At 44.7% G+C, this 576,716-nt stretch overlaps 4 protein-coding genes and 4 long non-coding RNA genes across 17 annotated transcripts; 5 read left to right on the top strand and 3 right to left on the bottom strand.

Annotated features, from left to right (window-relative positions):
* Positions 1 to 89,156: 89,156 nt before the first annotated feature.
* Positions 89,157 to 116,621, bottom strand: SPATS1 (spermatogenesis associated serine rich 1). Of its 5 annotated transcripts, XM_039530660.1 has the most exons (8): positions 116,321 to 116,552; positions 114,995 to 115,151; positions 114,785 to 114,900; positions 105,298 to 105,459; positions 101,898 to 102,018; positions 96,857 to 96,919; positions 93,425 to 93,506; positions 89,523 to 89,654 (listed from the first exon to the last, which is right to left on the bottom strand). In XM_039530660.1, exons 1-7 carry the CDS (start codon positions 116,364 to 116,366, stop codon positions 93,437 to 93,439), a joined length of 735 nt encoding a protein of 244 aa, XP_039386594.1. In that variant the 5' UTR covers positions 116,367 to 116,552; the 3' UTR covers positions 89,523 to 89,654; positions 93,425 to 93,436. The 5 variants fall into 5 exon arrangements, with proteins under 5 accessions (XP_039386593.1, XP_039386596.1, XP_039386595.1 ...); XM_039530659.1 differs by lacking the exon at positions 93,425 to 93,506 and having other exon boundaries at positions 89,157 to 89,654; positions 116,321 to 116,621; XM_039530662.1 differs by lacking the exons at positions 93,425 to 93,506; positions 116,321 to 116,552 and adding an exon at positions 115,610 to 115,684 and having other exon boundaries at positions 89,157 to 89,654.
* A 17-nt stretch (positions 116,622 to 116,638) lies between these two features.
* Positions 116,639 to 137,751, top strand: LOC120401075. Its single transcript, XR_005596268.1, has 3 exons — positions 116,639 to 116,920; positions 121,039 to 121,083; positions 137,572 to 137,751. It is a non-coding gene; the product is annotated as an uncharacterized LOC120401075 (long non-coding RNA).
* Positions 137,752 to 176,920: 39,169 nt separating this feature from the next.
* EVA1A (eva-1 homolog A, regulator of programmed cell death) lies at positions 176,921 to 476,997 on the bottom strand. 4 transcript variants are annotated; one of them, XM_039530657.1, is made up of 9 exons: positions 407,903 to 407,941; positions 377,834 to 377,935; positions 368,949 to 369,163; positions 351,621 to 351,744; positions 337,113 to 337,265; positions 317,643 to 317,786; positions 196,893 to 197,057; positions 189,574 to 189,744; positions 176,921 to 178,321 (listed from the first exon to the last, which is right to left on the bottom strand). In XM_039530657.1, exons 2-9 carry the CDS (start codon positions 377,856 to 377,858, stop codon positions 177,951 to 177,953), a joined length of 1,368 nt encoding a protein of 455 aa, XP_039386591.1. In that variant the 5' UTR covers positions 377,859 to 377,935; positions 407,903 to 407,941; the 3' UTR covers positions 176,921 to 177,950. The 4 variants fall into 4 exon arrangements, with proteins under 4 accessions (XP_039386591.1, XP_039386589.1, XP_039386590.1 ...); XM_039530655.1 differs by lacking the exons at positions 377,834 to 377,935; positions 407,903 to 407,941 and adding an exon at positions 476,827 to 476,997; XM_039530656.1 differs by lacking the exons at positions 377,834 to 377,935; positions 407,903 to 407,941 and adding an exon at positions 430,128 to 430,352.
* On the top strand, positions 184,077 to 196,998 carry LOC120401076. The gene is made up of 3 exons (XR_005596269.1): positions 184,077 to 184,216; positions 194,675 to 194,934; positions 196,883 to 196,998. It is a non-coding gene; the product is annotated as an uncharacterized LOC120401076 (long non-coding RNA).
* On the top strand, positions 407,425 to 409,753 carry LOC120401073. Of its 2 annotated transcripts, none has more exons than XR_005596265.1 (3): positions 407,425 to 407,686; positions 407,980 to 408,111; positions 408,623 to 409,753. It is a non-coding gene; the product is annotated as an uncharacterized LOC120401073 (long non-coding RNA). The 2 variants fall into 2 exon arrangements; XR_005596266.1 differs by having other exon boundaries at positions 407,980 to 408,168.
* A 2,256-nt stretch (positions 476,998 to 479,253) lies between the features above and the next one.
* Positions 479,254 to 488,300, top strand: LOC120401074. The gene is made up of 3 exons (XR_005596267.1): positions 479,254 to 479,403; positions 482,993 to 483,068; positions 486,818 to 488,300. It is a non-coding gene; the product is annotated as an uncharacterized LOC120401074 (long non-coding RNA).
* Positions 488,301 to 497,992: 9,692 nt separating this feature from the next.
* MRPL19 (mitochondrial ribosomal protein L19) lies at positions 497,993 to 505,307 on the top strand. Its single transcript, XM_039530665.1, has 6 exons — positions 497,993 to 498,147; positions 499,580 to 499,691; positions 501,253 to 501,371; positions 501,873 to 502,007; positions 502,983 to 503,164; positions 504,445 to 505,307. Exons 1-6 carry the CDS (start codon positions 498,060 to 498,062, stop codon positions 504,658 to 504,660), a joined length of 852 nt encoding a protein of 283 aa, XP_039386599.1. The 5' UTR covers positions 497,993 to 498,059; the 3' UTR covers positions 504,661 to 505,307.
* A 5,670-nt stretch (positions 505,308 to 510,977) lies between these two features.
* Positions 510,978 to 548,863, bottom strand: GCFC2 (GC-rich sequence DNA-binding factor 2). 2 transcript variants are annotated; one of them, XM_039532106.1, is made up of 18 exons: positions 548,391 to 548,863; positions 543,523 to 543,633; positions 542,474 to 542,626; positions 540,467 to 540,688; positions 538,338 to 538,426; positions 535,707 to 535,822; positions 533,471 to 533,657; positions 530,879 to 531,002; positions 530,071 to 530,152; positions 528,502 to 528,614; positions 526,704 to 526,903; positions 524,504 to 524,654; positions 519,653 to 519,774; positions 518,062 to 518,138; positions 517,119 to 517,185; positions 514,321 to 514,467; positions 512,031 to 512,155; positions 510,978 to 511,131 (listed from the first exon to the last, which is right to left on the bottom strand). In XM_039532106.1, exons 1-18 carry the CDS (start codon positions 548,743 to 548,745, stop codon positions 511,017 to 511,019), a joined length of 2,556 nt encoding a protein of 851 aa, XP_039388040.1. In that variant the 5' UTR covers positions 548,746 to 548,863; the 3' UTR covers positions 510,978 to 511,016. The 2 variants fall into 2 exon arrangements, with proteins under 2 accessions (XP_039388040.1, XP_039388041.1); XM_039532107.1 differs by lacking the exons at positions 543,523 to 543,633; positions 548,391 to 548,863 and adding an exon at positions 541,958 to 542,042 and having other exon boundaries at positions 542,474 to 542,609.
* Between the last annotated feature and the right edge of the window lie 27,853 nt (positions 548,864 to 576,716).

Below are 576,716 nucleotides of genomic sequence, written 5' to 3'. Positions count from 1 at the left end.
GAAAATGTACAGAAAAGGGAAACAAAATAATGAGGGGTATGAAGCAGCTTCCATAAGACGAGAGTTTTAAAAGGCTGGGATTGTTCAGGTTAGAAAAGAGATGACTAAGAGAAGATATGATAGAGGCCTATAAAATCATGAATAGTGTAGAAAAAGTGAATAACACTTCCTTATTTCCCCTTTCACATGCCACAAGAACCAGGGGTCACCCAAGCAGGTTTAAAACAAACATAAGTAGGTAGTTTACACAACACACAGTCAACTTGTGGAACTCATGGCAGGAGATATCGTGAAGGTCAAAAGTATAGCTGGGTTCAAAAAACAATTAGATAAGTTTATGGAGGATAGATCCATCAACGGCTATTAGCCAAGATGCTCCAGGATGAAGATTCATGTTCTGGCTGTCTCTAAACCTCTGACTGCCAGAAGCTGGAACTAGGGGATGGATCACTCAATAATTGCCCTGCTCTGTTTATTCACTCTGAAGCATTTGGCACTGGCCACTGTCAGAAGGAAGGATGTTAGACTATTGGTCTGACCCCATATGGCCATTTTTATGTCCTAGAGGACCGGAGAAGGGCAAACATAGTACCTAACTTTAACAAGGGGAACAAGGAAGACCCGGGCAATTATAGATTAGTAAGCTTAACTTCAATACCTGGAAAGATACTGGAACAATGATTTAGCAATAAATTTGTAAACATTTAGCAATAAGATAATAGGATTATAAAGAATAGCTAGCATGGATTTGTCAAGAACAAATCATGTCAAACCAACCTAATGTCCTTCTTTGACAGGGTTACTGGCCTAGTGGATGTGGGGGAGCAGTAGATGTGCTATATCTTGATTTTAGTAAAGCTTTTGACACAATTCCATATGATATTCTCATAAGCAACCTGGGGAAATGGCAAGTAGTTAAAATTACTATAAGGTGGATGAACAACAGCTTGAAAGACGATACTCAAAGAGTAGGTATCAATTGTTTGCTGTCAAACTGGGAGGGCGTACCTAGTGGGTTACACAAAGGTCAGTCCTGAGTCCTGTAGTATTCAATATTTTCATTAATGAGTTGGATAATGGAATAGAGAATATGCTTATAAAATTTGCAGATCACACTAATCTGGGAGGCGTTACAAGCACTTTGGAGGACAGGATTAGAATTCAAAATAACCAACAATTTGGAGAACTGGTCTGAATTCAACAAGATGAACTTCAATAAAGGTAAGTGCAAAGAACTTCACTTAGGAAGGAAAAATCAAATGCACAACTACAAAATGGTGAATCACAGTCTTCAAATATGTTAAGGGCTGTTATAAAGAGGACGGTGATCAACTGTTCTCCATGCCCACTGAAGGTAGAACAAGAAGGAATGGGCTTAATCTTCAGTATGAGAGATTTTGGTTCTCTAACTATAAGGGTAGTTAAGCTCTCTAATAAGCTTGCAGGGGAGGTTGTGGAATTACCATCACTGCAGGTTTTTAAGAATAGACTGGACAAACACCTCTCAGAGATCATCTAGGTTTACTTGGTCCAGCTTCAGGATAAGCGACTGGACTTGAGGTCCCTTCCAGCCCTACATTTCTATGATTCTATGAGAGATAAACCAGACTCTTAATAGTACAAGTTATCATGTACCAAAAAAGGCAGCTGTTGAACTAAGCAGATCAAAAATGAACTATAAAGAACAGTCTATGAAATTGCATTGCAATTACTGTAGATTCAGAACAGATGAAGCTGTGGCTAAATAGCCCTTATCTGTTAGATAAGCTCTTTGCTATTCAAAGAAATAAAGGGTTATTTCCTTGTATTACAATTATCATGACAAGCACTTTACAGAAATGGCAGTAACTAATGGACCAAAAATGCTGTTATCATATGAAATCCTGGAAGATTTATAGTCAAATTTCTTCCTAGCTTCATTTTACTATCAAACAAAGTGGAATTATTGTAACGTTTTGCAGCAAATCTTGGTGTTTTACCATACATTCAGGGAGAACTCCACTTGCCTTGCATACTATTGCAATGATGAGTGTCAGATATGATGCTGATAAGCCTACAGGGATGTGTACAAATAAGTACATTACCATTGTAGTATTGTTCATACCAAGAAACGTGCAGAGCAACATAGAGGTTTTTGGTGTCCTGGGGCAAAATTTGAAACTGAGGCTCCTCTCTCTCCCTCCTTCCAAAAAAGTTACCATGGAGATGAAAGAGTTTAAGAAGAGGGGAGAGGAGGAGTCAGGGAAGGTCCAGGCCTGTGGGGTTGCTGCCCTCCCTGCAGAGATGTGAGGGGGATGCGTGCAACCAGGGGGCCACTCACAGTCCTATCTCTCCCTGAGCTTTAGGAGAATCAACAACCCCACTCTTCACTCTGGGCTTTCAGTCTGGTGGGTCACCTCACCTGAGGCTTTACATGATGATGCCAGCAGTGGCGTGATGGTGGGATCTGTGCCCTGCCGTGGCAGGTGAGTCATTCCCCACATTACCAAGGGCTAGCACCAAACTTAGAGAAATTGTGATCCCGCGCACCCAGGCACAAACACCTCTCACTCAGATTTGGCCTGCTTTTGGGGCCTTTTCAAATGGGGGACCCAGAGAAAACTGCCCCTTTTGTCTCCCCTCCTCTGGGGAGCCTGGCATAGGTGCTGAATTAAAACTGGATTGCCCTGACCTCGATGACAGCTCTGCACCATTAGAGACACTCAGACACCATGATGACAGGCATGGTGTAAGAACTAGAATAGAATAGGAGAAGCCCCTTGCACTGATCATCCAGATACTCTGATTATGAATATATAGCCAAATTCCATATGAGGCAGATAGCATCTGCACTGCACTGGAATATCTGACTAAGTGAGTAGGGAATTATAGTTTATTCACACATTCTTTATACCCATAGGGTGCAAGGTCATGGGGAATTAGGCTCTTTATTGCTATAAAGTTGCTCGTTTGCAGTATTTTCTTCCAAGAAAGTATTCAACTCAGGCTCCAGGGGAGTTGGCTTACCTTCAGCAATACTCTCCCTTCTATTCTAGGTCACCTTTGCCGCAACTGTTGCAATCAGGTTTATCAGATAACATCAGAGCAGATTAGCCAATGTACTATATATGCAGTAAATGAAAGCTTCTAATAAAGACATCTGACCTTGGGGACCAAGTTACTGAGATCCATAGAGCAGAGATATGTAGAAGTGTCATTGACAGTAAAGGTCCATCATAATATGTGCTCTATATAGCAGCAAACCAACAGGAAAATTAATTAACAGCAGCCACAGGATGCTCATAAATAAACTGGTGTAAAAAAAAGGGAGGCAAGATGTTTTCATAATACAGGTTGCAACTTAATCAACACCTCTATGTATCTTAGGAGAAATAAGTCACAAGATTTACAGGACGGTAAAAAAAAAAAGTGGGCCCATTTGATCTGTTGGCTTTGCTTTGAAATGTTTTTGTTCTCTTTTGTTTCATTTCCCACAAGTAAAGTTTCTAAGCAAAATACAACTCTGTTTTCAGATGAAAAGTTCATGAACATTTTTTAAAGCACAGTAATAAAACAATGGAAACAATCCAACAGTGGGGACAAATACTTTCTTTGCCAAAACTTGGTGTCAATTCAGGGGTTGCACTGGAATCTTAATTTCAAAGGAATAGGAACATGCATTTAATGTTTGCCCATAGGGCCAAAAGGTATGCTCCTTCATTGCACATAGATTGTACTTCACTTCCAAATGTACTTCATTTCCGTAAGACAATGGCAACCTTAAGGGGTCTGATTCACCCTTAACTTAGGCCCCAATTCAGCAATATGCTTAAGCATGTACCTAACTTTAAGCACATGAATAGTCCCATTGAAGTGCAGTAGAATTAGTCTTGGTCTATGGGCCAGATTCACCGACGTGCTCTGGCTGCTTTGCCCTGCTTGGTGACATAAAGCAGCCATAGTTATGGCCATTGCCCCATCTTCCCTACAACATACAGTGCTTCAAGCATCTTCTATGTGAACTGATGGTCCTCTGTGGGTTCAGATGGTGGACTGATGTTTTTTAGACTCCACTGACACCATCACCACCCTGTTGCATCCCTTTGGGGCCAGTTTTTGCAGACATTTCATCCTCTCCATTCCTAAGAGCAGAGCGGCATTACAAATTGGGCTGGGCACTCCCTTCCCACCAGCCACCAGACTGCTGCAAAGGGACTCCACACTTCTGTGTTCCTGGATCCCCAGGTGTTTGAAACTTCCCAGGGTCTCAGCAGGCTGCAGCACATTTTCCTCCCTTGGCCTCTATGGCAAATTCCCCGGGCACTGCCTCTAAATCAGTCACCTCTTCATGGAAATGGGGTGCTCAGCCCACCTGCCAGACAACCAATGCTGAACCCTAAGACACCCCAGTTAAATTATTCATATCTGGGAATGTTTAACACAGAGAAGCAGTTTGCTCCGCATCTAACAGCTTAATGCTCTTTTATACTGATTTTCCCTTTCTACATCAGCCTTCCCTTGAGAGTCCTTAGGGACCACCGGTGCCAAAGAAGGCAGGGTGTCAGTGACACCATTCTTAGCAGAGCTGGCCAGTTCTCCACAGGAGAATGCAGATTTCTCAAAATCGAAATGTTTTGCAGAAATGGTTTGATTTTGATAAGAGTCCAATGTCACACAGGCAGGGCTTTGACAGGTTTCCTGCCTGGTCTCCTGCCAGTGTAACCCATGTGCCTAAGAGGGAGATGGGGATTAAGTTGTGTCTGGGTAATTGTTGCTAGGCAGAATTAGCCCTCCACATCCAGAAGCTTCTGGAATTGGGTAGTTTTGCGGAGGCTCTAATAGGCTCCTTGTTGCTGGGGTCAGACTCCATGAGGGCAAGCAGTCAGGGCCCCTGCTTTGCACAAGGTCATGTGCTCTGTGAGTTGGGAGAAGCTGAGCCCAGGAGCAGAAAGGAGGCTGTCCTCCCTAACTCTGAAGCATTTTCCAGCAGGTTAGGGACATTGTTAACCCTCTAACAAGGAAGCCTGGGCACTGCTAATTATAGAAAGGGGAAATTGGCGGGGGGGGGGGGGAAATAATTTCTTCTATTTTAATTGTATGCTTTGAATGTTGTTTTGATTTTAGCCAAACTGTTCTAGTTAAATTGTCTCAACTAGTCCGAGTCACCAGCTTTTCTTTAACTGTAGTATTGGGGAAAGAGTCAATTTTATTTTGCTATTCTCAGTTTTGTATTTTCTTATAAAAGGGTTTTCTTTAAATCTATACACTTTGCTGAGTGGTTGATTAATCCATTAGCCAACTGGCTAGCAGTGATTTCAGCAGAGGATGAGTCTGCATGGATCCCAACTGAAGAGCCCTACAAGCAAGTGCAGGGAAGAAGATGTTTTAGACTCAGCAGACTGTTTAGATTTGGTGATCAAAGACTAACTGAGACTTAAGTGAACTAAACCTAAGCTTTTGGGAACTCTGGTTCTACTCACTGTGTCTCTGTGGGGACCGAACTGTTTAGATTTTAATTTGTTTTCTTTATTTATGTTTAACTGTATAGAAAATGTCTGTGGATTATAAAATAGCCATGTCATGCTGCAAAAATTAGATTTGTTTCTTTATCATAAGATTTTATAAAGTTACTTAATTAAATTCATTTCTTTAGTTCCTTTTGGGACTTGAGTGTGGGGAGCTTGACCCTGTGCAATCCTTACTGAAAATCGTTAGAGATTGAACTCTGGGTCTCCAGCTGCTTTCTATGGGAGTTTGGGGTTTTAGGCACTGGAGAAGGGCAATGAAGTGAACTCTAGCCCACCCGAACATTACACCAGCTCAATCACCCCATTAGCATCCCACATGACAGCCTGCTGGAGACCCTAAAATTCCAGGGTCCTGGTTCTTTGGAGCCCAACTGGTGGGCTGAAGGGGAGTCAAGACCCTGGAAGCCCCAGCTGGGCTGGGAGCCCGCACTCCCAGGGATTCAAGGGTCCAGGCTCTGCTCTAGGCAGAGTTTTGTATTTAAATTATCTAAACAAAACCTATAGTTTGTTTTAAAACAACAACAATTTTCAGATTCTGTTTCATGAAGAACTTTGAAATTTTTTTATTTATTCCAAATTGGAATGAAAAATTTCAAAATTCCAAAATCCTCTGCTGAATACATCAGTGCTGGAGGGTGGGGTGCTGCCGCACCCCCTGGCTTGAGGTGGTTTCCATCATATACAAGGTTTACAGTGTGGTTCTATGGCTCTCAGCTCCCCCACTATACAAATTGTTCCAGCACCCGTAAGTAGAATTACCATTTTACGCACTGTTCTATCTGGCCCTTGAACGTTTGCAAGCATAAGAACCAGGAGAGAAGCTAAAGCATGGGGCAAAGTGCAGAACAACTTGAATTCTACATAACCATTCTGCATGTCATTCCAGTAACTTAAATTCTCACTTTTACTGGTACCAGACTCAAAAGGCTGCAGCCTGTCTTGCCTAGTCTCTCTTTCTTCATATTATAAAGTGAATGTAATGATGCTGAAAAATTCCAGATTTTTAATCCTGGAAACTGAAATCTCCTATTGATCGACAGATGAAGTAAAATGCAGCCTGCAGAAATGTGCTCTACTTTTCTACCCCATCACTTTTCTGGAATGATCATTTCTAAGGGAGGGTGGATAATTCAGTCTCCATGACAGCTCAGTCCTTGATCTTTTTCTGAGGCTGCCAAATAGGACCTGGATGAAGACCACCGACTCATTTCACACAAATATTAGATTGTGACACCTTTCAATCACTACTGACAGTCTGAATTCTAACCTAGGGCTTTGAAGTGGAAAGGCTTTATAGACAATTACCTGTTCCCCAAGCCATCCATTTCCCTTCTTATACCAGCAATATGAGGAATTTCTTTTTTTTAAATGGAAGGTATCTCAGAATAGATCAGGCAGCTAACATAGTTTGAAGGACCTGAATAGAGAAAACCAACCAAGCAAAACAGCAAATAAAAGGATGCTATTTGTTGTTTGGCAGCTGGATATTATCAACTTTTTGTCTTCAGAGCTTGTAGGCGTGACATGAGAAAGCTGGAGAATTACATAATGTGATCCATGAAGTGTTCACAACAAGATCACAATCTTTCAATGTCATGACTTTTGTAACCTCACAGACATGCCAAGTGATGGTGAGACAGTTTGGAAAATAATAAAAAGGCAAAATATTGCATTGTTTTGTAGTACGAGTCTGACAGCTGAGTTTAGGTCAGCTTTGTGAAAGTACTTTCCTTTTCCCACTCTAAAAATCAATCATGCCTTACAATTCTCACAATAGGGTTAATATGGCAAATCCAGTCATGTATTTGGGTTGCAGGACAAGCATTACCTTTTGTTGTTTAATAATGTACAATGCTTTCCTGTCTATAATGCTGCACTGTACTCTTATGCCCCCTTGTGCTGTGATTGTGTTGGATTTTGCATGCTGAGTAGTGTCAGGCTGGTGCTTGTATGGCACAGCTCAAAGGAACACCTGCTATTGGTGTACCAGAACATGCATCTCGGTGATTCAACTGATAGCACTTCTCCTTCTGAGCTGGTCAGTAGAGAATCAGTGCCCCAGCTTGGTGGTAGGGGACTCGGTGATACTGAATTCTCCTCTCATACCAGTATAAATTATGCCATTGACCTAAATGAAGTGACTTTTCATAGAATATCAGGGTTGGAAAGGACATCAGAAGGTCATCTTGTCCAACCCCCTCTTTGAAGCAGGACCAATCCCCAGACACATTTTTATGCCAGTTTCCTAAATGGCCCTCTCAAGGATTGAACTCACAACCCTGTGTTTAGCAGACCAATGCTCAAGCCACTGAGCTATCCCGCCCCCCTTTTTGATTTATATTGGAATACATGAGAGCAGACTCAGGCCCACTGTCTTTTAAATGAGATACACAGAGTAGCCAATAGTCACTTCCATACCCTCAGGATTTAAGGGGATCCTGCCTGGTAACCCTAGGCAGACAGGCTACGTTTAGTCAGTCAGGAACCAATAGAACCAGATAGAGCTACAGCAGCTTCAGCTGGATCTGCCAAAATTCTTCCAGCAGTTTCAAGTAGTTCAGATGATCATTTGCTTGGCTTTTATCTGTGGTATTTATATGGCCTCCATTACTATGATACCTGAGCACCCCAGAAACTGGGAATGGGCAACAGGGGATGGATCTCTTGATGATTACCTGTTTTGTTCATTCTCTCTGGGGCACCTGGCACTGGCCACTGTCAGAAGACAGGATACTGGGCTTGATGGACTCTCGGCCTGACCCAATAGGGCCATTCCTATCTAGCTTCCCACCACTTTTGTGAGGTGAGGAAGCTCTATTATCAGCTGAGGTACTGAGAAAGACTAAGGACTGGTCTGTAAGGTGCTGGGAAAACATGCCAGATGGTGTGATTTGTAAAGTGCACTGACTTGCTGTGCTCTAGAAGTCCCATGCAGACTCTGTTGGTGCACTCTGAAAGGTACCTACTTTGCATGAATGTAGCAAGGTTTAGTAGCATGGATCAGTTAGAGCACTTTATGAATCAAATCCTCTTAGCACACTCTGCCGGCACCCTGAAAACAAGTCCTAAGTGACTTGCCCAAGGTTACATAGAAAGCACATGGCAGAGAAGGCAGCTGCTGTGTTTCAGTTGTGGGTGCAATGCTCCTTTCTCTGTCAATAGTTTGCATTCAGTAAAGCACTTTGGGAACTTGCAAGATAAAAAGCTCTATAAAAATGGAAGTTATTGGGAAGTGCTACTGTGACAGTGGTGCTAGGGTCTCAGTCCTTATCTTCAATGCACTCCATGGCCTGGGACCAGGATATCAATAGTCACCTAATGCTCCAAGTAGAACACCGTGGTTGACAACTTTGTTCCTCTGGCTCAATGGAACTCTCTACAGTAAAGGTAAAGCTTACCTGTCCAGGACGCAGCGCTTTCCCAGAGGGCAGTCCATGACTGTGGAATGAAGTGCCCCAGGAGAAAAGGACCACCACAAACTACCTTCTGTTCCAAGCTCAAGGAGCACTTCTCTGATATGGTTTTCTCTAATGCAAATACATAGCAATGTGTATATAAAAAAATCCCACCAAAACAAAACATTGCACTGCATATTTCTCCCCCTGGGGAGAAGATGAGAGAACAAACACATCATGTAACTTAACGCACTACTGGAAGGTGCTCCAATACTACGATGATGAGCAAAGTATAAGGACATGCATAGGATAAAGCTGAACCCCTTTTATGCTATCCCTCTGGCTAGTGAAAAGACCACAGTTGCCTACCCTAAATGCAAAGATAGCAGGGCTTGGAAAGCTTGGGGGAATTAATCTCGCTGAGCACACTCTAAAAAGGACCAGTTGTGGGAAGGGTGTTGCTGAGTCTGGCAGCCAAGGCCAGAGAGCTGGATGTCCTGGTGCACTGTAGCTGTTTTGATCTCCCCACCACTCAGCAAAATCTGACATGAGAGACAGTTTAACTGGCAGGGCCGCCCAGAGGGGGCGGGGCAAGTGGGGCAATTTGCCCCAGACCCTGCAGGGGCCCCGTGAGCCCTGGCCTGGTGGAGGTCCGGGTCTTCAGCGGCATTTCAGCGGTGGGGGACCCTTCAGTGCTGCCGAAGACGCAGAGCGATTGAAGGGCCCCCCACCACTGAAATGCCACCGAAGACCCAGACTGCTGCCAGGTGAGTACAAGCACCGCAGCTCCCCCACTTTGCCCCAGGTCCCCTGAATCCTCTGGGCGGCCCTGTTAGCTGGTGATGTTTTAGTATAAAGGCTCTTAAGCTGCTCACCCCCGCACTTCCTGCTGGGCTAGCAGGGAAATGGGAGCCTGGAGGAGGAAAGGGGGCATGGCTAGGAAATCCTCGACCTCCATTTTGCTTTCCCTCAGGCTGCTTTCACAGGCCCCGATCTAATACCCATTGTAAGTGATCTCCACTGACTTTAATGGGCATTGGATCAGGCTCTGTAGGGGCACCTACCCTGCACAGATCTGCAATAGGATCAGGGCTGGGCAAAGTAAGCTGTAAAGTTACCTTTGCACTCGACCCCTAACCTGTATTCTGGGTGGTCCAGCTGCACCACATGCCCTGGCCCAGAGGCTCTAGGGATAAAGATGGAATTCCACACCTGAGGGTTTCTTCTTTCTTTCTATACCTCATTTGAAACAAGCCATAACTTACATCTCCACTGAGGCTGACGGGGAAGTCGTGTTGTATTTGTGTCTGGTCATTAAAGGAATATGATATTTTGTACCTACAACTGCTTAGGTGTGTTCTTCAAAAAAAGCATTAAGTCCACATTGTCCTTGGGGAAAGAACTTGTCTATGAACCAACTACTCATGAAATTAAAAATAAACTTGTTGACTAGTATTAACTAGTCTCCATGGGCTGTACAACAATTACCCTTTAATGAGGATTTGGAACGTATGCCATGCACCGCTGGCTCAGATCATTGCATACCCTCATGATGAGAGAGGATAAATTGGTCTTTAAAATGATCTCCAAACAGCTGAATGTGGAAAGTTCCTGCTCCCAATGGATGTAGACCTGGCCAAGCTCCCTTTTCTGGGTGCTCACCAGGAAGTTGTGCATGGACCCACAAACTGGATCTTTGTACTTCTGAGCATTCCCAGGGCCCGGCCAGGTTCCAACCACAGGGTCTGGCTCTGATCTCAGGCATGCTTCCTGAGCACCAACTCTGTCTGGTTACACTTCTGGGAAAAGTGACCATGCTTCAAGACCAGTGTTGAACCTCCCAAGTCTGCCCCATAGCTTACGCACATCTTCCCCAGGGGTTCAGCCCTTCAGGGACATGTGATAGTTGGAGCAAGAAAGGCACAGACTTTGCAGAGGGATTTCTTAACCAAACACACTTTACTCATCAACAAACCCCAAGATAAACACAGATCTAGGCACAATAATAAGACACCTTCATGCTTAGCTTAACAGAGAAATCTTCAGTGAGCTTAAACACAAAATGGAAGTTTACAAGAAGTGGAAACTTGGACAGATGACTAGGGAGAAGTATAAAGATATTGCTCGAGCATGCAGGGGTGTAATCAGGGAGGCCAAAGCACAACTGGAGTTGCATCTAGCAAAGGATGTGAAGGGTAACAAGAAGGGTTTCTACAGGTATGTTAGCAACAAGAAGGTGGTCAGAGAAAGTGTGGGACCCTTACTAAATGGGGGAGGCAACCTAGTGACACTTGATGTGGATAAAACTGAAGTACTCAATGCTTTTTTTGCCTCGGGCTTCACAAACAAGATCAGCTCCAAAACTGCTGCACTGGGCAGCACAGTATGGGGAGATGTTGAGCAGCCCTCAGTAGTGAAAGAACAGGTTATGGACTATTTAGAAAAGCTGGACATGCACAAGTTCATGGGTCCAGATGCAATGCATCCAAAGGTGCTGAGGGAGTAGGCTGGTGTTATTGCAGAGACATTGACCATTATCTTTGAAAACTCGTGGCAATTGTGGGAGGTCCCGGACGACTAGAAAAAGGCATATATAGTGTCCATCTTTTAAAAAAGGGAAGAAGGAGAATCCCTGGAACTACAGCCTCACCTCAGTCCCTGGAAAAATCATGGAGCAGGTCCTCAAAGAGTCCATTTTGAAGCACTTGGAGGAGAGGAAGATGATCAGGAACGGTCAACATGGATTCACCAAGCACAAGTCATGCCTGACTAAATTGATTGCCTTCTGCGATGAGATAACTGGCTCTGAGGATACAGAGAAAGTGGTGGACGTGATATATGTTGACTTTAGCAAAGCTTTTGATACAGTCTCCCACAGTATTCTTGCCAGCAAGTTAAAAAAGTATGGATTGGATGAATGGACTATAAAGGTGGATAGAAAGCTGGCTAGATCATTGGGCTCAGTGAGTAGTGATCAATGGCTCGATGTCTAGTTGGTAGCCAGTATCAAGCCGAATGCCCCAGGGGTCTGTCCTGGGGCCGGTTTTGTTCAACATCTTCATTAATGATATGGATGATGGGATTAATTGCACCCTCAGCAAGTTTGCAAATGACACTAAACTGTGGGGAGAGGTAGATATGCTGGAGGGTAGGGATAGGGTCCAGAGTGACCTACACAAATTGGAGGATTGGGCCAAAAGAAATCTGATGAGGTTCAACAAGGACAAGTGCAGAGTCCTGCACTTAAGAAGGAAGACTCCCATGCACTGCTACAGGCTGGGGACCGACTGGCTAAGCAGCAGTTCTGCAGAAAAGGACCTGGGGATTACAGTGGACAAGAAGCTGGATATGAGTCAACAGTGTGCCCTTTTTGCCAAGAAGCCTAACGGCATATTGGGCTGTATTAGTAGGAGCACTGCCGGCAGATCAAGGGAAGTGATTATTCCTCTTTATTTGGCACTGGTGAGGCCACTTCTGGAATATTGCGTCCAGTTTTGGGCCCCCCAATACAGAAAGGATGTGGACAAATTGGAGAGAATCCAGTGGAGGGCAACGAAAATGATTAGAGCGCTGGGACATATGATTTATGAGGAGAGGTTGAGGGAAGTGGGCTTATTTTGTCTGCAGAAGAGAAGAGTAAGAGATGATTTGATAGCAGCCTTCAACTACCTGAAGGGAGGTTCTAAAGAGGATGGAGCTCAGCTGTTCTCAGTGGTGTCAGATGACAGATCAAGGAGTAATGGTCTCAAGTTGCAGTGGAGGAGGTTTAGGTTGGATATTAGGAAAAACTATTTCACTAGGAGGGTGGTGAAGCACTGGAATGGGTTACCTAGGGAGGTGGTGGAATCCCCATCCTTAAAGGTTTTTAAGGCCTGTCTTGACAAAGCCTTGGCTAGGATGATTTAGTTGGGGTTGGTCTTGCTTTGAGCAGGGGGTTGGACTAGATGACTTCCTGAGGTCTCTTCCAACCCTAATCGTCTATGATTCTATGATCAAACTACAAACTTCAGACATATACTAAAGTTGGCGCAAGGAGAAAGGTCAGTGGCTTCAACTGGAGCAAGATTTGGTTCTGTATTAGTGAACTGTTTTAAATGTAAGTGATTTCAGTCATTGAAGGTGACATTCACAGGAGCGGCTCCAGGCCCCAGCACGCCAAGCGCATGCTTGGGACGGCATGCCGCGAGGGGCGCTCTGCCGGTCGCCAGGAGGGCGGCAGGCGGCTCTGGTGGACCTCCCGCAGGCATGCCTGCGGGAGGTCCACCAAAGCCGCGGGACCAGTGGATTGCGGGACCAGCGGACCCTCCGCAGGCACGCCTGTGGGAGGTCCACTGGAGCCGCCTGCTGCCCTCCCGGCGACCGGCAGAGCGCCCCCCACAGCATGCCGCCCTGCTTGGGGCGGCAAAATGTCTAGAGCCGCCCCTGGACATTCACCCCAGTGCACAAGCTTTGCACCACTTAAATCCTAGTTTGAGGATTTTAGTATGGCATAAGTGATGCCTGAGCTTTGTACTGGCCCTGCCAGCTACATTCCCCAATTTATGCAATGCACTCCAAATGTACTTAAATCAGGGAGCAGGGCTCCGCACACGAGCACCCCGAGCAGGCCGTCGCTGCTTCACTTCTCCTGCCTCCCAGGCTTGCAGCACCTAAGGTGATTGGCGCCGCAAGCCCGGTAGGCGGGAGAAGTGAAGCAGTCACGGCATGCTTGGGGAGGAGGCAGGGCAGGGTGAGCTGCTTCACTTCTCCCGCCTCCCAGGCTTGCGGCACCAATCAGCTTAGGCACCGCAAGCCTGGGAGACGTGAGAAGTGAAGCAGCGACGGCCTGCTCGGGGTGCTCGTGCGCGGAGCAGGGGTGAGCTGGGGTGGGGGGGGGGTGCCTCAGGGCAGAGGGTGGGATGTGGGGAGCTGCCACAAGGGGGGCAGCTCAGGTCGGGGGGGAGCTGCCGTGGGGGGGGCGCCTCAGGGGGATGTGGGGGGGGAGCGCAAGGTGGAAGTTTCGCCTAGGGCGCAAAACATCCTTGCACCAGCCCTGTCAGGGGGCAAATATATCTATAACTGACTGCACAGAATTGCAGGGAGCAGTTACAATTAATCCCAAACTGTAATTTACTCAACTCCAACGCCACTTTGTCCTGCTGCTGTACAGCAAACAACACAGTGGAAGGCACATTACATTGCAGAGATAGCTCTGGGTTATGTTGAACGTGTTGAAGGGGGGGAAAAATCACCATTGCAAAAGCCAGCAGGCACAATAGCTGCAAATGAAATCTGCCTGAATAAAATTCAGTACAGCCTGTTTTGACTAAATCATACAACTTTACAAGGCTCAATACCAAAAGGTCACCTTGCTTCATTTCAGCTAGAAGAGGGGGAAATAAAAGCCAGGGCAAATATTACCTTAACAAAAACAGATCCTAGTTTTCTAACAACTCTGTCACTGCTGCACCCTTCTGTAAAATGACAGATCAGTCTGAGAATCTTAAAGAGCCTGTTTGTTCATTTCAATTGTGTTGACCCACCTAAGTACACATTACTGTTTAAGACACAGGTTTAAGACCTGGAACGTGAGCCTATGGGAACACTGATGCTAAAAGACATGGAGCAACTGCAGCCACTTCTTAATCCCAGCCAATCCTCACCACTGCCTATACCACTGGAGGGTGAACAGTAATTTACAGTTACTTTATCATTATTAATTCTATGCGCAGCACATGATCAAGCATTTGCTGTTTTAGCATTCTTACTGGAAAGCCACCTCCCCGCCCCCTCATTTCCACCCTCACTATTAAACAATGATTGAAACTCTACCTTTTGAGAGTTAATTTGTGTGTTAATCGTGTTTGGCTTGTGTGATGGAGTTTCTCTTTTTTGCTCCCCAATGGTGCCCCCTTATTTGGCTTTGCCAAGGGTTTCAAAGGGAGGATTTGGCTCATAGAGCTTTCTATAATATTTTTGATTGTTTTGTTGTTTTTCTGTGTTAAACTATTTGTGAAGAGCATGAGTAGGTGGACTGAGGGCAGGATAACATTATTGTGTATGGCTACAAGCATGCACAGGGTTCAGGGTCATACAGGGGAAATGAAAGCTTCATGAAACAAAAGAGAGATGGAGTGAGGATTGCAAGTGCAAAACTAAAGGCTGGATTGGGGAGTTATTAGAGCCTAGAGTAAGGAGCAACGCATAGTTGAGGAGCAGACCAGGCAGAAAATTATCAGAGTCACGGTTTTGTCTTTGGATGCAGCGTGCTCCATGGCAGAAATAATCTATATCAGCCCCATACCTGGCCCAGCTCACTTCTTCTGCACTAGCTGAGCTGCACTGGCTGCTATGTGGGGTAGCTTTAAAGCTCATCCTACTCCTCAGCTTGCCAGCCCACTCCTCACCAACTGCATCCGAGGGTGCTAAAGGAGTTGGTGGATGTGATTGCAGAGCCATTGGCCATTATCTTTGAAAACTCATGGTGATCGGGGGAGGTCCCAGATGACAGGTAAAAGGCTAATGTAGTGCCCATCTTTAAAAAAGGGAAGAAGGAGGATCCGGGGAACTACAGGCCAGTTAGTCTCACCTCAGTCCCTGGAAAAATCATGGAGCAGGTCCTCAAGGAATCCATTCTGAAGCACTTCGAGGAGAGGAAAGTGATCAGGAACAGTCAGCATGGATTCACCAAGGGCAAGTCATGCCTGACCAACCTGATTGACTTCTATGATGAGATAACTGGCTCTGGATGAGGGGAAAGCAGTGGACGTGTTATTCCTTAACTTTAGCGAAGCTTTTGATACCGTCTCCCACAGTATTTTGTTTTGAGCCTTGGGGATGAAAATCTTATGTCCTCAGAACAATATGTTTCAGTGAACCCAAAAAGCAATGGGGCAGGTGAGAAATAACCCCTGAGACTTGTGGGCAGCTCCCTATAAAAAAATTCTAAAATGCTTTAATTCTCTGTTGTTCTCATCAGCACTTTGAGGCTTGTAAAAAGGAAAGGTCCCGCCTGACACATTTTGTCCTCCATTAAGCTGGCACACATTTCTTTTGTTGCATAATCAGGGCTGCACCACACCCTTCTCTCCTTCTTCCCTATCTAGAGGTGCTGTTTTCAGATGCTCTCAAGTCTTCCTCTTATCCTTTCCGTTCTGACCCTGCCCATTGAAATGTCCTAGAGTATCTCACCTTGAATATTTCAATCTACTCTCTATAGCCCCTCTGCCCCTCACCTCACCCTCTGCCCCCACCCAGGCTATCTGAACTCCTACTGCTCAATCATCTTTCCACTCCAGACCTCTACCCTCTTCAGTTGCTTCACTGATTTCCAACTAGCCTCAGGCTGAAATTGTAAGTGATTCATGCTCACCTCCATGACTCTGCACAACTCAGTTCTGCTTTTAGCTCTCATTCCACATTGCAGGGCTATCTCCCCCTCTAAGGGCTTGCAGCAATCTGTCTCTGCAAGCCCTGGCAGAAGGAGAAGCCTAATAGGTAGGTGTTGGGAATCAGTGGATTCAGGCGAGTAGCAGCTAATGATTGTCTCTGATTCCCAGCTGGAAGATATAAGTGAGGACCCGAGCCTCCTCAGTAGGACGAGCTAGAAGAGATGAGACTGGCCCCAGTCTCACTAGAACCATGAGTCACTGTGTTACCCCGTCCTGAAAGTACATTGCTTTCTTCTGATGAGACAGAGCTGGAAGTGTCTTCCCCACCCCTCAGCAGTTTCTGTGTCTTCACCATGCCCTTCTGGGATTACACAACAATATTCTTTTTCTGTGCTGGGTTACAATATTAACAGCCTTAGTCATTGCTAAGATGTTATTTCCTACCAGTATTTCTACTGGAATACAATCCAACATCCCAACTTTTATGGTACCTTCTAAACCTTCCCACTCCAAAAGTGCCTTAGCCAAAGGTACAGGAACTTTATCTTTTCCCAGTGCCACGTGTTCTACCTCCTGGCAAGGCGACATGTCAGTGTGTTTGACCATGCTTTCCCTGACCAGAGAAATCTGGACACCAATGTCTCTCCATCTGAGGCATTCTTTGCTATTCACCTTGGTAACTTTAATAAATTCCATGTCCACCTCCACCCAGTCACACCTCACAAAATTAGCTGGCTAGGCTGGATGGCCCTTTGGTCTCCCCGAAGCTAAGGGAGGGCTGTGAGCCTTGAGCCACTGCTGTAGTTTCATTGGGGTCAATGGAACACTAACACTAGCTGAGGCTCTGGCCTTGGTTTATAATTCCTCAGGCGGGCCACAGAAAGCACCCATTTAAATTACTTTAATCCTGAGGGAATTCTGGGCCAAATAATTAAAAATCCTGCCTCCAAAAATAAAAATTCTGTGCACAATGTTTTAAAATTCCACAAATTTTATCTGTCAATAAATAAATGAGGAGGCTCCATCATCGCAGTGGGGCCAGGCTACTAGCTGCATGGGAGATCATCCGGCAGCCCCCCCCTACTCCATGGACAAGGACTTGGCAGTGAGGCTGGACCTGACCCTGACACAGCACAAGGGCTGGGACTGCCCCAGAAACACTCTGGAACCATGCCCGCCGTGCCAGGCACAGCAGGTGTGGTCAGGCAGGCTCAGCCCAGCAGGATCCAAGCGTGGAGGGGCTTAGTGTGGGGGGATCCTGGCTTAGTGTGGGGGGATCCTGGTGTGGAATGAGAGGGTTCTGTGGGGGACAGTCTGGGTGCGGGCAGCTTAGTGGTAGATCTGGATGTGCAGGAGATCATTGGGGGGTTCCAGGTGCAGGGGCAATGGGACTCCGCAGGGGAGTCCAGCAGGGGTGGTCTATATGTGTGGGGATATGGCTTGTTGGGGGGGTCCAGGTGATTGGGGAGTGGGGGTTGGTGGGGTGGGGGTTTGGGTGCAGTTGGTTGGGGATCAGTGGAGTGGGGGTCTGGGTGGCTCATTGGGGTGACCCAGTCATTGGGCTGGGAGTTCGATGGGCCTGCTTAATGGGGAAGCCCCAGCTACTGCTGTTGCCACTGAGGGACACCTCATGCTGGGTTCCCATCCCCCCCATTCTCCTATCCCCTTCTCTTCCACATCCCTTCCCCACTGCCCCTGCCCCATCTCCTTGCCTCACCCCCACATCCCTCTGCCCTACCTATCCAGCTTTCTTCCCCACTGCCTCTTCCCTGCTTTCCCCATTTTCTCTGCTCCTATGAGGCACTAAGTGCCTCCTCCTCATATGGGAGTTACTGGGTGTTGTGGGTGACCAACAGCTCTAAGGACGTAGGCCCAGATCCACAAAAGTATTTAAGTGCCTAAATCTCAGGTTTAGGTGCCAAAGTTCCAGTTTTGGTTCTACTGTGATCCACAAAACGCCTACTGAACCCTGTAGGAACCTACACAGTCAGTGCCTAAGTTTTCATGGTAAAAGTTCCCAAAGTTTCTGCCTCTGGGCATGTGCACTGCTGCCTCACAATAGGTGTCCAGCTGTCTATCCCCTGCCTAAGCCATGAACAAATCAAGAGAGATGTTTGGCCACCTAAGCCTCAGAGGGGGTCTGATCAGATAGGTGGCTTCTGAGCAAATCTACCGGATTGAGTCCCATTCAAAATCTGACAGGAGAGGAAGGTGGTGCCCACCTTATAACTGTTAACTCGGTGGTTAGAGCACTCACTTGAGGTATTGGAGACCCCTGTTCAGTTCCTTTCTCCTGCTCTGGCAGAGATGGGGGAATTGACCCTTGGTCTATGTGATGTTATGGAGACTACCCACACTGGTAAGGGGTTCTGTCACTGCCTGCCCTGTAACTTTGGGGTCCCTTTGTGCTGTGTAGCTTTGGTTCAATTCCTTGACACCAGTGTCCTGCCCACAGGCACAAGGTCTCATCCTGGCTTCCACCAGCCTAGTCACTCCTTGAAGGGTGACAACAGCAGCCCTTCCAGTCCCAAGTCTCCCCAAATAGATCCTCCATGAATTCTTATCTATCAGATACTCAGACCATTCCTCTCTGGTTTGTCACCCCCAAACACATGAAACTACCCCTATTATCAGTGCACTTTGGCACACACACTCCACACAGTTTGCATACCAGAGACCTGCTTGGAGAAAAATAAAGTTGGCCAGGCATGAGGGGGAAGTAACTTGTAGCCCCAAAAGGGATGTTCTTATTTATACCCTTTTCACCCAGAGGAGGGGGTGAATGAGGAAGTGTGACTCTGAGACAATTAATTTCTGGGGCTGCTCTTAAGGTGGCACAGCAATGTACTGCCCCCTTACTCAGAGCTGCGCCTAATGGCTCCATCTAGCCCATGAGACACTGCCTGGCCACCGTATATCTTCTATCATCATATGTCACAGGGATGCACTGCTCCGCTTGTTGATGAGTTTGGTCCCTTTATGCATTTAGTGATGGGAAAATACGGTACAGTCCCAGCAAAGGCGGGAAACAGTCTGAGGTAAAATTGTCCTTGAGATCGCCCAGTGACAGGAAAAACCAGTTTGAACAAGTTATAACTAGGCCAGAATGACAGGGCACAAAGGAGTTGTCAAGATAGAGTTCACAAAATGGTGGTTCAGACTTCATTTTGAATTGCTGCTATATCCTTACAAATTACATATTGGGTTGAACATACACATATTTTAATAAGGTATAACAGTATAACAAATCACACCCAACATGATCAATGTCAGTCCTTAACCATTTATTTGCCTTAGTGGTCTCAAAAAAGCTGCTTGGCCGTTGTGTATCTTTGACTACAATGGGTTAAGTTGTCGGAAGATTTACGATACTAGAGCAGGAAGTGAGGGCATGAATATCATGGAAAGACTTGACACAACCCCAGTGCTGGAGGAACCAGAGTCCGTGACTGTAGGCACTATATCTGGTCATTTCTGACAGCTCATCAGAAGGGGATAGCACAGTAGGAGACACCAGTTATGTTCTGAGACAAGGCAAGGAGTTGAGAATTATTTAATAAGCATTGCTTTAGTTGTAAATTTAAAGGAAGCATATTAAATCATCACACAATGTAGTAAAGCAAAATGCAGCATTATAGATTATTACAACACATTTCCTAAATTTATGGGACATTATGAACTGTAAAATCTCATGAAACAATGCATTTGAGGCTCTCTCAATGAAAATAAAAGAGTTTCTGGTTTATTTTTAAGTATGGTAAATGCTAGAAGTAACCATTACTCTAACAAGATGGCAGATATACCAACTCCCACAGGAATTAGGAGAGGAAACCTGGTTGCCATAGTAGTTAAAACCCAAGAGGTAGAGTCAGGAGGGTATCACTTAATATCAGTTGCTAGTCAGAATGGTGGCGTTGTACACCCTCCTTGCACGCAGTGGGATTAATTTTCAATTACACTGAAGCCCCATTACTCTGTCTGCACATAAAGTGGAGGGAGGGAGAATGAGTGTCTGAGAATGTCCTCTTTGCAAGGAGCTTCCCTGGCTGGCATAAAGCTGACATCAAGACTCCACATTGGCTGTACTCCCAAGCATGGCATAGGGCAGGAATTGAGGGATCAGAAGGTTACAGGCTGGAGTAGGAAGGGAGGTCTTGGTCAGAGAGCACTGTGGTATGGCAATTCTCTGTGTGAGTTCACCTGGCTTAGCAACAGTAGACATGGTAGAATCAAGAACAGAATCCAGATCTCTCCCATTCTTCATTTGTACATTGTCCATTTAAATGGTAATTTCCTCAAGCCACGGACCTTCTCTTCGTTTATGTCTGTGCAGTGCCTTGCATGATATTGGTGCAATGGAAAGAATATTGAAAATTAAGGTCCTCAAATCCTTGTGGTAGAGAACTTCATATAAACTCAGTAAAAGTAAGAAGTTGCTTTTCCATTCGACATCCCTGTAGGTTTTGAAATTGCACAGGGTTAGTGTAGCCAAATCAGTGTATTCTAACTTTAGCACTCTCTTGAATTTATTCTTAAACTTATACAGTATCAGATGTACACTCTTGCAGTTAATTGTACGCATTAATCTTTTTGTGTGACATACTGTCATTATTTAACAGCTTCGCTATATTACTGCATGCCACTCAGAACAAATGAGTTTGTTCTGAAAAGGAAGAGGGAGATAGAAACATTGTTATTAAGATCACCTTTTACGACCTGCTCTTTTTATGCCTATAATTTAAAACGATGAGGGCTATAATGAACCACTAAGGGCTAGGGGATTTCGGTGTTTGTTTTAAAGGAAGATTTTAAATCACTCTAGTATGGATCATTCCTTTCCTACTACTTCAAGATTGTGTTATTAGAAAATCTGGATACATTCCTGAGGGAGTAGCCTGTTTTGGAGCTCTTCATATTGAGCTCTTCTATATTGTGAAATCACATGGAATCCTACAAACAAATGGGGCCATAGTAAGAAGTGGAGCAGATAAATGCTTCTGGAGACTCCTGGGTTGCATTGAGGTGGAAGAAGGGATGAGTATATTGCTATCGTCCTTTAAGGAGTGCAGCATGCTGACCAGCCCTCCGGGTGGTTGGAGCCATGAGTTGCACCCAGTGTTATACACATACCAATAGTCATGCCAGAAGTGCTTGCAAGCTTGACAATTAAGAAACTGAAATATTACCATGTAACTTAGTACAATCTCAACTAAGCAACACAGCTTGAATTTTGGATGTCCACAGTCAAGCCATGGAGAGAAAAAAATTGAATATATTAAAATAATGACTATGTTTGAGAAAACTTAGCTGTTCTTATATTATGTAAGCAGAAAAAAGAGGCCAAATCATCAAACATGCTATTTGTTGTGAAGAATTTGCTCAATCCTCGTCACAGGTGTCATAAGAACATAAGAATGGCCATACTGGGTGAGAGCAAAGATCCATCCAGTCCAGTATCCTGTCTGCCAACAGTGGCCAATGCCAGGTGCCCCAGAGGGAGTGAATCTAACAGGCAATGATCAGGTGATCTCTGTCCTGCCATCCATATCCACCCTCTCACAAACAGAGGCTAGGGACACCATTCCTTAACCATCCTGGCTAATAGCTATTAATGGACTTAACCTCCATGAATTTTATCTAGTTCTCTTTTAAACCCTGTTATAGTCCTAGCCTTCACAACCTCCTCAGGCAAGGAGTTCCACAGGTTGACTGTGCACTGTGTGAAGAAGAACTTTCTTTTATTTGTTTCAAACCTGCTGTCCATTAATTTCATTTGGTGGCCCCTAGTTCTTATATTATGGGAAAAAGTAAATAACTTTTCCTTATTCACTTTCTCCACACCACTCCTGATTTTATATAACTCTATCATTTCCCCCTTTAGTCTCCTCTTTTCCAAGCTGAAAAGTCCTAGCCTCTTTAATCTTTCCTCATATTGGACCCATTCCAAACCCCTAATCATTTTAGTTACCCTTCTCTGAACCTTTTCTAATGCCAGTCTATCTTTTTTGAGATGAGGAGTATAGCGAGGTGGTGGGATATCCCACAGCTCCGCTGAGGGACGAGCCTCCCCTAGCACCAACGTGGGCGGAACCAGTGGGTCCTGTGCCTGCCCTCCAGAGGTCACGGCACAGGACAGGAAGTAGAAAAGCCCTACTGCAAAGCTCAGTTGAAGGCCAACCGCCGGAGAGGCCAGAGGCCTGTGGCCTAGCTCCGGGTTGGGGAACCAGCCAAGCCTACCCCTCACCAGCTACCCTGAGGAGCAGTCGAGCCTACCCTGCGCTAGTTACCCAGAGAAGCCAATGGTGCTGGAAACCGCAAAGGACGCCAGCCAAACCCAGGTACCTTACAAGGGGGAGTCTGGAAGTAGCCTGGGGGCAGACGACACTGGCCTGGCCGCAGCAGGGCCAGAACCAATGTCGATTTATATAATTGTAAGCAGAGTCAGGATGAGCTCTACCCTGACATCTGGTGGTAGATTATGGGGAGTGCAGAGTGGAAGTTTCAAGTATTCGCATTAGCAATTCAGTTATTTGCATGGGCACTCCCACCCCACTTAGCATACCGCAAAGCAGCATGGGATGGTTATTTTCACAGCTGTGGGAGCCCCAATTTCGTTGTTATTGGGGCAGGAGGAATGAAATGTTGTCACCCTGATTGGGTCAATGGGGAACTACAAAATTGTCTTGTGATGGGGGGTTTCATTGTCAGCTGGATAGCGCCTGCTAGATGGGGCACATGGGTTCCAAAACCCATTGAAAAGAGAGAGGCTGTGGACAGATATCTGTACTGGGTGGTGCAGGCTTCTTGTGTGAGCCAGAAGCACCAGTTCCACCTGTGTCTCTCTCCACTGTGGAATGTCAGAGTTAATTTTTGATTCCCTTAAGAATCTAGATACAGGTTACTGAGCTGAACTCACTGGCACTGGGGCTCCCCTACTATGAGCTGGAATCACTAAGAGCTGAAATCACTGAAGAGCTGGACTTGCTGAGCTGAGAGCACTGAGTACTGTGCTAATGAGTAGGGGAGCCTGAAGCAGTACCGTGGAGCAGAGCAGCTGGCAGAGCGGAGTGGAGCAGTTTGTGCAGCCACTGGGTGAGTGGAGCCAAGCAGCTCGCGAGGACAGCTGGAGTGGCTCACAGGACAGCTGGTGGACCAGAGCAGCTGGCAGAGCGGAGCAGCCCACAGAGCAAGCGGAGCTGAGCTGTTTGCGGGGACGACTAGTGGAAGCAGAACCCCATGAAGAGGCAGGGCAGTTGGCCCCGAAACCACGTAAGGTGCCCCTTTCTACCCAGGCTGGGGAGGGGGACCTCTGCAGAGAGACTCTTGAACTCTGGGGCTGCACTGACCCGGGACAGAGACTTTTGGATTGTGGGACTTTGGGGACTGTGGGTGATTTGGGGGTTGCTGGACTCAAGGGCCCCGAGAGAAGGACATGGCCCAATTTGCTGGGGTGGGTCTTTGCTCACAGTTTGACCTCTGAACTCTAGCTGAGGTATTTTCCCAATTTAATGCTTGTTGTTTATCATGTATTAAACCTTTTCTGCTACACCAAGACTCTGTGCTTGCGAGAGGGGAAGTATTGCCTCCTCGAGGCGCCCAGGGGTGTGTGTAAGATTTTCCCAGGTCACTGGGTGGGGGCTTGAGCTGGTTTTGCGTTATGTTGTGGGGAAGGGACCCCTATGTATTGAACCCGGCCCTTGCTGCTATCGTTTCGGCCCAGCAGAAGGGTTACATAATGGCAATAATATATTCTCTATCCCCTTTTTAATGATTCCTAACATCCTGAAAATATATGGCAATATACCTATCTCATAGAACTGGAAGGGACCCTGAAAGGTCATTGAGTCTGGCCCCCTGCCTTCACTAGCAGGACCAAGTACTGATTTTTCCCCAGATCCTGAAGTGGGCCCCTCACGGATTGAGCTCACAATCATGGGTTTAGCAGGCCAACACTCAAACCACTGAGCTATCCCTCCCACCCGTGCAGGTGCCTGAGCTCCTGACTGTGTGTTTGCTGCCCCAACCTGACCTAGGGCCAGGACTCCTATTGGACTATTGGCTTAGCCCCCTGCCTAAGGGCCCTGAGCTCCTGACTGTTTACCGGCCAGCCCTAACCCAGGGCTTGGGCCCAGAGCGAGGTGGTAGAATACCCCACAGCCCCGCTGAGGGACAAGCCTCGGCCGAGCCCCTCTCCAAAGAGACCACATCTGTATGCAGTATTCAAGATATGGGTGTACCACGGATTTATATAAGGACAATAAGATATTCTCCATCTTATTCGCTATCCCTTTTTTAATTATTCCTAACATCGTGTTTGCTTTTTTGACTGCTGCTGCACACTGCATGGATGTCTTCAGAGAACTATCCATGATCTCTTTCCTGATTAGCTGTAGCTAAATTAGCCCCCACCATATTGTATGTATAGTTGGGGTTATTTTTTTCCAATGTGCATTACTTTACATTTATCCACATTAAATTTCATTTGCCATTTTGTTGCCCAATTACTTAGTTTTGTGAGATCTTTTTGAAGTTCTTCACAGTATGCTTTGGTCTTAACTATCTTGAGTAGTTTAGTATCATCTGCAAACTTTGCCACCTCACTGTTTACCCTTTTCTCCAGATCATTTATGAATAAGTTGAATAGGCTTGGTCCTAGCACTGACCTTTGGGGAACACCACTAGTTACCCCTCTCTCCATTCTGAAAATTTACCATTAATTCCTACCCTTTGTTCCCTGTCTTTTAACCAGTTCTCAATCCATGAAAGGATCTTCCGTCTTATCCTATGACAACTTAATTTACATAAGAGCCTTTGGTGAGGGACCTTGTCAAAGGCTTTCTGGATATCTAAGTACACTATGTACACAGGAGCCCCCTTGTCCACATGTTTGTTGACCCCGTCAAAGAACTGTAATAGATTAGTAAGACATGATTTCCCTTTACAGAAACCATGTTGACTTTTGCCCAACAATTTATGTTCTTTATGTGTCTGACAAATTTATTCTTTACTATTGTTTCAACTAATTTGCCCGGTACTGACGTTAGACTTACTGGTCTGAAATTGCCGGGATCACCTCTAGAGCCCTTTTTAAATATTGGCATTACATTAGCTATCTTCCAGTCACTGAGTACAGAAGCTGATTTTAAGGACAGGTTACAAACCATAGTTAATAGTTCCATAATTTCACATTTGAGTTCTTTCAGAACTCTTGGGTGAATGCCATCTGGTCCCATTCTGTCATTCTTGTTCCTAGTAGATAAATCCATGTTGCAAAACCCACATCACAGCTGGCATTAGTTGACATCCCTTTTGCAGTCTCATTAGAAAGGGCTAATATTTAATAGGCATGGAGACCAAACTACCTTATCTTACTCTGTAACAGTGTTTTGGGCTCTAGGAATCTGCACAGAGATGCAGAGCTCTTCCACTGACCTTTTGTGGCAACCAGAACAGGTGAGTCCTACTAGCTATGAGGCAGGTAGAACCAACAGGAAAGGACACCGTGTCCACCAGGGAAAAACCCTAGGAACAACCAAGCTGAAAGCTTAGGCTGATGTTTGTAGGCTGAATTAGGAGACAGTGTTGTTCAGTGGATAGAGCATTGAAGTGGTGCTCAAAACACCTTGGGTTCTATTCTAGGCTTGTCTGCTGGCAAGTCACTTCCATTCTCTGTGCCTCTGTTTCCCCTATCTATAAAACAGGGCTAATGATGCTGACCTCCTTTGAGCACTGGAACTATTTACCAAGTGTCATGATGAATTCTCCATCACTCACAATTTTAAAATCAAGATTGGATGTTTTTTCTAAAAGATATGCTCCAGGAATTATTCAAGGAGGTTCTATGGCCTGCATTATGCAGGAGGTCAGACTAGATGATTAAAGGGGCTCCTTCTAACCTTGGAATCCATGACTCTATTAATTAACTTTAGGTGGCACTACCAATTTCACTTATAATAATGATAGTTTTGCATCTTTCACCCAGAATATTCTAAAATCGCACACAAATTGCAAGTGCTCAAGTACATACGTAGTAATACCTAAAATATCCCTCTTGGGTAACTAAACCAGAATAGGAATGACTCAACCAACCATTGAGAAACAGTTATTTTAGGATGGAATGCAGCAACTATATGTACCAGCAAGGTTAAAAAACTATTCTGAAAAGAGGAGGTAAAGCATAATTCTCCAAGTTGAAGTATGGAGGAAATTTTAGGTATGCAGAATGTAAGCTACCCAAGTTAGTATTTTGCCAGGATGCTTAACAGTTACACTACTGAAAAATGTACCATGGGATCTTTAATGATAAAAAGCAAACAGAACAGTTTAATAACATAGCTTCTCTGAAATCCATGCTTGAACATTGATTTCATTTGTGATTCAAACAGAAAAATTCTACTTGCTGAATTATCAATACAACTTTCTTTGGAATCTTGTTTTCCTTGGATATCTCCTTTTCAACTGACCAAGCCTGTTGTCCAGATTGTGTGATCCGAGTTGGTAGGACTACAGGCTATACAAAATATAGATAGCAACTGTCAAGGTTAATTCCCCAGTCTGGCACTTCGAGTGCAGAAGATGGGGGCCCGCAAGGGTTTTAAAAATTATGACTGGCCACTTCAGGCTTGTATTAAATTCCCAAGGCTACAGCTTTTCTCTGACCTTGGATTGGTAGATGCTGCCACCACCCAAATGCAGAACCCCTTTGAGAGCCTAGGAAGGCACACTTGGCAATTCCTTCCTGTGGAGTACCCTCAAGCCCTTTCACCCCCCTCCAGAGAAGAGCTGAGAAGGAAAAAAAGGAAATCGGCTGCTGCCACCATCTAATTAAACATGTGCACAAACATCTTCACACAAAAATCCAATTCTGTCTAAAAAAAGGTGCCACAAGGACTCCTCATTATTTTTGGGAACTCAGGCTATAGCTAGATTTTAAAAGAGCAACTACAAGGATTAAGCATCAAGAATAGCTTTCTTGAGGTCCAGATTAAAGGTTACAAGCAAAACCAAAGCACCTGGGGTTAGCACAGAGGAGTCCATAAGCCATAAAGAAATAAAAGGAGATAAATATAATTGTGTCTTCCTAGACATTTCCTGATCTACTTACATATCTGGGGTTTCAAATGAGTAGTTTCTATGTATGATACCGAGGATTTTTCATACGTGGTCCCAAGCTTCTTATAGCATAGTTCTGCCCTGTCCGCCTCTCCCTGGGAGAACAACAGATAGGCAAAGGGGGAGTCTTGTTTCAATTTTAAAAACTTCTAGCCTTCCCATAGGCTCTTTTAGCCATGTGCCCACTCACTTCCTTTTGCCTATGCATCGCAGTGAGACTTTTTAACCCTTTACAGGTAGAGCAATTAGAGAACAACTACTAAGAGGGATTTTATAGGTACTGGCTGGCTGGATGTCTATAAAAGGGAACTACCCTCCCCTCCCCCCCCCCGCCTTCATTTATCACAGCAATAAATCAGGCTGGCTTTTATTTCTTTTCAAACCCCTCCCATGCCACCCTTTAAGAACATAAGAATGGCCATAATTGGTCAGACCAGTGGTCAATCTAGTCCAGGGGTAGGCAACCTATGGCACAGGTGCCAAAGGCGGCACGCAAGCTGATTTTCAGTGGCACTCACTTTACCCGGGTCCTGGCCACCGGTTCGGGGGGCTCTGAATGTTAATTTAATTTTAAATGAAGCTTCTTAAACATTTTAAAAACCTTATTTACTTTACATACAACAGTAGTTTAGTTATATACTATAGACTTATAGAAAGAGACCTTCTAAAAACATTAAAATGTGTTACCTGCACGCGAAACCTTAAATTAGAGTGAATAAATGAAGACTCAGCACAACACTTCTGAAAGGTTGCCGACCCCTGATCTAGTCCATTATCCTGTCTTCTGACAGTAGCCGGAGCCAGATGCTTCAGAAGGAATGAACAGAGCAATTATCAAGTGATCCATCCCCTGTCATCCAGTCCCAGCTTATGGCAGTCAGAGGCTTAAGCTGCTCCTGCCCTCTGTTAAAGTTATTGTTCCCTCTGTCATGTGACCCCAATCAGCTACATCAGATAGTCAATGTCCCTTGTCAGGTGATCCATTTTCTGGTTATCTGAGAGAACCAGGTTTTTTTTGTTTGCCCAGTTCTGTGTTCCAGGATGCTTCCACTTGAATAGAAGACCACCAAGGTTTAAGAACCTTCCACTGTTAACCCTCTGCAAGGTGCAAGAATTTTTTCTGTGTGTATTAGCTCAATTACAGGGGCTGCAGAGCCAAGGTGAAGGCACAGAACAGTTTTTTTACACTCTAAAAAGTGCTCAGAAAACAAAATGGAGGTTATTTGATATAAATACATAGTTGATAACATCAAACAGAAGCCGTATGTTGTACATAGACAGGTCCCCCAACCCATCACAAACATAACTTAATTTTTTTATTAATTATTATTATATGTGATGTGCTTATATGTGTTCATTCCTCATAAGAACATAAGAATGGCCATACTGGGTCAGACCAAAGGTCCATCTAGCCCAGTATCTGTCTACCGACAGTGGCCAATGCCAGGTGCCCCTGAGGGAGTGAACCTAACAGGCAATGATCAAGTGATCTCTCTCCTGCCATCCATCTCCATCCTCTGACGAACAGAGGCTAGGGACACCATTCTTTACCCATCCTGGCTAATAGCCATTTATGGACTTAGCCACCATGAATTTATCCAGTTCCCTTTTAAACATTGTTATAGTCCTAGCCTTCACAACCTCCTCAGGTAAGGAGTTCCACAAGTTGACTGTGCGCTGCGTGAAGAAGAACTTCCTTTTATTTGTTTTAAACCTGCTGCCTATTAATTTCATTTGGTGACCCCTAGTTCTTGTATTATGGGAATAAGTAAATAACTTTTCCTTATCCACTTTCTCAACATCACTCATGATTTTATATACCTCTATCATATCCCCCCTTAGTCTCCTCTTTTCCAAGCTGAAGAGTCCTAGCCTCTTTAATCTTTCCTCGTATGGGACCCTCTCCAAACCTCTAATCATTTTAGTTGCCCTTTTCTGAACCTTTTCTAGTGCTAGAATATCTTTTTTGAGGTGAGGAGACCACATCTGTACACAGTATTCGAGATGTGGGCGTACCATGGATTTATATAAGGGCAATAATATATTCTCAGTCTTATTCTCTATCCCCCTTTTAATGATTCCTAACATCCTGTTTGCTTTTTTGACCGCCTCTGCACACTGCGTGGACATCTTCAGAGAACTATCCATGATAACTCCAAGATCTTTTTCCTTACTCGTTGTAGCTAAATTAGCCCCCATCATATTGTATGTACAGTTGGGGTTATTTTTTCCAATGTGCCATCTCATTTGCCATCTAAGTCTCCATCTTCCTTCTGACAAGGAATATGACTATTAAAAGCACTGTTCTCTTCCAAGACAGGATCACCAAATTTGAGACAAAGGTTTGGATTTTAAACTAGCTTCAACTAGCTTTTGTCATCATCTCATAAATGTTAATCTGAGTGACTCACAAGTCAGTCTGTCAAAATCTTTACCCAGTGTGGCATTCATCTATCAGTCACTCAGGAATAATAAGTATTTTTTTTACTTGAGAAACATTCATCTATCTGCCCATCAGTAGCCAGAACAATCTCTCCATGGACACATAGGGCTTGTCTACATTACCTGCAGGATTGACGGGCACCAATCGATCCAGATGGGGTCAATTTATCGCGTCCAGTCTAGACGCAATAAATCGATCACTTAGTGCTTTCCCATCGACTCGAGTACTCCACTAGGGCGAGAGGCACAGGCAGAGTCGACAGGAAAGCATCAGCTGTCGACTTACTGCAGTGAAGACACTGCGGTAAGTAGATCTAAGTATGTCAACTTCAGCTACGTTATTCATCGATTCCTCTTCCCCCCTCCACCCCGAGTGTAGACCGGGCCATAGTGACCTTATTACTGTTAATGGGTAAAATTTGTCTCTTAAGGCTATGTCTTCAGTGCAAACTTAACTCCCCTCAAGTTAGCCTAGCTCGAGTGAGAGTGGCCATATTGCAAAATAACACTGGAGGTGCACATAGTAGTTGTATTAGCAGCTGTCTAGTTGTGCTAATTTGAGCTGCAGTCTATACCTCCTGATGAGCCAGCCAACTTGACTTAAACCATCATCACACTCAAGTTAAGGGGTTTTGTGCATGGATGAGATAATTTGCCAAAAACTTATTTTTCAGGGCACCAAAACAATTTTCAAATTCAAGTGAAAAACATCCAAAAATGACCCCTAAAACAAATAAACAAAAAGCATTGTTTTGGGTTATGATGTGGTTTCTTTCCTTTCAGTGAGGGAAAAAAAAACAAAAAAATTCAGTTTCACTGTGAACTAAACAAAATTTGGGGAGCAGTTTTTTGATTTGGCCCTCATACCAAAAACTCAATTGTTTGTTTAGCTCCGCTCTTCAATTAAGACAAGCCCAAAGTCAATTTGGCACTTTTGGAAATGTTACCCAGTAGCATTACTCTGTATTTTGAATTGAATCTTTTTTTCTAAAACTTCTGCTCTAGGAATTATTTTGGGGGAGTTCTATGGCCTGTGTTATACAGGAAGTCACAGTAGCTGATCACAATTGTTCCTTCTGGTCTTAGAATCTAAAACTTGTCATTTTTATTCACAGCTGCAATACCAAATGCAAAACAATTAAGTAAAAACTTAATAGTAAGCAATAATAATCTCAAATTAGTTCACAGGCTGTATAAAGCAAAAGCTACTTCAACTGAACTCAAATACAGTGAGACTGCATCTACAGAGTGAAGGAGAATGAAAGTCCCAAATTGTTTCAATTAATTGCAAAGTGAAAAATGTCACTTTGATTACAGTGAACTTTCACTCATTGTGAACAAAAGTGACTGCAGTATGGTTGACATACACATCTCAGTAGAGTGCGCACATTCTATGCCAGTTCTGTGCCACCCAGAGATTCCTCTCCATATTGGGCTTTGAGGAATTGTGTCACTGAAAGCCTTATAAGCACAAAGATCTACCCATAACGGCAGAGTGTAGGATGGTCCAGAGGTTAGGGTGCTAGTCTAGATCTTGGGAAACCTGGATTCAGATCCTTCCTCTGACACACACACACCCTGTGTCACTTTAGGCAACTCACTTAGGTTCTCTGGGTGTCAGCTTCCCATCTGCAGTATGGGGATAGCAGCACATTAAAGACTGAGAAAGCCTTGCAAACTACAGTGATGTGGACCATATAAGTAATATTGATAAATAAAAGCAGCAAAGAGTCCTGTGGCACCTTATAGACTAACAGACGTATTGGAGCATGAGCTTTCGTGGGTGAATACCCACTTCGTCAGATGCAAGTGGGTATTCACCCACGAAAGCTCATGCTCCAATACGTCTGTTAGTCTATAAGGTGCCACAGGACTCTTTGCTGCTTTTACAGATCCAAACTAACATGGCTACCCCTCTGATAATTGATAAATAAGTCATTCTATGTGTCCCTTCATCATATTCAGGGCACTGCAGTTTTGTTGGCTGAAAAGTAGAACAAGGGGATAAGACACTGGCATTGTAACCCAAAAAATTGAAAGTTTGAGTTCAGGGTGTACAATCCAGCACACCCTGAATTCATGTATACAATTTCCAATAAAAATGACTCCTATGTAATTCATTTTTCATAAGGAAAGTTCCTGAGATTATGTTAATTTTCTACCAAATTTAAAATCATTGTGGGGGGGAATACCAAAGAAACCCACCACAATAGCATTTAACTTCAAAAAGGGGAACTACACAAAAATGAGAAGGCTAGTTAAATGGAAATTAAAAGGAACAGTCACAAGAGTGAAATGCCTGCAAACTGTATGGAAACTTTTTCAAAACACCATAATAGAGGCTCAAATTACATGTATAACCAAGTACAAAAAAAAAGTGACAGGACCAAAAGATGCCACCATGGCTAAACAACTAAGTAAAAAAGGCAGTTAGAGGCAAAAAGGTATCCTTTAAAACTGGAAGTCAAATCCTACTGAGGAAAATAGAAAGGAACATAAACTCTGGCAAAGCAAGTACAAAAATATAATTAGGCAGGCCAAAAAAGAATTTGAAGAGCAACTAGCAACAGACACAAAAACTAACACCAAAAAAAAGTACATCAAAAGCTGGAACACTGCCAGATAATCAATGGAGCCACTGATCAAGGTGCTAAAAGAGAACTCAAGGAACACAAGGCAATTGAGGAGAAGCTAAATCAATTTTCGCATTGGTCTTCACTGCAGAGGGTGTGAGGGGGATTCCCACACCTAAGCCATTCTTTGTAGGTGGCAAATCTGAGGAACTGCGCCAGATTGAGGTGTCAGTAGAGGAAGTTTTGGAACAAATTGATAAATTAAACAGTAATAAGTCACCAGGACCAGATGATATTCACCCAAAAGTTCTGCAGGAACTAAATATGAAATTGCTGAACTTACTGACGTATGTAACTATTGCTTAAATCAGCCTATGTACCAGATGACTGAAGGATAGCTAATGTAACTCCATTTTTTAAAAAAAGCTCCAGAGGTGATCCTGGCGATTACAGGTTCGTAAGCCTAACTTCAGTACCAGGCAAAATAGCTGAAACTATAATATCAGACACATAAATGAACACAATTTGTTGGGGAAGAGTCAACATGTTCAATATCTTCATCAACAACTTAGATATTGGCATAGAAAGTATGCTTATTAAGTTTGCAGATGATACCAAACTGGGAGGGATTGCAACTGCTTTGAAGGATAGGGTCATAATTCAAAATGATCTGGACAAATTGGAGAAATGGTCTGAGGTAAACAGGATGAAGTTTAACAAAGACAAATGCAAAGTGCTCCACTTAGGAAGAAACAATCAGTTTCACACATGCAGAATGAGGAGACTGTCTAGGAAGGAGTACGGCAGAAAGGGATCTAGGGGTTATAGTGGACCGCAAGTTAAATATGAGTCAACAGTGTGATGCTGTTGCAAAAAAAGCAAATGTGATTCTGGAATGCATTAACAGGTGTGTTGTGAGCAAGACACGAGAAGTCATTCTTCCACTCTACTCTGCGCTGGCTCGGCCTCAACTGGAGTATTGTGTCCAGTTCTTGACACCGCATTTCAAGAAAGATGTGTAGAAATTGGAGAGGGTCCAGAGAAGAGCAACAAGAATGATTAAAGGTCTTGAGAACATGACCTATGAAGGAAGGCTGAAAGAATTGGGTTTGTTGAATTTGGAAAAGAGAAGACTGAGAGGGGACATGATAGCAGTTTTCAGGTATCTAAAAGGGTGTCACAAAGAGGAGGGAGAAAACTTGTTCATCTTAGCCTCTAAGGATAGAACAAGAAGCAATGGGCTTAAACTGCAGCAAGGGAGGTTTAGGTTGGACATTAGGAAAAAGTTCCTAACTGTCAGGATGGTTAAACACTGGAATAAATTGCCTAGGGAGGTTGTGGAATCTCCATCTCTGGAGATATTTAAGAGTAGGTTAGATAAATGTCTATCTGGGATGGTCTAGACAGTATTTGGTCCTGCCATGAGGGCAGGGGACTGGACTCGATGACCTCTCGAGGTCCCTTCCAGTCCTAGAATCTATGAATCTATGTTTTTTGTAAAGGAAAATCATGCCTCACCGATCTATTGCCAAGGGACGCTGTGGAATCTCTGTCATTGGAAATTTTTAACTCTAGGTTGGACAAACACCCATCAGGGATAGTCTAGTTATTATGGAGTCCTGCCTTGAGTGGACTAGATGACCTCTTGAGGTCCTTTCCAGTCTTATACTATTATGATTCTATTACAATTCTCTGAGGAAGTCAACAAGCTTGTGGACAAGGGTGATCCAGTTGATATAGTGCACTTGGACTTTGAGAGAGCCTTTGTCAAGGTCCATCACCAAAAGCTCTTAAGCAAAGTATGCAGTCATGGCGTAAGAGGAAAGGTTTTCTTATGGGTCAGAACCTGGTTAAAAGATAGGAAATAAAGGATAGGATTAAATGGTTAGTTTTTACAGTGGAGAGAGGTAAATAGCAGTATTCCCAAGAAGTCATACTGTGACCAGTGCTGTTCAACATATTTCTCAATGATTTGGGAAAAGGGTTAAACAATGAGGTGGCAAAGTTTGTAAACAATACAAAATTACTCAAGTTAGTTAAGCTTAAAGCTGATGCAAAGAGTTACAAAGGGAGCTTACAAAACTGGGTTAGTGGGCAACAAAATGGCAGATAAAATTCAATCTTGATAAATGCAAAGTAATGGTCATTTGAAAACATAGACCCCATCAATTTATATGTATAGTTGAGATTATATTAGCTGTTACCATTCAAGAAAGAAATCTTGGTGTCATTGTGGATAGTTCTCTGAAAACATCTGCTCAATGTGCCTTGGCAGTTATAAAAGCTAACAGAATGTTGGGAACCATTAACAAAGGTATAGATACCATACTGTCACTATATAAATTCATGGTACGCACACACCTTGAATACCGTGTGCAGTTCTGGTTGCCACATCACAAAAATATATACATTAGAACTGGAAAAAGTACAGCAAAAGGCAACAAAAAGGGTATGGGCCAGCCTCCATATGAGGAGAGATTAAAAAGATTGGGACTATTCATCTTAAAACAGAGCCGAATAAGGGAGATTATGACAGAAGTCTATAAATGATGAATGGTGTGGAGAAAGTGAATAAGTATTCTTATGTTCTTATAAACATTGATATTATCAGTTGAAATTATAAAAAAAAATGAAAGCTGAATTCTGCCAAGCCTACCAAGGGGGCCTTGGGAAGATGGCTACTCAGCACGAGTAAAGATGACAGAAATTAGGCCTAAGTAATGTAAGAACGTTCTTCAAAGAGCGGAGATCTTTCCACATGTTGAGTAGGACGTTACTCTGCAAATAGTCTAACTGCTCTCATCGTGACTACTCAGGAGTAAGGCACTACCCAGCAACAGTAAGGGTGGAAGAATTTTCCCCAAATTGAAGGTTGAAATGTTGTTCCTAACATGCTATTGAATGGTCCTAAAAGGGACCCCCAGAAGAGCTATGCATGATCAGACCCAAGATTGTTCCATCACAGCCCAATTACTCCTCCTGAAGATCCTGAACCACATTGAGGCCTTTTGGAATGCTCTGGAAGTGGACCTGGGGCCAAGCGGGCAGCTGAGGGAATCTTCAGCTGGAGTGGAAGCAGCTTGCCAGGTTTCTATGAACTCTCTCCAGTCCCCCATCATACAGGACATACATGGGGCATACTGAAGTAAGAGGGTGCTGGCTGGAACATGCTGCACTCTTGTGATCCCTCTCAATATAATAGCCTTTTAAGGACAATTAGAAAATGATGTAACTTAGCGTAGTCCTTTGGCTGCTATAAACTAAGGTGGAGATGGAGCCGCTGGCCACTGCTTCTCCATTCCTATTAATTAGGTTTATTATAGTAGTGCCTAATGGCCAGCTGAGAATGCGGCCCCGTTGTGCTAGGTGATGTACAAGAACTGAGGAGCTATCAGTCTCTGCCCCAGAGAGCTTGCCATCTAAATAGACAAGACAAACACAGGCAAGGGGAAAGGGACATATACCCCACACACTACTGCAAATTCAGCTGTGAATGTTGTATTTGTGCTGTTACAATAATTTCTATAGCAACAAACTGTCAGAAACAAACGTATGATTTTATTGTGTGATCAAGCCCAAGGAAACGTAGAGCAGCGAAGAAGAGAGTTCTTCATAAAATACACATATCTTTCACATTACCAGGGAACAGAAAAACACTGCCAGAGGACATTCCTTCACGTATGAATGGTTTATAGAAGTTACTTTGCAAACATGGTAAAAATAATTGTTTCCATTTTTTACCAACAGTCCTTGAAATCATCGATTTCTTGTAAACATCATCTTGCTTGCCACTGAAACAAACATACTCAGCGCTATGTATTTGCTGCACACTTGTATGGTACTTCATATCACAGGCTGATTCAACAGCCCTGTCAAATGCAAACACTGTGGGCCACATTTTCAAAAGGGCTCAGAATAGCCACTATTGGGACCACATTTTCAAAGATCTCAGATGCCATTTAGGTACCTGTAGCCAGATTTTCAAATGTGCTCAGCACTCAGCATCTTCCATTGTTCTCAGTCTGACCATTTCACTTAGCTGCCTACACCAGAGCTGGACTCTTTGGGAAATCTGCTCACTTAGTTGTCTAAATGGGAGCTGTTGAGGGCTGAATTCTTCTGAAAAATCTGACATGTAGGCTAAACCACTCTCTGGTGCAACCCTATTGAAGTCAATGGCTTTACCCTGGGAAAGGAAGTTAGCTCAATGACTGAGTTGTGATAGATGCATTTTTAGCAAAGAATGGAATTTCAGTGTGTAACTTAAATGTTTGACCTTATGGTTTCCATCCCACCTTTAGTATTTAAAAATATTTGCACTCTTTCTTTGTAACTCTGGACTGCAGTTAGGTTGAGAGGAAGGCATAATAGATAACAACTAAGAGCTAGATTGCGTCTTTGACTGCACTTCCATGAAGAGTCATATGCCCACTGTGTACTCATTTTACATCAGCGTAAATGACTACACAACGTGTAAGACCGCGAAGACTCAGGGTCACAGATTTCATCCAGTGGAGAGCAGGTACAAGGTTCTGAGTACCTTCAATGCCCCTACAGAATCAAGTGTACATTACATTAGGTCATGAATGGGCTTTGCTGTAAGAAAGGGTGCCAGGAACATAGCCTGGCTGCTAGGATAGTATTTGCAGGAGTATAATGCTCTGAAGGCAGTACTTTGGCAAGTACTTTGGCCTATATATTTGTAAAGTGCTATGTGCATACTTGTGGTGCTGTTGAAATACCTCTGCCCCGATATAATGTGACCTGATATAACACGAATTCAGATATAACGCAGTAAAGCAGCACTCCATGGGGGTGGGGCTGCGCGCTCTGGCAGATCAAAGCAAGTTCGATATAACGCGGTTTCACCTATAACGCGGTAAGATTTTTTGGCTCCCGAGGACAGCGTTATATCGGGGTAGAGGTGTATATATATATATTTAGGAACATATGTATTAAAGCTGATCAAAAAATGGAAATCCATCTCCATTTTGCTGTCCACCACCGTGGGAAATCAATATTTTGACATTAATTTTCATCCCAAATCAGGACAGCATTTCAAAACTTACAAGAGTTCCAAAAAAGATTTGGAAATGTCAAAAGGTTTCATTTGTGTTTTGCTCTGTTGACCCAAACAAATATGATTAATTTGAGGTAAAAAATAATCTCTGTACCCTCCTGAACTGCTATGATGCAGTCCCTCAGTGCACCAGGATGGTTCAGCCAGTTAGAGAGACTACAGTGCATCATGGGAGATGTAGTTCAGCCCAGGAGCAAGTTACATAGGGGAGAATGGGGGACATGAGGGATCTAGAACTACAACCCCTGTAAAGTTTCAGAGTAGCAGCCGTGTTAGTCTGTATCCACAAAAAGAACAGAAGTACTTGTGGTACCTTAGAGACTAACACATTTATTTGAGCATAAGCTTTCGTGGCTACAGCCCACTTCATCAGATGCATAGCTGGAACATACAGCAAGAAGATATTTATACATACAGAGAACATGAAAAGGTGGAAGTAGCCATACCAACAGTAAGAGGCCAATCAATTGAGATGAGCTATCATCAGCAGGAGAAAAAAAACTTTTGAAGTGATAGTCGAGATGACCCATAAAGGTGTGAGGATACTTAACATGGGGAAATAGATTCAATTAGTGTGATGGCCCACCCTGAAATGTATAGCAGTGGCTCAATGGATAAAGAAATTAATGTTAAAACTAAGCATTTCCTTTTGCTTTTTCCTTTCCTGACAGAAAATTTTGGTCAAATATATCTTTTCCTGCAGAGAGTTTCAATTCTGATGAAATCCCATTTTCTGACCACTCCTCCATACTAAATAAATATCATCTGCACACTTACCCTTTGTGATGGGGCAAGGCCAGATGGCTACAGTAAAGTACTGAGGAACAGGTATGTTAGCCCCAGGCTAAACAAATCCCTAGTACCGTGGTAACCAAATGGCAGTTGCTCCAGGTTAATCAAGGCACCTGGGGCCAATTAAGATCTTTCTAGAAGGCAGTGGAGATAGCTACATTGATTAGAACACCTGCAGCCAATCAAGGCAGGCTAATCAGGGCACCTGGTTTAAAAAGGGAGCTCACTCCAGTCAGGGGAGGAGGAGCCAGAGGAGAGAAGTACATGTGAGGAGCTGGGAGCAAGATGCACAAGGAACTGAGACTGAGAGGGTGTGCTACTGGAGGATTGAGGAATTATCATACAATCAAGTATTATCAGACACCAGCAGGAAGGTCCAGTGGTGAGGATAAAGAAGGTGTTTGGAGGAGGCCATGGGGAAGCAGCCCAGGGAGTTGTAGCTGTCATGCAGCTGTTACAAGAGGCACTATAGACAGCTGCAATCCACAGGGCCCTGGGCTGGAACCCGGAGTAGAGGGTGGGCCTGGGTTTGCCCCAAACCTCCCAACTCCTGATCAGACACAGGAGGAGTTGACTCAGACTGTGGGTTCCACCAGAGGGGAAGATCTCTGAGGTGAGCAAATCCGCCAATAAGTGCAGGACCCACCAAGGTAGAGGAGGAATTTTGTCACACCTTGTATAACAAATCTATACTAAATACTTATGTCACTGCTTGAATATATAAACTCTAGACCAGCTACTTATGGATTAATCAACCTATCATTCTATTATATTATCATTATTGTGTTTATGTATAGAATACCATACCTAAGACATGTATACCTCCTTACATATTTTACATGTTCATTAACTTGTGGGGTTACCTGTCGCTATCCCTGTAAAACACCTGTAAATGGCTTAAATAAATTAATACTCATGATAAGTCACAAAGTTGAGGAGGCCAAAGGAAAGGAGGGGTGTCTGCAAGAGACCCTTCCAATACAAGTATTGCCCAGAGCTGAGGAATGCACTTCATTTGATGCCTGCCAAAAAGCTAGCTCTTAGATATTTGCCTTTATGTCCCCTAAAGTCTCACTCTGTCTATACTTGATGGCCCAGGAACACTACATGGTATCTTGTACTTTTATCTTGTATTATCTATCTTTACAAATATTGTCCTTCTTGTTTCTTTTTTATTTCTCCAGCTATCATCAGATTTGAGCTTAATAGAGTTTCTGCTGAATTTGATGGATCTGGTGACTGCCCCTGTCCCATCAATTATCCCTTGCATTTAATGAAATATTGTCAGACAGTTAAGCATTAATCTGCAAAGTTAAAATTGATTTGCTGCTCCTTCCTTTTTCCTGAAGGCTCCAAACACCTCCCCGTGTGCTACACGTCTTAGTAGTCAATCCTTCACTATCTCCAGGAGGAGAAAGGGTGGAAAACATATCCCTAGTGGGCTCAACACATAGGTCTCCCCTTCTCCATGTAGAAGGCAGGAGTAGCATCTCCACAGCACCATTTCCCTATCTTTGATACCCTACAAATGCACTTCTGTGTCACAGCTGGGTCATGGGCAGCTAGACCTAGCAGTCAGAACCAGAGTTCACGGTTGTGAGACATGAGTTGGCTGGCTTAGAATATCAGGTGGTCAGAGGCAGGAAACAAACTGGAGATCAGAACCACCAGTCAGGCCGGGCCAGGATACCAGGGAGTCAGAGGCAGGTGACAAACTGGAGTTCAGGAACCACAAGTCAGATGACAGGAGATCAAGCTAGGGGTACCGATAATAGGGGGAGCAGGAAGCACACAGTCCAGAGCAGGGTGGAGCTCAGTTGTTCATATAGCTTCCAGTTCCTGCTGCTGGCTTAAGTAGGGCCAGCAGGCTAATCAGCTGCTCTGGAAGTCCACTAATCACATCTCAGGGTGGAGCCTCATACTGGGGCTGGGTTTCTTGGGTTTCAGGTAAGTGATTGCCAGTATCTGGCAGGGTTGGTGTGTGGCAGCTCCCATGAACCTTGTGGGCCTGGGTCCAAGACCCATGGGTCCTGATACTCTATAGGTACCCTAGGCAGAAGGATTTTGGCTGAGATTTGATGGGGAGGAGCAATAAATTGGCCATCGTATGTTATCATACATACTCCGATTGTTCTGGAAAAAAAATACAAAATAAGGAGCCAGGGACAACTGTCTACAAGTGAGATATGCCAGTGTACCTCTATGCCATAGAGCTGACCTGAGACTGTCCACTATTAAAAAGTTTCCTTTGCTGTGGCTAGGCTCAAAGGGTAAAATCTTCAATACACCAAAAAAAAAAAAGAGAGAGAGAATGAAAAACCTACTGTGCTCTGAAGTCCTCATTAATTAATACTCTGCCTAGCTGCACTCTGTTCTTTCTGCTCCTGTGGTCTTTCTGCCAGAAATATAAAGCCTAACATTCACTCACCTGATCTAAAGTAAACTATCCTATGCAGCCATCCTAGGGTCAACCTAACCCTTTGGAACTTTGCTGAGAGTGACATCAGATGGTGCTCAATTAGGAAGTGCATACTCTCTGATTGCAGATACCATACCATAAACCACTTTAAATATTAGGAAAGGCCTCCTTGATTTTAGTGGGCACTGAAGTACAATGAGATTCAGCATGATCTACAGGAACAAGCATAGTGTTGTTGAGTTAGGAACACCTCAGTACTGAGCCCAGCACCGTCACCAACTCGTGTGGCCTTGGGTGCAAGAGTTAGCCAGTCTCTCAAATTCCCTCTCTGTTTGTAGTGCTTGAGTTTTCCCATCTCTAAAATGAGGATAATACTCCTTACCTATGTCTCAGAGGGGTTTTGAGGAATAAGAGCTTGAATCATAGTCCTGAAATTAACAGAAGTTGGGTTCATGGCTTCCGTGGCAGCAACATAATACCCTAGTTAGTTAGTGTACCACTTTGAACAGGTAGAGTCAATTCTTGCTCAACAGACTTGAGTTCTTTGAGATTCTTGCATAAATAAGGAAAGCAAGATTCCTCCCTTAAAGCCTCTTATCTGTGTTTATTATGATCTAAAAGAGGTGTGCAATTATATTATTGTTGTGTGATAAAAGTAGCATCCTTTCCTTTTCAGGTTGCGTATGCAGCCATAAACAATTTTACAAAGGGTACCTTGTAATAAATACTGGGTGTGCAACCACAAAGATCTTGTCTGTGGCTCTCTGACTGAGAATATATTTATCATTGCAGGTTTATTGGTCTGGGGGTAAACGGGTGATGTCTGAATGTGGAGGTTCCTCCTCCAGAAAGTAATATAGTTTTATTGTTACTTTTACTGGTTCCCTCAATGCACAGATCAATACATTATTAACTAGTGTCATGATAAAGATTTGTGGGATTCATTTATTTTTCATCCAACATACCACTTCCAGGGAGGAAAATATTCTCTGTATCCCCAGGTACTTGGTTTGCTCTAGTCATAAAATGGAGGCAAGTTCCAATAAATTGTTTTCCAGCACCTGAGTTCAGAAACAAATATCTCTTCATTTTCTCTCACCAAAGTAGGCTCCTGTTACAATCTTCAAATGTTCATTTTGGGGGAGATCGTTCAGTTTGTAAGGGCCTGATTTGCCACTGCCTTTCACCTCATGTGTCATAGAATACACTTTGCACAGTGGGTTTGAAACATCACCAGTTCAGCATGGGCGTATTTTACAATGACAGTACACAATGTGCATGATAGCAGAGATTCAGGTCCTAAAGCCAACATTTTTTTAAATGGCTACTGATTCTGGGTGCCCAATTTGCTATGTCTACCTAAAGTACTTATATGGTCCCTCAGTACCATAATATGAGAGTATTATCCTCACAACACCCCTGTGAGGTAGGGAAGTACCATTTTACACATGGGGGACTGCGGTAAAGAACCTTGCCCAGGTTGACACAGGAAGCCTGTGGCAAATCATGGAATTGAACTTGGAGGTCCTGAGCCCCAGGCAAGCATCCTAACCCCTGAATTATTCTGCCTTTCTTCTGCCTGTCTCCATAGCTTAATTTTCAAAAGTGCTGAGCACGCCAGTTGAGGTCAATGGGAGCTGTGGGTGTTCAGCACCTCTAAAAATCCAGCCTCGGCCATCTCAGATTTGGCACCAAAAACTGAAGTATCCAAAATCAGTGACCACTACTGAAAATTTGACTGCATGATCACTTCATTTCCCATCATGTGCTTCAGACCTGAGGGAGGCTGTCTCACAGCCTGGCAGCGAACAAGCTGAGGTAGAGGGGTCAAAATGATTCATCTTTCAATTTTTCATCAAAGAAAAGAAAAATAAATTTATGGGGGGGGGGTTCACCAACTTTTTATTTTTTTCAAAATTTCTCATGGAAATGTTGAGATTTCACAAGGTTTTACTGTTTTTTCCACTAACTCCATGTAGTGGGCAGGATGAGGGAAGCTTCGGGGAGACTAGAAGAGGTCAGAAGGGGAAAACTCCCTCTTCAGGCAGGAATTCTGGCAGGCCTGAATATATGAGGCCTGATTCTCATTTATACTAACGCTCTTTCTGGCAACTTCAAGGAGGCAGAAATGCCCCCCCTGAACTGAGGCCCTGCCCACCAAAGTAAAAAAGATGTAAAGGCTTTGCACTAGCCTTGCTCCCAGCCCTCAGACTAGGAAGCTTGTCAGGTGAGGTGACTGAGTGAGAGAGGGGACAAGGTGTAACTAGAGTGCACTGAACTAGTATTGGCTGCTTTCCGGAGACCGTTGGGAGTCATGGGGATCAGAACAGAATTTAGAGCAGTCCTGAGGAAATGAAAATCAGGGCCGGGGATTTGGTATTTCCAAAGATGCTGTGAGCATGGCTGATTGGCTATTGTTTATCATTGTTGCCAGGTTGACACATCATTTCAGAGAGGTAAAACTTGCAGCTTCAGGGGTATGCACAGACATGGGGGTGAGGGGGCAAGCAGGGGCACATACCCCCAATAGTCGGTAGGGTCACAGAACTCCTCTGGCCCCAGGCCTGTGGGGGGAGAACATGCCCCTCCAAAAACACTCACATTTTTATTCCTGCGCATACCGCTGTGCTGCTGTGATACTGAGACCTGACAGATAGCAGATGAGGCAGCTGTGTTGCAAGATGAAGGAAAAATGCTCTATTTTATAACTATAGGACACGAGAGAGCGTGGGAGCATTCGTGTTGCTCTGTTCTTCCTTTGTGTTGTCTCCCTTCTATTTCTAAGCCCAGCATACTCAATGCAAATCTGTTTGCAAACAGGTCAGAATTGTTCCGTGAGCACGGCAAGATCCATACATCCAAAAGGACTGATGCACCAAAATGGTGGAAGTTGGTGAAGAAGTATCGGTGCCCCTTTGGATTGCCCGCAAGGATGGCAAGCAAAACCCTACTCAGAGGTTCTCCCAGCTTCAGACATTATTAGAGGAGTCCTGAGATGCAAAGTTTGGATCCAAACTCTCCCAAAGCTTTGGTGTCTTCCAAGGTTTGGGCTTCTGGCTCTGTTCCTTTATAGAGAGGATCCCAATCCATTTTTTTCCCAAAGTTCAGGGTGGAGGGGGTTGAGCTGAAGCACAGTTCAATTCACCATTCGGAATGTAGGAAAACACATTTCATACAGGTAACAGAACTTTGCATTTATACAGTGCAGTCAGCCATCACCCAAGAAAGTCTAGGGAGGAGCTATAGTTTGGGCTGCATGGTAGATGCGGTGTCAGATTCTTCTCACTTATACCACATAAGTCAGGATGAACTCCACTGAAATCAATGGAGTTTCTCCTGGTGGAACTGAGAAGCGAATCAGGTACACTATTTTAGCTGTTAGCTTTAAAGTGCAACTTTAGTGGAAAAAGTGATAGGTCATTCATAGGCTTTTCAATGGAGCTCATGACCATAGTGTCTGAGCACTTCACTAATGTTAATGCTAATGGCTTTATCTCCATGACACCCTACAGGAAACCCATTTTACAGACAGGAAATTGACTTGTGCAAGGTCATATAACAAGCCTGTGTCAGAACAAGGAATCTGTACAACCCAGATCACTTGAATCCCAATCCAGTGTCTTCATCAAAACAGTGTAAAATGTTTCTGTGTAAAAAGGCAGCTTTTTGCTCATCTTCTTGTGCATGTTGGAGCCTTTTCCCTTACTCAGCTAACAAATGGGATCAATCACACACAAGCAGAGAATTTGATTATGTGGACATGCAGCCATAAACAATTGAATCCCCAAACAACTAATTAATTCATCATTTTTTCTATGCTTAGAACTACAGGGACCTAAAAATGTAGACAATTCATCTGCTCTCTGGTGCAGAAAGTTGAGGTGCCTAGTGAAATCAGATTACTGATGAACGTCATGATTTAAAAGCTAGTGCCCTGCCAACTAGCAGTAGCAGTGTGGAAAGCACTGCCAAAAGAGTTTCTCATCAAATCTCACTTCAAGAGGTGGTGTAGTTCTTTTGGTCCCCTGTAAATAGATGAGGCATTGAGAAGCTGGTAGTTTAAACTTATGCATAAATAGCGCATGCAAGGGAATGCTTTAAGATCTATGCACCTGTATATTTCAAAGATGCATTTTTATTTACGACTGGGTACAAGATTGAGACATGATGACTCAGCCACTTTGGGTGCTCAGTTTTTTCAAATTCCTTCTCTGTTTGTGAGCTGATCCGATTTCTGTCTGTCAGCTGTTTCGAAATCCAGCAAAATGAGATTCCAGCACAGTCACCGTCCTTTAATCTACAGCACATTGGGGCACATTTTGTTTCCTCTGAAAAGATGCCCAAGGAAGGGTAAGGGTGAAAGGGTCAGTCAGGATCTTGGTAATTGCCCTCTGTGAGTGCAGGCACCAGGTGAATCCTAGTACCGCCAATGACGCTAGACACCTCATAAGTGATGTGAAATGCACATAGCTTCGGGGGATTTGTGGGCCCCATATCTGTCTGATCGGAGCCAACACTAGTGGGAGCACATGGTACAGCTTTGGAAAGGGAATGGCAATTACCATTCCTCAGACCATTCCCCCAGTAACCCAGAGACATGTATCCAAAACAGGCAGGATACTCTGGTCTGCTGCTACTTCTGGTCTGATGCCCCACTTTATACCACAGCAGTGGCTTTACAAACCAGCCACATGCCCTTTGTTTATAAACTCCCTGTTTAGGGCCTGATTCAAATCCCATTGACACTGAAGAGAGTCTTTCCTGTGTTTTGTACAGTGCTGAGCACTCGGTCTGCCCTTACCGTAACAGATAATGCATAATAACATGGATAGCAGGGCAGCAACCGCACTGATTTTCTCATTATAGGTAATAGAGTAACACACTGATCTGTGCATTTAGCAGAATAACGGTTCAGTGACTCCTACTATTGGTTTTCAATCACTAGTCGCAGCCCACAGCATTATGGCAAGCAAATACTGCGCCGCTTGCACAAGCATGTCCACATAACGCCATTGTGCTTTATTTCCGCTATCCAGCTATGTCACTAGCACACATAAGAGAGTGTACAGAGCTACACAATTCTCTCCCACCTCCATCTTGTATAGCTCTTGCCATTCAGATGGTGGGCTCCCTTTCAAGTATCAGTTTGAATACACCCACTGGTCATGCACTAGAAGGAGCAATATCGTCTTACAAGTACATAGCTCATTTTATCCCAAAGGATCCCCAAGCCTTTTACAAACACTCATGGAGGGCAAAATGTGCCCCACACATTGCATAAGAGTGATGGAGGAGGGGTATTTTGTCCAGAGACATCAGAGCAACGCCCTACTTCCATATGGCTTTTTATATCCATGCAGAGAAGGCAGGACTGTAGTTCTAACATTGGGTCACTTGGGCAAGTAATTCAGCCTCTCTTTGTCTCAACTTTCCCCTCTCTGTAAGAATGAGACAACAATAACATCTCCCTCCTGGAGACAGAGGGAGGATCAATGACAGTATGTGTTCAGTAGCTCTAAGCATGAAACGATGTTCTCACTCTGAGAAAAATTTTGAGATTTCAAAAACTTTTCCTGGTCAAATCAGGGCAAACTATCAAACCATGACAATATTCATGACCTGAAAATAAAAAAAAAAATTTGCTTTAGGTCAGTTGAAACCTTTCAGTTCAATAATATTGAAATGTTTCATTTTGAGTTTGACATTTTTTTATTTAAAATAAAAGTATACTATAATTAGCGTCAATATTTTCTGATAAGAAAAGTTTGTTGAAAAATTCTTGACCAGCTTCAGTGTTTAGTTTTGTGACTGCTATACTGATTTTCGCCCTGTGCACTACAACTTTCACTCATGCCTTCTCTCCTGCTGCCACTTGTGCATGGGAGGACCTCCTCATAAACTACCTCTGAGCTACTTCGTTGTTCTTGTGAGGTGGTATATAAACCGCAAGCTGGGTAAGGAGTTAGAGTCTGTAGGCTCAAACAGCCCCACCCTGCTACACCTGCAGTAGGTATCAAGATTAGAGGTAAGGAGCTAAAATGGCTGCTCCTGGCTCAGTTGGGCCCTGACCAGGAAAGAGGGCAGATCTCTGGGTCTCACAGTGTGAGACCCCTTGCTGGAGCCAAGGACCTGAGTTGGATTGTTGGCAGGCAGAGCATCCCTGGGGGAAGGAAGGCCTGAAGTAGGAGAAGTGTTTAAGATCATTTCTAGTGCCTTGTGGACCTTCCGCATGGATGGTCAGTCTTCATGTTGAGATACCTGCATGAATGGCCTGTCTTCATCTTGAGATACCTGGCTAGAGTATAATCATTTGCAAGCTATTAGTCTTCAGTAGCTTATGCAGGTTAGCCATCAGGGCTTGCTGCAAGACCCATCTTTTCAATGTGTTTGCACTGGCAGTCTGCACTGAACCACATGCAAAATGGCTGCAGACACCCAACATGGAAATATAAAGTTCGAGTACACAGTGGGGAAGAGGTGAGCCATCAAGTTCACATAACTCAATAATCCCCACTCTAGTGTCACGAGGGAAGCATGATTGCAAGCAAGGTAAGGTTGCAGAGTGTTTGTGGCTCCAGTGGGGATTCAAGAGAGGGGCTGAAACTAAATTAATACTAGGTTATTTCATCGTGGATAATTAGTCTATTTATGAGTGTATTTTAAAAGGCAACTAAAGCAGCCTGGAGGGAGGCACCTAAAGCAGCAGCCCCAGATGTCCTGGAAGTGGGGAGCTCTGATTCTTTACCCTCAGAAACCAGGTGCCTGGGAGACAGGAGGTAGCTCCTTTTTCTGGAGTGTCAATTGGAAGGGAAAAGACAGAGAGGGTAGCGGAGAGAGCCAGAGGGAAAGCGTGCATCCAGCTCCCTTTGCAGATGGATTGTTTTTTTCCAGTCTTCCCAGTCCTCGGTTGGGAAACTTCACCAAGTTAGGTTCCCACAGGGCCTGCAGCACCACTGTGAAGGTAGTGACTGCCCGACGGACAGTTCAGCTGGCTACCTCATCTGTCACAGCCTGATTCTTGAAAGTTACCATAGCCAGGAGGAAAAGCAGAAAGTTTATAGCTAAGATTCTTACTGCAGTGTGAGGAGGATTCAGGTCATGTTCTGGAGCTGAAAAGCTATTTCTGAGATCCAGGCTGCTTGGTGCATTAGCAGACCCCTTGGACAAGACAGACAACAGATCACAGTGCCTATAACGTCAACAAGTGCACCATTGATAGGGATCTGGACTGGAGACTGACGTGTTAGAGCAGGGGTGGCCAACCCGAGCCTGAAAAAGAGCCAGAATTTACCAATGTACATTGCCAAAGAGCTACAGTAATACGTCAGCAGCCCCCCCATCAGCTCTCCACCCCCACTCCCAGCACCTCCAACCCATTGGCAGCCCCACCAATCAGCGCCTCCCCCTCCTTCCCCACACCTGCCAATCAACTGTTTCATGGCGTGCAGGCGGCTCTGGGAGGGACGGGGGAGGAGCGAGGGCACTGCAGGATCAGGGGAGGGGGCAGGAAGGGGTGGAGTGGGGCAGGGCCAGTGGCAGAGCCAGGGGTTGAGCAGTGAGCACCCCCGGCACATTGGAAAGTTGGAGCCGCATATTAACTTCTGAAGAGCCGCATGTGGCTCCAGAGCCACAGGTTGGCCACCCCTGTGTTAGAGGGTTAACATAACAAGTAGAGTCAGGGAGACTTGGTGAGTGATTGTGTTAAGAGACCAACAGAGGAAAATTAAAAAGATTTAGGATATCCTCTATGGATCGCTGTGTATATATTTTTAAAAATCTAGCCATATTTGAATATATTTAATATAACTTGGTTCTTGGCATTTTTGTGTTTAAATTCTGTTGTTTCTATAAAGCTATAAAGCTTACTGGAGATGTTAATTAACTTGAGAATTGTGTATTTCTTTGTGAAAGGGGAATGGTATCCACTGATGGGGTGGATTATCCTAGGAGGCACTGCTGCTCCAGTAATCCTGATCACTTGTGGAGGGAGTTGTGAGTGCAGCAGGGAGACTCAGGTTGGCAGAATGACCGAGGACGTCAGGAGGCAAAGCACACTCCATCCCTCCTGAGTTTGTACCTTCGGAGGTGCCAGAGGGGTTACGCACTGAACCAGTCCTAAAACATGGGCACTGTGAATAGGAAAGGAGCAAAATAAAAGGAACAGGAGTTTAAAAGGAAATACTAATTATTTCCAAGTTGTGTTTTCAGTTCAGTATAAGCAAATAAAGGTAAAGAACTAAGTTGAAAGTTTGCCTAAACTTACCCACAAATGCTTCTTCAACAAGATTTGTCATGCTAGACAAATTACTTTATTTCCCATAAAATACCAAGCATGCTTCAGAGGGAACACTCTGATTAGTTGATTCCAATGTTAATAAGACCAACCTGGCTCAAAGCCTGACAAGCAAAGTAGTAAATTCTCATACAGTAAAACTAAATGAATAAATTGTTCCCTGGTGTAGTAAACAAAACAACAAAGGTGCCAACAAAATATTTTAGCTGAGGGCAGAGCAGGCTGAGGAATGTCTTTCTCCAAAGTTAGCACCAAACTTCAGAAAGGATAGAGTGATTTATTGCTGCAAGCATCTCTGATGGTTCCCCTCCTCTTGCTGTGGTAGCTTCTCCCCCTATTAAGAAGGGATTCGCTGAGGCTGTAGTGAGTGGGGTGGGTGGATTCTCGATCATAGTTTTCTGTGGACCATATTGCCAGGGAGTTGAGGGGAATCATGGGGGCATTGCAGAAGCAGCCATTGCAGAAGCAGCAGACTCTCTGAAATCTGCATGGATCCCAATGGATTCATTGGTTCATCAGGTCATCCCACACTTAGCTCATTTTGCAAACAAGGGCAATTCCTCCTCTAACAGGAAAACTCCAGGTCCCTCTCCCACTATGTTTTTTTTCCACAGGAGATACAATCTGACCCTACTCCTTATCTTCTGCCTTTCATTACAATACAGGCTTTCAAGTTCTGTGCTGGGAATATATTGTTATGGCTATTGTCATTACGTGGCACTGTTACAGTCTTTCCAGGTTCTCTTTCCTGCTGCTATGTGAGCAAATGTTCAGTCTTAGGAAGACATGCTATGTTATTGTTAGTTTGTGCCATGCAAGTCTCTCGGTAAAAGAAGGTTCTGCAGAGAGGGAGTTGTGTAAACAGCAAAACAGGTTGTTTTCTGCCTCTGACTTCAGTCAGTTCTTGAGTCAGAGTTGCTCAGTGGGAACTGGGCATTGGTGTTGGACTGAGATTCCCCTAAAGAAAGGATTGCCCCGTATGCTATCTGACCACCTGTGTTCCAGAATTGGTGTGTATGTACATAAAACAAGTTACACTTAATATATCCCAAATTCCACATCACTGATATCCCCTCCCTGAGAAGCTGAGTCGCAAGGTCTGGATGTCTGCTAACCGTCAGTGGAAGGACAGTGCTGGTGTCAGAATAGGACACTGGTATCAGAAGGGGCAACACTATTTTAACTCTTCATCTTACCAATTTGGGGTATATTCAAGATAAATCCCTATAAGTCTCTGAACCCCACCACCTAAGTTTTGAGGCATGCAAGGTATGGGCCTTCCCATTTCTAGATCTTTTTAGAGGGTGTCATAAGGACTTTTCTACTTACCAACTTGCTAATTTCATGAGAGCACAGCTGATACAGTAATTTAATGCAACAAGTTATTAAAATTGATGCCAGGTATCCTTAGGAGACCACATATTCTGTCTCTAATCATTTTAATTCTCCAATCAATATAGACCTTGATCGGTTATTAGATCCTATGAGATAAAGTCAGGAAGCATTTTACTATAATTAAAGGCTGCAGGAATAACTTTGACTACATTGCTGTCAATCACATTTCCCTTGGGCATCAATAACACTTTTGATTTGTCTGACACAAAGTGACACAAAGTACTCAGCATATAGGATCTACATCCGGACCCTGACCTCTGAGTTCAATGAAGACTTATAAGTAATGAACCAATAAGGTAAATTATGCAAGACAATCTTTCCAGAAAGTGTCTGAGCTCATCAACAAATTAGATAATGATGTCTTTTGCCTATTAGCTTAAATAAGCAAACTTAATTTTATTTACTTATAAAAAGAGCTTCCTCAGCACTTTCTTAGCAGCTAGCTGGGGTATGTGGATATTTTCATTGATGCAGAACATTGCAAAGTCTATCATAATCACAACAAAGTCTCCCTCAGTTTCTTTCATTAAATATATTTTAAGCCACGTGTATGATCCACTGATCCTGGGGCCCCAGCCACCCCATTTCCCCGCCCCCAATAACACCCTCTGTCAGTGGGTGGGGGGGATAGGCATGGCATAGGAGCCCTGTAGCAGCACTACATCACCTGAGCATTCCTCCATGTTGGGGAGATCATCATGGGCTAGAGCCATTGGCTTTGTGCCAACAGAGGGGTCAGCCCTTGCTGTTGTGATCTGGCAGTATTTTATACCCACTTTTCACAGGTGTACATGACTCCACCAGGTGCCAGTTTAGCCTACTGATCATCATGCTATGCAGTCCCCTCTGTGCCTGATCCAGAGGGGGAGAGTCTGTTACAGCCTACAGGTATGAAGCCCATGTAACTCACAGGTTAGTGTGCATTACAGGTGTCTGTCTGCACAAAGGAAACAAGCCCGTGACAAGGGTGTGGTTGAGAGTTAGGGTTTCTAGCTCAAGCTGTAGTGGCTCCTAGTCTTAAATCAGGAGGTTCCCTGGTTCAGTTGTTGGTTAAGATGGCAGCTATCACCCACAGCCCTGGCATGTAGATTACAGCTTGGTGAGAAACTTTTCATATTTTATGTTCTTTGTGTCAAATGAGTCATCATATTTTCCACACATGAGACCTGTTCCTTAAAAGCTTCTCCAGTGAGAGTTGAGGAGGCTCAATATCTTCCAGACTCAGGCCCTTAACTCCCTTTCTTATCCACAAACAGATACCGTCCCTACTGCCCCCTACTTGCATGAGTAACTCAAGACCCATTCCTGAAAATCATTATGCATCCAAATAGTTCTTACTCATGCAAGTAGTCCTGTGAGACTACACACCTCAGTAAGAACTAGTCACGTTCAGTCAGAGTCCTAGGTTTGGATCAATGCACATCTTTTTTTTTTTTGTCCGACAACCAAGTCTAACATTTTAATGGAATGTTGTCTGCATTTGGAACCTAGTCCTGAAGCAGTCGTTTTGCCGTTGACATCAGTGGGAACAAGATCAAGAGGATCTCAGAGATGGTATGAAATGTAGAACAAACCAGCTGGGATTGCCTAGGTGAGAAACTGTTCAGCACATAATCTTGCCCAATGTTTGTATTTTGCAGCTTCGTAACCTCTTCCTAAATCTTTAAGACTACTACCATAGGTACTTGAATAAAATATTTATGTGAGGTGCTAGTAACATACAGTCCTGTTTCCATTATGATGTGCAGTGCTCTTAACTGTTCACACAGCCATTATTAAGATTAGTGGGGCAATGGCTATCAACAGGAGATACATTTGCAGTTAAGTGGACTGTAGTAATTGTGTCAGTGAATTGTGTTAATAATCATTACATTGTGCCACAATATCCTAAAACAGCATCTTAACTAATAAAATGGAAATGAGACTTATTGTAGGCAAAATCTTCTGCCAACCTTATTTAGTTGAAATTGATGTCTTGATCTCACAATTTTGTTCTTCTCTCTGGAAGCCTACTCAGTGTCAAAGAATGAATATGGTGCCATCTAATCTGATCACATGAATATGACATTCTGTACCTTGGGGGAGCATGCTGTAACCCCCATATGCCTCATTTTCATATAATCGTGATCCTGCATATAAAGCATGTCTTGTAAGATATCAGGGGAAAGGTTATACTCTGCTGAAAGTCATTTCTCTATCCATATATGTATATCATTAATGCATATGAAGTTATGAGAATTGTGTAGTATGGTTGTCACTAAAACATGCTGCAAGTTGGGGGAATCATCCAGATATTAGCTCCCCAGAGGCAACAGCAAGGAAAGTAGCCAGCACCCAGGTGGGATGTCAAACAACCCATCAACAACCATTATCCAGCAAGGGAGCTACAATGAGGCAAAACAAGGGGAATTGCTCAACTTTGCTTGGAGAGACTCAGTAATGCTCACCTGTCTCTGAAGGGGGGGGAGGGGCAAAGCCAAGGGGGAGGAAAAGACTTGATCAAAGGAAGAGACATTTGCCTGCTCTTCCTCTCTCTTCCACCTACATCTACAGACACCACCACCACCAAACGACTGACGTGCTGATCAAAGGGGAGAGTCTGGCTGAAGAGCAACCAGCCAGCCTGTGGTGAGAAGCATCTACATTTGTAAGGACATTGAAAGTATTAAGATCAGCTTAGAATGCATTTTGCTTTTATTTCATTTAACCAAACCTCACTTGTTGTGCTTTGACCTATAATCACTTAGAATCTATCTTTATAGTTAATAAATCTGTGTGTTTATTCTACCTGAAGCAGTGTGTTTGGTTTGAAGCATGTCAGAGTCTCCCCTTGGAATGGCAAGCCTGGTACATATCAATTTCTTTGTTAAATTGATGAACTCATATAAGCTCGCACCGGCCAGCAGGCATAACTGGACACTGCAAGACGGAGGTTCCTAAGCTTGTGTCTGGGACCAGAGATATTGGCTAGTGTCATTCGCTTGCAAGTAGCTGGGAGCAGCTTACATGCCAGAGGCCATGCGTGAACAGCCCAGAAGTGGGGGTTCTCACAGCAGAGCAGGGTAAGGCCCTCCCATAGTCAAGGATTGGAGTGACCTAGCAGGTCACTGGTCCAGATAACACCAGAGGGGAACGTCACAATGACTTTTAAGGATGACTGTCTGCCGACATTAAAGAAACAGAGAAGATAAAAATCAAGGACTTGAATCTCTTCTCACAGTTGGTTTAATTCCAATTACTTCAGTTTAGTTTCTCCTGATTTACAATGCTAAAATGAGTGGACAATCAGACTTTCTAAATGAAGAGCTAATCCTTCATCTGTTACAAATTTCACTTAAATTAATATAATTGGAAAGAATAGGTCAAAGGGGCCAGGACTTTCTTAGTCAAGGATCCTTGGTTGTGGAACTGCTTCCCAGAGATCTGCCAGACTTGCTCAATAGCTGCCTTTAGGAAATACTGTGTAACAACTCACCTAGCTGCAGAATGTTTTTACAAAGAAGTACTATATTTCTTTAGGAAAATAGTGGTATGCGTCACAACCAACCTTAATCCCAGTGACCAAGAAATAGTCAGATTTCAACCTAACCAGAATTGCTTTAGTACAAGAAAAGTCTTAAACTAGGCTTCAGAATTTCTCTTTGTATAAATATGTCCATCTCCCCAAACTCTCCAATCTCTGCATCTAAGCTATCTGCAGTTCTGAAGTGCCCATCACTGTAATATCTAGGTAAGATTGTAGTTAGCTTTTTGTATCACTTCTTTTTATCCTTATTCCCTCTGCTCTCTGTTTCAAGAAACAATTCACCTTCTCCATAGAAAAGTAGAAGCTTTCCAACTCCAGACTCCACAGCTATAAATCTGGTCCGGTCACCTATCATGGGTGCTAATTATTCACCACAAATGTTAATGAAGAGAAACACATCCTTGTTCAAGCAGAAAAAATACTATGTAATTGTTTCTTGGATTATTTGTTGATGTCAGTGCTACATGGGGAAAAATGAATCTAAGAAACTCTAAAAATCCATCACAGGATTGCTGATTTTTTTGGGAACCCCATCAGACTGAGAAATTACCAAAGAAAAAGGTATTTGCTAGAAAGACAAAGGAAGTCTAGGAACAGGTCAACTGGCAGAAAAAAACAATTCCTTTATGCACTGCCAACCACATGAAAAAAAGTACCCTGCCAGAATTTCAAACATTCCTGATTGTTTAATCTCTAGACAGGTGAGTGTGCAGCCTGTGTTTTAGCTGAGCTGTGGCCAGGAATCAAAGTGAATATATCAGTGAAGGAAAGGCTAAACATGGCTTCGTGTCACTGAATGATCACATCTGCTTTTCTTGCTATCTGGAGGCAATGTGCTTAGTAGAGTGAGCCTGTATGGACCTGCTAGAACAGGAGCACCTGAATTCTAATCTCAGCTCTGATACTGTCTGGTTGTGGAACCTAGACAAGTCATTTAATGTTTTTGTTCCCCCCTCTGGAAAATGGGGGTAATGAACCCTACCTGCAAGGGCTGATAGGGGGGAGGGGCTGATTAGTTAATATTTGTACAGATGCAAAGTGCTGATTGTTGTCAATATGGTTTCATTTAAAACCTTTTCTAAGGACTGTATGCTCTGCACCAAATCCCAGGATGTGTTAGAATAGCATTTGATACAAAGGAGAGATAAGTAGCTTTATGCCACCTTTCATCCCCCCCTTGACCAGTCCATGAAGGAAAAGAATGTGTCGCATTCCAACTCCATCTCTTCCTTACCCTGGATCTCCCCCCTACAATGAGTGCCAGGACCAGCTAGTATAGAGCTGTCTATCTGAGGGGAATCCTCAACGGTGGCCTTAAGTCCCCCGTGTGCTGCTGGAATGGCACGAAGGTGACTTGTGAAGGGCCAAGAGTCTGGCTGTAAATTTCTACTCACTATCAGCTTAGGTTCCCTATTCAGCTTTAATCCTCTTACAAATTAGGACAGGAAGTTTGCTCATTGGGATCAAAGATTAATTACTGTTAGTAGATTGTCCACTGCAGCTGCCTATGTTGTAAGCTGGCTACACTGGGTTGAAATCAGCATTAGCTCAGTATATCATATGTTCTGGATCTCCCTATACCTCTGATCTGTAATGCACACATGACTAAGGGTACGTCTTCACTACCCGCCGGATCGGCGGGTAGCAATCGATTTCTCGGAGTTCGATATATCGCGTCTCATCTAGACGCGATATATCGAACCCCGAATGTGCTCCTGTCGACTCCAGAACTCCACCAACGCGAATGGCAGTACGGAGTCGACATGGGGAGCCGCGGACGTCAATCCCGCACCGTGAGGACGGTAAGTAATTCGAGCTAAGGTACTTCGACTTCAGCTACGTTATTCACGTAGCTGAAGTTGCGTACCTTAGATCGACCCCCCCTCCCCAGTGTAGACCAGACCTAAGGTAGGACCATTAGAAGAAGGGTGTTTATGTGGCATAAGAGAATGCACCATGAAATTTCTCATTGATTTTTTTACCTGCATTTACCTTGGGCTGGATCCTCAGCTAGTGTAAATTAGCATCTTTCCATTGGAGTCATTGGAACGCTGCTGATTTACACCAGCTAAAGGTACGGATACTCAAATTGTAGTGTGATTGACATCTCCATAATTTCCTGACCCTTGCCAAAAACAAACCAATCATTGAGTCAGGCAGCCAGATATGAGAATAATTGCTTCATCAAACTCTCACTTTCAAAAACTACTTTGTTCTAGTGACAGAGTAATTGACAGAAACATAAAACTTTCATTTCATCTGAGCATTGTTTAAATTAGTGGTTACCACATAAAGAGTAAGTGGGTGTGGCAATGGCTGGAAACACCCCACACACAAACCAACAATGGCGTCCTCCCCAAGAGAGGGAGAACGTGCGAAGACACAGATCAACTACATGGGACAAAGCAAAAGTTCCGGACCAGAGCATGGTCACAGGTACAGAAGGAGGGTTACTGAGCTGAAAACTCCAGACAATGCCCACTGCTCAGAGAAAAGGTCAGGGTCTGTGACTGGATGACAGGGTGGACAGCAGTGTTGTTGATGGTGATAGAAAACAGAGATAGTAGAAAGAGTTTGGGTGGGTGGATCAGGATTTTAATTCTTTTGACCATACAAAGATAACCTGATGGTGAGACGTCCAAGGGGAGACGTCAAAGGGAGTGATGGCGTGACATGATAAAAACAAGGCAGGAGATGAATGGTAGATTTGTAAGTCAGCCTGAGGAGGTTGGTTGAAGTTATGTGCGAAAAAGATTGTCAAAAGAAAAGACAGAAAGAAAAAGAGAAGGTGGCCAAGGACAGTACCCGGGGTAACCCTACATACAGAGATATTGGTACAAAGGGGGATGAGAACCCAGCAAAGGAGGCACTGAAGGCCTGGCCAGAGAGCTAGGAGGAGAACCAGGAGTAGTTTGGATACATTATTGTGAGCTCCTGACCTGGGTTCTTAGCCAAACCAAAGTGCCAAATTTTGAGGCTTATGTACCTTTAGTCAATACACAAATATCCATCTCATTCAGGAAATGAAGGAAAGGTCAAGTTAATTAATATCAAGCCAGTTATCTTTTTAGGCCATCAGCTTTTTTTCCACAACAGCACAACATTTAATAGAGAAGAAATGCTTCAGCAATAAATAGTGTGTATAACAAAGTTGGTGCTTGACTCCCGAAATCCAAGGCCTCACACTGAAGTATTTGTGACAATTCTACCCAGCTTAGCAATACCTTTTGCTTTTTCAATTCCAAGCATGCTCCATCCAGTTTTTTAGCTGTATTTCAGGAGCACTGGAAACAATGTCTGGCTTAGCCCTCTTGCAGGCTAATGTTCTCTCACATTTCCACTTGCGCAGGCATCATATACAGATGACGTTTTCCTCAGTATTGGACATCAATCAGTCTCTAACAAGAAATGAATACACTGGCTAATTCTCTGTCCTTGTACTTGATCAATATGTCTGGATTTACATAGGCATCTCTCATCTCATTTGCATTCCATCCTTGCCCCTCTTCTGCCGTGCCTGCCCACCCCGTCTCCCGCACCTTTCCTTCAATGTCCCCTTTCTCTTCACTTTTCTTTCCATTTAGTTTTTCCCCTCCTCATTAAACCCACCCCAAAAAAAAATCAGGGAACTAAGATGATGTTTGCTGCCATCACATTCTTCACCCTGTTTATGTGCTCAGTGGTTCTCAACCTTTCCAGATTCCTGTACCCCTGGCAGGAGTCTGATTTGTCTTGCGTACCTCAAGTTTCACCTCACTTAAAAACTACTCGCTTACAAAATCAGACATAAAAATACAAAAGTGTCACAGCGCACTATTACTGACAAATTGCTGACTTTCTCATTTTTACTGTATCATTATAAAATAAATCAATTGGAATATAAATATTGTATTTACATTTCAGAGTATACTATAGAGAGCAGTATAAACAAGTAATTCTGTATGAAATTTTAGTTTATACTGACTTCGCTAGTGCGTTTTATATAGCCTGTTATAATATGAGGCAAATCTCTAGATGAGTAAATGTACCCCTTGGAAGACCTGTGCATACCTGGAGAGGTACGTGTAACACACCTGGTTGAGAACCAATGTATTAGACCCTTCCATCATCCTGCATCTGTCTATTTAGGCTATAAGCTCTTCTGGGAGAACCTGTTTGCTACTTGGGTGTTTGTACAGTACCTAACGCAATGGGGCCCCATTCTTGATTGGCCCTTAGGCCCTACTGTAATAACCATGATTAATAATAAATTAGTTATTAGTAGTAGTATTCAATTGTTTTACAGTGATGCCTAGAAGCCCCAACTGAGGTCAGGGCCCCATTATGCTAGACACTTCATGAAAACATAGTAGGGAACAGTCTTTGCCCCACTGAGCTTACACTGTAAATGGATAAGATGTAAGGGGAAAACAGAGGCACATAGAAATGAAGTGACCTTGCTCAAGGTCACAGCCAATCAATATCAGAATAAAAAAAGGAACCCGTGTCTCCTGATCCTAGTCCAATCCCCTGTATACTGGACCATACTGCTTCTTTGTGACAATCCATCATCTCCAACATACAGTTGTCTGCCGATCACAAATGCGTGGCAACAAGACAAGAGCTCACAACAGTGTACTTCAAGAATATGAGCTGCATTCAACAAGCTACAGGAGCAACTTTGACTACTAAAGCAGGTATATCCAAAATATCTGAAGCACATGACAATGGGGCATCACATCCCAAAGAAAGAGGTATATTTGGAAGTGGAAAAGAGCAGCAAAAAAGAAGTAGCAGGAGATGGATGGAGAGAAATTAATCAGTAGAAAACAAAACAACTCTGAGCTGAAGGCTCACCGTTCATACATGTGCAATCTAACACAGAATGCAGCCTGAGACACAGGGCTGCCCAGAGGATTCAGGCAGCCTAGGGCAAAGCGGGGAAGCTGCGGCACTTGTACTCACCCAGCGGCGATCTGGGTCTTCAGTGGCATTTTGGCAGCACTGAAGGGCCCCCACCACCGAAATGCCAGCGGAAGACCCAGACCACCACTGAGCCAGGGCTCATGGGGCCCCGGGCCTGGGGCAAATTGCCCCACTTGCCCCCCGGGCAGCCCTGCTGAGACAACCCAAAACCAGGAACACATCAGATCATGTGAAGTCCAGCAGTCCAGTGGCACTTTAGGGTTCCATGTTTATTGTCTCGGTGACTTTCATTTGAAATCTACTCAGTGAATAAGTAACAGTGGCTTTTACTAACTGCCAGCCACACCACAAGCAACTTGGGATCTGACCATAAAGCTGTTTCGTTTTGGGAAAGCTGCATAGTTTGTGCATTATCATTAATAGAAGTGATCCAGCAGGGCAATTTCTGCTCTTATTGACAACCCGTGCAACCACTTTTTTCAATTCTGCCTTTGGTTACGTTGGTGCAACTCCCAGTGTCTTTGGTGGAATTGCGTTGGGGAAAATGAAGAGAAAATTTGGCCCCACAATTGGGCTGTAGTGAACAATGCTGTTTATAATGCACAAGGAAGAATAGAATCCCAGAGCTCTGCTAGCTCTGCAGTGCTAACAGTGCTTAAACAGCTCTTTTTCTCTGCTAGATGACCAAGTTAAAGTTTGCATTAAAGTTTGATTTGATGGTATAAACTCTGTCCATCTCTGCTGTTGCAGTAACAGAGAGAAGTGTCTTCTGCTGTGACTGGAAAAGAGGATTGCTTGGTATCTCTCACCCAAGAATTTTAGCTTAACACAGAGAAAGTTAAGGGGTGACTTTATTACAGTCTATAAGAATCTACATGGGGGAAAATATTTAATAATGGGCTCTTCAGTCAATGGCTGGAAGTTTAAGCTACACAAAATCAGCTTGGAAATAAGGCATAAATTTTGGACAATGAGGATAATTAATCATTGGAACAGTTTATCAAGGGTTGTGGTGGATTTTCCATCACTGACAATGTTTATATCAGGATAGGATGTTTTTCTAAAAAATCTGCTCTGGGAATTATTTTGGGAAAGTTCTATGGCCTGTGTTGTACAGGTCAGACTAAGACGATCACAATGGTCCCTTGGAATCTGTGAACACTTCTTTGTCAAAGACTCGCCTTGAAAAAATCCTGCTCTGACAATTTAGCCCATGCCTAATAAAGTTGTAAATTGAGAACTGTAGCTACAGTTAAGGAAAGCTACACCGAAACAAGCACATCTGGTAAACTCTCCATCTGGCTCTGCCAACCCTTCTCAGTAAAACTTTTATGCAAAATGGTAAAATCAAAAAAACGCATTTCCCCTGATAATTAAGCTGTACATCAATCCATCTGACAATGCAAACCAGGGAGATCCAGATGATGATGACGCCACAGTGAGGATTTTTTCACGTGGTACATCTACTTGCTGGCAGATTGCTGAAGCTGGAGGGCGCAGTAGTAAAAAGACTTAAAACTAATTTCTTTCCCCAAAATTAGATTTATATTAGTTCTGAGGCAGAGGACTATTTCCATAACCATAAATACACCATTATTAGGGAAGAAGCCTGTTTGCTCTGTAAAATAGACATTGCTTTATAGAGATGGATTTAACAAACAACTTGCAAAGGACTAGGGTGTCAGTATGACTATGTCCCCATGTGAGTGAGGAAGAGGGAGCAAGATCTCCCCAATCATCCCTTCATAAGCCATCCAAACCCTAGGTCTGGAGAAGTAGGAGCAAAGAGCCAAACTCAAACCTACTTCATCCTCCCAAAGCAGTTTGGGGATACAGCAGGACCCATTGTATCGCACAACTTACTAAGGCGTGCAACCCCCCTCAGTCATGCGAGGAATGTTTCACTTCTGACTCAGTCTCTGGAGGTTCCCCCAGCTGGCCAACACCACCTGGGTTTTAGCTATCCTGAGCCTGAGGCACAGGGAGAGCTGAACGCCTTCCCCATTTGATGTAGAGCTGAGTGTCATCCGCATAACTACTAGGGTTGCAGAGGTTTTCCAAGGATTGTCCCTTTTTTGAGGTAGTTGCCCTGGGAAATCTGTCAGGGTGCTCAGTACACACTGCAAGCTGTCCAGGTTTATGGGCTCAGGGTCATCTCTGATGTCCCCATTATTTGTACCTCAGAGATGGCAACCCTACAGCCCACACAGCCTCTCTGTCCCTCTCCCTTTAACCTTATACTGAACCGGAAGGGTGCAGAACAGAACCCTGTGGAATGCCACCAGACCTGCTATTGCCCAATGGTGCCTTCTCAGGCCTCACTGAGAGAAAAGGATGGATACACTTAGGCTCCAGAAGATGGGTTCTTCCTGGGTCTGCCCTTCATTCTTTCTCTTCCAGTTGCTTTTATTTTTTCTCTAGGATGCCAGTTCACTTAAACCAGTAAAAGCAGGAACTTGATCTGCCCAGGAAAAGACATCTCTGCTTGAAATCCATCCAGTCACTGACTACAATTCTCTTTACAATAGCCCTAGGTAAACTGAAATCACAGAGAGTAGGGAAGTTGGAGCGGTGTCCCTTTCAAAGAAAGCCTACTGCACACAAACCATAATCACTTACTAAACCACACTTCCAAAAAAGATTTATACTCTCCTGATCATTATAAAAGAGATTTATTTGCAACTAACAGCTTGACATAACCTAAATCCCCCTTTTTTCTAATGTTCTTGCAAGTTCAAGTCCTTTCATGTGTGTGGTTTGGCTTTAGGAATTCTCTCTATTTGTCTTAGTGTAAAGCACAAAGTGCTGGGTCAGTTCCCAGACACTACAAGGAGGGAGTCCCTGCAGCCCTTTTGAACCAGACAGCAGCATGGGGTGTGTACAGTCTAAGCTAGGAGTGGCCTCCCTCAATGGAGGCAACCAGGGCCACTGAGTCTAGACAGAGTCAAACCCTTAAGGGTCTGGACTACTCCCACAAGAGGAACCAGATGGGTTGAGTCAACATGGATAACATCTGATTAACATTCAGCTATTGAGTTTGTCTGACCCAAATCTTGGCAATTCCCCTGCACTCCAGGGATGGGCTCCCAGAGCATAAGGAAATAGCAAGCCCTTAGTGGTGAGGCATGATTTTATTTTATTTTTTGGCACCTGCTGCATCAAGTAATGGATGGTGCTCCATCCAGCTCTCTCCCCAAACCAGCCCCCATTCCTATACATCTGCTATTGTCAGAGACCACGAGTCTTGAATCTCAGTCCATTCGGCTCTGAGGTGCCACTAAGTGCCACCCTGCCATCCAGTGCCCTGTTAACAGTCATCAGAACTACAAGCTCAACACTCATAGACAGCTCCAATCCTGGGATCTGATTAGTGAAAGCTGGGGGTCCCAATTGGTTCCCTGCTACTATTTAAGCAGAGCAGAGGAACAGAAAGTTGTTGGTGCAGCTGTCTCCCTTGTGCTATCTAATCCTACTGCCTGACTCTGATCTCTAAGTAACCTGAGCCTGCCTGCCTCCTGACAACTGACTCTCAGTCTGCCCTCTGGCCTGTCTCAAAAGGTGGTCTCCTGGTATCCAACCCAGCCCACCTCTTGGCTCCCGAATCACACTCCAACCACTAGGTCAGACTTCCACACCCCAGTCATGACAGCTATTTACCCATGAACTCCCTTCCTGCCACATCAGAAATTCAAAGTAAATCCTCCCCTACTCATAACCTAAAGTGTAAAGGTGTTTCCAGATACTGCAATGGGGGAGCCATCTGGTCATGGGTTCCCACTGGCAGTGGTTTCTCAAAGGAAAGGCCCAGGATAAGTAGCCCCTTTTCTCAACTGAGATTTAAGCTGAATGAATTTGCAGCTCAAACATTTGCTAAATTGAGATCTGAGCCAAAGTCTGTTGGGACACGTCTCTACTGCATCTGGGACATGTGATTCCAGCCTGGGTAGCCAGACTTGCGCTCGCTCTGCTGGAGCTAGTGCACTAAAAATAGCAATGTGGACATTGTGGTATGGCTGGCAGCTCAGGCTAATCACCTAAGCTCAAACCCAGAGGAGGTCAGGGGGGCTTGGACTTTGGTGGTTAATCCAAGCCTCTGCCATTACTCCAACATCCATGCTAATATTTCTGTTGCACTAGCTCAAGCAGGACTAGAATCATAGAATCATGGAAGATTAAAGCTGGAAGAGACCTCCAGAGGTCATCTAGTCCAACCCCCTGCTCAAAGCAGGACTGACCCCAACTAAATCATCCCAGCCAGGGCTTTGTCAAGCTGGGCCTTAAAAACCTCTAAGGAAGGAAATCCCACCGCCACCCTAGGTAACCCATTCCAGTGCTTCACCACCCTCCTAGTGAAATAGTGTTTCCTAATATCCAACCTAGACCTCCCCCACTGCAACTTGAGACCATTGTTCCTTGTTCTGACATCTACCTGAATAGCACAAGTCCATCTGCCCATGCTGGGAATCACACCTCCCAGCTGCAGTAGAGACATGTCCTTGAAGCCAATAAAGTTTTTCCATTGATTTCAATAGACTTTGAATCAGACTCTGTGCTTGCAAAAATGAGTTAATTGTGGCAGACTGAAACATGGAAGGAATGTCCATTCCTACTGGAAACCATTCACCAAGCCCTAATAACTTTAGGATGGGTAGGACTGGAAATAAAAGCACTGCCTAATATGACAATAAAGCAATACCATAATTTTATGAAAAGGATTCACTGTTCAGATGACAGGGATAGTACCTCATGAACTGCTCAGTCTGCAATGGCCAAAATGCCACCAGAAGTAAAAAGTGCAGATGTGGCATCACCGAGACTGAGAAATGAACAAATGGACTGTGAAAATGTGGAGTGCTCTATGCCATCCATACCATGCACAAAGCAGATTAAAGACATATCATTCCATGCTATCTATAGTGCAGTCTCTGAACATCTCACTCTCTTAATGTATTGATCTTTTCAACAGCCATATGAGGTTGGGAAGTACCTATTTTACACATAGGGAACTAAAGCATAGAAAGGCCAAGTGATTTAGCCAAGACCACTCTGGAAATCTGTGAGTTGAACCCAGATAGCCTGTGTTCCAGGCTAGTACCCAAACCACTGGACCATCCATTCCTTCACTATGGGTGTGGGGAACAATGTATGATACAAGAGTCCCAGAATTGTCTAGCTTGTGCTGAAAGCCAACCCTATAGGAGATTCTTTTTTTAGTTTGAATTTTGTCCCAAGAATGGTAGGATTTGATTCACTGGCAGCCAGTATAGATGACAGTTGTCAGATGATACTGGTAGCTACAATAAAATATATGATGTCTTTAAAATGTATGGTCCCAGTTGTCTGTTGTCCTTAACTTGTGTAGTCATTTATACCAGTGCAAAGTGAGTTAAGACATTATTGCATCAGAATGGCAGCATGTTGCAGTGGTATGAATGACTACATAAGGTACAACAGATGATCACAGAGAAAGAGAGAGAGAGAGCGTGCATATACAACAAAACCCAACCATACTTCAACTTAGGAAGACATGGCAACTTTGTTGAGCTACTGTGAAACAACCTACTCATTTTGTCCAATTGCAAGGCAGGCCAAAATGCAGCATGAAATGTCAAACATTTCATTTGAAGGAATTAGGACTTGGGAATGTGACCGATCTGTTGCACAGCAGCTGATGCAGATGATGATTCACATACACCAGATGGTAGAGCTACTCATAAATAGTGCTGATTGCAATGCCTGAGCAATCCACCAATTAAGTTAATCTCTATTCAGTCAAACTTTTTCCGCTATGCTGGTGACACTGGTTGATTTATTGTAGAGCTTAGTTTGTTGACTTTACACATTGTTTGGGCTTTATTTTATTCATTCATTTATTTGCTCAGTTGGCATATTTTTACTTGACTATGACAATATATACCCTGTGGTCAGCTCTCCACTGCCTTGCACCAGGTACAGTCATTGATACTGTTCGTAAAGCGGATGGAAAATTGTCCCAAATTACCCACGTTACACCAGTATAAATGAATGTATATGCAATGAGAAGCAGCAGAGAATCAAGCACAGATTGCCAGATCCTCAGCTAGTGTAAACTGGTATAGCTCTATTGACACTGACATGCAGCACCAACAAGCTGAAGCTATGGCAGTGTAGACTAGCTGAGGCTCTGAATGTCTTTGTCATCGCACTAACATTCAGGCTATTCCACAGACCACTCACCAGACTTGTCCATCCCTAGGGCCAAAGCATCCTGTTATCCATTTGAGTATGATTCATGGGAGCAAGGGCCAGACCTGCACACAATGAGTTCTCACACGTATGTCCTTTGCTGTGGTGCACTAGAAAGAGTAAGGCTACACTGCCACAAATTCAGCTGTGGCAGCTGGAGGAGAATCAGGAGGGATCCCTTCTAACCAGTATGGAAGGGAATCCCGTTCATCCTTATCATTCCTAATATGCAGCTGGTGTTCTGTTTTGAAAGACTTGAGAGTGAACACCAGTGCAAGTGCTTTCATGAGTGACTGCAGAGCCTTCTTGGGGATCTTGTGTACAACACACACAGCTAGAAATAGTGGATCCCAAGGACAAAGTGCTAGACAGAGCACTGGCAGATGTTACAGCCAGTGGCAGTCGGACTGACTGTGGAGCTAACTATAGATGACCCGTTCTCTCTGTGCTCTTGGTCCATTCTTCTCTCTGTCTCCTCTTGTTGCTAAGAGCTTCATGAACAAGAATTTCACTCTTTCCTCTGGAGTTCAGAAGTGCACCCACTGGTAGTTCTGGACTCCATAGCTACAATGCTGTTCAGTGGCAGAAAGAATCCATAAAATGCTACTGATGAACTACGTTGCCCTGAATTACACACCACACCTCTCCAATCAGTAGCTGCAGAAGAACTGGTACTTCTGCCTAGTAACACTGTTGCTACACTCTGGCTCTGACTACTGGAAATTTCTATTTCTTGCAAGTTCCTATGCCACCTAAATCTCCACTGGCATACAGAAACTGGTATCTGGTGTGAGTCAAGGATCCTCCATCAACACCTTGCTCCAATCAAGGTCTGTGTTCAGGGATCCAACTAGATAATGGAAGCCCTCTGCCTGAAATGCAAGCAAAATGTTCCAAATAATAGATGTTAGAGTACATTGTATAGCATCCAGGTGGCATTACTAGTAGCTGAATGTTCTGCCCCTGAAACACATTACCGATGTATTATGAGCAAGGCTAAGATTTTATCATGGATATTTTTAGTAAAAGTCACAGACAGGTCATGGGCAAAACAGAAAAATTCACGGAAGCCCATGATCTGTCCCTAACTGTTACTAAAAATATCCCTGACAAAATGGGGATCTGTGGATCTACACACTACTTCAAGCGGGACAGCTGCAGGGACTAGGAGCTGCCTGTAGCAGCTGGCCTTATATATCTCACTAAAGATATGCTCTAGTTCATCTGCAAGTTATTGGATTCAGTGCAGGAATTCTTAAGTGAAAGTCTATGGCCTATGTTGGCAGACTTGATTATCATAATAATCCCTTCTGGCCTTGAAATAAATGAGCCAGCTGGTGTAAATCTGCATAGTCACCTGAGCTACACTGATTTACACCAGCAGAGGATGTAGCCTCTCAAATCTACTCAATGGAGTTAAACCAGTATACAGCTGTATAGCAGAGTGGTGAATCGAGTCCCACAGAGGCAGCGTTTGCATCATTGAAAGGGACCCAGTATAATTTAGATAGCAATTTAGTCAGACTTAGAAGCAGGCTTTTTTCTTCCCTCTGTGATTCAGAGTTTCTCAGTTATTTTGTGTGAGCAGATGCCTATGCGGCAGGTGCTCAGAGAGCAAGATTAAATTATGCACTGCAGAAAATCTGCAAAATGTACTTCAAGAGCTGGAAATACTTGTGATATAGAACAGAAAATTACGCAGGAATATCATCCAAATTTTCAGGTAGACCAATTCCTCAATTAAAGCTGCATTTGTAAACCTCTTTCTCGCTCTCTCTTTTTCTGCCAACTTGTTTCTACAGTTAATTTAAAAGCATCATCATAACAGGAACCAAAGTGAACATGTGATGTAATGTGCATATGGCAACCTAAGCTTTTTTGAAAGCATAGTGGTTCCAGCTAATTGGTTTTTAATTTATTTATATTGGCTTGTGAAATTCTGTAGTTACCAGTAAGTAAAAGTACAGACAGGTAATTAAACAAGAATGTCGAGTACAAGAGATAATAAATGAGCTCTGCTGAGCACTGAATATATAGAGGTGAAAGGCCAATGAGTGTGTGTAGTGTATTGTGACACCTGATTATGCTAGGATAAACAATAATTCCTGTCTCCATCTACTACCTTACATCCTCAGATCTCAAAGCACTTTGCAAACATTAAATCAGCCCCACAACCTCCAGGACAGTGTGTACAGGTCATGAATGTATCCTATTTGGTGTCTCTCATGGCCCTCATCTCAGTGGTGCCCTGCTGAGACATGTTATTTTGGTGGAGATAAATCCCAGCAGGGCTTTGCAGCAGTCCTGCCACAATGATAGCCCTGAGCTGAGGCAAGTAGTTGCAAAAATAACAAGGAGTCCGGTGGCACCTTAAAGACTAACAGATTTCTTTGGGCATAAGCTTTCGTGGGTAACTGAGCCTACTTGGATTCACACCCTTAAAAAAAAATCTGGCATGTTGCCATGATGGAGACTAGAAACCAAAACAAGAAGTTCTTTCTATGGTGTTTTTGTCTTTTTGGTTTGGAGTGTATAGACTGTTAAACTGAATGATGGGGATGTGGCCAGAGGATTTGCTGGGTTTGATTGTTTAGTTAAACAACAGCCCTGCAAATGATTCTGAAGTCCTGGAGGAGGTTGTTCTGCCAACCTGAGGCCTCTTGTGAACTCTCTCTTCAGCCTCTCAGACCCATGCCCAGTCATAGAGACTGCCCATATGAGAGGAATCAAAATGCTCACCAATTGCTTGTACCCACAGATACCAACAAATGACCTGCAGGTTGTCCATCTTGCACATAACGTGCAAAGATATGGGTTCACCAACAGAAATAAAGATGATTGGCTGAGAGTGGACCAAACTATTATTAATTGCTATTTAATTATATAAATTTTGAATTTTTCTTTACATAAAAATGTGCTAGGTGCTTTACAGACACGTAAATAAGGAGGGGCAGGGTCTACCCATGTGTATCCAATTGCAGGATAGTGGCCCAGATAGACAACGTTCAGAGCAAAAGAGATGTGGTAGGATGCAACCCAAGATACACTGCTGCCTAATTAATATTCAGCACCACTGAAGGCAACAATGATAGCAATGCACAAAGCAAATGTGCTAACAGGAGAGAGGAGAGGAGAGAAAATGTGGGCGAGGTTCACAGAGCAGGATCTTGCTCCCTGATTCTCAGGGTCAGACCCAGCCCAATGCACCTTTGAAGCTGATGTCAGGCACCTTTAAATTGCACACTGGCTTTGGGGCCCTAACAGACACTAAGCCAATGGGAAATTGTGGGTCCATCTCCTCAACCCTTCACTAGGCTGAGTGGTGAGATATTGGGGAAGGCGGAGTGATTGATAGAAGGAATCAGTGGATAAGCAGAAGAATGAGTAAGTGGAACTGCATGAATGAATCGATGTAATAATAGAAGAAGAAGACTTGCTTCTTCTAAACCTCCTTCCATTGAATGGTCTCAAAACATATTGCAAACATTGATGAATCAATCCATACCACACCCCTGTGAGGAGCAGTAAATATCATTATCTTCACCTCAGCCAAGGCCCAGAAAAGCTTAAATTACTTTATTTATATAATCTATTCATGTACAGAGAGGAAGGGTGGTAAGGCTTTAGAGTGCAGCTCTGCCACAGACATCTTGTGTCCCCTTGAGCAAGTCACTTAATTTGTGTCTGCGTATTGCATATAGGCAATTTTTTCATACAGTCTTAATAACTGTGTCTGCAAATTGGATCATAACATCACATAGCTTTGTGGCTGAGCCCCAAAGTTCTGACATTTTGAAAATCTGACCCACCTCTTATTTTAGAAATGTTATTTTCTCCTTAATTTATCTTGTTCTATATCTTTTCCGACAGCACTGATTTTGGATGAGGGACCAACTTTATCTTTACATAACCTGACTCTTTTTAATTTGTGCCAAACCCTTTAATGGTGTTGAATGCCAGCATGGCCTTTGTTCTAAGATTATTGCTTCCTGACATTGGATAAAGTGATAAAGTGAAGCTAATTAAGCTCTTAAAAGCAGACTAGAAGTTCATTTTCAAAGCAAGCAACAATGATCCTTTGACAGCTTTCTGTATCACTGATTCATCTTTATTGCTGTCCTTAGGTCCAGGGCAGAAGGTTATTATAGCAAACTAAAATTAGGAGTGAAAATACCAAGAAACCATCCTTTTTTTACTTTACAGCTATGAAACAGTAGGTCACACACATCCTTGTCAGGCTCTGTATGCAATGACTTCTGAGGGACAGAAAATGTTAGCCAATCAGAAGTCTTCAGAAAGACACACTCATCCATCCTGCACTTCACCAAGCTTGCATGCCTTATAGCGCCCAATCAGAGGTGATGCCTATGTGTGCGGGGGGGGAGGCGGTTACGTGCTCCCCCAGACTTGCTGCTTGGCTTGTACAGAACATGCTCACATACACTGAGCATGCTCAGTAACACTGATGAAACCATCTGCCCTCACTCTGTCCCCTCACTATCACCAGGCACGGGTCATCTCTGCGCCCAATCCTCCAATGTTCCAAGTGCCCTCAACTCCAATTGGCTCCAGAACATCAGTGAGAAGCTTGGTTTCTTTGGCCTCAAGGCCTAGGCTGCCCTCTCCTGAATGTATAATGATGTTACCTATCTATTATACAGTGCATCTCATCTGTCGATCTCAGAGAGCTTCATAGTCTTTCATGTATTTATCCTCCCAACAGTCTTGTGAGGTGGGGAAGAGCTAAGACTCTCATTGTACAGGTGGAGACCTGAGACACAGAGAGAGCAAGTGATTTACTTAAGGTCACACAGGGAATCTCTGTCAGAGCAGGGAACTGAACCTTAGTCAACCAGTTCCTAAGCTGGGACTGCTAACAACTGGACCAGCCTCCCCTTTTGTGTTGTTATATGTGTTGGCTGCATTGCATGAGGATTGTGTGGAGCACGAGACATGTGGAGAAGATGAGATAAGGAAACAGTACATCTTTGGCTACTGCAGCTGAGTGTTATCCATAAGGGGAATCAACTGGCAGCCCCAGAGATGATCAGTGTGTTTCCAATGATTTGTCTTCCAGCTCTTGAACTCCTTCTGACAACAAGCCCCCTATTCCCCCCTTCCCCAACATCTTACTAGGGCATGGCTAAATTCACGAGCCATACGGTCATTCCGCTGGCTAGGGAGGCCACTCTGAAGATTCCTGTGAGACTGCTTGATGAGATGGAGAGAACAGCGGACCATACACAGAGGCTAGGGGAAAGACTCCAAGAGACTTAGGGCCAGATTTTAAAGATATTAGACATCTAGGTGCCTAGTAGCATTTTCAAAGGCACCTAGATGCACAACTCCCATTGATATCAATGGGGCCTAGACATTTTTGAAAATCCCACTAGGCGCCTAACAGCCTCTTTAGGCACCTAAACACCTTCCAAAATCTGTCCCTTAGTGCCCTGTAGAACAAGATAAGTTGAGGAGAAAATAACATTTCTAAAATAAGAGGTGGGTCAGATTTTCAAAATGTCAGAACTCTGAGGCTCAGCCACAAAGCTATGTGCAGTTGTGCTCTAATTTGCAGACACAGTTATTAAGGCTGTATGAAAAAATTGCCTGTATGCAATACGCAGACACAAATAGCCAATGTCTGCCTCACTTGCGGTGTCTGGATGCATAAGTTAAATGCAGAACTGAATGCGGTTTTTAACACATGACCCTAGGCTTCTGTTGCTTTGCAAATCTCACTCTGGATATTCATGTTATTATTTGTATGACAGGAATGCCTAGTCGAATTTGGCAAAAAAAAAAAAAAAGTGAATAGTAAATCAGCCAAAAAATGCACTGGATGGGGGCACTGAAACTATTCACAAATTCTGGTTCAATCTATCAGATAGTTTCAGCTGTAATGAATCCATGGCTATAGTCAGTCCTAGAGCCTTAAAATTCCACCTACCCTACAAGGTGAATTCCACTGAATAGCACTGAGTTCCTGTAACAAAGAGACTCTTCTTGCAGGATCAATTGAATATTAAAGCCCTAGAAAGTCATACTGGCAGCACAAAAGTGTAGCCTAGGGATAGAAACTATAACACCTTCATCTCTAAAAACATAGGATGATACCATTTCAGCTCAAATACAATCTTCCTTCCCACTCAGCTGTCAATAGCCGTGTGGGTTTTACAATGAGCAGGCCAGCCATCACGGAGTAGCAGTAACTCACTGCCAGTAAGTTAAATACTTCCCCTGCAGTTAGATAAAACTTGTCCTCTAACACCCAGTATTCACAGGTGTTCAGATCTAAGAGCAGGATACCAGACTGTACCAAAGCTCATGTAGAGAAGCCATGGCCACCAGCAATCCTGTGCATATGCAACATTAGCTAGAACTTTCAGCTTCAGAAATGCAGGCCCAAATGAACCCCTGCCCAAGAGGTGACTTTGTTCCACTGTGACCTGCTACCTCTTCTCTGGAGTTTTTAGGGGAGGACCAAGGGCCTGTTTCTCACTCTGGTGTCAGGAACCATGAGTGTAGGGTTCCTCAGCTGAGCCTGGGCTAGCTCATTTAGCCGTCAGGCAAGTTAATAAGTTCAGCTGGGCTGCAGCAGAATCATCTAACTGGCCAGCCTGCCTGATTGGCTGAAATGAACCAACAGGTCTGCTTTAAAGCTCAACAACAGCAGCAATGGCATGTCTCTGACTACTCAGTGTTTGTGTCTGCAATTGATCTTGTATCTGCCTTATTCCTGGCCCAGCCCTTGCCTGACTCCTGGCTTGACTTCTGATGCTAGTTTTGACCTGTAGCTCTGGTTATTGAGTCTTGCTCAGACTGTTGGCTTGCGTCCTCTGGCTCCTGATGCCTGCTTCTGGCTCTAACTGCTAGGTAAGATTGCCCATATCCTGGCTTTCGTGTCTGGAGAGGTGTCTTATGCAGAAGGCTGGCAGGCTTGTTCCCACCCCAATTTCAGGAGGCCTCTTCATGTGCTCCTTAGGTTCCCATTAACTGAGGAGACATTTTCTCCCTTTTCTGCATTCATCTGCCTGCAGTACTGCCCCTGTTTGTTACCCTGGTACTGTCTGGCAAAACAATCTGAATACCTGGCTACATAACTCATTCAGCAAGCCACTTAAGCACTTACTTAACTTTAAGCCCATGCTTCAACCCCATTGTTTTCGCAAGCAATCCTGGGATGAAGTGGGGCCTAAGATATTAACATTTTGGAAATCTGAGTCTGGGGGGGCGGCAGGAAGGCAATGTGGGGTGAGTTAGTGAGTATTGATATATGGGGAGCTCACCTTTCCTATGTCTATAGCTCTGACTACAGTGTAGCAGAGGATGGGCAATGAACTATAGTGATGCAATGTGTTGTGACAGGAATCATTATTCTGCACTAGTTCACTGTACTTGTTTCTTTAATCAAATGTCTGTTTCTGTTTCCTGAGCAACTTCTTGTTACATGATGTCAGCCAGTGGTCACAACAGCAGGTACTCTAACCCATCACAGAGACATTATATACACGTATGGATCTGTGTGGGTGTATGTGTTCCAATAGCTACACTAACATGACTACCTTGGCATAGTCTAAAATATGTAATCAGTCATTTAAGCTTTGCTTTTAACAAGAAAAACAGAAATCAAAAATATGATGTGCTACCATTAGTACCTGACACTTGGAAAATATGGCCAAGTATCACGGAGACAAATGTGACCCAAACTCAAATCAAGGGAGGAAGGAGGTTCTACTGTGTTAGGAGTCAGAAGATAAGGACCTATTCCTGGCTTTGCCATAGACTTCCTGTGTGTCTTTGGAAAAGCCACTTAATTGCTCTGTCCCTTAGTTTCCTACCTGTAAAGCAGGGATAATGCTTCCTTTCTCTCAACTTTGCTGTGTTTGGGCTATTTAGATTGTGTACAACACAATGGGACCCTGATCTCAGCTGGCATCTCTCTGTGCTACTGCAGTACAAATAAATAAAAAATTTCTAACAAGAAATAAAATAAACATAATTTATATATATAAATAAATGATCCCAGTTGTATTGTAGAAGAAACAGTTCAACATAACTGTTTAGTTCTTTTCATTTGATTCCAGTAACAACCAGATGAGCCAGAAACCAGGTTTCTTCTAACTGAACAAGAGTTGTAATATCTAATAAATTATAGGCTTCTTTTTCTTTTAAAAGCCACTAAAGAAAAGGCTGGTGTACTGATTTTCATGGTCTAGTGGGATTTCTCAAGCACTAAAACTCTGTAATGTAAACAACTTTTCTACTAAAAATAATTCTTCAGTCTTTAAAAACAATTTTATGAACAGTGAACACCGTGTAAAAAAAACAAATCCCAAATGCAAGATATCTTTTCTGATCCTATTGTAGATTATTTTATAAATAAAGGACATGTATATTTTTTTTATAATATTGAATTTCTAGAAGAAAATATTGGGCTAAACACCTTCTCAATGAAAACCTCTTAAGGAATGTTCTTTGTGCAGCAATGTATACTTACAAATATGTGGCATTGTTGTAAAATATTTTTGACTATAGATGACGCACCAATAGAAAAATAATATCCGTCAGTTCATTGACTTTGTCAGTCCATAGTCAATAAAATGTGAGCCAGAAAGATTGAAAATATTCATTGATATTTCTGGCAACTCAAAATGATAACAAATATCAACTGGTTCAGATGGCAATAGTAGTACCTCTTATCCCTTGGAGCAATAGATGCTAAGTCTTAAGATTGAGAATTTTACCCATAATTGAAGATAGGAAGGGTTAGGCATTGGGCTAGACTCTGCCCATGGTTACATTGATGTAAATACAATAAAATCAACAGGTTTTCTGGATTTACACTAGTAAAATCAGAATCTGGACAAGTGAGTCTGTGATAGTAGTTGAATAACCTCTGGTTTTCTCATGCTGGAATTCAGCATTCACACTCTGCTGGGTAGCTTCCCATAGGTATTAAAAGAGCCCACTTCAAGAGGAACAGTCTGCCTAACAACTTAAGTGCCAGAAGCAAATATTTCCTCACTGTCAGTTAGCAGGACCTTTGGGGTAGTCTCGCTTCTTACTACTTTTATTATCTGTTCTACAATAGTTTCTAAAGGCTCCAACCATATTGATGGCCCCAGTGGACTAGGAACTGAACAAACACATATTATAGTAGGTTAGACAATTAGATGTCAGGGATAGTCTATAATACTTAGTACTACCTTGAGTGCAGGGAACTGGAATAGTTCCCTTCCAGACCTACTGTTAAGAAACAGTCCTGGCCCATTAAATAGGTAAAGGGAAATAGAGAGGAGCAGTGACTTCCCCAAGGTCACACAGCTGGAAAGAAAACTGCAGTTTTCTGAGTCTCCATTCAGCACCTTCTCCATTAAACCACCTCTCAGTTTTTGCTGTTCTTTGTAATACTAGTGCACCTGTGAACTGGGCAAGATCATCCTACACACCCTAGTTCCTGTGCTTGCAGAGGACTAGGCAGTGGTGGACTTTAGTCCTGCCACATCCATTCAGGGGTATTTTAAAGAAAAAAGGGTAGAAAAATGGAAGTTGACAAGCAGCGCAAGGTAACACCTGTTGGAGGGAGCTGATTTTAGCATTCAATACAGAATTCTGTCAGGAGATTCACTCCTCAGCTGGTCCTATAAACAGCTGTTGCTGGACAGATGAACAAATCGGTGTCCAGGGATAGAAAAAGGAAGCTCTGGAGACACCTCCTGACTGGCAGCAACATTTCAGAATGAACCCTCACAGGCCCCTGATTATGTTACTGCTCCTCATGGTCAGAGAAGGTGGACTCTGGAAGACCAGTTGGAGTTTTACTTGTGTCAGGCCTGTGGGGTCAGTCTCTGAGGCTTGGAAATAGCCTGCTGAGAAATCAGAGACTAGAAGCCAAGTCCAGCTTGATGTCACGGGATGCAACTCCCACTGGGTTCAAAGTGGTTGCATGCACTTATGGCTTATACCACAATTCCATTAATTACTTGTACAAATATTAATAGGAACGATGAGCCAGAAACTGATTCAATGCTAATGGAGCAATCACATTCTCAGTATCACTGGGCAATTTTAGGAAAAGGAAAATACTTGCCAGCAAGTAGCATAGACACAGAAAGCATTAACATTAAGTATCTTTAATGTAGACTTCAACCAGAAACTGCATATAACATAAGAAATGTTCGTGCATTTTTGATGTGATCTCATTCATCCATAAGGAGCCTTTTGAACTAATGTCAAAATATTACATATATGCATCACCCTTTTTAAATTATCCTTTCCATTTTAGCCCCTTGTGCATTACATCATATAAGTCATCATTAATATGTATTAACTTGAGTCCACTTGGTTTTATTACTAGTAGATTTTTAAAGTTATATCTTGCTGAACTTTTAAATAAAAAAAATTGCACAATTTTTTTGACACTTGCTTTCCAGGGTCAGTCTGGGGCTGCTATTCATTTCGCTCATTTGAAGGTTTACGTTAATAATCCCTGGGGGAGCAAATCCCTTTGTGCACAATTTATAAAGTTATGCACAGTTTGGCTCAAAGGCAATTCATGCAATGGATTAAAAAGAAGCCATTTTTCCTGTGTGTGTTATACAGGCATAGCAGCAGCCTGCACAAAACTAATATGGCAATGCTGATTGTCTTTTTTTAAAGACTTTTTTGCCTAGATACTAGCATGATGAATGCATACCCAGACAAACCTTTTTCTAGCAATACTGTATTTTAGAGGCTAAATTAAAATGTTGTGTCCTAAATAGTCAATGAGTATTGTTTATATGTATGTAGGTATTCTTCATTTCCTGTTCTAAAGAAAGCTAGATTACTTAAACTTGGTCTAAACTAAGAAATTAGTTTGTCATAACTGTCGCTGAGGGGTGTGAAAAAATCCACACTCCTGAGTGGCACAGTAAACCGACCTGACCCCTATTGCAGCCAGCACTAGGTCAACTGGAAATTTCTCCTGACAACCTAGCTACCACTTTTCAGGGAGATGGAGTACCTACGCCAATGGAAGAACATGGCCCTTGAGTGTAGGTTGCATCATCACTGAAGCAGCAGCTGCATTGCTATAGTGCAGTATTTTAAGTGTAGACAAGCCCTGTGATTGCACACTGTCTGGGGCAGGAATATTCTTTTTATTCTGTTTGTAGAGTGCCTGGCACAATGGGATTCCTTGGCACTATCACAATACAACTATTTTATTTTTTTTAATTTTATTTTATTGCCTTATAGTTTTGCAAGAGACTCGGGTAAATCTCACTGATGTATACATTCCCATAGATGTCTTGCATTAAGTAGGCTGACAGTGTGTCTGCAGTCTGCCTACCTATGTTCCCTTGGCAACTTCAACTTGACAAAATATTCTTCTCTTCCTGACCTAAACCGTTGTGTTGCTGTGGGCTGTTCGGTGCCAGTTTCTGTCCCAGAGGTGGCTCTGCTGCCATGGGGTTTCAATTCAATCAAACTGTTTTTCACTGAGTGGGGGATTAACTGAAAATGCAACTTTGTTACTCTCTCAGAGCAGGGATGGTTTTAACAATGGGGTTTTACAAACTTAATATAAAACAAACAATCACAGCTTGCACAAGTCTCACACCTGCTCAACCTCACTGGGGCATGAGGACAGCCCTCCTGGGACTGCACCCTGCTTCCCCGCTGGATTCCCTTGAACCTCTTCAGCAGGGCTCCAAATTCTTAAAGGGACAGGGCACAACCTGAAATGGACAGGCCGCACCTAAAATATAACCCTGGCATTTCATCACAAGTGCTACATAAGCAGCAAACGGTGCACTTTGCTGTACCATGAGCCCAGGCAAATGAATCACATCTCTTCATTCCAAACATAATATCCGCCTTGCTGACACAAGACAGCCGAGAGAATCCAAACATTGATGCTATTTCAAAATAATGCCTCTCCCTCCCCACTGGTCAGCAGGATTCATTTTCTTGCTTCTACTGAAAGGATAGTAGAGTGCCAAATACTAATAAATATTGAATTTATGATACTCTTACTCAAGGTTTAATAGGAAACATTTACCTTGAGGAAAACCTAACCAACAAAGCAAATAGCAGCTACCTTGTGACGGCCGGTTATTTCCTAAATTGCTTTGTGGTCCCTTAGCTGTTTTGTTGTTCCCTCAAACTGCATTATACCATCTTTCAAATCTTTCCCCGTTCAGTAAGCAGCCATTTATGGCCGCCAGTCCCACTGCTATCCTAGTTCCCAGTAGACATTGGGGGGGGGGATGGAAATGAAGCTTAATTTCTTTCCTGTACAAAGAGAGAGTTTGAAGGATGTGGAGCTACATCCTCAGCTAGTATAAATTGGCTTAGCTTCATTGACACGGGAGCTGCTCTGGTATGAATGGAGGATCTAGCCCTTAGTGAGTTCCCATACATTCTGTTTTCCAGAACGCCCACTGTACTATGCACTGCGTTTTATTTTGCAGGGAAAAAAGAGCCCAAACTAGAGGCCTTGGTCCTGCACCCCTCACTGCTTTCAGCAATTCCATGTCACTAAAGGCTGCAAGATCAGGTGCTTGTGTCTGGAGATGGGGCTGTCCTGCATGGGGAGGGGAAGGTGTATTGTGACCGGAGGTGGTCTTCCTGTTCCTAATGCTGCCAGAGGTTGTGTTTGAAAATGCTTACTATCAGGCCTCACTGCCCTTTTAGAGAAGGTGCAGCATGTGTTGCCCCTGAGACCAAGTAGGGTCTATTACCTGGAGTCGTGGATTCAATTCCCTAATGTGCCACAGACCTCCTGTGTGATTGCGGGCAAGTCACTTAAGCCCAGATCTTCAAAGTTACTTGGGCACCTAAATCCTATTGATTTCACAGTTTCTCTGCGCCTCAGGTCCCCATCTGTAAAATGGGGATCACAGCACCTCCCAGGGGTATTGTGAGGATAAATGCATTAAAGATTGGAGGCGCTCAGATAGCGTGGCAATGGGAGCCGCATAAGTACCTAAAACGACAGATAGCATATAGTCAATTGGGCCACAACTTCTTCCTCGGCACAAATTACCCAGGCATGCTTCTGTTGGGCGTGGTCAAGGACAGCTCTAGCATATCCTACATTGCACTGATAGTCTGTTGAATATATGGCAAGTTGACAGAGCATGATAGCACTGGTTCACACTGCCACTTAACTCTTTCCCCCTTTGTATACAGTAGAGCCTCAGTTATGAACCCCTGGGGAATGGAGGTTGTTTGTAACTCTAAACAAAACATTACGGTTCTTTCAAAAGTTTACAACTCAACATTGGCTTAATACAGCTTTGAAACTTTACTATGCAGAAGAAAAATGCTGCTTTTAACCATCCTAATTTAAATGAAACAAGAACAGAAACAATTTCTTTACCTTGTCAAAACTTTTTTAAACTTTATTTTTTTAGTAGTTTACATTTAACACAGTACTGTACTGTATTTGGTTTTTTGGTTTTAACTGCTGCCTGATTGCATACTTCTGGTTCCAAATCAGGTGTGTGGTTGACAGGGCAATTCGTAACTCTGGTATTCATGCGGTATTTTGATAATCACATCTGCATGTGGAAATTCAGTGTGAATAACATCTCCCCCATGGAGATGGTGTGCTGTAGTGCAAGGGACATGCTTTATAACAGAGAGATAATCTCAGAGAGAGGCTATGAGTTGGTCATTTGTTCTGTGATTTTTATGTGACCTCTGCAACTTCAGGCCCACGTGGCTGGGCTCAGACTTCTATGACTTATTGTTGCCCGAACCCTGTCTGACTCTTACTAAAAATACCCATGACAAAATCTTAGCCTTACTCTTGGACCACCCATCCTCTCATTTATCTCCACAGTTGTGTAACATTAATGTGACAACTACTGTACACCCATTATGGAGGTGTGAGATGGTAATTCAGTATGACCAATGCACTAATTGACCTCAGCGATGAGACTGCGAATTGTGCTCACTATCTTGTATAGATTTATAGTATGTCCAAAAGGAAACATACAATGAGCTTGGTTATACCTGAACTGCTACAGCACTTCAGTGTAGATACTACCTATGCTGAAAGGAGGGATTCTCCATTGACCTAGCACAGTCTACACTGGGAGTGAGATTGGCTTACCTATAGGGCTCAGGGGTACAGATTTTTCACACAGCCTGAGCTACATAGCTGAGTTGTCCTAACTTTTTAGTGTAGACCAGGACTAAGACCACCAACTCATTTCCCAAACTGTAGTTCTTCAAGCAGTCATTAGATCAGTACATTTTCCATTGTGGTCAGTGGATCACCAGAGTTCTAAGGAGTTGTCAACAGAATTTCTGTTAACTAAGCAGCGGAGGCCTAAAGACTTTGGAGAAGAGGTTGGCAGTGAGCTCTTTCTTATGAAGTGGTCTGGAAAATGTAAGAATCTGAGCACCACAACATTAGGAGGGAATGACTTTCAGTTTGTGCTGACACCAGCCAGATTCCAACCAGTGATTTAGCAGATTAAGAATTTGCATCTCAGTATCCATTTGTCTGACTCATCTATTCCTCCCCAAAGGGAAAGTTTCCAGTGGGGCACTTTCACTTGATGCCTGATACAGTTCATCCATCTGGCAAGTAGGAGGGAAAGAAAGAAAAGGCTTGAGACTAAAGTCAGTATTAGTCTGCCTCCTGACTGATCCGTATTTAATTGCAATGACCTGTTAGATATCATGGGCCTTAACTCAAGTTTAGAGGTAGAGTTTTTATCTTTGTCATTATAATATATCCTCAAGCCTCCCTGCTATGAAGACCGCTCATCCTTCTGTGCTTGCTTGTCTATATTGGATGCAATCATCCCTTTCAAAGGTAAGCACCTCAGGGTAGAGCAGCGGTTCTCTAGCTGTCAGTTGGGACCCCCAAAGTGGGTCGCAACCCCATTTTAATGAGGTTGCCAGGGCTGGTGTTAGACATGCTGGGGCCACAGATGAAGACCAAGAGCTTCAGCCCAGGGTGGCGGGGCTCAGGTTACAGGCCCCCTGCCTGGAGCTGCAGCCCTGGGCTTTGGCACCCCCCCCCCCGAGTCAGGGCAGCAGGGGCTCGGATGGGCTCAGGCTTTGGTCCGACAGTCATTTTTGTTGTCAGAAGGGGATTGTGGTGCAATGACGTTTGAGAGGAATTTGAGCACATTCAGCTCTCTAGAACAACTGGGTGCAATCATAGTGGAGTTGCCACCCTGATACCATGGCTGCTCTTGGCTCTGTTCTTTGTCTGGCATTTCTGACCCATTGTATGCAGTCAAAAATAGATACATTGGGCCAGATTTTCATCTCAGCTACACTAGTGTACAACTGGAACATGTATGACTTGCACCCATGTAACTGAGATTGGCATCTGTCCTGTTTTGCTTTACCTTCGAAACATTTTCTACCTCAAGCACTTTTTTCTGTTTAGTTATTGACACAACAGAGCTTGTCATGGATGCAGGCTTGTATTGAGCTGGTAGTACTAGATACAATTTACTGAATCTGCCCTTTCCCAAATAGGGTAGTGCCTTTGATCACAAATCTGTAATGTCCTTACTTATTAATTGAATATAATAATGCAAATAGTCATGGCAAAGATTTCATATCTCTACTCTGCATGCGGCATTCCCTTTTATTTTGCTGCAGAAATAAAAGGAAAAGCCATTTGACTTCCTAGATCAGCAGATAAGCAGCTGGAAGGTCAGTGTGATGTACAGTGTTACATTCACTGGAAATTGTGCAAAGTCAGCTGAAGAAGTTGGGTTATTTTGCTTGACCCTTTGCGAATCCCAAAGACTGCCTTCTTGATCCATTCATTCGAAGCGCCTTGTAGCTTTGGTTTATATGGGTAATGTAAAAGAGAAGTGGTGAACTGGCTCAGCATCTAAATTGGAAGCTGTTGTACACACACATTTAAAGTCTCTGGATTGGCTGCTAGATTTAATATCAGTATTTATTTGAGCATTACGCCCCAGCCACCACCCCAGGCCCTTTTAAATGGCCCAGGTGGGCCGCAGGGCTCTTAGCCACTGATTCTTTATGGATCTCTATACAAGTAGGACCTTAATCATGCACAGAGCTAAAACTCAGGTTTATTTTAGTTTAACTCATCTCTAACTACACTACAAGTGAAGTGAGTTTGGAGAAGGAAGGGATCTAATCCTACTCCCTTCCTTGCATGAATCACAAAACTGCTGTTATGATTAATAGGTGTGAAATCATCCTTCAAGTAACATAACTTGAGGGTATGGCTACACTTGCAGCTGTACAGCGCTGGGAGTTAAACCTGTCTTCGTATAGCTGAGTAGGGAAAGCACTGCAGTCTGTCCACACTGCCAGCTGCCAGCGCACTGTCGTGGCCACATTTGCAGTGGCGTTGTGAGTAGTGCATTATGGGCAGCTATCCCACAGAGCACCTCTTCCCATTCTGGTGCCGTGGGTTGTGGGATGGGGGCGGAGGGTGCGGGGCATTCTGGTTCCTGTCCCAACACCCCGTGATGCATCGCTTCACATCCCAGCAATCCCTGTGTTTCCGTCCACATTTGGTGCCATCTTTCAACAGTTTCTGTGCAGCGTGATCTGTGTTCCGTTTTGGTCTGTGGGAAATGGAGCCCGAACTGCTGAGGAGTATGCTGACAAGTCTCGCCAGCACATCACGTTTGGCAGTTGAGCTATTCCTTAAGATCCAAAGTGACAATGAGGAGTCCGACGATGATAGCGAATCACGTAATGCATACGACATGAAATTGCTTGTGGCATTCAGACATGCTCAGCACCGTGGAACGCTGCTTTTGGGCTTGGGAAACAAGCACTGAGTGGTGGGATCACATCGTCATGCAAGTCCGGGATGACGAGCAGTGGCTGCAGAACTTTCAGATGAGAAAAGCCACTTTCATGGGACTGTGTGAGGAGCTCGCCCCCACCCTGCGGCACAAAGACACGAGATTGAGAGCTGCCCTGACGGTGGAGAAGCAGGTGGCTATTGCAATCTGGAAGCTGGCAATTCTAGACAGCTACCCATTGGTCGGGAACCAGTTTGGAGTGGGAAAGTCGACCGTTGGAATCGTGTTGATGCAGGTTTGCAGGGCCATTAATCACATCCTGCTAAGAAGAACCGTGACTCTGGGGAACGTGCAGGACATTGTGGATGGCTTAGGGAAACCTATTTGTGCAAACTGTGGAGGGGTGATAGATGGGATGCATATTCCTATTCTGGCACCACCCCACCTAGCATCCGAGTACGTTAATCGGAAGGGGTATTTCTCTGTGGTTCTCCAGGCGCTTGTGGATCACCGTGGGTGTTTCATTGACATTAACACAGGCTGGCCCGGAAAGGTGCTTGACGCACACATCTTTCAGAACACCGGCCTGTTCAGGAAGCTGCAGGCCAGGACTTTTTTCCCAGAGCGGAAGATCACAGTAGGGGACGTCGAAATGCCCATTGTGATCCTTGGAGACCCTGCTTACCCGTGAATGCTGTGGCTCATGAAACCGTACACAGGAAGCCTTGACAGCAGCAAGGAACGGTTCAACTACAGGCAGAGCCAGTGCCGAATGACTGTGGAGTCGGCTTTTGGCTGTTTAAAGGGCCACTGGCGATCTCTGTATGGAAAGCTGGACTTGGGCGAAAACAGCATCCCCACGGTTATATCCGCATGCTGTACCCTCCATAATATTTGTGAAGGGAAGGGTGAAAGATTGTCAGGCATGGACCTCTGAGGTTCAACACCTGGAGGCTGAATTTGCACACCCAGAGAGCTGGGCTATTAGAGGGGCCCAGCACACGGCTGCAAGGATTAGGGATGCCTCGAGGGAGGAATTTGAGGCTGAAAACCAACAGTAATGTCTGGTGCCCTGCACGGGAGTGAAGTGCAGTGGTTACAATGTTAGTAGAAATCTGTGTTTGCTAAGCTGATTTGCAGTGCCTGTTTCTTTCCTGGGCTAAGGATCTTTTACTTTATGCAATAATAAAGACTGTTTTCAAAGCCAAAAACTCCATTTATTGAAAGAAACACAACTTCTTGGGAATCAGAAAGAGCAGGGGCGTGGGGTGGGGAACGGTACACTCAGAGATTTGCGTATGTCCTGTCCAGAGTGCTGTGCAATGAGTGCTGCACTTCAGGATGGCTATACTGCATGGTGATGGGGGTTGAGTGCAGAGGGTAAGGGTCATAGTTCTCAGGGCTGGTTGGTGAACATACAGGGGTTGGAGGCAGCTGGTGGCGGTAAGAACCTGGATGCTGGGGAAGGGGGGGTTGTGGAGCTGACATGGGGGCACAAGGGAAAGAGCTTTGGGACAAGGGCTGCGGGGGAGGGGGGCGGTAGTGCTCCACCTGCATGGCTACGAGAGCCTGGATAGAGTCCGCTTGGCGCTCCAGGATGCTTATCAGCCACTCTGTGCTTTGCTTCCAGTGCGCTGCGTTTTCCTTGTGGATCCTGCTTTCCCTCTCCTTCCACTCCTGCGCTTTTTGATTCTCTGAGACTGATGCATCACTTCGTGCAGCATGTCATCTTTGCTTTTTCGCAGTCTCTTCCGGAGTTTTTGCAGTCTCTCAGCCGGTGATAACATGGACAGCTGAGATTTCAAGGTTCTATCTGTAAAGGCAAAATGCAACACTTAACAGAGGCAGCATTGTTTATACCAGACAGAGTAATGATTCCCCCACACTTAAGGAGGGCACACACAGTCTACACAATAGCATAATTTTCCCATCCCAAAGAGAGCTCACATAACCCACGGGAGCCTCGAAATGGTGAGAAAGGGGGACTGATTGTTTTAGGGCTGTACTGTCCTCTGGGTTTCTCTGCCTTGGGGAGAGCCAACAGCTGCAGGGGCCACCTACACTGAACACTGTCCCAACATTTTCCACAGGAGTTTATCCTACAAGATATCTCGCTGCTGAGGGTGACCTGGGAAGCAAGGGAGGGTCTTCTACTGCAATGCGGCTTCGGCTCTGGCCCCTATGCAGCTTGCCTGGGTGCAGCAATGGTTCCCCCTCCCCCACCCCTCGCGGCACAGTGACGCGGACACATTAGCCTGACTGGGACAAGGACCACAGCGGTTCTCCCAATAAACCTGCACAAGCACATTGCCCACATTCTGGATGAGACTTTTGAAGAGATTACCGAGGCCAATTACCGCAACGTGATAGACCACATCAATGCACTATTCCACATCTAGGCATGCATGCATGCAGCCCTAACCCTCCTCTCCCGAAAAAATTCCTTCCTGAAAATAAAAGCCGCTTACTGAGAACCTGCTCCTCTGTTTATCCTCCACCAAGTACCGGCTGCTGCGACTGGCTACCTTCCTCCTGGCTTGAGAAGAGCTCCTGGCTGCATGCCTCCAGGGACTCTGGGGTATCTCCCCCCCGCACCAGTACCCTCACTCTCGCTTTCCTCCTCCTCCTCACCCCGCTCTGAAGTGTCCATGGTGGTGCTCGGAGTGGAGGTAGGGTCACCCCCAAGTATTGCGTCCAGCTCTTTGTAGAAATGGCAGGTCGCGGGGGCAGCACCAGAGTGGCGGTTTCCCTCACGGGCTTTGCAGTAGGCACTCCGCAGCTCCTTCACTTTAACCCTGCACTGCAGTGCGTCCCGGTCATGGCCCCACTCCATCATGGCCCTTGACATCTGCCCAAAGGTATCGTAATTCCTACAGCTGGAGCACAGCTGGGACTGCACAGCTTTCTCCCCCCAAACACTGATGAGTTCCAGCAACTCGCCATTGCTCCATGCTGGGGCTCGTTTGGCGCATGGAGGCATGGTCACCTGGACAGATTCACTGATTGCACTCCACACCTGACTGAGCAAACAGGAAGGGGATTTTTAAAATTCCCGGGGAATTTAAAGGGCAGGTCTGGCCGTTGGTCACCTGAGGCCAGGGCAGTAGAATTCAAACTGATGAGTACAGTGACTAGAACAGGCATTGTGGGATACTGCCGAATACTTCTGGAGGCCAATCAGAGCGCATTGGGTGGCCACCCTGGCGGTGCAGCGCTGCAGCAGCAGCGCTATACTCTTTATTCCTCTTGTGGAGGTGGAGTACAAGCAGCGCTGTAACTGCCGAGATGCAGCGCTGTATGTGCCTTGCCAGTGTGGACGGGGAGTGAGTTATAGCGCTGTAAAGCCACCAACAGGGCTGTAACTCTCAAGTGTAGCCAAGGCCAGAGTATAAGTCCCTACCTAAGACAAAAGGGGTGTGTGTGAACCCACCATCTAGCTTTTGGCTGAGTATTGTTTTGGGTTGGGGGCAGGGGAGGGAAGAGATCATGCAAATATGGAGAATAGACCAAAAAAAAGAGAGAGAAAGAGGTAAGAAAGCTCAGCAGGAACCTGTGAGCACAGTGTGACCCTGGAAAAAGCTAGAGAGAAAGTTTTGGGGTCTGGTTTGAGGGCAGTAAGCTAAGAATCTGCTCCTTTTGTTTTTGATTCCTTCTGCATTCAAACACACAGGACTTTGTACATTCCTTGCAGGGATGGCAGGTTATATGGGCTCGTGGTGCCCGAGCGCCAGGAATATTCAAGGCTGGGGGCTGTGCTCCACCAATATTTGGAGCTGGGTTTCTCCCCAGCCTTGCCTGAAAAAGCTGCTTCTGCCTAAGGCTATAGAGAGCAGCGTCCGGCAGACTGTTGGAGCACCTCGGGGGGGGGGGGGAAGAGGGAGATAGGAGGTGGGAGGAGGGCACCCACCTGGAGCCAGGAGATGGGCATCTGGAGTGACTCTCACTCACCTGATCAGATGCTGGGGCTTTAGTGAGGTTTGACCCTGTGATCCACCCCCTCCCCGCTGCAGCCTCCACTCCTGCCCAATGCTGGGCAAGGGGCAGCCCCATCCTCAGTGAGGCTATGGTGAGGGGCAGCAGCAGGGGAGGCCACACATGATGGCAACCCCCCGCCCGGTACCCACCATGGGGGAGGCGAGTGGGCTTTCTGCACCTGAGAGAGGCCCTAGGAGCATGTGCAGTGACCGTGGTGCAGAGTGAGTGTGCTGCCGGGGTGGGGGGGAAGAGGAGGAGTTCCTCCCCTGGAGCTTGCCGCTGCCAGTAAGGGTGGGAGGGAGTCCTCTCTGGCCCTAGACCTGGGGCAGCCTGTCTGCACCCCAAGTTCCTTATCCCCAGCCCTGCCCCACCCCAGAGCCTGTGCCCCCAGCAGCCCAACCCTGAGCACCCTCCTGCACTGTGAACCCCTCATCCCCAGCTCCACCCCAGAGCCCTCACCTGAGGGGAAAAACGTGCAACTTTAAATTTGGTGGTCAGTTTGGAGTATCATTGTGTTTAGCACAATACTTGATTATTTTACACCTTTTAAAGTATATAACTTGTCATATACAGGTGTTACGAAGTGGGAATGTTCTTAATGTTTTCTCTGAATACTGTGTGGGTGCCTCAGTTTCCCCTATGCATTTCTCAAGGATCCAGATGGTGGGATAAGGGGGTGTGATTGTAGAGCCCTAGAGGGCCAGTGTGATGTCGTCTGCACAGAGAATGGCCGAAACCCTGTCTCTGGGCAACTGATGGCCTGCGCTGCTCTCCTGCAAGGTGCCAACTGAAGGTGTTGGAGAACAGAGAGATCAGGTGGCCTCCTAATGCCTGGAAAAGAGACAAAGGCCAGAGGAGGGAATGTCAGTGCCTGTGCGGACTTTCGGGAAGTGTATGGTGTGGAAGGGGATGCTGGGATGCTTTGGAACTACTTCATACAAACCCAGTCAGGACTGAGCAGACTGTCTGCAGGGCAAGAAGCTTACACCTTCCTGGGTCTGACCTCGGAGCATTCAGCATGCCCTTCCACAGTCTGCCCAGGCGGGTCCTGGGGCAACCAGAGGTCCCTGCACCCCAACTCTGCAGTCAGATGTGACTCTCAGCCAGACAGTAAAACAGAAGGTTTATTAGATGACAGGAACACAGTCTAAAACAGCTTGTAGGTACAGAAAACAGGACCCCTAAGTCAGGTCCATTTTGGAGGGTGGGGAGCCCAGACCCAAGTTGTGGGTCTCTCCCCATTTCCCCAGCCAGCTCCAAACTGACACTCCCTCCTTTGGCCTTTCTATCTCTTCCGGACAAGGAGGCCACCTGATCTTTGTCCCCAACACCTTCAGTTGGCATCTTGCAGGTGAAACTGAGGCACCCACACAGTATTCAGAGAAAACATTAAGAACATTCCCACTTCATCACAACAGGTGTAACAAAATATAATACCATATATTGAAGCAGGCGAGTGCTGCCTCTGACTTTCCACTTTTAATTGACCCTTGTAATCTTGTGGGGCCAACACGTTGTAGCTTCATTTTATATTGGCTTACAGGGCGGAAGTGGGGGGGGGCACCACCATTTTGGGCACCACCAAAAATTATACAAACCTGCCGCCTATGATTCCTTGTAAATAAACAAGATGGTACCCATGAAAATACCAGGCTCCACCAACTTGTACTTTCAGTTGGAACATCCCCAGGGTCATGAACTTTGACTAGTCACTTGGATCAAAAAGGAGCAACATTTGTAAAAACCGACAATTTAGTCAGGCTTTGTTACAGAGAGATTTAGTACCAGAAAATTGTACAGGGGTGTGCAGGGCAGGAATGAGTATTTGCCCAACTCCAAACAGAGTCTCAAGCACCTTTGATATGGTTTATAAAATCAGCAGCATTCCTCTCTAGAATTTTAGCCCTGTGTATTCAGCCTTACTCTTGCAATTAGGTAATTATTTGTATTAATAAATACTAATACTAGAAGAGTTGAATTGTACTGATGGGGAGGGAGGATAAACTTCAAGCTAAGAAAGCAACTGAGCTCCAAAAGGAATCTGGATAGTAAAATGTGATAGAAGCACAAAAGAAAAATGAAATTAGCTCATGTACACAATTCATTATGCTCCGGTTCTGCAAACATCAAACTGTTCTTTCATGCAGACTGGTAGCCCTCAGAATACTAGTTTACACCCTCAGGTACCGGCTTTGCTTCCTGACTTACTACCTATCAGTGAACTTGCCACTCAGCATTGCCATTTTATAGGAGGCTTTCCCAGCATGCTCTCCTGGCAGCTGACCCTTTAAATCCAGAAGACAACAACCAGCTACAGCACTACTGTGGTCATTTTGCTTCTGAGTTCTGCAAGTTACACTTCTCTTCCTTCTAGACAGCAAATACATGAGCTGCTTTTATGTTTTCTCCTTGCTTGCTTTCAGCAGTGAGCTGTAGATGGTCTGCCAGATACCATCAGCATTTTAACTACTGTGGCCAAGATTTTCAGAAGTGCATACTAATTGGGGGTACCTTAACTTTTAGTGTCTCAAACTAATCCTGAGGCACCCAAAGATCTAAGGCCAGTTAAAACTTTGGCTCATATCAATAAGATCATTCTGAGCAGTTTTAGATGCCACGGTGCTAACAAGTCCATTTATACTACAGTTCCCAAAGTTCTCAAAACCAGTGGGAATTTTTTTAAACTATGTCCCTAGTGTAGACAGGGGCATACATACTGAAAAGCTGAAAGTAGGTGCAGTAATAGCAGGCAAAGAGAAAAGGATTCATTGGCCCTCATGTATTTCACAGCACTATCATTTTCACAGTACAATGGTTTCTTTAGACATTTTCTTTCTATTGTGCATCAACAGAGGCGTTAACAAGTCATATTATAGTAGCAGGAAGGGTATTAGTTCCAGTTCACAAAAATGAGCAGGATAATTGGTATTGTTACTTTCTTTGGATCATTTATTTTTAAAAAGGAATGCTGAGTTGAAACTTGTTAGTTATTGCACACTTGGTAAAAGTTATCACATGTTCTTATCGCGGTTCCCCTAGTCTACCCTCTTCTTTCTCTTCCAGTTGCTCGTTACTCTGGCTTGCTGTGTCTTGCTTTATTTAGACAGCAAGCTCTTTGGGACAGGTGGGTATGATTCACAAGTTAGGTGTGAGATAGGCTTTGTTCAATTGAACCTCAAGAGAGCAAGGTGGAAGGAGCATGGCCTATCACTGAAGGTACAAGACCTGGAACCAAGTGTTCTAAGTTTTATTTCTGACTATGCTAAAGCTCTCTTAGATGTTTGGATGGAAGGCTCTACAGATCTGCAAAGTAAAAATAGTGCTCATACCTCTTCAATCCTAGACAAAAATTGTGAATTCTAGATGTTGGGGTAAACAAATAGAAGCCATCACTCCCCGAATGAGCTTTATTCCATGGAAACAGTGTGAAGAAAGTAATATGACATGGGACAAAAAACTATTCTGTCCTTTGGTATTAACAACACATTTTTGTGCCTGGTCCTGGCTAAACTTCGAATGACTGACAGAGGGACAGTAGTTTTGGGCTTCTGTTCAGGTGTGATCATGAACAGGAGCCAATACAAAGTCAACACTGAAAACAGGATCTCTACAGTGGTTGCTACAACACATTAAAAGGACCATCCAAGTAAGAAGTTACATCCAGCACTGTTCACACATGTATGTTATGTCACCAGGGATATGAGTGGCTTACAGAATGGTTCTTTAGGAAGAACTTTCCACTACGATTCACGCTGTCTGACTCTGTGTGCCAGTACAGTAGCACCCAAGGCCTGAAGCAGTGTTGGAGCTGGCTTCCATCTGTCTAGATTTTTCACATCGTTCCTTTCTATCTCCAGTTCTTGCTGTTTCTCCTTCACATGGAAAGGTATGCTGAGGAAAGGAGAAATGCAAATGAGTTAACTAACTGCAAAGTTCACTCGTTACAGCAGAGTGGCTTTCCTGGTTTGTTCTTCAACCAAACCAAATTGGACTCAGTGTGGAACATTACAGCATCAGCATATATTTAAATATTAAAGCAGCTTTTGTGTGAAGCATTCAGGGGAAGGTTCCTTTTGCAATCTAATGGGATGCTTAGAGTAGAGATAGGGAAATATTAATAACATTGTAGAAGGCACTGGCAAAAACTCAGTTGGAATATTGTGTACATTTCTAGTCACCTGTGTTCAAAAAGATGTATTCAGACTGGACCAGGTGCAGAGAAGAGCTACTAGTCTGATCGGGGAAGAGAGAGGCTAGCTTATGAGTAGGGGTCTACTTAAATCATGGAGAAATAACACTTCAGGGGTTGGTCACAGCATAAATACCATGTAACACATCCATGAAATTTGCTATTTGTGACCAACCCACGACAAATGTGTGATTTCCCCGCCCCCCCCACACACACACAGCATTTCTCAAACTGGGGGTCCTAGTATTGCCGCCACTTACTTCAGCACATCCTTTGGAGCTGGATGGCCAGAGAGTGGTGGCTGCTGGCCAGGTGCCTGCCTTTGAAGATAGTGACACTTCCAGCAGACGTCAGAGTGGCTATATCCTACCATGCCACCTTACTGCTGTGCTGCAGCTGGCAGCAGTGCTGCTTGAAGCTGGGAGGTAGGAAAGTAGCAGCTGCTGGCTGGGAGCCCAGCTCTGAAGGCTGAGCTGCCATCAGCAGCAGTGGAGAAGTAAGGATGGCATGGTATAGTATTGCCACCCTTACTTCTGCGCTGCTGCTGGTGGGGCACTGCCTTCATAGCTGGGTGCCCAGCCAGCAGCTGTTGCTCTCCACTCTGCCTTCAGAGCTGGGTGGCTGGAGACTAGATTTCATGGTCTGTGACATGATTTTTCACAGCCACAACTTTGATAGACTAGGAGGAGAGGAGATTGAAAGAGTTTGATTCGTTTAGCCTAGCCAAATGAAGACTAAGAGGGGATTTGATGGCTCTCTATAAACACAGCAGAGGGATAAACACCAGGGTGAGAGAAGAGCAACTTAAACTAAAGGACAAAGGTGCATGAACAAATGGGAATCAACAAGCCATGAAGAAATTTAGGATGGAAATGATAAGAAGGTTTCTAACCACCAGACTGAGGTTCTGGAACAGCCTTCTAGTGGGAGTGGTAGGGGGCTAGCAACCCAATTAGTTTTAAGATGGAGCTTGATACATTTATGAATGAGATGAGAGGACGGGGTTGTCCTGTGATTGCAGGGGACTGTACTCTGCCCCAGGCCCTACCTCCTATGTTTGGTTTCTAAAACAGTGCGCTCTTATCTGCTGCAAGCTACATACAGCATTAGACATTGAAAAGAAAAATCCAGCTTTTTAAGTAGTTGATTTATTGTACAGTGCTTAATACTTAATACTATATATCCCAAAGCAAATATCCTGACAAAGCAAATATGACACATCTCATGGGCCAGATCCCCAGCTGGTGTAAACTGCTATAGTTCCATTGATATCGTCTGATTGACCCTGTAGCAGACACCCAGCACAGAAAATTTCCATTCAAAGGGTTAAAATTTGTCAATGTTATAGGCAACTGAGAACAGGTTCTTATAATAGCAAGTGTCAGGTAGCCTTAATGATAGGCCACCTAGAATCAAGTCCTGGGATATTAGTGCTGGATATCTGGAAGCTCTTGAAAAACCAGAGCCCCATAATTTTAGAAATGTCTAGTCCTTGCAAGCCAAATGTTCACCTGGTGAAAAACAATATAGATCCACTGATTTCAGTGGCTCTATGTTAATTCACAACAGCTGATCATCTATCCCTGAATATCTTGGATGCTGTTAAGTTAACGCAATCTCTAAGAACTTCCTCTTCATCACTTACTAGAAATTGATTTAGCCGATGTCAAGACATGGGCATACTTCTTTAAAGTCAGAGCAATGGGCTCTCCATCATGTGAATTTACATCTGTTCTTAGACTGAACAAGCAGACTGAAATCCAAGCATAAGTATAATTATACAAAAACAGATACATATAAGAAAACATCCTCTCGATCGTGCATACATACAACCTTAGGTTGGTACAAGATAAAAGCAAAAGAGAACAAAACAGATGCCCACGCTTATCTTTTTCCCAAGAGCAGCTTTGTTTACCAGACCACACCAAATTATTTTAATTGCGTGTAGGTAATCATCTCTATACAGGTATAGTAGGCTTTTTTTCACAATGGGAAATTTGCAGATGAGAGGAGAAGCTTTTTTTTATGATGAACACACTGAATAGCTTACAAGCAACTAACCGCATGAAGAACTTTAAACATCTTTCAGAGTGATAGCCAGGTTAGTCTGTATCAGCAAAAAGAACGAGGAGTACTTGTGGCACCTTAGACTAACATTTATTTGGGCATAAGCTTTTGTGGGCTAAAACCCACTTCACTGGATGCCTGCAGTGGAGGAAGATATATAATACGCACAGAGAACATGGAAAAAATGGGTGTTGCCATACCAGCTATAATGAGACTAATCAATTAAAGTGAGCTATTATCATGCAAATTTTTCCCTACCGTTACTCTCACCTTCTTGTCAACTGTTGGAAATGGGCCATCCTGATTATCACTACAAAAGTATTTTTTTTTCTCCTGCTGCTAATATTTGTAACTTGTGTGAGGATCTAACACAGAGGTGGGCCCATGGGAGCATCCTGCCTGGCCCCTGAGCTCCTGGCCCCTCCCCCGCAGCCACGCTCTGGGGCAGCTGGGTTGCACGCTCCTGCAGAGCAGTGTGGCAGGCTCCGGCTGGGCGGCGCGGCTGCCAGACATGCTGCTCTGAACGGTATGGTAACGGGGGTGGGTGGTAGGATAAGGGGCAGAAGTTCAGGGGCGGCCAGTCAGGGACGGAGAGAACAGGGGGGTTGGATGGGGGTGGAGTCTTGGGGGATGGTTGGGGTGGGGGGTCCTGGGAGGGGGTTGCTAGGGGACAAGGAGCAGGGGGGGTTGGATGGGTCAGAGGTTCTGAGGGGAGCAGTCAAGGGGCAGGAAGTGGGAGGGGGCGGATAGGGGATGGGGGCCAGGCTGTTTGGGGAGGCACAGCCTTCCCTACCTGGTCCTCCATACAGTTTTGCAAACCCAATGTGGCCCTTGGGCCAAAAAGTTTGCCCACCCCTGATCTAACATCAGAGCAACATGAAATGCTGCAGGTAAACTGGTCAAAAGGGAGTGAGATGCGGTAATGGTGATATATATAATCAGGAATGAGCTCTCAAGAGTAGATGGTTCAAATAAACATTAGATTTAACTGTGATCTGTTCTTTTGCCCAAATTTTTTAATATTTAATTTGATTTTTAATTGGTTTAAATTTAGTGTTTGGAAAAGGTTCTGGTGTGACAAGCCTGGAGAATAAGGATCCCTATTTACTCAGAACCAGATTTAGTACAGGCAGTAGTAGCACAAGTTTCCCATGATGTCTCATGAGCTCAAGGAACTTCCTGCAGGAATGAGAGGGCACTTTGGAGCTGATGGACTAATAGTCCTTGACCTCTCCACTCAGATCTGGCTACAAGGGTGCCAGTTAATTATTGTTTTTATAGTAATGGCCAGAATGTGCTGGGAGCTGCACATAGGAAGATATGGTCACTGTCCTGAATCTCAGGGCCAAATCAAGCAATCTCTTAGGAATGATAGTTACTGCATTCACATAATAGTCACACTGACTTGCATGGAGAGTTATTCATGTCCAGGTGTTTGCAGGATCAGGATCCAAGGCTTGTTACCATATGTCAAGTGCGGAGACCCACTGAACAGACAAGAAAAGTGTCAGGGTATTGGTTGGCACCAATTGCACCAATACCTCGCTAATGTGGACACTGAACCTTTCAGGATCCATAATGCCCAGAGCGCCCCAGAACCTCCACCCAGTGTAACTAAATAATGTGGCCCTGCTTGCTCCCTTAACCATACATGTAACTTTACCCATTTGAATGCCCATGGATGTCAGTAGAACTTGGGATATATGAAATTACACACCTGGTAATGTGCTTTGCTGGATCAAGGCCTAAGGTCCTAGGCCGGGCCTGACTTCTCATTTACACCAGTGTTACGTCCTTGGAGTTGATCCCGATTTAAAGTGGTCTGAGTGAGAAGTGAATCAGGACATATGGAACAAATCTTGCTCTCAGTTACAGCAACACAAAGCCAGAGCGCCTCAATAGAAATCAATACAGTTATTCTGGATTTTCACTGTTGTAACTCAGCTCACTATTTCTATCTCAAATGGTGGCATGTTTCCTTTATTCTCTGGAGCCTCTCATTTCACCTGTGCGAACCAGACTATAATTCTGAATTTTATTATGTAACTATCTTATTACCTGAAAATCACAAATCCATATTTTAAAATACGTTTCAGATCAGCCTTTCTTAAACACAGGCTGCTCTAAGCCCAGTCAGTCTCACTGCTAGGGGCTCTAATCACCACAGGAGGGAGATAAAGCTACACCGTTCACATGCCTGATTCCCTGCCACAGCCATCAAAGGAAAAACAGTAGGAAAGGATTACATGGTAACTTCCCTCTTTCTGCTGCTATTCCACTCTACACTCTCTAAGGGCATGTCTATACATGCATTTAGTTTGCAACAAGCTGGGGTGTGAATTGACCCTGCATTAGCCTGCCCCGGACTAACTGTCCATGTGGACCTTGCTGACAGGCATCAATGCTTTGATCTAGTTCTCTTTGGGACTAGATCAGACAATGTACTTCTGTTCCTGCATTGTTTAAAATATTTCAAATAAACAATACTCTTACATTATAAAATCTACAATGCCCTGGCCGAATAGTAGATTCAGTGCCCCTACAATGGTGACACGCATCATGATAATCCCCACATTAAGCCCACCTCCTTCAAATGCTTGAGTAAAGAGATGAGTTTTGTGCATACAGCCCCAGCTGAGATCAGGGCACAGTCATGCTAGGTGCTGTGCAAACATCTGCTACCACACTATCCTTGCCCTAAAACATTTACAATGTAAATAGACAGGACAATAGAAAAATCAGACTTGGAAAGATCTAGGGTGGAGTGAATTCCAGAACCCAAATCAGAAATCTTACTATGAATTAATGAAATGTGGTCTCTTGTGTATGAATCTAAGCGTTTATCTACGTAGGGACACTCAGGAAAATTAACCCAAATTAACTGCAGATGTGAATTTACAGTAGATTAGTTAAACCACATTAAGCCCCTGTGTGGGTTCTCTTATTTAGAATTAAAGTGGATTTAGCTAAATCAAATTAAGACCACTTTAATTCTGAATGAGCACATCCACACAGGAGTTTAATGCACTTTAACTAATACACTTTAAAAATTAATTCAGATTAATTTTCCTAAGTGTTCCCGTGTAGACATACCTTCTGTGATCAATGGCTGTAGCTGTTGTTTAATTGCAGAGATGTACCAGTTTCAAGTGCTGCTGGTGTGTGTACAAAATCTTTTCCTTGATACGCTGAGTAAATACAACTACTAGAAGGCATGGAAATATGTGCAATCTGAATGGTTGTGATTGTAAAACACAATATTTATGAATGCAAAAGATATGTTTACAAGCATCCCTACTACTCTGTGATTCAGAGGTCTTGATAACTGCCAAGGGAGTTGGGGCCTGTGTTAGCAAAGGTCGGCCAAAGTGAGCTCACTAACAGCACAAAACAGGTGTTTGTCAAAGAGTCAAAAGAAAGCAAAGGGAACAAAGAGCATGAGGTGGGAGTAACAAGGAATGCAGGACTCATGAGAGGAAAGGAAGAGTTTCTTCTTTAACAGTTTGTTGCTTCTCCCCAGAAACTCACAGCAGGCAGCCATTTTCTTTTCCTTGTGTGCTGTTCATGGACAATACCTCTCAAATGTCCTTGTTTTGAGACATCACTCATCTCTTTCAAAGTTATGTAAGTGGCACACAGATTTGGAGTCCCCTCACTTTTTTCCTTGTTGAAAATGATTTACATCAGAAATAAAGTATAAAGCTCACAGCATGCTATGTCCCTCATTCTGGGTCTTCAACATATTTCATCTCTCAGTTGGGTCTTGGCAGACTGAGTTATAGGCCACGGATTATAGCTGCATTGACCAGTTTATGCCTGGTTATAATTTCATTTAGAAAGATTAATTAAAAGAGGGTTTTATTGTTCACAGTTAAGCTTATTGACGAGGCAGAGATCAGATTCTGGCCTTATCGTTGTGTCACCCTGTTACTGGGCTCCGACTGCAGATAATTAAGGATCTTCACTTCCCAAAACAATTATGAATTCATTTCTAAATCAATAATATTTCAAAGTGTGAAGTAAATGAGGTTCTCTGGAGACACTATGCACAATTTTTGGTAAGTATCCTTCTAAACATCATTCTGACAGTACAATACAGTCAATTTGGCTGTATTTTTGGTCAGTAAAAAAAAAGAAATCCAGTTGACTTACAAAGCTGACCCTTCATTCTAAATGTGTTCTTCAACAAACATTCATTTAAATATGTATTTAAAAAAAAAAAGTAGAATTCACTCTCGTTATGTCACCTGTCTTGGAAGCCATTAAAAAGAGAGACTGTATCAACATTATCCTAATTGATTTTATAATAGTTGGCAGACAAAGTCCAGGAGACATACATCAGAAAAGGTGTCAATATTGAGAGGCATGTAAATAGCTGAAAATTCCCTTATGGAACAGTTTTAGAATGTAAGGGCCCTCAGTGAGTTCAGTAGAAACTCTCCTGTTGACTCAAGCAGGTGTTGAATCAGGCTCTAGCAGCATGAGATCCTCTGTATAGATTTGCTGAACCAACATGAAGAATTCTGTAGGTGAAGAATTCTATCCCTTGGTTAAACAAGTCTGTAGAAAGAGTGTCATCTGCTACATTCTCTGGGTTTTGGAGTGCACACTTTAGGAACCCTATTTAATTTCTATAGAACCCTATTAATTGTATTCCTATTAAGCTCAACAGGACTTTTCCAAACAGGAGATGAAGGACCTGATTCTCCTCTTACTTTACACCAGTTAAATCCATTGATTTTTGACTGAGTTTCCCCTGATTTGTACTGGTGTAAGTGTGGTCTGAATCTGTCCCATATATTCTAGCTGTTCCTTGTGCTCCAAAGCAGATACTTACCAAGGAGTCTGTGACAAGCGCTGGAGAGGGATAAATGTATCTGCTTTCCTTTTGTATGTTGCACTGTAAAAGAAAATAGAGCTGTAAAACTACCTTGGCTTCCTGTAGAGGCATGTCAGTAGCTGGCTTGCTTTCAATAAAATGGATTTGCTGGTATTTCCTTTCCCAGAAATACAGTGCATTCCAAATGCATTCTGCTATAGAATTTTGTAAGCAACTTCAAATCATAGAATATCAGGGTTGGAAGGGACTTCAGGAGGTCATCTAGTCCAACCCCCTGCTCAAAGCAGGACCAATCCCCAACTAAATCATCCCAGCCAGGGCTTTGTCAAGCCTGACCTTAAAAACCTATAAGGAAGGAGATTCCACCACCTCCCTAGGTAACCCATTCCAGTGTTTCACTACTGTCATAAACAGATAGTTAAGGGTTAATATCTCTTTTACCTGTAAAGGGTTAAGAAGTTCGGTGAACCTGGCTGACACCTGACCAGAGGACCAATGAAGGGACAAGATACTTTCAAATCTCGGTGGAGGGAAGTCTTTGTTTGGGTTCTTTGTTTTGGGGGTTGTTCTCTCTTGGATATAAGAGGGGCCAGACGTACATCCAGGCTCTCCAAGCTTCCTGAAATAGTCTCCTCTATTCAATATAGTGAGTATTAATTAAAAAGGCAGGTTAGTCTTTTGTTTGTTTTCTGTATTTGCAAATGTGTATTTTGCTGGAAAGATATTTTACCTCTGGTTGCTGTACTTGTACTTATGCTAGGGGGGAGGGAGTCCCTCTAGTTTTATAAGTTGTATACCCTGTAAGCATTTCCATCCTGATTTTACAAAGAGAGTTTTTACTTTTTCTTTCTTTAATTAAAAGCTTTTCTTTTTAAGAACCTGAGTGATTTTTTCCCCCTTGTTTGAGACCCCAGGGGATTAGTCTGACTCACCAGGGATAGGCGGGGGGGGAAGAAGAGGGGGGAAGGTGAATCCCTCTTTGTTTTAGATTCAAGGAGTTTGAATCAGTGTGGTCTCTCCAGATGACCAAGGGAGGGAAAGTCTGGGAGGGGTAAAGATGGGGAAATGGTTTATTTCCCTTTGTGTTAAGACCCAAGGGGTTTGGGTCTTGGGTTCCCCAGGGAAGGTTTGGGGGGAATGGAAAGTGTACCAAAACACTATATTATTGGTTGGTGGCAGCACTATCAGATCTAAGCTAGGATTTAAGCTTAGAAGGGTACATGCAGGTCCCTACCTTTTGGACGCTAAAGTTCAAAGTGGGGAACAAACCTATGACAACTACCCTTCTAGTGAAAAAGTTTTTCCTAATAGCCAACTTAAACCTCCCCCGCTGCAACTTGAGACCATTACTCTTTGTTCTGTCATCTGCTACCACTGAGAACAGTCTAGATCCATCCTCTTTGGAACCCCCTTTCAGGTAGTTGAAAGCAGCTATCAAATCCCCCCTCATTCTTCTCTTCTGCAGACTAAACAAGCCCAGTTCCCTCAGCCTCTCCTCATAAGTCATGTGCTCCAGCCCCCTAATCATTTTTGTTGCCGTCCACTGGACTCTTTCCAATTTTTCCACATCTTTCTTGTAGTGTGGGGCCCAAAACTGGACATAGTACTCCAGATGAGGCCTCACCGATGCAGAATAGAGGGGAATGATCATGTCCCTCGATCTGCTGGCAGTGCTCCTACTTATACAGCCCAAAATGCTGTTAGCCTTCTTGGCAACAAGGGCACACTGTTGACTCATATCCAGCTTCTCATCCACTGTAACCCCTAAGTCCTTTTCTGCAGAATTGCTGCCTAGCCATTCGGTCCCTAGTTGGTAGCAGTGCATGGGATTCTTCTGTCCTAAGTGCAGGACTCTGCACTTGTCCTTGTTGAACCTCATCATATTTCTTTTGGCCCAATCCTCTAATTTGTCTAGGTCCCTCTGTATCCTATCCCTACCCTCCATCATATCAACCACTCCTCCCAGTTTAGTGTCATCTGCAAACTTGCACGTCAATAGTGACATTCACATTTCTTTTTCAGATAGTATACTCCATATTAGAGTGGGTCCACAGGGATGTTTTTCTACATTCTATCATAAGTGCCTTTCGCTATACAATTCACCTTTGATTTATCTACTGGAAGCTCTCTACTACCCTTTCACTCAAATGCAGCAAAGTACTTAAGTATGGGAATTATTTTAAACACTTGAGTCTCTCCATTGACTTCAGTTGGATTCCTCGTGTACTTAACCTTACACAGGTGCTTAAATACCTTGTAGAATTGGGGTCTAAATTTCCATTAAAATATCACTACCCTTATTTTGTCAGCAACCAACCATACTTCTTATTTGAACACACTTTAGCTAATGCTTCCAGCTCCTCTCCAGAAGTTCCTTTCCCTGCCACATTCAAAATAGCCCCACTTCTATAGAAAACACAACCTAATATGAACTTTCCTTACCATTATCTATAGCCTGTAACCCACCACCATTTCTTCAGCAAAGTTTTAGTAAAGGGGGGGTCTTCTCTTACTTTTTTTATCACTTTTTCCCTCACAACCTCCTTGATAACACTCACTCTGGCTTTTACAGGAGTAAGTCTGCTTCCCTGCAGATGGCTAATTATCAACTTTTTGCCTGTAACCAGGGCTTAGATTCAGCAGATGCTATCCAAAGCAGAGCTCTAGTAAATATTTTCAAACCAGTGGATGAGCCCCAGCGCCTCCTGCTGGGCAGAAGTCCCGAGCCGTAGCTCTGAACTGAAGCCCCAAGCCTGGATGCACCTGACAGGGCTGAAGCCCCAACACCCGGTGTGCCCTGCAGGGCTAAAGACCTAAGACCTTCCCACTGCATAGCTGAAGCCTGGAGTCCCAAACTGGGAGAGCAAGGGGTGCTCCAGGAAGTAGCATATGAGAATTTAAGCCCTACCTGTGACCCTACGTGATCTCAAAGTACCAACGGTTTTCTCTCTCTATCTCTTGAGCTGCTTCCTGAAGTTGATGTCTCCAGTACTCTCCTGTCCTGAATTCCACCCTAACTCCCTAACCACAGCATTTTTATCTCTGGCAGAGACTTTGCGTCTTTCTCTCATTCCCTCCATTAGGAAAAGGCTGAAGGCTCTTTTCCCTAGCCCTCATCTTGTCAAGCAGGGTCACCCTTAAAACCTTGCCACTACTGACCTTGATAAATGGTTACAGTTACTTCAGTAGCTGCAGATTCATCTAAAGTTCCTGTGGCAAATTGCCGGTACTGTTATGCTGGGTCTCACGCTTTCTCTTCTTTGGGGAAGGTTCAGGGCACCATTGCTTGCCTCTGAACCGGTATTTTTAATTACCCCACTAGTGTCCTTGAGGAGTGGAGTGGAGAGGGAGGGGCCTGGGCCCGCCCTCTTCTCCAGGTCCCAACCCAGGGGCCCTGAGGTTAGTGGTGAACCACTTGAACTGGTGGTTCCTTCCCCTGGGCTACTTCCCTCTCCTGCCCTTCAGCTTGTGGGGGGGCTTCTTGCCTTCCTTCTACACAAGCCAGGTGCCCCTTATCTAGGGTTTTTGGATTTCTCAGCCCACCACAGCACTCTTCCAAACTTTCCTTTTGTCTCTCTTCAAAACTGTTCTCTGCTTCAACTCCTTCAAACCACTCTCTGCTCCAACCCCCACACTGTCTGACTGAAGCAGGGGTTTATATCATGTGACTGACTGCAGGTGCTCTAATTGGCTTCAGGTGCTCTAGTTAATCTATAGCAAACCTTCCTCCCCTTGCAGGGAATAAGGCTCCCTGCTAACACTCTCCTGCTGCCCTCTGGCCATGCTGTATCACATTCCTTATAGAATACCTAAAACATTACAAACTGGGAGGTAAAAGCTATATAGTTATATAAGGATTTATTTAGGCTCAATGGACAGTTTATTATAATGTCCACTATATTTAGCTTTTTCTTCTAAGATGTCTCATTACTAGCATCAGCTCCAGACATCACTTATATGCCAATGACAGCCAAATCTACCTCGTCCATCCATGAAATGTCCACCTTGTTACTAAGCTGCATTCTTATTGGCTTCTGCAAACTGGGCTGAACCCCACCCGTTACATCATTCTGACCTTTCAACTCTTGTGTCTTGCTTTTGCATCTGCCTTACTCGGCCGTACTAAGTCTCAACTTTACAACCTGTGATTGACACGCTTTTCTTTTCGTATGACTCCCTTACCTGAATATGTCTCCCTTACACACTTTTTGCATGCCTTTGGTCCCATCTGTCTGAACCCTCATGTTCAGATTGTAACTTATAGACTGGCCTGCAAATTTTCATAATAGCAATGGCATACAATAGGATGAAGTATTTTTCTCAGAAGCAATACTTACTAGAAGGCATACACAAAAAGCAAACCATACTTTCTGTGAATAGCTTTGAAAACGTGTAATACTATCTAGAAAATGCCTTGTTAGTCCACTTGTCACCACCATATTTATGAAGCAATGTGTCATCAATCTGTGTTGCAGCTACATTCAAACTGGTTTGCGTTTCATTGTGGTAGGCTGCCATCTTATATTTGTTGTTTCATTTCAACAGGCAAGTTTGCACATAAGTTGGCCACAGTTTTGTCATACTGAACAGTGCGTGTCTGTGTGCAGACTGGGAGGAACTGAACTGTGTGAAAAGAACTGCTTGAATGAAAAGAGAAATGGGCACATTGCTTAGTTGTTAGCCCTATTGGACCTGAATCTCATGTCACTCCATTGATTACAGGGAAGCTACTCCTGGTTTTCACTGATTGGAGAGGAGAAGTGAAATATTCAAAAATGGCTGGTGATTTTGGGTGCCCAATTTGAGATACTTGAAAGGATCATGATTTTCAGAAACTGGAGCACCCGTTCTCTGAAAATCAGACCCTTTAAGGTGTCTCTTGGCCCTTGTTTTTCATAATTTTCCACCACTATATATAATCTATGATGCCTGTGGGATTAATTAAATAAGTGTCCCACATGACAGTTCTATACTCAGGAATGGTGCATAATAATTTAATTTTACCAAATAAGAGGTCACATCCAGATTACAAACTTACCACCCAAAGTTCACCACAGGTCTTGTTGATCCAAATTTGTGAAAGTTTCTGCTGTGTTCTGGACAGCTGTAGCAGTTGTCACAGGGGGTTACCATTGCAATGCCATTTCTGTGATCGATTTCTATCTCCATTGTAACAAACAAAATTATAACAAAATAAGGAATTCCTTCCTTAACAGAAAATGTGTGAGAGCTAAATTACATTGACTTCATATCGTATATTAATAATAAATAATATTTATTTTTATATATATAAAAATTCTCCCACCGACTTCATTTGCTGGGATCCCTAATTGATTTTTGCTCTAAAATTGACCCAAAAAGATTGTTGGTCCCTAAAAGTTTTGCAACATAATTTTCTGCCATTCTCCTCATGTTCCCTTAGTGGGGATACAAGAGGCTCATCTATAATTTAGATCAGAATCAGGATTTATTATGAAGCATTTAAAAATAATTAATATCTTGATTATATAAATCAGTGTTTATCCATAGGTCTAACCATGTTTTACAGAAGAGGTAGGCATCATCATCATCCCCATTTTACCGATGGGGTAATTGAGGCACAGTGTTGAAGTGATTTGGCTAAGGTCACCCACCCGGGCAAGTGTAAAGTCAGGACTAGAATCCTGACCTCCTGAGTTTGTGTCCAATATTATCACCTTTACAGTCACAGGGAACAGCAGATGTTTCCTAAGGCTACCCAGCTTGGTCTGTATATGTCTCAACATCTTGGTCAAGGATGCTGGATGAGGCAGGAGCAGAATTATCCCTTAGTATTTGTGAAAGATGCTGGACTGAAAGCGCAAGAGATAAACAGTGAAAGTGCAAGCTTCTATGGTGCATTAGTGTGTCTCAATTCTACTGTGGAGAGACTACTTCCACAAGTGTGAGTATATTTCAGTTTCCTAACCACTGAATTGTGGAAAAGAGAGTGAGAGGTGCCGCTTATCTTTAAAAGATAATGATTATGGAAGTTGTGCAACCATGGGTGTGTTACTTGTACATAATATCTTCGAGGCTACTCTATGGCCTTCATTCACCACAGACTGCAGCTCATCTCTTAATCAACGTAATGCTTCACAAATTCTTTCACACAGGAAGGCAGGGCATACAGTGGATTGAGAAACAGAACTCCAAGCATTTGATTAACCACTACATTTCTCCAGTTTTATGCCAGCATAGCTCCATTGATTTCAATAGACACCATTCAGTGGAGTTACGCCAGCATTTAAATTCTATTCCTGACTATGCCACTGACTTGCTGCTGTTGTGTCATGATGGGCCAGATCTTCAGCTGGGGTAAATCAACATAACTCCAGTGACTTCAGTGGATCTATGCTGCTTTCCCCTAGCCAAGGAACTGGCCCGTAACTGTGTTGTGCTTCCATTGGCTAATAATGCTTGCCTGTATCATAAGTATATTGTGGCAGTTAATTAATGTCTATAAAGTACTCGGAGATTCTCGGATCAATGGTGTTATACAAAGCATTACTATTCTTATAGCTCAGAGTTGCAGCTGGAGAGAACCTCCCTGTTATAGTGGCAGGGGAAAAAAACAGACTGAGAATAGTGGCAGCTTAGATCTTTCCTTGTTCTTCTGAGGACCAGTCTTGGTGTCCATACTCAGACAAACTGTCATTGACTTCAGTGGGAGCTTTACTTCCATAACGAATAAGTAAGAAGCTCAGGAATTGTCCCATAGCTCCTCAATGTCTTCCAAGCAAAACTTATCTGTGATTATAAATGGTATTTCCTGAGAAGGAGATAGAACTAAAATGCAATTGAAGCTGTACCCTTAATTTATTTCCAGACTTTGTAATTAATCTTTTTAAGACATGGGCAGATTAGAAACAGGATGTTCAGACATAATGACTGGTTGACTCATCAATAACTGGGTTGGCTAAAGAACAGTGCTAAAGAACAGATTTTAGGCTATCTAGTTATGTTAGTACCCTCACTGAAAACAGATTTTAAAATGTACAATGTCTACACTGTTAAGGTATGTCTTCACTACTGGCCAGATTCACGGGCAGCGATCGATCCAGTGGGGATTGATTTATCATGTCTACTCTAGATGTGGTAAATCAATCCCTGAGCACTCTCTCGTCAACTCCTATACTCCAGCTCGGGGAGAGGCGCAGGCAGAGTCAACAGGGGAGCGGCAACAGTCAACTCACCATAGTGAAGACACCATGGTAAGTAGATCTAAATATGTTGACTTCAGCTACATTATTCAAGTAGCTGAAGTAGTGTAACTTTGATCGATTTCCCCCACCCCTCACCCAGTGTATACCAGGCCTTAGTTACACTACTGCTCACAAATATAAGCTTAATTGTCCATGTAAAAGGATATTGTCACATTTAATTATGTAAAATATACAGCATCACTAATTCCTGAACTGAAGAATTTAGTCATTTGGATATATAACACTTCTCTGGGCTGCGATTATGAAACATACACATTGGCTAAAGTCAACAGTGTCTTTCTGTAAATTTCTATATGATTCACTCTTAACAAATAACAATGCGTGGATTTCTAAATCTTTAGTTACTGTTGATTTTAATGAAATAGATGAAGAAGGTAAAATGCATCTGTATATTGTATAAACCGATCTAAACTGGGGTGGGGGAGAGTTAATTCTCAAAAATGATGCAGTACATAACAGTTCAGACAATAGATTGATGCTCTCACTCTCTCGCTGTCTGTGTATACATACAGAATTTATCTGTAAGAGTCAGAAATTGAATATGAGAAAAGGAAAGGCAGAGGATATCATCATGATTTTAAGATATGGCCCAAGATTTTAAAAAGCGACTAATGATTTGGGCTTCCTTCATTTGTGAGTGCCCGACCTAAAACATCTTAAAGGAGACTGCGTTTTCTTCAGAAAATGCTCTCTGCCTGCCCTCTGAAAATTACAGCATTGAAGCACCCCAAATTACTAGTCACTATTACTAGTCACTTTTGAAAATTTTAGCTTGAATGTCTATGGCTTTGCACCCCAATCTACATTTAGATAGGTACATGGTCAGGTTTGCAAAGATTCGGAGTACTCTCAACCATAGCCGCTGAGCACCTCTGAAAGATTTTTAAATGTTGGTCCACATGAACATCATATTGTATGTCCTGGGGAAACAGACATTAGCTAGACTGTCTGAAGCCTGCTGTTTCAGCCATACAGTTCTTGTTTCTCAAACTGTTTATTCTTAATTTCTCTCATCATTCTAATCTTGATAATGATGCTCATCTATGTTCTTAGACATCCACTTATCGTGCCCCAACAAACCAACATAGGTTGTGTATTGAACCTGAGATTTCCAAGCCTCTAGTGCAATGCATGAATGTTGCCCCCAAGTCTTTTAGGATGTTCTAGAGTTAGCAATTGTTTTAGAGATTGTACCATGTTTTTTTCTTCCCAAACGCATTTCTAACATCCTTTCTGATGCAGAGGTTTTGTTTCGGAGGAAGAGACCATTGAATATGCATCGCTTCCCAATATGATATGTGTGAAGACCAAACCTTGGATAAAAAGTCCATTCCAAGTCTGGGGCCCTCTTGTTTTCTGAAAGAAATGTGAAACACATAGGGAATAGAGGTAAGTTCACACTTTAAAGATCCACCTTAAACATTGCTTATTTATTGAATAATTTTGTTAGATATTCCCTTTAATAATAACAACATATACAGTTACACTAGATAGTTCACACTGATTACTCTGCCTGTAAGTCTTTGTCTATTCTGAGTATTTAGAGTGTAAACGCCTCAGGGCAGGGCTCTCTACTATTCTGTCTTTATACAGTGCCTCGCACAATGGGGCCATGATCTTGGTTTGTCCCTAAGCATTGCTGTAATAGATCAATAATAATAGTTGTGATAAAATATTAAAGGATATCAACACATATGTCTAAGGTTACAAACAAAATAATAACTGTCTAAGCTTAAGAAGAAATTTCCCAATATGCATCTTATTGCACAATTGTGCATTACTGGGCTTTTAAATCTTCCTTTGGAACATCTGCTACTGGCCACTGTCAGACACTGGATTAGATGGACCACAGAACGGGCCAGATTTAGAGGCAGGCCACCCAGGTGACTACCTGGGGTGCAAGGCTTGGGGGGTGCCAGGCTTGGGGTGCTGTTTCTGTTGTTAGCGACAAAAAGGGAAATAGAATGTCTGAAGTAAAATATTTCAGGTACTCCATATGTGGATTCATTTTCCACTAATCTCCTAGAATGTTCTGGACCTTTGTAGAATCTCGTGGAACCTTCCAGACTTTCTGAGAATTACATTTTCCTCAAACATCCTACAATGCTGTCAGCCATGCCCTTGCAAGTATATAAGGGGCGGGGCATTGCCAGTCAGTCAGTGAGATAAAAGAACGAACTGAAGTGAAGTGAGACCCCAACTGCAATATTGAGATACTTGTTTTATTGTGTAATTGTGAAAGTGTACATGTGTTTTAAGACTTGAAGAGTGTAAGTAGCAACTAATAATGGACATATTTAATGAGATGCAGAGATCTCTATCGAACCCCTATCTATGCAACAATATAAAAGAAATACTGTTTCCTAAATTCTGCTGATATTGATCATACAATTTTGAATGGGACGGGCAAAATCAAGGAGATGAAATTTCCAATAAATGAGTGACACTTTTCAAAGTCACACTGCAAAAGAATGGTGAGAAATTGAATCGGCATTGACTAGTTTACTCGAAATCAACTGACAAAGTGTTCTGTTTTTGTTGCAAAATATTTGACAAGAATGCCAAATCGTTGCTTGCTCTTTCCAGGTACAATTACTGGCATTACTTGGCTGATGCCCTCAAGCAACGTGAAAAGTCACCCGACTACTTTATGGCCTCCAAATGGATGGAGGTCAAGTCCAGGCTCAAGCTGAATAAATGCATAGATGCACTTAAGGAATGTGCTCAAGTGTCTGATCTCAACTACCCCCTTCCTTGCAAAGAATAATTTGGCTTTCCGGGGTTCGGCAGATAAGTTGTTCACTGAACATAACAGTAATTTCCTTGATTTGGTAGAGCTCCTTGAGAAATACAATGATGTCGTGCATGATTACATACCTCAAGTAGTTCGTAAAGAAGCTATGGACCATTACTGCAGCAAAACAATTCAAAACAAATTGATTGACCTGACGGCAAGGAAGATGCTTGATAACACATTGATGTGGCTTGGCAAAGTTAAGTACTAGGCTGTAATAATGGACTGCACTCCTGAAATTAGTCACAGTGAAAAGATGTCATTTACACAGTGAAAAGATGTCACAGTGAAAAGATTTGTTGATGACGAGGATGGCAGTAAAGGAACACTTTATCTGTTTCTGGTCTGTGGGCGACACTACTGGATAAGGCCTAACAGAACTGATTTTGAACATTTTGAACGAGAATAAAATAAAGCTTCAAGACTGCTGCGGTCAAGGCTACAACAATGGCACAAACATGAAGGGAAGGAACAGTGGCGTCCAGGCAAGGATCCTTGCTCTGAATCCAAGAGCTTTCTTTGTGCCTTGTGATTGCATCTGACACAACCAGGTTGAGGGAATGGCAATGTCATCATCTTTAGATTCAGGATCTCCCTTTGGAGGAATGCAAAGGATATAGGTCCTGTTTTCAGCATCAATATCAGGTGGAAGATCATCATGGACAAAGTTACAAATTTAACCATAAAGCCACTAAGTGACACTTGCTGGGATAGCTACATTGACAGTGTAAGGCCAGTGAGGTACCAGATGACTAACGTTTACAACACCATGATGGAACTGGTGAAGTCAAGTAAAGCCAAGGCTGGAATCTGATACTAAGCACCAAGCCTGGCAACCAGGTCACTGACTTCAAATTTATGGTCTCAGTTGTGGTTTGGCATGATATCCTGTTCCAAGTAAACGTTGTAAGCAAGGCATTACACACTCAGTCGATGGACTTGGATGAGAAGCTGCCTTGATTTCACTGTGGTCTACAGAGACAACGGATTTGAAGATGCCATCACTGCTGCCAAAGAAATGGTGGAAAACTTAGGAGTTGAGCCTGTCTTCAAGGAAAGTGGTATTCATTGGAAGAAGAGACAGTTTGGTTACGAGGGCAGAGAGGTGGTGATCGGAAGCTCGTAAGGAAAATTCAAGGGGGAGTTTTTTACTTGCTCATTGACGCTGCTCGAGTGTCCATTTTGCCGTACAAGAAGTACTCTCCACTCCAAGTTCTCCAATTCATTCATAATGCAGAGCTGAAGGACACTTTTCCTAATGTGTGTCGCTTTGAGGATTCTGATCATGCTGCAAGTCACAGCCACGAGTTGTGAGTGCAGCTTTTCAAAGCTCAGGCTCATTAAAACATATCTTGAATCAACACTGACCGATGAGAGTCTGACATCACTTGCTATTTTATTGCTTGAAAATGCTATTGGCCAGTCTTTGCATCTCTCTGATGCTGTGCTTCGGTTCACGAGGGCAAAGGCAAGAAATGTGACCTTTTGAACTAAAGGACTAGGGTTAACATTCTAAGGGTACGTCTACACTACGGGATTATTCCGAATTTACATAAACCGGTTTAACAAAACAGATTGTATAAAATCGAGTGTGCGCGGCCACACTAAACACATCAAATCGGTGGTGTGCGTCCACGGTCCGAGGCTAGCGTCAATTTCTGGAGCATTGCACTGTGGGTAGCTATTCTGTAGCTATCCCATAGTTCCCGCAGCCTCCCCCCCCCCCTTTGAATTTCTGGGTTGAGATCCCAGTGCCTGATGCGGCAAAAATCATTGTCGCGGGTGGTTCTGGGTAAATGTCGTCAGTCACTCCTTCCGCTGGGAAAGCAACGGCAGACAAGCATTTCATGCCTTTTTTTCCCTGGATTGCCCTGGAAGATGCCATAGCATGGCAATCATGGAGCCTGTTTCGCCTTTTGTTACTGTCACCGTATGTGTACTAGATGCCGCTCACAGAGGCGATTCAGCAGTGCTACACAGCTGCATGCTTTTGCTTTTGCATGATCGCAGAGATGGTTATCAGCCATATTGTACCATCTACCATACCATAAATTGGTAATAAGATGGGCATGGCTACCAGTCCTTTGCACTGTTCCATTTGCTGCTGTCATAAGTGCCCTGGCTGCTCTTAGCCAGGGGCGCAAAGTTAAAATTGGGAATGACTCCTGAGTCAATCCCTCCTTTTGGTATCTAAAAATAGAATCAGTCCTGCCTAGAATATGGGCAAGTGTACTAGAGAACCACTGTATCAGAGAACCAGAGAGCACAGCTGCTCTGTGTCAGATCCTGCATAGATTATGAGCTGTATGCTATTCACAGGGGGTGCTCCTGCAACAACCCCACCTGTTCATTTCATTCTTCCCCAGCCTTCCTGAGCTACCATAGCATTGTCCCCCCACTTGTGTGATGAAGTAATAAAGAATGCAGGAATACTTGTTAGTGAGAAATGAGTGGAAGGCAGCCTCCAGTTGCTATGATAGTCCACATAGGACATTAAGGAGTGTGGAGGAGAGGAGCCCAGCATCCTGCTGCTAGTCCAGGGGCAATTGAATCTTTTCTTTACACATGAAGGGTGGGGGCTGATGAAGCTCAGCCCCCTGTTGCTATGATGATGATAGTTATCAGCCATATTGTACCATCTACCAGGAAAAATTAGGGCCAGGCGCCCTTGATCGACCTGACGGATGCTAGTACGCATGGTTACCAGTCCTTTTGCACTGCCCCATGTGCCAATAGGCTGATGATGACGATGGGTATCAGTCTTATTGTACCATCAGCCACCCATGGCGAGGGGGGAGCAAGGATGCTGGTGTTGAGTGCTGCACCATTGCGTCTATCTGCAGCATTCAGTAAAGATAGGGTGACATGTAAAAGAGTCAAGACAGGATTGTTTTCCCTTTCACTTCTGGGGTGGGTGGGGGTGAAATTGCCTAGCTATGCCCTGACCCACCGCGGACACTGTTTTTGACCCTAGAAGCATTTGGAGCTCAGCCAAGAATGCAAATGCTTTTCAGAGACTGCAGGAACTGTGGGATAGCTTGAGTCCTCCAGTCCATGAGCGTCCATTTGATTCTTTGGCTTTCCATTACGCTTGCCACGCAGCAGTGCGCTGAGTCCCTGCTATGGCATCTGTCTGGAGATATTTAAAAAATGATTTTGAATTTCGTCTTCTGTAACGGAGCGCTGATAGAACAGATTTGCCTGCCCTTACAGCGATCACGTCCGCATCGTCCATGCTGAAGCTCTTTCTTTATTTTGATTTTTAACTGCATCACCACCCGTGCTGATCGGAGCTCCACGCTGGGCAAACAGGAAATATTCAAAAGTTCGCGGGGCTTTTCCTGTCTACCTGGCCACTGCATCCGAGTTCAGATTGCTGTCCAGAGCGGTCAGTGGTGCACTGTGGGATACCGCCCGGAGGCCAATACCGTCGATCTGCGGCCACACTAACCCCAATCCGATATGTTAATATCGATATTAGCGCTACTCCTCTCGTTAGGGAGGAGTACAGAAACCGGTTTAAAGAGCCCTTTATACCGATATAAAGGGCCTCTTAGTGTGGACGGGTGTGGCATTAAATCGGTTTTACGCTCCTAAAACCGGTTTAAACGCGTAGTGTAGACCAGGCCTAAGGCTGTACCTACTGTAATGCTATTTAATATTGGTCCACCCAATGTTGGTGCACAGTTCAATTTCTTGCTCTTAGTGCATTTCAGATATTCTTAAAATTTAAAAGTTTCTATAAGCCTAAAGGACATGAATTTTTTTCTATTTGCTCATATATGGCATAAATAAATACAGATTTACAGATCCTAGCATGCAAATTTATCATCTTATATGACAAGGATAAATCATTCATGCAAATCGTGCATCAAAGTCATGAAATGGGCTACCAATGCAATAAAAAAATAAGGTATTCAAAAGTTTTAACAAATGGAGGAGTGGGGGGGGGCTAAGACACTCCTTGCCTGGGGTGCCATTTGGTTTAGGGCCATAGATGTGATCTCATACAGCAGTTACCATAGTTCCATGTAAATTATGCAGTGCTGGTGTCCCAACCCAATTTCAGAGAATGGAGGGTTAAGATTAAGAGGGATCTGGATAAATATGAATTGACTTTATATGTTAGCCTCTTAAAGTTAGTTTCATAAACTATTATAGCAACTCACTAGATATTAAATGGCCTAAGCAGTCATTCCCATCTGACTTTCAGCTCTGCCACTGTTCAGACTAGCAGAGTAAACAAACTAATCTCATAATCCTATGCTGAATCCTCTGCTTCCCTCTCTTGTGTCTTGAAATGTCTCTCACTTTCTTCAAACTCCTCAAAGCTCCCTTCTTACAGTTAGCTTTCAGGCACTTTCTTGCTATTCAGTGGCAAAAAACTACATTAACACAGAGTTAAGGTTGCTTTGTGGTATGTTGTATGAGCAAAAGTCAAACATCTGAAATCAGGAAATTCACAGTAAAGGTTGCCCATGCAACCTTAACTCTGCCCTCTTTCAGCAATGGTCCATATGTCCCATTAACACACATGCCATTACCCTGCCTACCTCATCATTGCTGAAAGGTACAAGAGCTTCACCTCCTTTGCAACATTCACTCTCGCCCAGAGAATTCCATCTAATACGATTAAAGTACAAAGAGAAAAAAAGATCCTGCCCACTCCCACCTGATATAACAAAAATTTTGCTTAGACCAGCTGCTGTCTATTCTGCTGTGTTCAGAGTAAACTTACCCATAAAATAAAAACATATTCTATTATAACAGAGACACCCCCAGTGGGCTAAGGACCCCCATATCCTGGCTATATGAGTGGGGCAGGGAAGGGACTTGGACACCCCTAGAAATGTAAGAGCTCCCCAGATATAGGCACACACAGGAGGGGAGCATGTGAGGCCGTTACTCTACCCCTGTTCTACCCCAGTCCCCTGCCACTCATCCCCATGACTCCCTTCCCAGTGCCCCATGCCTCCACTACCCATAGCACCCTCACCTGAGCCCCCAACCTCTCTCCTCACCCCTAACACCCATCCCCATTGATCCCCCTCCCTATAAGACCCCTTCCCTTGCAACAGCCCCAAACCCTCTCCCCCTATTCTCTCACTCCTTCACCTGCTAACACTCCTCCCTTCCCGGGAAGCATTTACATGTCTAACATTTTCCCCAAATACTTTGATTACATTCCCCTCAATGTACAATTGCCAACTCTGACTCACAAATTGTAGCAACCTCCAGCCACCCAGGCCAAATCTTTTTTTGGTTTTAGGGGGGGGCTTGTTGTTAACTTATCCTTAGTTTTGTTAATAGGTGAACACACAGCCATCAGTCTCAATGAGGTCTGTGATGCCTCCAATCATTAGTACTTCTCAATTTAACAATACAAGGCAGCAGAAGGAAACCAGCATTTTTTGGCCAGGTGTATAACCCAAATTTGGGTCACTAATGCTGCCCCATACCCCTATGAGGCAATCCAGATTTCAAAGCAATGCAAGCATCTCTAGCTCTGAGCAAAAATAAAACACAAACACCCTGGAGACTTTTTGAAAAAAAAAATATTGTCTTACCCCAAATTTGGGTTACTAACCCTACTCTGCACCCTCCTAAGGCACATCAGTTTTCAAAAGAATCCAGTAAGTGTGTCGATTTTAGGGGACTTTGAATTGTCAACCTGATTGCCTTCTATGATGAGATAACTCGCTCTGTGGATATTAGGAAAGCAGTGAACATGATGTATCTTGACTTTAGCAAAGCTTTTGACATGGCTTCCCTACAGTATTCTTGCCAGCAAGTTAAAAAGTATGGATTGGATGAATGGACTATAAGGGGTGGATAGAAAGCTGGCTAGATCGTCGGACTCAATGGGTAGTGATCAACGGCTCGATGTCTAGTTGGTAGCCGGTATCAAGCGGAATGCCCCAGGGGTCTGTCCTGGGGCCAGTTTTGTTCAACATCTTCATTATGATCTGGATGATGGGATGGATTGCACCTCAGCAAGTTCACAAATGACACTAAACTGGGGGGAGAGGTAGATATGCTGGAGGGTAGGGATAGGGTCCAAAGTGACCTACACAAATTGGAGGATTGGGCCAAAAGAAATCTGATGAGGTTCAACAAGGACAAGTGCAGAGTCCTGCATTTAGGACGGAAGAATCCCATGCACTGCTACAGGCTGAGGACCGACTGGCTAAGCGGCAGTTCTGCAGAAAAGGACCTGAGGATTACAGTGGATGAGAAGCGGGATATAAGTCAACAGTGTGCCCTTGTTTCCAAGAAGCCTAACAGCATATTGGGCTACATTAGTAGTAGTGTTGCCAGCAGATCGAGGGAAGTGATTATTCCCCTCTATTCGATACTGGTGAGGCCACATCTGGAGTATTGCGTCCAGTTTTGGGCCCCCACTACAGAAAGGATGTGGCCAAACTGGAGAGAGTCCAGCAGAGGGCAACAAAAATTATTAGGGGGCTGGGGCACATGACTTATGAGGAGAGGGTGAGGCAACTGGACTTATTTAGTCTGCAGAAGAGAAGAGTGAGGTGGGATTTGATAGCAGCCTTCAACTACCTGAAGGGGAGTTTCAACGAGGATAGAGCTAGGCTGTTCTCAGTGGTAGAAGATGACAGAACAAGGAGCAATGGTCTCAAGTTGCAGTGGGGGAGGTCTAGGTTGGACAGCTTTTCCTAATATTTCACTAGGAAGGTGGTGAAGCACTGGAGTGGGTTACCTAGGGAGGTGGTGGAATCTCCACCTTTATAGGTTTTTAAGGTCAGGTTTGACAAAACCCTGGCTGGGATGATTTAGTTGGGGTTGGTCCAGCTTTGAGCAGGGGGTTGGACTAGATGACCTCCTGAGGTCTCTCCAACCCTAATCTTCTATGATTCTGTGAACCTTTAAACAGAAGCTGTGACACAACCTTAAGTATAATAGCACTCCTGCATCACTATCATTTGCTCACTGTCTTGCATCTGATTATACCAACCAAAACTAAACAAACCCCTATCCTGAAATATGTAATTTACAAACAAGATTATCACAGAAACAAAACGAATCATTGGACCTTGCTACAAGGATGCTCAATTCCTGCACCTTATTCTACTGCTGTCTCCTTTCCTTCCTATTCCTCATTTTGACCTGCTAGATGTCTATATTTAGCCATCCAGATTTTGGCCTCAACTTCCTAGATGCAGGGGCTTTGAGTGGGATTTTCAAATGAGCCTATGTGATTTAGGAGCTTTGCCTTTTTCCTAAGTCTCTTAAGTGCTTCTGAAAATCCTACCTCATGTTTTCTTGCTTGTCTGTATAATCAATAATAATTCATCATAACTGGCAAGGGAAGAACCAGGATTTGTGTTTCATGTGGTGCAAATGGGGGAGCCAGTAGAAGCACTCAAAGGAGAGAGCAATGTGATTGAAGCAATGAGTTAGGAAGATGATGTTGGCTAAGTGGTACAAGGTTGCAGTACTTACACCCAAAAGATGAGGTTGCAGTAATCAAGACAGGAGATAATGAGCATGTGGGCAGTGCTTTGGCAGGTTAGGCAGAGAGAAAAGCTGAATCATTTAAGGAAAATGTGACATGATTTGGATACAGCCTGAAATCTAGAGAGAGCAATGCCACACATGAAAACCAGGTTACAGGCCTGAGTGACGGGGAAGATGGTGGTACTGTCAGGGACCAAGAGACAAGGAGTTTGGAAGGGAGATGAGTTCATTTTTGACTATGTTCAGACTAGTAAAACTGGTGTGAGATCAGCAGTAGGCTCTGTCTGTGTGTGAAACAACATCTGAACGGAGCCGAGATACATTCTGTGCTGCAAGTAAATTATCTTTTCCTGTTATTCTTTACAATTTACTCAAGTGTGGGAGATTGCTGAAATCTGATCTTACCAGGAGATGTAATAAACTGGTGAGTTTCAGTTGCTGATTTAATTTCAGGTAGTGGAACATCAGTACATTGAGAGGAAGGTGACAAGGGAAGCGTGGACTTCAGGTCAAGGTCATGGCTAATCAAAAATAAAAGAGATGAGAGATCAGCTGTTTCCTAGTAATCACTGAGCTAGAGCAATTATGATTAAGATCTGGTAATATTGCACATACTCAGAACAAGAAGGCGCTGTAGAGTGGGTAGAAGGTCGTCTGAGACTGTCTTGACTTGCACTGTCATGAGATGTGTGGCGATGTTCGTTAAGTCTGCTGAATTTTGCTGCACGGCTGCTGAGTTCAGGAAGTTGGGCAGGTTTGTTGACTTGAGACCCTGTAATATGTATCTGATCTCTAACAACTACTTTAAGAGAGGCTGCAACAGTTCCAAAACTCAATTCCTGCTTGGCAGTAGAGTTTGCATAGTACAATAGGCCTGATGTTCCTCTGATTTGTCAATGGGGTTACAGCAGAGTAAAAGTACAGTAAATGAGAGGAGAATCAGACCCACTGCCTTTAAGTTTTTCCTAATAGTTAATCTATTGTTTTCTAGCTGACCCTGGAAGCTTTTGCTGTTCACATACACCAAAATATCTTCTACCATCCCAAGAATATATCTGTAGCCTTGAGTATTTTCTTTCATCAAGATTTCATCATCTAAAGTCCTTCTTAACAAGACCTGTAATTGCAACTAGAATCAGGGCTACCCAGAGGATTCAGGGAGCCTGGGGAAAAGCAGGGAAGCAGACATAGAAAAAAAAAGGCACCACCCATCGCGGCACTTGTACTCACCAGACGGCATTCCGAGTCTTCAGCGGTGACGGGTCCTTCACTCGCTCTGCATCTTCAGCAGCACTGAAGGACCCGCCGCTGAAGTGACGCCAAAGACCCGGAGCAAGAGAAGGACCCTCCGCTGAAGACCCGGACCGCCACTGGGTGAGTAGCCAGGGAAGGGATTCTCGGCCAGGGCTCGTGGGCGGCCCTGACTAGAATTATAGCCCTTAGACAGCTGCTAGGTCTGGTTTCTAAAAGGTTTATCCTGTGTGCTTTCCTGAATTGGAAAAAATCCCGAGTTTACTCAAGGCAGGGGAATCAAATCCCATTTCTGAAGTTGCAACATCCTGCCACTAACCTAGTGGCAAAGTAAGAGAATGCCCCCACGTGGAAATACGCCTTTTCTGGGATCCGAAACTTTATTTTCACAGTCGTCTTTTGCAGACCCCTTAGACATAGTCCACAGACCACTAAACCACTGGTTTAGTAAAGGAGACCCTCAGTTCAGAACTCATCAGTTCTTCCACTCTCTTAAATTGTGAGCTGCTCAGAGCAGGGACTATGTGTGCTTTGTACAGTGTACAGGACAATGGAGCGTAGATCCTGAATGGCGCCTTTGGATACTACCACCAATAAAAATAATAATCCTAGGGCTACACCACTGTGATGTGATTTTGCCCCACAGGACGAATTCAAATACCCCTTTTGCCCTACTCCCCTAAACCTTACCGTCCTCATCATCTTGTGACACAGAGCTTCCCTCTGGTTTCTCCATACTACCTCCCTCGCCTGTGGTGAGCTCCGCTCTATTCCCAGAGGGTGTGGCGCTCCTGCCACATCTCTGTGACACCCAGGTCACTCTGGGGTCTTTGGCTCCCCAGAGACCAATGTGCAGGAGGAATAGGGGCGGAGACTCGGTGCTAATTATGCCAGCTGGAACAGGGTATTGTGTTGTCTCTTGGGTGTCCAGGAAACGGGAGATACCAAACTCTCCTAAATATGGGGGTGATCTCATGAGTCTTCTCCCCCATGCCTACCCCACACGCCAGTTTATTGTGGAATCTCACAGGGGTGGTGGATTTGCAGGCTCAGAGACAGCGCCTGTTCACATTGCCTACCACCCTGCCCCCAGAAAGAGGCTGGGGCCCCCATGGTGTGCTAGGTGCCATGTAGTGTCATGAGTTTATGAATGAATGGCTTAACCCTACTGCCTAATCTGCCCCTTCCCTGGCTAAGCAATGTCCCTGCTTGAGCCTTCGCCAATGGACAAGGAAGGACAGGGGCTGATACTGAGAAGGTGGGGGCAAGGGTTACAGATGGAACTGAGGGGTAAGAAATTGAGGTGTCTGTGTTTGGTGTGAGGAGTTGGGAAGGTCTGAGGGCAGTAGCCAATCAGAGCAGAGGGATTTGTAATAGCCAATCAGAGCAGAGGGGTGAAAGGATAGAGATCACATTTCAATTTACTATTAAAGGGACCGTGCAAGGATAACTCAGTAACAACCATATCCTGGGCTAATTAAACTCTGGAAGGCAGGAGAGTTCGGGAAACTGTTATTAATTTGGAACCCAGAAGAATCCACCATATTTAATAGTTAATAAGTACTGTTGTTATTGTTCACTTCCATCATTATAGATTTGCAGATTCCTGTACAAACATAGATTGACACATCCCATGCCCTGAACAGCTTACAAACTACAAAAGATTGGACGTGGGCTTATATTAGAGGATATGAGGGACTATTGGAGAGGACAGCAGGATGGGAAGGATTCCTAGAAGAAGTAGGTCCATTTTAGAGAGGAATATGAGGGCTGGGGCAGGGGGAGAACACTTGGTGGACAAAATAGAGAGACTTTTCCAAGCTTACGAGCAGCTTACATGTGTTTTATGGGTGACTCTTGCAAATACATCCTCTGGCACACATGCCTGAAACACTTCCATCACCCACATTTTAAAGTAGATGAGGATAAGTGGATTTTTTTTTTTAGCTGATCTGAAACTACCAATGCTCTAGATGCCAACCTGGGCACTGGGAAAGTAGGTTGGAATTGGCTGATTCCCCACCTAATCTTTTCTTCCTCCTCCTCCCAAAACACTTGCCACCCCTGACCTGCTACCAGACAGCCCGAGCCCTGCTGACTCTTTCAGCTGACATCAACACTGCCTGTAAAAGAGGAAGCATTGTAGTGCAGTGGTTTTCAACATTTTTCCATTTGCAGACTCTAAAAAATTTCAAATGGAGGTGAGGATCACTTTGGAAATCTTAGACTTAGTCCGGGACCCCCAGGTGTCTGCGGACCCCAGGTTGAAAACCACTGTGAACCCAGAATCAGCAGCACTTCCTTCTCCCCTACAGGTGGCACTACTGTTATGTCCCAAGTTACTGTGGAGCAGTGGTCCCCAGCCTTGTTTGTCTGGTGGGTGCCAGACGACGAGCCACAGAGGACCGTGGCAGCAGACGAGCATCCGCCGAAATGCCACCAACAAGCGGCGTCACCCAGAGGCGTCGACGACGAAATGCCACCGAATTTCGGCGGTGATGCCTCTGGATGATGCTGTTTGTTGACGGCAAGCAACATCATCCAGAGGCGTTATTTCGGCGGCATTTTGGCAGATGCTCATCTGCTGGCCAGTACGCGGGCGCACTTAGACATCCCAGTGGGTGCCATGGCGCCCGCGGGCACCGCGTTGGGGACCCCTGCTGTGGAGCTTGTTAAATCAAGGCACTTAGAGTCAGAAGGGAGGAAGATAAATTATTAGCATGTCTGCATAGTGTGACTCTTGCAAAGCAAAGGCTTACCAAGGTGGGAGCTATCTGAGTTGGAATCTGGCAGAGCGACTGGGACAGAATTAGTTACTGTTTGAAAGATAGGACACATTATAAAGAGTTGGGAATTTTTACTGCCATGAGAAGGCCAGGCTGGGACAAATGAGTACTCTGTATGAAACATATACACTGTATTTCTATTTCCAGTCAGTTTTTACTGTCTTTCCCTCTCAGTTCCTTTTTTCACAAGATTTGTTTTCCTCACCGGCTCCTCCCTGCTTCTTTGCTCAAAGTATTCCCTAAGTAACATTATTGCTTCATATTCCAGAGTTTGAGTTGAATCCTGGAACCCGGAACATTCATATAAGTTTCAAATTAAGCAAACACATTTGCCCATCTCTAAGTATTATATGATACACAGGCGTAGTGCAAATGGAATCCATGTGCCTAATAGGGAGATACTTCTTTAAGAGACCCCACTTGTAGTGCCGACAGACCCTGGTCATTGGCGGACAGGATGAAACCTAGGACTTCTGGAGCTTAGTGCATGCGCCTCTACTGTATGAGCTAAAAGCCAACTCGCTATTAGCTAACGCTGTCGAGCAGACTCGTTTAACTCTCTCTTTAAGTGGTCCCGGTGCCACTAGATGGGACAGAACAGGGGTCGGTTACACAGACATAAATAAATGTCTAGCATCAGGCTGTGTCTACAGGCTTCCACCAGCATAGCCATGTTAGTTGGAGGTGTGAAGACAAGTGAGCCCTGTGCCAGCAGAAGTCTGTAACACAGATGTAGCTATACTGGCAATGCTGTTACCGATATAACTTGTTTCTCTCATAGGGTGGTTTCACTGTAGAAAACACAGCTTTGCCTGTCTAGTTGCATCCACACTAGCAGCGCTTTGCCAGTGTATCAGTATTCCTATGCTGGTAAAACACTCGTATTTTAGACATATCCTGAACACAGCAAAGTTTGAAAGGCAAAAGATGGCAGTTAAAAGTTTCCATAAACTGTATTATCTTTTTACAATAGTCACACTAGAGAACTGTTGATGATTTTTTATCCCATCCTATGTTTAGAAGGCAGTTTGAATTTGTGTTGTTCTAATGCATAATCATGGGTCTGATTCCCGTCTGATGCCAATATTACTCTCGTGTAACTCTATTGACTTCAGTGGGGTTATTCCTGTATGAATGTTCCTGAGACTCCCCCCTGTGAGAGGAGAATCACGCCAAATAATTGTATTTATTTTACACTTACCCATTATGGCCTATTTTTGGTATGGCACTTAACCTTTTGACACCCCCCAAATAAGTATTATCTTAATAAATATGTCCCTTAAGTGAGCTGCATTTAAGTAAGCTCCATTGTATTCCAGCTGGTGGACTACAACACATATTTTCTATAAATAAAATTACCTTTATCTTCTAGGAAAATGTAGGTTTAGTTTAGTTCTCCACTGAAAAATAAAGAATAGCAATTCTCCTCCTAAAGAGGAAAAGCTTGGAAAAGAGAAGACTAAGGGGGGACATGATAGAGGTATATAAAATCATGAGTGATGTTGAGAAAGTGGATAAGGAAAAGTTATTTACTTATTCCCATAATACAAGAACTAGGGGTCACCAAATGAAATTAATAGGCAGCAGGTTTAAAACAAATAAAAGGCAGTTCTTCTTCACGCAGCGCACAGTCAACTTGTGGAACTCCTTACCTGAGGAGGTTGTGAAGGCTAGGACTATAACAATGTTTAAAAGGGGACTGGATAAATTCATAGTGGCTAAGTCCATAAATGGCTATTAGCCAGGATGGGTAAGAATGGTGTCCCTAGCCTCTGTTCGTCAGAGGGTGGAGATGGATGGCAGGAGAGAGATCACTTGATCTTTGCCTGTTAGGTTCACTCCCTCTGGGGCACCTGGCATTGGCCACTGTCAGTAGACAGATACTGGGCTAGATGGACCTTTGGTCTGACCCGGTATGGCCTTTCTTATGTTCTTATGTTCTTATACTAGTGTTGATATCACTGTTTCATAGATCCTTATTATCAAACCCCAGATCCAAACAACTCCAAACTTCCAGTGACTTCAGATTTGAACAAGATCAGATTTTTGTGGCTTGGGTCCATCTCTGCTATAAATAACGGGCTAGATTCTGAATGCACTTATACTAGTGTAAATCAGGAGTAACCCTATTGACATCAATGGGCTAATCCCTGTATTCCTGGACCTTGTGCAGTCATTTACATCAATGCAAAGTGTAATAAATGCTTCTGTTCTGGTTGGATAGCATTTTGCACTCAATTGCAACTCACTGTGCACAGATACAAATGCAAAGGAAGATTAGGCCCAATGTTTTAAGGTCTTGTTCAAAATAGATCATCACAATGAGAGCTGCTGGGTGCTGAGATCTTTTGAAAATCTGACCCTATTTTTGGGCACAAGACACTGGAAAATGTGTCTGTGAGCACTCTCAAAAATCTGGCACTTAACATCAATTGGAAGAATTTCCACTAGGGTGCGCAATATGAACAGTGTTTTCCCTCCTTTCTTTCTTGTGTGTTATCAGGCTATAAAAATGAATGTATGTTTCAAAGAGGAAGGGTTTGTAATTGTAGAGCTGTATTAACATACTGTGGATGAAATAATGAATCTGGAGACTTAGTCCAAAACTCCTGTCTTTTGTAGGGAGATGTGTGAGATATTTCCCATGGAATTCTGACCCAGCATAAGGTAACTTTTCATCAATGTTATGAAAGGGAGGAAGAAATTGCTTGTCATCCAATGTGCAGTTTTTATTTACATTAAAAAGGCATAAAAAGTGCTTGTCTCTGAGAAAACAAAAAAGTTGCATGATCCCAGCTGTGTTTTAGAATCTCCTGCTCACTATCTGTTTGACCTGGGACAAGTCATCTAAACTTCCATGCCTCCGTTTACCCATCTACAAAATGTGGACAGCAATGCTAACTTATTTCACAGAGGTGTAGTGAGGCTTAATTAGTTTATGTTGTAAAGTGCTGTGAGATCCCTGAATGACAAGTTGGTACTTTAAGGCTTGTCTACACTTGAAACACTACAGCTGTGCCGCTGCAGTGCTTCTGTGTAGACGCTGCCTACACTGATGGGAGGGGTTCTCTCATCAGTGCAGGTAATCCACCTGCCCTGGAGGCAGTAGTTAGGTTGACAGAAGAATTCTTCCACTGAAGTAGTGCTGTCTCTATGGGGATTTAGGCTGGCTTAACAATGCCACTCAGGGCTGTGGATTTTTCACACCTCTGAGTGATGTAGTTATGTTGACCTAATTTTCTAATGTAGGCCAGGCCTTATATTGGAGCGAGTGGAAACTAGTATAGGGCAGTGATGAGATCAGTACTGGAATACTGTGAATAATTCTGGTGTCCACATTTTAGAAAGGATGTTGAAAAAAGAGAGGGTGCAGAAAAGCACCACAAAAATGATTCAAGGTCTGGAGGTGCTCTGCAATGAGAGACTTAGAGCTCAGTGTGTTCAGTTTATCAAAAACGATTGAGAGGTGACTCCATTACAAGTATGTCAGTACCTTTGTGGGGAGAAAATGTCACCTTTAATCTAGTGGAGAAAGGCATGAGAAGAACCATTGGCTGGAAGCCAGACACATTCAGATTAGAAATTAGGCATAAATGTTTAACAGTGGGGGTGATTAATCACTGGAACACACTACCAAGCCAAACACAGGTTATTGGGCTCAATACAGGGGTACCTGCTAAAATGAAATGGCCTGTGCTATACGGGAGGTCAGACTAGATAATCTAATGGTCCCTTCTGGCCTTAAACTATGAATTTAGGCTATTTAGCTGAAGCACAGGTTTAAAAGAAACACGCACATGTACAACTCTCCTTCACAATGAAATATGTCCTGAATTATGAAATGCTGGAATATGAGCAGGGAATATGACAGGTCAAGTTACCGAGTAAGTATTCCCAGTGGCGATTCACTTTTGATGTAACCAGGGCAGTTTACACAGGAGTGCAGTGGAAACCTTCAAATGATTGGTTGCCTTAGCAACTTGTGGAAATCAAGTTCACACAAAGCAAGATAAAAGGGCTTTCCCCCACCCACCACAACGTAATGACAGGGAAAGAAGGGCCGATATGTTGATGATAAAAGACGGTTACTCACCTGTAGTAACTGTTGTTCTTCGAGATGTGTTGCTCCAATCCATTCCAGTTAGGGTGTGCGCGCCGCGCGTGCACGGCATCTCGGAACTTTTTACCCTAGCAACCCCGGCGGGCCGGCTGGCGCCCCCTGGAGTGGCGCCGCTATGGCGCTAAATATATACCTCAGCCGGCCCGTCCGCTCCTCAGTTCCTTCTTGCCGGCTACTCCGACAGTGGGGAAGGAGGGCGGGTCTGGAATGGATTGGAGCAACACATCTCGAAGAACAACAGTTACTACAGGTGAGTAACCGTCTTTTCTTCTTCGAGTGATTGCTCCAATGCATTCCAGTTAGGTGATTCCCAAGCCTTACCTAGGCGGTGGGGTCGGAGTGAGACGTGGCGGAGTGTAATACCGCAGAGCCGAAGGCTGCGTCATCTCGAGACTGCTGCACCAACGCGTAGTGGGAGGCGAAGGTGTGGACCGAAGACCAGGTGGCCGCTCGACAGATGTCCTGGAGCGGAACATTGGCCAGGAAGGCGGCCGACGAGGCGTGCGCCCTTGCGAGATTGTCCGCGAACCAGCCAGTCGTCTAGATACGGGTACACGTGGATCTGACGACGGCGGAGGGCTGCGGCGACCACCACCATGCATTTGGTAAAGACCCTCGGTGCGGTGGAGAGACCGAATGGCAACACAGCAAACTGGTAGTGGGTGTTGCCGACCACAAATCGGAGGTAACGTCGATGAGGAGGATAGATGGCGACATGGAAGTAAGCGTCCTTCATGTCGAGGGCGGCAAACCAATCTCCCGGATCCAGAGAGGGAATGATGGTCCCCAAGGTGACCATACGAAACTTGGGCTTGAGCAGGAACTTGTTCAGCTCGCGAAGGTCCAGGATAGGACGTAGCCCGCCTTTCGCTTTGGGGATAAGGAAATAACGGGAGTAGAATCCCCTGCCCCGCCTGTCTTGAGGCACTGCTTCTATGGCACCCACGCTCAACAGAGTCTGGACCTCTTGTAAGAGGACTTGCTCGTGAGAGGGGTCCCTGAAGAGGGACAGGGAGGGTGGGTGGGAAGGCGGAGGCGAAACAAATTGAAGGCGGTATCCCGACTGGACTGTTTGCAGCACCCAGTTGTCCGATGTCAAATGGGACCACGCCGAAAAGAAATGGGAAAGGCGGTTGTAAAACAAGGGGGTAGGATCCGGTAGGGAGAGAGATGGGCCGTCCTCGAGCGTCCCATCAAAAAGCGGACTTGGCCCCCTGGGGAGCCTTGGACGAGGCCTGCCCCTGGTTCCGCCGATTGCCCGACGGGCGACGGCGGTTCTGGGCCGGTCGCCGGCTAGCATACGGCCGATAGCGCTGTTGGTAGCGGGAGGGTTGCGGCCGGAAGGGTCTGCGCTGCGTCGCCGGCGTGTGCATCCCGAGCGTACGGATGGCGATGCGACCGTCCTTCAGGGTCTGGATCCGAGAATCCGTCTTTTCGGAAAACAGACCCTGGGTGTCGAAAGGGAGGTCCTGGAGAGTATACTGCACCTCCGGCGGCAGGGTGGAGGATTGCAGCCAGGAGATGCGCCTCATCGTCACGCCGGATGCCAAGGTCCGAGCCCCGGAGTCCGCGGCGTCGAGGGCGGCCGTGATAGAGGACCTGGAGGACTTTTTTCCCTCCTCCAACAAGGCCGAGAACTCCTGGCGAGATGTTGATGGCAGGAGCTCCGTGAACTTCGCCAGGGACGTCAGGATGTCAAAGACGTACCTGGCGAGAAGGACCATAATGTTCGCAATCCGCATTTGTAAGCCCCCTGCGGAGTAGACCTTACGGCCGAGCAGGTCCATGCGTCGGGCGTCCTTGGACTTGGGCGCAGGGGCAGGTTGGCCGTGTCTCTCACGGTCGTTAACGGATTGAACGACCAGGGAGTCCGGGGTTGGGTGGGAGTAGAGGTACTCATAGCCCGTTGGGGGGGCTGAGTACTTACGCTCGACCCCGCGTGCTGTGGGTTGAATGGAAGCGGGGGTCTGCCAGAGCGTAGTGGCGTTTTTTTGAATTGTCCGCACGAAGGGCAATGCCACTCGGACGGGAGTGTCCGCGCCCACCACATTGGTGATCGGGTCCTCATCCTCTTGGACCTCCGCGACGGGAGACCCATGGCCGCCGCCACTCGCGAAGCAGGTCCTGGAAGGCCCGGTCAATGGGCGGGGCTCGTTGGCGCAGCACCTGCCACCGCCGTCCGGCGAGGACGATGAAGAGACGCCCTGCCCGATTGGTTCTGGCACCGGGGCTGGTGGTTGAGCCTCCGCTTGTCGTGCGGTGTGGCTAATTGACGGTCCGAGGAGCGGAGGCTCGTGCGGAGGAGAGGGATGCGGCAGGCTAACTGTCGCCTCGGGGACCCTGGTCCCGTGGTCACATCCCGCAGCGAAAAGGGGTGCCCTGCGCCTCATGATGCGCCCAGGGGACCCAGTAGCCCCACTGTTCATGATGGAGTCCTTGCGGGGTCGGCAACTGGTGGGCGGTATCATCTGCACCGGAGGCCACCGATGCTGGGCGGGATGGCCAAGGCGGTGCCGAGGCGCCGAGGGATTGAACCGCTGAGGACGGGAGTCCCTCCGCCGACGGAGCCGAGGGTCGATACGAGTAGCGCCGGCTGGACGGTGATCGTGACCGTTGGCCACCGCGGCGCCGGGAGCTCGACCGGCGCCGGGAGCTCGACCGGGACCGGGATCTGCGGTGCCGGGAATGACTTCGCGAGTCGCGGTGTCGTGAACGGTGTCGGGATGGAGACCTCCGGCGGTACCGACGGTACGGTGACCTGGACCTGGATCGGTGCCGGGAGTGCGACCGGTACCGAGATTGAGAACGGTACCGGGACTCAGACCGGCGTCGGGATGGTGCTCGGTGCCGGGATGAGGAGCGGCGTCGAGATCCCGAACGACGGGACGGTGACCTGCGCCGGGACCGGGACCGGGACCGGGACCGGGAGCGCCTTCCATGCCGTTCGTCCAGAGAGGGCGGCCGTGTCATTCTGGCCGGTTTCCCCACTGATGCGACAGCCCGCACCGGCGGTGCCGGGGGCTGGAGGCTCGGTGCCTCTATGAGCCGGATTAGCTCACGTGCGGAGGAGAACGTCTCCGGCGTCGATGGCAGCCTTGGCTCTACCACGGTCGGTGCCGGGGAGCGCGGCGATGCCGGACTCGACGGCGCTTGCGGTGCCGGAGTCGAGGGCCCAGGGCACGCTTTACGCACGGCCGCAGCCACTCTCGTGGCGTCCTCCGTGCGGGCTTTTGCCACTGCTTTCACCAGCTGCTGATTGTCTGAAGGTGAAAGCGAGCGGCGCCGGGTCTTCTTGGCCGCCGGCTTAGGTACCGGGGCCGCGGTGCCGGAACGGCTCGGTGCCGCGGGTGCACTCTGCACCGATGAAGCCCTCGGTGCCGGCGCGGACGGTGCCGGGGGTTGGAGGGATGCCTCCATAAGGAGCTGTTTGAGGCGAATGTCTCGCTCCTTACGGGTCCGCGGCTTGAAAGCTGAGCAGATAGCGCACTTGTCCGTGCGGTGTCCTTCGCCCAGGCAACGGAGGCAAGAGCCGTGAGGGTCACCAACCGGCATAGGCCTCTGGCACGCTGCGCAGGGCTTAAAGCCCGGTGCCTTGGGCATGAGCCGCACTGGGAAGGAAAGGGAGGAACTACCCCCCTTATCCTTACCTAAATTACTAACTAACTAACTACTGAACTAACTATACTAACACTAAACAAACTATGTACAAGAAAAAGTAGCGAGAGCTAGGGTTGTGGAGGACAGAGAGCACTCCACAGTTCCAACTGGCCGTCACGGGCGGTAAGAAGGAACTGAGGAGCGGACGGGCCGGCTGAGGTATATATTTAGCGCCATAGCGGCGCCACTCCAGGGGGCGCCAGCCGGCCCGCCGGGGTTGCTAGGGTAAAAAGTTCCGAGATGCCGTGCACGCGCGGCGCGCACACCTAACTGGAATGCATTGGAGCAATCACTCGAAGAAGAACATTAAATGTTCAGATTTAAGGGCCTTTTTCATTAATATCTGGAATCTACTTTTTCAAAGTTAGGTATTTATGAAGCACTGATAGCTAAGAACCATAATTTTTCTTCACTGTGATATGATCTCGTTATTATTTGTAGTATGTCTAGGAGCCCTAGTCATAAATCAGGACCCCATTGTGCTAGGTGCTGCACAAACAGCACAGAAAGGCAGTCCCTGCCCTAAAGACTTTACAATCTCATATTTGTTCATTAGTAAATAATTTGGTATAAAGAGAGAAACTTGCACTTCTGGGGATGGCTACTTTATACATTCTTTTTATGAAAGCCGCTTAAATGAGCTGCTGTGCGACATTTGCTCTGGGAGAAGATATTGGAATCATCTTTATGGTGCACTGATTCTGCCACTGACATTGGCAGCAGCACGAGCAGTGGAGTGGAAAAACAAACAAGAGCCTGATCTTAGAACTCTGTGTGTGTTGTGTGCTCCAGACTGCTCTGACCCAGGTTCCACTATGTTTTCTGAAGACAAAGGATGCATTTAAGCTTACTGCATTGTAATTAAAGGGTTATCCTGGCTGTCAGGTGTCTTATGAATATACATCCCAGTAACACATGTACCCAAACTCTGCTACTGTATTTCTCGGGGGAACATTTATTTCTGGCAATCCCATAAAAGGCATACTGCAGCAAGTCTTAGAGAAGAATGCCATCTGAAATTGTACCCCATCAGAGCAATTCTGCTGAGAAATCGAGTTCAAAGACGTCCAGATCCCTCAGGAGGAGACAATTACGTCAAACCTTGCTGAATAGATGACTACGTACCTGTTTAAGAACCAAAGCATTACAGAGACCATTTTCGGCCTTCAGGCAGTCATTTGCTGCAGTGCACAGACACATTTCCCAGTGGCGGGATGAAAGGAAAACTTTCACCCCATTTTTTTTTAAAACTGCACATTATGTCATCGCTAGAAAGAGCCCTGTTAAAGGTAATAATTGGAGATATACCAATCTCCTAGAACTAGAAGGGACCTCGAAAGGTCATCGAGTCCAGCCCCCTGCCTTCACTAGCAGGACCAATTTTTGCCCTAGATCCCTAAGTGGCCTCCTCAAGGATTGAACTCACAGCCCTGGGTTTAGCAGGCCAATGCTCAAACCACTGAGCTATCCTTCCCCTGTTGCTACTATTGATTAAACAAACCTTAAGTGATAGTTTGTATCAGTATGCATTAACCCTGTAATTTCAGGACTTCACTTTAACTTTGTCATGATGATTTAAACCAGACGTCTTGAGTTGCAGTTAACATACAGTGTGCATTTTACTTGTTTTCTTAGTGTGAAACTACTCAGCACAAAAAGAACAGGAGTACTTGTGGCACCTTAAAGACTAACAAATTTATTTTAGCATGAGCTTTCGTGAGCTACAGCTCACTTCTTCAGATGCATAGAATGGAACACACAGACATTTTTGGTTGCTCTCAACTGAGGCTTTAATAGCAGAAAGTATATTTTATTTCCCACTCCCTAGGCAGACAGTATGTTTTGTCAATTTCCCCTTTAGACAGTGAATGTTTTACTGTAGATCACAACTTGGGGAAATACTATATCAAGAGTAAATGTGATTTTATCCAACTTAATTCTCTTTCCACCAGCGACACTGAGGCCTGGTCTACACTAGGACTTTAATTCGAATTTATCAGCGTTAATTCGAACTAACCGCTCAACCGTCCACACCAGGAAGCCATTTAATTCGAACTAGAGGGCTCTTTAGTTCGAATTTGGTACTCCACCCCGGCAGGTGGAGTAACGCTAAATTCGCACTTGCTAGCTCGAATTAGGCTTGGTGTGGATGCTAATCGAACTTAGTAGCTCCGGGAGCTATCCCACAGTGCACCACTCTGTTGACGCTCTGGACAGCAGTCCGAGCTTGGATTCTCTGGCCAGCCACACAGGAAATGACCCGCGAAAATTTGAATTCATTTTCCTGTCTGGGCGGTTTGAATCTGACGTTCTGGTTGCACATCGGGGCGAGCTCCGCAGCACCTGCAACGATGCAGAGCTCTCCAGCAGAGGAGTCCGGGCAATCCCAGAATAGAAAGAGGTCCCCAGCATGGACTGACAGGGAAGTCATGGATCTGATCGCTGTGTGGGGCGAGGAGTCTGTGCTCTCGGAGCTGCGCTCTAGCAAGCGGAACGCGAAGACCTTCGAGAAGGTCTCTAAAGCCATGAAAGAGAAAGGATACAGCCGGGATGCGATGCAGTGCCGCGTGAAAGTGAAGGACCTAAGACAAGGGTATCAAAAAGTCAGAGCGGCAAACGGACGCTCCGCCGCTTCTACGAGGCACTGCATGCCATTCTAGGTGGGTCTGCCACCACTGCCCCACCAGTGACGGTGGACTCCGAGGACGGAATAGTGTACCGGGACAGTTCCTCCTCCATGTTCGCCGATGGGGAAGATGAGGAAGGGTCTTTTGAGGACGGCGCAGGCGACATCGAACCCACTCCCGCTTTCCCTGACAGCCAGGATCTCTTCATCACCCTCACAGAGATCCCCTACCAACCGTCCCCGCCCGTGAACCCGGACTCGGAATCAGGGGAAGGCTCAGGCGGTAAGTGCTACAAACAGGGAAACATTTATTTTTTAAGAAACAGGTATATATATAAAAAATAGAAATACCATATAAAAAATTTTAAATATCAAATTATACAAACAGTAGGTCTACACATATAGGGATCGAGCAATAATCCTCTGGGGACAGTTCAAAAAAGCTCTCAGAGAGCAGCTGGAAAAGCCTCAGCAGGAGGTTTCTTGGGAGAGGTGCTTTATTGGGTGCTCCGTGGAAGCACACTCTTCCGCGCCAGGCCATCCGAAGGTAAAGGAGAAGCATCGCCTCTACGAGCATGGCAGCGTATGGTCCTGGTCTGTGCAGGGCTTCTGTTAGCATCCGCTCTCTCTGAGTCCGCCTGACACGCCTCAGGGTAATGTCGTTCTGGAAGTGCTGCATCTAATTAGGGGAATTAGTGTACTGTTACTATTGTGAATGGTAGACTTTTACTTTGCATAAGAATGACCCTCGCTTAACAGACTTTTACTTTGCATAAGAATGACCCTCGCTTAACAGACTTTTCCTTTGCATAAGAATGACTCTCGCTTAACAGCCACGTGTTGGATGCCACAGAGGAAAAGCATCCATTGATCTTTCCCGTGCACTGGCGGTAGGGGCTGCAAAAGGGTCATCTTTTCTGCTTTGCACATTGCCTTTAGCAGGAGAGCACAGCTAACCAGTAACTGATAAGCAGTATGTACTGTAAAGCTTACCAGGACTTTGTGCAAGAGGGATGCAGCTGTCTCTCCTCGCTTGTGCGCTATCCAGTGCAATGGCGCCGCCAATGAGAGCGTATTCCGAAATCTCGGACTAGTTCTGAGATCTCCTGAGACTTGGTTCCCTCTTTGGTCTTGTTAACTGAAACTGACTAGACTGTGTTTACTGTTGGCAAACATGTATGTGTTCAAGGAAATCACCTACTTTTTCGCATCACACAGCTTCGTCTCCTTCCCGGACTGCCCCGGCATCCCCCTCGCAGAGGCTGGCTCAGATTAGACGCCGAAAGAAAAAGACTAGGGACGACATGTTCCAGGAACTGATGGCCTGCTCCAGAGCGGAGGCGGCAGAGCAGAGACAGTGGAGGGAGACCCTGTGTCAGCAGCATCGCACACACCTGGAACGGGAGGATAGGTGGCGGCAGGAAGACCAGCAGGCGACTCAAACGCTGCTTGGTCTAATGAGGGAGCAAACGGACACGCTCCGGCGCCTTGTAGATGTTCTGCAAGACCGCAGGCAGGAGGAGAGAGCCCCTGCAGTGCATCTGCAACCGCCCTCCAACGCCAAGAAGTCCTGTCCCCTCACCCAAAGTTACAAGAAGGAGGCGGTAGGGGCCGTGAGAACTGTCCCTGCACCGCAGCAGACCGATAATGTTCGAGACAACTCTGGCGCTGTAAATTTGTACAAGCTCTGTCCTTACAGCATCAACCAGTCCCAACTCCAAGTTTAAACCCCCCACTGTGTACTACATTATTAAAAGTGGTTTGGTGTTACTCACTGTTTCCGTCACGTTTCTGGTGTCAGAAGACTTTCTGTGGGTGTGGGTGGGGGGGTTGAATTGTAATTTCAGTGCATAGCCCACAGTGCCATGGTACAGACTTGGGTGCAGGGTCAACTGCAGGGCACACACAGACTGCAGTCACTAGGCACCAGGGACAGTCTGTGTGGTGTATGCTGCCCCGGGTCTTTCCTTGATGTGTATGCTTGTCCAGGGTCCTGGTGCCTGCCATCCCCGAATGTAAAGGCAGGCTTCCCTTCACATGCACTTGGACCGTAGCCACGATCCTCCCCGGTGCCCTGAGCCCCAAAAAGAGACCTCATCCAGGGGCAGATACTCACCCTTCCCCCACACCCCTCACCCCTTCCAACGCCCAAACCCACAGCCGTCATGTTAACCCCAATCCAAAGACGGCACCCCTCGCCCCTTCCTGCAAACCCACCCATTCCTGCAACCCTCCCCCTACATGCACAACCACCGTAAACCGTCCCCCACCCCACAGACCTATGTAGGAGCAGGAGGCTGTCCGTCCTCTTTTGGACAAGCGGTCTGTACATCAGTGCACACCTTACCCAGCACAGAATGCTTCCATGTTTCAACCAAGAAACAGAAATGCAAAGTCAACGAAAGATTTATTATTAATTACTGAAACATGTCCTTAGTTTTAAAACATCCTTTGGAAGTGGGGGAAACTTGGTTTGTGATCAGGCTCTCTTAAAATCAAGTGGACAGTCACAGGTTACCCTGCTCTGCGAAGAAACTCACTTTCAAAGCCTCCCTGATGTATATCGCTTCCCGCTGGGATATTCTCTCAGCACGGGTGTCTGGTTGATCGTAAACAGCAGCCAGGCGATTTGCCTCAACCTCCCAAGCGGCCAAAAAGGTCTCGCCCTTGCTCTCACAGAGATTGTGGAGCACACAGCAAGCAGCAATAACTACGGGGATATTTTTTTGCTGATGTCCGAGCGAGTCAGTAAGGTCCGCCATCTCCCCTTGAGACGTCCGAAAGCACACTCCACCACCATTCTGCACTTGCTCAGCCGGTAGTTGAAGAGTTCCTTTTCACTGTCCAAGGCGCCTGTATAGGGCTTCATGAGCCAGGGCATTAGCGGGTAGGCCGGGTCCCCGAGGATCACTGTAGGCATCTGCACATCCCCAACCGTTATTTTGTGGTCCGGGAAGAAAGTACCTGCCTGGAGGCGTCTAAACAGACCAGAGTTCCTGAACACACGCGCGTCATGAACCTTGCCCGCCCACCCGACGTTGATGTTGGTAAAACGTCCCCTATGGTCCACCACAGCTTGCAGCACCATTGAAAAGTAGCCCTTTCGGTTAATGTACTCGCTGGCCTGGTGGGCTGGTGCCAGGATAGGGATGTGAGTCCCATCTATAGCCCCACCGCAGTTTGGGAATCCCATCGCGCGAAGCCATCTATGATGACCTGGACATTTCCGAGTCACTACCTTTGAGAGCAGTTGCTCAACGATTGCGTGGGCTACTTGAATGACAGCAATCCCCACGGTAGATTTGCCCACGCCAAAGTGGTTCGCTACTGACCGGTAGCTGTCTGGCGTGGCAAGTTTCCAGAGAGCTATAGCCACTCGCTTCTGCACACTCAGGGCTGCTCGCATCCTTGTGTCCTGGCGCTTCAGGGCAGGGAACAGCAAGTCACAGAGTTCAAGGAAAGTGCCCTTACGCATCCTGAAGTTTCGCAGCCACTCTGTGTCATCCCAGACCTGCAGCACTATGCGGTCCCACCAGTCTGTGCTTGTTTCCCGGGCCCAGAATCGCCGTTCCACAGCATGAACGTGACCCATTGCCACCATGATCTCCACTGCGCGGCGTACCCTGCTTTCTGAGACGTCTGTGCCACTCTCCTCACCACGCTGCCGGAGCCTCCTCGCCCGGTTTCTCAGCAGCTGACTATGGAAGAGGTGGACGATAAGATGCGAGGAGTTGACAACGGCCATAAGTGCAGCGATGATTGCAGCGGGCTCCATGCTCGCAGTGCTGTGGCGTCCGCGTTGTAACCGACCAGACAAGGGCGCGAACAGATTTCCCGCCGGCGCTTTCAAGGAAGAGAGGGAGGGCGTGATTGACGGTTCAATGACGACACTAACCCAAAACCACCGTCGGCACATTTTTCCCCCCAGCATGCATTGGGGGGAAATCCCAGAAGTCCAATGGGCAGCGGGGAGTGCGGGAACTGTGGGATAGCTTCCCACAGTGCACCGCTTCCAAAGTCGAAGCTGGCCCCGTGAATGTGGACTCAGAAGTTCGAATTTGTGTATTTAGTATGGATACACAAATTCGACTTATTAAGGTCGAATCCACAAATTCGACTTAAGTAGATTCGAAATAGTCCTGTAGTGTAGACAAGGCCTGAGTTACTCCTGTTTTACACAGGTGTAAGTGAGAGAAAAATCTTGCCTTTAAAGAGTTGTTTTTTAATTTAAAATAAATGTATTTGCTAGTCAAATAAGAGGTGAGATAGGAAAGTCCAAAAAGCCACCAAAAAGCCAGCCTGGCGTACAATTAAAAAATCCTACTTCTGCATCCACTGTTTGAAACATTTGTTACATGCCTTACTTTGGAAGTACAGTTAATTGTTAATTTATGCTGCATAACAGAATCATTCTAATGAGTAACTGAATGAATATAGTAAACACACACACAACACATTATTTTTTCCAGTGATAGGTTTTTATTACTTTAACATACACTAGCAAATGTTCTATTACACATTTTGTCAAAATAACAGTCCTAGCAATATGGCAACTTCCTGCAGCCTCTGCTATTAACTGAGAGCTCAGGCATGCAGGGCAGTTTGTGGTGCAGAAGAGCATGTGTGTCAAACAGATGGGCAAGCATCCACTGTACTGAAAATGTACTACATGTCCTTAAAGTATCTTTGATAAAACCACAGTCAGCTGCATAGAGGCTCTGATGCAATTTCACTTAAATCAGTTTTACATCATTGACTTTCAGGGCAGCTGTGGGAGCTCAGTCAGAGGCAGATTAAGATCTCCTGGGGCCCCAGGTCAGAAACTGTGCCCCCCACCCCTTCCCCCCTCCCACGGCTCCACCTCATTCCACCCCTTCCCCCAAGGTCTAGCTCCTCATTCGGCCCACAGCCATGCCCCATTCTGCCCTTCCCCTGCAGCCCCACCCCTGTTCCACCCACAGCCCTGCCCTATTCTGCCCCTTCATCCACGGCCCTACCACCCACTCACTCCTTTCTGCCCCCAAGCTTGTCCAGCCCCGGGCTGTGGTGGGGTAAGATTTTTCCAGGGGTCCGTGCGATAATCTGCCACTGAGCTCAGCACTTCTGAGCATCAAGCCACATTTATTTAGATTCCTAACTATGGATTTCTGTGCTCATCTTTGGGCACCCCATTTTGCCAGTCTCGAATCCCCTGGGTATCATTCTATTACAGTTCCTGATCCTGCAAGCCCTCAATATGTGTTCAACGCCCACTGAAGTCCAGTAGGAGCTCACGAAATCCCCCATGAGCAAGCAAAAATGCCCCTGCTGATTTCAAGCACCAGATTAAATGTGACCTAGGGTTGTCACTGTGGTGTAAGCAGCAGTGACATGGTTGATTTTGTTCCCTGTGTGCCTCATATTTACATTGCTAAGAGTGTGTCATCAGCTGCCATTTTGTGTTCAGTGCCTATGCCACACACCACAGAAGATAGGCACATACTGGGCTCTCTCTCATGGAGATCTTACTTTTGCTTTTCCTTGTCTTCTTCTTAACTTCAATGAGTTGTTCCTAGTGGAAGTGTATGGTAGCTGTTTGTGTGGGGCAAGCATAGTACTCACCTGCCCTGAAAACATGGGGTTGGCATGAGGAAACCCTTCTCTTGTTATGGCCTGGGAGCCTATTCTAGTGACTATTCTGAGGCGGAGGTTGAGGATTATCCATTTGGAGCCAGAATGCCAGGGGAAAGCTGAATTTGGAGGGTGAACAGAAGAACACCTTCAAAATCATTCTGTTTTCCAAACAGCTAAAAACAAATACAGAGTCCTGGTGGAACTTGAAGTCAAGTTAGTAAGAGAGCCCTGTTGTCATGGTAGGATCACAGACAGGCAGGACAAAAAGGATTATTACATCACCTACTCCTCCTTGCTGCTAGTTAAGCCCTGTTCCCCGGCTACCATTAGAACTGCAAGTGATGGGGAAGCAGGTCGTGGATAATGTCAAAGACTAGAACTTCATTCTCTTTTGCATTGCAGAGGGATGTAATCACTGCAACATCACATATTTGAAATCATATTAGCTGATGCTATGTTTATGGAGTCATTTATAGTGTTTTATCTTCTTTCTCCCCAGTTTTATTTTTTTAAAGAATGCAAACCACTATACATTTACTGTAATGATCATGATATATCCCACGCATGCATGGCTGTCCGTATGAACTAGCAAGCAGACTTTCTTTGATCTTTATAGTCTCGCTAGTCAAAACTGTAAATTGACTTTCCTGATAGTTTTTTTGTTTCTTTTACAGTCAAGGAACAATGTGCTGTAGAGACCCTCTTGTGGTAAAAATGTACTATTCAAAGAGAAGCTCCAATGATAAGCTATAACACTAAAGCACTGGGAACATTGGCCTTTTGCCACCCTATAATTAGTCCGCTCCACCCTTTCTTGGTTTGTGTAGTATGTAGGAATTGGGCAATATCCCTTTAAATAGTTTGGGAGCCTTCTAATAGCCCTCACTGTCTTTGATGTTTTAGAAGCCTCCAGAACCCTGCTAGAGCAACAGTGTATATATGTAGCAAGCCTTCCATATTGTATATAGTTAGTAAACATGGATATGTGGATCCTGCTATGTCCATGTGGTACCTTCGTATTACAGTGTTGTGGAAAGAGCAAAAGACACAAAAGTTTGGTTTTATTAGCAAAAACAAAGTTAAGGTCCAACCTTCTTCCCAAGCTTGGATGCTCCTGGGGTTCCTCCCTCAGGACTACTCAGCCCACACTCCATATCTCCTTTCTCTCTCAAGAGCCACTCCTACCTCCTCTATATTCTGGTGGGATAATGAGGCACCTGTCTCACTGAGTAGCTGTACTAATATAACCCTGCACAGTAGAATCAACACCTGTCCATAGAGTGAGTGGGGGTTCAGGCAAACACTGCCAGCTGTTACATTTCAATTGTGACTACATTACTCTAGCTGGAACAGCTACCACACACTCTTACTTAAGGTTCTGATCCAAAGTCTATTGAAGTCAGTGGAACTTGTTCAATTGACTTTGAGTACTTTTTGGATCTAGGCCTAAATCCCTCCTAAACAGTTCTCTTCTGTGATGCCCAAAGGAAATGGGTCAATAATAACATTAATTTAAAATATATTAACTTGAAAAAATAAACAATCTTAGTTGCTCTGGGGATCCCAGTGCTTCCTTGCTAGGCCATGTCTTTCATATCTAGACTGTAAATTCTTCAGAGCAAGAGCTTACTTTATTTTGTATCTTGTACCATGGCAACCAAATGTTTGAAAAATAAGTATCAAATAATAATATGTGATTGTCTGGAGATTCCTGCATTCCATAATCATATGATATATTAGAAGTCGGCCTGACCCTACATTGCTTCCCCCCCAAAAAACTTTGAGCTTCAGAATCCAAATTTCACATATTTTTATTATTGCAATAGTGCCTAGGTACTGTGCAAAGCCATTAGAAACAGTCCCTGAATAAACAAGACACACAGCACAGAGATTAAGACCCAGATCCACAAAGGTACTTAGGTGTTGCTCTGTTCACAGCCAAAACCCAGACCTTGCCCATGAAAAACCGATCGAAGAGAGCCCAGAATAGTTAATGGGGGAGGGCACTCCTGTGGATGTGTGTTCAAGTCTCTTTTCATGAGCAAGAATTTGATCCTGGGTTCCCCACATCCCAGGTAGGTGCTCTAACCTGTGAGCTATTAGCTATCTGGGGAATCATGCACTCTGGTTTTCATGAAAACGGTCTGGTTTTCAGCTGCTAGGGCATGAGCTAACTAAGCAACTAACCTGGCATAGGCCGCTAACTCCTGGAGAAGGTTTACAGCTGAGTGGAGGGAGGCACCACAACCCGTCTGTCAAGGACTAAAAGGCCAGATCAATGAAAGTTAGGCACCTAAATAACATTAAGGGTCTGGGTCAAAGCCGCTCCCTTTTTCTCTGCATTTCCTACAAGTAAGCTTAGCCAGTTCCCCACTAAGCTTGCTAGCTTTTGAAGCACAGTATCAGAAGCCTGGATTCCCAACTCCGGGGTGAGGATAAAAAATGTTTTCACTAGGAGGGTGGTGAAGCACTGGAATGGGTTACCTAGTGTTTGTATCCAGGGTTTTGCATTGGTCCAGTAGAGTAACCCTTAAGTGCTCTGGTGGAATCATAGAATCTCAGGGTTGGAAGGGACCTCAGGAGGTCATCTAGTCCAACCCCCCTGCTCAAAGCAGGACCAATCCCCAGCTAAATCATCCCAGCCAGGGCTTTGTTAAAAACCTCTAAGGAAGGAGATTCCACCCCCCCACCCCCGGTAACCCAGTCCAGTGCTTCACCACCCTCCTAGTGAAACAGTGTTTCCTAATATCTAACCTTTAGCAACTCATGAGATCCGCTTCTAAAATCATGTTCCCCCTTCCATGCACACACTCGCTGGAGGGTCCCATTGGACCTCCCATGTAATACATTGAGTCAGCATCCTAGCCCTTAGTGCTGCATTGAATGTGTTCTCTCTTCATTGTTTAGAAGGGACCTATTATGGTTGGGGAATGGTTGTAGGAGGAGGTGGAGCCTGTATGGCTATTTGAGGGAGAATTGCTGAGATGACATAAGTTAAGAAACTTCATTGCAAGCCTGGGGAGCCAGTGTTGTGACAGTGGATGTGGGGAAGCACAACTTCTATTCAAGTCACTTGCTGCTGGAAGATCCTTTCTATCCTCATACTGATTTATTGTCTTGATCTTTTGTTCCCCTCTAGGTCTGATGTTTTTTCCACTTAATTTCTTTGGTCCTTGAAGCTCCTCTTGAACAAGGGAACAGGAACTGTTGATGAAAGGACTCAAACAGCCTCTTAAAGGTATAGATGGTAACTCTTACTTAAACATTGAGGTTTTAGAATGTTAATGAAACAAAATGATTAAATAAATCACTGAAATAAATGAGCTGACACACAGGCAGCACGATCCAATATATCTCTTAACTTACCTCTTCGGTGGAACCAGTACGTATCCTTTCCCAAACACTGATTCTGGACTGATGATTAAAGAGAGAAAATACCCATTCCCTGGAGGAGTTTCCTTGCCTTCTAACTAATTTACACACACAAGCACGAGGCAGGCATTCATCTTCCAGCCAGTCAGATGTTGTGCATGATATTCTTCACATCGTAAGAAATTTATACTTTCTGTCAAACAAGGAGCAGGCAAAACACTGGGCAATTGATGCCATAACCCTTCCCATACACATTTGTGCTTCTTACTAAAAACATCAGGGGCCTTTTCGACTTGTGTGTCCTATCTGAACAAAGAGAACCATTGCCACTGCCTATCAGCCCTGTTAATGTGCTGCCAGGGGTTGAGTAAAGAGGCCAACGGCTAAGATGACAGTAGTTCCAAGTTTGCTGATTGCTGACAGTTTAGAGAGGGGTAAACTAGAGCATTGGTTCTCAGTTGTTTTTGTTCTTTTCTTGATCCACAATGTTGCCTCTTTTTATCCACACACCCACCCCCATTTTTTCATCCATGACTCCAAACCCCAGAATCCTTTGTGTAAGCGGGGGAATGGTCCCACTATTGTGGGGAACGTTCCTGACTTCTGCACTACCCCAGTGAAATGGGCTAGCGGAAGGATCTGAGTCCTCGCTCCTACTTCCCAGAGGCCTCCCTGCCCTCGAGGACTCCCCGTCCACACTCCTGTCTGGCAGGGTCCTCGTAACCCCAACAAGGCTGGGCCCAGGATTCCTGGGGGGCTCGACCCTCAACCCTGCTGCGATCACCTAGGACAGGGGCTAGGGTGTCCCCTGGGGTACTCTCTCTGCACTGGGCACTTCCCTGACCCACTGATCGATACATACAATTTAAAGCAAATGCAAGTTATTTAATGGACAATTAATTAAAAAAAAGAATAAGGAAAAATGGGAGAGGTTAAAGGAAAACACATCACCCCACTCTGTGGCAGGGAACATTACAAACAGCGTCTCTGGAACATCAGGGCACTTCACAGTCTGTTCCTTGTAGGTCCCAGGCTTTCTTCTCAGGCCCTGGCTGTGCTGCAGGGATGCTGTGGGTTGGACACTTGCAATGGTGGTGGCCACACACCTCCGGGCTTTGGGTGGTGGGACCCTTCTTCCAGCGTCAGCCCCCCGTCAGGTTAAGATCCCCCTCCCAGTCTGGCCTGCAAGGACCCTTGGCTGGGAGTGTCTTTCTGCGCTGGGCCCTTTGCCCAGGGTCTCCCCTTGGCTGGCCCCTGTTGCTCACCACACCTGGCTTCAGCTCCAGCTCTAGCCCCAGCTCCACTGTTCTAGCTCCGGCTCCACTCTGCCTCAGCACGGCTGCTGCTCTGCCTCCAGCCCCCTGGGCTGCTTCTCTGGCTCTGTGGCTGCAGCCAGGGCCGCCTCCAGGCACCAGCTTATCAAGCAGGTGCTTAGGGCGGCAACTCCAGAGCAGGGCGGCACTTTCAGGTATTTAGCGGCAATTCGGCGGAGGGTCCCTCACTCCCGCTCGGAGCAAAGGACCTCCCACTGAATTGCCGCAGATCGCGATCGGGGCGTTTTTTTTTTTTTTTTTTGGGCTGGGTCTCTGGCTCTGTGGCTGCAGCTCTGCTCCCAGCACTGGGTCTGCTCTCCCTGGGCTGGGTCTCTGGCTCTGTGGCTGCAGCCCTGCTCCCAGCACAGGATCTGCTCTCCCTGGGCTGGGTCTCTGGCTCTGTGGCTGCAACCCTGCTCCCAGCGCAGGATGTGCTCTCCCTGGGCTGGGTCTCTGGCTCTGTGGCTGCAGCTCTCCCTCCAGGACAAGTCTGCTCTGTGGGCTGCTTCTGTGACTCTGCCCACAGCTCTGACCTGCTTCCTGGGCTGCTGTTCTGGCCCCTCTGGCCGGCACAGCTCTGCTCCCCAGCTCAGCTTGGGCCCCTGCTCTCTCCTTAGCTCGGCCCCACTCTGTCTGACCCAGGCAATTCCAGCTCACACGGAGGACTGGACCCCCCTGGTCTCCTGACTCCCTGATTAGCCTGCCCAGCCTGTCAGTCAGGCTGACCTGGAGCTTTGGCCTCTCCCCATTGTTCCTGGGGACTGTCAGTCTCAGGGTCCTGATTTCCCATTGTCTCTTCCCCTTTTGGTACTGGGAGCTAGCCAACCAAAACACCCCCACTGAATGTTAGTAAGGGTGCTACAGTCCCCTTACATTTGCACTAGTTTCTCCAGTACTTCAAAAGATGTTCTAGTTCCTTTCGCTAAAGATCTCTTACAGGGATGGCACTGCAAAGCCCGCTGCTCGACCTGGGGGAGCTCCACTGTTTTCTCCACTCATACACACCTTCTGGCTGCTGTAAAAGGAGAAGGCCTCCATTCTGTCTGTTCTCCTGGCTCAATGATTCCCTGCTTCCTCACAGAGCGTTGGGGCATTCTTCAGCGCTCGGTAATACTTCGCTCTTAGCACCCTGTGTTTTCAATAGTCCGGGAAAAGGACTATTAACAGTCCCTTTTGCAGAAGGGGAAACGCAGATCTAGAGAGATGACTTAACCTGCTTTAAAGCCACCATCCAGACTCCGTGTCGCCAATATTAGAACTCAGGTATCCTGGTTCCCAGCCCCATGGTGAAGTTACTAAAACATGCCACCTCTCCTAAGAGCGGGTACTCTATTCTATGTCACATATATCAGTGTGCTGCTCTCTGGTAGATAGCCCAGTCACCATGCAGTCTGTACTCTTTATGTGGATACACCCCACAGGCTGAGACCCACTGGACTAGAATAGTCGAGGCTGGCTCCTTTACCCCTGAGTATTTTATGGGGAAATGTTAGATGAATAAATGGAACCTGTTGATAATGCTTTGCGTCCCGGCAAACACTGAGGGGCAAAGAACAAAAGCCCCAAACTGCCTGTAGTTTGCTTATTGGCGTCCAAAGGGAAGCTGTTGGTTTCTCCATCTTGCAGTATGGGCACTGGTACTCAGGAAGTGACTGGATACGGGCGCCGCTGGACCTAGACTGGAAGTGAAAGTACCTATTTCAATGGGGGAGCAAAATGCATTTGTGCAGCATGTGGGTACTTCTCTCCCCTGTCGAAAAGGAAGTTTGGATGGGTTGGACTAAGCACAGCTAAATTAAAATGTAGACCGGACTTGCTTAAAGGACCAGCGGGAATAAGGAAAGCTGCAGGGAGAGAAAAGCAATAAACCCTGACGAAGGGGGCATAGTCAGGGGCCTTTTAAAGAGTGACTCTCACCCTGACTCAGGCAGCTGTGGGTAGGCCTCTGTGCTATAAAGAGTTGCTGAGTGGAGGTGCTGAGTGATTACTTTATTGTTTCTTACAGACCTTGCTGTGAAAGCCCCGTAAATATGTTTATTAGCTAGTTGGGGATGCTTCCCCACTGCTCGCTGTACTGTAAATAAACAGGCCTGCCTTTGAGTCGCGGAAGTTCTGTTTCTGGACTCCATTACGTTGCCCCGCTCGGCTTTCCAGTTCTGCCTCAGGGCCTTTCCTGCCCACGCACGCAGCGCAACATTCATGTTCTAAAAAGCGCACATGTTTAGAATTACACTTTCCCATGCATCAGCTCAGCTTGCCACGCAGCCCTGGATCAGGGCATCTGTGTATCATGAGGCTCACAAAGTCCTGCCAGAGCTAGAACTGCACATCACCATCATGTACTTGTCAGTCTGAGTTGTGGTGATGTGCCATGCAACTATTATTATTTAAAGAGCACGTCTCGTGCGCTCAGCATTGTACAAACCAAAATGCAATCCCCACCCCAAAGATCTGACGTGCTAACTTAAACACAGGGAATATAATATAGAAAAACAGGTTAAGACTTGAGGTGGATGGGGAATGTTTAAATCTCATTTTAAAATGAATTAATATATTGTATTGCGTCTCTTATAATTCCATCCAAGAGATACTCAGCATGGACCCCAATTGTTTTGGAAAAATAGAAATGTTTCAGTTTGATTGGGAAGGGGGGTTTCAAATGAAGCAGAGAAGTGGAAGGCAGCTGCCTCTGACTCCAAGAAACTCCTCACATTGCCCCAACTCCAGGGAACACTTTGCGGTGCCATGACGCTACCTGGTGAGGCTCTCCTGGAGCTGTGGAACCTGGATGCTCTGGGGTCCCTTACTGTGAGGCAGTCAGGATGGTGGAGCTATCCCAAATCCACAGATCCTGGAAGCATGAGCCCCCCAGGAGCCTGCCAGGTAAGCTAGTAGGAAATCACCCAGCGTTCTGACAGCACCCTGCCTGTGTTGAAACGGAGACATTTCCACAAACCATTTCAGATTTGATGCACTGTCATTTTCTGACCAAAAAAAAAAAAGAAAACCCTGTTTCATCAGAAAATTCCCCACCAGATATTAGGAAAACCTTTCTAACTATAAGGACAGTAAATCTATGTAATAGGCTCCCAAGGGAGGCTGTGGAGTCCCCATCATTGGAAGCTTTTAAAAACAAGTTGGACAAACACCTGTCAGGGATGGTCTAGAATCACTTGGTCCGACCAGAGTGCAGGGGACTGGACTTGATGACTTCTCGAGGTCCCTTCCAGACCTAGATTTCTATGATTCTCTGATTCAAAATGCTAAATATGTGAGATCACCTTGGTGTCCTAGACCAGTTCCACAGACTGGCATCCACACCACAAAAAACCCTATTACAATAGGTACTAATTGGGAGCTTCAGCAGGAAGGAATGGAGCAGAATGAACAGCAAAGAAAAATTAATTATCTTCTCACCCCTAATGATGATCCCTCCAGAAAGGGCAGTTTTGAGGCACACGTACAGTGATGCTGCCTGTTCTGTGGGAATACAGAGGACTTCCATCTCCAACATGGTCAATCTGGCACCTTTCCACAGAACCAAACCTTTTCCCAAAGCAGAAAACCAGAGGCGTTTCCAGTGATGTATTTATGGCCCCTATCTCCATAGTAGCCTAGATCCAAACAAGCCCAGACATTGGAGCCATTCAAATCTGATTCTGAACTCCTGTGCCTTGGTGCCATGATGCCATCTCTAATTTTACCCTAGAGTCATATATCTGAAATAAGTAAATTTGGGGAATGGGAAATGAGGGGGGATTTCCCCCTCTCCCTGATATGTAACTGTCAATTGTTCCCAAAAGCTCTCCCAATTTACTGCTTCTGTTCAACTGCCCATGGGAATGGATCTAGCTCTACTGCAGCCTGTCAAAGATATTCAGAGACAGTTGCCTGAGCTATGCGAAACCTGGCCAGGGACACAAGTGTTTCCCTCATTGCTTTGTGGGTCAATTATTCCACCTTACACCTTAAGAAGACATATTGTGAGTGACCCTCCAGATGCTGATGTGGACTTGCCTTTCATCTTTCCCACTGCTCAACCTTTTCCATAATTTATTCTTGTCTCATCCCTAAAATTATTCTCCCTCTTTTTTCCTCGGCTGTAACTCAACTGTCAGTTATAGACTTGATGCAAGAATCAATGGGTGAAATTCTGTGGCTGTGTTATACAGGAGGTCACAAACTGGAAATCCATAAAAATGTCTTTTCAGAAACACTGACTCATGGTGGTTCAAAAATTAATTATGCTCCTCCTATCTGGGAAACTCTATTTTCTCATAACATTTCCAACCAGCTTGAGCCTAGACTAGTATTTACAATGATGCTAGTTTAGTGCCAATCAATTAATTCAAATAAAAACAGAACTGTAAATGCTAGTGTGATGTATTTTAACATGTGCTAGGTGATCCAGATAAACCCTACTATCAAGGGGAGCTTTGGCCAACTAGAACATGTTGAATTACAACTTAGTCTGTCTAAACTAGGGGTTTAAAAATTGTTAGTTAAAGCCAGTTAGCTAACATGTATGTTTGTTTGTTAAATAAAAAACCTCCTTTTGTCATAGTCTAGCCATATCTCTAAGTGACTTCAATCTCAAGGAATGAGAATGTAAGAATGGCCATACTGGGTCAGACCAATGGCCCATTTAGCCCAGAATTCTATCTTCCAACATTGGCTAGTGCCAGATGTTTTAGAAGTAATGAACAGAACAGGGCAATTATTGAGTGATCCATCCTCTGTCATCCAGTTTCAGCTTCTGGCAATCAGAGATGTAGGGACACCCAGAGCATGGTGTTGCATCCTTGGACATCTTAACTAATAGCCATTGATGGACCTATACCCCACGAACTTATCTAATTCCTTTTTTAATCCAATTATATTTTTGGCCTTCACAACATCCCCTGGCAATGAGTCCCACAGGTTGACTCAATCATGTGAAGTACTTCCCTATGTAAATTTTAAATCCAAGGTCTATTAATTTCATCAGGTGACCCCTAGTGGTTGTGTTATGTGAAGGGGTAAACAACACTTACCATAGAATATCAGGGTTGGAAGGAACCTCAGGAAGTCATCTAGTCCAGTGTTTCCCAAACAGGGGACGCCGCTTGTGTAGGGAAAGCCCCTGGCGGGCCAGGCTGATGTGTTTACCTGCCCCGTCCGATCACGGCTCCCACTGGCCGCGGATCGCTGCTCCAGGCCAATGGGAGCTGCTGGAAGCAGTAGCCAGTACGCCCCTCGGCCCACGCCGCTTCCAGCAGCTCCCACTAGCCTGGAGTAGTGATCTGTGGCCAGTGGGAGCCACGATTGGCCGGACCTGCGGACGAGGCAGATAAACACACCGGCCCGGCCCGCCAGGGGCTTTCCTTACACAAGCGGCAACCCCTGTTTGAGAAACCCCGATCTAGTCCAACCCCTTGCTCAAAGCAGGACCAATCCCCAGGCAGATTTTTACCACAGTTTCCTAATTGGCCCCCCTCAAGGATTGAACTCACAACACTGGGGTTAGCAGGCCAATGCTCAAACCAATGAGCTATCCCGCCCCTCTTCACTGTCAAACCAGCACCTTTAACTAACAGTAAATTCACCTACAATAAATAAATAACATGAATAATTTTTGCCAACACTGTTTTGTAAAAATCAAGGTAAGTTATTGCCAGTCTTATCTTGCATCCAAAAGGATCATTCTGTGGCATCAGATTTATAATAATCAGTAATGGTGTAGTATATGGAGCCTTTAAAACATTCATTCTTCCTCTTGGAGGGCACGGGTAATCATTTCCCACTCAGTGGCGTGATGCACTTTGTGCTGGTTGCCCGGATCAAGAAAAAGAAGCCTGAATCAATGCTCCTCAGAATCAATGCTCTCATTCAACTCCAGCAAACCCAAGGCGGTGGGGGGTGCATTCAGACCTAGTTAATCCATATGCTGCTTTATCCATCAATCTGAATATTTAGATGATTTAAAAGGGTAAACCTGCCCTACAGCCTGTGTGTATGTGTCAGAGATTGGTAAATGTGGCTCAAGGTTTGTTAATCTGAATAAAAATGGATTTGAGAAATTGATTTGGATTAACTGGGTCTGCTTTTTAGCTAAATGAATCAAAATCCCTAAACAAGCAGCTTAGCACGATTAAATCATTTAAACACTTTCATAGCTAAAGGTACATCCAATGCCTTGAGCTGCAGGAATTTTACCATCTGAGGATTAAGCTGAATCTCAGCAGCAAGTTCTCTTTGGCATTCTTCAGCTCCATATCCACTACTGCTTAGACAGCCGCTCCTCTGTTTATTCCCTCTCCATTTTCTCTGTCATAAGCGGCTGGGAAAATCTAGCTATAAATTCCTTCCCATCCATTCCCATCTGCTGTGAGTTTCTCCCCCTCTTGTCCTGGGGCCAGAAGGACAGATCAAACCCATACACAATTAGCCAAGTCACTGAAAGAGCCCTGTAACTGTCAGGCTTGAGAAAGCTTACGCAGCAAGCTGAAGAAGCTCTTTAGGGATTGTGTCTACCTCTCTGTTTACACAGCACTTAGTAATTGGACTTAGTAACAGAATCATGTATGGATGTGTAGAACAGTTCTGCTGACTCACCCTAGCAGCTAGATCAGATGGGTCTCATTAGCTCCAACCCAAAAATTTAAAAAGCAAGTCTGAGAGTCTCCTTGAAGCAAAAGAGAACTAGAGGGTGAGGCAACATGTGCTAGAGAAACATTTAGGAACAACACGCTCAACAGGGAGCTTGGATTAAGGTTTCTGTGCAAGACACTTATTTAAAAATAAAACAAAACCCCAAACATAGGATAAATTTAGACCATAGGCCACAGTGTGTATATGCTGTGTTGGGAGCAGGATACTGATGCCATTTGTCTACACCCCCAAAATGGGGGATCACTTAGGTTCCTTTCCCCTTGTTTGTGCCTAAGGCTGGCAGTCCTCTGATCATGTATTATTATTATTTATTATTTGTATTATCATAATGCCTAGTAGATCCAGTTGTGGCCCAGGAGCCCATTGTGCTAGCCACTACAAACGCAGAACAAAAACACAGTCCCTGCCCCAAAGAGCTTATAGTCTAACCAGTCAAGTTACAAATTTACTGTGAAGAATGTTCCTCTAGGTGATGTTCAGGAAAGTATGCCTCAGTGTACCCATCTATATTGCAAGATTCCCGATTGTAACATCACGGAAAATTTTGCTCTCACCACAGGTTTCCCTGGGAGCACATTTATGTAACTTTACTGGTGCAGGGTTATCCCTAGGTCACCTACTTATGTCCACCCTTCTTGGGCCTGAGGCCTAGTATGGAAAAGTTGAAATCTTATGGGCCTGAGCCTGTAGGCCTTTCATTACAGCCTTAGTCAGCTTGTATACCTAATACATACTCATCACTCATAAATACTTGTCAATCTTATACTCCTATGATCCTATCCTACTGATTCCTACAACTTCAATCTGGTCATCACACACTGATTACACATGAAACAACATGTGAGTTAACCACAACAATAGATAACACAACCAAATGATAAAACGAATTAATCGGCTACAGGATAGATAGGAAAGGCCATATCTTAGATCTTATGCAGAAAGAATCGGCAAGATTTAGACATAGCCTGGATGTGAGGCCCAAGAAAAAGTTCCAAGTCAAAGATGACTCCCAAGTTACGGGTCTGGGTGACAGGCGGGATGGTGGTGGTGTCCAAGGAAAGGAGGTAGCAGGGAGGGCTTGTGGGGGTCTGATGGGAGACATCTCCCTAGACCACATCCTCTAGTGGTCAGAGCACTTGCTAGCCATACCACCTAGTGACTCAAGTCCAGGGGGTTGGCGGTAGGGGAACCTAGGCCTTTCTGCTTGTCCGGATTCCAACCCAGGGTCCTGGGCAGGCAAATCAGGTGTGCGCCCTGGGCTGGAGTATCATCCAATGCACTCCATGGGTTACTTCCTGCCTCTCCAGAGGCACCAGGTCAGGGGGTCCCCTTCCCCTCTCACGAGCAGATGCTGTGCGGTCCCTTCTTCAGTGGCTGGCAGCTGTGGGTTGAGATCCACTTCAGGGCAGTGTGATGCGCTCACTGGACTCCTGCAGGCCCTACCATGCTGGGCTGCTCCCTTGCGCTGACCACCCTCACTTTGTCTTTTCTTTTTTTCTTTTTTCTCTCTTTTATGGAAAAGCAGACTCGAGTAGACAGTCTATAGCTGCCACCAACTATATACTGAGCAGTTTATAGTCTCTCACTCTGCCCTGTGTCTTTCAGGTAAATGCCTTTCTAATAATCTCCCATTTCCCTGCTGTTTTTACTAAATCACATAATATAATTTTTGTTACTTAAACCATTTGAGTTCCTCAGAAAGCTTTTCCCTTTCTTTATCAAGCCCTTACTGACCCATAGAAGGGCCCAGTTGTTTCTTCCACCTCACAGAGGGCCCATAGTCCATCTTTGTGTCTATTTATTTGAAAAAGATTTTTGCACAAGCCACAATGGCCAGTTACTACTCTAAACAAACACTCCATTAGTCCAATCCAGGCCCTGAATTATGTTGTTCTACTCAAATCTAGGGCACAATTCTTCTGCCTCTTTTTTCACTAATCCAAATTTTTTGCCATGCATCTTTTACATTTTCCTGTCCTAGGCTTTTGAATTCCTGTTTACTCAAGAGTATTGCTCTGTCACGCCTTCCATTTGCAGCATTTTAGCTGCTTTGTCAGCCATTTCATTTCCTGTTATCCCAATAGGCGCTGGGATCTCAGCTAAGTCTACATGTATCCCCCTCTGTGCTCACTCTGTTACTAAAAATATAATTTCATTGATTCAATCACATCTACACAGCGCCGGTGCAACCACTTAGGCAAACTACGTGGCCGCCTAGGGCACCTAGTGGTTGAGGGCGCCTAAAAGCCCGCTCAGGCGAGGAGGTGGACTGGAGGTGAGCAGGGGCGGAGGGCGGCATGGGGAGGGCCGCCCGCAGTAACGGGGGGCGGGAGGGTGCACAGGGAACCGCTCCCTGCCCCAGATCACCTCCTCTCTGCCTCCTCTGCTGAGCACACAGCCCCCACTCTAAGTCTCCTCCAGTCAGCGCCGCAAGCCTGGGAGGAGAGGAGAATTAGAGCAGCGCCGGCGTGCTCAGCAGAGGAGAGCTGGGGCGTGCTCCCCGGGTGGGGTTAGCTGTCACGGAGGGGGCGGGGTTAGCTTCCATGGGAGGGCTCCCGGGTGGTGTTCGCTTCCTTGGAGGGTGCGGGGTTAGCTTCCGCGGCGGGGGGCTCCCCGGGTGGATGAGGGTGGCTTAGCTTCCACGGCGGGTGGGATTAGCTGCAGCGGGGGGGAGGGGCTCCTCAGGTGGGAGGGGCGGGTGGGCATGGTTAGCTGGAGGGGGTGGCCTAGGGCACGAAACTTCCTTGCACCAGCCCTGCATCTACATTCTGAGGCACACTTTTTTATTGCCACAAGGCCTGAGATTGAATCATAAAACATGACTGCCACAGCAGTGCACTCATCCCAGATCTAATTCAATTCTAGCATTATTGCTGCTAGTTTGACTATTCTTTTAGATATAGTAATTCCCAATTTTGCTATATACTATGTCATCCCTACTTTTCCTGTTTTCTTCTTTTTTGGGCCCATCTGTATTATTTGACAAAATCGACTCCACTTTTTATCTATATACTGTACACTTCTTTTTTAATGCCTCCTGTCTCTTTTTTACTCTTAAGTTTATAAAATAAATCTAAATACACATTTGGACATGTAACTTTCCATCCATAACTAATTTTCCCATGACTAAAAGTTTTGACTTCATTCAGCTTTTCCTTGTCTTTCAACTCCTGTGTCCACACTTTAATTTCAACGGCATGTGGAGTTCAAACGTGTGCTATAGTTCACCTATCGAATTCCCAACAATACTCATATATTTGTCTGGTACTTGCCTCACTGTTCCCATTACCTTTGGCTCAGAAAGTTAGGTCCAGTACTTTCATATGTAGTACAACTGGCATTTCACTAGAAGCTATCTATAGTGGCCATATAGGCTGTGTAATAAATGCACCACATACAACTCGTAGTGCCTGGGCTTGTATGAAATCTACTTTTTAAAGTTTTGATTTTGATGCTTAACCCAAAAGCTTGGTGGTCAGAGTCAATAACTGATCTGATTAAGACGCTGAATGCTGTCAGCAGTGTTTTCTTATTCACCACGCAAATCAGTTCCAGCAAGACTTTTAAGCAAGTTAATCCTGCCTGTACATTTACCTATAACATCGTTTATATAATCTATCCAAAGTAATTTATTATCAAATATTACCCCATGAATTTAAACCTGTTAACTGTATAACTCTATCTATTTGTTCTCCACACAGGTACAGTTTGCATTCCTTTATAGTTTTCCATTTTGTAAAGATCAATTCTTTGGTTTTTAGCAATGGAGAATTCGAAACCCTATGTATGTTCCCCAATCAGAGGCTCTCATAATGATTTATTGATCCTCTTTTCTGCCTCCTCAGTATCCCTGCTGCTAATCCACAGAGTACAGCCATCTGTGAATAGAGTGACACCTACACCAGTATTTATTTGTTTTGGGAGATCGTTTAGCATAATACTAAATAAGGCAGAACTGATAACTCTTCCCTGTGGTGTACCATTTTTAATATTATATATATTGGCTGTAACGGTCACAACTCTGACATGGATGGTTCTTTTACTCAACAGTTCTCTAATCTACCCATACATTCTTTCCCTTATCCCTGGTGCAATTACTTTGTACAATAAGCCTTCCTTCCATAGCACGGCATGCTCCTTTTCAATAGCTAGAAAAACAGCTATCATGAAACCTTTGTGCCTCATAGATTTTTGTATTTCACTTTCAAATTTAACAATATGATCAGAAGTGCATCTTCCACTTCTAAACCCACTCTGCACCTTATCTATAATGCCATTGTTTTGCAAATAGGCAACCCATCTTTCATTCATCATTCTCTCCATAATTTTACCCAGACACGCCATAAGGGCAGCTGGTCTATAGGCATCCACTTTTGTGGATATATTGCCTGATTTTCATATTGGAATTACTACTGCATGTTTCCACCCTACCAGTATCACTCTTTTCCCCATATAGTGTTATTTAATTCCAAGAGAACCCTCACACTGCTTTCAGAGAGATATTCTCCTTTACCTGGGGATGCATTCTCGCTGATTTCAATAGCTTTCTCAAGTTCCTCCATACAAAACCATTCATTCAGTATAGCAGCTTCATGTTTACCCCAACTACATAATGGATCATGACATTCTTCAATGAATTGTCTTTTAATCTGGTGGAAGACTTCACTTTGATTTTCATCAGAAAGTTTCTGCTAAAACGTCTGCTTTCTCATTATCAGAGCTTCTAACTGTGTTGTCAGTCCCAATAAGAGCTGGATGTGGCTATGCCTCATCTGAATTCCCTTCTTTCCTCTGGTTTCCCTGGATATTTCTGATGTCTTGATATCTTTATTTATCAGCCCACAGTACTTCCTTTGACTCTTGTTCTTTAATTTGTTATAATGCTTGTTGCTATTGTCTGACTTCTTTTACACTTCATTAGATCTTCACTATTCATTGTATTTCTGACTTTTTATAGCCTTTGTTCCTTCCTTTGACGGCCAGTTTGCACTCCTCTTTCCACCATGGAAGTGAGTTTTTCGTTTTGGGGTACTTCAGTATCTTAGGTATGGCCACAGCAGCTGCTGCTCTTAATCCCTTTATTAAATTGTCATTGAAATTCTCTGGGTCATCACTCACACAATGATTATTCAATAATTTAGTATATTTATTCATAAATAGCTCCCAATTAGCTTTCTTAAAATTCCAGGTGGATAATTTTCCATTACCTTCATCTTTACCTTGCCCTTGAAAAGTAATAAGTATAGGGAAATGATCCTTCCTTCTTCCTTATATATTTCCCATTTGCATTTACTTGCAATATCTGCTATTATAATTCCCAGATCTGAACAAGAAAATCTACCATCTTTCCTGGATGCATATGATATCTGGTTTAGTTTTCATTTCCAGGATACATAGGTGGTGATTCTGGGGGTGCTCCGGGGCTGGAGCACCCACGAGGAAAAAATGGGAGCCCATATAAGAAAAAGACCCAAAAATCAGGACTGTCTCTATAAAATCGGGACATCTGGTCACCCTCTCTCGACCTGATGCTTTGAGCATCTCCTTAGCGCGTCCACATAAGATATGTTATTAACCATTTTTGTCTTTTGTATCTCTTTATCCTGTCTTGCTGCAATATAGCCGGACTGTGATTACCACCGCAGTTACCTCAGTTGAGCCCTTTCCCTTCTATTCAGTTTTCATAGGAATGCTATCCCCAGCATTTACCGCATCTCATTTTCCCTTCACAAACAGTTGCTACATGTCCATACCACTGGCACTGATAGCACCTTAGAGGAAGGGTGGATATATGGCTTGGTTCTGAATCGCTGACTCTCTAGCATTTAAATATCATCAGCACTGTTCTCGAGGGTGTGCTTTCTCCCCCTCATTTACTAATTAGTCGCATAGGAGAAGATAAAGTGTTAGTTGCTTTTGATAATTTCATCCTTGGTCAGCTCAGTACTCCATATAGTACTCCCTTTATTTCAGTCCAATACTTTGGTAGGTGGCAACTTATTTTAACTTCCCCCAGAGTTTAGTGTTCAGCAGTTTAGCAGCTGGCTCTTTGTTTTTAACCCATCCCCATCTCGCAGCCACCTGGCTCTTATATCATCTATATCATCTATGCTTGTTTTAATACAGTCAGCTACTTTCACAGGTTTAACATCACCTAATCTTATTTCTTTGGCTAAGGATCTTACAGTTAGAACATTCTGGTTTATTTCCTTCCTCGGCTTTGCTTTTTTGCTGATATCATCATCTTCTGCTTCTGCTTCTATTCTTTTCGTACCTTAAAGACTAACAAATTTATTTTAGCATGCATCCGAAGAAGTGAGTTGTAGCTCACGAAAGCCCATGCTAAAATAAATTTGTTAGTCTTTAAGGTGCCACAAGTACTCCTGTTCTTTTTGCGGATACAGACTAACACGGCTGCTACTCTGAAACCTATTCTTTTCGTGTTTTTTCTACTTTGCATCCATTCTCCCTCTCTAATAGGCTCATCTTCAGCTTCCAGGGTGACTTCATTTGGGGGTTAGAAAATCCTCCATCTCCCTCAGAGAAAACCCCGAAATGCAACCCTTTTTTTCTTTACTGCTCATCCCAGCCAGCCTGGCTCGGCTCAGTTCAGCCCAGCCCAGACTGAGCTGTGCTGCACCCTTTTAAGCTCCACCTCCATTGAGAGCATTCCCAGCCGGGCGGAACCTCCTGTGATCAGAGCTGCTGCTTAACCCTTTGTGCCCCACCGTGGGGTTTGTGCACCCATCACAGGGAGAAGATTAAGAGCTCTGTTTTCATCATGTGGAGCTTGAGCAGCCGGCTAGACATCCACGAGGAGATATCAGATACAGGCCAAAATTCAAGTCTAAACAGAAGGAGACATGTCTGGAGTATATTTCCATTTCATTTACTTCAACAGGACTTGGGTTTCTAAGGCCAAGAGCCTAAAAAATATTTAGGTGTCTAAGTCCCAATACTTTCGGTAAGACATAGCTTCCTAATAGCCGGATAGTTAGGTGCCTAATGGGATTTTCAACAACACCTCAACAGATTAGGCATCTAACTCCAATTGAAATCAAATCTTAGGCACTTATCTACAGCTTTAGGCACTAAATAACATCCTAAATCTGACCCTTGGGATATGTCCACACTGCAATAAAAGATCCACAGCTGGCCCAGTTCAGCTGAGTTGGGTTTGCAGGGCTCAGGCTGCAGGGCATAAAATTGCAGCATAGACAATTAAGCTCTGAGATCCCATAGCCGGGGGTGGGGGAAGGGACCCAAAGCCCAATCTCCAGCCTAAGCCCAAACGTCTACACTGCAATTTTATAGCCCCACAGCCTGAGCCCTGTGAGCCCGAGTCACCTAACCTGGGACACATTTGATCACAATGTAGACATACCCTTAGGCTACTAAATCCCTGAGCCATTTGTTAAATTTTACCTCTAGTCACAATAGAAAGCGTCAATGCAAACTTTCCCACACACTGCCCCATGAATGTACCTCAATCCTGACTTAGTTTGTTTGATTTCCATGGTGTTAAATAGATGTAAAGCAGAGGTACCACCATGATGAATCATGCCCCCAGTGCTTATTATGCAAAGTGTTTGATTTTCCAATCTAAACAAAAACACGTAATTGGTTTTCTAGTTTTCTTGAGACTATTTTCCTCCTCATAGCACCGTTTTTATTTCTCCACTTCAGAAATTAAAAAAATCCTTCAAGACCTAAGGAGAAGACTTATAAATTGCTGGCTGCACATATGGAATTGAACCTTACACTAATGTCTGGCTTGTTTTATTTTTTATTAGAAAACTCCTGGGAAATAAACATATTTAATAATGGCTGTGCCTGTTATTCTGGTTCTCATTAACGTTGGGAAAGCTGCAGCTTCTCTGCATGAACGGTGTCTTCAGAGCAAACCTGGGCAGGATCCAAAACTCCTTTTTGTTAATTTGTCAGGGTGGATTAGTTTTTCAGCAGCCCATTACTGGAATGCGGCCAACCTGGCTTCAGTCTTCACTGTGAGCAGCCAGCGATGCTGAGTTGACAGCAGCCATGGGCAGACACACCACAGATGTGGGGAGTAGCTGCCAGAGCCTCGCAATGACATCTGGAGATCAGCTTGCTGTTCAAGAGCAGTATTTGGTGGACATATTTCAACAGGGCCCTTCTTCAGCAGGAGCAATCAATTTGGTTGCTGTTGCTGCATGTTTCCTCCAATGAATTGGCCCCAGAGTTTTAACAATTGGGCCTTAGATAATATTTGTCCTCGGGTTGTAGTTCTAATGGGATGCAGGGCATGAGGATATATATTGCAGCTGTTATTTTAGGCCCTGGATACCCAATCCAGCTGGCTACTGTGAGTCTCCTGAGAGGTTCTGACAGCTCTCCACTCCCTTTGATGTCAGGGCTCAGCACCCCACGGAATCAAGCCTTAATGACTATTTTTGACTCAGTGGAAGTCTAGGGTAAGTCCAGTGTTTGTATCATTTCGGTAGCAAAGGAAGGGTCGGCCCAGCTTCCTTCACTGAAATTGCTATTCAGCCACCCAGATTCTTGGCACTGTGCAAACACGTAGTCAGAGACAGTCCATGCCCTGGAGAGCTTACAGTCTGAGTAGAAAAATGAAAGCGTGGGAGGGGAAATAGAAAGAGGTTATGCCCAAGGACATACAGCAGGTCGGTGGCAAGATCTGGGATTAGACTGTAACTCCCAGTGGAGTATGTCACATTGACAACAATGGAGGGTGAAGCTCCGAAGAGGTACAAGAAAAGCAGATGCAGCAAAAGGTTTCTGAGGCTGTCCTGGCTCTAAGCCTTAACCCTGAACCTGAAGGGACCTCAGTTCTTATGTTGGAAGATCACTGGGCCTTTCTTCTGAGACTACCTAAAAGAGAATATACGTTTTGACAGAGGTTAAGGTGATGGCAACAGAGACCGGGTATTGGTATTAAAGATGCGGGGAGGTAAATATTAGCAGCATTAATATTCTACTTGTGACATCATTGGCAGGTGCCTATACGAAGCCAGGTCTGGCTGTGGTTCAAAAGGTATAGAAGAGATTTAGTTCTAACAGGAGACTCTTGAGTAGGCATGGAGAGGTTATTTCACCGCTGTATTTGCGACGGCTGCTGGAATATTGTGTCCAGGGCTGATGCCCACAATTCCAGAAGGATGTCGACAAATTGGAGAGGGTGCAGAGCAGAGTCATGAGCGTGATCAAAGGATTAGAAAACCTGCCTTACAGGAATAGATTCAAGAAGTTCAACCTATTTAGTGTAACAAAGAGAAAGTTAAGGGGTGACTTGATTACAATCTCTAAGTATGTACCTGGGGAACAAATATTTACTAATGAGCTCTTCAGTCTAACAGAGAAAGGTCTAGTGTGATCGCAAGGCTGGAAGTTGATGCTAGACAAACCCAGACTGGCAATAAGGCATACACATTTAATGGTGACCGTAATTAACCACTGGCACAATTTCCCAAGGGTCGTGGTGGATTCTCCATCAGTGACCATTTTAAAATCAAGATTGGATGTTTTTCCAAAAAGATTTGCTCTAGGAATTATTTTGGGGACGTTTGATGGCCTGTGCTGTACAGGTCAGAGTAGATGATCACAATGGTTCCTTCTGGCCTTGGACTCAATGAATCTATGAATCTCTAACCTGGGGATTTCATTCAGTCCTAGATGATGCCGGCGATGAATATTTCTCACTGGTGCAGCCTCACTGACCACAATGAAGTTTCACCAGATTTCATCTGTGCGTGTATGGGCAGATCCTAAACTCATGTAAATGGACATAGATCCACTGAAGTCAATGGAGCTACACCTATTTACACCTGATGAGAATTTGGCTCTGTAATTTGATTGGTTTTTGTTAATGGGTTGATTCTTTGGGCCTGATTCTGCTCCCATTTACACTGTCACTAACCACATGGAACTCTAAGACAGTGGAGCTAGTATGGTATACAAAGCAGTGTGAGAAGAGAATCAGGGCCTTTGTCTTCTTTTTATCCTTTATAACAGAAGGGATGGCAAAGAGCCCTTCCATCCCATCCACATGCATGCTGGGAAGACGCTTTCCAAGACATGAAAGTTTTTTCAGGTGTAACAGTATTTTGCACAGATCAGCATGCACATTGGAAGCCCAAGGCCATGCATGAAATCTATCAGCAAGTACTAAAGGAAATTCAGTGAGTCGTGACTGGGGTGTTAACGTTGGGACGCTGGTAATGTTGAACATGTGGCCAAAAGTGTAGTGTAGAATGTCACTCGAGGCCTGATTCTGCTCTCACTTACCTGAGTCTATTGAGTAATGCTCTTAAATGCAATGGCATTACAACGGTGAACCGAGATCAGGTATGAATCTGAAATACAAGAGCTGGCTACTGACTAAATAATAGCGCAGTTTAAGGTGGCTTCACAGTAGAAGTATGATCTGAGGAAAGAGCTAAAGGAGGACAGGTAGTGCTTGCTGCAGTAAGCTAGAGAGGGCGGAGACAGAAGTTAGAGAGGGACTAGACCTGTTAGGTCATTTTATCCATCCTCTGCTAATACAGGGTTGTTCCCATCCAGCATAGCTTCCAGAGCATTGTCCACTCCAGTTTTAAATGACTAGCAGGGGTTCTTCCAAATTCCACCACAGCCTTTGGTGAGCTGTTCCAATAGTTAATTAGCTTCACTGTTAAAAATATATGCTGTACTTCTAGTCTGAATTGGTCTAGATTCAAATTCCAGCCATTGGATCTTGTTATACCTTTGTCTTCTAGATTGGAGAGACCTCTATAACCAAATTTCTGATCCCCATGTAGGTACATCAATCACCTTCTCTTTCATGAGCCAAATAGTCTTTGCTATTTTAGTTTGGACACCGTATTCTCTCACTTCCTGCCTTAAATTGTTATTTACAATAACAGAGGTATCTACCAAGTTCAGGACCCCATTGTGCTAGGTACTGTACATACCTACATTGAGAGAGAGTCCCTGCCGTGAAAAGTTTATAATCTAAACCAGGGATCAGCAACCTTTCAGAAGTGGTGTGCCGAGTCTTCATTTATTCACTCTAATTTAAGGTTTCGCGTGCCAGTAATACATTTTAACGTTTTTAGAAGGTCTCTTTCTATAAGTCTATAATATATAATTAAACCATTGTTGTATGTAAAGTAAATAAGGTTATTAAAAAGTTTAAGAAGCTTCATTTAAAATTAAATTAAAATGCAGAACCCCCCAGACCAGTGGCCAGGACCCAGGCAGTGTGAGTGCCACTGAAAATCAGCTCGCGTGACGCCTTTGGCATGTGTGCCATAGGTTGCCTACCCCTGATCTAAACAGAGGAAACAAGCATAGAATGGGAAGTATTATTATCTCCCTTTTTACCGCTGGGAACTGAAGCTCAGAGAAATGAAGTGATTTGCACCAGGTCATATAGGAAGGCTGTGAAGAACTGGGAATTGAACCAGAGCTGTAGCATCCCAATTGAAATGCCTTAAGCATAAGGCCAGTCTTGACACACCTCGGTCCATTTCAGTAATGGGAGATGAGTCCTGTACATGCATAGCTGGTAAACACCATTGAGAACCCCCAGGGTATCATTATATGGTTATACCTTTCCTACCTTTTGAGCAGATCTTTCCATCAGGATTAAGAAAACCTGATGACTTATAGGCTGGAAAACCATAGTACTTATCTGCCTGGGAAATAATGACAACATGTTATGTAATGTTTATAAAGCAGCTCATGAAACGTTCATCACAATCCAATGATTGCTGGTAACCTATAGGGCCATTAACAGTTATTTTGCCAGCACTGTCAGGAGGCAAAGGCAGAGAATGTGCCCCTTGGAACATAATGAACATACTGGTAAAAGATCAAAAAGAAAATTATTTCTGCTGTGCACAGCGATGCCATGAATAAACCCACTGATAAAATCTCAAACTAGACCCGCATGGCATAAGGAATCGGGGCTGAGGGGTGAAATGGTCCATGAGCCACAGCAGTCTGGCCTTTGGAAATATGCAGCTATAAATCACATGCAAATGTTTCTCTCAGCACAGAGCTACTAGGTTTTGAGACAGCATAATCTAAAGCGATGCTTAGGGCTCTGTGGCAAGCTAATCAATACTCCCACCCTGGCCTTGTGTACGTAAATATTTTATATAAGCAAATGGATGCTTTATCGGCATTTAAAACTCTTTTGTACTAAGTAGTCTCATTGTACACAAGAATGCACCTGTGCGTTCCTCTTTCCCAAAAGGACAGTAACAGATTTAGAGTTCCCCATGGAAACCAGAGCTTAACATTACTCTTCCACAGCATCAATACGTTTAATATATCACTGGTATTTGCTAACAGTTATCCTGGAAAATTCATCCCAGAGTGACATTAGCTAGTGTTGTTCTTAAAATGCATCCTGTTCTGCTTCTGCCTAAGCTACAGCTTTCTCAGTCTTCTCCCATACTGGGAGCATGAATAAAGACTCCTTGAGAATAGAAGCAGTGTGTGTTTTGAGGCCTGTGTGTTATGACACACACTGTATTAGAAGCAGTGTGTGTTATGAGGCCTAAGTAACTATGTAATGGTGCACAAGTGTAAAGTATTATTAAATTAAGTCCATGGCAGGCATGGGAAAAGAATGGCAAAAGAATCTCGTTCTTAGAAATGGCTGAATTGCTTTTGCTGGAAATAAATTCAGCCTGAGGCAGGCACCTGGCATGGGAAATTTCAGCCCACATGTTTAAAGTTTGGCAAAGTCATAAACAATCAAGTCTTATAATGAGAAGTGCTAGGTAACCTTAACTAGCGGCATCAGTAATAGCCCCACGTATAATATATACACACACACACACACACACACACGCCTAAGCCTCTGACTGCCAGATGCTGGGACTGGATGTCAGGGGAATGGATCACTTGATAATTGCCCTGTTCTGTTCATTTCCTTTGAAGCACCTGGCACTGGCCACCGTTGGAAGACAGGATATGGGTCCACTTGGACCATAGGTCTGACCCAGTATTGCCATTCTTATGTTCCAAGAGAAATACATCTGTCTGAGCACTAGTTTAATGACTTGCCTGGAAGGTACGTTCATCCAGTATATGGGTCACTGGACTGGAAGTTAAATAATATGGGTTGTACTCCTCGCTTTGTCACTGACTTGCCTGTGACCTTGGGCAAGTGACATCACCTCTCTGTTTCCCGTTTGTCTATCTTAGATTTTAAGGTTTTTCAGGGCAGGGACTTCTCTTACCATGTGTCTGTACAGCATCTAGCACAAAGGGCCTGTGGATGTTACTGTAAACCAACTAATTATAGGTGGTGTAGCTGGTAGTTAAGATTCTAGCAATGCCTATAGTTAAACTTGCCCTTAATTAGTGGACACTTGACTTTAATGGGGATAATGCAACCACCTGTTCTCACAGTGGTGAGATAAATTCATTGTTTGTGAAGTACTCAGCTGCAAAGGGGATGGCACCAGACATATCTAGGAGAAAACTAATAATTCTGTATTCAGTGCAGGGTTTCAATGGTGTGTGGTAAATAAGGCCTGGAGCCACACTGTGTTGGAGTGTACCTAGCTTGCACTGGTTCAGCAGGGGTTAATCATACTCAGTGGGCCGAGGAGGCCATGCCCCCTCATTCATGCTGGGCATGCTCCAGCCGGAACCAGGATATAAAAGGGAGCAGCACAGCTCACTCTGGGCTGGCTGCTGAAGGGAGCAGGCGTGTATTGCAAGGGCCTGTGAAGGGACTGCCAGAGCTTCAGGATGCAAGGCTCCAGACAACCCCCTGCTACCCAGAGCTGTCAAGAGAGGCAAGACAGTGGAAACCCTGGGACTATCAGCCTTGGAAGGACAGGAGGAAATAGTCCAGGGGAGCTTAACATTGATCCAGTTGTGGAACTGGGGTTTGACACAGCGTGTTTCAGAAAGATCCCTGCTGAGTTGGTGGTGGATATCCCCTCTTGGTCACTAGGCTGCACTGCCCTGCCCCAGAGGGCAGTTCTATAGACTCTGGCCACTAGGACGCACTGCCCTGCAGCAAAGGATAGTCCTATTGACTCTAACCGCTGGGCCACACTGCCCTGGGAACCAGGGCTGCTGTGGTGGCTCAGGAGATTGGGCCACTTGGGCTGCCTAAGCTTTACTCTAATTCCTCCACAACTTTATACACCTTGCTGTAGTGTACCTACCTCCCAACACACACATTGAATGGGGAGGCTGAAACAAAATATTGAATGACTATTAATTTGCTCAAGGAGACTGGGTCCTATTGCGGAAAAAAATAGTATGTGATCATGTAATTAAAGGCTGCATCATACTGCATATGCAAAAGGGGGCTCAGGTAAGGTTGCAGAGGCAGCCTTAAGTCTGGCATTTCCTAACTTTTGAGTGTTTGACTTTGCAACCTTAATGATGTTCTTTTAACTCATTAAAAGTTATTTCTGGATGCAGTTAATAATAATTTGCCTCAGCACAAGGCAACACAAGAGGAATGTGCTGAGAAGATTTTTAGCAGTCCTTTATTTTGTGTCAAGGGGAGCTAAGGCTCTGCCCAAAGGAGGGTGTGCATTGATATCTGCAAGGTTTATGACAGAGGAGCTAATGGAAAACCTCAAAGAACCATGTAAAGCAGTCAGGGTGTTGATAGACACAATGCCTAATTGGCTGGCAAAAAAGTCTAAGAGGAGTTAATGGACAGGTGCTGGTCTGAATTCCTTGACAAGCTTTGAGAGATGAAGTCCTGTACATGAGTGGAGTGAAGACACAGAATGCAGCCGGAGCACTTTCCAGCATCTCACTCTTTTTCAAGGACCCAGAAAGAAGCTTGCCCTGTCAGCACCAACCCAAGCTCTTCTGTTCGTTTTTATTTCAAATGTCGCTTTGTCTATCAGATTTTGTGGCTTCTCACTGAAGCAACCTGTGGAAGGTTCACATAATGTGAGAATTCTCACCAGAGCTTGCTTGCTGGCATGGGTGTGATTGCATCACAAAGTAGTAGCTGGGGCATAGAACATAACAAACTTTATAAACCACCTTCGGGTCAAGTGGCTCTGGAGCTGAAAATCCTGGGTTCTAATCCTTGGTACCACACACGTACGGTTTAGCCTACAAGACCAAAAAAATTCCCCAACCTGAATCAGGTTGAATGGTCAGAATATCAAATTTTTGAAAACTGGAAATTAAAAAAGAAAACAGTCCAGATCAATCAAAATGTGTGTTTTCACCATTGTTATTTTTTAAAATATACTTAGCTAACATTTTGAACATGAAAACCAGAATTTTTCTTTTCAAAAATGGCAAAACAAAATGTTTTAACAATTTTGCAACTTTTTTTAATCAATAAATTTGGCAAAATTGATCTCTTCCCACAAAGTTTGTGTTTTCACACACTGGCCGTCATTGGAAAGTTCCTGACCAATTGTAGTTACAAACATGGAATACTAATGCAGGTCGCTCAATAGTCTTCATACAGAGCACTGCATAATCCCACAAGCAGCAGGGATAACTTAGCCGATGGCACGGTAATATGTGCAGTATGGTTTTGATACAGACAGCAGCAGATTAGTTGTATCAAAACCAAAGGCTTCGAAAAAGGATGTCAAGTGTAATATCGGTTTTGCATTTAATGAAGGGAAGTGTTCTCATTCCCATTGTAAATTCAAGCTTTGCTGTAAAACGCCCACACTTCCTAGAGGGGTAGAGGAAAGGTGTGGGACAGGAAGGGACTTTTGGGGTTACTGAGCCCCCTGTCCTATCACAGACAACCCCCTCATGTAATCCTATATGTATTAATAAACATATCAAACTCCATCTTAAAACACAGTTAGATTTCTTACACCCCTCCCTGTTATTCTTATGGGAAGGCTGGTCCAGAACCTGGTAATTGTAAAATCAAGACTGGATGTTTTTTTTTAAAATGTTCTAGTTCAGGGGTCGGCAACCTTTCAGCAGTGGTGTGCCAAGTCTTCATGTCTATAATTTAAGGCTTCGCGTGCCGGTAATACATATGAATGTTTTTTAAGGTCTCTCTTCAAAATATTTCAGAAGCTTTATGTAAAATTAAATTAAAATGCAGATCTTATTAGTTTAGTGTGATCCTTGCCCTTGCTTTTCCTTGCTGAGTTTTCCAATGTCTGGTGGCACCTATTTAGATACTTTAAGCTGCACACAGGCTTCTGAGTTATAAGTTGAAAACTGGCTGGCAGAAGGTCAGCGGCTGGAACTCCAGATCGGCAGCTGAGATGAGTGGAGCTGGCGGCTGATAGGGCTGAGCAGGACCGGAAGCCTGGACCCTTTCTGGCAGGGGGCCTGCACTGGAACTCCAACTGGAAGCAAGATGAGTGGGGCTGTGGGGGGGACCCCGGCTGGCAAGGGGCCAGCAGCCAGAACCCCAGAGCAGCGGCAGGCTGAGCGGCTCAGCCCGCCACCGCTCTGGGGTTTCCACCACAGGTTCTTGCCAGCTTGAGTCACAGCCCACTGCCAGCCTGGCGTTCCTTCCCCCAGGCCGGCAGCGGGTGCTGAGTGGGACCGGCGGTGGGACCGCTGCTGGCAGGAGCCAGCGATGGAAACCCCAGAGCGGTGGCGGGCTGAGCAGCTTAGCCCGCCGCCGCTCGGGTTTCGGCTGCCAGCTGGGGTCTCAGCCCGTCGCCAGCCTGGGGTTCCTTCCCCCAGGCCAGCAGCGGGTGCTGAGTGGGACCGGCTGTGGGACCCTGGCTGGCAAGGGGCCAGCAGTGGGAACCCCAGAGCGGCAGCGGGCTGAACGGCTCAGCCCGCTCCGAGTGCCGTCAAAAATCAGCTCGCGTGCCACCTTTGGCACACATGCCGTAGGTTGCCGACCCCTGTTCTAGTTCAAACAGGAATTACTTTGGGGCAGTTCTATGGACTCTGTTATACAGGCAGGCAGCCTAGATGGTCATAGTGGTCCCTTCAGGCCCTATGAAACTTGTGTTTGTTTTTTCCCTGGAATGGGTGTATAAACCACACAGCTGGATTGCTAGCACCACTGCCTGTGCATTGCTAGTGCCATTTACTGTAAGGAAGTAAATGTACTTTACTCAGATGTATAGGGCACCTTCCATTTTTACAGTCTTCCTATAAATATGCATGCAGTCTGCCACGTACCTAGCTCTGAAATGCAGCAGCCCTACTACACCAACAACGTTAGTCAGAGTTTAGGCAGAGAAATAAAAAATTATTTCTCCAGCTGAAACTAGAGGGGCAATTTAAATGAGCAGAAGGCAGTTACCTCTGCGGGATTTTTTAGTCAGGACACCAGGGTATATTGTAGCTTTTAAAGTCTGCAAATGGTCAGGGACCTCCACATTACATCTCATCCAAACAGGGGCGGCTCTAGACATTTCGCCGCGGGGGGCGCTCTGCTGGTCGCCGGGAGGGCGGCAGGCGGCTCCGGTGGACCTCCTGCAGGCGTGCCTGTGGAGGGTCCGCTGGTCCTGCAGTCCGCTGGTCCCGCAGCTTTGGTGGAACTCCCACCTGGAGCCGAGGGACCAGTGGACCCTCCGCAGGCACGCCTGCGGGAGGTCCACCGGCGCCACCTGCCGCCCTCCCGGCGACCAGCAGAGCGCCTCCCGTGGCATGCCGCCCCAAGCACGCGCTTGGCGTGCTGGGGCCTGGAGCCACCCCTGCATCTAAAATGACTGTGTCGCCCACTGGTGAGTGTGTGTTTGAGCCACAGACTATGCCTTGGTCTACATTTGGGGGAGAAGGGGGTGTCGATCTAAGTTACGCAACTTCAGCTACATGAATAACCTAGCTGAAGGCGACGTACTTAGATCGACTTACCGTGGTGTCTTCACCGCGGTGAGTCGACTGCTGCCGCTCCCCCCTCGACTCTGCCTGCACCTCTCGCGGTGCTGGAGTACAGGAGTCAAGGGAGAGTGCTCAGGGGTTGATTTATCACGTCTAGACTAGACACGATAAATCAATCCCCGCTGGCTTGATCGCCGATCTGCTGGTAGTGTAGACATACCTATGAGTCTGTTGGAGCCCCCACTAGTGTGCTTTAGCAACTCATGGTTTAGCTCTGGAGATCCCTGGTTCCAGCCCATGTATTGGTCAGACTGCAGCCATCACAGTAGCACCTCCTGCAGCCCAATGAGACTTAATATCATGGTCAAGCATTGGGTCAGTCAGGAACTCAGTCCAAAAACTGACCCTACAAGCCACAGCAAGTGGGCTGGAAGCTCCAGTCTCCCTTATGTCCCTGGCTGCAGTAGTTGGCACTACAGATGGCCCCTCCCTACTCCACAAAGAAATCTGGCTGGGGGAGCTGTATTCTCTCTCCCTCTTTGCAAACATGTATTTAGGTATTCAGTCTGCAAAGGGTGTTGGGATACTTCATCATAAAAAGGAGTTCTGCTGCATGAAGAGACCAGCCAAGGTTTTCACAGTCGGTTAGGGATTTTTGCATGCTCACATTTAGATAACCTAAGGATGCCTGATTTTGCAGAAATTGCTGTGCCCTTACCCTCTGAAAATCCAGATCCTTTGAGGTGTCTCAAGATAGGCACCTAATTACAGAATCTCAAGCCAATAGTATTAGCAATCACCACTAATTACAGCATCTCAAGCCAATATTATTAGCAATCACCACTAATTACAGCATCTCAAGCCAATATTATTAGCAATCACCACTAATTACAGACTCTCAAGCCAAAATTATTAGTAATCATTGTGAAATGATTTGTCAGCTACAAAAAAAAAGCTTACCTGCCAAATCATTTTTATCTCACTTTCCATGGCAAGGAGTGCGCTCCAAGTGTCGATGCAGGATAATCAATACTGACTTGGGGGGTTACTGGTTTATGCTTAGGCTCATATGTGTGGAGATTCATTGGGCTGCTTTTCTGCAACTGGCCTTTTAAAATAAATCAGAACTACACAAATGTTGTCCTGGGAGTCAGATACCCATGACAGGAATGGTTCCAAACACAGCAGCAAATAGCTTTAGTATTGCCAAATACTGCAGTATGGTTTCTGTAAGGAAAAGCCATTCATGCAAGGAGCAGTATAGAAAGGGTGTTGGATGCCTTCTGAGCACAGAGCCTCCTGGGTGGTCTAGCAATTGCCAAAAATGAAGGCGCTGGATGGAAGAGACCTAATTCTGTCCCTTTTAAACAATTCATTTATTTAAACAAAAGTCCTGAGAATGTGGCTAGGATGGTTTCACATCAAAGGGGATTTGAAAGAACGTTGCAAGAAATGGAATGTACAAATCACCAGCGTTCTCAAAGCCGGAGGATGCTTTTTTCCAGAATTGCCACCACGTCCACAAAACGTGCTGCAGGGAGCTCACATTGCATTCGTGATGCAAAAAAACATATTACTCAGAACACAACAAGGAAATAAACCAGTCGAGACAGTGCCCCTTCGGGAGCTGTAAAGAAAGATTCCTTTTTATTTGGAGAGCCCACATATTTTTAAAAAATGCTGTTTCCCTTTGACTGTCATTAAGGTTTATGTTCCTATGTGAAGTTGTAATAGAAATAGGCACTTTCTCATAGCACCGAGGAAGAAAGTTGCCATCTCTCTGCTTTATTTCCTTTACTTGTTTCAACTATGTGTGTCCTTAGAAAATGTTTGCCTTAAAAAAAAAAAAAACCCCTGTTATCCAGCAGAAATGATTGAAGCTCCAAGGAGGTACCAAAGAGGCAATGTTTACACTTGGCAAAGGACCCAGGCAAAAATGTCCCCTTCATAATAAGTGTTTGCCTTACCCTGTTTCTGCTAGACCATTCAAGCTCACTTTGTTCAGTAAACATCCAATCTTGTTTTGAACAAACAATCATAGAATATCAAGGTTGGAAGGGACCTCAGGAGGTGGTCTAGTCCAACCCCCTGCTCAAAGCAGGACCAATCCCGAGACAGATTTTTGCCCCAGATTCCTAAGTGGCCCTCTCAAGGATTCAACTCACAACCCTGAGTTTAGCAGGCCAATGCTCAAACCACTGAGCTTATATGACAAGCTATATAATGTTTCATATAAATGTGGTTGTTCTTTGCCCTCTAGACTTATATTTATTTTCCTGGAAGAAAATAAGAAATGACAAGTGAACTCATAGAAAAAACAGGCCAAATCATCTGCTGTGATCTGCTGCCATCTCCTCAGCAATAAGAAAGGGAAAACATAACAGGTACTTCTCAGCTGGAATAGAGAGGCAGAAAACAACAGCCTCTGGCAAAATGGTCTTTTTGGGAATGCAGCTGCTCAGATCTGCCAAATTTAAAGGAGCAGCTCCAGAAAGGCATGCTGGGAGGGAAAATCCTATAAGAAGGCAACTCTGCAATGGAAAGATCCATTGTATCCTCAAAGAACGATGGTGCAGAAGGTGGTGCACCTGTGTGTTGCGTATATTATCATTGTATTGTAGCCCCCTCCGCCTCCTTGGGTAGGTAGATAGATGGCAGACATGAAAACTCAATAGACTTCTTAAGATACAGTACTTACCTCTGGACCTGATTAACATTTTTCATTTTGAAACATTCTTGTCAATTTTTTTCAAAAATGCATTTTGTGGAGAATATCTAGGGTTGTTTTTTTTAATTATTCAATTTTGATGGAAAAATGAAAACCTCTCGGCTTTCAAAACTGAAGAGAGTTCAGTTTCCAGTCTTGTCTCCCTTATTTTCCATTATGTCTCAGAAAATGGCAGAGGAAAAAAAAGGGGAGAGAAGACAATAATTTCAAAATGTTTTGGTGGTGGTGGTGCTGGTGGTGGTTTTAAATCAAACTATCAGCCACATTTTAAGAAAATCTTTTGGGGAAGATTTTGTACAAACCTGAAAATGTTTCCCATTTTGTGTGTGAGACTCATGCTGTTATGGCAGGTGGCGCTGTAACGCATACTCTTGCAAATTGTCTGTATTAGCATGAGAGGTGAAAGTAAGCCAGTACGGTCCGGTCCGGTATACCAGCAAGAGCCAGTATGCTGTGCCGGACTGGACCGGCTTCCATGGCAGTCATTTAAAGGGCCCGGTGCTCCTGCCACTGTGGGGAGCCCCGGGCCCTTTAAATCCCTGCCAGTGCTCTGGCAGCCAGGCTCAGGCGGGGATTTAAAGGGCCCGGAGCTCTGCGGTGGCTGGAGCCCCGGGCCCTTTACTTCACCCCTGAGCCCCGGGGCTCCCAGCTGCCTCTGCAGCTTGTAGCTCTGGGGTGATTTAAAGGCCTTGGCTCTTGAAAGACCCCGCCTCTTCTGGCTGAGGCCCCGCCTCTTCTGGTTGAGGCCACGCCCCCGCTCAGGACTCTGGCATACCAGTAAGTCCTTTAAGTTACGTTCTCCCCTGATTAGCATGTTGTGCATCCAGCAAGAGGTTGCCCTCCTCATCTGGTCTCTGAGCAGAGTCTGAGGCAGAGTTGCTCCCTGGGAATGGAGCAGTGGCACAGGGCTGAGATTGCTGAAGCAGGGGATTGCCACCACTGTTCTGGGACTGCTGTATATGTGTAAATAAGCAGGTTTCACTTAGCATACCTAAACTCCACATCACTGACGTCTCCACTGGAAAGCTAATCTGCAAGGCCCTGATAGCTACTGCTGCTCAGCAGAAGGGTGACACTGGTACTGGGCGAAGGGGCAACAACGCTTACCATGTCTTGATTGGCTCTAATAGCTATCAAGGTAATAGCCACCTTCTACAGAGATATTGGGAAGTAGGGATTGTTTCCTCTGTGGCATCACTTCCTTTCATCCCTGTGGATTTAGGACTCTGTGCTTGGGGAATGGTGGGGCTGGCAGGATGAGCCCATCAACCGTCCTCAGGAATCTGCCGAAACATTTTGCATGGAGCACCTCAGTGCTGTAGAATGCCGCCTGCTGGAGAGACCAGGGGCTGCAGAAGGCTGGCGCCCCCGTGACTGAAAGCTTCCTACAAGGAAGGTGCTTTCCTTCAGGGCTTTCTCACCAGTTCCAACCAAGTCCGGCTCCGTAGCGATCCAAAAGCTGGGGCCATCTGGCAGCACCCTGCTGAAAAGGACACTCAAATGGTTAAGGCACAATGGTTAGACTACTACTGTGCTGAGGCCGCAGCCTATCACGCTGATCAATAGTGTTTCCTTGTACTCCCCCATCGGTCTGTCTGTAGCCACCTGCTGGCTCTTGTCATTTACTCACATTGTAAATTGCAGGGCCGCTCGTGGCGGGGCGGGGGGAGGGAAGTGGGGCAATTTGCCTCGGGCCCCACAGAGGGCCCCCACGAGGATATAGTATTCTATAGTATTGCAACTTTTTTTTATGGAAGGGGTCCCCAAAATTGCTTTGCCCCAGGCCCCCTGAATCCTCTGGGCGGCCCTGGTAAATTGTCTGGGGCCAGGACCTTCTTCTTGTTCTGTGTTTGTAAAGCACTTAGCACTAGGGCTCCTAGGGACTACAGTAATACTAATAATAATGGTCTGGGACTCAGGACTTGTGGGTTCAGTTCCTGGCTCTGCTAAACACGGCCTGTGAGACCTTTGACAAGCCTCTTTGTCTCACGGCACCTCAGGTCCCCTCATAGTAAAATGAGAACAATATTTCCTTTTCTCCCCCTCTCCCCAACCTTAGTTTTGCAACCTTCTTGTGACAGAAACTGACCCTCACGTACATACCTAGCTCAGCTGCAGTGCCTGAGTCCCCTCTATGAATCTTGTCTCTGTGCCCCAGTCCCGCATCTGTAAAAGGGGCCCTGCCTCTCCGGGGTGTTGTGAGGATAAATACACTGACGTTTGTGAGGCACTCAGACACTATGGTAATGGGGGCTGTACACATAGCTAAGGGCCATAGGGCAGGGCCTAGCTAGCTACTCTGAATAATAATCTAGGCCCTGTGTGAAATGAATGTTGTGAGCTCAAGCCGCTCCCAGCAGACAGGCGTCCATGCTATTGCATTTGGCCCCCTACTCCTGTAAGAACAACTTGTGCAGTGGAGAGTTTGCAGGGTCTAGGCTGAGCTTGCCCAGTTTATAGCTCAGACAGTCTAATGCAGGCAGAGGAGCCAAGAGCTGAACTGGCTTGGCCACTCCACTACCCCCTTCATCTCATCAAAGGACTCCTCCAAGGCAGATGGGAAGCTTACTAGGGGTGAAAGTTACACGGCTGCTGCCTGGGGAGCTGTTCTCTGGAAGGGTGAGTTCAGGCTCCATTGCTGCTAACCTGGCATTTTTCACTCGAAGAGTGAACCTCTTCATGCTGTAGGTACTAACAACAGTACATACTTCAGTGATGGTATAAACAACCAAGCAAAGCCAGCAGGGAATGCTGTTCTCAGGGAGTGACCTTACATGTGACAGTCCTTGAGCCAAAGACCTTGGCTGTATTTAAAATATATATAAACAAAGGGTGGAGGAACCAAATGAAGTGGGGTGGAGGCAGAGAAGACAATGGTGAGGCGGAAAACCTGGTAATTATAGAGCATGGAAAGAAGCCAGTACCTTGAGATTTTGGTTTTTCAGGGGGCTGCGACACGAGCGGCTCAGAGCAGGTTGTTAAACATTCATTGTGAGGGAGACCACAGTAACAGCTATGAGGCTGCGTGGGAACGAATAACACGATTAACTGCTCGAGAGGCCTTAGAAACTCTAGCGTGCCCATGCAGCGAGAGAGGAAACACCCATCCCCACAGCATCCTGAGCATATGCTTTACATTCTGCTGAGCCGCTGGCTAAGCGAACTTGCTTTATTTGGGTAGCCCCTGGTGTGCTGAGAACCATGGCAGTCAAGGGGTTAAGTAGAGCCAGGGAGGGCTGAGGAAGGGAAAGCCAGGCCTCATTAACTCGCTGGAATTGTTTGAGGATATTAACACCAGCGTGGACATGGGAAAGGCAGCAGACATCGTATTACCTAGCTTTTCAGGGTACATTGAACAAAGTTCCCCATCAGAGGTCAGTGCCTCGAAACTGGGATGACCGTGTGAGGTGGGAATGACTCTGGTAAATCCAGAGGGGTGGGGAATGAACAGGAAAAGATAATGAGTATGTAATTGGAACCAGTCTAGTGTTTGTATTCAGCAGCAGTGGGGGTGCTGAGAGCCAGCTAACGAAACTGTAAATTCATAGATTCATAGATTGTAGGGCTGGAAGGGACCTCGAGAGGTCATTGAGTCCAATCCCCTGTCCTCATGGCAGGACCAAATATTGTCTAGACCATCCCGGATAGACATTTACCTAACCTACTCTTAAATATCTCCAGAGATGGAGATTCCGCAACCTCCCTAGGCAATTTATTCCAGTGTTTAACCACCCTGACAGTTAGGAACTTTTTCCTAATGTCCAACCTAAACCTCCCTTGCTGCAGTTTAAGCCCATTGCTTCTTGTTCTATCCTTAGAGGCTAAGGTGAACAAGTTTTCTCCCTCCTCCTTATGACACCCTTTTAGACACCTGAAAACTGCTATCATGTCCCCTCTCAGTCTTCTCTTTTCCAAACTAAACAAACCCAGTTCTTTCAGCCTTCCTTCACAGGTCATGTTCTCAATACCGTTAATCATTCTTGTTGCTCTTCTCTGGACCCTCTCCAATTTCTCCACATCTTTCTTGGATTGCGATGCCCAGAACTGGACACAATACTCCAGTTGAGGCTTAACCAACGCAGAGTAGAGCAGAAGAATGACTTCTCGTGTCTTGCTCACAACACACCTGTTAATGCTCCCAGAATCACGTTTGCTTTTTTTGCAACAGCATCACACTGTTGACTCATCCCAAAACTTTTTACCTCCTGCCCCCCTTTATCTCATCATGCCCCCTGCCCCACCCCCCAGAGCTGAGGCCAGGCGTAGGTCATGGCTCCAGGGGGGTGATACAGACAGGGGTAAGGGAACCGAGGCTGGACCACAGCTGGGGTGGCACAGACCCCTGCATGCAGGGCCAGAAGTGGAGCCCCTGGGGATGCTGCAGCACCCCCTGCACCTCTGCACCCATCGTTCCCATGCCTATGTTTGTAGTCTTGCCAGACACGTGAATGATGGCACGGACTGCAGGCTAATAGACTGGACTTCAACTTGACTTCTGGTGTGACTAGTAGTTTGCTAGGTCTAACATGTAGGGCTAGTGTCACAAAAGGACTTAGTTACTTTAGGCACTTAAATCCCAGAATCAGGCCCTTCTGGGATTCACAAAACTCCCGCTCAGCTGCTGCTGAACATTTCAAGTGCCTAAACTTGCTCCACAGTTACATTTTTGCAGTAAAAGTCCCCTAGGTGTCTATGTTTCTGCCTCTGAGCATGCACGCTACTGCTCCATTCTAGGAGTCCAGATGCCTAAGCCCCAGGGCAATGCACATACCAGGGGGGAGATGGGTGTTCCCTCTGCCTGACTTGGCTACAGGGCCATGGGCTATTCCAATGTGGGCCTCCTTCACTCTCGCCTGTTGCACTGTGGATAAATTATGAAAGCATCATTGGGCCAGAGAGCACATGAGAAAGCACATGCATGAGAATGACTCAGTAGCCTGCGGGTGAGTGCAAGAATGGGGAGTGGGAGACCTAAGATCCACGCCCCCTCCTCCAGGGCTTTTTAAAACTATTTATCTAGAGTGGAACAGTTTCGACAGGAGAGAGTGAGGGAGCCCTACATCAGACCATCTCAGAGCCCAGCCGTTACAGCAGATGCCTGACAGGTGGCAGAGCCCTGGTTAAAAGCCTTCTGTCCCTCAGGGGCAGGAGGAATTGAACTGGGTGTCTCCCCTATCCTAGGTGAGTACCCCAACCACCGGAGCTTCCCCTGCAGCTTCTTGTAGCTCCAGCCTACGTGCCTAACTCCAAGACAGGGTTTGCAGCTGAGACTCCCAAGTTCAGAGAGGTGCCTCCATGCAGCTAGGACTTCTGCCTCCCAGAGTGAGGTGTTTGGCTTGGCATCTCCCACTGACTAGCTTAGGCATGGAGTCGCATAGCATGCTGGCTTTTGTGAATCCCATTCTGACCCTTGTCTCTCCCCATTCAGGAGCCTAGGCGCCTACCTCAGCCTTTGTGATTCCCAGTGATTTTCAAAGGGTCTAAAAGTTAGGCACTGTGCTGCTTAGTGTCACCATACCTAGTTTTAAATCTAGCCCCTAATTTCCGTATTTGGTGATCACGTTGAGCGCTGGACCTGTGCTGGTAAAGCCAGCATTCACACTTATGAAAAGGCTCCACTGCTCCACTGGTTTCAGTTAGGGACCCCTCATTGAATTGTTACTATGCCAAGGAGCAAGAAGCTCTCAGATGAGTTGGTGACAGGTACACACTGTGTCCTAAAATACTGAACTAGTAAATGGGGTGCCATATTCAGACCAGTGGCGGCTCCAGACCCCAGCACGCCAAGCGCGTGCTTGGGGACGGCATGCCGCGAGGGGCGCTCTGCCGGTTGCCGGGAGGGCGGCAGGCGGCTCCGGTGGACCTCCCGCAGGCGTGCCTGCGGAGGCTTCGGTGGAGCCGCGGGACCAGCGACCAGCAGAGCGCCTCCTGCGGCATGCCGCCCTGCTTGGGGCGGCGAAATGTCTAGAGCCGCCCCGATTCAGACATAGTGTTTATGAGGCCCCCCCAGCACCACAGTAGCTGTGCACCTCACAGTCTGCAATGTATTTATCCTCCCAGCACCCCTGCGAGGTAGGGAAGTGCTTGTATCCTCATTTTACAGCTGGGCAACTGAGGCACCGGCCCCGATCCTCTAAGGTATTCAGGCAGCCTTGATTTCAGGGGTGTTAGGTGCCTAATACCTTTGAGGCTCTGGGCCAGATTTTTAAAGGTATATAGGCCCCTAAGGATGCAGCTAGAGACCTGTTGGGACTGTCAAAAGCATCTAACTGTGTTTGGGAGTTAAGCACTTAGGCTCTTTTTAAGATCACACGAGTCACCGAGCTGCATCTTTAAGCACCTAACCACTTGGCCCTATATGTCTTGTGCAAGGCCACACAGGATGTCTGTGGCAGAACACGCCTTCGCGAACACCCCTGGTGCGTTATCTGGGATGTACACATTGGGAGAGGGCAGTGCAGGGCGGGGACATGTTGGAGGGATCGCTTGGGAAAGAGGATACAACCAAACAGGCATTGCCTTTTCTATGACCACAGCGATATTCAGGTGCATGTCCCTTTAAGAACAGAAGCCTTTGCTAGGAAAGATTCTTAAAAGTGGGGGCATGGCCCTCCCTCATTTAAAAAAAAGGGGACAATGGCTCTTCCCCCACCCCTTTGTTCCTATGAGGAAGAAGACAGCACACTGAACTCAGCAGGGACGCAATGGTGGGCGAGCACGGGGCCCAGGTTCCCTCTTTAGCCACTGGCTGACATACCAGCGAAGCCCCTTCCCTGCTGGTCTGATGGCGGAGCAGCTGGGTCACATTTAAGTGGCTTCTCTAAGGGCAAATCTACACCATAACGTCTGGGGAAGGCGCTGTGTGCCGATGAGAGAGCGCTCTCCCGGCGGCATAACTCCTCCCTCTCTGCAAGGGGCGGAAGCTGTGTCGGCAGGAGAGCGTCTCCCGGGGTGGACAGCGCTTAGGTCGCTGTAACTTATGTCGCTCGGGGGGGTGGGTCTTTTTCATCCCTGAGCGACATACATTAGATTGACGTTAGCGGTAGTGTAGACCAGCCCTCAGAAATCTGCCACCAAGACAGCTGCCTACTTTGCCTATAACCAGTGACATATTTTTGCTCTTGTATCTGCAATGGCTGTTCAGACCCATGGCCGGCCAGTCCAGCCTCCTGCTGCTTGCAGTCACGTGTGAGACCAGCTGCAGTTGCTCAGCTTGGTTCTTATTGTGCAGTTGCTGTGAGAGGGCAGATGTGGTCAGCCCAGCTTTAACCTATTTTCAATCAGCTAAAGGAATGTCATGTGGCTGCTTAGCCCTCCAGCTGGTTCAGACCTCACAGGCAAAGACATTAATCCCAGAAAGGCTGTTGGATGCATTCAGGTGAGAGTGGTCTAGCATGAAAGGTAAATCCCTGCAAACTTGGGCCCAATCCTGCAATATACCAAGTGCCTTCTGGGAGGGGCTGTGTGTCCTCAACTCCCAGTGACTTCAGTGGGGGTTAAGGGTGCTCAGTGCTTTTCATCACCATTTCCTTTATCAGCACTTTGCAACAAACACAGAGTGGAATAGTTGAAAGCTCTTAAGTGATGCATGAGCACCAGCCCCTTACGGTATGTCTTCACTGCAGAGTTAACTTGGGTGATTAGCACCCCGGTTAGCCTAGCCTGGATGTGTAGCTACATTGCAAGCTAAGCCACTCTCTGATTTTTTCCCAGTGAATTGTGGGAGAAAAAACAGTTACTCACCTTCTCATAACGGTTGTTCTTCGAGATGTGTTGTTCATGTCCATTCCAATCAGGTGTGTGTGCGCGCGTGTGCACAGGAGCCGGAAGATTTTTCCCATTGCAGCATCCGTCGGGTTTGCCTGGGACCCCCTTGGAGTCGCTCCTCCATGGCACACAATATGTGCATACTTGCTCCTGCTCTTATCGGAGTGGTAGGAGTCTGACTCCGAGGTCTCTGAAAAAAAAAAGACCACGGAGGAACCGTGCTTCAGGGCACTGAGTGTCGGGAGCTTGGGGACCGACTGGGTTCTCTCTCTGAGATGCTGGTTCCAGAGGGTGCTGTGGAGAAGGAGAGCACCAGAACATCATCACCGGCCTCCCTCTTGATCGCACCTGGGGCTGCGGTGGTGCAGATGGGGCCGGAGCTGCCACGAGAACAGCGCCGTGAGACACAGCAAGTCTTGAGCCACCTCAAAAGCCTGGTGTTGAGGCGAGCGGCAGTTGCTGGCCAGTAGGGTCTGGAGAGCACGGTGGGCCCAGACTCAACTGCCTTGCTTGGGCAGGAGTCAACGCGGCCCTGCCAGGGGACCTAGTGCTGTGGCCCAACTGGAGTCTCACAGTCGTTGGCTCCTTAGATTTGGCTGCGGGAGAATGATCTCTCTCTGGCTTCTTTATCTTCTGATGCTCCAGCAACTGAAACCAGTGCCTGGCTGCCAGTTGGCCACGGGAGGAGCCATGTTGGTGCCAAGCATCTCGGGAGGAGTCCTTTCTCGGCACTGGTTCCCGGGATGACAGTGCCGGTGCACTCCACGCCAGTGAGGACATGCTGGTGCGGGGTACACAGACCACTGGTCTGAGTGGGGGCAAAGAGCTGCACCCATTAGGAGAACCGTAAACCGCTGTTTCCTTTCTTTAATAGTTCTGGGACGGAACTTGCGGCGGATCCTACACCAGTCCTTTTGGTGACCTTCCCCTTAAACAAGAAGCGTGGGGGTCAGTCTTTAGCGTGCGCTTAGCGCATACCTCACAGGTTTTAAACCCCAGAGACCGCAGCATATCCTGGTTCCAGGGAGTCAGAAGAGGGGAACCCCCAACTAACTCTAAACTAACTATACCACACTAACTAAGAACTGTGTACGATAATGGAGCTGAAAGCGCTTGCTAAGCAAAGGCTACAGGATGTTCCAGCTAACCATCACTGGCAGTAAGAAGGAACTGAGGGGGTGGTGGGTCGGCAGGGCTCTATATTGAGCGCCATAAAGGTGCCACTCCAGGGGGCGCCCAGGTCAACTCGACGGATGCTGCTAGGGGAAATAAATCTTCCAGCTACCAATTGGAATGGACATGAACAAGCATTCGAAGAAGAACTTGTCTGACCTTCTGGGGCAACTATGGGAAGGCCTTGGCAAACTATCAGCACCTGAGTGACTCAGGCCTGGTCTACACTAAGGGGTGGCGGGGTCGAACTAGGGTACGCAAGTTCAGCTACGCGAATAGCATAGCTGAACTCGAAGTACCCTAGTTCGACTGACTTACCCGTCCAGACGCGGCGGGGTCGAACTCCGCGGCTCCAACGTCGTCTCTGCCACTGCCATTCGCGGTGGTGGAGTTCCGGAGTCGACCGGAGCGCGTGGGGAGTTCGAACTATCGCATCTTGATTAGACGCGATAGTTCGAACTCCGAGAAGTCGAACTCACCGCGTCGACCCGCGCGGTGAGTATGGACCCGCCCTCAGTCTGCATTCTCACTGCAAAGTGAGCAGGCTACCAGCCCAAGTGGAAGCAGAACCCAAGCAGAACCCAGATGGTGTGAAAGGGCTGTGTGTGTGGACGGGACGGGGGAGTTAGGAGCAACACCAGAGTAAGAACCTGAGTTAATGTATTCATTGCGGAGTTATGACCCAGCTAATAAAAGCTAGCACATATTATACATGAAGCACTAAAATGTGCTAATGAGTATTAAGGGTTTGGGTTTTTTTAAAGTTTCTCAAGTGTTTTTATTAATTTAACACTGGCATCTGTCACTCTCAAGTACCCGGCGAGGCTTGGGATGTTGGGCTACATTCAAAACACCTTGAAATCAATGGAAGTCGCTCCACTGACTTCAAGGAGCTTTGGAACAAGCCTTTATAGAACTGATTCATAGAGCAGCTGTTCATGGAAGCAGTCACCACTGAAATAGGTTGATGTGCTCAGAGAACAATGGAAAAGGGTGCATAAGGGTGTAAGAGGAGCCCTAGGCATGGATAGAATTTAACGGCTATTTAGGGTATGTCATAGAATTTGAGGCCAGAGTGGACCACCTGATCATGTAGTCTGGCCGCCTGTATATCACAGGCCACCATCATCACCCAGCATCAACACACTAAACCCACCACCAAAGTTAAACCAAATATTGCGACTCAAAAGAGATTAGGCTATGAAGTGTCACAGGCAGAGAATAGGAGGGACTGAGGTGTAGCCCTGCAATGGCAGGGAAATGATTGACATATACCCAGGCAGCGATCCCCACTCACACACTGAAGACGAAATCAACCTCCTCCCTCAAAGTCAAGGTCAATCTAACCAGGGGGAAAATTCCTTCCTGACCCCACATATTATGATCAGTTAGACCCTGAGCATGTGAGCAAGAACTAGCCAGCCAAGCACTATGCTTGGTGCCACCTCAGGTAGAGAGGTGTGTGCGTGTGTATGTGTAAACTCAAGTTGAAAGCCAAGTTGCTGTATCTTCACTGCTTTTTTAACCTGCGTTGACTAATCTGAGTTAAGAACACACCTTCTCTTGCAGTGTAGACGTACCCTTAGACCAGTGGTGGGCAACCCATGGCCCGCAGTTGCCCACCACTGCCTTAGACACTTGCGTCAGCTTCGAGTGGCTGCAAAAGCTTGTTGTTCTTCCAAAGTATCTCACTGCAGCGAAGCATGAGCCAAAAGCAAGGATGCAACTTAAAATAGATATAAACAAAGCCGAGTTTATTTCGCATTTATTTCCCACCCTGCTGGCGTATTTGGCCCATTTCATTCCCATTTTTCTCTTGTAAATACAAACCTTTTCTTTTATTTTTTTTAATAAAATATATAAAACATTGTGCATCACTATCCATGGAAACCTGTAGTTTAACAATAAAAAAGAATAAGGCACATTGCTGTGCAGCCTCTTCAAATATATATATATATATAAATTCAAAACAAACAAAACCCCTTTCAACCTCTTTGAGGCTGTTTAACATTTCACGGATCACTGACACATCTCCTATAATACCATAATTTCACTGCTGGGGGCAGGTTGGTTTGTAGGGAAGGAGATGGGGAAACATACTTTAAAAAAAAGGATTTTATCCCTGAGGTGTCAGTAAAAAAAAAATGCTGCCATTGAAAAGCAGATTAAAACACCATCTTAAATAACAGGACACACTGTTGAACGTCCAAGCACCAAGATGACTTCATTGCATAAGAATCCCCACATCTCATAAAGTCACAAGCCAGTCACTCATCACGCGCTTGTGCCTCCCCAGCCCTCCCTCCCTATGTTATCTTTCCTTTAGCGGACACAGAGTCTCCGTTTGCTTTCGATTCTCCTGAAATCTTTGGGGAAAGCAGAACACTGATGGTTTCCCTGGCAAGCATGAGAGCAGCATTTGTACCATAGCGTGTTCAGCTTCCAAGATCTGGGGGAGGGCTTTACTTGCGTGCCTCTCACCCACTGTTGAAATACACCAAGAAGAGAAGCTGGCATCCACCTCTGCTGTAACCAGACTGATTCTAGAGAGAAAATACTGGGGGGTGATTTCCTGGTGTCGGTAGCAATATGTCAGGGAAAGGGGGAAGGTGAAAGCTTTATTGCTGTCCATCCACGCTGCTCCAGTTAGCCCTTCTGAAAGGAAAAGGGGAGACTCCATGTAACATTCCTTTCCTCTCTCTCCTCTTTAGCAGGCCCAGGAAGACCTAGGCTGCAGTACCGGCCTGTGGGATTTCCCAACACTTAGTAATAGCGGTTCAGGCTTCTGGTCCCTGGAATGTCTGGCTGCCCATTCATCCATATCTCCCGGATGATGCGCTCCCGCTCTTCCAGCCTCTGAGCCCTCTCCAGCTCCTCGGCCGAAGTGAAGACGTTCATGTTCAAAGTCCTTTCGAACCTGCGGTGCCTGCGGGCCGACAGGTCCGAAGTGGTGTCCGAATCGTCCTCGCTGTCACTGCTGTCGCTGTCGCTCTCCAGCTCCCGAGGCGGCTTTTTCCCCGGAGATTGCTTGCAGTCAGTTCGGCAGGACACCTTCAGCACCAAGGCCAACAGAGTCAAGATGAGTCCGATGCATACCCCAGAGACGAAATACAGAGCGGCACGCTCAGGATTTTCTGCAAGGAGAAAAGAAATGATTCTCAGAGGACAAGGCATAAAATAACTTGGTCACATGGGGCAGCTGCACAAGTTCAAACAGAACAAGTTTCTTTGGAGGTTCAGATCTTCTCCTGGTTTCATGATGGTACTTCCAAAGCTTCCACCCCATCACCCCAATGGAGTCAATGGGATCCAGTGGTAGAACAAGTGCCTGAGGCATTTAATGCATACACACCATGAGCTACTTATGTCCTAAAGCCATCCAATATTTTAAAGGAGCAGCCCACCAGATTAAATGCTAACTCCACTGCCCACGTGAGTGAGATCGTGAAGCCAGCAAGCTGCACAGTCAGCAGTGACTGAGTGCACCTTTCTGACCTCTACGTTATTGGCCAAGGAATAAAGATGATGATAAAGCTCTAATGCTTCTGTCTGCACCTTTGCACAGCTGAAATGGCAAGCCTTGCAACAAGAAAGTGGGAAATGATCTATTCATAGCATTCATTTGTTCATCTAAGGCAAACGTGTTGGCTTTATGCCCAGACCACAAAAATGTACTGCCGACGATACCCCAAAATACATGGAGCCAGGGCATTAACTTGACAGATTCCGCAGAAAAAACGTTTCTGAGATGATATCATGAGACTTTGAAGGCTCCATATTGTATTTTAAACTGTCATTTTATTTTTGTATTGCTTAGGCATTGGATTTTTTAGACGTGTAATTATGATAATTACACGTGATTTCCATTTACGTGTTATAGCAACAAAGCCGTTGATCCAACAAAGGATGAAGATGAACTAGGCAAAATAGCTAGAGCCAAATTCAATCCTGTTAATTCAAGTTGGAGCCCTGCATGGGAATCAAACTTTAGGGCCAGATCCTCAGATCTGGAGCAGCTCCATTGAAGTCAGTGGTGGAGCTGTGACATTTTACACGAGCTGAGAATTGGGCCTTCAGGCTCTGGAAGATGTCTGTCCCCTTCAGGCCAACTCTGCCTTCACTGGGTCCCCTTACACCCTTAGAAATGAGAGCAGAATTGGGTCCTCTAGGTCTGGTTTCCTTCAAGTGGAGTTTTCAACAGGCAAGCAGGAAACATCCCCAAAATCACTTTGAGGAGATTTCTAGTGTGTAAAAGCTGGGGTATTATTGGAGGTGTTTATGTGGCTGAATCAGTCCTGAAGTGTATAATGGGGGTGGGGCACACCCCATATGTAAATTCAAATAATACAGCGAATTTCAGTCTTGATCTCAATGTAATAATCTCAAATCCATTGCATCTAATACTCCCTTAAAATATGGGGCCACAAATTAAACAACAGAGCATATTTTTAAATGTTCCATAGCATCGGACTGTGAATCTGGGTTTGAATGAGGTTAAAGGTCACTGCAAAGGCCAATACCCGACGATGCCCATGGCACAGCTACAGCAAGCAGTAGTGGGAAGAATCCCAACCAGGAACTTGATACAGTGTTTGATGTAATGCGGTTGGCATACTGCCCTTTATTCAGCATGAAGCTTTGCAATACATTCCCCGCTGCAATAAAAACCTTAGCTCAGGCCCTCTTCAGATGCCTCCATCAGCTTCACCTCCTCGCTGTTTGGATCCGATTTAAATTCCTCGTCTTTGCCTTCAAGGCCCTATGCATTCAGGGGGCCACTCCTCTGCTTCTGTTTCTACTCACCCCACCCCCGACCCCCTTCACTCTGCACAAGCTATCAGACCAACTGCCCACTTTGTGCCTCCTCCTGTCCTATCTCTGGGCCTTCTTTCATGCTGCCCCATCTACCTGGGCCCCGCTGCTTGATCCAGTCCATCTGCTTCACTCCCTCCCTGTTCAAGCCCTTTCTTAACACCACATTTCTCTAAGGAGGCTCATGAACCCGACCTCTGCCCATGGGGTTCTAACTTACTGAAACAGAGACGCGAGAACAAAGATATTTCAATCCATGGAACTGACAAAATGGATGCTGAGTCTCACTGTTCAGTTGCACTGCTGTCTGTTGCCGCTCTGGCACCCTGCTTTGTTTGTCAGGTCTCTATTTAGATTGCTCTATTTAGATTGCAGAGAGCTTGGGTGAAATCCTAGTAAAACTGTTATTGACTTAAATGGAGCCAGGGTGTCACCCTTCATCCTCATCCCTACCTACAAAGCACCTGACCCTGCTGCTGGCACTATACAAATAAACAAAAACAGGACGAGATTAGAGATTCTTTAGGACGGGGATTTTCAAAGGGGCCCAAGGGAGTTAGGTGCCTAACACCCATTGGCTTGAACATCCCTGAGTAAACTGCTCCATCCCTTCCCATATTCCCTTGAAATTGCCTTTTGGATTGCAGGATCCAGGTGGGTTGTTATTTTGTGCAGAAATTAACTTCACCCCTAAATTTTATTTTCAAGTGAACACACAGAGGGCTCCGAGGACTGGAAGAGAAGGGGTTAGCTGGGCTGATTTGCACTAGCAGAACTTGCTTACGGTTTGCCTAATCTGTGCCTGGCTAATACGATTAGACAAACCTCACCTGTAGGAGCACTAAATTCACATACACATACAGGCTCATTTTAAAAAAATATATACATGTTGCATCACCAGTTCCATAGCTCACTCTTTTGCCACAATTCCTAAAAAGCAGCGTGTGGAGCCTGGAATGGACTGAAAACATTTTTTCTCTTTCCCTTTTGCCAGTTTCCTTCTTTCTTCCACCCTCACTCTCTCCACTGTTCTAGCAACCATGGGCAGCTAGTGAGAGAACTGAAATTAGATTGCTTGTTAGCCAGTAATTTTTCATACACTACACACAACTCTAAACAGATAGTCCTTCATTCAGTACCAATGCAGTAATTGAATCTTTGCGCTCTGGTGGTATTCATGAGCTGTATTAGTTACGCCATCAGCATTCTTAAATGCTGGACACAAACTAGACTCCTTCATTGAACTGTAGCCCTGCAGACCTGGCATTTATCAGTTTATATGGCCAACCCAGTCATACAGCAACCATCCTCCCAAAGCATGGGCTTTTTTGCACAGCAAGTTAGGCCAACAACATAGTTCTGAAACAGCTAAATCATCGATGGCCAAGATTCTGGATTTTGAAACGTGACTAGTAATTTGGGGCACCTCCATTTTTTGGTGGCCAACATGAGACACCTTAAAGGGGGGTTAACTTTCAGAGGGTGTGTTTTCAGCCTTTCGGAAACTCCGGCCTCTTTTAAGGCATTTCAGGTTTGGCAGTCGAACATGAAAGCACCTCAAATCACTAGTCATTTTTGAAAATATTAGTAGTATTATTATTTGTATGGTGGTAACACCCAGGAGTGTCAGTAGGTCATGAACCAGTACCCCACTGAGAGGTGTGGGGTGTGGGTGTGGGGGGGTGTTAGAATTAATAGGAAACTGCCCTATTCAGGACATTAGACATGGGTGACTTGCTTTACAAATTGAACAATACGGATCAATCCTTGACAATCTTAACTGAGGGCCATATTTTGCGGTCTTTCGTCAAGCAGAATTCCCCAGAATTCTGAATACAGAATCACAGCTGTTGCCCTTAGAACGGCCACACCTGTGCACTTGCAGTCTGTTAAGCGTACGGGGCTTTTTTCAGAGCAGTTTTCAGGGTGTGAGTGTGGGGAGGGGGATGGACTTCAAACTCTAACTACGCATTTAAAAATAAATGTGCTCACTGCAACATTCCATATTGTGGGGGAGGGGGGGTCCTCTGACCCACAGGCCGGAAGAAAAGGGGCATTGTCCCTTTAAGGGCTCCCCCTACAACAGGGGGAAGGAGGGTGAATGTTTGCAGAGGCAGACAGGAAGGGCAGGAAGCAGTTGGGGCCAGGTCAGGAGAAGGTCGCTGCACAGTTCAGGTTCACACTGCCTGAGTGCTGTAAGCAGCTGTTGGCTGTTTAGTGAAAGGACTTGGTAGTGTCAGTCCAGATTCCAGTCGGCAGATGACAAAGCACAATATCAGACTGGGCACTAATTGGCACGCCTGTCGCCAGGCTACAAGGACCGTATGCATAGGGAAACAGCTCCAGAGTGCCTGAGACCCAGCTCCTCCAAGGCATTCAGGTGCTGAGTTCCAACTGGTTTCAGGGGCAGTTAGGCATCTAACTACCTTTAGGGAGCGAGGCCTCAAGGGACACAGGGCTTGTCTACACTTGCCGCGCTGCAGCAGCACAGCTGCGCCACTGTCGCACTTAATGAAGATGCAACCAACCTACACTGATGGAAGAGCTTCTCCCGTTGGCGTAGGTAATCCACCTCCCCAAGAGGCGGTAGCTAAGTCGATGGGAGAAGCCCTCCCGTCAACATAGCGCTGTCCACACTGGGGGTTAGCTCAGTATAACGATGTCCCTTAGAGGTGTGGATTTTCGTACTGATACCGCCCATAAGTTCCTAATGTAGACCAAGGCTGAGTGAAATTCAGTGGGATTTCGGCTCCCAAGTCACATAGGGCCCTTTTGAAAAATGTTGCCTCAGAGACTAGGGTTGCCAGGTGTCCGGTTTTTGACTGGAATGCCCGGTGAAAAGGGGACCCTGGCGGCTCCGGTCAGCATTTCTGACTGGGCTGTTAAAAGTCTGGTCGGCCGTGCAGCAGGGCTAAGACAGGCTCCCTGCCTGCCCTGGCTCTGCACAGGTCCCCGGAAGTGGCTGGCATGTCCCTGCAGCCCCTAGGCTCAGGTGCAATCAGGGAACCTCTGAGTGCTGTTCCCACCTCAAGCGCCAGCTCCGCAGCTCCCATTGGCCGGGAACAGTAGCGCCTGTGGATGTATGCAGTGTGCACGGCATAGAGCCACCTGGCTGCGCCTTCGTCTAGAGGCCAGACATGGCGGCCGCTTCTGGGAGCTTCTGGGAGCAGCACAGAGCCAGAGCAGGCAGGGAGCCTGCCTTAGCCCCACTGTGCCGCCGACCAGGAGCCACCTGAGGTAAATGCCACCCGGCTGGAGCCCACACCCCGAGCCCTCTGCCCCAGCCCTGAGCCCCCTCCTGCAGCCATACTCCCTCCTGGAACCCACATCCATTCCAACACCCCAACCCCCTGAGCCCCATCCCACACCCTGAACCCCTCATTTCTGGCCCCACCCCAGAGCCCTCACCCCCTCCTGCATCCCAACCCCCTGCCCCAGCCCAGTGAAAGTGAGTGAGGGTGGGGGAGAGTGAGCGACGGAGAGAGAGGGGCTGGAGTGAGTGGGGGCGGGGCCCCAGAGAAGGGGCGGGGCAAGGGTGTTCGGTTTTGTGCAATTAGAAAGTTGGTGACCCTATCAGAGACTAATCCACTCTCTCTCCCTCAGTCCTTCCAGAGCAGAGTTGAACCATGCTGGCAAGACTGTTGTTGCCATGTGGCTAAATAGTGGATTTCTGTCTCCTGGATTGTCAATCCAGCACATACACTAAAATCCCATTAAAAATTAAATAAAATAGATTCTACTTTTCTCATTACAATCTACTTCTGGCTCTTAGATAGCCCCCACTGCTGTAGTAACTGAGCACTTCAAAATCTTTAATGTATTTATCCTCACAACACCCTGGTGAGGTAGGGATGTGCTATTAACCATAGTTGACTGTTGAGGAACTGAGGCATTGGGTCCTGAATGCACGTTACGCACCTAAATCCTTATTCCTATTCCTCTGTGGAGTAATACTTAAATAGTCATTGGGCAAGAACACAAGACTGAGCCTATAGGCCAGTGGTTAGGGCACCCACCTGGGATCTGGTCCCTCTAATCTAATAGATTTCATTATTTATCCACAGTGAAAGGGGAGCCTGAGGGAGCCCTACATCAGACTGTCCTGCTGGCCTGTGTTTAAGACATGCACACGCGTGAGTGGTGGACACTTCTGTTCAGATCCCTTCTCCCCTTTGGGCAGAGAGAGGGGAATTGAGGCAGGATCTCCCACCTCCCGGGTAAGTGCTCTAACCATGGGGCTCAAAGTTATAAAAAAGATGGGCCCCCCCAACCCAGATTTTCCCTGGGACCCAAGCCACTAGGCAGCTTCTAAGCATCCCTACCAGATTGGATGAACACCTGTCTTCCCTGGTTTGTGAATTGCTCTGGGGCTTAGGCAGGAGATAGGTGCCCAGACACCCGGAGAGAGGCAGCAGAGACAGAAACAGAGGTCCCCAGAGAACTTCTTCCCTAAAAACTTAAGCAGGGTTTCAGCAGGAGTTTTGTGCATTGCCGTGGAGCCAAAACTGGCATGTAGGCAGCTAATTCCTTTTGTGCATTCAGGCTGACATGATTTTCCCAAGGTCACAGAGGAAGTCATGAGCAGAGCAGGGAATTGAACTCAGATCTTCTCAGAGCCAGGCTAGTATCCTTCCCCTCAGTATAGACCGTGCGTAGGGTGGGTATCAATATCCATTTGGTAGATTGTTCCATATGCCCCTTGGTGTGAAGAAGTCCAGGTTGACAGGATTATCCACTGTAAGAGATTCCTCCCTCGGTTTCAGATGACATCTGTGAGATACATTTTTCCCCTCTACGGTAATTAAGACCCATCCTGGAGCGCCATGCAATCTCCTTAGCAGTGATTAACTCTCCCCCTCTATGGTGCCTCTCTTTCTGGGCTGGGCATGCAGCTGAAAAGGTCGTTGATTGAAGACTGCTAAATCACTTCTTTTAATGTATGTAGCCAAAAGGCACGTGCCTCCCCTCTCCCTGTGTATGGAACACACACAGTTTTCTAGAGGCTCCACACCCGCCAAAATAAGAAACACATTTTTTTTAAAAGAAAGCAAGTAAACAACAATTATTGAGGCTATTTCCTATGGGCTAACGATCAGCTGGGAGCATCAGCCCAGACAGTCATTAATTCTCCAGGAAATGGCCCAGGCCAAGGTTGTTATTGCTATTATCGTGCTTTATTTTCTTCTTGTCGTTTTAATAAATAAAAATTAATCTGTGCAATACGGCATCTGATTTCCTGTGATGGCATCAGGCCCTCAGAGAGCTCAGGGGGAGGAGGAGTTTCTCATGAACGTCGCTCGCTGCATCTCTTCTAAGGTACAGCAGCCAGTTGGACTCCCCATGTTAGGACAGTGATGTAATGGAGGGGACTCGCAGGGAGCCCCCTGTCTAACTTCTGGCACCAGCAGTTTCAGAGGGAAGTTGGTCTGAGCTCCCCAGGATTGGTTTTTGGGAGTCGCTTGTTACCACATTGGTAGCATGTTGCTGTTTAGGGGGAGTTATGGTGCCCGCCCCCCATTTGTCCCCTTTGCAAATTTCTATGAAATATTTCTTTAAAAGTTCTGTGGGGTTGCATGAAACAAACAAACACAAATTCCTTTGTGGCTGGAATGCTAAAGGGCCCTGACTAACCGCTTGGAGTGCCATGAGCAGATTGATAAAGAAAGCAAACACTCCCACAAGTGGTTCTGGGACCTGCTATACTATACTGGCTTTTTGCACTCCTCTGCCATTAATAGGAACATTGCATCTTTGCACACAGACTTCAGCCAAAAAGATACAGGGGGTGGCCAGGACACATCCCTTTGCATTTGCATCTAACCTTCCCACCTGCTGCACGACACAGTAAATGCCAACAGGTGCTAGTGGCAGGTGTTTGCAGTCTCTCCATCTCAAGCTGCCCACCCACTTCCCATGGAGTTGGTCTGGAAATGCTTGCACTGGTCAGTATGGTCAGCTTCTGAATGGCTTTCCTCAAGCTGAGACGGGAGGCAGCTGTAGTCAGGAAATGACGCATCAGCCCTGGTTTTGTCTGTTGCTTGGAGGCCCGACAGACAGGTGTGCAGCAGCATGGTGCAGTGAAACAGGGAGGGCCCACAACTCCCATAGACTGCAGTGGGGACTGAGGGTGCACATCACCTTGCAGGACAGGCCCCCTTTTTTTAAAAAAAATTGTCACCTCTAGCCCTTGTGTCTTTAGTGCTAGCACAACCAGTTCACCAGCACAGAACAGCCCTAAATCTAGAAGAATCCCAGCTCAAAAGAGATTGTGTCCCACAAGAAAAATACAGGCCAGAGCTCTACTGTGGAAAAAGGAAACACAGTCCATGGTGCTTTTAGCATAGTCCCAGTTCTCCCTGGCTCACTGTAAGTCCTTGCGTGAGTCACTTTAACTTGTCCCCAACTATAAAATGACAATATCAATAATAACCTGCTTTACGGGGAAGGTGTGAGGATTAGAGACGTCTCCAGGCCAAATTCCTAGATTTGAGCTACAACTTTGGCAAACTTTAGATCTCAGACCAAATTTCATGTCTGATTTCTCTCATAATCAACTAACCCCCAAATCCAAAAATGCCAGAAATGGGGGCAGGGAGGCTGGTGAAAGAAGGATTCAGATTCAGGGCCAGAGTTTGTGCCTTGAGTGCATCTCTATTGACAATTCATTAATGCTTGTAAAATGCTTTCAGGGCTTTTAATGGGAGGTGCCACGGAACTGTAAACCTTTATTATGTTACCATTATATTTCTAACTATGTCTATTTGACCTATTAAACTGTATTTAATCCACATTAGCAGAAAGGTTAAACCAGTCCCCTCAACATGGGTAGCACTCCAGTGGGGATGGAGCCTTAGTTGCACAAAGATATGCTGGATATTTTTCTGGGCAGACTAAGATCCAGCATTCACAGGTTTGGGTTTAGAAGAGGGGTGGGCAAACTTCTTGGCCCGAGGGCCACTTCTGGGTATGGAAATTGTATGGTGGGCCATGAATGCTCACAAAATTGGGGTTAGGGTGCAGCAGGGGGTGAGGGCTCTGGCTGGGAGTGCAGGCTCCAGGGTGGGGCCAGAAATGAGGAGTTCAGGGTGCAGGAGGGGGATCCGGGCTGGGGCAGGGAGGGTAGAGTGCAGGGGGGGGAGGGCTCCGTCTGGGGCTGTGGGCTCTGGGATGGGGCTGGGGGTGCAGGAAGGTGCTCTGGGCTGGGACCAAGGCGTTTGGAGGGCAGGCGGGGGATCAGGCTGGAGCAGAGGGTTGGGGCATGGGAGAGGGTCGGGACTCTGGCTGGGGGTACAGGCTCTGGAGTGGAGCTGGGGATGAGTGGTTTGGGATGCAGGAGGGTGCTCCGGGCTGGGATTGAGGGGTTCAGAGGGTGGGAGGGACATCACAGCTGGGGCAGGGGGTTGGAGCGCCAAGGGATGGCTCAGGTGTGGAGGCCCTGGGTGGCACTTCCCTCAAGCAGCTCCCGGAAGCAGTGGCATGTCACTCCTATGTGGAGGTGTGGCCAGGCGGCTCTGCTGCACACTGCCCCATCTGCAGGCGCCGCCCCTGCAGCTCCCATTGGTCATGGTTCCTGACCAATGGGAGCTGCGGGGGTGGCGCTTGGGGTGGGGGCAGCATGTGGAGTGGAGCCTTCTCATTGCCCCATGCGTAGGAGCCAGAGGGGGGACACGTCACTGCTTCCGGGAGCCACGCAGAGGGGTCCCTGACCCTGCTCCCCAGCGGGAGCGCAAGGGATGGATTAAACCAGCTGGTGGGCCAGATGCGACCCACGGGCCGTAGTTTGCCCACCCCTGGTTTAGAGTGTATCTAAAGTTGAAATCAATGGAAGCTAGAGGCCTAAATACCTTTTGAAGATCTGGGCTTTAGTGTCTCTGTCCTGAGTTCCCCACCTTTAAAATGGGGATAGTAGCATTTCCCTGTCTCACAGGGGTGATGTGAGGATCGAATATGTTAAAGATGTTGAGGTTCTCAGATCCCACGATGATGGGAGCAACAGATAGATAGATTGGTTAGATAGAGGATGCATTTACAGCAGCACTTTGCAGTTCTTTCAGTGCAGGTGTCCATATCTATGAACCATGTAATATTCATTAATTTATGAAGGACATTTATTTCTACATTAAGAATCTCTGCTTTAAAGGGACCCTGAAAAGTCAGAGCACGATGCTGCCATCAGATGGGTGTGGGGTGGGGGGCAGGAACAGAACTGTGCACTTAACACCAAGGTTGGTTTTTTTGAAGTGTTACAAAAATAACTATACACAGAAACGTTCTCCTGAATCTATGTACATTTGCCAAAACTAGAATGCCAAACCTTGTGCTGAGAACAAAAACACAACAGCCTTGTGCTAGTGCATGAGAACCAGAGAATGGCACCGAGGGGAAATAAAAGTGACTGCTTTGTGCCGTGAAAAAAAGAAAGCTCAAAATTGTTTGTGTTTTAATCATTTCGGTCCCGATTCTGCAAGATTTATCCCTGTGCTTCCCTTGGCTTCGCCTCATTGCAGTCAATGGGATTATTCACCATGTGCAAAGTTACGCTCATGCATGTGTCTTTGTAAAATTGGGCGTTACGTTGTTAGCAAGACAGGTATGCATTTTAAAAAAAACCAAGGGTTGAGATTCAATCCTGCCCAATGGAGAGCCAACAAACTGCATGCCCTGTCTCTGTTATGACGGGGGGAAGGGGTTCATGTCCAGGGACAGTAGTTTTGCAATTCCAACCTTCATTCCAGAGGAGCCCCTCTCCCCCAGCAGAAGCTGGACTAAAGAAAGTGGTGAATCAGAACATCTACTGGCCAGCCTGACCCCACGCTTTGTGGCGCTGGCTCCACCCACTTTGAGGGTAGCACCAACCAGCACTGGTCTCTCTGATACAGACAGGAGCTGTGGACAGCTTGCACTACTGTGCCTCTGATTCTAGCAGGCTTCTGCTATGAGGGGCCCACACTCTGGCTGCCCCCAAGCAGTGATTCTGGCTGATGAGCTTCATGACAAGAGTGACTCTTTAAAATAAATGTAAATGGAAGAAAGCTGCTGGGTTATATGAAAGACACATGACAAGAAAAAGTGTGGATGAAAGCTAAGCTGTGATCGGAGGAAATCTTTCCCTAAATTAGATTTAAATATCTAATTACACTAAGCAGAAACTTCATCTTCACACTTCCACTGAAGATAAGCCAAATTCTCTTAAGCAGGGTAATAATCTAAGTGCCGCTCATTTTCCAAATTACAGGACAAGCTTGCCTTCTTAATGAGCCAGCCTTTGATCTCAAGGAAAAAGGCACATTAGAAATAATACTGCATCTAAGATTACATTGTATTTAACTTCAGATGAGAGCAAGTCCAAGTGAAGGCAGAGCACAATACAGCCTGTTATATACAGTCAACCCCTCTCTAGAGCTACACCGATCGGGTCTTTCAAGGGAAAACCTGCTGAGAGACAAATGGGAAAATGAACCTCTGAGAGAAATACAAAGGGGCAGATTCTGCCCTCACTTACACTGGGGCAGCCCCACTGAGGGTCTTAAAAGACATCACAGCAGCCCAGAGAAGAAGCAGGTGAGAGACCTACCTGTGATAAAGGAATACGCTGCTAGGATGTTGCTGAGCAAGGCCATCTCTGTGCTAACGCCCACGGGCTCCATGCTGCTGTTATCCACTGGCTGCTGTGTCTCATCCACGGGAAGCAGCAAGGGGGTGTTGTCTAGCGGGTAAAAGGTAGCCGACCTCCCTTTCTTCTTCTCTGTTTTGAGTGAGGGAACAGGCACGTCAGTTTCAGTGCTGCCCTGCCCTGCCCTGCCTTAAAGCAATTGAACCTGCCTCTGCATTCCAAAATCTGGAGCCCGTCACTGGAAATGCCACCCAAATCTGCCGCAGTCAGGCAGCTGGACCTTCGTGGTTAGCTTCAGCTGAGTGCACACGGTGGATTCAAGGCAGTTTCTCTGTTGGCTACCAGGCAGCATCTCCTCTCCCCATTATCCTTTTCTTTCACATCCCCCGTTAGACACACCCAGATGCTTTACAGCAAATATATAATCAGGTTGCTTTTCTTTTTTGTAAATCAAAGAGTCTTTATCAATGCTAGGTTTCACTAAACGTGTAGTAACTCAGCACATGGGCTTGGAAGACACAGACAGGGTCGGCACACTATGCTTGCATCTCTCTGTAATTCTAGAGTGATCTACACCTGGCAAGCAGCACAGCTTTCCCTCCAGCCTTATTAAGGGAAGGGCGGATCTTTGCCTGCATTTATGACTTCCTTCAGAAGCATACTCTCATTGTGTTTCACTGAGACATAATTTCCTCTTCAGAGAGGTGAGGGAACATGGGTTAATGATTTGATTTTATTTGTTGAAGACTGGAGCTGAGAAGGCAGCTAATTCCAGAAGGCTGAAAGAGACCCTTTCAGACCTTATCAGATCACTGCTAAGAACTGGCTGTACCTTGATCTGTCTGCAGACACCACAACCAATGGCAAAATACGAATTGTTTCAAACACATTAAAAAGTCAGCCCATAGAGAGAGCTCCATCATCCACCTATACGTGTGCAAAATCCTAGGGCTGTTAAACCTTTTAAGACTCCTGTCCCTGTGTATCTGGTACAGGCTGCAAACAAACAGTGCACAGTAGCTGGCAATTGCATCTGGCTTCCACTTATCTGCTAGTATTAAATTCAAGAAACTGACAATTCTGGTGCATGAAATACCATTACTGCGGCGGGAGCAAAGTCACTTTCAACTCCAGCCTGCAGCGCATGAAAGTCCACGTTTGTTCACTGTCTCTCTGTGTTTGCATTTGCACAGCTCACACCCAAGGTGAACGGTTACATTGTTCATTTCACACTGTACACGCCTGGAAGCTGCGTGGCCCCCGAGGTCAGCGACAAAGATTTGGGAGTGAGGGGGAAATAAGTTAATTTAAAATGTCGGCAGGGGTGATGGCTCAGGTGGATAAATGCCTGTGTGGTGCTGCATCCTATTAGTGTGGCTTCAGAGATTCATCAAGTCCAAGGCCAGAAGGGACCATTGTGCTCATCTAGTCTGACACCCTGTATAACACAGGCCACAGAACCTCCCCAAAATAACTCCTAGAGCAGATTTTTTAGAAAAAAATCCCATCTTGATTTAAAAATTGTCAACAATGAAGAATCCACCACGATCCTTGGGAAATTGTTCCAATGGTTAATTACTCTCAGGGCTGGTCGACACTGGGGGGTTGGGGGGATCGAGCTAAGATATGCTACTTCAGCTACGTGAATAGTGTAGCTGAAGTCGAAGTATCTTAGTTCGACTTACCTGCCCATCCTCACGGCGGCAAGTCGACCGCCGCGGCTCTTCCATTGACTCTGCTTACTCCTCCTGCTGAGGTGGAGTACGGGCGTCAATTCGGGGATCGATTTATCGTGTCTAGACAAGATGCGATAAATCGATCCCCGATAGATCGATTGCTACCCGCCGATCCGGCAAGTAGTGTAGACGTGGATTCACTGTTAAAAATGTAAGCCTTATTTCCTGTCTGAATTTGTCTAGCTTCAATTTCCAGCCATTGGATGGTGTTAGACCTTTCTCTGTTAGACTGAAGAGCCCACCATTCAATCCCCATGTAGCTACTTACAGAGTGTAATCAAGTCCACCCCCTTAATAATCTTCTCTTTCTCATGCTAAATAGATAGAGCTCCTTGCCTCTCTCCTTACAAGGCAGGTTTGCTAATCCTTTAATCATTCTCTTGGCTCTTCTCTGAACCTTCTCCAATTTATCAACACCCTTCTTGAATTGTGGGCACTAGATCTGGACACAGTATTCGGGCAGCGGTCACGCCAGTGCCAAATACAGTGGTCAAATAACCTCACTGCTTAGAGCTGGATGCTGTGGTGATGTCTAGCTGTTAGAGTGGGGGACTGGCCATGCGGAAACTTGGGTTCTGTTTCCAACTCTGCCACTAAATGACTGTGACCTTAAGCAAGTCGTTTAAGCAAAATTTTTCAAACATGGATGCCTGAAGAGAGGCACCAAAGGGGAAATTTTCAAAAGCACCTCAGATTCAGGAGCACTAGTCCCACTGAAAGTCAGCTTTACAGATGAACAAACTAAGGGTATGTCTACACTACCAGATTAGTTCGATTTAACTTAATTCGAATTTGTGTGGAATGACCCTTAAAAAATTTGTGTTGTGTGTCACTAAGGACACTAATTCGACTTGTGAGTCCACACTAATGGGGCAAGAAGCTATCCCACAGTTCCCGCAGTCCCCGCTGCCCATTTGAATTCTGGGATTTTCCCACAATGCATGCTGGGGGGAAAAATGTGTCGAGGGTGGTCTTGGGTAACTGTCATCATTCAACGTGCTTTCGGACGTCTCAAGGGGAGATGGAGGAGCTTACTGACTTGCTCGGATCTCAGCGAAACCAATATCCCCATTGTTATTGCAGTTTGCTGTGTGCTCCACAATCTCTGTGAGAGCAAGGGGGAGACCTTTATGGCGGGATGGGAGGTTGAGGCAAATCGCCTGGCTGCTGATTACGCTCAGCCAGACAGCCGTGCAATTAGAAGAGCCCAGCGGGAAGCGCTGTGCAGCCGGGAGGCTTTAAAAGCTAGGTTCCTCAGCAAGCAGCGTGACGTGTGACTGTTCAGTTTCTTTACAGAGAAGCTGAACCTGCCCCTGCTTCAGTTACTGTTGACTTTCTTCTGCGGTTACATACCCCGTTCACCACGTTTCCCCCCTTCCAACACACGTTTAAAAATAAAGTTAATGGAACATTGTTAATTAACAACGTTTTCTTTATTAATGAATTCGTGTTAAAGGGTTGAAACAGGGACGCAGACTGTGGTGGGTAGGGTGTGCAGTGATGTTAGCACCGCTTCTACACTCGAGGAATGATAGGCTCCTGCTCCTAGAGCCGTCTGCAATGCCGGACTGGTTGTTTCAACGGAGCCTGCCATCCCTCCTTTTCGGGACTCTTGTGCGGGGGCTACGTGACCTTGTGGCGGGGGAGGACAGTTACAGATTCCCCTGCTGCGTGGCTCTGTGGTCTGGACAAGGACCGCTACATACGTTCTGTAACCACCCTCCCATGCCACAAAGTCACGTACCCTCCACCCACACAGAACATGGAAAACGCCTCCCAGACCGACCAGGGTGCCTACTGACTGTACTTTGTGTGTGACCTGCTGTTGATCCTGCCCCCGTGTCTGTACCCTGGTAAAGGTGACTGTCCTATGCAATTAACAACCCCCTCCCCCCCACTTCACAGACAGTCTTCTGTAGAAAAACTTGACGGAAATAGTAATTAACAGCAAACTACTTTTAATAATCAACTACACAGTTAGGGGATGAAACTGGGATTGGGGCTTCGGTGAAACAGGAAGGGAAGGACTACTCAACATTTAGGGAATGAGAGCCTTCTGGTATTTGTGCACTCTGCAGGGGTGCAGTGACAGTTTTCACGGCCCTGTCGCCCCTCCTTCTTGTTACTTTGGGTGAGGGGGGTTTGGGACTTTGTGGCGGGGGAGGGCGGTTGCAGATACAGTGCAGGGGGGGTTCTGTCCTCCTGCCTGCGGTCCTGCAGAACATCCACAAGGCGCCAGAGCATGTCAAATTTTCCCTGGGCATTTCCTGTGTGGCTGGTCAGAACATCCAAGCTCGGACTGCTGTCCAGAGCGTCAACAGAGTGGTGCACTGTGGGATAGCTCCCGGAGCTACTAAGGTCGATTTCCGTCCACACATAGCCTAATTCGACATAGCCATGTCGAATTTAGCGCTACTTCCCTCGTCGGGGAGGAGTACAGAATTCGAACTAAAGAGCCCTCTAGGTCGAACTAATTAGCTTCCTGGTGTGGACGGGTGCACGGTTAAGTCGAATTAACGCTGCTAAATTCGACATAAACTCCTAGTATAGACCAGGCCTAAGACACAGAGGGGTAAAGGCCGACATTTTCAATAGGAAAGTCAATGGCACGAAGGGCGCTTTTGAAAATCTCCCCCTAAATCCATAGTTCAGCACCTTAATAAATGCCTTGATTTTCTCCACTAAACTCCTAAAGTGAAACCAAAGGAAGCAATGGGTGCTCAGCACCTCCAAAATCCAGGCCATTTATCTAGGTGCCTAACGTTGGGCCCCCACATTTGGATGCAGTGTTCTTTATCATTCCGTGCCTCAGTTTCCCTAGCTGGAAAATGGCAATGACACCTATCTTGATGAGATATTGTGATAACTTTTATAAGGGACTTTGACAATCACAGATAACAAGCTCTACAGGAGTTTAATTATTATTATTGTCGTGTCAGTTGTCCTCAGCCCAAGGTCTGAGCAGTTGTGAAGGGTATTTGGGCCCTAACCCAGTAACTCTTGTAATGTAGAGCCTTCAAAATGCCATTCTCAGCCCCAAATTGCTGACATGGCAGGAAAAGTAGTAACTGGAAGTGCCACATATTTGGGGAATTAAAGGGGAGCTGAATATGTCGGAGAAGGAAATGTAAAAGGAGCCCAGGTTGTGGCTCTGGTATTTTACAGTGTTTGGCAGGCCAGTTGCCTCATGCTTTAAAGGGGATGTTTCTAAAGGGATTGTGACTTGCCAAACTAGCGACCCTCAGGGAACTGAATGGAGGAGATATGGGAAAATTTGACTCCCCCTAAATAACTTTAATTATTTCTTAATATTATTTCTATTACAGCAGCATCTAGGAACCCCAGTCAAGGATCAGGGCCCTATTGTTCTGGGTGCTGTGCAAACAACTAACGAGGAAGGCAATCCTCGCCCCAGAGCGTTTACAATTCAGGTGTCAAAAGACAGAGAAAACTGACCAATGGGGTGGCAGCTGGTGGGAGGATGAGGTAATAAAATGAAGAGAGTTTAGCAGAAAAACGGACGTCTCAGCTCACCATTTGCCTCGCCAATGCCAGAGGGCAGCGAGCTGCAGGAATCAGAGCAGAGGTAGGTTTTATGGAGGGATTTAAAAGACAAAGGGGATTCTCGCAAAGAAACAGTGAACGAGGCTCTGATGGCTTACTCCCTTGCGTGCTCTGTTCTGTCAGGTTTTCTTTTAAAACACAGCAGCAGCATGTGCCAGTCTATAGCAGAGGCTCTCACACGGTGATCAGGGCACCACTGGCAGGTGTACGGCAAAGGCAAAACACTGTTGTCTGTTACTGAGTCTTAACACTGCGATGCATGGATGTGCCCCCTGCTCGGTGTGCGTTCTGTCTCCCCCCACCCGTGTCCAACCCACAGAGCATGTGACTCTGATACTGCTCCCAGCTAGGGGATGCTGTTCAAGCTATACAGGGTCATACACTAGCTCTCGAGGGTCAGTCTCCAATGATGACCAAGATGAGGGTCAACATGTGGATGGACTCTATGCTTACAAATAAGCATGCCAGTAATCTGGTTAGAGTGGTACAAGTTATAGTGATGACAGGACTTTACTGCTGATTAATAGCCATCTCTGCCCCTATGTACACTCTGCAGCAATTGTGCATAATGTAAAATTGGGGCTGTCCCATGGAAAACAGAAGACGTGTCAATTAAGCTTCCTTAGGGAGCAGATAAGTGAGTGCAGGCCAGCAATACTGACTCAAGACCCACCTTCTGATATTGCCGTGCCATTTATATGCGGGGCAGCATTGCAAGTTTACCATGGCTCCTCTCCTTTACCATGGTGACCTCAACAAGCCCTCGTTTCCTTCTCTCCTGCTTTTCCTTCCCGCTACAGCCCCTCCCACATCATAGATCCCCAGTGTTTTCAGAAAGCTCCCTAATGGGGACGAGCCTCTCTGGATCTCAGCAGGACAAAGATTTCAAATCACACTCCCTCTTGGGGCTTCCCTGTAGGCTGTGCGGTGTACTAGATCAATGAGGCAAGACCCAGGGGGAGACAGACAGAGACCTGCTGGGCTCTAGCTGTCCTGTGGAAACCCTGCACAATAGGCGTGTTTTCTAGGAGGCAGAGTGAAGAAGAACTTCTCTACTTTGAACTGTAAAAGGAGTTCCGCACTTTGTTTTCTCCAGTGGAGCCTTAGTGCAGTCAAACAAGTTTCTAAATGAATGGTTGTCTGAGCGCTCTACACTCCAGCAACAAGCACCATAAAGCCACAGAACTGGTTTTCTAATCTGTAGGATCGTACAATCAGCCAGTAAGGGGGAGGAAAAACTACAGGGGTTATGCAGGAGGAAAGGAGATCTAAAGCATATCATGGAAGGGCCATCCACCACTGTACACTGTCATCATCCATCTCCACTGGCTCGCCATTCACTCCAGGATCTGGCTAAAAGTCACCCACATTCCCCCGTGCCTACCTCAGGGACATTGTCTTCCCCTGTGCCTTGCCTGTCGCTGGCCTTCTCTATGTCACCACTGATGGTGTAAGAGCCTTCTCCTTTGCAGCTCCCAGTCTTTGGAACAACAACCTACCCTTATCTTTGCAATGTGTGCATCCCATTTCAAACCTGTTGCCTCTGACTTTCTCTGGCCTTTTTTCTTCTTTGCAATTATATCAGTTAAGGCTGCAAAGCATTTTGGGATAGAGTTTTATGAAAGATGTTACACAGAATAAAAGCATAGCCTTAATCTCACTAAAGCCAGTGTGAGCTTTGCCGCTGACTTCAGTGGAGGAGGATCATTCTCTAAAGCTGTGTGGTAATCATTGTACTGTGCTGACAGACACTTACTGTACTTCACTGCTGGAACGGTACAGAGAACTCATAAGCCACAAAGTTATGAAGTAGTTGTGCAATGACAAAACTGTATTTCTCCCACTGCTCCGAAATGGTGGGGCCTATGAACTGAACAAATGCCCGAGTACGGATTCTGGTATTTAGTGTCCATTAATGGGAACTCATCATTGTAATCACTGCTGTCAGGTTTCTGTAAATATTGTTTCAGACTTAGTTACCTGGCAGAACACGCTCTAGAATGGACGGCGAGACATCAGGAAAGAACACGCCATCCCCTATAACATTCGGATCGTACACTCTTGGCTGCTGTGGAAAATGTGGTTGCTGAATTCCTTGGTAGTTGGTTGGCTTTGGCTGGGTTTCATGCAGAAGCTTCTTGGGAACTGCAAGAAAAAGCACAACAAGAACAACACAATCATTAGGATGGGTTATTTCAGCTGGTAATAAACTGAATTATTGCATTATGCTACAGGCTCAGCTCATATTTAATTATACTGTAAGCAGACCAAAGACATGCTCATTTACCACCATCAGGAGTGTGTTATGAATGCCCAGACAGCCAGATTCAATATCGGAATGCAAGGCACTGTGAACTTAGTAAGACATCGTTTTATTTATAATGAATATTGTTAATTCTTTAGATTGGTCTAAATATTTAGATGAGGTGGGGAAAAAAAGATCTAGGAGGTAACACAAGTCTCTTCAAGACACTGATTTAACATCCAAAAATGAAAAGCAATCAATGGATTTATGAATGTTACACCTCCTGCAGTGCTGTAGCACTGCTCTTCTCAAAGTACTTTACAGACATTAAGCCCTTGTGAGACAGGTAAACAGTATTCCTTCTTCTAATCCTTTATCTTAGCATATTATCTTTTATTTCAAATGCTACTGAAGAGAAATCAAGGCAAAATTGAACCATTCCTTAGTACAATTACAAACCAGCGTAACAGTGCATAACACTACATTTATTGCTTTGTATCACGGAAGTCTTAGTAAGAGCAGGGTGTTTTGCTTTCCTCAGTTACAAGGCCATGTCCTCAGCTGTAAATCAGCAGAGTCAGTGGAGCTATCCAGATTTACACTAGCTGAGAACCTGGTCACACAGTAAATTAGCATTTGCCACATAGAGTCAGAACATCAGTTTATTTAGTTTGGTGGTGTCTCCAGCAGGCCAATACTTGATGTAACTACAGAACATAAGTGTCTTCCATACATGTTAGCGTTAAGAAAACAAAAGTAAAGTCTCCATGAGAAAGTATAATACGTGTGTTCCTTCCGTGACACCCTACACTAAAATCAACACAAAATGGTGTCAAGTATCAGAGGGGTAGCCATGTTAGTCTGGTTCTGTAGAAGCAGCAAAGAATCCTGTGGCACCTTATAGACTAACAGACGTTTTGCAGCATGAGCTTTCGTGGGTGAATACCCACTTCTGCAGACAGTAGAGTCCTTAGAGATTTAAAGCTGCAGGACACTGAAAATTAAGGCATAACTTTTTTATATAGCTAAAAACACCCCAAAGACAAGTGTGAAAAAGGACCTGGCCAAGTGTGCAACACTGCACGTGGAGGGAAAATCCTTCCTGATCTCTAAGTAATTAGCTGACACCTTGAAGCATGAGATCTGATTACCCTTACCATTATTGAGCCTGCACAGCTACCAGGGCTAAGGACCAGGAAGTAATCCAGTCACCCTGCTTTATACTGTATTAGACTTGCTGTCTTTGCTGAGGCTGAGAACTGTAACTGCATTTACTGGCCACCCTTTCATGTTTGGCAGCCAAGGCATCAGCACTCACACTTGTAGCATTATTAGTAGAGTCTCATCAGGTCAGGAAACAGACATCTTAAAAAACCCAAAGCCCTAACTTGTGAATATCAACAAGCTGGCACAGCAGTTTCTGGAGAGAACTGGAGTGGCAAGACTCCTCTTCAGCGTGGGCAGTAGAGGAAACATATTCTCTGGAGGGTAACTGAACAAAAGCCAGGGGAATGCCAAAGACCAGAACAGGCAGAAAGCATGTCGGGTGGATTGACACAAGCGTGTCAAAAGTAACTAACAATTTGGAGTGTCAAGTTTGAGGTGCCATAAATGGGCCTGATTTTCAGAGGACAGGGGCTCAGCACCCTCTGAATATCAGATCCCTTAACACAGTGGTCCTTAAACTGTGGGTCAGGACCCCACAGTGGGGTCGCCAGGGCTGGCATTAGACTTGTTGGGGCCTGGGGCTAAAGCTTCACCACCCAGGGCTGCAGCAGAAGCCTGAGGGCTCCAGCCCTGGGCAGTGGGGATCAGGTTACAGCCCCCACCCATCCAGGGCTGAAGCCCTCAAGTGTCAGCTTTGCCCCCCGCCGGGAGGGGAGGGGGCTCAGGTTCGGCTTTGGCCCCCGTGCCCGGGGCAGAGCGACTCAGGCTTCGGTCTCCCTTCCCGGGGTCTTGTAGTAATTCTTGTTGCAATGAAGTTTGAGAAACCTGCCTTAACAAATCTAAGTTGGGCACCCAAAAATAGAGGCATCCAAAATCACTACACATTTCTGAACATCTTGGCCTGTCTTTATATAGCAGCGGTGGCCAAACCTTGGATCAGGAGCCACATGCGGCTCTTTTCCAGCTAAAGTGTGGCTCACGGAGCCCTCCAACACCCCCCACCACCACCTATGAGACTGGAGGGGGGGAGCGAGGAGTTTCTGCCCCGTGGTGGTGGGGGGGGGGCTAGAGGCTTCTGCCAGAGACGACTGGTGCCTGCTGAGAGTGGGGGGGCACAATTTAAAAGTTCAGCCCCCCAACAGCTTGAGTCACGCCCCCTCAGGCATGCCCCCCCTTTATCCTCAATGGCCCCCTGCAGCTCCCAGGTGTTAGCTCCACATGGAGAGGCAGCAGCAAACAGCTGGAAGCAGTAGGGAGGGGCCTCTGCTTTAGCTCCATGGGGAGAGGCAGCAGCAAAAGCAGAGCTCTCCCTGCAGCTCCCAGCTGTTTGCCTCGCCCTATGGCCGCAGCTCCGGCTCCAGCAGCTGCCCTGCAAGGAGGAGGCTCCATGGCATCATGTGACTGAGCAGTGCCAGCAAACCCAGGCAAAAATCGGGGCGGGGGAGCGACATGACCCCACATGTTCGCTCATGCATTGCCTGTGACTTCTGCCTAGCAGGGAGAAGGGTCTCAGGGCTTCAGTCCTGCAGGGTGCACCTGCTGGGGCTCAGGGCTTCAGCAGGAGCGGGGCTAAAACCCAGAGCTCTGGCAAACACGCCCCGGCTCTCGAACTTCTGAAGATTGTCGTATGCTGCTCTGAGGGTCAGTAAATGTGGCCACCCCTGCTATAGAGTCTTTCCTCCCAAAGGGTCCCAGATGGCACCATGGATCATTACAGACTGTAAGCAAAGTTCAATTTTAAAAAAATGAAGGAGAAGAGGGTAAAATTTCACAGAAATTTTTCCTCCATTTGTTTTCTGGTTTTGGACCAGGTCTTCATGGCCTACGAGAAAGAATCTTTTCCCGCACCACTGAAGTGCAGCCATCTCTGGGAGGGAACATAGAATGGGGCAGGCTGGATCCCTATTTCCATGTAAACAATCTGAATAAAATGGGGGAAACCACTGACCCCCTTTTCATAAGCACAAGCAGGAGAAGTAGAGCCAGCACGTCCCCAGTTAATGCTCTGGCATCCAGGCCGCCCCCAGCAACCTTATCCCCTAGGAAGCCCTATCTGTGAGAAGTAAGCGTGATGAGCCTTATCCTGAGCAGGAGAAGAACCTCACGAAAACCGTCCGTAATTGATCAATAGCCTCCCATGAGAAGTGGGGAAAGCCCGATCATTTAAAATTGACTGCCTACCTGGGTAGATGGCGCCCAATCACCGTCGTATCTGGGCACCGCACAGTCTCATGTGTTGATCCTCATGACACTCCTTTGAGGTAGGGAAGTGCTATAGTCCCCATGTGACAGATGGAGAACTAAGGCCAAAATCTCCAAAGGTATTTAGGCTCCTAACTTCCACTGAAATCAGTAGAAGAGAGAGACTAAGTAACTTACTCAAGGTCTCACAGGAATCCAGTAGTAAAGCTGGAACTTGAAGCCAGGTTTCCCAGGTCCCAGGCTAAAACCCTACTCACCAGACAATCGTTTCTACCTAGAGGGGCTAATGCTCTTGGGAATACGCAGAATGGAAGTGTCCTGCATTGACAGGGCGGTCTAGGTGACCTAATCTCGTTTCCATGATGCTATGATAACATGCAGGGCAGAGTTAGAAAGAAAGTCAAAAAGCAAAAGCCCCTCGAAAGGTCAGCATCCATGCAATTTCCAGTTAGCTTCTGTGTCCCAGACGTCTGGCAGCCAGCTAGCCAAGAAAGATTAAAACATCTGGTTCCTTTGAAATACACCGCTCAAGTTATCACAAGAGGAAGAGGAACTAATTTGACATAATATGTGGTGTCCAGCTCTAGCCAGCTGTCAAGAAAAGGAATTTACATTACACTTCTCATAAAAAAATGTTACTTGGATGTTATACTTATCTCAACATTAAGCAAAGGCATCCTGACAAAGCATGGCACACACAGTCTGTACAGTTCAGTCAACCAATAGCTAAAGCAATTTAATCAAAAACTGAGCAAAGCAAATGGCATGTATAGGGAAGATTGGGAGAGGAAATGTTCTCCAGATAGTCTTCAGCTGAAATGCTAACATGCCTTGGTGCCCTGGGTTCTACACATAAAATGAACATTACAAACTGAGTAACTCCAGGAGGTTTGTACAGATTACGAGTCTGGTAAAGGGATACGGAAACTTTCACCTCTAGGTCTATTTAATCTCTCACCTGGAGCACATGACTGTGGTATCTAAGCACCCTCCAAAATTATGAAGTGTACACACAGAAATCTCAGATCATTTGAGCCCCACAGCCCAAGGCCCCCGGGCTTGAGTCAGCAGACCCAAGCCAGCCATGGCTGTGCCGGGGGGCTTTTATTCCAGTGTAGACGTACCCAGAAAGGAACAAATTTAAAAGCAGAGTGTGCAACACAGAATATGCACACAGCCAGAGTCATGCTCCTTAACTGCCCATAGCATGTTGGCACCACTATCTAACATGCTGTTTTCTACCTGGGGGTGCTCTAGTCTAGAATCTCTCTCATGCGGCAAAAAAACAGGAGCTAACAGGGGGATGCATTTAGAATCACAGAAGTAAGAGATGGAAAAACCATCCATCAACCCACCTCCCCACTAATCAGCATGCCCTACAGCACATTTTCACGGGTCTAGTTTTAAACACTCAGGTGCTGGGGATTTGACCACTTCCTTTGGGAGACAATTTTACAGCCAAATACATCTCCCTCTCAGAAAGTTTATCCTGACATTCAACTGAAATTTTCAATATATGTTAGGTATGTATATGGTCCCATTGCCATAATATCTCAGCACGACACAACCTTTAATGCATGTACTCTCATGACACCCCCAGTTGTACAGGTGGTAAACTGAGGCACACAGAAACTAGGTCATTTGCCCAGAGTCACATAGGAAGTCTGTGGTAGTGCAGGGAATTGCACCTAGGTCTCCTGAATCCCAAGCTGATGCCCTAGCCACTCTTTCTGTTCGTTAATTTCATCCTTACTGTTAGATCTGTCCTTCTGTGCAACCCTAAAGAATACTACCCCCACATTCCTGGAATACTGCCCTCCTGCAGCTAGTGCTTTAAGGATCGTGCAAGCTGAATAAACTGTGCCTTCAGAGAGGAAAACTACATCCAGACTCTATCTGGGCAGGCTGGGGCCAGCAATTGCTGAAGCGCAACATATTCTTTAGCTAACAAACAACTTACTATGGATAAATGCCCATCATAAATTACCCCCATTTTTTAGAGGAGGGTAGATTCCTGAGAGGGGATGAGGTTAGAACCATGAAAACACACAGCAGAATCCACATTTATCAAAAAAGGACCATCTGTGAATTAGAACAGTTCAGAGACAATAATTCTTTTGCCTGGCTCTTGTATACATGTGAGCTGTGTGGACTTTACATGCTGCAAAAATAAAATCCACTAACTTGCTGATCAACTGAATCTGTTAAAAGAATGGATTTGGGCACAATAAAATCACAATGCTGAGATCAGGAAAAAAAGAATGAGTATGTTAGCATACGGTGCCCCGATAATGCATTTAGCCATCTGGTGCATTTATTATTTTTCATAATAGTCACATCAGTTTACATTTACAATGTATAGGGCCTTTCATATCCCTATGCTGTTTACAAATTTAGGACCAAATTCTGCTCACTATATTCACACAAGCAGCTCCACTGAAGTAAATGGGACTACTTGTATGATTAAAGCAAGCAGCAGCAGACTTTTACAAATGTATAACTTATAAGTAGCCACTGCTCCAGCGGTTCCACTACAAAAGAATGCGGCAGCCTCTAATGTAGAATGTTACTGCTCCAAATAGTGCACAGCAACGTCACACAACTGTTCAGGACAGGAAGTGAAGAATACCCTATCCAGCTGAAGTTTCAGGAGATTTTAGGTAGACTAGTCCCAAAGTTGGAATTTGGCCAGGAAGCTGGAATTTAAAAATCTTTACTCTTGTGAAAATGGTAACAGATCATTAATGACCACACATGGTCAAGACCCCAACTTTTTCATCTCACCCATTTATTTTAAAAGGTGGGCATTGGAGACTAAAGTACAATGGGGTATAATCCTGAAAATGAATGCAAACCCCTCTCCCCAAAAATAATTACTTGACCTCACACAAAAGTGTTTTTGTATGAACCTGTTTCAAACCTCTGACAAAAGGAAATGACTCACACAGCCTATGGTAAGTCCACTTTCCTGAACGTCCCAGAGCGTTGTGGGAAATCAAGTGGGACTTTCTGGGAAAATATCTCTGTCATACTGTAAGTCCCTCCCTGCAACCCGCCTACACAGATCAGTCCCATGACTCAAAGGAGTCCCTGCTGTACCTCCCAGGGGGCTGCTATTTACTATGTGACACTGCTTTAAACAGATGCAAATATTCAACATCTCTGATGGAAATGGAGTAAATTTCAGCTTTTGGGAAAAGTTAAAAACTGTGATGCACGGCAGCCTGTGTGTGAGCTTTCCAATAACTATGCCAAGACTTCCCCTGCAGTAGCCCTTCTGTCTCCACAGCGGCCTGAGCCAAAGCCCATTGAAGTCATTGGGAGTCTTTTCACTGATCTCAATGAGCTTTCAATCATGTCCTACATGTGTTTGGAATATCTGCTTCCTTAGTTGAGAAACCAGGTTTGTTTACATCCTGGTAGCAACTCAGAATCAATACCGCTATGGAAGAGCTTCCAGTATCTACCTACCTATCTAGTTTCTTACACCATAGTCATCACTGTGGTATCTGAGTCCCTTGGATTCTGTTTTGTCTTGCAGATGGCCAGCCAAATTTTGACGGCATAAGCTTTATTACCGGTGAGGTGAGAGGCACAAAGAACACAGCTCAACTTTCAAGGTGTGCAGGACTGGATGTTAAGAGGAAAAACAGAGATTATGTTGTTGGTTTGTATACTGAGCAAATTTGCGATGGAGTCATTAAACGAATGAATGTATAAGCCTATCATGTCATTTTTAGATTCACTTTCCTGCCAACCCCACACTGCTGTTTTACATGGTGCTTAACATCTTTGACTCTCATGTTTCTTCCATCTTTAACTTTTAAAAATTGGCATTTGAAGTTATAAACAGCTTTATCTGCTAGCAACAAAAACCTTAGTGTGTCCTGTCCTTGGGCTGTTTTCCTCTTCTCGTTTCATATTCCTGGTTTTTCTCTTAGCTCTTTTTTCACCATCTTGAATTTCATAACAAGATACATATGATCTATTGCCAATGATTCATAGGTCTGCGGCTTGCTGTGGCTTTTGCTTTCCAAAGGGCACAGTGGAAAAGTGTCTAGTATTCTAGGGTGTTATGTACATATTATATTTGGAAAGAAAGAACCTGTGATACAAAGAGACACTCTCCATCCCAGCTCTGTTAGATTGTTATATGCTCCCAAATGTAATGTAGCTCTGCATTATCACACAGTAATGCACACGCAGTCACGTAGGGTTCAACGCCTAGGCATCTTACAAACACTGCTCAGCCAGTCATTTTCCCCCCAAAGGGCCCTCCATCAGCCAGGAATTGCCAGAGCTCACCAGCACTCTGGCTATGCCCTATTTCCCCCTGAAACATCCACCTCATGCCCCCTGGGCCAGGAGGAGATAAGAGAGCATTACCACCTGCTCTGCATTAGCCAGAGAGTCCCACATGCTAGGGAATCCCCAGCTGAGGTGCTGTGTGAGTTTTCCATCCTTTTAAATCCTAGGAGTGGCACAAAGAGGGCAGCGTGGTGTTCAGGACTGAGTCTATAATGTCTTCATTGTCATTTCCACATGACATTATTTTCCAGTGTAGTAGCTATCAGTGAAGACATTTTTAGACTAGCAGTCTGACACCAATGTCATTGAAACCAATGCCCTGGAGTAACTCCACTGAGTTAAAGCAAGTCGCCTCAGATTTACGCTGGTGCGTAGGTAAGATCTGAATTAGGCTCGTTGTATTCAGTTCTTGGTGCTTCAATACAGAAAAATGTAGATTAATTGGAGGGAATTCAGAGTACAACAACAATTGTCAGGATGGACTGACAATCTAGGGAGTAGGATGATGGTCTCCAAGTATATGAAGGTTATAAAATGAGAGCCACAAAGCATGACTTTGGATCTGAATCTTCTTAAAATGCATGGCTGTTCAGCTCTGGGGTACTGGCCCATCTCTAATGTGTATATAATAGAATGAAATTAAGAAAAAGTAGATTCTCTCTCTCCCATTTGCAATGTGCCCATCCCTGTAGTTTCTTGTTGCAGTCTCAGGCTGCAGATCAGGAAGATCCCCCAATGGCAACTGTGGAATTGCCTCTTGAGGCAAGTGGTGGAAATATTTGCCATTTAAAATTCCACTGGATAAGTGAGTCGATGATGTACTGCAGGGAACACTCCTGTACTGGTAGGGACATGGATGGGGTGACCTAGTGAATCTTTTTAATCTCTAACTTCCTTTATTCTATCATGACTATCGATTCAACATGGTATGTAGTTGAAAATGCCGAGTCATGCAACAGCAGTGCAGGACCGGGGTTAGGGTAAGAATGATGGGAAAAATCAGTGGGAGAGAGTTGCCTCCTAAAATGATGGCTAAGGGCTCTCCGGTAATCTTGTGAGCTTTGAGCTGTCCCCTTTATGTGCTTTTTACAGTCATGTCAATCAGGCTGCAGACTTTAAGACAATCAGATGGCCATGGACATCCTGTGCCCACATTGTTCCAGTACTGTACATGTGTGTTGTATTCGCATATGTGTATATGTATATACGTACTCATACACACACGTTATCATCTTCCAAGTGTGATACAGAATCTCCATGTATATACTGTGTCCTTGTGTAACTGCATGCTACTGCAAGTAGCTGCCAATTTTCTGGAGCAGCAAATAGTTGCTGATTGCGTCAATTTAAATGTTATTAAAGTGTGTGCTTTTATGTACGTGTTGCTCTACTTTGGCTCAAAGTGGTATTTCTCACCACATTTTTTCAGATTAATCCACCAGTTAACCCTGATGAACGAACTGGAAAACGTATTATATACACATTTCGAAAGTGTCAAGCAAAAAGCATACGTTTCCTAGCAATGATGACTTATTCCCATTATAATGGTGCCCAAAGACCCATTTCAAGGCCATTCTGACAGGCACTGTACAGGCATTAAGTAAAAAGGGAACATACCTAAGCACAATGCAGAGTGAGAACTCAGGAATTACAGCAGATGCTGGGAGCTCAGTTTGCAAATCTGGGCACCTGTTAGTGTGTCCGTTTCCACGTGTGGGTGATAAAAAAGGCAAATGGCGACCAACCCAGCAAGTGTGGCACAAGGGGACTGCTCACCTAAGGCAGACATCTCAAGTCTCACGCCTGAACTGTGAGACTCACTCATTTGAACCTTGTCTCACATACTCACGCCTAGCTCATGTAGTCTCACGCATGGCTACAGCCCAGTGCGGAGGGCAGGGCCTGCGGTGGGGGAAAGGAGAGGGTTGGAGAGTGAGCCTGCACTGCAGTCACCCCACAGCAGCAGCTTCCGTCCACGGGAACAGGCCCTGCCATGTGAAGGGGAGTCCGGGACTGGAAGCAGAAGCCCAGTTGCCCGTTCGCAACACCACTCAAATTTGGCCTGGCTGCCCCTCCACAAGGGGCTGTGTGATTACGCCAGCCAGCTCTGGTGACTGTCCCCCTATTGGCAGAGGTGCGCCCCAATCCATGCACAGCTGGAGGATGATGGGGGGAAAGGTTGCCGTCTGATGGGCTGTGGGATGCAAGGGGAAGGCAGTAACAAGATCTGGGTGGCGTGGGGCAGAGCCCCTTCCCTGCAGGAGGAACAGAGAGGTGGTTGAGCCAATGAGTAGTGTTGCAACAGAGCCCATGAGCTCCTGCTCCCAGTCCCTGGTTTCATTCAGTTCCCCATTTATTATTAGTGGGTATATTAACAGGTATGTTAATAGATTGCCCATATTTCTGGGGCACCATATTAGTACTCAGAAAAACCTCACTCATTACAACTTTGCCAGCTTGAGACCTCTGCACAGGGCCAGACTCTTAACCCCTTTACTTCCACTGAGGAGCAGTTACTCTTATGAGTAATCCCACTGCCTTCGGTTCAGCTGCCCTTGAATGCACAATTCTCACTGTTCCTTCAGAAATACTTTCAGAAGCAAGATATTGTATGTCATGTTTTCCTGGGAAACACCCAAGCTGTACAAAGAACAGGTGGCATGTCCCATTTAATCTGGAGCCAAGCATCATACTGAGAAGTTCTGCCATTTAAAGATGCTTTTTTGCAATGGGAATTTTCCACTGAAAATTGGCTTTCATGGGGCTATCATGCAAATAACTATTCACTAGTGTGAGAGAGGGGTTCATGACCCATTCAGTGAGAGAGGCTTTAGAGGATCTCATCTTTAGTCACCAGAAATGGGTGGTTGTGTGCAAGGTTCAAACTAGCAATAAGCCATCTCAGTGGAACAGGATGGAAAGAGAAGTGGCAGAATCCTGTGGCACTCTATAGTGGAGCAGATGATGGTCAGATGTGAAATGAATGTCAGAGAAGTAACTTCAAATCAGGAAAGGAAGGTACCCAGGATAGTGACTACATCCACAATCACACTAGATAGTCTAACTATTTGTAATAAGGGAAATGAAGTCTCATGCTTTAGGACATTCACCAACCACTAACTGACAGGAGTTAGGAAGATATTACACCCCTGTGCCTTTATGGATAGATTACTCCATAATGTTCCACTATGGGGTTACTTGCACCTTCCTCTGAATCATCTAATACTGGCTACCATCAGAGACATGGTACTGGACTAGACTGGCCACTGGTCTCATTCACTGTGCCAATTCCCATGGTCCCATGAGATGCCCAAGTCTTGCTTGGAACACCACAGAAGGAAAGAATGATCAATAGTCTTGAAATCTGAACAAAGACCATGAAGAGGTATCTGTGGTTAGAGACAGAGGGCACGTCTATACTTTGAGCTGGAGACAGAATTTCCAGCCCGAGGAGACATACCCGCACTAGCTCTGATGGAGCTACTGTGCTAAAAACAGAGTGTAGCCACAGAGATGCAAGCTGTACTGTACTGGGGTGAGCAGCAGGAGGGGCTAGTCACCCCAAGTATGTCAGGTGACCCCCAAGTATGTCGGGTACCCACTTGGGGCAGCAAGCCCTTCCTGCTGCTCACATTGCCATGCTTACATTTGTTACTTACTCAATCAGAGCTAGCACGAGTAGATCACCTTGAGCTGGAAATTACACCTCTGGCTAGAAATGTAGCCATAGAGTAAATCCTTTATCATGCTAGAAAGGATAGCTATTGTATTAGAAATCCTGTTACTATTGTAGACAAGTGCATGTGTGCAAATAATTACTATAGAACAAGATACACTATCCTTCAAGCATAAGTTATCAAGCTTGATGCAGGAATTACTGGATAAAAGTCAATGACCTGTGTTATACAGGAAATTGGCCTCTGTTGGTCTTGAAGTCCAAGGATCTATGATTGAAGTGGCAAAATTGTCTTCTATATAAGTTCTAATATTCACATGGTCATAACTTTTGAGATATTCTTCTTTGAGGCTAAAACTTCCTAAGCTTGGTGTCAGCTCATAAGTGAATCAACCTGGAAAGTTTGAGAAAAATCCCTTTAGAAGTTTTAAGTTATGAGAGCATTAAAAAAAAATCCTGTTTTTAAATGGCAGAAATCTTTGCCTTTTCATTAAATCTTTGCCTTTAAATGATTTGGGATGTATCCTGTGAAAAGTACCATATATGGCTTATGTGTTTTACAGGCAAACCCCATAACACACAACATTTCTTGCTTTCGGGTCTTGGGGGTACAGTAAGTAAGATACATTCAACTGTAACTGCAATTGCCACTGCAAGTAACTGCCTGTTTTCTGGAACAGCAAATTAGAGTCACTTTCTTGTTGCAGCATACACCAAAATGCACAGTACATTCAACAAGGCCAGAGCTTTTGTTTACCCTGGAAAGAAAAGAGAAAGACATTACTGAGCACCTACTGTATATGCTTATGCAACTAATACCACAGTTATTTCCATGCCAAGCATAATCTGTGAGTTCAGAAAAAGCTGTGGGAAAATAGAGAGCTGGATGGTCTTGGCAGCTTTCCAGTTCTTAATAATAATGATTAAAAAAATAAAACATGAGGGTTTGGAGCATAAATATTTGTTTCTGAAGCTTAGCCTATTAAATCCTGTGCACTGCCATTGATTTTATGAAATGCTCATCCAAAACAACAAGCAGCATTATTCATCCACACATGCTTGTCTTTTCCTAGTTGTCACTCTAGTCAGTTCTATTGAGCACAAGGGCTTAGCTTCATTAAGGCTGCTATCTTGGTACTATGCTAAACAAAGGCCTTACTGGCTTTAATAATCCTCATGCCGGTGAGACTTTGCAGGATTCGGCCCTTGGAATGCAAAATACTCTAGACAGGGACTCCTGGGCAAAATTCTGACCCCATTTACCCCAAAGTCAATCTGGTCTAAGGCCCCTGAAGCCCTCCAGAAGGCAGAGCAGAACATGGTCCTCTTTGACCATTTATGAAGGAGGAAATCACAGAATCTGTCATGCCTCTGGCCCCTGCAACAGATGAGCAGTGTTAATAATCACCATCTTAACTTCCTTCTACACCGGGAAGCCTTCAGCACAGTATCTTCAAGGACCCCTGTTCTTGGGCCACACGAGATGAGATAGGTTCTGGAAAGACCACCAGTGGCCTTTACTAAGCACAGCCCATCTTGTGTCTCTTGTATAGCCCGGCTAGCATATTGCCATTTTAGCTGCTTCACCCTTCAAGATTACTGCACTCAGGACATTAAAAAACAAACAAACAAGATGTTTCTTAATCCCTAGGCTCTTCAGAAGGCTTTCTTATTACTTCTTCCTTGAGAAATAAAGACTGGCTAAAGGAACATTAGACTTCTATTGTACACTCTACACTAAAACACATCTATGGTCAGGCTTTGTCTTAGTGAGTGTTACTGGTATCCTAGATGCCAGTGACATTGAACCCAATGATCTTAGCCATGTGGCTCCAGGGTTCAAAATCAACCTGGCACAAGAAGTGAATTGATTCATGGAAGCAGTAAGGAAAAGAGCATTCAACAATGATTAAAGCAGTAGCTCTGTCAGTGGGAAAAGACAGCTGATTCACCTTGGGTTTAGCATCAGGTAAACCTCGTCTCTCTTCTCCTCTGAGTAGAAACATGCCCTTCAAGACCATCAGCCAAATTCTGCAATGAGTCTACACCTAGATCAGTGTTTCCCAAACTTGGGACACCGCTTGTGTAGGAAAAGCCCCTGGTGGGCCGGGCCAGTTTGTTTACCTGCCCCGCCTGCAGGTTCGTCCAACTGCGGCTCCCACTGGCTGCGGTTTGCTGCTCCTGGCCAATGGGGGCTGCGGGAAGCGGCAGCCAGTACATCCCTCGGCCTGCACTGCTTCCAGCAGCTTCCATTGGCCTGCAGCAGTGAACCGTGGCCAGTGGGAGCCACGATCAACTGGATCTGTGAACAGGTAAACACACCAGCCTGGCCCAACAGGGGCTTTCCCTACACAAGCGGCGTCCCAAGTTTGGGAAACACTGACCTAGAGCATTCATTAAAGTGGGGTGGCAAGGGGAGTAACCAAGGATAGAATTTGGCCAAAGTCTCCTATTGGTAAGTAGTTAATTCATTTCTTTGGGCTGCTTCAGACTTTCCTCTGAGAAAAATAAGGAAAACAGAAACTAAGCCTAAAAAAAAAATAATCTTGCATGAAAGCTGTTTTCTTCACCCTTGAGCAAATAGTCCCATTCCAGCTACATCCCAGGCCAGGGCAGGGCTGAGACAAATAACGTTCAAAGTAAGTCAGCTGGCAAAAGAGGTGAACTCTAATTAAAAGCTGCCTCTAACTTTGCATCCGTGCAACTGTAGGTGCAAATAATTGTATTTGTATTGTATAATTGTAATTTCACAGCCGCAATAAATGTTTTAGAGACATTTAAGTGGCTGAACTCACTCGGGCATCACAAAGCTGAAAAGCTAAATGGCATCAGCCTAGCCCACAAATGTCTTGATTGCAAAATGTGAGGATGGGTCAAGGTCCTTTCCATACTCAGGTATTTAACAAAACATATGCAAAATAATTGTTTTAAAAGGTACTATTTTGTGCACATATTTTCCTCCAGGGGAGGCTGTGATGGGGTATATACCCTGTCTTGGTTCCGAAAGAGTTAATGTGGACCTAAAAGGCCAATTAACCCATTTGTCTGCACCTGGAGGATGGATGAAGCCCAGCTGGGGAAGGAGCTGGGTGGTGACTATGAAGAAAGGAAGCCCATGTTAGATAGAGGATTCAGACACTATAGTAGTGGGGCATCGTATAAGTAACTTAGATAAACAGTGTCATTTTGTTTCATTTATTGTCTATTTAAAACCTTTCCTGGAATAAAAGAAAGGCCTGTGTCAGGTGCTGCATTAGGGAGAAGAGGGATTGGAGTAGAAAGATCTGTTTTTTGGAAGGGATATAAAACCTCATGCTTCAGGGTTTATGCCAGTCTCTAACTACTGGAGATCAGGAAGAAACCTGAAGTGAGACACAGACTCTCCCATATCTGCCTACTGTGGGGCTTCTTACACCTTCCTTTGAAACAGCTGCGGCAGGCCCTTGTTGAAGACAGGTCAGTGGACTAAATAAATCCCTAGTCTGATCCAGTGTGGCAATTCCTGTGTTCCTCATTCAACTACGAATAAGGCTTTGCTTACTTTACACTGGTCAATAGAAAGCAAACCTTGTTACTGTCCTCTTGTTTTACCCTATGAATCTAGACAGGGTGATTTCCTTGTCCTTGAATCCCAATGTACCTTTCCTACTGTGGCAAGCCTCACAGAGTCCCTGGATTAGGAAACAAGGATTCAGGGTAAGATCACAAAGCAGATAAAAAGCCGATGGGTTCAGTCCTTGGGAGTATTCCCCTATGTCATATGGCATATCTGCCTCCCCTCTGAGCCTCCAGTAGGAGGGGGCATGCCTAGGGGTCAGGGGAGTTGGCCCGTGCATAGGTGTAACAGCCCCTTGGGCTGCCAAGTGTAAGCTATAGAAGCCCTTTCAGTAGGGATCAAATTGACCTCAGGAGCAAGGAAGACACAAAAGCTCAGCCAGACAGGAAGAACTCGGAGCTACAGGTGCTCTCTTTCTCCCACTCTGTGACCCAATCATAATCCTCCCAGCTTTTCCCATTCTCCTTGTGAGGTCTAGCAGTTTTTGCAGCACTTCTGCTTTATCCTGCATGCCCCATATCACACCCTGCACACAGGCACCCCAGGCAACATCCCGCATGCCAGAGCACACATGCTTTCAACACAGCTGCCTCTAAGTCACAAGGAGAAAGACTAGATTGCTTGTCGGTGGGGCAGGTCACAGAATCCCTAAAGGGAAGAGGAAGTTGGGAACTGCTGAATAATGGTCACATGGGGAGTTTGTAAAGGGGGAATCAAATCCCCCATAGAATGGTGTGTATGGGAAAGAAGTGGGGAGCTCTGGGACTACTGGAGAATTGGGTGCTTATAGGCTGACAGTAAGGAGGAGGAATCTCTTAGACAGACTGATCTGGTCCTTTAAAACTATTCAGAAGGTTTGGTTTGCAGAGAGAGCTGATATTCCAAACAGAAAGGGATGGAAAGAATTTGCACAACCCCCTTTTAAGTCATTTTACATGTGTTCCAGCTGTGCTGATGGCACATCGAACCTGATTTACTTAGAGGTACGTAGGGGCAACAGACCACATTCTGCCCTCTGTGCAAACCCCATTGACTTCCCTGGAGCTACAGGGGGAACAGAATCCTGCCCACCGCAGAGAGTGAAGAATGGATTCTACCCATCTAAATTAAACATTTTAAATCAAGCTATTTTCATAGTCCAATGCAATGAGCTGCTACTGCTCAGGAACAGGAAGGAAACATATCAACACATCTCTCCTCATTGCTACTCCTTTCCCTTTAAAGAGAAAGAAGAAAAAGGATGTTTTAGAGTCTGGGGAGGAAACAGCAAGCCCAAGTAATTGTTACAGGATATTATCCTGGGCACCTCATCCATCAAAGAGCTCAGTCAGGTTAAAGAGACAGATGATGGGATAAAATAGTTTCTTAAGGCCAAATTCTGCCCTTAAAGTTGCTCCCATTTATGCCCAGGAGATATTTTATACTATTATTTTTTAATATATTAATTAAATTATATAAATCACAGAGAGCTAAAATAAAATGCTGACTGTGCATGTACCAAAGCAACCAAGCTACCCAAAGATTTTGATGTATGTAGACTCCCATGACTGGTTCCCATGTGTGTTAATAGCCTGATGGAGCTGGGCTAGCACCAAAGTGCCTCCCAGGAGATGAAAAATGCTCTGCAAGATGGAAGCTCTGCTCCTATCCTTATGTCCATTTTGGGAAGCTCACAGTTTCCCACGTGGGGTTAGACTTTATTTTCTCCTGTTCCTCTGCTGATGTTTAGTTATCACGGCCTTTTCAGCAAGGGATAAACTGGTTGGCTATATCAGGGAAACCATGAGAAGGGAAAACCGGGGAAACAATCCAAGAGAAAAAGATGCATTTGTTCTATGTTTGTATAGCAGCTACCACAATGGAGTTCTGGTCTTTAACTAGGATTTCTAGGTGCTATGGTAAAAGTACTATTAATATTAATTTAATAATAATATAGTAATCATCCGAGGGAAAAATATACAAGAATTAAAATGAAGGTTTTTTCCTTAATCAACCTAATGATTCCTTGTAAGCGGACCAATATAAAACCCATTGGGAATTTTTCCACTGACTTCAATTGGCATTGGATCAGGCCCACAGAGTAGATGAGACACCACCAAAGTAGCTGTAAGGAGGTTCTATGGAGATAGGGATCAAAAAAAGACTGCCCAGATCCGTCCTTAAGCCAGATATTCTATCATCCCGTGCAGAACTGTATTCTACTTTCAGTATCTACACTGGGGTTGAAAAGAAGTCCTACCCCAAAGAACCGAGTATCGTATCTGCCTAGCCAAATACTAGGCAGAAAAGGCAGCTGCTGATGGCTGTGGGGTCTTCTTCTTAGCATAGCACAACATGCCTCAGGTGGCACGCGACTAGGATTCATCACCGAATTTGGTCCGCTGGCTGAACCATTAGCTTTGGGCCGGGTACTGACAGGAACGTGAATGCTGACCCATGCTGGATCTATGTGAAAAAGGTTTGGTGCTCTTGGTCCAGTTCCCAGTAGACAAGCTCACTACCACAGCTGGCACTGGCTGGCATCCTGGTTGGCAGTCACAGCTTAGCAGCCAAAGATACAACTGATGGAGCACCTAAAATGGGAACTGCATTTGCCTCTGACCCCAAGACATGGCCCCTCTAGGGTAGAGACGGATGGATGGAGCTGAGTGGTGTGCTCATGCTGCTGTACCTGTTTGGTGGGTAAGAAGAGGACCTCAGGCTGCCAATTCCAGCAGCCTTTGCCAGTACTAGATTTCCACTTATAAAAATAAAACACGCCGTGTGAGCAGGGCAGCAAAATGTTAGAAGCAATTAACTGTTTGGTGACTATTTATCTGTGTGTGATTGCAACAGGATAGAGACCACAGCGAATATGGCCACTGACCTGACCCAACCGGGGTTAATTGGATTTACGTATTACATTCACATACTCCAGGGCCACAGAACCAGATCTGATAATCTGACTGAATCAAATAAATCCTCCATTAAGGGGAAAATATCTCCCTCTTGAGTCTTTAAATAGCCTCAGTCAGACCTATTAATCACAATCATCGCAACTGGCCACAGTCATTCTCTTTCCCCTGGAAAATGAACACTGTTGTATTCCAAACAATGTGCATTGGCTTAATCTGCAGTGTTTCCTTCCTATGTGAGACAATGGGGTGCTACATGGGCCATCTCAATGGGGTGCTACAAGCCCAATGCTGATAGAAAAGAGGCCACCTCAGTAATAAAACCTTTGGCCTAGATCAGGGGTCAGCAACCTTTCAGAAGTGGTGTGCCGAGTCTTCATTTATTCACTCTGATTTAAGGTTTTGTGTGCCAGTCATACATTTTAACGTTTTCAGAAGATCTCTTTTCATAAGTCTATAATATATAACTAAACTATTATTGTAAGTAAATAAGGTTTTTCAAATGTTTAAGAAGCTTCATTTAAAATTAAATTAAAATGCAGAGACCCCCGGACCAGTGGCCAGGACTCGGGCAGTGTGAGTGCCACAGAAAATCAGCTCGTGTGCTGCCTTTGGCACGTGTGCCATAGGTTGCCTACCCCTAGCCTAGATCTTCAAAGGTAGTTTGAGTGAGGCACCTAAATACAGTAAAGGATCTACACCTATGTTTCCAGTGCCAATAGTTAAGACTTATCTTATGAAGAATACTCCCAGGCCATGTGGCAGTATATTTCCACTTGCACAAGAAACATCCAACCACTTTCTGAGCTGGTATAACTTGGCCTAAGAAATCTGGCTCAAAATCTTTTGCTGAAGGGTAAAGCTAACTGTGAGGAAAGGTCTTAAATTCCACCCAGCCAACCAAAAATCAGATCAGAGTAGGTCTGCCAAAAACCAAAACACCTTTTCCATTCTTGTCTCAAGTTGTGTGTGAAAACACATGGCAGGCTTCACCGTTGGACAAGTCATATTTCACCGAAAAGTCTCACGTGTCCCATAAATATTCCCAAAGTGAGAGAAAAGTGGTAGCTTCTGGCGGCTCATACGGACACAGAAAAACAAGCACAATAGTTCTCAGTCTCAATCCTGGCTGACACTAACTCTATCTGTGGTTCTGGGCAAGTCCCTTAACCAATCTGATTCAGAGTCTACAACTGTAAAATAAGGAATACTGTTACGTATACAGAGGTAGCACCTACAGGCTGCAACCAAGATGGGGGCTCCACTGCGCTAGGTCATATACATACACAGAGAATGCTACATAGACAAGCCAGAAAAATTGTGAGGAAAGGGAAATATTATTATCCCTGTTGTAAAGATAGATATGAGGCAGAAAGCGATTATGGACCAGATTTTTAATAGCTCACATGCACAACTGGGACCAGATTCTCCAAGCTGCTCAGTACCCCACACGCTAAGTGCACTTTTGAAAATCTGGCTACTTATTCTAGTGCCTAAATGGGAGCTGAGCTCTTTTGAAAATTTGTTCTAAGGTTCCATAAAAAAAAAAAAAACCTATGGCAAAGGAGAGACCAGAATTTAACTCCTCCAAGTGCCAGACTGGCCCTGTAGCCTCAACACCATCCTTCTTTACAAGGGAGTTATAATTAGTAATAATATCTGTAAAAGCATTTTGCAGAGCAAATCTGTTCTATAAGAGCTAAGGACATGATTAGTAGTAGTTGTTTGAAATGGTTAAATCCAGAATTTTCTTGGGTAATTTTGACTGTGTTTTTGCATATCAGATCACCCCTCGGTTCCATTGAATCATCATTCACAATTTGAGCTCCTTCTTCAGGACATGAACCAAAAAAAACCCCTCTGCTTGTTGCAAGTCTATGCTTTCCTGGCATCTTTCATGCACTGCACTGACTTGGCTTCAGATTCAAAAGAAAGGGTAAATTCCACCCAGGTGGAAGCAGGCACAATGTCATTACATCAATGAAGTGGCAGCCTACTTACTCCGGTGGTGAATTTGGCCCCTGGAGGACTGAGGAAGTATGAAGTTAGCACACCTGGGAATCCTTGCAATAAATTCAAAAGCAGTGCTAATGGGATAAAATAATGGAAACTGAGATTTTTTTGAAATATAATTAAACCATTATTTTAGGGCATGAATGCGAGGGTGGAGGGGACAGTCCGATTAAAAACTCTTTTCATAAAAGAATCTGAGGGGAAACAAATCACCTTGAATTGTTCAGATATAAAGATCCTCTATTAACAGAGAACCTCTTTTGCACGCAGTGTGTTTGGCATCATTACCTGGGCACATCCAGTAGCACAGTCATGCATACATAACCAGTGTCAGCAAACAGTCACCACAAAAGGAAGGGGGGAAGGAAGTCTGACGGACTCTGTTATGGATGGAACTAGAGCACCATAATGAAGACAGTGCTGTCACACAGAGCATTCTGGGACTCCTGGCAAGCTGGGCCCATTCAAACAAAAAGTGTTTTTAAAAAAGCCAAATGCAAACTAGGAACAAGGAATGATGTGGCCATGTCTACTGAATAGGGGCCTGTATCCTGGAAAGAAGTGACTCTGAAAAGGACTTATGGGGTCATAGTGGACAAGCAACTCAACATGAGCTCCCCGTGCAGTGCTCTGGCAAAAAGGACTAATGGGACCCTTGCATGGGGACTAGTGCATGGGGGGGGGGGAGAGATTTTACCTCTGTACATGGCATTGGTGAGACTGAGTACAGTTCTGATGACCACATTTTAAAAAGGAAGTTAAAAATATTGGAGGGGGTGCAGAATAGAACCACAAAAATGATCCAAGAGCTGGAGAAAATGCTGTACAATGAGAGACTTAGAGTGCTCAGTTGGTTTAGTTCATCAAAAAGAAGATTGAGAGGTGACTTGATTACAGTGTGTAAGTACCTTCACAGGGAGAAAATACTGGGTACTAAAGGACTCTTCATTCTCGTAGAGAGAGGTATAACAAGCATCAACAGCTGGAAGCTGAAGCAATACACATTCTAATTAGACGTTGGGTACATATTTTTAACAGTGAGGGTGATTAAGCATTGGAACAAACTACCGAGGGAAGTGGTAGATTCAGAATCTCTTGATGTCTTTAAATTAAGACTAGATGCCTTTCTGGAAAGTATGCTTTAGCCAAATGCAAGAGGTAACGGGATGAAATGTAATAGCCTGTGATACACAGGAGACCAGGCTAGATGACCTAAAGGTTTCTTCTGGTCTTAAAGCTCTATGAATCTATCAATGGATCTACGAATCTATGGGCTTTAAAGAAAACTGTGTGGGATTTGATGTTTCAAAGCCATTCAGGTGAGTTTCCCCAGTATTCTAAGGGTGAGTCTATGCTTAGGATTCAGTCACCAGATGCAATTCATAAGTGTACACAAGGAAAGCTGTGATTTGCACAAATTGAGATGAACCTGGTTTCAGGCAGTCAAAGGACATTAAAGTCAGTGGGACTAGTCACATGCTTAGTTACGCACATGCTTAAGTGTTATATCAGGCCTTTAAAAAGAAGCAGTGGAGTCAAGCAGAGAAAGTTAGACTGAATTTCAGGGGAGAAATTAAGCTTTGTCAGAACCGACTCCCAAGTAAAGTAGTGGAAGCCTCATTTAAACTGCATTGGACAAAGCCATAGGCTGAGATTTTCAAAGCCAATTAGGGAATTTAGAGACACAGCTGCCATTAAAAACTAATGGCAATGCAGTGTCTAAATCCAGCTTTGAAAAGCTCAGCCTTAGAAAATATATTGTAAGGACCAATCCCACATCAGCATGGTGATAAACTGAACAACCTAACAAGCCTTCTCTGTCTCGGATATCAGTGATATTCTTTGATCATGTCATTCAACATGCACTTTCACTACATTCCCTTGTTAAAGCGAGTTGAAAAACAGCTTGTGCCAGGGAAAATCCAATGAGTAAAGGTTTGGTTTTCTTTCCTCCCACTAACATTCCCCTTTGTAATTTGAGTGGGCACAGAAGGGACAGAGATTACACACATCATTCCCAGCATTTATCATCTGTCTTTCCCACTATCCTTTCTTTAGTCTTTTATTCTTATTTATCAGTTGTATCGTGGTACTGCCCAGAGGCCCCAGTCAGGATCCAGGTTCCATTGTGCAAGGCGCTATACCTCTTACGGCTGCCCTCTGCACCAAGGGAAAAAGAATGTAAATTGGTGGAAAGTCTAAGCCCCTCTCACGGGACGGGATGTTAATTAGGAAATGACATAGGGATCTATGTATACACAAACCTGGTGCTAAGTTCAGCTCTAGAGGGGCAAAGGCTGCTCCCTTTAATCTGGTCAAAACTATTTTGCATATGTTCAGTTCATGTAGGCTGCATTATTCTAGCTAGTGATCTTCGTACATCAGCCCACATCACTGTAGCATCTGACTGCCTATCAGTTCTCTGTTATTATCGTTCTCTCTCACTTGCACTGAGTAACTATATTTTTAATGGGAATCACACATGCACTGTGCATCACACCTAAAGCTAGGATTACTGGCTACGATTTATCATCCTCAACTTCCCTTCACACAAGGCAGCGCAAACCTGGTTGCGACTATCACCCTGTGTGGATTTAGGGTTTCATTTCTCCTGCAACATTTGCGGAGATCGCAAACTGAAAACAGTGTAGGGAGTTGCCCTGCCCTCCATCTTTACACTGCATTTAGAGGCACTGGAGTTTTGACAGATAAGCAAAGGAGGAGGCTATTTTCAACAACGTGCTTTGAAAATATGCATATATTTAAAATCATTTTGAGACGTGAAGTGGGTGCATACACACACACTTGTATGACGCAGATACACAATAGCACAGTGTCATCATTTGGATTCTTAAACAGTTTGCAAAATATATTTGATTTTTTTTTCTATTCACCTTTAACTAATTATATGAACCTCTAGCTCTACACCACATCAGCCAGACAAATCCTGCCTCTTGGCAGGGGGGTAGACTAGATGACCCTTGCAGTCAATTCTAACTGTATGCTTTATGACACACAATGCAGCCATTTGGAAAAAAAACAAAAAACAAGACTAACTAAACAATCAAAGCCCTAATATCCGACGAATTCACCCACGAAAGCTCATGCTCGTGCTCCAATATGTCTGTTAGTCTATAAGGTGCCACAGGACTCTTTGCTGCTTTTACAGATCCAGACTAACATGGCTACCCCTCTGATACATAAAGTCCTAATATGTTTTTTCTCTTTCTCTGTTCAGTTACTATTTGACCTCATCGTCTATATCAATAAAGAATATAGTCTCCAGGTTTTCAAAAGCTGCAGAGCTACATCATTCCCAGGTAAACCAGTTTTGACATCCCAAAACTGTGGAGCAATCTGCAATCACTGATGCTATGCGTGGAAGGAAAAAAATCAGTAGCACAGCAACTCAACCGACTGACAGTGATGGATTAGCCATCCACCACAAGTAATCCACCACGCTAGTATTAACAGATCTAGAGGTTTTGGCACTTCAAAACATCAGGAGCAATAAATGTTCTTCAATGTACAGATGAAATTCAAATAACTGAAGTCAAAGGAGAAAAACCACAAGACACTGGTTTCCTGTTTATTTAATGCAAATAGTTCTAATCTGAAAATTCTAAAACAAATGTAACTGAAGTCAATTCTACAGAAATGTTTCTACACTGAGAGAAATTGTCTTCTCATCTAAGAAGTGGCAACCTCATTTTTTATCCAGAAGGGATTATCTAGTCCATGGGGCCGGATGCACTGCAGACGAGGGTGCTAAAAGAGTTGGCGGATGTGATTTCAGAGCCACTGGCCATTATCTTTGAGAACTCATGGCGATCGGGGGAGGTTCCGGATGGCAGGAAAAAGGCTAATGTAGTGCCCATGTTAAAACGGAAGAAGGAGGATCCGGTGAACTACAGGCCAGTCAGCCTCACCTCAGTCCCTGGAAAAATCATGGAGCAGGTCCTCAAGTGATCAATTTTGAAGCACTTTGAGGAGAGGAAAGTGATCAGGAACTGTCAGCATGAATTCACCAAGGGCAAGTCATGCCTGGCTAACCTAATTGCCTTCTATGATGAGATAACTGGCTCTGTGGATGAGGGGAAAGCAGTGGACATGGTATTCCTTACCTTTAGCAAAGCTTTTGATATGGTCTCCCACAGTATTGTTGCCAGCAAGTTAAAGAAGTCTGAGCTGGATGAATGGACTATAAGGTGAATAGAAAGCTGGCTAGACGATTGGGCTCAAAGGGCAGTGATCAACAGCTTCTGTTATGTAAAGCCTCCACTCAAATGCGATTGAAAGATCTTGTATCATTAAGTTCTGCAACCTTTTTGCAGACTTTGTAACTTCAGTTATTGTTAGCATAGCCTTTTAAGTTTTGTAACCTTTGCTAGCTGTGTAACCTTTTCAAGTTACCACTTGTATGAACTTCCAAGCTTTGTAATATCCCATCATGCAATCAGAGAGGTGTGAACGAGGGAGTGTGTGTGGGGAAGATAAGGGAGTGTGAACAAGGGAGTGTATGTGGGAAGGGGCAGAGAGGAACTGCAAAGAGAAAGGAGCCCAGAGACAGGAGACAGGTGTGCCTGATGTAGTCTGCCCTGAGAAGGCAATCATGGGGTGCTGTAAAGAAAAGAAGAACCTGGTATGCATGAAAGAAACTGGTCTGGGAATGCTTCTCGGTGACGGACACAGAAGAAAAACTCAGTGTACATGACAGGAGCCACTCAGTTCCAGAAAAGGGAAGAAGGCATGCACACAAGCTGCTGTTCCTTGACCTGCTCACCAGCCTGGATTCATGACCGCAGGTGGACACATCAGACCTACCACACTTTGGCTTCTCGGCTTCCATGCTGTCTCCGGTAACTCTCCGCCTGTGTAAGTGTGTGGGTGCATGAAGGTATGAATGCGGTGAATGTGTGCGTGTGTGGATAAGCTCCATCTCTTTTCTATCTGATCCAACAGCGATATCGTAATAAAACTAATACAAGTGTGACCCTGGGTTGGTTTTTAGGGGAACTGAGGTAACAGCTCCTTGTTTAGTTGGCAGCCGGTATCAAGCGGAGTGCCCCAAGGGTCAATCCGGGAGCTGGTTTTGTTCAATATCTTCATTAATGATGTGGAGGATGGCGTGGACTGCACCCTCAGCAAGTCTGCAGATGACACTAAACTGGGAGGAGTGGTAGATACGCTGGAGGGTAGGGATAGGATATAGAGAGACCTAGACAAATTAGAGGATTGGGCCAAAAGAAATCTGATGAGGTTCAACAAGGACAAGTGCAGAGTCCTGCACTTAGGATGGAAGAATCCCATGCACTGCTACAGACTAGGGACCGAGTGGCTAGGAAGCAGTTCTGCCAAAAAGGACCTAGGGGTTACAGTGGACGAGAAGCTGGATATGAGTCAACCTTGTGCCCTTGTTGCCAAGAAGGCTAACGGCATTTTGGGCTGTATAAGTAGGCGCATTGCCAGCAGATCGAGGGACATGATCATTCCCCTCTATTCGGCATTGGTGAGGCCTCATCTGGAGTACTGTGTCCAGTTTTGGGCCCAACACTACAAGAAGGATGTGGAAAAATTGGAAAGAGTACAGCGGAGGGCAACAAAAATGATTAGGGGGCTGGAGCACATGACTTATGAGGAGAGGCTGATGGAAATGGGATTATTTAGTCTGCAGAAGAGAAGAATGAGGGGGGATTTGATAGCTGCTTTCAACTACCTGAAAGGGGGTTCCAAAGAGGATGGATCTAGACTGTTCTCAGTGGTAGCAGATGACAGAACTAGGAGTAATGGTCTCAAGTTGCAGTGGGAGAGGTTTAGGTTGGATATTAGGAAAATCTTTTTCACTAGGAGGGTGGTGAAGCACTGGAATGGGTTACCTAGGGAGGTGGTGGAATCTCCTTCCCTTAGAGGTTTTTAAGGTCAGGCTTGACAAAGCCCTGGCTGGGATATTTAGTTGAGGATTGGTCCTGCTTTGAGCAGGGGGTTGGACTAGATGACCTCCTGAGGTCCCTTCCAACTCTGATATTCAATGATTCTATGATCTACAGCTATAAAGAGTCAGAAGCACAACAATCTCCCTGACTACTCAAAAAACCCAAAAGAGCCTGTAAAACCAGGCAATTGTACACAACAGCAAGCTGTTTGGGGCAGGGACCATCTTTTTGTTTTGTGTTTGTACATCACCTAGTACGGTGGCGTTGTGGTCCATGCAATACAAACAATAATAATAATCAAACTAACAGCAGCAGCAACAATAACTCAGTGGTGTAGATGAAGTTCGTAGTCAGATTATCAGCACATACCCAAACTCCAAGCAGCATCAATTCTCCAGTAAAGCCCCAAAGGAAGTGTCACCCATCTCAGGTTCCCTATATAGTTCAGTGAAAGGCTTCTCTTTTTTTTTTTAAGTATTTTCTGCCAGCCACCTTCCTGCCCCAAGAGAAGCAGCGATGTACAGCAAGCCTGAAGTCTGAGAAACAGCATCCCAAAACATCTGCAGTATATAAAATAAACTGACACCCAGCCTAGAGACATAGCAACAGGACTCTAACCGTGCCATAGCATCAGACCGACTGGGGTGGTCGGGGGATCTTCGAGGTTCGGTTGAAGGGTGACTGGTCAACAGATTTTAGCATCAAGAAACGTTCTATTTAATGTAGTTTTATTCCATTTCAAGATATCAAAGGTGGGCGCAGATAACAGAAATAAAAGGTGGGACTAAATACACAGGAACGCTTAGTTTTGTCTTTTATTTGTTACAGATATAGGGCTTGTCCACAGTAAAAGGGAAAAGCCCACAGTAGCTGGTACGTACTAGCAACTCCTCACCAACTCCCCCTGTGAACACTCTTACTGCACACTAAGGGCACGTCTGCACTGAGAAAGCTGCACTGCTGCAGTGCTTTAGTGAAGACACTACTGTGCCGATGGGAGAGCGCCTCGCATCAAAGTAGTTAATCCACCTCCACAAGAGGTATTAGCTATGTTGGCAGGAGAAGCTCTCCCATTGACAAAGCACTATCTACACTGGGGGCTAGGTCGGTATAACAGTGGTTTGAGCACTAGGCTGCTAAACCCAGGGTTGTGAGCTCAATCCTTGAGGGGGCCATTTAGGGATCTGGGAGGAAATTCTATCTGGGGATTGGTCCTGCTTTGAGCAGGGGGTTGGACTAGATGAGATTCTGTGATTAAAGGGTGTCACTCAGGGGTGTGGATTTGTCACTCCCCTAAGTAATGTAGTTATACCAATGTAAGTTTGTAGTATAGACCAGGCCTCTGAGTATCTTTGTGCACATTTGCTACATGCTTAAGTGTATTAAGCTAAACTGCCTGAGGGCACTCTTAGTACACAGTAACTGTGTCCACATGGGGAATTGTTGCAGAGTAGCTAGTGCACTTTAAATTCACACTATCTCCCTGTGCACTAACTTCCCCATGTAGATAAGCAATAAGGCCCCAATCCTGCAAACACTCATGCAAGTATGTAACTTTACACATGCTAGTGCCACTGAGTGACTTTGTTTATTCACCTGCATGAAGGTACTCATGCAGGTAAGTGCTTGCAGGATGAAAACCTAATATTTAACTTCATAATTAAAAATTCTAAATAATACCTTTCCCTCACATCCTTGCAATTATTATAACAAATTTCAATATTTAGGGCAACACATTGATTTTCTCAAACATAACCCAGGTATTTCTATGAGCTCTGAGCTTCCAGCACAAAATAGCAAGTGCCCAGAAGTGCATGCACAGTTTGCAGACACATATGAACATTCTACAACTCACATGAGTGCAAATGCTAGAATTGGCACCTGCACCTGACTTTTGTAAGTGCACATTTTTGCACTAGCGTAAGGTCAAGTGTTACAATTGCTTCGGTGCACACACAAATGTTTGCACCTATGTGTTTGTGTGCGCTTACAATTTTACACATGCTATGTGGAGACCAGGTAAAGACACAGAGGAAAAGTTGGTCCTATATGTATGTACATGTCTGCATTTGTGGTTGCATGAACATTTATTTGGACACATGTATTTAGATCAGAAATGGGCCCAAACCAAAACACCCTAGAACTGAGAAATGTTGTGCCTTCATCTCATTTCTAATACAATCATGATAGACAATCATTACTCTTATAAAGCACTCTTCTTATATGTAATACTGTACATTCTTCCACAGGGTTGTCATTGCTGTCAAACAAAATAATATGCTGTAAACACCTAATTGTTAAAAAAAGTAATTAAATCCACCATCACAACTGAGGCATTGTAGCATGCAGATAGAATTCTGTCTTCCAGACAAACCTGGTTTGCACCAGAGCAGCCATTTGGAAGGGTGTGGGAACATTAACATTCATTGCACACAATACTCTTCTGTGCTGGCCAGAGTCTTGGAGAAGGAAGATTTCATCTGGTTCCAGAATGAAACCCAAAAGGACGTTTTCTTGAAAGATGCACTGTTCGCCTTGCCGGGTTTGACCTGAATGCCATGCAGTCGTGGAAAGCTGAACCAGGCTGCTTTCCAGTACTACAGAAAACAACATGAGTAGTGTCCTCCAGTGCCCAGTGCTTTATGATTGTTGGAGAATCTCATTTAGGGTTTGTCTTCACTAGAGCTTTAACTTGATCTTGATTTCTCCTGTTAGCATGCCCCTCATTCAGACACAAAGCATGTGGTCATGGCCCACAGCAAGGCAGCTACCTCATTGGGAGGTACCAGGAAGACTATAAGTTAGCTAGCTTCATCGGTTGCTAATTCAAGGCATCCCCAGTAAAACACTGGCCAAAGGCCCCACACAACCATTGAATATCACTGGTCTTCCTATCTGTTCCCACAACCCACCATGACACTCCAACCTGTGTCCAATCTTGCTATATACACATTCTCTGTACCCTGACTAGAAATCATTCACTTTCTTATGGTGAGGCTTGTGTCCTCAGCCACACACTACCCCTAGCTTCACTCATCTCTGTTCTCCAGTACAGCAGTGAGAAGGAGGCCTGTTTGTGAGCCATCATATCATGCTGTGGCCAGTACGCAAGCACTGGTAAACCTCTGGGCCAATACCAGAAAAGGACATGACTTTGGGACACAGGCAAGAAAGTTGAGCTATACAAAACCAGAGTTAATAAACTACAGGCCAACTTTGGGATCAACCGTACAAGTCCACAATGCATGAATAATATCCAGGGGCTAAGCGTATATGTGAGAGTATCTAGGTGGAGGGTGGGTTACCTTTAGACATTTGCCTAATTTACCACATACCTCATGAGAAAGCTGAAGATTTAATTACCATGGTCCAATCATGTAAAAGCAATAAGGCCACAAGCAAACACAATGTCATGCTGAAAAGAACTGTGACTGCTACATGCTGCTCGTGGGAAACCATCTGGCCCTTGACAAAGAAGTCCCTTGTCCCAATGAAGCCTTTAACTTTTTGTGTTGTTACCCAGTGATAATGAAATGTTCTTTTTTCTTTACCACTAAAGATGGGCCCACAGTAACCCCCAGGATCCCATCACAAACAACCCTTGGGGAAGTTCAGATCCACAGCTGAATTTTGCAGCTCAGGCCCATTTCTCTCTCTCTTTCCTGCTTGATCATTTGTAGAAGTGGGGACCACTGAGGGCCTTATTCTACCATGTCTCAAGCCCTGCACAACCCCCCTGTAGTTAATATGATTGCATGGGTTGTAAGTGAGGGCAGAATCTGGACTGGAGTTTATAAATCATCTGCTCAATTTTGCAGAGTGCCAAAAACTAAATAGCCAAACATCCTGCAACGCGAGAGCAGCGATCTGACTCTGGCAGGCAGCATAGTTGTTTTAGCTGTGGACGCTGTGTAGAGCTTAAGACAAATCATTTATATTCCATGCCCAACCAATGCATCGTCTTGGCTAGGCAAAGGGAAAAAGAAGCGAGGCAGACAAGATACTCTTTCTCTAGCGTCAGCACAGAAGATAACGGAGAACGTAAAACTTGGGATCATTGATACAAAGATTTCTGCTGCTGCTACCACACTAGCCACAATTAACAAAGATCTTTGAGGGTGGTCCTCACTGAACAGCATGTTCCACGAAAGGCAATGCAAGTAGAAAGGGGCCTGTTCAAAACCCAAGCTCCACACTGCCCTGGACTTTGGAAGGAGGCAGATTCATTCCAAACGCTGTATTTAGGGCTACAAAACACAAGCAAGCCCATGATAAGAGCTGGAGGGAATGGTAGAAAAGAGGAGCTAATCTCCCATTAAATTCCCATTACCATGGACCTTTTCAAAGTTCTCCTTACCCTACTAGAATGGTTTATTATTTTCTTACTCTCATTTCTACCCTCTTTGGTGCCCCCACAGAGTTCCAATCAAAATCACATTACCCAGCTCCTTTCTCCTCCAGCCCCTCGCATTCCTGAGAGCAAAGCAGGGGCTGCTGGAGCAGACGAGCTGTAAAAAGCTGTTCTCACAATGAAAGCAGCGCTTTCCAATAAAACCTAAGCAGTCGGGCTGGATTGCCTGTTCTTCGCTTCTCTGCTTCAGGGCACAGCTGCAGAGACAGAGCAGCCTCAGACTGGTGAAATAAATAATCATTATTAATAACCATGCAACTTTGGTCCTGCCAAAAGATGCACGCAATCCAACCACTCAAGCTACTGTTTACTTACAAGAACGCTGGTCCCTGGAAAGCTTTTCCTTGTTGGTCCAATCCCAGTTTGTCTCAGTTTTTAGTTGACTTGTAATATTGCCAAGTTCCCCCCCACCCACGCACCCCAAAAAAGTATGAGCTTTCAGAACTTGATTTATGAAGTGCCTATAGTAAGCTCATGCGTCCATAAAAATACACTGGGCTGGTGGAACAGCTGCATAGGGGGTGGTGCAACAGTAATCTCACTACACAATAAATACTACCTGAGTGAATCCTTTCACTTGTCTGTTAAGGCTTAGGGACAGATTCTCAGCTAGTATAAATTACCACTGCTCCATTGGTTTAAATTGAACAGTGATTTACATTGATTTAGGATCTGGTCCTTGTCTTTGGAAACTAGTTTTTGGTGGCATTTGGAAACAAGTTCTCCAAAGGCAGACAAAGTCTATAACTGGGGGGGGATAGCTCAGTGGTTTGAGCATTGGCCTGCTAAACCCACAGTTGTGAGCCCAATCCTTGAGGGGGGGGTCACTTAGGGACCTAGGGCAAAAATCAGTACTTGGTCCTGCTAGTAAAGGCAGAGAGCTGGACTCAATGACCTTTCAAGGTCCCTTCCACTTCTAGCAGATAGGTATATCTTAAATTATTATTAAATAACTACCAGCCACTGGACAATTCAAACCAGGACAGAATTGCACTTTCAAATAGCCTAAAATGTCCCTGCTTTAAAGCTTTACAGGCTTCTCTTCCCAGCATCAAAGGGGAAATCCATTTAATTTTCATTCTTAAAAGGTGGATGGTAAGCATATTAATAGGGTTTTTCAGGAGCTCCCATGGTTGAGGGAGGCATTTGTGGCACAATCTTCCCTCCCATTTATCCCATCACCCTGTTAGCTCGTTAAGACTTCCCACATGTTGTTCCCACTGAGGGAGAGGGCATATTGACAGCATCCCCTGTGCTCCCCCCAGTCCAGCATCTGCTATTCTGGGCAACCAGTATGCAGGCAATACAAAGGCAGGGAGGCTCCTTATTTCCTCCCCATTTGCTGCATGGCTATGTAAGGAATCGAGCTCATGATAAATCCTAACAAGACCTGATACAATGGAGTAAGCATGATTTTCACCATGGTGGCAAAGTCACTCCCACATGAAATGGGTACAATCACACTTAGGATCTGGTTACCTTGGTGAGTTTGTTGTCTCAGCCCTTGTGAATGAGGTATCTTCAGGCAAAGGCATTCCTACAGCCACTGAAAAGGGCTAACAAGACTTGAACATCCATGAGCCTCAGGGAAAGCACAGGAAGGAGCCCTCCAGAGATGCAAATTTGTGCTCCCTTATCACAACAGATCAGATGCTGCTAATCCCACCACCAAGCTCTAATTGCCCATCTGACTCCAGCACCAGTCCGGTGGCTTTGTTTAGCAAGGGCTTTACCATAAAGGTTTCCCTGGGGCATATTGGTTGTCTAATTACTGATGCTGCGGTTGCTTAGGCCCAGATCCACAAAGATATTTAGGTGCCTAACTCCCATTGCAGTTAGGTGCCTAAATACCTTTGAAGATCTGTGTCTTAGTTCCTCTGATGCTGTCGGGTGGTAATCTACAGGAAACTGACCTCTTTGAATATATGTTCAGCCCCCGGCCCCCTGTTTTGTTCCTGAAGGACTGATCTGTTTGTTTTATAGGAGCAATGGAAGTCCCGCTGCTCTGTATATAGGTTTGAAAGTGTCTTGAACTATTACTGTTGCATTGGAGCAAAGTGAATGGCTCTTTTACTAACTGGAGCCAGGTAAGCATTCTACCTGTTGGAGGCGCAGTGCCTCCCAGTGCTCCACCTGGAATGATGCAGCTGAGCAGAAAAGCCACCTGCTGCAACCGTATATGAGCACAGTATCACTATCACCACACTCTAGGCTTCATTTTGGGAGAGAATCCCTATTTAGGAAGGGTGCTTAAATGCATGCTTAAAGTTAAGCATGCGCTCAAGTGCTTTTCTGAACCGAGGCCGTAAATAACAGTAGCTGTAGTTCACGGTAACAATAACTGAGTATCTCGCTAGGGAAATCAACACTGTGTTGGCCGGTCCCTAGTTAATTACAACATAGCTCTCTGTGGTTATGCTTATCTCACAGAACCCATCTCATAAACTGACAATAATTAACACCCTTCTTAGCGGCCTCAGCAGAAAGACCGAGGACTGAATGAATAATATCTATGCATTCAGCTTCAGAGTGATCTACAAACACTAACTCATTAACCCTCGGTGCTAGAAAACCAGGTGTATCAATTTTACAGCTGAAGAAACAGGAAGGGAAGTTAATTGGCCAAGGCCACAGACAGAGTCAATTTCAGAGTCAAAACTACAAATGGAGGTTCAGTTTCCCAGTCAGGTCTGTGCCCTGACCATCAGGCCATGCTTCTCTAACACTGGCCAGGGAGACTCAACTACCCCAGTAGGCTAGTTAGAGAGGCAGGATGACCCATGGTTAGGGCACTAGGCTACGATTCAAAAGATCTGGGGTCAATTCCTTGCTCTGCCCAAGACTTCTGGTGTGACCTTGACCAAGTCACGGCGTGTCTCAGTTCCTCACGCTACCTGCCAGAAGATTGTCAGATGCTCCGACACTGTGGTACCTGTGTATACACTACAGGCACTGATGATAGCAAGGTAAGAGGTGATGGCTAAGGCATATCAGTGACAGTGGATAGGGTAGTGTTGAGTGCTGTCCCTGCTCTGTGGATAAGTAGAGGAATTCAGTTTCACCTGGTCCCTAAATGCTCCTAAGAAAAGGATAGAACTTTTCCCATCTTAACCAGAATATGCATGAATGTGGTGAATGGAGATGGCAAATCCATAGGGAATGTGCTTAAAACCAGTCTAGCAATATGGGACTATTGGCACAGATGAAACTCTGGTGTTCCCAGCTCTATTTATTCCAGCCCCACCAGCTCCAAGTCAGTGGCCAAGACCTCTCTCACAAGCACTGGGCACAATGTGGCATTGCTTAGTCACCATGCTATGCCTGAGCACTCGCTTCACTTTAGAACATTGCTAACACATTAGAGGTGACTAAAGCAGGCTACATACAGAGCATACAAAGCTGTTAAGTCCGTCATCCATCTCATGCACAACATTCATCAGCTGTCCTATGCTCCAGTGACAAACTCAATAACCAAAAAAAAAAAAAAAAAAAAAGGCCCAAACCCTTCCAGGGGAGTTCTTGTCTCCCAAATCCCTCTTATGAAAGACACATGTGAACCTGACATTTCAAACAGACTGAGGGAGTCCTTCTAACAGCAAGAAAGAAAGTTCTTTCATACAGAATCAGCTAGAGGTAATGGGGAGAAGGGGGCTCTGAAAGATGAGACAAATAAATCACTTCAACATGACAATCTGGATTTGAGAAAGATCTTATCCCATGGGCCTGAGGGTCAAAGGCAGTAATTACAGGCATAGCAAAGAAAAAAGCCAACCACCTTCCTTTTCCCATAAGCAGAGGTGTAGTGGTTTGGAGAGCGACGAAGGAAATGACCTACTCTTCAGAGACAGGCAGATTGCAATAATCAGAAAGCACACATTTATAGGGGGGCTTAATTTAAAGCAGAGACCAGAGCAAGTGAAGCAAGAAGAAAAAGAAAAGAAGTAACAGTGAAGAAATGCTACGAGCAAGAGGAAATTGCATGCCCTGGAATTGCCTCACTGCATTATATACAAACCATACAGCATCAGCTACACCCAGGTGGGTTCTTTAGCTGCAAAACATTTGATTATGTATTTTACTCTCTGGGAACATCAATATTTTGCTTTTACTTTTCACTAGCTAGGTGACAGTGCAGCATCTCAAGTCAGCTCTAACAATCTCTAACAACAGGAGCAAAAAGAGTCCAGTCCAATTTCACTAGGATCCTAGATTAAGACAAAACAATTGCAAAGTTTGGAAGGTCTGAGTCTTACCTTTGAATCCTCAAGGCAATGAGAAGTGAAGTGCCCTGGCCTCTCTCCAGCAGATGGTTATGGGGGGGAGTGGAGGGAGGTTGCTTTTCTTTAGGCTATAGATCCTGCAGGTTGTGGCCACAAATTGTTCAATTTGTCTCTTCAGCACCAACAGTGACAGCAACCACAGAGCCACAGCGAGTGCATGCACAGGACAAAGCCGAGGATTGTAACCAGCAACAAATCCAGGCAGAATGCCACATCTGCTTTCCCAGTTTAAGAAAACCAAACCCGATTATTAGTGTGATACCGATGGCAGCCTCCCAAATGAGTGAATTAAAAAATCGTCACTGCAGGAATGCCCGAGCATCCATCTAACAACACAGGCCACCAAGGACAGCCACTCTGCTCAGCTCATGTCTGTCACTGACTCCACACGCTTCACACGTATACACGCAGATCCAGGCTTGCTTGCTGAGTAACTGGAAACAGTTGGTGGGTTGGTTGAGTCAGTGAGAGGGAAAAGGTTGTCTCATTTCCTTTATCCCCCCCATTTCACCCCACACCAGTTCTAGCTCCCTCCCACACCCCCAAAACACACACCCAGGTGGAGACAAGCCTGGAAAAGGAACCAGCAGAGAAGTCCAGTCTGTTAGCACTCAGTGGCAGACAGATTTTTTAAAGAGACAGAACACTCCCCTTTTTGGCCCAAAGCAGCACTGCCTCAGTCTGCCAGACAACACATTCCTGCTAACCAGCTCTGCAAAAAGACAGCAATACTGATTTTCTTAACTCCCAGCTTTGGAGTCCTTTTGAAAGGACCACAGGTTTGAAACCAGAGCTCAGTTCTCCTCCCCCACAACTGGCCAGCGTATTAATTGTGTTTTTCTTTTTGGGTTAGCTTCTTTGATCTCACGTTCTAACATTTCCACAGATTATATCCTTTCAAAGCGCTAATAGTAAATAATAATAATAATAATGAACATATAGGGCCCAATTCTCAGATGAAATACAGCTCTTTGCACCATTCTGGCAATAAAAATGAATGAAAACCTACTTGACTGAGCTGCCAGGAATAGCCTCAGAATAATAATTAGTTTTATTTATGATACTGTGATTTAAAAGATATACGTTGTTTGGTAGCTATCCATCAACTCAGGCTGGTGTTAGTATAAGGTGGCATTTCTGTACGTGTTCCCTGTTTGCTTTCACAGCTGGTGATATGCAATTGTTTTTGTCTTACATTTATATAGCACATTTCACCACAAAGAATCCCAAATTGCTTTACAACCAATGAGGTCAACCTTGCAAACCTTTAACCTCAGGAGTATTCTCTGCTCTCGCAAGCAGTGGTGCATGGGGTGAGTAAGGGTTTGTAGACTCAGGTCCTATCTAAGAGCAAGCACTGCCCCAACCCCAACTCTGATTGGAATGTGGCCACTGTTTAACACAGCACTGATCCACTACGCAACACCTTAGAAAAGGAAGTGAGAAAGAAATTGCTGTCCACAAGCAAGGGGGCAAGATTCTGAGAGAAGAATGTAATGACTTAAACTGAACTTTGGGCAGCATGCTCCCAAGCACTTGTGAAACGTGACACCAGTCCCCAAAGTCTCCATAAGAGGGCAGGAGAAGTGACACTGCCCCTAGCACGGTGTCCCCAGTACCAGGCTGGAGCATCGGTTCAGTATTGACTCCGAGGCAAAGCACCATCAGCTGAACCACCAATCCCCCTTTCTACTGTCCATCTCTAACATTAATCACCCAGCTGTCAAGGTGATGCACCACTTCAGTGTCTGAAGCCCCAGCCATAGCTGCCCTTCTCCACTAGAACCCCTGTGCAAAGGCACTGCTCCATCCCACATCCGGGGTGGACTCCATGTGCTCCTTCAGACTTGTGACTAGCCAGACAGACAAGCAGAACAGATTCATATTATTCTCTATGGGGCAATATCTGGACATTTACTGTAAGTCTCTCCTATTAGCCATTGCAAAATTAATAAATATATTTTAAAATGTGTATTGATCATCTGACTTCCACAAATTAACTTAGAAGGTGTGTCTTTGTCCTACCCATGTGATGTCTACAATTACATTTAAAACTACAACAAAAACCAGGAAATCCCAAGTTAACCCTGGAATTCTTAACAGGTAAGATTGTAAGAAAATAAAATGTAAAGGGCACAATAGCTGCATTTCCCCTTTTATTTATTTCATAACCTTAGTGTTTAGATATACTGTGCTGTGTGAAGGTTAGATTAGTTAAATGAATTTCTCAAGACAAAAAGGTCTGCATTTACCAAAGGCTACATAGTGAGTCAGTAGCAGAGCTGTGAATAGGCCCCAAATCTTCAGACACTGAGTCCTATGCGCTCTGTGCCTCAGTTTACCCATCTATAAAATGGGGGGAAATGATACCTCCCCTTTGCAAAGTTCTTTGATATTTACTAGTGAAAAGTGCTATAGAAGAGCCAGGTATTATTATGCTCATCATTCACAGGCTCATATAAGCACTATATATTTATTAGCATTATTCAGAATCTTCCCAAATATGGATCCTTTTCAAGCAAACAGCCTTACAGACCCATATGTAGAGAGAGCCCAGCTGTATTGCTTAACAGCAAAGAAAAGGCATGTGGGATGTCAAATGAAGATATTTAATTCAAAAATTTCAAGTGAAACAAGGAAGTGAAAATCCCCCCCAGCTTTTACTGAAGGAGATAACTATCACATGCTGAGCTGCTTCTGATAAGCACCATTTTTTCACTGTTGGCAGCAGGTCATTGGTTATTGTTGCCCATCAGCTGGCCAATAACACATCAGTGGTTGGGATTTCTCACAGGGAGAATCAGTTATCATTCAATTATCACAAACAGAGCTCCGAGCTTAAATAGCCTCAACCCCTAGAGCACTGAAAATAGCCACAGACATGGTGTGTTATTAACCTGGAATGTCTGTGTCTAGTGGATGACTAGATCTCCCTTTCTATTCAAATCCTCCCCCAAACTGCTCTCATTATGCAAAGCAATTAGATCACATTACAGATTGTTAAAATGTGTAAGTAGGACTCTCAGATAAATTCCTTTATATAATTGTAGAGCACCGGGGTGAAAGGTGCCTGATTGACAGCCTGGAGTCTGAAGTCTTCTATTCCGTCACAGAACAGGACTACCAGAGGCAGTGCTAGCCTCCTCACCAGTGTACCTCAAACCTGGGTCGAAGAGGCCACCACTAGGAGTAAGAGAATGCTTGTTTGCTCTTCCAGCCCTTGGCTTCTATGCTGAGACCACCAGTAAAATCCCACTATGCATTAATTGTGTGGGTAACTATCTATCTTAATACTCATATGGCCCCTCATCAGCATAATAACTGAGTACCTCACCATCTGTAATAGAGTTAGCCACACAACACTCCTTTGAAATAAGGAAGTGCTATTATCCCCATTTCCCACGTGGGATTCAGAGGTACAGAGAAATTAAATGGCTTGCCCAAGTTCCCACAGTGCAGGCTCGTGCCCTATCTAGTGAACCATCCTTCTTTCCCAGAGGACACTTGTCCATTAGGAACAAGACCAATGTAACCAAACTGATTTCACACCATTGAGGAGCTCAAAATAAAGACCATGAATGCCCTGCAAACCTTTATGTTTCTCTCAGCTGCAAAACAGACCAACAAATATGTCCGAAATGGTGTTAAAAGAAAAGTTGCTGCCACCCTGAGACCTGCAAGAGAAGAGTTTCAAACACGGGACAGGATAGATTTTTTTTTTAAATGGATGAGTTATAAATCTGAGACCGGAATGAGTGACTGAGACTCCAAATGAAAACAGCGAGGCAACAGAAAGCTGCCACTGAGCGGTCTCAGTGAATCACTTTAAGAGTCACAGAAACTGCACGTCTCCTCATTGTTCTCCCCCAATAAAAATAAATAATAAATAAGTCGCCTCCATTATTTCTATAGTAGACCCATGACCACATACTTGCAGCGAGGATTGAACAAGAGACCCCTCAGCACCAAAAGTGCAAGCCCTTTCCATGGGAGCTGGAGGGCTTACCACTACCCAACCACTAGAGGGCAATATAATCACAAGCAGAAAATCAGTGTGCTACATTTGCACCTCGTATAACTATGTACCAATGAATGCGGCGCTCACTGGTTACAGTGGGGCAGGATCTAAAGACCCCACTGTGAGTTAGAACCCTACATAAAGCTGCTGAGTAAACTCTGCTGCTTCACTGTGGTAGAATCAGCTTCTTAGCGCCGCCAGGATACATGAGAGATAGGAGTGACGCTCTGGACAGAAAGAACAAGGGCCTGGAACAGTTGCAGCCAAGCCTGGGGAGAAAATATAGGCTGAGGTTTATGTTGTTTGTTAGCATTTAAGTTACCAATGAAGCCAAATCCCAGGAAGAGGGCAAGTTTGAACTCATTAAGTCTTATTTGGAGCAGGGTGGGCATGCCTGCTGCTAGCATCATCACTAAGAAATTTGCCAACAATTACCATGCAATGGTATCTGTAGAGCCCTGCAAATCCGTGGATATCTGCTTTATATCCATGGACCATTTTTGCGGATAGCATCATGTATGCGGATACAAATTTTGTACCCACGCAGAACTCTGACAGTTAAGAGCCGGACAGCAGCTGTGAGGAACTGCGGCACAGACCCTCCACCTGCCCTAGGCGGGAGGGTCTGGGGGGCAGGGACATGGGCCAGGGACTGCTCAGGCCCCCCACCCAGGGCAGGTGGAGGGTCCACCATGCGGCTCCCTACAGCTGCCCGCCCGGCTCTTACCGTGGCCGGACTGCGGCTCTGAGCCACCCCCACCCCTGCTGGAGCTGGAGAGCCGTGTTGGCAGCTGTGGGGAGCCTGATCCCTCCACCTGCCCTTGGTGGGGGGCCTGAGTAGTCTCCAGCCTGTGTCCCTTCCCCGCAGGCTCCTTGCCCAGAGCAGGTAGAGGCAGGGCCAGCTCTGACTTTTTTGCCACCCCAAGCAAAGAAAAAAAAAGGGCACAGGGCGGCCGGACCCGGGGGCAAAGCAAAAACAAAAACAAAAAAAACCCCTGGGTGCAGGGCAGCCAGATCTGAAGGCAAAGCAAAACCCCCCAAAACCCTGGTGCAGGGTGGCTGGACCTGGAGGCAAAGCAAAAACAAATAAAATAAATCCCAAGGCGCAGGGTGGCTGGACCCGGAGGCAAAGCAAAAAAACCCAAAAAACCCTGGGTGCAGGGCGGCCGGACCCGGAGGCAAAGCAAAAACAAATAAAATAAATCCCAAGGCGCAGGGTGGCCGGACCTGGAGGCAAAGCAAAAAAAAATAAATAAAAAATAAAAATAAAATAGGGCGGCTGTGCCGCCCTACGATTGGACGGAATGCCGCCCCTTAGAGTCTGCCGCCTCAAGCCAGCCCTGGGTAGAGGGGCCCAGGCCGGGGTGGAGGGCAGTTCAGAGCTTCAACCTGGCCACAGTACGAGCTGGGCAGGCAGCTGTGAGGAGCAACGGCGGACCCTACACCTGCCCTGGGTGGGGGGCCCGAGCAGCCCCAGGGCAGTTCCACAGGTCACCCCTTCCCTCCCCGGCCAGGCCAACGTGGAGCCCAGCCAGGGAGCCGGGGGGGCGGGGGGCCACAGCAGACCCTCCACTAGCCCTCAGCCATATCCCTGCCCCTCAGGCTCCCTGACTGGCTGAGGGCAGGTGGAGGGTCCGCAACTCCGCGCGGGCTCCCCACAGCTGCCAGCGCGGTTCTCCCTGACCAGGCTCCAGCGGGGTGGATGGGTGGGTGTGTGGGTGTGTGTCAGAGCTTCAGCCCAGCCACGGTAAATAGAGCCCTGCAAATCCACAGATATCTGCGGATATCCGCATCCGCAGACCATTTTTGCAGATGGCGGATCGGATGCAGATACACATTTTTGTATCTGTGCAGGGCTCTAGATATCTGAGATACCACAGTTTTCTCAGTACATTTAGTAAAGAAAATAACTGTATGAACCCTATTGGCCAAAGTTGACTTTGAAATGATAACCACTGTATGCAATTGAGAGTAGATCCATACACAATAGGAAGGGGGAAAGTGGGTAGTTTTTTAAAGTATACACTTGATTTAATGACCCTATCATTGCAATCTTCTATTTTCTCTTGATCCATCTGCAGGAAACCTTCAAATACTAAAAATTATTAATTCCAGAAGCAATAAATAGTCTTCAAGGAAGAGGGAGTAGGGGGGCAGCCTATTTAATCTAACAAAGAGACAAAGGAAATTGCATCATACCCAGATGGAAGACTTATGTGGCTTGCCAGAGAGACAGAGGGATCACTGTGTCAGCATTAATGGCATCACTTCCAGACGACCATATAGACACAGAATTCAATATGGAGATGAGGGCCAAAGCAAATGTCCAGATCTGAACCTCTGCTGGCTGCCAGAGTCCTAGGTACTGAATAGTCTGACCACTATTTCTCAAACAGGCTGAATCAAACGTTGGACTTGAGTGCCCTGCAACGTTGGGTGATGTGAACTTTGCCACTCAGACACATCTCTAAATAGGTCTTCAAGCAGTTTTGCAGAAGAGGCTTATACGTTCTTTCAAATGGCAAATTCATTCACCCACTCAAACTGGAGATTGAGCTGAAAACAGCAGTTGTCTTCATTTTTAAATAATGTAAAACTAAATGACAGCCTTTTCAGAGAACTCTTTTGTTCTGTGCCTCAAGTTTTTCTCATCCGTTATTTCTTCAATAGCAGCAGTGTTTTGCTTTTGATCCCCTTCCACCAGCTTTCTGGGCCCGAGTGTGGTATTTGTTTTAATGTGACAAATATGGTTAGTAACCCACGTTAGGAGGTCAAGGTTATTATAGATATGTTCCCTACACATTCCCAACCACCAATATCACGAAGACCACTTGTATTTGAATTACAGGGGAAAATCTACCTTAAATGACCTCTCAAGGGACCAACAAGTATCCGTTGCTTAGTAGAGGTAGAAAAGAATTGTATTCAGTGGGCCTGTACCTTGAGTAGTCATTTATACCACTGCAAAGTGCATGTAAACACGACCAAATCAGAGAAGTCTTTTGCACACACTATGCACTAGTGGGAGGGCAAGACAGAATTAGTTCCACTATGTTCAGGTATTCTTAGGGTGGTTTTGAGGACGAGGAGATTGCCTGGTAGGGTAATCTCTCAGACAGGTTTCCCTGTAGTCTGTTGTAATGGGGCAGAGGGCCCAACGTCAGCAGAGAAGGGGTGAAGGAGAGTCTCTAGGGCCAGCTAACCCCACCCTGCTATACCTGCAGCCAAGGCCAAGCCTGGAGAGGGAATAAGAGAAGAGAGCCTGGTTCAGTTGAGGGCTGGCAGGCCAGGAAGCAGGATGGAGCTCTGCCTCCCGCCTGAAGGGAGCTTTGCTTGCACAGTTGTGGAGAGATGGGCCTGCTAGCTGGAGCTGCTACTGGGGAGGAGTAGTTAGACCACAGGAGCGACTAACACAGGGGTAAGAGACAGTTTGGGAGATGAGACCGAAGGTGCAATTAGCTGGTGGGCTGGAGGCCTGCTACAGTGGGCACCAGAGTTGGAGACTTCTCTTCCCCATGGGGAGACCTGCATCAGGGTGCCTGGAGGTCCCCAAGGGGGCGCTGCTCCTGCCACACTACTACAGCTGTTATTTATACATACTATATCCAGTAGGAGCAGGTTTAGCCACTATGGAGCCAACCTGCAAGGGAAAATGCAAGAGAGAAGATAGGCCCTAAACAGAGGATAATTCATCTCTTGGCATTTCACATTCCTCCTTTTTAATTGGTGGGACCTTTCTTCTACCCATCAAACAATTATTCTGCCCTGCAAGGGAACAGGATGTGAGACAAAGCTGTCCCTGTTTGGACTGGGAAGACAGAAGATGCCTCACACAATCTCAACTGCAGAGCCTTGCCCAGAATTAGCTGATTAAATAGAACGCTGTATAGTATTTTACCCTGAAACTGTGTCCTGTCCACCAATGGAGTGGAATTCAATGACACAGCAGGTCACCTTGGCAGAGTTCTGAGCACCCAGACCCCGCTGGTTATACAACATATGTCCTGACAACGGTCATTCATACAGACCTGTGGATGCTTCCTTGCTGACCATCTTGAAAACAACAGGTTACTGATGGGCCCACAGTCTTGTCTATGCTAGGGGGATTTTGCTAGAATTTCTCACTGTTGCTTGTTCTGATTTACCTCCACTAGCGTTTGCAATGTTGGGAACCCTAGTGCAGAGGGACTCTGTCCGCTACTGGTGTGTTACACATGGTAAAGATTTGATCTGGCTGAGCAGGACTAGATGACAATGAGTAAAGGCTGGAGCAAAGCCCCATGGACTTCAGTGGTGCAAAATCATGTCTAAGGCAGCAGCTCCTCAGCTGGTATAAACTGTCATAGCTTTGTTAACAAAGGATCTGTCCCACCCGGCTTAAAAGGTGGTGGTAACTGATGGCCCCCCTACATTATGGCTTGCATGACTGATAACACTGGTTAAACTGAATGGATGTTGCAAAATTTCCACAGGGCACATAAGCCTTATACATGCGTATGAATGACTTGGCATTTGAGAGGTTAACATGAGGGTGAATGGGAGAAATATGAAACCAATGCAGGGAATAATATCTAAGTACAAACAGGATTATTTATTGGCCAGGAGAAACACCTCCCGGTGCATTGGGGTCTGCCTTGGTAACCCTGGGAAAGACAAATCAACCTAATCTCATCATCAACCCCACCCCTCTCTTTCCCTCCACCACCCCCATCCCGCAAAAATCAGGCTAGTTTGCAGGGCTCTGCCCTTCGACTCTCTGCTGCTGGAATTTACGCCGCTCTCTCTCTCTCTGCGTTTATTTACATCACTTGCGCTCGTTGCTGACATTGGCAGTTTGTGCCACTCTTTGCAAAACTACTTTTTTTCTTGGCTGTACTTAATCTGTTTTATTTTTATCCCATCGGTGAGAAAAAAAATGACCACAGCTCTCCGGGCTAGGGGACTGTGCTTATGCACTCCCCCATGGACTGTAGCTCATGTGGAATGCAGTTGTAGTGTTGCAGATACATCCTGTCTGAAGTGTAACCCTTCTGCCCGTCAGAGTTGGCAGAAACAAGGGCCAGGTTCAGTATCTCGGGGTTCCGTTCCACTAACACAATGCAAAACCGGCTCGACCCCCCCACCCAGTGACCTGGAACAATTACATACCACCACCCCCCGGGCGCCTCTAGGAGGCAATACTTCCCCTCTTGCAAGCACAGAGTCTGAGTGTAGCAAAAGCCTTTTAATAAAGGAGGGAAACAATGCGACATTATGTTGGGGAAACATCACAAACAGGATTCATAACACAAACCATAACACAAAACATTGCCGCATTATGTTGGGGAAACACCACAAACAGGATTCATAACACAAACCATGAGCAAAAGACCCACCCCCAAGTAAGTTTGGCAGTGTCCTTTTCCCCTCAGGGTCTTAAGTCCAGCAACCCAACGGTCACCCCCACCCACACTTTCTATCCTTGGTCAGTGCAGCCCCCAGAATTCAGAAGTTCATCTGCAGAGTTGACCTCCAAGCCTGGGTGGAAGTGGGGGAGCTATGGGGGACAGCTTACATGCTCCGCTGCTCGGATTGATGGCCAATTGCCATGCCTCTCCGTGGGGTTCTGCTAAAGTCTCCACCAACCGCGCTGCTAGTGGCTCCTCTCTGCCAGCCATCCTGTTAGCCGCTCACCAATATGTCTTCAGGCCCTTCCCCCTTTAACACAGCTCTCAGTTATTTCAGCTCTTTAGTAACTTTTGCTCTTTAGTGATTTCAGCTCTCAGTGATTTCAGCTGTTAGTAGGGGGAGCCCCAATGCTGGCACACTCAGAACCACTTGCCCAAAGTAGGTCTAATGAATCAGCAATTTCAGCTCTGCAGCATGTAACAAGACTCCTAATGGAGTCAAAATTAACTCTATTATTACACAGTGGAGGGGGGCGGTCAAAGTGGTGTTTAGGGTCATCAGAGGGAACCCACACTACCAGGTACCTATGCCTGTCCCCAACCTCTCTCAGTTCACTGGGCTTTGGAACCCATGTCTCTTACCTAGTTGAGGGCAAGTCCCTCCGTCATAAAATGTCAAGTACAGTTCTATTGTCCTTGATTCCATAATCAGGATAATTACACTTTATTACTCCTGCCCCAATAACAAAGAGCCTAGGGGTCCTACAGCAGCCAAAGTGACCATTTGGGCAAGCAGTCTCTTCATGCTAGGTGGGGTGAGTGTGCCCATGCAAATGAGATCAGCCCCTGAAGTCCTTTTCCACAACTCACCACCAGATGTCAGGATAGAGCTCATTCTGACTCTGCTTACAGAAGAGAGAGTCATTTACGGCTTACCTCAGTTGGTCTACCTGCCAAGATGGCAATCAGAATGATATGATCTTAAGGACAAGTGCTTTGGGGAACAGGAAACTTTTCCAAGAATGCCAACACAATGTTAATCCTTCAGTTGTTTATTAACAGGAAAGAACAGAAGCGAAACTACCACAAGCAGTTGTCCTAGCTAAAGGCCAGACTGCCATTGTGTAGGTGCAAAGCGGGACTCCTCCAGCCCAGCCTTGTCACCCCCAAGCAGGAGCCAGCCACAATTCCAACCTCTGTGCTCTCCTGAGAACAAGGACTGCATCTTGCTTGTGTGCCCTTGGTTGCCAGACACCTCAAAAGAATAATAAGAGTGGGGAGGGTAGGAACATTGCTCTGCCTCCCTCTGCAACATCTAACACCACTGGCCAGCCTAAGAGGTGGCGGCACCGTTCTAATGGATGCTAGTGTGGCTGCACTCCTTTGCTATGTCAGGGAGAATTGGGAAGCACGGGGTTTCCCCAAGACACTGTTGCTCCCGGCCTTTCCCCCTCCCCTTGATCTCCCACTGCACACACCCAGGGCTCTGCCTTAAGGGCATGATCTGGCACAGAATCTAAGTGAAAGCAGCTTTCGTTTATGGGGAAATGGATTTAGCTGAGCTGGCGGCTGAGTTAATTTTTCAGTGAAAATTTGAAAAGTACCATTTCCTCAGATAGTGACGTGCTTTGCGGCTGCTCAGTCTGGCTGCAAAGATTCTGCAGTCCTGTCTGTCCGGCATTAGCCTTTTCCTTCTCAAAGTTTACTGGACAGGGGAGGCACCTGTGAGATTCCCCATGTGGAGTGGATCAGCTGGAGTGTGGGGAGAGAACTGATCAGAGATAAAGCAGGGAACATTCATTTGTGTCAGGTTTTAATTTAATCAAATTATCGCGAAGCTGCAGTGCATTTCAAACCACAAATCACTAGTGCCCGGAAACCAAATCAGTGTTAATGTATGAAGTCTGTGTGTTGAAAGCCTGGAAAGGCAGAGGCTGGGAAGTTTGTAAACTTTAACAAGTAATGAGGAGAATATAATCACAAACATTTTCACTGAGTAACTTTGATCTCCCTCTAGAGTCAGCACAGGAGCGCAGGCAACAGGCCCGTTTCCCTCTGTTTTCCTGCCAAGGAAGCCATTTTAATTCTTTTGGGATAACTTCATTCACTTCTCCACCATATGTGCCATAAAAATGTAACATACATCTAAAAACCATAAATCATTAGAACTTTTGAGGATGAGCTGCCGCTAAGGGCTATAAAATCCATCTTGTTACATAGCACAGAGGTGAGGAGATGGACCTACGGTGGGACCAAAAGGGCCCAGGAAGGCTTTGCAGAAGGTGAATGGGCTACTTGGTATCAGACAATGACACTATCTTGATGCTCCAGCCCAGCATTTCTGATACAGCACAGGAAAAATAAGTGTATGGTCAGGAGAAGGGAGACAGGATTCAGGCATCAGACACTCCAAGGGCCAAGTTCTTTTCCAGACACCCAGAGTACACATGACCAATGTTGCATTAACTTCCCCTATTTCACCTTTGAACCTTATAGAAGATGTTACAGGAGTGTACCTGCCTCCAGGTGTCCAAAGGCAGTACAACAACTGAATCAACCGTGCTACCATTGCTGGGTGCCATAGGCAGGGGGCTACAAAGAGTCAGTCCAAATACCCCATGCAGTGGCCTCTGTCTTTTCTTATGGGTTTCAGACCATGTCCGCTGCCTATTTCACACTGCCGCAAGTCTCATCTTTCCATGGGAATGATGAGACAAAACTAGGCTCCCTTAGAAGCCCTGGAGGCCTTCCAGTAAGTTCTCCTCTTCCATGTTATTCACAGACGTGTTATGACCCAAAGTGGCCAAAGGGGTTCTAGATTTTTGGTCTCCAGATCCTGACTGAGGATCAAGTCTTCATGTAAGCCAGTGTAGAATGTGGCTTTAGGTTACAGCTGGCATTGGTTAAGTCTCATTGTAGCCCCCAGAGTCTATATCACAAAACTGTGCTCAAAAGTAGGGCTCCAAACTTGCAAATCAGGAAACAGGTACTGTGAGAAAATTTTGCACTGCAGCTGCCTGCTTTGTGCCTGACTCTTGCAATTGCTATTCTTGTAATTTCCCAGAAGTAAAATAGATGCAAATTCAGAAGAAAACAAAGACAAATCCCACAATGTGGGTATGGAGCACCAGTGCCCGCCATACGCACACATTCATTAACACAAGAACAAACGCTTATGAAATCAAAGCTTTGTTCTGAGACCTGGCTAGGAATCTTCTTCATCATCCAGGGTCAACAAAACCTCCAGTTATGTTTATGTGCTTTCAGAATTTGCATGCTGTGCGGCCTCTTACATGGACAGCACGTCTTTCCTCAAGAAACTTACACAAGACACATTCATGCGGATCTCTCCGTTCTCCCTTATTAATAATCCTGAGCAGAAAGATAGCACTTGATATGCCAAAGACATTACAAGCTGTAACTACGGATTCTTTGGATAGGTAGCCCTGGATCAGCGCTCCCATTTTAAAGACGGGCTAATGGGCTCACCTAAGGTATATTAGACCATGATTAGACCTCAGGGTTTTTTAGCTAATAAAGTTGTGCTCAAACCACAGCTCTTTGTTATCAATTCCTTACGCAGAAAGGGCCAGGTTCATGGCTGCCCCATGGCCCCGGTGCACAAATTAGGCCAGAAGAGCCATTGCAATAGGGGCATGAATTAGGATGCTCTTGTGGCTGCCTGAATTTATGCTGGGGCCAAATGGCCCCTTACTGCCCCGGAGTGGAGATGCGGGAAGCCAACTGCCCTGTGTCTCTAGAGCAGGCTTAGCGGTGAGTTTGCCCCAGAGAGTTCATTCATTTACACCTGCTCCTTGTATCACCTTAAAGGTAATATAAAGTTGTACTAGTTTTCTTTATTTCTTTGCCTACATCCATATCTTTCTAAAATATACTGAGGGATGCCAGCAGTTTCCTTTTTACCTGTCAGGTTGCCTCTGACTGTACCTCCATCCCCACTCGCTCTATATCTGAAGTGACTGCCTTGCTTCCCCAGTGCTAGGAAGGGCTCACTGTCCTAAAGGCAATGCTGAATTTGTGTCCGGGCTTGCCGGCGCTCAGGTGTGGCAGTTCATAGCCCCAGCACCTCTGGGCTTGCCGCCTCAGTTATGAAAGTAAAAAAATTGCTTGAGCCCCAGAACCTCTTTCATTACAAATCAAGCACTGTCTAAAGGGCTTTTAGGAACCAGATTTTCAGAAAGCCCCTCTTAGCATTTATGCATGAGGCTACAATTTGCAACTACACAAATGAATTGCTGGGGCAATCTGTGCCGGTAGTTCACGTCCAGGCACAGATCAGTCATTGTGCCTCTACCTACCTAAAACTGGCTCTGTAAGCCTAGCATTTATTGGACATCTGGAGTTCTCCTTATAACCCAGGTCGATAGAAGAGGACTTGAATTGGCAATCACCTCTACCATAAATTTGCAAAATGTATTCACCTGATGGCAGGGGATCTCTTTAATGGGTCTGGTTATCATTTAAACTAAGACCTCTTTACACGCTCTGGCAGGAGCATAATTTACACTTGTATTCCCCTAAAGGCAACTTTACACTGCTGGAGTGGCGGAAAGGGGGAAAAGTGTACATGAGAATTAGGCCCACTGTGCTTTCGGTTATCTTCAACTGCTTTTATAACAACACACTACAGGCTAGTAAGAGGTTTACATCTGAACTCCCATAGGACCAGGGATGATGGATGAGTCAAGTTCACCCCAAGTGTAACACCAAGAAAATCAGCAAATCTGTGTTTGAGAAAAAGGTCTCAAACTCTCAAAACACACCTAGAATCACTTGCATTCACTTGGTTCATTCCATGTTGTTCCCTGGCACTTCACAAGCTATTCTCTGACCTTTCCTCTTCTTCGCTGTGTGATGTCTGGCAGCCAGCAGTACAATTACATTTCTGCACTGGACAAACTGGGGAACTGGATGGAACTGGCTTTTTCCTGCCTCAAAGGGACAACTCTGGAAAATTATAGAACAGGCTACACTGGTGCTGGGTCACTGAGTATTTTATGCTGTGGGAAAATAACAGCAGGGGAGGGAGAGGAAATCTTACAGTGATGGCCTCTTGCTTCCATTCTTACCGTTCCTTATTTCTTTCAGTGATGGCAATAATAATAATGCAGAGTGTTTACATACTGCTTTGCAAACATTTATTAATTCTGACACCCCTGTGAGATATAGCTGTATCATTATCTTCATTTCATAGCTCAGAGGACCAAGGCAGAGACCAGGGGCGGGCAAACTTTTTGGCCTGAGGGCCGCATCAGGTTTCCAAAATTGTATGGAGGGCCGGTGAGCAGAGGCTGTGCCTCCCCAAACAGCCAGGCGTAGCCCAGTCCTGCCCGCTGTCTGGTCCCTCCTGCTTCTCGCCCCCTGACGGCCCCACCCCTGGGACTCCTGCCCCATCCAAGCCCCCCGTTCCCTGTTCCCTGACTGCCCCCGGGGACTCCTGACTGCCCCTGGGGACTCCTGACCCATCCAACCACCCCTTCTCCCTGACCACCCCCGGAACCTCTGCCCCTGACTGCCCCATCCAACCCCCCCTCTCCTTCCTGACTGCCCCCTGGGGACCCCAGCCCCCATTCAACCCCCCTGTTCCCCGCCCTCTGACCGCCCCGACCGCTATCCACACCCCCTCCCCCGACCACCACCCCAAACTCCCCTGCCCTTTATCCGACCCCCCCTGCTCCCTGCTCCCTTACCGCGCTGCCTGGAGCGACAGCCACGCCATCCAGAGCACCAGGACAGGCAGCCGCGCCGCCCGGTTGGAGCCAGCCACACCACCGCGCAGCACAGAGCACCGGGTCATGCCGCGACTCTGCAGCTGCGCTGCTCAGGAGCTCGCAGCCCTGCCGCCCAGAGCATTGCAGCGGAGCGAACTGAGGCTGCAGGGGAGGGGTTGAGGCTAGCCTCCCAGGGCAGGACCTCAGGGGCCGGGCAGGAGGGTCCCGCAGGCCGGATGAGGCCCGCGGGACGTAGTTTGCCCACCTCTGGCACAGACAGATGAAGCAATTTGCCAAGGCCACTGGATTAGAACTCAGGAGTCCCAATCCAGTACCCACACCAGGGAGTATGACTGAAGCTGCAGGTAATCATCTCCCAGATATCAACTAAAAGATTTTATTAGTGGTACAAGGGATGGTCTATGCCTGTCAAGCTGATGCACCAGCCAACCAAATGGAAAAGATCAAATACAGACCCAAGCAGACACACAGGACCCAATCAGAAGATGGTTATGAACTAGACTATAGGTATGGTACACATAGAGCACTTCAGTAACAGCAGTAGTCTGTTATTGTTGCTTTCCAAATAGCAGAAGCAATTTTGCAGCAGTTTATCAGGGATGGCAGGAGGGTTTGCCTGGCTGGGGGTCTTCAACGATGCCACTGCTCTGGCAGACAATGCTCAAGCAGTGCATTCTATATATTTACTAATTTTTTTTTAAATAGTAAGATTCTACATTGAAACTATGCACTCAGGGACGGATTCTGTTTCACACCTAGAGCTCCTATTCAAGTCAGGGGGGGATTTGGGAGTGGAATGAATGCAGGATTAATATAGGGAATCAGGATAAAGGATAAAATAATTTGCTGGCTACCAATCAGTTTTTAACTGAGGGGAGAAGGGCAGGATTTCCCTAGTCTTAATAACATTCATCCCTGTATTCTCACTATTGCTAGCCCACCAGTGAGGACTTATATTCATGGCTTCATACTGTCACCTCTGGAGAGCAGCTTTCTTGCCTCTAAAATGTACCCAGTAACAGAAAAGTACCATTTTTTTAAAGCAAGAAAGACAAACAGAGAGGCTTATGGTTCAGACACTAGCCTAGTACACAGGCGCTTTGGGTTCAATTCCTGGCTCTGCTACAAACTCCCTGTGTGACTTGAGACAAGGCAGGTGAGGTAATATCTCTCACTAGACCAACTTCTGTTGGTGGAAGGTAAAAACTTTTGGGCGGCTCTAGGTATTTTGCCGCCCCAAGCACGGCAGGCAGGCTGCCTTCGGCGGCTTGCCTGCAGGAGGTCCCCGGTCTCGCGGATTCAGCGGCACGCCTGCGGGAGGTCCACCGAAGCCGCGGGACCAGCGGACCCTCCGCAGGCAAGCCGCCAAAGGCAGCCTGCCTGCTGCCCTCGCAGCGACCGGCAGAGCGCCCCCCGTGGCTTGCCGCCCCAGGCACGCGCTTGGCGTGCTGGTGCCTGGAGCCGCCCCTGTTTGGACAAGTCAGTCAATCTCTCCGTGCCTCCAGTCCCACATCTGTAAGACAGACAATAATACTTCTTCTCTGCCCCTGCTTGTCTATCTTGTGCATTTAGCTCACGAGCCCTTTGTGGCAAGGCCTCTCCCTTATTACAGATATACTCAGCACCTAGCAATATTAATAATAAATAAGAATCTCATCACTGGACCTGCTACAGTTCTTTATACCACTTTGTAAAGCCCTCAGCTCAAAACCTGCTAAATATATTATATCAGGTTGTAACCCCTGTAGATATAAACTCTGTTTATAAAGGAATGGGAAGCAAAATAAATATGAAATTTCAGCGTTCAGAGTCTGCCAACTCTTCCAAAACTAGAGTATTGTCTAGAGTAAATAAAGATTAACAACAAAGCCAGAGTCAGAGGAAGTTGAGTCTTTTATGGTCACTGATGTAGTAAAATCAAAGCTGCAGTTTACTGTAGACAAATGTAGTGTAAAGTAATATGTCTGGAGAGGAAGGACCGAATTATAGAGCACATATTTAAATGTGACATTCATGCAATGTACCAGCTATGGAAAGGATTTTGATATCAGAGTGAAAAAGAAAACCTTTGAAACCATTAAATCCAGTGGATGCACAAGTTTAAAAAAAAAAGGCAAAACCCAATATTAAGCTTCATCCAGCGAGAAACAGAGTGTGCAGTAAATTATAAGGAACGTTCTATGTTAATTCATAAGGCAGCTCCATTGGGCCAGAGTGGGACAACCTGACAGTGAGTACTATTTGATTCCACACTCCCTACAAGGTACTATTCACTATGAGAAACAGGTATCTGTCCACGCCCTCTCCCAATATCATTGCTGCTCCCCTGCAGACTGTAATGAATGGTGGGCAAGCAGGGTAATTCCAGGTTTAATTAATAAGAGCATCATAATTTTAATGTGAATTATGGTGGCACCCAGAGGCCCCAGCTAAGATCAGGCTCCATTGTGCTAGGCACTGTACAAAGAGTGTAAGAGAGGAGCTGAGGCACTTGCAATCTAAGCAGGTAAAACAGTCAAAGAGAGGGAGAAAGTGAGTGTTGTTATTCCCATTTTACAGATCAGGGGCTCAGTCACAGAAGGTTTGAGTGTCTCACCCAAGGTCACACAGGAAATCTGAGAGAGAGCCAGGAACCGAATCCAGATCTCCACCTTTTTCTTCTTCCCATCATAAAAAGCCTCAGAGGACCCTAAAGCACTTCGCAAACTACAGGTAGAAAGGAATCGCTTCACTAGTGAAAAGCTGCAGCCTCTGGGATAGAAGGTGACAGCCAGTACATTGTACAATAGATGGGTGGGGAAGACGAAGAAACTTTGGTCAAGGGTAATGGAGGAAACCTATCCATTAAAAAAAGTCCAATGGTTCTACAATGCCCAGCACAGAGTAGATTGACTGTTTCATTTAAACAATGCCCATTAGAATTGTTGTTTTATTATTTTAATGAAGCTTTAAAATTTGGATATTCCTGCAATGTCAGTTTGATCACCTGACAGAATATGATTATAGGTGAGCTCTAATAGAATAAGGAAAGCATGATTATAAAGAACTGCAGACAGAGATTTGGAAAACAGGTTGGAAACTTTTGAATGGTGATTTGCATGGGAACAGCACTTGAAGTTCAACTTAGAATACAAAGTGTTTAGTTATATCAGAAAAATGGACAGTAGGGAAGGCCTTGCTTTTCAAGGAGTCAGCCAAAAGACTCACACACAATAAACTGTTAGGAACTCTGTTTAATGTACATCAGAAGGATGAAGGTCTGAGTTACTCCAATGGGATTCCCTCCTACAGATCCATGGGGTCTAGGTATCCCATATCTATCATTAGCCTATTAATACTGTTGTGAGATCAAGCTTATTTTCATTGGGGAAGAACACATTTCACAATGACCCAACAAAAGTTAATCAGAATGATGGTGGGGTTCATGAAAGTAACAACTGGCAAGGCAATAGGCCTGGTCTACTCCACTCAGTTTGGCTTTGTCGACCGCAGTAAGAAATCTGGCATTTATTACACAATTCCAGACCCAGACTTCCTCCCACAGGATGGAGGTAAGAGACCCAGACTTGTATGAATTAACCAAAAACAACACTTCTTGGGAAGGAGAGGGAGACTGAGGGGATTGCTAATAGAAGAGAGGCATTTCACCTCACATTCACCAGTTCAACTCCAGCTCAGATCAGTAATGAGGGAAAATCATCCATCTCAGACAGTTGCTTGGTGGCCTGGGTCAAATTAGCTGGTAGTCTGTGTCCACTTCCCAGCAAGTGAGTGACCACATCACAGATACCATCATCAGAACTGGCAGCCTCCTTAGAAGCCCCAATCCAGGATCTTGAGCATGGAGGCTGAAATATGCTTTCATCCCCAGAGCAGACTCATCTCAAACAGACGTGAGGCACATTGTGGAGAAGTTTGAACTGTCAGAAGACTTCAGTCTCGTCAATCCAGTGCCTCTTATCAGCACTGCATGCATTTAAATGTAGAAAATTGAAACAAAATACTTTTTGGGGTGGAAGGGGCCCTTCTTGGAAGTGTCCAGCCACCACTGGGGGCCTCACCAGGGTGATCCGGATTGTCTTTGGTGTACCTTATGGCTGCTACGGATGCTATCACATGACCAGAGCAATAACCCGAGCCTCCTCAGCCAATGAGAATACTCTCATCTTCAGTAAAGTAATGATATTGTGTGGGGAAAATGAAAAAAAAGATTGAAACAGACTGAGAGCTCAGATTCCTCTTGATGATATAAATGCTGCCTTAACTTGTGCGTTCAGCACTTAGGACTTCTCTGCACTGCAGAGGTGACTGTAGCATGAGTAGATACAGCCCACCTACCTTTGATCTAGCAAGCTGGAATAACAGCAGTGAAGCCACGGCAGCATGGACTGTACTCTGAGAATGTTCTCAAGCAGCCGACCCCTACTGCCATGGCTTCCCTACTATTGTTATTCAAGCTAGCTAGATCAAAGCTAGCTCAGGTATTTCTACATGTGCTGCAGGCAAACCTCCAAATGCAGTACAGCTATACCCTTAGAAACCACAGCGATAGGAGCCTTGGCTAGACAACAGCCAGGCAGATGAATATAGCGGGATCAATTAGCCCAGAAGAGATGGCTAGTATCCAGCCAGGTAGCACCCAGAAGTAGTTTGAAACCAGTATCAGAACATGTTTTAATGCTAAACTGGTCGAGGGTTCTGTTTCCATTTGCAGGGAAGGAAGGTAAAAAACAAAGTAAGAAAAACATTTCCTGGCCAAGAACTAGAATTTTTGCTACTCATTGAAATGTTAGGTTTGTCACATGATCACTCACGTGCAATATTAAGTTTGCTAATGTATATACAAGACCTGCGAGCATTCAACTAATATCCCTTAAAGCGGGGGAATGATCCCTTGTCACAGGAGGGGAAAACCACTATTACAAATAAACAGAGCAGTGGTATTATTTTTCAATCTTGGTGGTTCAATCTCTCCCCAGCCCATGCCTATCATTACAATTATGAGAGCGAATGCAGAGCCAGCGGCAGGAAGCAGGCAACACGCTGATAGGAGCATCCAGGCAGAGGTTAAGAGTTCTTGGAGCAGCCCCCGTCAAGGACAGCAGCAGCAACCTAGTGGGATGCCTGAGACAGAAGGTAGTTCAAGAGGAAAGGACCCACCCACACACACACACACACACAACATCAACTATCTCCACTCCCCTGCTGTCGTGTCTCACTAGGTGGTCTTCACAAGGCCTATGGGCAGCTCCAAAGGGTCCGGGCTCACGTCCTGTCATTGTCACAAAGTACAGCTTGTTAACTCACCATTGTACCGTCTGGACCAGAGGTTCTCAAACTTCATTGCACTGTGACCCCTTCTGACAACAAAAATGACTTCACAACCCTCAGGAGTGGGGACTGAAGCCTGAGCCCGCCTGAGTCCTGCTGCCCTTGGCCCCAGGCAGTGGGGCTTGGGCTCCAGCCAGTCTAAGCCAGCCCAGGCGACCCCATTAAAACAGGGTCACGGCCCACTTTTGGGTCCTAACCAACAGTTTGAGAACTGCTGGTGTCACGGCTGATTCCCCACTCTGGCACTTTGAGTGCAGAAGGTGGGGGCCCACAAGGATTCTAAAAAATTAATACTGGTCACTTCAGGCTTGTATTAAACTTCCAAGGTTACAGCTTTTCTCTGACCTTAGATGGGTAGATGCTGCCGCCACCCAAGTGCAAAACCCCTTTGAGAACCCAGGAAGGTTTTTTTGTACTTGGGAATTCCTTCCTGTGGGGTACCCTCAAGCCCTTTCACCCCCCTCCCCAGGGAAGAGCTGAGAAAAAAACAAAGGAAATCAGCTGTTGCCACCAGCTAATTAAACATGTGCACAAACCTCTTAGGACACAAACATCCAATTCTGTTCTTAAAAAAAGATAAATTTTATTAAAAAACAAAAGGAAGAAAATACATCTGGGAACTCAGGCTATTGCTAGATTTAAAAAAAGCCACTACAATGATTAAGCATCAAGAATCGTTTCTTGAGGTCCAGATTAAAGGTTACAAGCAAAACAAAAGCACCTGGGGTTAGCACAGAGGAGTCCACAAGCCATAAAAAATAAAAGGGATAAACCTAATCGCGTCTTCCTAGACATTTCCTGATCTACTTACATATATGGGGGTTTAAATGAGAAGTTTCTAGGTATGATTCAGATGATTTTTTCATACCTGGCCCCAAGCGTCTTACAGACTAGTCTCTGCCCTGTCTGCCTCTCCCCAGAGAACAACAGACAGACAGAAGGGGAGTCTTTGTTTCAATTTTTAAAAGTTCTAGCCTTCCCGTTGGCTCTTTTGGCCAGGTGCCCACTCACTTCCTTTTACCTATGCATCGCAGTGAGACTTTTTAACCCTTTACAGGTAGAGCAATTAGAGAACAGCTACTAAGAGGGATTTTATAGCTACTGGCTGCCTCAGTGTCCATAAGAGGGAGATACCCCCCTTCATTTATCACAGCTGGTCTGGATGAAGCATAAGCAGGCACATATGCATAACTGCTTTCTTGTGGAGCCCCTTCCCAAGCTGAGGCCTCCTACAACACATGTTTCGCAGCCACTATGAACTGGCCCTTGAGGGAAGGATTTTTTAGGGTGATGCTCAGGGGATGTAACTTGGGGCAATGAGATTAAATTGAAACAGAACATTGAGGTTGCATAACAGGAAATATTTCCAGACAGACATCAGGTAAGTGGCAGAACTTGAAGCCTCGTTCCCTCTGCTCGTTAAGCATAGACTAAATGAACCCTGGACTAAATGTGCTGTTGGGAACAATCTTGCATTGGCAGGGGGATGGAATAGATCATCTAGGTCATTTTATGTAGACAGAGGTGCCACTATCAGAGAATCATAGAATCATAGCATATCAGGGTCGGACGGGACCTCAGGAGGTATCTACTCCAACCTCCTGCTCAAAGCAGGACCAATCCTCAACTAAATCAACCCAGCCAGGGCTTTGTCAAGCCTGACCTTAAAAACTTCTAAGGAAGGAGATTCCACCACCTCCCTAGGTAACCCATTCCAGTGCTTCACCAGCCTCCTAGTGAAATAGTGTTTCCTAATATTCAACCTAAATCTCCACCACTGCAACTTGAGACCATTACTCCTTGTTCTGTCATCTGCTACCACTGAGAAAAGTCTAGATCCATCCTCTTTGGAACTCCCTTTCAGGTAGTTGAAAGCAGCTATCAAATCCCCCCTCATTCTTCTCTTCTGCAGACTAAATAATCCCAGTTCCCTCAGCCTCTCCTCATGAGTCATGTGCTCCAGCCTGCTAATCATTTTTGTTGTCCTCCTTTTGTTGCCCAACCTGAGACTTTGGCAATCAAGAAGGCCAGCGAAGCAGCAGAAATCTGCTGGCGATGCTTGGAACCACCTCATTCCCATCATAATCTCATCTTCAGCAAGTTTCTTTTCTGTCTTTTCTTCCTGTGTGCAGGTCACAGCCTAAGCTAGAAATGTAGAGCCTGCTCTGATGTGGCCTTGACTAGTGTAAATCAGGAGTAAACCCATGCAAGTCACTGGAGGGCAAAACCAGAGTGAGATCAGATTCAGACCTCTAATATTTAAGGGTCAAATTATACTAGCTTTACATTAATCATGCTCCCGTCACAGAATTGTAGACCAAGTTTTCAAAGTGCTCAGAGCCAGATTTTCAAGTATTCAACACTCACAGTGAAAAAAGACTCCCATTTAAGGGGAGAAGTGCTCAGCCCCAGTAGCTCCCACCGTGATATATATAGTAAGATTTTGTAAAAACAATTCAACATACAATATGGTTTTTGAAAATCTGGCCAAGATTCCTGAGTTCTGAGCTATTGTGGAAATGTGGACCTGTAGGCTGATTGTATTTTGCATTCGATACCATGGGATGCAGTCCTAGGTAAATACTATCTCTCTCTCCCCACTGGTTATGGCAGTGAGTGAGACTAAGGGTTCTCTCATGCCCTTTGCTATGTGAGCTCATATGGCACTTGCTCCATCATTTGTACTGAAAGGCAGGAGTGGACCCTCTGAAAATCAGTCAGCATATGGGAGCAACCAATGCAATACTCTGAGTGAAGAAGCGTTAGAGAGGAAGGAAAGAGATGGGAAAGAATCAAGAGTTTTCACTGTTCTATTTGGTTTTTAAAATTAACCTCCCCACAAATCCCATGTGAAGCACAGAACCAGCTGATCCAAGGGACTGATCCCGAACCTTTCACCTTGAAGTTGGCAGCTTTGACTCCAGTCTTGATTGTTAGTTAATGAAAGTCATTAATGGCTGCTGACTGGTCTATGTGAAATAACTTGGTAGGCCCCGATCCAGTTCCCAGCCACAACCACCACCACCCTGGATGGCAGTCTGGAAAGAGAAGCTGAGGATTGGAAAGCAAGAGGTGATTCAGCTAGGTCAGAAATCAGGAATGTCAGGCCAGCAGTGTTATTGCGTATGATGTGCCCAATCTGTGGCAAAATAACACAGGGGAGAGGGATAGTGCAGTGGTTTGAGCATTGGCCTGCTAAACCCAGTGTTGTGAGCTCAATCCTTGAGGGGGCCAGTTAGGGATCTGGGACAAAAATCAGTACTTGGTCCTGCTAGTGAAGGCAGGGGGCTGGACTCCATGACCTTTCAAGGTCCCTTCCAGTTCTAGGAGATAATTATAACAACAATTCTTATGCCCCCCTATTCTGAACCTTCCATCAGCAATCAAATTCTTGGAGGAGGGAGATGTAAAATGTAAAATGAAAGTGAAGTGAGGGAGTAACATGTCTTGAGCAATGATTCTGTGTAAACCCATGCTGTATGCACAAATATTAGGATGATTTTTCCTGAGGCCAGATCTCTGCTCTCATTCCTACGTCTAATTAATGGCTGGTAAAAAATGTATATGTAATTGCCCTTATTAAATTCTGCTGAATAGCTGGAGGTGGTAATGATTAATCCTCTATGTGAAGAACACGGGGTTCCTGAGCATTCACTTTATCTGTTGATGTAAACTGCTCTGCAAGCTATTTTTCCCCCAGACGTAGTGACACGCTGAAATTTACTATCCTGTGTTGGTTACCTCAAGAAAGCATTTTAACTCTGAACACCTCATGGACTGGCTCCAGCATGTGCTCCAGAAGTGATACCCTAGTTTTTTAATGGGCTGTTTGTCCAAGAAGCAGTGGGAAGGGAGAGCCAGGACTGGCTTAACTAGCGCATGAAGTTACTTTCGCTCAGCTTTAAAAAGAAAACATTTGTATCCCTTTCTTTTTTAAACAAAATAAATGCAAATTTTATGAGCAAGCAAGGAAAATATCAGCCCTTGTCAATTGGACTTACAAAGGTTGACTGATTTTTGTACAGTTTTATAGTGAATAGGATGCAGATTCTGGAGATTGTCATGTTCCTTCTAGTTAAATGGACTGACTTCTATAACACCCCCCCTCCTGGACACTACAGTAAGCAAGTATTATGGAAAATCTTCTGCCAGGGTAAATCCTATGCTGCAATTAAAAGACAAAGCTCTAGGTGAAGAATGTGGTCCACACAGTGTTTATTTCTTTTCCAACCCTCAGTGACATTCACAGCTTCTGTCCTGCCCCAAGCTGGTTTTTCCATAACTGCTATTTTCTTCCATCAGCCAACATATCAAGCCACCAATGTTTGCAGAGCTACATACATAACAGTCCTCTTAAACACTGCCCTCTTCTATAATGTGCACCTCAACAGAGACCTACACACTGTTCCTTCATTTCTGAGATTCCACAGTCAGCTTTTTTCAGCTCTCCTGCAAACGGCAAAATTGTACAGAAAATGCTTATCGCAAAGGGACTGAAACACACACAGTGTTTGGATTCAGCAGCTGCATCTTCCCCGAGCACTCCTCTCCCAGCACTGCCGCTTGCCACTGCATTTCCCTGCCCGTTCCCTTGCAATCCTACCTGAGCAAACAACAACTCTGTATCATTACTGCAGCCCTCTAAACTTGCCTTTTTAATAGACCCCTGCTGCTATCCCTTTGCAATTACCATTGGGGAGAGTTTAAAAAAAATAACCAAGGCTTTAGCTCTTGACTCCAAAATCCACAATTAACTTTCACCCAAGCCTGAAAAGTATGAAGTACTGAGCCCAGTTGTAAAGAAGAGTTATTTTACCTTCCACGTCTTCTTTCCTGGTAGCAAGCAGAAAGCTGAGCCCGGCAGGACAGCAGAAGGCTGGAATGCAGCGTGACAGGAGAGAGCATGAGGTGTGTTGTCTTTGCCTCCTCACATCCTTCCAAGAGTAGTGAGTCCAGTGTGTGTGTGAGTGAGTGAGTGAGTGAGAGAGAGAGTGTTCGCATTCAGAGGACAGCAACAGGAAATGACACGAAAAACTAAACCAACCTCCAATCCAAACTTGGCCCCTGACATAAAGGAGGGGGCTATTTTCCCCTCATTAACCAGCCAGAAAATCTGCTGACTGGAAAAAAAAAGGCATCACAGTAACAAGTTTTATTAAAGAAGGGAGTAAATGGGTAGGAGAGAAAACTACCACCAGAGTTTATCTTTTCAAGTGGGAACAATGGGATGACGTTATATATTAGTAGCCAAATTCCCTCCCCTGGCCTAACTCCCTTGTCTCCAGTGGCTTTATGCCAGGGAAGAGCTAAGCCTTAGATGCTACAGCTCATGCCCAAGGGCTGCACAGAACAAAGAAAGTTTACGTGTTGTCCCTGAGTGTCACCTACGTGCTGCAAGAGCCTGGGTGATTCTGTCGGGGTTGCATGCAGTCATTCAGAAAGATGCAGCATCACTTCCAGCTCAGAACACATCAGGTCAAGGGAAGAGATAACAGGCAGGGCTGTTTGGGCTATTCTGCTTAGCCTAGCAAGAAAGCCTCTGCAATCACATACAGGGTGCACAGGGCTGGTATGAGCACGGAGCGTAGCTAAATATCTGGCCAGCTGAGCAAAATGGCTTTAACATCACACAACCTGTGGAAATGAATAATTATTCATGGCACGTGCTCAAACCATTGCCTAATGGATCCTATGTGCTGTTTCACTTAGCAAGGCTGGGATGTATTTTGTCTACGGGGTAGATTTCAATTCAGTATTAAGTATCTTTCCTAGATACTCTCTCCGCTACCCCCTCTCTAGTTCACCCCTGTCCCTTCACTGTCCAAGCTTGTAGTCTGTGGGTCATCCATGACTTCTCTATCTCATTCTGCCCTTGCATCCAGCTGAATCCAGATCTCATCATTTTTTCCCTTCCCCTCTGTTCTGACAGCTACAATAGTCTCGCAAACCCTGATCAGCTTCCCTGATATCCTCTGCACCTCAGGAGCTCCAGGAGGTATTTATTATTCATTATTAGAATTCCTGTAGTGCCTAGAAGCCACACTCAAGAGCAAGGTCCCATTGTGTTAGGTGCTGTACGTACACAGTGAGGAAAAAGTCCCTGCCCCCAAAGAGTTTACAGCAGTGTTTCTCAAATGGCGGGTCTTGACCCACCAGCGTGTCACAGAAACATTCCAGATGGGTTGTCATAGCCAGATTAACCCAGCCCTGGGCTAGGCTAATATATGCTTCTCTTGGCTCAATGCACAGAGAGAGCCCCAGGAGGAGGGAGGGAGTTTGGAGAGCAAGCCTGCCGCTCATTCCCCCCACAGCATCAGCTACTGTCCCATGGGTCTGGGTCCGGGGCCGGCTCCCCATTCTGGGACACTGTGACCTGATGCATGGGGACCACCGTACCAATCAGGTTTGGGCCAGCTGCTCCTTGGTCATGACAGAGGAGTGGCCAGGCCACAACCAAGGAGCACTGCCACCCCGTGCACCAGGTCCCAATGCTCGAAACAGAGAGCCTAGGCCAATGAGGAGTGAGTGAGGGAGAGGCTCGCTCTCCTCCCCCTCCCTCTGGGGCCTTCCCTCTGCACTGAGCCAGGATTGGGGTTGCAGTGCCAGGACTGAGGGTACATATATGTAATAGAGGGTCACAAAAATAAAAAGATAAAATGCAGTTGGTGGGTCACCTTAGTAGAAAGTTTGGGAACCACTTTTTTTTACAATCTAGGCACACTTCCTCCTCCTAGACTAACAAGAATTTTTGCTTTAAACTGGGGATGTATCAGTTGGAAGTGACAGAGGAGGAGAAAGACTTTGCATACAACTGAGGTCAAACTAACAGGCCTGTTGTTTCCTGGATCACTTTTTCCCCCTTTCTTCAATATAGATACTATATTTGCAATTCTCCAATCATACAGTAAATCCCCCTCCCTCCCAAATTTACAGATTCATTACAAATCCTTGTTATTAGCCTTGCAATTTTAGGTGCCGGTTTCTTTAATATTCTTGGATAAAGATTATCCAGGCTGCCCAATTTGGCCCCATTAAGCTCTTTGAGTTTGGCTTCCACCTTGGATGTGACAATTTTTACTTGCATATCCTAATTCTTTTTGGTATGGCTTGTGCTCCCCGGGGTTCCAGCAGGGACTACAATTCAGCCTGGGCTCTCTAGGAGTGTGGGGGCACAGAAAGAGTTCTTTTACCTTTCTCCACCCCCTGAGAACCCGCCCAGAAGCTAGGCATAAGCTGGGCCTGTATATGAAATTGTTTGTTTGTTTTTTTTCAAATTGTGTTCTCTCTATCTCTACAATTAAAGATGGGTATGATGCAAAATATTGGTCCATTCATCACTAAACTTCATAGAGTCATAGATTTTAAGGCCACAAGGGACCATTGTGATTAGCTAGGTCAATTTCCTGCATACCACAGGCCAAAGAACCTCACCCAGGGATTCCTGCATTAAGACTTCTGGTTGAGCTAGGGCATATCTTTTAGAAATGGACAACCAAACTTGAATTAAAGACAGTAGGTGATGAAGAATCCACCATGGCCTTTGGTAATTTGTTCCTGTCATAAATATAAAGGGAAGGATAACAACCTTCCTGTATACAGTACTATAAAATCCCTCCTGGCCAAAGGCACAAAATCCTTTTACCTGTAAAGGGTTAAGCAGCTCAGGTAACCTAGCTGGCACCTGACCAAAAGGACCAATAAGGGGACAAGATACTTTCAAATCTGGGGGCGGGGGCAGCGGAAGGCTTTGTTTTGTCTGTTCTTTGTGCTTGCCGGAGACAGATCAAGAAAGCAAGCAATCCAACTCCATTAAAATTAGTAAGTACTAGCAAGGGAATGCGTTAGCTTACTTTTATTTTGGCTTGTAATTTTCTCTGTGCTGAGAGGGAGGTGTATTCCTGGTTTTCTTTTTGTAACTTTAAAGTTTTGCCTCTGTGTTTTGAATCTGATTGCCAAGTGAGATTATCTTCCATTCTAATTTTACAGAGGTGCTTCTTTTACCTTTTTTCTTTCTAATAAAGTTCTGTTTTTTTAAGAATCTGATTTTTTTTTTAGTGTCCTAAAAAAACCCAAGGTTGGTCTGTGCTCATCTTGTTTATTCTCAAGCCTCCCCAGGAAAGAGGGTGTAGGGCTTGGGGGGATATTAGCGGGGAGTAGGAACTCCATGTGGTCCTTTCCCTGAGTTTTGTCTAATCACTTGGTGGTGGCAGCATTACCTAATCCCCCAGGTACAAGGGAGAATTTGTGCCTTGGGAAGTTTTTAACCTAAGTGGGTAGAAATAAGCTTAAGAGATCTTTCATGAGGATCCCCATGTCTGTACCCTAGAGTTCAGAGTGGGGAGGGAATCCTGACAGTTCCAATAGTTAATAACCCTCCCTTTTAAAAATTTGCACCTTACTTCTATTCTGAATTTGTCTAGCTTTACATTCGAACACTTGGATCTTGTTATGCTTTTTTATCAGAAATCTCCCCAGGTAGATACTTTAGAGTGTGGTCAAATGACCTCTTGAATAAATGAAATAAACTGAGCTTCTTTAGTCTCTCACTACAAGGCAGGTTTTCCAGTCCTCAGATCAGTCTTGTAACTCTCTTCTGAACCCTTTCCAATTTGTCAATATCCTTTTTGAAGTGTGGACACCAGAACTGCACACAGTATTCCAGTAATAGTTTTATTGATGTTGTAAACTTCAGGGCATTTAGGTTTGTATCCAGTCTGTCAGTTGCACTCAAATCTAAATGACTCGGAAGCCTCTCTGTTCCAGCTCTATGTTGATGTATTTGCTAGTGTGTTAGCAGAGCTGAGTAAAGGATTTATTGGCATGGTATCATTTTACTCCAGACTTCAGCCTTGAATAAGAACGCTTTAAGAGTTGGCATTTATACAATGTCCAACATGTGCTTTGATCTAAACAAGGGTCTCGACCTCCCTAACCCTCAGTGTATTTCTTTGGCTCTTGTGAATGGCTTGAGCACAATCTTCAGGTATCAGCTGTCACTTCCTTAAGAAGAGGTTATTTTCAATTCATCAATGAAATAGAAACAGAGCCCCGTACTGAGTTCAAATAAACTCACAACAGTTACCCCCTCAAAACAGATGTCTGGGACAGGGGCTGAAAACTGCCAAATTTCACATCAAGACTTCTGGTCTGTCAAAAACAGGCAGAGCAGATATGTTTGTTCAGCTAGCTGAGAAATCTACTATTGCTTGCAGTTTAAAGGCCAAATCCTGGCTTGACCTGCACTAGTGTAACTCCATCAAAGTCAATGAATGAGACGGCCCAGAGTGCAAATTAGGGGAGAACTTGACCCTCAATCAGGTTCTCAATGATTTTATAAACAATGGAAGGTGACAGAAGAGGGATTAGACTCCAGCATTGTATTTTATAGTAAAGGATGAGCCTGAACCAGTTCCAAGAATCCCAGCACCCCTGAACTTCATGATAGTTCAGATCTGGATTTAATTTAAAATAATAGAAGTTGTAGGCGGAAAAGCTCTAAGTGACCATTCAGAGCATCCTGCTCCAAATCTAGTGCCTCCCCCAAGGGGGATCCAATGGTAACAATTGCATGTGGCTGCTAGTTTGGGAGTTAATAGCTATTTCTAGATTGGTGAGGCTTTGGGGTAGCTTGCCAAACAGGTGCTTATTTTCCACTTAGACTTTAAATAAGCACAAACTGGACTCAACACTTTCAAATAACTGCAGGTTTTTAGCTTCCTATCCCTCATCTTTTGTATGTTGCTTGATCTGTCTGAAAACATTGTGGAGCAGAGACTGTGGGTACGTCTAGACTACCCGCTGTATCGGCGGGTAGCGATCGATTTCTCGGGGATCGATATATCGCGTCTCATCTAGACGCGATATATCAATCCCCAAAAGCACTCCTGTCAACTCCGGAACTCCACCAGCGCGAACGGCGATAGTGGAGTCGACAGGGGGAGCCACGGACGTCGATCCCGCGCCGTGAGGACAAGAGGTAAATCGATCTAAGATACTTCGACTTCAGCTACGCTATTCACGTAGCTGAAGTTGCGTATCTCAGATCAATTCCCCTCCCCCACCCCAGTGTAGACCAGCCCTGTGTCTATCTTTAAGGTTTTGGTCATGCCATTAATATGGGCCCTTGCCTCTGCACAGATGTCCAGCAAAGTCAATAGGGCCCTGCATGGGGTCAGGGTTCTGCAGATCCCCTTGCAAGAGCTAATCCTTTCACTATCATAAAATAAATATATTTTCAGAATAAAAATACCTCATTCATAGATTCATACATTTTAAGGCTATAAGAGACCATTAAATCATCTAATCTGACTTGGCGTATATCACATTTCATCCAGTTACCTCCATATTGAGCCTAATAACTTTTGTTTGGTTAAAGCATATTTTCCAGACAGACATTCAGTCTTGATCTGAAGACATCCAGAGATGGAGAACCCACCACATCCCATGGTAGTTTATTCCAATGGTCAATCAAACTCACTGTTAAAAATTTGTATTTTATTTTTAATTTGAATTTGTCTAGCATTAAGATCCAGCCATTGGTTCCTGTTATGCCTTTCCCGCTAGATTAAAGAGCCCTTTTCTCCCCTTGAAGGTTTGTAATCAAGTCATCTCTGAATCTTCTTTTTGATAAGGATAGCAATCTGTTTATTTTAAGTCTCTCATTAATAACACCTTCTTCAACATATGGAAAATATAGGGGTAATAATAGAGTCAGTTCAGTCTTTTCTCTTCTATTAGCTTGAAAATAAATACCACATTTTAAATTTTACCTGAAAATCTGATTTTGGTAAAAAAAACAGGGATGTCTCAGAAGGACACATTTTACATGAGATTTTGTGACAACATATACTGTGTCCTCTGTTTCCAAAAGACTAATTAACATGCCTGTTTTTCAGTCCCATCAGGCTTTGTTGTTCTCTCAGACAAGCTGCTGGCGAATCTCTAGAGAAATATATAACAACTTCCTCAATTGGTGGCTTAGTTAATTATGGCCATATTGTACCACTGTTTGGTGGGAGGCGGGTGGTGGCAGAATTCTCCATTGGTTTCTTTGGGGAGTTCCATATGAAAACCAATGGCATGACATTTAATGTTTGTAAAGTGCACTGAGATCCCCAAACAAAAATTGTGTAAGCAGGTGTGCAAATGTATTATTTTTTATTAGACATTTTCCTATCTTGCTTTGTGACTTAGTAGAAATCTCTTCTTGGTGCAATGCACACAGCTATTTATTTTAAACCATTTATAAAAACAGTATTGAGGTCTCGTGAATTCTAGTCAGTCTTGTAGATTCCCCAATGTTTTTTTCCTGCATTTTCCATTTCATTTTGAAATTCTGAATCCACAAACTAAAACAATTTCCCAGGGATCTGATCTTCAGTTAGCACTGACATTTCGCTAGGTTCACACTGAGATCACTGTAGTTTTCACACTAGAGTTATATTATTTCCTACCTTTTCTATAGGAGTAGGCCAATCTGCTCCTCCCCATGCTATTCTTTATATTTATGAGAAATTTCATTTGCAGAAACTTGCTGCAAGGACTTTGATGGGTGAATGATCTTTTAAAATGGGCAAGGCAACATAAGAGTTGAAATCCCAAACATTTTAGCTCAGGAGAAAAGCTGACTTCAAACCCCCATCTGAAAACAAATATGAATTGTCTCTCCAACAGTATTACACCCATTCTTTCCCTTTGAAGAAAAGTCCAACCCAAGAATGCCTTTCTTATAAATCAGCAGACCAGTTTAGTCTTCAGATGGATTTATCATTAACCTTATAAGCACATGTTGTCCTTTCTGTCCAACCTAATGGATGTGCTATAAATAAAAGTTCTCTTACAGTAGGTTTCACCATATTTATCTAAGCCATTGCTGCAATTCCTTGTAACTCCCAAACCCACTTATGTTAGAAACATTAATCACTTGATTATAATTCAAAACATCAGCTCTCTACAACTGAAACTCCCCAGCACTTGACTTTGGCTAGACCTCTACACCTACTTATCACTTTCGGTCCTACTTCACATTTTCTCCTCTGATCTGTCACAAGTTGGGCCACATGTGAATTCTGACAGATATGTTCATTCATTAATGTTTGCATTTGGAGGGTTTGGATTATTTTGTCTTTCTGTTAGCTAGCAAAATGGTCTTGGAGACCCTGGCAGAAAATAGACCACTTGGATGAAGTTGCTAGTGGTTTGGGGAAAGAGGTTAATTGAATAAAGTCCACCATTTTTAACATCATCCACTGCAATCTGTAAATGAAAAGATGAAGACAAAAATCCCAAAGGAAAGATACAGTAAATGCAAGTGTAAAAGGAAACAATCATGCATTCTCAACTCTTCTGATGGATTTTTTGCTAGCCTTATTAAACAGGAGTTTCTGATGTCAATTAATCACAGAAAAAAACCAAGAGATGAAGTGAGTTTCAATGTAAAATGAGACAGTTAAGGATTATGATAAAGGAGAACAGGAATCCAAGTGTAGTTCCATAAACTGCACCATCAACTTGTGGGGACTGGTTGCTAATAAACGTCATTCTTCTTCTACGTTGTCTCGAAGATCGAGAATTCTTCCCAATTTATAACTGCTGGGAAGCCTCCATGGCACCTTCTCAAGTTACTTCAGTAGGTTTACATTACATCCCAGGCTTTATTTTTCTAACAATTATGGCTTAGTTTATGAAGTGAGCTGGTGGAACTTAAAAGTATCTTTTTTCTTTTGTCCCCATTTGAAGGGAAAGAGACTGAAGCATCAGAAGAGAAGAATCTGGGCAAAAACTCTTGTGCTTTTGAACTTCACGGGTTTGTAAAATTCTTCCCTTAAATGCTGCTCAGCTCTCAAGCAAGCCCTGCTAACATTGCTGGCTAAGTGTGTGAATGACACTATGTTATGGAAACACAAGCACAGTCTCCATGCCTGGTTCAAGCTTTTCCCAATCAGTCTGATATGCTGAGATGTTGATTTCTATGTGTATAGCCATTCTTAGTCAGGTATGTATCCGTCTGAGTTCTTGTAGCACTACACTATCTAAGCTCTCTCTTGTTTTTAGAGGGCATGTTTGCCAAGCCGCTATGATAGTGTCAGTGTATTTTCAGGTGCTATCACTTATGTATTGGTTTCCTTTTATTTATCCCCTCACCAGTGGATTTCATTAGTATAAATTAGCTTTGTTTACACAAGGAAAAACAAATCCATTTTTAAATACTCCCAGTTCAAAGCTGAAGGTTAGTAGTAACATATTGAGACAAAGTGACATTTTAATACAATGAAACTTGCCTTAAGCAATCCTTCAAGGGATTAGCAAAAAACACCTAATAGAGAAGGAGCAGAAATGCACTAGGAACATTTGGGATGTTTGAGAGTGATATCTTAAGACATAAGGTGGGGTAACAAGGATGGTGGTGTCCTGCATAGGTTTTACTGTCTCTCCAATGAATTTTGGATTTCAATTATTCGTTCATCCAGCAGATCTTATGAAGGGAGTGGTTGTCTATTTCATTTCACATTCCCTCCCCTTCCTTCTCTTTCTGATTAGCCTGCGTGTCTTGTCATGGCCGATCAGTGCTACATCAGCTCTACACTGTGCTAGCACAGATCTCCATGCAAACTGAGCCCCCGTCATGAGAACAGCACTGCAGCTGTTAACAGACTGACCAGCTCTCTTGGACACATCCCCAGGCATTTGCATGTTCACAGACTAGTCCTCTGGGCTGGGGGAACCCTGCCACCCTTCCAATTCTCTGCCCACCTCCAACTCGCTCGAGAGTTAGAAAGTGTCTTCGACCCCAGATTCTGTCTGGGAAACAAAAAAATAAAATTCCATTCCCCGGAGAAACATTGTGCCAAATATTCACACAAATACTCTACCCCCACAGTGAACTGGGCACTGGGATGGGATTCTATTCCCAGCTGTGCCACAGACTTTCCGTGTGACCTGGGGCAAGTCACTTCACCTCTCTGTGCTTCAGTTTCCTGTTCTGTAAAATGCAGATAATGATACTGATGGATGAAAATGCTATTCAGAAGCTAGGTATTATTATTCTATTGTACTGACTCAGGCTGAGATTCACGTCCCTTTTTTTGTCTGGTCAGCATGCAGGAAAAGTCAGCTTCCAATCCAGCTGCAATACAGTTATAGATCCAAATCCTCAGCTGGTGTAAATTTGTATAGCTCCATTGACTTAGGTGCGGCTTCACTGATTTGCCTCATCTGAGGATCTGCTCCATAATCCTTAAAATGGCAAAATATGAATCAGAATGCAGGATGTAATGCTCAACATAAGATCAACTAAGAGTCACTTGAGAGGCCAGACAGGTGGTATCTGAAAGGATGACATATATTTCTGAGTTGGGAATGAAGTATCTTTAATTATCCCTGCAATCTCATGCAATTCCATGGAATGTTCTCAGGTAGATATTTCCATTTCCTGTCTCCTTACATGGATCAGTATATGTAACTACACACGAAAAGAAATAATTCAAGTATGAAGACTTGGAAGCGGGACTTCATGCTGACCTAATAATTGATGTTTTGGTCCAGGGGCTGAACCAAAATATTTGAACAAAAAAATCAGTTTGGGTCGGAAAAACCTGACCTGAAATAGAGAAAATGAAACGTTCTATTTCATTTCATTTCCAGGTGTTTTTATTTTAAAAGAAATAAGATAAACATAACTAACTTTCTCAATGAAACAATGTTTCAGAATGAAAATGCTAAATGTTTTGATTGGAAATGGTTGAAATGAACCAATTCAACTTTTAAAAATATTTATTTTGGCCAAAACCATTCACTGAATTCATGAACAGTTTTGGTTTCCCAAAAAAATGTATTTGTAAATTTCGCCCAGCTCTGTTCCTAAATCATAGCAGATAGGAGAAAAGAATAAAAGAGACAGGTTAATACCTGAATTTTAAGTTGAGTAACGTGTTGTTGTTCGCATTGAAAATTACAGAAGAGGGGGAAGGAAAATGAAGGAGCAAAAATAAAAGGAGAAAAGAGAAAAAATAAAAGAAGGGGAAAAAGAGAAGATGCTGGAAACATAAACAAACATATGGATGAGGAAATCTGAAAAGACAGATGGGACAATATTTGAATAGGTAGGATCACTGTCTTGGTGAAATGACCTCTCTCGGGTAGAAGGGAGGCCCTTAGTCTCACAGAAATGCAAGTCTGACACTCAGTGTCATAAACAGTTAGTTAAGGGTTAAGGTTTTTGTCTACCTGTAAAGGGTTAACAAGCAGTACCTGTGGACACCTGACCAGAGGACCAATGAGGGACAAGATTATTTTCAAATCCGTGTGGAGGGAAGTTTTTTTCCCTGTTCTTTGTTTTCTTAGAGAGTCTCTCTTGGGGATTAAGAGAGTCCAGACATCTTAATCAAGTCCTCCCAGGTTTCTGCAATAAATTCTTCTATTCAAGCTAGTGAGTATTAGCAAGGAACTAGTATTCTTATACTTTTATTTCTGTATTTGCAATTCTGTGTTTTGCTATAGAATTTCTTTAAGTCTGTACTGTTATTGCTTTTGCTGAGAAAGAAAGGAGGGGGAATTCTCTCCAGAGATTGATAAATTTAGACCCTGTATTGTTCCATCTTGGTTACAGAGACAGTGACTTTCTTTTTTATTCTTTAATAAATTCTTTTCTATTAAGGACTTGGTTGGTCTTTCCTTGGGTGGATTCTCAGGGAAAGGGGAGGGGGAGGTATCCCTCTGTAGTTAAATCCCGGTATCTCTCCTAGGAAAAGGGAGGGGGGAGGAAGCAGGGGGGAATGGTTTATTTCTCCTGGGTGTAAGAACTCCATGGATTTGGGGCTCTTGGGATTCCCAAGGATTTTGGGGAAGGACTGTGTCCCAATCCACGTATCTGATTGGGTGGTGGCAGCTTTTACTAGATCTAAACTAGGATTTTAGTTAGAGGGAAACCAAGGCAGGTCCCCACATTGGAACCCAACAGCTCCAAGTGGGGGTGAGACCTATGACACTCGGCGAAAACTTTCATCATATGTTTGTACTGAAGTAGCTTAAATTAGGCTTTGACATCTCAAAGCCACTAACATTTGGAATATTTAGAGGGTCAAAATTATTTTCTTCCCAGCTTGATACAGTGTTGCGTCCACAGCTAGCAAGGTAACTAGAGCTGAAGTAAGAGCACTAGACAAGTTTAGATGTGATAAAGCGATGTAATGTGTTCCAAAACGTTTTGCTTGTAGAACACCTCTACAAAGAGTAAGATGATGGTGATATATCAAGCACATTTCAAACAGCAAGGCTACAAGGTTGGAATGATACTATTTAGAACACAAGATAAGTAGTAGAATGTACATGGAAGGAAAAATTGTAGTTCATTATGTGATTGCAGGAGGAAGCAAGAGAGAGAGAGATCTCCACCCATCTTTCCAATGCTCTTGAGTGAAAGGTTGGCATAGGTCTCTAGCTCAAGGCTCAGGACAGGAGCATGTTTGTAAGTGCCTATCTCCAATTAGACTGTATATCCCAGAAACCAAAGGTTTGTGCTCCCATTAATAAACCAGGGCTTCCTCCAAAAGCACAGAGTCTAGGAAGGGAAGCTTCCTTTTTTGCAGAGAGAGACAAGGAAGTGCCTGGTCTGGAGATAAATGTAAAAATCCTGCTTGTGGATTCTTCACTTTTATCTGCTCAGAACTAGGCAACTCTTTTATATTCCTGAGACCTTCATCCTCCCATTGCCTGCTTATCTGGGAGACCTCACAAACTAGCACAACATTATCAGAGAAAAGAGAAGTGGCATTCCTGTACCTTCGGAGCATTCTGCCACATTTGCAGGGTGGCCACAGAAGCATTTAATCTGAACTCTGGCAGGAGAGACGACACCTTGGAGTAGATAAAGGTGGGGAGTTGAAATGTGCAGTAGCATGTGGCTTCTTTGCATTGCCACCCTGCTACCCTCTTGTTAGCCTTCATCAAAGCTCAGCCAGTCCCAAAAATAAAGGAGAAGCACTGTTAAAGAATTTCCAGCTGAGAAGTGTAGCACTGCCATGAATTCTGCTCCTTTGCAAGCCTCACTCCTAGTTTATTGCCAGGAGAAGTCAACGTAAACAAGGACACAAGACTTTTCATAGTGGAAAGTCCACAGGGGGTGGCTGGGGTACCTCAGGCAATCTCTCCTCTACTGAAAGTCCAGGAGGAGACCAAGCAACCCAAGAAAGGGGCACCCTACTTGGGAAGGAAGTAGGGGAAGCAAGGCTGGGAAATTCACTGGAGACTTTTGTGGACACTAAGGTTGTTCCCATCGCACCCGAAGAACAGTAGGTCTTGCAAGAACATCAGCTGGGGAGAATCTAGCCCTGACTGCATGTTCAGGTCAGATACCAGAATTATTATTGACCTCTCTTCCTTCTCCGGACTCATTCAAAGCCGTTGAAATCTTGTCCAGTGATGCATCAGCTGCACTCCTTCAGGTTGCCACTGAGGTCTTTCTATTAAGTCAACAGCTTTGAAATCAGCTCCTAATCTAAGACAGGCTACACCTCCTCAAACCGCAGGGTTATTCTGCATCTGGCAAGACAACAAAGCTCCACATACCAGCTAAGAGTCACCTCGCTGTAATAATTAACTAGCATCACACCCACTGCACACTTTTCCCCAGGAAAAAAAAGGGGAATTGCAACACAGGAAGGGAGGTGACTTTGGCAACAATCTATAAAATAAAAGAATGAAAGCCAGGCTTACAGGTAATCTTGCCTGTTTTGGCAGGCCCAGCTAGAATGATGTCACCTCTAAGTGCCAGCATTGTGTTTATAATGAATAACTCCTCTCCTTCCTAGCATGGCATCTGTTGAATTTTAATAGCTGGAGAGGCTATTAAAATCAGAGGTGGAGCTGTTTTTGGTCACTGGAACAGCAGCATCACCAAAAGGCTGCTGGGAAACATTACCTAGAAGTTCATGCTTCTCATGGCAGACCAAGGAGAGGTGATGGTCATAGGAAGAAACACCCCAATGAGCATTATGGCTATTCCCTGCAGCCAATAGCTGCTGCTTCTTCTTCAACACTTAGCCGAACAGTTGGCCGTAGCCATTGTTTGCCATTTGGTACATTCCTGTGTGGCTGCAAGGGCTTGATGGGCCAAGAGTCCAACGTAGGAAAAACCTGATGCACCCATGTAATAGGTTGTCTGTTTCTAGGCCACCTCCACCCTTCAGTTTGTGGAATTTTATCCCGAATGTTACAAGCCACCCAGAGAACGGAATTCACCAGAGCGTCTTGTGGCATTTGCACGACGTGTCCAATATATGTAATGCCAACAGCTTGCATTTTTAAAAGGTAAAACACTGATGCAGCATATTATATATACCATCTATCAAAAGCAGAAGTGCTTTTTGAATCAGGTCTCTTTGTCACATCAGGCAGTTCTCGCGTGCTGACACAAAGTAAATGTTTGCTGCAATTTGACAGTTCATGAGAACTACATCAACATCGTAAGACCCATAGACTTAACCAAGTCACTGGTACACAGCTCACTGCAAGTCCTACTGGAGCAATCTCAATACCCTTGGGTCCAAATGCATTCAGGTGAATCTCTTAGGGTTAGCACAGCTGGTTGAGTTCTCCAGACATTAACAGGCCACAGATGGCTCCACCCATAGTAAGACAAGAAAGCAAGAAACAAAGGATCAGGATCATAGAATTTATGTGTGGTGAAGGCTTAAAGTCACGTCAGCCCACAAATGCACAATTGTTGGTGCTGTCCAGTTTCAGATAACAGGCATAGAGGAAGGGGAAGGATAGCTCAGTGGTTTGAGCATTGGCCTGCTAAACCCAGGGTTATGAGTTCAATCCTTGAGGGGGCCACTTAAGGATCTGGGGATTTGTTTGTTTTCCATGAGGACTGTGTGATGGGCTGTGGACTCCTGAACAGGCCAGCTGAGGCAGGTCTATTTCTTTGTGTCTCGGTGTGGACTGTGCGGTAGGACCCCCGAGTCTTTGATCAGCCTCAGTGTTTGAAGTTAATAGTTAATCCTTCCCTGTTAGCAACGGAGGAGCTGAACAGTGAGGCTCAGAAAATAAGCCTGGTGCCGGGAGTGGTAAGCAGGGACATTTTGGAGGGCATTTGGGAAGAAAATATGAGTGTCTCTTTCCAGATGTGGCTCTACTCTCTGTACCATGATGGCCAGTAATGGATCAGCGGCTGTGACCTACAACAAATGTGCCATGTTTCTTTCCTGCCTGAAGCCAAAAGGACTTCCTGTGTATAAAGCTGGTAGCTGTGCTAGAAGAAAAGATTCTTAGGGTATGTCTACACTATCTGCTGGATTGGTGGGCAGAGATCAAGCCAGCGGGGATGGATTTATCATGTCTAGTCTAGACACAATAAATCAGCCCCTGAGCGCTCTTCCGTCGACTCCTGTACTCCAGCTCGGTGAGAGGTGCAGGCAGTGTCGAAGGGGGAGCGGCAGCAGTCGACTCATCGCGGTGAAGACACCAAGGTAAGTCGATCCTAGTACGTCGACTTTCGCTTCGTTATTCATGTAGCTGAAGTTGCGTAACTTAGATCGATCCCCACCCCTAGTGTAGACCAGGCCTTAGATGGGACGGTCTATTACAGACACTACAGAGTGACAGAGGGCTGAGGAGTTCTTGGACAACCAGGATCATCACCACCCACATTCAAGGAAGAAAGAAACTGGCCATCAAGGAACCAGACAGAAGGAAAATCAGAACCACCAGAGGCAAAAGGACTAGGCAGTATGCTACACAGCTGGACACAGAGGAGAATGGGCAGGATGTAACTTCCAGAGAGACAAAGACCAAGAAGAGCTCCACAGAACTAGAAATTTCCAATCATTACCAGTTGCTCAGCATGGAAATTGCTGACAATACTTGTGACAATCCAGCTAGTCGAACAGAGCAGAGAGGTGTAGGGGAAACACCTGTGGATGGGTGCTCAGCCCAACTTGTATGAAAAAAAACCGGTTACTCACCTTCTCGTAACTGTTGCTCTTCGAGATGTGTTGTTCACGTCCTTTCCAATCCGATGCGTGTGTGCCTCAATGGCGTTCAATATAGAGTCCTGCCGACCCACCACCCCCTCAGTTCCTTCTTGCTGGCTACTCCGACAGAGGGGTAGGAGGGTGGGTATTGGAATGGACATGAACAAGGCATCTCAAAGAAAAATAGTTACGAGAAGGTGAGTAACTGTTTTTTCTTCTTCGAGTGCTTGTTCATGTCCATTCCAATCAGGTGACTCACAAGCCCACGTTCAGGAGGTGGAGTTGGAGTCGTCCACTGATTGGAGCACTGCTCTTCCAAAGGCCACATCATCTCCAGCCTGCTGGATAATTGCGTAGAGCACGGTGAAAGTGTGTGTGCAGGACCACATCACTGCTCTGCAGATTTCCTAGGTGGGAACCTGCGCCAGGAATGCTGTTGAAGAGGCCTGATCCCTTGTGGAGTGCACAGTGATTGGAGGAGCGGGCACCTTCGCCAGGTTATAGCACTCACGGATGCAGGACATGATCCATGATGAGATACATTGAGAGGAGACAGGAAGACATTTCATTCTGTCTGTCACTGCCATGAATAACTGGACCTTCGGAACGGTTTCGTTCTCTCAATTTAGAAGGCTAGCGCTCTACGGACATCCAATGAGTGAAGCCTCTGCTCCCTGCTGCTTGAGTGCGGCTTAGGATAGAACACTGCGAGGAAGATGTCCTGGTTCATGTGAAACTGGGAGACAACCTTTAGGAGGAAAGCTGGGTGAGGCCTGAGCTGAACCTTGTCCTTATAGAACACCACGTAAGGGGCCTCTGATGTCAGGGCCTTAAGCTCAGACACCCTCCTAGCTGAGGTTATCACTACCAGAAACGCTACCTTGCATGAGAGAGAGAGCAGGGAGCACGTCCCCAAAGGTTCAAAGGGTGGTCCCAGTCTGGAAAGGCCCAGATTGAGGTCCCAAGCCAGGACAGGCTGTCAAACATGTGGGTATAGCCTGTTGAGACCTTTAAGGAAGCGGCTGACCATAGGGTTAGCAAAGACTGAGTGGCCCTCTGCGCCTGGGTGGAAGGCAGAGATGGCGACCAAGTGAACCCTTATTGATGACATGGACAGCCCCTGCTGCTTGAGATGGAGAAGATAGTCCAGTATAAGTGAGCGTCGGGGACGAAAGGTGCTGTGCCGACCAGACTGAAAATCTCTTCCACTTGGCAAGGTAGGGGGCTCTTATGGAGGGTTTCCTACTGCCAAAGAGAACTTGTCTAACCTGATTCAAGCAAGAGAGCTCCATCCAGTTCAGCCACAGAGCTTCCACACTGTGAGGTGCAACAACTCGAGGTTCAGGTGTTGGAGACAGCCGTGATCCTGAGTTGGTAAGTCCGGGAAGAGCAGCAAGGTGACTGGAGCTTCCACAGACATTTCCAGGCGCGATGTTTACCAGTGCTGGTGATGCCAGGCTGGAGCTATCAGAATCACTGAAGCTTCCTCCCTCTGTATCTTGAGGAGCACCTTGTGAACGAGAGGGATGGGCAGGAACGTGTATAGGAGACGGCCTCCCCCTGGGAGGAGGAATGCATCCACGATGGATCCCGGGCTGTGGTTCAGGAAGGAGCAAAACTGCTGGCACTTTCTGTTGCATCACATGGCAAACAGGTCTATCTGGGGAAACCCCCACTGATGGAAGACTGAGGTCGCCATGTCCAGGCGAAGGGACCACTTGTGGCCATGGAACAACCTGCTGAGATAGTCCACCAACTTGTTCTGTACTCCAGGAAGGTACGATGTTTGCAGATGTATCTAGTGCTCTACACAGAAGTCCCACAACATGAGGGCTTCCTGGCACAGGGGAGAGGAACATGCACCCTCCTCCCCTGTTTGTTGATATAGAACATCGCTGTGGTGTTGTCTGTCCTAACTGATACACATCTCCCTGTCAAGTGGGCTCGGAAAGTCTGACACACCAGGCGTACCACTCTCTCAGCTCTCTGACATTGATGTGGAGAGTGAGTTCCCCCTGAGACCAGAGGCCTTGTGTTCTGAGTTCTCCCAGATGTGCTCCCCAGCCCAGAGCTGATGCATCCATCACTAGCCAGAGGGACAGCTGAGGGCTGGTAAAAGGGACCCTTACGCATACTACCTGTGGGTCGAGCCAACACAGGAGGGAGTCAAGTACTGAGTAAGGCAGGGTTACGATCCTGTCCAAACTCCCAGACGGGCTGATACACTGACGCTAGCCACGACTGAAGACATCGAAGTCTGTGTGTGCTTTACTACATAGGTACAAGCTGCCATGTGTCCCAGGAATTTCAGGCAAATCCTTTCTGTGGTGGTGGGGAACTGCCTGAGACTTCGTATGATGTCGCCGAGGGGCTGAAACCTCACTTATGGGAGGTATGCCCTGGCTTGTGTCAAATCCAGTACGGCCCCTATAAACTCTATCCTCTGAACCGGGGACAGCACTGATTTCCCCTTGTTCAGAAGGGGGCCCAGTTTATCGAATGTCGTTCTTATGAGGTCAACTTGTGCCTCCACTTGAGACCTGGAGCAGCCCTTGATGAGCCCATTGTCAAGGTCTGGGAACACCTGTACCTGTCGCCTGCGCAGGACGTGGCTGTGACTGCCATGCACTAGGTAAATACTAGATGTGCCACCAACAGGCCGAATTGGGGGAATATTAAAATAAATGGTTATAGACTATTTAGGGAAGATCAGGTAGGAAAAGAGACGGGGGAAGTAGCACTACATGTCAAAAATGACACCTTCCTCCAAATTTAGTACCATTCCTGAATTTAATTCATGTGATATTTACGCCTCCTTCAATACCATTAATAAAGATGTTGAAAATGTTGATGTTGCACCTGCAGCACCCTATGAGATACCTTTCCCAGTTTATTGTCAGCTATCATCACTCTTTGTTTTTTGTCCTTCCAGGCAGTTTTCAGTCCATGTAATACTGTTAATCTCCAAGTCAATCTAAATTTATTTTTTTCAATTAAGGCTTCATGAGACAATGCATTAACATGCCTCTCCCTTAAGCAGTTTTAATGACCATATTCCTTCCATCTACTACTTTTGCAGTTGGATCAAACCAAAGTGATTAAGTAATGTCTGGCATATCTTATACATCTATTCATGTATTACTCATTGTTCCATTATTTCGAGAGGGTGAAGTTAACTTGTACTGAGAGCCCACAGACTTCTTACATCCCACTTATAGACTCATAGACTCATAGACTTTAAGGTCAGAAGGGACCATTATGATCATCTAATCTGACCTCCTGCACAATGCATGCCACAGAATCTCACCCATCCACTTCTATAACAAACCCCTAGCCTATGTCTGAGTTATTGAAGTCCCCAAATTGCGGTTTGAAGACCTCAAGCTGCAGAGAATCCTCCAGCAAGTGACCCGTGCCCCATGCTGCAGAGGAAGGCGAAAAACCTCCAGGGCCTCTGCCAATCTGCCCTGGAGGAAAATTCCTTCCCGATCCCAAATATGGCGATCAGTTAAACCCTGAGCATGTGGGCAAGACTCACCAGCCAGCACCCAGGAAAGAATTCTCTGTAGTAACTCAGATCCCAACCCATCTAACATCCCATCACAGACCACTGGGCATACTTACCTGCTGATAATCAAAGATCAATTGCCAAATTAATTGCCAAAATTAGGCTATCCCATCATACCATCCCCTCCATAAATTTATCAAGCTTAGTCTTAAAGCCAGATATGTCTTTTGCCCCCACTACTCCCCTTGGAAGGCTGTTCCAGAACTTCACTCCTCTAATGGTTAGAAACCTTCGTCTAATTTCAAGTCTAAACTTCCTAGTGTCCAGTTTATATCCATTTGTTCTTGTGTCCACATTGTTACTAAGCTTAAATAATTCCTCTCCCTCCCTAATATTAATCCCTCTGATATATTTATAAAGAGCAATCATAAGGGTGGAGGGATAGCTCAGTGGTTTGAGCATTGGCCTGCTACACCCAGGGTTGTGAGTTCAATCCTTGAGGAGGCCACTCAGGTAGCTGGGGCAAAAATTGGTCCTGCTAGTGAAGGCAGGGGGCTGGACTTGATGACCTTTCAAGGTCCCTTCCAGTTCTAGGAGATTGGTATATCTCCAATTATTACCTTATATCCCCCCTCAACCTTCTTTTGGTTAGGCTAAACAAGCCAAGCTCTTTCAGTCTCCTTTCATAAGACGGGGTTTCCATTCCTCAGATCATCCTAGTAGCCCGTCTCTGAACCTGTTCCAGTTTGAATTCATCCTTCTTAAACATGGGAGACCAGAACTGCACACAGTATTCCAGATGAGGTCTCACCAGTGCCTTATATAATGGTACTAACACCTCCTTATCTTTGCTGGAAATACCTCGCCTGATGCATCCTAAAACCGCATTAGCTTTTTTTACGGCCATATCACATTGGCAGCTCATAGTCATCCTGTGATCAACCAATACTCCGAGGTCCTTCTCCTCCTCTGTTACTTCCAACTGATGCATCCCCAATTTATAACTAAAATTCTTGTTATTAATCCCTAAATGCATGACCTTGCACTTTTCACTATTAAATTTCACTCTATTACTATTTCTCCAGTTTACAAGGGGTCATCCAGATCTTCCTGTATGATATCCCGGTCCTTCTCTGTGTTAGCAATACCTCCCAGCTTTGTGTCATCCACAAACTTTATTAGCACATTCCCGCTTTTTGTGCCAAGGTCAGTAATAAAAAATAAATAAAATTGGTCCCAAAACTGATCCCTGAGGAACTCCACTAGTAACCTCCTTCCAGCCTGACAGTTCACCTTTCAGTATGACCGGTTGTAGTCTCCCGTTTAACCAGTTCCTTATCCACCTTTCAATTTTCATATTTATCCCCATCTTTTCCAATTTAACTAATAATTCCCCATTTAGAACTGTGTCAAATGCCTTACTGAAATCGAGGTAAATTAGATCCACTGCATTTCCTTTGTCTAAAAAATCTGTTACTTTCTCAAAGAAGGAGATCAGGTTGGTTTGGCACGATCTACCTTTTGTGAAACCATGTTGTATTTTGTCCCAATTACCATTGACCTCAATGTCCTTAACTACCCTCTCCTTCAAAAATTTTTCCAAGACCTTACATACTACAGATGTCAAACTAACAGGCCTATAGTTACTCGGATCACTTTTTTTTCCTTTCTTAAAAATAGGAACTATGTTAGCAATTCTCCAGTCATACGGTACAATCCCTGAGTTTACCAATTCATTAAAAATTCTTGCTAATGGGCTTGCAATTTCATGTGCCAGTTCCTTTAATATTATTGGATGAAGATTATCTGGGCCCTCCGATTTAGTCCCATTAAGCTGTTCGAATTTGGCTTCTACCTCGGATGTGGTAATATCTACCTTCATATCCTCATTCCCAATTGTCATCCTTCCATTATCCCTAAGCTCCTCATTAGCCTTATTAAAGACCGAGGCAAAGTATTTATTTAGATATTGGGCCATGCCTAGATTATCTTTAACCTCCACTCCATCCTCAGTGTTTAGCGGTCCCACTTCTTCTTTCTTTGTTTTCTTCTTATTTATATGGCTATAGAACCTTTTACTATTGGTTTTAATTCCCTTTGCAAGGTCCAACTCTACATGGCTTTTAGCCTTTCTCACTTCATCCCTACATGTTCTGACCTCAATAAGGTAGCTTTCCTTGCTAATCCCGCCCATCTTCCACTCCCTGTAGGCTTTCTGCTTTTTCTTAATCACCTCTCTGAGATGCTTGCTCATCCAGCTTGGTCTACAACTCCTGCCTATGATTTTTTTCCCCTTTCTTGGGATGCAGGCTTCTGATAGTTTCTGCAACTTTGACTTGAAGTAATTCCAGGCCTCCTCTGCCTTTAGATCCACAAGTTCTTCAGTCCAATCCACTTGCCTAACTAATTTCCTTAATTCTTTAAAGTTAGCCCTTTTGAAATCAAAAACCCTAGTCCCAGATGTATTTTTGTTTACCCGTCCATCTAGTTTGAACTGAATTAACTCATGATCACTCGAACCAAGGTTGTCCCCTACAACCATTTCTTCTATGAGGTCCTCACTACTCACCAAAACCAAATCTAAAATGGCATCCCCCCTTGTTGGCTCTTCAACTACTTGATGAAGAAATCCATCAGCTATCACATCCAGAAAAATCTGAGCCCTATTACTACTACTAGCACTTGTCCTCCAGTCTATATCTGGGAAGTTAAAGTCTCCCATGATCACTCAATTCCCATTAGTGTTTACTTCATTAAAAACATTAAAGAGGTCTCTATCCTTCTCCAAATCAGATCCCGGCAGTCTGTAGCACACCCCAAGCACTATCTCAGGGGAGGCTCTAGTAGCTTTCTTTCCCAATGTGATTTTTGCCCAGACAGACTCTGTCTTATCCGTTCCATCCCTTCTTATTTCTTTACAGTTAATCTCATCATTGACATACAATGCTACTCCACCACCTTTGCCTTTATTTCTGTCTTTCCTAAACAGCACATAGCCTTCAATACCTGTACTCCAGTTATGACTACTATTCCACCATGTTTCTGTTATCCCTATAATATCCAGTTTCACTTCCTGCACCAGTAGCTCTAGTTCCTCCATTTTGTTTCCTAGGCTCCTCGCATTAGTGTACAGACAGCTTAATTTTTGCCGTTTGGCTTCACTGACATTCTTTATCTGGTTAGGCACAGACATTCTACCACCAGTATCACCTATTAGACTGGTATCTACACTACCCTTCCTCCTTATGTCCATTCTTCTGCCCACGGCTGTATCCTCTCTTACTTTGTTTTCTTCCCTCTCAATTGTTGAATTCCGGCGTGGAGATTACCTGGACATCTCCCAACCATCTCCCTCAAATTCCTAGTTTAAAGCTCTCTTAATCAGTTAGGCGAGCCTCCATCCTAGAAGTCTATTTCCCTCCTTACTCAGGTGAAGTCCATCCTGAGAGAACAGTCCTCTGTTCATGAATGATTCCCAGTGGCCGTACATCCCAAAGCCCTCCTTATAGCACCACTGCCTGAGCCATCTGTTGATCGCCATAATCCTGTGACACCTTTGTTGCCCTTCTCTAGGAACAGGCAGAATCCCACTGAAGATCACCTGAGCCTCGATTTCCTTAAGCGTCTTCCCCAGCCTGGCATAGTCTCCCTTGATACGTTCCAGCGAGAATCTAGCCGTATCATTCGTTCTCACATGAAGGATAATCAATGGATTCTTTCCCGCTCCCATTAAGATCCTTTTCAGCCTCAGGTCCACATCCCGTATCTTAGCACCCGGCAGACAGCACACCCTTCTGTTCTCCGGATCAGCTCTAGTTACAGGCCTGTCTATTCTTCTCAGTAAGGAGTCTCCAATCACGTAGACCTGCCTTTTCCTGGTGACAGTATGATTCTCTGGTCTATCCCCTGCTCCCACTGGCTGCAAGTCCTCTCGATTCCTGTTCGCCCTTCCAATCCTCCGCAATCCATCCTGTATTCTCCTGGGGCTCATATTTGGTGTTGTCTCCATTGACAACCCCTCTGCCTGTAGGGCTAGCTGCTCTTCTCTTTATCCTTGCCCTCTCACCTTCAGTGACCACCTGCTGTGTCCCTTCTTCATTTTCCAACTCTGCAAACCTGTTCTTGAGCTCTATTTCTCCTTCACTGGCCCGTCTTTTCCTCTGCCTGGTTCTCTTAGTTACATGCTTCCACCGTCCACTTTCCTCACTCAGCAGTCTCCCCTCAGAATTCTTTGGTCCTGCTTCCATCTGCAAGTCTGAGATTATCCCTTCAGCCGCCTCATTTCTTTGCTCCATCATCTGCTCGAACCCCCTTCTAAACTCGACCAGAGTTTCCACCTGCATCTCCAGTCCTCGGATCTTTTCTTCCATCAGCTCTATCAGGTGGCACTTCATGCAGACGAAACTCTTTTCAGGTACCCCCTCCAGGATCATGTACATGCCGCAGCTTCCACATCCGGTCATCCTCATTGTGTCTTTCACTGCTGCCTCTGTAACGATAATAGCCTTCCCACTGAAAACCTGTTAGTCAAAGAAACAAAAACCAAAACAAACCCCCAACAGGCACCAGAACACTGGCAGACCACCACCCCCTCCCTTCACTAGCCTGTCAGTTCTTCTGCCTAGGTCTAAGTCTCCCCCGACAACTCCCAGTGAAACTCCCCTGTTTACAGCTCTGTTTGCTGGCTGCTGTGCTGCTGCAGCTGTCTATGCCGCTGCCTGACTGGCTGGCTACCTTTATAGGACCCCTAGGCAGATAAGCCCCGCCCCCTAAGCAGGGCTCAGCTTCTCTCCCAGCACCCTACCCCTACCAGCCTCCACACATACAAACTACACAAAATACAAAAACCTGCTCCTCCAACAGATCTCCCAGTGAAACTCCCCTGTTTACAACGATATTAAGGGATATGAATTGTACATAGGATCCTGCCCAGGATGAGTTTTGCTATAAGTGATTACAGATTTTCATCTCTTAACCCTTTGCTCCATTGTTCTGTAATGATGAAATTCACTTTTGCCCCTTTATGCATCATTTACATCCCATTTAAGAAGCTATATTAAGGGCTTAAGATGTGAGCAGTATTACAGAGCCTCTGTCAGGAACTCAGCTGGCTCCGGACACAGACACCTAGGAACCCAATGAGCTCACCTAGGTCAATAAACCCTCACTAAGTGACTGTGCTCCCTATTGGGAAGGCTGCTTCCTGTACTAGCCCTTGCTCCAACCTGTGCCTGTTCCCACTCCAGCCCTAGTCCCTACCTTCTTCAGAACTCCTGGCTCCAACCATTGGCTTGTCTGATAACCATGACTCTGGCTCTGCCCTTTGGTTCTGTTCTGACCAGAAGCTTGTCCCCTGACCACACCTCGGGTTCTGACCACTGATTCTGCTCCAACCACTAGCCCAGACTCTTGTTCTGACCACTAGGTCACACCACCTACACCCTCGTGTTTGACAGCCTCATGTGGGCCCTTTATACCGCAGTAAATTTTGTATTATGAGCTTACAGATACTTCTTCTGAATATTGATTCCATTATTTGCATTATAAAGGATTGCTTTTTTTTTCTTTTAAAGGATTGGTACAACATATTTTCCCCAATACTCTGTTTCTTGTCTGTTTCTTCACAGCTTTTCAGAAATAATTGCCAATGAGCCATTAAGCTCATTAGCTAATTCCCAGAGGAGTATATCATGCAGACCTCCTTATTCAACTTTCCCAAGTTGTATCTGTGAAGTTTCCCCATGTCCTGAAGTTGCCTTGTTGGGATAAAATTTTGCCCCCTTCACAATGTGTTCAGTTAATGTTAGTGTCATGATACAGTAGAATGATCCAGTAAATCCAACAGTACTGACTTCCAGTTCCCATCCTGCAATGTCTCCTAATGCCATTAGACAGTTTGAGGTCTAAAATGGAATGAAAGGAGACAAGGCGAGGTAAAGATGTCACTTTTACTCACAGTTCTGCTTGTGGATTTTTCCCGACTTGGTAAAAGTCAGCTAAGCCATAGGAATGGTAGTAAGATAACTTGGCACATTACAAAGTTAATGCCCAGAGCCACTGTTGTCAAAGATAGTTCTTTCGATAGCATACCACACTAGTCACGTTGGTAATCAAATGTTAAGAACCGGTTTGTGGATCACAGCTCAGCCTCTTGATCACCAGTCTGATATGACTAAGGGGGCACTCAGGGCCCCGGAGAAAAAGTTGTTCATGTCATTCAGCCAACCCACCAGCGTTGGCATCTCTAGGCCCCAGGTTGGCGAAGTCTGCCCTGACCTTGGTCAGCCATTAGACAGTAACAGAAAGTTCCATAGGCATAGTGATGAACCTTTAAGGGGAGCGAAACCTTAACCTTAATCTTTAGCGGAGTTAAAATAAAGAGGAAAAAAAATCAAAGCAGGAAAACAATGATGTAAATGGGAAAAATAAAGCCGCCCCCCACACTCCAACCCCAGCCGTCCAGGTAGAAGTTTTCCTCGTCAAGAAGCTGTGGAGAGAATAGGTGTGTCCTTGAACCAGCTGCCCTGAAATTAGATCATTTAAAATGTGAGAATTCTCCAACAGCAGCTCTGAGACACTTGAGTGACAAAAGCCACATTCTGCCTCAGTTCAAAAACTGTTTAAATGCAGGGGACACAACCACACAAGCACATCCAAGCCACTGAAATTTTGCCCCTCCAAAATATTGCCCAGCAGTCATTGCATATGCTGTGCTTTTAGGCACTGAATCAGAAGAGAGGAATCACACCTCTCAATGGCAGAAATAGATACAGATCTATGAGCCAAATGCAAAATACTTATTATCAGATAATACACATGCTTTATATTCACACAGACCTTGTCATCTGAAGATCTCAACAAGCTTTATAAAAGGTAGGTGATTATTATTAACCTCATTTTACTAATTGGGAACCTGCAATTCACTGAGGTTAAGAGCCTGATGCTGAATTCACCCCACTGCAAATCAGGAATAACTCCACTGAATTCAATGAAGTCACTGGGATGTGGAACTGATCAGAATCTGTCTCTTGGGGCTGGCTCTTCAAAAGAGTTCAGCGCCCAACCTGGGAGGTGTTTTGAAAAATCTGGCCATTCGTTTAGATGCCCAAATGGGAGCTGAGCTCATCTGAAAATCATGCCCTAAAGTTGAGATTTTTGAAAATCATAGTGATTTTGGATTCCTCGCTTTCTGCAGGCCCAACTTGAGACACCCCAAAGGTGCCTTATTTTCAGAGGTTGGGTGCTTAATACTTTATAAAAATCAGGCCACTTTGGGATGTCTCAAGTTGGGCACCTAGAAACTTAGGAATCCAAAGTCACTTTTGAAAATCTTGGTCTAAGTGCCTTGCCCAAGGGCCCATGGTGAGTCAGTGGCAGTATCTGGAACAGCACCTAGGCATCTGAGCTTTTGGTACTGTACTTTAACCACTTGGCAGTGTTCCTCTGCAGCCTGGAAGAAGTAAGAAGACTAAGAAAAATACAGCTGTAGACAGAGTGATTTTACACTGGTGGATATGTGATGAGAAGTTGAAGACAAGAAGAGGTTGCAATGGGAGAAACACATCTCCCAGAATCAGTGTCAGTGACAATGACTTGTTTGCCTCCACTGTCTTAAATAACTAGGACATATCTGAATAAATGATAGCACGTCCCAGACCATTTGGTAAAAAACATTAAATTCCCTGCTGATTCATGTTGATGGCCACTGGTTAAGGGTCAGATGCCGTACAGAAACACAAATGCACATACCTTTTAGCTGAAATTCTATCTAGATACTTAGGTGGAGCCCTCTTACCATAGTATCACAGCAACTCACGATCTTTAGTGTATGCATCCTCAAAACAGCCCTGTGAAGCACGATCCCTGTTTCACAGATGGGGAACTGAGCACAAAGAGGCTAAGTGTCTTGCCCAACATCACACAGGAAGCGCATGGTGGAGCGGGGAACAGAACTTGGATCTACTGAGTTTCAGGCTAGTACCCTAATCACCAGACTATCCTTCCTTTCTACCAAAATGTTGCAACCTAATTATGAAACTTTAATACTATATTTTCCCCAAAAATGTCATTGTGTAGTGCCCTAGTAGCTGGCAGGGCCTCACTCTGAAGATGTTAGAGGTAGGGTTGCCAAGCCTCCAGGATTGTCCTGGAGTCTCCAGGAATTAAAGATTATGTCATGTGATGAAACCTCCAGGAATATGTCCAACCAAAATGGGAGAAACACATTTGTTAGAGGGGTAATGTCTAGGAAACCCTAGTTAGAGGGGTAATGTCTAGGAAAATAAACTCTTCTTTCCCACCCTTCCTCATATGCCTCATACCTGAGAGTCATCTCCATGCTACATCTACAGTTGACTATTACATGCATTGATGGAAAAGAAACAGAAGTACAGGGGCTGGTCTGCAATACAAGCAGAGGATCCTACAGATCTTACAGATTCAGTTGCTCAGCTCAGCTCCTTGTTTTTAGGTCTTCACAATTTCCAAATCAATCCATTGATACCTCAAATACAGGGGGAGGGATAGCTCAGTGGTTTGAGCATTAGCCTGCTAAAGCCAGGGTTGTGAGTTCAATCCTTGAGGGGGCCATTGGGGGCAAAATCAGTAGTTGATCCTGCTAGTGAAGGCAGGGGGCTGGACTCAATGATCTTTCAAGGTCCTTTCCAGTTCTAGGAGATTAGTATATCTCCTATTATTATTAAAAAGCCACCAGCACATAATGCCAGATTTTCTCACAAGCCAAGCACAAAGCAAGGCCTGAGTTGGGTTCTGAAGTCAGGGGGAGAATGGCTGTTGTGATACATTCTGGTTTAACGCTTGCTGGTCTAGGAACACAAGTAAGAATCAATGGTGGAGAGACAAGGAAAAATTAAGTACCCACATTCATTGAGCTTTGCTGAACAAAGTATTCAGTGTTTGTCTAAGAAGGCCACTACCAGCAATGGCATCCTGCTGCCATGACAAAGAGAAACTAACTTGAAATCATACGTTTCAAAGGGCCAGACCAGTGGTTTTCAATCTGTGTTCCGCAGACTATGTCTAAGGGGCCTGTGAAATGTTGTCATTACCATAGACCAGTGATTTTCAACCCACAGACTGCAGACCCCTGAGGGTCCGCAGACTAACTCGATGTCTATACGAAAGCAGCTACTACTGTAGCATTTCTGGTGAATACGCTCCAAGCCGACAGGAGAAGCGGTAGCTACATCAGAAGGAGACGCCCGCCCGCTGACGCAGCGCTGTCCACACCGACACTTAGGTCGGTGTAACTTACTTCGCTCAGGGATGTTATATTAGCCTATGTCTAAGATTTCCAAAGGGGTCCACACCTCCATTCAAATTTTTTTAGGGGTCTGCAAATGAAAAAAGATTGAAAACCTCTGGGCTAGACTATAACTCAAGAGCCAGGGGAGCAGAAAGGGGTGAGGTGAGGAAAAGCTCCCCTGGTACCTGAGCATTGGACAAATGCATTATGCACACGAGGCAAGCATACTGGGCGTGGCACTATTTAACAGTTCTAGCTTGCACTCCTAGTTGACACGTCAATAACTAGTCCACAGGAGGTCAGTTGCTATATGGGAACCCCTGTGCGGGAGTGCTCCGGGCTCGCCTCCATTAATGCATTTATACAAAGCAGCCATCACAAAGCCCATCATCAGTAATTAAGGAGAACTGCAAAGGACCACAGCCCAGTTTTAGACCTACTGCACCAGCTCCATTTCTGATGCTCATGCTGCAGAGCTGCCAAGTTTTAAGTAAGTTGCATGATATTTTTTCAGAGGTGATTGAGCAGCTTTCCCCGATTCAGCCTGTCACCCCCCTAGCTATCAATAATGCATTAGTGCTAACTCTTCTAACCAGGACCTTAAAATGCCTTCACCTGCCTTGGGAGGTAATTCAGTGCCATCATCCCTTTTAACAGGAAAGCTGAATGTTGCAGATTTCCATCTGTGCACAAGAACAGACAGGGCCGGCTCCAGGCACCAGCTTATCAAGCACCAGCTTATCAAGCAGGTGCCTGGGGTGGCCACTCTGGAGCGGGGCGGCACTTTCAGGTATTCAGCGGCAATTCGGTAGAGGGTCCCTCACTCCCGCTTGGAGCGAAGGACCTCCCGCTGAATTGCTGCAGATCGCGATCGTGGCTTTTTTTTGGGGGGGGGGGCTGCTTGGGGCGGCAAAACCCCTGGAGCCGGCCCTGAGAACAGAGCATCAGGCAGAGGAGAAAGAGGGCCTTGCTGTGCAGGAACAGCATTTAGCGTGAGCCTGAAACCAGAACGACCGAGGGGCTAGAATTTTCACCAGGCTACTGCTCTCAGACTGGGAGTGGGGAGACTTCATGCATGTGTATTTTCCAGGGAAAAATCCTGTTTGCTCTTTTTAAAATGTAGGAGAAAAGACATGCCTGTCATCCTTGACTGCAAACACAGCATTCTCAGGCTTGCTAACATAGATTTATATCTCCACTTTTTAATAAAGAATTCCCATCCTAAATTCCACATTTTAAGGATGTGATTTGCAATTCTGGCTGCTAGTCACTATCTTATTTCAGCCCAAATAAATGTTTCACATTGAGGTCACTGTTATGGTTATTTAGCCAGCTTAGACCAGATCAAGAAACGCAGGGATATTTTCATGAAGTCGGAAGTATCTCACCAACAGTGATTGTGGCACAGAGGGGAGATCCTTGCAAAAATAAACAGCAACAGTTATAGTTTAAAAGACCTCCTTCATTTAGTGCTTGACATCCTTCAAACCAGTATCCAATAAATATCCCCCTAGAAGCATTTGGTTAGATAAGCAGTATATTTTCAAGCAATAATATGCAAAGGATCAAATGCTTTGACAGAAAGTTCTGATTTTGGAACATAAATAAAACGTGTTGGTGCCCCTTAAAAATAAACTTTGTCCCACAATCTTTTCCCAAAAGAATAAAGTCTCAATGTGCTATTTCTCTCTGTGTGTGGTATCATACACTGTGCAGTCTGTTTTCTATAAATTCTGGACACATGCTACTAATCTGCCTCTGCAATATATGTGTCGTAAATCAGATGCTTATGCTGTCTTCTGATCCTTTGCAGTCACGTGTGTACATTGGATTTTGCTGCAGATATTTTATGCACACTATTATTTTTCCCCTGCCAACATCTGAAATGCGTGACCTACAGTTTAATTTTATGTATGTTTTACTACAAATTTCACATAATTGCTGGCAGGTGAAACTCCTAATTCTCACTTTATGGGATTCAAGTGCAAATACATAACAATGTACATGGAGCCTTCTCCTGAAATCTGTCTTTTAGGCTGTGATGGGGTGCCCGGGGTGCAGCCTGGACTGTGGGACTGCTGAGTCCTCTGTCTCACCAACCTGGCATATCCCTCTCACACTGTGATGCTTTTATCAAGTTACAACCCTCTGATAGGCACTGCACTTACACAGACATCCTCAGGCAGGGACACACCCAACTGAGTTACATGAATGATCTCCCGGCCACTAATGAATCATCAATAGGGAGCTTCTAGCAGTTCCCCCCGCGTCCCCAGTCTTGCACCCCAGAACTATACCATCTTGCACTGGTCAGAAGCCTGGCCAGTGTAAATTCATTATCCAGTTCACCATTCAATATCAAACAGGATTATTAACTACATAAATATAGATTTTAAGTGATTATAAGTAGCAGGCATAGAGATCTGAGTTGGTTAGTTAAGAAACAAAATAAATTCGCAATCTATGTTCTACAAACTGAACAGGATTTGAATCAAGAAGTGTCTCACCCTGGCAGATGGTACAAGCAGGTAACACATCTTCAATACACAGGCTGTGACAGCCTTTCAGCTTGGGACCACCCTCCCACAGTTCAAATTCTGTGTCCTCTGGACATGTTTCCAGGTGTTGAGTTGTGTGGGGGAGTGAGGCCAAGTGATGATGTCACTTCCCTTCTTTTATAGTTTCTTCCAGTTTGCTGGAAAGATCTATGCTGTGACTTGGGGGTCAGTCAGTCCCCATTGGTCAACAGTCTCCACCGCATACTCTGAGAAGTCTCCATTGCATACAGTCTCTGGGATAGTGGATTCTTTCCTTGATGGGGGTTGATGAGCAAATAACTACTGTCTGGTACTCCATTGTTGTACCCGAAAGGCTGGTTGTGGGTGTTCCCAACCTCACAACATATTTCAGTAACACATATAGCAATACTTCATAACACCACTTACAATGACAGCACATACAATCCAACAGGATATTAATGTCCAACAGATCAAGACTTTTAAAATGATACCTCACAAGGTCTACTGTGTACAAAACATATCATAATTATATGACAGTGGTGATTATGGGGGTTCCAGGGTACTACTCTGAGGTACAGAGTGTCACACAAGTAAGACATGGAATCAAGGTCAGGACCTTCTCTGGCCATTAGAGATCCGATAGCACTTTTTATAAGAGATGGGATGATATCAACCAAATTCCAACACGAATGGTAACATACTACTTGGCTAAATAGCTGGAAAACCATTCCCAGAAGTAGTTATCTGTGATTCACAGTCAAGCTGGTAGGATATATTGAGTGGGGTCCCACGGGGACCAGTTCTGGGTCTGGTTCTGTTCAATATTTTCATCAATGATTAACACTTGAAAGGAAAATGTAGGAACACAGTTAATCCTCTTTGAAATGGCTCAAAATTTTAAAAATTGTCCTGTTCTTCCTAAAAATGGGAAATACTCTTCCTAAATGGAGACATCCATGTAAAGGAAAGCAGCATTAGAGGTGTCTTAGAATGACACAGTAGTTTAGTTTTGTTTTTTTCAAACTTCCAATATTTCTTTTAGCTCTTTTGGCCCCACTTCAGAGCCCAAGTATAAGGTGCTAAAGGGGAAAGTGAAAAGTATGAAAAGTCACAAATCCTGGAATTTTATCCTCTTTAATTGTGCCAAGAAAAACATTTATGGACTGCAAAGTCATCTAACAAGTGCCTGGAAGCAGACCAAAACCAAGGCAGTCAGATGCATGAGTGCCTTGGGCTTGTCTTCACAAGAACATTAAGTCAGGTTAGAACATGTCCTCAAGAAGTCATGTTAACTGACATGACTTTGCAGTCAGTGTAGGCAGGTATAAATCATGTTTAATATCATACCAGGTGCCCATGAGAACTCCTGGTTCCAGTAAGGGTCACCCACAACCAGTGGACCCAATGTTTAACGTGATTTGCCTTATTTATGCTGATTGCAAAGTCATGTTTAACGTCATGTTACCATTTTTCCAGGATGTATATTCTAACACAGCCTATCTTTCTACTAGAGATGAGCCCTTATTGACTGGACAAAGGGGAAAAAGGCAGGATTTTTAGCTCTTTGGTAAGGGACCAGTTGGGAAATGAGGAAGAGGAAATGGTCATGTAAAAAACAAATCCTGTACAGGGGAAATGTTGGGGAGGAGCAGATGGCACAGAGGCAGCTGAGAAGCACTGTAAACAACCGTCTACGCTATAGCCACAAGCCATTTCATCTGCTTTGAATATAGTCCTCATCATCACCCAGCTGGGGCTGGAGAACATCAGATATGTTTTGCCTCCAGGGCTTTGTGAATCTGTTTATTCTGAATCATTGCCAGTGGTAGCAGTGGTTTCCAGAGGGATCAATAGTGGGCCCCATTTGATTTACACAGCATATCAATAAGTCAGTGATTTATCTGTAGGGAAGGGAAGCCTAAGAAATCCCTCCCTCTAAACTTTCTATTCCCTGGCTCTATACATTCAATTTCCCAGCCCCGGGGAATGGATTTTCCTCTCTTCTACATATTTTCCTGAGGTCTGCATTCTCATTTGCTAAATATATTACCACAAACTATTTATCTGTAGCCTCAAGATTGTAACCCACTCCAGGAAGTTCACAAATAAATCACTGTATTAAATTGTCCTACATCCAATGATGTTTAGACCATGTGCACACAGCTGAATTTATCATCTAGGGACCAGATCCTGTAGCCCTCATCATACAGGGAGCCCCTAATCACAAAAGCCAATGAGCAGCTTCAGGAGTAAGAATTGCTTGCACCAGTAAGAAATGCAGAATCAGATCCTAGGTCAATATATTTAAAGGGGATTAAACTCTTGGCTCCAATCTGATTCCAGTTTGAATTTATACGTTTAAGTGGACTGGAAATACCACAATTTTTCCAGTTCCTTTTACCAGTTTCTTAGGTCCATTTTGAAAGAGCCACTGACCTGTTTGGTGAGGAAGTATTATGGACTAGTGGATGCAGAGGGATTGGACGAGAGCCAGGTGAGAAAAGTTCAAATACCAGAAATTGCTTCTATAGAAGCAATTATTAATACATATTACATTTATTACACACCCAACGCAGAACGGAGTCATTCTGGGTCTGATCCAAATCCTATTGACTTCAGTGGAATGACTCCAATTGATTTCCAAGGGCATTGCATCAGGTCCTTAGGGCATTATCTGAAGAAACTAGGAGTATGGTATAGGATTGTAAAACTGGCCAGTGCATTGTGGGAATTTTTGCCTTCCATCCTACAGTAGATCCTGTTCAAGGCAGAACACTAGACTGCATGGACATCTAGTCTGCTCTGCTACAACAGTTCCCCTGCTCCTGTCCCTGGAAAGAGATTCTTCTCAGGCTTATTCTTAGCCAGTCTCTGGGAACTGCAACAATTCCAATTAGCTGCATGGTCTTGTTCTGATATTTTCAAAGAGCACGAGCTTTTCAGGCCCCTAAACCACCCCTGCCCTAGGTACCTTTAAATCAAGTCACAGGAATCAAACTAAACTAGAATTAGTTACAGGCAAGTGTTATTTTTTTTTAATTAAGTGCAACCCAAACACCTGGGTTCAAAATAAATATTGGTGTATGGGGCACGTACAAAATGCTATCAGATTTGCACAGCTTGGTTTCCAGGTGCCAGTCCTAATGATGACAGATATCAGCCCACAGCCTTCTTTTCTTTAAAGCATTGTAAGACTAAAACCAATGACCTATTTTAGGGGCACAGTTTCCACTGGGCTCCACAGTGACTTGTGTACTGGTTTAAAGAGGCTTTTTTCCAGATCTCCATTTTTCCATTTGCACATTGAAAGTTCTCTGCAGAAGGGACTGTCATCTTTGTCTCTTGTATGGCCACTGCCTAACACAATGGGGCCCTGAACCCTGGTTAGGGTTCTTACACGCTACCATAATCTAAGTAATAAATAATTAACTCAACTGTCCATCATCCACCTCTGCTGAGGCTACTTGGCAGTATCACAACTACAGAGGTGCTGGGAGTAGATGCTCTGCAGAACACACACACACACACACACACACACAGTATTTGTAAGCCTATCCCCACCCTACTCATTGACCCATTGAAGAAAAAGGCTGTCCTACAATGTCACACATAGCACAAGAAGAATGCAGGTGTGTTTTCACCATGTGTCCTCTCACATCCTCTTTAGGAGTTAAGAATTACAGAATGGGGCACTTGAGGGTTATACACCAGTCTCATTTCCAGCCTACAAAATATGTACCATCAGTTTACCATGCCATCTCCTCTCAGCTGAAAAGGCAGATTGTATGTAAAGAGCGTCCAAGTGCTAGACATTTTCAGACACAAGGTGTATCTGGAATGGGTTACCTAGAGAGGTGGTGGAATCTCAAATTGGCCATTTCAAAAATTCCCACAATGCACTGTCCAGTTTTACAATCCTATACCACATTCCTAGTTTCTTCAAATAATGGAGGTTTTTAAGGCCCGGCTTGACAAAGCCCTGGCTGGGATGATTTAGTTGGTGTTGGTCCTGCTTTGAGCAGGGAGTTGGACTATAAAACCTCCTGAGGTCTCTTCCAACCCTAATCATCTATGATTCTATGATCTACAAAGGGAGCACAGATCTCTTCCAGCCTCAGAACCTCTCGCTTGCATGGTCAGCCAGCAGAGGGGCCACCCAGCCCAACTGTTAGGGAAACATTTCCACACAGAGATGAATTTTGTACTGTACCCTTAAGGGGACGCAACTTGGGCTACACCTGATAAGAAGCAAGTTGCATAGCTGTGGGCTTTTCAACCAAGAAAACACTTGCCTTGGTCTCTATGAAGTGCACTTGGGTTCCACCAGCCAAAATTTCCCTGATGACTGCGTCTGCCATGCCAGATACAGTGAGAGATGGTCACTGAGACAGCTGTGCCTCTGCTCATTTAAAGGTTTGTAGATCAGGGGAAAGATTTTGAACAGAACATGAAGCACTCTGGTATGGTGTGGTCTTGCTGGTCTGCCCTATTTATTAAGCCGGCTGCTGCATGTGTAACCTAGCGTGATGCATGTGTTACAGGTTACCAGCTGTGTCCCATCCATGGAGGATATGACTAGAGATGATCAGAACCTGGAATTCCCGTTCCACAAGAAAGTCCAAAAAGCAATTGTCCCACATTGGCCATTTCAAACTGTTCCATGGAATGGGGATTCTAATATTTCATTCAGAGAAAAAACCCAAAACATTTTGTTTTGCCTTTTCTAAACAAAACTGATGAGGCTCCCTGAGCTGCCTGCAGACCCAGCAGCCCTGCTTCCAGGCTCTCAGCCAAGCAGCCGGGAGCCAGGCTGCCCCAGAAATGCCAGTTCATGTCAGGGTTCTCGACACCCCAAGCGGCGGCTCTCAGGACTTCCAGGTTGCTGGCTCTGCCTGGTTTCTGCTGGAAGTTTCAATACATTCCATAGAATCAGCATTTTCTAGGGAAAAACTTTCATTTGGAAAACTTCCAACCACTTCTACATGTGAATCTGTTACAGCAGTAGGTAGAGAGCTTTAGCCCCACCTGTGGCCCTGATTCAATTACTGGCTTCTCAGCCAAGATGGTGGATGTCACTTATCCAGTTACCATCCATCCATATATTTGGGTATTTCTACTGCCCCCTTTACAGTACTATATGAACACTTGAGGCACTGGGTCTAACTTTCACCTCTCTGCTCTTGCCATAAGTAAAATATCCTTCCATGTTCCAGGACCACGCAAGAGCGTCAATGACTCTAAAAGGCATGAGGCAGAGGCATTCCAAAAGCAGTAATTGTTAAAATCTAGTTGGAATCCACAAAGGGACCCCCGCACAGTTTGGGAGAGAAACAGAAAAGAACAACCCATGTTTAAGAGGCCACGTTTCAGCAGCTCTGACTCAGCAGCTTGTCTACAACCCCACAGCCCCACTCTAGCTTCCAGCAAGGTGACCCCAACTCACTGCCAGTCCCGAATTTCCCCAAAGCCATGTGCCCTGATGTGCCCAGCCCTCTCCTGGACAGTTCAGCAAAAGGTTAAGATTTATGGCTCCTTGAAAGAGACAAAAGCAGATTATAGTCTATTAACTTAACTGGGATAAATACACCCTTCCCTTCAAACACAGCATTGAGTTAGTTTAACAGTAAAAATAAAGCAAATTTATTAACAACAGGATCTAGGTTAAGTGATGCCAAGTAAAACAAGATTAGACAGGCTTGCAAGCAAAGAAAAGGGGAAATACACATCTAGAAGTCTAAAAATTAATCTAGCAAAGCACAGGCTTTGTTCAAGACAGTTTCTCTCACCACTCTTTCTTCTTTCCTGCCACAGCTGACTTTCCTTCAGTCAGGCCCTTCCACAGAAGTACAAGGTGCTGGTGTCCCTTTTCTTCCTAGGTGAAAGATTTTTGCCTAAGCAAGTTTCTCACTTATATTCAGTTTCCAGAGACTTCAAAACTACCCCTTTGGGTGAAGGACCCATCTTTTTCATCTTGCAAGAGCTCTATTCCCTGGCATCTGTCTAGGGATGGATGCCAAAGATGGCTTCTCTTCTTGTTTATACAGCATCTTCCAAAGTTCAATACTTTGGTTCAAGAGGCAGGATGACCTCATGCCGTTCTTCCCTTCCTGTGGGCTTCCCATCCCCAGGCTGATTTCTATGTAAATGGGACTTCTGTTTTTTCGGGTCACACCTTGCTTAATTTCATTGGAGACAGGTAGATAGCTGCCGTTTCTCCTCTCTGGAAAGGAATCTGTCTCACCCCATACTGCCACAGACTTTAAAGCACAATATCATTAAGTATCCATATTTCCTCATATAATGTTAATATACACATTTCACAAATGAAATTAATCACCAGTGTATCATTAGCTTTCAGAAAAGACCTCACTCTATACACTTTTATAATATAGTAATGTTGCATACCATCAGTTGATTCAACAGCTTATCACTTGAGGTTCAGCCCTTCTCTCTTTATAGACCAGTAAACCTTTGCAATATACTCCTTGAAAAGGAAAAGCCAGACCAAACTTCTTTCTCCTGCTGGGGCATAGACACCACACTGTCTCCTCCCCGACTTGTTAGTTGGATAGCCTTGTTTACCTGATACGTAAATATATCTTCATTGTCTCTGCCAGATGATCAAGCTGGTCAGAGAAGCAAACACATTTCTTTGTCTAGGGCAGTCCTGTTTACTAACTCCCACAACATGCCTGGTTTAAACACATTTTAGTCATAATCCCAGCATATATCCAGAACACTTAATACATCATGCAAGAATATTAATGATCAGTGAGTTATTCATTTTTCAAATGATAACTCACAAGGTATATTTTGTCCAAAGACTATTACAAGAATGTGTAGGTTGTGAATACAGTGGTGCTTAGGGTCACATATACCTATAGCAACAAAAGAAATAATTACTTCACATAGAGTTTCACCTGGACTCCTGCAAAACAGGTTGGGTCTCTGATCAGAATGTTTTTTTGCTCTGTTTGGAACCACTCAGTAGTGGTTTAACCCACTAGTCGCAGTTACAATACAACCTCAGGATAGATGGATGGTCAATGGAAACTGCGCTCGCCTACACCATGGTTGAACTTGGCGCAGAATTTGGTCAAGGCGAAATGAGAAAGCCAAGAAGAGAATGGAAGGCAGCATGGAAAATGTACCAATGAATGAATCTGAAATAGGGTGATAACCTGTCTGCTTTTCCTCTGACTGCTTCTCTTCCTAGAACATCATCAAAAGACTCAATATTCTTCCTTTAGTGAGCCCTGCTACCACTGAAGTCAATGGGAGTTGCACACAAAGCAGAATTATGTCCAATCTGTACAAAAAGGCTTCCTTCAGTGCTGTGAACCCAAACACTGCTCTCCTTTCACTGCCATTCAGAGTGCTGTGAAGCATGTCAGAAAAGATGAACAGCACTAAAATGTGGGTGGTTGTATCCCAATTAGTGAGTGTGTGGATAGATAGATAGATAGATAGATAGATAGATAGATAGATGCGTGTATGTATATTGTAGTGGGTTGCTGCCCCACTCTAAGGTAAAAGGGATTAAGAGCAGATGAAGGAGGCTGGCAAGGTAGTTGGCCCCAGGTGTGGCTGGCTTAATCAGGCCACAGCTGGCCTGGAAAAAAGGGCTGTGGGGCCAGGAGACAGAGCAGTCTCTCTCCAGCCTTGCAGGCAGAAGGACCTAGCTGCCTGGGAGAACAGGCTACCTGAAGCTGAGCAGAGCAGGGCTGGGGAAAGGCAAGAGGAGCTGGGGAGCTCCAGCCTGGCCACTTCCCAGGCTGCAGGCCTTGTTAAAGACCCAAGGCAGGTATTGGGGCTAAAGAGGTATAGCCCGGGGTCAGGCAGAGGCAGCTGGTCCAACCTCCTTGCAATGATGAGTGGCCATGACAGACTGCAGTTTGTCCCTGTGAGAGGGGGCTAGATGACGACTGGCAGTAGCCACTGAGGCAAGATGGGAATAGAGGGTTGGGAGTTCCCTGGGGAGGGGAGACCCAGCATGTGGGGGTACTGCAGTGGAGAGAACCCCAGGGTAAGGGGCACCGGGAGGGACACGGGGGCCTGAGGCAGGCAAGACACCAGCTAGCAGAGGGCACTCTGAGGCTGGAAAAGAGCTAATTCCCAGACGAACAACAGGCAGTGCCGCGCTGGTGAGTCGTCACTTTGCTACATTAGAGAGAGAGAGAGAGAGAGACGCAAGCAGCGATCCTTCCAGGATTCAAAATATAGCCCCCAGTGACCAAGGGACTGATTTTCAGAGGTAGTTAGCTGCCTAAAGACGCAGAAAGGTGCTGAGCTGGATTTTCAAAAGCACCTAAGTAGAATAGATACTGAACTCCCATCACTAAAATCTATGGGACTTAGGTGTCTAACCTACTTAGGTGTTTTTGAAAAATTCAAGTGAGCACCTATTTGTACCTACAGGTGCCTAAATACCTTTGAAAATCTGGCCCCAGGAGCTTTGCAGAGCATTCAACTTTGCACTGTGCTGCTTGTTCCCCAGAGCCTCCACGTAGGCCAAGAAATCATCAGACAAGTAATTAATATCAGAAACAACTACTCCTCCACATCTGAAGGGACTAGATAAGGGATGGCTCAGAGCAGCTGCTGCTCCATGCAGAGGGGGAAGCACGGGAGGAGGATATTAAAGAACACTTTGAACTGCTGTGTCATCGCTTCCCATTCAATGAACAGCTGGCACGGGTAGGTTTTCCCCTGATGTCCTTATAGCAACAAAAGCAAGAAGAGAGGGAATCAGTGGGAAAATATGAAAACAGTTTCAGAGCTAGCCCGATCCCGCTGGTTCTGTACTGTACTTTTCCTTCATTCTCTCACTATCTTGAGTTGGGGAGGGATAGCTCACTGGTTTGAGCATTGGCCTGCTAAACTCAGGGTTGTGAGTTTAATCTTTGAGGAGGCCACTTAGGGATCTGGGGCAAAACCAGTACTTGGTCCTGCTAGTGAAGGCAGGGGGGCTGGACTTGATGACTTTTCAGGGTCCCTTCCAGCTCTGTGAGATAGGCTTTCTGGTCCATCCCCCGGCCAGCATCAGACTGTCACCCACCACACATTCTCCAGTAAGTGTCTTGACCCCATCCCAATTTTCCCTTGGGGACAGTTCCACAGTATCGTAGGTCTCGCTGTTAGAAAGGTTTTCGCTCAGTATCAGGAAAACCTTTCTAAACACGTTAGAACCCTGGACACTGGGGGGCCCCTTTCTTTTGGGATGTTTGCCCTGAAATAAGAGACACTTCTGAAACAAACAAACAAAATCAAGCACCGGATTGATTCTCCTCTCTGACATATCTGCTCACAAGTAAACCGGCTCTCAACGCAGACATGGATAATCAGCAGAACCCTACTCAGAGGGGACCTGCAGGAAGTTTCCACTTCCTTTGTGTCCCCTGGGCGGCACAAATGGAGTAGGCCAGAGTAGAAAATCTGTCCCTCTCTGTCTCAAGGACAGCATCAGTGGCTATGTGTACAGCACATGTCTGAAGAATCCAGGCCTCCTACAATAGCGAGTCGTATATGCCCTCTAGACATACTGTGGCATTCTCTGCCCCAATACCCTTCCTTTGTGCTGCCCGCTAGACACAAAGGGAGCAGAAACTTCACCCTTAGCACGAGGAAGATCCCCATCCTGCATCGAACAGCAAAACTGGCTCCTGTACCTTCCTCCCCACAACACCCGGCACAGAGGGCTTGTCAGGGCACAGGGAGTGGCCACACAGCAACGTGCTGCAGCAGAACCCAGCTGGCAGATGGCAGATAGGGGATTTCAGCCAGCTGGCACAAGACTAGGGATGGGGCAGTGCTCTGACAGCCTCCCGCAGTGCTGTGTCCAGCCGGAAGCTGCCTGCAGCAGAGGCTCTACCCTAGCAGTTCTCAAACTTTTGTACCGGCGACCCCTTTCATATTGCAAACCTTTGAGTGCGACCCCCGCCTTATAAATAAAAACACATTTACACCATTATAAATGCTGGATGCAAAGCAGGGTTTGGGGTGGAGGCTTACAGCTCGTGACCCCCCCGTATCATAACCTCGTGACCCCGAGGGGTCCCGACCCCCCAGTTTGAGAACCCCGATCTACCCTATTAAAGTTAAAAGAGTTTCTCGGTCTTACTGTGTGTCACAGAACTGCTGTGCATAATGCAAAGCTGCAGCAGAACGATATGTAAATATTGCCCTGTGCCTCCTCTCTCTCTGACTAGTTGCTATTCACAAAGAGTTTTGTTGAACACTATCATGTTTTCAGTGCAGTGACACGTCTTAACCCCAAATCCCCTCTTTTGTGTCAGCAAAGTCTCATTTAGAAAGAGAAGAATGTGAAGGGTTGTTCTTATCACCGCTGCGGAAAAGGAAATGCCATTCGAAGGGATTCAAAGTCCTTTCAACTCCCTAAATGTAGAAGAGGCTTTTCCTGTATCCAAATAAAATTAAAAATGTTACTTTCATTTTTGTTGTGCATTATTTTAGAAGGCAGATAAATGGCAGAAATAATTAACTACATAGCGCTCTCGCTCTCTCTCTGTTTTTTACTTTTTGATACTCTTTTACATGCACAGGTGTCCAGGTAGGGAACATATACTAGCAGTAGGTGATTTGGTTTGAAAAAATAAGACCCTTCCAGTGCTCTCCCCCAAAATGTGAAACAAACCCTTTATGGTCAAAATATGTGGGTAAGTTTTTGTTTTAGGATCTGTCTGTGCTGCAATCAAAGGTGTTAATTTAGCATCGGTAGACATACCCATTCTAGCTTTACAATAGCTAGCATGGGTAACAACAGTAATGTAGATGTGGCAGCACAGGCTTCCGCGTGGACATGGAGTATAAGCCTGCCAGGGACCACTCTGTTTGCTAGCCCAGTCGGAAGGCCGCGCTGCCACTATTGTTACCCATGCTAGCTAGATTAAAGCTAATATAGTATGCCTGCATCACACCTTCTCTCGCAGTGTAGGCATGCCTGAGGCACAGAGAGCAGAAGGGAAGAAGCAACATTCCATTGTTATGTGTCTCTTCACTTCCTGTTTTTGAAGAGGACCAAAAATCTGAATCACCATGAAAAAGATCATCTTTGTGGATCTTTGTTACCCAGCTGAAAGCAGGCAGCAATGGAAATCCCAGAAGGAAATCTATCGTTGTGAGATATCAAAACAGGATCAGGTAACAATAATACAACATTCTTGAAGTATATCAGAATCAGGAAGTTTGCAAGAGAACTGATCAATCAGCTGGACAACCAGGGTATGAAGAAAATGCTTAAGAAGGATAATAGAGGAGCTAAATTATTTCTCAGGGCCAGTATTCAGCATAAATACATACCCCAGACTTACTCTTTTCAAGTAATAAAGAAGAGGTACAGTAGAACCTCAGAGTTACAGACACCAGAATTACGAACTGACCGGTCAACCACACACATTTGGAACCGGAAGTACGCAATCAGGCAGCAGAGACGGGGAAAAAGCAAATACAATACAGTGCCGTGTTAAACATAAACTACTAAAAAAATGGAGGGAAAGTTTAAAGAAAAGATTTGACAAGGTAAGGAAACTGTTTCTGTGCTTATTTCATTTAAATTAAGATGGTTAAAAGCAGCATTTTTCTTCTGCATAGTAAAGTTTCAAAGCTGTATTAAGTCAATGTTCAGCTGTAAACTTTTGAAAGAAGATCCATAACATTTTGTTCAGAGATACAAATATTTCAGACTTATGAACAACCTCACTGAAGTTCTACTGTACTCTCAAAGATTAAACTGTTAAAGAAGAGGATCTGAAACAAACTGGTAAATTAAAAGAGAAACAAGTCACCAGGACTGGATGGTAAATATTCAAGAGTTCTGAAGACACTGAGGGTATGTCAACACTGCAATCAGATGCCCGAGTCTGACTCGAGCTCGCAGGGCTCAGGCTAAGGAGCTGTTTAACTGTGAGTTAGATATTTGGGCTTGGGCTGGTTTCTGGGCTCTAGGACCCTGCAAGGTGGGAGGGTCCCAGAGCTCAGGCTGCAGCCTGAGACCAAACATCTGCACTGCAATTAAACAGCCCCTGAGCCCCCAAACCCCAAGTCAGCTGGCACAGGCCAGCCACCGGTGTCTACGTGCAGTGTAGACAGACCCTTAGGAATTAAGAGCCAGATTTGTAAAGGTATTTAGGCACTAGATAGACTGCTGGACTGCTAACAAAAATATGTAGCCTCTTATTAAAATCACCTAGTATACCAGAGGATTGGAGAATATCTAATAATGCACCTAGTTACAACTGCGCTAGTCCTCAATGGTACAGACCACCATAAGTACACCAGCCCAGTGCTCCCTTCCCTCCACTTACTCCCACCCATGTCAGTTCAAAGCCTTGGTCCTGATCTTCAAAACCATTAATGAGTCAGCTCCAGCTACATCAGTGACCACATTGCCATCCATGATCCACCAGACAGCTGTACTTCTCCAGGAAAATGCAGCTCACAAAGCCAGGACAAAGCATTTGATATCCATCTAGAGACTAAGCATTCTGTCAAGGTGGTTCAGCAGTGGAAGGAACTTCCAGAAAAGATCAAGAGCTGGACCACCTTTAGGGCTTTTTGCAAGACCCTCTTCTTAGACAAAAGAGTTCTACTATAACTGCAAGGATCATGTTGATGAGTAAATAACTATCACCTGAGCAAAGCCTCCTTCCCCAAGACTCCATTAAGTTCTTGGGCACTCACAATTTAGATTGGGAAGCACTTAGATACAACAGTGACAGTTACAGTAGAAAACACTAAAACAGAATATTAGTACTATTATTTATTTGTATGTGAGAGACAAGGTGGGTGAGGTAATATCTTCTATTGGGCCAACTTCTGGTGTTGAAAGAGACACTCTCAATCTACATAGAGTTCTTCAGGTCTGGGAAAGGTAATCAGTGTCTCACAGATAAATATAAATTGAAAGATTGTTAAGCATAAGGAGTTAACACATCACAAGAGACCGTTCAAGATGAAGTGGGCAATAAACACCTCTGTTAAAGAAAGGGTTAGTGGGTTACAGATTATTTAATGAGACATAAAACCAGTGTCTCTTTTAAGTCCATGGTGTATAGTATCTAACAGAGTTATGAATTTAAGCTCCCATGCTTATCTTTGAGAGTATTGTGCAGGTTTTCTTTGAGGATGAGCACTGAGAGGTCTGATACAGACTGATTGTTTTGTGAAAAGTGTTGGCCCACAAGTGATAAGGTAATTTATCTGTATTATCTGTAGTGCAGAAAAGTAGATTCTGTTAGGTAGCTTAGACCAATGGCATGTATGCCCTTAATGACAAGGCTCAAGACCTTGAATTCGACCCTGTTTGCTATGGGAAGCCAGTTCAGGACAAGGAATACTGGGGTGAGGTGGTCTCAGTGAGTAGCACTGGCAAGTAAGCAAATTACTGCAATCTGGGCCAGTGAGAGCCTTGCTATGGTCTTTGTGCTCATTCTTAAATACAGTGACTTCCAGCAATCCAGTTTGGAGGTCACATGGCTCAGCCATGATCAAGTCACCATTTTGTAGACTGGGGCTCAGCTTCCTGGCCAGCTGGAAACAGAAGATAGGTCAGTACGTCACTGGGCTCTTTAAAGCGGCTGCTTGTCTTGTTATTAGAAGCAAGCATCAGCATCTGCAAATTAAATGTGAACATTTGTATGTGCTGCTAGCAGAGAATCACCACCAGGACCAGGGGAGGCTCCAGGCCCCAGCACGCCAAGCGCGTGCTTGGGGCGGCATGCCGCGGGGGGTGCTCTGCTGGTCACCGGGAGGGCGGCAGGCGGCTCTGGTGGACCTCCCGCAGGCATGCCTGCGGAGGGTCCGCTGGTCCCGCGGCTCCGGTGGACTTCCCACAGGCGTGCCTGCGGGAGGCCCACCGGAGCCGCCTGCCGCTCTCCGGCAACCGGCAGAGCGCCCCCCGTGGCATGCCGCCCTGCTTGGGGCGGCGAAATGTCTAGAGCCACCCCTGACCAGGACTGTATTAGATGGGAACCAAAGGAAAAACTGAGAATACAAACACAGATCTGTACCTTCATGGTCTCCCCTGCTTTGCTGTCAGATGCACTTTCATTTCTAATTAAGTGTGGTTAGGGGATGAAGCAGGAGGAGGAGGAGGAGGAAAGGGGAATCAATTTGTTGTTAGCACCATAACAGACAGGAAAACGTTTTGCGCTGACAGGAAATTTACATTACACAAATTCCTGCCCCAGTTCACTGGGTAGCTGACTCCATTTGACAGAAAGGAGCAATAGAGCTGTGCGGTTCTCTACCCCCATTCTTCCCGGACACATGAGACATGCACAGAAGGTTTTAATAATGGTTAATCACACAAGGGAGAATGTTTGCCTTTCTTCTGTATGGGAAATCAGGCAGAGCCTTACTGCAACAGAAGCTGGACCCTTTGATCAATGTCTGGCATTTTAAGAAATTTGTGATCACTACTGTGTAATTCTGGGCTAAATACTGTAGAGTTTGGGATTTTTAAAAAAATACACAAGTAAGGAAAGAATTTAATGTTAGCATTTATCCATCAAGGCGACAACCACAGTAATACATCTTTTTCCACAGAACGTGAAAATTACACAGCAAATTAGGAAATGAAATATATTGGAAGATCGAGGATTCATAGCCTAGTGAACTAGCATAAAAATAAGGGGTATGTAAGATGTGAGCATCTTAACACATGGTCCTTAGTGTTTCCTAGAATCCCAGGACAAAAGAAAAGAAAAAAAAAGTGAGTCTCAACTCCAAATATTGGCACCTAAATTAGGGCATCACAGCATTTGGGTGATCAAATTAATCCTATGTGCCTAAAGCCTAATTTAAATGCCAGTTTGTGCATCTAAAATAGAAATTAGAGGCCTTCAGTTAAGATGCCGGTTTTGAAAATAAGGCCTGGAAAATTACTATGATTATTACCATAGTGTCCAAGAGCTGATAATGGGGCTCCATTACGCAAGACACTGTACAGACATATTGTTAGAGACAGTCACATCTGCAAAATGTTCTGTCACACTTGTTCCCTGCACAGGTTTGGACCCTGAGCACTGTGACACTTGGCCTCTGGACAAAGGTATTTCATGTTGCTCTCAAATGGCTACCTATGCCAACCAGGAAGCAGTGCTGATGGACTCCAGGGGGAGCTGTACACCAGTCCTCATCTGCCAACTGAGGCTTTGGTGATGACTTCAATCCACTCACATAGTGACCTCTTACTCCTTGGGACTGTTCTCTTGAATTAGCTAGCTTCCAGGACCTTTGCTCCTGCAAAGCAACTGTTCAGATGGGTTATAAAGAAAGGGATGGTCCCCGGTAGCTGAGTTAGGAATTTTGTTAAAGAACCTCTAGAGAGATTTAACATAGCATGCATCATAGCTCACACCATGCAGTATCAGTTGTATTCAAGTCTCCAGTCCTGAGTAATGGATGACGTGAGTAGAAAACTAGCAAGAAGGAAAACTAGCAGCGTCCTTCTGTGATATGGTGTTTTTTTTAAATGCTTTTGTTCTGTGACCCACCTGAGAGGATTCCCCTGCCTGACAGTAGTTAATTGAAATCCCGATCAGCAGAAAATCTGCAACTGTACCACAATTGGAGGGACAGTGCAGTGCAGCCCAGATACCTGCGAGTGGCACTGTGCAATGTGAGAATCCCTGCTGTTGCTAAGATAAGGCCCAGGAATGGCAAAGCCTTGCTAGCCTCAGGGAAAGTAAATCGCAAGCCTGTTTAGTGTATTGGTTAAAAGATAGAGATAAATGGCAGTGGATTCAGAGAAGAGCAACAAAGAGACAATTAAGAAGCTGGACAAGTTGATTTATGAGGAAAGATTAAAGGAGCTGAACATGAATAGCTTGGCTAAACAATGTCTAAGGGAGGGCAGAAATGTAGTGAGCATTGATGGTATCTGAAGCCTCCATTTGAAGGGGTTTTCCTCCTCACTGTTAGTTTGATTTGAGTCTTATGTACAGAAGCATCTGAACAGGTCAGGTCTAGCTGGCCTAAACACAGTAGCTCATTATTACCGGTACAGAATGAGAGTGCGTCTAATATAGATTAAGACAAATAAGTGCTTTGAGGCAGCTGAGCTCTGCCTTGGAGGTGGAGCAGGTAATGGTGTCACCTCAAGAAAAAGGTCCTGAAACCCTTTAATGAAAAGAAACAGAGACCCAGAGATAAAAATCATTGCCTTGGGGGAGGGAAAGAAAGGAAGATGTGGCTGAAGGAAGAAAGACGGAGTTCAAAGGGCCCATTTCATCCAAAGCAGAATGATCTGTATGAAAAATGCTTCTTGCAATTAGACAAGTTAGAAGCTCCCCTCCGCCACTGTTTGAACTAGTAATTTGGTTACATTTTATGATTTCTACACACGTTCTTCGGCTCGTTATCCCAGCTCCCCTGCCATCACTTAGCTTCACTGTAGCTTATTATTCATATAAATGTGCACTGCCACATTAAATGCTTCCGCACAGCAAAATAAAACTGCAGAGGGTTCAGTCTGCTAGGAAGTAACTGATTGACCAAACATTACTCCTCCTCCTGTTGTCATTATCTTGTGAAGAATACAGGCTTTCCAAAGGGTAGATTCTTTGTACATTAACCACTCGCCACAGTCACAACTGCTGAGCTAAGAAATCATACTTGGAATTCAACAGAAGTACTTAAGGGCAACCACATACCAGCCTCCTTTAATGCCGATTCATTCATAGTTAATCCCCATTGGGACGCCGGTTAAAATCAGACTGATGTAGGTACTTTGTCTCATCCCCCCGTTGAATCCCTTCAGTGGCTTTTTGTCTCCTTCCATATTATAGTCAGACTCTTCCATAATTCTTTCACATAACATCCTCCTCCCCTTGCCATGTGCTATCCCTCCTTCCCCCACCACCAACTGGGCACTTGAGATCTTTTACTGACATTACATTGATTCCCGCCCCCCCCCCCCGCCCCCATCTTCTTCCCAATAAAGATCTTTGTTTAACAATAGCTTGGAAGTTGGTTGGGGTTTCACTGCAGTTGGACCTAGCGCAGTACTTCCTGGAATCTGTAAGAGAATACTCGGGAGTCGTCTTGCAAGAGTGTTTTGCCGTTTGCCAGGGTTCACACTGCTGCCAGCTCAGACCTGGCACAGTTCACAGTCATCACTGGCATGAATGAAAAGGCAGATGGACATACTAGTGGTAGAAATAAAGACAGGTGGGATTTTTTGTTCTACTGTAACTAGAATATTAGTATAGGCATGATTACCTCTCCTTTTAGGGTGCTTTGGTAATTTGTACTGTTTTTCTGTTTACCTCCTGATTGTGCTGTGTGGGAGCTGTTATATAATTACCAGTCCATTCCATGATTTGCTTAGACCAGGCCAGGACATACAGACAGACCCCCTGTGTGGTGATACTAGGTACCATTACACTATGTTTAGTCAGTCTGTGAACTCGGAAGCCATAGAGAAAAATAATTTTGGATCAATATTACAGAGCTTGGACTGAACCACTAATACCAGCTCCAGCTCCAAATTTTTGCAGTGTTTGAAGGGGCTTGGGTCCATCTTTGAGGTCTTTAAAGAAATTAGATATAGAATTGTCTCCTCCCACCACAAAAGTGGTACACCTCTGGGTTGGAACACCAATGTACACACAGAGTGTGACATAATTTCAGACAGGGGGTTGGAATGATCACAGGCTAGAGCTCACCTCCTCTTCAGGTGGGTACTCCATGTTTTTCTATCACAAACTGAAAAATACTAAATCTTACAGAGTAAGTTTAAATAGGCAGAATGTAATTGTTCAGATATAGAACTTGGTCAGGACACAGGTTAACATTAATGATAGAGCTGGACAAAAATTGCCATCAACTTTTTTCCCCAATGAAAAATGGCTTTTCGAAGGAAATAAACATTTTAATGGAAGATTTTTGTTTCCTACGAAATTTTCTGATTTTTTAGATGAAAAATAGAAAATCAAAAACTGGAAATATTTACTGAACAATGCGGGAGTTCTGTTTGTGTGTGTGTGTGTGTTTGAAATATGCATTGTTATTCATAGTGGCAAGTCATAGTGATTCATGACAGTAACCTGTCATTGGGCCAGGGAAAGACAGTGAGAATGATTCTATCACCTGGTAGTTAGGGCACTCTCTTCAGGTTACGGGCGACTCAAATTAAAGTCCCCGCTCCAATGAGTATTTAATTATTTATAAAAAGTGGAACAGCTTCAAGAGAAGAGATTGAGAAAGCCCCATAGCAAAACATCCCACCTCTCAGTGCACCATCCTACAGTGTGGGAGACCCAAGTTCAAATCCCTTCTCCATACCAGGTGGAATGGGGACTTGGTCCTAGGTCTCCCACATCCCAGGTAAGTGCCCTGACCACTGGACTAAAGCTTATAAGGGAAGCAGCAGCTGGGCCACCTTCTCCTCCAGCCATTTTGTGAGTCCTTTGCTTTTGTCAGAATGCCTGAAAGTTGAAGAATCCCCATGCCTGTGATTGCCCTGAACATGAAAGGGATATGAAGAATAGGTCAGGGGGAGAAGCTTGCAATTTTGGAAAAGCCATCGAAGGCAAAAGCCTGGTTCAACTGAATCTTGTACTCTGTATTTAACATCAATGCTTGAGCCTCTGGCAGAAGTGGGGTTTGTGAGAGTCTACTGAAATGGAATAATGCCGCAATCAGCCACTCCAGGGTGTGCACTAGTAAATCTTTTGTTGCATGCCTCAGGTGCAATGTATGGGTCTTCAATCATCTAGGAAGTGCACTAATGTTACTATTATTTACATTATGGTAGTGCCTAGAGGCCTCAGTGAAGATAGGGACCCTATTATGCTATGTGCTCCCATAATAAGAGACATTCGGTGCCATGAAGAGCTTGCAATCTCAATAGACAAGGCAAGACAAAGGGTGGGTGAAAGAGATCATTATTAGTAGTTCCATTTTACATATAGGGAACTAAAGCACATGGAGATTAAGCTACTTGCTCAAGGTCATACAGGCAAACTGTGACAGAGGCAGGAGGTGAATCTAGGTGCCTCTCACATCCCAAAACAATACCTTAACTACAAGTCCATCCTTCCTCACCAATAGATTACTAACACACATTCTGGATTGCTTTACTCCTATGAAAGAGCCATACTCTAATTTTACACTCAATTGTTTTTAACTCTAGGAGATGTCTGCAATGTGCCCTTCCGCCATGACAAGTAATTTCTAGTATAAAGTTAAGAGAAAATAGTAGGGAGCAAAAACCATTGTCTTCCTTTTCTCTGCTATTTTGAACATGCTCATTGTTTGTTAATTTTTTTCCTAACCCCTTCGCTCTCTATTTTTAAGGCTTCCCATGTGTTTGGGCCTCTTCACACACCTATCGCCTGGGAAGAATGGCTTCCCTATCAGCATCAGTTTGGGGCAATTTAAAACTGTTGCTTTTTCTCCAGCTCCTCACCCCAAACTTCCTCTCTTCATCTCTCAGTACACACAGGAGTCTTTGTCCTGCCCATCATCATTTCCCCTCCCAACTGCATACCCATTTAGCATAATGGGCTCAGGGATTTTTTCTATCTAGGTCTCTCTCCTCCTCCTTTTTGTGTTTAAGTGATATGGGCATTGGGAGTTGGTGCATACCTGTGACATTGAACTGGGGAGCTCCAGAGGTAAAAAGCCTGAGCTGCTACAGCTTGAGCTAATGCCACATAGCTAAGGGCTGTAATAACTTATATCTTTTGTGGATCTGGCACAGAAAGGGTCCCCATAACACACATGCATAGGGTTGCCAACTTTCTGATTGCAGAAAGCCAAACACCCTTGCCCCACCCCTGTCCTGTCCCTAGGCCCCACCCCTTCTGAGGCCCCACCCCCCACTCACTCCATCCCCACTCCCTCAGTCATTCGCTCTCCCCCACCCTCGCTCACTCACTCATTTTCACTGGGCCGGGGCAGGGGTGCGAGAGTAGGTGAGGGCTCCAGCTTGGGGTGCGGGCTCTGGGGTGGGGCTGGAGATGAGGGGCTTAGGGTGCAGAAGGGGGCTCCAGGCTGGGGCCAAGGGGTTCAGAGTGTGGGAGGTGGTTCCGGGCTGGGATTGGGGTGAGGGCTCCAGCTGGGGGTGTGGCCTCTGGGGTGGGGCCAGAAATGAGAAGTTCGGATTGTGGGAGGGGGCTGACTGGAGCTGCCAGGGTCCCTTTTATACCAGCATTCCAGCTGAAAACCGGATGCCTGGCAACCCTACACACGCACCAAAGGGTTACAATAGTATTTAAAGATGGAAACAGCCTATTGGGACAATCATCTTGCATCATCATTTCCTTTATTGTACCCCAGGATGCCATGTTTTACCTCTTGTGCTCCCCACTGCTAGAGCCTTTCCTCCACTGCCTTCCCCCTGCCAGAACCTAACCCCGCTGCTGGAGTCTTTCACTGAGGCAGGGAAAGGCTCTGGCAGCTGGGAGGCAGCCAGAATCTACGCAGTTGAAAGTAGCAGTGGAGAAGTGGGAGGCACTGGTTGGGCATGCAGACAGCGGTGCAGGGTATATAGCCTAGGGTTCTGGAGTGTCTCTACCCTACTCACCTAAGCTGTGCCTCAGTGTCTACATTGCTATTCATACCGGTTCTAGCTGGGCGTGCAACGTCTGTACTCTATACGCCACCACAAGTGTAGACGTAGCCTCAGAAAACCAGAGAAAGTGAAGCTATTGTTAAGTTCTCCCTGGTCTGTAAAGCAAACATCACATCTGCAGGCAGTTCTATTGCTATTTGCTCCCTGGACCAGTATGTGTTATGATGATCACAGTAGAAGCTCATTCCCAGGATGAGAACTCCATGTGGCTTTCCACCAACTATTCCTAGCCAGCCTTCATTTAGTAAGTATCATGCATCAGCATAATAGCAGTAATAGAAATGTTCCGCTTACTTTTCACCCAACAAGAATCTAGCTCTCCCATCAGGACGAAGCACGAGACCTTGAGCACCTAGCCTTCATAAAGCAGGATGACAGGATTATTAATGCTCCATGTTTTCAGGCTTCTCTAAGTAAATTACAAGTTGCCATGGCAGTTCGTTAGTCCTCAGCCCAAGTGGCCGCCTTCGATTGAACAACAATGAAGGCAGAACAGAATAATACACATACACACTATGGCCATTCATTTCAAAAATAAAATGATGACAACGTTTAATCTATTTTTGCATGGAGAAGCTGTCCAGAGGTCAGATCCTAGAAAAGTCACTAAAAAGTTCTCCTTTCCCAAACCAATCCCAAATCTGCTGAAAGACTCTTAAATAAAAAAGGATTCAAAGTTCCACAGTCATCTATCCCACCGCCAACCCATTTCTGGATAATGTGCCTATTTGAAGAACATGGAAACTAGTGATGGAAGAGACCTTTTAGGCCATCAAGTCTAGTGTCCAACCAAGAAAGGATTGTTCCCACAGAGAACCAAAGCTGTTTCGCTGGACAGATTCCTCAGGAAATATGGGCTCTTCTAGCAGACATCTAGGAGCATAGCTGCCTCCAAAAGCAATTTTATGTAACTGATAGAAGCTACTTAGAAGAGGCCACGTGGAGGAAAAGCTGATAGGACTTGGGGGAGGGGGATTTGATTTTTTGTTTTTTTCCATTAAATCAAGAGATCATCATAATGTTCATTCTTTAAAATCTTTTTTTAATCATCATTCAGCAAAATTCAGCAAAAATACTTAATTTAAGCTTTCACTTCACTTTGGTGAGCAGAGCAGGAGGGGGAGCAGGGCATTTGCACAGGCAGCTGGGGGGCAGCTTGCCTGCGCGGCGTGCTCGCTCGGGAGATCCGGGGGCCTGCAGTTCGGCAGGCAAGCCGCAGCCGCTGTGGGAAAGCCCTGGGGTGGCCCACCCTCAGGCATGCCCTGCCTGCCTGCCGCTGCCGCCCAGCAGCACAAGGCAAGCACCGCACCTTGCCCCCGCCGCAAAGCTGGCTGGGCTGCTGAGGCCTGCCTGCTGCCGAGTCTTTCCAGGCCTAATCAGAAAGGAAAGAAAGGGTCTGGTCTGCTTCAGTGGCAAACAAATTTTTATTTAACATTATTTACACATTTATGTGGTTTTTGAATAGAGAGAGAGGAATACTCATTGCTTAAAATTAAGCACATACTGCTGTGCTCTGTGATCTAGGCTCTAGCTTCTAGGCTGCTAGGCTGGAGGGGGACCACATTGAGGATGCTGGGGGAGGGAGGAGACAGAGAGGAAGAGGAAACTGCAAGGACCAAAGGAACAAAGAGTCCTTGAGGATAGAATGGGAAATTTAGAGAAAGGAGGAGGCCAGGAGCAAAGAAATCCTTACAAATAATTATTACAAAAACAACAATGACCCCAAACGCTCTAGCAGCACTGACTGTCGACTGTAAGCTTATGTAGCATTATACGAAAGAGTTTAAACCTCTTGTTAAAACTGAAATACCATCTTTAGTGTTGTTTGCACACCTCCTTGCTTGTTGCCACCAGCAAACAGCTTAGAGGTATTTTAAAGTAAGAGCTGCACTAAATCGTTTGTGACGTGGTCTGGTTAAAGGTGCTATGGTCAGAGAGTGGCCCCAACACATGCATTTTCTGCTTAACCTGAATTTACTTGCCTTTGCTCTCTTTCATTTTTTTGTAATCCAGTGGTGGGGAGCTGCACACTGGGAAAACCCACCTTCCACACTGTACCATTATCTAAACCTGGCACCAAACCAAACTTTAATATTTCAGTCTTACCGGTTTTCAGGCTTGGAATGTTTTTGTGTTGGAGGATTTTCATCTGTTCCCTGACTCGGCTAATGGAATCCTAATGTACGTGAGAGATTGCTATCTAATCTGACTGCCAATTACTTGCTTGTTTCAGTCGTCTTCTACATACAAGATAACTTGTACTCTTTCCATTGCAGCTAAGTTATGCCTATAGGAGTTTCATACAAAATGCAAAGGTTATAACATGATACTGGGAGGACTGAGAAATGATCTTATTATGCTGACCTGAGATAATACAGGACCCTCCTGACGGCTGAAATAATTACAATAAACTACTCAAGCAGGGATAAAAACTGGAGTTGGACAGCAAGTTAGATGAAACCTGTAATTATTAACTTACAACTTGAAACCAGATTCAGTCAACATAACTCTAGATGCCTAAGAGGAATTTAACAATAAAATATGGAAGTAGAGAATGGTCTGAAGCCAGTATAGTAGCTGGGTTGAACTTCCATGACCTGCTATTTAAAAAAACTAAAGGTATCTGTGATGATGTTCAATGATCACTCTGGGCCAAAAGTATTTGAAAGAGATCCTCTTTATTCAGTGATGCAGATCCCACTGTGTCTGTGAATCAGAACAGGGGCTTCTGCAACATTTCTCCCCCACACTTCCTGTCTGGGAAGTTAAAGTACATTTCCCAATACCACACCTGTTTTACCCCATCTTTAGAATATGAATTTGAACTCAGTGGAAAACCTCCCATGGACAAGTGAGAGGACAGCAGTGTATAAACGCTGGGGATGGGAGGATTTTGTAGGAGTGGGTGTGATCATCACAGAATCGCAAACCAGAGAGGTCAGCGATGGGAAACACCTATTAGTAGAGCCCTGCGTTTATTGCAAATACGAAATAACATGAAATAAAATGAAAAAAACATAAAATGGAATAAAACAAAACTCACCCCCCAGCAGTAACTTCAGAGCTCCTGTCCTGCGGGGCTGGCCCAGCTCCCCTCACTGGGTATTGCGACCTGGCACGCAGGGTTGCAGCACCACTCAGGTTTGACCCAGTCTCCCCTCCATCATCATGATGGGGGCAGCAGCTGGGCCAAACCTAAGCAGCGCTGCAACACCATGTGCCAGGTTGAAACACTCAGAGCAGGGAGTCAGCCCAGCCTTGCGGGACAGGAGCCGCTACTGGAAGCTGAGTGTAGGACAGGCTCACACTGGTGACAGGAGCCAACCCCACCCCACTCACCCCCGCATGTGGATAAAATGAAATAATATAAAATTCCCAAACAAAAAAGTTATAAAAATGAAAACATTTCACAGGGCTCTCCTTATTACGTCGCCTCACTCCCCCAGTTCTGGCAGCACAGGGTTGTTCCATATAGCATATTCCGGGTTACAATATTATCTATCACAAACCTTACAATAGCAAAGAGGAGGCCGAGGTTTCTGCCAATAACCTCACTGTACTATTTCTTTGGCACCTACAATCATTGTCACCCTTTGGTTACTCCATCAGTTAATCCCTTGGCAGGTTTCTCAGGAATTGCTAAAAGCAGGAGACATTCCTCTCCGTTCAGCTCTCCCCAAGCTTTGGAACCAGAGCCAAACCTGGCTGACCTGTCATCAAAGCTATTGAAGTTTGTCAAGTGAGAAACATCTCAGTAATATGATATTCCACCTGCACGTCCATCCCAACCTTTACATCAACATGTTCAGTTCCACGGTCCCCTCTGGAGTAGGTCAGTGGTTCCACACCACTGTTGGCTAGGGTGACCAGACAGCAAATGTGAAAAATCAGGACAGGGGGTGGGGGGGTAATAGGAGCCTATATAAGAAAAAGACACCAAAACTGAGACTGTCTCTATAAAATTGGGACATCTGGTCACCCTACCGTTGGCACAAGACTGCTTGCACCTCATTCTATGGATGAGCAGGAAGAGTGATAGAATTCAGACTGCAGGATCACACACAGTAGTACAGCATGACATGCATCATCACTAAAAGCCAAATCCTGAAGTCCTTCCCCACCCAATATTTACTCAGACAAAACTCCTTGTGAAGTCAAACTGGAGTTTTGCCTGAGTCACTCATGTATCCTGCCATGTATCCTCTTTGGCCCTAACAAAGGATTCCATCACAGAAATGTAGGATGGGAAAGAACCTTGATAGGTCATCTAGTCCAGTCCCCTGCACTGAGGAAGGACTAGACCATGCCTGATGGGTGTTTGTCCAACCTGCTCTTAAAAAACTCCAGTGATGGAGATTCCACAAGGCAATTTGTTCCAGTGCTTAACTACCCTGACAGTTAGGAAGTTTTTCCTAATGTCTAACCTAAATCTCCCTTCCTGCAATTTAAGCCCATTATTTCTTGTCCTCTCCTCAGTGATTAAGGAGAACAATTTATCACCCTCCTCTTTATAACAACCTTTTACATACTGAAAGACTGTTATCATATGCCTCCTCAGTCTTCTCTTGTCCAGACTAAACAAAGCAAAGCAAAGTTTTCAATCTTTTCTTGTAGATCATGTTTTTTAGACCTTTAATCATTTTTGTTGCTCTCCTCTGGACTTTCTCCAATTTGTCCACATCTTTCACAAAGTGTGGTACGCAGAACTGGACACAATACTCCAGGTCTTGCCAGTGCTGTGTAAAGTGGAAGAATTACTGTGACAGGTTGGATCACAGAAACCCCCCTGGGAGCTGCCAACCAATGTGCCAAGACTACTTCTAGCCGTGTTTTCCCTGCCAGCTTAGGACTTCAGCACCTATCTTGCCGAGCCAGACAGTACTTCAACAAAGACCCAGAGTCTGAATTCCTGCCCCAAAGCTGCAGGTTTACCTGAAAACAGCTCACAGAAGTGTGCTTGTCTTTAGCACCCAGATGCCCAGCTCCCAATGGGGTCTAAACCCAAATAAATCCATTTTACCCTGTATAAAGCTTATGCAGAGTAAACTCATAAATTGTTCGCCCTCTATAACACTGATAGAGAGATATGCACAGCTGTTTGCTCCCCCGGGTATTAATACATACTCTGAGTTAACTATAAGTAAAAAGTGATTTTATTAAATACAGAAAGTAGGATTTAAGTGGTTCCAAGTAGTAACAGACAGAACAAAGTAAGTTACCAAGCAAAATAAAATAAAATGCGCAAATCTATGTCTAATCAAACTGAATACAGATAAGATCCTCACCAGTTCCAGAATGCTCCCTTTTACAGGCTAATCTCCTTTTAGCCTGGGTCCAGCAATCACTCACCCCCCCTGTAGTTATTGTTCTTTGTTTCAGTTTCCTTTAAGTATCCTGGGGTGGTGGAGAGGCTCCTTCTTTAGCCAGCTGAAGACCAAATGGAGAGGTCTCCCAGGGGTTTAAACAGACTCTCTCTTGTGGGTGGAGACCCCCTCCTCACCCTGTGTAGAATCCAGTCACAAAATGGAGATTTGGAATCACATGGGCAAGTCATATGCCCATGCATGACTCAGGACCTGCAGGCAGCAGTCATTACCCACATGCTACCTTGAATGTCCTCAGGTAGACTTCTTATGTGGATTGGAGTCTTCCAAGCTCTTTTGTCTGTTAAGTGCTTCTGGACTGAGCACTTAATTTGCACATTCCTTTCCCAAGAAGTGATCAAATGTTTTAACTACTTAGAAATCAAGCAATTATACAGCCAATGTTCATAACTCTGAACACACAAATGGTGCCTGCATACAACTTGGATGAACATAACCAGTAGATCATAACCTTTACATGTAGCAAAACCCTATTCCAGTTATATCATACATACATTTATGAGCACCCCCACCCATAAAGCCTTATGGGGTACACTGTCACAATTACTTCTTGTGTCTTGCTTACAACATCCCAGAATGTTGTTAGCTTTTTTGTTGCAGTAATATTACATTGTTGACTCATGTTTAGTTTGTGATCCACTATCACCCCAGATTCTTTTCTGCAGTACTCCTTCCTAGGCAGTCAATTTCCATTTTGTATTTGTGCAACTGATGGTCCTTCCTTAGTGTAGTACTTTGCAAATGTCCTTATTGAATTTCATCCTATTTATGTCAGGACAATTATGATATTATATTTTAGCCTAGTTTAAAACCCCAATCATGCACACATCTATAACATTTTTCACCCAGAAAGATCCTAAAGTGCTTTGCAAGCTATGGACACATGCAACAGCACTGATATGCAGCCAGCTCTTGGTTAAGGGCAGTAGCCAGAGCACACCAATGCAGGATGAGGAGATTTTAGTGAAGGGCTCTTGGGCAAATATCTGCTTTTATAAAAAGTACCATGGTTATTTAACAGTTACATAGAGAAAACAGGCTCCCAGATTTTTTAAGAGTTCATCTGAAAGACCTACACACAACAAACTGCACACAACCAACTGATCACCTCAGTCGTGTGAAAGGCAGTGATGGGCCTAGGGAACCTAGAGTTCCAACTTGATGTTTCGACCACTATGCCATCATCTCCAGTAGTTGTGCCTAATGGTTGAGCATCCTCAGTTCTCTTTGACTCTGCTTTCCCATGCTGCAAAAAGCAGAGTCATTCTTCTGTCTCATGCGAACCCAGCCTGAGCTAAAGTGCTTAAACACCATTATATTAAAGCTTCCTTATAGTCCCCTCCCTGGCTCTTAGTCTCCTCCTCAGTTATCCACGCCTCATTTTTCTGAAGCTTCCCTGTTATCTGAAGCAGAGTTATGTCCTTTAAGTTCAGCTGAAAATGCCTCCCTGTTTTAGATAACATGATGTGAGGGACTCGGTAACTGAGTGCGCGCTGTATATAAATCCCTGGAAGAGACCCCACAACTGGGAGTTGCCTTACTGAGTGGGGTGTCAGTGCTAATGAGGCCAATTCAATTAGGGTGGATGTGGCCATTCCCAACTGTTGACAAGAAGGGGTGAACGTCAACAGAGGGAAAATTATTTTTTGTAGTGACCCAGCCACTTCCAGTCTTTATTCAGGCCTAATTTGATGATGTCCAGAGTATAAATACAACTATAGTGACCCCACACTTGGTAAGGCAACTCCCATCTTTTCATGTGCTGTATATTTATACCTGTCTACTGTATTTTCCACTCCATGCGTCTGATGAAGTGGGTTATAGCCCATGAAAGCTTATGCCCAAATAAATTTGTTAGTCTCTAAGGTGCCACAAGGACTCCTCGTTGTTTTTAAATTATATTTTGTAACCCGTTTCTTTAATGAATCAAGCTTAGTTTGCGTGTTTTATTTTATTTGCTTAGTAATCTACTTTGTTCTTTTTGCTATCTCTTTAACCACTTATAAGCTACCTTTTATAGTTAATACATTTGTTTTGTTTATTATTAAACCCAGTTTCTGTAATTTCTAACTGCGGGGGAGGCAAGACGTTGTGCATATCTTCCTCCACATTGAGAGAGGGGGTGAATATATGAACTTACATTTTATAGATTTCGCTACAGCACAAGACAATACATCTTTGGGTCTGCACTCCAAGGGAGGTGGACACCTGAGTGCTGGGGCAAGTCCCTTAAACTGAGTCTTCCCAGAGCTGATCTCAGTGTCTATGTCGTTCTGCAGCTGGGTGTGGCCATGCCTACGTGCATGCTGGAGGAGGCTTAAGAGTCTGGCTCAGCAAGACAGGAAAAAAGGGGCCCATGCTGGCAAAACAGGTGGCTCAGAGGACATCTTAAGGGGGCAACCAGTCACAGTAACTAGCAACTGGGAATACAGGATCTGATTCAAAGCTTGTTAAAAAGAAAGACTCCCATTGACGCTAGTGTGCTTTGGATCAGGCCCATAATGCAGGGGCCCAGCAATGTGGCATGTGCATCAGGAAGAGATTTCCAGTTGGAAGTGCATCTCCTGGGTTCATTTTGGTTTCGATTTGGATTTCAGGATGTTTGTTGCATCACATCAGGCTCTATTCCATCACCATATTAAGGCTCTCCCTACTGGTCTCTAAGGGCTTGGCTACACTTACAAATTTGCAGCGCTGCAGCAGGGTGTGAAAACACACCCTCTGCAGCGCTGCAAATTGGGGCGCTACAAAGCGCCAGTGTAGTCAAAGCTCCCAGCGCTGTCCGTTATTCCCCACAGGGAGGTGGAATACGGACAGCGCTGGGAGAGTTTTCTCCCAGCGCTGGCGCTTTGACTACACTTAGCGCTTCAAAGCGCTGCCGCGGCAGCGCTTTGAAGTTTAAGTGTAGCCATAGCTTAAGATAGCTAATACACTCACAGGGCACTCCCCAGTAGGAAAATTCACAGAGCTGTGCCAACATGCCCACATGCTCAGGGTTTAACTGATCGCCATATTTGGGGTTGGGAAGGAATTTTCCTCCAGGGCAGATTGGCAGAGGCCCTGGAGGTTTTTCGCCTTCCTCTGCAGCATGGGGCACGGGTCACTTGCTGGAGGATTCTCTGCACCTTGAGGTCTTTAAACCACGATTTGAGGACTTCAATAACTCAGACATAGGTTAGGGGTTTGTTACAGGAGTGAGTGGGTGAGATTCTGTGGCCTGCATTGTGCAGGAGGTCAGACTAGATGACCAAAATGGTCTCTTCTGAACTTAAGTCTATGAATCTATGAAAAAATCCACTCTGCTTCTGCTACCTCCATTCAAAATACACTTCCCTGTCTTTTACTGCCAAAGGAAGTAAGAGACTTATAAACAAACTCCCTTAGCAAATTGCCCCTACACAAATCATTCCCAAATGTTATGAATCAGTAAAATTCCATCACTGGACAAAGAGGGACCTGATGCTGCTTTGAGACCACAGAAACATGGGGAGGAATAGTTATTGCTCTACCGCGAAACCCTGATGCCTGGTTAAGTAGAACCACAATGTACATCTAATACTATGACACATGGAACCATATACCGTCTATGTAATAGTTACCACTGATCACACTACTTTGGATAGCAAATACCCCAAGGTTTGTTTGATGATGTTTGGGTTTTTTCCCATTAACTCAGTGGGTGCTAATGGAGCAACGTATTTCTTATTTTTTTGTTTAAAATGATAGACACTGAGAACCAAACAGAGACCCTACTTGAGACCAAAATCTTGTTGCAAGCAAATACAACAATATGCCAGTGTCTCCATGCAGAATGGGAGCATCAGCAGAGTTATCCCTTTACCAAAGCTCATATGGTGGGATGGTGATGGATGAATTAAAAAATATTCTTTCCATAAATTCTGCTTTTCATATCAATCTGCTGACAGGAAGAACTCAGCATTAATCCATCCACAGAGGCTGCCAGGCCTCTAGTTAGTCTACATTCCCAAACAGGGTTGCCATACACTGCACAATCAGCTTGGCGAATGACAAACTTCCATGCATTGCCACAATAGGTTGACCACTTAGTTCATGAATCAGAACAAAGGCAACACATAGAGAGGGCACATGGGGGGTCATGTGCCCCCTCAGATATAACTGCTTTGCTTGTACTAAGCATGCTTACATGGACTGAGCATGCTCAGTAACATCTGCTGAAGCCACTGCCCTCACTCTGCCCTTACTTGTGCCCCCCCACACCCCACTATCGGCAGATGCGGGTCATCTCTGAACCAGCATGTTTCCCAAATGAATGTTAAAGAAGCTTACCACAGGTGTAGATAACATTGAGGTGCTTGTGGACACCTGGGTAACAAGGATCACCAAATTCATAGGTGCTGGCATACACACTGCAGCTTCTTTTTCCATGGCAGCGTCTGGTCATAAGCTGGAGAGCCGTGGCTGACTGACACTCTGAAAGGGAAAAAGACAGGGAACAGTTCTGAGTGCACGCCATCCTTGTCAGAACCTTTGGGAGAAAACCTATCCAATGTAGGCTAGGAACAACAGATAAGCACTTTGACATTGATGTGAAATACTTCAAGGCCTCCAAGCCTGCACCAGGAAAGGATACAACTCTAAACTCATCAGTTCAAAATCACGGGCTAGATAAGAGGTGACCAAACTACTGCAGATGGGAGGGGGAAGAGACCAGGAACCTTCTTTCTCATTGACAAAACAAGGTTACAAATGAGGCAGGTTTGTTTCCAGAGGGGAAAAAATGCCCCATTAAAGAGATAATAATAATACCTAGATCCTACAGACAACTTTTCTTCTATAGATCTCAAAGCATTTTACAAAGGAGGTCAGTTTTATTATCCCCATTTTACAGATGGGGAAACTGAGGCACAAGATCTATGAAGTGGCTTGCCCAACATCACTGAGCAGAGCAGTGGCAGCACTGGGAATAGAAGCCAGGTCTCCTAAGGGACAATTCAGTGCTCAATCCACTACAGACACATGCCACCCTATAGGCTAACCTAAGAGAATGTCACATGACCAGAATGCGCATGAATTCTAAGGACTTTGGATCATCTTGTGGAATTCCCATGTACCTATGTTTGGTTTTTATAATGGCACCCTGTGATGGGGTGCGAGTCACCACTATGGCGCCTTCTGCTGGCCATCTTGGGAATTAGTTCTGGTTTGCTGGTGTGCTCTCATCTAGAGGTGTCTCTCCACCGTCGCTTCTGTCGTCAGGACCCGTGTCACTCTCAGGACCACGGTTTCCTCTTCTAGACACAGCCCTCCGGCCATGCCCCACTCGGTTCTCTCCCCCCACCCCTTCCGATGTGGGGGCCAGCAGTCCTCTGTCCAGCCTCTTGCCTCAGTGGCAGGCTGCAGTCCAGGGTCTAGCTATGTGCGTCAGTGGAAACTGGGGCCAAAGGAGAGGTGGGGGCGGCATTCACACACTGCATCACCTCCAATCCCCACCATCTGTTTCCCTGAGCCATTTCCCTGCAGCTCTAGCACCTTCTCCGCCCTTGTATCAGATCCCCAGTCTGGAAGCGGTCAGCCGGGAGCTCACTCATGCTCCCCTGACCTACCCAGCACTACTTTGACCATGGTGCTGTCTCTTCTCCCTCCTTCAGGGCACCCAGTGCTCCCTCCTCAAACTCTAGGAAGTGACTGAAGCTTCTCTGTTCAGCAGCCCTTCTTATACGGCCCAGTATGGCCCTGATGGGTTAGAGAGAAAATCATTTCCCCAGTTGGCTGTCTCTACAAGCCCTTTCCTAATTGGCTGCCTCCTGCGCCGCCTCCCTGGGGCTGCTTTAACTCCTCTTCTGCCAGTGGGGGGCAGATGCCCCATCACACACCCCCATGGCAGCAGTATCTGAGTACCTTCCATATCAATAGCAAGAGCGAACTCCCCAGTAGACTTCATGGTGTCTCTGGTTCTCCACTTTTTTGAAAGGGCGGACATGGAAACTCTGCTTGGGGTCTTTCTTTCACTGGTTTATTTTAGCTGGCTGGTTGACGTTTTTTTGTTTGTCGGGGGAGTTGGAGTAGATTTCCAAATCTCCAAACCTTCAGATTGTGAAGATACCATGGACTATGTCATTCAGAGCACTGTTGTTGCAAGTCTGCGACCTTTCAGGCTGGAACAATAGAACCAGAAGAGCTGAGAACTCCCATGTTTGTCTTAACAGGTGGTCAGAATTTTACCCTGACTATGGCCTAGCGTACACTAAAAGTTTACATCCACATAGCTACATCTCAGGGGTGTGATAGGGTTTGTTTACATTATGTGGGGCTACAAAGACAGAGCTGCGGCACGGCAGCTAGGCTGCTGTAACCTCTCAGTGTAAACACATCCATGACAGAAGGGGTTTTTCCATCAAACCCCCCCCCCACGCACACACACACACACACCCCTGCCAAGCAGCTTCCATCAACCAAGCCACATCAACGCCATTGGTTAGGTCGACATACCTACAGTGCTCAAGCGGTGCGAATTTTTCACCATTGTGGTTTCACACCCCTGAGCCATTGGTTAAGCACTGGAATAATGGTTAAGCGCTGGAATAAATTGCTGAGGGAGATTGTGGAATCTCCATCACTGGGGATTTTTAAGAGCAGGTTGGACAAACACCTGTCAGGGATGGTCTAAATAATACTTAGTTCTGCCTGGAGTGCAGGGGACTGGACTAGATGACCTGTCGAGGTTTCTTACAGTTCTATGATTCTATGTAGCTACATCTATCTAAATTTTTAGTGTAGACCAGGCCAAAAATTGATGCCCCGGAGCACCGTAGCTATGCCAACCTGACCCCTGCTGTAAATACGGCTAGAGTCAATGGAAGACTGCTTATGCCTACCTATCTGCTGCCGTTCAGGGAGGTAGAGTTCCTACAGTGATGAATAAATCCTTTCCATTGCTGTAGAATGTCTCTAGACTACAGGGCTACAGTGGCATAGCTTTAGCGCTCTGTAGCGTAGAGAAGCCCTATGTCTATTTAAAGACCAAAATAATTAAACTTTTAATTGCTGAATCTAAGCAGAAATATCCAGTGTGGCTGGAAATGCTGGGCATATTGGACCATCCCATTCATCTGGATACATTTTGAATATGCAAAACAACAAGGTGAATATTCAGCCACCTATTTTAAATCAGGATGTTCACTATCGTTCTCATGAACTAAGGTGAAAATGACTTTAACAAATCTAAACACTGGACTGCATTTTGGGTCTCATAGTGATATTTGGTATTAACTATATGAATATGGACAAATAGAATAGAAAAAATTTCTCAGACATTAAGTGATTTTTAAAAGCAATAATACAGAGATATGTAGAAGGTGGGGGGTAATATCTGCAGATATTGCCATAAAGTGGATAGAATTATCACAACTTGTTATGCAGTTAAAACAGGAATGGTTCAGGCGCTCACAGAAGCGACAAGGTGAGAAATCATCCAGGTGTCAATCCCCTGCATTACACATTGAATGAAAAATGTCAGCGAGCCATCAGACCCTCGAAACAGGGCCAGCTCCATCAACCACTTCAAAGGGCTGGCGATAAGGAGGCCATTCAGCTGAATGTCAAAATGTCATAATCTAGAGTCTTTAGTCCCTTGTTAACTGACAGTGAAGATGTCAATAACACGTCTGAGAGACAGCTGAATGATAGATGAGATTACAGCACTCTCATAAATCATGGAGTCTCCTTCATGACGTTCAAAGCTTTAGAAGTGATATTCTGAACTTTTGTTTTACACTTGGGTCCCACGAGCATCACTGTAAAAATGTTCACAAGGTTCAAGTTGAGTTGCATGATGTGGTGCATGCAGAGAGTAATGTAGAGGTCCCAAAATACCTGGGGCTTGTTTTCAAATGACACAAATTCTATAGTGGAAATATTAAGCAAGTTATTTCTGGCATTGATTCAGTGACATCTGCACAGGAGATCACTCTTATTAAGGGCCCTCTGGCACTGAGAGACTCCAAAAAATCCTCTATTTATTAAATAGGACTTAGTTTGGAATTCATCTGGAGATCTCCACATGGTGAGAAATAAACAACCAACCATTTTCACCAATGAGATTGCATTTGTGCACTTTTAATGTTACCTACTTGTCTTACCAGGAAGGTAACTGGCTGCTCTTGGCAAGGAGATGTGTAGCTCACGGCAGTTATCCCACTTAGCACAGTTTTAAACCAATAAAAGCCAGAAATGTGGATCTTGAGGAGATCTAGATGAATGGTTCAGGCAAAGCATACAACAGAAGTAAGGGTGGCAATAGCATAGAACTAAAGGTGGCAATAAGATACCATGCCATCCTTACTTAAGCGCTGCTGCTGCTGGCGGTGGCTCTGCCTTCAGAGCTGGGCTCTCAGCCAGCAGCCACCACTCTCCAGCTGCCCAGCTCTGAAGGCAGCACCGCCGCCAGCAGCAGCGCAGAAGTAAAGGTAGTAGTACCACAACGCCCCCTACAATAACCTTGTGATCCCCCCCAAACTCCTTCTCGGGTCAGGACCCCTACAATTACAACATCGTGAAATTTCAGATTTAAATAGCTGAAATCATGAAATTTGCTATTTTTAAAATCCTATGATCGTGAAATTGACCAAAATTTGCTATTTTTAAAATCCTATGATCGTGAATTTGGTAGGGCCATACTCATGATTCAATGCATTAATTGTTCTTTCATATGTGCATCACAAATCTTCATAAGCTCTGCTGTAAATTGGTCCAACATGCCTTTGTCTGATACATGAATCATACGAAATCGCTGAGTTGTTAATTAATAAATAAAAGCCCTAGAAACAATCCCCACCCATCTGTAAAGGGATGTTCTCTGAACCTGTGTGTTCAGCACAGCAAGCATAGTATTCATTTCATTTTTCTTTTAAAGATTTAGTGTTGTTTTCCCACGTTTAACTGCAGATTGCATTTGCACCATATCCTGCAAACCCCAGAGTTTAACTTGTCAGGAGGATCCATTGATTAACTATAATTAAAGGCCTCAAAAAGGAGCAACACTGCATAAGTTCATCTCTTCCAAAGGCATATGTTAGAGTGAGGAATTGGGAATTGGAAGCTGAGTGGAGACGTCTAATAAATAATATGATTTTATGACTTATTGTTGTACACGAATCAAGAATGTGCCTCTATCTACAGTCATAACCTACAGTAAATTCTTAGTTTTGCTTACTATCTCCGAGGGGAACATGGAAGGAAATATGTAAGAGGCATATTCCTTTCAGAGATGTCCAATTAACAAGTGACATATCTCCAGTGGAAAGCATCCTACAGGGCTGAGAAAGGGATTTCTCTCCAGCACAGAACATTCACCAGTCCAAGACTGAGGTTTTTCTAATGCCCTGAGTATTTTTAATGATACATGGTTAGGGCCATGAGAGGGAGGCGAGGATGTAGGATAGGAGCAGTCGGGGGTCAGCTGAATACAAGGAAAGAAATCTGGTACCTGCAAAGGAGGTCGGGAGAGGTCTGAATCAGCACAGTGGTTATCTGCTCTGAAGTCTGCCAAAATGAGCAAACTTCAGTGAGAGAGAGAAAAAGATTTGAATGAGAAAAGTGATTTGAACCTTGCTACTGGGGTGGAGGTCTTACTGCCTTCTCATTTTACCCATCAGTGACTCAAAACTGCCTCTCTCTGTGAGAAGATGTTATGAAAGGGAAGAGAGTTCATCTCCCACTCCCTGTTCGTTTCTCACATTCTTTTAAGATTCTGCTCTAGTTGTTAATGACACAGCGTTCAACCCCCGCATAAAACTTTTTAAATCTTAACCTGATCCTGAATAAGTAATGTACGATGTTGTATGATAACATTTGACTGAAACTTTGCTTTAATAGAAAGTTAAAATAAAGCAAGAAAGCTTAGTGTTACTTATGGTCCCTGCTACGGCTGCAGACTTAGCTGGCGTGATAACTTGTAAAAGATGACTTCCTATGGCACTGGTCACAGCTCTTCCAGTAAACACACTAAATCTCTGATGTTTTCCAACTCCCCACTGTGTAAAGACATAGCTAAAGTGTGAACGGGTCTTTAAAAGTCAATGTAAGGGTACATCTACACTGCACACTTCTTTCAGCACTATGTAGAGAACATACACTACGTGCCCCACAGCAGGAGTATAAATAGCAGTGTAGATGGTGAGGCAGTGCTTAGGGAAATAAAGACACTCCCGAATCCTGCGGGTATGGACCCGGGTATGGACCCTACAGAGCTCTCTACTCGCAAAGCCTGGCCTTCCTGTCTACACTGCTGTTTTTAGCAGTGCAGTGTCCTGCTGCCTCCCCGCTGCAGGAGTCCTTCCCTGCAGTGGGGAAATGTTCCAGCAGTTCCCTGCAGATGGCCAGCAGCTCCCTGCTGCAGGAGTCTTTCTGCACCCCAGTGAAAGACTCTGGCAGCAGGGAAAGGCTCTGGCCAGAGGGAGGCAGCGGGGAAAGGCTCAGACAGCTCTGGAGATACACGTGTAGCCACAGCCGCTGACTTTCCAAAGTGCCGGAGGGTGCTTGATCCCCGGCTCTGCCCCAGGCTCTGCCCCCACTCCACCCCTTCACCCAAAGCCCCACCCCCTTCCTGCCCCCGCTGCACCCTGCCACTTCCTGCCCAGTTCCGCCCCCTCCCTCGAACACGCCGCGTCCTCACTTCTCCACCCTCCCCCACAGAGCCTCCTCCACGTCGCAAAACAGCTGATCGCGGCAGGCAGAAGGCACGGGGAGGGAGGGGGAGGCACTGATCTGTGGGGCCTGCCGGCAGGCAGGAGGCACTAAGGGGCAGCTGATAGGGGTCAGAACCCACCATTTTTTCCCCCTGGGTGCTCCAGCCCTGCAGCACCCATGGAGTCGGTGCCTATGCATGTAGCGACACACCATAGTGTGGATGCAGCCTGATTTTCACTGCGGTGAGTAGCTGCACACACCCCACACGCTGTCAAAAGAGATGTACAGTATAGGTGTAGCCTAAAAGACAATTAATAAAGGAATTTTAATCCATGACCAAGGATCTTAGGCCTCTCTCTGTGTACAGTAATACAAATAATAATAATGGGGAGCTAGTTTGTATATAACCATAGCTCTACAAATACAGTGGTGCCCAGATGCCACAGTAATGGGTGCAACAGAAATACATATAAGAAATACTCTTGGTGTCTCTTCCTGGCAGCAGTTTATAAAGCCCTCAAAAAACTTCAAACAGCAAGTAAGAGTGAAAAAGCCAAGCCTCAAATAATCCTGCATCCCTGAGATTCCTGAAGACCAACACTTAACAAAACAAAAGAATATACCTAATGAGAGAGGATCAAAAAGTGCAGAGGGCAGAGAAGGGAAGACCAGGAGACAGTGAAAAGACTCCAGAGACACAAATCAATTAAGATGTTGTCGTTGCAGAAACCAGAACAATAGAAATCCCCTCCTGAGACCTGGTAAAGCCTGCAAAAAAATTCCCACTCCTTAAAGCAGTGAGTAAGAGAGACTAATTCTAGCAATGGGTGAGACAGACTATTAATGAAAAACATTTCAGAAAAGCACTTCCATGTCTGAGTGGAAAAAAGTGACTATCCTTGATAGTGCATTTGGTTGTGTGGAACTGTTGGCATTAACAAAAGGGAGATGTTGATACAAGATGCATGATAGCAAGGAAATCTCTGTGTAGAGTGCAACTGCACTTAACATTTAATATTTGTACATTTATTGAACGCAGTTGGGAGGTAATTACAGTAAGAAATCTATATCTCAGAGTTGAAAAGGTGTGACACTAAGGCCAGCTGTTGCTGAAAAGTAAATGTGATTGAAAGGGAGCGAATTACTCATCATACACTTCATGAAATTTAGGAAACTTGAGCACAGTCGGCCAAAAATGAGAAAGCAGCCTTTAAAAAAACCCTTTGCTTACATCTACAAATGTGCCAGTAAAGAATCAAGTGCAGGCTTGATTATTGATGCTATATATTTAAATTCAGATTTGTTTGATTAAATGTAACATGAAATCCTTTTTTACTTGTATGTCTTGAGACCTTATTCATATACAAAAGTGCACTGGAGACTAAGGCGCGAGTCTTGCAAAGACTTACTCGCAATCTGTAAAGTTAAGCACATGTAAGTTTTTGCAGGCTTGAGGACTATATTTGGAATCTGAAAACAACCTGCCCCTTGGCTCTAAGAAGTCTTATAGAACCAAGAATTTCTGATCAGGTGGCTAGTTGTGAGCTACAGGGCATTCAAACTAAAAGGCAGAATCAGTGACATCATTAGCTGATTGCTTAGCCACTGTAACAAGACAATGATCTTGCTGTTCAATGTATCCATCACTATATAAGGATCCCAAATTCATCAGTCCATCCCTATTCAGCATGTGCTTAAGTGATTTGCTGAATACAGATATACTTAAGCCCTTGTTTAGATCTTTGCTGAGTTGGGACCAAAGGCTCCAAATAGTCTGGGACTTATTTATCTGACAGATTACCTCTCGCCCTCCTACCCACGGTGATAATACAATCTGGCAAGTCACTTCTTGCTGGGGGCATCTTGAGTTAAACACTCCAAGAACCGCACCCCCTGAAGGTTCCCCAGTACCTAGGTTTCTCAAGCTTCAGGGGTTCACTGTAAAGCTTCTGTTCGGTCGAGTTCTTGACTCACATCTGAACTATTTTTGCAGCAGGGTATGTGGATTCTGAACCTGGTTACAAAGGTGTAAATCCTGCGTAAGTCCGTGGAATTCAATGGAGTTATTACTGATTTACACTAGTGCAAGATCAGTGAGATCACAATCTGGCCTTTCATTTTTAAATCTATTTTATATTGTTTTTAACTAATATCAAGTGCTAAAGAGATGGGTGTCTTTTACAAAACCAATCGATAAACAAACTCAACCCTACTAAAAGCTGTGACAAATGCCCCTTTTATTTCTTCAAATGGTATATTGTATATTATAGCACAACCCTCTAGTGCCACTAAAATTAAAGCTGTATCAGCATTTTCATTATGAACCATTTTCTTCTGGGGCTTATAACCTGGCTGTAAAAATTTGCACTAGCAGGCTCTTGGCTTTAAAATGATCCCAAATGTCCAGAAGGAAATTATTTTAATTATTTGTTTCAACATAACAAAAACGATTATTGGCCTGATCTACTAAATGAAGGGGGGAGCCGCTTCCTTTTATGGACACCCAGCCAGCCAATTAACTATAAAATCCCTCTTGGTAGCTGTTCTCTACTTGCTTTACCTGTAAAAGGGTTAAAAAAAACCAATAGGTAAAAAGAAGGGAGTGCGCACCTGACCAAAAGAGCCAATGGGAGGGTTAGAACTTTTTAAAACTGGGAAAAAACTTTCCCTTTGTTTGTCTGTCTGTCTGTTGGTCTCCAGAGAGAGAAGACATGGAGCAGGAACAGGGCTGAACTATACTGTAGGAAGCATTAAGTCAGGTATGAAAAACCATCAAATCATATCTAGGAATTGCTTATCTGAAACCCCAGATATGTAAGTAAATCAGGGAATGTCTAGGAAGATGTGACTAGGGTTATTTCTTTTGTTTCTTATTGGCTTGTGGACTCCTCTGTGCTAACCCCAGGTGCTTTTGTTTTGCTTGTAACCTTTAAGCTGAATCTCAAGAGAGCTATCTTGATGCTTAATTTTTGTAATTTTTTTTTCTTTCTCTTTGTTTTTAATAAAATTTACCTTTTTTTTAAGAACAGGATTGGATTTTTCGTGTCCTAAGAGGTTTGTGCACATGTTTAATTAGCTGGTGACAACAGCTGATTTCCTTTGTTTTTCTTTCTCAGCTCTTCCCGGGAGTTGGGGGGGGGATGAAAGGGCTTCAGGGTACCCCCCAGAAAGGAATTCCCAAGTGCACCTTTCTGAGTTCTCAAAAAGGGTTTTTTTTGCATTTGGGTGGTGGCAGCATCTACCCATCCAAGTTCAGAGAGAAGCTGTAACCTTGGGAGTTTAATACCAGCCTGGAATGCCCAGTATTAATTTTTAGAATCCTTGTGGGCCCGCACCTTCTGCATTCATAGTGCCAGAGTGGGGAATCAGCTTTGACACATGGCAAAAAAAACTATTTGCTAGATAAATAATATTTATATGACGGTATGTAATCCAATAATAGTTTTGATTTTTTTAAGTTATTTTAGATACTTAAGCTGTTTTTAAAAGAAAATGTAAAACAGGCAAACTATGCAATGTTGAAAAGTTTTCTGAAAGCAGCCTTTTCACAGAATCACAGACTTTAAGGTCAGAAGGGACCATTATGATCATCTAGTTTGACCTTCTGCACAACGCAGGCCACAGAATCTTACCCACCCACTCCTGTAACAAACCCCTAACCTATGTCTGAGCTACTGAAGTCCTCAAATGGTGGTTTAAAGACTTCAAGGTGCAGAGAATCCTCCAGCAAGTGACCCTTGCCCTATGCTGCAGAGGAAGGCGAAAACCCCTCAGGGCCTCTGCCAATCTGCCCTGGAGGAAAATTTCTACCCAACTCCAAATATGGTGATCAGCTAAACCTTGAGCATGTGGGCAAGACTCACCAGCCAGACACCCAGGAAAGAATTCTCTGTAGTAACTCAGATCCCACCCCATCTAACATCCCAATTTAAATTAGCATCCTGATAAGAATTTCATGTAAATTTAGTTAAGTATTGTTTATGAATTAAACCCCAACTGACATTTACCTCGCATACCTGCATACTTGTGTTTTTAATTAGATATTTACTGTTCAGGCTCAAAAAACATGTTCTTAATAATCAGCTATACTCATATACAATAGTTGCTCCATTAAATTTAAAGGTAAGTACATAGGAGCAGATTCACATTTACACTAAGGCCTCTTTACATCTATCTGGAAGCATAAATCACTGTGCAAGGGAGACAAAAAAAATCTCCAATTTATGGCATTTTTTATATTGCCATGATAGTGTAAAGACACTTTAATGTAAAAGAGAATTTGGCCCATAGGAATATTTTGAATACCTAATTTCTTATGAGATAAAATTTTACACTACACATTTTAAATACATATGTGTACACTACAGTCTAGTATTGGTACAGGAACCACAAGATATATTAGGTAAATAATATAAGAGGTATTTACAAGATGTACCATGATGGCTCTGGTTCAACTCACACACACGTCCGCACCAAGAAAAGGAAATTAAGTACAAACTGAAATTACCTTCTGAGTCCTGCCTTGAAATGACAAAAGCCAGAGAATTTGCAGTGAACCCAAAGACTCCTCTTCAGAATTCACTGCCCTGTTCCTATGTCATTGGAGCTGATGAGAGATGGAGTCATCCACTGTATGAACCGCCTCAAGCTATATGACTTCATCCATTTTCTCTCTGCAAATTCTCCCATACAGACACTCATGAGAATTTGTACATTTGGTCACAAGGGTCATTTCATTTCTTAGCCAATGCAGCTCTTTGTAGCAAATGACGGTGACATCCCACCCTGGAAGGAATTACAGTTTTTCCTTGTGTCTGCCCCAGCATTCCATGGTCTGATCATAGGACCTCCTGAGTTCTAGTCCCCATTCTGACACTAATGCTCGCTGATAGTAGACAAATCTTTAGGCCGAAATCCTCAAAGACACCTAATGCCCATTGAAACCAATCTGGGCATTAGACCCCAACCCAAGAGAGTGGGATGTATATGCTCAAGTTTAAAAATATAACTACTCCCAGTGAAGTCAGTAGTATTGCTCCCCTGCTTAAAGTTAAGCATGTGATTAAGTGTTTTGGTAGTTCAGGGCCTTAACTTGGTGGTTTGGGCATTGGGCTGCTAAACCCAGAGTTGTGAGTTCAATCCTTGAGGGGGCCATTTAGGGATCTGGGGAAAAATCCATCTGGGGATTAGTCCTGCTTTGAGCAGAGAGTTGGACTAGATGACCTTCTGAGGTCCCTTCCAACCTGATATTCTATAGTATCTGAGCATTTCACAATCATTAATGGATTTTATCTGCACAACACCCAAGTGTAGTTGAGATAATGCCCATTTTTCAGATCGGCTTTAACTGACTTGCCCACAGTCACACAGAAAGGTTGTGGCAGAGCCAGGAACTGGACTCCAGAGACTTATCCACTAGGCCAGGGGTTTTCAAACTCTGGGTCGTGGCTCCGCAGGGTTAGCTGCTGGCAGACCGGAGACGCTTTTTTACCTTCGGCGTCCGCAGGTATGGCCGATCACAGCTCTCAGTGGCCCCGGTTTGCCGTTCCTGGCCAATGGGAGCTGTGGGGAAGCAGCGTGGGCCAGGCCGCCACTTCCCGCAGCTCCCATTGGCTGGGAACAGCAAACCGCAGCCACTGAGAGCCGCAATCAGCCGTACCTGTGGACGCCGCAGGTAAACAAAGCATCTCCAGTCTGCCAGCAGCTAACCTGCGGAGCTGCAATCCAGAGTTTGAAAACCCCTGCACTAAGCCATCTTTCCTCCCCATAACATCCCTTGTTTTTACATGCTCGTAAATGTTAAAGTGCAATTTGTTTTTAAAAGGTTTAAGTAAAATCTGCTAAACTGAGTGAAAAATGCCATTTTTTCATCTTAAAAACAAATGCAGTGTTCCTTGCTTACCCACAACTCACAGCGGCTGAGTGAAAATCACTTCAGATTTGGCCAGTGTCTATTCCCCATGGAGAGTCTTCTCTGCTAACAGCCCAATCCTTCTGGCCTTATGCAAATCCCTAGTGCCATGAAATTCAAAACTGATAACTTATCACAGAATCAGAGGGAGACCAGGTGGATGAGGTAATATCTTTTATTGGACCAACATTTGTTGGTGAAAGAGACAAGCTTTCAAGCTACCCAGAGCTCTTCTTCAGCCCTGACAGCTTGTCTCTTTCACCCACGGATGTTAGCCCAATAAAAGGTATTATCTCACCCGCCTTCTCTTTCTCTAACATGGCTACAACAACACTGGAAGCAATCAGAGAATCATAGAAATGTAGGGATGAAAGGGACCTCAAGAGTTATCAATTCAGTCCTCTGAACTGAGGCAGGACCGGACAGGTGTTTGTCCAATCTGTTCTTAAAAACCTCCCATAACAGAAATTCCATAACCTCCCTTGAAAGCCTATTCCAGAGCTTCATTATCCTTACAGTTGGCAAGTTTTTCCTAATATCTAACCTAAATCTTTCTCGCTGCATATTAAGCCCATTCTTTCTTTCCTACCTTCAGTGGACATGGAGAACAACTGACCACCTCCTCTTTATAATAGTCCTGAGTCTTCAAATATGTTATCAAGTTCCCCCCTCAGTCTTTTCTCAAGACTAAACATGCCCAGTGTTTCTAAACCTTTTGTCATTTTTGTTGCTGTCCTCTCGACTCTCTCCAATTTTTCCATATCTTTTCTAGAGTTTGGTGCCCACAACTGGACACAATACTCTAGCTGAGGCCTCACCAGTGTTGAGTAGTGGAGGACAGTTACCTAATACACCCCAGAATGATATTAGTTTTTTTCACATACGCAGAGTGTAGCCAGACTGTAGCTAAGGGGGAATGGAGGTCTCCCTGGTGTCTGAAGCATATAGTTTATTTGTAAAGTTAGTTCACTCCTGACATTTGGAATCAAAGGCTGTCAAACAATAGCTACGTCTAGCATGATTGTGAAAAACTGAAGAGCCTTGCGGAAGCCTTGATTTACAAATCATGACATTTTAATCTACTTCTGGAGGAACATAGCTGCTTGCAGTGCTAGGCAGACTCATGGTGGGAGGACATTCTCTGAAGCAGGCTTGGGGAGCTACGCACATAGCTCCTGTGATTGTTGATGGGAATTGGGAGCGTAACCCCCTCCCCCAGTGCTGAAAACGTATCAGTGCACTCCGTGTATTGTTCCCAGCAGCGACTTTAGGAATATTTAGCTTTGGCAGCGAAGCACAGAGTCCATGTGCTTTTCACTGATTTGGCTGGGAATGTGTTTTACATTGGTTGACCCTGTGCTCTGCGCATTTGGAGCCAGCGTAGGAGTTGTAACCACTTCTACAATTCACCTCCACTTCCACCATCATCTGAGCTACCTCCCCTAGGGGCTTCAGAGAGAAAATAGATGAAAGGAAGTCAGGACAGGCTGCCCAGTCACAACAGGGAGAGACTAAGTGTAGCACCAGCAGTATCACTAGTCACTGCTAACCAGGTCAGCCAGCAACTACAGAACACACTAGGCAGGTTTAGACGCACGCTCGTGACGTGTGAGGGGTAGAGGGGGTTGAAGGAGGACCTGCCTACCCTTACCTACCCACTCACCCCTCTCCAGCCATACACACACTCAGGGTACGTCTACATTTGAACGGGGAGGTGTGATTCCCAGCTCACGTAGATGTATCTGCACTAGCTCAAGTAGAGCTAGCCTGCAAAGAAGAGCAGTGTAGCTGGGCTCGGGCTAGCTGCCTGAGTACACACCCAGGGATCCAGGGGGTACGTGCTTCGGTTGCTAGCCCGAGCCACTGCCTGTGCTGCCCTGACTACACTGATATTTTTAGCGTGAGAGCTCTGCTTGAGCTAGCCTGAGTACTTCTATGCAAGCTGGGGATCACACCTCTCAGCTCAAATGTAGACATAGCCTCTATTTCCTGGAGTGTAGGGGAACATCAAAATGAGAGGTGTACATGAATCCACAGCCTTCGCCCTTCACACACAGCCCGAAACATTCCAAAATGTCAGGAGGGGGCGTTCTCACCTCCTTCCTCTCAGCAACCATGAGATCATGGTATTTCCAGGTGTACAGCCCATTGCATCTCATTCCCTTCATTGTCCGGCACCAATAGGCAGCCACCAATGCTGCCTCCTCTGTCACAGAAACATTTCCTCTCCCCTCTAGCAGATAAAGGTTCCCCAGGAGAAACCCCGCTCCCCTGAAGTCTGGTGTAAGCTGAGACTTCACATTTGGCAGGCCCAACTTTTAACAAGACAAAACTTATTTTTGCACACGTTACACGATTTGCCCAAAGTCACCCAGCAGACTAGTGGAGAAGCCATGGAAAGAACCCAGATCTTCTGTGTTGCAGGCCAGTGCTCTTTCCACTAGGTCAGATTGCAACTAACTAACTATGTAGGCATTTCTACCATGCCCATCACATTGTTCTAAAGTACAACATCTTTTGTAATTAAATTTAATTGACAAGCCAAAACTGCAGGGAGGATCTTCCTCTCTAAATTAGCTGATCGTGCCCCACATGCTAAAATCAGACAGTATTCTGAGGGGATCAGTACAATATGCACCTCACCTAAAAGAGCTAAAGGCTGGTTTGGAAAACACCACATCTATGACTTTGGACAGTATGACAGCCAATGGATTCCAATAGCTTTGCCATCATCTTCCACAGTTTATCATCACACAGTTACAGCTGTGCTCTACCTCCTCTGGCTCCTTCCATCCTTGCCTGTAATGGGACAAATTCTGCTCTCAACTACAGAAATGCAACCAATCCCCTTAACTCCAGTGAGGTGGCATCAATGCCACTGAGAGTAGAATGTGGCCCTTTGTCACTCCCATTCAGCGCCCAAGGAAGGATAAAATGCAGTGACATTCGCACAGCAGATCTTGACTCCAATATTGTGCTGCCAGGATGTATCCCTTTTCGCATGCGTTCCCAGAACAGATGAGCTGGAATTTGCAATGAGGCTCGCAGCACAACTGTGCTCTTTACTGCTCAACTGTGCTGCAGGTGCCTGGGTTCATGTAGCATTGGCACCACTAAGGAGCTTGCAATGCTCCACAAATATCACAGATGCCATCATACCAGTCACCACTTCTTGTTGATACCCATCGTGCATGCTTCAGACTTCTAAGCGGCCACTTCTCACGCCTGCACAGAAACAGCATTTAGCACCTGAGAAGTGCTGGCCTGGCAGCCCTGGAGACTAAAGCTCTGCATTTAGTAAAGAGCAGGTACAACACAGGCAACCACAGAGGTGCCGGTTTCCCCGCACTGCCCCAGCCAATGTCTCTCCACCCTGGCCTCGAGGGACCACCTGTAGCTGGGATAGAGGCTAATTTTATACGCCAGTCTATCCATTGCCTCCCTGCTGAGAGCGCTGGCTATGAACGGGAGTTGCGGTGCAAGTGTTTGTGATGTGGACGCTTGTCCTCTAGGAACTAGGCCATAGGGTTGCCAACTTTCTAACTGTACAAAACCTAACACCCTTGCTCTGCCTCTCCCCACCCCTTCTCTGAGGCCGCCCCCCCACTCACTCCAGTCCCCCTCCCTCTGTCGCTCACTCTCCCTCACCCTCACTCACTTTCACTGGGCTGGGGCAGAGGGTTGGGTTACAGGAGGGGGAGGTGGGGAGGGCTCCGGCTGGGGGTGTGGGCTCTCAGGTGCAGGAGAGGACTCCGGACTGGAGCCAAGGCGCTTGGAGCACAGGAGCGGGCTCAGGCAGGGCGTTGGGGTGCAGGAGGGAGGACAGGCTCCAGCTGGGGGCGTGGGCTCTGGGGCGGGGCCTGGGATGAGGGGTTTGGGCTGCAGGAGGGGGGGTCCAGGCTAGGGCCAAGGGGTTTGGAGTGTGGGAAGGGGTTCTGACTTGGGACAGGGGGTTGGGATGAGGGTGGGGGTTCAGGGTGCAGGCTCCAGGAAGGAGTTTGGGTGAAGGAGGGGGTTCCGACCTGGGGAAGGGGCTTTGAGGTGGTGCTGCAGGGTCTGGGAAGGAGTTAAGGTGTGGGAGGGGGTTCTGACCTGCAGCAGGGGGTTTGGGGTGTGGGCTCCAGCAGGCGGCATTTACCTCAGGCTGCTCCCGGTTGGCGGCGCAGAGGGGCTAAGAAAGGCTCTCTGCCTGCCCTCGCTCTGTGCTGCTCCCAAAAGCAGCCAGCATGTCCAGACCCTAGGGAGAGGCGCAGCCAGGGGGCTCTGCATGGTGTGCGCTGCCCATGCCCACAGGCGCCAGCCCCGCAGCTCCCATTGGCCAGGAACCATGGCCAATGGGAGCTACAGAGCCAGTGCTCAGGGCAGGGGCAGCACACGGAGCCTACCTGGCCCCTACGCCTAGGGGCCGCAGGGACATACCAGCCACTTCCGGGAGCTGCATGGAGCCAGGGCAGGCAGGGAGCCTGCCTTAGCCCCACCGCACCACCAACCAGACTTTTAACAGTCCAGTCAGCACTGCTGATAGGAACCGTCAGGGTCCCTTTTCAACCAGGCATTCTGGTCGAAAACCGGATGCCTGGCGACCCTACTAGACCAAGAGCATCAAACTCATTTTACACTGGCTAGAGAACAGATGGTTTTTGTGTGGTTTTTAAATTTATGGATGTTTAGCATATGAACGTATGCAACTGTAGATTGCCTGGCAGAAAAGAAGCTACTTAAAGGCACCATAAATCGACCGTAACATGATGCAATTTAACAGCTTTCTTTGAGGATTTCCCCCCCATTTTAACTTTCTTCTTTTTAAAAAAATAAAAAAAAACCCAACAACTTTAAATATAAACTCTAGCTAGTCTTAGCCACAGGCAGTTTGTGACATCTGTTGCTAATACACTCATCTGCAGTTTATACATGGTTCAGGGCATGATGAAGGGAAGAGAATATTGAATGAGACACTCAATAAGTAGACTCAAATATTTAGTCTGCTAAACTTGACAAAAATCTGCACCATAGCAGCGTGATAGCTTGGCTAATAAAGCCTCACAGAACCTAAAGCGTTCAGATGGGTTCTTGTCTCAGATATACATAAATGATACACAGACATACACATATACGTAGATAACGTATATATAACATACACACACAGAGTTGCATTTGCGACTGGTCTACACTGGGGTTCAAACTGAACTGGGAACCACATCTCAACTCTCTTTAAGCATAACTCCAACCAACTGGTTGCCAAGTTATGGATGTTAGGAACCTCCTTGAGCTAGAATACAGCTCACGTTGTGTTAAAAAGCCAGTAAAGAATAAGCATGGGACAATCCTAAAAAAACCTATTCACAATGCAAACCAAAACTCTGTGTGACTCATAGAATCGTAGGACTGAGAGGTCCCCTGCAGGACAAAGCATTATCTAGACCATCATGTCCTGGTCTAAGCCAAGCACCCTGCATTGAGGACTCCCAAGCTCTCTCCACTGGCTCCCATTTATATGCAGGATAAAGAGCATGACAAACATACCAAAGGGCTCCAAGAATCTGACCTCCATTATGGAGGATATGGGTCCCTCCCTGGTGAGCTCGACATCCACAATTTGTTTCTTCTGGCAGTGTCTTGACACCATGCCAGCATAACTCTGTCCCCAAAAGGACTCCACGATACCTCCCATTACATCCCGCCCCAGGAAAAGTCCCTGATAGCTTCCCATCTTGTGTCATTAGAGCACATTAATGATAGTGCCGAAATCTCCCCTCCTCTATGACCTCCAACACACCAGTCACTTATTAACAAGATTCCTTCTCCCTCTTCTCCATCCCAACTACCTTCCTAGTCCTGGCTGGTCAAAAAATGTTCTGTCACAACTGTTTTTGAAAGAAATTTAGGTTTTCAACTAAACATGGGGGTGGTTTTGCAAAAAGGCATCAGCTTTTCACACACAAAAAATCGATTTTTCATTGATAACCTACATGCCCAAAAGCCAAAATATTTTTAGGCCAAAAACTAAAAAGTTTTTCATTTTCAAATGCCACTGCGCAGCCTCTAAGGAGTTGTAGTTCAGGTACCTCATTCTCCCATTTTCCTCTGTTGGCCAGGTTCCTCAGCCATACTACATAGCCCATGATGCACTGTAGCCATGTGATTGCCATGATGCATGGCCTCCTCTCACAGGAGACTGTGGCTCATCACGGGAGAGTCTGACCAGAGATCCATGCCCACAGAAGAGAGTAGGAGCATGAGGTATTCAAACTATCGCTCTCACGAGTAGGATCCTGTATAAACCACAATTTCACAAAGAGCACAGAAATCAAGAAAATGCCCCCAAACCATGATTTTTAACTATTTTCAAAGGAAAATGTCTACAAAAAATTACTTTACCTAGTCAGTTTTAAGACAGCATGACTTTTATAAATAACATTAATCAAAATTGACTAAACATTACTTGTAAAATTCATCCCATCCTTGAAATTGACTAAATTTACTTGTAGAATTCATTCCATATCAACACCATAAAATTCAATACTTTGCCATTTACAGTTACAAATTTTCTTTAAAAAAATCATGATCTACACAGGGATCTACTCATGACACTGCACAGCAGCATTTCTGAACCAAAATATTTTGATGATTTTTTTTTTTGGGTGAAAAATACCAAATTTTTTCATCAGGTAAAAAAAAAAATCCCTCATTTTCTGACCAGCTCTATTTCCTACCCCTGAGATTCTCCTGCAAGCTCAACATATTCCAGGACATACTTGACCTCCGTTGTAGAGCAAAAGGAAATCAGTGGGTCTAGTCACATGAGCATGAATGAAGTTGGCACGATCAGGCCCTAGTTATGGGGCCACATTTTTTTTTTAAAGAAACCTGGCATGTTTGCATAGAAATCCATGCTCAACTGTGGCCTATTTCTGCAAGGGCAGTTAGTGTCTTTGCCCATGCAAATCAAAGGGCACCAAACAGGATGACGGAAAGATGAGAGTGACATGAAGCTGGTGGAGAAGTGGTTAGTGGGGGGCAGCATTCTAGCCAGGGGTGGAGATGAGGTGGGTTTACAAACCTGGAGCTAACCCCACTAGGCAATTCTCTCACTTTTCCTAACAATGAGCAAGGCCAGCGAGGTCACACTAATACTAATGAAATGATCAATCACCAGCATGGAGCACTGCACCCTGTGCACAGCCCATTGCTCTTCTTACCTATCGTAGGCATCCCTAAATTCTGGTAGGGGCATTCCAGGCTGCCTCCTTGAGTTCTTCCAAAAATAGCAGAGTAAATGGCTATGACCATGTTTTTCTTACAGCTCAGTCTCAGCTTGTCATCTTCACAGGCTACTTTACTCTTGTACTCATCTGGAAAGAAACAGAACGTCTCGTTATTCAGCTGATCCACAGCAATGTGCAGACAGTGAACAGGAAAAAAAAGTAAGCCAACCATGAACAGATTCCTTCCCCCTCAAGCATACATTGGTAGATACAGTGGGGTCTGCTGGTTGGTGCCCAGAGATTGGCATGGACTTAGAGAGCAGAAGGATCCCCACCCAAATACCATATTTGCTATGATAATGAAGATGATAATAATTTGCATTTAGTATAGCCCCTTCCACCAGGAATTATCAAAGCTTTTACAAACATTAATTAATATAGCCTCGTCACACCTGTGAGAGGTGAGCAGTATTCCCGTTTGCCAGATAAGGAAATTAATTCACAGAGGTTAAATGGCTTGTCTGTGACCAGGCAGAAAGCCTGTGGCAGGGACAAGGAAAGAAGCCAGGTCTCCTGTTCCTTAACCACAGGGCCCTCTGTCAACCCTACATGTATGTCCCGCCCATTAACACAGCTGGAATGTGAACTGGACGCACTGTGGTCAGCAGGCAACAGCAGCTCCACTGGAGCTGAACAGAAGCCTTCCCCTAGTGAGTCACTAGGACCTGTGCTAAGCTTGTTTTATGCTGGGAGTTGCTCATGCCTGTCAGACAAACAGATACACAAAGTTGCTCTCAAATCTGATTTCAAACAGACAGCCGGATGTCACAGGACGTCGTCCTGCTCTTGCAAAGCTGATGCTGGCGGAACAAACCCTGACTTTGCACACATCCAAAAGAGACCAGGGAAGTTCAGTCACAGGAGACCATGTGTCCTGAACTTCTCTTTATTATATTATTATCTGTATGACTGGAGCACACAGAGGCCACAACTTAGACCAGGCCCCCATCCTGTTAGGCACTCTACAAATGCTTAGTAAGCAACAGTCCCTGTCCTGAGGAGCCTATAGTCTAAATAGACATGGGCTGAAGGGGGGAACAGAGGCATGGAGAGGTGCCATGCCAAAGGTCACACCACCAGGAAGTGTCCACAATGGCTTCATATAAATATAGGAAAGGACTAGACTAGCACAGGCTGCTTGGGTGGATGGGGATGAATGTGCCTTATGTTTTCTCTCTCTCATGCACCTGCTCAGGGGCCAGTCACAATCTGGCCCTAAACCTACTCAAACTGCTACAGTATGTGTACAACTCAGTCTAAATGCAAGCGTTCGGTGGTGGGTTTCATGTTTCCCCCTGAAAATTAAATGTGCTTAGATGGTGGAGGAAAAGTGACAGTGATATTCAGCAAATGGTTTACTTGACTCTAATCCCCAGTGCAGTCATTTGTAGGGCAACTGAGATTTGCAATGATTAAGATATTTGCTAAGGATAATATACCCTTTATTGCTGGTGTGTTTTCAGAGACACTGGATCAAATATTACTCGAGAGAGAGAGACTGGGAAGGGGGAGGAAACAGCTGCAGGCTTTTCTAGACACAGTTCAAAGATCTTTATACAAGGTGATTGTAACATAGATTGAACAATTGCGGAAAAGTAGCAATAAACATTTCTAACGGAAAAATTGGCCCTTGCAAATCATAGAGTAACCAACAAGATTTCCTGTAATTAGACAATGTGTACAGGGATGTTAATTCATTGGATTGTAGCAAATTACTCAGAAGGGATCAATGGAACGTGGACATTTCCACATACGGCCAATAACAATTTATGAGAGATTGTGATTGGGAAGATCAAAAGTTAACATTAATGGTCTCAGTCTCAGAAAGATCTCAGTGCTGAAAGCTCTCATATAGATTTAGCACTTACAGTGTGTGATGGGTGGGTCTTAATTCCAGAGGTGTATTTAGCCTGCAACCATTTTAAAAAATGACGTACTTGAAAAACGTATGTAACATTATTGTTTAAAAAAAAAAAAGACCCTATAGGAGAGTGTTGGGAGCAATCCTTGGGAGCAGTATATTTGCTGAGTCTATTTTACAGTTCAAAGAGCTGAGAAAACATGACATCAGAAATCCATATTCATCCCAAAGTTGTAAAGCATTCAGATCACAGACACAGAGAAGTTAGAAATGGAAAAGACTTAGTAGGTGACCTTTCCCATCTCCTTGCCACTGCAGGATTATTTCCTACAGAAGATTCTCAAGAACACTGTCTTGTCCAGTTTCAAATGACTGAATTAATAAGACTACTTGCAAGATGCTACTCCAGATTTTAATTGCTTTCACTCTTTGGCAACTTCTCTTCAGCCTAAATTTTCCTTTGCTCAATTTCATTCCATCTCATCCCACCCCACAGAATAAACTCTCCCTACTTTGTAGCTTATACCTTTCTACTACTTCCTGTTACTTCGACATCATCACCCCTGCCAGCCTCACAGTGTCGTTTAAACAAGCTGCACATTTATTTAGTTCTCTTTGCATCTTTCTATGTGCCTCTCTTTGTGTTTAAATAGGAAGTCCTCACCAATTTGAAGTCTTGGTGTTCCTCCAATCAAGTTTCATAGTCTCTCCGCTTGGGTACTGTCCTGAGTTCTCTGCTGGGTAGCCCCCATCTGCAACCCTTCTTTTAAATCTTTGACCTGTGCTTCCATTCATGTTTTAGCATTTTTTGTTCCAATTAATTACTTGTTCTCTGGGTCTTGTGTTCCCTCCTGCACCTGATGGGGAGGTCCGTTAGTGTGGTGGGCTCCACCCACTGCCTCCTAGAATTCAAATCAAATTCAAATGAGGGGAGGGATAGCTCAGTGGTTTGAGCATTGGCCTGCTAAACCCAGCGTTGTGAGTTCAATCCTTGAACTTAGGGATCTAGGGCAAAAATCAGTATTTGGTCCTGCTAGTGAAGGCAGGGGGCTGGACCTGATGACCTTTCAGGGTCCCTTCCAGCTCTACAAGATAGGTATAAATCACCCTGATACATGCTGACCTGAGTTTGTCTGGGCTGCATCCTTGAACTCCTTCATGGAGCTGTGGACGTTGTCCACAGTATTGTGCTTCAGGTTCCCTCATTTTGTACCTAGGATCTTCACCCCATTCCAGTCTATTCATTTGTTTTTCTCCATACTCGCTAAGTCTTCAGTCCTGTGGCTCCTCCCTTATCTGAGGGGTGGGCCTTCAGTTGCTTGGTGGGCTCCGTCCATCAATTCAGGATTTAATAGGCCAGCATGCATCCAGTAATAGTTCCTCTGGGAGGCATCAACTGACTCCCTGGACTCCTTGAGGCAGTGGACATTGTCCAGGGTTCTCTGCTGCATGTCCCCCAGTGGATCCCTTGTTTTGAGCCTGTGACCTGCACTTACTTCCCTGTTTTTCATTCCATAATCAGTTAAATGTAGAGGTCTAGGTCTAAGAGGTGGGCTTTTTGTTCTGGTGGGCTCCACCCACCACCCTAGATTGTTAATAAGCCAGCACATTTCACAAACACTGAAATACACAATGAAAAATTCAGAAATATTTTTATTCAATTTTTCTTTTTCTTTTCTTTTTTTTAACTGCACTGAGTGGAGATTTAAAGACTAGCGTGTGCTAACCTGATGCCTTGCTGTAAGTAGTTATCTGTTCAGAAAGTCATCTGACTGTATGTCTACCCTGCCCGTGGCTGACCCACGCCACCTGACTCAAGCTTGCAGGGCTTGAGCAAAGGGGCTGTTTAACTGTGATGTAGACGTTCGGGCTCAGACTGCAGCCTGAGCTCTGTGACCCTCCCACCTCTCCAGGTCCTACAGCCCAGGCTCCAGCCTGAGCCCAAACATCTACATCGCAACTAAACAGCCCCTTAACCTGAATTCCACAAGCCTAAGTCAGCTGGCACAGGCCAGCCGCGGGTTTTTAACTGCAGTGTAGCTATTCCCTAAAAGTCTTAACATTACATCTAATAGGACAATATATTTACTGATAGAGCAAAAATGTTGCCAGTTTCAAAAGGCATCCTGCAAACTCAACCACCGATAATTTTTGGAGATTTGAAACTCTTCTGACAAGTGGAAAGATTGTTCTTTATAGATGACCCTGTCGGATTCCTTTTAAATTATCCCTGTGATGCACCCAGCCAATTTGCAGCATTTAAAAGGAGACTTTCCTGCTTGTCACTTTCATTAGACTAAAGCAGTTGTCTTTTTATATTCTGCTTTGAAAAGGCTGGCAGTGTTGCAAATTAACTGTTACCTTTCGTTTTCAAAGCCAGGCTCAGATGTGCTGGGCTGGACTTTACTGTCAGACAAACAAAACTATAGGATGATTTAAAGGGTGAAAAAGAGAAGGGTATTGAAATGTAGACACTCTATTGTGAGATGAGGTCTCCATTTAACACTTGGAGCTGGGGACAACTACATTCCAACTCCAGCTCTTCAACTGACTCATTGGCCCTATTTTTTTCTCTCATACACTGATGTACATCAGGAGTAACTCCACTTTAAATAAACTGGTATAAAACTTGTTTGTGTAAACTGAACTCTGTCCTTTAGTTTCCCCATCTGAAAAATATGTAACCATACTTACCCTGCTCACACAGATGTTAGGAAAAGGAATTATTAGTAGTTAATCAACCTAATCCAGTTCTGATTTATTCTGTAGTCACTGGGGTTGCCTAAGGCATAAGTCACGGGAAAATTGGGCCCAGTACTTTTAATTTTATAAACCCTGTGTGTATGTGTGGCAGGGCACTGCAGGGGAAGCCCTAATCAGAGGAAATGGGTTGAGACTGGGCCACTAGCTAGGACTGGCCTGGAAACTGGCCACACCTGCCAGCATCGTTAACAGGGGCTAAAAGCTTGGGAGGAAGTGAGCCTGAGAGGAGGTTGGAGACCAGGAGGGGAGAATAAGCTCAGAAGGAGCCAGCTACCCTATTGCCACTGAGGCCTGTGCGAGGCCAAACCTGTAAATAAGCTGTAAAGAGTTGGAGCTTGGTGGTGGGGACCGGACACAGGAATAAAGAGCACGGGGGTTGCACCAGCTTGCGGTGGTCCTGACTCACTGGGGAGCAGGGCCAGGAGGCTGAACCCAGCGGGGCATGGGGAGCACCCTGTTACAGTATGATAATTATTACCTCATAAAAGTCTACTTTTTAATCCTCTCTTTAACATTTTAGAAAATCAATTTTAAACAGGACTCCCTGAACAATTTTACACATCATTTCCTTTAATGGAGTCTTCTGACAAAATCTAGAGTTGGAACAAACACTGTTGCCAACACTCGCAGTTTCAGCGTGAGTCTCACAATATTTGGTGTTTCATAAAGCCCTAGCTCCTAGACGCATGTGATTTAGATGAGAATCTCAGCTTTCATCTACAATATGAAAGCAAGTTTCTAACCCTCATGTTTGCAGAGAAAAAGCTTGAAAACTCAACCCACCTGCACTCTTAAAACATTCAAAAACCAGAAGGCAAATTAAAACACACACACACACAAAATAAAAAACCCTTTTAAAAAAATCTCATTATTTTTAAACAAATCTCATGATTTTTGGGACATGACTCATGATTTTTAACCACTGGAGCTGTCCAGTGCCAAACCTGTATCCCAACACTTTTCCAATTCACTCTTCATTCATTCCAAAAGACATCCATTCAGATTGATTGCTCTAGCGCTATCATCCTCAAATAGTTCTCTCACTCCCATGTGAAGTGCCCTATTATTCACTTCTCTGCCCTGCATACTTCCGGATGAGGCCATGTGCCTGCTCCACATCATGGTTCAATTCTGCAGATCCTCACCCTCACATGAGTCAAGGCTTGCAGAGGTGAGATCTAGATAACAAGGATGTATTTAATGGCATGCGTGCCTTCTCTTTTGGTCACTCTTAAATGTGTGTTTTCAGGGTATCTTGAAATACCATTTACAGCTGCTACTTGGCGTCCCTAACACAGTTTGATACTGCTTTATGAGTGAGGCGGGGGGAGTTGTTTTTACTTTTCATTCTAAAATACTTTGACACTGGTTTCTCCACATGTTTGTTTTGGTTAATCACCGTGAAAAAATTCCTATTCCTCTTGGAGTCAGCGGGAGTTCCTATGTCACTTTGACTAATTGTATAAACAAACTTTCCCCCTCACCTCCCCACAACAATCAAAGTCGTTTGTCATCATTGAAATGTCTGCCACAATGCAATCTCAATCTTCAGGGCATAAAGTTATGACAGTTATACACCATGCCTAAGGATCTGCCAATTATTTTAGGTCTATTGTACCTGAGGCCAAAGGTTGTGACCTCCCAACTGCTTCGGGAAATACTATTTACCCATCTGCCTCTGTAAAGAGCAGCTTGGAGAGAACGAGTTGTCTTCATGTACTGTTATTCATCAAAGTCCTAAAAAAAAAAAAAAAAACCCATGGGTGGAAAAACGGATTCTTTACCACCACCACCCCCTCCCAATGGAACCCACAGAACACAAACACCCGGGGACGACTGGCTGAGTCTAAAGAAGTCACAGCTTTATGATTTACACAACTCAAGTCAGAATTGAGCAGGGGAACTGCAAAAGAATGCAGAATTTGCCTTTAAAGCTGTTTACGTCTGGGTACTAGGGTCCTGATCCAACTCCCCCTCAAGACAATGGGTCCTTGTATTCACATAAATGGGAACTGGCCTGAGCCCCCATTTGGATGCTGGATTCTCCTTCGTACCAGAGTTAGTCAGGAGAAACTCCTTTGAAATCAATAGGATTCCATTGGCAAAGGCAAGAGGAAAATCAGCCCTTTATTTTTCATTCTCACTCTGGTCAGATGGGGTTTCTGTGATGCTCTCCCTTACACAGTGCATGCACTGACTGACAATAATTTCTGCATTCACTGACAGTGAAATCATGCATTTCTCTTAATCCTGCTCCTGCCAGTCGAGTGATTAGTGTGTTTCAGGGATGGGGCTATTTGACAGCATCTGAAAATGTCTGCGCATCAGTGGCTTAATCAGAATTAACTGCAAGTATTAAAGTTTCATTTATAAGGCTCAGTCTGATCCCAGGCTCACTGATCTGCTCTCTGACATTTATAACATTCTTTTATTTACGCCTTTTCATCACCGCAGCGCTTGTGGCCTGAGGTTTATTACCCTTATAAATTTCCATTCCCTACCCAATCGAAACAGTTTTGAAATAATACAGATAAGCAAGAATGAGCTGATGAGTTCAGGGCCTTTTTTACACCCTCAATAGCAAGGCCAGGAGAATGTGCCACTCTAACAGCCCACAGTCTGCCGGGCTGCTTATAAGGCATAAGCCACCAAAGAGCAATGCAGCGAACAATACAATGAACTTCTCCTGCCACCAATAAAACTGTCTCCCGAGGGAGACTAATGCTTTTCTGACAGGGTTGATAGCTACTGAATTACCAATCTATCCCAGCACTAAAATCAATCACTAGTGTTAAAGGTGCCTGGGATTTCTATAGCTCCAAAAGAAACTATTATTTCGAACGTTCTTCCCTCTTCTTGTGCATGGCGTGCAGCAAATCATGTCAACAGTGTGTAAGTCTTAAGGAGGGGTGTAATTTAACTAGGATTTTCAGGCAGAGTCCTGAGCTCAGAGGATTTAACTCGTAAAGGCATGATCCTGAGCACAGTGACGAAGCTCTCAATGGCTTCAAAAAGAACAGAAGTACTTGTGGTACCTTAGAGACTAACAAATTTATTTGAGCATAAGCTTTCATGGGCTACAGCCCACTTCATCGGATGCATAGCCCATGAAAGCTTATGCTCAAATAAATTTGTTAGTCTCTAAGGTGCCACAAGTACTCCTGTTCTTTTTGTGGATTCAGACTAACACAGCTGCTACTATGAAACCTGTCAATGGCTTCAAAGGTTCAGGATCAGGTCCTAAGGGAACTGAATGGGTGATGGTACATTCAATGCATGCCATGAGGAGGTTCCCCCAAAATCTATTGCCATGTTTTACGGGCAGGCCCACCAATGGGGTGGGGGTGGCAAAGGGGGCAATTGCCCAGGGGTCTGGACAATTTAAAAGATTTCCTTCCCGCCCTCGCCCGTCACCCCGCGCCTCTCCCGGAAGTGGCCGGCACCATCCCTGAAGCCCCTAGGGGGGTGTCTCCGTGCGCTGCCCCGGCCTAAGTGCTGACTCCGCAGCTCCCATTGGTCAGGAACTGCGGCCAATGGGACATGTGGGGATGGTACCTGTGGGCAGGGCGTGCAGAGACCCCCCTGGGCTCCCTGCCTAGGAGCCACTGCGCTGCCAGAGGGATGTGCTGGTCACTTCTGGAATTCAAGAGCCACCCGAGGTAAGTGTCGACCCCCTGAGCCCTTCATGCACCCCTGCCCCCTGCTCCAGCCTAGATCCCGCACCCAAACTCCCTCCCAGAGCCCACACCCCCTTCCGCACCCAAACTCCCTCCCAGTGCCCGCACCCCCTCCTGCACCCAAACTCCCTCCCAGAGCCCAACACCTCACCCCCTCCCACACCCAAACTCCCTCCCAGAGCCCGCACCCCCTCCCACACCCAAACTCCCTCCCAGAGCCCACACCCCCTTCCGCACCCAAACTCCCTCCCAGAGCCTGAGACCTCACCCCCTCCCACACCCAAACTCCCTCCCAGAGCCCGCACCCCCTTCCGCACCCAAACTCCCTCCCAGAGCCTGAGACCTCACCCCCTCCCACACCCAAACTCCCTCCCAGAGCCCGCACCCCCTTCCGCATCCAAACTCCCTCCCAGAGCCCGCACCCCCTTCCGCATCCAAACTCCCTCCCAGAGCCTGAGACCTCACCCCCTCTTGCACCCAAACTCCCTCCCAGAGCCTGCCCCCCTACTCCTTCCAACAACCCAACCCCCCGCCCCAGCCTGGTGAAAGTGAGTGAGGCTGGGGGAGAGCGAGTGACAGAGGGAGGGGGGATGGAGTGAGCAGGAGGGTGGGGCCTTGGAGAAGGGGCAGGACAGGGCAGGGCCTCAGGGAAATGCGGGGGGGCAAGGGTCTTTGGGTTTGCACGATTAGACAGTTGGCAACCCTACCGGGCGGGCATGTGGAAGCCCTGGAAGTGCCAGAAGAGCGCACCCAGCAGCACAGCCAGCAGCGAACTGGGCACCAGCCAGCGCAGGTGCAGCACCGCCCACATGTCAGGCGGACCACGTCCGTGTGGGTGCGGCTTGTGTGTGCATGGGGGCCCACTGACTGTTCTGCCCTGGGGCTCGTAATTGCTGTCGGTGGGCCTGTTTACGTGGGATGTAGAGGCGACTGTTTCCCAGGGGAAAGTTGGGATCTCTTGAAATTCGTTGAAGGCTGTCCCCTCCTACAGCAGGAATTACCTAGGGATGGTCCTTTGCACTTCTTTAGCACCTTTCATCATCCAAGAATCACACAGTGCTTTGCAAACATTACATGAAATAACAACATGTACATAGTGAGTAAAGGAGGCAAAGACACAAGGATCAACGCACACACCACTGCAGCGCAACCACTTCTGGGATGGAACATGGCAGCTGTTTAAGAGCTACAGCTGGGTTTGCGCTACTGTGTTCCAGTCTGGATCACAACCCATATCCAAACTTTCCCACATCGCAGAGGGTTTCAGACCCACATTCTGGTCTGGCTCATCACAGATAAAGGGGTCAGCAGCAAAGTTTGGATCCCAGGAATGTTCAGTAGAAGGTGTTTGGTACAGATCAGTCTCCAACAATCCTTTATACCATGTGATAATTTCATGTAGCATTTTACAACAGATAAAAACACCGAATACAAAACAAGATACCCTGACCCAAAGAGCCTGCAATCTTAAGGCACAGCAGTTACAATACAATGGGGCAGAGAGAAAGAGTGGCAAGAGAACATTGCTGCTGGATTACCATGAGGAACAGGTTGTGCTTTGGAAGTGATTTGAAGGAGGAAAGGGGAACTGTTTCCAGAAGAGAGGGGCAAAGAAGGCATGAGGTCAGGAGGGGGAGAAGGAGTCAAGAACTGCGGCAAGGTAAGAAGATTGGCAGAGCATAGAATCATAGAACTGGAAGGGACCTTGAGAGGTCATCTAGTCCAGTCCCCTGCACTCATGGCAGGACTGGGGAGTCGGAGGTCATCTAGGCAGGAGCCAAGTTGTAAAGTGCACTGGAAATCTCTCTTCTCTCCTCTCAGAATAGTAATTAAGAAATAACTCACTTTATACGGCACATTTCCTCTGAAGAACCACAAAATGCCCCACAAATGTAGCTAGGCATTAGTATCCTCATTTTGCTGAGGCACTGGGAGGTTAAATGACTTGCGTTGACCTATGAGACCTTGGGTAGAAATAGAACCCAGGAGTCCTGCTCCTGGCCTCTGACTGCAAGCACTAGATTATGCCATCCCCCTCCAGAGAGTCATATTTATGGCACACAGAATGAGTACTTTCTGGTGTACAGCAATACAAGATCCTACACAGCATTATGTCTCCCAGATTTGAGGGGAATGAACATGCCCTACAATTGTTTTAATAATATTGGTGAATCAGGATTTTGGTTAGAAGGCATGTGTATGAGGCCAATTAAATATTGTGCCAATTCCCTCTAATTATGTTTCTTCAGATTATGGGGTAATTACATGTCATGGTTCTAAACGAAATCAGTGTGTTACCTGCACTCCGGTGAGAAATAATCATAACTCTGCATAAGATATTATTTTAACATTCCTGAAAAGTGCCATGCAGACTGAAATCTTCCATGCATTCAGGACCTGACTCAAAGCCCACTGAAGTCAATGGATTTCCGTGGACTTCGGATCAGACCTTCGTAAAACTACTACTGCCTCGGCTGCAGCAGCACTAGCTTCCCCACACAGCCCCCCTCAACATGTCCCAGTCCTGACCTGGAGGGACTCACCTCGAAGCCTCTGTGCTGAGGCTGCCAGTAACGGGTGAGATTTGCAAAGACACCAAAGGGATTTAGGAGCACAAGTCTCTGACTTTTAAAGGACTTGTGCTCCCGAACCCCTACGGTGCTTTTGAAAATCTCCCCAGTGGTGATATGGGCAGATGTGTATTAGGTACTGGAGGGAGAACACACAGCAGCAGTAACTTACAGTCATTAGCAAGCCGCTATAGATTAGAATGAGTGGAGCATTTTATTGACTGTTTCTGATCTCCCCACCACTTCCGTACCCGAGAAACAACTATATATATATATATATATACACACACACACACTATCTAGCTATAGTCTAGACTCTTGCCACTATACAGAACTTACTGTGCGAAAGAGCTATGTACATACCTGAGACGTGTGTATTTAGATACATGCCCTCTGTGTCATAGGCTCAGAGTTTAAGGCCAGAAAGGACCATTCTGATCATCTAGTCTCACCTCCTGCATAATACAGGCCAAAGAACGTCATGCCATGAGTCCTACATTGCGCCTCACAATTAGTGGTTGAAGAAGAGCAAAGCTAGACTATTTCTTTTTAGTTTCTTCTTTTCCAAGAGGGGAGGTTCAGTAACTTGCCAGTGCCAGCTCTCTGGCACCTCTTCCTGTCTCCCTAGGAAAGCAGCATTAGAATCCAAGACAGGTTCATGCTGCAGGGGCGAGCAGGGCCGGCTCTAGGTTTTTTGCCACCCCAAGCAAAAAAACACCACCTTCGGGAGCGCAACTGCCAAAGCAAAAAAAAACCAGGTGTCCGGAATGCCGCCCCTGAAATTGTGCCACCCCGAGCATGTGCTTGGCTTGCTGGTGCCTAGAGCCGGCCCTGGGGGTGAGACAGGATTTTAATCTCCCCTGTCTTGGCTGGATGGCCAGGTCTCCCCCAACCCCACAGTCTGGTAGGCATGTTGCTCCACATTCCATCCCTGTATCTTTTTTAATGGTGCTCAAGGGAAAGAAAACAAAGCCAACATGCAGCCACCTGGTTGAAAATGCAAAGCAGGATTGAAACTCACTTGCAAGGAACATGGGAGCAGAACTCCATTGCACTTTGCGTTAACACCACGGGGGTGATAAGTCTGGCCCTAGGGAAACATGCAGCCAACGACCCCCCAGCGCCCAGTAACTGCAGGGTAACGGCAAAGGTGCTCAATGGCAGCTCTGTTGTGGGGAGGGGGAATTTAAACAAGCTGCTCATTCATTAATAAAGATACAAATAAAAACCATGATTACAAGTTGTGCAGCCCCTCACACCGGGAATTGAACCAGAGACCTCCACCGCTAGAAGTAGAACCTACTACAGCCTGAGCTAAAGAACCAAGCAGCCATAGCTATGGGCTGTAACAAGTTATAGCCTCTAGAGTGGACCTTGTAACACAGTCACCCGCAGGTTACCTAGGCTTTTATTTTTTTTAAAAAGATCCAGTACAAATACCTGTGCCTATTTGGGGCAATCCTGGGGCTGCTGGCAGGTCTCCAGCATGGCACTCAGCGCAGGAAAGCTCACACCTTCCTGTTTGATGCTTCAGATCTGCCTTCTAAACACTACAAAGTAGGCGCCAGGCAGACTGTATCCAAGTATTTGTAGGCAGCAGTTGTGGGGACTGAATCGCTGTTTGTGGCTTTTGATAAACGTATAACAGATCACGTACCAGTTAGCAAGCTTCTCTGGGGCCTTTATGCTTCCTGTGGTGAATACTTTCTGGTGATTAATGACAAGAGATGAGGGGGCTCAGTCCTCCCCAGAGATGCCTGCCACCTCACTGGACCACAGCTTCCAGGACTGAATCATACCATCTCACTACTTATTAGGGCTGCATATTTGGGTTCCCCTAGAATATTACATTTGTATTTACATCTTTTGGTTTTTTCATGCCCACGGGAATCATCAAAGTAGCTAAAATAACACCAGACCTGTTCTCCTTGTGGTATATCTGCCATTCACTAACTGAGCTCACGAGAAGATCATATCTCACCTTATTTTGCCCTTAAAGCAGTGCAAATTAAAAACATGACTACAAATCAACACATATGAACACTAGCTCCTGTGACACCCCTGCTATTTCATTACTCTGCAGATAGTCTTGAAGCTTCTGTGGATAGCCCAAAATGCTACTGCCATTCAATGTGCAAGCCTAATGGTCAATGCATTATAAGTGGTATTATGAACTGACCAGATTCCTAGTATGAGTTTGTTCATTGACTGAGAAACAATAAAATGTATCAGGTGACCCTGGTTCACCCTGCAAAATTATAGCTGCATGGAAAATGTCTAGGGGAAAATAAACTCAAGCAATCTAGCAAAGCTCTGCTGTCTTTCAGGAAAATTCCCCTTTTCCCCCACACTTCAGATAGTCAGCTCACACACACAAGCCATTTCCTGTCATACCTGTGAACAGGGGAGCATTTCAAGCCATAAATATTCATGTACAGATGGGCTTTATGACACCTTCAAAATTTCAGCAGTCTACAGTCCTCACCAGAACCTGCATACAAATCCTAAGAACTTGTCATGACATTCCTTTTCAGCAAACTATACACAGGGCAAGACAACACAGCTGATGCAGAACAATAGAAATTTGTCAGAACAACATACTGAAATTTGTCAGAACACTTCTATTTTATACAGAGAAAATTCTCTTACAAAGATGGACCTTACATTCACCTGCTCAAAGACGACAACTAACAGACAGTAGCGATATTTCATTACCCACTTTTCATTTAATTCCTTACAGATCTTGCCAGCTCCCCCCACTCAACAAGTATCAGACTCGGGATTCTGCAGCAAGCTCCTCGGCTCACCATTTATTTTAAAATCTCTTCTGATATCAGATCTATCTTCGTCCTTGCCCAGACCTTTTTAAATTTCCTCTCCCACTCTGCTATTGTTGGCTGTGATAACTTCGTAACTGTATTATTTAACTCTCCAAAAAGGTTTGGGATCTGGTTTGTATGAAGGGGCTATACAAAATAGGTTATAGGCCAAATAAGTCATAGGCCAACATTTTCAAACTTGGGTACCTAAAGTTAGGCACCTAAACAAGTGGTCCCTATTTCAGAGATGCTGGGCGGACACAGTTCCCATCTGGCCATTTATTTGGGTGCTTAACTTTAGGCACACAGCTTTTGAAAGTTTGGGCCACATGGATTGTTGTCACACTGTCAATTTGTGTTGTACTAACGGCTTATGAAGTGCAGCCTCGCATCTAGTCAATGCAGAGTGGAAACCTCTGCAAGACAAAGTTGGAGCAGTCCACCCAAGGAAGACAATGTTACCAGGGCAGTGCATAAGCTGAATGTTGGCAAGAGCTTTCTCTGGCACCTGCAAATACAATCCTTACTGCAGACTGCCAATGAGAAGGAAAAAAAGTCTAGCAGCAATGCCTTGAGAGAGCAGGGGAGAGGGCTCTTCTGTACCCAAATGGTTTATGTTACATTGAAAATAAAGGCGGAAGGTAGTGAAAATCCCCACAAAAGAGAATGTTAGGAAGCCTCACTGCAAAGGCTTAAGCTAGGGATAACTTTGATCTTACAAAAGCAACCAGACTCGCTGGAGAGATACTTACTTGGCCTGCACTTGTACCATACGATGAGGTACTTGCCGGTTCCAGGGCACGGGTCTAGACCAAACAGCCGGCTATTGACAAGGAACTGGCAGCTCCGTCTGTCCTGGCACTCATCCAGAATTTTCTACACGGGCAAGGGCACACATACAAAAAACAAACAGAAAAATAGAAGCACTTTAGTACCTATCAGAGTGCACTGAATGGAGAAAGGCTTCAGAGCAGCAGTGTGACCTTGGCCTCACTGAACAGCATGATGAGCTTGCACTGAAGAGGCCGCCAATTCTCAGTGCCCTGCAATTCCAGGGACTCTTCCCAGCCTTGTTCAGTGCACACACAGTCCGACAACAATGGCCCAGTTCAGCCTAATGCTACAACATTAACCCAAAAAATGTATTTGGCCTCAATAGATTGCAAGCTCTTTGGGGCAGCAACCATCTCTCACAAGGGGTGTATGTATAATGGGGCCCTGACCTCAGTTAGGAGCTCTAGGGACTACTATAATACAAAGAACCACGAATTCACTACAACCACTTTACATACCAAGTTCCCACATAACAGCGTTCCAGCCACAAGCCAACCAGATAATGAAATGAATGGATCAGGGTGTCTGTTAGGTAAGAAAAAGGAATCCTGCCCCTTATCAAAAATCTGAATTTCAGATTATTTTTCACGCCATATCCATGCAAATGCTTGCAAATGACCCCCCTAAAATCAGTTGTTCACTCAGACTTATTATTGTGGTGCTGCTTGTACCTTAGAAAGCTCACAATGACGGGCCAGATCCCCAGCTAGCTTAACTCGGCATAGCTTCCTTTACCTCAGTGGAGTGACACTGATAGATACCAGCTGAGGACCTGGCCGACTGAGTGCAAACAAAGCAGACTGAATGGCAACATTGCACCACGGGGCCAGTGGGGGATTCCAGTGGATGGCACGGCTGAAATGCTAGCTAGCAGCCCAAATTAGATCATAACGCAAACATCTGAGATTTAAGTGAAAGAGAGGGAAGCAAGCACAACACTGGAACTTTTAGGAAAGATTGAGGCCTTGGGTAAAATTTTAGCACATAGGAGCTTCTCAGTCAATTTTAGAAATAGGACTCGTAAGCCACTTAAGTGCTTTTAAAAATCTCATCTACACACAAACTTGCACTGTGTTAAATTAAGGTTTGTTTTACACCAATTTAGTTAAGCCCTGGGTAGACTTTGCTTTAAGAATGGATTTTGTCAATTTAGCTTAATCAGGCAAAAAAATGGAGGGTTTTACACTGATTTAACTAAAGAGATTTAAAAACATACCTTTCGTTAAAATGGTGTAACTTTGTGTGTGGACAACATCTGAGAGACAGGTAGTTCAGGAAAGAGGATTGGCGTTGCCACAGTGAATACCAGATCATTAAATATACAGGATCAAATCCCAGTTTCACCGAAGCTATTGACAATTTGACCATTGATTTCACTGTGGGGTCAGGATTTGGACCACATACTTTTAAATGCCTTCTTTTGTTAGTTACAGAAAAGGTGCAGCAATTATTCTAATCACTAGCAGTAGAGGTGGTAGGAGTATTACTCAGCTGACTTAGTTTTGAATGGGACTCACTTTTCCCCCCTTCCAGTGGTTTCAATTTAGCTAAACTCACGCAGGGCTTGTGAGCCTGATGGGTTCTCCCATTTCTCATGTTCTTTGAATTACCTTCATACACTTCTCCATTCATAACACCCCTTATAAAACTCCATCTTAAAATCCACAGGGGAAAGACATTCTGTCTCCTGATAGAAAATGGCTTCATTAAGAAAGATTAATGATTTTTATCCCTATGATCCTTTAAAGCAGAAAGGGGGGGGCAGTAAGTGGGGCAGTAATTAAGTTTTATGTTCAGCTAGATGACTTAGGTGGTATTTACATACTTCTGTGGAGCCCCTTAAAGCTCTAAAATTACCATAATGTTTGTCTGACACACATGAACCTGTCAGAGCATTTTGACTGAGACCACAGAGTGAGATAATTCATTGGCATCGTTAAGTCCCTGCTTAACAGAGCTATGAATTCCATTCCCAACCTGATTAATTTTCACTCACAAGGAGACTTTGGCAAACTGTGTCTCAGAAACTCTCCCAGCCTCTCTCCATTCCTCTTTCTGTTTCCTCCTCTCACACGGACCTGCTTTCTGTCCCTTTCCATAATCCCACCACTGTACCTCCCATGCCGACGCTTTCTTCTCTGCAGCTTCTATCATTCAGACCAACTTTCTCACTATCTCAGTGATTCTCCATCTATTTTCAAATCTCAGCTGAAAATAATATATTTCCTCCCTAGCCAACACCCCTTCATCTCCCCATCTCCCATATTTATAACAGGCACAGCCAGGGGCGGCTCTAGGCATTTTGCCACCCCAAGCACGGCAGGCAGGCAGCCTTCGGCGGCTTGCCTGCAAAGGATCCGCTGGTCCCGCGGCTTCGCCTGGGGGAGGTCCGCCAAAGCCGCGGAACCAGCGTACCCTCCGCAGGCAAGCCGCCGAAGGCAACCTGCCTGCTGCCCTCGCAGCGCCGGCAGAGTGCCCCCCATGGCTTGCCGCCCCAAGCACGTGCTTGGCGTGCTGGGGCCTGGAGCCGCCCCTGGGCACAGCAATGGCTGCTCCAGTTTATCTTTCACAGCAGGTTCCATTCTAAACCCCAGTATTTTCGGTTGTTCAGACACTTCGGAAGTTTTCACCTTTCTGGCTGACATTTGCCAGGCTTTGTCTCTGCTTGAAGTTTGTTGATTTATTTTAAAGTTTAAATCAAGACATTTCCGCCATTTTTGAGGGCAAAGTGAACAAAGAACATACTTGTGATCTTTTCAATATAGAGATCTATGGATGAAAAATCTGGGAGCTGAATGGAAATAGGCTGCATTAAGAAGAGGTGCCTAGGAGAGTTTGGGGATGCAAGTTATTTAATTAAGGTATGAAAACTCTGTGTTTAGGTCACGCGACATATTCTTTTCACTACGTTCAAAATGCACACATTAGTCAGTAGCCATGATCTATACAATCCAGGTGGGATTTTCAAAAGCACTCAGCATTGACCGAACTACTCCCATTGAAACCAGTGGGAAACTACCAATGATTTCAGTGGGACTGAGTTAAGTCAACATGGAGCACTTTTGAAAACCCCACCTTCTATGTGCAACCAGTACCTGCACAGCTTCCCCTAGGCACAGCGCAGAGCGTGAGGCAACTAACCACTAAGCTAAGCTAACTATGAACGTAGGTGGTCTTTACATGCCAACAAATGTTCATTATTCCTTTGCCTTGTTATACACTAATCTCCAGTATGTACCACTTACTGCATATTTTTCACATAAATGACTTCCTGGTTCTCTTTGTCTGGCATACAGAGTAGTACACAGCACTAGAGCATGCTACATACTGGTGTATCAAAGGACATAGGAGAAATTAACCACACAATTGCAAGATTGTACTGGAATGCTAGGGGCAAAGTTAAGATTGCGTGTGAAAACTTTTGACTATCTAACTGTGCAACTTCAACATTAAGTAGAGCTGGTCAAAAAAGGGAGAAATTATTTCATGAAAATATTCAAAATGTTGAAGTTATTTTTATGTTGTATGGTTTTAAATGGGCATTTTGGCAAAAAAATGCTGAAAAATGTATCAAAATCATTATTCACATTTTCTGTCTAAAACCTGGGTTTTGCTAAACAAAAAATGTTTATAATTATTTCAATCTTTTAAATAAAATTATCAATAAAAATAATGGCACATTTAATAAAAAAAGGAGAAATGCAAATCATGCCACAAAAACCCAGTCTTGATTTTAAAAGTTTTTGCATTAAACATGTAGACCCACTCTTACATTAACTTTTCTTTAACTGGAATTTATATCTTGGATGCATTCTGTTGGATGGATGCGATCTTAACAAAAATTTTGCTTCTCAACGTGTTCCACTGAAAATCTTTCCCCTGCTATCCTCATCTTCATTTGCCCCACACTAGACAAAAAGGTTATGTGTGTGTCAAAAGTGGTGCTGACTTTTCAAATCAGTCAGTGGGTGATCAGCTGACACAACTGACATGTCATGAGACTTTCTTACCAGGGAGGCAATTTGTTTATATTGTTTACTAATCTACTGAGCGTCAATTTCCATTGCAAAGTCACGGATGGCAACAAATTATGTTGAGCAAAGAAAACTTTCCATTTATTCTCTCGTTCTACTTCCTGCTTGGTTCGCTCCCAGTCACTGTGAGCTGAGAATAACAAATCACTGCTGAGGAGGTGGAAAGGTGCAACAACAAAATACCCTTGAACAGTCTGGACATGTATAGAAATAGGACTTCACATGCAGAATTAACCATGACTCTGACATAATCATCGTCTGGTGGGCCCCTCAGCTAGTACAAAATAAAGTCACATTGTATTATAAAAATTACACTAACGGGGGAGGAGACGGAATCCTTGTCTGGCGTAGATGGGGAGGAAAGACTCCTTAATTGTCTTGTGCCATTTTATAACGGGGTTCCAGCAGTAAATCAAGCCTTAGGGCTGACAGTCAGAGCCCACAAGGGAAGTCATGGCAGTTTAAATCCATTCCATTCTCTGCTCCATGATTGAGTTGAGAAGCCAGGAGATTTAGGGGAGATAAGAAGGAAAGAAAGCCAGGTGAATTTAAGCAAAACAAACACCAATCTGACCGCTGTGATTTATGCTTCTGATTAATCTCGCTCCAATGACCCAGCTCTTAATGTGAGAGCTGCTGCAACATCAAAATCAGGTCTTTCCAGTGGGTACAGAGAAGCTACACACTTGATAAACTTCATTGTGCTCTCTAACGGGGGTGGAGGGGGAAGGGGTTCCTTATTAAATGAAATCAAAGTTTAAAAAGAAACTCGGGTCACTGCAAGAAGGTGTTTTAAAAACCCACCCCCTACACATACACACTTTTTTATCTCTTCGTGATATTCACCAAGAATTACTTGCCTTGAGCATCATTCATTTTATATACACCACCACTGAGTTTAACACCTCGGGGCAAACCTATTCCTGTTTTAATTCTACTGCAGTCAATGGAGCTAATACACCCAGGGTGACATCCTGACCCCACTGAAGTCAATGGTAAAACTCCCACTGACGTCAATAGGGCCAGGATTTCACCCCAAGGCTGCTCTATTTATAACATCCATCATCAGAGAGGCACAAGGATGACTCTAAAGCAATGGTTTTCAAACTTTTTTTCTGGCAACCAGTTCAAGAAAATTGTTGATGCCCGCAACCCAACGGAGCTGGGGATGAGGTGTTTGGGGTGTGGGAGAGGGCTTGGGGCTGGGGCAGAGGGTTGGGGTGTGGGGGTGAGGGCTGTGGGATGGGACTATGAATGAGGGGTTCAGGATGTGGGAGGGGCCTCTAGCCTGGGGCAGGGGATTGGGGTGCAGGAGGGGGTCAGGGTTCCAGGCTGGGGGTGCAAGCTCTGGGGTGAGGCTGGGGGTGAGGGGTTTGGAGTGCAGAAGGAGGCTCTGGATTTGGTGGGGGCTCAGGGCTGGGGCAGGGGATTGGGCTCCGGGAGGGGTCAAGACTCTGGGCTGGGGGTGCAGGCTCAGGGTGGGGCTGGGGATGAAAGGTTGGGTGCAGGAGGGGGCTCTGGGTTGGGGGGGGCTCAGGGCTGGGCAGGGGGTTGGGGCACAGGCTTACCTCGGGCTGCTCCCAGTCAGCGGGCAGGTTTCCTGCCTGTCCTGGCACCGCGACTGCGCTGCACCCCAGAAGCAGCCAGCAGCAGGTCCAGCTCCTAGGTGGAGGCGTGCAAGACGCTCCACGCAGCTCTTGCCCGCAGGCACTGCCCCTGCCCCAGCTCCCATTGGCCGGGAGTGCCGAGCTGGTGCTTGGGGCAGGGGCAGCACACAGAGCCCTGTGGCTCCCCCGCCTAGGGGCCAGACCTGCTGCAGGCCGCTTCCGGGGCGCAGCGCACTGTCAGAACAGGTAGGGACAAGCCTGCCTTAGCTGGGCAGCACCGCTGACAGGACTTAACGGCCCGGTCAGTGGTGCTGACCGGAGCCACCACAACCCAGTGCCTCACATTCCGCGACCCAGTACAGGGTCACGACCCGCAGTTTGAAAACTACTCCTCTAAAACATGCATCACTCCTGCCAAGTGTGAAACAACAGGGAAGGCCCACACTAAATGATGTTTCAAGTAGCATGGCATTGAGAGACAGCAATCAAAAGAGTTAGATGCATTCTTAAATTAGAGATATGTGCATTCATCATGAAGACAGGCATAAATATTTAATAGGAGTATTACACAGTGCATCAGTATCTTAAAATATATATTAGGTGAAAGCCTGTGCTGTCGTACTGATGTAATTCATAGTAAAGTGTAAAAAAGCCGAAAATGGCTGAGAACTTAAAAATTGCATGGTAACAGACCAAGAATCCCAGTGACGATTCAAACTTGTGATATTCTGAACGAAAAGTGCTCTCAGCCATGCTTGCAGCTGTTTCCATCACTTCACACTGATTCGGCCAATGTTCTTGGCTTCAGAATGACAATCCTGGAATCTTATTCTATAGCTATACAAGGTTTATTGGGCAAAATTCAGTCCTGGTGTAAGTGGGTGTAACCCCACTGAAATCAGTGGAGTTACACATAGCTGCACCACCACATTTTCGAGTCATCTACCTACCTAGGCCACAGGATTTGCAATTAAAAGTAACAAATGACACAGCCTTTATTCTGTCTGCATTACCCATTGATACAAAGCATGGAGTATCCAGGTTCCCTCTCTTAAATGGTTGGGAGAATCGGTTATTTCATTTGGGTTATTCTTACAATTGGGTTTCATACTATTTTAAATATTGTTGATTTTTTTGGTATGAATTTATACATTATTGTAAAATCATAACGTTAATATTTTTTTAAATTGTAATTTAAACAAAAGTTTCAGATTTAAAAGAAAAACATTTTTTAAATAACCCTGAACAATGCACATAAAGAAATAATGGTCACAAAGGACCTCCCAGATCTTAATGCAAATCAGTGAGGTTCATAGAATCAGAGGATTGTGATAGGAGTTGTGTGGGAAAGTAGAGCAAATTATAGACGGGGCGGGAAAAGGAGGACTAATCAAGGAAGCGCTATCACTGTAGATTGGACATGAGGTGCCTGTCTGAGACAATATCAAGCAACTGCTATAATCAGACCTCTGTACCGTGCACCAACTCAACTTGCCATGTGACTGGTAGCCCACCATTATTATTATTATTATTATTGTATAGCGATAGCAGCTATAGACCACTATCAGGAATCAGAGACCTATTGTGCACATTGTACACATAAAACAGAAAGGTAGTCCCTGCTCCAAAGAGTTTACAATCTACTTAAATGTACAGATTGTACTTACTTACCATCTAAGTAAATGGCAATGGTATGCTGTACTGTCCTAGAACATGTATGGGCATGCACCTTTCTGTCACATGCTGTCTAAACATACCAGGGTGAAATTAACATGGCCTGGGAGCAAGATTAAGATGGAATGAATCCCCAGGTATTAATTCAGATGTGAAGCACTCAAGAAGGAATATGTTTGGCAGGTTGTAGGGGAATGGATTGATAAACATCTACTACAAATACTGACTTATACGGACTTGGCATTCATTAAGGGTGAGGGACTCAATAACAATCTGTATTAAAGGTGTCATCTTCAAAGGAAGAAGACATATTGCTGATGAAAATATAAATGAGAATATAATTTAGGAGTCATGGGATTACGGGAAGGGAATGTTTAAAATGCACAGCAGAAGAAAATCACTGGCAGTGACCCATGATGCTGTCAAACACTTTCCCATCGGAGTGATGGATGCCCCAGCACTTGGAACTCTTACACCTCGACTGGACACCGCACTAATGCATGTATTCTGGGGAACAATCTCGCACCAGCTGGCAGGGTGGCCGAAATAGAAATTGGAGACACAAATGATCCATCACCTTGTGGTATGCAATCAGACTGCTTTGAAGAGCGATTTCAGTGAAGCTAAAGATTTCACGGATAAGGCAATTTAGAGACTAAATAGGCAGATATTCGCCACTGCTTCTGCACGGAGGTAGTATCAAACATTTTTGCCACTTACAAATATTTAACATGTTATATACATTGTGGGGGAGCTATACTTACATTCCCAACACAATGCAGCCTGGGCACTGTACATGCGATAAATTGCATCAGTTCTGTGATTTTAGGGTGAGTTTGGAAATGACTATAACTTCTTCAGAGCATATGCTCATTGATCATGATACTAGCCTTTGTAAAGCAGCTAGCATCACGTGTTTTAAGTGCTGCCTCACAGCTCCTTTTAAAGCTCTGGAACATGAAAGCTCACTGAAGATTTCTGTATGTTCAGAGGCTGAAATAGAAACCCCTCACGGAAACAGCACATAAACCACTGTAACATATTAACGCATTATACCAAGATGCAGATTGGTCCAGTGGTCACATGACTGGGACGGAGTAGCTCTGGGTTCTGCTCCCAGCTCTAGTGCTGACCTGCTGTGCGGCCTTGTGCAAGTCACTTCCCCCTTCTGTGCCTTTGTTTCCCTCACTCCCTTTGGATTCTGTGTTTAGACTGTCCCAGCTTCAGAGCAGGTGTTTGTACTGCACCTAGCACAATGGGGCCCCAATATCTGTTGAGGCCTCCAGGTGCTAATGTAACATAAACATAATAATTATAATAAACTTCTTGAGATGAAAAACGATGGCAGCAGAGGAGCCTGATACAAGAGTCAACATTTGCCTCCTGGTTCAGAAGCTGTGCGGCTGCTGAAAAGCGTATCTGATCTTCCCATCAGCGGAAGAGTCATATCACTGCCCTTGCTTCATATTATTAAAACCTTGCCAGTGAAGGGAAACAACATCTCAGGGAATTCTGTGGTTAAAATGCAAGGAATCCACTCCCTTTTGTATGACTGCCTCCCGCTCTGGTAGAACAGCAGCAGGATATGGTGACAGAGAAAGTGTCATGTATCTCACTTAAAGGACAAAGGGAAATACCACCTCAGCAGCCTTCGTGATCCATGTCACTGATCATCCTTGGGAGAGGTGAAATAGACACAAACGAAACACAGAAGAAATGCCAAGTGTTCTTTCCCCAAAAGCTAACTAATGTTTCTAATGAGAGAAGCATGATTCATCTCCAGAGCACATGGTTTTCTTTTCAGGCAAATTATTCACAAGGCTGGATTTCGCCCCCCGAGGTGCAGTTCCCCTTGGTTTCAGTTGGACCTATGCATGCACGTCTGAGGGCAGAATTTAGCCTGCATTCTACTTGACAAATGTGTAGAAGCTGAAACGCAACACCTCTACAGTGCCTTTTATTTTCCTGATAACAAGGTTTTTATTCTCTGTCACCTTGTTAATAGGAGGATATTGCAGATAACAACTTGGCATGAGGCATAATCTATGTATATGATAACAAGCGATGTCACACATTGTAAACTCTTTTCCACACAAGCCTGGAGTTATGTTTAATGCTGTAAATTAATAACATCAGGAATGTTGATTCAGGAACATGGAGTTACTGAAAGATTTATAAATGTATCAAGAATCCCATATCATTTCAAGCTTCATCCTCTGACTCTTCTCGTTGTGTATTTTACTTTAAATCTATCTCACATATTTTGCAAGTCAAATTCATGCATTTTGGCCTTGGCCAATACTTTTATGGGGCTTTTAATTACACTTATTTGTTTCTGATTGGGCCACACAAACTTCCAGCAGTTATACTGCTCCTTCTGTGTTAGTGCAAAGACTAATGTGTGCCTATGCATAAACACTGATATTTTATATAACACACACAATGGACCAAAACTGCAAACTTTGGCTCCAGACCTGAACTTCCCCATAATCTGGGAGTGTTCAGATCCAGGCCTTTGGTTTTGGCTACAGTCTAATACACAGACATACAAACACAAACACTCATGTGGCTAGGATTGTTTTCGCATGCTATAGTAGGGGAGGGAAGGTTATATTTTAATGAACTCTTTTTATTCATAAATAGTAGTAGCCAAAGGCCTCAATCAGCTTTGGGGTGCCGTTGTGCTAAGAGCTACAAAGACAAATACAATGATACAGTCTCTGCTTACCATTTACCTTGTAAATATTACTGGAGATATCTGAATGAATGAGGTGAGAATACAGCAATTTTTTAATGAAGGCAAAGCCCTTACATAGCTGTGCTTGTGTCCCCCTTCTGCCTCCATAGACTCACAACTCACAGCCCCTTTTCCCACAAAACCCCATCATCTGAAATCTCCCAAAATAATCTAAAAATGGTTCTGAACAAAAATGGGCCATCGATCGATCCACCTGAGATTGCTGAAGGAGGCTGAATTCTTTCCCGCCACTAACAGAATCTGGAAACAGATACTGGGCCACAAACCATGGCAGATGTCCCTTATGGGGGAACTTCCATTGTGGGAAGCATTGGTGCATAGTGGCCACACTCTACCACTTACAGTGTGGAGAATATTGTAATAATTGGGCCTATGAATTTACCCTAACCATGACCTCCGCTGTGAGAAGTGAGTGAAAGTTCATAAAATGTCACAATAACCTTTAACCCTACATGTGGATGGGAAAAAATGTGAAAGGGAGACAGAATGACCAAATTAGTCCATACAAAGAACTAGCTGAAAAAACTCAAGGACTGTGTTAAGATCATTCTCTGGTAAACAAGAGGAGTGTGGAACTGGAAGTCAATTGACCAATATTGGCGAGTCAGAAATCAAACCTAACTGGTGAACAATATAATGAGATATGGGCTCTTACATCCATCATTCCTTTTGGGGTACTTAAAAGAGAAGACTTTGTGGCGGAGAACAAAACTAACCACCACTGCTGGCTGGGAGACAGATGGACAGGAAAGAACAAGCTTCACAATCATGATCATCTCCCCACCATCTCCTGGAAAGCCAGGGTCCACTGTTGTACCACTACACCTTTGTTGTCCTAATTCTGAGAGATGTCGTGACCAGACTGAGGCAGATGATATCACCACCTCCATCAGCTTTGGCTAAATTCTGAACACCATCTGGGATAAGAAACTTTGTCTCCACTTCTCCTCTCTCCTCCTGGGTATGCTTTTCCTTCCCCACCTTATTTCTTCCCTTTCCTAATCCTCTCCTTAAGTTTTACCTTCTGTCTACTAAGAGTCTGTATTAGCTGTCCAAGACTGTCCTTTTACAACACTGCTGTAAGCCCGTGGCCAGAAAGAGGAAAGCAATGCCCTAACCAGCCCAATGCTGGTATAAGTTTGCCAGAGCGGCTGATAAGACTGTGTGCTGGGCCTGTGTTTCTCCAGTTGCCAGTAAGAGTCAGAACCGGAGACAGAAGCTGCATTTTCTATCTTTGCTCTTCTCTTCTCTCCCCTTTTGTGTGTTTGTCTTGTTATCTAGGAACAACTACAGCAACAATAACAGCTTCAGTCCATCTCAGCTAACTTCTCTTTTCTGCCCCCAAATGGACAGTTATTACCATCTTTAATCCCATCTAAAAGACCACCAGCCAGGGTTATTCTCCTTTTAAAAAACTCTCTACCACTAAGGGGAAAGGGAATAAGGGATATTATTAAAATGAAAACTTTGCTTAATATTTACATTTCAAATGCTTTAACTGTTTTTCTTCCTTCCTGCACCTATAATTGAAGGTTTAAAAGATGTTTAATGATGTGTTTGACATGGAACGACGCAGGCTGAGACTTAAAAACCCTGAACCATATTGACTGTTTACTGTGGTATCATGACAGATCATGTTGCTACCTAGAACTCTCTGGGCCCACTTATTCCATCTTCTAAGACAACACAACAGGAGTCAGAAAGGACCAACAAAACTCAAAAAGAGCCTCGGGCTGAAAGGCACCCTGAGGGCATGGAGGCCTTGGAGACTGGCCAGAGACTGCACTGACATGGCAGCCCTCTCAGGAAACTTGTGGAGCTATGGTGGGTTTTAAAGTTGCCCCTCCTTTACCAGTGGTGGGTCTGTGTAACTCGGGCTCCTCTGTGCCTGAAGTTGTAACGGCTCATGCTTTTAGCTCTGGAGGACCCTTGTTCAGTCACTGGTACGGCGGCTGTCACATATGTAGAGGGCAGCAGTAACACTGGATGATCTTCACATGGGCCACTAATCCCTCACGTGAGCACTGCATTAGTGGTTCAAGGAGGAATAAGTAATACCACCCCCTACACCAGCTGTCCAGAATCGAGTCCAGAAATCTGAAAAACTGTCACGAGAAGAGTGACCTAGAACTTGGCAGCTACATTTCAATGGTGGATATAAAATTAAGGAACAGTTATGGCCAAAGGTTCAGAAATAGGTGTGACTGATGGCTGGTATCTTGGTCAACACTCAGGTTTGAATCATGGAACTGCAGAACCAGGAGTCACTACAGCTCGATCTAAAGAGCCAGACTCTGTAGTAGGAGACTGTAACTGACTCACATCCTCTGTAGATTGGGCAGAAGGAGCCACATAACATGAATTGACCAGTGGGTTGCATAGATACCTATATTGTCAAAGCAAAATATGGGCATAGGAAACCCATCACTCAAGACTAAAGCTGGGCGCACTTTTTTTTTTTTTTTGGCGAATACTTTATTTGCTGAAAAATGCAATTTCAGTTTACCGAAACTGTTCACAAATTCAGGAAGAATTCGGCTAATAGTTTTGTCTGGAAAAAACTGGGGAGGAGGGGAAATCCCAAAAAGTTGAAATGTTTCAATTCAACATTTTCTAAATGAAACATTTTGACTTTTTGTTTCAAAACGACATTTGGTTTTGAAGTTTATCTAGATTTAACACAAAAAAAGGATAAAAAAACCATTCAAAAATGAAACAAAACATTCTATTTTGGAGGATACTAAATGTTTCAATCAATCAATCCATCAGAAAATAAATATTTAGGTTTTTTTGTTTCATCAAGAAAAAACAAAACATCTGTTGGTTGACCCAATTACAGGTCGACCCAAAATACTTTTTTTTTCGGTTCAGCCACCAATCCAAAAAAAAAAAAATCTGCCAGCTCTACTCAGGACTATGCAGTGGTAACTACACAGGCGTGTGCAAAAGAGGAAAATACCTCTTCCAACCATAGAACTTTGCATTTGGTGCACACAATTACTATTGGTGATCAGCGGTATCTATTCTGTGGGGATAATTTAGACATTTATATTTAATACTCTGACACTTAATGTTTCAGGATTCTGACTGCCTCTTCCACTTACTCATAAGCAGGAAAAGAGATGGCCAGGAGGCACAATAAATAGGACACAGATGTTGAATCATACTTTTGGCCCCCTGCAAAACTTGACAGTTCCAACAGCCTGGGACCCCTGCAGAGCCAAGGAGGAGACATTGCATGTATTCGTATTCTGCACCCACCACCATAGTGCCTGAGTACATTCCTGACTGGCACCTGGACACTGATTTCTTATCTCCCTATCAGGAATAATCTACGTGGAATTTCAGAAGCGACAGAATACAGGCCAGTGTTAGTGGTTGGCTTGCACCACTACTGTACTGGCCACTGCCACAGAGTAAAATAGGTCCAAAGTTGGCTCAAAAGGGGAAGGATTAGGTGGTCATTTTCCACACTGCAACATCTGAAAAATGCAACAGCTGCTTCAAGAAAAATGACAGAAACTTTTCTGATTTTCCTCCAGATGGTACTGCAATGAACCTCAAACTACTGGTATTGAAATCCCGGGAACCCTAACATAAGCAGTGGCTGTTTGAAAATGCACCACAAATCCGAGAACAGACAAATAGTGTCTGATTTTCTACACAACTTTAATCTGTTCTTTGACCTACCCCATTCATACATTTTGGCCCAGCAGCTCAGTAGAGACCCAGTCACTTCACTTTGAGATGGAAAGCCCAGTATGAATGGCCCTTTATTGCTTTCCATTCAAAGTCTTTATGCATTTGGAAATCTCACATCGAATCTGACTTCACTATGTTAGAATAAAAGAACTCTGTAGCTTCGGGTCACTGACAATGTTTCAGACAGGCATTCCCATGTGGCGTACATTTTGTTTCAAATGAAAACAAGTGCCGATAGCAAGGGATTCTGGCAATTGACCCCAAGGACTAGGCTAGAAGCCTGGATTAACAGTGGTAAATCTCAGTGTAATCAACCTCAGCCTTTTCCCTTTTATCACAGAAAAGGCTTCCAAACTGTACTTCCTGGTGGTGGGGCTCCTTTAAATGGGAATTAAATGCAACTCCTCAATACAAAGGGATTCCCTTGTACTGAAGGATGTTAACTCCCCAAGCTCCTCTCTTCCAGAGAGACAGATTTCTGCAATCTGGGCTTGATTAGATCTAGTGATTTAATTGTGAAGAACCCTGATTTAGCTGATTTTTTTAAATTACTATCAAACAGGATGCATACACAATGGCCCCATCTAGACTCTCTGTACAACTGAGTTTAAAAACCCAGGTAGTCAGCACTTCCAGTGGGTTTGCTGTAAGATATCCAGGGACTGAAATGGATGGAACTCATCCAGTGCATGAGGTGAGGAAGAGAGTGTTTTCCATGCATAGAAAGGCAGCATGGAAGGACCAGGTTGAGAGAAGGGTTCAAGAGGCACCCTACAGGGTTGAGAGGAGCACAGTTTGAAGGAGGATATCTATCTAAAGTACTTCTATGGTTTCTGTCTCCATAATATCCAAACACCTCACAATCATTAACCCATTTCTCCTCACAACACCCCTGTGAAGTAAGAAAGTGCTATTACCCACATTCCGCAGATGGGGAACTGAGGTACAGCGAGACTAAGTGACTTGCCCAAGGTCACACAGGAAGTCTGTGGCAGAGCAGGGAATTGAAGTCAGGACTCCTTAGTCCCAGGCTAGTGCTCTAAGTATACAAGCATCATTCCCTCTGAAGCACCCAGCACTGACCACTGTCAGAAGACAGGATACTGGGTAGATGGACCATTGGTCTGACCCAGTATGGCCGTTCTTATGTTCTTATGGGTAAATAGAAATTAAAACTCAGTCACTTTGTAAACTCATCCTCTAAAGCAGTGGTTTTCAATCTGTGCTCCGCTGACCCCTAGGGGTCCACAGGGTCCGTGAAAGGTGGTTGTTACCATAGAACAGTGGTTTTCACCCGGGAGTCTGTAGACTATGTCTAAGATTTCCAAAGAGGTCTGCACCTCCATTTGAAATTTTTAAGGGTCTGGAAATGAAAAAAGTTTGAAAACCACTGACCTAGGGGATCCAGGATCAATTACTCAGTGCTCCACACGCACACACATACTACATGACTGACTACAGCACACACCGCTCTCATTCTAAAACCCAGAGGGACGCTTTCTGCTCTCAGAAGCACCATGGATGCCAATGGAACCTGACTACATAAATCAAAGGGCAGCGTTAGCCCACAGGGTCAGAGGTGGAATCCCCATTACTGAACAGGTTGGAGAAACACCTGTCAGGGATGGTCTAGGTTCATTTGGCGCTGCCTCAGTGCAGGGAGCTGGACTCGATGACTTCTCAAGGTCCCTTCCAGCCCTACATTTCTATGATCCCATGAGAACCCTGCCAGACACCTGAGATTGTCATTAAATCGCTCCTGCAAGCAAAGTCACGGCATGAAAAACTAAACATTATATCTCTCCTCTTCTCTTGCTATTCCAGATGCTGGGGAGGCTTCTTAAACATGCCACTAGCAGATAAGGGAAAGGACTAAATACATGTGTGTATCTGTTGTGCATGCAAATGCAACTTATTGAGCAGATTTTGAAAAGCGTTGTATGGCAACAAATAAATAAATAAAAGACGGACGGGTTGGCCTCAGCCAAAATCCTTGGTCTTTAATCTCCACATCCTCCTGCCCCCACAGCGTGTCTGCCTGTGGCCCCCCTTGTTACAAGCTATCATCATCACATATGGGAAAGCCTCTCTTTACTGCACATTCTGGCACGATGGAAGGAGACTCCCAGCCATTTGATATGCGGTATTAGTGTTACAAGAGCAACTGCAAGTCTGTCGGCATGTCGTTTTCTTACAAGGCACATGTTGCCCTACCACTTTATCTTCAGCATTTACCACTGACGTGTAGGAGCAAAAGCACTCAGATCAGCTCTTTAGAATAAACTGTACATTTCTCTAAAAGTGCCTGGGTGCAGGAGATGCCACAATTAGCTGCTCTCTGGGGAAACTGGACATTTGCCAGATTAGAACAAAATGGTTCCTTGCACCATAGATGCATCATTCCTTTAAACCTCTTGTTCTGCTGTAACATTTATTACTAATTCTTATTGATTTATAGCCATAAATATGCAGGGCACTTAACACAAATAAAAGTGCAGGTCTTTGCCCCCAAAAGCGTGCAATCCAAATCCCTGATCCTGGAAAGACTGATGCATGTACTGAATGTAATGCTCATGAGTAGTCCCCACTGAAGTTAATAACATCAATCAGTGTAGGTTTCCACATCTGAATTTTTCCAGTCCTATTCAATGTATAAAGGGTTCTTTGATTTGTGGTAGTCATACAAGCTTAAAGATATCAGTGGTAGGTTTCTTCCATATAAATGAGTGACTAAAATTAACTACTGTCACATGGGCAGAATTCCTCTTTATGATTCAGTTATCTCTGATGATTTACATCAGCTGAGAATTTGATCTTATGAGTACAGGAGAAAAAGTAAACCAAAGATTCTACCTGGATTTCAAGTCACTAAAATAAAACACCCTAAAACAAAATGTAAGTTAACCCTACAGGAAGTCCTGTCTACACTGAAAAACTACCATATTGGGAGATCCAATTAAAAGGTAGTCCATCCCCCAAAACAGTTAAAACACAGTTTGGTCTTGCAATGTATTTGTGTTTTAGCCACATTCCTGGACCATTAAAGTCAAAGGCTGTAGCAAAATTCAGAACATCCCAGTAAGACATAATTCAGTCCCATCTACACTGCACGAACAAACTATTTATTAACAATTTCATAGATTATAAAGCCAGAAGGAACAACTGTGATCATTTACTCTGACCTCTGGAGTAACACCATAGGACTTCCCTCAATTCTGGTTTGAACTACAGCATATCTTTTAGAAAAACATCAGACCTTGATTTAAAGATTTTCCATGATGAAGAGTCCACCACAGCTCTTGGTAAACTGCTCCAATGGTTAATTACTCTCACAGTGTCAGATGGCCAATGTTACCCAGCATGCTAATTTTTAGAGCATAGATCTAAGTGACATCAAGCACAAGACAGCTGCTGCGTGGCCTGGGAAAGATGAAACCAAGAATTAAAGAGATGCAGTTTAACATGCAATACCTGAAGGGAAGTACCAACTGAACAGGCTACATCTTCCTTAATTAAAGTTGCATAGGACTGTAGGTATCGAGAGGGACACATCTGATGACTTGGCACAATTCGGCCATAAAAGGAAGACTGGATGCTGATGGTGGTTCTGTGAGGGCATCGCAGGGAGACATATTCTCCATCGCAGGCATGGTCACTGTAATTCTTTAACACTCTTGATATAGAACCTGACAAAAAAAAGATGACAAGAGCCATTAGCTTCCTGTCACTGATCATCAAACTTCGTTACACAGTGCTGCCACTAATTAACTAAAATCCAGCTAATTAACTCTCATTGCACTGCAGTCAAGTAGATTTTGTCGTCATCTCTCATTTCACAGCTGGGGAACGGACACAGAGATTAAGTAACTTGCCCAAGGTCATTGAAAGTGTGCATGGCAGAACTGAGGTTACTATTCAGGAGTGCCAGGCTCCTAGTCCAGGAACCCACTAAATTGGGTTGTCTCTCTCAAAACCATATTTTAATTTCTTTGGTTGTTTCTCCCCTTTTAATCAATGGCATGAAAAGTTTGTTTTCTTCCTTCTTAGGTAGAGTTTCCAGGGTTTCTAGAAGGAAGCTGCTCCACAGAACCAAATCTTTCCCAGGGAGACATTACAACATCATATATCACAGTAAAAGCACTAAGAAGAACAGGTCATTTATCCATCAAACACCAGGGATGGAGTCTCATTAAAGTTACACTAAGTGAAAGTGACTGAGAAGATCATCACAGAGAAGTTACCATGACAACATCTTCTGCATCCGTTACACTCAAGCTTCAGGGCTAAGCATTCTGGTACTGACCCAGAGAGGTGATACTTGCCCTCAGCCACCACTGAGATCGATGAGAGTTGTGGATGCTCAGTACTAGAGCTAGTCAAGGACATTTTCAACAAACAGGTTTTTTGTTAGGAATTGCCAATTTATCAAAATCGAAACTTTTTGCAGGAACATACCAATTTCAATTAGACTTTTACTGGTAAAGATTTCTCCCATTCAGGATGGACTCTGGTCAAAACCTGCATGAAAGACCCACAACTCAATAGCCATGTGGTTAGAGCTACACATCCAGAACATGGTAGAGCCGGGTTTGAGGACCTTCCTTGCTGATTCAGACCAAGGAAACGAAGCTGGGTATCCCATATCCTAGGCTGAGTGCCCTAGTCATCAGGCTGTTGGTTAATCAGGGGTGGGTGTATCTCTCTCTCTTTCTGATAAAAACTTGGAAAAGTCTCGGTTTCATCCTGATAAAGAAAACCCTGAAAATCTTCACAGGACAGCGGGGGGAGAACATTCCCCAGTTCAATCTGGTACCTCTCAAGATCAAACCCCATGTCAATACAGCTCTGCCTAATAAACTAGCCAGTGTTTGTCCTAAACAAATTGGGAGCTTGCCAATTTTCAGGGTTTACCCTAGTCAACTGGAGGTGCTGTGTCTAGAAACCTGCGAAGGTTTACAGCCATTGAAAGAGGGGACTGGGTCAGGATTCCTACCTGTACTGAGCTCTACCCTCCGCTACCTGCTTCTGCTGGGAACCATTCCCAATCTCTCAGCTGGCCCCCATAGAGAAAGCCATCTTCTTCTACAGCCAGCATCTGTCCCTCTCCCATCCCAAGTAGCAGCAGGGAGAAAGACTGTGCGTCTGCTACAGAGACGGGGTGCTAGCACTTCTGAGCATGGAACCCGAAACCTGCTCAGAGGGCAGGAGTCTGACTGGCTGACCAGAAAACCAAAACAACCCCATCCCCTTTTTTGTTTATTGATTTTCCTTTCCCTGCCCTTTCCTCTAACCTTTTCAGTGGTAACTGGATAAAGGTTAAAGAGGGGAGGGAGGAGCAAGGCAGAAGAAAAAACAAAAACCTAGGAAGGAAGAGAAAAAAAAGTTTTGAAAATGTTCAAAACTGAAAAAAGATAGATTTCACACAAAAATAATATAAACTATGATTTAGATGATCATAGCGGTCCCTTTTGTGTGAATTTCCCACAATCCCCCTCCCTTTTCAACTATAGAGCAGGCTAGACACGTGGGTAAAGGGGCCATCATGCTGAAATGGGTCAGAGGTCACGAGCTGGGCACAAGATACCCAGGACAATATAATCCTCCTCAGGGACCTCAGGGTTAAAGCAACAATGTAGCTCGGCCCCACCATTTAGCTTTGATTATAGGGGGTTGGATATTTCCTCCCTATCTTTTACTATTATTAAACAATCATATTGCCGTAACACCTCACAATATACTCCGAATAGCCCCTTTGCTCAAATCAACCTATTAATTTTCAAGCACCAGGGGCAAAATTTGCCTATAAAAAAAGAGGCTTCCAGGATGCAGCCCCAACGGCTGGAATAAGCTACCTGGCTGTATAAGAGAGGCAAGAGCGCTGTTTAATTTTAAAGCATTTTTATTCCTAGTCTGGAAGCTCTGTTGGTGTAAAATGAACTGGGTCTGCTCGATGCTGTCTCCTACTTCAGAGAGCAAGTGTCCTGCACCATGGAGATTGCTTTGTCCTCATGCACGCTGGAGTCTGACGGATAGCTGCTCTCCTTCCAATGATTCTTCTTCTTCTATGTCAATCGGATATGGCAAATTAATAATAAAACCAAACTTTAAAAAAAAATAAGTTTCCAAGTTATCAGTCCACCACATTAGGACTTCTCCCTACCTTCTTGTGAACTCAGGGGGGAAGGAAAGTGTTACCAGGAGGCAGTAAAGATTCCCCTTTCTTCAGGGGATTTGTCTCTCAAAGCAGCCATCCCTCAGCATGTCTCCCGTGTCAATATATCTAGAATCAGGATGGCTTTCAATCCCCACAATTAGTGCAGATCACATGTTAGAGCAACTCATTACTCCCCTTTTCCTTTGGCAACAACAGAATAACATGAGTTCATTCAAGCTCAAGTTAATGAAAACTATCGCTTGAGCCCTTTGATGGTGACTGGCTAATGACAACTAAAGCATGTTCTCGGAAGCATCTGGCACTGGTCACTGTCAGAGAGGGGATACTGGAATAGATGGACCACCCACCTGTCTGTGTTCCCAAGCAGAGCAGAAAGGACTAGGTGTGTAGATAGTCATTATGCTCTCTCTCTTCCCCTTCCCCATCTGCCTAACCTACTCCTAATTCAGTGAAAGCACTTTTGAAAATGCAATTTTTTTCCTTATCCAGTGGCTCACTCTTCTGCATTTTGGGGTTATAGAATCATAGAATATCAGGGTTGGAAGGGACCTCAGGAGATCATCTAGTCCAACTCCCTGCTCAAAGCAGGACAAACCCCCAGTTTTTTGTTTTGTTGATTTAGGAAAGTGAGCATCTGAATTGATTTCTGCATTAGCATCAGGGTCTGGGCGGTGATGGGGTGATCTCTTCACCGATCACTGTATAGAGACCTCAAACAGTGAGTGAGTTGCTGATGAATTGTTCATTGATTGAAATTTATAAAAGCATGGCCCTTGTCAAGCATCTTGGGACTTCAGTGTTGCTTTAGATAACAAGATAATAGGCACACAAGATAAATAGAAAACATTCTCCTCTCTTTCCCCACACAGTGCTGAGGAATCTCTTTTGGATATCTGCATTGGACCACTTTTTTTAGTCATACAGGATGACATAGTATCAAATATGTGTTAACTAGTTGTAGTGAGGCGGCCTGGCTCCCGACAGCCCCTGAGAGAGAGGAACCAGAACAGCCACCTCAGTGGGCGGAGCCACCTCAGGGGGCGGAGCCACCACCGCCTGTTCCCGCCCCCCGGAAGTCAAGGGGCGGGACAGGAAGTATAAAAGCCCGGCCTCAACACTCAGTTGGAGCCCAGCGGCCGGAGAGGACGGACGCTCCTGTTCAGGCTCCTGCCGGACCGAGCCTGCCCAGAGCCAGGTACCCTGACGCGGACGGACCGAGCCTCCCTCGAGCAAGGTACCCGGACGTGGACCGACCAAGCCTCCCTCGAGCCAGGTACCCCGAGGTGGACTGGCCGAGCCTGCCCCGAGCCCGGTACCCCGAGGAGCTGCCCGAGCGTTCCCGTGACCCGAGTCCGGAGGAGCAACCCGACCTAGAGAGCCCTCAGCACGACGAGGAGCCCATGGTGTGGGACCCCGCTGCAGAGCCCAGCGAGGAGCAGGTACCCATGGAGGGGGAGATGGAGTGTAGCCCGGGGGTAGCCGACCCCTGTCCGGCTGAGGGCACTGACGTGCCCATGTCAGTGTGTTTCGGCCAGGATCCCCACTGACTGCAGCGGATCCACGCCGCTGCTAGGGCCCCGGGCTGGGACACAGTGGAGTGGGTGGGCCTGTGTCCCCCCTGCCACCCCACTCACGGGTGGCAGACTCCCCCTCCTACCAGCGGTCAGGCAGAGAAGCCTGCACTTACCTGCTGTGGCTCAGTGCCTAACACAAGGACCTGAGCCCCGGTATTGTTGTGACTGCTCAGCTCCTGCTACAAGGACCTGAGCCTTGGACTATTGTTTATTGCCCCACCCTGGGGCTTACTGACTATTGTTGCTCAGCTCCTGAGACAAGGACCTGAGCCCCTGGGACTATTGTTTGTTGCCCCACCCTGACCTAGGGCTGGGGATTACTGACTATTGTTGCTCAGCTCCTGAGACAAGGACCTGAGCCCTGAACTATTATTATTGCTCAGCTCCTGATGCAAGGACCTGAGCCCTGAACTGTTATTGATACTCAGCTCCTGATGCAAGGACCTGAGCCCTGAACTATTATTATTGCTCAGCTCCTGATGCAAGGACCTGAGCCCTGAACTATTATTATTGCTCAGCTCCTGATGCAAGGACCTGAGCCCTGAACTATTATTGTTGCTCAGCTCCTGCTGTAAGGAGCTGAGCCTAGAACGGCTGTGTTTGGTGCCCCGCCCTGATTAAGCTTGTTAACTTTGTGTTACTACTCAGCTTGCAGGGGGATCTGAGCTCCCTGGATTCGTGGGTGCTGCCCCGCCCTGAGCTAGGGCTTGGGGCTTACTGACTTTGTAACTGCTCAGCTCCGGCTGCCAGGACCGGAGCTTAGACCTAGTGTCTGCTGTCCCGCCCTGACTGAGGGCTGGGACTCATTGCAGTAACTGTGTGCCTTCTGTTCCGCCCCTGCTTGAGGGGCAGAACCCCAAAAACCTTCAGAACCCGGAGACTGATTGGGGCCGTGTAGTGAGGCGGCCTGGCTCCCGACGGCCCCTGAGAGGGCACGGCCCCAACCTCGGACTATTACACTAGTGCACAGAATTTGGTGGAAGGTAGATAAATACAGTCTACAGAAATGTGAGTGTAAAGATATTCATTCAATCCTCATATCTATCACCCTTGCCTGTTGCAGTGTAAATTACTAGTATTCACTGCTCACTATGGACTGGAATATAAATGACAATCACAAATGTGCAACCTTCAAGATAAAAACAAAGTCGGTTACTAGCAAGGTTTTGCGAGTTGCTGATGGGAATATAGTTCATACAACCATTTTTTCTTTACTAGCCTAACGTTTTGTTGGGTTGAAAGAGGATCCCAGGCAATTCAAAAGAAAGAGGCTATTCAGATCTGCTGGCTTAACCAAGAGATCTTCTATTATCTGAAACTCAAAAAAGAATCCTACAAAAAGTGAAAACTAGATCAAATTACAAAGGATGAGTATAAATATGTAACACAAGTATGTAGGGACAAAATTAGAAAAGCCAAGGCACAAAATGATATTAAACTACCTAGAGACATAAAGGGAAACAAGAAAACATTCTATCAATACATTAGAAGCAAGATGACGACCAAAGACAGGGTAGGCCTATTACTCAATGAATGTGGGGTGGGGTGGGGAGGAAACAATAATACAAAATGTGAAAATGGCAGAAGTGTTAAATGACTTTTTTGTTTCAGTTTTCACCAAAAAGGTTAGTAGCGTTTGGACATCTAACATAGTGAACACCATTGAAAATGAGGTAAGATCAGAGGCTAAAACAGAGAAGAACAAGTTAAAAATTACTTAGACACAGTAGATGTCTTCAAGTCACCAGGGCATGATGAAATACATCCTAGAATACTCAAGGAGTTGACTGAGGAAGTATCTGAGCCAGAATCAATTATCTTAGAAAAGTCATGACAGACCAGAGAAATTCTATAAGACTGGAAAAGAGCAAATATAGTGCCCATCTATAAAAAGGAAAATAAGGACAACCCAGGGAATTACAGACCAGTCACCTTAACTTCAATACCTGGAAAGATAACAGAGCAAATAATTAAACAATCAATTTGCAAACACCTAGAAGATAATAAGGTGATAAGTAACAGTCAGCATGGATTTGTCAAGAACAAATCGTGTCAAACCAATCTAATACCCTGTCAAAAAAAAGCTAACAAACCTTGTGGATGGGGAGGGGTGAAGTGGTAGATGTGGTATATCTTGACTTTAGTAAGGCTTTTGATACTGTTTCGCATGACCGTCTCATAAACAAACTAGGGAAATGCAACCGTAGATGGAACTACTATAAGGTGGGTGCAAAACTGGTTGAAAAACCGTTCCCAGAGAGTAGTTATCAGTGGTTCATAGTCAAGCTGGAAGAGTATATCGAATGGAGTCCCACAGTGATCAGCCCTGGGTCCCATTCTGTTCAATATCTTCATCAATGATTTAGATAATGGCATAGAGAGAGTACACTTATAAAGATTTGCAGACAATACCAATCTGGGACGGGTTGCAAATGCTTTGGAGGACAGGATTAAAATTCAAAATGATCTGGACAAATTGGAGAAATAGTCTGAATAAATAGGATGTAATTCTATAAGACCAAATGCAAAGTACTCCACTTAGGAAGGAACAATTAGTTGCATGCACACAAAATGGGAAATGACTGCCTAGGAAGGAGTACTGCATAAAGGGATTTGCGGGTCATAGTGGACTACAAGTGAAATATGAATCAACAGTGTAACACTGTTCCAAAAAAAAAAAAAAAAGAATGAACATCATTCTGGGATATATTAGCAGGAGTGTTGTAAGCAAGACACAAGAAGTAATGTTTCTGCTCTACTCTGCGCTGATTAGGCCTCAACTGGAGTATTGTGTCTAGTTCTGGGTGCCACACTTCAGGAAAGATGTGAACAAATTGGAGAAAGTTCAGAAAAGAGCAACAAAAACAATTAAAGGCCTAGAAAACATGACCTATGAGGGAAGATTGAAAAAACTGTGTTTGTTTAATCTGGAGAAGAAAACACTGAGAGGGGACATGATAACAGTTTTCAAGTACATAAAAGGCTGTTACAAGGAGGAGGGAGAAAAATTATTCTCCTTAACCTCTGAGGATAGGACAAGAAGTAATGGGCTTAATTGCAACAAGGGAGGTTTAGGGCAGGTCTACACTAAGGGCGGGGGTCGAACTAGGGTACGCAAGTTCAGCTACGTGAATAGCGTAGCTGAATTCGAAGTACCCTAGTTCGAACTACTCACCCGTCCAGACGCCGCAGAATCGAAGTCCGCTGCTCCAAGGTCGACTCCGCCACCGCCTTTTGCAGTGGTGGAGTACCGGAGTCGACCGCGGCGCTTCCGGAGTTCGAACTATCGCGTCCAGATTAGACGCAATAGTTCGAACTCCGAGAAGTCGAACTCACCGCGTCGACCCGGCTGGTAAGTGTAGACTAGCCCTTAGGTTGGACATTAGGAAAAACTTCCTAACTGTTCAGATAGTTAAGCACTGAAGTAAATTACCCAAGGAGGTTGTAGAATCTCCATCATTGGAGATTTTTAAGAGCCAGATAAACAAACCCCTGTCAAGGATGGCCTAGATCAGTGGTCCTCAAACTTCATTGCATCCCGACCCCTTTCTGACAACAAAAATTACTTCATGACCCCAGAAGGTGGGACCAAAGCCTGAGCCCGCCTGAGCTCTACCAGCCTGAGGGGGGGTGGGGCAGAGGTGTTGTCCAAAGTCCAAGTCCCACTGCCCTGGGCAGCGGGAATAAAGCAGAAGCCCAGGGCTTCAGCCCCAGGCAGGGGGCCTGTAACCTAAGTCCCCCCATCCCAGGCTGAAGCCCTCGGGCTTTGGCCCGGGGCGGTCAGGCTCAGGCCCCGAGCCCCAGCAAGTCTCAGCCAGCCCTGGCAACCCCATTAAAATGGGGTTGGCTCCACTTTGGGGTCCCAACCCACAGTTTGAGAACTGCTGGTCTAAATGATCTCTTGAGGCCCCTTCCAGTCCTACGATTCTACGAAAAATAGGCCTGCTATGGAGGACACTGTCAGATCTGTTCAATTTGGCTTGTAATGCCGGGGTTCTCAAACTGGGGGTAGGGACCCCTCAGGGGGTTGCAAGGTTATTACACGGTGGGGTCACGAGCTGTCAGCCTCCACCCCAAACCCCGCTTTGCCTCCAGCATTTATAATGGTGTTAAATATATTAAAAAGTGTTTTTAATTTATAAGGGGCGGGGTAGGGGGGTCACACTTAGAGGTTTGCTGTGTGAAAGGGGTCACCAGTACAAAACTTTGAGAACCACTATTCTAATGCTTGTCAATGCTTTTCATGGTTTGCAGTGTTGCTAGCTCTTGTGATTTTACTATGTCTCACTAAACTACAGATTTCACTTAAAGCTGGAGACAAGTAATTAGGTGAGAACCTCAATTTTCATTTTAAAAATAAAGTAGGTTTCTAGCCCTCATTGTGCAAGAGAAAAGGTTGAAAATGTGACTTGAATGCACCCTAAATACTCAAAAACCAGAAGGCAAATAAAGAAGACACCAATTTTTTTTTAAATCTCATTTTAAATCTGATTATTTTTGAACATTTAGGGCAGCAATAACACAATGGGCTCAACGCCTTTCACTTGTAGTTTTCAGGGAGAGGGGGAGGAAGAGGGAGGGATCATGCCTTGTAGGCTACAACTTACTTAAAATAAACCAATCTGTAGTCATGATGTATTATGTTTCTGTTTGGTTCAAAGGTCTCTTGTTGGGTTTTATAGCTGGTTTCACATTCCAAGGATGAAGATCTAAACAAGAGTCGATTACAACAAAATAGAGGAAATGTCCCTTTCAATCATCACATTGAATGGGATTTTTCTCAGGGCAGGAGTCTGACTCTTAGCAAATCATCAGCAAATTAGTAAAACCCCTCACCACCACACTCCGAACACAAACTTCTATGCTGGTTGTAACAGAGGCTGGGGAAAGAAATTCTACACCAACCAGCAATTTTGTCAGTTCCCCCAACAACCATTTTCACTCATGCAAACCTGCCTCTTCAGGGAATTGCTGGTCAGTTCTCAAGTAAAAGCCAATTGTAACTACCTAGGACATATGTTAGCTAGGGGACAATAAAGGTTTCATAGAGCATATTATGTATCATTTTACAGATATCGCTTGATATGACATGACTTAACATTACCCTGGTGTGGCTGCCCGACCTCCCTGCCTACTTGGAGTGCTCTCTCTTTTAAGAGACACAGCTTTTCCTTTTTATGAAACCTGAGTAACTGATGGAGTAGCTTACAATAGAACAGAATTATAGAACACCTTTTTTTCCCCTCACAGCCAGAGATAGGACAAGAATACAGTATACATGTGTAAATCATTAGAAACTGGTGTTTACTGATTTATGGGGGGTTTCTTCAAAATGGTAACCACATTTCTCCTGTTTCCATGAAGTGACATTTCCGTTTTGCAATGATGTTCCTGATTCTGATGTCGTAAACATGTGTGCAGCAAACGATGCAACTGATTTTACAGTGCACCTAGTGACATACAGCACCTGATCAGCCATCAAAACGCACCCTTCCCCTTCACTAAGAAAAATCCTCTATCAACATGTACTATAGAAACATGTTACATAAAAAACCCCTCTAAAGATCCAATTCAGATACACTCTGGATACTTCTACTAACATTAATGTGCATTCCATAGGATTTTAAGACCAGAGGGGACCATTATAATCACATACTATGAGCTCTTATGTAACAGAACCTCACCCAATAAACTCCTGCATCAAGCCCCTAATTTCTCTTTGAGCAATAGCATATCTTTTCGAAAGATTTCCAGTCTTGACTTAAAGACTGCAAGTGATGGAGACTTCGCCACATCCTTAGTAAGCTGTTCCAATGATCAATTACTCTCATTTTAAAAATGTCCCTGGACTTCCAATCTGAATTTGTCTAGCTTCAGCTTCTAACCATTGGATTTTGTTAAACCTTTTTCTGCTTGATTAAAGAACCATCTGCTGTCAGAAATCTCTTCCTTGGGTAGATCAAGTCACCTCACCTCTTAACCTTCTCTTGGATAAACTAAAGAGAACAATCTTCTTTGTGCATGTGCATAGCCAATCAAGTAGAATCTATATACTCAATCCTGCAAGGTGCTGAGCATTCTTAATTCCCACTGAAATCACGATCTCAGAACCTATCAACATTGAGCCTGCTGAGAAGAAGTGGCAGAAGTTTATGGAGAAATAAACAATAGGTATGTGGATGTGTTGCTGGAACCTGTCTGTTACCTGCCTACTCAACAGAGGTGACATCTTCAACTATATTATGAACATAGCTGGTAAAAAGTTATGTATTTTCAGTGAAAATTTTTGAAAACAATTCTAATGTTCTGAATTTTTGACAAAAGAAAAGTTTTCATTTTGTGTCAGTTTTCAAAAAAACAAAATGTTTTTGATTTTCTGGGTTCTCCACACACACACATACACACACTGTCCAAAAAAAGTGGAGCAAGGGAAAGAAGAGGCAAGAGGAAGACAAACCAAATCAAAAATCTTTAATTTTAAACAAAATGACAATTCGTTCAATTTTTTGACCCAAAAATCCCCAAACATTTTCAAAGAAATAAAAGCTTCTTGTGAAAATGTTCATTTCCTTTGAAAAGTCTTTTTTTATTTTTTTTTTTTTTGCCAATGAAAGTTGACAAAACTTTTCACCAGCTGTAATTATGAATATATGATGCCAGGATACATGTAATTTAAATAATTAGTTTGATTGGCATAGACCTATAAACCTAGAAACAATTAATTTTCCATTTTCTGAAACACACTAATAAATACAATCAATTGTCCTATCAATAATGCTGCTCTGTGTACAGTGGAGAGGGTAGATCTTTTAACTCTAGCCCCCTATTTCCAAGCATCTATAAATGTTTACAAATTACCAGCTGCGTTGAAATTTTTTGTATTTCTTCTAAACAGTGAATTTTTAAGTTAGATAAAATTCCTTTTGGATGTTTTTGAGACAATGGAATATGAGAGAGAGTTTTTACCAACAGAGAAGTTATTCAGATGCTATTTCTTGAGTTCAGAGGACCCCAAAACAAGCATGATTTTAAGATGTGCTATGAACTGTCGTAACTTTCCAACATACTTTTTATATGCAGAGCACCGATACTGATAACATCTCATTGAAACTGTGCTCAGCTGGAAGAGTAGAAAAGCATATTACTAAGAATAAGAGAGACAAACAGGACTGAAAATGTGACCCAAGGCCAGGCTGCAAGCCAGAGTAAGTAGGTCTATATGAATGTGCCTCGTACCAGGCAGTCTTGCTGATACTCGTGTTTGAAATACTAAAATCAGCTCTCTCAAACGGCGGCATAGCCTAATATGAACACAAGGGGTTTCTTTTGCTTTGTTACTATTACTGTTGACTAAAGCTTGCCATTGCAAAGATTCTTCAGGACAAAATATTTCTCCCACCTCCCCTTCACCTGTAATTACTTATAAATACAACACAGAGCAGGAAACAAACACATGAAGATTTTGAAAGTGAGCCTATGAAACTTTTGACCTAAAATCAACCTTATCTTGTCCATTATCTGATTTATTCTATTGCCAGTTATAGATTCTGACTGGGATCCAATGTAACAAGAACAACAAAAAATGACTTTGTAAAAAGCTATTCTAGTATTTTGTTTAAAGGGACAGTGCCAACTGTGGTGTTTAGATGTTGCTTGTGATTATTAGAACTCGGAGCACTGGCTGTTAGGAGTCTGAAAGGACAGGAATCAGGAAGAAGGGGGGAGAAGTTGAGGAGGCAGAGTGAGTGTTACAGAGGGTGCAGCAGGAGCTTGGTAAATAGGTTTACACTTTAAAAATAAAGTCCTGTTGAAGTTTGTTAGTACCTTCCCTAGTTGATACAACATTTTGGCGACGAGGATGGATATTCTGCCTCTGAACCCACCTGCGCCCTTCCTGCAAAGCCCAGGTGAGCCTCCAGTTGCTTTTAGTGCCCGGATCCATATGTTTGAGACTTATCTGCTTGCAATCAGTGCTACAGAGATTTCTGAAGTAAGCAAGTGTGCTCTGCTAATCCACTGCCTTGGAGCAGAAGGGCCATGTATATTTTACACTTTTCCCCTTCCAGATGATAAATATGAGACTGCACTCACTGCATTAAAAAACTTTTTTGTACCAAAAGTGAATGTAGTAGCTAATCGCTACAGATTTCGCCAGTGTGAGCAGAAACCAGGGGAGACTATAATGCAGTATATTGCTTCCCTGAGGAGTCTGATTGTAACTTGTGACTTTGGGAATATGGCAGATGAGATTATTAGAGACCAGCTCATTGAGAAAACAACCATGCTTCGTGTAAGAGAACGCTTACTTCTAGAACCACAACTTACACTAGAAAAAGCAATAACCATTGCTACTCAGATTGAGTCAGGTACAGCTAAAGCCAAAATAATGAGCAGGGATACAGGAGGCACAGTCCAGGCTGTGACTCCTTTGCAAAAAAGTTCACTATCCCTGCAGACAAACAATTGCAGGAGGAAAACTAATGAAAAGCCACTGAATCAGCAAATTCAAAATACAGTAAAAGCTTTCACTGTAGATCCCCACAACACCTTGCAAGCTACACAGGACGTCCAGCAAAAGTAGCTCAGTGCAATCAGTCCAAAAAGATTGGGCATTTTGCTAAAGTATGTCGCAGTACCAGTTCAATCAACAGGTGCATGCAGTTACAATACCAGATTATTACTGTGCTGAGCGTGGACATATTCCAGAACAGAAAGTGCACTGTAAACGTTTCTGCCATACCATCAGGCAAATCACACGCTATTTAGCTAATGTTGGACACTGGCTCAGCAGTATCTATACTACCTGATTCCATCTATTTGCAATACTTTAAAGATGTGCCTCTTACTGAACCCAAACTTCAGTTGGTGTGCTATTTGAAAAACCATATTCCAGTACATGGCTGCCTGCCAGCAATAGTTACTTTTGGTGATTGCTGTGTAACTGCAGAGTTCTACATTGTCCACAAAAGCACTCCTATCCTTGGCAGAGATTTATTGGCTGCTTTAAATCTCAGGGTAGTTAATGGACGAATTGATCTTCCTCAGCAAAGCACTCTTGCAGTACGCACACCAGTTTCAGTTTGGACCCAACACCAGGATGAGGAGAAACTCGGCTGTGCTTATGTGTTTCTGCATAAAGTTAAAATGCGGAATAATGTGATGCCTGTACAACAGAAATTACGGTGCTTACCATTTTCAGTCAGGGAAGCTGTTTCAGAGGAACTTAGAAAACTTGTTCAAAAGGACATTATTGAAGAGATTAACGCCTCAGAATGAGTTTCACCAATAGTAGTGATGCAGAAGAAGGGTGGAGGCATTCACCTTTGTGTGGACGTAAGGGAGCCAAATAAAGCTATTGTGATTGACAGCCATCCTCTTCCTCACATAGAAGAAGTATTTGCAGAATTCCGTGGAGCAGAGATGTTTTCTACTCTTGATTAGCAGAGCGCATACCACCAGGTTATGTTGCATGAAGATAGCACAGACCTCACAGTATTTATTACACATGAGGGACTATTTCATTTTAAACGTGTGCCATACGGTCTCGCATCAGCCCCAACTGCCTTCCAAAAAATGATGTCATTGATTCTGAAGAATCAACATGGAGTTCAGTGCTATTTGGATGATATTATCGTGTTTGGAAATACTACTGAGGAGCATGACAATAACCTGAAGTCTGTACTAAACTGCATCAGCAAAGCAGGCCTCAAGCTCAATAGGCCCAAATGCAAATTTAGACAAACTGAACTCTCTTTTCTGGGGCATACAATTTCACAGGCTGGACTAAAACCTGATCCAGATCGTATCCTGGCAATTTCAAATGCTCCTCCTCCAACAGATTTGCAAACCTTATGTTCCTTCTTGGGTCTTACCTCCTGGTATGCAAAATTCATTCCCAATTATGCTTCTGTCATTGAACCGTTACGAGAATTACTACGGAGAAGTTCAACCTTAGTGTGGACAGCGGATGCACAAGCTAGTTTCGAAACGGTGAAAGACTTGATTGTACATAGTCCAGTACTGCACTATTCAGTCCTGCATTTCCCACAATTGTAACTACTGATGCTTCTGATTATGGACTTGGGGCTGTCCTCACACAACTTCATGAGAACAACAGAGAGAGGACTGTTGTGTTTGCTTCAAGGACACTAAGTAATGCTGAGAGAAAATATTCTACAGTCGAAAAAGAAGCACTTGCTTGTGTCTGGGCTACTGAAAAATGGAGAACTTACCTGTGTGGCTGCACGTTCAAGTTGCACACAGACCACAGCCCTTTGACGACATTGCTCACCACGAAAGGACTGGGAAGAGCAGAATATCGTATTGCTAGATGGTCTGCAAGACTACTCTCTTTCAATTATGAACTGGAATATAAGCCTGGAAACAAAAATGTGGTAGCTGATTGCCTTTCTCGCCTGCCTTTGCCTTCACCAGATGGTCCACAGGAGGATGAGGATGTAGTAGTTACGTTTATTACAAGCACTCTTACTGCAGTTACAAGAAAACAATTTCAAGCTGCTTGTTCAGCGTGTCCAATTCAACAAAAACTACGGGAATTTCTGACAAAAAGATGGCCCAGTAACCCTAAAAACCTTGACCCCGTTTTGCTGCCTTATTTTAGAGTTCGGGATGAACTTTCTTTGCTCGATGGCTGTGTGCTACGAGGTACACACCGACTACTTGTGCCAGAAGAATTACAGTCAAAACTCATACACCTGGCACACGCTATTCATCAAGGAATTGTCAGAACCAAACAACAACTACGAGATCTGTATTGGTGGCCAGGGATGGACTCTCAAACTGAAGCACTCATAAAATCCTGTGTCACTTGCCAAATGCATGATAAGACAACAGTGACATGTACCCCTCCATTACAGCCTGTTCCTCTGCCTGAATCTGCATGGGGAAAAGTGGCGACTGACATTGTAGGACCCTTCGATACTGCTCCAATTGACTGTCGTTATGCCATCGCTTTAATAGACTAGTTCAGTAAATGACCTGAGGTAGCGATACATCGCAAATCTGTTCTGCTACAGTAATTAAGTTCCTCTCTTCAGTTTTTAGCAGGGAAGGAAACTCCAAAGAACTGGTTTCAGATAATAGTAGTCAATTTACTTCCCTGGAGTTTGAAACTTTTCTAGCAGAGAGGAACATTTTACACAGAAGGTCATCCCTATATTACCCTCAAGCCAATGGGGAAATCAAACTGTTTAACAGAAGTTTGCAAACTCTCTTTCAAATGGCTAAACTGGAAGGGTGATTGTGGATACCCTTCACTACTGATTTCTTGCAAGCATACCGGGCTACACGACATGCCACAACGCAAAGATCACCTGCAGAGTTACTGCATGGGAAACAGATGAATACTAAACTGAACATTGCTGGATTGTTAAAGGCACGACCTGAGGCCCCAACTGAGGATGATGTGAGAAAAGCAGTTGAACAGAATCAAAGTATAAGGCTTTCACAGACAAGCGGCGGGGTGCTAAGGAACCAAAGTTTAAGTGTGGTTCCTTTGTTAGAATACGAAAACCTGGAATTTTACGCAAAGGCGACCATAAATTCACAGCTCCTCTTAAAATCATAGAGAAGAAGGGACCTTACACCTATCGACTTTCTGATGGGCGGGTATGGAATGCTTCTTATCTTGCACCTGCCTATGCATCAAGATGAGATTATGCCAACACCCAGTCTGCATTGGATGACTTCACCGTAGTATCAACACAACAAGACATTGCATTGGAACCGGGGCTTGAGAGACGGCCTGTCAGACCCAGACGACCACCTGTCTGGATTAGAAACTATGTTATGTAGTATCTAGTGTTTTCAGTGTAATATTTCTGCCAATAGTATAGTGTCTTGTTTCCTATTTGTTCCTGTGGTTAGAACAACAATGTTTATTTTAATTGGGAGAGTTTCTTAAGAGAGGAGGGAATGTGGTGTTTAGATGTTGCTTGTGATTATTAGAACTGGGAGCACTGGCTGTTGGGAGTCTGAAAGGACAGGAAACGGGAAGGAGGGGAGAGGAGTTGAGGAGGCAGAGTTAGAGTTACAGAGGGTGCAGCTTGGTAAAGAGGTTTCCACTTTAAAAATAAAGTCCTGCTGAAGTTTGTTAGTACCTTGCCTGGTTGATACAATTATTAAACTGGTGACCCCAACCTATTAAGGTTCAAGAATTTCATAACATTTTTAAATGCTAAGCAGTAATTGTAAGGTTCTGCCCTGATGATTAGTGTGACAGTGATGTGGTGGGAGCGGGATAGCTTGAAGGGGTTGGTTCACTTCTAGGTTGCTGGCTTGAATCTAGCCCAGATCAACAGTGAGGGTCATTGTTGTAATCCTTGGACTCCCTTATAGAAAACTCCTATACAATTTAATGTAAAATGATGTCCTTTCTAGGTAGCATGAACCATTCTATGCAATTTAATAGATTATTATTGTAATAAATATTCCTGCCACAGAATTCTATAGGATGATACCAAAACCCTATAGAGAGGATCGCATTCTCCATTTAAGTTTCATATTTAATAGTTTTCTAAAAAGTGTCAGCTTCTGGAATTACGTGATCTCATACAAACTTCAACTTAAAAAAAAATTAACACTCATGGTTGCAGAGAAAAACTTGAAAACATGGCCTGAGTGCACTCTAAAGGATCTGAAACCAAAAGGCAAATAAAAGGAATACCAAAAAAACCCTCAGGATTTTTAAACCAGATTCATGATTTTTGAACTCATGGGGTTGGAAACAATTCTACAGGATGTGAGTCATTCCTATACAACTCTTGTTTCATTAGTAATTAGTAATGCAACAGGCAGGCACAGAGTCAGAATGCTTCAAGAGTGCTGAGTGTCCAGTTACATGCTGAAGCTCTCCAGTTTGAGAGAGAACATCTTGGCCTGTGACCGTATTTCTGCACTCCATGGTGCCACACTGAACTAGGGGTCCCTCCTAAACCTTAGTCCTCTATCCCCTATTCCACACATCATGCTACAACTCTATTGGTTTTAGCCCTAGTACAATATCTAGTACTTTTTTCATAATGGCTTCTTTACGTTCTCCTTACAGTTTGTTATATCTATTCATCACCTCTTGTTTAAAATCAGGGCCTGATCCCAGAAAGCCACAGGCAGATCCTCTTGTCCCGTCAGAGTCCTATTGACTTCAGTGGGGCCCCATGCAGGCATAAGGGTCCATCTGCATGATCTCTTTGCAAGATTAGGGCCATTAGGTTGTAAGGTCTTTGGAGCTGGGAGTATATCTTTCTGCCTTTGCTGTAAGAAGCCTAACACACTTTTGGCTTCTGTAAAAAATCGGGATAAAATCGGGACTGTCCCGATATTTGGATAGTTGTCCCGCTTCCCGACCGATACTTCGCTCTGTGCCAGCAGCACTGTAGGGGATTTTTTTGTTTTTTTTTGTGCTCCACCGACGGACTCCCTCCCCCCATGTGTCCCGATATCTTCTTCATCTCATCTGGTCACCATAATTAGATCACTGGTTATGATAAATACTTTGCATATTGGGAACCCATCTCCATACCTCTGCTCCTATCTAGGCGAGATGTAGCCTTGAACCCTCTGCTAGTTAGCAACGTGGAGTGGGCAGGATTGTGGGACCCCCTGACAACAGGTCACAGCCCCAAGTTGAGAACGCCTGAACTATATGGTGACAACAGCTGGCAGTTATTAATGCCTGTTCAGTGGCCTATGTGAAATAAACTGGTGACCCCAGATCCGTTCCTAATGGTTTCTATAGATGGCCATACCACATACTTGGTGCACCTGGGTGGTCTCAGCAGAGAGACTAAGAATTGAATGGGAGTAGAGACCAAGCTGAAGGTGGGGTCCTTCCAGAACAAGACACAGATTCACTGGCAGGGCAGTGTGGGGAAAAAACAACAGTGAATCTGTTCTATGCATTTCATTTCTCAGGGCTGCCAGTCTGGCATCTTTCCAGAGTACTAAATTCACTGTAGCGCAAGGCAGCCAACTGACCACTCTACCCTTCTAGGCTATATCCTCTCTTCCCCAAAATGATTGATGGGGACTGAAAACATTTCCTGAGGTTTTTAACATTCCACACACAATCATTCTGGATTGTGCCATTTAATTCCCCCCACGTATTTCACCAGGAGGAATTAAATGCCCAAACCCAAAGTGAATGTGAACAAACACATCATCTACCTTTTTTTAAATGTCACGTAAGAATTTAAGAATAGTTACATTTGAGAGGGGAAATCTCTCCCTAGGCTCTGCTATGTATGACTGCAGCTTGGTCTCTCTCTCTCTCTCTCTCTGGGGGAGTAGGTGGAGAAGAGAAGCACTAGGGATGCAGCAGGCAGTGTGACTTAGGAAACTACAGTAGATCCAACTGCAGATGTGCTGCTAGGGGGTAAAGCAGCAGGGAGTTCCTTCCTCCTCTTCCACTGCAGCAGAGCCAGAATGGCAGTTTACACATAAATGGCTACATGCTCGGAAAGTAGCTCACTGGTCCCAGTTGTGCATCTCTGCTCTCTCAACACACAGCTCAGCCACGAGAGCACAGGTCCCAGCCCGACAAAGCTACTAGCAAGTATCACCCAACCACAAGGAACACATTGGGGGGAGGGATAGCTCAGTGGTTTCCGCATTGGCCTGCTAAACCCAGGGTTGTGAGTTCAATCCTTGAGGGGGCCACTTAAGGATCTGGGGCAAAAATCAGTACTTGGTCCTGCTAGTGAAGGCAGGGGGCTGGACTCAATGGCCTCTCAAGGCCCCTTCCAGTTCTAGGAGATAGATATACCTCCTATAAATATATTATGTAGTGTAGACCAGTAGGTTCTCTCTAATTTTTTACATCCATGTGCAGAATGAATGTTATGTGCATCAATAGGGAGGTGTTATGCGGTGGGGGTGGGCCGAGGGGTTCAGAGTGTGGGAGGGGGCAGAGGGTTGGGATGCAGGGGGTGCAGGCTCTGGGGAGGGGCAGGGGATGAGGGGCTCAGGGCTGTAAATATCCTGAAACCAAACACTATAAACACAAGAAATTCAGAGTCAAGATTAAACTTCAAAGAAATTCAAAAATATGGTATGGAAAGGCACAGTTAGGATACCCAAACAGACTTATCTCTGCCATGCAGTAACACTATGAAATAACTATATGAGTGCAATTGAGGGATTTCAGTGTTCCTAATACTAGGTTATAGTAAACTGATTTTTAGAGACATTAGATTTCTCTACCCTACATTGCCTTGTTTTACCTCCACCCCTATCCTTTCTTGTTCCTGTCCATATGATCTTCCATGCAGACTCACTCCAATTTCTCCTCCCTTCCTGCACTCTTTACATTCCTCTGCATGTATGTACACACACACACACACACAAATTGCCTCCTCCCTCCTGCAGTCACTCTTGAGAATATCTAGCTCAACTGGTAGCTTTCAAATAGTAATATATAAAATCAATTCTTTTCTGCCTTTTTTTGAATAACTGAAAGATTATCCCTCCACAGAGGCTGATGCTTAAAATCTTCTTCAGACAAATTCATAAAGAATTGCCCTATGTCAAAATCAACGCCATCACTCATTGTTCTCAATGGGAGTGATGTCACACACTGATGCACTTTTTCAAAATTGTGGCCACCTTTCATTGTTCCCAATAAGGAGGTGTTGAAAAAAAATGAATTTTCTTTTTGTGAGAAATTTTAATATTTTGAAATAATTTTCCATTCTGAATCAGAGTGAAAAATTGAAATATTGGGACTTTTTATGAAATGAATAATTCCAAGAAGTTTTGAATCACAAATGCCTAAACAAAAAACACTGATACTTTTGAACAAACAAAAAAAATGTTTTCCATTTCAACTGGGCATTTGGTAATGAGAGATATTTCACTTTATTTCAAAACGTTGAGTCAAAATGAATGTTTTCATTTAGGAGATCCCAACCAGAAAATCAAAAAATAGCATTGAAATTGATGTTTTCCCACAGAAATTCTCAATTTTTAAGGAAACTATGTTTTTTAGTGGTAAAATATCGTGACTGAAAAACTATGACCAGGTCTATCAAGGTGAATGAATACAAAGTGTATTATTTATTATGTTATTATTATTATTATTTGTATTACCATCACACATAGGAGTCCCAGTCATGGACCTGGACCTTATTGTGCTAGGGGCTGTACAAACTCAGAACAAAGAGATGACCCTATGAAGACGGAGGTGCTCTTGTAAAGTGCTTTGAGATCTACTGATGAAAAGTGCTTTATTAGAGCTAGATATTATATTATTACTATTATTATAATACTTGGTCCTGTTGAGAACAATGGTAGGTGGCCGCCTCTTTGAAAGATGGCAGATCTTTCGCAAACTGTCTGTAGTAAAACATTATTCTTCATCCTCTGCCGAAGGAAAATTTTTCCACTAATGAAAATAACATGGGAAAATACTATTAATAAAAATTACATATAATATCAAACATAGCCTAAACATGCTGAAAGATTGCATATAAACTGTATGGGAAGTTTGAAGTATCGGTGTTATTCTGTTACTAAGATAGTTTAGAACCAAAACTAAGGTGTGACACCAAGTGGTACGTTTCTTAAAAGGACTCATTTTAAAATTAATTTTAAATCCTAAACTAACTAACAGATTTACTTATAAATTCTTTCAAAAATCATTCTGTACTCTGTGCTGAGATTCTGGGGGTGGATACACTACATTTTTGTATAGAACAAACAGATTCAATCACCGCTTTAAGGCCGAGTTGAATTCTGCATCTAAATATGGAGAAACAGCCGGTTGCTCCATAACACAATGCTCATTATCGTCCACACAGACAATACTCGCTATTCCAGCTCTCAGCAACCCCTCACTCTTTCTTGTTTGCTTCTACAGAGCCCTTCCCTAAACATAATCCATACACAAATACATCACGGCACTGCCTTCTGGCAGCCTCCGATACTGTATCGTAACTAACTAATAAGACAGTTCATTCAGCAGGAATTGTATTATTTTAAATGAAGCAGTAACACCCTTAGTCCTGTGGCAGAGTAGCAGTTTCCCCTAATAAAGGTTTGTCTACATGGGAAATGTGTCCACAAGGGGCATTACACCACTATAATTATACCAGTAGGAGTCTACCAGTAAATTTCCTGGTGTAAACAAGCCCTAAGTTATACGAGTGTGGCTTTACACTTCCAGTTCTGTGGCCTTTTAAGGTAAATACACTAACACGCAAATAAAGTCCTCCTGACCCTCCCCCCACCAGTAACAATCCTCTGGGGCAAAAGAATTAAACCCCAGAGATCATCATTGCAGATCTAATTTATGATGGAAACTAAGGTAATTACGAAAACAAGCCTGCAGCACTGATTCTTCCACCAGCTGTTGGCGACAGCTATTGAATCAGAAGTTAAGAACTCAGACAGGATGTATCCCTGCATGCAGCCTGCTGCCAAGGCACGTTGATATTGAACTTTTCTTAAAAGAACCTCTGGGTGTTTTGGCAAGAGACTGACAGCATTTCTGTCCTTTCTAGCGTATTTACATCATGTTAAACTAAAAGCAAGGTGGTGTAACAGCCTTTGAAGGGCCTGCCAGAAACCAATTTATCTGCATGTTACTAAGTCAATTATTTTACACAGCATTACGCAATAGGGAAAGAGGTCAGGTGTCTGTAACCATTCACCTCCCTCAGCACATGTCCATGAGTTCACAGAACATCTTATTAGGTTTAAAATGTAACAAGAACATTTTACAGTGATTAATATCATATCCCGCCTCCACTACACTAATGATTCCAACAGTCATGGCTGATCTGGTAAATTTACAAACAAACACCTTTATGCTTTCAACAACGCTGCCCCTTACACATGGGAGGAGCTCTTGGGAAACATCCACACTGCCTCTTCTTTGTCCTCCTTCAAATCCCCTCTTAAAACTCTTCTTTGCCATGATGACTAGAAAAAACTTGACATTGATTAGGCAGCTGGTGTGCCAAGACCACTGCCTAGAATCATAGAATATCAGGGTAGGAAGGGACCTCAGGAGGTCATCTAGTCCAACCCCTGCTCAAAGCAGGACCAATCCCCAAATAAATCATCCCAGCCAGGGCTTTGTCAAGCCTGACCTTAAAAACCTCTAAGGAAGGAGATTTCACCACCTCCCTAGGTAACCCATTCCAGTGCTTCACCACCCGCCTAGTGAAAAATCAAACCTAAACCTCCTAGCATGCTGCCCAATAGTGTCTCATTGTTTCCTTTCTCTCCCTCATCAGTCGGCTGTATCCATCTCTTGTTTCTTGTCTTACACTTAAGTTGAAAAGTTCCTCTTTTTGTTCTGTTTTTGTACAGCATCTAGCACAATGGGGTCCTTGTCTATGACTGTAGGCTCTACTGCAATACAATAATTATTAAATATGGTAGGTGAGCAATATAACAATCCCGAGGTATACCAGCATGTAAATATAATGCCTTTGGTAAGGGAGTAATGGGAGAAGAAACCAGGTGCAAATGGCATCTCCTTGTGCCAGCCAGGAAGGCTTCACCTGAAGGAGTCACTCATGAGGGAGAGAAGATGCTCCCCAAAGACTTATGCCAGTAAAGGGTAGCTTTAAAACTACCAAGCCAAGGTTCCATAACGTCAGGACCCCAGGTATGGCACGCAGGTCGAGGCCAGGGTCTGGGTTCGAGGGGACGTGGTCCGAGTTCAGTCTAGAGGGTCAAGCCAGAAGCAGCAAGCTGTACCAGTGTCACACAATAGGATCAAGTCAGACTTGAGGTTGCTGAGCAGCACCAGGTCAGAGCCAAGTGAGCCAGCCAAAGGAGGGTTAGTGGAAAAGAGCCATGGCGAGGTGTTGGGAGCAGAGCCAGAGACCAGGAACCAGGGGCAAGGTGTCAGAAGTGGAGCTCGGGACCAAGAACTGGAACCAGGAGTGAGGCATCAGGAGCAGAGCTGGAACCAGGGGCGAGGCATCTGGAGCAGAGCCGGCAATCAGGACCAGAGACGAGGTCCTGCAACCGGAACCAGGAGCGAAGCATTGGGAGCAGACCTGGGGACCAGGAACCTGAGCCAGGGACAAGGCGTCAGGAACAGAGCCGGGGACCGGGAACCTGAACCACGGGCAAGGTGTCTGGAACAGAGCAGAGGACCAGGAACCTGAACCAGGGCGAGGCATCAGGAACAGAACCGGGGACTGGGAACCAGAACCAGGGGCGAGGCATCGGGAGCGGAGCTGCAGGCCGAGAACAAGACCCAGGGGTGAGGCATCTGGACCAGAACCAGGGACTGGGAACCAGACCCAGGGGCAAGGCACTGGGAGTGGAGCCAAGGACCCGAACAGGGGTGAGGCGTCTGGAGCAGAGCCGGGAACCAGGAACCAGAACCAGGGGCAAGGCATTGGGAGCAGAGCCAGGGACTGGGAACCAGGGGCTAGGCATTGGGAGCAGAGCTGGGGACCGGGAACCAGAACTAGGAGCAAAGCGTCAGGAGCAGAACCGGGGACTGGAACCAGGGGTGAGGCTGGGTATCACGAACAGGGTGAGGGCCAGGAACCAGGAGCAAGCCAAGGTATCAGGAGTGCACAGCAAGGTCTGTTTGCAGCAGCAAGCCAGGGATCCACCCAGTTGCACAGATAGCCAACAGTTGTTTTCTCTAAGTCTTAAATAGCATGCCTGGTCCAAGTAAGGGAATGCAGTAGGCTCCACCAGTCAGGACCTCCATAGGTGGGACAGTCAGTGGTGCTTGAACCCATTCAGCACTTCACCAGAGATGTAGAGGTGTGGACACAGTAACCACCCAGGAGCCAGCAGACGCGGGGTCCAGAGCCATAGATACTTACAATAACAGCTCTGTAAACGGAGTGTGCCTGCAAGATGCACTGATTCAGTTCATTCCCCAGGTGCCCTAAACTAGACCCATCAATGTTGCTCATTTTCAGCAGAGCAGAGGTTGTAGGCACCACACAGCCCACAACCAGCAGACAGCTTCAGGTTCGTTTATGGACAGGACGGTGTGACGGTGCACTCTATATGATTTTATGAAAGTATGCTTATAAGTATGAATATAATGTAACTGGAATATGCTTCATTCAGAAGGTCTCTTGTAAGTTATTACAAAGCTTATAATCTACTCAGTGTGGTCATCCTATTTGTATAAATGTATCACTCTTGTATCTGAAAGTAGAAATATGAAATACAACTCTGAGGGCCTATTGTAATTATTTAAAGTGTGGGCCATTAATGGTGGTTTGGAATCTCGATGGCTCCTATTAACCAGGACAATTGTCTGTAGATGGCTGTTTTACTTGTGAGTCTTCCTGTATACGTGTGTGCTGGCAAGTGGGTAATGAAGTCTTACAGTGACATGTGATCATGTCACCTGAACTGGAATCCATCAATGGTGTTTTTCCATTGAGAAGGGGGGTGGCAACCCAGAGGAACGAAGGATTTCCGACTTATGCAAAAGATATATAAGTGGGAGGAATAGAACAAAGGGGGAGCCATCATGAGAAATCCCCTAGCTACCACCTGAACTGGAACAAGGACAGTATCTACAGGGGGTGTGAGTGATTGCTGGGCCCAGACTAGAAGGAGACTAGTTTGTAAAAGTATCAGAGGGGTAGCCGTGTTAGTCTGGATCTGTAAAAGCAGCAAAGAGTCCTGTGGCACCTTATAGACTAACAGACGTATTGGAGCATGAGCTTTTGTGGGTGAATACCCACTTTGTTGGATGCATGAATCCGAAGTGGGTATTCACCCACGAAAGCTCATGCTCCAATACGTCTGTTAGTCTATAAGGTGCCACAGGACTCTTTGCTGCCTTTAGTTTGTAAAAGGAAGCCTTGGACAGATGTCTTATTAAAACATAGTTAGGTCTCCAATTATATTGCACATTGGAAGTGTATGGATATGACACTTTGCCCCAGCTGCAGATCCGTCCCTCAAACTTTTACATAGTCTGGTCCAGATCTCAGATATCATCTAGTAGACCAGCTTCCTCCCCCATTTGAAATCACATGAATCAGTTGCTCTTCCTTCTCTTCCCATTTGCAGTCTCATCACAGCAAACACCATGGGAACTGCAGTGATTGCATTAGGAAAGTAACATATGGTTTGCTATCTTTTGCTGAGAATTAGCAAAAGATTAAAGCTGGCACCCTGGAACAAGCAGCTCTCTAGCCATGAAACAACGTTCCGCAGATGGCCATCTGGAAAATCACTGCATCAGGGTTTTGTCTCCAGGACCATCAGTCTAACGCCTTTCACAAACACTACAATCACCCATAAAATTAAAATAAATTTACATTTCTCCTCTTTATTATTTCTGTACTGGTGTAACTAGTACATTCCACTCTGCGGCAGGGGTAAAAAATGGCTGATATTGACTTCAGTGAGGCAATGCCAATTTCCATAGCTGAGGATCTGTACCTTCTCCATTTTTAGGCTCTCTTTTGGTTTCCAGGTATATTAGAACAAATTGTAATCAATCCTGGCTATGACATCCTCTCTTTGTAACCTTCCAAATGCTTGTCAGAAAGAGGTTGTGGCCTGTTTTATTAGTTTTACACTAGGGAGTGCAAGTAGCATTTTGCCAAAGTGATATACCTGCTGATTAGAGTCTCTTTAATATTTTTCCTATTCCTCGATAAGGGAGAATTTTCAAACTTAGGTGCCGAAAGTCCCTATTTAGGCACTGAGGCGCCTAAATGGCATATTCAAGCATAGAAACATGGAACTGGATCCTTAAGGCCAAAAGCTTTTCCCAACTGCACCTTAGACTAGAAAGATCAATTCCTCCTATCTGACAAGTGGGACCTAAACATTCTTCATATCATTCATATCGTTCTGCTTCTCCTGTACAGTAAAATAAGAGAAACTCTGTTACCGTTACTGGAGCAGGACTGTCAGAACCACAGGGCTTTACAGTCTGACTGCTTAATCCCCTAACAGATTCACGGAACCAGCAAAGTGATAGATAAGCTTGATTCCCAGCTCTATCACTGGCCTGCTGGGTGACATGGGGCAAGTCACTTGATCTCTCTGTGCCTTAGTCCCCCCCCCCCCATCTGTGGATAACTGTACTTCTCTGCTGTGAGGTGCTCAGATCCCACAGTGGTGGGGGCCATATTATGTTAAACCAGAGGTACTAAAACAAATCCTAGTGTGACTGCTGTATGCCTCTCATAAGAAAGACCATACTGGGACAGACCAATGGTCCATCTAGCCTAGTATCTTCCAACAGTGGCCAGTGCCAGGTGCTTCAGAGGGAATGAACAGAACAAGGCAATCCTTGAGTGATCATCCCACCGTCTACTCCCAGCTTCTGGCAGTCAGAAATTAGGGACACACAGAGCATAGGGTTGCATCCCTAACTATCTTGGCTAATAGCCATAGGTGGACCTACCCTCCATGAACTTATCTGATTCTTTTTTGAACCCCATTAGAGTTTTGGATTTCACAACATCCCCTGGCAATGAGTTCCACAGGTTGACTGTGCGTTGTGTGAAGAAGCACGACTTTGTGTTTGGTTTAATGCCTATTAATTTGATTGGGTGACCCCTGGTTCTTGTGTTATGTGAAGGAGTAAATAACACTTTCTTATTCACTTTCTCCACACCGTCCATGATTTTATAAACCTTTATCATGTCCTCTTTTAGTTCAAGCTGAAAAGTCCCAGTCTTTTTAATCTCTTCTTGTATGGAAGCTGTTCTATACCTTAATCATTTTTGTTGCCCTTCTTTGTACCTTTTCCAATTCCAATATATGTTTTTTGAGATGGGGTGACCAGAACTCCACACAGTGTTCAAGGAGTGGGCATACCATGGATTTATATAGTGGCATTTTGATATTTACCATCTTATTAGCTATCCCTTTCTTAATGGTTCCTAGCATTGTTAGTTTTTTTTGACTGCCATGGCACATTGAGTGGATATTTTCAGAGAACTATCCATAGTAAATACAGTAGCATCTGGATATGATTGTCTGCAGTAAGCAGAGATATAGTGAGGAGGGGAAGAGATACTTAGCCTCAGTCTTTAATGAGGCTAATGAGGAGCTTAGGGATAATGGTAGGATGACAAATCGGAACGAGGATATGGAGGTAGATATTACCACATCCGAGGTAGAAGCCAAACTCGAACAGCTTAATGGGACAAAATCGGAGGGCCCAGATAATCTTCATCCAAGAATATTAAAGGAACTGGCACATGAAATTGCAAGCTCATTAGCAAGAATTTTTAATGAATCAGTAAACTCAGGGGTTATACTGTATGACTGGAGAATTGCTAACATAGTTCCTATTTTTAAGAAAGGGGAAAAAAGTGATCCAGGTAACTACAGGCCTGTTAGTTTGACATCTGTAGTATGTAAGGTCTTGAAAAAAATTTTGAAGGAGAAAGTAGTTAAGGACATTGAGGTCAATGGTAATTGGGACAAAATACAACATGGTTTTACAAAAGGTAGATCACGCCAAACCAACCTGATCTCCTTCTTTGAGAAGGTAACAGATTTTCTAGACAAAGGAAACGCAGTGGATCTAATTTACCTCAATTTCAGTAAGGCATTTGACACGGTTCCACATGGGGAATTATTAGTTAAATTGGAAAAGATGGGGATCAATATGAAAACTGAAAGGTGGATAAGGAGCTGGTTAAAGGGGAGACTACAACAGGTCGTACTGAAAGGTGAACTGTCAGGCTGGAAGGAGGTTACCAGTGGAGTTCCTCAGGGATCAGTTTTGGGACCAATCTTATTTAATCTTTTTATTACTGACCTTGGCACAAAAAGTGGGAATGTGCTAATAAAGTTTGTGGACGACACAAAGCTGGGAGGTATTGCCAATACAGAGAAGGACCAGGATATCATACAGGAAGATCTGGATGACCTTGTAAACTGGAGTAATAGTAATAGGATGAAATTTAATAGTGAAAAGTGCAAGGTCATGCATTTAGGGAGTAATAACAAGAATTTTAGTTATAAATTGGGGACACATCAGTTGGAAGTAACAGAGGAGGAGAAGGACCTCGGAGTATTGGTTGATCACAGGATGACTATGAGCTGCCAATGTGATATGGCCGTTAAAAAAGCTAATGCAGTTTTGGGATGCATCAGGCGAGGTATTTCCAGCAAAGATAAGGAGGTGTTAGTACTATTATACAAGGCACTGGTGAGACCTCATCTGGAATACTGTGTGCAGTTCTGGTCTCCCATGTTTACGAAGGATGAATTCAAACTGGAACAGGTACAGAGAAGGGCTACTAGGATGATCCGAGGAATAGAAAACCTATCTTATGGAAGGAGACTCATAGAGCTTGGCTCATTTAGCCTAACCAAAAGAAGGTTATGGGGGGATATGATTGCTCTTGATAAATATATCAGAGGGATAAATATCAGGGAGGGAGAGGAATTATTTAAGCTTAGTACCAATGTGGACACAAGAACAAATGGATATAAACTGTCTAACAGGAAGTTTAGACTTGAAATTAGATGAAGGTTTCTAACCATTAGAGGAGTGAAGTTCTGGAACAGCCTTCCAAGGAGAGTAGTGGGATAGCCTAATTCTGGCAATTAATTTGGCAATTGATCTTTGATTATCAGCAGGTAAGTATGCCCAGTGGTCTGTGATGGGATGTTAGATGGGATGGGATCTGAGTTACTATAGAGAATTCTTTCCTGAGTGCTGGCTGGTGAGTCTTGCCCACATGCTCAGGGTTTAACTGATTGTCATATTTCGGGTCAGGAAGGAATTTTCCTCCAGGGAAGATTGGCAGAGGCCTTGGAGGTTTTTCACCTTCCTCTGCAGCATGGGGCACGGATCACTTGCTGGAGGATTCTCTGCAGCTTGAGCTCTTCAAACCACAATTTGAGGACTTCAATAACTCAGACATAGGTTAGGGGTATGTTACAGGAGTGGGTGGGTGAGACTCTGTGGCCTGCATTGTGCAGGAGGTCAGACTAGATGATCATAATGGTCCTTTCTGACCTTAAAGTCTATGAGTCTATGAGATGGACAACAGAAGAGTTTGCCAATTCTATTGCCAGAAGCAAACTCTGCCCAATCTTTGCCCAATAAAAGCCCAGAAATCTGATAATTGACTCTGGGGGGGAAGTATGGAACTGAAGCTGCCATTCCCACGTCTCTCGGGACAACAAGGGCAGCTCCTCCCTCTCCCCAAGCAGTTTGGGAGGGAGATTCAGAACAAGAGTGAACACTTTCCAGCTGGATGTTGATGGCTGTCCACTGCCTGACCAAAGTGTGAACCATTACTCTTCCAAACATATAATTAGGGCCCTACCAAATTCACGGCCATGAAAAACGCATCGTGAAATCTGGTCTTTTGTGTTCTTTTACTCTATTCTATACAGATTTCACGGGGGAGACCAGCGTTTCTCAAATTGGGAGCCCTGACCCAAAAAGGAGTTTCAGGAGGCTCAGAAAGGTTATTTTAGGGGTCATGGTATTACCATCCTTACTTCTGCACTACCTTCAGAGCTGGGTGGCTGGAGAAAGGCAGCTGTTGGCCGACACTCAGCTCTGAAGGCAGTGCCCCACCACCAGCAGCACAGACGTAAGAGCGGCAATACCATACCAGGCCATCCTTACTTCTGCCTGCTGCTGGTGGCAGCTCTGCCTTCAGAGCTGGGCTCCCAGCCAGCAGCTGCCGCTCTCCAGCTGCCCAGCTCTGAAGGCAGTGCCACCGCTAGGAGCTGCACAGAAGTAAGGATAGTAGTACCTCAACCCCCCCTACAATAGCCTTGCAACCACCAACCCCCCCAACTCCTTATTGGGTCAGGACCCTACAACTACGACATGGTGAAATTTCAGATTTAAACAGATGAAATCATGAAATTTATTATTTTTTAAATTCTATGATCATGAAATTGACCAACATGGACCATGAATTTGGTAGGGCCCTACATATACAAGGCCTGCACCAGTGTAACTAAAATTGAACCAGTTACACCAGTGCAATCCTCAAATAAATGTGGTGAGTTACTGTATTAAACTAAATTGTGTGTCTATATTACAGGGTTGCACTGGTATAACTGGATTGACAAAGTTATACCTGTGCAAGTTTCCTATATATACATACACACACACACACACATACACACACACACAGAGCCTATACACTAGGCCTTTGGCCTTTAGCCATATAACTTTACTGGGAGTCACAGGGAAATGTCAGATAATCATTCAGATGGAGAGAGTCTAAAAAGTCAGTACATTGAGCATATCACTGACAGACAGGACTCTTTGCATTCTGACAACCTCCTTCAAGCAAATCAAGCTTAGAGGCAGCCCCCTGACAGTTTAACAAAGGCTCATTTGGCACTTCAGGCGTTGAGTGCTGAAAACACCTCCACCAAACAGGTATTTTTCCCCCATTGGAGAGGACTTATTGTGAAGATGCTGCAAGTATAGAAAGAATTGGCCCCGGGAGTAACAGAGCTTCATTTAGCTTAGGGTGATTGCCAAGAGTGATCAACAGAGTGCAAAGCCCCATGGGAGTTGCTGCTCCAGCCGTCATAGAAGTGCTGACTTCAGCATGATGCCAGAAGGCAGCTTTGTAGCCTTGATGAAGGGTGGCACATCGCCACTCCTTTAAACTCACTAGATTTCATTTGGAGTATCTGAGAATTCTGTGTGCTTTTTGAGACAAGTGAAATAATTCCTGGACAGAAGTTGCCCTGGATAGCAGATCTGAAACCCTGATCGCCTTGTGTGGGAGATAAAGAAAGAATGAAGCTTTGTCTACACTATACTTCTTCCATCAATGTTTATGAACATTTTAACAATCTCATGTTTATGTTATTGAAATGTTTTTTCTCCTCACTAATGGAACCTCAAGATTGTCATTATTTGATGCTGAGCAATACAGGCAGGTGATAGGTAGCTTTCCTGCCCACATTGGCCAAATAGCTCAATAGCAATGGATTCTCTGAACAGGCTGGAAACTTTACTGAATTATGATCAGTGGCTGTCGGCAAGGGAAAGGTCTGTGATGCACACAAAAGGCAACTGCAGGCTAAACTGAGACCTGGGTGAATTCTCCCCAGTGTATCACCTCCATCTGTATCCCTCTGGGGTTACTGGTTGGGAAGATTCAAAGAGCAGATATAACTCCTGCCCTCAGCACAGGGATTTAAACCTCACTCTTTCCCTTCTGCAGTAAATTGCTTATTTATTTAAAATAGTGTTCGATTTGCTGATAGGACTAATGAGAGAAGTGGCTTTGGAACAAACTGTGTCTTTTTCTACAGGACACGTAATGACAGCCATGGTTTTGCCCTGCCAATGACCCTTGCCTGTAAAATGTATTTCTTCTGGCAATAGCCAGGCCTTGGCAGTTTTATGAATCCAAGAGAGGAAAGAAAATGAGGAGAGATGGAGCACGAGAAGAGAGAGACAAAATAGGGGGAAGTTAAACAACTTAGAGAAAAAACAGAGCGGGAAAAAGTAGAGAAATGATAAAGTGAGAAAACAGAGGAGGCTGAGGGAAATCTAATCTGATGGAAGCGCACCTCTTCTTGGTCACTGCTTGGCCACACAGTTCCCAGGAGAGCTAGCCCTGGCAATGAAAACTGGCTGAAAGAGTGGGGGATGCTAAGCCACTTAGGCAAAGGTGGGGAAATAATTACAGAAAGGAAGTTTGAAATAAAAGAGAGAGGCAAGAAAAAGGGGAGGAGAAAAACAGCAATAATTAGAGGAAGGGTAATCCCATCTGTAGGTGTTAAACCTTCCTGATTAGACACTAATGTGTCTGCTTCCCATAACATCGCACTTCCTGATTCAAGTTCCCATTACGTGATGTCAGCAGCCTCCTCTGAGCTATATTATAGTCAGAGCAGGTAGTGCTACCCAGAGAGGGAAGGGAGACTGGGACTGGCTGGGCAAAGAGATGGGGTGATGAGTCTGTGGTAAGGGGCAAAATTAAGGTTGTACAGGCATCCTTAATTCTGGTATTTACTAACTTCTGAGTGCTTGACTTTGCAACTTTAATGTTCTTTTAACACAGTTTGTATGTGTATCCGTATAGTATTTGCTGTCTTTGCATTATCCTCTCAAAAGCAAACTAACTGCACCCCAGGAGCTGGGTTACTGTTATACTGTATTTTGTAACGTTAAAAAAGACGGGGGACACATTCCAGACACTAATGTTTTTAATTCAATTTAGGCAAAACTAACCCAATGAGACAGGGTGCCAGAACACTACCTAACCTCCAGCAGATGAGAAGTTAACCTCAACTCACCAAGCCCCTCCCCTCATTCAGGTGCTCATGAAGGGGGACCATATCACACTTGCTTCGGAATCAGAGGAAGCAGGATAGGCTCCACACCTACGGCCACTCACATGGTTTGAACCCAAATCTGGGAGTTTTCCATTTCTCTCTCTGCTCGTTACCTCCTCATTGTGCTTTTCTTTTATAAACAAATAGCTTCTTCAAGGAAAAGACCTTGCCAATTGCAACTGTATTTTTTTTTTTTTTTTTGCTGCTGCTGCTGAATTATGCCACCAGGTTACAGATTTTTTTTTTTTTTTAAATATACATTTGGCTTCAGAGTCTTTCATCGCAGGGAAGTTAAGCTGGGGATATTTGTTAGTCAGTTATGCTGAGATGTTTTTTATTTTAAATTGGTGTGAACACTGAACAACTTTGTTTCCTAATAAGCCAACTCAATGCTGTGGAGGGAGTTTTTTACCGGGCAAAACACTGACCCTTAACATATCAACAGTGGTCTACAACAGGGCACGGTACAAGGGCATTCCAGCCACTTGGGCTCATAATCACTAGAACCAGATCTGGGCGAAGGCCCGTTGTGCAGCAGATAGAGTCAATTTAATTTCTCACTCAACTATCTGGCTGACTAGATACTTCGTATTACTTTATTTTGCAGTTGTGTCCATTTTAAAGGGATGGCTATGGGAAGATGCCCAATGCAGTCAGTAGTTAAACACTCAGAATATACCTGACATTACAGAGGTACGTGATGTGAAAAGGAAGCAGCACAAAGGAGGGAATGGTCCATAGTTACAGTTATGCTAGTGTTTGACACAGTATGTAAACAACAGGCAGACATTCAGGCCAAGCAGTCTTTACACAGAAATAGGTAGAACGGGGAAGGCTGATTTAGTGGAAGATTGGTTCAGAGGTTAGCATGCCAACCTAAGATTTAAGAGATGTGGGTTCAATTCCCTGCTCTGCCACAGACTGACTCCCTGGATGACCTTGCCTCAGCTCCCCGTAGATATGATAATATTTATGTATCTCATATCAAGGGGATTATGAGGCTAAATTAATTAAAGATTGTAAGGTGCTCAGACACTACAGTAATCGGCACCATCGAAGTGCCTAAGATAGATACCTGTAGGTGTTCCTTTTTATGCCATAGGGAAGGGTGCCATGAAAAGATAAGTAAAATGGGGAAAGGATTGGCCTGGAACACGGGGACAAGTGGAAGCCCTCCATACCAACAGAATCACTGCCTGGAGATAATGAGCTCCATGGCCTAAACATTCAGGGCCAGATCCCCAGCTGGTGTAAAGATTCCATTGATTTCAGAGGAGCCACACCCAGTTGCACAAGCTGAGGCTCTGGCCAGAGGGGAAGAGGTCAGCCCATACTTAGCTACATCCCTGCAGCCACCCCTGTAAAAGAAGAAAGTGAAGGGGAATAAAGCAGTTTTTCTACAGGGATTTCTCCCCTTTCCCATTGATGCAGTTCCATTGTATTAGGAGCTTCTTTCGAGGAGAGAAATAATATTTGGCTTCCTTGGCAACAAAGAACAAAGAGACAATGGAAATCCGACACTGGAATTTATTAAGCCGCATGGTATGCTAACCCCTTGTATAGGGACCACAAATAGGTAAAACAGAATGGCCCCCAAGAAACAGCACTTTAGAAAGCTTTTGGCCAAAGGCTATTTGTGCTGTTTTGACACAAAGCCGTTGTTTTGACGAATAGGCTACAAGAAGGGGATTTCTCTTGCAGAATTGCACTTTGAGGAGCTCTGGGCCTCACAGCTGTGACGGCAACTGCATCCCCACAGGACATTTCTTTCTTAACCAGTTACCTACTAAACTACATCACTGGCCAACTCCTTATTCAGGCCAGACTCCCACTGAGGCCAGTAGAAATTATGCCTGTGTATGGACTGCATTATTATTTGGATTAAAAGCAGCTCAAGTGAACACAGAAGCAGCCAGATCCAAGCAGATAGACACTGTGCTGATCGCTCCCTACATCATTTTATGTCATGAAGAAATTATGGAAGCATTTGCTGAATTCCCCATTCATAATAATCAGGAACCAAGGACCAAGACTGGGGCCAGCTTTGAGCACAAGCAGAGCAACCAACCCTTTGGGCTTCCATGCAAACTTCACAGCTCAAAAGCTGGGCCAAGTTTGGAGAAGGAGAAAAATTCCCTACTGCCAAATTTTCCACTCACACTTCATCTATTGTGAAGCACCGTGAATTGCCTGTGTATACAGTGCTGTACCACAGCTGATGTGGGCCAAGGAATTAGCAGGTCTCCTCCTCAACAAGCTTGTAGTCAAAGGCTGAGAGTTACAAAGCTGCCTACGCACTGCAGACACTCAGTTCCCAATGAAGTTAACCGGCACTGGGTGACCAAGTCCCCACTAAAGGCACAGCAGGTATAATAGAGTAGAACACAAAATCAGGTACACATATATAACAAATATATCCTGTGCTGCGGATTGGGAGTATTTCAGATTGGGAAAGAATCTCATGGGTCTGTTTTGGTTTGAGTTTTAAAACAGGGAGAACTAAGTCAGACAGCTCCATTCGCACTCTGATCCCTTTTGTCAACGGACTGTGAAGAGCAACAAAATAAGTCAATTCATAGGACCGCAGGCTAGGAACTTGCTGCTGTCGGGGACTCTAACCCCAACAGCGAAGTTCGTTGTCTGACCACAGAGAGACAGGCCTAACACTGCTTTATTTAACTGCATCAGATAGAATGGGGCGGGAGTAGGGTTGCCAACTGTCTAATCGCACAAACACAAAGACCGTTGCCCTGCCCCCTGCCCCGCTCCTTCCCCAAGCCATGCCCCTATCCTGCCCCTTCTCTGAGGCCCTCCCCCCACTCATTCTAGCCCCCCTCCCTCCCTCCATCACTCACTTTAACTAGGCTGGGGCAAGGGGTTGGAGTGCAGGAGGGGGTGCAGGCTTTGGGCTTGCGGGTGCAGCCGAGGGGTTCGGAGTGTGGGAAGGGGCTCTGGGCTGAGCCTGGGGCAGGGGGTTGGGGTGCAGGAGTGGGTGTGGGCTCTGGGCTGAGCCTGGGGCAGGGGGTTGGGGTGCAGGAGTGGGTGTGGGCTCTGGGCTGAGCCTGGGGCAGAGGGTTGGGGTGCAGGAGTGGGTGTGGGCTCTGGGCAGAGGTGAAAGTAGACTGGTACAGCATACCGGTAAGAAGCCAGTACCGGCCCATACACAGCCCATGTTAAAGCACTGCCACTGCAGCGCTTTAACATCATTGCCCCTTTTGTCCCTGCCCCCGGGCCGCTGACAGGGGGAAAAAGAGGCAGCTGCCCCAGGCTCACGACTCCCAGCTGCTGCCACCGCTACTGCAGCAGCGGCCAGAGCCCTGGGCGGCAGGGGCCAGGCAGCGCAGATGGGCTGGCTGGGGTAAGCTGACCCCCCAGCCCCGCCCCTTCCAGGGGCTGGAGCCGGCCCCCATACCAGTAAGAATTTAATATTACTTTCACCCATGGCTCTGGGAGGGAGTTTGGGTGCAGGAGGGGGCTCAGGGCTGGGCATTAGGGTGGGCGACGGGGGCAGCACTTATCTTGGGCAGCTCTTGAACGCAACCAGCACATCCCCCTAGCAGCGGCTCCTGGACGGGGCAGGGGGACAGGGGTCTCTGCATGCTGCCCCTGCCCGCAGGCACCACCCCCACAGCTCCCATTGGCTGCGGTTCAAGGTGGGGGCAGCACGTGGGGCATGCCACAGGTACATGTCGGCCGCTTCTGGGAGCAGCGCAGGGCCAGGGCAGGTAGGTAGCCTGCCTTAGCCCCACTATGCCACTGGACTTCTACTCGCCTCAAATCTCCTGGATTGGCTTCAGTAGCCTCCAGGAGACAGGGCCTGATTCCAGGAGACTCCCGGCAAAACCGGGACAGTTGGCAACCCTAGGTGTGAGGGAGATGCTCATGGACTCAAACACAAAGTAAGTAAGAGGTGCAGCACGCTTCCCACCATCAGCCTCTCGGAAATGCAGTTAACCCTATCCTGACCACTTTACTAAAGAGTCCCACATCTCAGCCACAGTGCAAGTCACACAGCACTCCCTGACTGACAGACAGTGACCCTCAACTCAATATCTTCACTGTTCCTGCCTTCTAGTACTGATTAAAGAGAACTCACCGCAATTTCACAAAGAAACTTTTCACTGAAATTGTTCACTTTTGAAACCAGTTCTAGTGTTAAGTGACTGATCTCCGCCTCCTCAAAGGACGTAAAAACCTTAAAACTAGGTACCCAAGCCCAAAAGATGTTGCTACAAACTAATGAAATAAATTCAGAGTATTTAAGGTCAGAAGGGATCATTCAGCTCATCTAGGCTGACCTCTGCTCCAGTATATCAAAAGATACTAAATTTCACCCAGTTACCCCTATATTTAGCCCAATGTTTTGCTTTTCTCTGCTCAGTTAAAGAACTCTTGGTATATTCTCCCTGTGAAGGTACTTTTAAACCATTATCAAGTCACTTCTCAGCATGCATTGACAGACCTGGTATTTCTTTTACAACATTAAAACTAACATATGCACGGTGGAGTGCAGTTCATCATTGCAATAGGTAACATTTCAATGCCTCTCAGTTTTGCTGTCAGCAGAGACGCCTCTCAGCTAAACAAACTGTCCTGCACCAGACTCCAGGGAGGTAAGAACAGGCCTTCCTGTGAACCTGACCCCTTGACCAACAGCATCATTTATCTTTATAAAAATGACCAAGGGTTCATTTTATAAACTGCTGCTCAAGACAATGTAAGTTTCACCTTTAGACCCAGCCTGTCATGGAAGAAATGCAGCTGCACGAAGCATTGCAACATGATTACCAAACCTTGCTGAGTTTTTTGGTCTTTATTTGTAAGTTCAGTGATAGACTTACTGAAACATTAAGGCAGTGACTGTTATAGAAATGTACATACAAATAATTAAAGAAAATATCCACATTTCTAAGATTTCTGTTATGAATTTCCCATCTCCCACTACTGCCCAAACTTTTAGCAACGCATGGATTTCACTGGCAACCTGCCATGAATCTGATCTCCCAGTTCTGCCATCTTTGCCCTCACTGAGTACCCTCTCTTACCTCCATGAAGAGTTCCTTGCTGGGGAGTAGAATTCGTCCCTTTTCTTAAGTTATGTCTACATCAGGGATCGGCAACCTTTTGGTACGCGGCTCGCCAGGGTAAGCACCCTGGTGGGCCGGGCCAGTATACCTGCAGCGTCCACAGGTTTGGTGGATCGCGGCTCCCACTGGCCGTGGTTAATCGCTCCAGGCCAATGGGGGCTGTGGGAAGCCAAGGCCAGCACATCCCTCGGCCCGCGCCACTTCCCACAACCCCCACTGGCCTGGAGCGATTAACCGCGGCCAGTGGGAACCGCAATCGGCTGAACCTGCGGACACAGCTGGTAAACAAACCAGCCCGGCCCACCAAGGTGCTTACCCTGGCGAGCCACGTGCCAAAGGTTGCCGATCCCTAGTCTGCACTGCAGTCTACACTACTGCTAACATGCAGTAAGGAACATGAGGTAGAAGCCCAGTGAAACTAGGGCAGTTTGTAGTTTAAATACTAGTTAGTAGGTTGAGATAAACCCTAGGCTCCCTCATAGTTTTTAGCACACCCTACTAACACGTGAAACCTACATACTTCCTTGTCTTCTCTAGGATTTTACCTCATGTAAGTTACCATGTGTTAGCTAACATGAGGTATGAACACACATTTGTTTCCTAGTGAAAAGACAGACGGTGGGTTCTAGTGGCAGCAAGTGGAATGGGCTAGTTACTGCACGGTAGCTAACATGCAGTATGAACCAGGGCAAACGGCTAGGAGGGAGTCAGAGTCAGAGCCAGAGCAGGAGGAGCTGACAAGCAACCTTGTGCCTGACTGGGCTCCTTCTCTTCACCTCCCTCTTCCCCAGCAGCCTTTGTGCAGTCGGTGGCCACTGTACCCAGGCTCAGAAGAGGCTCCTTTCCAGCTGGCCCCAGCTCCTGTCCCTGCTGCTGTTACCTGGCCCACAGTCTTTTTCTCCCTCTTTTCCATTCTCCTTCCTTGGGCCCTGCTGCCACAGAGCCCCAGTCTCCCCACTCTTTCTGCTGTTGAGCCCCACAGAAGCAGGTTCTTTCTCCCTTCCCCCTCCAGGGAACAGGATCCAGAGGGAGAATCCCCTGAGGAGGAAAGGAAGAACCCCATGGGGAAAGATATGGGGTGAGGGATGAGCAGTCCCTTCAAAGGTAAATGGGGAAATATGGCAGGGAGAAATGACCTCCAGAGTGAAGCAATGGGTAGGAAAAATTCATAGAACAGATGGTGTGTGATCAAGCATCAGGTTGGGGAGACACAACCTGAGTATGTTAACAGGGAGCAAATGGGAGGATCCATACATGCATTTAATTTTTATTCGGGATGTTGAACTTCGCTAGCTAAAGAGACGTACTGCAACATTTTACCTCTTGATGGTGCTCGTTTCTTCCCTTTTCCTGTTATTGAAGATGTTTGTAAATAAAATGGGTTTTCTCCCTCCCAGCCCAACTACATCTTCTGCAGTGAAGTCATAATCCTTAGTTCATGACCAGACAAATCAGCTGCCAAGAAATCTGTGACATCATGAGTTCAGCTTCACTGCAGGATCAAATAGTTGCAGACAAGTGACTATGAGGTAGAAAGTTTAAGTGAAAATGGCTCTGGTAATTAAGTAAAAAGTCCTTCTTAAAATGTAATAATTTATGGTTTCTCTGATTGAATTCTGGTTTTCAGATCTAGCTTTCTGCATTTAAATAGCATTACTGGTATATGTTTCAAAGTCATTGCAGCTTGAGACTTTAAATAAGATACTCAAAATCTGAATAACAAAATAACCAAAATAATAAGAAAACACTTAGTTCTTAGTACATTTCAAAACTTCTACCATACAACCTGCCAATGTAATGAGTAGATAAAATCAAACCAATAGTATTATCATCACAATCATCTGGGTGTATGTTGTATACTTTTAGCTAATGTACTGCACAAAAGCCATTAGGCTATTGATGTCAGTGGACATGGAAATATGTCTGTCAGAAAATCAAATCTAGATAGTCCTTGCAGGAAGGATAGCTTTCAACTTTGGGTGGTATATTTATTAACTTCATCTATCCATTTACTTACAATATCTGCCCCTGTTTCCACAGCCTGGAGCTATGAACCTGACATAGGTTGTATTAAAAAAGGAGTTAAAGACGAAGGAGGGGAAAAAGTGAAACAGGAGAATGCTGGAAAGCAAGGAGATGAAAGACATACAGGAAGGCAGTGGATTAATGGACAAGCATTTATGTTGTGATCAGTTAATGCACAGAGATTAGCATGCAAGGTATTTTCTGCAAGAAACATCCTGTCAGCCACACAGTGATATGCAAAAGATGGAGCAGCCAAATGTCAAACAAATTGTAACTCAGTCTTCCCTTTACCTTCTCTCATCCTGGGCCCGGAGGTTAGGCTGGGGGAAAGATCAGAGGGAGAAAAACAACACCAAGGAATCGGTAGGATGCCTCAAGTTCCGCCAAGCAGAACCGTCCCTTCAAGGCGATAAATCAAGAGCATATATCTTGGGCTTCCCCTCTAGAGAAGGAGGGGAAAACTTTTTGGATATGGTTTCAGAGCAGAGGTTATCTTCCCCACACCAAAAAACAACAGAGCTGTTTCTGGCCTGAATCAAGCAACTGCAGTAGAAAACAGCTAGAACTTCCCCATGTACTATCCATAAAGGCACAGGGTCAAACAGAATTATGTGCTAGAGTTGGGATAAAAAACGAAACGGTTTTCCCATCCAGGGAATATTTTCAAGATACAAAAAAACTTCCCCAAAGTCAAAATCTTGAAAGCTTTTGAGAACTAAACATCTGAAAAAAGTTTCATCTTGATCATTTCAAACAGCGTAGTTTTAATTTTGACCTTTTTTAAAATCTAAATTTACTAAAATTTCAAAATGAAAAATCATTTAAATTCTAAAACTTTAAACTTCTTGCTTGAAAATGTTGAAATGGGATGTTAACAATTTTGAACATTTTTCTTTTTCCCAAAAATTGTTCAAGTCGGGAGATTTGTTGAAACCGATGCTGTTTCACAAACAGTGTTGACAAATCGGCATTTTGGGTGAAAAACTGTTTGTTGAAAAATTCCAAACAAGTTTAATTCTCTCCCAGTTGAAATACAGGATTCAGATGGAGTGGGAACATTGGGGGGTTACAGCATTAGGAGATGGTTAGGATGAAGGGGAGCTAACAACCAAAGGCAATGCAACAAATGAAAATATGTCCAATCTCTACATTTTGCAGCTAAGTGTTGATGACATCAGGATGCTGTGAAAGTTTCTCCCATGTGGAAGGGTAGTGGACGGAGGCTGTTGGAATACAAATCCCAATCAGGCCCCTCTGGGCCCACTGCCTGAAAGGAGCTGGAAAGACCTGATTTACTTTGAGTACTCTTGGCTACAGCTGATTCTGGATTCTTTGGGAAAGCAACCCCAAGGGTTGGGGATTTCCATAATAAAAAATAATATCAAAAAGCTCATTTATAAAATATTCAGATTCCAGACAGACTTGTGGGAAGAAGTATTCTGACTTCTGTTTATCTCTATCATGCTTACTAATACTTCATACTTTTCATGCATGGATCTCCAAGCACTTTACAAAGCTGGAGAAGCAGCAGTTTTATAAATGGAGAAATGAAGCTGCTTATCCAAGATCCCATAGGGAGTCTGTGGCAGAAGCAGAAAATGAAACCTGATGCCCAGCCTGGTGTCCTATCAACATTGCATCCTCCTTCCCAGGGTCTCCACACACCAGCCTTGTGAACGGAGGATGGACTAAAACACCAGGTTTCACCAGGGAGACTCTGATCTAAAATATATATTATTTACTGAGACGAAGGCTTACAGTGCTCTGCAGTGACAGCAAACAAAGTAACGTGGAGTCAACTACCAGAGAAATATACCACTTGGCTGAGATTTTCATAACCATTGGTCTAACTCTCCCCTCCCACCCCTCTCCCCCATTAAAGTCATATTGACATTAAATAGGAGCAGAGTGAGGCCAACACTGAGCACTTTTGAAAATATCACCTTTATTGCTACTGAGTAGACTCAGTTATGATATTTCAGTAGACTAGAGACATATCCTGTTTGTTTGTTTGGAGGGGTTGTATACAAGTTGAAGGTATATGTGCTACCATATATGGTCAGGCACAGTCATATACTGTTCATGTTTTCACCTAGAACAGTGGTTCTCAACCAGGGGTCTGGAGCCCCCTAGGAGGCGGCGAGCAGGTTTCAGGGGGTCAGCCAAGCAGGACCAGTGTTAAACTTGCTGGGGCCCAAAATAGAGAGCTGAAGCCTCACTGCATAGGGCTGAAGCCCAGGGCCCGGAGCCCTGACACCCAGGGCTGAAGCCAAAGCCTGAGCAACGTAGCTTCATGGGGGCCCTAGGCAATTGCCCTGACTTTTATATGCAGAAAACCAGTTGCCGTGGAGATTTTATAGCATATTGGGGTGGGCCTCAGAAAGAAAAAGGTTGAGAACCTCTGACCTAGAAAGTACCAGTAAAAATAAAATTTAACATTTCTTAAAACCAGATTTGGGGCTGAATCAAAGCCCTAGATTCCTCTCTGAAACTTGGAGAGATTTGGAATCTAAACTCAGATCAGTATTTTGTAGCTGGCCCCTAGCTTTAGAAAGTGAAACCTAACCCCAACCTAAATGCCCCTGAAATCCACGGTGTTTGAAATCTGCTCTGATTCACTCTTAGGGTGACCAGAAAGCAAATGTGAAAAATCGGGACAGGGGGTGGGGGGTAATAGGAGCCTATATAAGAAAAAGACACAAAAATCGGGACTGTCCCTATAAAATCAGGACATCTGGTCACCCTATTCACTCTACTCCAAACTCACTTCTGCGAGGGCTTCCATTTTCAGCCACCAAGCACAGGCCCTACATATGTCAAAAACAAAACTACTGCACCACTTCAAGGATGGACATATGAACTGACTGAGCTATACTGTTTACATATGATTTAGGGACCAACCCTACAAAAGCTTGCTTGAATAGTGAAACGGGGCTATTTGTGTGAGAGCTACTTGCAAGCCAAGTGTCTGCAGTGTTTGGAATATCCATATTTTGAGGCAGGAACCTTGTCTTCAATATTTGTATGATGCCAAGCAAACCATCAGGTCTCAGATAATAATAAATAATAATAATAATATTATTATTAATCTGTTTGGATAGTGAATAAAGCTACTTTAGAATCAGCTCGTCCTTCCCCTCAAATGTCATATGTAATATCCTGTAGCTCATTGATCAACAAGTCCTTGCTTGAACTACCAGCTCATGACCAGCGGCGGCTCCAGGCACCAGCACACCAAGCGCGTGCCTGGGGTGGCAAGCCATCGGGGTGCCCTGCTGGTCCCTGCGAGGGCAGCAGTCAGGCAGCCTTCGGTGGCGCGCATGCGGAAGGTCCGCCGGTCCCGTGGATTCGGCAGCAGGACGCCGAAGCTGCAGGACCGGCAGACTTCCCGCAGGCAAGCCGCCAAATCCGCGGGACCGGGGACCTCCCGCAGGCAAGCCGCCGAAGGCTGCCTGCCCGCCGCACATGAGGCGGCAAAAAAGCTAGAGCCACCCCTGCTCATGACCTTCTGACCCACAACAAAATAACTAACTCAACCTTTGTCTTTTGATTTCTAATGTATTTAAATTACTCCTGGAATCACTGTGACCCTAACTTTGGCCCTGATTCAGAAAAGCATGTAAGCATGTGCTGACACCCCATTGACTTCAATGGGAGCCGTAATCCTTAAGCACATGCTTACACATTTTTGTGAACTGGGATGCTTTCCTGAATCAGGGCTTTTACCTCTCCTTTCTCCTCCTCAACCAAAGTGTTTTAATGAACTAAAGTTTCTCTAGTCACAAGACAGAAAGAACATTATATTAATTGCTTGTAGATTAAATCTCTAAATTAAAAGTTGTAATGCTTTGGAAATCTCACTCCTCTGCACACACTCTAATGTTCATCTCCTTGTTGTAAGCAGCTCATAAGACTTTAATAACCATTTGCAGTTCGCTCCATTGAACAACTGAGAATTAGTTTTAATCTTTAATCCTTATAATTGTATTTCTCTTTGACTCTTACACTGCTTCTAGTAACAAGGACTGCAGCATGCTACATGTGCATGGCCTTGCTGGTAAACAATAGAGGGTGTTGTATAAGGGGTTGGCATGTCACTTGGGAATGGGCCAGAACAACAAATCAATACAACGCTCTACCTGCTATGTCAGCATTAAATCTCAGAAGTATCATCTTTCTCCAAAAAGCACCTTGAACCAAGCTATGCTGCCCATTAGCCATAAAACTTAAAACCGCCTATGGACACAAGACAATGAAGGGGGGAATGGTTCTACTTTCCATTAGCCTGGAGGCTGGGGGAGGGCTTTCCCCATCTCAGTTTTATGATCAAGCGTAACAGTACACACCAGAAGGACCCCCCCTTTCCAGTTTCTAGGATGAGTGAGGCTTCAGGGCTGTGAAGCACATAGGATTATATTCAAAAGCATGGATCACAACTGCAAGCCCGTACTCATACTGTACTTGTAATTCCAGTGGAGTCAACGGGCAGGATTTACTCTCATTGGGATCAATGGCAAGACTCCCATTGACTTTGAACAACACTTAGATACCCTGGTAACAGGCACCTCAGGAAAAAAGAGAAAGACTTTTGTAAAGTCAAGTAAAATGTTTGTATCCCTCTCCTATGTAGCCCTCATATGTCATTTATCTTCTTAGGCCCCAGCTTCTAAGCTGATCCCCTGGGACAGGCTCTCATGCTTACCCGGAGCCCTACTGAAGTAACTTAGGCTCTACACTGGCACAAAGATGCATCCACACAGTTTGCAGGATCCGGCCTAAGACTGTACAGTATTCAGAGCAGGGACTGTGTCTCTGTAGGCGTTTGTGCAGCATCTAGCAGAACGGAGCTCCAATCCTAACTGGGATCTCTGAGTAGTATTGCAATACACAGGCTGTGCTCCCTCACGCACTCGTACATAAACTCACCACAATGTATTTTATTCACAGTGTCTTCCGCGGCGTCAACACCATAAGGCTTTTCCCAAGCTGCACTATACCCCCCTTGGCACAAGGGGGCTTGCCTCTGATAGATCCTGGGCTTCTTCCTTCCAGCCCCCCTATCTCTCCTTGTCTCCCATTTAGTACCCAGCTGACAAACCAAATCCCTGCATTAACTGATTAGTCACCAAATCCTAATCAATTATGAACATTTTGGTCTGTGCAGGTGGACAGAGTGGTGAGTCAGCCCTAGGCTAATCCCACGTGGTCATAATCCAAAAGCAATACATTTGCCATAGTCACAACCCAAATCATTATGAACCCTGACATTTAAAATAATCCTCAATAAACATCACAATCCCATTTAAAGACCAATCCTACTGATATAGGGGAAGGCGTTAAATTAAGGTTTGCACAGAAACATTTAACTGCAGGCTCCCTGAACTCGAACATCTACACTGCAGTTTTATAGCCCCACATGCCCAAGTTAGCTGACACATGCCAGCTGCGGGTGTTTAATTGCTGCACAGACATACCCTCCGTTTCCCAAATTTGCTATAGGGATTTGATCACCAACCTTCCTCAGAGAGCACTGTGGGGATTAGCAATTCAACGTTAATAAAGCACTACATATTACAGCTGAGAGATTTTTTTCCCACCCCAATTATTTTTTTTAAAAGAATCTGTGTTGATTTTAAAAGGAGCCAATGCGTCAGTTCCTGATTCTCCTGGAGAATTGGTGTGTGTGTTAGGGGGATGTGGAAGATGTTTATAGGGAAAAAAATTACTGATGACCAAACCAATAACAAATCTAAGGGCAGCTTAAAGTGATGAAGAGGCCTCCAAGGGATATGTCAGGCCTTTGTCACGGGCTCTGAAACCCACAGAGGAAAGAGAGAGATCAGGTTTGGGATAACAGAGAAAAACAGTAACCCTGTCAAAATAGGCATTCAAGGCTTATTCGGCACTTGCTTCTTTCTCCCTAATCCACTTTCAGTGGAGAAGTCATCTGGGCTAATTAGTCCAAAAGCTCATCATAAGAAGCAACTAAAAAATAGCTGGGAAAAAAGGCTGCTACTTAGTCCACTGGCTACCATTCAATGAATAAGGGCAGCGTCATTGAATGGTAGCTGGACCATGAAATCTCCAAAACCGTCCCATCTTGGTTTCTCTGACAAACTTCAAAATAGTTGTTGAATACAACTGCAATCGAGTAGTAAGCACATTCAATACCTTTAGTGGGTTATTCTCTTGCATTCTGTAATATTCCATTAAGAGGCAGTTAAAGCAGCAGAACATAGAGGAATTGAGAACAATAATATTGCACTTTGTTGGATAAATTCATGGTGGCTAAGTCCATAAATGGCTATTAGCTAGGATGGATAAGAATGGTGTCCCTAGCCTCTGTTCGTCAGAGGATGGAGATGGATGGCAGGAGAGAGATCACTTGATCATTGCCTGTTAGGTTCACTCCCTCTGGGGCACCTGGCATTGGCCACTGTCGGTAGACAGATACTGGGCTAGATGGACCTTTGGTCTGACCCGGTACGGCCGTTCTTATGTCCCAAACTGCTTATCACTGAACAAAACTGGAACTGGATTTGTCTGTTCATTGGGAAGTACAATAGTAAGATGGATCATGGCAGAGGAACGCTGGGCAATGCCTATACCACTTGGTGCAGTGTCTTTCACACAAATCACTACCTCAAACCACTTTACAGAGTGAAATACTCCTCTACCTCGATATAATGCTGTCGTTGGGAACCAAAAAATCTTACCGGGTTACAGGTGAAACCGCGTTATATTGAACTTTCTTTGATCCACCAGAGTGCGCAGCCCCCCTCCCCCCGAGCACGGCTTAACCGTGTTATATCCGAATTCATGTTATATCGGGTCACGTTATATCGGGGTAGAGGTGTACATAGCAGCAGAGGAAGAAAGGGATTAATAGGTAAAGGCCAGGGAGCAAAAATGTGAGATTGAAAAAAGAGAGGGGAGTTCAGAGGGTTGTTTTTAAAGCACAAGAATTGCTGGAAGCCCCATGATGCATCAGCAATTTACAGCTTTATTCCCCACTTCAGGCATTGGGATAGGAGGGAATACAAGACCTAATTTCCTTCCACCCTCCGTATTCAGAGAGAGGGTAATCCATGGCTGGGACTCCTCCACCTGCATGGTGAGGCTTCACAGATCATATGTCCATCCCTGGCAGCCGACAAGGTGGAGAGTGCTAAGGAGGCAGTTTCAGAGAAGAAAGTTCTCACCAATCAGTGGCATGAAAGGGTAGAAAGGAGGCCATTGTTGGACAAGTGGAAGAGACCTGTACACTGTATCCTCAGTCTCTTCTACAGTGTTTATAATGGGTTGGTGTTGTGCCAGTGTTGTATTAACACCAAGCAGATGATCTTTGGGGATATATCTGCCATATGTGACAAAGAGTCCTGTGGCACCTTATAGACTAACAGACGTATTGGAGCATAAGCTTTCGTGGGTGAATACCCATTTCGTCAGACGCATGGGCATGGACATGTGTCTGACAAAGTGGATATTCACCCACGAAAGCTCATGCTCCAATATGTGTTAGTCTATAAGGTGCCACAGGACTCTTTGTCGCTTTTTACAGATCCAGACTAACACGGCTACCCCTCTGATAAATGCCATATAAATATGATGGAAAAAATGTCATCCAAGACTCCGATGGGAAGGGAACATGGGAACCAAGGCAGGTCCTTTGTCCCCTCCTGATGCTGGTGTTAATTCCCATCTATATCATCACTCAAGTTCCCAGTCCTCTCAGCATATTAGCAAACCATGATTGACTTATTAAGGTGTATGTGATTTCAGAGATTCACCATGGATACCACTTCTATTATTTCACATGGGAGTTACAACAGGTAGGTTTAGGTAGGTTCCCAATAACATCAGAGTACAAGACATAGCAAGAATGCACTGGCCTTTTCAGAAGCTCCCTCAAGATAAGGGAGCCTTGGTAAATCTCTTAGGAGTGACATTTGCCGAAGATTAGGATTAAGTCAGTTTCTGTTACTGAAACATAAGCTTCTCCATGGGAGAAAGTAACTAATTACTTGGATTTCTCTTGCTCTAATCTTTCATTACCAGGAGGCAGAACATGCTACAGGAACAGGAGTAAGAAGTCAAAGCTCCTATGATATAACGTGATAATAAACTGGTGGAATACAGTGTAAACAAAACTGAAAAGACCACCACCCTGGGGGCACTTGTCAATGGCAGCTATTTCAGTTAGTAACTCCTAGGCCTACTCTACACCGGGGGAATTGCCCCAAATCAGCCATATAGTTTAGCTGCAAAACAAGGCCCTAATCTGAATTCTGTTAAGGGCATTTGTGCAATACTAAGGGGCTTGTCTACATTTAAAACACTGCAGTGGCGATGCTGTAGCACTTCAGTGAAGATGCTACCTACGCCGATTGGGAGATGGTAGCTAGGGCAATGGGAGAATTCTCCCATCGATTTAGTGCTGTCTACACTGCGAGTTAGGTCAGTTCAACTGCCTCACTCCATGGTGGGTATTTTTCACACTCCTGCGTGATATCGTTATACTAAGCTAATTTCCTAGTGTGGACCAGGCCTAAAAGTGTGAGACACTAGTTCTCCAGAAAAGGGAAGCAAAAATTATCAGGGGTATGGAACAGCTTCCATATGAGGAAAGATAAATAAAAATGGGAATTTTCAGCTTGGAAAAGAGACAACTAAGGAGGACTATGACAGTGGTCTATAAAATCATGACTGGTTGGAGAAAGTAAATAAGGAAGTGTTATTTACTCCTTCTCAAAACACAAGAACTAGGGTTCACCAAATGAAATTAATAGGCAGCAGGTTTAAAAACAAACAAAAGGAAGTATTTCTTCACACAACACACAGTCAATCTGTGGAACTCCTTGCCAGAGGATACTGTGAAGGCCAAGACTATAACAGGGTTCAAAAAAGAACTAGATAAATTCATGGAGGATAGGTCCATCAATGGCCATTAGCCAAGATGGGCAGGGATGGTGGCTCTAGCCTCTGTTTGCCAGAAGCTGGGAATGGGTGACAGGGGAAAGCCCATCTACACTAGTACTTAATAACCATGTTAAAACCCTAATTATTTTAAACAGAAGCTATTTTCCTAGTCAATGCACAGTCTAGGAAGGCATCAAGAAGTGCTCGAAGTCACATCTGAAAGTCACCGAGCAGAAAGAGCTGATCATATAATTTAGAAACAAAAGAGAAGCCTGAGCCAGAAGGAAGTTCTCCCAGCACTGGGGGAAATCTCAGCTGATTATAGAGAAGTCCAAATTCAATGGAATTTTTTCTGCATTTTCATTTTGTTTGGGACTAAAAAGAAGAGTTTTCACTTTAAAACAAGCAGGCTGGATAGGAGAAACTGCTCGGGCCCAGATCCACAGTTGGTGTAAATCGGTGTAGCTTCACTGCAGTCCCAATGACTCCAGTGGATCTATGCCAGCTATGGATCTGGTCTAGGGTTCACAAGTCAGAGGCTGCTTCAGAAATTTCCCTTTTAGTTTCTTGCAAAGAATTTTCTCTTGACAGGAATTTTTCAGGGAGGAAGACTAAAAAGCCACAACACTGCTCTCCAGCTACCCTCCCTTTCCATTACATAAGGTTACAGCTTTTGCACTGCTCAGAAGCACCGTAGGAAAGTATCCTTGGGGAAAGGGGAATGATGCTCATGGTGGGAGGAAGAGAGCCGACTGTATAATTGCAGAGGTTTCCTGTAAACATCTGTCTTCAGCAACTAGCCACTAACACCAAACACCAACACTCAAATACAGTTCGCGATTAAATAGTTTTTAATGTGTCAATCAAGCCCACACATTAAATACTGCAAAAAGTGCTGGTCATCCCATTTCAAAAAAAGATATATCAGAATTAGAAAAGGTACAGAGAAGGGAAACAAAAATGATTAAGGGTATGGAACAGCTTCCACATGGGGAGAAATTAAAAAGACTGGGACTGTTCACTACCAATGTGGACACAAGAACAAATGGATATAAACTGGACATTAGAAAATTTAGACTTGAAATTAGATGAAGGTTTCTAACCATTGGAGGAGTGAAGTTCTGGAACAGCCTTCCAAGGGGAGCAGTGGGGGCAAAAGACATATCTGGCTTCAAAACCAAGCTTGATAAGTTTATGGAGGGGATGGTATGATGGGATAGCCTAATTTTGGAAATTAATTGATCTTTGATTATTAGCAGTAAATATGCTCAATGGCCTGTGATGGGATGTTAGATGGGGTGGAATCTGAGTTACTACAGAGAATTCTTTCCTGGGTGCTGGCTGGTGAGTCTTGCCCACATGCTCAGAATTTAGCTTATCGCCATATTTGGGGTCGGGAAGGAATTTTCCTCCAGGGCAGATTGGCAGAGCCTCTGGAGGTTTTTCACCTCCCTTTGAAGCATGGGGCAAGGTCACTTGCTGGAGGATTCTCTGCACCTTGAGGTCTTTAACCCATGATTTGAGGACTTCAATAACTCAGACATAGGTTAGGGGTTTGTTACAGGAGTGGGAGGGTGAGGTTCTGTGGCCTGCATTATGCAGGGGGTCAGACTAGATGATCATAATGGTCCCTTCTGACCTTAAAGTCTATGAGTCCATCAATGGCTATTAGCCAAGGTGATCAGGGACACAACCCCATGCTCCAAGTGTCCCTAAACCTCCAATTGCCAGAAGCTGGGACGGGATGAAGGGAATAGATCACTCAATAACTGTCCTGACGCATCTGGCACTGACCACGGTCAGAAGACAGGATACTGGGCTAGATTAGTTTGACCCGATATGGCAGTTCTTATGGTATGGGGAGAATAACTGTGGAGAGATTGTTGTTTTATGGACACGGCATCTATTCATTACCTGTCAATCCATACAAATATCCAGCTTAATGTATCTATGAAGGATAGAAACAAAGGGTATTTCCCAGATATTAATGATTTACAGAGGTCCTGTGACTCGTAACTAGTTTGCAGGAGGTAGCTAATCTCCAGTAAATGCCTTGAGCCATAGTCCTTGGACCCTAACTTTACAGATGCCATGTACATACTTATGGAAATCTGGCTTTAGCCTTATCTGCTGAGATATAAAGCTTCTCCACGCACTATAACTGGGACATTATTGTATATTGATGCACCTGTCGAACTTCTGCTATGCTAGTAGGAGCTAAAGGTTGGGCCACGTATCACAAGAAAGGTCACTGGCCCTAGATTTGTAATAAGGTCTCTCTGATTTGATCTGTGACCTCAGTGTGCTAACTTAGGCCTCCCACTCCTGCAAAAATCTCCATGCAAACAGATCTCTAGTTCCAACTACACGGAGCTCCTGGAAGGATCAGGGCCTTTGTAATAATGGTAGAGATGAAATACTGTCCCCTCCCCAAAAGGTTATTTTTGCAGAATTCTATTAATTTGCGGGGATATACTCACTTCCAAACCATTGCTTATTTGCACACAAGATACCCACTCCTTGAACGGACAGAACTACAATCATTACAATCAGAATTAAAAATAAATGTACAAATGTCTATGGGTAAGCAGGAGTACTCCAGCCAGAAAAGCTGCGGCTGTACCCAAATAACTTACGGCCTGGCCTAGCAGAGAAGGCACCCAGTGTTTTAGTCCCTGCTTTGCGACCTCAGACAAGTCACTTCCCCTCTCTGTGTCTTCATTTCAGCTCTCGCCCTTTGTCTGTCTTGTTTTAAATTGGAAGCTCTTCAGGTCAGAGACTCTCTCTCACTGTGTGTTTGTACAGCACCGAGCAAAATGGGCCCCTGATCTCATTTGGGACCTCTAGGCATTAATAACTTATTGAAAGCTCTAGGTGCTTGTCCAAAAGGTAAAATATAAAACACGGGGTATAAAGCTGGATTATATTAAATAACTAGACACTGTTCACAAATGTACAGCCTTTGGAGGGTACATTAGGTAGAGCAACTACCCAGAGCAGCTCTTGTCAGTGGACAGCCGACTCATTCCTTGGGATGGCTATTGTCAGGTATCAGATTGTCAGGCAGGCCTTGTGTACGGAGCAAATTCAGTTCCTAAACAGTCTCTAAAGTCCAAAACAGAAGACTTATGTTTTCAATAAATTTCCTCTGTGTTTTTACTCCATGTCCCTGTAGCTATCCACTCTTTGCATGCAACCTATTTGCTCATGAAAGTTTATTTTAAAACCCAAACCCTGCTCTGTTCTGCTGTAGGTACAATGGAAAAAGAGTCCCATTTATTTGAAATTAACCTCAGAGAAATTCATTACACTCTTGTAACCCAGTTTACCATCATGCAGTTAAAGCTTTACCCAGAAAGGTCCCTTAACCTCATAAACCACAAACATTTAACAAGGGAAGAATAAAAAGAATTCTATAATTCAACGCTTTGTGAAGGCAGCAACTGGAGTGCATTAGGCCTGCTGGATCACCCTGGCAGAACAAAACCACAATAGTTATCCAAAACTTGCCAGCTTCCAGGGCTATTCACAAAAGAGCCTAATAAACATTGCAAGCCTGGGGAAAAAAATAAAAGGTGAATAACCTCACATACATCCAGGCTGCAGGGTCAGACTTCAATGGGTGCAAGATCAAATGAAACTACTCCAAGTTCCAAAGCTAACAGTGCTTCTGAAACTGAATCACGCCCTAAGACAAGACCTTGCACCCGGTGGTCATCTGAGCCCCAATCCAGAAAAGCATTTTATGCATTTAACTCTAAGTTCATGTGAAGTCAATGATTGGAACTACACATGTTTAAAAAATGAAGCGTAGGCTTCAGTGTTTTGCTGGATCGGGATCTAGGGTTGCCAAATTTCTATTGGCACAAAACTGAACACCCTAGCCCTGCCCCTTCCCTGAGGCCCTGCCCTCTGCCCCACCCCTGCCCCATGGCCCGGCCCCCCACTCACTACATTCCCATCCTCACTCACGTTCACTGGGCTGGGGCAGGGGGTTGACACAGACACCACCCCCCAGCTCCCATTGGCCAGTTTCTGGCCAATGGAAATGTGGAACCAGTGTTTGGGGTGGGGGCAGTGAGCAGAGCCCTGTGCGCCCCCCCCCCCCCGCCCTCCGCCTAGGAGCCGGACCTGCTGGCCACTTCCGGGGCACAGTGCAGTGCCCCAGGACAGGGAGGGACTAGCCCGCCTTGGCTCCGCAGCATCAGCGACCGGACTTTTAACAGCCCAGTCAGCAGTGCTGACCAGACCCGCCAAGGTCCCTTTTCTATCGGGTGTTCTGGTCGAAAACCACACACCTGGTCACCATATCAGGATCTTGGTCCTTTCAAGTCTACAGTGGTAGCTGCTGGGCTTATGACAGCATTGTTCTGGAGGAAGACAGCAGCCTTCTCCATGGACTTCTCATCTACCTCACAAGCAGTCACGTTCACCTTTCTCCCATCACCTGTAGAGGCCAGTCAGCCATTTTCTTCTAGAGCGGGGTGGGCAAACTACGGCCCGTGGGCCACGTCCAACCCATCAGACCTTTCAATCCGGCCCTCAAGCTCCCGCTGGGGAGCAGGGTCAGAGGCTTTCCCCACTCCATGCGTGCCATGGCTGCACACGGCTGCCGGAAGCAGTGACATGTCCCCACTCCGGCTCCTACACATAGGATAGGCCAGGGGGCTCCGCACGCTGCCCCCACCCCAAGCACCGGCTCAGCCGCTCCCATTGGCCAGGAACTGTGGCCAATGGGAGCCATGGGCGTAGCACAGGCGGGTGGCACCTGTGGACGGGGGTGGCATGCAGAGCTGTGTGGCCCGACCTCCACGTAGGAGCTGGAGTAGGGACATGCCACTGCTTCCGGGAGCTGCTTGAAGTAAACGCCAACTGAAGCCAGCACTTCTGACCCTCTCCTGCGTCCCAACCTGCTCTCCCAGTCCAGAGCCCCCTCCCATACTCTGAACCCCTCTGCTCCACCCACAGCCCCCTCCCACACCCTGAACTCCTCATTCCTGGCCCCATCCCAGAGCCCGCAACCCCAGCTGGAGCCGTCATCCCCTCCTGCACCCCAACCCCGAATTTCATGAGCATTCATGGCCCGCCATACAATTTCCATACCCAGATGTGGCCCTCAAGCCAAAAATTTTGCCTACCTCTATTCTACAGTCATCTAGCAATTTCCCAAGAGGCATCAGTCAACACTTTAGATTGAACAATAGTTTATTAGCAACTTACCAAAGCAGAAGCAGAAGTAAGTGGGGGTAAGTGTTGCATCCCAGAATGGGAGAGAACAAATGGCCCTCTGAGCAAGATCTACACTTACGTTACAGAGCTACTGTCAAATCTTAGCTCCAAATTTACATCAGTGTCCGTGTCCAAGATCTTAGCATCAAATGTATCTGGGAATCATAATAATGTAACACCTATTTTTATATAGCACTTTTCATCAATAGATCTTAAACTGCTTCACAGCCTTTAATGTCTTTAACCTATCCTGGGAGACAGAGCAGTGCTATTATCCCCATTTTGAAGATAAGGAACAGAGAGGTTAGGTGACTCGCCCAAGATCACACAGGAAGTCTATGGCAAAGCAGAGAATTCAACCCAGGTTTCCTAAATTCTAGCCAAAGCCCTAACCACTGGACCATCCTTCCTCTTACACGAATGAGTGTCTCATATTTTTGGAAACACAGTTCAGTTATAGGTGACTTGGCCTTTGATGCCAAGGTATCACAGACATGAAGAGGTGTGCATTCATTAGAGCTATGTGACTATACTCCTTCCCTTTTGATTCAGACGCCCTTTCTTTTTAAATCAGCTTGTACACAAAAGTGAATCTCCTTCTTTCCTCCTACTAAACATATAGTGACCTAAGAATGCATTTCTCAAATCTGATAGTTGACATGAATTCCAAGCAGGTTGTCTCCAGACTCATTACACTTTCTATTTCCGTGCCCAAGCTGAACACACAAACCTTCAGAAATGAAGTTGTTACCTTCCCCTTCCTATTGCTAAAGAACTCAGGGAGCCCCCTTCCTGAAATTGTACCACCAAGCAAGGCTCTAAGCCTGCAAGCTGCTCCTTGTGGGTGACTTCAAAGGAGCTCCACACACACACACACACACACACAGACCAGCTTTCAGGGTCATGCCCTAAATGAGGAGTCACCTATAAGTAGGTCAAAGGTCTCATGGGGCTGGCAAGAAATGGCACCGGCAACTCTAGAATAGCCCTATCAATATCTACAGAATTTAGGCTTACATTTTCTTTATAAAAAAATTGTTTCTATACCTTATGATTGCAAAGAAAGCCTCCTGCATGTAAGCCAATGCAAGTCTGCAGATAAACAAAATGAAACGCTAGTTCTAATAGGAGTGTGAACAGCACTATTCATCTCAATTGTGTGTTAACCCTGGGGCATCATGATGACAATCCAAAAGTAAAGTTTGGAAGTGAAAGAGTTAATTATCTGATTGGAAACATCCAGCTGAAAACCCAAATTAAAATTCAAGGATGTTCTCTTCTGTTTTTTGCTGGGAAAAATAAAATGCATCTCTCATCCTTGACTATCCCGGTAAAATCAGCTGTATAGAACAGTAGATTATCAATCCTGCCTCACTATTAGAATATCATCCAATTATGATGGTGATAGTGCTAATCAGAGTTCAGCCAACCCTGCAGTATCTGTTACCTGTGTTACATATTATTCATTTTAGTGGTAGTGTAACAGTTGCCATGTGGGCCATCTGTATTTTCATTCCTCCAGCACACCAGGAGGGTGCTGCCACTTATCTAATACCAACACCACAAGGCTCATGTCACACACTGCCTCACACACATCACAATGTCCCTGCTACCTCGCAAAGCTCCCTTTTACCTTTGTCCTGTTTAACTGTTCCCAGCTGGCTAGGAAGATAGTAAAAATAAAAGAAGGATACAGAGGTGGCTGTTCAGATCAGTGAAGGCAACAGGCTGATCTGGTCAAATGAATTCCTAAACACAATCCAAAGCGGACACATGCATGCGTGAGTATTCCAGTGCTCAATAAGCATTCCCTATAACACAGGGTTTTTAACACTTGTGCTGATTAGAAGAGAGTTCAAATTAAGCCCTATCAGTGTGAATGAAGTAGTATAGCCACAGGCTAGAAAATGGGCTGATCTGTTATTCATTTATACACACAGACAGACAGGAAATGCACTAAGGCTGGCTTAGTGATCTGTCATGTGGTATAAAAACTTAATCTTCTAAACTAAATTTCAACAGCTTCTACACTCCCTGGCCTCCCTCAGTTTTAATTCCTACCTCCAGGCTCTGTGTTTTGTCTAATAAGTGGGTGAGACTGGCTGTATAGGCTCATAAACCAGAGTCATCTTTAGCCCAAGCTTGCCTGACTGATGCTTTTTCTTAAAAACAAAGAAACACACGGGCTTTAAACCTTATTTATATGAGCACTTCAGAGCAGCTCAATTAAAATCGTCCCAAACTCAAGCCTCCCTCACAAACAGGACGAAAGTATTGCTCCCGAGAAACAAAATGCGAAAGACAAAAGATGCTGTGTAGACTTCTTCCTGTAGGAAATCTTGTCAGGAATTGAGCTGCTACCGCAAAACGTGTTGTTTTCAACAAAGCTGCATTTGCTTCAAGGAAAGTGTTCCATTGAAAAAATGTCAAGCAGTGCTACAAAAGGTAGCAATGCAAAGTCCTCTAGCACTCACACCCCACCAGACAGGGACTCTCCTGTCTCAGAGCACTATCCATGTTACAGGGCTTGTCTACACTTACTGTGGATCAACGCAGCGGCGATCAATCCACCAAGGGTGATTTAGCGGGTCTAGTGAAGACCCGCTAAATCGACCGCCAATCACTCTCCCGTTGACTCTGGTACTCCACCGGAATGTGAAGCATAAGGTAAGTTGATGGGAGACTTTCTCCCATCAACCCAGCGCAGTGCAGACACCTCAATAAGTTGACCTAAGCTACGTCGGCTCCAGCTAAGGAGTTGCATAAGTTAAGTTGACTTAACCCCATAGTGTAGACCTGCCCACAGAGTGCAAGTAGGGAAGGAAGGGTGTGCTTAACAGGGCCGTCCATAGCAGGGTGCGGGGGCCAGGGTCAAAGTGACCAACCCATCACTTTTGGGACCAACCCATTGTGACAGTACCTCCCATAAGGCTTTATGGAAATATGCTTAGAATGTGTTTTATGCTAGATATGCCATGTAACATCTCAAAGGTTATGATCTACTGGATGTATTAATCCTATTTGTATGTATGTATCATTTTTGTATTCAAAGTTATGAATGTTATGAATGTTGGCTGTGTACTGGCTTGATTTCTAAATAACCTTAGTAGAGCATTTGGTCAGTTCCTGGAGAAAGGAATGTTGAAATTAAGTACCTAATCAAGAAACACCTGAAGGACAATGGATCTTGGAATGCTCCAATCCACATAAGAAGTCTACTTGAGGACATTCAAGGTAGCATGTAAACAGTGGATGCTACCTGTAAAAACTGAGAGTCCTGCATGGTCATGTGACTTGCCCAGGTGACTTCTAAACTCCATCTTGGAGCTGGACTTTGCATAGGAGGGAGTCTCCATCCACAAGAGAAAGTCTATTTAAACCCCTGGGAGACCCCTCCCTTTTGTCTTCAGCTGGCTAAAGAGAGAGCATCTCCACCCCCCAGGATACTTAGAAGAAACTGGAACAAAGGGCAGTGACTGCAAGGGCTCTGAGTGATTGCTGGACCCAGGCTAAAAGGAGATTAGTCTGTGAAAGGGAGCATTCTGGAACTGGTGAGGATCTTATCTGTATTCAGTTTTATTAGACATAGATTTGCGCATTTTATTTTATTTTGCATGGTGACTTACTCTGTGCTGTCTGTTACTACTTGGAACCACTTAAGTCCTACTTTCTGTATTTAATAAAATCACTTTTTACTTATTGGTTAACTCAGAGTGTGTGTCAATACCTAGGGGAGCAAACAACTGTGCATCTCTCTCTAACAACATTATAGAGGGTGGACAATTTATGAGCAGGGCCGGCTTTAGGCCTATTCCACCAATTCCCCCGAATCGGGCCCCACGCCTAAGAGGGCCCTGCGCCCAGTGAGAATCCCTTCCCTGGCTAGAGGCGCCTTTTTAATTTTTACTCACCCGGCGGCACTTCGGGTCTTCGGCAGCACTTTGATGGTGGGTACTTCACTTGCTCCGGGTCTTCGGCGGTGGGTCCTTCAGTGCTGCCGAAGACCTGGAGTGAGTGAAGGACCTGCCGCCAAAGACTTGGAGCACCACTTGGTGAGTACAAGCCCCACGTGTGGGATTTTTTTTTAAGTCATCCCTGCTGGGGCCCCGTCAAAACTGTTCGAATTGGGCCCTGCACTTCCTAAAGCCGGCCCTGTTTATGAGTTTACCCTGTATAAGCTTTATACAGGGTAAAACGGATTTATTTGGGTTTAGACCGCACTGGAAGTTGAGCATCTGAATGTTAAAGACAGGAACACTTCTGTTAGCTGCTTTCAGGTAAACCTGCAGCTTTGGGGTAAGTAATTCAGACCTGGGTCTTTGTTGGAGCAAACAGGAGTGTCTGGCTCAGCAAGACAGGGTGCTGGAGTCCTGAGCTGGCAGGGAAAGCAGAGGTAGAAGTAGTCTTGGCACATCAGGTGGCAACTTCCAAGTGGGGCTCTGTGATCCAACCATCACACCCATCACTTCTGGGACCGACCATGCCGGCCAATTGTACCGGCCCATGGGCCCCCACAAAACGCGGGGCCCGGAGCGGTCACCCTGATTCACCATACACAAGGGACAGCTCTGGTGCTTAACCACTGGACAAGGCACAGAAGTGGGTGTAGGAGATTGGGGCTCAAGTATGTTTCCAGTCTGGTGCTGACTTGGTGTGTAATTAAATTCTGCCCCTTCAGAGATGCCAGACTCTCTTTGCCTAACAACCCCCTCCCTAGACACCAAACACCAACAATTAATAGGGCTGACAGGGGGTTGTTTGGTAAAGGTTGGCAGCCCTAGGTGGGACAGAATTAAGACTGTGGTAGTTGGGGAAATAGTGAGGTGTGTGTCTGAGTAAAGAAGCAGGAGGCCAATAGCATTAGTTGTCTTAACTTTTCATTTCCTTTTGCAGGTGAGGTATGCCTTAGCTAGTTCACAGTGAACGTCTGGTGTATTAATATTAGAGCTGAGCAAGTAATTTTTCAACTGAACTAAAAAAAATCTGAAAAAAAAATCAGTCTGAAATAGCAACTGCATTTTTTCCCATTTTTTTCATGAAATTAAAAACTGAAAAAATTGTTCAGGGCGAACAAAACAAACATTCTGAACATCTATTCAAAATGACACTTCATTTCAAAAGTGTCAAAACAATTTGATTTAAAAGTGTCAAAACAAAAATATTTCAACATTTCTTATTTTTCCAGTTCTTTTTGCAGCTGAAACTATTGCCAAATTCGCCCCAAATTAACAAATAATTTTGGTGCCCAAAAAATGCATTTTTCGGCAAACGTACTTGTCACTGAAAAAATTTCACCTGGTTCGAGTTAATATGATTGTTTGAGAAACAGCATGTGATGTAACTAAAGACTGTTTCATAAAGCATACTCAACATGGGCAGAGCTAAGGTTGCATATAACAGTGTGGCTAAGTGTGCCATGTTTCCCTCTGTAGAGCAGTCCACATAGGTGATAAGAGCCTACTACTTTCTACCAGCAACAAAGTTACTCTATAAGCTCTAGTCATAGAGGCCAGTGCTGAAAGTCGCAAAATGAATCCCCAATGATGACCTGTAGTGAGTTGTTTATTACATATGCAACCTTATTTTTAGTATTTTCTGACTTTTGAGTGCCTAATTGCGCAAACATATACACATATAAAGCATTTGGGGATCATTTGGTTGAAAGGCATCACATAAAAAAGTGCAATCATTGTCACCTGGACAACTTAACTCGCCAGCTAGAAATGATTTAAAGACAACTCAAATCCTGGTCCTAAACACATTGCCAGCATTCTTCTGAGTTGCACCACATAAAGCAAAGAGGAGTTGTATAGCACTTGATTTTTGTTTGATCCTTGATATGTCCATTGCGGGGGGGGAGAAGGGGCATCAGACCTGATCTACACACAGAATTTGTACCAGTATAACTTAATCAATTAGGGGTGTGATTTTTTTTACCGAAATAGCAGTGCTAGTACAACCCCAAGTGTGGATGCAGCTATAACTTAAAAGCACCTTGTATTGGTATCGTTTATTCCCCTTGCCCTACAGGAATAAGCTATACTGACATAACTGCATCTACAATAGGAGGATTATACTGCTTTCAGTATGCCAGAATAGGTAACGCAGTACAACTTCTGTGTCTAGTTCAAGTCATCATTAGGCACCTTGTGAGTCAGTGGACAGGGCACAGACCTGGGGATTCAGGAGCCCTATGTTGTATTCTTAGCTCTGCCATGGATTTACAGTGCCTTTGTCTAGGCTAGCATCTCTTTAGATCTCCTTAGCTAGCTCAGTCCTACACCTTCTAGAAACACTAGTCAAGACAAGTTGTACTTCGGCATGTGCTAACCTGGTCAAAAGGTCTTAATGACATAGATCAAGTCACTAAGACGTGGATCTGAAAAGGAGTCTAGAGACACAGCTGCCCCATAACACCCTTCCACTATTGAAAATCCCAGGCTTAACTTCTCATTGCCTCTGTTTCCCCATACTTAAAAAGTAAAGGATAACGACGCTTACCCACCTTGAGATCAGTGGATGCAAAAGTGCTAGCCGTTATAATTGTTCCTTATCTCATTCATAGAGACCACCACTGCCAAACATGAATGGCCTTGTCTATCACTATCAGGTTGTTTAAGTTCCAATTAAGACTCAACCCCGGGGTGGCTAACCTGCTTGTCTGAAGTGGGAGGCATTTATTTGTAAGTGGAGGAAAGATCAGAGAGTGCACATTCATTTTCCCATTGCCTGGCTGCACTCAAAACTGAAAGGAAAGGAGAGCTTTCTACTTGCATACTTGGCATTTTTACTGTCACAACATCAGTTTTAACTAGGCTGTCAAATAATGTTTGGATGCAAAACAGATGTCACATCCTTAATGTATGCCCCTGAAGGAATGCTGTTCTGTTTTCATGTGTGCTGTCTCTCAGGACCCTGGGGATATCCAGTGTCCCATTCAAACCCTGGCAATAGAAAAAGCTGAAAAACAGATTCTTGTGGATTTCTCCTCTAATCCATGCCCAAACCTGAAACATATCAATGAGGCTTTTGGTAGCTTTGCCCAGACCACCTTCCTTTTTAATAACTCCCTCATTTACTACTCACAAAAGCCAGTCTTCTTCCTGCATTACAACCTCTTAATAAGATTCCCCCCACATCAATGAAAGTCCGATTGTGCTCTGTGGCTGGGTTATTCAGAAGACAAGAAAGTTTGGATTACACAGCCATTCTTGCTGGCATGCAAACTCCCCGTTTCCCTCCCCATGCAAATCAATCCTTCAGCGGAGAGACTCTATAGCTGGCACCACCTCCTGAGAAGGGCAGACTGGAACGACTACAGGCTTCCCCCCAGCAGCCGGGGCACATTTGCTATTTCAAGAGGAAAAAATACCTTTGTGAATGAAAGCTGAGATGAGAAGCCAGGATCCTGCCAAGCAAATGCTACTGGTCTCTAGTAGCACATCTACACCCATGCTGCATTATACAACAGGGCACAAAGGAAGGGCAAGGTCGGACAATGCCAGATATGGTTCATGACACATTATTGCAGTCCCTGATTCAGGAGCCTGAAAGGTACGCTGGATCCCAGGGTGGATTCCCATCGCAGTATATTCAGGTCCAGTGAAGCATGAGAGTAGTATAAGAGGAGATGCTTCCATGGAGAAATGGGATCTACCTACTTAGACAGCCCTCATCACCATAGCCTCAGAGTGCTTCATAATCATTAATGAGGTTAGCCTCACAACACCCCTGTGAGGTCAGAGAGTGCTGTTGTAACTGTAAATCTTCTGCCATGTGGATCACAGCAGCAACAAGGCTGAGTTCAAACAGCTAGAGGTGCCTATTAAAATTAACACACGTCACCACATTAAGCCCCACCCAGAATTTCTGAGCTCGCTCAACTCTAATAGGCAATACTTCCCCACGCACAAGCACTAAGTCTATGCATGAAACATAGATAACTTTATCGGGGGGATGGGAACACGGCATCCGTTGGAGAAAACACAGCAACAATACATCTGTATGAATGATAAATGAGATACTCCCCCATGGTAAGTTTGGCAACAGTCAATTAACTTGGTGTCCCACCTGCCAGTGCGAATGTCCAAAAGGCAAGTGACCCTTTGGCATATCACTTCCACCTTCACTAAACCCCATTCAGGGTCTGGTGTCAGCAGACAGTGCAGCTCCAGAGTCCATGAGGTAAATCTGGATAAGCCTATCTACTGTCTTTTGGAAAGTGCTGCCAGGTCCTGCCCAGAGGTTCTACCACCTAATTCAGTGACAGTGATTTCAACTTTCTTTAGTGGCTAGGTACAGGGGCCTCACCAGAGGACACTCAGCTCTACAGTTATTCTCTGTGGCTTCAGAAAAGAGCCCTATATGCATTGTACCCACCAAGGAGCCACCTCTGGGTTGTCTCCCATCAAAGAGTCCACCCAGCAGGATCCCCAGTGAAGCGGAACCAGTAGCAAACGGGACACTTGGGTGGAGTCGTTGCCACAAGATAAGGGCCCCTTTCCCTTCCCTCAGTTCAGTTTCCACTACCCAACCAGTCCTGTGTTTCTGTACAGTTATGATGATTCCCTGCTGCATCATCGGCGATCCCTCAATTCGAGGATGATCTCTCCCACGGGACTTACATATTGGTCCTGAAATGACTCCGGAGTCTGATCCTGGAACCACAGGACCGCTTGCAGCAGGTACAGACATTTCCTAGTGGGCAAATTCCTGCTGGGAAAAACGTTTTTTTTTCCCTTCCTTCTCTCTCTCTCTCCCTCCCAACCTGGATCTGGTATAGGCCATAGTTCCTCTTGCCATCTGCCCCCATATACTGGTTCCCTTCTGCCCACCCTCTATGGGAAAGCAATGATACCATCAGAACTTCCAGAAGCTGATAGATGGAGTAGGAGAAGTAAAAGCACCAAAAAGGGAGAGCATGGTTGAGGGGAATAATAAGGATTCAGAAAAAGATGGGTGAAATGAGGCAGAGGTGGAAGGGACCTGAAAAGAGTCAGAAGACAGCGAAGAAACACATTAATGCTGTACATGGAAACACTACAAGAGAGGTTAGCTAGGGCTTGTCAGTTTGCGCACAATAGTTGTACTGCTATACCAGTAACAATAATAATATCTAGCTCAAATATAGCACTTTTCATCAGTAGATCACAAAGCACAATACAACCCCATTTTACAGATGGTAAACTGAGGCACAGAGCTAGGAAATGACTTGCTCAAGGACACAAAGGAGGCCGGGACTGAGCAGGGAATACAGCAGGTCTCCTGAGTTCTAGTCCACTGCTCTATCTGCTAGTCCACACATTACAGACACAGTTGTATCAGAATAAAGGTTAATTTTTCCTCATATGGGAAAGGGGCTAAAATATACCTCTATAAAGTACTTATACTTATATAAAGTACTACAGTACACATTAGGGGTTGTATTGATATAACTATTTTGCGGAAGGGCATGAAATCATACCCCAAACTGACATATTTATACTAATACAAAACCTTTGTGTAGAGCAGGCTTGAGTGAGTTCCTGAATGTTCACAGTCATTCTGAGCAGAAGCAGCTTATTCACTTTTGTATTATATACGAAGCAGGTTAACTGATCTCTGGCGCAACTGGGTACCACTCCACTGCTTATTTTAAATGGCCCAGCTGCCTCTTTTTCATCATCATCGTCATGAATATGAAATAGAAGAAGAATAGAGTTTGGGAGTCTGTGCATTGTAAAGTGGAAGGAATTAGCACCTAAGAGGGCATAAGACACAATTTAGCCCTGGTGTCCAATTTCACCTGGGTCACAGCAGATTTGTAATGAGCTATGGTCACCGAGTTGGCAAACTCATTTACTGTTTCATTGTTTCCTTGTGCTGCCTTGTCCATCTGTATCCACCTGTTGTGTCTTAATTAGACTGAAAGCTCTTCTGAGCAGTGACTGTCTTTCTGTTATTTGTGTGTACAGCACCTTGCACAAAAACCTTGATCCTGAGTGACCCTTACTAAATGAGGGCAATAACTTGTTGCTAAAAGATATTACAAAGTCTCTGACTGCCAGATGCTGGGATTGGATCACTCGATCACTGCCCTATTCTGTTCACTCCTAGAAGATCGAATACTGAGCTGGATGGACCATTGTGGTCTGACCCAGTATGGCCATTCTTCTGTTTTCACTTGCAATGAGAAACCCACATGGGTCCCTTTAACTTGTAATAACATAGCGGACTTATAGCACAGGGAATCATCACAGAATGGTCGCTCTGAGGCTGGACTAGCACTCAGTCATGGCTTCTGTTGCTTAAAAAAGTTTCTGAAGGCCTGTCATAGACGGAAGTTACTAATAAAGAGCCCAGTTCATCCCTGGTACAGCTCCTGGCTTCAGTGGTGTTATTCTAGAGATAATTTGGCCCCTACACTCTTAAAACAAAATTCAGCTCCTTCAAGTCTGGCTACGCAGACTCATCTCGACAGCTTTACTTCAAGTGAGTTAAATGTCTCCTAATGACAGACAGGACTTAGCATTTGTTTCCTGGGTCTATGAATGTTTGATCTTTCCCCATCCCCCTTGTCACAAAGTAGGAGGTGTAGACAATACAGGGTGGGGAGCAGAGTTCAAAGCAAATTCCTTTCAGAAACAGGGAGTGTGGGTTTCACTCAGAAAGAAGCTGTTCTACTTGTCAGGCCAATTAGGGTCTTATTGTTAGGGGAGAGGGAGAGGGGTTCTGGTAAGGAAGGGAATGAAAATGTTTCTCACTCCCTGCACAACTCATTAAATTTTCCTTCAGTTACCCAAGGAAAAGCTGCATAGAAGAAATCCAGCTATTTCCTGCAATCCGGACTGTCCCAGCGCAAGCAGAGATCACAGCTAACACAAGAAAAGAAGCATTATGTATACAGAAAGTGCAGGTCTGCAATGTTTTCTGGGGCAGGTCATGCCCAGGCCAGGCACAGGACTGGGGAAGGGAATGTAGTTCCCACCCAGAACACATGGAGGGATTAGGGAAAGGTGGGAAGAATTACACTTACAAATCTGCAGCGCTGGTCGTCCAGCTGTGCAGGGCCAGCGCTGGTGTGTGGCCACACTCACCGCTACCAGCGCTGCAGTGTGACCACATTTGCAGCACCGTTGGGAGTGATGCATTATGGGCAGCTATCCCAGCGTTCAAGTGGCAGCAATGTGCTTTTCAAAAGAGGGGGGTGGGGTGGGGCGTAGTGTGACAGGGAGCGGGGGAGAGAGAGAGAGAGTGGATTTTTGGAGCCAACACTGTGTGTTTAGCTTCCTGCCTTGAAAAATCAGAACATGTTCCCGATCCCTTACCCTTAACTCTTAACTGCAAACAGCCTGCAGCCAACGGACTCCCTCTCTCCCCTCTGCCCCATTTCTGTCAAGCAAACACTCACTCCCTGCCTGCCTCATTATCTCATTTGATTGTTCACAGATTGATCACAGCAAACAGGAGCTGTGTTTGTAGATAAGCAGCTCCGGGATCAACGGATCAACGGAGCTACGGAGCTCGGAGTTAACAAAACAAAGAGAGGCTGCATAACAAAACAAAGAGAGTAATTTATAAAAGCATTCTGGGATATCTGCTAATACCCTGGAGGCCAATAACAGCGCTGGTGTGTGGCCACACTTGATGACCAGCGCTGCAATCTTTATTCCCCATGCTGAGCCAGGTGTACGGCCAGCGCTGCAGCCAGGGAGTTGCAGCGCTGGATGTGCCCTGCAGGTGTGGACACTTACTAATTGCAGCACTGGAAAGCCTCCACCAGCGCTGCAACTCGCAAGTGTAGCCATACCCGTGCACTCCAAAGAAGGCAAGGCACTTTGATGAGCTGGTCTCCATCCACCTGTGTGCAATGCATGCAGATCCCAAGGCTGGAAACAGTGCGGTTGTGGTGGAGATAGGAATTGGGCCTGTGATTCATAGTCAGCCAAGTACCATCAGGATTGAGGGAAAGAGGCAAAGTTATCTAGCCTGTCGCTGTTTGGGGAGACCAAGGGCAGCACATACCAGAGTCAGCAGTTGGTAGCAGGTTGTACTGTGGGACTGGAGCTGAATATGTCAGTTACTGTAGCTGGTGACCACTGACTCTCTGTGGACACTGGCTCCATGGGTATTTTGGGTCACTGCTTTGTTTCCTCTGTGATTTTTCACAATGCCTACCTGAGAAGATCATGGTGGCAGGGAAGGTACCCTCCAATGCTGCATTCTGTAGCACTGTGTTTAGCTGGCCCATGAGGTGAGCACAGCAGGGTAGTTTTTACCCTAAAGGAGGATGTTGCAGGACACTCTCTTCCATTGGAGAGGACAAGCTCATCTCTCTGACTGGAACTGGTGGCTACATGACATTAGCACTGATGCCTCTGGCACCTTCTGGAGAAATGAACAAAGCTTTACACCACTGGCCTCGATGATTCCCTGACTTTATACCTCAGCACAGTTCACTTCCCACTTACCATGTGTTTTTCTTGCACATATTTATGCACCCTAAGAGGACATAACCAGTACATAAAACTATGGAATGGCAAGAATCTCTCAGGCACATAATATGATCTTTACTGTGTACCATGAGGAAGCTAAAGAATGATGGAAATACACTATTCCCAGGAATCCATATTGACTAATAAAACCCCATGTGAGTTGTGATGTGCAAAGACAGAACCCAATACTTCAAAGCCTCACCTGTACTCTGAAATGTTCCCAGATGTCAGAAAGTAGCATGTAAAAAAAAAAAAAAGATCTTTGAACTAACAACTGTGTTTCTTTGTCTGAAGATACAAAGCACATTTTGATTTCTCCATTACTCATTTCAGGGGAAAATAATGGTTATATGGTTTTCCAGCAGCACAATGTTGGCTGTGTTAATTTAATCTCACCCCCCAAAAAGGTATTATAATAGAATAGATAGTTTGACCTAAACTCCCAAGAGCAATTTGAGCTAGCTGGAACTTTGTTTTCTTATCTGAAGAACCTGCACGCAATGGTGAGAATTATTTTCAGCCTTAAACTCTGACTTTTGTTGCTTTTGTAGATTTAAGTATGGATTTTAATGTTGGCTATAAAGAACACATTCATCTTAAAAAAGCCTACATGGTAGACAAATGTATTTACCTCTCAGCCTATTAAAAGTGAAAGAAATATAAAATGAACGTGTCACTACTAATGCTCTTTCTTTTGCGTTCCTCTCATCTTGAAAAATAGAATGTGTCCCCTAGAATCAGACCCATAATCTTGGCCAAAGAGTTGTGCAAATATCAAAAAGAAAAAAAAACCATGGGCACATCCATACAAATACCACAGTGTTTTTCAGAGAATCAAACCCGCTACCTTCAGCACCAAACCCACTAACCCTTACCACTGAAGGTGGTACCCTGTTATCATTATTCATCACTAAAGTTCTTAGTCTGCCAGGGCCAGCCTCTCCAGGAGGGGACCATCTCACATACTTTTTCGAATGGGTGAGCACACTTGTGTGCTTCATTGAAAATCTGGACAATATTAATAGTGTTTGCAGTGGTGGTGTAGCTAGGGTCACCAATTCTGGCTGGATGAATTCCTGGAGGTTTCATCACATGACATAATTTTTAATTAAAGATTGATCTTTAATTCCTGGAGACTCCAGGACAATCCTGGAGCACTGGCAACCCTAGATGTAGTCGTGTGGGTCCCAGGATATTAGAGTGACAAGATGAGGTGAAGTAATGTTTTTACTGGGCCAGGTTCTATTGGTGAAAGAGACAAGCTATCAAGCTTAATTGTAAGCATTTAGAGAGGCTTTTTATTTTCAAAGCACTGTCAATTAGAGCTGGTGGAAACGTTATCATTAACAATTTTTCCACCAAGACATTTTTGCATTAAAAAACAAAACCAAAAATGTTTGTGGGAAAGTCTCATTTTGGTTCAAGTTTTCACAGGTTTTAAACTGAAAATGTTTCCATAAAAGAAAAAAGTTCAGACTTTGTTTTGGGTTTTTTCCACCACAAAAACAAAAATTAATTATCATTTTCCATGAAAAATAACTGGCAGTTTTGGATTACCTCTTGTTTTAATAACCTCTTGGTCTCTTGGTAACCTAATAGGGTCCTAGTCTCTAGGTAATACAAACAATAAATACTACTGTGACATTGCACCCCATAATGTTTTATGGAAATATGCTTATGAAAGTAAATATGACATAACTGGAATACATTTTATGCTAGATATACCATGTAACATATCTCTGCAAAGGTTATGATCTACTGAATCTATTCATCCTATTTGTATGCATGTATCATTTTTGTATTCGAAGTTATGAATATTGGCTGTGTACTTGTTTGATTTTAAGTAGCCTTAGTAAAGCATTTGGTCAGCTTTTTGGAATTTGCAAGTTAAGTGCCCAATCAAGAAACAATGGATCTTGGAATGCTCCAATCCACATAAGAAGTCCACCTGGGGACATTCAAGGTAGTATGTGAACAATGGCTGCCACCTGTAAAGTTCTGAGTTATGCATGGACACGTGACTTGCCCATGTGACTCCAAAACTCCAGCTTGTAGCTGGATTCTGCATAGGAGAGAGGAGGGGGCCTCCACCCACAAGAGAAAGTCTATTTAAGCCCCTGAGAGACCCCTCCATTTTGTCTTCAGCTGGCTCAAGAGGTAGCCTCTCCACCCCTAAGGATACCTGATCCTGAAAGAAACTGGAACAAAGGACAGTAACCACAGGGGTGTGAGTGATTGCTGGACCCAGACTAGATGGAGGCTAATCTGTAAAAGAAGCTTAGTGGAACATCTCTGAGGATGAGGTTTCATTTATAATCACTTTCTTACTGTATTAGATTTAGACTTGCCTGTTTTATTTTATTTTGCATGGTAATTCACTTTGGTCTGTCTGTTATTACTTGGAACCACTTAAATCCTACTTTCTGTATTTAATAAAATCACTTTTTACTTATTAATTAACCCAGAGTATGTATTAACACCTATGGGGGCAAACAGCTGTGCATCTCTCTCTATCAGTGTTATAGAGGGCGAGCGATTTATGCGTTTACCTTGTATAAGCTTTATACAGGGTAAAACTGATTTATTTGGGGTTTGGACCCCATTGGGAGCTGGGTACCTGAGTGTTGGAGACAGGAACACTTCTTAAGCTGTTTTCATTTAAGCCTGCAGTTTGTGGGACGTAGTTCAGACCGGGGTCTGTGTTTGTAGAAGGGCTCAATCCAGGCATGGCACTGAAGTCCCAAGCTGCCAGGGAAAACCGGCTCAGAGGTAGTCTCGGTACATCCGTTGGTAGCCCCAAGGGGGTTTCTAAGATCCAACCCATCACAATTACTACCACAGATATGAGGAACGCAGCTGGAAACAGCGAGCTCTCCAAAAACTAGATGTCTTGAGAATCACTCTCTAAGAGGGACCACTGTCATACAGCATTTGCTACAGCTTTGATTATTTCCATTCTGAGAAGCTTCGGAGCACATCAGCCATATGACTTTTTTTTCAGTTATAAAAACCACACACTTCAGGACTGAAATTTGTTCATCAGATTTTAGCCCTAGGTTCATTTATATTGCAGATAACGACAGGCCCTTCTGGCTGACACAGAGGTACTGGATGCAGCTAGCTGTAATTCAGCAGGCAAAAAACAACTTCCAGTCAAAGCTCTGGTTTACCAAATGCTGACAAGTAGCACAATCAAAGCAAATTTAATGATGAAGAGAAGTAACCAAGCCAGTGAGAAACAGCTTGGCCAGAGGGCTGGGCTGGTGATGGATGAACACAGCTCCTTACTGAGTGAATCATTTCAACCCTTTTCAGTTTGTTTTTTTTTAAGCTGTCAGAGTTAAATAGAGGCTTGGAGTTAATTCTATCCAGATTCAAAACAGACATGCCCTTCGGTACAAATTTTCTTAATCAGTAAAGGCCAAATTCTGCCCTCAGACAACACGTGCACAACTCCCATTGAATGCCTAGATTTCAAAGTCAAGACGACGGGACCATTATGACCATCTAGTCTGACCTCCAACATCACACAGGCCATACAGTTTCACCCAGCAATTCCTGCATTGAGCCCAACAACTTGTGATTGTACATTTCTTTTTGAAACATAGCCAGTCCTGATTTAAAGACTCCAGATGAGGAATAATCTACCACATCCTTTGGTTAATTGTTCCAACGGCTAATTCCCCTCAAATGTGTCTCTCAGTTCCAACAGGAGTTGCTTGCAGTTAAGGGCTGGAGATAGCGCTATGTACTCTGGATGGTGTAAAACAAAGATTTTTTTACCAGTTAGGACTCCAAGTCATGTGCAGAGACATCATCACAGCTCTCCAAACATGACAAACTAAAGCCTTTCCTAGCAGTATATTGCTATAAAGCAAAACCAGGTTCACTGTGTGATGACTGAGCTGATGAAAACTCCTCCCTACCTCAGGACACTGAATCAGTGTTGCCAACTCTTGTGATTTATAGAGAGTCTCACACTATTTGGCATTTTTCTAATAGCTCTATCTCATGGTGGGATGTGATTAAGGGACAATCTCTGCTTAAAAAAAATCCATCATTTCTAATCCTCATGTTTGCTAAGAGAAGCCTGAAAACATGATCTGGATGAACGTAAGAATGGCCATACTGTCAGACCAAAGGTCCATCCCGCCCCAGTAGCCTATCTTCCGATGGTGGCCGGTGCTTGAGAGGGAATGAACAGAATAGAGCAATTATCAAGTAATCCACCTTCTGTCATCCAGTCCCAATTTATAGCAGTCAGAGGCTCACAGACACCCAGAGAATAGAGTTGCATCCCTACCCTCTTGGCTAATAGCCATTGATGGACCTAACCTCCATGAACTTATCCAATTCTTTTTTTGAACTCTGTTATATATTTGGTCTTCACAACATCCCATGGCAATGAGTTCCACAGGTTGACTGTGTGTTGTGTGAAGAAGTACCTCCTTATGTTTGTTTTAAACCTGCTGCCTGTTAATTTCATTGGGTGACTTTGAGTTCCTGTGTTATGAGAAGGAGTAAACAACAACACTTCCCTATTTAATTTCTGCATGCCGGTCATGATTTTATAGACCTGTCATATTCTTCCCTTAGTCATATCATTTCTAACATGAACAGTCTCAGTCTTTTTAATCTCTCATAATGTCTCCTCATTTGCTTTGTTACCCTTCTCTATACCTTTTCCAATTCTAATATATCTTTTTTGAGTTGAGGTGACCAGAACTACATGCAGCATTCAAGGTATTGGCATACCACAGATTTATATAGTGGCATTATGATATTTTCTGTCTTATTATCTATCCATTTTCTAATGGTTCCTAACATTTGGTTAGCTTTTTTGACTGCCACTGAGCAGATGTTTTCAGAGAACTGCCCTCAATGACTCCAAGATCTTTCTTGAGGGACAACAGCTAAATGTAGACCCCATCATTTTAAATGTACAGTTGGGATTATGTTTTCCCATATGCATTACTTTGCATTTATCAACATTAAATTTCATCTGCCATTTTGTTGCATAGTCACCCAGTTTTGTGAGATCCCTTTGTAACTCTTTGTACTCAGCTTTGGACTTAACTATTTTTGAGTAATTTTGTATTGTCTTTATGTTTTGTCACCTCACTGTTCACTCCTCTTTTTCCAGATCATTTATTAATTTGATGAAAAACACTGTTCCAGTACAGATCCTTGGGGACCCCACTGTTTACCTCTCTTCACTGTGAAAACTGACCCTTTATTCCTACACCTTTGTTTCCGGTCTTGTAACCAGTTACTGATCCATGAAAGGACCTTCCCTCTTATCCCATGACTGACTACTTTGCTTAGAGCCTTTGGTGAGGGACCTTATACACCTTAAAGCAGTGGTGGGCAACCTGCGGCCCATCAGGGTAATCCTCTGGCGGGCCACAAGACAGCGTTTACATTGACCATCTGCAGGCACGTTCGCCCGCAGCTCCCAGTGGCCATGGTTCGCCATTCCCAGCCAATGGGAGCCATGGGAAGTGGCGGCCAACACATCCCTGCGGCCCATGCCGCTTCCCACAGCTCCCATTGGCTGGGAATGGCGAACCACGGCCACTGGGAGCTGCAGGCGGACGTGCCTGCGGACAGTCAATGTAAACACTGTCTCACGGCCCGCCAGCAGATTACCCTGACGGGCCGTGGGCCGCCCACCACTGCCCTAAAGGCTTAGAAACCTGAGGGCAATTGAAAATAATTCCAAATTTATTTTATTATTTTTAAATCTCATGGGTTTTAAACCAATCTCATAAGTTTGGGGGCCTGACTCATGATTTTTGAAGGCTGGTGATTGACCATGTCAAAGCACAAACAGCCATCCTCGTGCAGCTGAGTGGGGTGGGAAGGGAGATGACAGCATGTGGATTGGCAGCTGGGCAGTCACTAGTAACTGAAATGGAACCCAACACACACATACCGTGCACAAGCCAGTGATCTAAGAAGAGGCTGGTGCAAACTCCATTGCCTATTTTGTGAAAAACTTTAAGGAATGGTTTGCATGGAGGCATCTCTCTTTCTCTGTGCAAAGAAAACCCAGGGAAAAAATCTTTTTTCTGGTCCAGGCCTGGCCTACGAATTGCCATGTTCTACAAATGAGAGATCTGCAGTGCAGATTAGAGGGATGTTTTCCCCTAAGGAACATGTTTTGGTCTATTTTGAACTGGGCAGTTGGCAAGATAAGTGACTTTTTTGCTTTGTTGGCTAAGGCACCATGCCAGTTGTAAGGGATGGCTAGTTTGGCTACATTCTGCTCGTATTGTGTAACAGAGCAGTCATTGCAGGCTTTAATTTGTTCCCAACTCTTTGGGGGAGAGAGAGGAGTCAATGGACTTGCGCTGGCGTGACAGAGCATATGATGATCTACTGTATATAAGCCACACAGACTTAGTGGAAAATTACTACTACTACTAATTATCATCACTACAATGCCATATGGGCACTTTACACTCAGGTTAGAAGACAGCTTCCTATCTTGAGGGTTAAATGTTTTCTTGCAAACCCCAACCAGTTTACTGGGAGAACCAAGGCAGGTTGCTTTCACAACAGTACCAAGCAGCCTGGTTTAATAAAAAGCAGCGCCGCACTTAGGGTGACCAGACAGCAAATGTGAAAAATCAGGATGGGGTGGAGGGTAATAGGAGCCTATATAAGAAAAAGACCCAAAAATCGGGACTGTCCCTATAAAAATCGGGACATCTGGTCACCCTAGCCGCACTAATCCACAAGCCTATAGGATGTTCAGCTTTCACATATTCCACATGTTTTTCCTCCTTCTGAATCTGTACTGTCAATGGTTGTCTTTAAGCCCAGTTTACCTTAAGGGTATTAGAGCAGGTTCTTAAACGGCATGGGGTAAGTCAAACTAAAACCATTGGTCTCCCACTGAGCCCGGACAAACAAGACACCATTTTCCTCTCGAAGAAAAAAATAACTCTGAGAGTTAAACTGAAGTATTAATAGCAGTTGAGAAACCTTCTCTCCTTGCTTCTACTGAATAAACCGGCATTTTTCCAGTATCTCGAATATCCATGGAGGACAGTTTCCTGGACTCCCTGGCTGCTTATATGTAGCACTAGTAATGCAATTAAAGAGCAGCCCCATTTCAACAAGATATAGCATCTTCCTTACTTATTTTTTACTCTTCCAATAGCTTTTTATCCAATTAAACCCCAGTATGCAGATTAGCTTGGATTTCTAACATGGCCTTTCTATCATGGAAGGCTATTTCATAGTCTAACTATGAACCTTGTAAAAAGCAATAATGAGTCCTGTGGCACCTTAAAGACTAACAGATATATTGGAGCACAAGCTTTTGTGGGTGAATAACGAAAGCTTATGCTCCAATACATCTGTTAGTCTTTAAGGTGCCACAGGACTCATCATTGCTTTTTACAGATCCAGACTAACACGGCTACCCCTCTGATACTATGAACCTTGTGAGGCCCTCAGGACATAAGACCTGGGGTTAGCTTTGTAGAGCATCTTTCCTGTGAGCACAAGTGGAATGCTGTCAAGGCTGATTCCGCACTCTGGCACTTCGAATGCAGAAGGTGGGGGCCCGCAAGGATTCTAAAAATTAATACTGGCCACTCCAGTCTGGTATTAAACTCCCAAGGTTACAGCTTCTCTCTGACCTTGGATGGGTAGATGCTGCCACCACCCAAATGCAAAACCCCTTGGAACCCAGGAAGGCGCACTTGGGAATTCCTTCCTGTGGGGTACCCTCAAGCCCTTTCATGCCCCGTCCAGGGAAGAGCTGAAAAAGAAACAAAAGAAAGTATCAGTTGCCCCCCAGCTAATTAAACAACATATGCACAAACCTCTTAGGATGCCAAAAACCAAATCTTGTTCTTAAAAAAAAGGTAAATTTTATTAAAAACAAAAAGAAGGAAATACATCTGGAATTTAGGCTTTTGCTAGATTTAAAAAACCCACTTATAAAACTTAAACATCAAGAATAACCTTCTTGAGGTCCAGCTTAAAGGTTACAAGCAAAACAAAAAGCACTGGGGTTAGCACAGAGGAGTCCACAAGCCAATAAAAAATAAACAGAAATAAACCTAATCACATCTTTCTAAACATTCCTGATCTACTTACATATCTGGGCTGTTAAATAAATAGTTCTAGATATGATCTGATGATTTTCATATCTAGCCTGTAGCTTCTCACAACATAACTGCTCCCTGTTCTCCTCTTTCCTGGAGAAAAACAGCAGCACACAAAGGGAAAGCTTCCCCCCCCCCCCATTTTAAAAAGTCCTAGCCTTCCCATTGGCTCTTTTGGTCAGGTGCCCACTCCCTTCCTTTTACCTGGACTTGTTTTAACCCATTACAGGTAAAGCAAGTAGAGAACAGCTACCAAGAAGAACTTTATAGCTAACTGGCTGGCTGGGTGTCCATAAAAGGGAGTTTCATTTATCACAAATGCTATTTCACATTGCAAGTGTTTTGTCCTTTTTGTTTGCTTTTCTTTTACGAGTGGGTGGTAGAAAGAGAGATAATCCCAGCACTGAGTTACTGTAGATGATCTATGTAATTATGTGACTTCTTTTGTTTTCCTCTGTGCTGTATACAGCTCAACCTTGATTAGCCAAACCTCTCCATTCTCTGAAGCAGGGTTGTGTTCGCCAAAGTCTATTCATTTAATTGAAAATGCAACCTTCTTCGGGGCATTCAGATTGCTCTCTACCTGCCTTTATGCCCAAATGCTTGCTTTTGTGTTGTTATAGGGGGTCCACTCTATAAACACTTTAGTTTTTCTTTAAAGTTAAACTGAAGTTTTCCTTGTTCGCCAAATCTAATTGCAAGCAGGGTAGGGTGACCAGATGTCCCGATTTTGGGGTCTTTTTCATATATAGGCTCCTATTACCCCCCACCCCCTGTCCCGATTTTTCACATTTGCTGTTTGGTCACCCTAAAGCAGGGAAAGTGGGGGGAATGTCACAAGATCTGCTCTGTACTGCTTACATGATGTGAACCAATGAGCCCTTGAAGAGTAATAAGTTAACCATCAAGAACAGCATCATAGAACAAGAACCTACAAGAAGCCTCCTCTAACTTACAACCACTTTTAGAAGCTCTTTGCGGGGGGGACCTTTACAGATAAGGTTAATAATACTGAATGTTATAACTAGATGCATTTTTATAAATTGCCTGAATGTCTCTCTTGCCCCCAAAGCTTCTTGTCCTTAGGCCCACATTTTCCAAGGGTGGTCAGTGTTTTTGGATGCTCAGCTGGAGACACCTTAGAAAGGGCTTGATTTTCAGAGGGCAGAGGCTCAGCTCTTTCTGCAAATCAGATCCCTTTTATAAAAGTGCCTCAAACTAGACACCCACAAATTGAACCATCCAAAATCTCTAGTTATTTTTGAAAGTGACTCAAACATCACCTTCAGATATTACAGTGATGGCTAGGTGCTACAGACACCCCAAGATAGACAAGGAGATAGAAAAGGAATTCAGATAAAAAAAAGAAGATGGGTAAATGCATCCTCCTTCTCCCAAGACTGTTGGGATTGTCAGATGAGAGTAATATCTGGTCACATCTCTCTGACTTTTTCAATGGGAAGTTCCAGTCTAAGGTTTATCAGTCTAGATGCACCTGATCAAGATGGCATTTTAAACTCTGACAGCAGAAAACAAAGCACAACTGGCAGAAACAGCAGCCTTTCCAAAAGGCCTGTGCAGAAGGCCTGTTTGTCTTAAGAAGAATTTAATCCTCATACTAAAAAGGCACACTGGCATTAAAAGGAGACTTACCCAAAGGACAGACCTAAATTTTTATCATTCAGTTTTCCGTTTGTTTTATACATTGGAGTTTGAATTAGTAGTGTCAACCCTAGAGTGCTTTCTTCCCTGCTCTGTCCTATGGACTTTCTAACCTTCCTGTACTGTGGGCCTTTTCTCGTCCCACATTTCCTTCCCATTTCCACGATGCTGGTTTCTTAGGACCCATGATCCTCTCTCTCTCTCACTCATTTTAAAAGGAGGTAATTACACAAACTGGCAACATGAACAGGTTCTGGTTCCAGGTCAAGTGACACCAGAGAATAAGGAGGAGATATTAATTATAGAGAGTGGATAATTGCTTCCTTAGCTGCTAATCCTTCTATTTATCCGCCCAAAAGGTCAGATCCAGAAACCCAAAACCTTTTCAAAATACAGTGAATAATCACTACTTGTGGCCATGTGCCAGAATTCCCAGGTCTGTACTAATCTATACTTTAGGGGCAAAGAGCCTGCACTAGCCAGTTAAAGTCCATGTAAACACTCATCTTTCTTCCTGGCCACTTTCAAGTAATTAGTAAGCCCATCAGAGGGTGAGGACAAATGCAAATCATTGTGACCTATTTATACTGTTCAACTAAGACAAGAAATACTTTGGTGTCTCCTCATCCAAAAACAAGGCAAAACATACAGCTGCTGATCCTGCAAACTCTTCCTCATACAACCAATACTTACTAGCATGTGTAAGAACCACATGTGTAAGTGAGGATTGGCTACAGCAGGCCCTGAGGTGCTGTTTTATCTTTATTCAGTATTTCTAGACCTCTTAGCATCAGAAATGGTAAGCCCAGGGTTTAATCTTGTAAGAATAATTGCATGTAATAGCTCACGAAAGCTTATGCTCAAATAAATTTGTTAGTCTCTAAGGTGCCACAAGTACGCCTGTTCTTTTTGCGGGTACAGACTAACACGGCTGCTACTCTGAAACCTGTAATTAAAGGAAAGAGTCCCATTGAATATTTCCATTGACTCTAATGGGCTTTAAATCTAATTGCTTTGCAGCTATACATAGTATAGGCAGGTAGTGTGTGAACTTCCTTTCATAGCTCCAGGAGCAGCGCCAGGGTTTCTGGCGCCCTAGGCAGAATTCAGGGGGCGGCATTTTGTGCGCTCCCCACGGGGCGCATGGGAGCTTCCGGTTCCGCTCCCATCGCGCCACCGAAGAAGGATCCGCCGCCGAAATGCCGCAGGCGACAGCGGCAATCATTGAGCTGCTCAATTGCCTGCCACTGTTTTCCACGGCACGTTGTCAGAAGGTCCTTCTTCAGCGGCGCAATGGGAGCAGAACTGGAAGCTCCCATGTGCCCCGTGGGGAGCACACAATTCCAAAGGGAATAAGAAGTCCCAGGCTCTTTGGCTTACAGGGATCTTGGAGCTCAATACATCAGGATGAAAGTAACTGGAAATAACAGATATCTCACTGAATATTTTTGTACTGGCACCCTTGCTCTTTCCTCACAATCACTAACAGTCATCAATGCATCACCCCTTTCTCAGACTCTCCGGGTGAAAATCAACACCCATTGAAGTCAATGGATGTCTTTCCGGTGACTTTAAGAGTTGTCACCTCGTCGTCCAATTCTGTGCCAACTGAAATCAATAGCCATTGGATCAGATTCCGAATTCCCATGTACAGCAGGTAAAGTGATGTTATATGAAGCAGGATTGTGGCACAAGATAGAAATACTTTGTACCTGAAGATCTCAAGGCATTTTACACAGCACACTAATTCATTTATTCCCCTACCTACAGGTAGAGATGTATTATTATCCCTCTTTTACAGATGGGGAAACTTCAACACAATAGTAAGTCACACACACACACTCACACACACACACAAAATCAGTGAATTAATTTGTTCCTCAGGCTAGAAAACCTCTCTTTTCCTAGTAGTATGAAGAAAATTCCTGTGCAATATTTTAGAATATAAACACTGTGTCATAAGTGTAACTAAGTGAATCTGGTCTCAGCTACGATGGTGCAATAACAGTTGGCAAATATTGACTTTTTAAAATGATGACCACTATATGAGACATACTGTAGGGCCCACATTCTCCCTTTCAGTCACACCTATGCAACCCTATAGAACTCTGTTGGATTGTACTCACAGTAGAAGCTGTGGACAGAATTTTGAGATTTCAAATTTGCTGAGTTCATATTACATATATATACACTCAGCAAATTTGATTCTACCAGGAAATGCACCTATATTATACACACATAGTGTAAGGGCCATGGGGGAGAAAATAAGTTATCTAAAAGTTATCATAAAGTTATCTAAAAGCTCTTCTCCAAGTTCTAGAATCCACAGAAGACCACATGTTCTCACTTTTCTGTTTCCACTGTCATTCCCACACACACACACATCCCAGAGTTTTGCATTTTTATCCCTGTTCCACCTACATTCTGGGTGGTTTTGTCTTTTTTAGATGACACACTCTTCAAGGAAGTGACTGTTTGGATAGTGCCTGTGCCTGGCATGCCATGGGCGCTATCACAGTACAGTAACTTAGCACTTTGTTGTGCTTTTTAATGAGTACTTTGTTAAACCGCCAGTTAATTTATGGGGCTATTAATCACCATGTTCCATGCTGGTAACTTTCAAAGACAGAAAAGATACACAGTATCGGAGTTGAGGTGCCAGATCCCCAGGCCCAGCATGCATGGGGGAAGGGGGAGAGGAAACTGGCTCAAAGGCACTTTTCCACTCACCTGATTCCAGCCTGACCCAGGCCCTGTGGGCTGCTCTGAACTACACCAGCCAGAGCAGGCTTCTAGGGACTGTACCTCTGGCTGTGGATCACTGGAGTACATCTCTCTTAGACTTTACCTCCAGCCACACCCTCAGTCAAACCCCCTGTGCCAGGGTTGTGCAGCAACGTGTCTTAGAGCCAGCTACACTGGCTTTAAACAACCCAGAAACTCACCCTGTATATCCTGGTGTGCACAATTAGGGCAGTTGTCTGACTGTTTTGCACCACTACCAGAGGCTAGAATCATGCCTGAGATAGGTGCTACTATTTGGAACCCAGGTGTTCATGGCTCTGAGTCCCAATTTCTAACACTTGCTAACACTGACTCACCGCATAGCTGTGGGCATGTCACATAACCTCTGTGCCTCAGTTTCCCTGCACTGGTGAAGGGTCTCATCTGGAAAATGGTGATGATAACACTTGTGGGGACTGATCACAGTTAATGTTTGTATATGGCTTCGGAGAAGCCCTGCCTACACATTGCACAGATTTTGCTACCAACGCACCCCTGATCTCTGCTATTCTTTGTCAAGAATGAGTGGGAGAGGGTTTTTTTGTTTGTTTTTTTAATGTTTATGAGCCCCACTGAGCCTACTTTTCTGGATTTCACACAAGGGGGGGGATTTGTGCAAACATTTTTGCCCATATTGTTTGAGGGGGCCTAGCAGGGCAGAGCCTGGCTTCTTTTCCTTCAGAGAAACAGCAAGTATCCACCCACTGCAGTTGGGCCTTCCCCACTCCCATTCCCTACCAGGTCAGCGTCCTTCTTGAACTCTCCAGGTCTCAGGTCCTCCACCCACATCATCAATCATTGCTCTGTCACGCCTGACAGCCAGAGCCATTCTGATTTATAATGCAATCAGCTTGGGGAGTCCCTCTGCTACACTGACCACCAATGCTAATATAGCAGGCTCTACACCTTCCACTGCTTGCTAGCTGGCTCCTCTTGTCACGATCATTTCAGCGGCAAGCACTAGCCCCTCTGCAGGCTGGACGAGGCAGTAGGAGGAAGGTTCTCTATCGACACCCAGAGTTTTATTATCAGGACATCATCTTACATTGGCAGCTCTTTGTACACGAAATGGCACCCTTCACCCCAGAAGTGGCTGCATTTCACTTGTGCTATTTACCTACTGCTTTAAAGCACTTTCACACAAAAGTCATTGTAGGTCAAAATCAGCATTCCTTACTCAGATAACACTGACGTTACCAAAGGCATTGCCTGAATAAGGATTGCAGAACTGGGTCCTATATGATCATGCCAGGTGAATGAAAGGCGGAGCTAACTCTGCCAGGAACTGAAGGAGATCTACCTGCATTAAACCTGAAGCTTGCACTACTGCTGCAGCCTTCTGCACAGAGATCATGCGGTAATACAACACGGTGGGGCCAGAAGCTCAACTGGGGTAAATCAATGTGGCACCACTGACATCAACGGAGCTGCACTGATTTACACCAACTGAGGATCTGGCCCATGAACTTTCACAGTAAGCTACAAGGAGAAAATTCCTTCTCCCCTCACACACTGTCCTACACCAGGGGATATAAAATGCTCCAGCCCAGTTGCTGGCCCTGTTTCAGAAAGGATACTTATGTATGTGTGCTGAATATTTCACAGCCAACAGCAGCTTGGCTACTGCTTTGGAGGTTTTCGTCAGGCAATTTTAGCCTTGGGCACCGGTGAACTCAGTTACCGTTTTGTCCCAAAGCCCATAACAGGCCCCTTCCTTCATCCCACGTTCACTAGGAGAAAAAGGCAACATGCTGCTGCCAGGGGAGCTAGCCGATATGTGCTACTGGTTTCCTCCTGTTTGGTTTATTGCCATTGTGCCAAAGCCCAGAGGGGCTGCTCATTAATCTGCACTTTTAGCAAACATACAAAGCAGAGGGTGGCAAAGAAAGTTCAGGGAGGGGAAGCAGGTCCAATGCAGTGTTCATGTCAAACACAGAAGATAGGTGTGGTCCGAGGAACGGAACGGGAGCTAGCATCTCCTGACTCTTAGTCCCAATTTCTCCTGTGTAGCTTTGGCCAAGTCCCTTAAGCCAAAATATTACAAATGTCAAAGGCCTCAATTTTGGGGCATCCTACTCAAGAGGCATTTGGCCCAGATTTTCCAGAAATTGCTGAGCAGCCCCAGTCTGAACTGAAATGGCAGCTGATCACCTCTGAAAACAGGGCATCTCTAAGGGTGTCATAAGTTGGCCACCCAAAAAATGAGACTCCCAAAAATCAGAGGTTGCTTTTGAAAACTTTGGCCTTTGCCTCTCTGCCTGCTAACAGAGCTGCTTATGGAAGGCAGCTGTGTGAATTAGTCAGTGACCATACAGTGATTTGAAGATGAAAAAAAACCAACAGGGGATAAGGATGAAGGGGATGCATTTTGGCCATAAAAAACATTGAGATTTCTGGCTGTTTATTCATACACCTTTGTGGGAAAGGAGCTACCACAACAATACTAATTCCCTGTATGGCATTATAAACATTCAGTGACTAACCCCTTTACTCAAGTGCACCAGGCCTCAGGATTATTTCACCTTGGCCTCTGTACTATCTGGTCACCCGTCCTACACACCCAGCAATATTCTGTAAGTGCATCAGTGACCTTTGCTGCAGGCCTGCCCCTCACTTGCTGCTTCCTTCACAACTAGCATATGGATGGCACTGGGTGGGAGAGCAGGGATGGATGAACACCCTTTGCCAAAGCAAAGCACAAGCAGCCTCCTATCCCAGAGGAGCCATGTGCATCTCGTTACAGGTTTTGTCCTTCCAAGTCACTTCCCTTCCCCCGCTTCCTTCCAAATTACGGGGAGAGCAATGCCAGACCATCTGGCACACAGAATATATTTGGAGATTTCATTATCCACCCCACTGGCCCCAAGCCTCCTCCCATCAACTAATGAAATTAGCCCCTTGCCTCCCAATTGCAGCCTCTTAGCCCAACATCTGGCTAGCTCCCCTAGCATCGAGGAAGACACATCCGTAGGCTGCTTCAGCATGAATGAATAGCAGGCTGCTTCCAAACAGGGAACAGCAATAATTAATGGGAGTCATGTTCTAAGCATTTTTATAACTAAATTTCCTCGCAAACACACACACAAAGGCCACTGGGAGTCTGTCCATTGACTTCAATGGGCTTTAGATCAACCTCTTATAGCTGGGCCCCACTGCTTTGCCAAAATGAAGTTCTTAAGCTGGAGAGTGTCTGAGGGAACCAGTTTGACTCTGTGATGAAGATAAAGGGGGAGAGAAATTTTGGGGGACCCCTCCCTTAGGTAAATTGCCTCATCCTGCCTGGATTGTGTCAATCTCCGGCTGTGAGGGGAGGCACGGGGCCACGGCAACAGTGACCAGATGGAAATTCCCAGCCAGACACAACCACCTAACAAAGGAGCAGGAATAAAAGGGATCTAAATTGCATCTTGGAGTTTGCAGCAATATTTTTCAGGACGGAAGGGGAGATCTAGTTTAGAAACCATCAAGCTCCAGTCTCCTTGCATTTGAACTGTGCATGTAGGAAACATTATTCAGTGTTCCCTATAGGGAAGGAAATACCACAAGTACTGCAATAAGCTTTGTGACTTAAAAGGCATTTGTAAAGATGATAATGGAGACCACTCTATTCCCCGACCTCACAGGCTCATTGGGATGCTTAATTCATTAATGCTCATCAAGTACTGCGAGATATTGGGATTGAAGGTGTTCTAGGAATGCCTTATCTTCATCTAATCCCAGTAAGATACAGAGAGACCAGGTGATGCAAGGGGGAGAGAATTAGGCTTGAAGTCGGGACACCTGCTTTGCTGTTGTCCAGTCATGTGACCTTGTGTCACTGTCTCTATGCCTCAGTTTCCACATCTGTAAAACAAAAATAATTCCATTTACCCATCTTTGTTAAGTGCCGCGGACTCCATGGATGAAGAGTGCTATATAAGCACTATGAATTGTTATTATTAGTAATATTGCTGAACAGATTGTTAGATGGTATTTCAAAGCTGAAACCGGGGAGTGGGGGGAGAGAAATGTTAAATTTTTCTGATAGATCTGGAAAAAACTCTAAATTAGGTCACACAAAGGCAATCCCCCATTTTGGATCTAGCAAACTAAACAGACCTCGCCGTGTGTCCTGCTGCAGCACAGAGATGGAAACACAAAGCTCTGCAGCAAGGAGTCGGTAAATAATGACAATACTGTGTCTGTCCCTTCTGTCGTTGAAAGAAACCTCTGAGGTGTTTTATCTGCACTTGTTTCCTCATTACGGGGGTCTTAAGGATTCCAGGGCACTTCTAAGAGCCTCATTAGGAACGCCAGTGTAGATTTATGGCTGAAACACTAGCACACACAAGCAGCCAGCCACAGTGAGGAAAAAAAAAAGAAAAAAAAAACACCCACCACCAAGCACTAAAAATTCATAGATCATCTTAAAAACAATCAGGAGTCCGGTGGCACCTTAAAGACTAACAGGTTTATTTGGGCATAAGCTTTCGTGGGTAAAGAAACCTCACTTCTTCAGATGCATGGAGTGAAAATTACAGATACAGGCATAAATATACTGACACATGAAGAGAAGGGAGCTACCTTACAAGTGGAGAACCAGTGTGAACAAGACCAATTCAGTCAGGGTGGATATGGTCCACTCCCAATAATTGATGAGGCGGTGTCAATACCTGTAGAGGGAAAATTGCTTTTGTACTGAGCCAGCCACTCTCAGTCCCTATTCAAGCCCAAATTTAATGCAAATTTGGAAATGAATTGTAGCTCTGCAGTTTCTCTTTGAAGACTGTTTTTGAAGTTTTTTTGTTGAAGGATGGCTACTTTTAAATCTGTTATTGAGTGTCCAGGGAGACTGAAGTGTTCTCCTACTGGCTTTTGTATGTTATCATTCCTGATGTCTGATTTGTGGCCATTTACTCTTTTACATAGAGACTGTCCGGTTTGGCCAATGTACATGGCAGAGGCACATTGCTGGCACATGATGGCATATATCACATTAGTATATGTGCAGGTGAATGACCCCTGATGGCACGGCTCATGTGGTTGGGTCCTCTGATGGTGTCACTAGAATAGATATGGGGACAGAGTTGGCAGTGGGGTTTGTTACAGGGATTGGTTCCTGGGTTAGTGTTTCTGTGGTATGGTGTGTAGTTGCTGGTGAGTATTTGCTTGAGGTTGGGAGTTTAGATAGTTTACTAGACGCAATAAATCGATCCCTGCTGGATCGATCGCTGCCCACCGATCCCGCCGGTAGTGAAGACATATCCTCAGAGCCCAGGTCAACTGACTCAGACTCAACTGTGCTGCAGGGCTAAAAATAGCAGTGTAGCCATTCCGGCTTGGGCTGGAGCCCAGGCCCTGAAACCTGGTGAGCTTGGTAGATCTCAGACCCTTGGATTTAGCCCAAACCCAAACATCTACACTGCAATTTTCAGCCCTGCAAGCCTGAGACAGTTGACCCAGGCTCTGAACTTGCTATAGGGGGTCCTTTTTTTTTTTTTTTTGCTGTGTAGACGTACCCAACGCTGCCACTCTTGTCCTTAGATTTGTTATAGGGTAAATCTCTTAAACTCATCTCAAGACATGCCACCTCCCTGCCTCACCATTCTTGGGAGATTAGTGTCACAAACAGCCCTTATGCCCAGCCCCTGATTAGGAATGGAAGGGGTGAAAAGCTCTTTGCACTATCTAAACCTAAATATATTAAGGTCCTGATTCTCACTTACCCTCAAGCCCTTTTATACCATCAATCAGGCCCCCTCATCCCTAAAGAAAATGAAAGCCTTTAGAGAGACAAGTTGGGGGAGGTACTATCTTACTGGATCTACTTCTGCTGGTAGAAGAGACAGGCTTCCAAGCTCCACAGAGCTCTTCTTCAGGCCTGGGCAAAGAAAGCTATTGATAATTCAGAGTCACAGAAAAGTAAAAAGCTGTTGTCTGGAGAGTAGACACCTGCCTATTTAGACACTTCCACCCAGGCCAAACATCCAGGGAAAATCATAAACCCTCTCCATGTTTGTCAATGTAGCGATTAACCCACAGCACTGACAAGACAAACACAAGATCATGCGTCCAGCACATACAGTTACTCAGCAAAGGTGCTGTAGGGAGGTTAATAGTTTCCTAAAGTCCTTGCTGACAAAGCATGCAGGAAAACACCAATGCCCTGGTTCTCAGAGGTGTTTAGAACCCTAACTCTTATGCACCTGCCTCCTAGTGAAATTAATAAATCCCTTTGAGGCTCTGGGCCCAGATGCTTTCCCCAGCAGATTTCATGTGCCTAAAGCTGTGTCTACACTTGCAGTGGTGTGTGCAGCACAGACACTGCACTCCCAGCTAGCATGGGGATAAATAGTAGCGTAGACAGAGAGGCACTACTTAGGAGCACAGAGTGCCCTTCACACCTGAATCCCAGGGTATATACCCTACACAGGTTCTCTACTTGTCCAAGCAGTGCCTCTCATATCTATGCTGCTACTTTTAGCAGTGTAGCATCCTGCTGTCTCTGCCTTTCCTCGCTGCAGTGAAAGCTCCGGTGAGGAGGCAGTGGGGAAAGGCTTTGGCAAGGAGGGGTTACCAGCACGTTTTCCTGCTGCCAGAGCCTTTCACTGAAGCATGTAGTACACATATAGTGCCTGTACTCTACATGCCATCCTAAGTGTAGACATAGCCTGAGAAAAAGGGCTGAGTTCAAAGTTGGATCTGAAATCTCTTAAGGCTTCTTGCTGTTCAGATCCAAGGTTGTGATTTGGCTCTAACTGATTCTGGCATTTGTGAGAACAAATGTCTTGGTTTCTACAGAGTGTTTAACTTTTTTTGGTGTACTGCACCAGTAAATCTCTACAGCCCCACTGACTGCATTGGCTACTGATCTCTGAAGACATTACAGCTGAGCAATTCATTGCAACAGGGTTTCAAGCAAGGACACAAACTGGTAGCAGATGGGTGTGAGCTTTGAAAATTTAGGTGAACCCTCTAAAATTTGCTTTTCACAGGCTGCCTTGTGCCTTTGCAGAAGAGAATCTTAAAGGAAGCCAGGCTTTCCAGAAGCTATTTTTTATACTTACAGTAACTCCTCACTTAAAGTCGTACAAGTTAACATTGTTTCACATTGTTACGTTGCTGATCAATTAGGGCAGTGGGTCTCAAACTAGGGCTGCTGCTTGTTCAGGGAAAGCCCCTGGCGGACAGGGCCGGTTTGTTTACCTGCCGCGTCTGCAGGGTTTGCCGCTCCAGGCCAACGGGGGCTTCAGGAAGCAATGCGGGCCGAGGAACGTGGTGGCCACTCTTCCTGCAGCCCCCTTTGGCCTGGGATGATGAACTGCGGCCAGTGGGAGCTGCGATCAGCCAAACCTGCGGACGCGGCAGGTAAACAAACCAGCCCGGCCCGCCAGGGGCTTTTCCTGAACAAGCGGCGGCCCTAGTTTGAGAACCACTGAATTAGGGAACATGCTCATTTAAAGTTGCACAATGCTCCCTTATAACATCATTTGAAAGCTGCCTGCTTTGTCCACTGCTTGCAGAAAGAACAGCCTGTTGGAGCTGCTCCCAGGAGCCTCCTGCTTGCTGTGCGGGGGGGAGGAGTTACATGCATGAGCACAGCCCTGCAACCCTCACTCATGGGAGCACTCCTATTGATTCCCATGGGATCACCCACACAGGAAAAGGCTACTCACATGAGTATATCGCACTGGTCTCCCCCTGCTACTAATCAACAGCAATGAATCGTTGCAATAACTGGAGCAATCCAGACGAAACAAAGATCTGCCAGTCCACAGGGAACTGCTCATCTCACTGCAAGATTCTGTTCCTTCGCTCATCTTAGTGCCACTAGCAATTGCTGTCTCCCCTAACTCGTTTTAGTGTCAGCCAGTGTTAGATTTACCAGCCCTTGGGGACAGACAGCCATTTCAGAGATCAGCTGGAGAAGTGTGCTGTCGGAGACAGAAATGCCAAATTGGGTCCTGGACTTTCTTGAAAATCAGAAATGCCAGTTAGCTGTTCTTGGTGTTACCCATTACTCCCAGGAGATGTTTCTAACTGGTTAGATGCAGCTGAAGAAGAACAACTTTGATCCCTTTCTTCCTTAAGAGGGTGCCCCCCTCCCTTTTCCCTCAGAAGCAGGTAGTTCCCTGTGTCTGGACATGAATGGGCTTGTACACGTGTCATTGGGAGCCCTTGTTTTTATGATTCAGGCAGCCATGTCTGACCAGCCAGTGGCAGGAGCTTATGCTGGGAAGTCAGGGAGAGCCCTTCTTCAATCCAGTGGGGGCCACATTGATCCCTAATACAACTCATTCTAATAGGAGCTTGGAAACTCTGTACACTCCACCAAACTGGTGCTCAATATGCTGTAAATCAAGTGAGACGTTTACAGCACTCTGTGATTTGTCTCTGGACGCCACGCTGTCCACTACCTCCCTGCCTCCCACCAACAGGCTTCTACTGAGCAGAAACAATTCCCCTCAGCTCCATCACTCTAATGTACAGATGATGGGGAAATGCATAGGAAGGCTACATGAACGAAAGGCATCTCAAGCCTGCTGTGGTCAGAATGCGTATCTGTCCAGTAGACTGGATTTTCCGGCTCTGTTTCTAATGAGATTGGTTCCCATTGCCACAAAAAGAGGCCATGGCTTAATTTGCCAAGAGGACTTTTGTCATGCTGCCTAGGGAAGCACAACCATCTTATCGCTTCAGCCAGTTTAAACCGAACCTCCTCCTAGCCACCCCTTCCCAATTATAAAGGCAGAATTTGAAAAAGAGAAAGTGATGTCCACTTCCTCAGCAAGGAAAAGTCATTGTTGGAGATGTTAATCATTCATCTCCCCATGGATCTGAACAGATCTTTACAACCCTGCTTACCATTTAGCAAGGGTCACCTGTCATGGCAAATTAATAATAAATAAATAAAATAAATAAATAAATAAATAAATAAATAATATTAAGCAGCCCATGATAACACAGGACCTATTTGGGGCAAATATATTTTTCCTGCATTTGAAATGTGACAAATTTTTCTCACACAATTGCCATATTTTGCAATGTGTCTTGAAAAAAAATGAAACTCCAGAGCAGGAGCAATGGCAAAGTAGAAAAACAGAACAGCAGGAGTTGCACAGAAATGGTTTTGGCCGCTCCACACAGTACTGCGGTCAGCGACTGAGCAGTCTTACTTTAAAGGCCCACTGTCAGGTATAGATGGCTGACACAAGACCTACGCTGTCAGGAGTCTCTGCCCGATATAGCGTAGCTAAAACGAGATCATTTTCGCAAATACAGCCTGCCTTCAACTGTTCTTTCCTCCACGCCATTCATTCCATCCAAGTTATTTCACTGAACAAGAACCAGTGCTTGTTCTTATTGTTAGGCTAACAATAAACTAAATACGAGCACAGCTTGGGACCCAGACACGTGTGCACCATCATCAACTGGGGATCCACTTCGCTGCTCCACGCTCACTTTTATAAAGGTTTGATCACTTTGATTTTGCATTTGGCTTGAACACACAAACCAGGAAGTAAACGAGCTTTCACAACAGAAACAGCAACTAAACAAAAGACGCATGAAAAGAGAGACGTGCTTCAGAAAGAATCAGATCAACCTCTGGAGTTTCTATGGGGTGATGTGAAGAATAAAATCTAGACAGAAAGAAAATTCAACAATTACCAATCTTCTAAAATGTAAAGCATTTCATTGTAGTGAATTTACCTATAGCTAAGGGGGTTGGGCTTGGAAACTTTGTGACTTTGAAAAGGCACGTTTCTGACTCTGTATATTCATAGTAGGAAAAACAAGACGACATATAAGAGAGACATCTTCAACAATCCTATCGATCATTTATGGAGAAGCACAGGAGAGACAGGCTCCTTGTTCTCTGTTCCAGTGTCAGGTTCCACCCCAACCAAGAGCAGGCCGGACAGGGAAAGTCCCCGTTCACATCCAGGCCTGGAGCATGTTCATTCACTCATGCTCATGTACAGTCCTGTCACTTGCTGGGACTGCAAGAGGGTGGACTGTGCTTAGCAAGGACAGAATCTGCAGAGATTTTAGCTGCTAAAATCTAAGTCTCTACTGAGCACATGCAAACTGTGGTTTTTCAGAGGCTCGTAACTGTAGGATTTCTACAGTTTTCATGGGTGTGGCAAAAGGCACCTCGCTGACACAGACCACGCCATGCCAAACTTCAAGACGCTGCTCCAAAGCATAGGGCTGGTACAGCATTTCCAAAAAAAAGTTGTCAGAATTTAACATGGGCAAAACAATGTATTTTTCCCTAGCCTTGTCTTTGGAAATGGCTCAACCATTGTGGCTGAAGTTTTCCAGAAAAGTTTAGCCTGAGGCGGGCACCCTACAAGCAAAATTTCAGCCCAAATGGTTAATGTTTGTTAACATAAGCAAGTGAAAACAGGACCTGATACTGGGAAATGCTGGGCAACCCAGCAGCCTCACCAGCCCCACCTATAACAAGCTTATTAGTCCTGCAGAGCAAAGAGAGCATGTAGCATTCTGTTCCTTCTTGTGCAGCCTCGGCAGAATCAATTACTAACTTCCACTTGGTCACATCTGTGAAATCCATTTAAGGCAGGGGTGGGGAACCGCCAGCCCAGGGACCGGATCCAGCCCTCGGCTTCATTTCATCCAGCCTGTGGCAAGTCTCTGCTCCGCAGGCCTGAGCCCCAAGCCTTGGCGCCCCTCCCCCCGCACGGGGCTAGAGCTGCGAGCGCTGCTCGACAGCATGTCCCTGCCCCCCTGCCTAGCGGCTGCAATCAGGAAAGATCCGAGTGCTGCCCCCGTCCCCAGTGCCAGCTCTGCAGCTCCCATTGGCTGGGAACCGCGGCCAATGGGAGCTGTGGGGGCAGCGCCTGCAGGCACAGGCAGTGCGAACCACGCAGAGCCGCCTGGCCCCTCCACCTAGGGGACAGACATGTCCCCACTTCCAGGAGGAGCGCAGAGCCAGGGCAGGCAGAGCTTAGGGCAACCTTTCAGAAGTGGTGTGCCAAGTTCACTGTAATTTAAGGTTTCGCCTGCCAGTAATACATGTTAACGTTTGTAGAAGGCCTCTCTCTCTGTCTATATTATATAAATAAACTATTGTTGTATTTAAAGTAAACAAGGTTTTTAAAATATTTAAGCAGCTTCATTTAAAATAAAATTAAAATGCAGATCTTATCAATTTAGTGTGATCTTTGCCTGGGATCCTTGTCTGGGGTTCCAGCCACCAGCTCTGCTCCGCCCGCTGCCGGTCTGGGGTCTAGCCGCTGGCCCTGATCCGCCCGCTGCCGATCTGGGGTCTAGCCGCTGGCCCTGCTCAGCCCACTGCCAGTCTGGGGTTCCATTCACTCAGCTGGCAGCAGGCTGAGCGGGGCCGGTGGCAGGCTGAGCGGCTCAGTCTGCTGCCAGTCTGGGGTTCCGGCTGCCGGCCCTTTGCCAGTCGGGGTCCCAGCCGCCAGCTCCGCTCAGCCTCCTGCCGGCCTGGGTGAGCAGAACCCCAGGCTGGTAGCGGGCTGAGGGGGGCCAGCAGATGGGATCCCGGCTGGCAGGAGCTGGCGGACGGAACCCCAGACCAGCAGCGGGCTGAGCTGTGCCAGAGGCCGGGACCTCAGACAGGTAGCAGACTGAGCTGCAATGCCCGCTGCTGATCTGAAGTCCCAGCCACCGGCCCCGCTCAGCCCGCTGCCAGCTGAGCGAATGGAACCCCAGACCAGCAGCGGGATGAGCAGGGCTGGTGGCTGGAACCCCAGACAAGGATTCCAGGCCCTGCTCAGCCCGACGCCGGTCTGGGGTTCTGTCCGCCAGCTCCTGCCAGCCGGGATCCCGGCCGCCAGCCCCCCTCAGCCCCCTACCAGCCTGGGGTTCTGCTCATCCAGGCTGGCAGGAGGCTGAGCAGGGCTGGCAGCCAGAACCCCAGACCAGCAGCAGGCTGAGTGCTGCCGGCACCCTGCTGAGTGATGCCAGAACCCGAGTGCTGGCAGTGGACTGAGCCACTCAGCCCACTGAGTGGCTCAGTCCACTCAGGGGAAGAGGGAGAGACTGGGCGGGAAGAGGTGGGGCAGGTTGGGGCCTTGGAGGGAAGGGGTGGAGTGGGGGTGAGGCCTGGGGCAGAGCCAGGGGTTGAGCACCTCCCGGCCATTTGAGAAGTCAGCGCCTGTGCTGTGCACGTGCGCTGCTGCCCCAGTCTAGGCATCCAGACGCCTAAGCCCCAAGCAGTGCACAAACTGGGGAAAATAGGTGTCCCTCTGCCTAACTCGTCTGGAGGGCCCAATCCAGCAAACGTGCTCAGAGCTCACCTACCTGATTGGGCCCCACAGGAGCGTTCATACAAAACGGAGGAGCTCCCTCCTAACTTTTTGCCTAGTTGTTTGGGTAAGCACCTGGAATGTGGGAAACTCCCAGTTCAAGTTGTCCCTCTGCCTGAGCAAGGATTGGAACAAGGATCTGTCACCTCGCAGCTGCTTGCCCAAACCATTGGGCTATGGGATAGTCTCATTCACCTCTGCTGAAGCCATTTCACTGTGGATAAATGAAAAAGTCTTTGGGCCAGAGAAAACACACATGAGCTGGAGAATGACTCTGTGGCCTGCTGGTTAGCACACTCACCAGGGTGTGGGAGACACAGGAGCCAGACCCTGCTCCACTGACTCTCAGCATCCACACATGATGAGACATGAGACTCTGTACTAAGCAGCTGCCCAGGCCTTCTGCTGGTATTCGCTGCAATTGCCCTTTTAACCAGATTCAGTGTCTGCTCTAAACACAAGATGCAGCACAGCCTGACGAGATGAGCCATTTTCAAATCTTTCCTCACACTTTGCTCAGAATCCAGTTTGTCTGAGACTGATCTGTGCTCCCCTCCGTCCTCAACTTTACCATTCATAGCAGAGCACATAAATATGTGCCCTTCAAAAACTGTTAAGACCAACGCTCTACCCCACCTACTCCCTGCCATGCCACATGTGCATCCAGTATTTTAAGGATACTCCTAAATCAGGACTGCCCAGAGTTTAGCAGCATGCAGGGAATGCAACAGATTACAGGTGCCAGGTTACAACACTCCATCTTGATCAACACTAGAGTCAAAATGGAGCATTAAAGGATGCCACTTGTAGTCTGTGTGGTCCACATCCTGTGCCAAAGAAGAGGGCATCCACTGGCTGAATTTATGGGTACTAGATGCATTTGAGGTGTCCTGTCCTAGTTATAATTCTATTGTGTAAATGACTCAGAGCTGCCAAACCATTGCTGTATCTCCCTGACATGAAGAAACACGCCTTAGGTCTAATGCAACCAAGCATTAAGCACCTGCTGGAAGAGCAGAAGTACAGATTTTAATTACTATGAATGTGAGCTCATTCTCATTCAATGAGCTGTAACAGGCATGCTCAGATCAGTCCGACATCCGAATCAGAGCTGAGAGACAGCCCACAGTCTTTCCTGAGGCAGAAGCAGCAGCTAAAGAGTGGGGGCGGGGGAGTTTAAATCTCCAATCTTTTGTTTCACGAATACTTAGAACAATGCAGAATTGTTACTCCTCTATCAAATTTCATCAGCAAGAGGACGAATTGAAACCAAATTCAGTGCTTATTCATACCCTGAAAAACACCAGAAAAGTCAATGGAGTTACTGCACCAGCATAAGTCACTGCAGAATTTGGCCCTGCTTGTCCATATGGAATGGTGCTCAGCTCACAACCAACCACAGTTCTTCATTAATGAAAGCTACAATTAGGAGTTAGGCCTATTGGAACTAGTAATGATGAGTACATGAGTAATATTGTGTAAATTGTAAGTCTCATCCAACTTCCTTTGACATGTGGGTTCCTATATGCATACACACACTTTAATGCACAACAAAATGGATGGAGCTTGAGAAGTTCTCAAACATCTAGGCAAGAGGGAATGATGATGATGTTAGAAACCACGGCCAAATTTTTCAGACTTGGTTGCCTAATGATGGGCACCTAAATCACTGTTTAAGCATCTAAAATTAAAAAATGGCCTGATTTTGAACTCTGAACATCCCATTAAAATCAGGCCACAATTATTAAAGTACCTACATATGTATTTAGGTGCCTAACTTTAGACAATCAAGTTTGAAAATTATGGCCCATATTTTTTCCTCTAAAATGTAGCACCCTCTATTCAAAATGAATTTATAAACCCAAGTTTACTTTTCCACTATTTATACTTGTTTATTTTTTGCATTGTATATGGACAATGAAAAGAGAGAGTCAGTTTCACTTTTGTTTACAGTCACTTTCTAGTCAATTTCACTTGCAGAGGATGCCAGCTCAGAGGGATTTTTTGTTTTTTTCAAACTGTTTCTATAGGATTCTTTTTAATTCACTGAAGTTCTGTTGGATGTAGGTTGTATGAAACCTGCTTTTACGAGTCTTTAATCTGGGGCTAAAGTTCACCTGACCCTGTCATTTGAATAACTGCATAAACATTTTTTTATTAATTCATTGGCATCTGCACCTTTAGCACAATACAAAAGGCAGGAAACTTACTTAAGCATCATTTTCCTGCAACAGATTGTGTTTGAAATGGGAGCAGTTGCAAATCGGCTCTCTTGACACCTTATCTATGCAGTTAAAAATAACCAAGTGGACTTTTTTTAAAAGAGAGAAATGTTTCCCTCGTCTAAAGCACAGTTTTGTCAGCAGCCCAGTTCTATTCAGTAAAGAAATATTTATGTACAGTCTATTTAAACTCTACCACTCATTGCACGTGAGTTTGGACCCTCAGGGTTTCTTCCGTTACAGCTGACAACATCCACCATGCCTAAAGTAGTGCAGGGAGCTGCATTCCTTCCACTGCTTTAGGTGTCAGGGATGTCATCAGCTGTAGCCAGGGAGACAGAAACATGTCAGCCCCAACTCAGGTCTTGGCACGTAGAGCCTTTCAGTTCAACTTCAGATATTACACTCTAACCCGCCCCCTCCCCACACACACACACTTTAATTTCCATGTGCAAATGTAGTGCATGTGGTCAGAGCTCTGGAGTGTAAAGTTCTCCATTTAGTCACAAAACAGGCTCAGGAAGGGCAACAACAGTTCAGGTTTCTCCCGTGCCTCAAACATGGCTTGGTGGAATCACCTCGGGGGTCTTGTCCACACTAATAAAACCTGTATGCTAGTTTCGAACAGCGGTGCTAGTGCAGGGCTCAGGTGCTTCTGCCTCCAGGCCACAAGAGCAGCACAAAAAGTTCCATAAGCTAAGTCAGGCCTCACTGACTCCGGTGCAACCACATCGCAGCTTATCAATTTGCACAGGTGAGACTGGATTGCAATGTAGTAAACAATTTTGTTGCTAATGCACGGGAAGGAACAGAATGCGGCCGACACTTTCATAGCTGGGCTGGAGCAATGGCCCCAGCTTGGCTGACACCAGGGACATAGCGAAATGCATGAGCCTCTGCAGCTTGAGCTAAAGAGCCAGGTTTCTCAGGCTGAGCTTATTAGTGGAGCCGCGCAGGCATGGCTCCACTAATTAGGTGCCTGGACCCTGGAGAAGACACATGTAAGGTGAAGTGGTGGCCTTGGGGGGAATAAGGGGTAAGGAGAATTTGGGACATGCAGGGCTGCGGCGGCCAGAGAAAGAGGCGACTTTCCCCAGCTCCGGGGCTGCGGCTGCCAGGGAGAGACAGCGGGGCTGCTGCGGCAGGGGGAGAGAGGGACAGATGCATCCCATTAGAAAGTTAACACTACTGATATTAAAATATGAGTTGTATGCTTTTATTTGTAGAACAAAAAAAACTTTAATTATTATTAAGGGTTTTTTTTATATAGCACTTTTATGCAAAGCGCTTTACAATAGTTAGCTAATGGTACAAACAACATTTGGAAAGATCATTTAAATGGTCCACCAAGACCCTCAGCAATTTTCAAGTGGTCCACGGAAAAAAAAGTTTGAGAATGACTGACCCAGACAAACTGTGGATCAGGCACAGAGGAGGACACAAAACACACCGACCAGTAAGCCCCACAGGCTCAATTTACTTTTGTCACTACCGTTAGTGTATTCAAAGACATATCTCCTAAGGCCGTGTATAGGGCCTGCTCTTGGTTTTTTGCTGCCCCGAAGCAAAGGTGCCACACCCCCAAAGGGCCAAAATGCCACCCCTTCAGAAGTGCCGCCCCAAGCACATGCTTGGGACGCTGGTGCCTAGAGCCAGCCCTGGCCGTGTCTGCTGGTTCCCTAGACGCCTTCGAGTAGCAGTGGACGCTGTCTGGGGTTCTCAGCTTGGTGTCTCCCTCTGAATCCCTGATTTTGACCCTCTGACCCTCACTCCTGTCCCTGTTTTCTCATTAGTTGTCCCCCAGAATTGGTTGGAATCTGGGTCTGGTAGCTCCTCCCCTTGGGCTGGGGTGAGGAGCCTTTGGCTGTGGGCAGGCAGATTCCCAATAGGTTCTAGCTGCCTGAACTCTCTCCCACCTCCCTCCCTTACCTGACGGCCAGGTTTCTCTTTCCCCACGTGCTCCCTTCTTAGGAGGACGCACTGGAGTCTTTTTGTTCACAGTTGCCCCCGGGGGAGGTTATCCAAATTCCACCCACGGAAGTTGCATTTTTGGGGTGAGGAACACCCCCTTAATTCCGCTTCTGCCCATATGTCTTCACACCAAGGGCAACCCGATGGGCACTCACCTTGCTTTTTTCCCCTTTGCCCAGAGCCTGCTGTTGTCCCCCATTTTCCACCTCAAGTAGGGACTCTGGGTGGGGTTCCTCCTCCCACCGTTCTGGTGGTGAGGGTCCCTGTCAGACTTCTATCAACAACCTAGGTGTACTCTTCTCCCCTACCGCTTGTTCTGGGCTACCTTTCCCTTCCCTCCCCTTCCCTGGGGAGGTCCTATTTTTGCTCCTTAGTCTAGAGAGTTTTCTGATTTTTCTCTTTCAAGCCCCTTTTCCTCATTCCCTGTTGGCACTGCTTTTTGTCATAGGGGACCTTGGGGCCCCACCTTTCCCTTTTAAGGGAAGGGACTCCAGTCAGTTCCCACCATGACTGGATGAGGTAGCTTATCAATTACCCTGCCCACTCCCATTTGAACTTCACCTTCATCTCTAGGGGGAATCTCAGCCACTGGGTAGAGTCTCCTTTTCCCACTGATACACTCCAACTCTAAGCTTCCACCTGGCAACATCCATAAGAACATAAGAACGGCCATACTGGGTCAGACTAAAGGTCCATCTAGCCCAGTATCCTGTCTTTCAACAGTGGCCAATGCCAAGTGCCCCAAAAGGAATGAACAGGTAATCATCAAGTGATCCATCCCCTGCCACCCATTCGCAGCTTCTGGCAAACAGAGGCTAGGGACACCATCCCTGCCCATCCTAGCTAATAGCCATTGATTGACCTATCCTCCATGAATTTATCTAGTTCTTTTTTGAATTCTATTATAGTCTTGGCCTTCACAACATCCTCTGGCAAGGAGTTCCACAAGTTGACTGTGTGTTGTGTGAAAAAAATACTTCCCTTTGTTTGTTTTAAACCTCCTGCCTATTAATTTCATTTGGTGGCCCCTAGTTCTTGTGTTATGAGAAGGAGTAAATAACACCTCCTTATTTACTTTATCTATACTAGTCATGATTTTATAGACCTCTAACATATCCCCGCTTAGTTGTCTCTTTTCCAAGCTGAAAAGTCCCAGTCGTATTAATCGCTCCACTTACGGCAACCATTCCATACCCCTGATCATTTTTGTTGCCCTTTTCTGAACCTTTTCCAAGTCCTGGCTGGGATGATTTAGTTGGGGATTGGTCCTGCTTTGAGCAGGGGGTTGGACTAGATGACCTCCTGAGGTCCCTTCCAACCCTGATATTCTATGATTCTATGATCTTTTTTGAGATGGGGCGACCACATCTGCATGCCGTATACAAGATGTGGGCATACCATGGATTTATATAGAGGCAATATGATCTTTTCGATCTTATTACACTGCTCTACAGCCAAAATGCTTCTGAAATAAATGTAGTCCAACTTTACTAATTCTGGGTCACTGAGAATGAAAATGATGCTTAAAATTGTTGATTGGCTCTAGTTTTCAAGTTATGCTATTGGGTCAGTATATACGACCCTTGACTTGGGAAAGCGGAGGATAAGTGAGTTATAAAGGGAAGGGATCTCAATTTAAACCAGAAATGACTAAAATACATCTTTGACTGGATCTATGAATAAATCTATGACTGGGTTTGGACAGTACTTGCTTTTTAGGCAAAACAATGAATGATGCAATCTGAAGCTGGTATTGCGTCATACATGATATGAATTGCATCATGTTATTCCTAGAAGTCATGGATGATGCAATCATAACGAAGCTTACATCACTCTGCTGAACAAATTGCCCTATATCAGCTCTAGAAAGCATACAGTGTTGTGCTCTCTTATTTGTCAGTGTTTGATTTTGCAAAGGGACACATTTCTGTTTAGCCAAAGTGAGCAGAGATGCCTCGTACTTGTGTGAACAGTGCAGATAACTTCTGCTATGTTTGTGGTGAAGTGACTTTTGCATCACAAAAGCGCAGTATAACCACTATGGTTAAGAAAGCCTATCACCTTTATTTTGGCGGCAAAATTGGAGATCAGGACAAGAGGTGGGCCCCACACATATGCTGCAACACTTGTGCAACAAATCTTCGCCAGTGGTTGAACAGGAGAAGGAAATCTATGCCTTTTGCAGTGCCAATGATTTGGAGAGAGCCAACAGATCATACCAGCAATTGTTACTTCTGCATGGTGCCTCCAGTTGGGAAAGGTGCGTCAAAGAAGAAAAAGTGGACTGTGCATTATCCAAATATTCCATCAGCTATACGCCCAGTACCCCACGGAGAAGGACTGCCGATTCCTGATGCACCAGAATCATTCTCACTTGAGTCAGACGAGGAAGAGGATGAAACTTCTGGTCCTGAACCATCAATGTCACAGGACCCACATTTTCTCTCATCCTCCTCCTCTGAACCACACCTCATAACACAAGGTGAACTGAATGACCTTGTCAGGGATTTGGAACTACTCAAGAGTAAGGCAGAGCTGTTGGGCTCCAGACTACAGCAGTGGAATCTCCTGGCAGGTGATGTTAGGGTTTCCATGTTCCGTGACCGTCAAAAGGATCTTGTCCCATTCTTCTTCATGGAAGGTGATCTTGTAGCCTGCAACAACATCGATGGTGTGATGGCAGCCCTCAACATCGTTCACGATCCAGATGAGTGGAGACTGTTCATTGATTCATCGAAGACGAGTCCTAAAGCTGTTTTACTGCATAATGGCAATGTTTTGCCATCAATTCCAGTGGGTCATGCAGTCCATATGAAGGAAACCTATGACAACATGAAACAACTTTTGAGGTGCATAAACTATGACCAACATCAGTGGCAGCTTTGTGGCAATTTGAAGGTTGTTGCTCTCTTGCTTGGTCTGCAGACTGGATACACAAAGTACTGCTGTTTTCTCTGCGAATGGGATAGTCTTGCAAGAGATTCCCACTACATCAAGAAAGATTGGCCACTCCGACAGTCATTGGAGCCTGGGAGGAAAAGTGTTCAGCGTCCACCACTTGTTGAATCAAGGAAGATTTTGTTACCACCCTTACACATCAAGCTGGGTCTGATGAAGAACTTTGTCAAGGCCATTGACAAAACACAAGCAGCTTTCAAGTACCTCCATGGAAAATTTCCAAGGTTAAGTGAAGCTAAGATAAAGGAAGGTGTCTTTGTTGGTCCTCAGATTCGTGAACTTCTTCGAGATGATACATTTGACCATGCACTGCGTGGCAAGGAAAAGACGGCATGGAAAGCCTTCCAGTTAGTGGCAATAAATTTTCTCGGAAACAACAAGGCAGACAACTACAGGTTGTTGGTGGAAAACCTCCTCAAGGCATACAAAAGCCTTGGTTGCAACATGTCACTAAAGATACATTTTTTGCACTCTCATCTAGATTTTTTTCCACCGAACTGCGGAGCAGTGAGCGACGAGCACGGCTAGCGACTTCACCAGGACATTGCAACAATGGAGAAATGCTATCAGGGCTAATGGAGCCCATCAATGCTTGCAGACTATTGCTGGACAGTGACAAGAGATGCTCCATTTAATGAATACAAGAGACAAGCCAAGAAGCGCCGAGAAGACACTGAATAGGACTAAACTATGTACATAATAGTTTTTTGCCTTTTGTTTCATAATAAATTTTAGTTATATAACCCTTTTGCTGATTTTTAAAGTGTTACATAAACAGGACAGGTGAAATATTATCATGTAAAGCAACCATAAACACATGAAAAGACCTAGGTTTACAATTTATGATTAAAACTCTACTATCTACACAATATACATAGACATAAAATGTAAAAACTTAGAAACAGTAGCCAATCAGTTGTTTTAATTATCATATTTGAATTCAGAACATCAAAATACATAATAAATAGCACATTTTATCTCTGAAGCAGACGATGTCTCAAAAATTGTAGACCAGTGTTATCTATCCCTTTCCTAATGATTCCCAACATTCCGTTAGCTTTTTCCACTGCCGCTGCACATTGAGTGGATGTTTTCAGAGAACTATCCACAACGACTCCAAGATCTCTTTCTTGAGTGCTAACAGGTCTTTATCAAATCCCTTTGAGTCCAGCGAGTGTCCCGAGGTAGTGTCCACCAATCCCCCTGCCGCCTCCCGCCCACCTCTACAGGAATGGTTAGCAGTCCCTTTTTTTTGCCTGTCTCCAATAGTCACAGTCCACCCACATTCCATTACCACGCAGTCTCACTTTAAAAGCCTCAGTCACCCAAACAGATAACAAACCACTCCCTGGATCCCTAAAGGAGTTCTCCTCATCTCCTCCTTTTTCTTTTCAGTCATCCTTGGTGTGGCAAAGTCACCCCTCTTCTCCCCTGACTCTGTTCCTTGAAACAGCCAGACCTCTCTCCTGGGAGTGTCCACTTCCCCAAACCCATCTGAGAGTTTGATCGCTGCCTGTGGCCCCAGACGCAGGTATTTAGAGAGAGGCTCTGGAGAAATTGTTGCAGTATATTACTATTTCAGTCTACATTTCACACACCCCCACACACCTCATCACTACAGTATCTGAGTGCCTCACAATCTTTATAGTATTTATCTTCATACACTCCTGTGAAGTGGGGCACTGCTATTCGTCAGCATAATGATGAGAAACTGAGGCACAGAGAGACTAAATGATTTGCCCAAAATCATATAGGAAGTCTGTGGCAAATCAGAATTTGAATCGAGGTCTCCGACAGCCCAGACTGTTTCTAAACAGCAAAAAAATTAAAGCAACATTTTAAACAGATAATCCCTCCATGTGCAGTCAGTCACTTTTCTGGCATCTCAAAGAGGCGACATTTCAGTTTAACTTCTGTTTACAAGTATCTAGAGTATTGCAATGTATTGGCTAGTGTATATCTTCCCCTCTGACACCCTTGGGTTTCATACTGCCTCCCATCACCATCACAGCTGAGCACTACCCACAGAAAAATCAATAGCAACTCTGACCATTGACTTCTAAAGAAGAGAACCCCTCAACTATGTATTGGACCATGTACTGCTACCAACAATTCTCCCTTCACTCACAAGTTAAGGGTCTGCATTTTGGGAGCAGAACGAACGAACGAACGTTTTCTCCTGTGGCACCATGATCTCCCAAACAGTCTTTGTGCTCAGCATATCTTATCTCAGTTTAAGAGTGGCTTCAAATCAGTTTAGCCAATTCATAAATTCTAAGGTCAGAAGGGATCATTGTGATCATCTAGTCTGACGCCCTGTATAACATAGGCCATAGAATTGCCCCAAAATAATTCCTAGGGCAGATCTTTTAGAAAAAATATCCAATCTTGATTTTAAAATGGTCAGTCATGGAGAATCCACCATAACCCTTGGTAAACTGTTCCAATGGTTAACTACTCTCGCTGTCAAAAATGTATGTCTTTATTTCCAATCTGAAGTGGGTTTGTAGTAGACTTAAACTAACCTGATTTCAGACCCTCAGACCAATTTAAGTGTTCATGCTGAGGGGGTTACAGCAATTTAGTTAAATTGGTTTAGATTAAATCAGTGCACAAACCACACATCGGCATGGCCCCTCTGCTGTAGCTCAAATAGAAGTTATGGGTTTGATGCAGGAATCACTGGGTGAAATCCTATACAGGAGGTCAGACCAGATTATCAGAATAGTCCCTTCTAACTTTAAAATCCATTAAGCCCGCACAAGGCCCACAGCACCAGAAGACCAGTGAGGCTCGTTTGGCCAAACAGTGTGGAAAAGGATAAACTGGGTTTTAAGAGAAAAAGTCCTTCAGCCCCTGTAGAGACCTAGGTTAGAGCACTGAGGGGGGCGGGGGGTAAGAAGGAAGGCAAGGGGCTTAGCTGGTTTTGTCTGAGGTTGTTAGGATATGGTAGTTTGCCCATTGTAGCGAAGGCCAGAAGTACAAACCCTCCTTACCAAATTACACAGCTGTGTTAGAGCCATTGAGAACAAAACGCTGTCCACCTTTCCCTTGTGTTAACACACGGCTTCCGTTCACTGCCCAGTTTTCAACACACTTGGATAATAGGCCTCCCCCTGACCTGACTGAACCCATTCACATCTCCAAGCCCAATATCTAAGTCTACTTAAATGCCATTCAGAAGCTGTTAGCCTGTCAATTTCTGTGATCATTTGGTGAATGGACTTGTCAAACAAATTGCCATTATTACGGGCTGATTAAATGCAAGCAGGGAGAAGGGGCTGTTCTCCTGCCACAGCTAGCCCCCCCCACCCCGTCAGCTCAGACAAACACAACGAGCCAATTAGCAGGTAGGTGACAAAGACAGCTCACAGTTTAAGCCAGCCCTGCATAAACAAAAAACACTCTGGCGGCATTTAACCGTAGGGAAAGGTCTTCAAGCGACATTCACAAAAGCTGCAAAGCAGTTAGCCAGCACCAGGATCCAGGCAAGGCATTATTAGCAAACATTTCTATCGTGGGGGCACCAGGCTGGGGCCCCATTGTGCTTGGTGGGTGCTGTAGAGCCATAATCAAAGTCCCTGCCCCAGAGAATTGATTTGACCGATACAGGTGTGATGGCCAACAGCAGGGTTAAACCAGGAACCTCCAGAGCTAAAACCATCAGCTGCTACAGGCTGAGCTAAAGAGCTCTGGAGCTGGGGGCTGTGACAGACTCGTGTCCTTGGTGGAGGACCTGTAACATACCCACACCAGTGGGGTACATAGACCGCAGCTCTTGGCAAAGCTTTCAGCTGTTGCATTTTAAGGCAGCACTAAGGGCCACATTCGGTCCCATTCTCATCTGTCCAGCACCACGAGTAAGTGAGGTGCAGGACAGTGCACAGAACTGACAACGCTGCACGCCCCGAGGAACCTGCATGTTAAGGCCTGGTCTTCCCAGTTCCAGCACACACACACACACACCCCCGTAGCTGCAGTGGTATAACCCCCAACAGGCATGGTAAACAACAAGAAGGCCTGATTTACACCCTACAGCTTACCCCAGTTCCAAGCTCTGTCAGCACAAGCAAAGCTGCTATTTGTCTGCACTCGGGGCTTCTGTCAGTGCAGCTGCACGGATGGCTGAAACCGGGGCAAATCCCCAGTGCGGAGAAGGCACAAGGCACTCTGATGGGTGCAGATACGAGTGATACACACAGATGGCAGGATACACTAGGAAATCCAAAGGTGAGGATGACTTGAAGGCTGCCCCCCCAGCTGATTTAGGCCCTGCAATGAGCTGCACTCTGGCCAACTCAGATCCACATCGACTTCAATGGAGCTGCACCTGGGTTCACACACAGAGGATCAGGGCCTGGAACGATGGCTTGACTTGGCCCTGAAGAGGTTACTTTCCTCTCCACAAATCCCACTGACACGAATAGGATTTCATTTAGAACATTGTGAGCTCGTTCCCTAAGTCTCTGGGTGAATTCACAGCAGGAATTTGTACAGCACCTAGCACAGTGGGGCCCTGCTGCTAATGGGTACCTCCAGGTGCTACTGTAAATGTCCAACAAGTCAGCTTATACACAAGTCCAAAGGGCAGAGCGTGTTTTGTTTTGACAGCAATACTCACTGCAAGGATGGAAGACTGAGCTTGATAAGTTTATGGAGGGGATGGTATGATGAGACTGCCTAGCTGCAAGGAACTAGGTGGGGAGGGCTTTGAGTTACTACAGTGAATTCTTTCCCCAGTTCTGGCTGGTGGGTCTTGCCCATATGCTCAAGATACAACTGATCGCCATATTTGGGGATGGGAAGGAATTTTTCCCCAGGTCAGACTGGCAGAGACTCTGGGGGTTTCGCCTTCCTCTGCAGCATGGGGCACGGGTCACTTGTAGGTTTAAACTAGAGTAAATGGTGGATTCTCTGACCTGAAGTCTTGAAATCATGATATTAGAACTTCAGTAACTCAGCCAGAGGTTAGGGGTCTATTACAGGAGTGGGTGGGTGAGGTTCTGTGGCCTGCGATGTGCAAGAGGTCAGACTAGAAGATCACAGTGGACTCTTATGGCCTTAAAGTCTATGAGTCTAAAACAAATAAGAAGTTTTTAGAATAGCAAGAATCAACAAGAAAGTGTGCATAGGGATGTCATCTGGCTGTGTATTAATCCTGTGGGTCTTGGGGTTAAGGCACAGAGACCCAGGAGATCAGCATTCTAGTCCTGGCTTTGCTACAGATTTCAGATGCGACTTTGGACCCGAAAATCTTTGTACCTCAGTTACCCCATTTGTTAAATGAGGATAATACTCCTCTACCTCCCAGGGTTCATTAATGTTTGTAAAACCCTTTGAGGTCCTTAGCTGGGATGGGCTCCAGGAGTGCAAAGTATTTGGATTACATATGAAGACTAAAGATGATACAACGTGCAGATAAGAAAAGCTACTACTGCTACCACCTGGATATTTGTTCATAGTTCTTTTCTTTTTGGAAGAGGATGGAGACACGCGACCGTCAATAAAGGCTTCAATGCACGAACGCTAAAGCATGGAGAATTTGGTTCCCTAATGACCATCTAGAACCACAGAGTCCTCAGCATTAGATCCACTGAAGAGAAGCATGATGTGGCAAATCACATAATGTAGTGCAAACACTAAGATCCGTCAAGGCAGCAGCTCATGCCTTATTAGCAGAATGCCCGGATATATATATATGTGTGTGTGTACACACACACACACACACACACACACACACACACACACACTTTTTTAAAGAACTATAACGAAAACCTTCAAAACTCTTCACATAGTTCCAATACTTCACACAAAAGGAATTTTTTATTCTTACATCTCAGATTACAAGAGCCCCTAATGTGATAGATGCTTAATTTGTTCCCCCCGCCCTCTTTTTTTTTTTTGGACAGTCAAGCTGCTCTGGCGGTGGGGATCCAGTGGAAATCTGAGGCAGCATGCTCTAGGGTAGGGTGCTGCCCTGGGAGTCAAGAGATCAGTGTTCTATTCCCAGCTAGAGCAAGTCACTCAATTTCTGTGGGCCTCTGCTTCCCTTCCCATCGTCTATCTATTTATATTTCTCTGCAGGCAGGAACTATCAGTCACTGTACAGCTCCTAGCACAATGGGGCCCTTGGTCTCAGTCAGGCGCCGGGGAGCTGAGAGCCATTGAACCCTGTATATAATGGAAACCACTTCAAGCCAGAGGCCACAGCAGCACCCCCAGAACCTCTAATTCCAACATCTATAATCGGGGCCTTTAATCCGTACAGCAATACTTGCAGTGCTAATGCAGACCAAGTTCTGCCATGGTGTGTTTTGCCTGTGCAGGGACTACAGATTTGGATCCTCAATAACCATTTTTCCTTGAAGCAGCACTACCTTGTGAGCGCCTGCTTTCCCAGTGGGGGATGCTGCTCTACACACACAAGGAGACCTGCATCTGAATCCCCATCCTGCTCTCACCTTCCCGAAAGGGCCAGCAGTTGGAATTGCTATAGAAGCCCCTGGTGGGAAAGGGAGGGTGTGTGCCAATCCCTCCTGGTGCTCAGCAGTAACAGTGATAGATCATAAAGGAGCATTAATGGGCTCAAATGTGAATCCAGTTCAGCCCTACCCAGTCAGGACAAAGGTGGCTACAACACAGGTTTTCAAAGGGTGAGGGCAGAGCTGGCATTAGGCATAAGCAGACTCAGCAATTACTTAGGGCCCGAGCAGCTCAAGGGGGCCACTTGTTCATTTTTTATTATAAGAACTTGTGTGTTTTAATTTTGCGGGAGTGGGGGGTGGAAAATATTCCTGTTTTGGGCCCCCAATGGCTAACGCTGGCTCTGGGTGATGGCTGCAAGAAGGAGATAATGGAGAGAGAAATAGAATAAAAAGCCATTGAGCCCATGGGAGCCACTGTGACCATGTTGGACTGCCACTTAGGGATACATCCCTTGTCCCTAAAGCTGGTGAAATTCAGCCAGGGATCTTGGCACGGCAAGGGGGAGAACCTGGAGCTGGCTATCCTGCTTTCCCAGTGACCTTTGCCTCCTAAGACCCAGGGGAGCCCTTTACAGCCCCACCAGAGAGGGGTCTCTGTGCTCTGCTCTCCCAGCCATGGCAACCGTGGTCAAACAACAAGAGACCAAACATACATTCAGATCCCTTCGCAAATGATCTACGTATCTGATTTGCCTTAATAATAAATAATAATAATACAAGAGCAACTGCAGCAGAGATGGGGAGTCCACCTGTGCACGTTTTCTTACTGTACTATAGCAGTTCTGAGGCAGTGTCCCTCTATGGAGATATATCATCAAAGTTTGGGACAAATGTGGTGCGTCAACTGGGCTGTCCCATCAAGGATGGTGGCAATATGATAAAAGTGTTATTAGTATTTATCTTTGTAAACATCATTGCAGATGGGAAGGTAGGTAAGTGCTAGATATTGTTAGGAGGAATACTGTAGTTTTATCTAGTACCTTTCATTCCGAGGATACCAAAACACTTAACACACAAAGCAGTATTATGGTAGCACCCACCAAGTGGTAGGCTCTATCCATAGCTAGAGTGAGACTTGTTCCCAGTTCCATAGACCGCAGTGTGAGAAAACAAGCGACAAAGGCCCCCCAGCCAACATTTCAATACAGCATCCAACCAACCTGCAGCGCAGCAAGTGGGTAAGAGAAAGGAGACTTTGAACAAGGGCAACGTCAGGTGCCAGGGACCTCACTGAAAACTTCCACAATCATTAGACTTCATGGAAATGCCAAAGCACAGAGTTTCCTTGGTGGGATTTGAATCTGTGGTTAAAAGAAAGCTAGGTATTGCCAAGTTAGTGCTTAGACCACTGACCTATCCCCTCCTTTTTAATCGAGCACAGTTTAGTTTTAAATTCATTGGTACCCCATAAGACATGATTTTGCTACCACTGAGTTTCTTATGCCCACTTTTAAAGTGGTAGCATCCTTCTAAGCCAGCATCCCCACATACTATTGAATTGGTTTTCTTTTTCTGGTTGGACTGCTAACACGGACTTTGTGCCTACCCTTACTGCTGACCTAACTGACATTTATGCTAGTGCCTTACGATCACAATGTACATCATTATGCTCTTGCCAGTAAGGCTGGCTGCGATGTAAAGAGTCTATATTTTAGTAGGATCAGTACTTTCTGCACAGGAACTGAAATATAAAAGGCAATTTCAACCGTTGTTCCTAAGTAGCCCACCCCACACACATCCACTCTACACCAGCTTGCTTTGAATGATGGATACAGAGAATGCTCAGCGCTAAAGAAACTTTAAAGGGAACAAACTACTATAAATTGGAAGTGCCTCAGCTCTTTCCATTCACAGGCAGATCTGCTTTGAAAGGCAGCCACAGAATTGATCTGCCCCCAAAAGAGACTGAATCGCAGGCAGGTCAGCCCCTTCAATACACTTTAAGACTTAAAACCCACCATATTCTAGTCCCCAACTGAAACTCCACAATAAACACCTCCTTTATAACACAAATCCCTCTGCAACATGCAAATACATTGGCTCCCAAGAACCAAGCTGTAATGCTGTGCGTATTGAAACTGCAATCGTGTACTTCAGTCTAAATCTTTTGATGACACAGTTCTCACTAATGACATTTTTCCACCAACAAACTATAATAGGAAGCTCTCCTCCACTAAAAAGTTTTAAAACATTCTTTATAATGAGCATCCTGAACTCTTCTTAGCTCTGGTAAGTGCATTCAGAATTCCATCAGATATTCTGGAGTCAATATTGCCCCATCACTAATGAGCTGACTGATTACTCCTAATCTCATGCAAAATTAAATCTACATTATTGTTTTATAGGCTGGAGTTGCTTTCACACATCTCACAGCCACAAGGAAGAGCAGCAGAAATCTAACTTTAATGTTTAATATTACAGCTGTATAGACTAGTGATAAAACATCTAGCATCTTTAAAGTAAAGTACATGTAACTACTGTGAAAGTTTCATGATATATGCTGTGAAAAAACATGTCAAACTGATAAAGATGTCTTTGGAAGTGAGTACCAGTAATTTCTGAGCATTGTAAAAGTAAACATAGGGTCAGATTCCAACCCATTTACTCACAGCTAGTAGCATCTTACTCTCTTAGTATTCCTACTGACTGCAATGAACTATTTGCTTATTAAAGGTACTATTTAACCTGAGCAAAGATGTCAGAATCTAGTCCATAATAAAATATCTTGATCCTACTATATTAGTTTTAACTTGTGTCCAGAAACTACCCAGCCCTGTAACCTAACCCTATTCCACCCTCATACATACGTATTTCCATCCAACACCACAAACTTAGGAAAGTTTACATAATTCCCTTCCCCCCATTTCCTGAAATTATTCAGAAACATCTCTGCTGAAATATTTTAGCTGGGGTTGCTAAGAAAGTTTTTTAAATAACTGAAATCCTCTTCATGAAGATCCGCTTCATCATATTTTAAAAGAATTAAAAATTGATCTCACTATAACTATTTCAGACCTGCTTGTATCCACTTTTCTTGGGTTGTTCTTGAAGAATATTTATTACCAATTCTCACTTATAGCCAATACAGTTCAAAGGATTAGAGCTTCACTCCTACCTGAGAAGTCTGAGGAAGTCTTAGCAAAGTTGCTGAGAGCTGTCAAGCACATTACTCCTAAGAGAAAGGTAGAAGTGGGAGACACATCTGGGCAGTTCATGCTTAAATATCCTCAACTGCTTGTTTTCTTCCAGAGAAAAGAAAAAAAATCTCTTTCTCCACCCAGCCTAATACTCCTCATTGCTGAGAGATCACTACTAGTCCCCTGGCTTGTGAACGATCACAGCAACCAGCCAGGAAGCAAAAGCACTCACTGAACACACATGCCGGGAGTGAGTGAATGGATCCCAGAGTGAGTGAAACTGACGAATGAGACAAACCTACCTGGGCCTTGGCGGCATTCCCAGGGTCCTAAAGCCCCCCTTTTCAAACTCCTCAGGCTACCCAGAGCACAAAGTTTGCTCCAATCCCCTGCTAGTGGCATTGGAACAATTTCTATAGTGGGGGAGGGGGTGCTGAGAGCCATTGAACAAAACTGTAAGCCCTGTATATGATGGAGACCACTTCAAGCTAGAGGGTGCAGGAGCACCCCTAGTTCCAACACCCCTGGCCACTGCTATGCAGATACTTAGCAGACAGCAAGAAGCCACACTAGGTAGGAATAGTTAGGTAAGAATGAGCAGCTGAGAAGTTTATTTTGCATTAAATACCCAATGTGATTCGGGAAAAACCCAGTTGATTTTACTGTATAGTTTGAAATCCTCTCCCTCACATACACAGAACCATGGCATGAGTTTTCAAACTTGGGAGCGTTTAAATCCATATTGGCACATCTAAGTAAGTAGCCTGATTTTCAGAGGCACTGAGCACTCCTCCCCTCCAAAAGAATCCATCCGTTCCATACTATTCCCCTGAAAACCCAACAGGACTGCCACTCAGGGCAACAGTGACAGCCTCCTCTTCTTGCACCGCTGGAGCTGTTGATGTGGTTTCGAGGTGCTGCATATTCCCTTGTTCAGGCTACAGTTGCTGGTTCAGATGCAAGACAGTAGCAATATCAGCTGCCTTAGCCTCAGCAATGTGTGACCTACACAACCAACGCTGCTAGGCCCAGACTCAAAAAAGAACAGAATTTTAAACAGGCAGTCAGCTTTGGCATTTTTTGGTCCTTACAAATCTTTTTTTTTTTTTGCCAATCTCTTCACACTCTCAAACATAGCGGGTTCCACAGTGCAGAAAGCCAGCCTTAGGACCGGGGGTGGGGAGTTGGCTAGTGAGATGATGCTCAGGGGTACACCCAAACCCCACAGACTCAACTGATTTAAGAAGTCCGTGTGAGCATACAGGGACCACCAAAACTCCTGCCCAAGGAGAGCTCAGCTGCTTGTTCCACTCAGTCCTAGCAGTCAATTTCCACTTCCAATACTGCCTTCCCAAGGGGAAGGGGAAGAAAAAAAGACAACCTAGCAAGATACTTTTCATTTTAAATGAAAGCTGAACTCCTCCTGTTAACAAGGGGCCCTCCTGAGTCCCCTCCAGCTCATCAGTGATTGGAGCTGTGGATGATCAGTGTCTCTGAGAACCAGGCCACTTAATCTTTGATCCTGCACATGCATAGCCTCAGATTGCAATGAGACCTACTCACCTGAATAAAGCTAGGCAATTAGGTCAATGTTTGCAGGATTGGGACCCATGTGAATAAAGTTACAAAGGTGAAGCCCAGCTTTCAGGCTCAGGCCCTAACTCCATGGCAGATTTTTTTCCCACCACTAAAACAAACAAAAAAAACCTACTTATGTCTCTTTTTTTAAAAAGGAAGCCTGCATCGAAACGTAGCTACGTGAAAACCACATCTGGTTCATGCTTATGTCAAGCCCAGCCACTGGAATTAGGCCAAACTTTCCAGAAACATTCCCCTTTCAACTGACAGCAAGCATGACAACTCCAAAGGATAATTTTTTTGGTTTTTGAGTGTGGATACGCACCTACCAAGGGTCTCATGATAAAAGTGAGCAGGCAGAATACTGTGGGGTCTATACAGGTGGACTCCTGCAGCCATGCAGAGCCTCAGTGATTTTGGTGGAGAGGTCCACCCATGTGAAACTCCTGGCAGGATCAGGCCCTGACAATTGACATTCCTCTGGCTCCCTCACTACACTTTATTTCTCCTCTAACTTTAATCCCAGATGCTGGTAAATTTGCTGAAGCTTCACAGAGTTTAAAGAAAATAGGTTATTATCTAGGGCACAATAGGATACTAAGAGCTACATGTGATTTCTGCCTCTATTGTTCTTGCTAAAATGGATATATATCGCTGTAGCTTATAGGTATGAGGTAATCAGCACCTATTTCCAGATATAGTTCATCATGATCACCATATTCTATGCTGCTTACCAGGCAGGACAAATAAGCAGTAATAGGACCTCTAGAAACTTACCAGCAGTTCATATAATGTTTGGGAAAGTGAAACACTCTGGCAGTATTTGCCTGAAGCAGCCCACCCTGTTAGCTGGTGTTGATCTTCCTGATTAAGAGTTAAGTGGGTTCTGTTGAGTCAATGATATAATGCAGATGAGAGAGACTCTGGTGACAAAGGATTTAGAGGTCCGGAGTCAGGACCCTCAAGAGTAGCTAAAGGTAGGGAGCAGTCTTGAGTTGACTTTTACACTCTTGTTAATAATGTTGAGCCCCAGGAAGGGAGGGAGTTTTTAGTGTCTTTATGGTGTGTGGGCTTTGGTTTTGAGAAGGTTTGGAAAGACCTCACACAGACAGAAATAACTCTCCAGAAAGAAATGATATATCAGCCTCTTAGAACTGGGCAGTTCAGTTTAAACTTATCTCCAGAAATGTCATTATCCTTAGGGCATATGGGAGCATCAGCTGTGAGTTTCAAACTGAAAATGGCCACCTGTCCCAAATGCAGCAGAGACAAAGGATTATGACTTCATTGCTTATGGTCCCAAAGGATAAATATTAATTGGTGGATTGGTGCAAATCTGTAACTCCCTCTTAAGAGCAACAGACCCTGAAATTTGGCCATCCTTCCAAATATGTTTCCCAGGGGATATACCAACATGCATTTTTGTGTCTTGTTAGTGGGCTGGAAATACATATGATCATACAAATTTAGAGGTGACAAAGCCTAATGGAGCCCATGTCCCACAGAGGCAGGATACAATCACCCAACAGAGGGTATAATAATCATATATTAAACTGACATGGCTCTTGATCTCAACCAAAAGGACTGACTGCCCACTCCATAGGATTACTATGGAGTATGACATATGGTATCCATGAAGCTGTTAAATTGAGATCTATTTAAATGTACATTCCAGAATATGCAAAATCCTGTAATCCATCTACATTTTGAGACCATGCTCATCACTTTGTTCGTACTAAACCTTAGGCCCATGTCTGCCAAAGACTGTTACATGATTGGACAATCCGAGAACTTCATAGTGCCTGATTATACATAAATATACAGGATGTATTGGGCCTGATTTCCCGAGAGGACTGAATCCAGAGAGGACCTTCCATCTTCAGCTGAAGTCAGTGTGGGCAGTGGGTAGGGTGACCAAATAGCAAATGTGAAAAATCAGGATGAGTTGGATGGGGGGCGGGAGGGCGCGTAAATAGTCTCCTATACAAGACAAAGCCCCAAATATTGGGACTGTCCCTGGTCACCCTAGCTGAGTGCTCAACAACTCAAAAAAAATCAGACCCATTGGCCCAGATCCTCAAAAATATTTAGTCACTTAACTCCCCCGAGTTATTTCAACGGGAATTAGGTGCCTAAATAGCATTAAAGATCTAGGCCATTATGCCTAACCACATTTCTCCCACAAGTATCCTTTTATATTATGGGGTTTTTTTTCCAGCAATCAGTTTCCTTCTTTACTTGTATCTTGCACTGAATTCTCTCTCTTATAATATGGCCACTGTTTAGCTGTATATTTATTTTGATTTACAGATTATGTTTAGGTGCATATAACATAGTGGTCTTCTCTTTCTCCCTCCAACACACACCTCTCTCTCTCACCCCTCTCCTGCCTGCTTATAATATTTCTGTTTTACATAGTGCAGATCTTACAGTGCTTTACAAAAAAAGTCTCATTCCAGAAAAGGAAACTGAAACAGAGAAAAGGCACAATGACTTGCCCAAAGTCATGCAGCCTGTCACTGAGAGTCAGGAATAGAACCCAATTCCCTTGATTCCCAGTTTAGTGTTCTAAACATGGTGCCTTCTGGAGATGCCTTATGGCAATAACTATTTTCCGAATTACCCTACAACTACTTTCTCAGTAATGCTACTGCAGGCCTTGCCTGAAAAGGGGGTTTGTAGAACTGGAGCTGGATTAAGTTTAAGTTTTGGTATGCCATTATCTAAATCATTGATGAAGATATTGAACAGAAGCAGACCCAGAACCAATCCCTGCAGGACCCCACTCGTTATGCCCTTCCAGTATGACTGTGAACCACTGATAACTACTCTCTGGGAATGATTTTCCAGTTATACACCCACCTTATAGTAGCTCCATCTAGGTTGTATTTCCCTAGTTTGTTTATGAGGTCATGCGAAACAGTATCAAAAGCCATACTAAAGTCAAGATATACCACATCTACAAGACTTATTATCCTGTCAGAGAAAGCTATCCGTTTGGTTTGACACGATTTGTTCTTGACAAACCCATGCTGACTGTTGTTTAGCACCTTATTATCTTTTAGGTGTACATCCTCAAAGTGATTCTACAGTCAAGGACTATGGGATCAATCCCAAATTTGTTTCTAGCATGGACCACATCCTGAGAGAGATTGTCTCATGGACCCACCTCTCCTCTATTTCTTGATTATAGAGAGCATTTCCCACTCACAACTGCATAACATTGTGGTGGCAACTACAGTAATTGCTTATATTGGAAAGTAGTATTAGGAAAGTACACTGTTTTAGCTGTCTTACGCCTTGATCTTACAAACACATACATGCTTAATTTTACGCACGAGTCATCCCATTAATATCAATGCGACTATGCATATGTGTAAAGTTAAGCAGGTGTCTGCAGGATTGGGGCCATTGTAGTCTATTGCTTTTCCTAAATTATGTCAGATAATTTAATCCAAACTTCAACTCAACCAGTTTAGCATGTCACTAAAGTACAACTTGTCTTGACTAGCATTTTAGAAGGTTAATTAAATCGAACTAACTAGCTAATACAATCTAATAAACCCTTAAATCCTAGTCTAGACAAAAACAATGTTTTGGGTTTTTTTAAGTGAATCACCTGATCTGCTTTTGATTTTCATTTAACCTCTTCCCTTCCTACTCTATTTCTCTGAGCTGAAAGGAGGGGACCAGCATCATATGACCAGCCAGCTGTCTGCTGCAGACCACCAGCAAGTGTTCCACAGATCACTCTTTGGGAACCACTGACTTATCCCCAAATTTACCAAACCAAGAGCTTTACAAATCCAAGAACAAATAAGAATATAGTTGTGAAATGTACTTTAAAACAAATCCATACTGGTTGGTTTTAAATATCCCTTTGACATGGAACAAACCCAAACAAAACAGCATTCAGCTATTGCATGACACCAAGAAAATGCAAATGCCTAGAAACAGAAAGTGAAACTCACTAGTCTGCTTTCCCTGTCCATGTGATGTGCAGGGTGAAAAGTAAAAAATTAATGCAAATAGTGAAAAATCAGTATGATTTCTAAAATTCTTTTGGCTTTAATAAACTACGGCCTTACTAGTAGTTACCACAAATATGGAACAGTTTTCGTATATTAACAATCTCCCTGGATTTCCAAGATCCAAGTTAGGAAAATTAAGAATTTCATATTTGTGGGCTGTAGCAGCCAGTATTATTGGGTCACAGGTAATATTAGGGCTACTCTTTTAGGGCCTGATCCAAAACCCATTGAAGCCAATGGACAGACTCCTATTGACCTCAATGGGCTTTATATAAGGCTCTTATACTGATTGTTAAGTATGGCATTCACTTCTAATCACAAGGTCTATAGGAAAGTGTATTACTCTCACAGAGGACCTCTGCAGATATTGGACCCAACCCTGAATCCAGTGAAGTCAATGGCAAAACTCCCACTGAGAGTTCAGAAGTGTAGGACTGAGCCTTTATTCCACCACTATATTGCATTGGGAATACAATTGTTTTAAGTTACAGTACTTCCTTCAGTCACTTCACATCCCATTTTCTTTCATTATCAGCAGATCCACCCCAATTCTCGAGTGCCAGAAGGATATTTCATTGAAGTTTAACACCTCCAATGAAGCTTTATAAAAGGTGAGTGTTAATGGAAGTGAATGCTCAAGAGCATATATGGAATGTAAAATATGATGATTCACCTCAAGTGCAACTCAACCGTGAGGCAAAAGCTGAAGCGTTCTATCGTTATCCAGGGGACTAAGATACTTTACTCCTTTTTATGCATCTAACAAATTAAGTAAAAAAGCTCCAACTCACAGATCTTAGATTAGTAATAAAAAAGGGAATCAGAGGAAATACCTTTCTCGCAGTGGGTCACATTAATCCCTGGTATAACTTCATTAACATCAGCGAACCACACGTAAGCTTCCTCAAAAGATATGGTGCGTGGGATCCAAGTGATGTAGCAGTTGGTGAATTGTGTAAAGCCGGCCCAGTTTGCTTTCCAGTAGTTCCAGCGAGGGTTTTTATTGGTGCTCACAATAGGTATGGTCACTGTCATTCAATCCTTACCATGTGAGTTTTTCCATACACTGCTTATAGCTTGAAGTAGAAAATGGGTTTCAACAGAACTTGAAGACAGGAGCTGTTTTCTTGGACCTGACAGCAGTTTACAATACAGTATGGCACACTAGTCTTCTGGTAAAACTGTCAGAGTTCTCCCAGCATTGGTAGTGGACATTATTGAACTTCTACTTCATGACCAGTGTTTTGGGGTACATATGGGAGATGGATTGTCTTCTCCATGCACTTGTTCTAACAGTTTACCCCAAAGCTCTGTGCTTGCTCCCACCCAGTTCAATCGGTACACAAACAACCTGCCACTGATTCAGTCATGCAAGTTTATCTATGCAGATTACATCTACTGCAGTCCCTAGTCACGCTCTTTCACTGAATTGGAGAATGCCAACCTGGCCAAGATGGCAACCTACTGTAGCAGTTGGTGCCTCCAACCAAGTGTGACCAAGACAGTTTCAAGCATCTTCTACCTCCACAAGACAACTGGTAAACTTCAGTTAGATGTCTTTCTCAACAGAAAACAACTGAAACACAAGGCAAAACTGGTCTACCTTGGTGTCACACTGCTCTTTGACTTTCCACAACCATCTATAAAAGACTGCTGCCAAAGTCAGGACCAGGACCAATCTAATCAGCAAATCACCTGATGAGTGTCAGCTAAAGATGCTTGGAATGGTTTCCTTATCACTGATCCAACCATTCGACCATCAGGATTTGGCCTGCCATGTCACCTTTGGACTCTGCTGAACAGGTTTCAAACTAGTCAAGGAATATTTGTAGCAGGCTCTACACATGGGGTCTTCACAACAACCCACTTTGTCAATATGGCCTCCATTAGTCAATGGCGCATGTTGTCGACAAGGTGTCAACTGACTAGATTTCATGGTGGCCTTTGGGCTCTTCATTCTACCGATGAAGTTGCTGTCGGATGGAAAGCAAGTACTGTAAACGCTAGAAGAAGCAGCTCAAAGTGGATGAGTGACTGGCTGGTGGCCCAGGTGAGGTCAGAGGAGCAGCTTTCCTTCCATCTGACAGAATGAAAAGTACCCCATTGTTCTGGATCATGGATGAGGGAGGTCATCAAGTAAGGGCCAGTCCAAAAGGTCATATCCACTTTGATCGGATTCTGTTTCCCCAGATGATGTGGTGGTTGTTAAACTCTCCAACCTACATGGCAGGATGTGGGCACTTGGAAGAATATTTGGAGTAGGCCAGGATTGGTTATATATTTGCCACTCTGAAATGGCTGACTCCTACAATATCCACCCACACCAGATTTCAGAGCCTGGGGTCCAGCCTGAGCAGGAACATCTACACTGCTATTTTTAGCCCATAGCACAAGCCCAAGTCAGTTGACCCAGGCTCCGAAACTCACAGCCACAGGGTTTTTTTGCAGTGTAGATGTGCTGTCAGCCTAACACACCTGATTTAATTTTCTGTGTAGATGCAACCACAATATATATACTGAATTTCTACTAATGTTAGCAATGACCCACCAGTTGGAGGAGGTAGACCAGGGATTTCTGAACAGGCATATAATTTTTTTTCAAACACAAATGATTTAAAAGGTCTATTCACAAGTAGCTGTGCTATTTAACATACAATTAAAGCACTCAAGAGACCAGCTGATATCCGGACCCAGTTATACTATATAAACAGAGAGCGACAGTCCCTGCCCTGATAAGCTTGTACACAAATTCTAGTGCATAGATCCCAGGTATGGAGCTGTGTTCCAGCTAGTATTTAACAAGTAGCATGTATTTAGTACAGCAACGTTACATCCTCCACTGTACCCCTGCACCATGACTCAGGCTTTGCTGGTCTTGTGGCTCTCTCCATTTATTGTTTAATCTACTGGGTTTCTACCAGACAGCTGTCACTATGGCAGTTCCTGTCCTGTTAGTTCACAGATAATCTCATCAGTGAAAAGTACACGATTTAAATGTACTGAAGAGACAGAAGTTAGCTGAAACAGAATGTCACGGCATGGCCTAATAAATAAATTCCTCACTTAATCTGCAAACCCCATCTTAGAGATACTGTACCAGCTGCACTGCAGTGTTTTCTCCTGTGCTGACAGGTTGATTCACTTATTTTCACCTCACTAACTCAGCTACAGCACACCTGCCTGCCTATAAACAACCTTCTCTTTTTAAAAAAAAAAAAGTGTCTTTGCTGCATAAGCTTAGGCTGAAAACCAAAGTACATTCATTCATTGAAAAGAGGCACCGTGTGAACTGAATATGGATACAGGGCTAGTGATTTGTCACATGGTCAAAGGAAGAAAGCCACAGCTGGTGGTAGAATTTCTCTGGGTTTGGGGGGCAAAGGGAAGAGACAGGAAGTTACATAACTTGAAGCAGCATCTATGTCCAGCTGCTTTAAGCACTTCCTGCTACCTTGACAGAGAATAAGGCAGGAAAGCAGCACTTCAATAGGAATAGAATGGTGCTTTTCAAGTATATGGAAGTCCTCTCATTGACTTCAGTGGAATACCAGGCATAAGATTAAGCATTAGTAGCTCTACCCAGCTTGACCTCCTGCACTGCTGCAACTCATACTTGAACCCACTGGCACTGGTTTTAAATGGGATTTATTGCAAAATAAAAGATAGTGGGGCAAATTCTACTTGACTACTAGCAAGATCTTGCAGCAATGTAACTAGAATTTAGCTCATTTTGTTTCAGTGAATATGGATCTGTGACTTTGAGTAATTTTAACATGGATTTATGACTTCTGCTCCTTCCCTCCCACCCCGCCCCCATGACAAGGGTATGAGGGTAGGTATAATTTACTATGGCAAACCCACAAGCCCTAATGATGCATTAATCAAGGGGGAAAAAATTGTGCCTTTGAACTCTCCTGCCTACTGAGAGAGTAATAGGGTTATAAACTGAAAGAGAGCAAATATTGACTGAGAAATGCAAAGGTACCTGTGAGTTCATCCCCCGTCTTCAGTTTACGCTTGCCTCTCGAGATGAATGAGTTCTCTCTCGTAATCCACTCTGATTTTTAAAGCATCTAAAGAAATAGGATGCTGCGTATGGACATTTCAACTGTGCCCTGCTCAAGTTTCAAGGCTGGTCTGGAGTGGGCCATCTTTATGATTTAGGGAGCCCTGAGCAAGAGAAGGACCTCAAATTGCTAGAATAGGGTAGGTGTAGAGTAGGGCGGGCCAGGAGTTTTTCCTTGGGTCTCCACTAGTGTTATTACCAAAGGGGTAGCTTGGACTAGTCCATAAATTAGTTTGATGGTGTTCCCTGAAGTCCATGATCCCAAGCACTCATTTCTATTGTTTGCACTTACAGCCAGCCTTGGGCACAGAAATTCCAAGAATCTCAGTATCGTCCCCTGGTAATTTTGACCACAGCTGAACTCCTGAGGACCCAAGAGACTGCTGCATAGGGGGAAAGACTCAGAGTCCATTTATTGTAGCATTATCTCCATTCTGACATCTTATTTTGTCACTGTGTCCAACCTTCACCCCCATGGAAGTCTGTCACTCCTTTATCTTGTGGACTAATACTTTATCACCTTCTGTACAAGTCTGGAACAACTCTATCAACATATTTATGAACACATTGCACATTTCATAATGGCAGAGAATATGAGGGTTTATAAATCCCTAGGTAGCACAGATTAATCATCCCTTCTGTAACCGGCAACTGTGCTGTGTGTCACGTCCATGATTTCACGATTTGAAACAAAGCTAAGATTCAGACTCAAAGAGAAGTCACGGTAGTAAATTGCATCTTAAGTTCTTAATTACCTAAAGACGCCTGGAGGGGATTTTTAAGAGACTTGATTATTAATACAGGACCAGTATTTTCAAAATGCACCACTGTCAAAGTTCACATTTCATGTATCTCCCATTCCCTGCAACATAAGTCATTGGCACCTGTTTTTTAATCCCCCCCTAAAGTTATATAATCGTCAGCAGCTTATTCTTCAAGTCTGGCATTTTAAAGAGAGCTTGTATCAACAAGTTGGTTATGTGCCACAAAAGTAATGCCCACAGCAACAGGTATTCCTGGAGCCTCAGGTAAAAGTGAGGGTATTTAATGAGTGCTTCATTAATCAGTGCTTTGCAAGCGAAGGGCGGGAAAACATTAATAGTATGGCAAGGTTAACCATAAGTGAATCCAAGAGAACGTACATGTCACAACTGCTGAAGTCCCAGAGATTTTTGGACTGAACAAGCTGACTTTAAAATCCATCTCCATAGAAAGCAAAATCCATGCTGTTACAGAAGAATATTTCCCCCTCTCCCCTCAACAAAGTAGAAAAGTTGTTTGATGGATGTGTTATTTTAATGTATAGATTCGCAGCTCTTAAGGCCAGAAGGAACCATTAGATCATTATCTGACCTCTGGTATGGCAAAGGCCATAGAATTTCACTCAGTTCCACTTGCACTGAGCCCAGTTATTTGTGTTTTGGTTGAACTATATCTTCCAGAAAGATCTGCTTTGCTGGCAGATCATTTTAGATAGCCTAATAAAATTTAGATTTCTTTGGACCAGCCTGCTTTAAGATTCTGCAGTTGCCAATGATCCCAAGGAACTATTCTGGCACCTGGAGATATCTGGGACACATGGGATGATAAATGGAAACCTCAGCCAGGCCCTCTTTTCCCCCGCAACCACACCCCTGCACTAGTGACCAATTGGTGGGGCTACAGCAGCTCTGCCCCACTTGAGGATGCCCCTAAGGAGAATAAATCCTCCAGTGGCTGGCTAAACTGGCTTGAGGACAGTGCAAACTTACTACAGAGCAGGATCTAAGCCACTTCACACAGGAGTAAATGAATCTATAAGGCTCAAGGCAGGGGGGACTCAGGAGCAGGGATTCTGTGTCACCTCTCCCACTGACTTGCTGTGTGGATCAAGTGCCTCACTTGATCCATCTAGATCAGTGCTTCTCAAAGCCAGTCCACCGCTTGTTCAGGGAAAGCCCCTGGCGGTCCAGGCCAGTTTGTTTACCTGCCGTGTCCACAGGTTCGGCCAATCGCAGCTCCCACTGGCTGCGGGTCGCTGCCCCAGGACATTGGGGGCTGCGGGAAGCAGCAAGGGCCGAGGGATGTGCTGGCCGCAGCTTCCTGCAGCCCCCATTGGCCTGGGACGGCGAACTGCAGCCAGTGGGAGCCGCGATCAGCCGAACCTGTGGATGCGGCAGGTAAACAAACCAGCCGGACTACCAGGGGCTTTCCCTGAACAAGTGGCAGACTGGCTTTGAGAAGCACTGATCTAGAGAATAGGTATCAGAGTTCTTTTCTCCCTTGCAGAGGGCTATAAAGTCTAATTGTTGTTTGTGACATGTTCTGAGAAGCTAAGAAGGAAGATCTCATAGACAGTGCACAGGATCCTGTTTGTAAGGGCTGAGGAACTTTTTGGAAGGTGCCAATGTTACATTTTTTTAAACTGTCCCCTCTCCCGTGTTGACTCCCTGCGTGTTTCAACTCTGAGCAGGGAGCACTGACAGCATTTGTACCTGGTTAGGGCTGAACAGTCATTATTCTAATGAAGCACAGACTGCAAGAAGGAATCTGTTTCTGTCTGACTTCTCCTGTTATGTAACCAGTGTCAGAAAGTGACCCCACTATTGATCTAGCTTATTTCTGACATTTGGGGTAACTTTTTTTTTTATTTTAATTAAACACGATCTCATCACTTTCTGCTGTCAAATCAATCTAGTACTAAGCTTTGCTTGAAGGGTAGAACTACTGCAACCACACATTTTCCACGGGCTAAATCCCAACGTCCTAATGTAGCCAATACTCATTCTCCCTTTCAGAAAAGCCAGTGGGCGTTTTCCAAGTAGGGTCTGAGTATAAGTTGAGTAAGCACTTCCAGGATTTGGTTCCACTTCATTGTTTTGGAATTCAGCCTCAGATCATAGACTGATGATTCACAACCAGGAGTAGACAACAATCAACTGACAGACGTTGCCCATATGTTCTGGGAAAACTCACTTCCTCTATATTCAGAGTATATAAGGGTCTCTTTCTGAATGAAGACAAAACAACAATACTAGGTATTTTACTTACTGCCTTCTCCTGTGATTCCATTCCAAAGAATTCCAAGTGCCCTGAACCCACAGGAGAACTCGCTGCACTTTCCACACCCACTCATCCATGCCCAGGCAGCTGCATTGGGGAAGCCACAATTTGGCCTTGGGGTTGGCTAGCTGGAGTCATAGTCCTTGAAATTTTAGGCTGCAAACATAAATACATTTCAGAAACTGAAATTTACATCATCCTTCCAGATCTACTAGAGCCCCTCCCTTTCTGTGGAGCCCCCATACTGTATATGTATTTATCCTCACAAAAGAGGAGTGCTATTACCACATTACAGGGCTTGCCTTGCAAGGTCAAGTTCAGCAGCTAACCACAGCAATACAGGCAAATCCTACCTCAGTTTCCCCTTGTTGTCCCCAGAGCTGTCTGAATTTGCCCATCTTTTCCCTGCAGACTGAACCAGCAGCCAACTTACCTGTCTAGTTCCAGGCCCACCTCTAGGCACAGTTAGTACAGTTCTAATGTGAACCCATTCATAAACACCAAAGTAAACCCAGTTAAAAGGCAGCAGTTCTCCCATTCCATTGCACTGAGTTCAAGGCCCATTCTCCAGGCCAGCTACCCAAGAACAAAGACCCCTGTTTCATGATTCTTAAACTCCTAGCCATTCACTATACCTTTTACAGTTGTCCTACCACAACCCTCACCTGGAGGCTCATCCAAGTGGGTTCCCAATGCTCCATTCTCCAGACCCCTCTACCTGCAAGCCCTGCCGAGCTCCTCCAGACTCATCCTTTTGCGCTTGAGTTCAGCTTAGCTAAGATGGTTCTTCCTCTTTACCTAGAAGCCACCACATGAACATTCTCCCCACCAGGGCTCACCAGTTTTGTTTCTTCCCCACCTCAGCAGCAGCTTCTAACTCCTGCTCTCAGACATCATCACCAGCTTTCTTTTTCTCCTCTCCCCTAACTGCTCCCTGTCTCTCTATATCAGCCAGGTGCCCTCCATCAGGCTAACCCAGTCCCTCCTCAACAGGCCAATCACCTTGTGACATACCCACCACGTTACAGAGGGGGAACTGAAACACAGAGATCCAAGGTGACTTTCCTGAGGTCGCAAAAGAAGTAGAGCTGGGTTCCCTAACTCCCAGACTAGAGCCCTAACCCCTGGGCTATTTTTTTTCACCCCACAACAGGTGTGTTTCTAGTAGGATCCCTCAGGGATCAGTTCTTGGCCTTGCTCTATTTAACATTTTTATCAGTGAGCTGGAAGAAAACATAAAATCATCACTGATGAAATTTGCAGATGACACAAACATTGGCGGGAGGGGTAAATAATGAGGACAGGTTGCTGAACAGAGCTTGCAAAGGTAGGTGCAGACAAACAATATGGCCAAACGTAAAGTCATTCATGTAGGAACAAGAATGTAGGCCACTCTTACAACATGGGGGGCTGTATCCTGTGAAGCGGTGACTTTTAAAAAGACTTGGGTGTTAGGGTGGATAATCAGCTGAATGTGAGCTCCCAGTATGAGGCTGTGGCCAAAAGCATTAGTGGTTGGATGTATAAATAGGGAAATATCAAGGAGTAGAGAGGTTATATTACTGGTGTGACTGCTACTGGAATAATGTGTCCAGTTCTGTCATCCACAGTTCAAGAAAGATGTTGAAAAATTGGAGAGGTTTCAAAGAAAAGTCATACGAATGATTAAAGGATTGAGAAAGACTCAACCAGCTCAGTCTATTTATCTTAAAAGAGAAGGTTAAGAGATGACTTGATCACAGTCCCTAAATACCTACATGGGAAATAGAAATTTGGATAACAGAGTTACTCTTCAGTTTAGCAGTCAAAGATCCAGTGGCTGGAAATTGAGGCTAGACACATTTAAATTAGATATAGGAAGCAAACTGTGAGGGTTATTAACCATTGGAACCATTTACCAAGAGTTGTGGTGGATTCCTCATCACTGGACATTTTAAAATCAAAATTGGATGATTTTCTCTCAAAGACCTCATATAGTTGGAACAGGAATTAATTCAGGGTCTCCTATGGCCTGTATCATGCAGGTCAGACTAGATGATCATAATGGTCCCTTCTGGCCTTATAATTTGTGAATTACCAGCATGCCCCCAACAACTGCCCTGTTTTATAGAAGACTGTTTCAGTATTATAATCCTGAAATTATGTAAATTTTCATGCTGTTTCCTTCTTTGTGGTAGGTAATGTGGGAAGGGAACCCTTCTTATCCCATCTCTCATCTACTAAGAAAATTGAGTCAAGGTGGAAGGGTTTCTAGTTTGCTTGTAAATATCTGAAAATAGAGAGGACAAAGCATTTGAATATATGTTGCAAGGACTAATCATGCATTGGCATAGGACGGAATAAATATGTGATAGAATTTAATGAAGCGATGAGGGAACTATGATGCTGTTAGGAATACATTCAGCTATGGTGGAACAAGGAGCTAATAAATTGTTTTTATGTTGAAAGATCCAGCGTTAAAAGGCTAAAATCTTCATACACCGGGACAATTTTAAACCCTAGGTCCTTACTTTTCCTCTATCAAAAGAACCTGTGCACCTATTTTGGCCTGTTTGGTGGCCTCCCTGATTAGCATGGTTATTTGGATTATCCCCAAATTACTTCCCCACCCCAACCCCATGCATCATCTCTCAACGGTGCTGGCACTGAAAAATCCTTAGGGAGAGGAATCTTTGCTGAAAGTAAAATACGTAGTTCTTGTCGATGGGACTTTTTTATTTTCAAAGTTAGAGTGCCCTCTGCTGGCCCCCAGATCTTCAGAATAGTATAATTCAGAATGTGATTAATCCAGTTGCATTAAATCGGCAAATGCCAAGTAGTACCTGCCTTTGTCCCAGTGACAGGTTAGGATCCAAACCGCTGAAACACCACATTCTCTCACAAACCATGCTAATTCTCTCATGCTAATGTGATGACTCATGCAGAGCACAACATCAGCCTCCACCAATAAACAGGGGCACAAGAGCACCATAGGCACCATGGTTGATCTAATTTATTTATAAATTCAGACATGTTCTGGAGAAACTTCTTGCAAAATTTAATTTATGGTGTATCATTTATAAGCCTTCATTCACCTAAGAGCTTGTGTTTGTATGCAGAGCCTATGTAACCACTAGTTTGTGCCACATTGTATCAGATATATGCAGCCTGTTATTGACACCTAAGGAAATGTAACTAAAACAGCAATGTTAAAAGCAGCTCAATATTACAAATGGATATAGAGATCAATGTAGCCACCATTAAACTCTCAGTGCTTAATTACTTTGAAATGCTTTATAACTTTCCCTCACAGGAATGGAATAGTTGATTAAATTCTATTTCAGCAGGAGTAATGAGAGGAATTATTCTTAAACCGTGGCCCATGAGATACTGGTGGTAGGCAGAACCTTTCCCGGAAGCCGCATGGAGAGGTTTCTATCACAATGGTAAAGATTCCATCAGTCTTCTACCTGTAGTCAAGTTCAGGACTTTTTACATGTCTCCAAAGGCTTTCTGACAACTAAACTCACCAAAGAAGTAAATCTCTGAACTTTGCGTGGCTGTTCACATCTTTCTTTTCTGTGTTCCTTTGGTCAAACTGTGGTCAGATTTGCAGACATCACCCAAACTGGAGGGAATAGCAAACACATGGGAGGACAGCGCCTCACTGCCAGGTGATATGTGGTCTAATTCTTAATGAATTTCTCCCCTCAGCCAAAGGGGAGGTTTTGACTATCTTTGTGCTCTCCTAATTATGGACTCTTCCAGGGGCCAAAACAGTAATTTAGAGCAGCTCCTGGACATTCTAATTTATATGCAGTGTTGTAACTTATGGCAGTCTGCTCAGCGCTGCCTGGCATTTCCCAGAATTCCTGTAGTGCCATGGGTAGGGCCTGCCCCCATCTGCACTCAGCCCCATCTCTGGCATGCCCACAGGGATTAGGAGGAGAACAATGGCAGCCCTATGCTGCCCTTGTGCTGAGTGAATTCTCCTGTATTCTGTTGCAGTACTGCTGAAATTATATATAGGGGCCAGAGCAGGTGACAGAATCTGTTTCATGGCGTGATTAAAGCAGTGGGGGATGTGAGAAACAGGGGTGGATTCAGTACACCGCTACCTCAATATAACGCCACCCAATATAACATAAATTTGGATATAACGCGGTAAAGCAGTGCTCCGGCAGGGCCGGGCCACACACTCCGGTGGATCAAAGCAAGTTCAATATAACCCGGTTTCACCTATAACGCGGTAAGATTTTTGGGCTCCCAAGGACAGCGTTATATCGAGGTAGTGGTGTACTAATAAAGTTAATCACACAGGGAGGAAATAAACAACAGAGATACAAAGTTAGGGGATGTAATCACATACCCATTGTATTAGTTTTGCCTTATCTCTTTAAAGTAACCAGAATATTATTTTTTCTTGCAACAAGTGTGAATGAGGACTGGAAAACTGGGAGATGTATGCATAGAAGGATCTCTGTCTAACACTGTTGAAAAAGATCCCCCGAAAAAGCTTCAGGTGACAAAACCCGGCATCACCTTCTGACTGCATAATTTGTTGTACTAGACTACTACATCTACACCACAGGTGTGCAAAGAGGTGTGATTTGTGACTAACACATCTGTGAAGTCCTATGCAGCTATACTGTGCTTTTACCAGTATAGCTTCTTTGCGGGAGTGGGGGAGGCGGAGGGAAGGCTACTAGCCTACTATACAGTACAACTTTGCCAGTGTAGCTGTGTTCACACTAGAGGCACATTCCTGTTGTGGTATATCAGCAATCCTAAACCAGTCAAGTGCTCCCATGACATGGCTGTAAACTAGGGGCCTCCAACCTTTTTACGCCCAAGATCACTTTTTGAATACAAGGGCAATCCAGGATCTACCCCACTCCTTCCCTAAAGCCCCACCCCACTCACTCCATCCACCCCCTCTGTCACCATCACTCGCTCTCCCCCACCATCACTCACTTTTACCGGGCTGGGGTAGGGGTTTGGGAGGGGGTGCGGGCTCTGGGATGGGGCCGAGGGGTTTGCTGTGTGGGAGGGGGCTCTGGGCTGAGCCTGGGGCAGAGTGTTGGGGTGCAGGAGGGGGGGTGGGCTCTGGGAGGGAGTTTGGGTGCAGGAGGAACCTCCGGGGTGGGGCAGAGTGTTGGGATGCAGGAGGGGGTACAGGGTACTTGCTCTGGGAGGGGGGTCACGGTTGAGGCAGAGTATTGGAGTGCAGGAAGGGGCAGGGGTGTTGGCTTTTGGAGGGGGCTCAGGGCTGGTTTGGTGTGCTGGAGGGGGTTCAGGGTGCTGGCTCCGGACCAGGGGTTGGAGTGCAGCCTCCAACCGAGCAGCACTTACCTCTGGTGGCTCCCGGTCAGCGGTGCAGCAAGACTGCTGCTAAGACGGGCTTCCTGATGACCCCAGCCCCACACCGCTCCCAGAAGGGGTCAACACATCCCTGCGGCCCCTGGGTGGGAGGCAGGCGGCACGTGGCTCTGTGCGCTGCCCCTCTTTGCAAGCACCGCCCCTGCAGCTCCCATTGACCACAGCTCCCCGTTCCTGGTCAAGGGGGCAGTGCTCGCAGGCAGGAGCAGCGTGCGGACGGAGACACTGCCTCCTCTCCCCCCCCCCCTCCCGGGCCACAATGGCTGCTTCTGGGAGCGGCGTGGGGCCAAGGTAGGCAAGGAGACTGTCTTAGCAGCAGCCCCTCTGCATCGCTGCAGATCGCGATCGACTGGAAGATCCTCTAGGATCGACCAATCAATCACGATCGACTGGTTGGTGACCACTGCTGTAAACTAACCCAACAGGGCTCTCCGGAGATCAGCTAGACTGCTAGAGCAGTGTTTTTCAACCTTTTTTCATTTGTGGACCCCTAAAAAATTTTGAATAGAGGTGCAGACCCCTTTGGAAATCTTAGATATAGTCTGCAGACCCCCAGGGGTCTATGCCCACAGGTTGAAAACCACTGAGCTAGAGCCTAACAAAGGCCTGGTCTATTCTATGAAATTAGGTCAGTATAACTATATTGCTCCAGGGTGTGAAAAATCCTAATCCCCCCATATGGACAGTGCTAGGTTGACAGGAATTATCCAGTCTCATAGACTTTAAGATCAGAAGGGACCATTGTGATCATCTAGTCTGACCTCCTGCACGTGCCAGGCTACAAAACCTCACCCATCCACTCCTGAAATAGACTTTTAAACTCTGGCTAGTTACCAAAGTCCTCAAATCATGGTTTAAAGCAGATGTCCCCAAACTAGTGGGGTATGGTGGGATGTTCAGGGGGGCACAGTGGGCCTGAGGTCTGCTGTGGCTCCACTTCCAGTCATGGCCCCCACACCTGGCCCTGTAGCCAGCCTCAGCCTGGCTACCGGCCCCCACTGCAGCCTGGTTGCAGCTCCGCTCCTGAGCCCAGCCTTGGCCCCTGGCTGCGGCTCTGTCCCCAGACCTACTCCCAGACCCACCCTCAGCTGCAGCCCCAGCCTTGGCCCCATTACCCCTGTCTGCATCCTCCTACCCTCCAAGCTGTACCCTGCTCCTGGCCAGGGGTGGTGGTCGGGGGTGCCAACCTCAAAAGTTTGGGGACCACTCGTTTAAAGACTTCAAGTTAAAGAGAATTCACCATTTACACTAGTTTAAATCTGTTAGTGACCTGTGCCCCATGCTGCAGAAGAAGGCAAAATCCCCCAGGGTCCCTGCCAATCTGACCCGGGGGGAAATTCCTTCCCAATCCCAAATATGGCAATCAATTAGGCCCTCGGCACATGTGTGAGACCCACCAGGCAGATATCTGGGAAAGAATTCTCTGTAGTAACTCAGAGCCCTCCCTATATAGAGTCTCGTCTCCAGCTATTGGGGACTTTTGCTCCTTGCAGTTGCTGTTGGGCCACATCATTACCATCCCTTCCATAAATTTAATCAAGTCAGTTAGGTTTTTTTCCCCCACTACTTCCCTTGGAAGGTTGTTCCAGAATTTCACTCCTCTGTTAGAAACCTTCACCTAATTTTGAGCCCTAACTTGTTGAAAGACAATTTATATCTATTTGTTCTTGTGACCACGAGTGCTTAGCTTAAATAACTCCTCTTCCTCCCTGATATTTATTCCTCTGATGTATTTATAGAGAGCAATCATATCTCCCCTCAGCCTTCTTTTGGTTAGGCTAAACAAGCCAAGCTATTTGACTGTCCTCTCATACAGTAGGCTTTCCATTCCTTGGATAATCCTAGTAGCCCTTCTCTGCACCTGTTCCAGTTTGCATTCTTAAACATGAGACTCCAGAATTACACATGGTATTTCAGACGAGATCTCACCAGTGCCTTGTATAATGGAACTAACACTTCCCTGCCTCTACTGGAAGTACCTCGCCTGCTGCATCTTAGGACTGCCTTAGCCTTTTTCATAGCCACATCACATTGACAGTTTATAATCATCCTGTGATCAACCAATACACCCAGCTCTTTCTCCTCCTTTGTCAATTCCAGCTGATAAGTCTCCAGCTTATAGCAAAAATTATTGTTGTTAGTCCCTAAATGCATGACCTTGCACTATTAAATTTCATCCCATAGCTATTACTCCGGTTTACATGTCATCCAGATGTTCTTGTATGATATGCGAGTCCTCTTCCATATTGAACTTGTGTCATCTGCAAATTTTATTAGCACCCTCTCACTTTTTGTGCCAAGATCAGTAATAAAAATGTTAAATAAGATTGGTCCCAAGAACAATCCCTGAGGAATTCCACTGGTGACCTCCCTCTAGCCTGACAGTATGACCTGTTGTAATCTCCCCTTTATCCAGTTCCTTATCCACCTTTCAATGTTCATATTAATCCCCATCTAAATCTCCAATTTAACTAACAATTTCCCATGTGGAACTGTATCAAATGCTTTACTGACATCGAGGTAGATTCGATCTACTACATTGCCTTTGTCTAAAAAAAATCAGTGGTTAGCTGCTCAAAGAAGGCGATATGGTTGGTCTGGCGCGATCTACCTTTTATAAAACCATGGTGTATTTTACCCCCATTACCATTCACCTCTACGTCCTTAACTACTTTTTCCTTTTAAATTGTTCCAAGACCTTACATACACCTGAGGTCAAACTGACAGGACTGTAATGTCCCGGATCACTGTTCCCCCTTTTCCTGTCGCTCTAGCTCCCGCCTCTCGGAGCTGGAGTCCCCAGGAGGACAATCCCTCCCGCCTGCCGGCGCAGCCAGCGTCCTGGTTGAAGCGCTGCAGCTGCGCCCCATGACGGGGGCAGCGACTGAGGGCTCCGCCTCCCGCCCTCCCCGCACGGGGTCTCACCCATCCACGCGCCCCGCCCCCCCTGGGGGGGGGCCTCTCCCCGCAGCCCCTCCTCCCGCTCTCCCCCGACTCAGAAACCAGCCCCGCCTCCGAGGCAGGGCTCCGGCCGCCCTGAGGCCTCGTTCCGCTTTCGCCGGTAGTTTGGGACGCTGCGCGGGCCGTAGCTCCATTGGGGGGCGCGCATGCGCCGGGTACGTTAGCTGGAGCCGTCATGGCCGCCTGCGGCAGGAGGCTGCTGGAGCAGGCGGGTGTGAGGGCCCTCGCTATGGCGTCCGCCGCCCGGCCCGCAGCGCGCTGCCGTAAGGAACCGGGGCCTGATTTCAGCCCCCTCCCCGGGCTTCGCCCCTCAGCCCCCAAAAGGCCGGGGGGACCTGGTCCCTCCTCCCCGTCGCTGCCCCCTTCTCGGGAGGGGGCTGGGCCTGCCCGGGTCCCTGCCGCCCCGCTCCCCCGTCACCCTCCCCTTCCCGGGGCGGGCCTGCCTGGCTCCCGTCTCCCCTTTTCCCGCCGGCCACTACCCGCTTTTCCGCGGGGCACCTGGGTCCCTCTTCCCTGCCACTGCCCCCTTTGCTGGGGAAGGGGGGGCTGCCTGGGTCCCTGCCCACTTCACTGCCCCCTTTGCTGGGTGGGGGGTGCTGCCTGGATCCCTGCTTCCAGCCCCCTCACCACCACCCCCTACTTCTTTGGAAGGAAAGTGCTTTCTCTGGCCTTGGGATGTGTGTTGCACCTGGTGACATTGCTTTGGGTTACAGTCTCATGCAGTGTTCTAGGGCTCATTTTCTCTCTAGCCTCTTAAACACTTCTTTCTAAATTGACAATTGTATGGATTACCCTAGTTTACAGGTTCAAGAGATCTACTAAGAGGAAGGATGATTTTGTGGTTCTGGTCTAGGACTGTGAGTGAAGAGAGCTGTACTTTTATTCCCTACTCTGTTATGGACTGAGACCTTGGGTCAGTTATTTAGCCTCAGCTGCTTCACTTGTACAAATGACATAATGATTTTGAGAAGCCTAGTTAATGTAAATTGTAACACAAATTTTAGATGTGATAGTGTTATAGAAATTGTAAAGTATTACTAGTTTCTGAGCTGGTAAATTCTAGTTGTTCCGTACTAAATCAAAGAGCACTCAGAAGTTATGGTGCTTTTGAGGGAGATATTTCAATGAACTATTATATTCATCAAGCAGTGAGCTCTGCACAGATCTTGCATGCAAGAGTATTTTTGTACTTTGTGACACTGCAGTAATAAGTCCTTTTGCAATGTTCAAATAGTAAAACATAAAATTACCCGAGACTTCTGCAAATCACTGAGGAGAAAGTATTAAAGTCTGTAGATTAAAAATAGATTTAGATGAGTTTAGTCTTAGCTTGGAAAATATTTCAGCAGTAACTGCTTGAATAAAGTCATCTGAAAGCTGTTCTAAAATGTGATGCTTAAACCAGAGGAAGAAACATCATTTTTCTTAATCTCCTTTTGACTCATCTAAAACTCTTTGAATTAGCTTCTCACAGTTTCCTTCTATCATATGAGCACTAACAAAGGAAGGCATTTTCTTTTACAGTTGCCTTAAGATGGTACTGGTGGCTCAGAGGAAGCACACTGCAGATGTTCATAGTATTTTGAAGGGTTGAGAGTTGCTTACCTTTTAATTGTATGCATACTTGTTATGGGGGTTGCTTTTACTCCTGGTTGAAATAGGTTTATTTTCAGCACCATCTTTCTGTCTTTGAAGGGTGCTTCTCTTCCTCTGGACTTCTGAGGGCTAACAGTGGAGAACCTGCAAAATTTCAGCCACCTCCAAAGCCAGTTGTTGTTGACAAACATAAAGAGGTAGCAGAGAGAAGGTAGGATACTTTGTTGCCTAACACAGTGTATAGTTACACTTCTTAAAAGTTGCTGCTCCCTTGCTTAGTCATCGGTTGAGTTATTAATTATACGAGCACCTCCTGAAATCCCCTCAGCACCGTTATGCAAAGTACAGTAAACATTTGCTAAGGTCTAGCAGAGACAATTTGTCAAAAAATGGGCTTAAAATACTTTCCCCTGTGACTTGCATCCACAAAATACTGATTCATGGATTAGTCTATGTAGTTGTAAACGTACATGCAAGTCTAGGTTGTGTTTTGTTGAGCTTCATTATATTAATTGCATGTGTATCTTCAGTACAACAGGCTGTCATAGGGAGAAAGTACACATGAGTGGAAGTTGAGAGACCTGGGTTATGATTCTGGCTCTGCTGCTGACCACCTGCTTGTCCTTGGGCAAGTCACTCTTTCTAAAATGTTGCTGCCACTGGTGCTGGTATCCTCAGTGAGAAGGCTAGTGTAGAAAGGGCACAAGTGTTTCTATTATTATATCACCTAACCTGCTCTGGGCAACATTAGGTGATGGTGATTAAAATGTTTCTGCACTGTTGGTGGTAGTGCAACATTGGGAGATTTCCCAGAGAAGTTTAGTGTGTAATCAGCCTAGGAGTGGGGAAAGTTTCTTAGAATCAAAACGTTGACCCCTGTGAGGGTATTCAGGTTTTCATTACTTGAAACTGTCTTCATAAGGGGTAAGATTCTGTGCTGCACTTCTTAGAACTTGAAGCCAAGAGGGATTTTTACACTCACACACTTTAAACCACCTTTTCTGCCCTCTGGGGTCCAGAGCAGCCCTTTGATGCTAAGTTATGGTAGCCTCCCTGGGCTACCCTATGGACAGCAGCACTGACCAGAATCTATGCCGTTCTGTGTGCTGTGCTTCCACTGCATAGCCATGCCCCTACAACAGGGTTTGCGAAGCGATCCTCAGAGGACCATCTGCATCTGTCTTCCTAATTTTCTGTCATGCAATTCCGGTCAGATCCCGGGTTTTTATGGTCCCTCTATGCATTTCTGGCCCCATTATCCCATGTAAAGGAGTGGGGGTGAAAATCTGATCCACTGTGTGTCTTGTGGGCTCCCATCTGCTAGGAGCAAGAGAGACTTCTTACAACTTGTTTCACGCACAATACTATTCAGCCATGAGCCATCCAATGAGCCGTCCAATGTTAGAATTGAACCATGAAAGGTTCCATTACTAATCCTCCTTGTCCATAGTTCTAATGCTCAAAAGTGATAGCAGTGACAAAAGTGATAAATAGAAAATTATCACGCACTCAAAAGGCCAATGTAGGCACTTGTGTAGTTTGTATTCAGATATTTTGCAGCTACATCTTCTCATTGAAAGGAACTTGGAGCATTCAAATCAGGAATTGCAAAAACTGCTATTTATGTCAGTGTGAAGGCAACCTGCACACACGAATAACAGAGGTCTTTAATGTATAAACCAAATATTTTTACTTCAGTACTATGGTAAATTGTAGGTTTTAATACAAGTTGCTTCTTTCTTATACTCATAAAGGTTTTGACTTCCCCACAGGTTCTTGAGTCCTGAATTTATTCCCCCCAGAGAGAGAACAGATCCTCTTAAATTCTATATTGAAAGAACTGACATGATACGGAGGCGAAAAGTGCTCAACATTCCAGAGTTCTATGTTGGTCAGTTAACAGCATTAGGATTTTTAATAACTTTTCTGGTATTGGTCATTGATATAGTAATAAAAAAATTAATGGCATAGCTTTATAACAGTGTTACTATTTTCTGCTGCCAAATTTAATGAACAGTATAGGATCAATTAAGAGAATATGATTAATAGAAATATTGCCATTTGAACTCAGTGAAAACACAAGTTATTTAGATGCAGACATTCTCTGTGCATTGCTTACAACCTGAACGCTGCCGTGTGCATGTGGTCCAAGAAACTTTTGTCTATAACATTCCTGTTTATAGACAAAAGTAAATCGCATTAATGATGTGAACGAAATCTTTGAAGGCAAAGAAATTTTATTTTTATATAAATATTTAAGCCTACATTTTGTAAATTCAGTCTCTTACAAAGATTAATTTAGTTGAGTGGGTCTGTTAATGTTTGCACTTAAAATCTGACGACGACTCCATGTTCCAGGAATGATTTACTGACTAGTCTCTCCTTTGCTCAGGAAGCATCCTTTCTGTTACCACAGCAGATCCATATGCCAGTGACAAAACCAGCCGTTTTGTAGGAATTTGCATTCAAAGAGGAGGAAAAGGACTTGGTGCTACCTTTGTGCTTCGGAATATTATAGAAGGGCAGGGTATGTCTTCGTACAGCTTTCATTCTTACATTAGGACTATTAAATGGAGGAGCTATAGTATTTAAACTATATATAAAATGGTATATTACAGAAATCTTGTTTGCAGTTGAAATGGTATTAGAGTATTAAAGGAAAATCATCATCTTGCATACTACTGTTTCTTGTTAGGCTTAAAACAAGATGCACTGCAAGAGGCAATGAGGCCTTGGTGTACAGTATATCTCAGCTGCTTAAAAATCTGGCACATCTGGGTTGATCTCATGTTTCAACTCTAGTCAAAAGTAATACATCTACTAACTTCATTTATGAGCTGACTTCGTAGTAGATGGATTTTAATATTATTCTAACAGCCTTACAAAAAACACTTTGTTTTGTAGTAGCATCTAGGGCCCAACCAAGAGTGAAGTACCATTGTGCTAGGCCCCATAGAGCTTAATCCTGATTCTCACTTGTCTCATATCAGTCCTACATCACCTCAGTTCTAACCTAAGCTACATTTGACTCTAGGTCTCCATAGTGGAAGACCAATGTAGCAGCCTGCTGCATCACACACCTCCTTTCTGGTGCACTTTAAAGCCATTGTAGGGTAATACAGGCATTGCTTTGTCTGCATTACTATGAATATAAGCAGGAATTAGGCATTCCTTATTTTGCGTAAATATATCTCAGGTGAATAATCACCATTGTACCCAAAATACATTGAGTAATTTAAAATTCATGCTTGTGGCTCCCTCTTAAAGTCTATACTTATAAGTGCTTCTGCCTCTTGAGCTAGTCTAGACCACAGACTTCAATTTTTGTAAAAGAGAAATGTATACAATACTGTATTCAAAAAATAGACCCAAAATGTAACAACACTATCCTCAGTTAATGTAAGAATCTGAAACACTAACATGCAATATATCAAACCCAGACTAGGTTTCTTATGGCCCCTGATTCTCAGCTACAAGTTAAATAATTGTTTGTCTTCTTAAGGTGTTGAGTTTTGCTATGAACTGTACAATCCTCGAATCCGGGAGATCAAGGTTTTGAAGCTGGAGAAGAGACTAGATGACAACCTGATGTATTTACGGGATGCTCTTCCTGAATATAGTACTTTTGATGTTAACATGAAACCTGTGCCCCATTCAGCTAATGATGACATTCCTGTAAACCAGGTATGAGTCTGGTGTGATAGAAGTTTGGTGGGAAAGTGAGGAGGTGATTCAAGTGACTTGTAATAAAATAAAACAAACACTTCATATCTAATGTGTTAGCTTGAATCCAGCCCTCTAAGACCACTGGACTATCAGGTGCCACATGTAAAACAAGTTTGGTCTTATTCTGTTTTCATAGTGAATAATCATCCACAATGCAGTTGAACTATCTGTTTTAACAGAGAACAAGGAGTGATAGGCATAAAAAATAAAAATTCTAGAGGTGGGCTCTCCAGGTCAGAGTTGAGGCACATGTAGGGGATTATGTGGAGAAGCTTTCTCCATGCTGTATGTGTTCTGTAGATGGAAATTAGATGTCTGCCCAACCTCCCTGGAACTATTTGAATATTAAATTGTCTTTTTTTTTTTTAGGAGAATCTGTCTGTAAAATTACATGAGGGAGGAATGCTAGTGGACAATAACTTGTCATGCTGAGGGTAAAAATTTAGTGGATGTAAAGTAGATAATTTCTTTCCAAAAGACTTAAATCACATACATCTGCTACCCTCTTCATTAGCTCGGGAAGACTTGTAGAAGGTAGGCTATCCCATGCCAGTTCAAGTATGCAAATCCTGTACTGTGCCATGTATGGTACCATCTGTTAGAGAAATCATCTTCCAAGTTTAATACCTATCTCCTTTAAGTTCTTGTATAATGTTTATCACTATGCTAAAAGCAGTGTGGCCTGCATATGCCTATGTCTAGTGGCATTGACAGACTGCAGGGGGAAACCACAAGAGAGGGTGTCAGGAAAAAATTAAGTATTGGAAGTTTGACCTGAAGCGTGAACATGTGCATCTTGAGGGTGATGGAGGGCGTATGACTGTTTAACTGTCCAGTAACAATTAATAGTTCAAAATGGGAGGGAATATTTTAAGTGATTATGATAGTAAACTAAGGACTAACAGCCCTGTTACTGAAGAGGAATACCAAGTTGTTTGTGAGATAAGACCACATCTAACTTTGATCAGAAGTGGGATTCAAAAGTAGATTGAAAATAGATGAGCCTTGTCTACAGAAGAGTTGTGCACATAGGCATGAAATTACTACATTTCTTCAGGAATAAATTCCAGTTAGAACTGATCAGTAGCTCTTTAGAGCTGATTTTAAAGTCAAACTTGGCATCACTTTCTTTTAGAGCACAAAAACAACTAGTGCCAAGTTGAAAAAGCATCCTAATGCAAAAAAGTCAAAGTTCTATGCAGACTTGTATCTTAGGTATTCTTTGTTTCCAATCCTAGCTGAAAGTCAAAATGAAACCGAGACCCTGGACAAAACGTTGGGAACGACCAAAATTTAACATTCAAGGAATCCACTTTGAACTACCTGAAGAAATGATGAAAGAAGCACAAAAGTGGAGCAGACCCTGGATAAAGTTTGATATGCTGCGAGAATATGATACTTCAAAATTAGAGAAAGAAATATGGAAAGAAGTGAATGAAGAGCTAAAAAAATGATACTGCTTTTATACAGCAGATTACTGAGGAGGGAGGCTACCTGAATTTTTTAAATATATAATTCCTCAATTGTGTAAGACATTTATAGTCAGAATGTACAATAAAGTACATTTGTGTATATACAGTGCAGTGGTTTTAACCTCCTTTAGTTTCCACTTTTGAGTAGGGGCAGTGAGTCCCATTCTCTTCAGTAAAATCTTGAGAAATTATCTTAAAGTATTATATCCAGCCCCCTTTTCTAGGCATTCTCAGCCTTTACAGTAACAAAACAGGCCTTCACTGCTACACTTTTCATGTTACTCATTTGACAACAGGCCATAGACACCTCGCTGGATTCATCACTAGTAGTTGCCAAGGGGGAAATGTTGCTTTGAATGGTCTGACACATGCAAGACCATGGAAGCTTTAAAGGGACAGATGTGACCAGGGACTAGTCAAACTTTTCTATTCCTAAAGGTTGTATGTATCAGTCTGAGCTAGGAATTGCATGTTCGGTTTATCAGCAAGGTTACCAAGCTTCCCCCAAGAAAATTGGCTGGCAGTGGGGGTAGTAATTAGGTCTCAGGACAAGTAAACAACTCCAAAGAAGTACTACCTGCTGAATTGCATGCACTGGTTCAGTCTGGGTTCAAGAGGCCCAGCAAACAAAGAGCTTTAAGAATAAAAGGTCAGACTCAACTGAGCCACATCCCTCTTTGATTTAAAAAAAGACAAACACAAAAAACCCCCACAAGATTGTACCCAAGAAGGCAAAATCCTCTTAGAAGGGTGTGAAGAACTGGCCAGGGTCTCCCTGTAGAAGATGGGAGATAGCTGGTAAGCTAGCATACAGGTAGACTATTTACAGAGAAAATAAAACAATGCTTTTGTCCTAAATGTATTGTGCTTTAAAAAGGAGCTGGTCACTAGTAACCCTCTCATTGTCCCAGAGAGAAAGAGAGCTGCAGGTGTTGGACTAAGAATCACTCTGAATGGCAGGGAAACTATAGCAAATCTTTGGTATAGAGGGAGAGGAGGACAGGCCTCTGTCCACACATAGGTGACAGCTGCATGCCTGGGACCTAAAGGGGCACCCTCAAGATGACCACTGTTAGCCAACATGTACACCACATTAATACTTATTATGCACATCTGTGACAGTCCCTACTATTGTGTTCACAATTTTCACTAGATTACGATTAAGGCTGCATCCCTCATGGATTCTCTAACTCCTGCAGTGGCCAGTATGGCTGGCTCTGGGGCTGCCTGAGCAGATCAGGTAACCCCTGAGCCAACACCACCAGCCACCACTGGGGCAGTTTGGGTGAGGGAGAGGGCTCAGGGCTGGGGCAATGGGTTTAGCAGCGGGGTGGTGCTTACCTGGGGGCGGGGGCAGCTCCCTGGATGCAGCAGGCCTGTCCCTGCAGCTCCTAGGTGGAGGGGCCAGGGGGCTCCATGTGCTGCACACCCTTCCCCCCTCCCCCCCCCAGCTCCCCTTGCTTGTAGTTCCTGACCAATGGAAGCTGCAGAGCCAGAGCTCGTGGTGGGGGCAGTACAGGGAGCCCCCTGGCCTTCCCTCTCCTTAGGAGCTGCAGGGCCATATGGAGCCAGATAGGGACCCTTTGAACCTCCCCCCCCGTACTAGCCAGGGTCCCAGGCCACACATCCCCAGAGCCCCTGTGGTCCCTCAGCCCAAGTTTTAGTTAGGGGTATATAGAAGAAGTCATGGACAGGTCATCACTTCATCAGATGAAAGTAACAATGTCACCTTCAGCCCCCAACTAAAACCTCTCCAGCACATCATCAAGGATCTACAACCTATCCTAAAGGACAATCCCTCACAGATCCTGGGAGACAGTCAGTCCTTGCTTACAGACAGCTCCCCAACCTGATGCAAATACTCACCAGCAACCACACACCACACAACAAAAACACTAACCCAGGAACCTATTGCAACAAAGCTTGTTGCCAACTCTGTCCACATCTTTATTCAAGGAACACCAATATAGGACCTAATCACATCAGCCACACCATCAGAGGCTCATTGCACATCTGCCAATGTGATATGTACCAGCAATGCCCCTCTGCCATGTACATTGGCCAAACCGGACAGTCTCTATACAAAAGAATAAATGGACACAAATCAGACATCAAGAATTATAACATTCAAAAACCAGTCGGAGAACACTTCAACCTCCCTGGTCACTCAATTACAGACTTCAAAGTTGCAATATTTCAACAAAAAAACTTCAAAAACAGACTCCGAGAAACTGCAGAACTGGAATTAATTTGCAAACTGGACACCATTAAATTAGGCCTGAATAAAGACTGGGAGTGGATGGGCCATTACACAAAGTAAAAACTATTTCCCCATGCTAATTTTTCCCCTACTGTTACTCACACCACCTTGTCAACTGTTTGAAATGCACCATCCTGATGATCACTACAAAAGTTTTTTTTCTCCTGCTGATAATTGATTAGTCTCGTTAGAGTTGGTTTGGCAACATCCATTTTTTTCATGTTCTCTGTATGTATGTGCATATGTATATCTTCCTACTATATTTTCCACTGCATGCATCTGATGAAGTGGTCTTTAGCCCACAAAAGCTTATGCCCAAATAAATTTGTTAGTCTCTAATGTGCCACAAGTACTCCTGTTCTTTTTGCTGATACAGACTAACATGGCTACCACTCTGAAACCTGTTAGCTTGTTAAGTTAGATATTAGCTTTCATTTTATCCTGTTATTTTCTCTGTAACCAATTCTGACTTTTATGCCTCATTACTGGTGATCACTTAATCTCTGTAGTTAAACTTGTTATTGTTTTATCTAAACCAGTGCGGGTTTGGATTGAAATGTTTGGGAACCTCCACTTGAGATAACAGTCTGTGCATATCATTTTTCATTGATGAAATGACAGACTTTCTATGAGCTTGTATTGTCCAGGAGGTGCTGGCAGTACAAGATGCACATTTCTGGAGAAAGGTCTGGGACTGGGAATATGTTGGTGTCGCCCTGTATGTAATTCATGAGTGGCTCGCCAGAGCATTCACATAATATAGCTGGGAATGTCACAATGGGATTTTGCATGCTAGAGGCTGTATGTGAACTGGCCAGGAGCGGTTGTTCCCACAACAAACCAGTATAAAAGGCATCCCAGGCTGGAATATTGAGGGGACACAGCTGTTCAGCAGTCCTGTACCCTGGGGAATGTCACAACGTGGCATTAATACAATATACATTATATATGGGTGTTTTGAAGTTACATCAACATATTATGCTCTTCTGCCAATTCTGTTCACCCATGTCAAGTATCCCACAACACTTTGCAAAGCTGATATAAGCTTTAGCGTTAGAAAATAGGAAGCCTGACAAAGCCAGGATACATGAATGGTATGTCCTAGCACAGATTTGGATGTATCATTACGCCCAACTGGTTTGGAATGTAGTGTCCAAAACAGAGGTAAGGAAGGTACAGAACAAAACAAGGAGCTGTTACTTACTGGTGGATTATAATAATAATTGGTTTGGATTTTAGTGACATGAGTTTTGTAACTTGTAAAAAAGTCAGTTAAATATTGCTAGCTGAAATGTGCATCTTTGCAACATACCTTCCATGTAAAAACCATGCTGAGAGATAAGAAGGGCATGCATTGCCTCCTTTTCATATTGTACTGCTTTGTCTTTGGACAATAAATTTAGCAATGGTTGTTATTGGGTCTCAAATCATTTTTAAGAACAAACAATGAATGTAATCAAACAACTAGCTATACCTTTTAGTTAATACCACAGAGGGAGAAGAGGTGTAGTTAAAGCTGCTGGTAGAAAGGATAAGACCACAAAAATGCCTAGGTTACCTTTAAAAAAAAAAAAAAAAAACAACGAGGATGGAATGGCGTTTTAAACTTTTAACAGCAGCTATTTTACCCTTCCCCCATTGCAACCTGTAGGATAGGCCTGAGTTTATATCAGGCTTTCTGTACACTGGGAAACTGACAATTCTGAAAGTGCCACATGGCTGGCCAAAACCAGAGGGAAATGTAGGCATCTGTTAAGTGGTTGAAAGCTTTGGTTTTGGTACAAAATACACAAAGTAGAAACTTAATATTTTCAGGTTTGCAAAAAATCTTATACTTTTTTCAAAGGCCATTTTAGTAAGTACACATTAGCCTGTGGGCTCCCACAGCACTCTACAAAATACGCGCACATACACTTGTCACTTCAACTACGCTTCAGGAGGAGCAGTGTTTTGGTGAAACAGTGCAGCTGTTTAACAGCTCTGTTATTACAGGACAACTTACACAGCCAACTGAAACTTCAGGGAAAACTGAAGCATGCAGAATTCAGTTACACAAATTGGAATTCATCTTGGCCATCATCATGAGTAAGTACCCCTTACTCTTGCCATACATCTGCTGGGCTCTTTAGCCCCCGATGGCCACCATCTTTTATATCATCCAAAATAGCACCTCCAACACCATCCAGAAACAAAGTCAATAATGACATAGAAGGAATGTTACGTGTAGTGCAATAGCATCTACATTATCAGGGGTCCATTGTGCTGGGTGCTGTACAAACAAACAGGTCAACACTGCTCATTCCCTAAGAACTCAGTCTAATTTGAGACAACATACCAACAAATATGGAGGGAAGGCAGGGAGGACAAATCACATGCTTATATGGATTAGCTATTGCCTAATTTCATAGTTCCTGCTGGTAAAAATCTTAATTTAAAAAAAAAAAAGTTATCAATTGCTGCACAATCTTGCCATCATTAGTAAGTTGATTTATTATAGTAATCACAGCAAAAAGATGGTCTTGAAACAGTGTGCTGCTTTGTAGAATCCTGCACATTCTAGAACTATGCTGCTTAAATCATGTTAGTATGGTAAATACAGTGAACACCCAGAATTGGAGTTATTACTTGTTTAAATAAATATGAAAAAATGCAAGACTAACAATTTTATTTTACAAAGTAAGACCATTTGTACAAGAGTTAAACAATCAAGATAAAAAATAGCATCTAGTTATTTACAATTGATATTAATTTATTTTACAAAAATAAAAAATACCCAGTTTTAAAAAAATGTTTAAAGCATGTCCACAGGGAAAAAAATCTATAAAAAAACCCCACAAATATTATATGTTAAATACCATTTGGGGAAATACAGATACAAATGACGCTGCATCAGAACTTGTGCCACGCTCTGGATTTCTAGAATCAAATCTTTTTCAATTCCATGGCAGAATGACTCGTTACATACATTCAAAATTCTCACTTTAAACCATACATAGAATATTTTAAAATAGATTGTATGATAGATGAGACTGTACACATCAGGGAGGAGCAAAAACAGCAATCAGCAAGACTCTTGGACACCAGTGAGATTTCTGAAAACAATGTGAAAAACTCACATTGAAATAATTTCTGAAGTCGCTACAATAAATGACTCGTGTCTCACTGCCAACAACTGAAGTGTATATGATCATTAAAAAGAAACTTTGATGAAAAATAAGACCAGAGGTGAGCCCAGGCCCACAAACACTTGAGCACAATCCACATTAGCATCTGAATTATAAAAGACAACATACAGTGGATGCCATCCTTACACTGTGATATTACAAGTGTTGTATTTGCACACTAGGTATAATATAGATAGAAAGCTAGGGAGCAGGCACCTATTTCAACTGTCCCTGTTAATCTTTTGCTATTACTCAGTTGAAACCCTGCAGGACTTGTACTGACTAACTCTCCCAGGGATCTCCATGAAGATGGTCACTGGGATCTCACCAGAGAAGGGACCTAGTATTCTCCGAGAGAGAGAGAACACAATACTAGGCTCACAGTTCAATACTGGAAATTCTACACAAGGCTGTTTACTTACAGTATACTGATTCTGAGACACATTTTTCAGATCCTTTCACTATCCTTTAAGTAACACCTATAAGAGGAATAAGCATTATCAACCCTATGGTAGAAACTAAAAAACACTGCTCCACTTTGAATTAAATCCAACAAAAGCAAGGTCATTCAGGAATTAAGATTACCATTTCATCTTCAACTAACTTGATGACAACCAGTGCAACATGGATTGGACCAGATTTTGCATTCCTGGTGCACAAAGTACACTCACTACCCTCTGTGGGAATTTTGGGTGCACAAGAAATGCAAAACTATAAGCCTATTACTTGCAGGGCCTTTAAATACCTAGGCTCAACAAGGCCTTATAAAGTCAAAGGGCAGCCCTAACTCATCAGTTGCATTGTTCTAGCAAAACCTTTAACAGTATTTTAGCTTGATCTTTATCTTGCTTTAGATCAAACCCAAAATGGCTACAGCATTTTAAACTTTATATTTTAGTCCTTTTGCTGGAATTCTACTTGCTGACAATAGATTTCAGGTGTTCCAATTTATATTCCTCAATGAAGTCCTCTGCAACATGCAAAGCATTGACTTTCACCAACAGAAGAATCAGGTCTCTTGTTTCATCACTAAAATAATAATAAAAAAAATTTACAACATTCAAGTATCTGACCGCCATATAATTTGAGTGTATTGATTTTTAAAAGCAGATAAGAAACTACACTGGAAATTAATGAAAATGATCCTGAGCTATGGTGATCGGTTATGTTGCCTACATAAAATTCCAGTGTCCAAAGGCTAGGCAGGAAAAGCTAGCATAAATCTGTATCTTCCATTTCTATTAGATCATGTTTTATAAATTTAAAACTAATCTAATTAGGTGTTCCATATTTTAATAACTGCATTCCTTATAAAAGCAAGCACTAATAAGAGAGCTCAGAGTGTGCAAGGTACAGAGAATCACAGCAGATATCCAATGCCTCCTTTAGAAACAACATTATAGGACTGGTATCAGGAGGGGTAGCCATGTTAGTCTGGGTCTGTAAAAGCAGCAAAGAGTCCTGTGGCAGCTTATAGACTAACGAAGTGGATCCGACAAAGTGGGTATTCGCCCATGAAAGCTCATGCTCCAATACGTCTGTTAGCCTATAAGGTGTCACAGGACTCTTTGCTTCTATTATAGGACTATTTCCTCAATTCTCTAGAAATACACAGACCAGTGTTATAAGAATGATGTAATGTAGGACTTTACATGTCTGTGCACTGTTATCAGTAAGTCAATCACATAACCCTTTTCCATTATTCTTGTGTGTCCATTACAAGATTTTTTAATTTGCTTTTGATTTCAATCCTTCCATACCTCTCAAATGGATAAGCATTATTATGAAAAGATCAAAATATATACCACTACAAGGCCCCTTTTAAAAAGTGTATCATGTAAACATACAGACACAAAAAAAGTTAACAAAAAATTAGAGACACACAGTACATGTAGAAATAATGAATTCCAAAAAGCCAGACAGATTACCTGCAGTTATTCTTGTACAGCGTATGTGCACTTTGCAATAAATGTTGGCTAAAGTTCGTCAACTGAGGAAGAGTTGATCTGCTGTTAAGCTCTTTGAACCATCTTTCTGGGAGACATGCAACTACCTGTTCAATCAAAACATATTTGGAAAAGATCAGACAATCCTTAAATGCATTAACTCACACTCTGGTTTAAACTCACGCTTCTTATTTCTCCTTTAATTGGCTCCATTGTTGTAATTAATAAAAAGCTTTGTCAGATGTAGAGCCAGATATCACTTCAATGGAGTATGTTATTCTTGGCATACTCAACAGCTTCAAGAATTTATAGTCTGATGTTTGTTCTAAAGGTTTTTATGGTTCTGTGTACAGAACATCAACAATTATATACAAGCAGCAAAGAGTCCTGTGGCACCTTATAGACTAACAGACGTATTGGCGCATGAGCTTTCGTGGGTGAATACCCACTTCATCAGATGAATGTGAAGTGGGTATTCACCCACAAAAGCGCATGCTCCAATATGTCTGTTAGTCTATAAGGTGCCACAGGACTCTTTGCTGCTTTTACAGATCCAGACTAACACGGCTACCCCTCTGATAATTATAAGCAAATGACTGAGAGAACTTATCACAAACCTTTCTACACCTTCCATTTTGTTTCTGATGCTTGTTGCATGCATATATTAAAAAGACTGCCTAAAGACAACAATTTTATCTATGTTAGTATATAGGTATGTTTGTTAGTCTGGGATAGAATTTTGGGTTTGACTTTTTGATACTCTTATACTAATATGTGATGTTGCTTCTGCCTAGTCGGATGTTAGTACAATGGGAACAGATAAAAGCAGTTAAAGTATTACTCAGAGCACACTAAGATTGCCTCAACCCCTGTCCAAGGCAAAATCAAGCAACCAGTCGGGAGGGGCAAAAGAGTTTGGGGGTGGGGAAGGTATAAAACACTAAAAGACTAAAGAAATGCCCATCCCTGACCAGAGCACAACCTCACTCCTTACCCCTCCCATAGGATACAAAAAAGGTGAGACAAAGACCCCAGACGCAAAATGGAACATGACCCTAAGTTGTAAGGGGTGGAACCGTGAGCATGCACTGCAGGTATAATTATGCCTCCTGAGGAGGGGGGACTAAACACTGCGGCATCAGAGTTATGGAACATGTTTGCTGGAAACTAACCCCAATGAACATTGCATTGTCTACACTCCGGACTTCTGCTTTCTGTCTGCGTGACAAGAACCAGGGGAGAGGGTGAAGGGAAAGCCCTCTAACAATCTAGCAGGCATAATACACTATTAGTTATTGCCCATTTGAACTGCTAACCTTTAGAGCACATTAGCATACATCAGCTTTGGGCAAAAACATTTGCTTGCATTAATCCCTCAGGTCAAGAAGTTAGAATCTGCCCAATTCTAAAGAATCCACCACTTTCTTCATTCTCAGTGCCAAGAGGTTCATTGATAAATCATTTTGTGGCTAGATATATACAACTCCAGCCATTGAACTTACATTAACAACCAGCATTATGAAAATACTTATTCTGGAGCCAAGGGATTAAATCATTAATTGCCAGTAACCTTTTTAGAAATTGTTTCTTTTACCATCTACTGTTTGTAACACTTGGAAGCAAAAAACCCAGGATTTCTATCCTCTCAATGGTGTAAAGATTTACTTTGGACTCAAACATTGGCATTTTTTGGATTTTTAACAAACCTAATGTGGCTTTTGTTTGGCCAAATCTCTCTGTGCATTAGCATAATCTATTGCACCAAGAAAGCATACAACTTTGTGAGTAGTGGGCCTGAACCAGACTTGAAGGAATTCAGCAGAGATCTTTCCATTTCTTCAATGGGCTTTGAAACATTACTAGCATGCTGTTGGTTAAATGGCTAATTATAGCTGGTGATCTAGGCAAGCATGAACAGCTCACACTTTTTATTTTATTTTGAATGGATATATTTTTCAAAAAGATACTTAGAGTGAGATCTTGGCTCCAATGAAATCAATGGTTAAACTCCCACTGATTTCAACAGGGCCAGGATTTCACCGTTAGGATCCAAAAAAGGTATTTTCCATCGGACTGTAATAGCTTCCAAGTGTCCAAACTTTGGGCCTGAATATTTTGACTGTGCCTTTCTAAAACCACCAAGAGTTTACAAAGTTACCTTAAAAGCTACAGATACTGAATGTTTGTTACTTATTTTATCTTCAGACACTGATCTCTTTATCATGAAAACTCTTTCTTCAATATAAGCCTTTTTCCTGTATGTAATTTTTACCTTGTTGCACTTTTCCACATTATCTGGTCCAGGTGGTGCATTAAGAAGTATCAGAAGGAGATATCGATTCAGCAGCTTGCCTAGTCCTAACTCATGTAGTGTATCTTCTAGTATGATCCCATCCCAAAGAAGAATATTAGACAGCAGCTGAAATGATAAAGAAGCTTAGAGTGAGCACACTTGGTGATAGGAGGTAAACTGAAGTATAAAACCAGAATGTAATACTTTGGTTACATGTTCTCATGGGACCGCATGCAGGCCCAAATTCCCACTTAGAATTTCCCTCAACTCAATCTTTTTAGATAAAAAATACATTGATGTGTTTATTTGAACAGGAGATCATTGGACTGAACACTCGTATCAGAATGTGCGCTTGGGGTATGGAGCCCCAGAAGTGCAATGCACTCAGCAGAGGGCAAGGACCTGGAAACTTACATGGGGCACAGCCCAAAGGCCACCATATCTTGTTGACCCTCTCAAGTGGACTTTTGAAGCAAGTGATGGAAAGAGGAAATATGCAGGGCAAGAATGGTTGGCCAAGGTCTGGGGTGAGATGGGGAGGATATGACATTTGTGTAAATGGATGGATAAGTACATTCAAATGACAGCACATTTATAACCATTATTTCACAACCAATTATCTTTCAAGAGCACACCTTCCTGAAACTAAAACAGGAGTCATACAAAGAGTGGAAACTAGGTCAAACTACAAAAGGATGAATATTAAAAAACAACACAAGCAAGTAGACAGGCTAAGGCACAAAATGAGATTAAACTAGGTAGGGACATAAAGGGTAACAAAAAATATTTTACAAATACATTAGAAGCAAGAGGAATAGCAAGGACAGGATAGGCCCATTACTCAATGAGGAGAGAATGATAAATGCAGAAAATGCAGCAACGGCCAAAAGTATTAAATGCCTTTTTGTTTAAGTTTTCACCAGAAAGGTTAGCAGTGATCAGACAACTAAAATTGTGATCATCAGTGTAAATGGGGTAGAATCTGAGGCTAAAACACGGAAAAAACAAGTTAAGATTTACTTAGACAAGTTAGATGTCTTCAAGTCAGCAAGGCCTGACAAAATACATCCTAGAATACTTAAGGATTGGGCTGAGGAAGTCTCTGAGCCATTAGTGATTATCTCTGGGAACTCACGGAGGATGGGAGAGATCCCAGACAACTGGGAAAGGGTAAATATAGTACCTATCTATAACAAGGGGAATGAGAACAACCCAGGAAATTATAGACCAGTCAGCTTAACTTTGATTATTTGCTCCATTATCTTTCCAGATACCAAACACTTTGTAAGCACCTAGAAGGTGATAAGTAACAGTCAACATGGATTTGTTGAGGACAAACCATGTCATGCCAACCTGTTGTTGTTCTTCAACAGGGTAACAAGCCTTGTGGCTACGAGGAAGCAGTAGATGTGATAGAGCTCCAGTTTAGTAAGGCTTTTGATACTCTCTCACATGACCTTCTCATAAACAAAATAGGGAAATACAGTCCAGATGAACTTACTATAAAGGTGCATGCACAACTGGTTAGAAAAACTGTACTCAGAGTAGTTATAAATAGTTCATAGTCAAACTAGAAGGGCATATTGAGTGTGGTCTTGCAGGGATCTGTCCTGGGTCTGGTTCTATTCAATATCTTCATACATGATTTGGAAAATGACAGTGTGACGTTTATAAAGTTTGCAGACAATACCAAGATGGGAGGGGTTGCAAGTGTTTAGGAGGACAGGATTAGAATTAAAAATCATGGAATCATAGAAGATTAGGGTTGGAAGAGACCTCAGGAGGTCATCTAGTCCAACCCCCTGGTCAAAGCAGGACCAACGCCAATGATTTTGACAAACTGGAGAAACGGTCTGAAATAAATAGGATGAAATTCAATAAGCACAAATGCAAAGTACTCCATTTAAGAAGGAATAATCTATTGCACAAATACAAAATGGGAAATGACTGCCTAGGAAAAGGATTTAGGGGCTATAGTGGATCACAAACAAAACATGACTCAACAATGAAATACTGCTGCAAAAAAAGCAAACATCATTCTGGGACTTATTAGCAGGAGTACTGAAACCAAGACATGAGAAGTAATTCTACTGTACTCGGCACAGATAAAGCCTCAACTAGAGTACTGTGTCCAGTTCTGGACACCACACTTTGGGAAAGATGTGGATGAACTGGAGAAAGTCCAGAAGAGAGCAACAAAAATGACGGAAGGTCTAGAAAATATGACCCAGGAGGAAATGGAAAAAAAATGAGTTTGTTTAGTCTGGAGAAGAGAAGACCAAGGGGGGACATGTTAACTGTCTTCAAGTACATAAAAAGATGTTATAAAGAGAAGGGTGGTAAATTGTTCTCCTTAACCACGGAGGACAGAACCAGAAGTAATGGACTTAAATCGCAGCAAGGAAGATTTAGGTTAGACATTAGGAAAAACTTCCTAAGTGCAAGCATAGTTACGGAAACAAGTTACCTTGTGGCACCTCTGTCACTGGAGTTTTTTTAAGAACAGGTTAGATAAACACCTGCCAGGGATGGTCTACTCTAGAAATAGTACTTAATCCTGTCTCAGGGCAGGGAACTGGACAAGATGATTTATAAAGTCCCTTCCAGTCCTACATTTCTATTATTTCTCATTTAAGACTACATATATCCTTCCCAGTACAATGCACTATCCCCAGGATATCAAACTTCCCTGAATATGTATTTCTTGGTTGAGATCAAGCATGAAATATTTTAGCCCAAATGATTTGTCAGGGAGAAATTAGGTACATCTTGCTTACCTTTACAGCTGACCAAAACTGTCTTTCTTGAAATTTTGATTGTGGCGATATTCTGTCTTCCACAGCGCTGGTCATGGAAAGTATAACAGAAAATTGGTAAAACAACATTTTTGTGGTTTTTGTTTAGAAAAAATATCCAGCCAATTGACCTCTTCTGTATAATGATGGATATTAATGTCAGTTCTCAATAGAGGGCCACAACAGAAAATAGGTCTCAGCTCCGTTACATAACTTTACATTTGGAATCCATCACTAGTCTCTTGATAATCCCTACTAAAAGTAGCAATTGGAAACACTTAACCACATTTGGTATCAGACTGACAGAGCACTGTACAAAGTCAGACAGTAGAGGGAAGATACTCTGCAAACTTCCTATATCAGCTTTAGCAATGCATTTTCCCCAACATTACCCTAGTTTCCAATTCTGTCTCCCCTTAAAAAGAGGGATTCCCATTAATTCAAAATTGTGAAATATACAGAATATAGTAATACATAAATCCAATAAAGCAAACCAGATTAAAGCAAATTCAAAAAACAGCTAGGTATTTTTCTTCACAGTGAAAAGACCAAAGGGAAACCGTAACAATTCACGAATGTGAGGAGGAGATGAATCAAAGGGGAAATACAGGCCAGCTGGGCCAAAGCATCCTTTTAACAATCACCAATTAATACATAGGGCCAGACTGAGGAGGTCTTACATTGTGGAACACTTACTCACAGGATTAGTCCCACTAATTACAATTCCTCTAACAAACAGGACTGCTTCTGTGAGTTACTACTCACAAGCTTGAGTAAGGGCTTCCCAACCTGACTCAATGACATTGGAAATTGTAGCTTTTTCAGGAAGTTTTCTATTCCATTAGTTTCCAATTCATGTTGACCGTATATTAAACTGGCACCTCACTTCTAATGAAGTGTTGGTATTGTACAGAATTAGCCTTACCTTTTAGGATACAGAGGAATAAAGACATCTTCCTCTATCGACTTCTTCATTCTTGAAACAATTGAGTTGACCAGATCCTATTAAAAAAATTGCAGATTTATCATTGACATACCAATGCCTCCCCACAAAAACATTTAAATGATACCTAATATATTGTAAGATATAATTTTAAAGACAGCATTTCCCTTTAGATGAATGTGATACTTTTATTATAGACTAAAACAGTTGCCACCTGTTTTATATATTTTTTCTTAGCTATAGTTATCAGCTGGTTGTAATTTTAACTAACCCTACCACATTCTTTAACCATTTGTCATTGTGGTGTGGTGTGGTGTGCAAGATAATTTAATTTTCCCCAAATTATGCCATTTGCTGCATGTTATTTTACTAGCAAAATGATTATACACAGTCTATAAGTAGAAGCAGAAGGCAGGGGTAAATCACTCCATAACTACCCTAGTCTGTAAACTTCCCATGATGCTTTGGTATTGGCCACTGTCAGAGATAGATAATGGGCAAGATGGACTATGGTCTGACCCAGTGTGGCCATTCTTATGTTCTTAAAACTACAAAATGAAACTGGTGGTTAAACAATAGATTAATCACATAGAAGAACTGAAAAATTCTACATAACTAATTGTGTCATAAGCAATACCACAGATAGACCTTTGGAGAGAAAAAAGTAACAGCTTTACACAGTGTCTCTACACTTTTATCAAATTAAACTGTGGGCAATTTTTAGTTTTATTTTTTCGGACTTTAGCCAAGACATCAAAAATATGCTGAAAAGGTACTACTGTATTTGATTTCCCCGGAGTCAAAGCAGTGATCTGGCTGACAGGTACACACATGGGTTTTCATATTCAAGATCTGATTTTCTACTCAATTTCACCAATTTTATGATGGTGAAATTCCTTGGATTTACATAGGAATGAAACTAGCATACTGGGGTAGAGAATCATGAACTCAGCGTGCACAATTATAAAATGCTTAACATTGTAGAGATTTTTTTCACTGGTGGAATGATTATCCATTTTTTTTTATAAATTAAAATCCTTCTAGGAAGGAAGCCACTTAGCGAAGTTTAAACAGGCCTGCACTTTTTAAAAAGCTTATTTTTAGCTCTAGTGTAGTTATAAACCAGTGAAAAAAGATTTGAGCTCTGAAGCATCCTTAAGATTTTAAACAGTTAAAAGTTGTGTATTTGAGTCTTTAAAAAAAAAAAAGAAAACAAATGCAGTTATACATTCTTGAAGATTCATCTTCACAGAGGAGCAAAAAGATTACTATTAGCAAGAGGCTCATCACAATTGTAGTCATAATTTTTCTAGTAGCAAGAGCCAATTTCTGCCCAAAGATGTACACATCTCCCACAGACTAAAAGGGAGCTGCATCTGCACATCTGAGAGCAGAACAATTTTAGCTTTAAATTTTTGCTTATTACAGGTGACTTGCAAAGGTTAATCAAATACCAGCAACTTTAGAATTATATGATGAATCCATACAGCAAGGGTAGGAAGAACATATAATTATCAATGACTTTAAAATATACCATTTTCTTCTGGTCTCTTAACAGCACAGTGGTTTTTACCTCTTTTGCTTTACTGGATTCATTTTTGGAAAGGGAATGTTCTTCAAAGATATTTTTGCAGAGTTGAACTAAACTGACTGTTTGTGAAGTTGATAAAGGATCCCACACATGCTCTACAAAGCCTGAAAAAACATTAATTATTTCAGAAATGATGTACAAGTAGTTGCTTGCTTGTTTTAAAATGTCACTCTAAAACAGGAGATAAACTTAATTTGCATACAAGTGTTCACCACGCAAAAGGTAACAATGTTACTTCATTCTTCATCTTTACAGTAAGCATAAGCAGATTTTTTTCATTAGATGCTCTCATGCTTTGTGATATATAAGCAAACCCAATCTTTCTACCTGTCTAATGCCACATTTTTTCCTCCTTTATAGTCTGTTTCCATGACAGCAACATCTTTCTAATGGTTTTCTTATATATCATCATCTGTTGTCCTCCTCTTTTCTGTCTTCCAACAGGTGGTATCTAATCAAAGGCTTATCTAGGAATACATTTTTTTTGCTATCCATACAACACACCCAAACCAGCTTTCTTTCTCAAATCATTGTCTCTAAAGTCTGCTGAGCAGTCTTCTGTAATACATTAGCGTCGGTTAGTTTATCCCAGTGGGTCTCAAACTTTTGTATTGTGACCCCTTTCACACAGCACGCCTCTAAGTGGGATCTCCCCTTCTAAATTAAAAACTTTTTTTTTATATTTAACACCATTATAAATGCTGGAGGTGAAGTGTGGAGGCTGACAGCTTGTGACCCCCACATAATAATCTTGTGACCCCCAGTCATGACTCCCAGTTTGAGAGCCCCTGGTTTATCTCATCGGCGGACACTAAGTATTCTTTGCAAGCATCTCTGACAGAATGCATTAAGTTTCCTGTTATTGGTTTCTAGCATTTGTCAAGTTTCAGAAGCATATAATGATGTGGATATCACAATAGCATTGTATAACTTTATCTTGGTTCTTGTGTGAATCTCCTTATTTTTCCAGATATTTGCCAGTCTTGAAAAGGTTCTACTTGCCTTCCCAATTCTTGCTTCCACCTCCTTACAGAGGTAGACATCAGCAATCATCGTGCATCCAAGATATGCAAACTAGTTATCCATGTTGTATCTTCACTATTGATCACATATGCATTATCATTGCTTTCAATTATCATGACATTCACGTTCTTTTGGCAGATTCTTAATTCTACTTAATCCTCACATTGGACATTGGTTGTGATCTTTATCAGAGCACCATCATCTGTGTCCAACAGAACAATGTCATCTGCACAGTCGAAATCTTGAAGTTTTCCTTTACTTCATAGAATTCCTATATCTTCCTTTGATGTTGCTTTTCGCATCAAGTAATCTATCACGATGCAGAGGAGGAGAGGTGATAAAATGCATCCCTACTACACTCCAGTGATGATGATAAACCAGTTGATCTTTCCACTTTGTCCTTACACAGCATTTTGAACTGTCATACAGCATCTTATCCAGTGACACTACTTTTCTAGGAAGCTCATATTGCCACAAGATCTTCCATAGCAACTCTGTATGAATGCAGTCAAAAGCAATGGTGAAATCTATAAAGTCCAAGGCTAATCTTCTCTGGCAAGCAAGCCCTCTCTCATTCAATCATCTCAGGGCAATGATGTGATCTATACATGACCCTTTTGGTCTAAAACCTGCTTGCTCAATACACAGTTTTTCCCATCTATGGCTAGTTTGATTCTGCTCTATAGTACATTGCAGAACACTTTTCCACATACTGAAAGTAGCATTATTCCTTGCTAACTGTCACACACCGCCTGGTTTCCTCTCTTTGGTAATTTGCAGATCACACCTTTTTCCCAAACTATATTACAAAGTTTATGTATTTCATGAACTACACCTCCTCCCCAGCTTTAAGCATTTCAGCAGTGATTTTATCTTGACCAGGCACATTCACATTTTTTAGCTGCTTAATTGCCTCTTCTATTTCTACTTCTAAAATTTCTAGCAATGAGATATTTAATTCTTCACCTTCGATTAGAATTGTTGGCTGTGGTTAGTTGAGTACTTCCTTAAAAATGTTCTCACCATCGTTCTGCTTCCATTGTTAATCTTCCATCTTTCACATTTACAATACCACTGTGACTCTGGAACCATGATAACTGCATATACACATGGACCAGTTTCTCGGTTTTGTCTCTCACTGAGGCACTTTCAGCTTCTCTTAACTTTTTTGTCAAGCCATTCTCTCTTACCCTTTCATCACAACTTCTTTACTTATCTTTCTCTACATATTCCCATTGCAGTGTGCATTGTTTTTCACGTGCCACCTGTACTTGCCTCTTTTTCAAAGCTTTTATTTTTTCAATCAATTTCCATGTGCCTGAATGTATCCACTCTTCTTTCCTTGATCTTCTTGGTGCAAATGAAGTTGTGGAAGCTTCCTGACAGACATTCCTAAAGTGAGCTCATTGTTACTCTATATCATCATTCATTACCCACAGCTCTTGGAATCTGCTTGAGAGCTAGATTTTAAAATCCCTCCTGATTCCCAGGTCAGACAGTTTCTTCACACTGAAGTCCATCTCTCTTTTCTTATTAGCTTGTCTTTTTAGCTTTATTCTAACTGTTTCAATTACAAGATAGTGGTCATTTCCTACATCAGTACTTGTAAGAGATTATATATCCAGCACTTATCTTCTCCACCATCTGCTGATGGCAATGTGATCCAATTGTTTCTTGATAATTCCATCATTTGACTTCCATATTAGTTTGTTTCCTAGATGAGGGAAAAGTGTCCCTCTAATGTACAGGTTATACATACTATACAGCTTAGTAAATCACCACTGTCCGCTCACCCCTCACTTCTGTATTTACTCATGCAATGCTCATATCTGAGGTTGTTGAGTTCGTGTCATCCATAACCAGAATGACATCGTAAGTGTGGATTTGGTTTAATACATCCTTCAACTTACTATGCAATGCATCTTTTACTTGTTCATCTTGTTCATTGGTAGGTGCATAACATGGGATGATAGTTACTTTAGCATGATTTGTAACCAAACATGCTCTTATAATTTGTAAGTTAACTCATCCCCATTCCTGTAGAGCTTCTGTTGCTTTTCTGTAGAGGAATACTCCAACTCCCTCTATAAGAGTATCATTTTGCCTTCCTGAATAGGGTGCTGTGATACCATCTGAATGGAGTCTTCCACCTCCAGTCCATCTCATTTCACTCATTCCAAGAACACTAATCTTGAATTGGGTCATTTCTCCAACTACTTCACTCAGTCACCCACATGGTTCTCAGATTCTAGCACCCGATGCTAGTTTTAGAACATAAGAATGGCCATACTGGGTGAGGTCGATGGTCCATCTAACCCAGTATCCTGTCTTCCAACAGCAGCCAATGGCAGGCGCTGTGAGGATCTCTGGTTTCAGGCAATGAATTCCCTCCTGGGTTTGATCCAACCCCTTCATACCTCCATTCAAGCTTATCTGTTGCAGACTCTGATTTCAAGAGGCTAATTGAGACAGAGAGGCTGGCCAATTGAGACTTTTTTTTTTAATCAAGATTGTTTCCATAACTGGGACTTAAAAAAATAAATACAAGGACAGAAAGTTGGTCTGACTCACAACCATACATCCATGGCTCCTCATTCAATATATATTTGGAGCAACCTAAATTATGCCTGACATTCTCTCATCCGCCACATGAGGGATGCACTGTGTAGCTTAGGATGCCCCAGACAGCAGAAATGTCCTTAGTAGTAATTCATTCCTTATGTAGACTAATAAGTACATACAAACCTTTTTATACCCATACACATAATGGAGCTACTTGTCTGAAGAATCGATATATTCAATTAATATAAAGTACATTTGGCAAGTGAGTTCTGCTAATTTTGCATATACTTATACATTAATAGGTCTACTTCAAAAATGTACATTTATTTCCCCGTATGGTTCTGACACACAAATACTTTCTACTCAGTTATGTACATGGTACCTAGATGCTATGATGAGGGGCCATGAAAGCATATAGACAAACCAAGAATATATTGTGAAATCAATGTCATTTATGATTAATTCAAGAGGTGATCTGCAATAATAAACAACTTTCTACTGACTTTAGGAGTCGAATTTAAATAATTGAGAATATCTTATTTACATAGACCATTACCAAATATTATGTAAAAAATATGAAGGGTCTCAAGAACTAACTACTTAATTTAGAACAGGAAAATATTTGATATAGCACTTCATTTTAACTTAGCTACATAGACATTGGACAAGGAAGGCAGTGAGAATAAAACATACAAAAATGGTTCTAGAAAGCAGTCATATCTGCTTAGATTGATTAGGCTCCCTATCTGATATCAAACTGCCTGCTTTTATGAACAGTGTAACACAACATCCTTGGGTGAGTCACTGATGGCAGGAAGGGACATCCAAATCTTAAAGCATAAGCCTTTACCTTCCTGAACTAAGAGACCCAAGTTGGTTAGCCAAAACTTCAGTAGGCTCATCAACCTCTATCTGTGGCCCAGTCACCACCAGAAAGTGACAGAGTGCCACACTAAATGTGTGTGAGTTACAATAGCTATGATGTTTGTTTTCATATGGAAAACTTTTTCCTTTCCACTCTTCTCCAAGAAATCTACTGTTTGAATGACAACCTCCCTTCTTACAATGTGCTTGATGCAACAGTCCCTTGGCTTCATCCTGAAGAGCTATATAACAGCTTATATGCTGCAACAAGGAATCTAGCTTTACCATTATTAGTAACTAAATAATATTGGTTAAATTGAGCAAGAAAGCTCAAATTTTAATTGCCTACCTATAGTTAACACTATTGAGGCAGTCTTAACATACCTGTAATTTTAGGAAGAATAGTTTTCTCAATGATTGTAGGTAAAATTGTTTGATCAGGGTCATCATTTCTCTTGGATTGTGGCATATTTTTGGCATCGCTAAATTCTTCTATAGCTCTGAACCAGGGCATCTCATTCAGATCTATGAAATTCTGCTTAAGAAAAACAATCAGTGAGAAACATCAGGCCTCTGAGGACTCACATAGGACATTTTTGTCAAAGTATTTTTGCCAATAGATTTCCCAATGACAATTCTCTCCCAGGACAAGAAGGGCAAAATACAAAAATTGATCTTTCACTTGATAAAGGAAAGCCAAGAACTACCTGAACTGAGTAAGACCAAAAAGATGTTGGCTGCAAAGGCAGAATGTGCAATGGCTAATCAAGAAGATTAGGAAGAAAATTAGGATTAAAACATTGAAATCTTTGTTTTATCTTTGTCTGATCATCTTAGTCTGGCTTCCTGTATACCAGGGGGCACAGAAACTTTTCCAAAAATAAATTCACAGAGCATATCTTTTAGGAAAACAACCAATCTCCATTTTAAAATGGCCAGTGATAGGGAATCCCACTACCCTTGGTAAATTGTTCCAATGGTTAATTACTTTCACTGTGAAAAATTACCTCATTTGAATTGTCTAGCTTCAACTTCTAGCCATTGGATTGTGTTATAAATTTCTCTGCTAGATTGAAGAGCTCATTATCAAATATATCTTTTGCATGTAGGTCCTTACAGACTAATCAACTCACCCCTTAACCTTTTCTTTGTTAAGCTAAATAAATTGGCACCTTATAGACTAACAGACGTTTTGGAGCATGAGCTTTCGTGGGTGAATACCCACTTCGTCGGATGCATCCGACGAAGTGGGTATTCACCCACGAAAGCTCATGCTCCAAAACGTCTGTTAGTCTATAAGGTGCCACAGGATTCTTTGCTGCTTTTACAGATCCAGACTAACACGGCTACCCCTCTGATACTAAATAAATTGAGATCCTTGAGCCTATCACTATAAGGCATGTCTTGAACCCTCTCCAGTTTATCAACATCCTTCCTGAATTGTGGGTACCAGAACTGGATACAATATTCCAGCAACGGCTGCACCAGTACCAAATACAGAGGTGAAATAACCACTCTGCTCCCACTCAAGATTCCCTTTGATACACTTAATGGTTGCATTAGCCCTTTTGGCCACAGCATTGCACTGGGTGCTCATGGTCAGCTGATTATCCACTATGACCCCCAAATCTTTTCAGAGTGTCTGCTTCCCATGACAGAGTCCCCCATCCTATAAGTATTATTTTATTTTTATTTCCAGGTTATTGATACAAATGTCAAATACTGTAGGGCCAAGAAGTGATCCCTACTGCACCCCACTAAAAACACACCTGCTTGATGATTTCCCATTTGCAATTACATTTTAAGATCTATTAGTTTTTAATCAATGTAATGTGTGTAATCTTATTTTTTTGAATGCAAAACAAGAACAGCATAAAATTATCACATGGTACCAAGTCAAACAAACACTTTACAGAAGTCCAAGTATGTTACAACAACATTATTACCTTTATCAAATCTGTGATCTCACTTTAAAAAAAAAATCAAGTTAGTTTGATAGGATAAAATGGGTCTCAAGGAGTTTTATGGGAGTTAGGTCTTTTTTGAAAATCCCTGCCAGACTTTTCAAATATGAGGGTAACACAATACATCTTTACTGATTTTTTAACGTACCCATTTTAAGGCATCTGGGGGCATGACAGGAGAAAGCATTACAGTACCATTCCACACCTTTAGCTCTATTTTATTATAATATATACCAAAATGATTCACACTCAAACCATATTTGACCTAACTCTTGCACTGTTCATTGACACCTGTAAACTCATGCTCTGGCAGACCCCCTCAGAGACACAAAATTCCAGTTGGAAACCCTTCACCATAAACACTCAGATTCCAGTTCCCACATACAAGTCAGTTGAACTGCCATTAGATGCACTGCATGCCATAGATAACAGCCACTGAAAGTGATGCCTAGGGATAAAGGCAGGTACCTAAGGTAGCGAGGCCCCATATAACATAGGGCTTTACAGATTAGAACTAACCCTGAATTGCACACAGAAGCAGATGGAATGCTAGCGCAGTATGTGTATAATAAAGTACAGTGTGCCAATTGATAAGTGAAAAAATTTACTAGGGAACATACCTCAAGAGGATTCCAGCCTATTAACTGAATTCTGATTAATGGGCTTAAGAGTTTAGGCAGGCATAAACTAATGTAAGCATCATAATAAGTGTCAGGAAACTTCTGTCTCCATTGCTGAAATTTCAACAGGATATTCCTGATGTTGCAAAAATCTGCATGCACATCTTCATAGATTTTCTTACTCTCCTGTAAGATATCATCTGTGGATAAAATACATTTGTATATAGAGAAATATTACAAAAAATATACATGGATGCACAAACTAAAACAGTATATGCATAGACAGCACACATGGAGGATGTACTCATGTGATAAACTGCTTTTTTCCATGAACCTTTGACACTTCCTCTTCTCTGTCTCTGCTAGAATTTATTCTACTATTCCAACTCCCTGAGACACTTCTAACACAGGGGTGGGCAAACTACGGCCTGGGGGCCACATCTGGCCCTTCAGATTTTTTAATCTGGCCCTAGAGTTCCCGCCAGAGAGCGGGATGTGGGGCTTTACCCGCTCCAGCACTCCAACTAGGGGCTTGCCCTGCTCCGTGCTTGTAGTGGCTCTGCACAGCTCCCGGAAGCAGCAGCATGTCCCCACTCCTGCTCCTATGTGTAGGGACAGCCAGGGGGCACAACATGCTGCCCCCAGCCCAAGCTCCACCCTCGCAGTTCCCATTGGAACCGCGGCCAATGGGAGCGTAGGAGCTGGAGGGGGGACATGCTGCTCCTTCTGGAAGCTGCTTGAGGTAAGTGCCGCCTGCACCCCTGACCTCCTCCTGTGCCCCAACCCCCTGACCCAGCCCTGATCCCCCTCCCAGCTCTGGTCCCAGCCCGGAACACCTTCCTGGACCCCCAACCCCTCATCTCCAGCCCCACCCCAGAGCCCGCACCCCCAGCCGGAGCCCTCACCCTCCAGCTCCCCAACCCCCAATTTTGGTGAGCATTCATGGCCTGCCATACAATTTCCATACCCAGATGTGGCCCTCGGGCCAAAAAGTTTGCCCACCCCTTTTCTAAACAGTTGATCTTTATTTTTAAAATTCTCTCCCCCAAAAGATATGAACCTCCCCCACCACTCAAAAAAAAAAAATTATATTGGCACAAAATTCAGGACAGACAAGGTTCAGTCTTAAACTAGCAGCAGATGTAAATGATCAATATCTTGCAAGCTCTATACCAAAAATCAGTGGAGAGAGAGATCCACAGCTATTCAATGCAGGATTTGCTTCTAACCTTAGAAGGAATCAAAATTTCAGACTTTAAAACCACAATGTGATTATCCATTGGAAACACTATTTTTAAAGCTCTGTAAGTTAGTTGTATTTTTCCTCTCACTCTAAAGCCTGTGCATCTGTACTCAAGGTGATTAGAGAAGCCTACTTTTAAACAGAGAAAAAAAAACCCAAACAAAATAGTCTCCACAGAGCTGAAAAAAAAAAATCTTTAAAAATAAGTGGCATACAAAATACATGGTAGTGTGGCATCAGATTTTGTCAGAATTCTTTTGGGATAACATGTATAATTCACTTATGGCTTCACTGTATGCAAGTAATGTGGCCATCCCAAACTCATACTGGCAAAACCAATATACCCCAACACACCACTGTACGTTCTCCATATTCCCACCAATAAAAAAAAATTATTAATTTAAGAATCAAAATTGCTCCAGTGTATTTCCTCACTGTAAGTGCATGACTCAGTTTTCAATTTATGTATACTAATTTAAAGACCTTTTTCAAAAGCAACTTATCTTGATCTTAGAAATATGTAAGGACTTTGTTCATTACAAGGCAGTTACTGACCTTTGTTTTTCTGGAAATCAGTCTTCTCTGCTGCAGACAGTTCATCATCACTGGACATGCCCTCATGGTGATCAGATTTCCCCAAACTCTCTCTTGCTTGCCTTCTGCACGTCCTATATTTTGTAATGAACTCACATTAGAGACCCTTCAGCATATCTATATCTAAGAGAGAACACTTTTATGAAGGCAGATTATTTTACAATAAAAGTGAAGAGAGAAAAAAAGAGTATGCAAAAGGAAATATAATCAGCACTGACCAACAGAGCAAAAATGGATATTTTGTAATAAAGTAGAGCTAAAAAGAAGTGGAAAACTTGTATGAAATGGTTTTGAAAACTGGGATTAAAAATATCAGGACACTTATCACTGGGGATGTGTGTGCCCAGTAAGATCTTCTAATCTTTCCTCCATTAGCTTCTGCCCCCACTTCACTCCCAGCTTTCCCAACATCTCCCACCCCACCCTCAATATTGAACTTCAAGTTTAGTTATCTCTGTGCTGGACCATGTTACAGTATTTCTTCTACTTGAGAGCTCTGGTGCATAATGGGGTCTGATACCATAAATCACAGAGCCCATAAGATTTAGAATTGGAACACCCAAGACTTCATTGCACAACAGATCACATAAAAATTCAGAGAGTAGTTGAGTTCCAATTCAACTATAAACACAGAAAGGGGTCACATCAGGCTGCAGAGTCCAGAACCCATATATCTGATTCTGGAAAATGCTCAGTTGTTTACATGAAAATAAATCTTTTACAGCAATGTAATACTTTTACTTACTTAACTGTGATATTTAGTACAGTAAGCAGCTTAATTTAGGTATTTTTCATCTATTTTAATTCCAAAGACAAGGCCTCTTCAATGTGCACTAGACTCAAGTCATTACCTTATTTTATTGCACTTCAGTAAAACACAAGTTTCTTTTGCTCATTTTACATGCTTTCAAATACTTGCTAATAAATTATTGTTTTTTAAACAGAAAGGTCCTCTACAATGATAGTAGTCTAGGACAGAACATTAGATCAAGAACATTTCTTAAGAGCTGAGAGGAAAAGCTACTGACTGAACAAGATGATTTAACAGGTCATTTTCATCTCCACTTTGTGTGATTCTATGATCCTCAACCTATTGGTATCATGGTACTTTTTGACAGCATTTTCATTGCCCGCACAATGATCTAAAGTTTGTTTCTACACAAGTTCACAATACTGATATTGAATAGTAGCTTTTCCCATCATCTCATAAGAAATTCTCTTAATACCAATGCATTAGGTTCTCTGGTGAGAACAAAACCATTGATGCGCAGATCCCAAGCAACATGAGTGTGAAGATCATTAAGAAGTAACATGTGAAAGTGTACTCCAAATAGTACCATTCTAAGTTTTGGAAGGCAAACTAGTTAGTATTCCTTTTGGAAATAAATTAGACAGAATCCAAAAAAAAATGTTAAATAAAAGCTTCACTGTTAGAAATCCTGCATATTTACATTCACCACTGCATGAAAGAGAGAAAGTTACTCTAACAATGTGTGATCAAAGTTACATGAATTTACGTTTTACAATTACCGTCGAGCCTCACTCTTTTCCAGGAGCTGCTTTGTTTTTTCATCATCTTCCAAGCTGTCATCAGCTGACTTCCCATTCTTTCCTATGAATAGAAACAGTTGTATAACAACAACAACATCAGCTGCTTTGAAATTTCCATTTTCTTGAATACAAAATATTTTTGTCCATACTCATTTTTTCCCCCTCTACAGTTTATTATTTTAGAAATGGCATGAACAAACTTTATCAGTAACCTCTGCAATGTTAAAGCAGAATAATATTACACCTGTATAGAATGTGTAACAATCTGATATGCCAGTTTCTTGATATAACAGCATGAGGTCAGAGTATGAGTGATGAAGTTATTGCTTTTTGGTATCTGTTGGAGATGGCAGTGAATGTCTTATGGAACACGCTACTGACAGTGCTGAAGGTGACAATGAATGCTAGAGACTTCTCTCAGTTTGTAAGTCAAAACTGAAACTAGGCAACAATTTTATTCCAGTTCAAGAAGTTATTCTAACCTTAAGTATTATGAATTACTACTATCTGGTTTGGAACCTAGATCTAGTGATAAAGAACAGCACCAGACTAGTCCTCCACTAGTGCTGTTACTGTTGAGTGCTTACTGTGTCTGTGTCCACCAATATCAATTGTTCCTGGTCTGATCTTTTATGCTAACAGAGAATAGCTTGATTGGGCTGGAAAGCATCTTATACTTGGGATATTCACTTGTATCTTGATCTGTACACACACCCCTCCTCTCAACTTCTGTTGAAGTACAAAAGCTTCAGTTGCTGAAAATTTATTTTAAAAAAGTCATACTAACTTGATAGCAGCTGAACATAAGCAGATTCATTTTTCAGATCCTCTTGCCTACGTTTCAAGAGTGTTATAGCTTGATGTTGAAGTAGCATCTGCATAGCTGACTCCAGTTCGTTAATATGAAGTAGCTGAAATATATTCAATAGATATTACATTTTACGTTAACTGCTAGAATTAAAAAGAAAAGCTGAAAGCAAAAACGTGCAAAAGCAAAAGTAATTTCCCCAATTATTTTTATGTATAACAATGATGAAAAACTGGAAAAAAAATAATGTATATAGTTAGAGTAATAAGTTCCCGTTCCTTTTGATTAGACCAGTGGTCCCCAACCTTTTTGGCTGGCAGGTGCCAGCCGAAGGACCACTGCGGCGGTGGAGCACCCGCCGAAATGCCACCTAATTTCGGCGGCATTTCGGTGGCGATGCCTCTCGATGACGTCGCTTGCCATCGACAAGCGATGTCATCGAGAGGCATCCCCGCCGAAATTCGAGGGCGACGCCTCTCGATGACGTCACTTGTCGACGGCAAGCGGCGTCATCGAGAGGCGTCGCTGCCTAAATTCGGGAAAGGCGTCACTGCGGCATTTCAGCGGGTGCTCTCCCGGAGGCCAGGACGCAGGCGCATTAAGATGCGCCCGCGGGCACCGCATTGGGGACCCCTGGATTAGACCTTTCAGGCTCAGTTCATTGTAAGTGGAGAAGTATCATCTATTGAGATGTGTGAAGGAATAAACAGAATACGTAGAATGGTAGGTAATGTGTTCAGTTTGCAAGTAAAAATATGCTTTTTTCTAACTGCTACCCCTACAAGCTCTATAGGGTCTCTGGGAATCAAGCTGCTGTCTTCCATGCTTTTCACACATCATCACCAGTAATAAAACTTCAGCAGGCCAAAATTTCACCCTCAGTTATACCTATATTACACCTCACTCTCTTCAAATTAGGCTATCAGACACCTTTGCAATCTCAATGCCTTCAGCAGGCTTTCATGGGAGTAACTGCTTGAACTTAGGAAGCAATTTTGTTCATGATGCACAAGATGGAATATATACCAAATCAACCTTAGCTATGTTGGGCTTTGCAGGGATAGGAGGAATAAAAGCAGTAAAATCTTATTTTTGTCATTTAAGTAAATATGACTTGACTTAGAACATCCATCCACAAGGAACTAAGGTGCAGTACGGTTCCATTAACAGTCACTTTTCAGGGTAAAAATTAAACGGAACATAGATACTCCTACCTGAATTACCCCTACTAGAGACCTTGAAATCCACTGGCTTTCACAAATCCATCCAACCATGTTGAAAAAAGTGTGGCTCACTGGTTCATTTCAGATGAGCTTTACAGGCCCAAGTTACACTCTGAGCTAATTAAAAATCATCAGTAGTCTAAACTAACTCAGCTGTTCCAGTACTAGGAAGATAGAGAACTGTCCTATCAAGAAAAATTAGAGAACTCTCTCATCCAAAAGGTTTCAGCAAGACTGTTGTTGGAGCATTTAATTAACATGGCCTCACATTCCTTTTACAGTTTACTTAATCCTTTAAAATAAAGTTGTGAAATGGACAAATAATTTTTTTTGACATTTAAGATTTTGGAATGAATACCTTGCTCATTTTAAAGAGCAACCAGCAGTTATTCTCCCTCTTTCTGATATTTAAATAGAGGTTTCAAAGGTAACACCCAAGCTCTAAATACAGTAATGCAGACCACATAGCAGTATCCACCCAGAACATAATGGCAGTGTATTCTTTACCTCACCCAGATTGTAAGACGCTTTGCTTGCCCTCCCCCTTCTTTTAAATGCACATGGTGGTTATGATGGGAAGGCTACAGCAAATAGGTGTGCTTCAGCTAGTTAGATATAGCACAGACAGGTGGTGTAAAAGAATCCCCCCTCCCCCCAGTTCTGCTAATCCATCTCAATCTAAAAACTTGAAATCCTCACCCCGTCCATTCTATAATATTAACTACATTCATATGGAACTTTTGAGATGCACACAACTGAGGATTTAGATGAGACCTTCAATTTAATTTTCAATTTTTACCTAAGATAGCATCATTTATAACTCTAATGTGTGTGTCCACATATCCTTATTCTAGTCTAATATTTTTATTTTGAAAAAAATCTGGTTGTTGGCAGAGCAATACAATATCTAAAATTATACTCAAGTCATCTGTCAAATACCAAAGCTGCCCAATATAGTGATGACACAGGAAGAGAATATTTAAAAGGGATTTTAAAAAAAAAAAATGTAGTTTTTAGAGTGTTATGTTAACAGCAAATTCCCTCTGACAATACTTGGATTTTACAATCACCAGAGTAGTTTTACTATCCCCCCACAAAGACGACAAATTGAAAAGAAGAAAATTAAGTATTTCTTTAGTCTTGTTAAACAATCTTAAGCATTACATAAAAGATAGCCTTCTGACAGAAATGCTTTTAAATTTATGGTGTGCCTTTAATATTGTTTCCCCATACTTGGTGGCAACAAAATGTTAACTTCGAGAGGAAGGTGACTATTCTATTGGCTGAATATCACCAACCTCATCTCATCCCTTAAAAATAAAAATAATAAAAAAAAAAAAGTTGGTACCTTTTCATTCAAACAGTCTATAAGGTTTTCCATGTAAGTTTTCATAGACCGGTAGAATTTGTAATTCAGAGCTGCATTTGAAGACCTCTCTAACTCATGGATGGTACTCTTTGAGCTTTCAATGTCCTGTGTATATTTTTCATGCTCCCTCTGGTGAGCACGATGAAGGTCCTGTAATGATGTTATTCTGAAAAAACCCAAACATTTGCAAACAACTTAACAAAAACTGCTTGCAAACAAGTTAAGCCACCTTAAGTTTTTCTCAATCATTTTGTGATATTGCCTCTGTATAAATCCATGGTATGCCCACATCTTAAATACTGTATGCAGATGTGGTTGCCCCATCTCAAAGAGAGATATATTGGAATTGGAAAAGGTTCAGAAAAAGGGCAACAAAAACGATTAGGGGTAGGAAACGGTTGCCATATGAGGAGAGATTAATAAAACTGGCACTTTTAAGCTTTGAAAAAAGACGACTAAGGGGAGACATGATTGAGGTCTGTAAAATCATGACTGGTGTGGAGAAAGTATATAAGGAAGTGTTATTTACTCCTTCTCATAACACAAGAACTAGGGGTCACCCAAATGAAATTAATAGGCAGCAGGTTTAAAAACAAACAAAAGAAGTATTTCTTCACACAATGCACAGTCAACCGGTGGAACTCCCTGCTAGAGGATGTTATGAAAGCCAAGACTATAACAGGGTTCAAAAAAGAACTAGATAAGTTCATGGAGGATAGGTCCATCAGTGACTAATAGCCAGGATGAGCAGGGATGGTGTCCCCAGCCTCTGTTTGCTAGAAGCTGGGAATGGTCAATGGGATGGATCACTTGATGATTACCTGTTCTGTTCATTCTCTCTGGGGCACCTGGCATTGACCACTGTCGGAAGACAGGATACTGGGCTAGACAGATCTTTGGTCTGACCCATGTTCTTATGTAGCAAGCCTTAGTTCTAGGTTAGTAATAAAATAGTACTTACTTCCATTAGCCCCACTCAATTTAAAAGTCTACTAAAAATTAATCATGCCAGTATTTGTGGGGTGTGGACTGGCCTTTCCACTGTTCTCTAATCTCAGCTTTCATTTACATGGGTGGTAGCTTAGATGCCAATGATGATACTTGAACATCAACACTGTTGACTATTTCACTGTCATGTTCATCTGGTCATGTAAGAAAGGAGAGGCCTGCTATTCTAAAAATCTGCACAATACACTCTGCCTGCCTGCTCATTTTGGACAGACTTTTAGCACTGCAAGGCAGGACTGAATGTGGGCTGTAGTTTGTTTCATTTTCCTGAAGTGGGGTTCAGCTTCCAACTTTGAAAAATTAAGCAATACATCAAAAAAGTAGTCATTATGATTGACTAGCTGGTCAAATCAAACTAAAAGGAAAACACAATACAGTCACAATTCAAAAAATCATATTCAAGTCAGCCTTCTGCAATTATGCATATTTTAAACACATTATGGTCAAATTAAATTATTTTCTTATCCCTGCTGACTTGCAAGTAGGTGACCTAATTTTTTATGTTCCTAATATCCTCATTTTCTTTTCTGAATTTGATTCTATATTCAAGTGAACCCAGAATTTAACTAATCTTCTCCAGGAAAGTACGCAAAAAAAAATGTTAACTGCTGCAAAATTCTTTAAGCTAATTTAGCCACAATTCTTAAGTTGATGTCAGTAGAGATCTGCATAGGTGCATGGGTCTCTCCGTGTATAAAACTTTCCACAGGACAAGGACCTAAAATTAATGTTAAGATTTCAGCTTTGTACTGTTTGCTTAGTCTCCCACGCTGCATTACCACCAGTTTTAGCAACAGTGGGCGGTGCTAGCAGAAAAGAACAGAAAGCATTTTAATCAACATCTCATCAAGCCTTCTCACAGCATGTTCACATGGCTTTGGGGTGAAAACACCATTGATTAGTCTACATTAGTACTCTATCCCATGGCTCTGCACTAGTGGTAGGACAATGGAAGAGACTTTAACAAAAAGCTCCACATAGACATCGCCACAGTGTTTACAACCAAGCAAAACAAAAATCTTACTACTATTCTGGATATAGCAGCAAGTACATTACACATAAAATAATAATGCTAAAATCCTCTAGTACGTGGAAGAAACAGTCAAACAGTAGTGACAGAATGAGATACACTGGTTCATAAAAGACATTAACACAGCACTGTAACATAGGATGCTCAAAACTTAAGTTTCACACTAGCAACACTTACCTTGTATTCAGACGCTTCTTTACAATTTCCAGGTTCACAGGTGGCAGTGAAACAGAGGGATCAAACTTTATTTTCATGGGTCGAGATTTATGTAAGGAAGTGTCTACGTTAATTCCCTGTGAGAATTAGCAATGTTAATTTTTATGAACTTGTTTTCCTCTGGAACTGTAAGCTTTAGCAGGCCCAGTGATTAAAATATACAGCAAGTTGTTGTTACTGTACATAATGTAATGCAAATTAAAAAAAATTAGATGTTTCCTGTGCAAAATGTATACACAGGTAAAGCTGATTATCCAGACATTTATTTAGTCTGAGTTACACATTTTGCCTCTCTATTCATGAGCTGATAAATCCCAAAAATTTCCAGGATTGTACAGAACATTTCCATCCTGAAAATGGAGACCTGGTATATAATATTTTTTAATATGTTTTAATCCCGTCTTTACAGCTTTGGGATTTATCAGTTTATCAGTCTCATTTTTTCTTCATATTTTGTTTTAGAACCAGGTTGTTATATGCAAGATTTCTGGGAATAATTCATGATCTCCTCATGAGGTTTAAACAGTTAACCATACAGAAGGGCTACAGTTTTTATAAGCATTAAGCAACAGACTACAAATATAATAATTTATTTTTACCTTACAGTAAATACCTAAGTAAACTCTACATTTTGTGACAATAGGCCAATATATGACAGGTTCCACAATTTGAAAGTATAAATTGCAAGTAATTGTGACAAAAGAAGGATTTCAGCCAATCACCACTCAGAAAAGTTTTCAGCCAATTACAGCTTTGAGATGGGATTGGACTAGATGACCTCCTGAGGTCTATTCCAACCCTAATATTCTATGATTCTGTGAAAAGATGTTCTGCATTCTAGGTCAACTTCAGTTTCTAAACTGATTTAAGGTCTAGTCAATGTAGACAATATCACAGTAATCTAGTCTTGAAGTGACAAAGTCATGCATAATGGCAACAAACTCTGCATCTGAAAGAAATGGTTGCAATTTCCTGGCCAGACAGAGGAAAAAATGCCTTCCCACAAACAAACTTACATAAGAACGGCTGTACTGGGTCAGACCAAAGGTTGATCTAGCCCAGTATCCTGTCTACTAACAGTGGCCAATGCCAGGTGCCCTAGAGGGAGTGAACCTAACAGGTAATGATCAAGTGATCTCTCTCCTGCCATCCATCTCCATCCTCTGACGAACAGAGGCTAGGGACACCATTCTTTACCCATCCTGGCTCATAGCCATTAATGCACTTAACCTCCATGAATTTATCTAGTTCTCTTTTAAACGCTGTTATAGTCCTAGCTTTCACAACCTCCTCAGGTAAGGAGTTCCACAAGTTGACTGTGCGCTGTGTGAAGAAGAACTTCCTTTTATTTGTTTTAAACCTGCTGCCTATTAATTTCATTTGGAGGCCCCTAGTTCTTGTATTATGGGAATAAGTAAATAACTTTTCCTTATCCACTTTCTCCACATCACTCATGGTTTTATATACCTCTATCATATCCCCCCTGACTCTCCTCTTTTCCAAGCTGAAAAGTCCTAGCCTCTTTAATCTCTCCTCATACGGGACTCGTTCCAAACCCCTAATCATTTTAGTTGCCCTTCTCTGAACCTTTTCTAGTGCCAGTATATCTATTTTGAGATGAGGAGACTACATCTGTACGCAGTATTCAAGATGTGGGTGTACCATCGATTTATATAAGGGCAATAAAATAGTCTCCGTCTTATTCTCTATCCCCTTTTTAATGATTCCTAACATCCTGTTTGCTTTTTTGAGTGCCGCCGCACACTGCGTGGATATCTTCATAGAACTATCCACGATGACCAAGATCTAATAGAAGCTGGGTATCCAATAATACCAAATTGTAAACATATAGTGGGAAGATAAAATCCCTTCAATCATATCCAGATTGATCTTTGGCAGGTAAGAGAAACCAGCTGTCTAATCTCACCTAGACTAGCTAAAGGAGCATCTATTTGGTCATCAGCACATTGTAAGAGAGTATGAACTGTGGCATTTTCAAAGCCTCCCAAATACCCATGTACACACTGAACAGGAAGGGAAACAAGATGGAACCCCGCTGAACGCCACAGGAAAGTGCCTTTAGAAAGGTTAAATAACCAATCTAGTACTGGGGGGTGGGAGGAGGAGGGGCACAGTAAGTGCTATGACAGTGTTTCTTCCCCCATTTAACATTTCTTCCCTTCCCTTGTTGATAGTTTATTAGTATAGCTTTTAGAGGATGGAAGTTTTGGTTTGTAAGTACTTTTGTTTTTAAGATCCTTTGCATCACAGCACATACTTTAGCTCAGAGTTTCATTCTCAGACTTTTAACTGATTCAGAATCTTTGCCTTTCCAAAAAGTCTCCCTCTGTCCTGAATAGTGTGGGTAATACACCTTTCTTTTGAGGCTAATGACAATGCTGTTCCTCTGATCAGCTAGCAATGAGAAATTGCTGATCTGCATTGCCAGAGTCTTCCCCTACTTCTATTCTCCTCCCACCTAATGAATTAGCATGTCCAATGACCAAGGAAGGAGCTCTAATATTGCTCCTAAAACAAAACTATCTTGCATAGCAGCAAAAAGCAATGACAATGAAAGAAAAAGCATATCACCTGTGGGAGTCTGACTGCCTTCTTTAGTTGCTGTTCTTCCCACATGTTTTGTATTTCATCATCTTCACTTGCTCCATCACTCTTGGGTACTGGAAGTAAAAGTAAGAATAATGATATGACCCATACCAGTTTTTCTCTCCATCTATCCTTTCTGAACTCCCACCACCATCCCCAAAAATATTTGCTGCTGTGCCTACTAGTATTACTGAGAAAATGTGACAGGCAGAAAGATCATCACAGATGGGATTCTCAAAGTGGGATTTAAAGGCTGCAGCAGGACTAGACCTGTACTGAAAATTAAGTCCCTGAGAATATAGTTTCTTAGTTAACTGTTGCTGCAAGCATAAAATACTGTGCCCTATAAACACATTGGGATATTTTATTTTGCAAATCAAACTGTATATAATCCATACTAAATATATGCAAATACAGATTGTTATTGTTCTAACTATTAGGGCTGTCAAGTGATTAACAAAAATAATCGTGATTAATTGTGCTGTTAAACAATAATAGAATACTATTTATATAAATATTTTTGGATGATTTCCACATTTTCAAATATATTGATTTAAATTACAACACAGAATACAAAGTGTACACTGATCACTCTTTATTTTGATTACAAATATTTGCACTGAAAAAAACCCCAAAAGAACTAATATTTCAATTCACCTAATACATGTGCTGTAGTGCAATTTCTTTATCATGAAAGTTGAACTTACAAATGTAGAATTATGTACAAAAAATAACTGCATTCAATAATAAAAATAAAATAGTATACAACTTTAGAGCCTACAAGTCCACTCAGCCCTACTTCTTGTTCAGCCAATCGCTCAGAGAAACAAGTTTGTTTACATGTGCAGGTGATATTGTAAACAAGAAGCGGGCAGCATTATCACCTGAAAGTGAGAACAGGCGTTCGCATGGCACTGTTGTAGCCAGCGTTGCAAGGTATTTACGAGCCAGATGCGCTAGAGATTCATATGTCCATTTATATGTCCCTTCATGCGTCCATGCTGATCATGCTCTTTAAGTGGACTTGTAGGCTCTAATTGTTTTAGATTGTTTTGTTTTTGAGTGCAGTTATGAAACAAACAAAATTTAAAAAAAAAAAATCTACATTTGTAAGTTGTGCTTTCATGATAAAGTGATTACACTACAGTACTTGTATGAGGGGAACTGAAAAATACTATTTCTTTCATTTATCATGTTTACAGCACAAATATTTGTAACAAAAATATAAAGTGAGCACTGTACATTTTGTATTCTGTGTTGTAATTGAAATCAATATTTGAAAATGTAGAAAAAGATCCAAAATATTAAATAAACAATTGAACGCCAATTAAAATTTAACAGTGTGATTAAAACTGCAATTAATTTTTTTTTTAATTGCGTGAGTTACGTGCGATTAATCAACAGCCCTACTATCCTGTCAGAAGAGAGTATAGAAGTGGCAAGATCATATACAAGATGCCACAGGATTCTTTGCTGCTTGTCAGTTTTGTAAATCATAGGAGCTAATTAATCTTAGTGACAAAAACCATTTAACTTACTATCTATTTCTTTTGTACTGCTCTGGGACAATGAGCTGGAATCTATTCTAGCTTACTCATCAATAAAACTACTAACTAAGTTCTCATCTTATAAACCTCACTTGAATAAGGAGTGCAGAATTGGGCTCTATGTTATAACTGCAGAATCGAGAGCCAGAAAGAACAGAGCTCAATTTTCTGATCCCAGGCTGAATTTGCAATGCTGGCAGTTAGAAAGAAAAAAACAAAAAAAACTTCTCTTGTTAACCAAACAAAATGGATATGAACATTATTAAACGTCAGTGTAATGGCTACACCTTAGTCCCCTTTAGTCCCTCTCAAGTTACTCCTGGTGGAATTCTGGCCCACTGTAAAAGCCCAGAATTAATGTCCCTCACAGATTCCCTCCCCCCCCACCCCCCGAATAATTGATTTTGATGGGGAGGCAAAGGGAAGCTGCAATTACACATTTTGCCCACCAGTGGCTGGTGTGGTACCCAAAGAGAGGGCAGCTGCACTCTTTTAGTGCATTTCACATTCTTCAAACAGTTAAAAGTTTTGCCATTTTTATGCCCTGGTAAACAGGCTTAAACTTACCTACATATTCAGCCATCCTCTGCTTGAGACTTTTTGTTTTGGGAGCAAAGTGGAGAATCGTGTCATGATCAGAATCATCCTCACTCTCTGTATCACTGCATGCTTTTTTCTGAGAGACTGGAGCACGATGTGATGTGTCCAGTGGAATATAGTCACCCTGAGACCTGGGCAACTGATGTTTCCTACAAGCAACCTGCATATAAGCTGCATCAGATATATTACCTGTAATCAACAGAAAGAACCTAAGGTAAGAGCAAAATTCAATACTACTCCTCATGACAAAGTTTATTATATAATGCTTTTCCTCCAAAGTATAGTAACACATTAGGAGTTTGGGGCTTTTTTCTGCAATACATTGTTAACGATAAATTGAGATAATTGTGCATGTTATTTCCTATAGTCCGAGGGGCACAACTTGAAAGAGCACAAATATTGAGGACCACTTCCATACCCCTGCTGCTCCAACTACATCGGGGGTAGGCAAACTACAGCCCGGGGGCCACATCCGTCCCTTCAAACATTTTAATCCGTCTCTCAAGCTCCTGCTGGGGAGCAGGGTCCAGGGCTTGCCTCGCTTCATGTGTGCCATGGCTCCGCACGGCTCCCAGAAGCAGAGGCATGTCCTCGCTCCAGCTCCTATGCATAGGGGCAGCCAGGGGGCTCCGCACGTTGTCCCCGCAGATCCCATTGGCTGGGAACCACAGCCAATGTGAGCTGCAGGGGCAGTGCCTGGGCACAGGGCAGTGTGCAGAGCCGCCTGGCTGCACCTCTGCGTAGGAGACGGAGGAGGGGACATGCCGCTGCTTCCGGGAGCTGCTTGAGGCAAGTGCTGCCTGGAGCCTGCACCCCTGACCCCCTCCCACAGCCCACCCCTGATCCCCCTCCAACCCCCCGAACCCCTCAGTCCCACCCCCAGCACCTTCAGGCACCCCCCAACCCCTCATCCCCAGCTCCTCCTCCCACCCTCTCCACACACCTCAACCTTCTCCCCAGCCCAGAGCCCCCTCCTGCATTCTGAACTCCTCATTTATGGCCCCACCCTAAAGCCCACACCCCCAGCTGGAGCCCTCACCCCCTCCTGCACCCCAACCCCCAATTTCATGAGCATTCATGGCCCACCATACAATTTCTATGTCCAGATGTGGCCCTTGGGCCAAAAAGTTTGCCCACCCCTGAACTACATGTTAACTTTCCAGTAGTTTTCAGACCCTCAAAACAAAGGCCACAGTAGTCTTAAAAGTCACAACAACCTAAATAAAAGTTTCCAGTATTTATGCCATAAAAGGAGGTGCATATTGTAAGCATAACAATTATCTTCATTTTGCCAGTCCTAATTCTCAAAAATATAAGAAAATATAATCAAGTCAAAAATATTATTAAAGTATGCTTAAGGCTGCAAATTAAAATATGAGCAGTAAGGAAAAAGAACGATGTGCTAATCTATATCTTACACGAAAATGAAAAAGGATTACTACTACTATAAGTACTTAACTTTTGCATTCCTGGATTATTATTATTTGTCTCTAAACATTCATCCTTAATGCTGCGTTAATAAAGTTGTATTGCATTTAATTTCCTGTTTATTAAAATGAAAATAAGAGATTAGAAAGGATCATAATCTTGAATCCATCATTTCTCTTCTATCCAAATGCCTAGCTATGGCAAGTGATCTATAAATAGAGGTTTTTTGTTTTGTTTCAGCACATAGCTATTAAAAAAAACCCAATGATATCTAATTTTACCTTTTATTTCATTATTATAAATATTAGGGGGCTTTCTATCATATCATCATGCTAAAGATCTACCCCAAGAGACAAGACTGACAACAGACTGTAAAGGCAAATTGTGCTCTCAGTTACACCAATGTAACTCTGGAATAAATGTCCTTGATATACAAGGATTTCAGTGAAGTTACTTTAAATATACATTAGTGTAACAGCATCCAGTGTTTTAAACGGTACTTTGAATATTCTGCAATATGCAATATGCTCAGAACTAGTTACAAACCTGCTGATAAATCCTTCCTTGTCTGTGGAGGGCTGGATTGAGTTTCAGAGGCTGAACTACTGTAATCTTCACTGGCTGATGAGTAGTGCTCATCCTCTTCTGTCTCACATGTATCAGCAGTGTTAATTATTCTAGACTCCGCTTGGAAGATTTCTGTATACAAGGAGAAAAACCAAGATCCAGGATTTTTGTCTCAGCTACTGGAAATGTCTTTAGATTCATGATGTTTCTTAACAGATTATGAATAACAATCAAGCCCAGACCCTGTGCTTAAATTTACACATTGAGCAATCCCATTGTCTTCAAAGACTTAAGGCAGTATTTTTACTTACAGTATGAATCTTAAAATCACAGTAAAGTAAGGCATCATCATACAAATTCATGTATTTTTCACTTCAACTCTTTATCCTAAATTCAGATGATTTTAGGGGATTCTTAACATGATTTATACCTTCAACATAAAGGCCATTATAGCATAGTGCATATAGTCTGTCAGTATTTCACATTTGTTACATTTTCATTATAATTCCATGAAATATGTATTCAATAAAAGCAAGTTATTGAAGTAACAGTAAGTTACTAGATTAGGACTAGTTTTTAATAACAGGTTGTGCCGTCTCTCATTAATGAAATCTGAGGCCCACTTCTAAAAAATGAAAATGTAAAGTCATTGAGAAACTACTGCCTAGGACCAAATCCTGAGACTATGAAGCAGTTACAAATTCCATTAATCTCCATTTACAATGGGAGTTCCAGGCAGTCAGCTCCTCTCAAGGTCAGCCTAAGTGCCCGATCCTACTCCTACAAAGTCAATGGGAGTTTGGCAGATGACTTAAATAGATACAGGATCATACCCTATGCTCATTATGTGTTTTGGGATATACATTTAAATTCAACAGTTTTCAACCATAAACTCATTCTTGTCATTTATTCATATAAAACAATACATATGATAACAATACTTGCCAAAACACTCATCCTTCATGAATCTCAAAATGCTTTACAAACAACTAGTCTAAAATACACCCAATAAGTAGCTACGTACTTACCTTTGCTTCTTTCAGCTTCTCTGACTGCAGAGTGTGGGTTTTCCTTCTTTTGAATTCTAAATGTTATTGTGTTAAGAGATGGTTTCTTTATTTTAAAGAGTTCCTCACGCTCTGTAGGAGGAAAAAAATGATCAGTGTAAACAACGTATTTACAAAGCAACATCACATTTGAAACATTTTATTATTTGTCTTACCATAGTGCCTAGTAGGCCTAGTCAAGGACCAGGACCACACTGTGCTGTACAGACACAGAACAAAAAAGCGTCACTGCCCCAAAGAGTTTACGATCTACGTATAAGACCAGAGACAACAAATGGATATAGACAGCCACTGATGGACCTATCCTCCGTGAATTTATGTAGTCTTTTTTTAACCCTGTTATAGTGTTGGCCTTCACAGCATCCTCTGGCAAAGAGTTCCACAGGTTGACAGTGTGTTGTGTGAAGAAATACTTCCTTTTATTTTAAACCTGCTGCCTATTAATTTCATTTGGTGATCCCCTAGTTCTTGTGTTATGAGGAGTAAATGACACTTCCTTTTTTACTTTCTCCACACCAGTCATGATTTTATAGACCTCAATCATGTCCCCTCTTAGTCATCTCTTTTCCAACCTGAAAAGTCCCAGTGTTATTGATCTCCCCTCACACAGAAGCCGTTCCATACCCCTAATCATTTTTGTTGCCCTTTTCTAAACCTTTTCCAATTCCATTATATCTTTTTTGAGATGGGGCGATCACATCTGCACGCAGTATTCAAGATGTGGGCGTACCACGGATTTATATAAGGCTGACCATTCAAACAAGTCCTCTTACTTTATCAGGGCAAGATAACCTTAAACAAAAGAAACAACAGTCACCTCAGGTCTTCAGTGATATTTAGGCACCTAACTCCCACTGGAATCAATGTGAGTTTGGTGTCTGGGCCTTAGTCCATAACAGGGGGGCAACATCCATTTCTTCATACTCCACTCCTGACCCTTGTCTTTCCGGCTCTAAGTTCTTTGGGGCAGAGACTGTCATTTATTATATGTTTGTACATTGTCTTTAGGCATTATCACAACGTAAGCAAAAAATAATAAAACAACCATGACCCAAACATCAGATCCAGAATGTATGCAGCCTTATAGTTGTAGGGTCCACTCATATGAGACAGTCCTATGAGTATCAGGTAGCCATGAAGTTCCAAACCAAGCCAGAAAAATCATGTGTGCATAATGAAGTCACCAAGGACCATCAGCAGTTCCAGCATCACTGCTGATCAGCCCAGATTTAGTATGGGAGATCAGTTGTATTTGAGTTTACATGCAAAAAAGTACAGACCCACCCCTTTCACCTGAATCATATATTTAGACCTGGACAACTTTAACATCCTGCAGTGTCTTGCAGCATCAAATAGCCAGGTCTTGGCTATGCACGCTTACTCCTCCTTTATCACATCGTTAACTTTATTAGTCTTTGCATCACTTAATGCATATTATCTTCTTGCTGTGTCTAACTATACACCTTTCTAACTTCCTAAATATTCTCCACTTTTCAAATACTTTTAAACACGTATAGTACTGTTAATCTTCAAAGAGTTTCAGAAATATTCACTAATTAAGCCCCATAACAAGCCTGTTATAAATGTATTTCCTACTTCACACATGCAGAAACAGAGACAAAAGTTAAGTGACTTGTTCCAGGCAACTGAGTGTGTCGGTGTCCAAACCAGGTTGAGAGGTGCTAGCTCCTTGTCCATGTCACTCAACCAGTAGACCTCACAATCAATGTTTCTCTTGTTTTATACTCTCCCCACTCTACCCCCACTAATTCACTCTCTCTAGCTCCTAACCTGCTCTCCCTTCAATTCCCTGTATCTTGCTACCACCCTACTGCTATTCAGGAACCCAAAAGTGAATGCAGTGTTAGGTTATGTCTACACAGCAGCTGGGAGGATGCTTCCCAGTGTGGGTAGATACAAAGGCTCTCTGCTGCAGAAAGCATGCTAAAAATAGCAGTGCAGCTGCAGGGGCACAGGCAACATCTTGGGCTAGCTCCCCCCCAGTGCAATTCACTCAACCCCTGAATAGGTACTCAGGTACCTAGCCTGAGCAGCCAGCTGTACCACTACCACCAAACAGGGCTCTGCTCTGAATATTCAACTGGCTCTGTCTGCTTTTCCATATTTGCAACTGGGTTTCTGCCCCTTCCTGCGCAGCAGCCTGCCAGCCCCCCTAATCCCAGAGAGCTGGCCATCAGAGAGCTCTGCGCTGCCCGCAACAGCAGCACAGAGCCCTCAGAGAGCCAGCCAGCCAGCCGAATCAGGGAGCTCGCAGAGCTGCAGCTGCGGAGAGCGCCCGCGGCCAGAGAGGCTCCTTAAAGGCCAGGCGAGGAGGAGCCTCTGAGGCTTGGCCCGCAGCCGCCCAGAGCCTTCAGAGGCCGCTGGCGGCGCAGGGCTCTGGCCCTCCAAGGGCGGCGCGGCCCGGGCGGGCTGCCTGCCAGCGCTGGAATAAATGGCTGCTGGGGGGAGCGGGCTGCGCTGCCTGGAGCCGGAGCATCAGCGGGGCAATCCGGCGCAGGGGGGGCGGGAGCAGAGGGGAGCCCAGAGCCTTTAAATGGCAGGGCGCCGGGAATCAAAGGGGAGCGGGGCCCCGCGGGCCGGGGCCGGGCAGCCCTGATTGGCGGCCCGCTGCTCTGGCCCGGGGCAAGGCTCTGGCAGCCCAGAGCAGCCAGAGCAGCCCTTTAAATACCAGCCGGGCTCTGCGAGGCCAGAGCTCTCCGGGCTCAGCAGGGCAGCCACTGGCCCGGGCAGGGCTGGGGGCCCTCTGAGCTCCGGCTGGGGGCTGGCAGCCAGCCTGATTCCAGGCCGCGCTCTGGCATGCAGCTGCGAGGCCAGGCGGCTTTGCAGTTGCAGGCAGCCCAAGGCAGCCCAGAGGCAGCCCAGAGCATGCAGCAGGGGCTGGGCTCCCGCCGCAGCAGGCAGCAAGGGGCAGCCGAGCCAGCTCTGAGCCCTCGGATGCTCTGAGGCTCCCGGGCTTGCAGGCAGCCCAGAGCCCCCCAGCCCAGAGCCGCCCAGCCCAGCCCCCCAGCCCCCCCCCCCCTCCCCAGCCCTCCCCCCCCCCCCACCCCCATCCCCTCCCCTCTGCCCCACCACCCCGATCCCCCCCCTCCCCCCCCCCCCCCCCGCCCCCCCCCCCCCCCCTGCCCCCCCCCCTGCTCCCCTCACCCCCTCCCCCTCCCTCCCCCCCCCCCCCCCCCCCCCACCCCCCCCCCCCCCCCCCTCACCCCACCCCTACCTGTCCCCTGTACCCCTCTTGGACTCCTTGACTCCCATGCCTTGCTGCTGCCCCTGCCTCCCCTGCCTGCCTGCCCCCCTGCCCCCCCCCCCCCCTTCCCCCCCCCGTCCCCCCCCCCCCTCCCCCCCTCCCCCCCACCCCCAAACCAACCCCCTGTGCCACTCTGTGCAGCCGTGCAGCTGGCAGCAGACAGTTGATGCTCCCTGCCCCATGCCCCCCTCCCCCCCCCCCCCCCCCCCCCCCCACCCCCCTCACCTCAAACACCTCAAAACCTCACCTCAAATTCAGCTTCAGCTCAAGCTTTTTCTTGGGCATTTTAAGCTTTTTCTGCAGGTACCAACTGAAGGGAGGTGAGAAAGAGAGAGAGAGGAGAACAGAGACCTAGAAAGAGAAAAAAGGGAGGAGGAGAGGGAGGTGGGAGTGTCAGTGCCTGTGCTGGGTGCGTGGGTGTGTGGGGGGATGCTGTGATGCTTTGGACAACTCCCAACAAGCCCACCAGGACTCTGGGGAGCTCCCTCTCTGGGCAGACTATCTCTCTCGAAGGCAGGCACACCCCCTCCTCCTGCTCCCCGGTGGCATTCAGCATGCCCACACCATCTTCCACCACTCCACACCAGTCACTGCAGTCTGGTCCTGGGGCAGGGGGGGGGCCCTGCCCCACCTCTCTCCAGTCAGATGACACACAGATCAGACAAACAGCCAGACAGTATTTTTATTAGAACACAGTAACAACAACACTTGTTGGAAACAGAGCAGAGAAACTCTGTCAGGTCCATCTTGGGGGGTGGGGGGTGGGGTGGGTCTGGGTCTCTCTCTTCCCCCCAGCCAGCCCCCCCCAGCCAGCTCCTCTCCTCTCTCTCTCTCCTCCTCTCTCCTCTCTCTCTGATCTCTTTGTCCCCCTTCTTTCTTTGCACCACTTGCCTGCACTTGGCATCTTGCAGGAACACAGACACACCCACAGAAAATATTAAGAACATTCCCACTTCATCACAACAGGTGCAACAAAATATAATACTGTATATTAATGGTAGGCAAGTGCTGCTTCTTGCTTTCCACTTTTGACCCTTGTTTGTAAATCTGTGGCACTGGCGTTGTTGTTTTTTTATTTATATCAGCTTACAGGGCGGGAGTGGGGGGGCACCACCATTTTGGGCCCCACCAAAAATTATACAAACCTGCCGCCTATGACTACCACCCCATTGCCATCTTTTAATTGGAGCAGAGCTAGTGCCTGTCCGTCTACCTGCGCTGGGAAGCGCCCTCCCAGCCGCTGTGTAGACAGACATACCCTTACAGGAGCAAGTCCCAGCAGAGATCCCAAGAGAACTACTCAAGTGACAGCAGCTTGAGGGGTGACTGCCGGTGCCAGTACCTGAAGGCGTTTGAGTGATTAAAGCACAGTCAAAGCCTCCTGGGTTCTCATCCAAGCCCGTAACACTTGGGCTTGTCCACCCTTGAAAGTTCAGGGGGAGTAAGGCAAGGCCGGTGTGAGTCGAAAGCTAGCTGACCCCCGTCCAGACCAGGCAGAGGCCAGCCTGGGGCCCGTTCCCCCACACACGCTGCGCGGCGGAAGGGAGCCGGCGTCAGACTTTACCATCTCGCTCCTCGTCGGCGCCGAAGCTCAGCAGGGCCATCTCTCCCCGCGCCTGCCCCGCGCTGGGGTCTGCCCCCCGTGGCCTGCCTCGGGGCACTCCGCCGCCGCCGCCATCCTCCCTGTCCTCCTGACCCCCGCTGGCCCCCGCTGGCCCCTCCGCGGGCGGCTGCCTCTCGGCGGCGGGCCTCGCAGGGCCCTGCTCCTGCTCCTCATCCTCTTCGCCCTGGTCCGCCTCAGAGCCAGTGCCCTGCTCCCCTCCATGCTCCGGCTCCGGCTCCCCTTCGCTGCTGCTGCTGCTGCAGCTGGACGGGGCTCTCTGCCGGCCCCGGAAGTTCCGCGGGGGCCTCCTAAACATTCTGTCCGGTAACGGTCACAACGCGCGACAAGAGCCAACCTCCCACGGCGCGAGCCTGCTCCGGAAACGTAGCTCCCTCCACACCACTCCCAAATACGCATGCGCAGCATCACTCGTCGTTACTGAGCGACGACGACGTGAAACGTGGGGGAAAAAAAAAGATGCTCCTGGCCACTGGAAGCGACCCCGCCCCCTGAGAATCGGGTGGCAGGAGGCGAGTAGGCCGCTGTCCAGTCAGCCAGAGGGGGCGGCTCCTCATTTAACCCTTGAAAGGCTGGATGGAGCGGGGCGGGGGGCGCCTAGGGCGCCAAAAAGCGGTGCACGGTCACCGGTAACGACAGAAACAGCTACCGCTCCCGATTCCCTACTTTGGCTGCACTGAGCATGCGCACCCGAACTGAGCATGCCCAGTAACCTTTGCTGTCGCCTCTGCCCTCACTTCTACTTACGATTTGCTGCCTGCTCTTTGGGGGTTAAAAGGCTCAAGGGGGCAAATCGCAGCGGGGGGCGGGGGGCGGCTGCCAGGGTCTGAGCGGGGGCAGAAGTTTACTGGCCGGGGGTGTCAAGCTGCTGTAGGCAACAGCAGGAGAGGGGCTGAAGGGGAAAAATCGGGGTGGGGGGTGGTAGCCGGGATTAAGCCGGGGAGATGCTGCCAGACCCTGTGCGGGGACAAAACCCCCGTTTAGGGAGGGGGTGGGGGGGGACAGTGGCCCCTCGGGATGAGCCACCTGCTGTGCTCGCAGATCTGGGGGGGTCGGGGCTGTGGGGGGGGCACAGGCTGTTTTCAGTTCTGCTGCGTGTCAGCCCCGGAGCAGGGGGCGGGTACCTGGGGCTGGGGCTTAAAGGCACAGGCAGCTCAATTCCCAGACTGTCAAAGCTCAGACACCGCAGCTCCTCTCGATCCTATACAAGTGCTGCGGGGCTGTTACTGCTCCAGCCAGGAGACTGAATATGTAAAAGTGTCTTCTATCGTTTTCTATGTCTATATGAAATCACTGCAGCTCCTTCCTCTTATACAACGTGCTGATTTGGGTACTCCCTCCCAGAGCCCACATGTCTGTACCCCGTCCTGTACCCGAATCCCCTGCCCCAGGTCAGAGCCTGCACCCGTCACTCAAACTCCCCATAGCCTGCAACCCTCCTGCACTCCCAACTCCATCCCAGAGCCTGCACCCCAAACAGGGCCGGATTAACCTTTTGTGGGCCCGGTGCTAAACATATTTGTGGGTCCCCATGGAGGAAATGGGGACATGGGGCAGGGGGGCAGAGTCCTCAGAGCGAGGGGCTGGCCGGGGGCAACGGGAGATGAGTCATGGCACGGCAGGGACAGCCCCACTGCACCCAGCCCAGTACAAGGGCACTGTTTACAAACCGGGAGCTGCCAGACCCACGCTGTCCAGCCCATCCCAGCACTGCCATTGTGCTTCTTCCCCTTGGGGGTGGGCCCATGCTGCACCATGCTACCCCCTGCCCAGCACCCCTCTGGCTCCCTACGCCCAATGCCACACCACCCAGAGACCCCCACAAACCCCCCTGCCCAGTGCCCTCCCAGATCACTCCCCCACCCACTCAGAACCCCCCCACAGATCCTCTTACTGACCAGTGCCCCCCAGCTGAAGACCCCCCACAGCCCTCCCACAACTGCACAGTACCCCGCACCTTCCCACCCAGAGCCCCCCTACAGATCCCCTCACTGTCCAGTGCCCCCTCCACCACAACTGCACAGTGCCCCGCACAGACCCCCCACACTTCCCAGTGTCCACACACACACAGATCTCCCCTACTGACAGTCCCCCAACACAGAGAGATCTCCCCACCCCCTAGTGCCCAGCACCTACCCAGACCCACTAGAGACCTACTCTCCCACACCCTAACCCCTAGCCACAGTAGCCGGCCCTGATGGGAGGTGACTATGTCTGCCAGGCTGAGATGGCAGCGCAGCCAGAGCTGGTCCTGGGGCAGGATAACTCTGGCCTCTTGGAAGTGGTGGAAGCAGTCAGGCTAGAGCAGGAGCAGAGCCTACCCGGGCCAGGCTCTCTCAGGACCCAGCTGAGCCTCCCCCCTCCCCGACTGTTCCCTGTGAGTGGCTGAGACTGGCCCAGCCTCTGCACCAGTCCCAGGTGGCTCTTCCCCCAGGGAGGCAAGTGGGGCCACACAGGTCCCAGGCAGTGGAGACAGCTCAGAGCTGGAGCAGTGCTGGGGAGTGGGCAGATCCCTGAGACGTGACTCCCAAGATCCTACCCAGCCCACCCACATCCATTGGCCCCGTGGCCAGCAGCCTTGCAGAGCACACACCTCTCTCTCTCCCTGCTTTCCTATCACCAGTTATGTTACTTCAGGAATGAAATCGAGACATCCCATAAAACAGCTAGTTCCACATTGTTCTTCAAACCTCAGATCATTGAAATGCAGCTTTGCATTTGAGATACTATATGACTGTAGTACATTTTGCACTGCCTGCATCTACACTGACATCAGGAGAGGAGAAGAGGACAAGACTGTCCCTAGCATATATGATTTTAAAGAAAGGTGAGACACACCCACCCGCTATCAATACAACAAGAAGGGAGAACAGTAGCTGGTGCCAAGAGAGAAGATGCAATGAAACCCTTCTGTACCCACAACTGATGTCTGAAAAGCATCAGTCACTCTGCAGATCAAAGAAAGAAAGAGCAGCCAGTTTCAGACAGATAGGATCCTTATGACCTATATAGGAGAAGTGCACTTACCTATAGCAGTTTCCCAACATAGTTTTCTTATGGATTTATTTATTAAGCAAAAATTAAGATTAGGAGTCTGATTTAAATTATGTACATTTTCAGTGTTAAGTATGAAACTATTGCAGCTACTTTTATTTTACTCCTGCCTTCATAAAAAGCTACAGAGTTATAACAGATAATTACAAAGACTAAAGTACATGCTTTAATATAATTAGGACCAGGCAACCCAAGATGAAAACTACACCGTGGAAGAGTCCTACAACCAGGTATTTGAGGCCAATCCCTTTATCAATGGAATCCTCAACCAAAATATGATGAAGGAGAAGAGTCACCCTCAAACTTTTGATAATAGCTCAAGGTCAGACACCAAGAAGACCAGCACCATTCGTATTCTGGTTTTGGATAAAATACTTGATCTTGCCTACATCATAGAAACCTTCCTCTCTCCAAGTCTACACTCCACTACACCCTTTAGCAATAAAGTAACCATTAAACAAGTTCTGAATCATCGTCTTTCTTCCCAATTTAGTTTTAACAATAAAGCTGCAACGTAAGTAGCTATGGGAGATGACAGTTTAACTACTAGGTATTGGTGGGGGAAAAGTGTGCTAGTAATGTCCTGGATATACTGGCAGGGCCGGCTTTAGGCCAATTTAACCAATTCCCCTGAATCGGACCCTGCCCCTAAGAGGGTCCCGCGCCCAAGCCCCGGTTCGGTGTATTGGCAAGTCGGTGCACTGTACCGGGGTGGCCCGGCTTCTCCAGGGGACAATTTAAAGGGCCTGGGGGCCCTTTAAATTGCCACCACAGCCACACTGCTAGAGTCCTGGGGTAGGGCTGTGGGGATCTGTGGGCTAAAAAGTCTGTGGCTCCCGTTGCTTCTATCACCCCAGCCCTTTAAATAGCCACTGGAGCCCCGCCGCTTCCCCAGGGCTCCGGCAGCTATGTACATGGCCAGGGCTGTAGAAGCAGGGGAGCCCCAGGCGGCTGCTGCTACCCTGGTGGGGGAGGGAGGAGGAGGAGGGAGCACTTACCATACCGGGTGGTCTGTACCCCCTGTATCCGCACCCCTTGCCCTGTCTCCAGCCAACCACTCCCTGCCCTGTCTCCAGCCAACCCCTGCCACACACCCCCTGCCTGAAGCCAGCCATTCCTGCACTTCTCTGTCTTCAGCACTGCCAATCTATGCCACACCCTCCTATGGCCCTGCTTGAAGCCAGCCAGCCCACCCCACCCCACCCCACACACCCCTGTCTCCAGCCATTGCTGCACCCCTTGCCCTGCCTGCAGCCAGCCCCATGTCCACTGGTGCCCTGCAATTCCCTGGACAGTAACCCTGCATACCTGCTTCAATGATGGGAGAAGAGAGCAGCTGGTACCCACACATGTGCACACCCTAGGGTGACCAGACAGCAAGTGTGAAAAATCGGGATGGGGTGGAGGTTAATAGGATCCTATATAAGAAAAAGACCCCAAAATTGGGACTGTCTCTATAAAATCGGGACATGTGGTCACCCTAGCACACTCCCAGGGAGTGGCGGGGACCCACACATGTGAAACGGAGTTCATTTCTAGTTCAGGCCCATCTTTGTAAAAAAGAACTGTAGGTAGGGTTAACATACAGCCGTATTTTCCCGGACATGTCAGACTTTTTGGTTCTTAAATTGCCATCTGGGAGGAATTTTTAAATATGGACATATGGTAACCCTATTGGTACCAAAAATACATACTCTGGCACATCCCTTAAATCAGAAATTTTTATAGGGAACTGGTTGCTAAGAAAGGAAAGGCTTTTTTTTTAACTTTTTTTTCTTTTTTTTAAAGTCATCCCTGCTGGGGCCCCGCCAAAAATGTTTGAATTGGGTGGGCCCCAAACTTCCTAAAGCCAGCCCTAACTCGTCTGTTCAGTGTTATAGCTTTTAATGTGCTAATGCAAACACTGTAATAGAGCATTAATGTCCCAATGTACTGTAGCTTGTTTTAACTTACTGTAATACTAGAAGTGGTGCATGTGAACATTGCCGTAACGAGGGCAAGGCGAGTGAGGCACTTGCCTCGGGCACGGAAAGTGAGGGGCTCAGAAAGTCTCTCCTTCAGCGGCAATTCGGCAGCAAGCCCTTCCCTCTGAGAGGGACTGGGGGACCCGTTGCCAAATTGCCGCTGGTCGTCATCAATGGAGAGGGGTGGCACATACGGCTCTTTTGCAGAAATTCATTGGTGGATCCTTCCCTCCAATAGGGAAGAGCCGGACATGCTGCCTCTGTTCCTTGCCTTGTGTGCAAAAATCCCTAGTTACGGCTCTGCATGTGAAGCTCTCTTAAAAGCTGACACTACAGTAGTGATATCCCAAACCAGCATGCATAGGGCTGGGAGTGGGGAAGGGGAGTGCTTTTAGGTACAAGTAACATCTCTCACACCAAACAGGAACTTTTCCAAAGTTCATTATTATACCTTGTCTTACAAACACCAAAAACTATTACATATGCACAAAGGTCAATAATCCCCCCTTCCCCATATATACAGAGTTGTGCTTCTGCATATAGTATCTATCTCAGATTAATATTGAGCTACCAGCTGTTCAGGAATCAGTAAAGAGTCAGCTGCCAAGCCACATGTTGAATCCTATTGCAAACAGTATGGGTGACCCATGAGGCATTCTGAAGCAAGAGATTACTGTAAAACTTTAAATAAGATGCAGAAAGAATAAATTTTTCCTAGGTTTTGTTTCTGTCAGATTTATTGTATTATGTATAGTAGGTGTTATAAAAACCAGGTAGTATGGTTTACAATGTTATAACAAGAGATTATGCTATTACCATTATCCAGTCAACTTGCACACTACTATTTTGAATTAGTGATCATTCACAGAGAGAGAAAGAAGAAAGCTGAATTTAGATAACAATTATTAACCATATTCTTGGTTATTCACCAGCCACTTTGCTTCAGTCCATGGCATAAAGCACCATAAACCCAGGACAGTATGGACAAGACAATATTCACCTCGAATTGGCATCTGCTACACTCCCTGCCCCCGCCTCATTCCCAGTCACACTATTCAGGATATAGCCTAGTGAGAAAGTGGCCTGGCTGAAGCATGTAGCTGGCAACTGAAAACTAGTACAGAGTACAATAGCCCTGAGAACATTGCTTAATTCTGAGCACTGTGTCTGCAGTGAGATGCAGGGTGGGCCTGGTGCCACGGCACCGTTGGCACCATTGTAAAGTCGGTACTGACTCTAATCCCCCTCCCACAGGAAAACTCCCTTGGACCTTTTCTGGATGCCACTAAAAATATAAAAATCTGCTGCCCCGGTGCTAATTTACTGCTACAGGAGACTTGATGCAGTGAAATAATTTCCCTATATTCCATCAAACTCTGCATCACACCTCTTGAGTATTTAAAAGAGTCTCTCATAACTATTTGTCTATGTAAAGTATCAGAACAGTTCACAAATTTTAGGACTGCCTTTTGCTGAACTACTCTTGCCTGTGAATCCAGCTCTTACAGTCCCATGTTCACACGTCATTGCTTGTGTGTAGAAGCTGATTCACAAATATTCAGTGCGTGTATTATATGGTCTCACCCTACATCGTTCCCAAGGGCAAAAATCTTCTGCAACAATGAAGGCTTGGGCTGATGACCAGTGACTGCAGAATTTTTGGAAGCATCTTTGTGCAAAACTTGCCAAATAGAAAGCTGCACTGACAGTGGAGAAGAAAAAACAATTGCACTATGGGGATCTGCAACACCAGATTACTTTTGGTCAATCAGTGGTCTCTCTCCTAAACTAAGGTGAATGGATTTCTTTAATGTAAGTAGTCACAACATATGGTTAAATATTTTATGATCAATATCCTGTTAAGAACTCAGCAGTCACAGATAATACCTGTCTTCTTTGGAAACCAGGACACATTATCCAGTCTTTTCCCCTACCCCCGCACAACCAAAACTGATCTGAGAAAAAACTTGCATAGAGCAGTTAATGGAGGTGTGAGACATACCTACATCCCTGGTGACAAGCTTAAGGCAACACCCCTATCCTCATTCACACCCACCTTAGCAGTTGGACGGACTTCTAGTAGTGAAACTCCGATTGATATCTGATTGATATCCAAAATACCGAAGCAGACAAATTAATTGTCAGCCCCCTGAAGGAACATCACCCATAGTAAGAAGTGATCAGCTCCTATTATCTAGCCTAAAGAAATTCCTTCAGTCCTCGGTTTACCCATAAACAAATCTAGTGTTCTCCCATCAACCAATTCAACCAATTGCATATTTTCTCTACCAAACCATTTCCTCACTCTCAAGTAAGAATTCTTATGTGTGCATAGACCCAAAATATGCCTGATTTAGAATCATAGAATAGAATCATAGAATCTCAGGTTTGGAAGGGACCACAGGAGGTCATCTAGTCCAACCCCCTGCTCAAAGCAGGACCAATCCCCAACTAAATCACCCCAGCCAGGACTTTCTGTAGCCTGAGCTTAAAAATCTCTAAGGAGGGAGATTCCACCACTTCCCTAGGGAACCACATCTACTCCTGACAGAATCAAGATTCTGAGTTAAGATCATCAATGAAGACTCACGAGTTCAAGCTTCCTGGAGTGGGTGAGTTCCCTCATTTTATCTTTCTGTTTCCTTTTCTACCTCAGGTATTAATCTTTAAGAATGTAACTTGTTTTGTTTACGAGTAGCAGCCGTGTTAGTCTGTATCCGCAAAAAGAACAGGAGTACTTGTGGCACCTTAAAGACTAACAAATTTATTTTAGCATGAGCTACAGCTGTAGCTCACGAAAGCTCACGCTAAAATAAATTTGTTAATCTTTAAGGTGCCACAAGTACTCCTGTTCTTTTTGTTTTGTTTAGGCTCTTGTTGTGATGTAAGGGTGATGATAGGGACATGCTAAATCTGGGACAAATAAGGGTGTCAGCTTGAAAGTGCTGTTTGAATCATTCCACTGGGCACACAACCAGGACATTGATAGACTTACACAACCTCCTCCCCTCCCCCCAGAAGAGTAAAAATATCAGGGAAAACCAAGACAAGTAACCACAATAAATGAGCATATCCTAATTAATGGGCAAATCTGTTAAAAGTACCCAAATACTAAGGGTCTTCCTGGCTAACTGCATGAATAATAAAGAATCTTCACAATATAGTCATTTCTTAAATGGTTTGCATGCCTGTAATCATGGTGATTTCTTTATTGCTCTCAATTTCTATATTGTTTATCTGTGCGGTGTCTGTTTTTTTAAATGTCTTTGGCTGACATATAAGTAATTTTGCTTGGTTTAAAACAATTTAGATGGTGGGATCTAATTGGTAAGATAATCAAGTAACATTATGTTACGGTTGATTAGTTAAATTATATTAAAATGATTGATTAAAGGCATTGATGAGAATGAGGCATGGCAGCCCAGAGGTGGGGGTGCAAGTGGGGCTCCGCAGGGGCCCCCAAGAGAATGTGTGAGGCTCCCGCCCCAGCCCGACCCCGCCTCTGCCCCTCCCCCGGAGCCTCAGCGGATCCAGCAGTGTCCCTGAGCAGCTGCAGCCTGACTCCGGCGTGGCCTGACCCCCTCCCTGCTCAGAGCCATGTGGAAGGGGGCGGGGCTGCGAGCTCCAGCGGGGCCTGCGCTCCCAGCCCCGCCCTTTACCACGTGGCTCTGAGCGTGGTGGAGCTCAGGTGCCACGCTGCAGCTATTCAGGGACACTTTTGGATACGACGCGCTGTGGCTCCGGGTGAGCGGGGCGCCAGGTGTAATTGGCTGGGGGTAAGGGGCCAGGGCATATTTAAGTCCAAATACCCTTGAAATATCAACAGACACCTGATATCGCAACATTTCTGTGTATTTACTGCTGCCAAAAATTTAGTAAAATGTATTTGGAGGTGCATATCGGACATACAATAGAGGGCCACATTAGTTTTGCTGTACAGTTCAGTGGGTCCATTAATTGTACACAAGTATGCGAACAGCTTAGTCACATTTTTAAATTAAGTAAGACAGAGCACATTGATTACAAATCATTTTGTTTTTATAGGACACTCTTACATATACGTATCTGATTTGTAAAACAAAGGATCCCTTGCATGTCTGTCTATATTAAATTCATTATGTTCTTGACGTGCCACAATTATTAATGCATTAATAACTTTGTTGACTGTCAACAGGTACAAGCCATCTCATCAGTAGTTTCCACTGTCATTCTCTCAAGCAGAGCTACTCAAATGAAAGTGAAGGTAAATGCTAACACACTTTCATACATAGTATGAGAAAAGCACAATTTCATTCAGTGAGTTAAACACAGTGTGAAACAGCAAATGCAGTGGTATGTTTGATGTGGAGGAGTAGTCTAATAGTAATACATGTAATGAATTTGGGAAATACAGTATAATGTATATTTCATGGTTTGCTTCACTGGAAACTATAATTGAATTTCTAATTTTTTAAATAAACACAGAGTGAATTACTTCAAAATGATATATTATTGCTTCCTTACCACACACCAGGTCATTGCATTATTGCGGTAAGATGTTTTGTATTGTCCTATAATTTCCCTTGTTGCGGGTTTTCAGTGAGTTCAGTGCATGCAAAGGAAAGAGGAATGTGAATGTTATAAAAAATTGCTACTGTCACTTTACATTGTTCATGTATCCTGGAAGAATACATTCTGTAAAGAATTGATTGATTTCACAATATGCGTATATCTTGTGTGTTACTGAGACATTACAAACGACAATATGTTAGTAGCGTAATGCTTGTTGATAAATCAGTATAAAGTTTTTGGAAAAAATCTCATTACCAATAAAATTTGTGAATATATTGAAACTTACAGATAACCTTGATGAAAAATAAGGAATTGTTAATAATTGACCCCTTGTGTGATGAGATCAGATATGAAAGAACATGCCTGAGGAATTGGAAGTGATTTATTAGATACTTACTTTTACATTGGACATTAACTGTTCCATTGAAATTTTTTTTAAGGGAATGTAACAATAGTGAGACTAATATCTTCCTGGTAGCTACAAGTAAACATTGAAACAGCATGTACTTCTACTGAATATGCTTAATAATGGACTTTGAGTGAACTTGTGTGATTTGACTCTGGGGAAAGACTTCACAGAATATGGACACGAAACAGTAGCATGTCGCATGTTTGAGAATGTGTTATTATCAACATGGGGCACAGCAAATCAGGTGATACATTGTGTAAGTGTAAGACAATAATATGAAAACAAGTGTGTATATATGTGAGCAGTAAGTCTTTTCAATTATTAATTAAAAAGAGAGAGAATGGATTTTTATCTATATCCAGAAACCAGAGGGGGGAAAAAAGGAAAGCAAAGCTCATTTATGCAGTCTGCTAATGTACTCTCTAAAAATTTCAGAAACTTCATCAAACGATTAACTAGTAAATCCTCATCTGATTGGAACAGTAAAATTGTTCCGCATCCCAGACAAAATGATGGCCACAACTGCGGACCACTCATCTTAAAGGTACTGAATACCAAATTGCCATTAATATTGGTTATGTATGTTTACTTATCCATGTTTAAAGTAAATGCCAGAGATTACCAGTGGGCACTACACTGGTGTCCTTGCCAAGGTTTACGGGGTGCGCTTCTGGCCCCAAGAAGGGATGAGGTCTCCAGTGGAAGCTGTGTGCTGGGGGGACCAGATTCTACCAGCCAGCCCTTCCTGACAGCTGCTGCTGCAGTGGCCAGGAGCACCAGCTGCTTGTAAATCACCGTGGCCCAGAGCCCCTTTCGCTCCCCCACTGTAGGCAGCCCTGCCAGGAGCATTCAACAGCATTGCCGGACCCTATGGCTGGGCCGCTGATGCGGGGGCGATGGGATAAAGGGAGCAGCGCCGTTAAAGCATAAAGCTCTGCCACAGCGGAAGTGTAATGTCAGCCATGTACGGGCCGGAACCAGTGGCCAGTTCTTACCGGTACACTGGACCGGCCCACTTTCACCTCTGGTAATTATAATGTGTATTCTAAATATCTGTGTTAGTTTGCAGAAACATATTTGCAGCACAAAGACATCAGTGCGGTAGAAACAACACAAGAGGCTAATACTGCGTTTAGAAGACATATAGCAATTCTTCTAATGAAGGAGTCAGGTAATTACTTTCTTCCATGTATTGTGGACTCATTAGGCACATGTGAAGATAACATGAAGAGTGAAACTTTCTCACATAGTAGACAGTTATCTTAATACCCCTAAAGTGGGATATCTCACAGGTTTGGTTCTCTAATGGTGACTATGAATCAATAATATCTTTAAGTACACAAAAATTTGAATGGGATGAATGATTGCTATCGATCGACCAGTTGAATGAAATTTGCATTTTTAGATACAGGTGCAGTAAAGTAAAAATTTGAGAATATGATTCCAAAAAAAGAAAAAAAATGTTCAAACCATTGACTGGATTAAAATATTGACAATTAATAAATCAAGATTTGCATTTTCAGTGTTGGTCGTACCATATTCATCATTTCATAACGCTATATTTATTTTTAAGAAAGGGTGGAGGACTACTGCATATACTGCAACTTTATCAACTGTGAAAAAGAAATTGAGGATTGCACGATGGTAAGAAACATAGGATTGAATGAGAAATATATGCCATAAACTGGCTAAGGATCATGATTCCTGTAAAAATTCTGCAACAGTAATCATTTTCTTCATGCTGATAGTCATATATTAGGTAACGCTCCCATGTGAAAGGAATAGCATGAGTGAATGCAAAGTATGTGTAACATTATAACTTCTGTGATTTCATTTCTTAATTGTTACTTATCAAAGGTCCAGTGTGATTCTTGCAAGAGGTGGGCACATATACCCTGCATTACAGAAGGAACCAATCAAGAAAACCTGACAGATGAGAAGAAAGAGTACAACTGTAAGAAATGTGCATAGTTCACTTCATTACCCCAAAAAAAAAACCCAATAAAGAAACCCATAGTTTAAATGCCTCTTGTTCAAAACATAATGCAACCCAAAGAAATATAGTTTTATGTATAATCAGAATCTAATAAAACATGTTTTTCCTTGAAAAAATTATTCTCTCTATTTGTGTCCATATATATAATGCAAATTATAAAATTATAAAAATAAATTAAAAAAAAGAAAGTGGTCTCATCATGGGCGTTCTCCATACCCCCAACCCTTACTTCCCTTTTCACGTATTCACACACAAACAAGGGAAAGCGCGCGCCTCAATCATCCAATAGGTCAATTTGGCACATTAGCCAGGAGGAAGCAGATCGTGAGCGTTTTCGACCGCAAACCCCATCCCTCCAGATTTGCAACCATCCCTGGACCAGTGACAGGGGCACAACCATCCCTGGACCAGTGACAGGTGCGCAACCATCCCCGGACCAGTGACAGATGCATAGGCAGCCAAGTCATTGGAAATAAGCAAGGAGGAAGCCAGTGGAAAAAATGAAAGGGGCCACTCTGGTTATCACCTTGGGGTCAGGGGTGTGCTCTGTACCCCCAAACCTTACCTCCCTTTTCACGTATTCACACACAAAACAGTGAAAGCACGCGCCTCAATCATGCAATAGGTCAATTTGGCACATTAGCCAGGAGGAAGCAGATCGTGAGCGTTTTCGACCGCAAACCCCATCCCTCCATATTTGCAACCATCCCTGGATCAGTGACAGGGGCACAACCATCCCTGGACCAGTGACAGGGGCACAACCAACCCTGGACCAGTGACAGGTGCGCAACCATCCCCGGACCAGTGACAGGTGCATAGGCAGCCAAGTCATTGGAAATAAGCAAGGAGGAAGCCAGTGGAAGAAATGAATGGGACCGCTCTGGTTATCACCTTGGGGTCAGGGGTGTGCTCTGTACCCCCAAACCTTACCTCCCTTTTCACGTATTCACACACAAAAATGTGAAAGAGCATGCCTCAAGCATCCAAAAGATCAGGGTTCGGCAACCTTTTAGAAGAGCTGTGCTGAGTCTTCATTTAGTCTCTCTGATTTAAGGTTTCGCATGCCAGTAATACATTTTAATATTTTTAGAAGGCCTCTTTTTATGGCTATAATATATAACTAAACTATTGTTGTATATAAAGTAAATAAGGTTTTTTAAAATGCTTAAGAAGCTTCATTTAAAATTAAATTAAAATGCAGAACCTCCTAGACCCCTGCAATAGGTCAATTTGGCACATTACCAGGAGGAAGCAGAATGTGAGTGTTTTCGACCACAAACCCTGTCCCTCCTGATTCGCAACCCCATGGACCAGGTGGCAGCAAGTCCTGAGCAGGAGCCCAGATGGTTACGTTGCGCAGCAGAAACTGCAACTAGTTGCAAAACGGGAGGGTTGCACAATGTGTCGTCACACCCCCCAACCCCCACGATTTTTTTTAAACAGCAGAGCACAAGGCTGTCGCTACTCCCCGGCTCCAGAGGGGCCGCACGGGATCTGCTCGTCAGGCGGAGAAGCTGGGTGTCTACTCTGCGTGCAAGGCACCTAGCTAGGCCACGGGGAGCCGCACGGGCCCGCGGAGGGCCGGGGCCCAGGGGGTGGGCAGGTCCAGTCCCTGGCCCGGGGAATGGTGTATGTGGGAGCAACCCGGGCACCCCTCCCCCAGCCAGTGCCATCCCCTCCAGCACCCTCCGACCAGCTACCTTCTCCCCTGTGCATCCCCCACCCCAACAACCCACCCTGTCCTGCCACTTTTGCCTCTAGGCAACCTCCACCTGGCAACCCCCGTTCCCCCCACGGTCACTTTCACTCCTGCATCAACCTCGGGACCCCCCGCTGCCGCCTGACTTCTCCCTCCTGCCCACTCCTCCCTTGTGCAAACCCCTCCCTGCCACCTTCACCCCCCTGCAACAACCCTGGGCACAGACACCCCCCCACCTGCCAGCCCCTTGCAACAACCTCCTCCTGCCCACTTCTCCCTTGTGCCACTCCCTCCCTGCAAGGAGCCCCTTTTGCCTCTGTGCAATCTCTTCCCTGCCGCTACACCCCTGCCACCTTCATCCCCTGCAACAATCCCGTACACCCCCCTCTCTGCCACCTTCACCCCCTGGAAGAGCCCCCATACAACCCCCCTCTTTGCAGCACCCCCCAAGCCCCCTGCACTTTGTGAACATCTGGGCCCCTGGGGGGAACTTGGCCGTAGGAAGGTGGGGGCTGGACATCGGAGGGGGGGTGCAAGGTGGAAGTTTTGCCTAGGGCGCAAAATATCCTTGCACCGGCCCTATGCGCCTGTGCTGAGGGTCCCCAGCCTGGCATGGGAGAAGCGTTGGAGAGGCTGTTTGGGGTAGAAGGGTGTGAGGGGAATAAGTCAGGGCTGCATTGTGCAGTGGGCTGATCTGTGGGGCCCACCTCCCTTGCTGCAGGTGCCAGCGGGAAGGTGCACAGTGACTGAGGCAGGGCATTACAGGAAGGAAAAGGCACCAGTCTGTGGTTAAGGCAGTTGACAGCTGCGTGGAGAACTTCCTTTATTCCTGACTCAGCCTGCCACACCGTCCCTCCTGTGCAAGTCGCTTACACCAAACTCTCCACAGCCCCGGGCACTGATTATGTTCCCCACAGTCCAGTTGCTGGACTTAAGACCCTTGCGGCAAGTTTTGCAGGGCTGAGCGCTCACAGCTGCAGTTGAAGTCAGGTGGCGCTGTGGTGTGAGCACAGAAAGTCCTAGAAAAATAAGTGCTCTTAAAAATAAGGCCTATGGGGCACTCAAAAATGGTGGACACAATGATTTTTGTCTTAATCTCAGTACCTCGGTTCTCCATCAGGAAAATGAGGATAATAATAATTAATACCACTTTTCCTGAGAGGGATGGTGTGAACATGTTACATTTGAAATACCATAAAATAACTGAGAAAAGTGCCACATAATAATAAATCAATTCTGTATTCAGTGCAGAGCTACCCTGACAGAGCACTGTCTATCTTGTGCACTGGATGAGGCAGGGGTATTGTGGAAAATAGTCGTTTTTAGTCACATGATCACATAATATCATAATGCATACACACATGGGAGGCTGAATTAAGGGCTTGTCCATACTTGAAAGTTAATTCTCATAATGTGTTTCTGTTTCAGCAATAACTATTTCTAAATTTATGGATTATTTCTGGATGCTAGCGTAATATTAAATCTCTGTATTATATGCCTCTTACAAATAATAATTCTTGATTCAAATATTATCTTATCTATTGATTTCTAAGACAAGTGACCACCATTAAAGAGGGAGGCAGCATTCTATGATGGCACCTTCCCAGTTTATCAGAACCAAGATTTAGTCAGATTTGCATAACAAAAATGTTCTATGTAAAATATCAGAATATTTTAGCTGTTTCTATGTCTTTTAATCCATTAGCTATCTTTTACCTGGACAGAACTGCAGCAATAACAGAACTTCATAGATGTACAATATATATAAATAGAACTCAAGTTATCTGCTAATTTTTTGTCCAAGTAAAGCTTGTTTTAGAGGCCAGTAGGAAACTAGTGGTGTTGAGGTATCTCCATTCTCATGAGTAAGTTTTAGACATACTTACTGAGAGGAGGGCTAGCTCAGTGGTTTGAGCATTAGCCTGCTACACCCAGGATTATGAGTTCAATGCTTGCAGGGGCCATTTAGGGAATTAGGGTAAAAATCTATCTGGAGATTAGCCCTGCTTTGAGTAAGGGGTTGGACTAGATGACCTCCTAAAGTCCCTTCCAACCCTGATATTCTAAAAAGCAGTGTGTCCAGCAGTGCTTTGTTGTCCCAGCTTAAGCTGTTCTCATTTTGCATCATTACATCCACACAATGTGGCAGTGGTGGTGTTTTTTAAATAAGCACCACATTCTGTGCAGACATCCCCTGGTGAAATGTTTCACCACTAAGCTATATCTGCATTCTGCTATTATTCTAACAGTGCACTGTGTTAGGGCTACCAGATGTCCAGGTTTTCCAGGACATTGCCTGTTTTTTGAGCCCCTGTCCAAGGGGATTTTTCAAATAACAGGCAATGTCAGGGTTTTTTGTAGAGCAGAGGCTGCAGCTCAGAAAGAGCTCCAATTGGTCCACTTCCCAACTGGTCTCTCCCATGCATTGGCAGCTGATTGGTTCATTCTGCAGCCACAGCTGCCAGATCTTCCCACCCTGGCCCCAGCCAGCTCCTAGACCTGGAAAGGGAGCCCACAGAGACTGATGGCTGTTGCTGTGCCCAGGGCTTGCACCAGCCACCCTGCTACCATGACAAGGAGTGACACTGCCCCCCCACCTCCAGTGAGTACCCCTGCTGCAAGTACCCCTTTAGCTTCCCCAACTGTACCCTGCCTTCCATCCTCCCTAAGCTGATTGGCACCGCAAGCCTGGGAGGCGGTAGAAGTGAAGCAGCTCACCCTGCCCTGCCTCCTCTCCAAGCACGCCGTCGCTGCTTCACTTCACCCGCCTCCTAGGCTTGCGGCACCAATCAGCTTAGGCACCGCAAGCCTGGGAGGCGGGAGAAGTGAAGCAGCCACGGTGTGCTCGGGGAGGAGGCGGGGCAGGGGTAAGCTGGGTCAGGGAGTTCTCCTGCGTGCCACCCCCCCCCACTTGCTGCAGGCGGCCCTCCCCGCGCTCCCCTGCCCCAGCTCCCTCCACCTAAATGCTGGCGCCGACCGGGGCGGCCAAAGATCCGGTCGCCACGGTTGCTGCTGAAGAAAATGCCGCCCCCCAAATCCTAGCACCCTAGGCAACCGCCTAAGTCACCTAAATGGTTGCACCGGCCCTGACTGTAGGATCCCTACTGGAACTCTGAATCTGGGGGTGAAATTAATAAATTCCTATGATTCCTCTGGGGAAAAAATCTGTCTGGGGATCGGTCCTGCTTTGAGCAGGGGGGTTGGACTAGATGACCTCCTGAGGTCCCTTCCAACCCTGATATTCTGTGATTCTATGATTTTGTAAGACAGCTCCATTGTCAAACAGCTGCAGTCAGGCAGCATGGAAGAAATACATGACTTGAAATGCATGGCATTCTGGTGACTGCTGTTAAGATGGGACTGGACCATTTCCTCTCCCCAGAAAGCAAGAAAGCCCAGGACCTCAGCATGGGTCCATGCAGAAACACAGGGCATGCTTGCTGTATGATCTGTATGTCTGGGAGCTGGAATCACACTGCAAGCATCTGTCCGCGAGCTAGCATTTAAATAGAGTGATGACATCCCATCAAGCTGACTGATCCTGGAGGAGTAGAGGGCACATACTTGAGACAGGCTGACCCAGGTATGCAGCAAAGCCCCCCTACTCCACCAGCTTTCAATGGTTAAAAGAGGAGCTGCCCATCAAGCTGATTGGACAGTGGCCTACTGTGCTTCCTCCCACCCCCTTCCCAATCACCAGGGGGCAGGGTCCCTTCCAGAGGGCAAGGCCGGCAGGGAGCCTGATTGTTTTTTTCACACTCCACCTCCACATAGCTCTTTGCAATGCGAGGGCTGCTAGAGGTGGAATAGTTTATTTGAAATGGGGATGCATCCACACCTACCTTATTGCCTGCTAACTCATTCCAAAATTTATGAAACTTGCTTTCAAAATGGATTTTGTAATGCAGATTGAGACACCAGATAATTCAAAATAAAAATTGTTTATGAATGCAAGACATTTTATCCCAAGTGAGACAAGATCTAAAATTACACAGACAATCTTAATTCTGGCATTTCCAAACTTTTGGTTGCTTAACTCTGAAACCTTCACATTCTTTTAACAGTTTTTTTTGTACTTCTCTCTAGTAATGTTGTAACATCCAGAAGTGATCTGTTTGCCCTGTCAATCAGATCCTTATTTTGTCACTTCTGATAGTCTTATGTATGCTATGCCTTCGTACACTGCTTTGACTTACGAAAGCTCATGCTAAAATAAATTTGTTAGTCTTTAAGGTGCCACAAGTACTCCTGTTTTTTTTGCGGATACAGACTAACACGGCTGCTACTCTGAAACCAGCTTTTATCTTGTCTTCTATGCCATTTCCACATTTTTCCAGAAATGTGCAAACCCCCGTTAACTTTCCCTTTTGCAGCATCCCATAAAGTGTTCTGAAAGGGTTTGTGTAATTTATTTCCAAGGTGGTTCTTATCTCACCCTTTATTGATTCAATAATTAATGAGCACTTTCACAGAGAATTATTAAGACAACAATGCTGATAAGAGGTTCTATAAAGTCTTCTCAGCAACAGTACTCACACCTCTCTGCAGAGTTCAGTTATGAAATATGTAGCCACATCCATCACCAATTTTCAGCTTAGTTGAAATAAAAAAGTGGTCTGTGCTAAAATATTCCATAGTTTTGTTCAAGTGTAGGGGAAAGATCTGGTAAGGAAGTTTATTACAGGGCACTGGTGGGAGTTGCTGAAAGAAACAGGAGTTGGGAGTGGGAATACAGTGGATGAGAAAATATCAACAAAAGTAAGCATAGAAACTTCTAGCACTCTGAAAAATACACATATTATCTTTAACCTCTAACATAATTCTATTAAATATCAATCTAAAGTATATAGCTGTGCAGAATAGCTGCTGTCTCCTATCACATAGCCTAGAACAGTGGTTCTCAATCAGGGGTATATGTACCCCTGGAGGTACACAAAGGTCTTCGAGGGGGTACATCAACTCATCTAGATATTTGCCTAGTTTTATAACAGGCTACATGAAAACCACTAGTGAAGTCAGTACAAACTAAAATTTCATACAGACAATGACTTGTTTAGACTGCTCTATATGCTCTACACTGAAATGTATGTACAATATTTATATTCCAGTTAGTTTATTTTATTAATTATATGGCAAACATATAATTTTTTCAGTAATAGTGTACAATTTGTCAGTAATTGTGTGCTGTGACACTTCTGTACTTTTATGTTTGATTTTGTAAGCAAGTAGTTTTTAAGTGAGGTGAAACTTGAGGTAGGCAAGACAAATCAGACTTCTGAAAGGGGTACAGTAATCTGGAAAGGTTGAGAGTAACTGGCCTAGAAGCATGGGGGAAAATGCACCTAAAGTAGTGCAGTATAAGAACGGGTAAGGCTCCTGTGGTCGATTCATGGGAACATGGATAGACAAAATTCTCTAGTTACATGAAAACTAACATTAAAACATGTTAAATTGAAGAAACAAAAAGAACAGGAGTACTTGTGGCACCTTAGAGACTAACAAATTTATTTCAGCATGAGCTTTCGTGTGAGCTGTAGCTCACGAAAGCTCATGCTAAAATAAATTTGTTAGTCTCTAAGGTGCCACAAGTACTCCTGTTCTTTTTGCGGATACAGACTAACACGGCTGCTACTCTGAAACCTGAAGAAACAAATGCATTTGAAAAAAAATCAGCTGTGGATTACTAAAGTACTAGTCATGAATCATAGCATCAGGGTAACAAGTTGCAATAAATTATCTTGCTTAAGTCTGGTAACATTTTATTGCCACTACATTCTTGTTTTTCTAATGCTACAGCAATCAATGAGTGCTTGCATTTTTCTGCGTGTCTGTGCTGCAGCCAGGCTTCTCAAGTAGTGCATATGTGTTCAGCAGTTAGCAATATTTTCTTTGCCAAAATTCAGTCTGCATGAGTCAGTGCTGCTGTCAAATCACATTCTGTCCATATAATCTGGAAATCTACTTTATAGATGGTTACAGAGATGTTCTATGAATATCAGAACAGGAATAATTTCTAAATGGGTGGCCAAAGAGTCTTCACTGCTCTAAGGGTATGTCTACACTACCCGCTGGATCGGCAGGTAGTGATCGATCTATTGGGGATCGATTTATCGCGTCTAATGTAGACACGATAAAATCGATCCCCGATAGCTCTGCCGTCGACTCCAGAACTCCACCACGGCGAGAGGCGGAAGCGGAGTCGACGTGGGAGCGGCAGCGGTTGACTCACCGCCTCCTCACGGCCTGGTAAATTGACCTAAGATACGCCGACTTCAGCTACGCTATTCGCATAGCTGAAGTTGCGTATCTTAGGTCGACTCCCCCTCCACCCCCCAGTGTAGACCTAACCTTATAGTATGAGTAACCCAACCTTCCTCCCTGAGAACTCTTTGTCTTGGCAAGAGAACAGGATTGGGGTATTTTTTTTCATATAGATTTGCTCTTTTTGAAATAGTAGGGATCCTACAAGGTTACACACCAGCCAGCCTCATTCACTAGCTAATGAAATGTGAGAGTGTCTGGTTCAGAACCCAGAACACTGCTTTTTGGAAGGGCATGTGTTGAAGGCAGCAGACACTTTTTTGAGATGTTGCCACACAATGTCAATATCAGAAACACACCAGCTCATTGCTTTGGGTACGGGACATACATATTCACATGTCCCTGTGCCTATAGCATAGCAGATTCCCAGGATTAGGTACCAAAAGATGCTTCCGAAATAGAAAGGCCAGACTACTGAAAATATCAAACATTTGTGAAGGAGGAAAAAATTGGGGTGTAATTGCACGTGGGACTATGGGGTAAATAAGGACTAGCAGAAGTATTAAAGAATAGACACAGTTGGTTACCATGTATGAAATGTTGGGAGACAATTTTTAAGGGTTTGTGTGAATAATTTTCAGGCCAACTGTCACAAAAGAGCTTTTCTCATCCAGGTGTATTCGAAACAACAGCTGGGGCAACTGCCAAGGGGAACTTCCAGTCTAAAGAGGTACCCCTATTGCCCATCATAGGTAAACAGAAGGTTGCAACCAGATTAAATTAGTTTGTGTGTAAACACGCTGCAGCTGTTTTGATTTTTCAAAAACAGTAGCAAATTGTATGTAACATGCCTCATTCACTAGACGGCAGTTCATTAACTGCACACAAAATATTTTACCCGACCCATTTTGTCTCACAAGCTGTGGGTCACTTTGGTGAGGAAGCCTTTCTCTGATGCAGCAGAAATCTTTATCAAAATCTTTTATATTGTTTATTGCTGAACCATTAAATACTGTTCTGAGCATGTTCTTGAATGGATTTGTCTCTCAGCAAGCCTAGTCATCGTTACCTGGGCATAGGTAATGTATGGCTTGGGCTGTAAGAACAGAACATCGGTGATTTCTGCCGTTTTTTCCAGATAAGCAGTGACATAGCAGAAGAGGTGAGCCACACTACTGAATATATTTGAGGCAGGGGTAGGGAGAAAATCTGATTCTGCTGCTCTCAGTTCAGGGGTTGGCCAACTACTCTATCCGTGGCCTGTTCTGCTAATATTGGAAATCTTCACCTATCTGCTTTCAGATCACCATGTTTAGCATCTGTTCTAGGCACAGGCAAGCTAGGCAGCTCCCTTGGGTGGCAATGCCATGGCAAAAAGGTGTGATCTACCTCACATGAGCCTGCTACAGTGCAGACAGTCTGTGTACATCCTGATGCACGTTAACAGTTTCGTAATATGCTTTGATCTCGTCCTCTTTGAAAGGGACAAGATCATAGTGTATTAACAAACTGTTAATGCATGTCAGCAGGGTGCACATGGTGTGCACCCTGTACATATTAACAATGCACTGAGACCTCAGCAAGGGCCATAAGGCCGGAGTGCCCAGCATGGTTCAGTGAGGGCAGGCCAGGGGAGCCCACAGCCCAACCTGGACCCCAGCAGACTCTCCCCAAACAAGCCTGAGTACAAGGGCCCCCAGGGTGGGTTGTGATCAGGTATGTGGCACCCCCTATCCCCATCTGTTTCCTGCTCTTCTACTCCTGCCCCCCCATATCTGTTCCTGCCCCCCAGGATCCTGCTCCCCACCCTAGTCTTCCTGCCCCTCTCTGCTACCCAAAGTCCTGCCCCCACCTCATCAGCCCTAACCGACTCTCTTCTCCTATGATAATAGGAATGTGTGGCTGGGGTTTACTAGTCAGGGGGGCGTGTCTTGTTATTACTACCTAGCGCTCCAAGTGCAAAATGTTCACTAAATGGCAGGGGCCCTTTGAGATAGTGTGCTGGGTGGGGAAAGAAGATTATGAGATTTGGTTAGTTGGGAAGAGACAGAGCACCCAGATCTACCAAGTGGCCTTTTGAAGAAGAGAGCAGTTTGTGAGAATGTAATTAACAGAGCCAGAAAAATGAGAAGTGCAGAAGCTTCTTCTCAACTGAAGTCTAAATGTGACTGTAATATCTGACCATTCTTCAGACTTGGATCTCTATTATGAAAATGGGGGGAGTCTTGGAAGTGTGAAAACTGTACTGGATAGCTGTGCTCTTCTGTGCTCTTTCACCAGTTCTGGTCTGGAGTCCATAGGGTCCCTGGAGGCCTGACTGGCCACAGGTGGTGGTATCTGAGTCTGGATCCTGAGAGGGCACCTCTGGAGGGTCCAAGCCACACTGAGTGACAGCTGATTTAAGGACTCATCTTCCCAGGTCCTTAAATGTTAGCAGAGCTTGCTTCTGGGCAAAGCAGTGCTCTGTATGTGTTTTATGGGCCTGGGTAATAGCGCCAAAGAGTTCAGGGTCAGTAAAAGGGAAGTTCTTTCCATGAGGTAAAACAAGTGCCTCCTGCAGGCTAGGATCTGAGTGTGATTGGTTTGCTTCCTGTAGCAGGCCAGTTACCGGGCCCCGATCAAAACCAGCACCACTGCGTCTGACAATTCTTTCACCAGGCCGCTACCAACCCTGCAGCCAGAGCCGGTGCTAGGCATAAGCAGACTAAGCAATTGCTTAAGGCCCCAAATAGCTCAAGCTTAATATTAATTATTAGTATGTGTTTTGGGGGGAGGGGTTCCCAATGAGCTAGCACTGATACTGCCCGCAGCACTTCTGTTTATTGACAACTTAAGCCTGGTAGTGGGGTAGGATTGGAAATCTCCATGGATGCACCCTATAAGCAACATTCCCCCGTCATTGGGAAGTCAGGGGCCCAGTAGCTGCTCATGTATAAATGTCTGTCTAGAGTTGGAGTCAACCAGCACCTGGACCTCCCCGCATTGACTATAATGGGGACAACTAGAGCACCTGGCTTCCTGAGGAATGCTGATGGCTCAGAAGAGCAGGCCACAGCATAGTCAAATTCCATACTGGAGCAGGAGCTGTGGCCCTTCTAGTCACAGGTGAAGCCAGATCAGGCTCCTTGATAATCCTAGGGGTTGTACCAGTTCCCACCTAGTCAGCAGTGGTTTACAACAGTGGAACAACTTCTGCAGCTCCTGTCAGCCCCCTTATCACACAGGCCCCTTCATTCCCCACCCAACTGCACTCCTTTGGGACTGTCACCCCAAAGGTGGTATGATCTTAGGTAGAGGACTGCCCCAGATCATAGAATGGCCTTCCTGTGGCCCTCGCAAGTCCCTGACCAAATGTCTTCAGGTTGGCTGCCTGATCTTTGTAAACCCACTCCTGAGGTCCTCGTGGCAAGACCCAGCAGAACTGTTCAGAAACCACCAGCTCAACGATTTCACCAGAGGATTGGGATATTTGCCTTAGCCACTGGGAGCAAAAGTCCCAGAGGCCTCGCGTCAGCACCCAGTTGCGAAAACTGAGAATAAATGTTTTGGCCCGGAACTATCCACAGTAACATGCCTCCGTGAGGCCCAGACAATCCAAACTAGCAGCTTTAAGTCTTCCATAATCTCCAGCAGAGGTGAAGCCTAATACCCTATATGCTGCCTGAGCCTCCCCAATACGACGAGGGTCAGCCAGAGGGCCCATTTCTCCCAGGGCCAATGGTGGGCCAGGGACAGGCACTCAAATGCCTCCAGGTATGCCTCTGGATCTTCTTCCGGACCCATCTTGGTCAGGGCCCCTCCCCTACCCAGGGTCACTGGGGATGCCACACACACCTCTGCTCCTTGGACTCCAGGGCATTCCCGGTTCATTAAGTGGAGGAAGATCTGCTGCTCTTGCTTCATAAGTTGCTGGACCTGGATTTTCTGCTGCTGCTCCACAAGCTATTTCAAAAGACGCCTTGTCGCTCATGGCAACACTGTTAATTATAACTCTGAGTTGTTGACTGCAGATAATGAGCCGGTGCCTGGGTGCCTGGGATGGACAACTGAGAATGCCACTCAGGGCAGACTGCAAAAAATAGGGCAGACAATCCCCAGAACTGGTGGTTTATTCTATAATTAAATTCACCAAGCCAGTAACAAAAGAGTTTCTGCAGTACCACACTGGTTAACCAGAAGCTAAACCCAGTCCCCCTTAGGCATTCCAGCCCTTGTCTCCCATCCCGACAAACAGGCCTAATATAGTGAAAGGTTACTGAAAACCCAATTCACCATATATGAGGTTTTACTAATCCCAAAGGATCAGACACTTACCCCAGGTCAATATGTATCTTAGATCTTACACAAATATGCTGTCAGCCAATGCTTAGATTTATTAATAAAAGAATAGTTAAAATGTTAATAGATCATATGCATACAAATGATTGCAAAGTCTTTATATCAGGTTTGTAGCAGTGATGGAACAGACTGCTGGCTTGCAAAAGTCTCTCTGGTAACTTCCAAAAGATTGGAAGGTCCTCAGTCCATAGTTCAAAATGCTCCCTCTAGTTATAAATCCACAGTCCCAAGAAATGGAGTAGGAAGGAGGCAAAATGGAGATGTCTCAGGTGCCTTTTATATACTCTGCCATGTACACGGAAAGTTAAAAGAACGAGGAGTACTTGTGGCACCTTAGAGACTAACAAATTTATTTGAGCATAAGCTTTCATGGGCTAAAACCCACTTCATTGGATGCATGCAGTGGAAAATACAGTAGGAAGATATATATACACACACAGAGAACATGAAAAGATGGGTGTTGCCATACCCACTATAACAAGAGTGATCAGTTAAGGTGAGTTATTATCAGCAGGAGAAAAAAACCTTTTTGTAGTGATAATCAGGATTGCCCATTTCCAACTGTTGACAAGAAGGTGAGAGTAACAGTAAGGGGAAAAATAAGCATGGGGAAATAGTATTACTTTCTGTAATGACCCATTCACTACCAGTCTTTATTCAAGCCTAATTTAATGGTGTCAAGTTTGCAAATTAATTCCAATTCAGCAGTTTCTCGTTGGAAACTGTAATATTGTGACTTTTAGGTCGGTAATCGAGTAACCAGGGAGATTGAAGTGTTCTCCGACTGGTTTTTGAATGTTATAATTCTTGACATCTGATTTGTGTCCATTTATTCTTTTACGTAGAGACTGTCCAGTTTGGCCAATGTACATGGCAGAGGGGCATTGCTGGCACATGATGGCATATATCACATTGGTAGATGTGCAGGTGAACGAGCCCCTGATGGCGTGGCTGATGTGATTAGGTCCTATGATGGTGTCCCCTGAATAGATATGTGGACAGAGTTGGCAATGGGCTTTGTTGCAAGGATAGATTCCTGGGTTAGTGTTTTTGTTGTGTGGTGTGTGGTTGCTGGTGAGTATTTGCTTCAGGTTGGAGGGCTGTCTGTAAGCAAGGACTGGCCTGTCTCCCAAGATCTGTGAGAGTAAGGGATCATCCTTCAGGATAAGTTGTAGATCTTTGATGATGCGCTGGAGAGGTTTTAATTGGGGGCTGAAGGTGATGGCTAGTGGTGTTCTGTTACTTTCTTTGTTGGGCCTGTCCTGTAGTAGGTGACTTCTGGGTACTCTTCTGGCTCTGCCAATCTATTTCTTCACTTCAGCAGGTGGGTATTGTAGTTGTAAGAACGCTTGATAGAGATCTTGTAGGTGTTTGTCTCTGTCTGAGGGGTTGGAGCAAATGCGGTTATATCTTAGAGCTTGGCTGTAGACAATGGATCGTGTGGTGTGGTCTGGATGAAACCTGGAGGCATGTAGGTACCGGTAAGTATAGCGGTCAGTAGGTTTCCGCTATAGGGTGGTGTGGTCGAAGATGGAATCCGGGATCACATAAGCATATCAGACGCCCTTACATATTTGCTGAATCAAACTGGGGGGTGGCCACTGGCTCCTCACTGTCTGAGGCATCCATGGGAAAAGACCTACTGGACAGAATGAGATTCTTCAATGGCCCATTGTGAGAGTGTCCTTAATGGGCCATCAACACATAGCTGTCTAGCCCTGATGTGAATCTATCTGCGGGGAGAGAGGGGGTCCACCCAGGCATACAACACATGTTTGAGATACAGATATATAGCCAATATTCATAACTTCAGATATAAAGATGATACATGCATATAAACAGGATAATCATACTTAGCAATTCATACCTTTTCTATTGATACCTTACATGACATACTTTGTAGAAGATTTATGGAAACTGTGCAACAGTGATAACAACAGTGATATAAATGGTCACCTTTCTTATACACAACATCACAGAGCCAGTCAGACTTCAAAGTAGAGGTGCTAAAGCTTAGAAAAATTGAAAATTAGGTTGCTTTAGATATTTGTAGAGCATCATCTCCTTAGTATCTAGGTATCTTTTGCTCCCTCTCTATATAGAGTGTTAGCCTGGGTGGTGACTGGAGAAAGATCTTACATGAGAATGTAATAAGAATAGAAAAAGAAATATTGCTTATTGTAATTATTGTTTAACCCCTGTTTCTTCTGCTTGCCCCAGGCCAGTGGTTCCCAAACTGGGGTTCATGAAATGTCACAGGGGGTTCTCGGGAAAAAAATCTCTAATGGTGGACAGAGCTGTCCCTAGGGATCCCAGGCACCACAGGGCCAGCCCAGAGCCCCAGGGACTTCCAAGAGCTATGCAGATCAAAGCAAGCATATCTATCACACTGAGGAGATTTAAACTTCAAGACTCCTTATAAGAAATTGAAAAGGAGGTGGATTTTTTTTGCTGTTTTTAAAATTAAATAGGCTGCTAGTATTGTTTTTTAATTATTATGAAGAACAAGTTTAAGCTTTGTGTAACGTGTGTTGTTTGCCTGGACTGCTCAAGACCTGAATGTTGTGTAGGAGGAACTCTTTGAGTTGGCTTCTTAAATACCTTCATGCTGTTTCACTCTGATACTCCTTGATGAAACCTAGGAGCCTTGTCTTATAACAGGCTTAATCAAAGTGATACAAGCTGCAAAAGTGAGATCTTGGAAGAGTGTTGCCATTTTCATAATGTAATAAAATACTGTAATGATAAATAATAAATAATAGTGTGTAATAAGCATGTCATAAAACAAATTTTATACTTCCAAGATCACTGCTTTTATACTTTATCCTCAGGTAAGGGAGAAAATCCCTGAAAATATTCATTTTTAGGAGGGGGTTCACGAGACTTGACATTTTAGTGAAAGGGGTTCACGGGTTGTTAAAGTTTGGGAACCACTGTCTCGGCTTTCCTGTGTCTATCATTCTGCATCTATGATAGAACAGCAAGCACCTCATCTTTCCTCCCTTCAACAATCGTCTGACTTTCTCATTATTAATAACCTCCTTAACCTGACATGTTGTTCTTTTGTATGTTCTTGACTAACTTTCATTGTAAACTCTGTGAGGTAGAGGACATTACTTAACCTATCTTTGTAAAGCAGCATGTGCATTTATAATGCACTAACTCAGGTAACCCATTTTGCATAGTGTTTTTAGACGGGGATAGAAATAATAAGTTAGACAAGCAGATCTCAAACTTTCCAAGAAAAATTTACACAAAAATGATTTTTTTTCAGTTTCATCAAAGTGTTCTGTGGACACCTTGGCACCTTCCCCCCACTTCCCTGTTTTCTGACTGGCTCTGACTAGAACAATTTACCTAAAGATATGGTGGATTCTATCACTTGAACTTTTTAATCACAACTGGATATCTTTCTGAAAGATGTGTTATAGTTCAAACCGAAGTTATGGGCTTGATGCAAGAATTGCTCGGCAAGATTTTATGGCCAGTGTTATCAAGGTCAGACTAGGTAATCTGGCTTTAAAAATCTTTTAAACCAGTGTCTCAGGCCTTGCCCCAGAGGCCTCTGGGTCAGAGTCTTGGGCCTTGGCTCCACACACCAGGGCCCTCTTGGCCAGAGACATCCCAAGTCACTGTTAGCCTGTATGCCTTGGTCCTGCATCCCAGGTCATTGTTAGCCCAAGCCTCGGGCACTGGTCCTTCACCCAGGGGCATTATTAGCCTCTGTGCCTTGGCTCCACACCTCAGGTCCGTTAGCCACTATGGCTTGGCACCTAACCAGGGGCACTGTTAGCCTGAATACCATGTGATGCTTTCTGGGGGTACCCAGGGCTGTGATGCATCTCATTACCACCTACCTTTAGTGAGTTTGTGCCTGCTGGGGTCAGCTCCCCATCTCTACCAGCCACGGGCAACACAACTCCTCTAAGCCTATGCAGCTCCCACTGTCTCTTTACAAGTTAGCAATAGGCGCACATGCACAAACAGACTCCACCCT

Source organism: Mauremys reevesii, linkage group 3 (genome assembly GCF_016161935.1).
Source record: "Mauremys reevesii isolate NIE-2019 linkage group 3, ASM1616193v1, whole genome shotgun sequence".
NCBI lineage: Eukaryota > Metazoa > Chordata > Testudines > Geoemydidae > Mauremys > Mauremys reevesii.
The sequence above is the reverse complement of the archived record's forward strand: the minus strand, read 5'-3'. Positions and strand labels throughout refer to the sequence as shown.

Bases quoted from the DNA above. Each gene is read 5' to 3' on its own strand.
- SPATS1 (XM_039530659.1), bottom strand. From the start codon at position 116,606: ATGAGATCACCCCCATATTTAGGAGAGTTTGGTATCTCCCGTTTCCTG. The intron at 114,901-114,994 runs GTATGTGCAATA...ATTTTTGATTAG, and splicing joins ACAGCGCCTTCTTGTTCTGA to CCATGACCTTGACCTGAAGT. The intron at 89,655-96,856 runs GTAAGTATCTGC...TCCTTTCCTCAG, and splicing joins CGCTTGTCACAGACTCCTTG to CATACCTTTCCATGTGAAGG.
- EVA1A (XM_039530655.1), bottom strand. From the start codon at position 476,926: ATGAACTGCCCAGATGTGTCTCCCACTTCTACCTTTCTCTTAGGAGTA. The intron at 337,266-351,620 runs GTAAGTATCTCT...GTTTCTTTCCAG, and splicing joins ATGGTACAAGTGCAGGCCAA to ATGAGTACAAGAGTAAAGTA. The intron at 189,745-196,892 runs GTAACTAAGTCT...CACTCAAAACAG, and splicing joins TCTAGAGCGTGTTCTGCCAG to AGAAGAAGAAAGGGAGGTCG.
- GCFC2 (XM_039532106.1), bottom strand. From the start codon at position 548,745: ATGTTTAGGAGGCCCCCGCGGAACTTCCGGGGCCGGCAGAGAGCCCCG. The intron at 538,427-540,466 runs GTAAGTTTAAGC...TTTTACTTCCAG, and splicing joins GAGGATGGCTGAATATGTAG to TACCCAAGAGTGATGGAGCA. The intron at 524,655-526,703 runs GTATGTTCCCTA...TTTCTTAAGCAG, and splicing joins TAGGCTGGAATCCTCTTGAG to AATTTCATAGATCTGAATGA.
- MRPL19 (XM_039530665.1), top strand. From the start codon at position 498,060: ATGGCCGCCTGCGGCAGGAGGCTGCTGGAGCAGGCGGGTGTGAGGGCC. The intron at 501,372-501,872 runs GTCAGTTAACAG...TCCTTTGCTCAG, and splicing joins CATTCCAGAGTTCTATGTTG to GAAGCATCCTTTCTGTTACC. The intron at 502,008-502,982 runs GTATGTCTTCGT...TGTCTTCTTAAG, and splicing joins GAATATTATAGAAGGGCAGG to GTGTTGAGTTTTGCTATGAA.